This window comes from Chlamydotis macqueenii, chromosome 3, assembly GCF_036417535.1.
Source record: "Chlamydotis macqueenii isolate bChlMac1 chromosome 3, bChlMac1.mat, whole genome shotgun sequence".
In the NCBI taxonomy this organism is placed as follows: domain Eukaryota; kingdom Metazoa; phylum Chordata; class Aves; order Otidiformes; family Otididae; genus Chlamydotis; species Chlamydotis macqueenii.
Genome location: NC_141558.1, coordinates 1,176,911 through 1,669,094, shown reverse-complemented (window position 1 = coordinate 1,669,094; position 492,184 = coordinate 1,176,911). Strand labels below are relative to the sequence as shown.

The 492,184-nt window shown below is 57.0% G+C and overlaps 20 protein-coding genes across 39 annotated transcripts; 10 read left to right on the top strand and 10 right to left on the bottom strand.

Moving 5' to 3' along the window:
- The first annotated feature begins 24,790 nt into the window (after positions 1 to 24,790).
- Positions 24,791 to 194,405, top strand: NCOA1 (nuclear receptor coactivator 1). Of its 4 annotated transcripts, none has more exons than XM_086745847.1 (23): positions 24,791 to 25,077; positions 78,919 to 79,077; positions 136,044 to 136,150; positions 140,236 to 140,402; positions 160,955 to 161,049; positions 164,857 to 165,034; positions 167,191 to 167,370; positions 167,914 to 168,009; positions 168,600 to 168,740; positions 169,527 to 169,674; positions 170,390 to 171,725; positions 176,752 to 176,935; positions 179,347 to 179,532; positions 181,367 to 181,493; positions 184,743 to 184,911; positions 187,827 to 188,141; positions 188,311 to 188,412; positions 189,471 to 189,870; positions 190,659 to 190,833; positions 191,972 to 192,155; positions 193,046 to 193,135; positions 194,069 to 194,125; positions 194,219 to 194,405. In XM_086745847.1, exons 3-22 carry the CDS (start codon positions 136,065 to 136,067, stop codon positions 194,111 to 194,113), a joined length of 4,404 nt encoding a protein of 1,467 aa, XP_086601973.1. In that variant the 5' UTR covers positions 24,791 to 25,077; positions 78,919 to 79,077; positions 136,044 to 136,064; the 3' UTR covers positions 194,114 to 194,125; positions 194,219 to 194,405. The 4 variants fall into 4 exon arrangements, with proteins under 4 accessions (XP_086601973.1, XP_086601972.1, XP_086601971.1 ...); XM_086745846.1 differs by having other exon boundaries at positions 194,216 to 194,405; XM_086745845.1 differs by lacking the exon at positions 194,069 to 194,125.
- A 1,843-nt stretch (positions 194,406 to 196,248) lies between these two features.
- Positions 196,249 to 198,603, bottom strand: PTRHD1 (peptidyl-tRNA hydrolase domain containing 1). Of its 2 annotated transcripts, XR_015258292.1 has the most exons (3): positions 198,332 to 198,603; positions 196,841 to 197,099; positions 196,249 to 196,635 (listed from the first exon to the last, which is right to left on the bottom strand). XR_015258292.1 is itself a non-coding variant. In XM_086745850.1 (2 exons), the coding sequence occupies exons 1-2, from the start codon at positions 198,545 to 198,547 to the stop codon at positions 196,929 to 196,931; spliced, it is 387 nt and encodes a 128-aa protein (XP_086601976.1). In that variant the 5' UTR covers positions 198,548 to 198,602; the 3' UTR covers positions 196,759 to 196,928. The 2 variants fall into 2 exon arrangements, 1 of the variants encoding a protein (XP_086601976.1); XM_086745850.1 differs by lacking the exon at positions 196,249 to 196,635 and having other exon boundaries at positions 196,759 to 197,099; positions 198,332 to 198,602.
- Positions 198,497 to 203,651, top strand: CENPO (centromere protein O). 2 transcript variants are annotated; one of them, XM_086745848.1, is made up of 7 exons: positions 198,497 to 198,627; positions 199,012 to 199,239; positions 199,693 to 199,862; positions 200,239 to 200,350; positions 201,233 to 201,492; positions 201,959 to 202,130; positions 202,840 to 203,651. In XM_086745848.1, exons 2-7 carry the CDS (start codon positions 199,209 to 199,211, stop codon positions 202,962 to 202,964), a joined length of 870 nt encoding a protein of 289 aa, XP_086601974.1. In that variant the 5' UTR covers positions 198,497 to 198,627; positions 199,012 to 199,208; the 3' UTR covers positions 202,965 to 203,651. The 2 variants fall into 2 exon arrangements, with proteins under 2 accessions (XP_086601974.1, XP_086601975.1); XM_086745849.1 differs by lacking the exon at positions 198,497 to 198,627 and adding an exon at positions 198,684 to 198,706.
- Positions 203,652 to 204,342: 691 nt separating this feature from the next.
- Positions 204,343 to 217,800, bottom strand: ADCY3 (adenylate cyclase 3). 2 transcript variants are annotated; one of them, XM_086744875.1, is made up of 20 exons: positions 216,993 to 217,800; positions 213,437 to 213,586; positions 210,333 to 210,463; positions 210,109 to 210,220; positions 209,576 to 209,703; positions 209,236 to 209,394; positions 208,984 to 209,146; positions 208,753 to 208,911; positions 208,489 to 208,631; positions 208,240 to 208,401; positions 208,062 to 208,149; positions 207,842 to 207,958; positions 207,341 to 207,600; positions 207,174 to 207,255; positions 206,606 to 206,764; positions 206,181 to 206,327; positions 205,947 to 206,060; positions 205,750 to 205,876; positions 205,408 to 205,532; positions 204,343 to 205,102 (listed from the first exon to the last, which is right to left on the bottom strand). In XM_086744875.1, the coding sequence occupies exons 1-20, from the start codon at positions 217,665 to 217,667 to the stop codon at positions 204,920 to 204,922; spliced, it is 3,384 nt and encodes a 1,127-aa protein (XP_086601001.1). In that variant the 5' UTR covers positions 217,668 to 217,800; the 3' UTR covers positions 204,343 to 204,919. The 2 variants fall into 2 exon arrangements, with proteins under 2 accessions (XP_086601001.1, XP_086601000.1); XM_086744874.1 differs by having other exon boundaries at positions 208,753 to 209,146.
- Positions 217,801 to 221,559: 3,759 nt separating this feature from the next.
- Positions 221,560 to 230,791, bottom strand: DNAJC27 (DnaJ heat shock protein family (Hsp40) member C27). The gene is made up of 7 exons (XM_086743581.1): positions 230,576 to 230,791; positions 229,158 to 229,240; positions 228,790 to 228,859; positions 224,860 to 225,024; positions 224,304 to 224,426; positions 223,621 to 223,781; positions 221,560 to 222,291 (listed from the first exon to the last, which is right to left on the bottom strand). The coding sequence occupies exons 1-7, from the start codon at positions 230,660 to 230,662 to the stop codon at positions 222,159 to 222,161; spliced, it is 822 nt and encodes a 273-aa protein (XP_086599707.1). The 5' UTR covers positions 230,663 to 230,791; the 3' UTR covers positions 221,560 to 222,158.
- EFR3B (EFR3 homolog B) lies at positions 230,729 to 272,958 on the top strand. 4 transcript variants are annotated; one of them, XM_086743578.1, is made up of 24 exons: positions 230,729 to 230,798; positions 232,009 to 232,062; positions 247,388 to 247,464; positions 248,277 to 248,404; positions 251,569 to 251,719; positions 256,180 to 256,301; positions 258,370 to 258,519; positions 259,567 to 259,701; positions 260,053 to 260,131; positions 261,337 to 261,472; positions 261,970 to 262,131; positions 262,888 to 262,999; positions 264,759 to 264,810; positions 265,042 to 265,214; positions 265,853 to 265,928; positions 266,847 to 267,008; positions 267,296 to 267,427; positions 267,540 to 267,607; positions 268,312 to 268,439; positions 268,828 to 268,919; positions 269,427 to 269,475; positions 269,796 to 269,902; positions 270,109 to 270,158; positions 270,476 to 272,958. In XM_086743578.1, the coding sequence occupies exons 2-24, from the start codon at positions 232,047 to 232,049 to the stop codon at positions 270,579 to 270,581; spliced, it is 2,463 nt and encodes an 820-aa protein (XP_086599704.1). In that variant the 5' UTR covers positions 230,729 to 230,798; positions 232,009 to 232,046; the 3' UTR covers positions 270,582 to 272,958. The 4 variants fall into 4 exon arrangements, with proteins under 4 accessions (XP_086599704.1, XP_086599705.1, XP_086599703.1 ...); XM_086743579.1 differs by lacking the exons at positions 230,729 to 230,798; positions 232,009 to 232,062 and adding an exon at positions 236,778 to 236,855; XM_086743577.1 differs by lacking the exons at positions 230,729 to 230,798; positions 232,009 to 232,062 and adding an exon at positions 244,200 to 244,435.
- Positions 272,959 to 273,216: 258 nt separating this feature from the next.
- On the bottom strand, positions 273,217 to 274,715 carry POMC (proopiomelanocortin). Its single transcript, XM_086743823.1, has 2 exons — positions 274,587 to 274,715; positions 273,217 to 274,096 (listed from the first exon to the last, which is right to left on the bottom strand). Exons 1-2 carry the CDS (start codon positions 274,713 to 274,715, stop codon positions 273,485 to 273,487), a joined length of 741 nt encoding a protein of 246 aa, XP_086599949.1. The 3' UTR covers positions 273,217 to 273,484.
- An 11,139-nt stretch (positions 274,716 to 285,854) lies between these two features.
- Positions 285,855 to 297,092, top strand: LOC104483213 (fibrinogen-like protein 1). Its single transcript, XM_086745880.1, has 6 exons — positions 285,855 to 286,229; positions 290,331 to 290,553; positions 292,841 to 292,978; positions 294,354 to 294,570; positions 295,762 to 295,957; positions 296,946 to 297,092. Exons 1-6 carry the CDS (start codon positions 285,855 to 285,857, stop codon positions 297,090 to 297,092), a joined length of 1,296 nt encoding a protein of 431 aa, XP_086602006.1.
- A 5,125-nt stretch (positions 297,093 to 302,217) lies between these two features.
- Positions 302,218 to 306,804, bottom strand: STMN4 (stathmin 4). 2 transcript variants are annotated; one of them, XM_086743936.1, is made up of 6 exons: positions 306,713 to 306,804; positions 304,613 to 304,663; positions 304,145 to 304,240; positions 303,673 to 303,878; positions 303,321 to 303,512; positions 302,218 to 302,404 (listed from the first exon to the last, which is right to left on the bottom strand). In XM_086743936.1, the coding sequence occupies exons 1-6, from the start codon at positions 306,756 to 306,758 to the stop codon at positions 302,345 to 302,347; spliced, it is 651 nt and encodes a 216-aa protein (XP_086600062.1). In that variant the 5' UTR covers positions 306,759 to 306,804; the 3' UTR covers positions 302,218 to 302,344. The 2 variants fall into 2 exon arrangements, with proteins under 2 accessions (XP_086600062.1, XP_086600061.1); XM_086743935.1 differs by lacking the exon at positions 302,218 to 302,404 and adding an exon at positions 302,415 to 302,853.
- Positions 306,805 to 311,219: 4,415 nt separating this feature from the next.
- TRIM35 (tripartite motif containing 35) lies at positions 311,220 to 315,942 on the bottom strand. Of its 2 annotated transcripts, none has more exons than XM_086745299.1 (7): positions 315,834 to 315,942; positions 314,231 to 314,678; positions 313,359 to 313,490; positions 312,880 to 313,110; positions 312,727 to 312,749; positions 312,216 to 312,337; positions 311,220 to 311,957 (listed from the first exon to the last, which is right to left on the bottom strand). In XM_086745299.1, exons 1-7 carry the CDS (start codon positions 315,932 to 315,934, stop codon positions 311,392 to 311,394), a joined length of 1,623 nt encoding a protein of 540 aa, XP_086601425.1. In that variant the 5' UTR covers positions 315,935 to 315,942; the 3' UTR covers positions 311,220 to 311,391. The 2 variants fall into 2 exon arrangements, with proteins under 2 accessions (XP_086601425.1, XP_086601426.1); XM_086745300.1 differs by having other exon boundaries at positions 313,359 to 313,454.
- Positions 315,943 to 317,488: 1,546 nt separating this feature from the next.
- On the bottom strand, positions 317,489 to 325,656 carry DRC1 (dynein regulatory complex subunit 1). Of its 2 annotated transcripts, XM_086745297.1 has the most exons (18): positions 325,546 to 325,656; positions 324,550 to 324,637; positions 324,184 to 324,296; positions 323,362 to 323,545; positions 322,931 to 323,068; positions 322,567 to 322,653; positions 321,742 to 321,864; positions 320,480 to 320,619; positions 320,204 to 320,338; positions 319,881 to 320,110; positions 319,617 to 319,682; positions 319,359 to 319,525; positions 318,952 to 319,041; positions 318,735 to 318,821; positions 318,334 to 318,524; positions 317,862 to 318,002; positions 317,659 to 317,761; positions 317,489 to 317,583 (listed from the first exon to the last, which is right to left on the bottom strand). In XM_086745297.1, exons 1-18 carry the CDS (start codon positions 325,626 to 325,628, stop codon positions 317,539 to 317,541), a joined length of 2,211 nt encoding a protein of 736 aa, XP_086601423.1. In that variant the 5' UTR covers positions 325,629 to 325,656; the 3' UTR covers positions 317,489 to 317,538. The 2 variants fall into 2 exon arrangements, with proteins under 2 accessions (XP_086601423.1, XP_086601424.1); XM_086745298.1 differs by lacking the exon at positions 319,617 to 319,682.
- Positions 325,657 to 334,838: 9,182 nt separating this feature from the next.
- PTK2B (protein tyrosine kinase 2 beta) lies at positions 334,839 to 365,584 on the top strand. Of its 3 annotated transcripts, none has more exons than XM_086743287.1 (31): positions 334,839 to 334,932; positions 347,672 to 347,919; positions 349,173 to 349,351; positions 349,459 to 349,546; positions 349,901 to 349,980; positions 350,117 to 350,179; positions 351,476 to 351,530; positions 353,482 to 353,622; positions 355,347 to 355,421; positions 355,521 to 355,622; positions 355,884 to 356,001; positions 356,189 to 356,228; positions 356,328 to 356,374; positions 356,515 to 356,568; positions 356,888 to 356,985; positions 357,077 to 357,161; positions 357,287 to 357,387; positions 357,490 to 357,605; positions 358,731 to 358,831; positions 358,946 to 359,035; positions 359,282 to 359,486; positions 359,936 to 360,044; positions 360,184 to 360,249; positions 360,903 to 361,028; positions 361,691 to 361,837; positions 362,490 to 362,525; positions 362,787 to 362,814; positions 363,166 to 363,209; positions 363,436 to 363,582; positions 364,424 to 364,504; positions 364,594 to 365,584. In XM_086743287.1, exons 1-31 carry the CDS (start codon positions 334,896 to 334,898, stop codon positions 364,807 to 364,809), a joined length of 3,123 nt encoding a protein of 1,040 aa, XP_086599413.1. In that variant the 5' UTR covers positions 334,839 to 334,895; the 3' UTR covers positions 364,810 to 365,584. The 3 variants fall into 3 exon arrangements, with proteins under 3 accessions (XP_086599413.1, XP_086599412.1, XP_086599411.1); XM_086743286.1 differs by having other exon boundaries at positions 363,163 to 363,209; XM_086743285.1 differs by having other exon boundaries at positions 363,154 to 363,209.
- Positions 365,585 to 367,014: 1,430 nt separating this feature from the next.
- CHRNA2 (cholinergic receptor nicotinic alpha 2 subunit) lies at positions 367,015 to 372,023 on the bottom strand. 4 transcript variants are annotated; one of them, XM_086744300.1, is made up of 6 exons: positions 371,960 to 372,023; positions 370,782 to 370,936; positions 369,973 to 370,017; positions 369,639 to 369,748; positions 367,690 to 368,794; positions 367,015 to 367,140 (listed from the first exon to the last, which is right to left on the bottom strand). In XM_086744300.1, exons 1-6 carry the CDS (start codon positions 372,021 to 372,023, stop codon positions 367,015 to 367,017), a joined length of 1,605 nt encoding a protein of 534 aa, XP_086600426.1. The 4 variants fall into 4 exon arrangements, with proteins under 4 accessions (XP_086600426.1, XP_086600427.1, XP_086600428.1 ...); XM_086744301.1 differs by lacking the exon at positions 371,960 to 372,023 and having other exon boundaries at positions 370,827 to 370,895; XM_086744302.1 differs by lacking the exon at positions 371,960 to 372,023 and having other exon boundaries at positions 369,988 to 370,017; positions 370,782 to 370,805.
- A 6,504-nt stretch (positions 372,024 to 378,527) lies between these two features.
- Positions 378,528 to 387,553, top strand: EPHX2 (epoxide hydrolase 2). The gene is made up of 19 exons (XM_086744299.1): positions 378,528 to 378,674; positions 379,996 to 380,080; positions 380,225 to 380,384; positions 380,576 to 380,766; positions 380,897 to 381,019; positions 381,275 to 381,349; positions 381,578 to 381,673; positions 381,836 to 381,914; positions 382,093 to 382,127; positions 382,224 to 382,250; positions 383,266 to 383,351; positions 383,472 to 383,583; positions 383,867 to 383,941; positions 386,075 to 386,120; positions 386,222 to 386,324; positions 386,500 to 386,569; positions 386,668 to 386,748; positions 386,981 to 387,039; positions 387,148 to 387,553. Exons 1-19 carry the CDS (start codon positions 378,574 to 378,576, stop codon positions 387,230 to 387,232), a joined length of 1,689 nt encoding a protein of 562 aa, XP_086600425.1. The 5' UTR covers positions 378,528 to 378,573; the 3' UTR covers positions 387,233 to 387,553.
- Positions 387,554 to 392,193: 4,640 nt separating this feature from the next.
- On the top strand, positions 392,194 to 405,268 carry LOC104484865 (L-gulonolactone oxidase-like). Its single transcript, XM_086744738.1, has 12 exons — positions 392,194 to 392,282; positions 394,254 to 394,355; positions 394,782 to 394,907; positions 395,531 to 395,625; positions 396,659 to 396,749; positions 397,212 to 397,397; positions 401,912 to 402,019; positions 402,437 to 402,513; positions 403,385 to 403,534; positions 403,866 to 404,030; positions 404,422 to 404,512; positions 404,815 to 405,268. The coding sequence occupies exons 1-12, from the start codon at positions 392,280 to 392,282 to the stop codon at positions 404,941 to 404,943; spliced, it is 1,323 nt and encodes a 440-aa protein (XP_086600864.1). The 5' UTR covers positions 392,194 to 392,279; the 3' UTR covers positions 404,944 to 405,268.
- An 11,114-nt stretch (positions 405,269 to 416,382) lies between these two features.
- Positions 416,383 to 443,166, top strand: SCARA5 (scavenger receptor class A member 5). 3 transcript variants are annotated; one of them, XM_086745645.1, is made up of 9 exons: positions 416,383 to 416,638; positions 418,079 to 418,197; positions 420,460 to 420,588; positions 423,803 to 424,477; positions 429,767 to 429,847; positions 431,892 to 431,990; positions 435,867 to 435,914; positions 440,366 to 440,563; positions 442,877 to 443,166. In XM_086745645.1, the coding sequence occupies exons 2-9, from the start codon at positions 418,086 to 418,088 to the stop codon at positions 443,011 to 443,013; spliced, it is 1,479 nt and encodes a 492-aa protein (XP_086601771.1). In that variant the 5' UTR covers positions 416,383 to 416,638; positions 418,079 to 418,085; the 3' UTR covers positions 443,014 to 443,166. The 3 variants fall into 3 exon arrangements, with proteins under 3 accessions (XP_086601771.1, XP_086601772.1, XP_086601770.1); XM_086745646.1 differs by having other exon boundaries at positions 418,076 to 418,197; positions 440,369 to 440,563; XM_086745644.1 differs by having other exon boundaries at positions 418,076 to 418,197.
- A 1,099-nt stretch (positions 443,167 to 444,265) lies between these two features.
- PBK (PDZ binding kinase) lies at positions 444,266 to 452,536 on the top strand. Its single transcript, XM_086745342.1, has 8 exons — positions 444,266 to 444,295; positions 445,754 to 445,823; positions 446,077 to 446,167; positions 446,605 to 446,747; positions 448,069 to 448,238; positions 448,926 to 449,055; positions 450,665 to 450,844; positions 452,023 to 452,536. Exons 2-8 carry the CDS (start codon positions 445,775 to 445,777, stop codon positions 452,226 to 452,228), a joined length of 969 nt encoding a protein of 322 aa, XP_086601468.1. The 5' UTR covers positions 444,266 to 444,295; positions 445,754 to 445,774; the 3' UTR covers positions 452,229 to 452,536.
- An 85-nt stretch (positions 452,537 to 452,621) lies between these two features.
- On the bottom strand, positions 452,622 to 471,407 carry ESCO2 (establishment of sister chromatid cohesion N-acetyltransferase 2). The gene is made up of 11 exons (XM_086745340.1): positions 471,382 to 471,407; positions 469,907 to 469,975; positions 465,865 to 466,855; positions 462,577 to 462,667; positions 460,170 to 460,230; positions 456,944 to 457,073; positions 455,586 to 455,717; positions 455,183 to 455,272; positions 454,589 to 454,732; positions 454,021 to 454,202; positions 452,622 to 453,244 (listed from the first exon to the last, which is right to left on the bottom strand). Exons 2-11 carry the CDS (start codon positions 469,957 to 469,959, stop codon positions 453,106 to 453,108), a joined length of 2,013 nt encoding a protein of 670 aa, XP_086601466.1. The 5' UTR covers positions 469,960 to 469,975; positions 471,382 to 471,407; the 3' UTR covers positions 452,622 to 453,105.
- An 838-nt stretch (positions 471,408 to 472,245) lies between these two features.
- On the top strand, positions 472,246 to 481,406 carry CCDC25 (coiled-coil domain containing 25). Its single transcript, XM_086745466.1, has 9 exons — positions 472,246 to 472,370; positions 474,205 to 474,252; positions 474,928 to 474,967; positions 476,841 to 476,892; positions 477,141 to 477,216; positions 477,736 to 477,839; positions 478,870 to 479,072; positions 480,065 to 480,110; positions 481,052 to 481,406. Exons 1-9 carry the CDS (start codon positions 472,346 to 472,348, stop codon positions 481,079 to 481,081), a joined length of 624 nt encoding a protein of 207 aa, XP_086601592.1. The 5' UTR covers positions 472,246 to 472,345; the 3' UTR covers positions 481,082 to 481,406.
- Positions 481,407 to 483,438: 2,032 nt separating this feature from the next.
- SCARA3 (scavenger receptor class A member 3) lies at positions 483,439 to 488,054 on the bottom strand. The gene is made up of 6 exons (XM_086744862.1): positions 487,892 to 488,054; positions 486,882 to 486,941; positions 486,692 to 486,811; positions 486,151 to 486,249; positions 484,758 to 485,801; positions 483,439 to 484,167 (listed from the first exon to the last, which is right to left on the bottom strand). The coding sequence occupies exons 1-6, from the start codon at positions 487,896 to 487,898 to the stop codon at positions 483,728 to 483,730; spliced, it is 1,770 nt and encodes a 589-aa protein (XP_086600988.1). The 5' UTR covers positions 487,899 to 488,054; the 3' UTR covers positions 483,439 to 483,727.
- Positions 488,055 to 492,184: the final 4,130 nt, after the last annotated feature.

The window sequence follows — 492,184 nt, the reverse complement described above, 5'->3', positions numbered from 1 at the left end:
TAAGGGAAGGGAAGGGAAGGGAAGGGAAGGGAAGGGAAGGGAAGGGAAGGGAAGGGAAGGGAATGGAATATTTCAGTTGGAAGAGACCTAGAACAATCATCTAGTCCAGCTGCCGATGGATGGATGGGGGCTTTGCTGTAAACGGAAATAAATACCTAAAATAAACAATAATAAAAATAAAATAATAATACATCATAATAATAAATAAGTGATAATCCTCCGCACTCCCAGCCAACACTTGCAAGCCAACGTGGGCGCAACCCAAACGGGGCTGCCAACCCGGCGAGCGCAGGCCAAACCGGTCCAAAAGCCGACCCTAACCAACAGGACAACAGCTGCCTTGTTCCAGCTGAGGGAGAGGCACATCTTTTAGGGAAAAAAAAGCCTTTCCGGCTGCGGAGATGCGGGATCGCAGCGTCTCACCCTGCCCTGGGAAGTGGGGGTGACACCCAAGTGGTCCGAGACCACTCTGAGCCCAGCGCATCATCACCGGAATGTTTGCATTATCGTGAGTTCGTCCGGAAAGGCATCGCGGCATCCGTTGGGATTTTCTGCAGAGGGCAGCACGACCCAGGAGATGGGATGCGTTCTTCCTTCCCAGTGCCGCTAAAAGGTGGTGAAGATCCATCAAATACCATTTTTTTAGCAAAATTCGCAATGGAATGTTCCCTCGTTGGTGAGCTCACCTCACTGCCAGAATGCTTTGGGAAAAAGTCTTGACGAAATGGAGATTGGTAGAAAATGGCATTTTTTACAGTAAAAATTTGGAGCTTTTTTCCTTCATTATTTCCATGTTATAAACGCGCTGGGACCTGGCGGGATTTGGGGAGCAGCTGTAATCTCATGGAGCTTCATCCCATCCAGGGTGCAGGCTCCGAGCTCCTTTGGAGGACGGATCCATGGACTGGAGCACCCAGAGACCAAAACCAAGTGGTTTTTTTTCTGTACAAATATTGAAATAACCCACATTATCATTAAAAAAAGAGGCATTTCTACTCCCACGGGTCCAACTGCACCATCGGCTGAGAAGGAAAGGTCTTGTGCAAATTCAGGGCTCATTTCTACCAGGTCAAGAGCAACAACGCCTGGGCTTGGCCGCAAGAGGAGGATGCTCCGGTGTGAGCACCATCAGGTTTTCAGGCGATTTGCACGGCGGCGGCTGGAGATTTGCCTCCTCCAACAGGGTGAATTGATTGAAGGTGGGCAAACAGGAGCCCGATGCAAATCGAAATAGAGGCAGACACGTCCCTTGTTGATTAAATCAGCTGAAATTTAAGTTTTAATTCCTACCTGAGTGACCTAGCTGCAGAGGAGGGGGGTGGAGGCAGCAGGGAGGAAGTCGAGGAGCTGGGCAGGAGCTGGCCTTTCTCGGAGCAGCTCTGTAACACATCTCAGGAGGTTCCAAGGTCTTACGCTGAATTAAAAACAAAGCCGGTATCTGCTTCTCAAGGAGCACGCCGAGCAGTTGCTGGGGGTACAAGCATGACCCAGGTTATCCTCCAGCTCCTCCACCTGCCCAAGCGCTGTTAAATTAACTTAAGCAATCAAGAAAGCGTTTAAATGACATCGTTCTAGGGTACGAAAATCCTCATCAAGACATTGCACTCCAGACACCCAAGCTGCCAGGGCACTGGCTCTCCCTGCTCCTGCTGAGAGGTCTCCTTGGGCTACAAATACCCTCTCAGGAGCATCTTTGAGGATGCTCCAGTTTGGAGAAGAAACCAGAGGAGTCCCACCACCGGTGTCGCATCCCGGGCACGTCGAGATGCCGAATCTTCCCAAAGCGGGACCAGTGGCACGATCCCGGTGACGATCCTGGCCTGTTGCCTCCTGTAATTAAACCCTCTGTCTCCAGCAGTCATTTGTCGCCCTATTTTAAGCTGGCTGGAGCTGCCGTGCCATTCTGATGTTCTTACTTCAAAATTTAATGACTTTTAAAATTTTCCAGAAGGCTGCGAAATGCAGTGGTGTGCCTTCATCTCCTTTCCATGTTCTCATGACATCTCCAGGTTTTTGTGTATTTTAAAAGCAGCTTGGCCAAGCGATGGGCACCTGCAGCCAAAACCATCCCCTTGGGAATTGCATTTGGAGGATCTGGCGAGCGGAGGCTTTGGCCTTTCGGCGCAGCTCAGGAAGCCAATGCCACGTGCAAAGTTGAGTTTATACGATTTTCTGCCGTATTATGCTGCCTGAAAGGAGCCTGGTGAAGTTTAAGGGTTTCTTGCCAGCGTTGTTGAGATAGGTTTTGATGCAGGTGGCCTCAGGGCTCAGCCAGGGTGACACCACAGCACCCTTTCCCTGCTGATTTCTCCCCAATTTCCATCTCCGAGAGGTCCCAGAAGCTTTCGGACTCGCTGGGGCTCTCGGCGTTGCCCCGGCACGGGTGGCTGCTCTCTACGGTACCGGTGTTTCCCTTCACCGTTGCTTCTTAGGGACATGGTTTAGCGGTGGACTTGGCAGTGTTAGGTTTATGGTTGGACTGGATGATCGTAAAGGTCTTTTCCAACCTAAATGATTCCATGATTCAAGAAACAACGTTAGGAGCAAAAACTACCTAAGCCAAAGGAATAAAAACCACTCCCCACCCTTCTCTCTCGGTTGATGTATAGGATAGCACAGCCTTGACTCACCATGAAAAGCAGAGAAAATTCTAATTTACAGGTTTTTTAAGAAGTGGGGGGGAAACCCCCACCTTTTAGAAGCCTTTTGTACATAGGAGAAGTCTTCTCAATATTTTCATCAGGGCACAAAGCGCCCGAGGGCAGCGGAGCAGCCTGGCTCGGGAGCCTGGTGCCCCAGCGCGGGAGCCCCTCAACCCTGGAGGGATTTTCTGGAGGAAACCCAAAGCTCCCAGCACCTCACAGCTCTGAACCTCTCCTGTGCCGGCCACCGTTCGGCACGGCAGCGCGGGACGGGGGAAGCGCGGGTGGAACGTTCCCGTTCCTCCCTCCTCGCCCCGCCGAGGCGGGCTGTTCCGCTTTGCTAAATACCACGGATCGCGGAGGATATCTGGGGGGTTTACAGCTTTTCTCTGGGCATTCCTGAATGTGCTTCTGCCTACATAGATACAATGATATAATGCACACAATTATAAGATATACATTATAATATCACGTACATATACGTAGCATGATAAATATGCAGATACATGTCTATTTACTGTATGTAGAACAGTAGAGTGTACTACATACACTGCACTGCACATAATACTGTGTGTACTATACATACAGTGTACTATATAGGCTGTCTATACCATATATAGTGTATATACGACATATATATCGTATATACTATACTGTACATAGTGAATATACCACATATGTATAGTATATAGTATTCTATACACTATATATCGTATATACTGTATGTGTGTAAACGTACACACAATCATATGCACTATATATACACCCAAGGTATAGCCAGGTCCTGCACTTGGGTCACAACAACCCCACGCAACGCTGCAGGCTTGGGGAAGAGGGGCTGGAAAGCTCCTGTTGGAAAGGGACCTGGGGGTGCTGGTCAACAGCCGGCTGAACATGAGCCAGCAGTGTGCCCAGGTGGCCAAGGTGGCCAACAGCATCCTGGCTTGTGTCAGGAACAGGGTGGCCAGCAGGAGAAGTGCAGTGATCGTGCCCCTGTGCTCGGCACTGGTGAGGCCGCCCCTCGAATGCTGTGTGCAGTTTTGGGCCCCTCAGTACAAGAAGGACGTTGAGGTGCTGGAGCACGTCCAGAGAAGGGCAGCGAAGCTGGTGAGGGCTCTGGAGCACCAGTCTGCTGAGGAGCGGCTGAGGGAACTGGGGTTGTTTAGTCTGGAGAAGAGGAGGCTGAGGGGAGACCTCATCGCTCTCTACAGCTGCCTGAAAGGAGGCCGGAGTGGGGTGGGTGTTGGTCTCTTCTCCCAAATAACTTGTGACAGGACAAGGGGAAATGGCCTCAAGTAGCAGCAGGGGAGGGTTAGGTTGGATAGCAGGAAACACTTCTCTGCTGACAGAGTGGCCAGGCACTGGAACAGGCTGCCCAGGGCAGCGGTGGAGTCACCGTCCCTGGAGGTGTTCAAAGAACGTGCGGATGTGGCACGGCAGGACATGGTTTAGTGGGCACGGTGGTGTTGGGCTGACGGTTGGACTCGATGATCTTGGAGGTCTCTTCCAACCTTAATGATTCCATAATTCTATGATTCTATACTACCTATATATACGATATATAGTATATACTGTATATACTGTACTATATATACACTATCTGTATCTACGCTATCTCGTATCTAGATATATATCATATATAAAATACGTATAGATACAGTATATAAACACATACTGTATATATGCTACATATAGTACAGTATATACATACGTACATATTTATTATTTTACACATTCTCTTTTCCTTCACACACACGCGCATGTGTGCGCACACATCCACAGCGTCCTGGTACCTATGGATCAAAATAACAACCGTCTTCCCGCCAAGGACCTGCAGGACGGCGCTAGACGGCCATCAGGGATGGGAGCAGGTCAGTGGCGATGCCAGTCCACAGGCTTGCTCCAGATTTACTCAACATCCCGTATGAGCACCAGGAGATACGTTAGGACACTGTGGACTCAACGCGGATCTCCATTTGTCTATGGCCAAGTGACCTCTGCTGAGATCAGATCCCAGGGAAGGAGCAGGGCGTGAAGAAATAGGTGTTCAGCTAATACACACCATGGCTTCAGCAGCAGCAGCTGCCAGGAGCACAGTCATCTCTCCTCCACCGTCTTCCTGCTTGCACTCCATGCCATTGCGATGTTTCTCAGCTTTGGCCCAGGATATTTAAAAGTTCAGCCTAAAGCTGCTGATGTCAATGCTTCATTTCTTTGGGTGAGCATGCTAAAGCTTTCTCCTTTTTGAGGTTGAAGCTCACTCCTGTAGCTATTACCACGCTGAGCTGTATTTTGGTGGCATTTAGGCAACAACCAGCCTACAGCTGGGATGATGAAGCTCAGCGCTGGAGTTGATGGCTTTGGTGCTTCATCTCACCAACTTCCCTATCATCTCTGGCTTTTATAAGTCACCACCACGGTCATTGTCTGGAGGAGACTCCCTGTTTCTGGAACCCCATCCTCGACCTTCCCATGCCAGCATGCCAGCGCTGATCGTGATGCCAGTGCTCCACCGAGCTCTGCACTTCCGCACCTTTCCACAAATCCTGAGATTTCGTAGCACTCTGCAGCTTCCTGGAGAAGATAGAAGCCTTGCTTTCTTCCAGAGAGGACAAAGGAGGGAGGCAGCCAGCCAAAGGCGAGATGAGCTGAGGAACAGCATCCAGGCTAGGAGGGGGAGACCAGCTGGAAATCATTACCTCGAGGATCCAAATACAGCTGCAGCGCCTTGGTGAGCTCCGTGTGTTGCACCGCACCTCCCACGCATGTTTCACCAGCTCCTGGGGCTGTGAGGGTCTTGCAGGAAGGGGGGTTCACTGTCCCCCGCATGCAGGACTTGGGGTGCCCCATGAAGGTATCAGCAGTGCTTGGTGCAGACACGTGGGTTGACATCGGCGCTGCAGAGCTGATGTGTTTCACAACCAGGTTCGTGGAGGATGGGGTTGCACCATGGAGGTTCAACCGCAGGTGTGGAAGGTCCTCTTGCTTCTCCTCCGGAGCTGTCATCTGCATCTTCCCCTCCTAGATGTGGCACCAGAACTCTCCCATTTCTCTTTGCTTTGCCGCGTCCATCCCAGATACGTCTTTAAGCAGAGGGGATCCAGTATCCATCTACTCCACCAATCCCAAATTTCGGGCACCATGGGCAGAGGGGCATTTTTCCAAGGTAACACCAGGTGTTCCGTTGAGCCCTTGAGCCTGTTACTCAGCAGGAGAAGACCAAATGCTGATCACAAGTGGAAGGACAGAGTGCTGAAAAAACAATAAATAATTTAAAAAGGGAGAATTTGAAAAAGACCAAGTATTCAAGATGGTTTTATATGGGACTTTTCTAGCTGTGAGAAGTGGACAGCGGGACTGCGCATCACTTGGTGGCAGAATCGATTGAACCAGGACAGAGAAACCTCCAACATGTTTCATGTCTGGTCTTGCCGTGCACAGGGAATCAGAGCAAAACACACCGGCCACATCCCTGCCAGAAAGAGAAACTGTCCTCTGGCTTGGGGGGTCATCAGCCAGTCCCAGGAGCCCCCAACTAAAGCCTTAGTTTACGATGGGAAGCCAGATTTGACCTCGATTTGAAGCAGCTCCTCCAGATCTGTCGTATTGAAGGGTTTAGAGAAAATGTGCTTCGTCCTCAGCCTTCAGCCAGGAACATAAAAATGTTGCGATCATTTAATATGCTCATTGGAATGAGGATGCGAAGCGTTTCTTCGGGCAGCAAGACGTTAGCACGTGGAATTCATCAAAGGGCAAGAGATCCCAGCTCTCCTCTCGTTTCCACCAGTATAAATCACTTTTTACTTGGGGGGACCTTCTCCAAGAGCAGAGCTGAGCTCAACTACTGTATCTGGTTTTCACAGTGGTTGTATAAGTTTACAACTCATGGTATCACAGCAATAGATGCAAGGTCAGCTGCAATTGCATCTCCTCAAGGTTAATTTAGCATTTGGGAGCCATCACAAAGTTAATATGGTGGCATTAAACGGCGTACTTGGGTATTTTTCTCTTTTTTTTGGAACTCAAAGTGCAGAAATTGAATATGCAGCATGGTTAAATCGAGTTGGAGCTGGCAGAAAAAGGACTTAAAGTGAAAAAGAATGGTTGGAGACGGAAGAGGGTGCGTACAAGAGCCAAACAACAGCTCGGAAGGCAGATTTGACAAGAGAAGAGCGAATGAATGCACGAAACTCGAGCCTCCTAGCGAGCGCAACAGCCTGAAACAATGCAGAATTGTTAAAACAAAAAGAAAAAAACAACACAACAAATAAGTTCAGAGCAGTTGGGTTTCTTGCCAAGAGCATTTTCACATGATTGAGTATAATAAAATAAAGTGTTGGCAGAGCTCTGCCTGAAGATGATGGGATGGAGAAGAAGAAATGACAGCGAGGGGGGTACGGCGACAGGGCTGGAGGAGCAAAACAGCTTCGTGTTATTCCCCGAGCGATGCCCAGTGAAGCTCCCGGGGTCCGCAGGATGCCGGCAGCGCTCTTCAAAGAGACCAGGGTCTGTGGTATTGATCTCAAGTGGAAAATATGCAGTGATGTATAGCATAACCAGCCATGGGCCGGCCGGCAGGATGAAGGGAAGCTTTCTTACAAAAGAAAACTGAGCGTAACAGCGGGTCGTAGCGACTGCGCCCGCCCGTTGATATTGCACGCGAGCTCTGCTCGGCTTGATCTGGTCCCAGCTCGCAGGAGAAGGAAGGAGGCAGAGCTACTGCCACAACAAGCTGATTTTGGAGAGGGATGAGGCGCGTACAGCTCAATGAGGAACATCTGTCCCTCGCCGCCTGCGCTGACGCCTAGGAGCCCATCCTGGCTGCCCGTCTCTGAAGCCTGGAGAACATCATAGCCCAAAGATTTTCACTGTTTCACTGTTACATCCCTATTTCAGGCCTTTTTGCAACTAAAAAATAGGAAAAGGGAGGGGTCTTTTGGCTTAGCAGAGGGGCCACAAAGGGGTGTTGTATCCCCACACCTTTTCTTGGGGGCAAAGCAGGAAAATTCCGGATTGCCACTGGCAGAATCCTGTTACTCACCAATATATAAACCAAGTGCGGCTTCCCAAAGGTGTGCGTTGGGGAAAGCTCCTCATTTTCTGTGGCGGCTTCTGGAGGTGAAATGCTGGGGAGTGAGCAGAGAAGGCAAGGGGAGAAGCAGCATCTCTGAGAGCATCCACTGCACTTAGAATCACAGAATGGTTTGGGTTGGAAGAGACCATTAAAGGCCATCCAGTCCAAGCCCCCTGCAAGGAGCACAGCCCCAGTTCCAAAACCTGACCTTTGCACTATAACGTGGTGTGTTCAAGGATCCCAGCAGGCATCAGGGGCCACAAAAATGACCAGAGGGCTGGAGCAGCTCTGCTGTGAGGCCAGGCTGAGAGAGCTGGGGCTGTTCAGCCTGGAGAAGAGGAGGCTCCGGGGAGAGCTGAGAGCGGCTCCCAGTGCCCAAAGGGGGCTGCAGGGAAGGTGGGGAGAGACTCTTCAGCAGGGCCTGCTGTGACAGGACGAGGGGTCATGGTTTTAAAATAGAGGGAGGTAGATTTAGATTGGATATTAGGAAAAAATGTTTTACACTGAGGGTGGTGGGACGCTGTCCCAGGTTGCCCAGAGAGGCGGTGGATGCCCCATCCCTGGAAACATTCCAGGCCAGGTTGGCCGGGGCTGTGAGCAACCTGATGTGGTTGGAGATGGCCCTGCTCCTGGCAGGGGGGTTGGACTGGGTGGCCTTGAACGCTCCCTTCCCACCCAAACCCTCTGTGATTCTATGAAAGACACTAAAGGGTAGAGTTGAATGTGTCCAAACAGGATGGCAGATAAGTAGCAGAGAAAACAGAATGTGCATGAGTGTTGCTGGATGGGACATCACAGACATCTCTGGTCAGCTCTTGGCTGACGGCAGATGAAGCACAAGGTTGACTTGCTTGGGTGCAGACACTCATAGTTTAGACTCTGGAGTTGAATCTTCCCCATTTATTTCATCTGCTGAGGAGATAATGCAGATGTCAACACCTAGGATGGTTGCTCCTGATGGACGCTGGTGGACATCCAGGGCAGCAGTCCCACTGTGAGGTCAGATCAGCCTTTCCCAGCCCCTGAGCAGCAGCTATTTAACGAGATGAGCTGAAAAATAGCATCCTCAGGCCAAGGAAATCAGAGCTGCGTAGTAGTCTGCTTATCCCAGAGTCACCCTGCACACTGTCTAGAATGAGAGAAGAAGCCAACAGGAAACATAATTAAAGCAAAATGAGAGGATTTAGATCAAAATTGCCAATTTGGCTCCAATTCTGAATTTCCCTAACTGGAGAAATTCAGATCTGCAAGTCTGATCTGGACCATTTATGAGGACAGCTTCTCTAAAGAGCGAGGCTCCCGGTCTCTCTTTCTCAGGTACAACCTTGGCCAAAATAAAACTAGAGGTTATTGAAAGCATCTCCCGGAGGTGCAGAGCCTGCCCTTCAAGCACAGGAATTTCCTCAGCCCCGTGGGCAAGGTGGTATTTTAAATTTCGCTCAGTGATTCCTTGGATTGCTTTCAAGTCCCGGTCAATCGAAAGCATCTCGGGGCTGCGTAGGGTTGAGCGTCTTCTCTAGCGAAAGAGAAAAAGCTCCTCAAGCCACCCCAGAAATGCCAAGGGAAGGCACGTGGCAGAAAAGCCGGAGCAGGAGGCGCAATGCAGCCGGCGAAGTTTGGGACTGACAGAATGACATTACGGAGAAAATTCAGTTCCAGAATGAAGGAAAAAAAATGCTGCAAAAACTTTACTAAAGATGATAATTGCTTTTATGAGAGCTGCCAAGGATCTGTTGGCAAGGGACTGAAAATGAGGCAGAATAAAAGAGGAAAGGGAACAGCGCAGTGAAGAAATTAATAGTGGGAGTGGTGCATTTTCACATTTAATTCTCCTTTTAAATTTACTCTTAGAAGGGGCTGTATTTTTGGGGAATTCATTGATAGTGACACTTCACAATTTGCTCTCCCAAAGCGAAGTTCCAAACCGCTCGCCCTTGCCACATCCTTAGGAGAAAGGTAAACAAAATTATCTCCCTTTCAACACGAGGCGGTGAGAGTGAAGCCTCGGTCAGATCCGCAGGGCGAGGAAATCGGGGATCTTCAGGGATTCACACCAGTTTCCACCGTCTGCCAATTTGCCCAGGAAAGCTTTGCCGCCGCTCCCAAGGCTCGGTGACAGGCGTGACAAAGAGCCAGGAGATGAGTTGAGGAAATCTGGACTCCTGCTTCATGCTATGAGCCAAACTTGCACCGATTTCAGTGCAAAATGGGGTCCCATGCGCACACCAGCTGTACGCTCCTGAGGAGCCCAGTCCAGCATCTTCTGTGAACTGGTCCCAGTCCTTCAGAGGGGTCTGAGGAGTTGGCAATGCTGGAGCCAGGAGCAAAACCTGCTGCAAAACACGCTCGAGGTTATTTGGCAGCCAGTGACAAACGGAGGGGAGGTCGGTGGCTGTGCAGGAGTCGGGAAAATGGTGTATGAGGCCATGGGTCCATGAAACCAGTGTCTTTGAAACTCCAAAACAGGGGTTCCCAGTGTGTACAGGATGTCCTGAGCCATGTCGTGGGCATGGCAGAACTCCAGTGGGCTTTGGGTGCTCCCCTGAGCTCCTGGGTGGTTTCCTTGGCTTGGGTCTGGTTCACACGAGAAGGTGTTTGACCCCAAGGTCCGAAACGCTGCTCCCCGCCCAGGCACCCCCAGCACCAACCTTCACTGGGCAGCAGGGGATTCTTGGGATTTTAACAGCAAGAACCACAAAATTATCCCCCAAATGAGAAAACTCATCTACTGACACAGTTCCATCTACATCAGCCTTCCTGACTTCACTGGTGCCTTGTTTTTCACACTCTTCTGTAAAGCAGGTGCTCCAGCAAGTCTCCACGATAGGGAATTTTCCTGGGATAAACTGTTTTCCTTCACACATGTATATTTCTAGTTGCACAAACATAAAAATGAGCCCGGTTTTTACTGCCCTGAATGCACTAGCATCCCCTAACATACCAGCCAAGCTCTGGCAACGGGGTTCGTTAGCGGCACAAAGATTCATTCATAGCCATGCAATTTCCTTTTTAGAATAAAATTTCAGGATTTTCTTGTGATTCTCCCATAGGTCACATAACTCGGAATACCACATGCCTGACGTCTTCAGTGCATCTTTCATCTGTTGTCTAACGACGTCGCAGTCTGCTTATCTCGTTATTATACCCAGCACAATGGTATCTAAGGAGGCTGAAAGAAATACTACTCCATCCAAAGGGAAAATCTCAAATCAAGGGTTGTACAGACTGTTTCTAATCTGCAGGATGATCCTTTTCCATTCCACTAATGATTTTAAATAGATGAGTTTTCTGGCCGGGGCATTAGCTATTAATGAAACAGCCCCATTCATCTGCAAACGCGGCGAGGCTGTGTTACTGGAGGATGGTGCAAGCGGATTGTACCGTTATCTTACATTTTGCTAATCCATGCCTAGATCTTAATATAAATCAGGGCATTTTTCAGTTTGCTTTCTCCTCCTTAGGGCTCCAAGGGGCAGTTTGAGAGCTGGAGATAACTCCTACAGGGTTACGCTGACCCTGCCGGCTTCCTTTTAGCCATTATATAAATTTTTTAACCATGATGCACATACTTTTTAATAGGGCCTGTAGTGATAGGTCAAGGGGTAATGGTTTTTAACTAAAAGTGGGAAGATTCAGACTGGATATAAGGAAGAAATTTTTTACGCTGAGGGTGGTGGGACAGTGGCTCAGGTTGCCCAGAGAGGCGGTGGATGCCCCATCCCTGGAAACATTCCAGGCCAGGTTGGCCGGGGCTCTGAGCAACCTGATGTGGTTGGAGATGTCCCTGCTCCTGGCAGGGGGGTTGGGCTGGGTGGGCTTTGAACGCTCCCTTCCCACCCAAACCCTTCTGGGATTCGATCATTCTATGATTAGATGATGGGTAAGGGGCTGGGACAAGGCTGGCACTCCTGCTTTGGCTCCCATTTTGCCTTCTGTGCAGTCACCTGCAGGGCATCGTGTTACTTGAAAGCATCACCTCCCCTGCACATCCGTCCTGTAGAGAACCAGACAGAAATCGTTGCATTTTGCCCCTCCTACTTATGTTAATTCTGATGAGGCTGGTTATGAAATAAAAGCTTATCCCTGCCCACAGCACAGCGCCCAACACCCTCTCCACGCGAGGCTGAGGTCCTTCTCCTTCCCACCGCAGATGCTTGCAGCTATGATTTATTACAGCCACCCTTGCATCTACAGAAATCAGTGAAATTCATGGTTGCACGGGCAAACGACCTGCTGCAAACTCCAGCTCTCCTCACGGAGCTGCAGAAACCAAAGCGCCATTTTGCACCTAAAGATTTGCATTTACCATTACAGTTGCCAAGAAAAAGTAAGAAAAATAAGTAGGAAAGACAGACATTTTTTACAGCGAGCACAATCAATCACTGCAACCACCTCCCCAGGGACATGGTACAGTTCCTATCGCCGGGAGCTTTCAAGACGCGATGGGACAGGCTGGATAATCCCATCCAGGCTCCCTTTCCCTGGACCAGGTGATCTTTCCAGGTCCCTTCTAGCCTGGGCTGTGTTCTACACTCCTATGTTTTCCCTGGCACGAATTGTCTAAGCTGAGTCCTTGTCTCTTGTAATTCATCCTCCAGCAGAGCCACGGTCGAGTATTCATAAACCGCACTCTTGGCAAGCCACGACTTACACCAATTCTGTACTAATATGAGGTTTACATCAATTTAACTCTGTCAGCGTGGCTGTGCTAATCTAATCCTAAAGTCCTCAGTCCAGGTAAGGTCTGCCCAGCAGCGCTGATGGTCTGAAACAGCGGCTTTGGCAAAACTTTGAATCATCCCCATTTAATTATGCAGTTCAAGAGCTCTAAACCCAACGTCTTAAGTCAGTACTATGAGCTAATTTGGCAGATAACACAGTATTAACTTCAGGAAAGGAGGGAAGATTAAGGAATTTCAGCAAAAGCAGGAGCGCTCAGCGAAAGCAGCAGAAAGCAAAGAGCTGCGTGTTGGAAGGAGCACTCGAAATGCCGTGTGTCTGCAGGGAAACAAAGCGGATTTGGGCACGAAAAGCTGAAAGCAGCTTTTATACACTAAGTTGCCTGCCACAAAGATTTCTGTCTCTCTTTTCACTTATCATCCATTGACTTGGAACTTAAGGATAATATTTTAGCTCCTGAAGCCGTTTCCAGTGGTTTTATGTTTGACAAAGGTCCTACTGGCTTTGGTGGGAGAGAATCCGACCTTCCGTGAGCAAACATGGTTATTTTATGTTTTGTAGGGCACTGTGTCACCTTACACCTATTACATAAAGAAAAGCAATATATAGGATCACCGAGAGAGGGAACATGGAATGCTCTCTTCCTCTGACCTGCAGTTCCGTCTTCACGTTACCTGTGTTTTTGGAAATACGGCTCCGATCGGGTGGCAACGACATCGATGCAGTTTGCCTGTGTACACTTACAGAGGAGTTTTCAGGCAAGCCAGGCTCTCTGCCTCCCTTGCTGGCTTGTCTCCACGCACAATTCAGCAACTGGAGAACTATTATTGGATATTTCATACATAGCAGATGGCTCTGCATTTGCTGAATCCTAAATGAAAATTACTAAGCCAGCAAGAAAATAATATTCCATTTTTCACTGTCCTTGGACTTGCTGTGGTCTCTTCGGGAAGAAAGCAGAGCTTCCCTGGGGAGGCCAGCCGCACAATTTGAGAAGAGCTCCGACGACGAGAACAAAAGGGATAGAAGAAATAATAAGTATTTCTCTGACGTGAAATGTTAGATTAATTTGTCATCTGCATGGGCAGAGAGAGCGCTGCATGGCTGTAGCAGCAGTAGTTCTCTGATGTAGAAGATCAAGCACAAAGATGAGAAAACAAACCTCTAAGGAAACAGGGAGGTAGAGTTAAAAAAACCAAGAAATCGACAAAAAAGAACCTGAGACGTGTCGAGGAGAAATCCTGACACAGAGAGAAGCTTCTTCCTTGAGCTAAGGAGCAACGTTTTGGTGCCAGGATCTTAAAGCACTATGCAAATACAAATTAAACCTCGCAATGTGGCACTTGGGTAAGTATCGTTATCCCCGGTTCTGCCAGTGAGGAGACAGACACAGGCAAGTTCAGCGACTTTCTTGGCCTTTCAGGTCACATCTGCAGCACAGCCGTGTCCACAATTCCCAGCCCCAGCTCCCAGCCCTGGCCTTCCAACACAAAACCTGCCCGACTCCCGTGAGGGGATTCCTCAGCTCTTTACAGCAAGAACGTGTCATGAGGCTCCTCCCAGGATAATCTGCCCTCCTTTGCCGAGCAAAAGATGAAGAACCTCTTCCCTTCCCTCGCGTGCATATACGGGTACGGCAAAATCCTGAAGACCCAAACCCTGTACTCTTAATTTAGGTAATATCCTCTGGTATAATTCTCTAGGATCAGAATTTCCCTAATTATCCCAAAATATGTTTATGAAGACAGCTTCAACGGTTGCGTGAAACTTTGGGGCAAAGACAGATCCGATATACGGACATTTGCAACTGTACAGAGCTGGTTTTATAATCTATATTTTATATGCTATTTCATATACATTTACAGAATCATTTAGGTTGGAAAAGATTGAGTTAAACCGTCATTAATTTTTACTTTGTAGCCAATGTACTGTCAACGTGCACTTTCCCATGAGGAGGTGCCGTATCCATAACGGAAGCACATCAGCCTTTGCCTACAATATTTTCTCTCTTCTCAGCAAGGTAAACCCCGCAAAAAGAGCCTGTAGAGAGTAAGGTTATGCTTTCTAAGAGGCGAATCAACAACTATAACACCAGAATCCATGGCCTCTTGGCAGATCTTCCCAACAGTGGGATTAACCCAGCCAGCTTTTCAGAAGGAGGAAGAGGATGATAGAAGCATAGAATCGCTTAGGTTGGAAAAGGCCTTCAAGATCATCAAGTCCAACGGTTAACCTAGCACTGCCAAGTATAATGTGCCACTTCCAAGAGCTCTCACCTCCTCCCAGTCTGCTGTTGGTAGTGCTGCCTGATTTGTTTGCAAGGGCAGAGCCAAAACCACTAATAAAACTTGCATTCAAAACACTGAATAAAGAAGTGGAAAGGCTCTGTAAAAATAAAGAATTGCTTTATGGTTCCTTTGGGCTTTCCTTCTTTTTCTCTTCCTATTCTCCCCTTTTTGTTGTTGCAATTTTCCTCATTTAATGTGTTTTCTTCAGACTGGTTTTCATCCCTCTGCTTCTTTAAAACGCTCTCCATGAGACGCAGTTCTTTTCCGACTGACTTTTAATTCTTCTGATTTCTCACCGTTTCTGTTCTCCACTCTCGTTCCTTCTGTCCTCCTTCACGTCTCTACCCACACAGTGCCTAAATGCCTCCCAATCTTTTCTGAATCCATCTTTACAATACCCCCCCTGCCCGCCATGGGCAAGAAATTTTATTGCCACCATTTCGCAGACTGAGGTGTGCGACTTAGAGGAACAGAGGCAGAGATCTGTGTTACCTGGTGTTAAGATACCTGGGGGTGGGGGTGGAAATTAGAGACTTGGCTGCATGGGGTTCCTCCTGAACCCGCAACAAGAGCTGAGGCAGTTCCCAAGGGCGCAGCTTGCCCAGGGACTCTTTTAGGACTCTAAGGTCTCTTCTTTCCTCTTTCTGAACTGGCATTTCCTTGCCTTTCCCTTTCTCTTGGTCTCCCAACGCTTGCCTCACAGAGTTCCGCATAGAAAAGCTGTTAGGAGACTAGAAACAAAAAGTAAAAACAGAAGGTTGGTTTTCCTCTGGACTACAAGGCGGACATTACTGCTACTGAGGGTTCTGCAGTGTGTCTAGTTTTTAACGCATTTATTAAAAGCCTGATTGGGAGAGGGGCACTAAAGCCAGGATTTGCAGGTGAGCCTCAGTTTGGCAGTGTCTAGAGAAAACACATTTTTCAAAGGAATCAAAGCAAATCAGACCAGCAGCAACATGGTGGCAGGTAATGCTGGGGAGAACTGGACTGGAGCAGGCACTGGGAGAAAAACTACTCTTCAACTGCATCTTTCAGGAAAAGGACAAGCACATAATTGTAGACAGATCCGTGAAGAGCTCTGCTCAGTAAGCAATTTGATAGAAAACAAGCAAGCAAATTCTTCGGTGACACAGAAGAAAGTATGTAGAGGAATTGCATATAGCATCTTTGTGGAAATTCACAGCTGCATGTCTCTCATCCTGGCTCAAACGGGGTATTGCAGAGCTGGAGGGGATTCAGAGCCGCTCAAGGCAACGAGCATGATCCTCCTAACAATATTAAACAGTATGTGAGGGCAAACCGATGATATTTTGTTGTGAGACGACGAGAACAAAAAGCAAAAGTAGTTATTGCCTCATTAGGAGCACAAGATCTTTCCGATTGTATTTAGTATTTAGTAGTAATTCTATTTTCACAATGTATTTCTAAATCTGTCAGTACACCGTTACCAAACTATTGAGCTTTAATATTGACTCGCCATAGCGACTGGTAAATCATCTGGGGTAATGCCGATGCCGTTGGCCCAGACATACGTTATCCAGCGGTTGGTTTGTTTTGTATGTGTAATACTTTAGCTCTCATGTCTCTTAATAACGTGGTCCTATTTAATTTCCAGGATTGGAACCTAAATCAACGTGGACATCAGTTTTCACATAATATACGTTTATGCTGATAGATATTTTTGTGGTGAGAGGCCATTACTGAGGGAGTCTACGATGCTATGAGCGATCTCAACAGCAAACAGTTGCATTCGAGTACAAGCTGTAGTAATGCTAACAAGATTCTCCAGTTTTAATCCTTTTTCTTGTACAAAATTTGCACATTCTATTGCTTTGTCCATGTTTTATGATCCAAATATGCATTACTGAAGGTTCATTTGATTCCAAAGTTTGACATTCATAGAACCACAGAAGGGTTTGGGTGGGAAGGGAGCGTTCAAGGCCACCCAGCCCAACCCCCTGCCAGGAGCAGGGACATCTCCAACCACATCAGGTTGCTCAGAGCCCCGGCCAACCTGGCCTGGAATGTTTCCAGGGATGGGGCATCCACCGCCTCTCTGGGCAACCTGGGATAGGGTTCCACCACCCTCACTGTAAAAAAAAAAAATTCTAATATCTAATCTAAATCTACCTCCCTCTATTTTGAAACCATGACCCCTCATCCCATCCCAGCAGGCCCTACTGAAGAGTTTCTCCCCGTCTTTCCTGCAGCCCCCTTTAGGCACTGGAAGACCGCGATAAGGTCTCCTCAGAACCTCCTCTTCTCCAGGCTTTGTTGTCATCGAAAAAGATGTGTGGTACCACCTAATTTAGGAAGTTCTTGGTCAGACTGTCTATACTGAAGGAGTTTAAAACCTGGAGCTCATGAACCAGTACCGCTCTGGCCCTTCACAATGTTCTATACTATTACACCCAACCCAGTCGTGAGTCCATGCTGTAGATATTTCCTTTACTTAAGGGCCACATTTTTGCTGGACTGTGCCGTCGAAAAGAAAACCAAAATATTATTTTGTGATGCAACAGCAGGGCACCCTGCTGCTACGTTGCCACGCGGGGAAGTCTTGTATTGCTAAACCTATGCATTTCTTTTTCTCAGGAAGGATCCTTGATTTCGAGAGGAGAGCTCCATGATCTAAACACGGCTTAATTCTGGTTTCAGTTATCGGTGTATTCTGGGATTTTACATGCAATTTAACCTTAGGTTGTGGTATTTCCCCATTCACATTCTCAGGTCACTTAAATGTTTAAGCTACGTTATAATTTCTCTCATTTAAACTAATTTTCAACCAGTCAGAATAAGGATAACCCCTCCAAGTCACATTATTACCATTTTTAACCCCCACATTGTACCTTCCACAAACTCAGGAACTGCAGCATCCTGGAGTGTTAACAACGTTAGTGATCCATTGCAACAACTTTCTGTCCTCTTCGAAGCAGCGGAAGGGGTTGCAGGCATCAATATGAGGAGGCACCTGCACCAACAGAAACAGAGTTGCCCACGTTTGAGGCTGGAATTGCTTCAAATTGGATTTACGTTCCCTGCCCTTGCTCTGCTCCGGTTCCTTTTTGCTTCTGACTTCACCCAAAGCTGTTGACCAACAAGGAAAATTATCAACTATACAGAAATGGTGAAAGAAAAGCAACTAAAGCAGAGAAAACCAACATTTAATGTTAACATCTCTTTGGTCTTCTTATGCGCTATCTGTGGAGGACAAAGTGGAAAAAATTTTGTTCATGATCTATAAATTTCAGGTTGTGACAAGGGTACCCATCTTCCCTTTGTACTTTGTCGGCTTGAAATGACAAAGAACTCATCCCCTTTAACTACAAATTCTGCTTCCCGTTTACCCTGCATTTTGTACTCCTGAAGCACCACCTTTACCTCCTTCTTCTGCCCTTGACTGCTTCCCCTGTTTTCTCTTGCATTTCTAATCACTTCTGGTACATCTGTTATCCAGGTTAACGCATCTGCCTCTGCAGGGGTCTCTGGTACAACCAAGGACCTAATTAACCGCACAGGATTTCACAGAGGCCGGGGGCTTAGCAGACCCCAGCAGGCTGAGGCGTTTTTGAGGATGACAAGATACTCAGGACTCTCATAGCGAAGAGCAACAAAGTTTTTTTTGGCAAAAATGCTTTTTCTTCTGCCTCGTGCTTCAAGGCGCAGTACCGCTCCTAACAGTTAGAAGATTTTGTGTTAAACCTCTACCAACAGGGACAGACATGACAGAAAACTGGCAATTGCCATGGCGGTGTCAGCACCAGTGGTGGAAGGGACAGTGGTGGTGATTCGAGAGCCCCAGTTAGTGGGGAAGCTGCTGTGGTAGCATCAACCCTCATCTCCTCTTCCTAATGCACAGCAGGAGAGGGAGATGGAGGCGAGGCGTAGGAGCAGGAATCGGGTGTTGGAAACAATGGAGTGAAGCAGAGAGATTGACAGGTCTGTCTCACGGCAGCAGGTCTTGTGTGCCTCATGGAACTACTCACGGGTTTAAAAGGAAGCACTTAAGTGCCTATTGGCTGCGTGAGGGCTTTAGTTGTCTTCAAAGTATCGAAGCAGATGATACTTCAAAGGCATTAAAAGTAGGTTAAGGAAAAGTATTTCACAGACTGAGTAGATATCTGAATAAAACTGACAGTCTTGAAGTGCAGATGAGTAAATAGAGGGGGTTCTCAGTGGGATCATCTCTGTAGGGTTAGAGAATAGCTCTGCTATATTCCCTGTTCAGCACTTGGTCTCTCCGGCACGATTGCCAAAAAAGGACAAGTTACACCAGCTCTGATGGGAGTATTCATTCCACTTACCAACTGACTGAAACAATCAATTCTTTTTTACACAGGCCACCTAAAAGCCAACAACTTAAAAATACCGTCAGGAAAGAACGAGAAAATACTCTTTTCTTCTATATGCAGTATTATCCAATTAGCCAAAAACATCAGAAGCAGCACTGAAGTGCAGATACAGGCAAACATAGGCACCGATACTGACTGATCTGGGTGAAGGATTCGGTACCTTAACTGGGCTGAAAGGAGCTGTTCAGCCCTTATCCCTTAACCCTTCATCATTTGGAACCAACTCCTTCTATCTGATTTAATGAGTCCACTTTAAAGGGCTCTGAAGCGTAGTTAAATGCATTTAAAATGTGTTTTACTTGTGTGATTAGTAATACTTGAGATGACTAAAATTGAAAAGTGTATTTCCCCACCCTCTCTTCTTTAGCCTTTTGCTCAGATGAGATAAGGAAATGAGGTTACATGATTTCCTTTTGGAGTTTATAATCAGCCACACTATTTTAATAATCTACATTTAGTTCCACTTTCTGTTTCTTAAATGCCAGCACAATGCAGCAGTGTTTTGGTTGCAGGCTCCACAGGAAGACGTTTCAAAAGCCAACAAACACGCTCACTACATTTTTTTTTAATTATTATTATTTTTCCTTTTAAATGTCACGAAATATTTCTGCCAACATGAAGTTTTGTAAATCTTTTAAAAAGCAATTTAGTTTCTGACCTTAAGCTGTCTAATGTCGGGATTTAAAAATCAGCTTTTAAAAACACTCTGAATTAGCTCGAGCAACTTTTTCGACTCGTAAGAGATCAGCAGATCCACATGATCTGCTCTAGGAATCCATCAGCACTAAGCACCGTGCATGGCAGGATATTTTTGCAAAGCCTGGTGTTCCTTGCGGTAGTAAATATAAAGCTGTGGTGTCACCGATTTGAAAACAACAGGGCTCTGCGTAAGCATAAGTGTCGTCCCAAACGAGTACACCTACGTGTAACAGGCAGTGTTTCTTACAGTTAGCACAACACTACAGCCTCCTTTTTGCAACCAGCTGTGTCATTGACTTGTGCAGTGTTATAAGGAACGGAATAGTTATCCTATGAAAGACGGGAATTAATAATAGCAACACTAACAACTTTAGTTAAGCACATAAACAAATTATTAATCATTAACAGAAATCTGCCCATTAATAATGCTTCAAAGTTCTCTAGGAGAGGAGCTGTAGGAAACTGAGATTTCCTCTACGTTTTAAATTTGGCCACTTGATCTCTATCTTTATTAAACAAAAAAGTGATTGTTTAGGAAAAAAAATCTGTTGCTATTTTGTATGGCTGTCCCTCTTTTGACACCATCTGTGGGCAGATTAAACGCTGAGATCTGAATCGACATCTCTGCGTTTAATCTCTTGTTGATACTGCTGCAGATTGAGAGGTAAAAAAAAATGATTACAGGGGGCTGGCCGGTCGTACAAGCTTAAGTTATGCCTGTGCCATCCTAATTAATTTCTTAAGTCAAATGTAAATGTGACCCTGGAATGTGGAAGCATACATTTTTGTTCTCTGAAGTGTAATAAAAACACAAAAGCTTTCTGTGTGGTTCAACATGGCATTAGAAGTGCTTTGCAACACACCCCCGGACCCTCTGCAGCCTCTGAAGCCAAAATTAAAGTATGCCGAGTTTCCTGCAGGACATTAAGTGTTTTCCTTTTAATTGTTTACAATTTGCTCTCTGCTGTGCCCGCGTTTGGAGCCGATACCATAAAAAGCCACTGACAAACGCGAAGCGGTTGCTTTGCAGCCAGGAAAGCAGAAGAAACGTGCGCGGGGGGCTTTTCCACTGACAGGCAATAACTCTGCGGTAAAAGACCCAGCGAAGTTACAAACCGCACACTCGTGCCCTTGCATCCAGCGTAAAATAGGTCACAGCAGAGAGACGCTGTGGCTTTAAGTATTGCCCGGCCTGAGCCGGATTATCATTAGGTTATGTAACTGCTGATGAGCTGCTTTTCATTAAGGCTTCCCCGAGCGGTGCTGGGAGCAAGCGCTGCCTGCAACAACCATCCTGGGGAAGGATTTCCTCCCAGGAATGCCGTTCTCCTCCCAGCCCCGCAGCCTGCAGCTAGGCCAAGGTGCTGCGAACGGGCACGGGCTACGTAGGTGTCTGAACGCAGAACAACTCATTGACCTTCATGGGGTTGTGCATTAATTTCAGCTAACGCGTGCTTGCAAAGTTGTAAAAGTAAGAGGTTTGCAAAAGGCGTTAAATCGGTGTGTTAAAAGTGTCCTGCTCTTAGCTCGGGACTTTGTTTTTAAGTGAAATGCATCCTCTGCTGCATAAAAACCCAAACCTTTATATCTTTTGGTGGTCTATAACACTAGCAAAAAGACTTGCACAGGAAATAATGGCACAATGCTGCAGCAACAACATAGCACACCTGCAGCTGAGACCTTAGAGGGTGGAAAAAAATAAAACAGAAGTGATTTCAATCATATTCTCAACATGCTCAGAAGCACCGTGTAGTGTCCAGGTAGTACCTTTGCGTGCCAAAGTGCTTGTGTCCACGGCTCTGTCCCAACTCAGGATGAGCTGGAGGACAAGGGATGTTCGTCCTCAGGTCTCGATTCTTCCACGTGCCGGCTTTTAGCTGCGGTGGCAGCTGACAGCGATGCTTCACCCTCTGGAGAGAGCTTCCTCCTCCGAGTCCTCTGGCTGCCCACAGGTAGAAGCGTGCTGCAATCCTGGTGACCTGCTAATCCAGATGCCATCATCAAACGCCATTCTTGTGCCCTTCTCCTGCCGTCTGTTCCTCCCGGTGCTCCCACACCCAGCATTCCCGTTCAACTCCCCGTTTACACCATTCTTAACATTTGAATTACATTTGTAGGGGATAAGTAAGTCAATAGTAATGGAAGAGCTCAGCATGAAACAGAGTTGAGCTTGTACTCAGAAGCTATGTGGAGCTCTAAAGTACCACACGCGTGCTAAGTGGAGGCAATACTATCATCAAAGAAATTATTTATTACAATGCTGACTTTGGCCAAGAAGCTTTAAAGAACTCCAGGCTATTAATTTTGCCTTCTTAGATTAACGACTGTACTGTGGCTACTTGCGGCTTATAAGAAACTCTTAAAATAGCCTGCTTCATAAACCGAAATAAAGCCTGAAAATGGCCTTTAGCCCAAGTAAATTGTACAGAAAATGGGCTTCAGGCGACAGCATCACACAGAGGGGTGATGCCAGAGAACAGGACAACTTGGCAGTGTTTTGGTTGGTGATTCCATCTCTCACTTGTTGCTTGACCCCCACTTAAACCTCTTAAACGCTGCTTTGTATATGTAAAATGAAGATAATTGTATCATCTTGTTTTACAAAGTGCTCAGGCTAGAAAGATCTAACAACAGTGAATTATTTTTCATTTGAAGTCCGTTGGAAATTAAAGCTGCTCTCAGATAAACCCTCACCCACCGTGGTATCACTTACCTGGTGGGAGAGGCCTTTGTTTTGGATTTAATTCTAGGAAGTTTTGAAATAATTCCATTTTGCTGATGGATTTCATTTTTATTTCATGTGTATTTCAATGAGACATTTAATCTTTTTCATAATACGCTTTGAAGTCTCATTCATTTAAACTGTCAAAGCCTGACAGGTCTGTAATGTACTTAAAAACTGCATTGTTTATACCTGCATTCCATTTAAAAATTAACTTGCAGATTAAAGTAATAAAAATGGTTTTATACTTCTCAGTGCTAATATCACTGAAAACTTACAATGTCCCTACCGCCTGAGATTAGCTCATATATTACTTTCTCGTGAAGAATTCATGGAGGGGAAATATCCTATCATCAAGCTCTGTATTAGTCGTGAAGACTGAGCGTTTTCTGCCTGAATAAAACCAGAGTGGGCACAGCCTGCAGAGGCAGTGGAGAGCTGGCAGCTCAGGAAGACGTGAAGACTTTTACACAGCTTCCTTCCCTCGCTGCTGCCATGAAGTGAACAGGACCAGAAGGAATCTATTAGCACTTCCACCTAGATGTGTTGCAATGAAGGGTCATGCAGCAGCATGCAGCGGCTGTTAATGTTGCCTCAGCCCCTACCAAGAATGCAATTAAAGGAGAATCAGACGCATTCCTTCGTTACCGCGTGGACAGCGTTGAGTTTTGCAGAAGAGGATTTGTTGTGGGTGCGTGATCTCCGGTCGCTGCTTTCCTCTGTCTTGTTTCCCCACCACTTCCTTGCTCATTTTGACGCTTTCGTTCACATGCACAGGCCTGAAATTCTTCTTAAAAAAAAAAGTTCACTATTTGTCTAGTGGAAGTTGGACAAAACATACTTTTTTTTTTTTTATACAAATGCACCTACATTTAACCAGATTGGAATCAATATACAATAGCCCAGGAAAAGTCTTATTGATCCCCAAGTGACAGAAAGCATAAGCTTGCGATTGACATCCCTTGGCCTTTTACCTGCTGAAGGGTTAACTCTTTTACCTGCTGAAGGGTTAACTCTTTTACCTGCTGAAGGGTTAACTCAGGCTTATCCTGCCCATCCCCTTCACAGGTGCTCCAGAGATAAGGAGGCAGTTATGAAATACAGCTTGCATGGGCTCCTTCTGGGAAGCAGAGAAGCTCAGAGGTAACTGTATGGACCCCAAAAAAGGCACTGGTTTCTGAGGAAGACAAAAATCCAGATCAGATGACCATGTGCAGGTGACCACAGCGGGTGGATTTGCGATGCTGTGTGTTTCACCTGGCCTTTTAAAGCCCATTTGTTTTGCTGTAACACAGGCACTCTCAAGCCCCTGAGGAATAAAGAGCTCCCATGGAGGAAAATGAGCCACCTGAAGCTCTGGTTTATTTTAACTATTCAACCTATTGAGTTGTTTTGCCTCATGACACACGAGGTGTTTGGGGATTTCGCAGTTTCAGAGAGGATGAATCATGTAACCAGATACAGCCTGAAGGTGATAAAATAGTCAACAGAGCAATCGTGACCGTTCCCTGAGTGGCAGCTTTGCATGGAAATAGCCAAAAATATCGGTGAGGAGACCAAACGGCGGGTCGAGGTCTGCGTGGGACTGTCTGTCACCCCATACTGCTTACTGAACTTCGCGTCGGTGTTCCTGCCTGATCCAAGGCACATTTCAGCCCTTTTGATGCCTAGATGGAGAACAAGAAGAAAGACTGAGGCCTTTAGCTCTACCTTAAAGCCTTCTTGGGGAAGACGATTGGGAAACAAAACCCGACAGGTAATTTCCAGCACAGCGACAGCCGCTCCCGCCGAGTGAGAGGGATGAGGAGACCCCCCCAAGCCCAAAGAGGCCTCTTCACCTTGGGGGATGTGTTGGGCCAGTCGAGCCCAGCCTGACAGATTGGGCTTGGGTTTGAGGCGGCGGGGCAGCCGGGAGAGGCCGTGCCGTACCTTGGGCTGGGGAGGGCAGGCCCGGGGCTGAGGCCACCGCCAGAACATTGGCACCGCTGGGGTCCCAGCCCGGTGAGGCAGCGCCTGAGCCCCCCCCAGGCCGCGGCGAACAGGGCCCAGCCGCCCCCTCCGCCGCCAAAATGGCGCCCGCATCCCCCTGCCCCTTCCCGCGGGGGCGATCGAGGAGCCGCGGCCCCCCCAGCGCCTCCGGGCCGCGGCGCGGCGAGAGGCCGCGGGGCAGAGGAGGGAAGATGGCGGCCGGTAGCGACTGAGGGAGGAGGAGGAAGAGGAGGAGGAGGAGGGATCCGGGCCGGGCCGCGGCGGCCTCCTCCGACACCGCCCCCCTCGTCCTCCATGCCCAGCTCCGCCCCGTCCCGTCCCGTCGGGAGGGAGAGCGGCGAACGAGCCGGAGCCCCGCAGCCGCGCCGCGCCGCCCAGGCAAAGGGGCCCCGGCTGCCCGGGAGCTCCGCAAGCGGGAACCGGGGCCCCCAAAAAAAACAGCGCCCGTCACCGCTCCGCTCACCACGATCGCGGCGGGGGCTGCTGCGAGCCGGCAGCCCCCCACCACCCACAGCCTCCCCCCTCCCGGGGCCGCCGCTCGGCCGGGGGAGTCGCTGTCGCGTTGCCCGTTGAGCTCCGCGGCCTCAGCCCCGGCGGGGGGAGGCGGCTGTCACCCAGGCAGCGGCGGCAGGTGAGTGGCGACGGGTCGCGGCGAGGCGGAGCGGGGTGGCGGAGGAGGAGGAAGGCGGGGGGGGGGGCGGCGGAGAGAGAGGGCGGCCGGGTCGCCCCGCCGCGCAGGGCGGGGGTGTGTCCGGCAGGGCCGTCACGCCGCCCCCCCCCCCCCCCTTCCCCGGTCCCCGCCGCAGCCCCCGGCCTGCGGGGAAGCGCAGCTGTCACGGCGTGAGGCGGAGGGGGGACACACACACACGGCCCGGCCCCCCGCCCCGGGCTGCCATGGCGGCGGGCGGAGCGCGGAGGGGAGCCGCGGCCTCCCCCCGCCCCCCCCCCCCCCGCCGCTTTCCCCTCGCCCGCCTTCCCCCGCGGGGGGCTGAGAGGGGCCGCCCCGGGGGATTTGACCGCCTCGGGCCGTTAAATCCCAACCCTCCCTTTCCTAAATATCCCCCCTCCCTCTTCCCTTATCAATTTAAAGTTGATTAAAAAAAAAAAAAAAAGTGAAAAAGCAGTTTTCCTCCCCGCACCCCCCTCCCACCCCGGCCCCTTCCCGATGGCTGAGGGGAGGCGGCGGGGCCTGCGAGGGCCCGGGGACCCCCAGCCCGGGCGGGGAGGACGCTCCGGTTTGAGGTGACAGCTCTTTGTCTGCCCGTGGCATCGTGTGTGTGTCCCCCTCCCACCCCGGGGTCTGTGTGTCCCCCCCCCCCCAGACCACCCCCTCGCCCCCGGTGCTGGTTGGCAGCGGAGGCGAGTTAAGTTCACGGCGGTCAGGGGCGGCTGGAGGTGGCCCTCAGGTACCGGCTGGGTTTTTTGGGGCGGTGGGAGAGGGGTGCGTGGGGAGAGCAGGCTCCTCGGAGGGGTGCCTGGGCTTCCAGGCTTGGGGGGGGGGGTCTGCAGGAGGCTGGTGGCGAAGCTGGCGCCCGCCTCCCCACGCCTAGCAGAGCGCTTGCCCTAAATTTCCTTCGATTCTCTCTTAGAGACGCGGAACCAGCAGCAGATTGCAAATAATCCCAAATACCTGAGGGCGCGTGTGCAAGCGGTACCCCCGGTTTGTGCGGCGGAGGGGCTCCAGCCGCTGGAATATGACATTTAGCGGTAGAAAAATCTGTTGCGGAAAGGCTCTTTCCTTCCGATGTAGGTTGCTAGACGCGCTCAAGCCCTCCAGTTTCCTAGGTGCGTTTTGACCTTTCGGTGGCTGAGAACTGGGTCGTGCGCGCTGGGTGACGGTCTCCAGATATTTATTTTTTTTTTTTTTTGCACCCAAGAGAACACGTTTGCGAAGGTGGAAAGGTGCGGAGTGCGGTCTGGGGCTACTGCCTGCTTCTACTGGAAGCTTAATCAGCGTACGGTAGATATCAGATTTTCGCTACACAAATACAACATAGCCAAAAAAAAAAAAAAAAAGAGTGACACAGCAAAGTATATTAAAACTGGAAATTTGGACTTGTGTGGGTGGTGCTTGTGTGTTCTTCACCCCGTCTCATGGCTTGTGTGCTTTGTGTTGCTGGTTTAGACTGAAAAAAAAAAAAAGACAAAAAAAAAGACCTAGTTTGTGTGGGCTGGCAGGATATACGTGTATATATGTGTGTGTAGAATTTGCATGTGTGTGTGTATATATATATATATATATATATATAAAAGGAGTAATATACTTGGTGAGCTCTAGTAGGAAGATGGTAAATTTATACAAACAAAAAAAGGACGCTTGGTTTACTTTTCTAGAGATGCGCTGTCCCGTTGTAGTTTAGAGGCTGAGATCTTCTGCCTGCAGAACGCGTCAGCAAACATGTATCTCCTCGGAACTCTTCATGCTGTGGCCATCGGCTTTCTTATGCAAGGGAAAGTAAAAAAAAAAATGTATATATGTTACACGTGGAAGTATAGGCAATACCCAGCGCGTCTGTAGCTGTGTACCCTGCTCTTGCAGAGCAGCAGGGAGAGAAACATTGTAAACCAGGAAAAGGTGGATGCGAAGCCACGAATTTGCAGAGCAGCTCGGTAAGCGGTGTAGTATCCGCGGCTTTGCCGAGCTGTTCAGCGAAAAATGATTAAAGTTCAAGTTGCCACTTAAGGGGACAAACAGCTCTTGATGGTAGATAATAAACAGTAGTAACTTTGGCAATACTGCACCTGGCTCGAAGCCGATGGGCATGATGAAATGTTAAATCTCAACTTATTTGCTCAAGATGGGTATCTGTTGTTTGAAACGTGTTGCCAAACAGTATGGCAGCGCAAATCCCGGCTTCCAAAACAAATAGGCTTCCTGAGAGGCGAGCGGGGGTTTGGCTCTTCAGAAGGCAGGCCTTGACTTCTTCTTCTTCACGACGGGGCCCTTTGATTTTTCTTTTTTTTTTTTTTTTCTTTTTTTTTTTTTTTTTTTTTCTAGCATGCGTGTTTTCCCCGAGCCTTGCCCTCTGATAATGCTACGACACATGCTCACAACTGCATGACTAATTCATACAATTAGTCATACGCTTCCACCGTAGATTTATTGGAGCGGTATCACTGTCATTCTCACGTTGTAAAAGTCCGCGCTCGGGAACATGTGCCCTCCGTTGACTCGCCTCGCGTCGCGTCTCTTTGGCATGGTTGTTGGGGGGGCTGTTAGAAATATTTGAAGCCTTTTAGGATCATTAGGCTTGCTTAATTATATAAGCATATTTTCAAGGAGGAGATCTGCTGGAGATCAGCACCTTGTTGCTTGTTAATCTGAGGGGGGTAATTTGCATGAGACTTTGCAGGGATTGTCAGAAATGAAGGTGTGAGTGCTGCTGCTAAAAATATCCCGTCTCCTGCGTAAATAGTTTCCCGGCTGAAAAACAGTATATTTTGTATAAGGAAACTATTTATGTGACGAGTTATTCTTGTTTTGCTTGGTTGACTGTGTTTCTTTGAAGCGTGGTTCTTATCTCTTTGATCAAAGAGGAGGAATAAAAAAAAAATAGTTTTTAAAGTTAGATACTGCCTTTAAAGACAGGGTTTTAAGCAGGAAGGGCTTGGACTAACAGGTAAATATTTCAGCCAGGTATTCCTGAGAGGCCGACACGGTGGATAATACCCCGTAACTTGGGGCCACTGCTTCTGCCTATGAGCTTCAATCGCTGTCGGATCCGAACGGGGACTTTTTATGGGTGGTTCTCTGTTGTTTGTGTTGCTGCAGCGTCCAGGAACCCCCGGCACGGACTGGGTTTGCAGTGGGGTGGGAGTGACGCAAGAATAGAGCGAAAGTGGACTCGGCTTCCAAAAACTTCCAGCCTGAAGAAGTGGAGGAGCGGAGTTGTGATGGGCAGGCAGCTGGATCGTGGTGGCCGCAGGAGAGTTGGTGGTCATAGCATATTAGCAGCCTAAATATTGGGGTTTATTTTGTTTCGTTTTCTTTTTTTTTTTTTTAGTAACATTGCTGTGAGACAGCACTTTATGGTCTTTTGGGAGGTGACTGCCTGCTGTCGCGCTGCTGATGCCTGCCTGAGAACTCTGCCTGCCTCCCCGCTGCCGGGGCTGATCCAGGCTCCTGGAGCTGCGGTGGGCGAGGGAGGATTCGCAGGAGCCGCGGAGAACAGCCAGGAGCTTTAACCTCTTCCCCTGGCGCAGCAGGATCTGGAATAGGATGTTTGCCTGTAGCTGCAGTATTAAAAATTACGGCTTGCTGGTAAAGGGCTTCAACTCTTTGCATAGCTAGCCTTGCACATGTGAGTCAGGGTGACGCAGAACAGGTTTTTACCACTACGGCAGCATGTCTGTGTAAAGCTGGCCATTTGAAATGCTGCGGCTTCGCTGGGGGACAAATTTTAAAGCGCTCGGAGGCCTGGTCTAGGTATAAAGGATGTGTCAGCACCGTGCGCTTTACCTGGGCTTCTGTCATTTACAAAGGAAAAAAAAAAAAAAACAAAAAACAAACTGCTGAACTGGTTTGGAGGTTCTTTAAGCCTGAACTAATTTACCTGGCTGGGAATGTAGGTTAGAAACTAGGCTTCGCTTGGCTTTGGGCTAGCGCCAGCGTGCTCCGTAGGGAAAACGCCGGCTAAATAGCTTCTGCGCTGACAATCCTGCAATACGTTCCTGCTGTTTCCCCTGAAAAGATAGGTGGGTTCTCTTGCGGATGACCCAATTGACTGGGAAGTCTCGGCACAAGGAGCGGCGGGATGTTTCCCTTGGATGCCCTGGGATGGGGGAGGAAGCGAGGACGGGTTTTTTGTGCGCAGACCTTGCGGTGAGAATCCTCACCCAGGTGCTGGGGTCCGATGGAGAAGGTTGTGTGGCCTAAACTGGGTGGATTTGTTAACCAACTTAGGTAAATCTGCGCATAGATATTCTTAAATCTGTTTAAACCTGCTTACTGGTTTATTATGTCCTGTAAGCTGAGGCAAGCTATCCTGGCAGTCGTGGTTAAACCAGCGTCCACGTAGAGATTTGCCTCGATTTAGCGAAGCCGGTGCAGGTTGATGAGTTGCAGGAAGGTGATCTAGGAGAAGAAACCAGTGCGGTGAACATGTAAGTCAACAGTTTGCCCAGTTGCCTTGGTGAGTGAACCCTGCAGTATCCATATTTTGCTCTAAGGATCCAGAAATTATCAGCTTCTTAAAGCTGGTGAGTGGAGGGGCTCTTAAATGTGTTTGTATTTTTCCGCAGAAGGAAAAGATCCTTAAGCGTTGGGTCCTTGGTTTTAAGCAAGTGTCAGAAATGTCCCAGCCAAGGCTGGTCCTGCAACTAGCTATTTTGGAACACAAATCATGAAAACGGCTATGTTGAGCTATTTATGTCTATTTTTAATTATCTGCCGTGGAATATGCTATGAAACAAGCTCAAAACAGTGTTTTTGTGGCTTAATTTCTCCCCCTTTTTAAAAGCGACATCAGAAATCCCAAGGGTCTCATTTTTTGGGATTTCCAGAGTGTGAAGACTTAAAAAACAAGGCAATGTGCCAGGCAGGGCAAGCAGTAGGCTTGTTTCTTGTGTTCGGAAGATGAAACTATGGATGAGGGGCTGTTTAAACCCCAAACAAATCGGTAGCTTGCCGACATGTGTGGGATTCACTTTGTGAACGGAGGGTTAGGTTTAGAGTCCCCACGCTACCCTGGGATCGAATGATATTAAATGATATCAGACAATATCGAAACGCTGAGAACGTTATACGCCTGGTGGCGGCGGTTTCTCCCCCACGCAGCGCGCGCGCTGTCTTTGGAAGTAAGAGGGATTCCGCCCCCAAGCATGGTGATCCCCTGTCCAGAAGGTTTCAGAGTAATATTTGCTGTTTCAGTAATTACAAAAAAAAAAAAAAAAAAAAAAGTAGGTGTTGTTATCTTTCAGTAAAACTGTGCGCTGAGAGTTTAACAATGAAAACGAAAAATCTTTTTCTCTTTTATTTTTCCTTGTCTGTTAACATCACATAACTGCCGGATTTAAGAAATAGGAGAGAAAAGCCCTGAACTTTTCAGACCATTAAATCAGATTCATATGTACATTGTCCAAGAAATCTCACCGCTCAGACTCCTTAACTTCTCTTTCTTCTTTTTTTCTTGTGAATGCCATACTACCTATCCTCCCTCTCTTTTTCTCTCCCCCAGAGCCCGTATTTTCCTCTTGGTCGGAGACTTTGCGTCCAGTTTTATCAACATACCTCAGAGATCTTGAATAAGCTGAGAGATGAACTTTTTAGTGGAAGTGCTAGTCAGCCTCTGTCTTTGAAGTTTATTATTTTTTTTTTAACAAAAGTCTGACTAGCCTGAGAAGGATTTTGACGCGCGCTTGCGACCAGTTATTTTAAATCATACTGGAAAACTTGTGCGTGAGAATAACCAACGAGCTAGAGTTAAACCTGTTGTAGACTGGGTGTGTGCGCTTGATCCCTTTGCCTTTCACGCGTTTCTTAAATGCGATTGCTGACAAGACGAGTCCTGGGTCGTCTGATTCCGTAAACAGCTGGCGGTGGTGCTACCTGTTTCTTTTCTTTAGGAGCAGAGATTTCCAAGCAGGGTTTCACGGGGAGGCTTGGCCGGATGAGTTCGCCAGACTTTCTTCCATGCTCCAGCTGAAAGGTGAATACCAGAGAAGGATTTTTTTAGTGATGGAAGATGCTACGTTAGGATTGAAGGAATGTATACATTTCTAGTAAAAGCATTTAGAGCAGAACCCAGCGTTCTTATACGACTGGTGAGTTCAAGTTTAATTAGGAAACGCTGCACGTGCGGTATTGTTGACGATATGAAACTCGAGCGTTTACCGTGTGCTTATGTCTCGGCTTACTGTAAAGTTGAGCACCAAGTCCCAGTGTGTATTGAAATGTAATTAGCGTGGAGCCTAATTTGCTGTTGTATGAATAGTTAGGATTTCTTGGAGTGGAACTGATGTGTGGAATACCTCCGGTTGTGTCTCCAAATGTCATTTTAAGGGTGCTGGTGTATGGAATAAGTGAGAGGTGCTGGTGAAGGATCAGGTGAAGCGCCGTGTTACGCGGGCTTGTCTGACTCACAGCGTAGGAATAAGAACTGCCTTTGCACGTAACCCTTGCTTTCTTGTAAGTTCAGGTTTTAAAAATCCAACATTTTAGAGTATGCTTTGTATTTATTCTATTTGCAAGCTTTCTTGGCACTCTTTCAGCTATGTTTGTTTCGGCAAATATTTTTCTACAGAGGTCGTTTTAAAGTGTTCTTTGTGAAAAGACTTCCATGTGAATTTTCCCTGGGTGTCTGAAATAGCATTCCCAGATCCATATTTTGGCGTCATCAGCTCGCTTTCAGCGTGGAACGTCCACTGGAGGCATAGTGGAAGTTGTGGGATCCCCGTGCTTCTGTCGGTTAGATTAATGGTTATGTCCTTAACCTTTAAAATAGTTTACCCAGACTTGAGGGAGTTGGCACGAAGTTCTGTGTTTTTAAAGATGTGATGGTGATAATCCCTTTGAAGGCCCAAAATAAATGAAAAAAAAAAAAAAAGCTTTAATGAATCTAAAAATGGCATTGAAAATAGCATTTGGCCCGATTTCTCACTTTTATTGTTGTTGGAAACAGAAACGATATTGTATATACAAAGCTCACTGTATGGAAAATAACTATCTGGTAAATATACTTTAATCTAGTTTATTTTTCAAATTCTGTGAAAATGAAAAAAATAAACTACCCAAATTCTGTTAATGAAATCTGTGTCCATGTGACATAATGTGATAATTTAATATAGTTTCTGATACGGTTGTGGATGAAATATGTTTCAGTACAGCATATAAAAAAAAAAAGTACAATTTGATATTGCAGACTAGAACCAAAACCTTGGAAGTTCCATTAAATCAAGAAGCTCTTTAGTTTGTAAAGCTGAGCATTCAAAAGTTAGGAAAAACAGATGCAACTGTAATTATAATTTTGTAGCCACATGCTATTTTTCCATAGAATCTCTGACTTATTCACTGTATGGGTTGGACTAACAAAGTGGAACGGATTAAGGTTGCACAGATGATTGTAAATCTGTTACTCTATAATTTTTAGTGCTTGATTTTGCAACCTACTTAATTTTCTTCTGATGTTTTTAGATGATAAGCTCCTTTATGACATTCATTTTTGAGGCGAATGGCGCATTGCGCGTGTACCGGCTAATTTTTGTGATGCCCCTCTCTGCAAGACAAAGAAATATCATTCCAATTTTTCCTCTCCTTTTTTTTTTTCAGGTGAATAAAACAGAATCACAGCAACTGAATAATGTGCCCGAGCAGCGGAGGGTTAGTGGAAGGTAAAGGGCACTTGGCGGGTTGTTCTCAAGCACCCGGTGCGCTCGATTGCCCTGGTTGTGTATGTGGGTTTATTAAACTGGGTGCAACGTTCTTTGCCTTTGCCAGCAAACCTCAAGAGGCTTGGCTCCAGCGGTCTCTGCGTCATCAGCAAGTAGCTCTGATGACGGGCATCTGATGGCTTTCGTTCTTTGGAGCAGAGGTTCCCAAACTGTGGCCCGCATACGCTCCTGGTCTGCGGGCTGCTTCGCAACGGGGGATTCTGCGACGCGAAGGCAGGAACTCCGGATGCCGAGCGGGACCTTGGTGTAGGTGGGTCCTCGTGGTGGCACTCGGGAGTTGTCAGCACCTGCAAAGAGCCAGAAAATTGGGATTTGCAGGTGTGCTTGTGCTTCTGATGGAGATGGTAGAGGAGTGAGGATGGAGATGGATAAGGACGTGCGACAAGCCCTGCTTTGGGAAGGTGGGGTGAGCGTGGAAGATGGGGAGCAGAGGTTTTGGCATGCGGTGTAGGGAGGTGCCGCAGTGTCAGAGGTCTGTCAGGTCAGGTCAGCCGGGCTGGAGGGTGCAGGAAGAGAATAAACGTCATTTTTGTGCCCTGGTTTGTGGAGAATGCGGTGTGCTTTTTAGATGGGGTGGGGACAGCACCGAGGTTTTCATTTTGGGGTGCAGCAAGGCTGACGACCAAGTCCTGCTGGGGACAAATGCCATCCAGTAGAAGGGCAGGAAGGCAGAATCTGCTCTGGGAGGCCGAGCGCGTGCGTACGTCGCTGAAAAAGCAGAAACACGTTGCCGCTGATGGCCTCCGAAAAAAACTGCAGCCTTAGTTCCCAAACTTAGAACAGCCCTGCTTGTCTCTGCGGTTGTTGACTTGCTTATAGGTGTGCGTGCGTGGTGCTACGTGCAAGGAGAGCTGGATTCCTGAATTCCTGCTCTTGCCACAGAATGCATGATTACAGAGATACCGCGGACTTCTTGAAAACAGTATTAAATAACTTCTGAAGGCTTTTTAAGGAGGGATTTTAAAAGAAGTATGCTTTTACTCTCGGGTTTCCTCCTGGACGCTGGAAAATACCTATGTTCGGTAATTCAGACGTTTCGCGTGCAACTGGTGGGCTGGAAATAAACTCTTCAGGGTTTGTAAAAACAGTTTAAGCAAATCTAGTTAAACAAGATTTAAGTTTCATTGCAGAGGTTTAAAGTGCAAGGGGAAAATACACAGAACAGCCATTAAAAATAATAAAAAAAAAAAGCAACAACCTCCCCAAAGAATGCTAGCCTGGAAATGTTTTCCTCCCTCTGTGCTGCCCATTACTCTGCTGACGGGGGAAACTTCGATACCGAATCTGCCGGCGGTCGCTGCAGTTGGGTTTTGGCAGCGGAGCGTTGTCAGGGCTGTCGCACCGCTCCATCTGCCCCCAGAGCCGTGTCTTGCTGCGAATTTAGGCACCTTTGAGAGCTCCTGCTTGTTGAAACAAAGCCCCTCGCTGTCCAGGGACTACCGGGGATTTTTTTATAAGTGTAAGCGCCGTCTCTGCGGAGCAGGAAAGTATTCCCATTTCACAGATTGGCACAGGTTTGTCCAGCTTGCCACGGGGAAATTCGGAGATCCGGTATTTGACCCTTGTGTCTGCACTTCCTCTTTGGACAGTTGCTCTCCGGCATTTAACTTTTGGTTTAAATCGTCTAAATCCAATCTAGCAATAGAATTTTAATTTGTTTACTAAGAGAGTTCTTCAGATGGGCTTCCCGAAGTGCGAGGAATAAGAAACAACTGCTACTTGAAGACAGAAGAGCTGAGTTTGTTTCAAGCTGTTTAAAAGCCTTCAGCTGAGAGATAAGTGCGTATTTTACATCCCAATCAGCAAGTTATAATGAGATTTAGAGCACTAAATGGGTTCTCTCCTAGCCCACAGAACGATGCGTGTGGCTCAGCGCAGAGCTATTGTTCTCATCAGCCCTCGCTGGTGAAATAATTTAGGAAATTGTGATATGCTGCGAACTGGATTTAATCAGCAAGTAGTTTCCACCTTCAGAAGATGACTTAAGTAGATAGAAGACATTTCTCAATGTCCACAAAGGTTTCTGCACAAGGAATGTAGTCCTTGTGTTCCTAGCAGTGAAAAAGGGGCTATCTGGAACTTCAGACGCGTGAACATGCTGCGGGATTAAGTGCTCTCTGTTGTGATGAGTGGAAGCTGCATCTTCTGAGTGCTGGAAATTTCTAAAAGGCTGTTCTGCTTCTCTATCAGGAGAAGGTAGAGTGCAAGAGAGGAAGGCTTGTGGTAGCGAATACGGGCATGGAGAGCAAGAGAGCAGCTTCTTCCCTGGTGAGCAGTGAAAAGGAGGTGATCTTTACCAAAATGCCGATGGGATCCCTGTGGATTGATCCGCCCGTGGCAGGATGGTCGTTCACCGGCAGGGCGGAGTGGAAGTACTGATAATTTTGACTGTAACTGAAGTGTGTTCAAAGGATTTGAGTTTTTCTTCAGGTGGTGGCAGAGGTTCCTCTCCTAATCCAGCCGTCTCGTTCAGCTGGTTCTTGAAATTCTTATAAAGTGGTCTTAAGAGCGACGCGCGGTAGAGACGGAGCAGCGCAGAATTGCACCTGGGGACGCTGCGCTGCTTTGGAGGGGATTAGATCGCTTGCCTAGAAAGGTCAGGCATCCGCGGCTGCAAACCTGCATCGCCGAGACTCCCCGCCTGAGCCTCGAGCTCGTTCCATCCTCCCGTTCGCAGTAAACTGTCAAAATTGGAGATGGTCTTTCTCCTCTTCTGCAGTCGGTTGTGTTTCCAGAGATTGTTGTTGTTTTTTTTTTTTTCTTTTTTTTCCCTTGAGTGTTGAAGCCAAGCTTTGTTTATTCCAGGCTCATTTCCTCCTTTGCTCTCTAAGGCTACCACATACTCGGTTCAAGGTCCCTGAAAATGTTCGGAATAGTCTGATCTGTGTAAGCTCCTTGGCTACACCACGGGTTTTGTCTACCTGGTCGCTTTGAACCCCATCCTCATTAAAAAAAAAAAGAAATAAAAGCCCTTATCTTTTTTTTTTTTTTCTTTCTCTGAAGTGACCTATGAAAATTCTCATGTGGGAGAAAATCAGTAAGCGTGTTCTCGGAGTCGTGGCTGGCTGATGCACAGATTTGCTAAAGAAACACGGAACTCTGAAACCCAGAAGCTAGTTGGATTGAAATCACTAGATATTGCTGTCTGTAGAATAATTTATCTGGTTTTTGTCCTTTTTTTTTCCTCTCACTGGCCTCATTTTTAGTACCTATTTCAGTCACTTGTGCTATGAAATTATAAAAGAATTATCAAGCGTTACCTGTTAAGTCAGTACAGAAGGGGCTGAACGGACTGGTGATTGCTTGTCTTCAGACTGAGGATGTGCTGCTGTTTGCTAAAGAACATTTTATGTTCCATTGGTTTGAGATGGCTTGAAACTTGATTTTTTTTTTCACTTAAGTAATTTGCTTGTCCTCCTTCTTGATTTTACTCCTATCAAAAATGAACAAGGATGTCACTTCCCTCTGTCAAGGATTAATTAGCTGATCGCAAAGCACTTTGAACGTAGCTGCAAAACATCAGTGATGTAACTTAAACCAAAGTCCTCGCTTTTTAAAGGGAGCAGAGATGAGCTCGCCTCGCCCTTCTCCCCTCCTCAAGGGGCTTTGCCCTACCTGCGCGTCCTGAGCGCCATCCTCACGCTGCTGTGGGCGAAGGCTCGGGTGAGTTACTTCTCACAACAGCTGCATCCTTCTGAAGGATTTTTGCTGTAGCGAAGGACTGGTTTTCTCTCAAAAAAATCCAGTGCTCGTTAGAGAGGAGAAGAAAATCTACATAAAATACTGTCTTCGCACTCGCTTTGGAATCGCAACTGCTCCTGCTGGGCTTCTGAGATAGACTTGAAAAGGCATCTTGGCTTGCATTATAGGTTAACCCAAATAAACGTTTAGTAAGTAATAGCAGTAATTAGTATTTATAATGAGGTAGTAACAGGCAACCTGAATTAGCTCAAGCTCCCATTGTGCCTGAAACTAAACAAACAAATAAGCTACGCAGGGAGGGACTGCCGTGATTCAAATATATTTGTCATTTCTTGTCTTACCTCCGAAATGTCGGGGTAAGGTGATATTTAGTGCGCTTTTTTTAGTCATGTAAGCGTGGTATTTAATAATAGATGCGGTCTGCACTTTGCTTACCTTGATTCCTGTTGGGCTGATACGCCCAGGCTGTGTTTAAGGTCTGTCTCCAACTCCCTTTAAATTCAAATAATCCTCGTTGCGGGCAGCGGCAGACTTGTAAGGTGTCACATAAGAACTTACACGGACTGTCGTCTGTGCGCTGCTGGCATGCTTGTGATTAAGAATTTTCCGATTAAAAGTGCATCGGCAGCTTTCATAGGCATGAAATGTTGAGCTAACTATTTGAGTAATGATTTGGTGTATATTTACAGTAAAAAAATGAGGAAGAATGGCTGGAAACCCTCCTGTTTTCTCAAACCCATAATGTTTTTTGCTTTCTCTTCTTTTTCAGTTCTAGCTTCACTTTACTGTTAGCATGAATAAATTTGGACTGTGGATCTTATGCAGCTAGGGCGGTTTACCAAAAGTTTTGAGGAAATAATGTTCAATATTTAGACTTTTGTTAGGAAAATTGCTTTGGGTGAGCTGTCTGTGTTCCGCAATAGACCCTCAGTGAAGTCAGCCGTGAGCCGGGCAAATATAACCGTCACCGTATCCGCGTAATTATAAAATATGGCGTTTGTGTTTGGGCTTTAATGGGAATTTGTTCGGTTACTACCTAGACACTTCTTTCATATGTGCTGCGTAAGGAGTGCGAAGTATTGGAACAGCCAGGCTCGCAGCCTGTCCCAGATGAGTAATTTATGTTCGTGGCACAGAGGTCTAAATATTTAAGAACGTCCATAAAAACTGTTGCCTAAATGAGGTTACTGCCTCTCCAGTGCAGAAAAGCCGGATTTTTTTGCTCCAATCCGGCAGTGCTTTGATGCCTGTAAATACCGTTGCACAATTATATGTTGTTTTTGTTGCATCAGGACACTTTCTTAGAGCAGAGGATGGATTTTGCTCGAGCATTACTCAGTGGCTGAGGTTTTTTTTCCTGTCCTCGTCATTCGTTGTATGGTCTGATAGTTGAGTTGCTGCTCTGAATTTGAGATTTTATGAATTGCTTCATTTTTTTTTTTTTCTATAGTCCTTGCAGCTATGGTAGCTGAGCTTCATAATTGCTAATTTCATTTGAATTTATCTTTAGTGTTTCTCCTGAGGTACGAAAAGTAATACCGTTTCTGTTGGATAGATTAAAGGCTCCAGGAGTTCAAGGCCAGCTCCGGAAATTCAGCGTAGACATTTTTTGGTTGTTAGCTCCGCAGGCTCTCTGGGGCTGTTAGGTATTTGGTGTGGATTTTTTCCTCTCCAAGAACGCTCCTTCAACCAAAAAGGTGAAGAATCCAAACCAACTTCAGAGACAGAAGTCGCAGCCTTCACGTTTGAAAAAAAACCAAAAAAAATCTGAAAAAGCTGAATTACAGAAGAGTGATGAGAAGGTGTTAGAATGGAAATGCCTCACCCATGTAAACGTGATTGTTTCCTACAAATTTAGAAAAGTCAAGGTGTCTACACAAGCTGGGAATTAAGAATTTCATACATGGGTTTGTTTGGCAGTAGTTGTGGTGTATTTCCATGCTCTTATCCCAGCGTCACTCTCGGATTCTCAAGGAAGAGTGTTTTTTCTGATTTGCCCTAACTGGACTCGCTCAAGGTCTTAGTGGATGTCGATGGCAGAGCTGGAAACGGATCCAAGATTTTTGGGATGCATAACCCCGTATTTTAAGCACAAAATGATCCTTTCTGGTCAGCGCAGATGCTGGACCTTGTAATCCCAAGTTAAACCTGGGGAGCGGGTCGTGACAGAGTAGCAAAATGTCCTTGCTTTTTTTGTGATGGTTCTCCCAGAAAGTGCAAACTTAATATATTGAAAAATCCCTGCTGCTTGCTGAGGTGTGTATGTTTAATAATGATACTTTGCACACAGAAGTGCTGTAATTCTTGGGTTGTGCTCTCTACTGTTATTGCTGTGGCAGTGCCTAAAGAAAAAATACCTTTTTTTAACGAAAGAAGCCGCTGTTTATTTTCCTTGACGTACTGGGACGATCTCTGGCGTTGATGGACAGCTCTCGTTCCTAACGGAGCCGTTAAGGCACTGCCAGTAATTAGCATCTTTTAAAAATCTAGTTTTATATTTGAGTATCGCTTCATCAACACGTGTACTGAGAGGGGAGGCTGCTGGGTGCCCTTTGACACCGGGGTGGAGAGGAAGGAGTTTTCCTGAAGTAAAGATGATCAGCTGAGGAATTCTTCAAGGGCTGTGGGCTGAGGGACTCGCCCGTGGTTGCGCGCGTGGGGCGGCAGTGAAACGGTTCCGTGTTCCGGGCGCTCGACGGCTTGGGAATATTGATTATGGCTGATGTAACTGCACCAGCCTGCAAGCTGCAGCCGAGGCCAAGGGAACAAGGCGGTGGTGTGTCGCTCTGTCGTGCTTCAAACTGCAAATTTGTTTTTAAACCTACAAAATTTATAGAATATTATTTCCCGTGAGGCCGTCTAACCAGTCTCCTCACGTGGCTTGCGACTGCGTTTTGGCGGCGATGAAGCTGATACTAGGATACAGTGAGACCCAAGTGTCGGATTTGTAGTGTGTGGTTTGGTTTGTTTGGTTTTTTTTTTTTTTTCTGCTTCAATTGAATAACTGCTTCTTCATGTTTGAAGCCCCACTCCAAGGCTTTATAACGGAATAGTTGTGACTCTAGACCTCAATAGCCCCCTTATCTTGGGGACTTAGTCGAAGTGCTGTCCTTGGGCCTGTGGTGTTGAGGAAACGAGCTGCTGCGGCACCTTTTCCCTCCTGCCAGGTAAGTCCTGTGCCATGGGTGAAGCATCGCTTTTCTCTCGGTGTCTGAAAGCAATTCCCGAAGGAACGGCTGCTGTCGGTATCGCAGTTACACGCGCGGGCATATTGCTACTGTAAGGTTTGTCAGTACTGGTGTAAATGTCTTCAGAAAACCCTTGCGTAATCCTCTTCGTCAAGCTGGAAATATGCGGGGCTTTATTGTTTATGAAGATTTTTATCCTGGGCAAGGTTGCGTTTGCTTCCAACAGATGCGCGTGGTATCCATATATTTCTTTTTTTAAAACGTTTTGGCAACGTTTGTTTAGGGTGTTTTACCCTATTGACTGTAATTTGTGCTTGGAGTGGTTTAAATGACATTTCTGCTCCAAACGTAGTGGATCTGCACGTGCTGTGTAAATACAGTGAATATTTTTTTTTTTTTTTTCCAAATTGCAGCTAAAAGAATGACGTAAATAATTGATTTTCTTGTACTTGATATTCTACTGAGAAAACGACCCTGCTGTTTTCGGGAGGGGCGAAGAATCGCTTTGAACTGCCGGCACGGGGCTGGGGAGAGCCGGGTCGCGCTGCGGGGCGATGGGTCACGCTGCTGAGCCGAGCCGCTCGCTTCCGGCACCCGGCTCCTCGGCGTTTCGTGCCTTGCCTCGCGCTGCCCCTTCGCTCCCAGCAAAATGGGGAATCGCACGCAGTCTGAAAGCACACAGGAATAGGAAAGCTTCCCAGCGGAATGGAGGAAAAGAAAGAAAAAAAAAGGTGCCAGTGCTGGCTCCTGCCTATTTCCATCTTGCTGCTAAAACCATAACTTGAATTTTTAGGGGGTTTGTGCAATAAAAATTTCAGCTGTTGTTGTGTCCGATGTACGGGTTTCTGTAAGAAATGAGGTTTCTTGTTTCTCGTTTAACTTCATCTTCGGGAGAACGTCTCTTAGAAGCCCTTCCTTTGGCCACCGTGGCTCGCAACTTCCTTGTGGAATGGTGAAGAACCCGCTTTAAAAGTTGGAGTAGCGAAATATAAATAAATGAACAGGACTGTATTTCTTGAGAAGCCTAGAATGATTTTTTAATAACTATATATTATAGATTGCATTTTCAGATGGCACAAGTTACTTGGAGTTTCTCTCTGTTTCCATGTCACCCGCTTCATGCGTTTCAAGGAGAATATCTTTTACTAATTTTGTTAATAAAGAAACTTCTCCCTCCTTGTATTTCAAGGACATTTCAAAGACAAAAAAACCCTATGGCTGTGGTAGCCTTATCAGCAGGAAAAAAAAACCCAAACCCCTTAGTGGTGAGGGTCACTGAAGCCAGGATGTGCAGTAGGTAGGGTTGTGGACACCGTGCCTCTCCCGGCTGGCGGAGCCGCAGTGCCCCGTGGCGCGCTCCCTGAAACCGGCCTGTCTTGCACCTGGAAAATCTGAAGGCATCGCGTGTATCGGCCTGCCGGGATTGTGCCTCTGCAATAGCTTATTAGAAGGCAGACTTTGAATGTGTCTCATCTGTCAGCGGGAGGCTGGCGCGGCTGACGTGTACGGTAACTTTTAAAGAGGAATTAATCACAGAATCGCGGAAGGGTTTGGGTGGGAAGGGAGCGTTCAAGGCCACCCAGTCCAACCCCCCTGCCAGGAGCAGGGACATCTCCAACCACATCAGGTTGCTCCGAGCCCCGGCCAACCTGGCCTTGGATGTTTCTGTGTCAGGAATTACCAACATCATCTGAAAATTTAAAATTTGGCCTGTAGTTACGTAGAATACTTTTTGCTTACAGCTGGTTAAAGTCTACATGCCACAGACTTCACTAGAAAATGAGAGGGTAAAGGATGACTTGCTAGAAAAAAAGGGAGAAAACCTGAAGATTTTCTCAAATGTAACGCTTCACACCCTTTTTTTTTTAATAAAGGTTTTGTAAAATCGTATGTCAGTGGGCCCCGGAAGCTTATATGTTTAAAAACTAATACTAATGCACTGGAATCTTATATGAAAGTACAAGAGATCTCTCCATCTGCCGAATGCACGTGCAGTGCCAGGAGAACAAAGCACCTCGCACGCTGGCTTTGTCAGAGGACAGAGCATCGCGCTACGGGGTTCACAACACCAAGAAGAGGTTCCTTCCTGCTCCCTTGCTCCCATTCTGTGTCAGCCAGCCTATCTGGTCACCCGAGGACCACAGATGACATCTCAGCTGAGCTCGGCCACGCGCAGCCAGGGATTTATTTCTTGTCTGCTAGGTTGAAACGCTCTTTTCCTCCTTACTCCCCCAGCTTGACCGACGGTGGCTTCTTCCTCTGGCTTGCTCCTTGGCCAGCTCGTCGGAGCGCGCTGCTCCGCAGCTTCGGGAGAGATTGGGTGCGACGGAGGGAGAGCGAGCTGCCGCCCGTGACCTGCTGGAGATAACATCGTTAGCGCATCCCTGCTGTGACTCTGTGAGGGTCAGTGCGTCCACCGTGCCTTGTAGTGCAGCAGAACATCGCCACCCAATGACGAGCCCAGCAGAGACCAGTTGCCTGTGCTGGAGTTGTTTTTTTTTTTTTTTGTAATCTTCCCAAAAGGAGAACAAAGTTGTTTATTCAAAGGCCACGCGTATGCCTTTGCTGCTGTCGCTGTATCGTCTTGGCGAAGCGCTCTGCGTTGATACGGTTTACGCTGACACGTCCTCCACCCTGAGTAAAGTAAACTCCGCTCGCGGGAGCGCCCTTCTCGCTGCCGAACGCCACGTACGGTACCTGGCTGAGCCGCAGGATCCCTGCGGCCTCTTTGTTCCGAAGACGGCGCTTCGCACGCCTGCGCCGACGTGCTGCTGCGATGTCACCGAACGTTTCGTTTTGCAGGTGACTAAAGGGAGTCGCGAGCTTTCAGCCGCGCGGCCGAGGACTCGCAGCTGCCCGGTTTCAGAACCGGGGCTGGATTGCAGGTGTCCTGACTCAACGGGATTTTGCCTTTCCTCTGCGGTTGACCTTTCTCCCTGGAGGAAGGGTGGTACGATAAAATAACCTGGGTGACGCCGCAAGCCTCTCCGAGGTGCTCGGCGTTAACTTAAATCGTTCTCATTTCTCACTTGCTCTTAAGAAAATGAGTTCACTGGCCAGGATGACAGTCTAAATGACTGCTTTTCAGCGCGCGAAGGAGCGGGTTGACTCTTTTACCAAAGCGTAATTAAAATGAGTTTCAAGCTTTCTCTCAAGCTTATTTTTGAGCACTTAAATGCTCATTGAGGGGTGTTTTATTAAAAAAAAATCATACAGGAGGTATATATGTGCAAAGGGATGTGATAACGACCTTGAACCTTGGCAATTTTCCTCTTCTCAAAGCGAGATGAACTTGTTACCTCAGCCAGATGTTTGGGGGTGGGGGGGGCAGCGGCAAAGTAACTTATTTCAAGTTAATGTCTTAAGTATACTGGAAAACGTAACAAACAGGAAACCACAGCTCATAACGTGAGTTTGTGAGGAGATGGGTGCTGCAAGAGCCTCGGCAGCTTAACCAGTTATTTCCAGAAAGCAGTAAAACTGAAATAATTTTGAGACGCTTGCAGCAGTAGCCTTGCGCTAGCTTTGTGAAAATGAATGATGTTTATGATGAGTTTACTACCCTCCTTCCCAAATGATGCCGGTCGGGTGGTGTTTACTAGCTGGAGGTGGACAGAGCAGCTTCGTGTTCTCCATCCGTGCCCTGCCCGGGGAGAGGAGCCGCTGTTTGGTGCTGTTCTCGCCTGCTCAGGTGGAGAGATGCTCTTCAGCGGGGAGGCAGACTTAAGCGGCTTGCTTTTCTAAGCCGTTTCGGTCGGTAGGAGAGAAATTGTTGTTGACATGGTGAATAGCTCGTGGGCTGTGTAATTGCTTTAAGGACAAGCACTGTATGCACCGTTGGAGAGAAGCCCTTGTCAGGAGAAGGCTTCGGCTTGTGCCGGCGAGGAAAAAGCAAGTGGGAACTGCTTTGGTACGAGGTAACGATGGCTGTTACGTCTGTGCTGACCCGGTTCATGGAAACCTGGGGGAAGGCTGTGGTAATCTTCAGTTTATTTATCTTTTGACTTTCTTTGCTTATAAGATTATTAATGTTTTTTGGTCTGAGAATTGTGTGCAGAAGGCTCTGAATCCGTGATGCTCCAGCAAGAGCAGAGGATGCTCCTGACGCTGTATTTTTGCACATGCCTGATACATTGTGGAGCTAGAATGAAAATGGTATCAAGGGATCATCGGAGCGGATTTTTGGGGATAAATTACAGCTGATGTAGATTCTCTCCCTGCTGCTGCTTTTCTGCTGTGCCTTTGTCACAGCTCCAGACTTGCTCTCTGAGTTTAAGCCACTTTGGAGGTTTAGGTTTGTGGAGATGTTGGCTGAAAACCAGTATGCCCAACACGAATAAATTTGTTAGCCACGCCAGCAAGGGCTGTTGCCCTTGCCATAGACCGTCTTGCTGTAAAAGAAATCGTAGCAAAAGATGTTGGGTGATTTTTGTGGCTGTAGCGGAGAGCAGAATCCAGGCACCTCAAACTATAGAAACGAACAAGTCTCAAACCACGGCCTGCAGGTTTTGCAACTGGTGTGTCAGGAATGCTCCTTATCTATACCCCGTCTCCAGCCAGATGCGAATTCTGTTTGTTTAAACTGGTTTCGATAACAAGACCACTGCAGTACATCCACAGGCTCCGTGTCCCAGTTCCCCCTAGACGTCTATCTAGACTGGGTCTTGACCGCGATCTTCAGCACGGGAGCACGATGTGCTCATACACGACTGCTCGGAAACTTTTGCAAGCAAGGTTAAACCGTTTAAGAAGCCTTTTTTAAGAAGTGTTTTTACTTTGAAAAGGATAGCTGTCACTTTAAGTGGACGTATATTTAGGTTAAACTCAATCTTTCTTGCGCGAAGGTATGAAAGTGCTGTCTGTAATGTGATCCGGCAGGCCTTTGGATGCTTTCCTAAGCTCCTTGGCACACCTTGGCTGAGCAGGACGCTGTTCGATGAACAGCCGCGGTGGCTGATACCGTCTGCAGCGTCCTCTCTCGGGTTTGAAATGCTGTTTGAGGATCTTCGCTCCGCCCGTTCCACTTTTCAACGTGTCGTATCACGGTGAAGAAATTCCCTGTGTCCTCATGCATTGCCTTTGCCGCAGTCCGCTGTCTCGTGCGTGGATGCAGGGTGGATGCGTTTCTCTTGATCTGATCCTATTCTTTTCCTAAATAAAGTTTCCTAGGCATTTTTTCGAAACAATTTTTGTACCTGAGAGGTGAATTACTGAACCACAGGAGCCTCTGTAATTAGGACCGTTAACAAGAGAAGTAAACAAGTACACAAATATTTTCATGTTGGTCCTGTTTATTCCGTGATTCTGGCTGCATTCTTTTGATATTAAGAATATTTTAAAAAAATGATAAATCTTCTTTGTGTGTGGTGGGCGCTCAGAGTTCCTTTCACGTGCCCCTGGGCAGGCGCTGTTGCGACAACGCATCTCGCCTTTAAAAGCCCCTGCTGAAGGGAGCACCTTGGTTGCAGAAACAGTGAGTGAGCAAGAAGAAAAACTCTAAAAGCCATTACAGGAACGGAAGGAGCAGTACCCGCGGAGGAGAGGATGCTGCTTTGATGTTGCGGACCTTTCCCTTTGTCGGGGGGAAACGAGGGCCAACAGAGAGAAAGGAGGGAGGAGGAAAACTGGATGAAGGTCTTAGAGAGGAGGAAGAGAGGGAAGATGAGAGCAGGCTGGAATGGAAGGCAGAAGACTAAAGGGTAGATGTGAGTACTTATGCACGCTAATTATTTCATTTTTTCTAGAAAAATCTCTTACTGTTCCTTTTCTGGTGGGGAGGGAGACTTTGGGAGAACGGTGCAAATTTTGCCTGTGCTTGGATGTGTTAAGCAGCTGAATAGGACAGGTTTCTTTTGTGTTTGATTGAGTTGCCAAGTCAGCGTTGCGTTAATTGCACAGTTTACAAAGAATATGGAAATAATACAAATGTCTGTCAGAATAGCAAGGTGCTCAGGAAAAGTTTCTGGGCTGCCGCAGTCGGTGGTGGGAGGTAGAAGTGTCAATCTTCATGCAGTCTGCTGTCATGCAGGTCTTCTCCAGTGCTGGAACGGGGAAGGAGGACTGACACAACGTGCTCTCGCAGCTGACAGCTTTGCAGATTTTTACCTCTGGAAGTTTTAATCCCTGAGCAAACCATTGGATTGTTGGAAAACGGTGATCCTCACCAGTGGTAACGAGCTGCTACCTACTCCTGCTTAATAATGGGCATTGCCTCGTTGGATTGAGCAGCTCTACGCAAATATTTATCTCCCATTTTGGTTTGTTTGAGGCATGAGAACACGGGAGGATGTCAGTGACCTTGATGGTTCACCTAAGCCAGTTGTCCTCGTTGGTGGTGCCTTGCTGGGAAGAGCCTCCTGGCTTGTGTGATAGTTTCGATGTGTCTGTGGTTAATGACGAGCCTCAGCGAGACTTCTCCTTGGGTAGGAGGCATCATCCTCAAACAAAGGCTGGAATTTCTGATGACCTATCTCCAGTGTTGCTGTATGAATGGCATTTACCCAAGGCTTTCTCCATTTTTTTGAGTATTTTAGCAAGTGTGTTTCCCTTGGGGGCTGGATACGTTTCTTCTGCAGCCTGCTGTAGCCTTGCTGGTAGAATTAGGGAATGTGAAGAGCCCACCTGTTTTAATTACCTTTCTGTAAGGTTTTTTTTGGGACTGTGTAACAGGGATAAATTGTTGGGTAGCAATTTATGGTGACTTAGACCCAAGTAAAAGCCTTCCTTCATTACAGGAGGGCCAGAATGTATTTTACGGTGCCTTTAGCAAATTGTAGTCCCCTCCAGTTTGTCTTTTTCTTGGTAGCATCAAATAATTTGCTCATTTTCTAGTAGCTTCAACCCTTCTTCATATACTTAATTTTTTTAAGACCTTGCTAGTTACTAAAAATATACTTAAATTTTCTATAGTTTCAGCACAGCAGCTGCTTTGAGAGTTCTGACTATCTCCCTTTTCTTGCTTTCCATATTGTTTTCTGCTATTTCATTCAGTCTTTTATTTGAGTGTTTCAATTAATAGTGGTAGTAAAAGTCCTCTTGGATAAACCAAGTCTATTTTAACCCAAATGTCTTGTGTTGAGGAAGAAATACGGAAATCTAGGAGTGGTGGAAAGCATGCACTTCTGACAGCGTTGTTTTTCATTTTGTAATAGGTTCTTCTGACTTCACTAGAGGCTCCGGCAGTGATGTCAGCCAGGATACAGTTTATGTTCTGTCTGTCACCCGAGTGATAGATTGCACTAAGTCTTGCCAGAACCATAAATTGCCTGGGAGATTGTAGTAAGTTGTTGGTGGAATTCTGCAGAGTAGGAGCCAAGACTTGAGAACTTCAGGAGAAGCCTCTTGAAGAGCAATCCAAGGATGAAAATCTTCCCATTCCCTGTAAAAGTTATGTAAAGTCCCGTCCTCGGACATCAAAAGGATGAAACTACTTATTCACCGTGTCATAATTAATACGTCATCGCCGCTTTCAGTTGTCATGCTTTCAAAATGTTGCCTCAACGGGTTGTTGCGTAATAAGATGATCCGGACTATTGTCACTATAATAGGGCCATAAAAGTATTTATTTAGAAAAAGCTCTAAAAGGGAGATTGCAAAACGGGAAAGCAGATGTGTTGCCAGCAGCGAATGTGATTTATTTTGATTTATTTATTTTTTAATCAGCGTAAAAAAAACGGTAAAGACGTTGCAGAAACCTTGATTTATACGGAGGGAGCACTACGTGTGAGAACAGCTCGGAGTCCAAAACGTACCCTTGCTGCTGGTGGCATCTTTTTTGATTTAGGTAACGAGCCATTATAGCCAGGAGGATTTTTTTCAGCACAAGATATTTCATCGCAGCCAGCACTGCAGAAGGTATTTCATAATTGTCACATCCCTAAGAGCCGAGGTGCGTAAGTAGTAAATTGCAATGTGGAGCGGACAACACAAATTGCCTGTGAAGAGGTGGGTCAGGGTGGATGGAGAGAACTGCAGTGGTCAAACGTTATGGGGAACGAGAGCATGGGCGTAGTGAAGAGATGAGGTTCGAGCTGTGCAGAGGTAGGAGCAGAGGAGATGATTTCAGATGGTACAAATTTATCTGTTGGATTTAGTGAAACGATGACGGTTTGTACCGACGGAGGGTGGATCCTGAGGAACTGCTCCAGGTAGGAGTGCATGGAGGAAACTGGGGAATGCAGGAGGAGACCTAGTAAATAAAAGGGGCAGGGAAATGCTCATGGATCAGGAAAGGAGTTGAAGTCATTAGACACTGTGGAAGATCTCATTTCTCTTTGGAGAGTGGATTATTTAAAAAAAATGAGGATGATGAAGACCCATTCTCATGAGGGTAAGATTTCTTTGAGGACAGACAGCCTGTCCCTCAGCCCATGTGTTTTGGAAATTTGAGTTTTCCGCTCCCAAAACACGTGGCAGTAAGGGTTTTCTAGGTTGATTCAGATCTCAGGGTTGGACCTGGCTGTTTTGGTGGGAAGTGCCATGAATCTTCCTTGCAAAAGAACTTCAGAACTGCGTTTGTCAAAACTTGTCCTCTAAAGCGAAATAAATTCTGTTGTCTCAAGTCGTGGTTTTAAAATAGTAGCCTGGCATTAGACCATAGAAGGTGTGAACTGTAAAGAAATGAATGCAGTGGGAAAACAAGAAAGGGAAAACTAGGAAGATTAAAAGCAATTAGCAGATTTTGGGTAGTAAGGAATTTAAAAATAACTTTGGACGATTTTGAGTATTTGCCTACAGGATTTAGTGAGTTCGGAAGAAAACAAATCAGCTTGCATGGAGTAGCCCTTCAACACACAAAAACCTTCAGGTCTAAATTTACAATCTGTAAGTAGTGTTTCCAAGTAAGTGATTTCATCAGCGTGGTGGTGGGGTGCCTCATTCAGCAAAGCAGAATAGCCTACGGGACCCGTCCTGCTTGGGGATGTGCAAGATGAATTTGTAGAAATTTCCCCTCTCACATCTGCTTCCTGTGAATTATATTTTTCTGCTGTATAAAGAGCTGATTAGGGGGAAAAAAAAAAAAAAAAGCAGCTGTGAGGAAGGGGAAATGCCAAATGCTCAAAAAAAGCTTCTGCTGTAGGGTCCATAACTGACCAACCATCATGAAAAGTCCTCTTGAGCCCTTTCGTCAGCTGGCGTAACACCTCCAACTTGAAGCATCCAAAAAAACCCCCTCTTTCATGCTGCAAAAAAAAAAAAACCATCTTATCTCCAGCCAATATATACGTCCCAAAGAGGAAACTGGGATTTAATTCTGCACAGTCAACTTCCTGCAATGTGTCTGAACTTCTGCAGCTCCAGCCCGCTGCGTAACCCAGATCTTTTCAGCTTGTTTGTGCTGACCAGACAAAAGGCAGCTCCGTTGCCTTCTTGCTTGCAGAATAGAGATGAGATGCACTGAAAAATTAGCAGGCAGCCAAGATTTTGAAAAAAAAAATAAAAATGAGGACTAGGAAGCTGATAAAGGGAATAAATTCAGATGTTATGAATTCTTTTAATTATTGCTTCATTGAAATCTCTCTGTAACATTTCCTTTGACTGATTCAGCACTCCCTGAAAACCAATCTGGCTTCCAACTAAAGGCTGAAAAAAAGTCTGCTGCTCGTGTTCAGACCTGAAGGTTTCTGGAAGAGGAAAAGTCTGTGGAAAGTGAAATGGCTGCCTGGTGCTTTGCTGGTTTGACCCTCTTGCGAGTCCCAAGAGCACGAAGGCTGCACACAGCAGTAGACACCGGAGCTGATCCTGGGCTTAGGTTCACAAAACGGTTTGGGTGGGAAAGGAGCGTTCAAGGCCACCCAGCCCAACCCCCCTGCCAGGAGCAGGGACATCTCCAACCACATCAGGTTGCTCAGAGCCCCGGCCAACCTGGCCTGGAATGTTTCCAGGGATGGGGCATCCACCGCCTCTCTGGGCAACCTGGGACAGTGCTCCACCACCCACAACGTAAAACATTCTTTCCTAATATCTAATCTAAATCTATCTTTGTCTATTTTAAAGCCATGACCCCTCGTCCTGTCCCAGCAGGCCCTGCTGAAGAGTCTCTCCCCACCTTCCCTGCAGCCCCCTTGGGGCACTGGGAGCCGCTCTCAGCTCTCCCCGGAGCCTCCTCTTCTCCAGGCTGAACAGCCCCAGCTCTCTCAGCCTGGCCTCACAGCAGAGCTGCTCCAGCCCTCTCAGCATCTGCGTGGCCTCCTCTGGACCCTCTCCAGCAGCTCCACGTCCTTCTGCTGCTGGGGGCTCCAGAGCTGGACGCAGCGCTGCAGGGGGGTCTTTGTCCTGTGTGGCACTGGGCACTAAACCGGTAATTTTTTAATGCTTCAGTGATAGGAGCACCTCACTATCAACATTATCAAGTGGTTTTACAAAAGCCGTTAAATTTCCAGGCTTTCCTCCCCAAATCCCAAACACTCGCTCAGACACAGCTCTGTGCATAGGCTGCAGCATCCATGGCTGATACTTGGATGTTTTTTTTTTTTTTTTTTTTTCTTAAAAAGTTCCTTAACAATCTTGTCCGTGCACCCCACAGCAATCTAAAGGCTGCCAAAAATTATTTTTTAACCCGTGCTTGTTGCTAATAAAATGATGAAGACTTCTAATGTAGCACTACTTCTGCTGTGTTGGAAGAAAAGGAGGGTTAATCCCAAGCTGTTGCCTTTCAAAATCAAATGAAATAAAGTTTGCCTATGAATACTGCATACAAAAAATTAATATTGCAACAGAAGGTACCCTGTAAATAGGTAGCGAGATAATTTTGTAAAATAAATACCATTCTTATGCCATTTTTTTGGCAAAAATGAACAGTTAGAACAAGGGAAAAAGAGGCAAAAGAGGCAGGATAGGTTTGCAGAAGGTCACATAACTTAACAATCTTCTTTAACCTCTGTGAGAAAATAAGAAACCCACGGTAAAATTCTAGAAATAATTGGCTTTAATGTTCAGAAGGCTTCGGGTCGTAACCTAGGTCATTCCTACGTTGGTGTGGTATGCTCAGCGGGTTTAAAAAAGCCCTTTTCTGGGGGATCCGGATGACTGATCGTAAGCAGCGAGTGGGGAAACCGTGACCGGCGTCGCACGCCCTGCCAAAGGAGGAATTGCGAAAAGAGATGTTTTAAGAGCCTGAAATGTGAAGTTGTAACCAGAAGAAAGTTGCCACAAAACCTCCCTTGGCGATAAAAGGCTCGAAGCGAGGCTGAACCCCGGAGCGTGGTGGAGGTGGCGAAGCAGCGCGGCGGCAGAGGTCGTGTAACCGGTACCGAGAAATACCGGTGCTGGAGCTCCCAGCCTGGGGGTTGACATGAACCTGAGTGCTCTGTGGGGAGTAAAATGTCGCTGTTCCAGCACAAAGGTGAGGATAAAAAAAGGAAAAAAAAAAAAGATAAATGTCTGTCTCCAGGGATCTATGGTGAGTAACTGCTCAGCACCTGACTTTTCTTCTCTCTGCTCTCCAAAAGGTGCAGAATTTTTGCTCCGTTACCTCCGCAATCTTGCTTGGTTTGCAGGACAGCTCCCGTTTTGTGTTTAGAATTGTCAGGATCACGCTGAGCGCAGCCGGTTGGGCCGAGGAGGCCAGGTGGGCGCTGGAAGAGCAGGTACCGGCGGGTGTTGTGTAGCGCCCGAGCGCGGACGCCGCGGAGCTGTGCCCCTGGGGATGCTGCTGCCGCCACCCGGCTCCTCGCTCAGAAAATGAGGTTTTCTCTACATCTTCTTGACACCGCTTCGGCACGTTCCTTTCCGTGATGTCAGGTGTCCTCCGACCTCATTGGAGGATGAGCTGCTTCTTTCTTGGAGAGCTTTTGTTCCAGAATAGGAAGCTTGTGTTGCTAGGGAGTTGGCATTTGTGTGGGGCTCGGAACAGCCGGCGTTTTCTGAGCTCCTGAAGAATTTTACACTGCAAAAGCTGCTCCTGTGCTCGCGGGATGAGCCTGGGTGCTGACTGGCGTTTTACAAGACCCCTTGATGAGTAGAAATGAACCTTTTGTCATTTCCAGGAGACCGGCTCTCCGTTAATAGCAGCTCCGACTCCCTCTGATGTCTACGCACGCACGCGAACGCCTGTGTTGAGTCAGAACGATGAAAATAATGGAGGCAGAAAATCCCCTCCTTCAAAATGGGGAAAAAGACTGTTTCCTGAGGTTTTGCAGCTTCTATTCGTAGAGGTCTGGCTGCTCCGCTCTGAAGCAGGGATCAGTTAGAAGTGCACGTGACACTGTCTTCTGGAGCTGCTTCTTGAGGGTTTCCAGCCTTGTAAACTGGTTTGTAGCCTGGTCGCCTGAACCCGGCGGAGGAGGAAGGTTGAGCGTGTGTTTGTGGTTCTTACTGGTAATTACAACCCAGAGGAGCGAGAGGAGGGAGGAATGCTTCTGGAGGCACGTGGAACCTCAGCATCGCCCGCCGTAGGGATGGTGCTACGGTCCACACCTCGTTTAAAAAAAAAAAAGTAAATGGCCTAGTTTATGAAGCGCATGGTCTCGCCAGGGCTGTCTGGGCCAGTCTTCGCTCTCTACTCCTCGTCTGCACGGGGCTGGGAATCCGTTAGGAAGAGCACAGCACTGGGTATAACCACCCGAGGTCAGTGCTTTACAGGTATGTGCTCCTCGCCCTGAGGACTTACAGGCTCATCCCACGAATGGAGGGGACGAAGAGGGTTGAGGTAAGGATGAGCAGCAGCACGTCTGCGTTTTGGCTAGCTGTGCGCCTGGCCTCCCGCGCTGTTTGCCTCGTCTCAGCCTCTGCGTTTCCTTCTGCTGGCGACCAGGAGACACGGAGTCTGGCACGCCGGGGGATTTTGGGGGTGGTGGGAGAGGGCTGGCTTCTGCTGGAGAGGCTGCAAGGGACCTCAACGTCGCCGTGAGCTCCTCTCGTTCGAGCGCGCTGAGTAGCATTCCTTTATTCCTCCAGCCTTATTTCTCTACCAGCTCATACCAAAAATAGATGGTGCTGGGAAGGTTGGAGCTGCGCGCGTTTCTCCTCTCCAAATCACCATATATGCCCCTCCGAAGCGGACGTTTCCTTTGAGAACTGATTCCGCTTTTCTTCGTGCCAGTGAGAAACCCTTAGTTGTTTGATGAGCTTGTGTTTTTAATTGTCTGGATGGGTCAGCAGCATGTGGTAGAGCCTTGAAAGGCTTGTTTCCAAATAGCGAGCCCTTTGGGAAATGTCTGTTTTTCTCTGGATCCCTCTCTCTCGCGGAGGCTTAGTTTACATAATATCTGAGCGCTGGTGTGCAGGCCTTTGGTAAATACGCTAAGATGCTTACTAAGCTGGTTGCCTGCTTGTCTACGTAACAAAGCCGCGAGTTATGGAGTGGGTGTAGAGAAAGGGTGTGACACGTACTTTAACCTATTAGGCTGGCTAAATCTGGGGAAAAGGGCTTTGGCGGTGTTAATCGGGACGGTTCGCTGCCTGCTGGGTCTGTCTCCATGCGCAAAACGGGGAGCGTTGTGCCGGAGCGTGGTTTGTGTCGGAGCGAGGGCTTCCGGCCAAAGAAATAGGTTTTGAACGGTCTTTTTGGCTTTCAGAACAGCGAACGCCAAAATCTTCCGGTTTTTTTTCTTTTTTTTTCCTTTTGACGTTGCGCTGTGCCTGTTTGCATTTTGCTGCAGTATTTGATTTGAAGAGTTTGCTTTCTCAATTTTGGGTTTTTTTTTTTAAACACTTGATTTTTCCAAACCCCAAAACGAGAACCGGAGAAACTGTGAAACGCCGCAGACTTCGCGGCAGCTCCTTACAGAGACGTCACGCGCGGCAGTCAGGGAGCAAACGGGACGGGAAGGGGGACTACTAGAAAACCCTCATTTTGCTAATATTGACTCCAAAATTCATGGTAGTTTTTTATCTTTACCTTTTGACTCATCGCGCGAGGCGCTTTTTGCAGCGCAATTGGTTGTAAATGACAACCTTTCAAATATGACTGCTGACTTTCCCATAAGTTATTTTTCAGCTGTTCCTCGCGTTTTGCCTCCCTATGAGTAATCTCGTCGAGGCAAAGCCTGGGTAAAAAGTCATTTATTGCTGAAGATGAGGGGAAATTAAATCATGGCGAACGGCGCGGCTGAGCCTGCAGATGTTAAAGCCTCCGGTTGCGGAGTCAATTAGGATGTCGGGGGGTGGTTGCTGGAGGTCCTGGCGTTTCAAAGTTTGTTTTGCTGGGTGACAGCGAGCTAAAAAGCACTTCCAGACCAGACCCAGGCGCTTGCCGTGCGGGCTTTCCGTGCGAGAACCATTATCCTGTGTTGGGTCGGATTCTTGAAGCACGGGCTGGCTCGTTTTACCTGCTGAACCACTTTCCTCTGCTCGCGGCCTTGGGGCTACGCTTGGTGTTTTTAAAGTGGATTTGTTCAGGGATTTTCAGGAGAGAAATACATTTTGTTGTGTCCCGTACCCCACTGCGGGTTTGCCGGTGTCTCTCCCTGTGAATATCCTTGTTCTTTGAAGGGGCTCGGAAGTCATAAGCTCACTTCTGGTTTACGTTAACGCGTGCGATCTCGTTTTAGGAGAACACGATTTTAAATATTTTATTTACTAGCAACACGAACCTTACTGACGTCCTGTAAGAAGAAACACAATTACCGGTTAAAGTAAGTAAAACAGCAACAAAGAATAAGGCAGAAATGTGTTTAATCTACGCGGTGGCGTGATGAAATATTCTAGTTGCGGAGGCTTTGTTCCAAAGCACAAGTTCCATTGACATTTAGCTCCCAGGTGAATTTACAAGGCAGGCAGTTAAGGAAAAAAAAAAAAAATAATGACCTGTGAGCTGCGCAGATTGGACATCAGTAATTTTGAACATAAGGTTGCACATTCAATTTCTTTTTCTTTATATACTGGAGAAAAATTCTTAAGGATTTTTCTGAAGGAAACTTGGGGATCTTTTTTCTTGTTGTTGCACTGAGGACTTGGCAAAAGCGGCACTGGTTGGTGTTAACCACATGAAATGCTCCCGACACGGAGAGGAGAGGATCCGTTCCTATCATACAACGAAGCGAGGAATTATCTCTCGACCGAGGTGGTTCCCGTCCATCAGACGCGGCGGGGGAAAAATCTGCCGGGGCGCGATGGGAGCCGCGGCTGTGCTTGGGCTGCAGGATAGCGTGGCGTTGCGGCGTGCGGCGTGGAAGCGTCGCTGGGACGCGGGAGGAGGAAGAGGCGGCGGCGTGGCTTTAGGCTGCGGTAGCCTTCTGCTGGCGCGCTTCGCGTCGAAGCCCCACAGCTGCTGGCACAGCGCTTCCATTTGGCACGCGGCTTGCGCAGCCAAGATTTTTTTTTTCTTCTCCTCTGTAAGTGAAATAATTTAAACCAGTATTTCATGCCCTTGAATATTTGTTCCATCAGAAATGAGCTTATTTTTTATTAAGCTGATGATCTATTATGTATTAGAAAAACATGCAGTATTGCTCTGTAGAGCTGGCCTGCTGCTGGAGGAGCTTTTTCCTCCTCCCGGTGTCGTTCCTTTTCCAAATGCTGATAAACTGGTGAGTGCAACGTCTGCTGTAGTTAAATCGGACCAAGATTTTTTTATTTCCATGCTTTAGCTGCAATATTAAGATGGTATACGAGCATTTTTGTTCTTGAACAGCCTTGGTGGTTATGTCCTTTTGTTTTGTGAAATGACTTTGCTGTGGTTTCCATTTTTCGTTTCTTCACGCAATGACTTGTTTTTTTGGAAAGACCAGTATGCGTTGTGGTCCACCATCCGAGAAGCTCTCCTACAGCGTGCGGCACCAGCGGTGGGGCTGCTCTGGGCAGACTTAACCTGAACCCTCCGCTCCTTTCAGGCGAGGTGAATATTTTGGATCTCAGCACCATGCCAGGTCTGGGAGCATCTCCCTGGTGTGTAATTTGGAGGTGGGACCTCCGTTGCCTGTGAAAGGACTCGTTGAGTTTTCGATGGCGTAAGACAAGCGGCAGCAGGGATGAGGCCGCGATGGGCTCACGGCACGCGATGCATCAGCGGCACGATGTTTGATGGCTGGTTGTGAAGGTGAAGGTGCCCATCCTGCAACAACAGAAACTATGAGCAGGAGATTGGAACAAGTACAATCGGGAGAGCAGACCCGGGTTTGTTGGCCCTTGGAGTTACACGACTTTTTTTGGTGTGTTTTCTTTGTTTAAGTGAAGTGTGTTTGTTGTTGGCATTTTTCAGCAACTAGTTGCAGGGGTTTAGGTGTTTTAAGGAGGAAGGATGGAAATACTGAACTGAGGTTGAGATGAGACTTCTAGATTGTTTCTCTCTTCCCATCTAAAAAGGCAATTGTTTGAGTGTGTGATGTTGAGGATTTAATATATGAGAACGACTGGAGGAAGTCCTGAGGAAAGGATGACCTCAAAAATTTAGGATGCGCGTGGAAAGTCTCGGGGCGTATTCTCGTAGCTGGGAGTTGCGTTGTTTCTGCCTGCACCCTGAGCTCCCTCGCTGGTTGTGACAGCAGGGATCTCAGCAGGAACGCTTCAGCAGCGATCCCGGTTTCTCCCATGCCGTCATTTGCAATGGCAGCCTCAAAATGCTTCTCTTGTTTGACTGCAAGTAGTTGACCATAGAATATTTCTACGGAGAGCTGAATCAAAGGAGAAATTCGTGCGTAACCTGAGTACGGCGTTCCTGCTGCACGGCTCGTTGTCTCACCTTTTCGGTTTTCACTACATCTGCGTTCCTACACGTCCCTGTTAAACAGACCTGCTGGGCTGATTCCGTATTCTTTTAGAGCTACAAAGTTTTTGAACAAGCCCGGAATTACTGATGATCTCAGGTTACGTTTTTGTTATCCTTCCTATACTTCCCCCCCACCCCCCGCAACACAAAAAGGCAGAAAAGGGTAAAGTATCTTCTTGGCAGTCGGAAGCATTTGGCAATCTGGAGTTATTTATATGTTTGGAACGCAGAAGAATGCAATCATAAAATATTAATACTGCTTTATAAAATTAAAAAACGCCTCTCTCCTTGCAGCAGATTTAAAGCCTTGATGGAGCAATCGCGGCGCTCTGGCAGCTCCGGTTTCTCGGGAGCCGCTTTGGGCCAGAATCCCTTCTGCTCAGGTCTGACTGCTCAGCGCTGAACAAATATTTGTGCTAACGTTTGTCTCTGTGTTCGAAAATTCGCAGCGGTTCCGTATCGTCGGTAATAGCGCTTTTAAGTCGATTATGTGATTAGTGTTTACCCAGCGTATTTGTCCTGGAGGATTGGTTCTAGCCGGGCTAGCCTTCGGAGCGACGTGCTGCCTGCCTTCTCGTCCTGACTTTAAAGACTCCGACGCGAGTGCCAAGCTTGTCATGGAAACGGGTGCTTGCTGAAGGTACGGGGCTCGCTGGTTTATTCGGATGAGGAGAAAGAAGAGAGGCTGAATAGTGGGCCCTTTCCTTCCGAGAAACGGTAACAAGTAAGCTTTGTTGGATTTTCTTTACCCGCTCCTTCACAGGAGGAGAAGACACTTTCAGTAAGAAATCGTGGAGGGACAGATCGTTTTAGCATGTGCTGTGGATTTTTAGGGAGAGGACCTGTTAGGACTGGAAGTCCCAGGTGTTCAGGAATCCAGAATTCCCAGGTTCTGATGAATGATGTCATTCCTTGCTTCGTGCCAGAACTATTGGAAGCGTAGCATTTGTGAAAAATTTCATTTCCATCTAGTAATCTTTGCGTTTGCATCCAGCCCTCCTTTCGCCCTTCCCCAGCTCTTGGATGGAGCTGTTCCTCAGCGCCCGGAGGGATCTGCTGGGGGACAGATCATTGAATGGAAGCACTTGCCAAGCAGGGAGGGGTCAGGTTCAGACCGAGTTCCTCCCTAAAAACCCTTCTTTTATCTTTAGAAGTTTTGTAAAGTGTTTCTTGCGTTCAGGACCTAAACCGTCAGGGATTCATACCTCTGCTTGTTTGGACAGAGAAAAGAAAATTGCAAGTCCTCGCCTAGAAAACAATAAAGAGCTGCAAACAGCTTGGAATTACCGTTTTTAGGGATCAGCGTGGATGGCCTCGCAGGCTGCTTGTGTCACAGGAGGGTTTAAGATTAGAAAGCTGGAGGCCACTGTTTGCAAGATCGTGACGTTTAGTCTTCCACTTATCTGTGTGGCCATCCTGCAGCGGGAAATACAACGCGAGGATAGCTCACAGGTCAGCAAAATCCCCTTGAGAGAACATTATTCATACATTCATGGTATATTTTTGTACAGTTTACATATTTATACATAGTCACTATATAAATTCCAAGTTTTTAGCACGTTTTGCCTGTCTTTTGCCCAGCATTGAGATAACGCACCCGTAATGCTTTGTGTGAAATGGCGTGAGATGAATATTTCACCGGCTTCACAGAACAGCAGCACCTTTTTGGGAAAAATGCGTCTTTAGCAGAGTGACAGCCTCCAGCAGCGCTTCTCGTGCTTGGAAGTCGGCTCCTGATGAGCTAACCAGGGCTGTGGAGCTCTTGGTCTGAGACTTGCTCAGAGCCCTGTGGCCTTGCGTTTGTAGAATCCCAGAAGGGTTTGGGTGGGAAGGGAGCGTTCAAGGCCACCCAGTCCAACCCCCCTGCCAGGAGCAGGGACATCTCCAACCACATCAGGTTGCTCAGAGCCCCGGCCAACCTGGCCTGGAATGTTTCCAGGGATGGGGCATCCACCGCCTCTCTGGGCAACCTGGGACAGGGCTCCACCACCCTCAGTGTCAAAAATTTCTCCCTTATGTCCAGTGTGAGTCTCCCCTTTTTTAGTTTAAAACCATGACCCCTTGTCCTGTTGTTACAAAGAACGTGATGAGACACAACTTTCATCTTGGATCGGTTCTTTCCCGTCAAGGAAGGAGAGGTCGAGGTGATCGTCGCTGTGCGATCCTGGGCAGGTGGTGGATGCTCCCACGCGTACCCCGCTCCTTAGTGGTGATGCAGAAACATCTCCAGTGGCTCTGCCTCAGATCTGCCGGTCCAACCAAAACGGTCAGGTCTTTTACCCAAAATTAACTCCTCATCCCACTCTGCCCACAAAATCCCTAAATACCGCTGAAAGCATACTTTACTCCGGTGGGGGCCAGCACTTTCCAGTAAGCTTGAAGTGTTATTACCCAGTTGAGTCTTTTTCCCCATGTGGAGAAGGTTCCTAAACTGGGAAGCATTAATGGGATTGCTTCAGTGGATCCACACAAATATCAGCGCTACAGAATCTCAGGCCTGTGTTTAAGAGTGCATTTGTTGGACCTTGTTTCTTGTTGATGTCTGTTTGTTGTTATCCGTGACATTAAACAAATTCTTGGTTCTTGACCTACGCTCTCATAAGAGGGGTCTCTATCTCCGCTTAATCTTAGCTTAATTCTCACATAATTAATGAAATATCCATTTGAGCCTGGGGCAAATGTTCTTTATTTCATCAGTTGACTGAAGTTCTTGGCCACAGTCACTTCTGCCAGGAGAGTTAACAAGCTGCAGGCATTCGTGTCGGGTCCGTCGTTTTGCCTAACTATGGAGTTTACGTCCCTTATCCCAGTTTGCCTCGTACAGTTGTGAGTTTTCTTGGGAATGAAGTTTGTGTGTATCCTTTCTAAATCCCAAGTGCATAAAGGTGAAGCCAGACAATGATTTTTAGATGTTAAAAGAAGTTCAACCTTCTTATTAGGCAAACTGGAAAAGATAACGTGATCTCCCAATCTGTGATTTCCTATGCTGGGAAGAAAGAGAAGAAACTACTGTTTCTCAGATCACGTCCGTAGGGACTAAAATCTGCACGGAGGAGGTTCGTGAGCCGTTTCCTATCTCTTTTCCTCAGAGGATAAAGTCCAGCTCTTGCAGAGCCAAGAGAGCTTTAAGAGGATGTCTCAGACGTTTGCCAGATGGACGAACGCAGAGCTCGCCTTTGGATCTCAATCCTCGTTTTTAGCCAGTCGTATTTGCTGAACGCAGCTTCTGGATCTTGCTGTAGTTTCCCTGACCCGCCCTCCAGTTGCTTTATAATTTGGATTCTTCTTGACGATCTCCAGGTAGCCCCGCTCTTACGGGACGAAGTGTGTCTGGTTTGTTATGAGCGGATTTCTCCAGGATGGATTTTGCTCACTTCCCCAGTTTTGCCTCCCCGCTTGGACAGCTTTCCAGAGATGGCACAATCGACTTGAAGATCGCATTCCTAGATGGAAACAAATAAAAATATTTTCCTTTAATTTGCTCGTTTTAGGAAAGGAGTACATTTTGTGTATAGCCAAATCCTCCTAGCTGATCTTTTTTTCTTCCTGCGAGCAGATATTTATAAGCACATTAACGCTTACTGCCACTTGGTCAGCTTCAAAATACTTTTATACGGGAGCACTCTGAAGGCATATTAAGTTTAATTTCTGTCTGCCGGGGCAATCTTTGATCTCTGGTTTTGTTCTCTGTGTTTTTACCCCTTTATATTCTGCGTCCTTCAGGTCTGTGAAATAAAACTTGAGAGGGGAGTGATGAGCGCTTGGAGAACAAGACCTGGATTAGGACCACGAGGGTCTCTCCTAGGTGCCAAGAGCTTCTCCAGCAAGTTTGTGGAGGGCGTTTGGGCTAATTTCTGTGTGTTTTGGGATCTTCTGGCGAGAGCTAAAGGGAACAGAAAGGCCAGCTGCTGCTGCTGAGCCACATGATGGTGGTGTTGGTTACGTTGCAAAGTGAGAGGACCACCGTAAAATATAAAACTGTTGGACAGGGAGTGGTGGTGGCCTCTGGAACTGGGGTGTTTTGCATTTAAGGAAGTGTGAGTTTTTAACAGGTAGACTTAGTGAAAATTGTGGAAGATGAGGGCATGTGTTGTGTGAAGAGGGGATGGAAAGGGAGCAACACGCAACGTATTTTTTTCCAGCACCTTGCCTCTTTTAATATGTCTGAAGCCTGGGCTAACTTGCCGATACCGTGCTGAACCCTTCCCGGAGAACCAAATTAGGGCAAGAACTCCTTTGCCTGGAGGTGCTGTCAATATTGTGCTGCTACCTGTAAGCGTGTACCCTCGTCAGCAAAGCTTTGCTCTCCGTGCGGATGTTGCGCGTGGACCCACCCCAAGCGCCTGGCAAAGCGCTGGGCGTCTCCAGGTGCTTGGAAATCGAGTGCCTCCTTGAGAGGCCTCGCTTTGTTCGGGCTTAATAAAAGCATCACGTTTTCAAACGGTGTGCTGAATCAGCGGGGAATTCTCCCTTTCAGCCTGGCTTAGCCGAGTGGGAAAAGCACGTATCCACGATAATTTTATACAGCTCGCTCTAGGAAGCACTTTTGCAGTGCTTTTGTCAAAGTTTCTCTGTTTTTTTTTTCTTTTTTTTTCAAAAGCTTCCATGGTCTTCTGCTAAACGAGCTCTTCCGAAGAGAGTTTTCTAAAGCAAGGGAAGAAAAAGAGTTCTTTAGACTTCAGAAATGTAAACAGCCGCGGCAGAACAGCGGCACTTTGGAGCGTCGCCTCTCGAAGCGCGAGCGAGCTGGGTTGGCACAAGCAGCTACTTGTGTGTGAACGGGAGGTAATTACCGCGGAGCGAGTTCGCTTCAGACTTCAAACGCCCCGGAGTTAATTTGCTCTAGCATGACTGAAAACACAAAACGTTTGTAGATGGGCTGCTCCCGAGATGAAGAATTTCAGGAACTATTAACGTGCTTTAAAGCTGTTTCTTTTAAAACACGGTGTCCCCGCGCAGGTGTGGATTTGCACGGATAGTGTTTGGGTTGTCTTACCTGTTGATAATGCTGAGCCTGGCTTTGAGAAGCTGAACAAGAACCTGCCTGGAGACGGTGTGAGCACGCTCATCCTGCACGTTGCAGTGCAAACAATGTGGGTCTTGGAATCATGGAATCGCAGAAGGGTTTGGGTGGGAAGGGAGCGTTCAAGGCCACCCAGTCCAACCCCCCTGCCAGGAGCAGGGACATCTCCAACCGGATCAGGTTGCTCAGAGCCCCGGCCAACCTGGCCTGGAATGTTTCCAGGGATGGGGCTTCCACCGCCTCTCTGGGCAACCTGGGACAGTGCTCCACCACCCTCAGCGTAAAACACTTCTTCCTTATATCCGGTCTGAATCTGCCTCCCTCTATTTTAAGACCATGACCCCTCGTCCTGTCACAGCAGGCCCTGCTGAAGAGTCTCTTCTTGGTGATTTGTGTCCTGCTACCTGGCCCACCTTAAGCAGCACTGGGGAACCTCTAAATAAAGGAAAAAACAGGAATAAATCCCTTTAACAAATGATCCAGGGCTGCTTCTCTGCTTGGTGTTTTCTCTGGCCAGGTATTTTTAGATTTCTCTGTGGTTTTGATCACACTCTTGTTTAAGATTGATCTGAAAAAAAAATAATTCCTTTATTGCTTTGCAATATCTTTTCTTTGGGAATAAATTAGTTCCCTTGAGCCTGCATCTGCTGCTGTTCAGTAGAGTATTTTTAAAAACCACTGTTTATCTGTATCTCCTTCTCAAGGTGTACTCAGGTAGAGAAATTACATTTTACAGTGTCCAAATTAAAAGAAAGACACTTTGTTTGTAGAAGTTCGCGGAAAGCTGTTTCAACTTAAGGGAATGGTTCCGCGGTTGAAACCTCCAGCTCGACCAGGTCCCGGCAATCTGTTGCAAGTTTTGCTTGAGTGAGTGGTAACCCCCTGAAAAGAAACCGTTTAGTGCCAGGTGTCTCCGTACAATATCCGTGGATTCTGTGGCGCGAGTCACGAAGAAGATGATGTCTTCATCGTCGCATCCCAGATTTGCAATTTTCCTACCACTCCTCCAGAAATTAAATCGTCTTTACTGTTTCTTGGCGACGTGCCCGGCAATGGCAGAGCTAAAATAGCAGATCCAAGGGGAGGGTGGGGATGAATGGACTGGCTGACCCAGCAGAAAGTCACGCGTTCCCAACCGTATTTCCTTCCAGGGTCTGGGTATCGCTCCTCAACGACAGCTGTGGGCCACATCTGGCTGCCTCCGTGCCGTGCGCTCGTTACGGTGCCGCGTGAAGCTGATGGAAACCCAACGTGAAACAGGAGCTCGTTGTTCTTCTTGCAGGAGGCAAAGAGCAGCCTGGCTTTGCCCTGTGTTGGGGGCAACGTTGGGCTGGTGAGCCAGACCCACGCTGCCGGCTCCTGCCAGGTGGGACGGCTTGGAAAATCGCTTTCCTTTCATTTCATGAGAAATGATTCTCTTGAAGCTGGGGATTAGGATGCCTCTGGCAGTTTGAGAAAGATAAGTAGGACTGCAAATAACAGGGGTGTGTAACTCATTTTCTCTATCTTAATTCCATTGTAACACACCCAGAGTCCCAGTCAGATGAGACCAAGACCTTTAAAATGAATTATTTGTCTGCTCTGCCTTACGTTTGTGGGGGTTATTTTAACGCCCAAGAAAGAAAGGACAAGGCGTGGGTATTTGAGGGGTGGTAGAACGGAGGCTGTTGGGATTTGACTCCTCTGGGTGTGTGATGCAAAGCAAGGCTGGCTGTTGGGCGGAAATAAAATCCCTCGTGTAAATCTGGTTGTCGTTTTGTCATGTTCAGGTAGTACAGGTCGTGAAAGATGCGACCCATTGCGCTGCACTGGATGGCTCCTTCTGGTTGACCAGCTGACTTTCCAGCTGGGATCTTCCGTCATGTGTTGGCATCCTGCGTGAAATAGTATTTATCTTTTTTTGGTACAGCATTTCAAATAGTTCTCAAAGATGCTTGTAAAAGCCTATTTCTCACATTTTTAAGTTGTAGAAAATGCTAAGGTAGGTCGGTTGTGTTTGTTGCTCCACCAGCCAGAAGACTGAGCTGGGTGTAGAGTGTGATGTTCCTGTAGCTCTGCAGCTCCTAGACCTGCTGCACAGCGATGGTTGTAGGTGACCTCCCAGAAGCAGTGTCCTACAGCCTCGAACGCGTCATTAAAAATACAAATCAAGAAATTATTTCCAGATCCATGAGGAGTGCTGAGCAGAAATGGCTCTGATTTTGGGTAATCTTACCGATTTCATTCTTTAGGCTGACAACACGACCACTTCAGCTTGGGTTCCTTCAGTCACGACAGGAACCGTTAATATTATTGTTCAAACACAGTTGTGTGGGTGTTAGTCATGGTTATCGATGCGAGTATGGGCCCTGACTTCTAACATCTGGAAAATCTGTCTGACTTACAGCTGTTTCATCTGGTGAAATGATAAAATACGTTCTTGTGGCCTTTAGTTCACACTAGGACGTCGCTAGCTGTCAAGATTAGCTCGACATTTTATACAAACGTATATATTCTTGTCGTACCCATCTCTAATGCGGTTCCTGTAAACTGCAAAAGTAGAAAATTAAGTTTTGGTGAAGGCTTAATACATAATGTCTATGATGGGAAAACCAGCGGCTAATGGTATGAAATACTTAGGGAAAAGAATGGGAAAAAAATCTCTTAAACGCTTCTAAATGGCTTTGGAAAAATCAGTGCTTAGTCCCGTCTAATCCATGGTAACTGGCGTGGAGGTAACCATGGAAATTTGATATATAAAGCTCATCTCCAAAGAGCTTATTTTAACGCCGTCTCTTGCTGCAGTCCAGTGCTTACCAACGTTCTACTGACACGTGGTGAGGCTTTGAGGCTCTGGGCAACATGGTCTGCTTGGAGATGTCCCTGCTCCTGGCAGGGGGGTTGGACTGGGTGGCCTTGAACGCTCCCTTCCCACCCAAACCCTTCTGTGATTCTAAAAACTTTGGTGCTATCTCTTCCAGTTTTCTGTGTTTGGGAAAAAAAAAAACCCACCAAGAAAACAAACTCCAAAATGCTCCTGGAGCCCGCGGTTGTGGTTATGTGATAGTCCAGCAGTTTTGGCTGCTGCTGAATGAAAATCCTGCCACTGAAATGAATCGCAGACGCCGTTCCTTGTACCTGTTTGCGTTTTGGGAACGGGACCGGAAGCCCGTGCTGCTCAGCTGCTCACCTTCGTCACCATGGGAGGTGGCTGCAGGAGCAAGGCAAGATCCTGGTGTTAAGTCCAGATTGACTTAAACTCTTACTTTGACTTAAGCCGTTGGTGTTTATATTATTTATATGATTTATTTTTGCTAAAGAAAAACCCATTTCCTCCGCTGCAGAACCAGAAGGTAACCTGTTGCTTAACCATCTGTTGGGATTCGTGTCATTTCCTTTTCCAGATCTGTTGCACTCTTTCAAAGTCGCTTGTTCAGGAGACACCGATGCTTTACAAGGTGCAGCAAGCAAAGCCCAGCGCGCTGAGCAGAAGGTGTCCGCGTCGATAATTCCCATTTTACACCTGCAGAAACTGGAGCGGGAGGAATCTTGCCCAGGTTTCCGTATTTTCCTTCTCCCTTCTGCTTTATGTGTGCCTTTGCCCTCTCGTGGAGTTGTTTTGCTGCCGCAATTAGCGGTAAGCACCTCGTTGGTCGGGCGAGGACGAGGGCGCCTTTCCTTCCAGCACCGCACACGCGATGGGAAGGGGAACGCGCGGTCAGCAAACCCCCTTGTGTAGCGCAGGATGGCGTTGAAATGGAGAGGTCGTGCACATAGCTGTGAGATCGCTTCGGTTAATACACGTAACACGGGGCTGGGTGCTTTTTTTTTGCTGGATTTGCAATGTTCTCTCCCTTCTGGTCGTGTTTCTATTCAGCAGATTGCAGCTGGAGCGCTCTCGCGTTGGAGTATAAACACCGCTGGAGCAATCTGGGGATTAATTATAGTGCGTGCGTTAGCTGAGGTCCGTGTTTTCCTATATGCTCCCTTTCTAGTTATCTGAATGAAGTAAAATTGGAGGTGATCAGAATTTATGGGCTCAGTGGAGGAATTACTGTGCCGCGTTCAGGACCTGTGAGCTACTGGAGACCTCAGGGTGCCGCTTCTCCACCCAAATACGCCTTAGTTCTCAGGATGGTGATCCCCTCCGCTTTGGGACACGCGATTAAAAAGACCCCAGCAGCCAAGGCCTGGTGGCCCTGCGGTGTAGGTATGGCTTTTTCCAGGAGGATCTTGCGCCGTGGGACGGGGCAGAGGAGCATCCATCTGGTATGAGGAGAGCTGGTGTTTTGGGCACGTTGTACCTGCCCACCTGAAGGGTCTGCAGCCCCCGGTTTCTTTAAGGTGGCTTTACCCGCAAAATGTGCCGTTCTCCGGTAGATCAAAGCGATTCGGAGGCTGCGCGTTGTACAGGTTTCCAGTGGATATTGGAGGTGACACGTCTGAATCCTTCGCTTTGCTGCTAGCTTGTTTGTCAGAACACGGTATATCAAATCCTCCCCTCGCGTGGAGACACCGAGGAGTTATTTCAGGAGATCGGATCTTCGCTGGAGTTTCTTCGGCGGAGCGCATCTTTGTACCACCTCCAGCGTAGCTGTTTCTCATTTCCAGCCCCTTTTGGTTACCGCTTCAAAGGAATATTGTCGGAGAAACTGCCAAATGCGCTGCGGTTCCCGAGTTGCCATTGGAAAAGGAGGCGGAAATTCCCCGCTATTGCAAACCAATAAACAGATCGGAGCTGGGAGTACGAATGTGCAAACAATATATTTCAGCTGGCTAATGAAGAGAGATGTTGAACCTCAGCAACGGTTTAGATAACTGTCCTTTGATTTGTTTACCATCTGCTTTTCATTCCAAAAAGGAAAAGCAGTGGTTTCGGACTGGTTTGAGGAGCTTCACAGAAAAAAAGGCTTGTTCCCGTTGCCGCTAGCCACAGGTGGAAGTTCTCAGCCAGCTCCTCTGCTCTCGGAGCTGATTTCCCTGGAAAGATCAGAGCAGCGGGGAGCGTGGTCTCCGGATTGATGGATGGGAGGAACTTGAACGCGAAGGGGTTGGTTTGCCCGCGGGATTTGAAGTTCTGGAAGAGACGCATTTTGCAGAAAACAGATCTCGATGGGTTGACTTAAAGCCATTGATGAATTGCTTCTTTGCCCTCCCTCTTTTTTAACGTTACATTCGACTTGCGTGGCTGTAGTCCTCCGCTTCTGAAAAGTCTTGTCTCTTCCCTGCCCTGCCCTCTTTTGAAGGCGGACCACACAGAAAACCAGCCCAATGCTGTATTTTCGGGGCGGCTCTGGACTGGTGGTCGAACAGGATGGATGGAAGAGCAGAGGATTGGGAGGACGCATATCAGCGCTGACACCTCGCCGGTCTGCGTGTGCGGCTGGAACCTCTTTTCTCTGAAATTACTGGAAAACAGGCTCAGAGCTGGGTGGCGGGCGATTTGACGAGCTGTTTGAGGTTGCAGTGGAGAAGGGGGAGAGCGGCGGTTAACCCTTGACTTTTCAGTTTGAGTTGTCGTTATGTCCCTTACGCAGTCCCCCGTTCACCGCTCTGGAGCTGCTCTTCCACCAGTGCCCAGTCAAGGCCAGTTTATACCAGAGAACAGACTTTATTTGAGAAATTATGATTATTGCATCTGATCTGGCGGTGGGTGCTAGATGAGGTGGTGAAGCGGTTGTCCTTGCCGTCTCCGTCCCATCGTTCACGCGTGGCCATCACGGTCGTTTGCGGGAGTGGCAGGGCTGGGATGTCCGCCCTCGGTATTCCCCCGCGTTGCTGGCGAAACGATGATGGGCCCGGCGGCACCCGTGCTTTGCCAGCTGCGGCGGCGGTTTGCGCGCCGGCTGCTCCGTACGTGGAATTTCCTTCCCCTCCACCTTTCCCCTCTCTCCTAGGACAAGAAGCAGCACAAGCTGTTTCCCACCCTTGGTCCTGACTTTGATGAAACCTAGAAATCTCCTTACTGCTTGAAGTAATTTGGTTTTTGATAAAATCTCACTAGAGTCCTCAAAATTACCTTTTTACTACTTTTTTTTCTGCAGCTATAGCTACATATTCTTATATTATGCATATTTTATTTGTGCTAGTCCGTAATATATGGAGTTGTAACTCCAGTGTAACTGTTTCCTTAGCATTAATAAGCTTCGTGTTATTTAATTGTCAGCCAGGGATTCTAGTAAACGCAATATTTCTGTGTTCATATCCAGTCTGTTTATCTGAGCTATCTGCATGGGATAAAAATCTCAAATTTAACGATGTGAGCGATGGGGGCAGTGAGAGAAGAGCAGTTTTCAAGTCTTGGAGTGACGGTTGTTTCAGAAAGTCATCTTCGTTCCTTTTCCCCCCTCATCATCCCAATATATTTATTCATTAAGACATGACACTCAAGAAGCGTCAGAGAACATTCTAAAATTATTTCCTTGGCTTTAGTTTTTAAAGAAACCTATTGAGTCAGCTTCTGAGAAACTTCTAAATTGCTTCTGAATATACCGAGCTGTGCCGCAGTTTGGATTCAATAAAGGTGATGAGATACAGATCTGAGATCACAGGGCTGAGGACAGTGACGCTTTATTAGAGATGTGGATCCGTGATGATGCAGAGCGCTTTGCGTCTTCAGCTTATGCTTACTCCTGAGCTTAACTCAGCACGGCCCAGGCCCTCGTGAAGCGATATCTGAGGTCTAATGAAATTCCAAATTCATTGAAACCAAGAGAATTGGGAGTGATGGTAGATGAGAAGCTCAACATCAGCCATGAATGTGCGCTTGCAGCTCAGAAGGCAAACCACATCCTGGGCTGCACCCCCAGCAGCGTGGGCAGCAGGGCGAGGGAGGGGATTCTGCCCCTCTGCTCCGCTCTGGTGAGACCCCCCTGCAGCGCTGCATCCAGCTCTGGAGCCCCCAACAGCAGAAGGACGTGGAGCTGGTGGAGAGGGTCCAGAGGAGGCCACGCAGATGCTGAGAGGGCTGGAGCAGCTCTGCTGTGAGGCCAGGCTGAGAGAGCTGGGGCTGCTCAGCCTGGAGAAGAGGAGGCTCCGGGGAGAGCTGAGAGCGGCTCCCAGTGCCCAAAGGGGGCTGCAGGAAAGGTGGGGAGAGACTCTTCAGCAGGGCCTGCTGGGACAGGACGAGGGGTGATGGTTTTAAAACAGAGGGAGGCAGATTCAGACTGGATATAAGGAAGAATTTTTTTACTGTGAGGGTGGTGGAGCACTGTCCCAGGTTGCCCAGAGAGGCGGTGGACGCCCCATCTCTGGAAACATTCCAGGCCAGGTTGGCCGGGGCTGTGAGCAACCTGATCTGGTTGGAGATGTCCCTGCTCCTGGCAGGGGGGTTGGACTGGATGGGCTTTGAAGGTCCTTTTCCACCCAAACCATTCTGGGATTCGCTGAATTAGGATGTCACGATGTCTAACGCCTCCCTCTGTCACTGTTTTGATGGCAGGACAATAAAGCACCTTTAGAGTTAAAAATGTAAGACAAATAATTAAGAGCTGGAAGTCCAGACACAGGAATTAATAGCAAAGTTGTCACTGTTGAACTCTAGCACACCTTCTCTATGCTCGTATATCAATGAAAATTTTTGAACTCTGTAATTTTATATACAATATCCTTCACGTAGTTTATGTATGGTATCTTTCTCCATTAGATTTTTTTAAATTACATTTTGTTGTAGAAGGAAAAAAAGGCAGGAACATCTGTCCCAGGCTGCTCGTGCTTGCTGTGAAGCACATTTTGATGATGGATCGTAAGAAAGTAAACAGTTTAAAGTGCCGTACCACGTACGTGTAATCCGGCGCCCAGCTGTTCCAGTGGTCGCCAAGGGATGAGGCCACCACAGCGCCTCTGCATCGCTCGGCGTATTTGTGCGTCGCTTACGGTTTCCTTGGACAGCAGCCTGTTTCGTGACTGCAGAGGTACAAACCCATTTGTCATCGTTTAATCATCGGCATTGACTTTGAGTAGGGAGAAGAAAAGAATTACGCGTCAGTCTCACGTTCCTAAGATGAAGATTGTTCTTTGCAGGAGATCTCCGATTAAGGATCTATTTTTAAAGCATGTAGGAGCTGGTTTTGTTGGAACAGGGAACCTGTGACAACTTAAATTCCACTTTCAAACCTGCATCTTCTCTCCAGTACGTGGAATTTGCATTTGCACAGCTCTTCAGACCAGTGCCCCTCTCCTGTAGGAGATCATCTCTCCTAGGTCGCTCAGAGATAGCCTCAAGTTGGAAACGCCGTGCAATTTCGGCCTTTCCAAGGAGCTGACATCAGGCAAGCCGGCGGTTATCGCCCCTTGGCGTCAGCCTGACAAAATAGTTTGCAGGTGACGGTAGACGTTTCGAAAGATAACTGTGAGACTTTGGAGGACAAGGAACCTGAGCAGAGCGGGAGTACTGAGCTGTGGAAATAATTATTTATATCGCATTTGGCTGGAAACCAAATTTGCCCTAATGAGAGAAACCGAATATTCTGAGAACGTGAATGGTGTTCCAGAAATTGGAGTGTTCTGGAGTTCACGTTCAGCCGGTGAGGGAGGAATAAAGTTGGATCTAATCGATACCGGGAAGTTATTAAAAACGAAGAGAAAGTGAGTGGTTAAGGCTGTTAACGACCTGAGAGGGTCTGGATGGAAGTGTGGTGATTCCTTTGGCTAGGAGAGAGCTGTGGATTAATTTGGCAAAATGCGAGTGGGCACCTGGTTGTGCATGGGTAGAAAAATGCTTCAGGTTTTGTTGTTTTCCCACCGCTAAAGCACACTTCTGCTTTCAGGATGCAAAACAGGAGTCCTGCTGGTGTGTGCTGCTGCAGGGGTGGCTGAAGGACCCGTGGAAAGTGTCATCTGCTGAAGAGCTTTCAGGTTTATTCTCTTTGCAGGGTTCTGCAGCGGGTTCAGTGTTCCCCAGAGCTGACGATGGTGAAGTCATGGCAAGGGAGACACTCAGACTTGTGTGACTGCCACTGCCTGAAGCTCCTGAAGGGCTCCAGCTGGGGACTTCTGCTGGCAAAGCGCTGTCACGGCGTCACAGCACTTGTGAGATCTGGAGCTGGGTCAAAATTACAGCAATTTGCATAAATACCAAAACTGGGGACTCTAGGCTTTTTGTTGCGATGAGATGGGTGATTGAAGAGAAGCCAATGATCACAGAATCATTAGGGTTGGAAGGAACCTTCAAAAGCCACCCAGTCCAACCCCCCTGCCAGGAGCAGGGACATCTCCAACCACATCAGGTTGCTCAGAGCCCCGGCCAACCTGGCCTGGAATGTTTCCAGGGATGGGGCATCCACCGCCTCTCTGGGCAACCTGGGCCAGGGTTCTACAACGATGATGGTGTAGGAGATCTGTGGCAGGTTGAGCATGGACAGGAGCATGGACACGTGAGACTGTTAGGAAGACAAGCTGAAAGAAGTTATTTTGTAGTTGGTATTGAGCACATAAATACAACTTTTCCTTTCCATTAAGCTCTTCTCTTCCTGTGTGCCACCTAGAGTTAGTTGGGTTTTGGGGATCCAGCAGCCCTTCATCTTGGCTTATCTCCTTGCTTGTCTCTCAGTGGATCAAACCCCAAGTTTTGTGGCATGTGGCAGCGAAATTCAGCCTACCCTCTTCAGTCCTTCCAGTGTCCCCAAGAATGACTGTCGGATGGTCTGTCAAGACCAGGGGTGTTGATCAACAGCCCAGAAAATGCTGTTGCTGCTGCTTTGCCCCAACCTTGGGAGCTGGTTCTGCCTCTGTCCTCTCCCCGTACAACTCCAGCAGCCCTGGCTGGGAGCCTTGATGAAAAAGCCCAGATGTTTCCACCTGGAGCTGCCCGAGCCTTGAGTTAGCGGAAGCCTGGCAGGGCTCGTGGCCTGGCCGCCGTGACGTGCCTCTCCTCTCTCGCAGGCGTTCGCTGGGCTTTGGGACCCGGCGGGTTAACTCCTCCGTCTTGGTCTGTAACGGGAGGAGCAACCTGCAGACTTAACTTTACTGTTAGTGTTGCCTGTTGATATTGATTGCCTAAACGAACGAACGCAATCAATTTCTCCTTCCGATTTCTTTTAAAAATACATTTTACACTTTCTGCTCTTCAGTTAAAGCCCTGCGGTTTCATCCCGGGCGAGCGAGATCCCTGCAAGACCTGGCCCGCGATCAAAACCTTAGAAGTACAACAAGCTGTTTATTAAACTTCCTCACGGGTAGATAAGACAACTGACTTTACTGGAACAAAGTTAATTTTGTTGTTGTTGTCGTCGTTGAGGTCTTGGTTGTGTAAAATTATTCTTTCCAAATCCAGCGATTGTTTTTCTGACCTTTTAATTTGCTGCAGTTAACTGGCAAACAGATTTCGCCCTCTTGCAAAACGGCTTTTCTCTCTCTCTCCTGCGACACTTATTTGGGATTGGGAATAAATCAGGCGGCCGTACGCGAAAAAGCAGACAAGGAGGAAAACAAGCTTTCCACGTGCCCAAAAATGTGTGTGAGTTCTTCAGCAAAATCGAATTTAAAGGGAACCCGAAAGAGTGCTTTCGAGGGGGAAACGTAGTGAGAATTAGCGGAGCCCTGAAACCGTTGCCTGAACGTCCTTATTCCAGGGAGATTTAAAAACCCTGCATCTACGCCGGCCCAGCAGCCTTGGAGTTTGGAGGAGCCGCAGAAAAATATGCGGTGCTGCGACGTTACGGGTAAGCAGGCAGAGAAGGCAGGTCCTCGCGGGGGGCTCCCCCAGCCCTCGTAACAGAGCTGTTCTTTTTTGGTATCGCTTCGTCGCGTGCCCTTTGTGCACACAGCACGGCAAGGAAAAACACGTAAATAAATTATGGATTTTTGTCAACACAGAGTAAACGTTAAATCTCTCCTCGCTCCGTCCCACTTGCTGTTTGTGGTTGGGTGTGATTTATTAGCTGTGATCGCCTCGGCTGAACGGAACAAACTTTTGTGGTGGGAAAAAGGAGAGGATCCGATGGTCACAGCGTAGGCCGAGGTTGGACAAACCCAGAGCTACGTTCATGTTAATCTTCACGTTGTGGGTCTGGAGCCCGCTCATCGAGTGAAGAGAGTAGTGCCGTGTCAGGTCCTGCCTCCGCGGACCCTTGTTTGTGCGTTTTAATATTAAACAGTCACAGAGAAAATATTTCGAGCCTTAAATAAAACAGAACAAGGGAGGTGTTGAAAGATGCGCGTCTCACGTGCTAAACGATGACCGCTTCAAGGGTGCTGTGGTGGCTGGGTCCGTGGCGGGCTGTCTGAGAGCTGGGATACAAAGCGTTTATGCCCTGTAGGTCCACGGCTGAAGATGTGGTAGAAAACGCGTGAGGTTGAGGGACTGGAAGATGTTGTAGCAAGCTAAAGATGAAAGGTCTTGGGTGAGATCTAGCTTGGGTGAAGGATGGTGGGAAGTTGTTTCTTCTGGTCACTGGAATGTCTGAAATGGTTCACTGGATATATTTTACTCAAAAATATTGTTTAAGCCTAAACGCCGTGCTAGAATTTAGCTTCCTTATGCTCTCCACTAATTTTTCAACTGGTTAGTGGAATTTCAAAGCAGACGTGTGGATGGAGAGGCTAAAGGGTTCCGCAGCACATCAGGCTCTCCTGTGTGTGTTTGAATACGTTTTCATGGGATAAGGAGAACTTTTGAATCTGCTATACGTGGTGTGGGATAGTTTAGGTGGAAAGGGTGTCAGGAGGTCATCTGGTCTGAACCTTGCTCAAAGCAGCTTCAGGGGATTCTCTTAACAAGATCGTGGATAACCACTTCTTACTCCCAGCTTCAACTATTTAAAACCAGAGTCTGATCCGTTGACTTGTGTGGGATATTTCTTCTTTCTGCTTTACTGGGTTGCAGAGGACAACCCAACTTTGATGCTTTGTTGGATGGTAAAACCATATACACCTAAAGCAAATCACCTCAAACCGTTCCGTGAAAGTTGTCGGTAGTTTGAGCGGGAAATGCTGAATGCAGGGTTTGGGAAGGAGCAAAGGTCACGAGTCAGTGCGAGCTTTGTTGAAAGGCCTTGGCCGTTTTTAATGTTGGAAACCTCTAAGTGCGTACTCCTGCTAATTAAAAGGCTTTCTGATGAAAGGGGAGAACATCCTGGGCTGTTGAGGTGCATAATCGATGGATACTTCTTCCTTTTACCTGTCCTCCAGATCTCTCTACTTCTTAAACTGGAAGCTTGGCCGTAGTAGCACGTGTAACATGTCTTTTGTGATTGCCTCCAGGTGTTCTGTTTCGGAAAGCCGAGATCCAGCTCCTTTAGCTGCTCGCTGTGATTCACGGGCGACGGGTAGCGGTCTGCAGCCAGGCTCAGCCAAATCTTCACATGGTTAAGAGCAAGAAAGCGTGTGGCACATGGAAGAGCTGGAGGGGATGGAGCAATTCTGCCAGGGAATAATCCCTGGAAGATCTTTGGTGCTTTCTAAATGAGACGCGTGTTTCTGTCTGCCTCTCAAACCTGCTTTCTTCTGCTCACGTGGAGAGGTTGTATCCGATACGGCCACCTGCACGAGAGGCTGCAGGACCTCCCTGAGTTCTGTTGTGTTTGAAATAGTGGGTTGAGCTCCCACGGTCAGGAGTTTTTCGTGCACACGGATGACACAGCACTGGTGCCAAAGGGAGCTGCATTAGGGAGCTGTCTGTGGTTGGTGGCCCACCATCACTGAGATATTTTCCAAGTGCTCTTTCCTCTACTCTTAGGTGAGGATATCAGAACAGCATTGATGGATCTGCACCCTCTTATTAAAAGTGAAGCCTGCAGAAGGACATGAGAGCTGGGCAGTCCCTGTATGACACACTCTCAACTCTCCAGCCTCTGATTGTTCAGCATCTCCAGGACTTTCCGAGCCAGAGATGGTGTCCATCTTGCTCAAGCATGAGCCAGCAACGTGTGCCCTTGCAGCGCAGAAAGCCAAGGGCACCCTGGGCTGCACCCCCAGCAGCGTGGGCAGCAGGGCGAGGGAGGGGATTCTGCCCCTCTGCTCCGCTCTGGTGAGACCCCCCTGCAGCGCTGCGTCCAGCTCTGGAGCCCCCAACAGCAGAAGGACGTGGAGCTGGTGGAGAGGGTCCAGAGGAGGCCACGCAGATGCTGAGAGGGCTGGAGCAGCTCTGCTGTGAGGCCAGGCTGAGAGAGCTGGGGCTGTTCAGCCTGGAGAAGAGGAGGCTCCGGGGAGAGCTGAGAGCGGCTCCCAGTGCCCAAAGGGGGCTGCAGGAAAGGTGGGGAGAGACTCTTCAGCAGGGCCTGCTGGGACAGGACGAGGGGTCATGGTTTCAAAATAGAGGGAGGTAGATTTAGATTAGATATTAGGAAAAAATTTTTCACACTGAGGGTGGTGGAGCACTGTCTCAGGTTGCCCGGAGAGGCGGTGGATGCCCCATCCCTGGAAACATTCCAGGCCAGGTTGGCCGGGGCTCTGAGCAACCTGATGTGGTTGGAGATGTCCCTGCTCCTGGCAGGGGGTTGGACTGGGTGGCCTTGAACGCTCCCTTCCCACCCAAACCCTTCTGGGATTCTATCTGATTAGTTACATCAGTGGGTGCCTGCTCTGTGACACGAGCAGTCTTCCCTCGAGCTCACGCAAGCGTTCAGCGTGCACAACGTCCTGCGGCGAGGAGCTGGACCACTTTGCTGGGTGGTGTGTGTAGACGCTGCTGTCTTTTGTTTGGTTTTGGCCCTGCCACCTGCTACTTTCATTTCTTATCCCCTTGTTTCTGCGCTCAGCAGGCTGCCGCCGCCTTCCTAGGATGCTGCTGTGTCCCTGCTCTGTTCCACCCCAGCTGGACTGGGAAAGATCTCTGTTCCCAGATGCAAGTTTGGGTTCGATGATGAAGACGTGCAAGGTCTTTGCCTGCAGTCAACGTCAGTAGAAGATCCAGGTCTCGTGTCCTTTGCTATCTGCGGCTTTTGGAGTCGGGGTGACTCTGGGTTGCAGTGACTCTTGCTCGTGGCTTGCAGGAAGATGAGGAACGTAGGGCGCAAGCACTGCTCCTTCTGGGATTTCGGCGCCGGCACGTGATTAATGCTGATCTAGTTGTGTTTCATGACTTGTCGCTTGGCCAGTTATGGGCGTGTTTAACATATTCCATGTTAGGTGATGTGATTCCAGCCACTTGAGACATCATCCTTTCCTTCACCGAACTCGAAGCGTGTTGCATCAGAGCTGTTACGGTTTGCAGCCCATCTTGCAGTCTTACTAAAACCACCTGCCATCGGTTTAAGCCCCGTGTGTGGATAGGCATCGGTTATTTGCTCCCTAGAACTCCGAATTAGATTTTGCACCAGCCTTTTCCTTCTCTTCGTGGGACGGCAGCTGGGCTGATCGCTTGTTATTGGCCTGCTTGTCCTGCTCGTGCCTGTGAAATCCTGACAAACAGCGTCTCCTCCAGTGCTCTCCCACCTCCATGACTGGAGGAAGCCGGGATAAACCTGGAGGTTTTCTTGCCCGGCTCTTTTCAATCCCCCGGGATGCAGTCGGAGATCTCCCGACTGAAGAGCGGCTGGTCCGTTAGCTGTTGTTTCACGTCTGCCTGCCTTGCCGTTTGGAACAGCGAACGCGTCCTGTGGCATGGCCGTACCCTCTGGTTTCTTTCTTAATTACCGACCAGCAATATTTGCTGCGTTCCTCGGCCGTTGGGGTGGCGTTGCTGGCGGTCGCTCCGTCTCTGCGGTGCCCGGCCTCGGCCTCGGCTGCGATCTGCTGCTCCCAGGTCGTTTTTAGAACCCGATGCGCTCAAACCTGGGAGTATTGTGCTTCCTCTCATTGCATTTTGCTTCTCTAGCTGTTTCATATCACTGCGTTTCTGATGGACTTAAATATTTAGTTTCATTTTTCTTTTTCTTTAGTTTTTTTTGTGGGTTTTTTTTGGTGTTTTTTTTTTTTTTTTAGAAACAGGAACATCTTCCCTTTTCAGTTTGTGGAGCTTAATCCCCCCCAGACACTCGCCCCGGGGATCTGGAAAGATTTTTCTGAAAGTTTCCATTATTACTTAAGTTTTCCTGTTTCTAATGCTCTTCCCTTAGTCTCGCTTTGTCTGTTGGTGGTAGGGGCAGTGAAAGCAACTGGGACGTATGTATTATTTAGAAAGTCAATGACCATCTCCTACTGGTGAAATGCAACTTTCAGACTGGAAGCCTGAGCAATGTGGCAGTTTGCGCATCTTCCGTGTTCATTTATGCACGCGTGCGGATAAAAACGGGCGCTGAACAGGGCAGGCACCTCGTCTCCTGCCAGGATGTGCTCCAGTCCACCTCTCCGTTCGCTGCGGATCCCTAAGCTTCTGGAGTTGTTCTTTATCACAGAATCACAGAAGGGTTTGGGTTGGAAGGGAGCGTTCAAGGCCGCCCAGTGCAACCCCCCTGCCAGGAGCAGGGACATCTCCAACCACATCAGGTTGCTCAGAGCCCCGGCCAACCTGGCCTGGAATGTTTCCAGGGATGGGGCATCCACCGCCTCTCTGGGCAACCTGGGATAGGGCTCCACCACCCTCAGCATGGAGTTTCTCCCCAGCAGAGCTGCTCCCGCCCTCTCAGCATCTGCGTGGCCTCCTCTGGACCCTCTCCAGCAGCTCCACGTCCTTCTGCTGTTGGGGGCTCCAGAGCTGGACGCAGCGCTGCAGGGGGGTCTCACCGGAGCGGAGCAGAGGGGCAGAATCCCCTCCCTCGCCCTGCTGCCCACCCTCCTTGCCGGTGCCTTGGTGATGGTGCTGCCGTGTGAGTTTTCCTCCCTCCCTTTGCCTGCTTGATTTTTCATGAATAAATTACAAGTGACTTAAAAGAGTCTTGAGTTGCTAATGACGGATGTGTTATTAAGACAGTCTTCTAATGACCACGTCCGTGTAAGTAATTTCTTGTGTAATAGCAGGAGCGGCGATGGGGATGAGCAGGTTTTGAACTAATGGTGGTGCTCCCTCATCTGACTTCAGATGCTGGGATTGAGAGGTACAAATTTCACCCAGCAATCCCAGTAATGCCGTGAGAGAGAAAGAAAATAGACGCGTCCTGGAAGTAATTTAACCAACTCGCTCTTAGGTTGATAAAGATGAATTGTATCCTAGAGCTACTACAAATAAAAGGTCAAAAGCGATATTGGGATTTCTGTCCCAGAACATTTCATGGGGTGGGTAGCAAGCTTGGCTGTAGAAACTGCAACATGTGGAGTGGCTTGGAAGAAAGGTTTATCAAGGTTATGAAGGCCCTCCAGAGGAGGCCCCGCAGATGCTGAGAGGGCTGGAGCAGCTCTGCTGTGAGGCCAGGCTGAGAGAGCTGGGGCTGCTCAGCCTGGAGAAGAGGAGGCTCCGGGGAGAGCTGAGAGCGGCTCCCAGTGCCCAAAGGGGGCTGCAGGAAAGGTGGGGAGAGACTCTTCAGCAGGGCCTGCTGGGACAGGACGAGGGGTCATGGCTTTAAAATAGAAGGAGATAGATTCACACTGGATGCAAGGAAGGAATGTTTTACCGTGAGGGTGGTGGAGCCCTGTCCCAGGTTGCCCAGAGAGGCGGTGGATGCCCCATCCCTGGAAACATTCCAGGCCAGGTTGGCCGGGGCTCTGAGCAACCTGATGTGGTTGGAGATGTCCCTGCTCCTGGCAGGGGGGTTGGGCTGGATGGGCTTTGAAGGTCCCTTCCAACCCAAACATTTCTGTGATTCTAAGTTCATCTCAGTGTTTTTTTTTAAATTAACTGACATTTTCGTTAGAGTTCAGGCAGTGCATCACGACATGAAGAGCCCAATGTCATGAACTTAGATTTTTCAACCAAGCAAGGTATTTGCAAACCACAGATCAGTTGGCACACTGGCATTCGGCTGGAGAGGAGCGAGGTTCAGGCTGGTGTGAGTCCCAGGAGAGCAGAGATTGCTGGAGAAAGTGGACATTCTGCAGTCTTATTGCCTTTTTATGGCGTACGTGCTTTGAGAGAAGAACACTTACGCTCATGTCGGGTTCGGAGGCTACCTGGCTTGGCGAAGGCGATACAGAAGGTCTGCGGAAGAGGAGGAACGGGCGAAATCCCCTTGATCCGGTTCTAGCTTAGCGCTCAGTAACAGCAGGGATTTACTGGCCGTGCCTTGGTGAGGCGGGGAAGGATCTCGTTATCTCCGAGTTTCCGAGTTCGGCGGTGGTCTGCAGCCTGTTGGCTGTAAACACCAACCGTCATTTTCTGGTGCTAGTTTTTATCTCCCGCCTTGCGTAGATGCTGTCTCGCTGTGGCAGATGTGCTGCTCGATGCGCGCTGTGTTTTTCTGGAGGGTAATCTTTCTGTCTTAGGAGTGGCGTTGGCAAAGAGGGAGGGGAGAACTGGGAAAAAGGGTTTGGTTGGAATATTGAGCCTTCATTTACTTCAGTTCCCTGAGTAGCTTAAAGCCTGAGGAACCTCGGTGAGTTCTTTCCCGATGAAATAAAAAGGATACCTGGTATCGAGAAGGTCAGCAAGCTGTTAATGAGGCTGCTGTGAACGAACAGTTGACCTCAACTGTGCTGGTTTTCTACCTAAACCGCTGAAAAATGCATCTTGTGAATAATAATGCAGAAAGAGAAATGAAATCTAGTGCAGACAAACTGTCTTTTCCTCTGCAGGACTGCCGGTGCCCTCTCAGATGAGTCCGTGCGAAGGCTGCCCGTGGCAGGTCGATGCCTGTGTTTGCTGAGGCTCTGGGATTCTGGTGGTTTGCCGTTTAATTAACTGAAGAGTCCCAGTTTTTCCCATGAACCATCTTTCACCTCGGGAAGAAAGAGGTAAGGTTGCAGATCTCCGTTTCTTCTTTCCTCTGGCGGAAAACGTGTAAACCTGTCGTGGAGGTGGTTTTTGCTGGAGCGCCTCTTCATGCGGAATTAATTATTGGGACTGCTGAGAGCGAAAGTCACCGGTTCTCTCTGTCCTTGGCATCCTTCGGGTTGTTTTCCGTACGTGAGACGTGCAGTCAGTCTACATTGCGTTCGTAGCTAGGAGAGTTGTTTAAAAAGCTCGTAAAGATGAAATGATTGCCGGAATCAACTGCGCTTTCCCGATGCGTTTTGCAAAATTGTGAATAGCTGACTGCTGCGGTGGCAGAATGGCATGCAAGGGATTTGTGGTTTCGGTACGGCAGTGTTACGCCGTAGGCTGGCTCACGGAGTTGGTCAGGTGAATTCAGTCCATAACTAGAGAATCTGAGAGGTCACAAACTCGGGAAATCAAAATGTTTTATGGCACAGGCTTCTGCAACTTCCAGAGCGCGAAGTGTGCGCTCGGCGTCCTTGTTACCGGCTGCTGCGTGTAACAACTGGAACTCTTCTGTGGTTTGCCCGCGGCCGGCGATATCTGAAAAGAAAATAGTTGTGTCGGAGCAGTAACTCAGAGATGGCAGAATATGTTTAGAAATGACCAAAATAGTGAAACAAATGGCAGTGGACGACGGGCTGGTGGCAGCCGCTGCGTGGCTGTGGGATTTGCAGCCTCCCTCCATCGAAACTGGGAGCGCTTGCTGCTGCGGACCGTGAGCACGGAGCAGAGGGGAAGAGCTCTTCCCCTGCTAACACACCTGGAAAAGCAGCTTCTCGCTGGCGTGCCGTGAGGCGGGAGTGACATATGTCCCTGCAGCTGCTTTTGTCTGATGAAATTTTACGTCGCTTTTATCACAGCTCCCTGTCTGAGATCGCTGGTGTTGCAAGAAACTTCTGTGTCGGAGCTGGTTTTGGCTGGAGCACAATGGAAAATGGGAAATTTCCTTCTGGATTGAGCATGGCTTGCTCCTGTGCTCCTCTTCAACGCAGTGTAAATACCGGTCCCAGTAAGATACTGGTGTTGTATGTCCTCTGTAGGCTGCTTTGGCCACCTGGTTTCTGTCCTTGGGTTGGCTGCTCCCCTGAACCGCGGCGGGATGATGACTGTGGCAGGGATTGTGGTGGCCTGGAGATGTGGGCGCCCCTGGTCTAAGATGTCCTCCCCTGCTGGGTTTGGTGGCTGGAGGGGAGATAATTGGGTGCCCGAGATGGAGCCAGGGGTGAGCGATAACCTGGGAGCCGTCCCCCCTTGCCCAGCTCGTCTGGCTGTCGTGTTTGCCTGGTGTCTTCCATCTGCAGCACAGATTACAGCAGTAATTAGGCGTGGTTGTAAAATTTGGACATCGTATCGCTTCTGTGCTGCTGTGTGCTGTCCCCACTGTTAGCTCAGGCTCATCTGGGCGGAGAGGAGCTGGGGAGCTGCCTGGGAGCGGTAAGGAACCAGCAGAGCCCCGGTCCCTTGCTGGAAGTGCTGCTCAGAGTTAATGATTAAACCGCGCTTTGCCCGGTAAGTGCGCAGTTGGATTCAGGGATTTTCACCCCCCAAAAAATCGCCTTTCCCTCTGGACACAACAGCTACTTTTTTGTTGGAAGCCAGTCAGCTGTGTCACACGCAAACTAAGATGGCTTTATTTTTCTCTTCGGTATCTGACCAGGTTCAGCTTCTGAAGAGGTGACCTGGCAGGGCGGGCTCTCCCCCTTCCCAGGCGCCGATGAATTCCTGCCCAGGCTGGGATCTTACCGACCGAGTCTCTTGGGCTGCACCGTGCAGGCTGGGCTGTGTGCAGCTTCTCTTCTTAATTTCCTTCTTTTCCCCTCCCTCTCCAAAGCAATCGGCACAAATCACGCGGCTAGCGGTGGCCAGGCTTCACCCGAGACATCGTTAGCGGCGGGCAGCTTGACGGATGCGGCCCAGGCCAGTGAAGGGTTAAATTCTTACCGATGAAATTGGATATCGTTGCGAGGAGGAAGAGTGAGCTCTAGATTAATTTTGAGGGTGAGGTGCCTGCTCTGGATTTCCCCTAATTTAGGGGACGGCCGGGCTAGCCCCTGCGGTTGTGGGGGGAGCCGAGGGGAGCCCTGCCTTCGGCCCACCTGGCACTTCCCAGCCTTTCCTTCTTTTCTTTTCTTTGCCCCCCACCTGTCTCATTAAATTGCATTCTTTCCTCCAGCAAACGGACTTCTTGGCTTGGCGTGAAATCGGGTTGCTGTGATTGAGCTCCCATCCCCTTTATCTTGCGACGGGGCTTTGAGATGAAAAAACGTGAATGCGCTCTCCGAGGCGCTCCCTCGCCCACCCTGGCCCTAGGTCTGCGCCGAGCCGAAACTCCCTCTTCATTCCTTAAGGATCGTATTCCTTCCACTTTAAACAGATTTCCTGCCGCTAACAGCGTTTTCTAGTGCTGCAACGCTTTCTGAACGCTGTCTCGTGAGAGGTGTTTGCCGTAGGTGAGTTTCCTTGAAGTCGTAACCTCTGCCTTGCCGTTCCCTCTTCCCGGGGGCTGCTGGCGGGGCGGGAAGGACGCAGATGATGGCCTTGGCAGTCGCCGTTCTTCTAAATCATCTGTTCTTCTCCCTCTCGTGTGAGTTTTAGAGAGGGATGGTGTTTCAGCCATGCGTTTGAGATGGAGTCCTGCCGATCGAGACAAAGATGCGCGCGGCACTTGTGGGGACACGGGAAGAAGAAATCGCAGGCTTGCCTCGCTGCGGATGAATTAAAGCCGTTGGGGCGCTCCTGAAGCCGTGCTTTTAAAAAGCAAAGAGCACAAACCAACCAGGAACCCCTGCCGTGCCACTGGAAAAGGCTCTGGCAGAGAACGGTCAGGACAAGCGTCGTGGACCGCGTGCGGAGAGAGGTCTGAAGCTTCTGCCGCTTTGCCGAGGGCGCTCACCATCCGTACGGCGTCTTAAAGCTGGGCTTGTCCTCCTGGCCAGCCTGCAGCCGCAATCACAGGAGAAGGTTTGACTCTTAACTGGGTCTCCCTCATTTTGTTTTCACTTGGTCGTTTGACTCTGCGCGGTCCTTGTTCGCGCAGTGTGGAAGTATCTCTTTCTGTTAGATGTTTGTAGGTTAGAGGCACCTACGCCCTGCTGAAGACAAAGGTTTCAAGCGTGTGTTGAGAAGAAAACAGCTGGTGGGGTTTCACGTGTCTGCTGGTGACTCTGGCTCTTCGGTGCGAAATTAAGGAAGAGCTGTTGTGATGTGGGAGCTGGTTGTAGTTTCACATCTGAGAACTCTTTCTGTTCCTTTTTTTTTTTCTAAAAATACCAGCAGATGCTTTTGTTTTCACACATAAATCTAGAGTTGGATGGTCAGGTTGGGTGCTTTGTTTATACCGAAAGTGGTCGGGACACAGCTCTTCAAACAGGACTTTTGGTGCTTAGCTCCCTGGAAAAATTAAGATGTCTGAGTAAGGACTCGGTCGTCTCCCGTTAAACGCTGCCTGCCCAGGACCTTTCGTTAGATCTATTTTGACGGCTTCGTTTTAATATCCAGATTACTGGTTTGCTTCTCTTTTGGAACAAAAATTTTATCAATTTGCCTTACTGCTCCTAGAAACTTTAAGCAAATGCAGCTTTTCCTTAGGCTTTTACATTTCTACACAAAACCAGCTGAATTCTTTGACCATAGAATCACAGAATGGTTTGGGTGGGAAGGGACCTTCAAAGCCCATTGCAAGGAGCAGGGACATCTCCAACCAGATCAGGTTGCTCAGAGCCCCGGCCAACCTGGCCTGGAATGTTTCCAGGGATGGGGCATCCACTGCCTCTCTGGGCAACCTGGGACAGTGCTCCACCACCCTCAGTGTGAAAAAAAAAATTTCCTAATATCTGATCTAAATCTACCTCCCTCTATTTCGAAACCGTAACCAGAGACCAGGTGCAGAAACCCTGCCAAGGTCTGAGATGTCGTTGTCCCTTCACCATCGGTCACTGCCCAAATGGCAAAGCTGGTGGCTTCCATGAGTTCGTCCAACAGCAGGGTTCTTGTGAGCGCTCCTCGTCTGCAGCGCTGCCGAGCCCTCCAGGCTGGGCTGAGCCCTCTCTGGCGTTTTTTCAACCCAAGCTTCTTGTGCAAGTGAGAAAAGCTCACGTGAGCTCTTCGGCTGTGAGCGTGGGATCTCCTTCCCAGAAAACCCGGGAACGGGAACATCTTAATCTGCCACAGCCATTTCTGCAGAGATCGATTTATCATCGCCTTTAGTGCGTGGCTACGGCATTAACGCGGGTTGTAACCCGTTCCTCCGGGTCTGCGGTGGTTCGTTGAACGACGGAAGCTTAATTCATCGTTATCTCCAGCCCCGCCATGCAGACAGCTCGTGCTGTGCTGAGGAAACGATGTGGAAGCACACTTGCGTCTCAGCTGAGCAGGACTGTAATCAGCCTCCAAGAGGACAGTAAGTGATGCTGGACGTGTCAGCGGCTTTTGAGTCTGCTGAGTTCTCTGCTGCCCTCGAGGAATTTCTACTTCCTGGGCCACAGAGATGATGTGTGGTTTAATTGAAACCGCACTGAAATGAGTCGGTCAGTCTTCAGGACTTAACGATTTGCTGTTCTTTGCTTAACGTGGTGTTTGCTGTACCAGCCCTTCCTGTGGATGTGCGGTTATAAATCCGTACCTGTTTGCTTTCTTCCATTGTTTCAGCTATTTTGGTGCCTCTGTGTCAGTTTGCGTTAGCTCCTGCTCCGACCTTCTCAAGGGCACCTCTTCGGTGTCGGGCTTCCCGTGGGCTGGCAGCTCTCTGGAGGTGAGACACCAGCGACTGTTGATTCTTCCTGCGAGACACAGCTGCAGTCGCTGCCTCTGTAAGCCACAGAAGTATGAGAAATTCTGCTGGTTTGTTTGTTTTTTTTTTTTTTTTTTTGTTCAGAGAAGGTGATCCAGAGGTTGGCAGGATTAGAGTCGTAGAATCACAGAGGGGTTTGGGTGGGAAGGGACTGTTAAAGGCCATCCAGTCCAACCCCCCTGCCAGGAGCAGGGACATTTCCAACCACATCAGGTTGCTCACAGCCCCGTCCAACCTGGCCTTGAACCCTTCCAGTGATGTGTGGGGCATCCACAACTTCTCTGGGCAACCTGCTTGAGTGTCACCATCCTCGTGGTAAAGATTTTCTTCATTGTGCCCAGTCTAAACCTATCCTCTTCCAGTTTAAAGCTGTTACCTCTTGTCCTGTCACTACAGGCCCTGGTAAAGTCTCTCTCAGTTTCTTACAAGCCCCCTTTGGGCACTGGGAGCCGCTCTCAGCTCTCCCCGGAGCCTCCTCTTCTCCAGGCTGAGCAGCCCCAGCTCTCTCAGCCTGGCCTCACAGCAGAGCTGCTCCAGCCCTCTCAGCATCTGCGTGGCCTCCTCTGGACCCTCTCCACCAGCTCCACGTCCTTCTGCTGTTGGGGGCTCCAGAGCTGGACGCAGCGCTGCAGGGGGGTCTCACCAGAGCGGAGCAGAGGGGCAGAATCCCCTCCCTCGCCCTGCTGCCCACGCTGCTGGGGGTGCAGCCCAGGGTGCCGTTGGTTTCTGGGCTGTGAGCGCACATTGCTGGCTCGCGTTGAGCTTCTCGTCCACCAGCACCCCCAAGTCCTTCTCCTCAGGGCTGCTCCCCATCCATTCCCCGCCCAGCCTGGATTTGTGCCTGGGATTGCCTTGACCCAGGTGCAGGACCTTGCCCTTGGCCTGGTTGAACTTCATGAGGTTTGCATGGGCTCACTCCTTGAGCTCTCAAAGCCCCTCAGGATGGCATCCCTTCCCTTTAGCAAATCAACTGCACCGCTCAGCTTGGTGTCTCTGCCAACTCGCTGAGGGGTGCACTCCATCCCACTGTCGGTGGCGTTGATGAAGGCATTGTGCGGTACCGATCCCAATATGGACCCGTGAGGGACACCTCTGGTCACTGATCTCCAGTTGGACATTGACCCCTGTGTACGAAGCACAGTTTTGTTTGCTCAGCGTGGAAGGATTTAAGGAAAAAGTGCTGGTAAAGTGATAAAAACATAGGTGAGCATTCGCCTTGCCGGGCGGTGACACATCGTCGTGGGCATCGCCACCCTGGCTGTGTTTGTGAGGTGACAGCTGTCCACCTGGAGGGCTTTCTGCCTTCTCCCGTGAGGTTTTGTCTGCTGTCCGAAGCCTCTCGGGTGAGGTGAGCGGAGCTGGGGACGCTGAGCGACCCTGCAAGGGGCAGGTTCTGCTCCCGGATGGCTGCAGTCATCGCTGCCCCTTGCCTTCACAGCCCTGCTCGTCGCAGCAGCTTCTGGTGCAAACAGAGCACAGCGTGATGTCTGCAATGGAGGCTCTTTTATCTTCTAAAAATAACAAATAAACCCGCTTAGAGCTGCCTGCTTGTTTGTTTCCCTACTTTTGATCTTGTCTTTGAACGAGGAACATTTCAGATGGGTTAAACCCTTGGTAAGGACTGTTTGTGCTTTTGGTTAGAGACGTCTTTTGTTATCTCCCAGTTATCGCTGCGAACATTTTTTAGAGCCGATGGGGGTTGCGTAACCGGTTGTCAGTACCTCTGGAGTGGTAAGATCTGGTTCCGATAAACTTTCAAGAGGTAAACACGAAACCCCAAAGCCACCGGTTGGCTGACAAAAAGCCAGAAGAATTTTTCTGGTGTTTTTTAACTTCTGTGCTGGGTTGGTGATGAACACCCTTACCCTTCCCGGGCACCAGGGAGGTTTTGCTGAGCACCCGCCTCTGTTGGCTTCTCGGAAAGAAAACTATCGATACCTACGTCCTGCGGTGTGAAGATGAAGGTACATGCGTCACAACACACGCACACCCCTGCTGCCATCAGGAAAGGACCGAAATTTAAAGTGTTTCCTGGCAGTTTTGCCTGAATGCTGGTTTAAATTATTCTTTACTGTTGAGTCAGTCTTGTGAGCTGGAGACAGCAGCGTCGTCTACAGCAGTGCTTTCCAAGAACTAGAAATGCTGGAAAATAATTTTCACTACTAGCAAAAGCTTTTGGAGCACAACATTCATGAAATCCCGGTGATTTGGGATGCAAATCTTAATTTTGGTCATCCTTGATGGGCATTCTTCTGTGACATCCTGTCCTTGGCTTCTCTGACACGCCAGCGTCTCAGAGCACCTCAGATGACGCTTACAGCTCCGGAGTACGTTGCTGGTAAGAGTTGTCAGCTCAGAGTGAGATTAAACATCTGCAGAGAAATCATCTGCGTCGTCCGACGCGCGCTGGAGCGGGATGGAGAGGCTGCGGAGAGGCTCAGCGGGGCTCGGTGGCGTTAGGGCAGCTGCTACACGGGGAACTCTTGCCTCTGGGGTGGAAAGGTAAGTGGTGTTTTCCCAGAAAACCTGTTGTTTTTTTTTCCCCATGTATCAACAACACTTGCTCTCCTCCTTTAATTTACTTACTGCTTGGAGTTGCGAGCCAGGAGAGCGCTAGCAGTTGCGAAGAGGACGAGGTGGTCGGAATATGGAGAAAAAAATATATGGGAATATATAGAAGCTCCTCATAGCTGCTTTTTTTTTTTTTTCTTTTATTTTTGTAAAGACCTTCGGCTCCCCTGAGGTGATTAAAGCCTGCGCTTTAACGTGCTTTCCCTCCCCAGCCCTGCTCCCCTGCCTCGTTATCCCGGAGTTTAGACGACGAAAGGCACACATTTGTTTAATGGAGCTGTCACGAATCCCCGCCACAGATGAACCGCGGAACGAATATTAAAATCTATTTGGTGAAGTTAAAATGAGATTCGGAATCAAAGGGAAATTGCCCCGTTGCTTGTTACAGTTCCTACGCACATGTCAGCTGGGAGAACGCCTATTCCTTTTCGAAGCGTGAATGGGTTGTTGAGAAGGGACCGGTTTCATCTGTAGGGAAATTCTCCACTGTCTTAAGCCCAAGTGTGGAGAGGGAAAGGCAAACTAATTAGCAAATTTTAATAACAAAGTAAGGGAATATCGCTTGGATGGTGTGGCTTTTATACAGCTGAGCGCTTTCCCCGTGTCTCTGCGTGTGCAGCAAATGGAGGGAAAACCTTTTATTAAGATATCGGAATAAAGTTCTGGTTTAAGCAACCTTAAATTTATGGCAGCCGTGACAGTCAATAGTCCAGAGGTGGAAAAGAAGTGAGGCTGTGTACTTGCAGTGGAAGGTTTCATGAAAAAAAACTTGAGCAAACGTTCCTAAAGAAACGCGGTAAAAAATCTGAATGGGCAGTTCAGCCCCCAAAATTACAGAAATGAAGGAACAACAAAAGACATGGGTGTTCTTTTGCGAGGAAAGGTCATCCCAGGTCTCGACAAACTCTACAACAAAGCGCAGCGGTGTTCCTGGCGGGTTGTTACACCGGAGTTGGAAACGGGGAGTTCTGCTCAGTGGAGCTGGACCAGGGGCGGTTCGCGTGGATCCGAGGAGAAGCTCCTCCACCACGAGGACAGACCCCGCTCTGAGCAGCAGGTTGGACCAGAAATGCCTTCCAGCCTCCATTTTCCTGGGATTCTACAAAACGTTCAGCATTTAAATACACGGCGTTTGTCAAGCAGACGTACGGCTCTTGGCTTTGATGGACAACGAAAATCGGGATTTGCTGAAATTTGTGGGAAATACGGTCCAGAGCCACGCACGACTGATGCTGAGGCATGGCCAGACCCCTGAGGGAGCCGGGCAAGATGGCAGTGGTGATCATGGAAGTGGTCAGCAGTTGAGTTGAATGACATTAATTCCCAGTAGCAGCCCGGTAGAAATCTGAGGACATGTGAAGTTGGTTGTGTCGCAGCCTCTGCCTCGCGCGGCGCCGAGCGAAGCTCTGCTCACGCGTCCGCAGCGTAAAAATGCTCGTTAGGGTTTGCATACATCTTTGTAACTTCCGAGCGTTAATATTTCTCCCCGCTTTGATCCCCGCGGAAGAGAGGGAAGCGGAGCCGCCGGATGTTGCCGAGTCTCATCTCGCTTGAACGGGAGACTCCTCCAAATGTCTTACGTTTGTTGTCTCCTCGCATTCTGCAGTCTCATCTTTAATCCTTCTCTCCCATGTCTTCAGTTCATGGAAGTGAGTGATGAGAGACCCAAGCACACGTCAGTGATGATACGCAGATACAACTTGCGTTTTTTTCTTAAATATGATAAAATAATGTCACAACGAGCTCCCTTTGCTCTGTATTGCTCCGGACTCCGTCTGTCTTTAGGTGGAAAATGCAGCCGTGCAGCGGTCTCCTGACTGGGGTAGAAACGAGGAGGAAGCTTTTCCACCTCACGTAAGCGCGTTATTTAGGAACATACCCTGAGGAACGGTGTTGCCGCACAACGTGATGGCAATCCCGTCACATCCGTACTTCATCCCGCGGATGAAAATACTTCCATTACAATTAAATGCCGTTTGCTTGTTGCCTTCCGAGAGTTAAACTCCAGACCTTGTCCACGCTGCCGTTATTCACGTGGGCGGTGATAGCGAAGGATTTAATCGGTCATCCACCGGTGCGCTAGGTCCGGCTTTGGGATGCTGCAGCGGTCTTTGGAAGTGATGGAGTAATAACGGATGAATGACAGGGTAGAAGCAATCCAGCAGCTATTTTGCATGTTAAATATGAAGGACGGATAAATTTTACAGCTGTTAGCAACGATTAGAGCATTTACAGACAAGTAGATAAGTCATTAAAAAAATAAAATCACTCCATGTACCACTTACCATCTATTGTCAACACCGTGGCTGTACATGGGGTAAATAATTCCAGTAAGTACTGAAATCTTATTAAAATTTTTAATTAACTCATCAGCAGACTAATAAATATTTCATGACAGCTAACTAAATGGCTGCTCTAATGTGTGAGAACGGCATCCGCCTTGACAGGAGCCCCGGTGAAAGCTGTTTGTCTCGCTCGCTCGCGGTGCAGGTGGTTGCAGTGAACTTTCCTTTCCAGCGTGGTGGGGTGTCCACCGCCAGCACGCTCTCGTTTCAACGCTGTCGTTTCAAAGAGAAGAATAAACATAAAAAGTATACGTAACAGCCGAATTCTTTGTTGTTTCTCGGAGTAATTTAGTGAAGGAAAGGACTGATTGCCTTGACGCAATGGAGACTTCTCCATTAAATTACCAAAAATTTTTTACGCTGAGGGTGGTGGAACCCTGTCCCAGGTTGCCCAGAGAGGCGGTGGATGCCCCATCCCTGGAAACATTCCAGGCCAGGTTGGCCGGGGCTCTGAGCAACCTGATGTGGTTGGAGATGTCCCTGCTCCTGGCAGGGGGGCTGGGCTGGGTGGCCTTTGAAGGTCCCTTCCCACCCAAACCCCTCTGTGATTCTATGATCTGTTCTGCGGTCCTGAAATTCAGCCCCGTGCACATGTCCAGATCGTTGTGAACTGGCAATTTTTTTCCCCTTTCTTGATGGTTTAATAAATACCAGAGGATTTGAGTTTCATCTTCCCTTTTCAAACAAAACATTTGCTGGCAGCTTCAGCGCGTTGCTGCAGAAATGTTCTTGCAACGCTGACTTTACCGTTGCACCGCGGATGTGTGTGGTATGTGCACAAGTTTTGTTACCTAAATGAGCTTTCCATTTTTCTAGTTTGTGCTGGAAGATACTTTATCTTCTGCAATGTTCCAGGGATTTATAGCCAGGTAGGTTTTTCCCCTCTCTTTATTTCCCAGTTGATGCTTTCTTTAGAAGATTGGGTCTTCCACTTGCGTTTCTCACACTTTTGGCAACCGTTGAGTTCGTTCCTGACTCATCGGACAAAGCAAGACGTTATTTTTGCTGGGGCAGTGAAGAATTTTGGGGGAAGAATTCAACAGAAGTGCCACCGGCTTACTCATCGCTCAGAGCCTGTTGTCGCCTCGGAGGGATCCTGCGCCTTTCAAAGGATGGCCTACTTTACGTGGAGCAGCCCGGCCGTTTTGCTTTATTTTCTCAGGCTCTTGCTTCTTTTTGTGTTGTAGGAAGAGTTTTAAGGGGTGCTGAGGAGCATCGGTGAGGGGTTTTAATGTGCTTGCTCCTCTGCAGTGCTTCGTGGAGCGGCCTGAGCGTTTCTTGCCCTCCGTTTTCACAGACCGGGTCCTTGCGGATCTCTCCCGCTATTAACATCTGGGATTTAACGGCACTGGGTTTGCCTTGTTTCTGCAGTACCTTCCTCCTGAGTCTCTCCAAGGGCTGCGCGTTTTAATTAGTTCAGCCTCACGCTCCCTCCACGAGGGAGCTGGACTCCCCCAGCCCTGCTCCCGGTTCCCCCTTTCCTCCGTGCGGCTGCCTACGCGCGCTCGCGCTCCGGCTCTTCACGAGAGACGTTCACTTTTCCGTGACCGAGGCACGTCTACACCAGTTCTGTGGCGCGAGCTTGCTCTTTTTCCCTATTTAAATGTACTTCATCACCACTCTGGTTTATTTCTTTATTTTTTTTTAACCACACCTGCCGTATTTAGGGCAGGAGATGCGCGCAGTGCATCGTTTTCCCATCGTTTCTTGAACCGAGGGTGCTGCGGTGCAGCCCCATCCCCTTTCTTCGTCCTTAGAACTTAATTACAAATCTCTCCATCTTTTTTTTTCTTTTTTTTTTTAATGCCTTACCTCTTGCCCTGCTGCGTTAGTGCCTATTGTTTTTGCAAACCTAAGGAGCAGCAGCCGGGGAGGAAGGCGGCATCCATGCCTGTGCTTGCGGAGGGCGCGGATCCGCTGCTGCTGCCTGGCACCGAGCAGAGCGGGAGCGAAACGCTGTTGGTTTAGCTTAGCTAAGCTTAGCTTTAGCTTTAGCTTAGCGGAGGGGACTCTCCGCGCTTCAGCCTGCGGTGTTTTCATCACATCATGTGAAACGGAACGGTTCATGGTGTTTCCACGTAACCTGGAGGAAAGGTGGTACGAAACGAAGCCCCCACCTTATTTTTCTCTGCAAATCAATATATTTTTTTTTTTTGGGAAGTATTTTCCAACGGGTGCTCCTGAACTTTTGCAAGCTTCCTATTGCAGATGCCTTTGTTGCAGAGCTTCTGCTCCTGAGCTCTCTGCAGCCTGCTCCGAGGAGAAAGCCGAAAGGAGAACGTAAGTAGAAATTATAGAACGACAAGGCAGATCACTCTTGCTGCGGTAAAGAGGAGAAAAAAAAAAAAAAAAGAGAAATTGTTGGCTAAGAGTAGGGCTAAACGGCTGCCCCAGCACCCTTACTGGGCTGCTTTCCCTCTCCCGGGACGGGGATGATGCTGCGCGATGGTGTAAGCTTTTCCTTCCAAAGAAGAAAGCGGTGTTCATAGAATCATAGAATCACAGAAGGGTTTGGGTGGGGAGGGAGCGTTCAAGGCCACCCAGCCCAACCCCCCTGCCAGGAGCAGGGACATCTCCAACCACATCAGGTTGCTCAGAGCCCCGGCCAACCTGGCCTGGAATGTTTCCAGGGATGGGGCATCCACCGCCTCTCTGGGCAACCTGTTCCAGTGTTCTACAACTCGCATTGTGAAAAATTTTTTCCTAATTTCCAATCTAAATCTACCCCCCACTATTTTAAAACCATTACTCCTTGTCCTATCGCAACGGGCCCTGCTGAACAGCCTCTCCCCATCTTTCTTGTAGGCCCCCTTTAGGCACTGGGAGCCGCTCTCAGGTCTCCCCGGAGCCTCCTCTTCTCCAGGCTGAGCAGCCCCAGCTCTCTCAGCCTGGCCTCATAAGAGAGCTGCTCCAGCCCTTTTATCATCTTCGTGGCCCTCCTCTGGACCTTCTCCAACTGGTCCTTGTCCCTCGTGTTCAGACGTAGGCGCGGTTTTGGGTCAGGGTTTGGAGCTGGCTCCAGGGGCAGATCTTTAAGGAAAACAAACAAAACCCCAAAGACCTGTAAAATCCTGGCGTTCCTCAAACGCGTCGCTCAGCAAATCCGTCCGGGTGGAAACGCGGTGCGGTGGATGAATCAAGGAGGGGATGAACAGTCAGGGAAAGGTGAGCCCCAGAGAATCGTGTTTGGAAAACCCTGGTTGTGAAGGGGGGGGCTGTTTGCGCCTCTCACCAAAGCTTCCTAAAATTCAGGTTTTAGTTAGATTTCAAACGGACAGCGTCACTTCCAAGCTGCTCTGCTGCACCCTGAGCACAGCTGGGGTGCAGCACTTCCACGTGAAGCAAATGGCAATTTGAGCCCGGGCAGCCTGGGCCGGCAGAGCATCCTGCCGCGTCCTGGGAGCGCTCCGCAGCCAGCGTCCCCCAGCAGTGCCGGGGTGAGATCGGCATCTCTTCGTGGAACTTCACAGAACACGTTTCCCGTAGCCGTGCTTGAAAATTCCGTAACTCAAAAAGCTTGAAAATGAAACCGATCGCTGCGTTGAGCAATCTCTCTGGTGGTGTTTTGTTTTTACGAAGCCCATCTCTGAGGAAGCGTCTTTGTTAGGAAGTCACGTGAGGCCGTTGGTTTCCATCTTTGGGATCCCGTGTCTCAGCGACTCGGCCAGTTAGGCTGCACAAACCTGAAGTAAAACTTGGTGAGCGCACCGTGCGTTTGCCCCGCCTAAGCTTCAACTGGTGCCACTGGAATGACAGCGCCGGGGAGCCTGGCGAAAGGAGGAGCCCATCCCTGCACGTGCTGTGCTTGTTGATGTGCCGTTTGCTCCGTGGACATTTATTTCTGTGTGGAGTAGTGAAACAGTGTCAACAGCGACGAGTCTTAACGTAAACACGGGATTAGGAACCCGAGATGTTCCTGCCTTGAGCTTGCACTTCATGTGGAGCTCCAAAGCACGTTGCCAGTGGTGATGATAAAGATTTTTCTCCATGTGAGGGTGGAAGGGGCAACATTTTAAGACCACGCAGATGCTGAGAGGGCTGGAGCAGCTCTGCTGTGAGGCCAGGCTGAGAGAGCTGGGGCTGTTCAGCCTGGAGAAGAGGAGGCTCCGGGGAGAGCTGAGAGCGGCTCCCAGTGCCCAAAGGGGGCTGCAGGGAAGGTGGGGAGAGACTCTTCAGCAGGGCCTGCTGGGACAGGACGAGGGGTCGTGGTTTCAAAATAGAGGGAGGGAGATTTAGATTAGATATTAGGAAGAAATTTTTTACGCTGAGGGTGGTGGAACCCTGTCCCAGGTTGCCCAGAGAGGCGGTGGATGCCCCATCCCTGGAAACATTCCAGGCCAGGTTGGCCGGGGCTCTGAGCAACCTGATGTGGTTGGAGATGTCCCTGCTCCTGGCAGGGGGGTTGGACTGGGTGACCTTGAACTGTCTCTTCCAACCCAAACCCTTCTGTGGTTCTGTGATTCTAATGGTAGGACTGAGGCTGAAGTCTTGGCTTCTCGTGTGGGTGACTAAGTAAGCATGCTTTCAGTTTGTCCCCTGTGAGACCTTTGGAGGTTGGGAAGCTGAGCGTCTTGGTGTCTCGGGAGGTGCAGGTGGTACTTGGAGACGACTCAGTTGGGCGTGTAACCCCAGCCTGCTCCTCCTCAGGGCGATACCTGATGGAGCTCCTGTGGTGTTCCTGCCCAACGAGAGCAGGTCTGCTTCTTGCTGAAGTTCCTTCTTGGTCACAAGAAGCAGTAATTAATACCACATTTAGTTTTTCCTTCCTGCTGTGATTCATTTTCATTCGTTGAATGTTTATATTGTGCTTGAGAGCACGGTGGCAATTCCTGTTCCTAGCAGAGCAGCGTTTGAAGCGGGATAATGCTGCGTGCGGTCGCACGGGGAGTCGGGTGTTACCTGGAGATGCGGCTGCAGTAACGCAGGGTCAGAAATCTGCTCGTCCGCTGACAGTACCTGATCTTGGGCACGGAGCTTAAATTCTCTTCCTCTGTTTTCTGCTCTGAAAGTTCATGTTCTGTTGGAATAGCAGAGATTCATTTGAATCAGAGTTTGGGACTTCCGCTTCCTTCCTGCTCTCCCGGCCCGATGTGTTTGTGTGTGAGACAGGCTGCTTTCCACCACGGCCAACTCTTATTTCCTCTCCTACACCCCTGCTCCGGTCTCTCCATCCCAATTTTAAGTTGGCTTTGAGGTGAACGGGCGTGAACCAGAAGATGGATAGTGGAATTTCACACTATCCTGGTCTTTTTTTTTCAGTCTGCAGGGCGCTTTAAAGCAGCCCCCTGGACGTATTTGGAGATGTGCCCTTTGAGGTTGTGTTTTAGCACCTACTCCAGGTCCTGGGAAGCGGAGTCCTCGCGGCAGCCCTGGCACCGGCAGAGCAACCTCCAGGTTTTTCAGGAGAAGGGATTTCTCTTCATTTTCCTTCTGGGATCTGCAAAGGTTGGGTTGTTAAGGAGATTTATCTGCACAGAGGTGTCACCAGCGCAATCAAGTTTACTGAACAGCTTGGGAAGGAGGAGTCGTCATCTCTGCCCGGGGAGTTTCTGGGGAAGCAATGAAGCCCTGTACAACAAAAAACCCCAGCAACCTGCGGTGATTTCTTATTTGTGTTGTTTCCTTTTGCTACTGGAGAAGGGAAGGCGTGGGCTGAGGTGCCAGGTTATCTGCCGTTAACCTGAAGACTCTGTTCTGCTTTTAAAATGCAGGTTGTTTTTTAGGAAAGTGGCATCTGGGTTCTTCCTTGTGTAGTTCTCGGCAGCTGTTGGCACGATCATAGAATCACAGAAGGGTTTGGGTTGGAAGGGACCATCCAGTCCAACCCCCCTGCCAGGAGCAGGGACATCTCCAACCACATCAGGTTGCTCAGAGCCCCGGCCAACCTGGCCTGGAATGTTTCCAGGGATGGGGCATCCACCGCCTCTCTGGGCAACCTGGGACAGGGTTCCACCACCCTCAGCATAAAAAATTTCTTCCTTATGTCCAGTCTAAATCTACCCTCTTCCAGTTTAAAGCCATGACCCCTCGTCCTGTCCCAGCAGGCCCTGCTGAAGAGTCTCTCCCCACCTTCCCTGCAGCCCCCTTTGGGCACTGGGAGCCGCTCTCAGCTCTCCCTGGAGCCTCCTCTTCTCCAGGCTGAGCAGCCCCAGCTCTCTCAGCCTGGCCTCGCAGCAGAGCTGCTCCAGCCCTGGTCACCAAGTCTCTGGAAAGGCGAAGTCGGGCAATAAACTCATTTTTTGGAGCTACATCCAGGGACCTGAGAGGGTGAATTTGTCAGGTTAGAAGAGGTTTGGATGATTCTAGGGAAAGACCTGTTGGTCCATGAGAGGGAACTCTTCGTGTAAGCGTTACTCCGTGATACCTGCCTAAGAGGGTTACGCTCTGCGAAGCAGCCGAGTGGATCCTTCACACAGAAGTACTTTGTCCTGTCCTTGCCGGGTGATCGCCCGTCATCAAAACCCCAAACCCCTAGGACCTGGCCGGTGCAGACCTGGGTTTCCCAGGTAAGCACGCAGCCGGCGGACGCTGAAGTTGGGCTGAACCCAAGATTCCTGCACACAGGCCCTCACGAACTGCGATTTTGGGATTGGAAGAGCGTGTGGCTTCAATTCAGGAAGAAACCAGGCTCACTGTATTAAAATGAAATGATAAAAACGGAACAAACCGGAGATCTGCGCGCTGTGCTCCCATCGCGTGACATCTTGCCCAGCGCGGACGATTTATCTCCCTGCAGTGGCAGGCGCAGGGCCGCGTACCTGCGATGCTCAGCCTTTTTTTGTCGCTGAAAATGGGATCCGGGATATTTTGCGCGGCTGGGTGAGGGCCAGGGGGTTTTTGGTGTTTAGGGAAGGAATTTCTGCCGTTCGCTGAATCGTCCCCTGCCTGCTGAGCGGAAGCGTTTGGCACAGAAAGCGGGTGCCGTTCCGCTTCATTTTTCCCTCTGCCAAGGTGCTGCTGGACCTCTTGGGAAGGATTGCAGTCTGCTGGAGTAGAAAAGAGATCGGATGTTTTCCTGAAGAGTTTGGGTTATGGCGGTAGAGGGAAACTGTCAGTCAGCTGAACCCAGCTTTGCTTCCGCCCAGCAATCTGCAGCAATTTCCATTAAGACATGCTCTTTGCGCATTTTTTTTTTTTTTAATGAATGACATTTCCTTGTCAAATGGAGTTTTTATCAGTTACTGGCTGAGCAGGAGCAAGATTTCCTCCGTGGAAGACGCGTGGGGATTTCTGGAAGTGCGGAACGCCAGTGCCTGGAGAAGTGGCTGGTGAAACCAAACTTCCGACCCAAACCGTTCTGTGGTTCTAAGAAGCACGTGAGAATGGGAACCAAACCCACCATCCTTTAGACAAAACACCCATTTTTCCCTTTATTCCCCCCAAATCCTAAGCAGACTCCTCAAACTCCCATTTTTTTCCCTTTTATTTCCCCAAATTCTAAGCAGACCTCAGAAATTAAGGACTTCTGGTTAGAAAGTAATCGATTATTTTCAGTGGGAAGGGACCTACAGCGATCATCTCACCACAAACCCCCCAAACTGGTGATGGCCGCTCCGCGCAGAGGATGTTCAGTGAAGCTGGGTCAAGTTACGCGAGACCTCCTCCGCGCTCCCAAAAATAAAATAATTATTTGCCAGAAGGCCAGAAAGGTGGAAAGATGAGAACCAGGGAGGGAGAACAAAGTAAAATTGAAAGTAAAATAAAGGAAACGCGGTGAAATGAAAGTTCTGACTTGAGAAAGCAGGTGAAGGGTCATTAAAAAAAAAAAAAATTGAGGGGGTTGGAGGGACAGAGGATGAGTGAAAAAACGTGGATGAAAGGCGTGAGGAGCGTACACCAAAAATAGAGACTTGTCAAAGGGGATGGACGCGGGTGGGAGCCCTGCCGTGAAGGGGAGGCGGCTGTCCCCGTCTTCTCCACAAAAAGGCTCAGCTGGGGCCCTCCTGCTGCTGTTTCTGCCCCAAAATGAGAAGGCTGGCCTCAAGGGCTTGGTTGTTTCCCCCCCGCCCCCGTCTGTACGACTCTTCCCAAACTGAACGTGGCTGGAGCCATCAGGAGCTCCTCACCCGGGGGATGGATGTTCTCTGAGTAGATTCACGTTACTCCCATTAACGAAGGAAGGTGCCACCTTCCCGGGACCATCACCCGGTGTGGTTTTGAACCTCTTACCAAAAATTAACATCATTATTAATTGCGAACCCCTCGCTCCGCTGGACGGTGAGGCATTAGGCATTGACTCTATCGTGCCGCAGCGTCACTGGTTCCCTAGCGCTTAGCGATATTGATTGCAGTGTAAAAATGTTTAATTTGTTACGTAATTATCCGCTGTAATTTTAGTTTTTGCCTGAATAAACTATTTAATTAGGACACGGGCTTCTCATATTTCAGGACGTACTGAGCAGCGGTAGAATGGATTGTACGCCGTGCCGGTGGAGCGGTCCCGCAGTTATTCTGTGAGGACACACAACTGCATTTAATCAAACGGCGGCTAACGCCGGCTGCCGGGTGCCGAGGGGTTTTTTTTGGCACAAAGTAAGGAGCAATTTAACAATTACTGAGCGCTGTTGAAAATAGCCCTGCAGTGGGGTGGACCTTCTGCTGCGCCTGCCGCTGTGGGACCCGCACGGTCGTGATGGGGTCAGGGTTGCTTAACGAATCCATGTATCTCAGTGTGATGCAATGGGTGGTGTTCGGTTGGGGTTCTGCAAGTTCTCCAGGCTATTTTTAGTGCCACCATCAACTGGGGAGGGAAGGAGGCTCAGTGGCACTGGGGGAAGGGTGGGGACCTTTGAGCAGATGAAGGTTCACCAGCAGCGTAGCAGCGGTGTGGAGCACCCAACTGACGTGCAGCAACTCCTGCGAGTTGTCCTCTACTCACGTGGCACCAGCGTGCTCTTCTTGCTCCCTTCAAAGTTTCCAGAAAGCTGAATTTACATTTTGCTGTTGGGTTTGGTTTTTTTTTTTGCTTATCGAGAGCATTTCTGACAACTTCCTTGTGCTGCAGAAAATTCAGAATGGCAAACAGGAAGAACTTTACTGTCATAGAATCATTGAATCATTAGGGTGGGAAGGGAGTGTTCAAAGCCCATCCAGTCCAACCCCCCTGCCAGGAGCAGGGACATCTCCAACCACATCAGGTTGCTGAGAGCCCCGGCCAACCTGGCCTGGAACGTTTCCAGGGCTGGGGCATCCACCACCACCTCCTCTTCCTCCAGGTTGTGATGACCTTAGAGGGCATTCCTTTCCTTGGAGGTGGTGGAAATAAAACTGAACCTCTGCTAAGAGTTGGCCGATGTTCGTTTGTGCTGACCCTGAATTAATTGCTGCAGAAATAAGTAAGCCGTAGGGTGTTTTGTATTAGCTTCCTGCATCCCCTCTGTTCCTACGTGGAGAGAGATGCCACCTGCAATGTCCTCCTGTGACAGCAGCAAGAAAGACAGCTGGCTTGGGGTTAGCCTCGGGGCTTAGAGGTTGGCCAACACCAACCCTTGGGTCTTCCTAAGCTGACATTACCCATATATTACATTTTTGGGGTCTGAAATGGCCAGTGTCATTGGACCTGTTGGTCAAATGTCCCATCCCAGGGGAAACCTGATGGGCAGAGGGCTGGTGGTGCCAGCGGCTGCCCTTTTTAAGGCTGCTGGACTGGTCAGCGTCCTACAACGGCAAAACTCTGTGCTTTCGTAATTATTTGGCAGTAATTTCTTTAAAATCATGGCAGGATGTGCTGCACGGGGAAAGTCTCACGTTTGTGGTCACGGTCGTGACAGATTGGCTAACCGAGAACAGGCTCCGGTGTGTTTTTCAGTGGCGGGCTCGTGGCTGAGGCTCAGCTCGCTCAAGCATGACAGCTCCTGAGCTATGAGGGTAATTCGGAAAATATCCAGAGGCCACAAAATTTGCATAGAAGCCTACAGACTCTTACATCAGCCAAGGAGTTAAGTGTACACAGGTACGTTTGCTCGGACTTGTTCCTTTCTTCTTAGAAGGAGCGTTGCTTCATGGTTGATTCCTAGATTCCCAGAAGGGTTTGGGTGGGAAGGGACCTTGAAAGGCCACCCAGTCCAACCCCCCTGCCAGGAGCAGGGACATCTCCAACCACATCAGGTTGCTCAGAGCCCCGGCCAACCTGGCCTGGAATGTTTCCAGGGATGGGGCATCCACCGCCTCTCTGGGCAACCTTGGCCAGTGCTCCACGACCTTCAGCATGAAATAATTCCTGGATAATGGATGCCATTCCTGAAAAATTCCTGAAGAATTAAGCCTCTTGCCCTCCCTCACCCACGTGTCCCCAGGAATCAAGTGTGAGTGTCTCCTTTCACCGCCTCTCCCTCCTGTGCACCCTTCTGCATCAAATGGAGATCCTGACCCTACGCAAGACTCTGCCCCAGCTGTTCTTCTTGGGACTTGGCGCGGGCTCGGGGCTCGGGGGTCTGCTCGTGGCAGCCTGCGTGGAGCAGAAGGTCAGGAGGTTGGCAGTCCACATCTTAGCAGCTGTGTAAAATATCCGGCAGTAAAGTCTCAGATCATGCTTCCAACTGGGAGTTAATCAGGAAAATGGGGGTCATGTCTCTGAGGGTGCACATCTAGAGTTAGGCTGGTGGTCATGATGCCTGTTGTTGGTGAGGAGGATAGGATAGGATAAACTATTTCAGTTGGAAGGGACCTGCAACGATCATCTAGTCCAAATATGACTAGAGGTGAGCAGAGGCTGCAAGAGCAACGGCCTGTTTCAGATGTCCACCTATACAAGCAGGTGAACATCTCAAAGCCATTCCCTGCAGGGGCTTGTTCCTCTCCAGGGTTGGTATGGGGAACCTGGGCCGAGGAGCTGCCGTGGAGATGCCTCAACCGCGTGGAGATGAGCCCCAGCTAGAGTCCTTGCAAGGAGCCCTTCATGGTTACGCGGTGCTCGGTTCTTCTGGTGGTTGCCACCTCGCTGCAGCGAGTATGAAACCCACCTTGTCCACCTTTCTGCCCCGTCTGCTTTATATCCAGGCTGTCATAAAGGTGCTTAGGGAAGGAAGGAGGAAGCTTCAGCTCTTGGTCTGAATGACTTTTCTTGCAGATGAAATAAATTACTTTGCTTCTAAAAGGAAGTATTTCTTTGAAAGTGCTCTGCAGAAAAAAATGGGGTGGAATCAGAGTCTAAGATTTTATTTCTTTTTCTCATGATTGCAGAGGTTGGATGACAGTTTTGCCGCAGTTGCTGGGAGGTTGGAGTGACCCTTTACCGCCATTCGATGCTGCACGTGCAATTCTCTTTCTCCTGGGGCTGAGACCCTAGAAGAAACTCTGGAGACCCTAGGATTGAATTCAATCTCTGAAAACTCAGATCTAACCCTGTAGCCCTGTGGTTTGATGGGGCACCTGATGCAATAAAATCGATTCAGATCAGATATTAGGAAGAAATTTTTTACGCTGAGGGTGGTGGAACCCTGTCCCAGGTTGCCCAGAGAGGCGGTGGATGCCCCATCCCTGGAAACATTCCAGGCCAGGTTGGCCGGGGCTCTGAGCAACCTGATGTGGTTGGAGATGTCCCTGCTCCTGGCAGGGGGGTTGGGCTGGGTGGGCTTTGAAGGTCCCTTCCCACCCAAACCCCTCTGTGACTCTGTGATTACGGGCAGACCTACAGAAGGATGCTGCAGAAATTCCTGAAGAATTTTTGCTTGCAGGTTTCTCCTGGAGCAGAAGACGTGTCTAAATAATGGCATAATGTCCCAATTACAGGGCAAAACGTCAACGGTCAAGGCAGTAAAATCTCAATTTCTTGGTGTTATTCATTAATTTTTAAGTCTTCTGTCCTCCCTCAGCCGAGTCTCCCCTCTGGGGGTTGCAGCGAGGTGGCGTCTGTAGATAACCAGCCCTGGGTTCCGCTGCGCCTCCGCTCTGCGCCGCTCCTCCAGCCAGCTCGCCGGCCCCTTTGCCCTCGGTGAGCGCGGTCCGGGGTTGCGTTATCGTCCCCTGGCATCCTGACACCCCAATTTAACGGCCCGCTAATTGCACTGCAGCTTCTCATCCAGGTCTGACTCGGCAAAATGAATGCTGTGCGGCGATTTTACAGCCCCAAAATTTGGAGAGCGCGCTTTTTCCTGTGCAACGCTTGCCGTTCTTGCTAGCGCTTTGCCCCAGTGCTGGGAAAGAATTCGGGAAGGACCGGAGTAGGGATGGGAGGGTCTCCCCGCGCCTCCTGCCCCGGCGCTCCTTGCGCAGCTCCTCGCACAGCGTGGCCGTGCCCTGCTTTCGGCTGGCCCACGGAGAGCCGCAGGGAGCCCGAGCAGCCTCGCGCGCCTCGTGCCTGGAATGTGACCAAGGTGACATCGTGCCATGTCATCATGATGTCATCATCCAGCTCCGCGAGCCCCCCCAGCAGCGATGCGTACACAGGTGAGGACGCTTTGGCTCGCCGTACGGTTTCTGGTGGCTGACGCGTCTTGCCGGGGTGACGCTCTGGCGTTGGGGAGCTGAGCCCGTGGATCTGCTCCGCACCCCAGACCTTTCTCCGTATTCCGTAGAATCACAGAATCCCAGAATCTTTAAGGCTGGAAAAGACCTCCAAGGTCATCAAGTCCAACCGTCAACCCAACACCACCGTGCCCACTAAACCATGTCCCGAAAAACCATTTCCTCGAAACCCGGGGGAAGAAACGACGTCTCCGTCCCAGCGCCGTGCTGGCCTGAGCTGCTGCGCTGAAATAACGACGCAGGGGGGACGTCATCTCCAGAGTTTCTAAATTTTGTTCGGGGAGTGGAGGTGTTTGCAGAAAAATAACTCTTCTTGTGGCATGGGTCGCATCTTGATCGCGGCCTGAGCTGGTTCAGCCGTGTTGGAAGGAGCCTTTTCAGAACCACGATCACTTTTGATATTAATTTTTGTAGGTAAGGGCTTGAATCTGGCATGAAAACGAACCCTGGCTGAGCTCATTTTAAGGAGTTATGAGGTTCCTCTGGTTCCTCTGGTAGGATTGCGCCCTGTCCTGGGAGGAGGAATTGTGTTGATCCGGAAACCAAAGCTGTGCTGTTTGTGAGCGAATGCCGTAGAAATTCATACACACTTCCAACTTTTGGTTAAACCTAAAGTTTTTATAGTACAGGGACTTGTCGGGAGCCATCAAAAATATTTTGGAAAAAGACCTCATCCTTTTTTTTTTATAGGACAGTAAGCACTTTGAAATAGAAAAGCTCTTAAAAATCCTTTTAAGTTTGAGCTTTGCTTCCCAGCTCGCTTTTGATTTCGGTTTCCCAGCTTTCCGAGAAACGTGGTATTTTTGGGCTTTAGAAAACGGACGCGTTAGAAAACGGTTTGGTTTGCTTTGGGGGCTTGGTTGTGCAGCGTTCCTGCTCCCGTTGGGTTGATGAAGTTTCTGGAGATGCAGCCGGTATAACTGCGCCAAGCGAGGAGATTGGGGTGTGCGGCAAGGGGAGCGTGCAGATGGCAGCGGTCAGTGGGGAGCTGGAGTTCATCTGTGTCCAGCGCCGTCCGGCGCTGCCAGGAACCTGCAAGAAACCAGCAGTGGGAATGACGGAATAGCTTCTCTCCAGAGAAAATGTCCTCCTAATCCTGGTAATTAGTAGCTGATCCCTAGAGCAGCAGAGTTTCCACTTCTTCCAAGCGTTGGGATGAAGTAGGCGCAGGTTTGCTCTGTACCTGTGGTGCTGGAAGATGGGGGTTCCAGGAGATGCTTGACCATCGGTAACTTTGACCCAGGTGCTCTTTGGCTCCAGCTTTGGCCCATCAGACCAGACCCCGGATCTCAGCTGGGCTCCCGAAGCTGCTGGGCTGCACTTTGAGAAGTCCCTGCCGGTGGCTCCGCTGCTCTGCGTTTCCACGTATTTTGTGGTGGCATTTTGGGGTGGGGTTTAGTTCATAGAATCACGGAATCACAGAAGGGTTCGGGTGGGAAGGGAGCGTTCAAGGCCACCCAGCCCAACCCCCCTGCCAGGAGCAGGGACATCTCCAACCACATCAGGTTGCTCAGAGCTTCAGAGTTCTTCAAGTGAACAAAAAATCCAATGAAGGACAGAGTGATTTGTCAGCGCAGGAGGTGCATCTTCCTTGTCCTCGTCACCCGAAGCAGTTCTCACTCGCAGTTGCTCGTTCCCAGCCTTTGCTGAGGAGCCTGAGCCTTGTGCGACTCCGCGTCTATTTTAATTTTCGCTCTTGCGGATCCTGCGACTGTAGTAATTGTAATAATCTCCTCTGCAACGTGAAACTCCGTTTGGGGAAAGTGGCTTTCAAGTCGTGATTGCTTTGGTTGTGTTTACAAAGGGCTTTTTTAGGGAGAGTCGTTCGTGATCCTGCACGGGGGTCGGGGCAACCCCAGGGCAAATCCAGGCTGGGCGGAGAACGGATGGAGAGCAGCCCTGAGGAGAAGGACTTGGGGGTGCTGGTGGACGAGAAGCTCAACGCGAGCCGGCAATGTGCGCTCACAGCCCAGAAACCAACGGCACCCTGGGCTGCACCCCCAGCAGCGTGGGCAGCAGGGTGAGGGAGGGGATTCTGCCCCTCTGCTCCGCGCTGGTGAGACCCCCCTGCAGCGCTGCGTCCAGCTCTGGAGCCCCCAACATCAGAAGGATGTGGGGCTGTTGGAGAGGGTCCAGAGGAGGCCACGCAGACGCTGAGAGGGCTGGAGCAGCTCTGCTGTGAGGCCAGGCTGGGAGAGCTGGGGCTGTTCAGCCTGGAGAAGAGGAGGCTCCGGGGAGAGCTGAGAGCGGCTCCCAGTGCCCAAAGGGGGCTGCAGGAAAGGTGGGGAGAGACTCTTCAGCAGGGCCTGCTGGGACAGGACGAGGGGTCGTGGTTTTAAAATAGAGAGAGGTTGATTTAGATTTGATATTAGGAATTTTTTTTTTACGCTGAGCATGGTGGAGCACTGTCCCAGGTTGCCCAGAGAGGCGGTGGATGCCCCATCCCTGGAAACATTCCAGGCCAGGTTGGCCGGGGCTCTGAGCAACCTGATCTGGTTGGAGATGTCCCTGCTTCTTGCAGGGGGGTTGGACTGGGTGGCCTTTGAAGGTCCCTTCCCACCCAAACCATTCTGTGATTCTATGGTTTGAGAAGCACACGTTGACCAAGGGAACGCTGTCAAGGTTATGGAGCTGGGAACAGCTCTGCTCCCAGGTAACCATCCTGGTGGCTGGTGCTTTCCTAAGTAGATCTGAAAACAAAGCCTGAACCTTTCTTCCTCAAGCTCTGGAGACTCCCCTGAGCCGTGGATCTGCAGCAGCCGCATGTCCTGGCCGTGGAGACCACCTTGCCTGCGCCCCTTGTTCAGCGCAGTGTTGGTTGCCGGCACGTTTGGCCCTGAGCGATCTTGCTCAACCCAGGGAAAATGTTGCAGGACCTGCTCTACGAGTGAATGCGGTTGAGTTGAGGGAGTATCAAATTCTGGAGAGTTTAAGCTTAAGAGAGATTAAGTTTAATGCCCAGAGCATTGCAAGGACCCCCCCAAAAGCTGCTTCTCCATGCCCTTCTCTCCACCATCACCAGAAAGGCGTTTGCGGCGGCGTGCTGCAGATTTCAGGGCAGAGGTTTCCTCCTGCCTCTCGGGAGCTGTGTTGTTCCAGCGTGTGTGGTTTGAACATGATTCTGTGTTGGTGGGCAGCGTGGGGCAACTGGAGGGTGTGAAGATCTGGTTCTGGCAGGGCTGATGTGCAGGAAGAGGGAGGAGATGCCTCCTCCGTGGGGGTTATCACCCCTCTGCTTCAGCAGCTGTTAAAGCGTTGTCCTCTCTCTGCCTGGACTTTAATCTTAGACCAAAACCAGTCTAGTCATGCAGTTTTGTGAACAAAAGATGCTTTTCCTCCCTAAATTCCCCAGAACTTTTACTGAGGATGCTGAGCTGTGGTGCTGGTGATGCTGGACTCCTTGCCTCACCCAGAGCCCCCAAGGTGCCGCTCTCACCCGCGTGCTGCCGTTCTCTCTCGCTCTCTTTCACTCAGAAGAGATGCTCGTTTCTTCCCACACACGCTCGCCGGCTTTTTTTGGCGAGTCCCTTGTCTGGAACGAGCTGTGGTTTCCCCAGAAGTCATATGTGGTCGCATCACCTGCCTTTATTTTGTGTTACATCAGCTGGAAAGCGCCGCGTCGCGTTTTCTGTAGATCGGTGACCCGTTTACACCCACTCGTTTCCTGCGACCGAGCCCTCCCGCGTGCTTGGTGATGTGAGGAACCCAGGACAGGGCCGAAAACCAGGAGCTGGCCTGCCTTCTCCTGGGGAGCAGGGGCTGCGCCGTGCTCTGCTCTAGCAGGAGCAAGACGTCCTACTTCTTAGCAATGGCGTGGGTTGTAAAATCATAGCTGTCCTTGTGGATTGGGATTTAACTTTTTAATTTGGGTTTATCAACATGATTATCAAATCAGAGAATGGTGTGGGTTGGAAGCAACCTTTGAAGATCATCTGCTCCCACCCCCCTACCATGGGAAGTGACTTCTCCGACCACATCAGGTTGCTCAGAGCCCCGGCCAACCTGGCCTGGAATGTTTCCAGGGGTGGGGCATCCACCGCCTCTCTGGGCAGCCTGGGCCAGGGTTCCACCACCCTTAGGATGCGGAGGTGCTGCCGAAACGCTGCCTGGTCTGAGTCTGGAGGTTAGCATGACCCCTTAGATGCAAACTAAATGGTAAGCACAAGAGAGGAGTGTGTGATCTTCTCAGCTCCCTGGTCACCAGAGGGTTCATAGACCCAGCATGAAGCGACTGGGGGAGAAGCGCAGTGCTTGCTTGTGGAGCTCAGCTGCACCATGGGGTTTGGTCTCCGGTCTCCTCGGGGCTCTTGGCAGGACGCTGAAGTCTCTGGCCGGAGCTCCTGCTTGTAAAATGGAGATGGCCATTTTTTTTCCTTCCAGTTAGTCTGATCGACTCAAGGTTTGACATCTGGGGCAGGGACAATCTGATTCTGCTCGTTTGCGCAGTGCCAATCATAATAACGCGCCACTCCGGGCTCCTCCGGGTCCTGCTGTAACACACGGCTCGAGTGGGTTTGGAGCAGAGGTCTCGCCGGTCTGAGATCCCCTCTCTGGTGGCGACGGCTTAGAGAAGACACAAAAAAAGTCCCTGGAGAGGGCAACTACATCTCCTTCTGCCCTAGGAAAGTCTTTCTCCTAATCTCCGGTGCCGGAGACGCGCGTTGGTGCTCTGAAGAGGAAAGATGAAGATGCCAACTTTTCTGGTCCAAGCGGCTTCATCGCTGACTTGGGTGGGAGGGCTCAGCGGGAAAACCGAGCGGGATGCTGAGGGGTTGTGCTGAACCCAAAACATCTCCTGGGCGTAAAGAGGCAGCTGCTGGACCGCAAAGTAGGAAAGAAGTGGTCTTTCACCTTCTCACTGCTGCGTGTCGGGAAGAGGAGGTGGTCTGTAGTTTTCCCACTTAACCTGCAGCTTTTTTAAACCGTAGCAATTAGAGAATTAATTTTTTTATTCGTTTGCTTGCAGACAATTGTAAGTAGGGCAGCGGTGAGCTGTTTTGGAGCTCATTCCAGCTCCTCATCTCCTGAGCAACCCCCATCTCGCTGTCCGGCTCCTGCCTCCGCGACGCGAAGGCTCGGGATCCCGCTGGGATCTGGAAGTCGCTGGTCGCCAGTTTCAGAGCAAAGGCTTTGCTGAGCAGCAGGATTTCCGTAAAAAGGACGACGTTCCCGGTTCCCGCTGCGTCCGTCGTTCGGCGGGAGCTGCTCATCCCCTCGTCCCTGCTGCTTTTTTTTTTGTCTGCCCTCGTTTTGTGCTTTGCCTGGTGCAGAACGTGGTCAGGGCTTTTATTTTGTGTGTGTGTGTGCACAGATTAAAAGATTAAGCTTGTAGACGTTGGAATCTTTAGAACATCCTGAGGTTGGGATCCCTAAGGGTTAAGGATTGCCGGATTTCCTGGGAGTTTTGTCCTTTTTTGCGCGTGGCTGCTTGCTGCCTTCAACAGTCACAGCGATTTGCTCGAATTGCTTTGCTGGCAGTAGGGAATTTTGCTCTAACTGCTGCTGATGGTGGTGATCACAGTGGAGGTGATCATAGGCGCGTGTACCTTCCTTGTAAAATAATTCCCGAGAGACCGGGCTGGGTTCTGTGCATCCGGACGGTGATGGATGGATGGTTGGTCCTCATTTCTCTCCTTTTCTGGAGACGTGTGCTCTCTCCAAGAGGCACTGCTGGACAAGAGCTTTCTGCATGGTGCTTGGCTCCAGGACGAGCTGTGAGACGTATGGTGGGAACTGAGACCACCGTGTTCCTTGGTGGAGACAAGTGGGGTCCATCCCGTATCCCCCTGTTGAAGACACCGTACGTGTAACGGGTTCCTGAGCATGGTAGTGGTCAGACTGGGATTGTCTTTGTTGTGATACTGAGTTTCATGTGCCGTTCTTTGGTTCTGGAGGCACTGTAGGGATCTGCAGAATAAGATCAGGGGAGAAACTCTTCAGCAGGGCCTGTGGTGACAGGATGAGGGGGAACGGTTTCAAAATAGAAGGAGGGAGATTCAGATGAGATATTAGGAACAAAAAAATTATGCTGAGGGTGGTGGAGCACTGTCCCAGGTTGCCCAGAGAGGCGGTGGATGCCCCATCCCTGGAAACATTCCAGGCCAGGTTGGCCGGGGCTCTGAGCAACCTGATGTGGTTGGAGATGTCCCTGCTCCTGGCAGGGGGGTTGGACTGGATGGCCTTGAACGCTCCCTTCTCACCCAAACCCTTCTGTGACTCTGTGATTCTAATAAGTTCCTTTCCCCTCTGTGGTTCATTGGAGAAGCATCTCCTGCTTTTCAGGCTTGACAGGGAGGAGGTGGTGACCACAGGAGAAGCCCGTCTCTGACAACCCACAGTTGGGTGATTCCTGGTGCTGAGCCGTAACCCCAAACCCACCTTCTCCCCAAGTTTTCCTTGTACAAACTCCGTTGAGCGAGACCAAAGTGGCATCGCATTAAAACAATGTCATCATCCTTGGAGCTTTGATTCAAAACATAACGAGCCTTTTTGATGTTCATCCCTCTTTGGGAAGAGGTAGGGTGCTCTGGATGATCCCAGCTGAGCAGAGCCCATTTTGTTGATGAGCGCTGCGGGTACCGGGGCCGCTGTGGCACCGTGGGCGCAGCTGGCTGGCAATTAAGGGTGGTTACCTAACCCGGTACAATTAGGTAAGAACAACAAAGGTAAGACATTTTTAAAAGCAAGACTGAACCCAGGGTGTCTCTTGATTATTTTCTCTTGTCACATAATTGAACCCTGAGGACCTCTCTGCTCCGTGGGAGGTCGGCTGTTTTCATAACTGGTTTGTAATTATTCCTGTTGTGGAACCTCTTCTGAGGCATTAAACCTGCAGTAGGACACGTGAGGAGGAATCGATCCCTCCCCCGGTGAGGGGAAGGCCTGTAGGTATCACTTCGCTCCCAGCCGTGGTGTTCGTGAAGCATTCTGGGGCTGCAAGGTCCCCCCAGGTATGAACAATGATGTCCTTGAGGTGTTAGAAGAGCAAAAGTTGGAGAAGTGTTCTATCGATTCGAAGGGATCAGGCAGCGGGACTGGTGCCGTGAGTACACCAGTGTACCCCTCAGGGGTGGTCTCTGCTCATACTGGGCTGCACGTTACTCATGCGGTGTCTTAATGGGTTCCTTTCGTTTGGGGGTACGGCCTAGGGCACGGTTACCTACGTACCGGAGCCCTGAATAGAGCAAGCAGCTCATGCCTTCTTCTGAAAACAGAGCCGTTTGAGGACACCTCTGGTGTCCACGGTGGAAGGAAGAGACCTCCTCAAATGCCCCCGCAGCAGCAAGCACAGCTCCTACCAAAATCCCGGTAGGAATGTGAATCCCCAGGAGGATAAGGATGCTCCAGGTTCTGCCCGGCTCTGCGTGGGATGCTGAGTATTTGGGTTTGGGGACAAACAGCAGGAGCTGTGTCCTTACTGTGTGTCTCCTACTCTGACTACATATCCCAGTCAGGGCAGGGATTGTCACTGATAAATATAAAATTGCATCAAGAGAAGCGTGGGCAGCAGGGCGAGGGAGGTGATTCTCCCCCTCTACTCTGCCCTGGTGAGACCCCACCTGGAGTACTGTGTCCAGTTCTGGAGCCCCCAACACAAGAAGGACATGGACCAGTTGGAGAAGGTCCAGAGGAGGCCACGCAGATGCTGAGAGGGCTGGAGCAGCTCTGCTGTGAGGCCAGGCTGAGAGAGCTGGGGCTGCTCAGCCTGGAGAAGAGGAGGCTCCGGGGAGACCTGAGAGCGGCTCCCAGTGCCCAAAGGGGGCTGCAGGGAAGGTGGGGAGAGACTCTTCAGCAGGGCCTGCTGGGACAGGACGAGGGGTCATGGTTTCAAAATAGAGGGAGGTAGATTCAGATTAGATATTAGGAAGAAATTTTCTTACACTGAGGGCGGTGGAACCCTGTCCCAGGTTGCCCAGAGAGGCGGTGGATGCCCCATCCCTGGAAACATCCCAGGCCAGGTTGGCCGGGGCTCTGAGCAACCTGATGTGGTTGGAGATGTCCCTGCTCCTTGCAGGGGGGTTGGACTGGATGGGCTTTGAAGGTCCCTTCCAACTCTAACCATTCTATGATTCTATGATTCTGAAATACTAAATAATAATAATTTTTTATATCCATGAAAAATGCGTATCTGCCTTATGTAGCACATCTTGCTACTGATTGAATAAATCTCTCTGTGTATTTTTGGAAAGAAGAGATGAAAAGGTGTCCCCATTCCCACACTTGGAGCTCTTCTCCGCAGAGTCCAAACTCAGCGAGGCGTCGGCGTCCCGTCAGTGCGTGCAGTGGTGTTTTAAGCGGCTTTCCCTGTGTCCTCCTCCCGGTTGACTCACCCTCGCCTGAGCAGAACAAGAGGCGGAAGTTTTTTTGACGACTGTGGTTTTGCAGTCGTACCCAGCTTTGTGTAATTTTGGCTTGGTGCTCGGATTCCTTGGTCGCCGCTCCAACTTCACGCGGTCTCTGTGTACTCAACCCCTTTGCCATGGGCGTTTTTGGGATTTAGGAGGTAGAAGCTTGCTCTGGTTTAATTTTTTTTTCCCCTAAGCTTGCACTCCTTACTGCTGAATCTCAAGCTCGCGCCGCTGCGCAGTTTATAACACGTGCCATCCGTTGGGAAGAACATCTTTTGTTTCTGTCGCTTAGCAATTCCAGGCTGAGCTTCAGCTTCAGCAACAAAATTCACCCTTCCCTTACCCACGGCTCGCGGAGGTTGTGCATCTCTGAACGTGTTTTCTAGCTGAGAAGGTCTTGAGGCTTGTGACATGTGGTTGGTTGTCCTGTGGTGCGTGGTGGAGTAGACGAAACCATGGTCAGATGTGTCCACACTTAGAAACATAGAATCACAGAAGGGTTTGGGTGGGGAGGGAGTGTTCAAGGCCACCCAGTCCAACCCCCCTGCCAGGAGCAGGGACATCTCCAACCACATCAGGTTGCTCAGAGCCCCGGCCAACCTGGCCTGGAACGTTTCCAGGGATGGGGCATCCACCGCCTCTCTGGGCAACCCGGGACAGTGCTCCACCACCCTCAGTGTAAAAAATATCTTTGTTATGTCCAATCTAACCCTACACTCTTTCAGTTTGAAACCATGACCCCTTGTCCTGTCCCAGCAGGCCCTGCTGAAGAGTCTCTCCCCACCTTTCCTGCAGCCCCCTTTGGGCACTGGGAGCCGCTCTCAGCTCTCCCCGGAGCCTCCTCTTCTCCAGGCTGAACAGCCCCAGCTCTCCCAGCCTGGCCTCACAGCAGAGCTGCTCCAGCCCTCTCAGCATCTGCGTGGCCTCCTCTGGACCTGCTCTAGCAGGTCCATGTCCTCCATAGACACCTCCATAAGTCTTGGAGCTGCTAATGCAGAGCAGGGACCCAGCAACCTCAAAACATCTCAGAGATGAGAAAATTTGGGCTGAATTGTGTTTTGTCACCGATTTCTTCCTCGATAAAGCCGACCGCTGGGCTGCGAGGGACTTCAGGCTTTTAAATCGCACGTGGGTGTGTCAGGGTTTGTAGCACAGAGGCTGAGAAAAGCATCTTGCTCACCACTGTAGCTGGCATCTCCAAAAGAATGTGACACGCTTAATTAAGTTCAGTTCTTGTTTAAAGTTTGCTGTTTTGGACCGGGGTAAATAGAAACATTAAGTGCTGACAGTTGCTTAAACTAGACATTTACTGTGAACTTCATTTTCTAGACGCAGAAATAATAATGTAGCGACTTTTCCAGTTTCGTACAGCTTTTTTTAAGTGATGGGAGAAGGCGGGCTGGAAAATGCGGAATTTGCTGGCTTTGGCAGACGCGCAGGCTTGAACGTGCAGCTTGTTTTTGTTGGTTTTTAAAAAACAAACTGTTTTGTTCCTGCTTTCCCGTTCAGACGTTTACCTCGGATGCTCCTCATCTGCTCTTCGCTACCTGGAGAGCGCAGGAGACCTCTCTGGAGGTTGACTGTCAAAGGACGTTAACGCAATCGAGCAGATTTAGTCACCTCGGCGAAGCGCTGAGCCTCACTTGTTCCTGCTCAGCTCCAGCTGTGATCCATGGGACGTGTCCATGATTACCGAAGAGGAGATGCTGTTGGGGAAAAGGAGAACATCCCTCTTTGGGGAGAAGCTGCAGGTTCCTGGAGGAGTTCTTGGCTGTCAGAGCATCAAGATAAATCTCCCGAGGGAGTGTTTGTCTCTATAAATAATGAGTAGGTGATAAAGATCGGTGTTGATGGAGTAAGGTCCTTGTAGGAGGTCAGTACAGGGCTGTTTGTGGGCTTTGTGCGTAAAGCACAAGGCGCGGAGTAGAGGAAGGATCTGGTGGTCTCATCTGAGCTGCTTTTGTTCCTACGTCAGCTCTCTCGGTCAACAGAGACCTTTGCAAGCTTTTCCGTGAAGGTTGCCAGAGGGTCATCATGGGACGTAGGTGAAGCTGGGAGTTTATTTGAGCAATTGTAAAATCTGAAGAACATTTTCCATTCCTTCATTTATCGTTAAAATAATTTTCATCTGTGAAGGTCTTCTGGAATGTCATCTGCTCACGGCGAGGCAGCCGTGTCTCGGATAAACTGAACCTCGTTTTCGCTCCAGTTGGGAATTGCATCCTTCTAGGTGCTGGCTTTTGAAGGTCAGTGTCAAGAGCTCGTCTTACCCATGGTACAAATGGGCATTTCTGGTGTTGTGCTAGGGCTCTTCTCACTCCAGATTCCTGCATCCTGTGTCTCCATCTCTTAGGACTCATTTCAATCAGGAAACGTTGAACGCTGAGAGTGGAGAATTCAGATTTGTTGGTGTTTTGGAAGTCTGTTGCATGCTGTTGCCCACAGCTGTGCGAGATCAGGCTTGAGGTCTTTTGGAGGGACTCTAAACTCATGCGCTCATAGAATGGTTTGGGTTGGAAGGGACCTTCAAAGGCCACCCAGGCCAACCCCCCTGCAAGGAGCAGGGACATCTCCAACCACATCAGGTTGCTGAGAGCCCCGGCCAACCTGGCCTGGAATGTTTCCAGGGATGGGGCAACAACTTCTCTGTCTCACCTGTTATCTTGAAACCTCAGGTCTGTCATGATGCCTGGAGACACCGAGCGGCCGGACCACTGTCCCATCCCTCCATGGTTTGTGCTTCTTTGTTGGGTTCTTGTAGCCAGCTGTTGTTTTAAACTTCAATTTTGGAAGAGCTTTTGGAAGATCCTCCAGGTGCTGTTGGTGTAAGATGGAAGGCCAAGAGCTTCTCTTTGTCTGGGGCTGCACGCGAGCTCGGCTGACTGACTCCCGTGCCGGGGTATTTGACAGAAGAACAGCATTAACTTAATTTTTAATTTCTTTTCAGAAAACCTTGGTGCTGGAGTTGGAGGTTTAATGGCAAGGTGGTGCCTTGTGATGGGCTATTTTAAAATAGAGGGAGGCAGATTCAGATCGGATATTAGGAAAAATTTTTTTACGCTGAGGGTGGTGGAGCACTGTCCCAGGGTGCCCAGAGAGGCGGTGGATGCCCCATCCCTGGAAACATTCCAGGCCAGGTTGGCCGGGGCTCTGAGCAACCTGATGTGGTTGGAGATGTCCCTGCTCCTGGCAGGGGGTTGGCCTGGGTGGGCTTTAATGGTCCTTTCCCACCCTTATGATTGTATGATTCTGCGGTGGGCTGGCAGTGAATTGGGTAATGCCAGTGGGTTTAGAGAGCAGAAGACCTGGGGAGGAAGGATCATTGATGTTAAACGTTATTCTGAGCTGGATTTGCCCTGGATGAACCATTTGGAGCCTTTGGGCTCAGAACCCTGTCCTTGATTGAGGAGAAAACTTCGAGAGAAGCAGTATGTGTACAACCACGTCAGTGCAGAATCGAGACTGGGATGCTGGGTGGTGTGACCTGACGATGTCATTGAAGTTGTTGAATGCCACAAGGCATTTTATTTTATTTTATTCTATTTTATTCTACTTTATTTTATTTTATTTTATTTTATTCTAATTTATTTTATTTTTATTTTATTCTACTTTATTCCATTTCATTTTATTCTATTTTGTTCCATTTTTGGTATTTTATTGTATTTTATTTTTTATTTTATTTTATGTAGAAAAATTCTCAGTTTCTGGTGTTCTGTTAGCAAATACCTTGGAGAAAAAAAAAAAAGCTGTGGGAGCAGATTGACCTATGTTTGGTGGTTCTTTTGGTGGGAACGGCTGAAGGTCAGAGAGGGCCGCAGGCAGGCCGGGGCTGGGGCTGCGGTTTCGGGCTGTGGGCCGCGGCCGTTGCCGCCGGCCGAGCTTTGCCGGCGGTTCGGGTGACGGATGAGCGGCGCGCGAGGCTGGGGCTCGGCGCCGCCGGCGGGGACCCGGCTCCCCTCCGCTCCCTTGTTTTCCGCGGCCTTCGTAATTAATCACCGCGCCCCAGAGAACGGGCAAGAAAATGAAACTCGGGCGGGCTCCTCGCAGGAGCTCTGTACCTTCTGCAGATGCTTTGTCTTCCAAATTCTCTGTCTTATTTAACTCTGTACTGGGAGAGCTGGGTTTTATTGGGTTTATTTCCCTTTTTATGGTGACGTTGCATTAGCTTCTGCCTGTCCTGCTCTTTCAGATCTCTTTGGAGGTGAAAAAATGGGGTGAAAAATTCACCCAAGGCAGAGCGGGGGTGGTAGGCCCAGGTTCCGGCGACGTTCTCCTGAAAGGCCGAGGCAGCCAGGACACACACACCAATTAATCATCCCTTTAACGCGGCAGCTGGAATCAAATCTGTTGCTGGAGCCAGGCCGTTCCAGCAAGGGTAATTCTTTTGCTGCTGAAGTCGTGAAAATCGAACAGCTGAAGGGGTGGAATTTGTTGGTAAACTCTTGAAACTTCCCATATTTCTCCATTATTTTATTTTTCATTTATATTACGTGCTTCCCGATTCCTCCAAGACTGCAAAAAGCAGAAAAGCTGGAAGGATCCCCTCCAAAAAATGCTGTGCTTTGAGATAATGCAGTCAGAAACCCGGTTTTTGAGCAGTCAGTGGGGTTTAGTCTCCAGCCTAATTTGCTCCATGGGTGCAGATGAAGTAGGGTCTTCACTTGGGTGCTGGATTTTTTTAATAATTCCACTCGAATTTCAGCTCCTTTCCATTTTCCTTCCTTCCCCTTGTGCCGTCTCGGCACAGCTGGACCACGTAAGGTCTCTGCGGGTGGTGATCAAGACCATATTTATTATATAATTATAATTTTTTTTAGTGTTTTTAAAAATACGTGGGCTTTTTTATTCCTTGCTATAACACGGCTGCAGTAGCTCCAAGCATTTTCTCCTTTGCTGACTTCTGCTGGAGCATGGTTTCTGTATCTCTCCATCCCACCAACACCCATGATTTCAAGTTTCTTGTTGAATTTTCCTCCCTCCGTGGCTTTTTGAGCGCTTTCTCCCCCTTTGATGCCTGTGGCTGTGCTGCGCAGGTCCCGTCCTGCTTCATCTTTGGTTTTGATGAAAAAGAATTTGAGGACTGGTGTTCCCCTGAGCCGGGCAACGGGGGATGGACCTTCCTCAGGGTCCTCCTCATCAGATGTTCAGCTGCCGCGCTGGCGGCAAGACCGAAAATATTCAAATTTGGATCAAAAGAGGCGTTTTACAGCCCAAACACCTTAAGATTCCTCTTTGGTTTTTTTGTTTACGTTATTCAAAACCAGTAACATCCAGACCTTGATGGTGCCCGGGATGTGACTCTTGGTGTGAAGCCTCCGTGCTCCTGCTTGGCATCAGGGGTGCTACGCAGGTCCCTTTGCTGGAATCACAGAATCACGGGATGGTTTGGGTGGGAAGGGACCTTCAAAGCCCACCCAGCCCAACCCCCCTGCCAGGAGCAGGGACATCTCCAACCAGATCAGGTTGCTCAGAGCCCCGGCCAACCTGGCCTGGAATGTTTCCAGGGATGGGGCGTCCACCGCCTCTCTGGGCAACGTGTTCCAGAGAAAAAGCAGAAAGGGTGACAATGTTTGGGGGTTTTTCCCCCCTGATTTTTTTTTTTTTTATTTTTTTACCCCCCAGCTCCATACGCGAGCCAGGCTCGTCCAGAATTTTAGGTGCAGGTCAGCGCTGGGGAGAAGACGGATGTGCTGATCACTGCCAGGAGGATGCGCAGCCTGATCCTGGTTTTATCAGTCGCCTGCCTGCGTGTCCCAGCTGATGTTCAGAGGAGCACCGTTCCCAGGCTGGAAAAGAAAAAAGCTGCTGGTTTTAAGTGAAAAAAATGCCCATTTGTGATGGAGCAGCTGCAGGCTCCGTCACTGGGCTGGGTTTGGGAGGTGCAAGAGGACCGGTGAGATTTGGGTAAAGGATTTTGTCTTGCACCTTCGTTTTTCCTCCTGTGAAATTGTGATTTCTCTGTGCTATAGAAAAGAGCTGTGAGATTGAATTTAATAACAGTTGTGGCCCCTTCAGTGGGACGGAGAATTATCGGGGTGCACAGATTAAAAACTGGCTTCTGTCTGAATTGAAAAAAAAAAAAAAAAGCAAAATTGCTTTTCATTTCAAGAGTTTTCTACTTTTATTTTTAAAAATGAGGTCCCTGGGGTGGGGCCGGTTCCATTTCCAGTCACAGCAAGCGGCAGCGTTGCCGCTCTCGCTGGCTCCCGTGCCGCGGGGGCCGCCGGGCGGGTGGCATCGGCACCCGCGGCGCTCGCCGGGCGCCGGCACCGTGCGTCGCCTTTCGTTACCGGCCGAGCGGCGCGGGAATCGCGTGGGGGACGCTGCCGGCGGGTCCTTGCGCCGGCGGTGGCTCCGTGCGCCCGCGGGCGCTGACGGGCTCGCCGAACCCCGCGGGGCGTGTGGGGGGTGCGAGCGGGAGCCCGGGAGCTTGGCGGTGGTCGTGGTCGGCGGCGGGGCGCTGCGCGGCCGGCCAAGCTGGGACGCTCTCAGGGGAAGGATTTTGTTCAGCGTTTATTCAGCAGCGCAGAGAAAAGGCAGCGTCCAAAAACGAATGATTTTGTGTTTTCCGAGGCTCCTTTCCCTCGGGTTGAACTTTGCTGAGGCTACGCTGGGTGCTGCGCCCTTGCGCGGCGTTTCCGCGCGCTGAGTCGCAAATGGCGTTGTTTCGGCGGTGACCTTGAAAGTCGCTGTGCAATGGTTGTGCTGGGGAGAGCTGGCGTGGATCCTCGTGGCACTCGCAGAAGTAAGGGCATTAGGGTTTGGTTTTTTAAAAAAAAAAAGTGTTCCTCGTTAAAAAAAAAAAATGCTGATTGCTTAACGTTCGTTAATCATTGATGGAAGAAGTAAAAGCAGCAGGTGAAGTTAATGATTGCACATGGGTTCCCTTCAGCAAAGCATTAGATCATAGAATCCCAGAAGGGTTTGGGTGGGAAGGGACCTTCGAAGGCCACCCAGCCCAACCCCCCTGCAAGGAGCAGGGACATCTCCAACCACATCAGGTTGCTCAGAGCCCCGGCCAACCTGGCCTGGAATGTTTCCAGGGATGGGGCATCCACCGCCTCTCTGGGCACCCTGGGACAGTGCTCCACCACCCTCAGCGTAAAAAATTTCTTCCTAATACCCAGTCTAAATCTCCCTCCCTCTATTTTGAAACCATCACCCCTCGTCCTGTCCCAGCAGGCCCTGCTGAAGAGTCTCTCCCCACCTTCCCTGCAGCCCCCTTTGGGCACTGGGAGCCGCTCTCAGCTCTCCCCGGAGCCTCCTCTTCTCCAGGCTGAGCAGCCCCAGCTCTCCCAGCCTGGCCTCACAGTGGAGCTGCTCCAGCCCCTCAGACATCAGGCAGGGACAGGGCGTAGAGATGCTGCTTTACTGCTCTTCAGCTCATTCTGACCCGGGCTGCCTACGTCTTGCCCTGTTAAATCCTCCCCGGAGCGGTTGGGTAGCAGAAGAGGGACGCGAACTTGACTGCGATGGAGGGGGTGGAGGCTGGAGAGGAGCAGGGTGTCTGCGGGGTGTTGGGCAGGGCTAGAAGAACCAAGGTGCCATCCCGCTCGGCAGCAGCGGTAAATAAGAAAGCGGCAGATCGTGGAGACTGGTGCCGGGTGGTTTCGGTGGTTAGAATCGTAGAATCTTAAGGTTGGAAGAGAGCTCCAAGATCATCAAGTCTAACCACCAAAATGCCGGATGGCTTCCCAAAAAACAGAGCCCGACACTTTGTGGGCACGCCACGCTGTGATGTAAAATAGGAGTGACCTCTGCAGAGCGGCTGGAGTGAACGGTGCCTGTCTTCACTCTCCTTCCCCCTGATGATGTTCCCTACTGCCTCGTTTACCTCTTAATTAGATCCCTTCTAACTGGCTCTGTGAATACCTCAGGGCAGGGCTCCTCGTGTTTTGGAGGCGGCTGCGGCAGCGGTGAGGGGTGGTAATAAGGGATTGATGATGATGCAACGAGCTACGACTTTGTCTCCGTTGCGTGCTGCTGTTACTGGGTGGCGGTGGGTTTTTTTTTCCCCGTTTTCTCCATATGGTTAGTCTAAAATATCCGCTGAGAAGAGAGGGAGGTGTTTTGAAATCTAATCCCTACACAAACGAAGAGAACTGAACATGAGGGGGAAAAAAAATCGGCGTTTTTGAAACGGCGTTCCCTGCAGTTCGCCCGGTTCCTCTTCAAGAGGGGTCTCCCCAGCCTTGGGTTTCACCCCTCCTGGTTCTGCTCAGCCCCGTTGTGCCTCCTCCTCCTCCTTCACCGTGGCACAGCGTCGCCGTCGGTTTGGATAGCTGTGACCTCTCCTTCTTGGAGCTTGCAGGCAGAGAAAGCAGAAATACCAAGGAGGACTCTAGCGAGCCAGGTAAGCCCCTGCCACCGGCCAGAGCCTGGTGCCACCACAGGCTGGCAGCCCGGTGAGGCAAGGCTGCAAAAGTCCTCGGCTGTCTTGCTCGGGATTAGGCCACAGAGTTAAGTTCTGAACCCGACTTGGATGTCTCTGAGAGGCAGATCCTGGCTTGCCGCGTGGCCTCAGACTTCACCGTCTCACAGCCCTGGGCCGTGTCCGCCGTTCGATGTGTTTTCCTTGGGAAACGCTTGCAGGCGGCAACCGCTGCGTCCTCCCTGCAGGGCATCGCCTGGCAGGTCCTGCTCTTGCTCAGGACCCCCCGGAATTGCTGTATTGCAAATAAATCGTAAGGAATCTCCCGAAGTATTACCTGTCATTCGTTGCTTTTCCCTAGTTTTCTAGAAAACCCTTTTTTTGTTGTACTCTGCCTGCTCCTGGGTGCTGGACCATTTGTAATAAGCAGGAGCAAGCGACCGCTCTTCGGAGCCTTACTTGGGCATCAGCGGCCGCTCCCGGCTCCCCTTGCGATGCCAGGGAGGAGGAGGAGGCGGCCGAGGGGCCGGTCCTGCCCGCGGCTGGGATGTGGTGGAGGGATGCGGATCAGGACGTTGCGGAGGAGTTTTGGGGTTTCTGCTGTAGCGTGAACAGACGTTGCCAACGGTGGGGAGGTGGTTGATCTCTGAAGTGAACTACTCTGCAGCCGCTTCAATGAAAATAAAAATAAACCTTGTGCTGCCTACTTCAGTCTTCTTCCCAAAGACAGATCCTACTCTGGTCTAAATAATTCCTGAACCTCTGCTGCCGTCCTCCTTGGAAGCTCCTTGATGATCTTCCTCTTCCATGATGGCGACTCATTGACTTGGATCATCTCGGTTTGAGAGTCCCACCCGTTGCGTCCAGCGTATGGACCGCGTGGGGATGGCACAGCCGGCGGGATGTCGTGTGCGATCCAGACCTGTTGCATTCAAGCAGCTTCTCGTTTTCGTTGGGGTTTGGTCAGCCTACGTGCGCTTTGTTGTTTTCATCTTTTTCGTCCAAATCCCTTTCATCGCTTTGCCGTTCTCGCTGCTCTTTTGGGACCCGTTGTTGCTATCTGGCTGCTGAGCTCAGCTGTGCGTAATCCTCTGTTTGCTTAGCTAATTACGCGTAGATGTCTCCCAACGCCATCTAAACCCCCGAAGCCTTCATTCTCCGTGCTCTGCTGACTGTGTCCAAATATCCATGAGCGCTGCTGTGTCATTGCTGCATTTTGCGTAGGTTCATATCCAACGTCTTGCTCGGTGTTATTTGACTACTGTAAATATTTGGGAAAAAAATCCCAAACCAAACACAGAACAGCACCCAACCCAGTAAATGGCAGTAGGAGCACCATCAGCTACCTCTCTGCTATGCCATTGAGTTATTTGGCAGGCTGTCGGTGATGCTCTGCAAACCTTCTCTGGCTGGTGGAAGGAGACATCGTGTTGGGTCTTTGTTATCATTTGCTCGAGAGCGAGATCTGGCACGATACGTTGCTTTTTTTAATATGTTTTGAAACCTCATCCCACTGCAGGTGCTCAGGCAACATCAAGGATGTAGATGCCCCATCCTTGGAAACATTCAAGGCCGGGTTGGACAGGGTCTGAGCAGGGGGTTGGACTGGATGGCCTTGAATGCTCCCTTCCAACCCAAACCATTCCATGATTCCGTAAGGATGAAGCTGCGTTTCCGTAGAGTAAGGTCAGCAGCAGGTGACAACCATCTTCATCCCTTTTGGCAGTGAAATCCTGCAGGATATACTCTAGAGACTGGAAGCTTTCCTTCATCCTTGTGAGGAGAAGGATGGTGCACCCCATCCCACCTTCCACAAGCAGCGAGAAGGTGGTCTCTGCCCTGGGCCAGGCACCAGCTGTGGTTTGGAAGCTGGTTGAGATCCTCTGGTCACAAATGGTCTTGTGTAGCTTTAAAACTTGCGCAGATGAAGGGCAGACGTGCTGCTTCTGTCACGCGTCACTTGAACTTGGGTAGAGGATGATCACAGAGCTGGTGGCGTGGTGAGGAGGTTTCTTTAACACCAATAATCCAGTTGTCAAGGAATTTCTGTGTAGATCTTCACTGAGTTTCAGAAGGGTTGGTCTTCATTTGGAGGAGGCTGTAAATGCTTGATTTTTTAAGCTGCGTTTTTCTTTGTGTGTGGTTTTATTTTTTAAATATCTCCCTCTACAGCCGTTCAAAAATTTACTTTTGGCAGAAAAGAGACCAAATCCACTGGGTTTTTTTCACTCTGTCTAGCTGATGGCTTTCCTTCTCTATTTAAAAAGCCGCAGCACGGCACGTAGGCGCGTCTTGCTGACGTGGTTGGTTACGTGAGGGTGGGACAGGACTTGTGAAGGTAAAGCGCTCATTGGCTTTGATGGATTGTTTGCTTTGGTTGGGGGTAAATTAATGGTCGGTCCTAACGTCCTGGTGAGCAAAACCTTCTGCTTGTGACACTGCAACCCCATCCTTGCGAGCGCTGGTAGGACCTTCTGATTTGGGTTGTGTCCTTTGAGCTTGGACGCAGCATGGTGGTCACTGAAGCATGTGGAGATGGATGTTCTGGAGCCGTCGCGCTGTGGGGGAAGCTGTAAAATTGAGGAACTGTTTTTAATAAGAGAAATGGCATTGTTTGGGTTTTGAGGTTGCAGCGTGTGGTGGCGGTCGCGGCCCCGGGTCTGCACACTTCCTCCACACCTGCTTGTTGTGTCTCTGAGCTGACATCTCAGTGCTAGGTCGTGTTGCTGTTAGCTGTTGGGGAGCAAAAAGCGTGCGGTGGAGGGAAATCTGCTCAACTGGCCACCAAAACGTTAGCAGGTTGAGCAAGCGTCTTCAAATTCTGCAATAATTGCATCACTGAGGGGTCTCCATGGGGAAGAACGTGGATGTGTGGATGGGGTCACCATCGTCCCTGCTCGTCGTTGATGATGGGGGTCAATGGTGGCATGTTCGGTGGTGGCTGCTGTGCCTGGGCTTCTGCTCATCGCGCCATCAGGGGTTAATGGTTGCTGTGGGATGGAAGGGTTGGGAAGGAGTCCCATGAAAACCTCCTGTCCTCGCCCAAACGCTGTGTGTGATGGTGTGTGTCTCTGGCGAATAATAATCGCCCTTACCCAATGCTGGATTTAGATATTGCTCCAAAAAAATACCCTGAGCGTGATTCACCACCAAATGTTGCTCCGTCCATAACTGGAGAAGGGAATTAAAGTCAAACCAGTCTCCTTGCGGCATCCCAGTGCGAGTGATGTCCTGCTCCCAGTGCTCCAGAGAGATCTTCCAGGTTGGAGGGGACAGGGTTGACACGTCTGTGCCTGGTCTACCCCCAGGCTGGGGGGTTGTGCATCTCCACGCCTTCTTTGGTCCCCTCCATTGCGTTCTTGGGTGTCTGTGTGCTAACAGAAGGGCATTGACGGGTGGCGTTGGGGTAAGGACCCCAAAATGGTGTGTGGTGAGTAAGGACTTCCAGGAAGCTGATGGTTACTGCAGGTCCAGATTGAAGCAGACAAGGTGCCGTCCAACGTGGCACTTCTGCCTTAAGATTTTCTGAAGCTTTGTCTTCAGCAATACGTCTTTTGAATTCTATGCTTAGGAAAAAATGTTCATTTTTTATGCTTTAACAAAATCCTAGTGATTGCCACCACCTCACCACGGGTGGTTAAGCCAGAATGATACCCAAACCCAGATGGTATCTCTGCCTCATCGGTTCATCCTCAGATAATTAGAGATCAGGCAATCAAACTAGAATTTTGTAATGAGACAGTGATCAAGGGGTTAAAAATATGCTGGGGTTGGGTTTTTGTTGTTTTTTTTTTATGTGCTCGTTGAATCTTGGTTAGCTCTTTGAGTGCAAAATTCTCTCCAGCAGATGAAACGTCATCGTTTTGGAGAGGACGCCAGAAAGGCTTCCCTCTGACTCCTGTTTTTCATGAGGGCTCGGAGATGTTGGGGTTCCTGCAGGGTGTTAGTGTGCCTGGGCACAAGCCTGAAGGGTGTCCTGGGGTTTTTCAGCCTCCTCTTGGACCTGCTTCTGCAGTTTGACCTTGTCCCTGTGTGAGATGACAGTAGACCGCAGCAGAAGGCAGTAGAGCATCTTCAGGCTTGTCCAACTGGAGAGGGTATTGCAACTTCTCTTTGAGAAGGTTCCTGCTGCTTCTCAGTGTGACTCACATTCTCAGCATTAGATGATTTGGCTCTTCCAGGCTCTAGCAAGAGCCAATGGCTGTTGAGCTCAGTAGGGCCGTGCAGAGATGACAGCAGTGAGAGCTTCTCTGGACCATCATTCTCTTCTGAGTTGTGCTGTTGGTGGAAGATAACAATGCCCCATCATTGGAAGTGTTCAAGGTCAGGTTGGATGGGGCTCTGACCAACCTGGTCTAGAGAAAGATGTCCTTGCCCATGGCAGGGGCTTGGACTAGGTGATCTTTAAAGGTCTCTTCCAACCAAAACCATTCTGTGATTGTATGAAAAACTCATATTCTGCTAAGATGAGTGGTTGTCAGCTCTTCTCAGGATTATATCTCGCGCTGGCTCGTTTGACCTTCCTGCCTTGCCCTTTCCTTTCCCAGTGAAGACTGTTATTGAGGGTTTCTTCTGTCATCACTCCATCTCCGCCCACTTACGCCTTTTCACATTTTCACAGCTCCTGTTGGTGATCCTCAACATTTTGACTTTCTTCTCTCAGACAAAATGAAGCTGGAGAGCTTGAGAGAATAAAATAAACCTACATCGCAGCGTGAGTGACTGCCAGAAGTCCTACAGAGAGCTTAGGAGAAGCAGACCAGAGGTGGACAGTGGAAACCAGAGGTCTTGGGTGGTGGTGGGAGAAGCAGAGGGCCGTCTGTCCTGCCGCTTGCGGTACCAGAAGCACCTGCAGATACTGCTGGTGGTGAGAACGTGCAGGGGAAAGCAGAAGTAGTCCAAAGCATTTGACTAAAAGCAGGACAGATGTGAGTGAGCAAAGAGAGCAAAAGAAAAAGAGGAAGAAGAGGAAGAGGCTAGACCTTCTGCTGGTGCAGTAGCCCACTTTTAGGTGTCTTCAAAGCATGGTTACAAGGTTAGTCATTACACTTGAGGTCCCAGCCCTCGCACCAGTTCAGCTTCTTGGCATTTTTGCTCTTCTCAGCAGATGTATTTTAGATCGAGTCAGCGTGTGGTGTCTTCCTTTCTGACTGATCCACCAAGACGCGTGAGTTTGCTCAAGCTCCTCACTCAGACATGAAGGTATGGCTTAATCCAAGAGCTTCCCTGCACCAGGGTTCCTCCACCGTTGGGAAATGTCAGTGGTTTTTGCTGGACTTGCAACTGAAATTGACCCAAAGTAAAGACTGGCGTGATTGGGCATCAATTGCTGGATTTTAAGGAGGGATTTGATCATTAAATACGGTTTGTGCTCGAACGGCGTGGACTTGTCTGGCTGTTTGGGAGCTGCCGGGGCTGCCGTTTCACGCCGTGCCTTCCCCGAAGCGTGTGGTTTGGATGCGCGCCTGGAAGATGGGGTTCCTGGACGTCCATCACCGCCGTTACAGTGGCCCTCGCCGGGCTGCTGGAGCGTTTGCTCTGCGGCTGCAGGCCGCCGCTCCGGGTTCGTTCTTTAGTCCATGCGTTTGAGGCATCCAAGATTTTACGGAAGTACGGAAACATGTCATGACAAGATCAGGGGGATGTGTGTGTGTATGGACAAATAAATCTACAAATTGTGGAGAGAATCACAGAAGGGTTTGGGTGGGAAGGGACCCTCAAGGGTCATCCAGTCCAACCCCCCTGCAAGGAGCAGGGACATCTCCAACCAGATCAGGTTGCTCAGGGATCTGTAGCCCAGCACCCCCCTCACAGCAGGTCCGTAACCAACACGACATGGTCACAGTGGGCTCGCACGGAGCACGGACCCCTACACCACTCCCAAAAAAGGTCTTTTTCCAACTCCATCCAGCTCCCTGCCCTCTGGCCGAAGGCATTGGGGGTGGCGTTGCCGGGGACAGCCGAGTTCCGGTGGGGTTCCTGTGCCGTGGTCCAGTGTAGGATGCGCCGACGCCTTCGCTGCTTGCGCGTCACGGTGATTTTTACGAAGCCGCGCGTGCTTGCGCCGCAGTTGAATTTTGCGCTACGCGAGAACCTGATGTATTTGTACGTTCTGCCAAAGGCTTTCTTCTCCCCATCGAGAAAATCGTGCCGTTGCAACGCGTCATTCACGAGCGTGATATGAAACCAAGTGTGTAATGTTCTGCGGCTGCGAGGGAATTGGCCTTGTTTTTCCCTCTCAGAAGCCGTGCGAGTTAACCCACTTTTCCTCTCGGTTACTGGGAGAGAAGGTGATGCTGCTTGCCGCTCTGCTTTGTATCTCCGCTGGAAACGTTGCCGAGCGACGCGTGTTGGTGCCGAGGCGCGAGCGGCTCCGTGCCGAAGGCTGCTGGAGGGTGGCGACTCAATTGCGTATCCGTTTCTGGGTCTGCCTAAATTTGTGTTTGCAGTGTGTTCCCATTATTAGTGCAAAGCAACTGCAAAAAAAAAAAGTATTTTTGCATTGAAAGTTCTTGCGATGTACAGAAGAGCATCCTTTCCCAGAGATGGGCCAGAGCTGTTGTAGGGTGCAAGGGTTGACCCCCATGAGAGACCTCACCACAAGCCCTTGCTTCCGTGTATTTTTAAGCAGAGCATTGCCATTTTTCCGTCTGCTGGCCAAATTTCCCTCCCTCTCGCTGATCGTGGTGTACTCGGTGGTTCTATAAGGAGGTGGGCAATGAGAAAAAAATCATGGAATCATAGAATCATAGAATGGTTTGGGTTGGAAGGGGCCTTCAAAGGTCATCTAGTCCAACCCCCCTGCCAGGAGCAGGGACATCTCCAACCAGATCAGGTTGCTCAGAGCCCCGGCCAACCTGGCCTGGAATGTTTCCAGGGATGGGGCATCCACCGCCTCTCCGGGCACCCTGGGACAAGGTTCCACCACCCTCAGCGTAAAAAATTTCTTCCTTGTGTCCAGTTTGAAGCTACCTCCCTCTATTTTAAAGCCATGAAGAGTCTCTCCCCACCTTTCCTGCAGCCCCCTTTGGGCACTGGGAGCCGCTCTCAGGTCTCCCCGGAGCCTCCTCTTCTCCAGGTTCAACAGCCCCAGCTCTCTCAGCCTATTCAAGTCGTAGGCACGGAACCTTGACTCACCTTTTCAGCGGGTTTCTTGCATTGCTGCTGTTTCTCTCCGACGCCGTGCATTCATTTATCTCACCTTGCTACTCACCTTGCTGCCTCCAAAAATATTAACCAGCCTTGGGGGGGCCTGGTGGGGCTGTCCGTCCCAGAATTAAAAATAGTGAAAGAAATCTGAGCAGGATGGCGCTTAAGCTCATATCTTAAAGACAGACTTAAACCTGACTGCATCCACCGTAGAGACCACTGCGACCAGCCCACCGCCTGCTGATGGGTCTTGCTCAACCCACGCGAGTTTGGCTTTTCCCCTCCCATGGGCAGCTCCGTGTTCCTGTTAAGGAACACAAGGGGCCCAGGGTAATTTGTGGTCTTGAAGGTCTAGTGGAACATCTCTCCCTTCTTCCCGGGTTGGTTCCTGGAGTAACACTGGAGTTTGCTGTGCTGCCACCGTTAAAGCCAGGCATGGTGGTGCCAGGTCTGGCAGGGTTGCCCAAGACATTCGTTGCTCTTGCAATATGAGGCACCCTCCTGTCTAGGAGTGTCATGCAGATCACTTTCCTCCCAAAAGTACCAACCAGTCAACTGAGAAGAGCAGCGTGGAGAGGTTCCTGGAGTCCTGGCACAGAACGACGATTCTGGGCTTCCCAAGTGCCCTCGAGTACCAGCCAGGTGCCCGCCAGAAAGGCTTGAGGGAGATTTGGGCAAGGAGATGCCACATGGCAGTGCTGAGGGATATAGCATGGCAGTGATGATGGTGGGGCTGGAAGAGGACGGTTTGACCCTCTGAAGGCAGCAGGCAACCCAGAGTCAATGAGGAAGGAGCAGGGCTCGCAGCAATGGTTGGGTGCCTTTCTTCTGGTTTTTGGCTATGCAGAAGCAGAGGGATGCAAACGCTCGTGGAGGTCGTGCTGACGTGGGTGAGCAGCCCCGCAAGGAGCCAGCTGGCGTGCTTTGGGAAAACAGCTGGTGGAGGAAGACGTTTGAATTTCTATTGGGCTTTTAATGAGGATAAAAACCAAAGCGGTTTTAATACTCCAAGATCTTTACAAGGGCTTCAAATACCTGATTGGAGTCATTTTCAAGGCAAATTGCTTCGTTATCCTTTCAAATGGACTTTTCCCATGGGTGTTGCAGGTGGTGGTGGAGTAACTCAGCTGATCCGGAGTTGTGACCTATTGAAGATAGGTGGTGGGTTCCCATCTTCCCTAGCACTCAGGCGTCTTTCTCTCAGATATCTTTAATTGGCTTGTTGTGCTGTCGAAACGAATTCAGGCTTGGTTTTGTCTAGGATCTTGGCGAGGAGATTGAAATGGAGAGGGAAAAGAGCCACGACTGAGACCAGGTGGGCACCTGTGTGGACCCAGCTCTTGGAAAGGAGCTGGGCTTCTCACCAAGAGGAACCTCGGCAGCAAAATTTCATCCTCTGCTTGCCCATAGCTTGGTCTGATGAACCCCGGGACTGCGGTGAGGCTCAAGGTTTCCCCATCCTGAGCACCTGAAGATGGAGCTGAGGTCAAATAGGGAGGACAGTGGATGGTCACACCAAGGGTGTCCTACTGGGGGACAGCATGTCCTACCTGCAGCAGCAGCAGGTCCTACCCCAGCTCCTACCGACTGGTGGGCAATGCAGTCACGGCTGAGGCAGGGACAACTTCAGGAGAAGGGGGTGAACAGATACCAAAGGAACCTGCAGATGGGTTTGCGGGCGGGGCTGTTGGGAGCAAGCAATGTGAGCAGAGAAGCGTGCTCGAGAATACTGGAAACCTTTCTTCTTGCTGTCATTTCAAATGGCACTCGTGCTTATTTCTGGTTTGTTATGGTTTTTTTTTAAGGTTAGGTCCTTTAACATCGTCATACGTAGCTACGGTCACTTCTGCTCTCTTGAGTGCAGCCACCTTCTGGGGAAGGCTTGGAAGAACCTACAGGACAGGGTGTTCTCGCAGGAAGCACTTGAGCTGACGCTCAAAGTTGCTGATAATTGATCAGCAGCATTTCAGTGCTCCACAAACAAATGTGGAGAGGTGAGGTGCGAGATGGCACCTTCTGAAGGCTCGGCTGGAGCTCCTGGGCTCCATTCTCCACCGCTCTGCGGGCAGCAGCTGCACAAGGCGAGTCCTCCTTTCTCATTTTCCTCTATTTTTTTGTAATGGAGCAGAAGGCAAAATTCAATTTTCGTGGTTTCATCTTCCCCCGTGGTTGGTTTGGGTTTGGTTTGGTGCCCAGTCGTTCTCCCAGACAACCCCAGAGCGGCTCTGAAGGTAAATCCTGGAAAATTAGGACAGGTAGCAGAAGCTGCGGGTGATCTCCTGCAAACCCACCACGGTGCTTTATTTTTTTGGGGTGAGATTTTTTGGCGGCTTCCTATTTTCTAACCGTCCGCCTCGTACTTGGCCGTGCGAGGGGATTCGCGGCGGTGACATGGAGATGCTCGGGCAGACGCGGGATGCCGGGGGGGGTTAGGAAATCCCGTGCTGTGACGGTCCCGGCCCCTCGGAGCGCGCCATCTAATTAAGACAGACAACAGATGGCCACACCAACCAGATGTGGGTGAGCACCAGGTAACGAGGAGATGATTGCAATTAGTGTAATAAGCGGCACATCCGTTATCTCCTGTCTGTTGTCTTTTAGCCGAGGTGAGTTTTACAGAGAGCTTGGGAAATCAGCGGCGGCGTGGTGGGTTTGCCGAGGTCTCCTTGGGCATCGAATATTGATTTCCCGCAGCTGGATTGTTCGTTTTCGTTGTGCTAAGGCAAAGCCCTTTCCCGCCTTTTTCCGTTCGTTTGTAAAACAAATCGGCTGCTGGAATTATCCCGGGGCGAAAGGGTTGGACATAGGATGGAGGCGCCGGGCGTATTACAATCGACACCTTCTCTTCGGGCCGTCGCCTCTCCAAGGGCGATACTGAGGCCGCCGGATGTTGATTTCTATTCCTCTTGCCCTTCTTTTTGGGTTTTCTAGGGATCTTGTAGAGAGCAAGCACTTGCAGAGCTGGCATGCGGCCGGCCCGTGCTTTCATCCTTGCGGGATTCACTTGGATGCGTGTGTTTTGTTACCGTACGCAAAACTCCCTTTGGCCGAATCGGTTGGATTTTACGGCTTGCGCGGCCTGCGTTACCTTTCCAAAGCCAACTCTTTCTGGTGGGCAGAAGGTGATGGAGGAGCCTGGATTTGCAGAGCAAAGCTCGTCTTCTCCGTTGTGCAGTATGGAGGAGTTTCTGGTGCTCAGAATTAAAATGACAAGAAAGATGAGGCCCTGGAAGGTGGGGTTAGTGTCCCGTCTCTCTGCCCCGTTAGTATGAGGTGCGCTCCTTCCCATGGCTGCTCTGCAGAGGACACGGGTCTGTAGGACCTGAGGGTGAAGGACTTGCTTCTTGGTGCGACCGTGGGTGGTTGTGAAGCCCAATGCCGCTCTTATTCCCCATGAGCTCGCCAGCCTGGTGGCATTTCCTACCTGATCTTCTGCAAAACCTTCTGCGGTGCGGAACGCGGGATGGATTTGGTGCTGGGAGCTCAGTCTGCCGCCGGGATGGGTCAGGCTTCTCTGGTAGGGGCAGGGACCAAACCCACCGGGGTCTACGAGGTGGGAAGAGACCTTCAGCTCTGCCCCCATCTCCTTGTTTGGTCCTGAAGAGCAAAGAGCTCCCAGGAGGTTTGGTGCCAGGTTGTGGGGGCTGCTGCTGGGTGACGCACAGCCGGGGTGCTCGCTGCGTGCCGGGGCTTCGCTCTTCCAGGGTGCCCTTCGCCGGAGGATTCGGAGACTTTGCAAATCTTAAGTCAATTAAATCCTGGGGTTTGCCCAGGACTTTTTGTTCTCGGTGCCCCATCCCCAAAATCCAGAGCCTGTACGTGCCCCCTCACTGGGAGCGCTGGTGCCGTCCCTGCCGTGGGAGGGCGCGGTCCTGCAGAACCTCGGTCTGTGCCTCTGCTTCGCTCTACGACCTGGGACGCGTCCCCATCCCCCTGCCAAGGATCCCCAGGGACGGGAATAATGAGGCAGAGAAGTGAAATTCGTCCTCAGAAACGTTTTTAGCTGTCAGAACGTTAACTCTCTCCTAACGTTCATCTCTTGCAGCTCAGGCGAGTTTTTGATCGGTGGCTTTTACCCTGCATGGCATCTGTGATATTTCAACTCGTCTCGCTCGTGGCATAGCGGGGGTCAGAAATGACCTGCTTGGGGCCACCCGTCCTGCTCTGGTCCCTTCTTCTCCATGCTGGTGGCACTGGAAACCCTCTCATGAAGGGTGTGGGCATCTCACAGCTCCTCCCTGTCCCCTGCCCCGCAGGGTTGGCGGGTGGGCGTGGAGGGGGGGGAATTGAGACGGCAGGCTTTCGCTCCACCGCGTCCCTGAGCTGACAGCTTTTATTAGCCTGCTGCCTCCACGGAGCCGGTGATAATTACGATTTCTGCATGTCCTGCTTATCTCGCAGGAAGGAAAGCAAACGCCGGCCCTCCAGGCTGGATGGACGTGGGGGACATTGGAGCATGCTGCTCTCTCCCGGAAGGAGGATCATAGAATCACAGAAGGGTTTGGGAGGGAAGGGACCTTGAAAGCCCACCCAGTCCAACCCCCCTGCCAGGAGCAGGGACATCTCCAACCACATCAGGTTGCTCAGAGCCCCGGCCAACCTGGCCTGGAATGTTTCCAGGGATGGGGCATCCACCGCCTCTCTGGGCAACCTGGGACAGTGCTCCACCACCCTCAGCGTAAAACATTTCTTCCTTGTGTTCAGTTTGAAGCTACCTCCCTCTGTTTTGAAACCATTCCCCCTCGTCCTGTCCCAGCAGGCCCTGCTGAAGAGTCTCTCCCCACCTTTCCTGCAGCCCCCTTTGGGCACTGGGAGCCGCTCTCAGCTCTCCCCGGAGCCTCCTCTTCTCCAGGCTGAACAGCCCCAGCTCTCTCAGCCTGGCCTCACAGCAGAGCTGCTCCAGCCCTCTCAGCATCTGCGGGGCCTCCTCTGGACCCTCTCCAGCAGCTCCACGTCCTTCTGATGTTGGGGGCTCCAGAGCTGGATGCAGGAGGAATTCATCCTCTTCACAACACCATGGGCTCTGCAGAAAGAGGTGATACGAGACCAGGCAGGGTGGATCTCCCCACTGCCTTCACCTCTCATTTTCCCCGCTCCGAGGCCAGTGAAGGAAAATCTTTCTTCATCAGCTCCCTCCTCTTACAGCCCTAATGACCACAGAGATGTGGGCTCAAGGCAGGGTTGCTGCAAGCCCTTTTGGTGACCTTGACCATGTCCTATCCAACCTTGACTCAAGCGTCATCGTTATTACTGGAATGTAACGATGCAAGCGTTGCTTGATGTCGAGAGGGGATGTTCAGGCCAGGATGAGCAATGGGAACCAAGAGAAACCCAGTTGCTTGTGCTTCCCATGTTGGATGTCCCAGAGCCAGAGGGTCCATCTGGCAGCATCTCTGCCAGGTTTGGGCAGAAGATGGAGGGCTCGCAGGCTGGGTGAGCGGCAAGAGGAAACGAAATTGGGGTAAGGTACCAAGACAAGAGGATTTAGTTGCAAGGCAGCCGTCTCTGCAGGCTGGAGCGGTGGCATATGGATACAGGGATTTTTTTTCCCCTCCAAGGGATGTTGCACAAAACAGATGTGACATTTGTTCTTGACAACTTCAGCCACCAAAAAAACCCACCACTTAACCAGGACTTTACATCTCTCTCCTTTTGTTTTGTTGGGGATGAGGTCAGAAGAAGAAATTCTGCTTAAAAAAACCCAAAACTAGCAACACGTGCAGTAGGTCAGCAAGTGGCTCACGCTCTCACCCGTTGCCTCTTCTCTGTCCGCATCACAGCTTCAGCCTTTCTTCCGTAATCTGCAGAAGTTCAAAAAAATAATAAAAATTAAGGTTTGTTCTGACCCCGACGATGAGAGGAGCAGCAGATTCTGAACTTGTGAGGAGAACAACACAGGCGTGTCCTTGCGCCGCTGCAAGTATGCTCTTAATTACCTCTAATTGAGACCGCGCGCACAGATGGGTTGTGTTGTGGTGATAAATGGCTGGGCTGCGAGGGACGTTTCCAACATTGTCGTGTTCTTCAAAACAGCCGATCAATTGTGTCTCTCCCCAGTCGATGTTAGTGTGATTTTGCCAAATATATTCCTCCAAAACGTGGGAAATGCAGTTTAGAGACGGGCAGTTCTGTGAGAATTCGGTATTCCGCGGCCAGCTCTGTCTTCTCAGCTCTCAGTGCCAATCACTCGCGCCATTGGTGTCTGCTGGAGGCGGCGGTGGCCGTCTTCGGGAAGCTGTTGGACATCCGTCGGCGTTGTTAGGAGAGCAGAAGCATTAAGCCGCAATAATTCACATCGTTTTTGGTTATTTTTGGTTAATGTGGAAATTGCGTTGGTGTCATGATCCCCAAGGTTGTATTGGAATCTTGATGTTGGCTGGTGCTTCACCCTCCACGTCAAGGCTCTGCTCTCTGCTAGGATGTCCATTAGCATCCCAAAAAGCAGCATCTTCTTCAGGTAGACCCTCCGATATGGCACGTTGCAGGACCGACGGAAGAGGAGAGGGTATAGGGTTGGAAATCAGAGATGGTTTCACTTGTCTGGCCGTGGGCATGTTACTTCAGCTCTTGTGCTGCTTATCCATCCCCCCTCTTTTTTTTTTTTTCTCTTCTAATTAGTGTCTTTGAGACTAATTAGTCTCCAGTGAGTAGATGCAGAGGTGCATTGGGGTGCTGATAACATGAGGGACCAGGGACTGGTGCCACCCAGATCAGTGGGGTAAGAACCAGGGGCACAAGAACAACATGGATATGGAGAATCACCTCGGAGAAGGTCTAACTTTGGCCTCGTCAGTGGCTTGAGTTTAGCCCTGGTTTTACGGAAGCTGGGGAGCTGTGGTCCACATCATAGGTGCTTGCTTTGCTGCTGGTAGTATCCAGAGTGGTTGAAAAAACCACTCTGTTTTGGGTTTGCACCATGCTGTGGAGTTTCTTCAGAGCAGAGGAAGGCGAGAGGCCAACGCTCTGCATGGATGCACCGCTTAGGTCTTGCTCCTGCCGTGGTGAAACATCTCCCAGGGAGCCCCGGTGAGTGAGCAGCGCCGGCGGGGACGCCAGCAGCATGTTGTGCTGTCCCGTAACGTGGTTTTTGGTTGCTCGTGACAGCAGAGGAGCAGTTGGTTTAGCAGAGGTCTGCATCGCAGAGCCCCCGTACTAAGCCTGGAAACCACTTCCCCCCGCCCGGGCTGAGCTAATTAGCTCGTTTTCATTACCATCTCGCCGTCCTTCCTCTGTTTGCTTTCCTAGGCCAGCAGAACATTAACGGTTTTACAAGAAGCCGCTGTTTAGAAATCAGGTTTCTGGTGAAACGGCCGCGGGCGCGGGCAGCGGCAGGCAGAGCCCTCGTTCACCGGGAGCCCAACCCTTGCCCTCCGCGGGGGACCTTGTCCCCTGGTCTTGCCCTGACCCATCAGGGCTTTCAACCCGAGTCATCCCCGTTATTTTTAGACCAAATGACATTTTTTTGGCTTGTCAGCCCTGGCAAGTTTTGCTGTAAAATAAACTACTTTTACAAGAAAAAGAAACGTGGAGCGTGTTACGTCAAGGGCTTCACTCCAGCCGAGGATTTCAGCTCAGGCTGCAGCGCTGTCCTCAGTTCACCTCTCTGGGGCATATGGTCGCTCTTGCCAAGCCACAGTCCCGCAGCGGAGCGTCCCGGTGGCACGGTCGGCTTTACCTGCCGTATCCCTGCTCGTTTTTTCTTGTAATTCATTTGCCAAGAGGCAAGATGAGGACCTGTAAGAGCAACACCATTTATGAAGACTCAACGGTGAGATCAAGTTGAACCTTCAAGAAGAAGGTTTAAACCCTGGGAAGCCTTCTGAGATCCCACAGAGCCCTTCTCACCCAGAGCGGGTGATGCAAAGCTTTTAGTTTTCCAATCTCTAAATTTTCCAAGAGTTTGCTTTTCTTCCCCTTCCGTATATTTACGTTGGCGTTGTTCCTTCTTGTAAACACGCCAAAGACGGGGGGATGAACTCGGGTCCGTGGTCATGGCTAGCTTGCTGGCGTCTGCTCAAGGTTTCTGATTTCGGTGGATGAACTCTCGTGCCTGCGGCATCGATCGCCTGCGCTAATATTGCTAAAACGATTTCGGGAGCCGCGTTCGCCTGAGCACTGGTGACGCAAGCGTTAGCAGAAATGTCTGCGTGCTGCCGAAAGATGAGCCCTTTCCGCGTAGCGCCGTGTTGAGCACACAGATTTAATTTGCTTTGGAGCAGAGGTTTTAAACGCTGAGCGTGGAAGTGGGTCACTGGGGAGCCAAACTGTGGAATGCTCTGCTGGACACCTGTCGTAGGAGATAACGAAGCTGGCAATGCTGGTTTTCTTCGAATCACAGAAGGGTTTGGGTGGGAAGGGAGCATTCAAGGCCACCCAGCCCAACCCCCTGCCAGGAGCAGGGACGTCTCCAACCACATCAGGTTGCTCAGAGCCCCGGCCAACCTGGCCTGGAATGTTTCCAGGGATGGGGCATCCACCGCCTCTCTGGGCAACCTGGGACAGTGCTACACCACCCTCAGCGCAAAAAAGTTCTCCTTATATCCAGTCTAAACCTCCCCTCTTCCAGTTTAAAACCCTTACCCCTTGTCCTGTCCCAGCAGGCCCTGCTGAAGAGTCTCTCCCCACCTTTCCTGCAGCCCCCTTTGGGCACTGGGAGCCGCTCTCAGCTCTCCCCGGAGCCTCCTCTTCTCCAGGCTGAGCAGCCCCAGCTCTCTCAGCCCGGCCTCGCAGCAGAGCTGCTCCAGCCCTCTCAGCATCTGCGTGGCCTCCCCTGGACCCTCTCCAACAGCTCCACGTCCTTCTGCTGTTGGGGGCTCCAGAGCTGGACGCAGCGCTGCAGGGGGGTCTCACCAGAGCGGAGCAGAGGGGCAGAATCCCCTCCCTCGCCCTGCTGCCCACGCTGCTGGGGTGCAGCCCAGGATGCGATTGGCTTTCTGGAGTTTCTGGGATCTTCAAGCAAGCAGGGAACAGAGAAGATACTACTGGCTGTGTCCGTCCCTCTGCACTGCTCTGAGGTCAGGAGGAGCTGGTCTGTAGATGTGGTTTGGGACTCGGAGGACTTGCAAAAGCTGGTGGGACTTCAGTCGTCACCGGTCTGAGCAGAAGATGAGCCAGAACCGATGGCTTTTGGTGAGCAGCAGCTTTGCGCCGGGCTGGGCAGCAGGTGGGAGATGCTGGACCACCAAAGGCGTCTCGCTGCGTGTTCTGGACGGACGAATAAAAAACATGGGAGGAATCTGGGCTGTGGGAACTGTGGACATGTGTTCTAGAGTTCTTTTTATCACAGTCCATCAGCAGTTTAATCCTCGTTAAAATTCCAGCTTTTAGAAAGTAATGGTAGAAATGAAGGGAATTATGTTTAAGAACTTGGTCCTTTTGCTGTCTGAACTCCTAATTTCTTGTCCATGGTCTCGTTCCTTTATTTCTCAGGGATTGTATCTTCTCTCAATGAGGAACACCTCTAAGATAAATGAATCGTTTGGAGGGTGGCGATATCCAGTACGGAGTTATTGCGGTTACTGGAATGGCTGTAGCACAGCAAGGGAAGCAACGTGCGTAGCTGCTTTGTTTTCTAGAGAAGCCCCATCCCCCGGTTTAATGTGTTGTGTGAGGTTTTGACCCCGTCCTGTGGATGTGTTGAGTCCCATTTAGGCAGCCGGAAGGGACTGGCTGAGTTCTCGGGTCAGAGTGGCATGGTCTTTCTCCACACCTCTTTAACACCCTTCGAGGTCAAGTATCCCGAAAGAAGCCTTAATTGGCTTTCTTGCCCTTTTGGGGCGTGCGTAGTATTTTATTCACTTCAATTAAAAAATATAATTCATCATTGAATGATGAATGTGGGGTATTGCAGCGTTATAATCCTCATGACTTAATAATCTCACTGAAGCTTCTGGACCTTTTTTGGTTGCTTAGACCTCTCGTTTGCCATAGTCTGGACTAGTTTACCCAACATCTGTAGATACTGCACCCTAAAATCCTTTCAATTGGATATTAGGAAAAATTTCTTTACCGAGAGAGTGGCCAGGCACTGGAACAGGCTGCCCAGGGCAGTGGTGGAGTCACCATCCCTGGAGGTGCTCAAAGAACGTGTAGACGTTTCGGGTCACGGTTTAGTAGGCATGGTGATGTTGTGTTGATGGTTGGACGTGATGATCTTAGCGGCCTTTTCCAACCACAATAACGATTCTATAAAAGTAAGGGTTAAACGTCCATGTGTTGGAGGGAGCTGGAACCCAGGAGGTGCCCAGTGTTGGGACTGGCCAAGGACCAGCCGTGGTGGGAAGCTCTTTGCCGGGAGAAGGTTGGGGCCGGGAGGACCATGCGTGGGAGGCAGCCTCAGCGGGAGGTGGGGAGGGGGTTCGTGGGAGGGTGTCACATCCCGTTAAGAGATGAGTCACTCTGCAACTCTAATTAAAGCCCAGGCCATGTGCTGAGGGGAAAGGAGGTGGTGGGGGAGCGGCAGCACAGACACAATGCGAGGGGGGCAGCGTCCTCTGCCAGCCGTGAGTCAGAGCAACCGGGCTGAGGTGGCAGCAATCAAACACACGTAAACGAAGCGTTGAAATGGGTTCGTAGTTAGGGAGTTGTTCAAATGCTGCAAGGCCAAGATGTTAAAATCTGTGGGGATCCAAGGAAGAGCTCAGTCTGTGACGTAAGGATCATGGTGCTGGTGGCGAGGGCTCGCTTGACCGAATGCTGACCAGGGGACACCAAAAGGAGCGTAACGTGATGGCGTGTTGTCTTCCCTTCACGCCATTTTCTTCACAAACGAGGCATCGATTCAGGAAGAAAGACTTGCGTTGGGTTAGCTACCTCTTCAGAGGTCACTTGGTCCGTGGAGGAGGAATCGCTCCTCCTGCAGCTGCAAAACCGTGTCCTTAACCTTGTCTCTCTTGGATTCCAGGTGCAAAGTAGGTCGACCAACATGAGTGGCCTTGGGGACAGCTCAACGGACCCTGCCAACCCCGACTCTCGCAAGAGGAAAGGCTCGCCCTGCGATACAGCCCAGAGGTACGTGCGCCGCTCCCAATCCGTCCCCTGCCGCGGCTACTTTGTCATTCCCTCTGCGTCGCTCCGTCCCGTCTGCTCGAGCAGATGGAGCCGGGTTTCAGCCACTCGGAAACGTTCACACTTCCCACCAGAACTTCGCTTTGCTTTTAGCGGTGGCTGTGGTGGAAGATGGAGCCTGATAGAAACACGGCTCCCCATCTGCTCGGCGTGTTGTTAGGTGGCAAATGATGATTAGAGGCTCGTTATCAAAGTTAACGTATTGATTTCAGAAACTGAGAGCGCTCAGAGCATCGGGAAAGCTTTCTCGGGGTGAATTTGGGGCGGATGCTTCTGTGAGGTCTGCAGATCATCCCAAGCCTTCTGCCTCTTCGCTCATATTCCCAAGAAAGCCGTGTTTCTGTCGTGTTCAGAAACTCCGGTGGAGAGCCTTTTGCTCCACGGTGCAGTTGCGGAACAGAAAATATTCCTGTCTGAAATATCTTCATTTCTGTGTGCTGGTGCAGCCCGCTTCCAAGCTCGGCTCACAGCAGAGAGGCACCTTTTGCTTCCACCAGAGCTTCCCCTCCCTGCCGTGCCACCTGATTTAAGCCTACGAAGTCCCTGATAGAGGCGGTTGTCATCTCCTTCCATGGGTTTTTCCAGGCTCCCTGTAAATCCTGGGCGTATTTTCCCATTGCGATGTCGTCTGTTAGTATGGAGCTGCTGCTGACCCCGTGTCTCTGCTGCCTGCGGTGCTGTTTTGCTCGTCGGCGCAGAATAGTGATGCCCTGAGCAGAGCCCAGGTGTATTTTCTATCACTTCCAGCTCATAGATTTTATTCTAAATAATAAATGTAAAGGCTACGGTGTTCCAGCATAGAGGCCCCCAACAGCAGAAGGACGTGGAGCTGCTGGAGAGGGTCCAGAGGAGGCCACGCAGATGCTGAGAGGGCTGGAGCAGCTCTGCTGTGAGGCCAGGCTGAGAGAGCTGGGGCTGCTCAGCCTGGAGAAGAGGAGGCTCCGGGGAGAGCTGAGAGCGGCTCCCAGTGCCCAAAGGGGGCTGCAGGAAAGGTGGGGAGAGACTCTTCAGCAGGGCCTGCTGGGACAGGATGAGGGTGATGGCTTTAAAATAGAAGGAAGCAAATTCAGATTGGACATAAGGGAGAATTTTTTTACGCTGAGGGTGGTGGAACCCTGTCCCAGGTTGCCCAGAGAGGTGGTGGATGCCCCGTCCCTGGAAACATTCCAGGCCAGGTTGGCCGGGGCTCTCAGCAACCTGATGTGGTTGGAGATGTCCCTGCTCCTTGCAGGGGGGTTGCACTGGATGGGCTTCGAATGTCCTTTCCAACCCAAACCCTTCTGTGATTCTGTGATTTCTGTTTATTGCAATTTTTGGTTGCAACATCTCCATGTGTAGAGTTCACACACCTTCTTACAAAGGCTCTGTGGTTCGTGGTTTAGCTGAGCCATTAAACTGCAGAAGACATTTTGGCAGCACTTGTAGCTGTCTTATTCCTGCCAAACACTGCTGTCATCGTGTGCGATATTTCCCCTTGCTGGCCGAGTCGTGCGAGTCAGAGCTCTGCAGCCCTCGCTGCTGTCTCCAGCCTGGTCTCAAAGCTGGTCCTCGCCCTGGAGGTGAGCGTGGGGTGAAGCCGCTGGTCCTTGGGTCCAAGCAAGGTGGGCTTGGGCACCTCTTCTTGAAGGAACTGCTCTCCAGAGGGATGAGCACACACCTGGCTGTGCTTCGTCTGGTCTGTCCTTGGAAAGCAGATCTCTGGGGGTTTGTTTCCTAACCCCTAAGCACCCCGAGAAAACCTTCTGCTGCCAACACCAGAGGTCTTTCAAAGTATATGGGGTGAGGTTGTAGAGAAGCAGGAACTTCTGGATGAAGCATTCTCCTTCCTTGTCCAAGCACAATGAGTTTTCACATCCACAAAGCACCTACAAACACTTTTAGAAGTGTTGACTCAAATCCTTGTTGTTGCGTTGGCCATCCAACCCCGAACACGGGAGCATGTTACCAAAATCCAGACGCGAAGCCCTCACCAGTGCTGCCTCTTCCTTCCACAGCCATGGTGGGGAGGGACCTCCTCCTCCTCCCTGGGCTGGCTGGAGTCCTCCGTAACGTACTGCGGAGCAAAGCAAACTTTAGAACTCGTCTGTTAAAACCTGGAAGGTTTACCTACTGCTTTTGATGATACCTGGGAGTCGTAAAGAGCAGCCCACTGCTGTAATATTCTTGTGATGCTTTTATGTCAGGAAAATTGGCCAATTCTCCCTCCTACCCTTTGAAAGTTGCCACAGCAACAGCGGCATTAAGGGCTTTCATGAAATGAGCTCACCCACAACAGAGGGATTTTTTCTTTTCTCCCCTCTGCTGTCGCTCTTTGGTTCACGAGGAGAGCTAGGAGTTAATTTGACCTTCACCGAGATACTTGCTCAGCTCCTTCAAGAAGCATTTGCCTGCCCGTTGCCGGGGAGCGCGCCAGTGTCACTGGTGTCGCACCACATGTCTCCCATGGAAAGTCTCATGGACTTCATGGGACCGGTGGCCCAGGTGGAAACACCACTTGTGTTCTCCACACCCACAGCTGGCTTTGCCTTTTCTTCTTTCTTTCTTTTCTGACGATGCTGCTCGCTGAGTTAAAGGAGGGCGAGTTGTTCCCCTTACTCCTCTGGGCAGAGACATGGGTGGGAGGACAAGCGAGGTGGTGGAGAGTGGACTTGGGGAGCTCCTTAGAGGAGAGGGTTGGTGTTGTCTCATCCCCTTTTGGGCAGATACGGTTGGTAAAGGCTCTCTGCAGAGTTATCAGAGGATGTTCGTGCTCTGGTTGGCTTGACCTCTCAGGAAATAAAATAAACCAAACCTCTTCTTGAAGCCTTCAGCTGTTAGCGGAGCTTGTTTGGCAACATCACACAAGCCAGAGCACGTCTGCAGCGGGACACAAATCTCCTACCGAGCCAGACTTTTGGCATCAGCTTTTGTATCTGGTGTTTTCTCAGCCTCTCCATGAGCGGTGGGGCCTCTTGGAGGCCAGAAACATCTCACCATGCCTACAGGCATCTCAGCAGCTTCTTAGCGTCCAGTAAATCATTGGGATTTTCAGGCAATACTTCTTATGTAGAGTAATAGCATGTAAATAATATATTTTCAATTCCCAGAATTCACAAACAGAATGGGAGAGCGTTGGGCTTCCGCAGCGGCTGGGAGCTACAAGAAAAGCTGTTTGTCCTGGGACAGAAAGGTTGAGCTCATGAATATTTTTCATTTTCCTCTTGTCACCGTTGATTCAGATTTTCACTTTGGTGAACTCCGGTGGATGTTGTTTGCCTTTATGTATGAATGTAGGATTAACCTTGGCGGCGGCTGGAATAGTGGCTGTGGAAAAAGAAGAGGCTGTATATAATTATTTTTAGTTGGTTTTGATAGAATTATTTTTGAGAGGAGGTCTGGTTTTGTTGGGCGTTTCTGGCTAGCCCTGTTTATCTCCCTTGGTATTAATTTTAGAATCACAGAAGGGTTTGGGTTGGAAGGGAGTGTTCAAGGCCACCCAGTCCAACCCCCCTGCCAGGAGCAGGGACATCTCCAACCACATCAGGTTGCTCAGAGCCCCGGCCAACCTGGCCTGGAACGTTTCCAGGGATGGGGCATCCACCGCCTCTCTGGGCAACCTGGGACAGGGTTCCACCACCCTCAGCATACAAATTTCTTCCTTATGTCCAGTTTGAATCTCCCTCCCTCTATTTTGAAACCATCACCCCTCGTCCTGTCCCAGCAGGCCCTGCTGAAGAGTCTCTCCCCACCTTTCCTGCAGCCCCCTTTGGGCACTGGGAGCCGCTCTCAGCTCTCCCCGGAGCCTCCTCTTCTCCAGGCTGAGCAGCCCCAGCTCTCTCAGCCTGTCGAGAGTTTTGATTATTTGCATAAAAGCAGACAAAAGCCTGAATGAACTCCCCAGTATTTTAGAGATTTTGGGGTTATAGCATGGTCAGCACTCCGGCCAGTACTTGTATTTTTGGGTTCCTGTCTGACACCGAGGAGTGACTAGACTGAGCAGCGGGAAAAAGTTCATAACGTGACTTTTCATTTTTCCCCTTCTTTCACAGCAATGAAAAACGGCGACGGGAACAGGAGAACAAATATTTAGAGGAGCTGGCAGAGCTGCTGTCTGCAAACATTGGGGACATCGACACTCTGAGTGTCAAACCCGACAAATGCAAGATCCTGAAGAAGACGGTCGATCAGATCCAGCAGATGAAGAGGCTGGAGCAAGGTAAGGCGGCGGCCTCCCACCTTGGCTTGTCGGGAAGCTTCAGAGCAAGAGCGTTCTCCTGGTACCCTTCAAACACTAAATCGCAGCGAATAATCCTGACGTAATTCATGAAAAATTGTGGTGTAATCATCCCATTTCCTTCTCCCGCTTTTATGGAAGCAGAAGTATGGAAGGGTGTGCTTCGCCTCTGGTGCTTGGCTTGTTTGAGCTGCCACCTTTGTTTCTGGTGCAAGGGGGCACTTCGCTCTGTGTTTATGACTCAGCCTGAAGCTATCCTGTAGATTAAAACGAGCAGAAGTGCTTGTTAAGCTTTCAGGGTCAGACCTGCGAAGGGCGGGGTGAGGTGAAGGACAGATCGCTCTGCCACACGCTGGGCAAGACCTGGTGAAGAACCATGTACCCTTGGCAGATCTGTCCTCCTGCCAACCGAAGAGATCAGAGGGCCATTAACCCACCTCCCGCCGGTGAATGCGGCGCTGTAGCTGGCGAACGGGGAAGAGACGCTTGAGAAGCCGTGCAAAGGTTAAAATTCACCCCGCGTGTCAACTCAGACTGAAATGTGGAAGTCCAAAGGGCTCGAGCGATGCACAGGAGAAGGGGTGAGGTGTATTAAGGAGCAGGACTTGGTCGGGTCCTTGCAACCCCAGCATCCCTCCTGGAGCTGCTGCAGGTGGGCTCCGGCTTGCTCAGCACCGTGCCTGATACGGACTGCCCGTCTCTTGCACTCAAATGCTTTTTCCTTCACGGAAACACTTTGTCCTTCAAGCACAAGGTGAATCCTGCTCAGTTTTAGCGCTGAGAGGACGTCATCCGTCAAGGTTTGCCTTTGCCAAAGCTCCTGCCGCACGCTCCGAGTGGAGCCGTGTTGCCTGATGTCAGATTTTTCCCCAAGCCTGGGGCTGGGACGTGGGTACGCACGTACAGGTTGTCCACAGAGTCAATCCCAGAAGGGTTTGGGAGGGAAGGAAGCGTTGAAGGCCACCCAGTCCAACCCCCCTGCAAGGAGCAGGGACATCTCCAACCACATCAGGTTGCTCAGAGCCCCGGCCAGCCTGGCCTGGAATGTTTCCAGGGATGGGGCATCCACCGCCTCGCTGGGCAACCTGGGACAGTGCCTCACCACCCTCAGCGTGAAAAAATTCTTCCTAATATCCATCCTGAATCTCCTCTCTTTTAGTTTAGAACCATGACCCCTTGTCCTGTCACAAGCCAGGTGTTGCCGTAGGTCCTCCCAGCTCGCTTTTATTTTAGGCACCGAATTTTGGGGCGAGCGCGGTGGCAAAAGCATTCGGCTCGCCTTGCACCCGCTGCCTGGGCTTCCCGCCGAACCGGGACGACTGCTTTTAGATTTCATTCACCTCGTGCCCGGGCACTGAGAGGGGTTTGGTGGCGGGTGGGTACGCCCAGGTTCCTGCCGCTTCGCTCTTCATCCGTTTTCTTGACATTGCACAGCAGGGCTGAACATTAACTAGGACAAGCACTACTTTAAAATATTGCGCTCTGAGCTTTGCTCTGTGTTGCCAGCTTATCTAGCGCGGCGCCAAATGACCGAAGGAAGGAAACGTCACCTGCATTTGTCCTTAGCAGTTGACTGTGAGAGCGTTTTGCAGGAGGAGGTAGGAAAAATACAGCAAAAAGTCAGAATATTTGCGGCCAGAGACCATTTTCTGTCGTTATAGTTAGACTGCGTGTTCGACGCCGTGTTTCCGTGGCCGTGCCCTTCCTCCTCCTCTCTGTTTCTCAGCCCTAAAGCCGATTAATATTTGCTAACTGCTGAGGATGTGGGTTTGTTGCTCGAGCGTTGTGAGTGACGACATCCCGCGGCGCGTGGCCGTGCTCCTTGCTGAGGAGACCGACCTGGAGCCGTGATTTCGCGTGACGCGGGGGAGCCGGGCGGTTTGGGCTTCGCGGTGATGTGTTAAGCGGGCTCGGGACATCCCAGCGAACCGCAGAATTGTAGAAAACCCACCAAATGATGCTGTCCAGCCCGAGAATAAGCAAAATTCATACGCACCGGGGAAAATGATGCTAGAACTCAGAGCAGAGCAGATTTCAGTGAAAAAAAGCAGCCAGCGTTAGTTTAATTTGGGAAATGTGGCAGGCGCGGAGCTGGGGACCTGGGGAAGGGGCAAGCGGCAGCACTGGGGGAACCGGGACACCTCCGCTGGAGGATTTGGAGGTCGCATCCCACCGGCTCCCACCACCCGTCCACCTCCGCCGCACGTCCTCCTCGCTTTTAACCCGCCGAGGGCTGGAGGAGCCGGCGGGAGCGCGCAGATGGGTCCCAGGCAGGGGCCGAGCCCTCCCCCCATCCCCCTGCCTGCTGGGCTGCTATTTCAAATATGAAGCAAATGCTTTTAGAAAAGATTCCTAGGTCTGGCCGCCTTCCAATGTTAGTCATGTACAGTTGGCAGAACAAGCGGTTTGCGGCTGTGGCAGCAACCTGAAATTCTTCTGCCAAGGCAGCAATAAACGCAGCGGAGGAAGAGGCCAGACAGTTAATTTTTCAGCCTTTGTCCGTCCCGCAAAAGTTGTTTTTTTTTTTTTTTCACTTTTTCGAGTTGAGTGGTTTGAGCGTCGGAGCCCTGAAGCATTCCTGTGCGCGGTCGCTTGCTGGGGAAGGAGGAGGAAAGGCCACCGGTGTCGCTGGGCGGTGTGGAGGTCAGCGAGGAGAAGATCTCCTCGCGGGGAGTCCCTCTGTGCAGACCTCTCTCCCCTTCGCCTTTGTGCTGGCGTCACGCGCAGCGCCCGGATGCCGGAGGTCCTCTCCTGGGGCGAGTCCTTCGCTGCAGAGCCGTGCCGTGGGATGGAGCCTCCATCCGTCACGTGGAGGTGAGCTGGCCCAAGGTGGTTCGACTTCAGAGCAGCGCTGCCGTGGTCAAAACGTTCCGGATGGAGGCGAGCTGGCCCACCGTGCATCACTCTTCGGCTTGCAGGGCTGGCAGAGCTTGACGTGAAGGCTGTTGGAAGGAGCCATCAGGGCAGCGTGGTGGAGATGCGATGGAGCCAGGAGGCTGCAGGACGGGGAGGAGGCTCGGTTGCTACTGGGAAGCTGCAAAGGCAAAAATAAGGCATCTTGGTCGTACAGGAGAGCAGGAAAGTGAGCAGAGATGTTGGGAATGCTGCACGGATGCACAGGCCACGGATTGTTTTGCTCCTTTTCTGTAAAATGATGTGACACCTGATGTCTGCCCCACGGAGGTTATGGTCACCCGAGTGGAGGCAGAGCCTCGGCATCCAGCACCCCTGCGTCACCAGGCTCTGCGGTGGCGCGCGGGCTCCAGGAAGGTTTTTCCCATTTTCCCCTGGAAGAGTTTTTTGATTAAACACCCGGGTTTTGGGACAGAGCTGGCCTTTGGTTTATGGAAGGGAAATTGAGCAGCGTGCGGAGATCCTACAGAGATGGGAGCTGGCATGGGGGTCATCTCATCTCCCTTGTAGAGCTCCCAACCTTGGCAGTGTCCTTTTTAAGATGAAGCCACCGAGTCTTTTCCCAAAAGCCCTCTCCATTGATAGGCTGCTTAATTTCCTTCCAGAGCAGCACCTTAATAAAATAAATCAAATAGTATTGAGCTTTTCATTACGCCGCCTACAAACTCACACAGCCGCACAGGGTTGTCCTTGAAACACCTCCTCAGGCGCCGCAAGTGACTCCACCGCCGCCGGTGGCCAAGGGACCTCCTTCCCCCCGTCCTTCCTGCGCTGGCTCGTCGCCGCTCGCTGGCGGTCGCTCCCGCTGTGCCGCCGTATGTTCAGCTTCTGCGGGAACCGGTTCGCAGAGCCGGCAGTTACCTGGGCCAGGAGCAGCCGCGGCACGGCTCCCGGCCCCGCCAGGACGTGTGGGGTGATGCTCATGAGCTTCTGGTCACGCAAGGTGAAGAATTCGCTTCTTTCCCCAACGTTACTGTGTTAACCCGCAAAGATGACCCTCAGTTTTTAAGCTGAGTTACTTGGGGCAGGGAGAGGGAGAAGGCTACTTCTTGAACCTTTACTTTAATAATTTTCAGGGGTTTTAGGGATAAGAGCATTTCTGTCTCTCCTCCACAACTTGTTCTTCTCCTGCGTGGAGGTGTCCTCTTTTGGGTCCAACAAAACCATGGAGCGGTTGTGTCTTCCTGACGTCTTTTTATTTGATTTTTTCCCTGAGCGTGGCCACAATAAGAGGGGCTCCTTCGGGCAAGTTTGCGCGGCTTTGTCACTGGGGAAGGTCAGCCTGAGAAGAAGAGGACCCTTAGTTTAAGACCTCCTCCTGTTTGGAAGCTAACCTACTTGGGGGAGTAATTTTCCTTTTGGGTAAATCCAGGAGGTTAATTAAGTGAAGTATATGAAATAATTATTGATTTTGGCTGCTCTGTTGCATACGATCGTTGGGCTGTCACTTCCTTTCCTTTAATTAAGTTTCCCTGCTGCCTTCTCGTATGGTTGGATTTGGCCCTGGGTTTATTTTGTGATATACACATGCAGCTCCTGGCGCAGAGAGGTCCTGGGGCCTCAGTGGGACGGGTGGAAGGCTCTTCGACACGAACGCTGAGTTTCTTCTTGGGTTTGGGAATGCCAACACATGGTGAGCTGTAAAAAGAGAACAGAAAAACTTTGGCTTTGTCAGCAGTGGTCAGAAAATGGTGAAGTGGTGGCCTGGGAAGAGGCTTCTCCCACAGCCCTGTGACAGCAGCGTGAGGATTTAGGAGGAGGAGAGAAGAAGACCTTGTCCTCGGGCACTGAGCCCTCTTCTTGTCCCAGCAGCTGAGTGATGTGGTGCGTTATTAAAGATCCTGACATTACTCCCATAAAACCACAAAGCGAGTAATTGCGTGCAGTGTGTGGAAGCAAGTCGCAGAGCCCAGGCCCCTTGGCGAGCTTTTCCCCAAAACAGAGGAACTCAGCGCAGAGCAATTAAAGGCTTTTGGCTGGTTTCTTCTGCCCAGGTCCAGGCTCTCACGTTACCCACAGTCCACAGGGTTTTTGTGTCCGCAACCCTTAGGGATGGTGCTCTATGTGGGCTTTCATTGGTTTTGAGGAAATATCTAACCCGAGTTCATGTTGCTGAGTCTGCAAAGGAGCTGGACATCTCCAGTGCAGGAGTGGAAGAAGCCTTTGGGACCTTCTCCCTCAATTGTTTTGCAAGAAGTTAAAGTCTTTAGGCATTTTTTTTTTTTCTGTTTAGGATCTTCCTAAATTGTTTGCAGAGCTTTCTTTCACTGACTCCGATTTGGACGTGTCTTTCTGGACATGCATGGAATCACAGGCAGTTCTTCCAGTTTCTGATTGAACTTCTCAGGTCCTTGGAGCAATGGCACTGCTGCCTCCATGCCGCTGAGGGAAAGTACCTTCTGCGTAACGTGCTCTGCCTTGCTCATGCTTGCGTTATCTCTTGCATTTTATATTTTTGAGTACTCTTTCAGTTCAGCTCTTCCCTCTCCTCATCTCGTAACCCAGTGTCCTCTTGGAGAAGTCTAACATTTGCCCTGGGCTCTGGGAATCTCTCTGTCCGACTGGAACCGTCTCATTTCCGTAAATCTTATTTCCATCTCCGATAGTGGTGTTGTTTCACAAATGGGCTCAAAGGCAGGGTCAGCTCTGGGATCTGCCCAGTTTGCTGAGGGCATTGTCCAGTTGGGCTCTGGAAGCCCCCAAGGGTGGAGAAGCACAAATGCACTGGGCAGCCAGCTCCGACACTTGGCTGGCCTCGTAGTGGGTAAGATTTTCCTCCTGTCCCACCTGAATGTCTCTTGCTTCACTTGCACCCTTTGCTTCTTGTCTTCTCACCATGCACCGCTGTGAAAAGCCTGGCTCCATCATCTCCATAACTTCTTGTAGGCATGGACAGGCTGCTCTCGGGTGCCCCAAAGCCATCTCTTCATAGAATCACAGAATGGTTTGGGTGGGAAGGGACCCTCAAAGGCCACCCAGTCCAACCCCCCTGCCAGGAGCAGGGACATCTCCAACCACATCAGGTTGCTCAGAGCCCCGGCCAACCTGGCCTGGAATGTTTCCAGGGATGGGGCATCCACCATCTCTCTGGGCAACCTCTGCCAGGATTCCACCACCCTCAGTGTAAGGCCACCAAATTAGTCGGCCACAATTTGCCGTTTTGCTCTTCTCCAGGCTGTGCAAACCACATCCTTTGTCTTCTCATCTCAGGATCAGTGCTCCAGCCCTGACCATCTTGGTGAGCTTCATTGTTCTCCCTCCAGTTTGTCTTACACTGGGGGCCTAAAACTGGATGCAGTATCTGGATGTGGTACCCAGGGTGGCACACCGAGAGAGCGGGTTGAAGACGAGCCAGTGGCCACTCTACTGAGTGCAGGTTGCCATCAGGAGAGCCAAGGGAGAGAGAGGCCCCTGGGACTCTGGAGCCCAGGGATGTTCTGCTGCATTCCCATGTCGCATCTGAGCTCCTTCTTTGGTGGCCTGGAGAGCTGCCCAAGGTTGGTGTTGCTGCCAGGAGGGCAGGGTGGTAGCACACCATCACTGCTGCCTTTCTCCCTTGCGTGCAGAAATTGAGATAAACTTGAATTATTAGATTCAGAGAATTTAAGTGTCATTTTTGGTAGCTTTTATGTGCTGAGTCAACACGGAGGTTCTTCACTGGACCCAAAAGAGGACACTTGCATGCAGTGGAAGATCAAATTTTACAGTTTTTGCATAGTCCAAGAAGAGATGGAAACCTCTTTACTTGGAAGATCATTAAAGTGAAGGCTCAAGAAACAGCTCGAGCCCAAAGCGTCCCAGCGATGCGTTATAAACGGAAGGTTAGGTCTAACATTTGAGATCTGAAGAACAAAAGCAGGCAGCAGAATGACATCTGAGGAGCAAGGCAAGTGGAAATGTCTCCTGGAAACTGAGTAAATGAAAACCGCTTTAAGGGCTTTACATTAATTAAAGGATTTTTTTAATTAATTAATTAAAACCACATTAAGGTTTGTGTCCAATCTAAAATTAGATTGGAATCTCTTCAGGCTACAACTGTCAGCCTGGTGCTGTGGTCTCCTCTTTAAATGCATTGACTTTATTGGCGTTCTCCTGGTTTTGGTTGCTTCAAGGGAGGTCAGAGAAGGGGAGCTTTGCTTTTGCCCTAGAGCGGCGTTTTGCACACTCTAGGTTCCTCCGATTTCGTCCCTGAGGTCAGGAAGGACCTCGTCAGCCAGCGGCGCTGTCGCCGGGTGTTTGCGGGTGTTGCGGAGGAAGGCTCTTTCTTCATCCCGAATCTGGTGGAGCTACTCGTGCTGCTGGAGGGAGGGATGCATGCTGCTTTCACCTCGCCTCAGCGGCCAATTTTTCGCCGTATGTTAACCAAGAAAGCAAAACAACCAAACCCTGGAGGCCAGAGCAGACATCGGCGGGGAGGGGGAATTCCTCCTTGGCTTCGGGAGGTGCCCACTGAAAGCCCTCGAGCATGCGGCTGATCCAAGGTAAACAGAGTACAAAGAGATCCGAGTCCTTTTAACTGTTGAATTTCATCCTTCCAGGAATCCTTCTGAGGTCCTGAAGAGGAGGAAACCACCTGCTCATTTTGGGTGAAAATGAGTTTCAGATCGTTTCTGTGCCAGCGTTGCCTTTTAATTGGATTTATTCTTCCTTCTGTTTGGTAATTAGTGCCCTTCCCTAATATCTTTTTAAGAAGTTTTTGCTTCCTTTGCTTGACTTGTCCAACAAACCAAGCTCTCCTAGGCTCTTTGTCTCAGATAGTTAGGCCTTTCCTTTAATCAACACAACTCATTTCTGACCTTCTTCCAACTGAACTTCGTTTTTCTTGAGCGAATTGGCCCAGACTGTCACGATTTTTCCCACCAGATCTTCCCGGTAGCATTAGGTTCTTGCTGGTACCACCCCTGGAGGTAACTGCTGGCATCTCTTCTGTCACCTCCATTAAGCCATCCTCAGCTTTTAGCCAAAGCTCATGTTCTTGGTTGATGAGTGCATGACCTTCAAGCAGGAGAAAGTTAGCACAGTTTGGCAGAGCAGCCAGGTAGTTTTTCTGCTGTTTGGTCCTCTTTCACATGAACGGGTCAGCCCACCCTCGAGTTGGTGTGGATTTTCTCCTTGCGTGACTACCAAACCTCAGGTGCCAGAGGAACACCACTAGCGACCTCTCCTCATCCTGGTGAAACGCTTTATCCTCAAAATTGAGTTCCATGGAGCTTCTTGGGAGTCTCTGCTGGATCTCAGCGCTATTCAACATCTTCATGGATGTGGAAGGACATACAAAATCACTGCTAGACCAATACGGGGTGGGCATGCTGGATGGATGGTGTCCCGGGAAATGGTGCTTTTCAAGAAGATCTGGAGACCCTGGACATGAAGGCAGTCAATGGGCACTTGGGGTGTGATGAGAAGCAAGGTGGGCTTCTCTTGGGTGATGTTACAAGTGCGTGGAGTTGGTGGGACAAAACTGGAGCTAAGGCATGGTATCCACGCTGGAAGGAGGTTGTGAAATCCAGAGAAGGCAGAGAGGAGAGCCACAGAAATGAGCCAGGGGCTGGAGAACATGTCTTGCAGCTTGGAAGGTCGGAGAGCTCTGTTGGGCGAATCTGGGAGGGGTGAAAAAGGAGTGGGGATATGGTGATGACACTACAAACACTAATGAGAACGGAAAATGCTGGCTACTAAAGAGCTTTTTAAATCCAGCGTAACAGAGAATGACTCAAAGCCAGAGCCAGACACAAACAAATTAGGACTCAGGCCCAGAGCTGCAACTGGGAGGGCGACCGCTTTGGGAACCGGCTGCCAAGGGACGCGGTGGGTTGGCCAAGCAGAAGTTCAGGGCTCGTAGTGGTGGAATTTGTGAACTTTGATGGCTCTGTGATAGTCAGGAAGTCAAACTGGCCAATCTGGTGGTCTCTACTGGCCTTCATCTCTACAAATCTGAATCTTTTGATTTGGAAAAATGCCTCGAGAGCCAGATCTCCATCCACGGCGGCGACTTCTGCCAGCGCAACGCCGGGCAGAGTCCTCGCTTTGCTTCCCGAGCGTTTGCGTGGGTCCCCTGCCCCACGCTCCATCCTGCGTCCTGCCCGGGATGAAAACCTCCTCGTTACCAGAGGGGTTACCTCACGCGCAAGGGCTGAATTTGTTGGAGCAGGTTTGGGGAACTTCACGCTCTCCCCTTCTCTGCAGTCTGGTTTCGAGGTGAAGCGTTAAAGGGATGGCCACCCTGCCCGCGCTCTCCGCAGGCGTTTGTGAGGTCTGGCTCTCCGTATCCTCCGGAATCCGGTTGCTATCAGGGATTGATTTCGGATCCAAGCTCCCCCAGGTCAGCGCTATAAAAAATCTCTGCCTGTGCCGCAGCGCGAGGGAGCATCCTCTGCGTGTGTTGATTTTATGGAGCCCTACCACCTACGAAGCGTGTCAATAAAATTCTCATCCTGCTCTGACAGCTTTAATCTAGCTGGCAGCTTCAGTACAGCTCCAGGGGAAGGGGAGGCTGCTCAGAATTGCCCAGACCTCTCCGAACGGCGCCGTTATTTTAACAAGTGAACATTTGGTTATTACGTCTGCAAGCTTTTCAGCATCTCACACTGTCAAGAACTAATAAATCCTTTAGCACCTCGCCGTGAGAGGAGGATCTGATAGGGTGGAACGTGCGTGTGGCTCACGCGGAGAGTCACAAACCACCTGTAGAAACCACTCCTCCTCTTGCCTTCTGCTCTGCTTTGCCCGATGAGCTTTTTGTTTTCTCTTTCTTTTCTTATTTCTCCTTGATCCAATCTCATTTTTAAGAGAGGCAGGAAAGGAGAAGTTAAAAAAAAAAAATCCCCTTTCTTTCAAGCCCTGTTCCTAGCCCTCCTTACCCGTCGTAGACATGGACAGAACCTATTTTAAGATTCTTCTTCCCCTGGGATGGGACCCCAGCAGGGTTTTGCCTCCTCTGAGCATGTTCTCCCTCTGCTCTGGACCCCGGTTCATCGGTCGCTTGTCAGAAATCGGCTCATCCATGCCGTGAGCCAGCACCCCGTTGGGTGCGGGAGCAGGGTGGCGGGGGTCCATCCCTCTTTTCGTCCAGCGGCCGCGATGGAGGGGTCTCAGCTGAGCCGCTCGCCCAGTGTCCTGCGCTGGAGAGGGGGTCAGAGGCGAGCTCACCCCAGCACATCTCTGCAAGTGCCCGTTTCCATTATTGACCCATCACGGCGCCCGGCGGCGCGAGCGTTGCCGTGCCTAAAAAACAAGAAGTAACACGATAAACCTCTTTCTTTGGGGAAAAACACCCCAAACTTGGAGCCGGCCCTGCAAGTCCTTCTGTTTTCATTTCAGATTTTCCCCTGAACAAACTTTTGTAGGTCTTAATCCTCCCAACGCTCCTGTGAGCAGAGGAAATAAAGGGAGATTTGTACGAGGAAATAATAGCTTTTGTTACGCCGAGCGGCGTGGTTGGGCAAAGCAAACAAACTTGCCGGGACACGAGCGTGACAGATGCGGGAGCGGTCTCCCTCCCTCTGGAGCTGCGTTATTCCCCAGGATCCAGCTGCCAGGCTCCTCCTCTGGCTTCTTCTGCTTCCCAGAGCCCCACGATTTCATCACGGGGTTTTGGTGGCACTTCAGACCTCACCAGAGTCTTGGGTGGAGAGCCAACGACACCATTTGCCTGGTTTTAAATTATATTTCTCACCATTCCTTCTGCCCTTGCTATTTAGGAAGTCTGCCTTCAAAGACAGCTTTTAATTAATTAATTAAACCCCCAGTCTCAGCTAACTGCCCTTTAAATCATTAAGTCCATATTACGATGGGGTTGACGAACACCGCAGTGGTGGATCAGGTTCCCCAGGCTGATGTTTGCCCCGCGTTTGGTGCAGCTGCTGCGCTGAGGCAGTGAACAGTTTCTTAGAACCATAGAATGGTTTGGGTTGGAAGGGACCTTTAAAGGTCATCCAGTCCAACCCCCTCGCACGGGAGCAGGGAATAGTTTGGACCATCCTTAATTTTTGAAAGAATGGATACGGTCCTTAAAGGAGTAGCTGCAGGTAGCTACACCTTAGCCCGAGGTGCAGAACCCAATTGCATGAGTCTCTGCGGTGTTTCCCGGGGGAAACGAAGGATGGATGTTCAGCCTTGTTCCTTGATCTCCCAGGAACATGGCTCCTTCTTCTCTGGGTGGCTTCCCATTCCATCTGGCTCCATCTTCTGTAGGTGGCTGCCCATACCACTCAGCTCCTTCTTCTCTGGGCAGTTTCCCATACCAGGAGGCTCCATCTTCTCTAGGTAGCTTCCCATACCATGCAGACTCTATCTTCCCTGGGTGGCTTCCCATTCCACATGGCTCTGTCTTCTCTAGGTAGCTTCCCATACCACGTGGCTTGCTCCTGCCCATCCCTGTCCCCCCAGGGGCATCTCATGGCCCAGAGCTGCACTTGCACCTACTGACCACACTTCCATGCACGTGTTGCAGCCACCCTTCAGTTCATTTACGCTGCACCACGAAGTCTGCCTCTACCTCCAACAGATCCCTTCGGCGTAGCAGAAGCAGCAGATCGATCCCCTCAGTAGCTGCAGATTGACAGCTCTCCCTTCGCAGCCGAGGAGAGACAGATGGGAGGCGCGAGAAAGTTGGGTTTGGAGGAGCGGGGCTTGCGGGGGGAGTGCACGGGAAGCGTCAGCTTCCCCCTCGCCGCGCTCGAGCTTTGCATTGTCTGCGGGCGTTGGCAGGCGTCCCCTTGCCGGTGCGGTTCACGTATTTAACGCGCTGACGCCGCGTGAGCGTCAGGCTGGTTGAATGGTTGACACTGAAATTTTCACAGTAGCTTCTCCTGGACTTTAGCATGCAGTGCACCAGGGCTTCGAGATGCTACATCTTGAGAAGAGACAGTCTAATTCTTTGCAAAATTAATGAAGTTGGATCGTTAAAACGATGTTGCGATGTATTTCATGCCTGCAGGAGGAGGATGAAGGCTACTCCAGGGCTGAATTAAAGTCGAGGGGGGAGCTACGTGTAGCCCTTTCTCATGTCCGCAGACGTGGCCGTGCAGAGTTGACACAGTTTTTGAACGAATTAAATTCTTCAGATTTGAGATAAAAGTTTTTTTTTTTCCTCCCTTTATTCCTTCCCCCGGCAAGATGGAGATGTTCTACCTGCTTGATCTCAGCGTCGACTATAAAAAAGTCTGGGCTCCTTATGCCTGTTCTCTCCTGTCAGCGTTCAGCGCTCATTAATTTTGCATTCACTCAGCACCGTATAATTTTTCCTGACATTGTTCAGACAACCAGCCTTTCTTGCTTAAGACATCTCGACACCGTTAATGTTTAACTCTAAAAGGTGTGAAGACGGGATGAAATACCCTTTTCCTTCTGCTTTGGCGGCGGCGCGCTTTGCTCTGCGCCCTTCGCCGTTGCACAAGGGTTTTGTCAGAAGCAGAAAAATAAGAGTTTGCTGTATAAACTTTGCCAAAGAAAGTGATGTTTGCTGGTCAGAGCAGGCACCCGTGTCTTGGATCTTCATCTGTACTCTTGGCTGTCGTACACTGGTGCTGCACGGTGCCCTTTGCCTTGGGGCATGGACGGGTGTGCTCTTGCAGGTCCATCTGGGGTCCTTCAAGAGAGAACCACCAGTTGATGGAGCACCACGGTGTGCGAAAGCAGCATCGGTTGAAGCTGATCCTGGTGGCTTTTGCGTTGCGAGCATTCATGTGGCATGGAACGGTGTCTCAGCTCAGCTCAGCTGCATGTTTCCAGGGATGGGGCATCCACCACCTCTCTGGGCACCCTGGGACAGGGTTCCACCACCCTCAGTGTAAAAAACTTCTTCTCTATATCCAGTGTGAATCTGCCTCCCTCTATTTTGAAACCATGACCCCTCGTCCTGTCCCAGCAGGCCCTGCTGAAGAGTCTCTCCCCACCTTTCCTGCAGCCCCCTTTGGGCACTGGGAGCCGCTCTCAGGTCTCCCCGGAGCCTCCTCTTCTCCAGGCTGAGCAGCCCCAGCTCTCTCAGCCTGGCCTCACAGCAGAGCTGCTCCAGCCCTCTCAGCATCTGCGTGGCCTCCTCTGGACCCTCTCCAACTGGTGCACATCCTCATGTTGGGGGCTATCCAGTGTGCCACCTGCAGATCTGTGCTGGTGAATGGATAAGTCTGCGTGGTTTTGTTCTTTCAGAGTTTGATGTTTTATATAGCGGTTGGAGAGGTGCCGTGGGTTGGTAAGGACGGGCTCTTGGGCTGCAGGCAGCATGGCAGATAGCTACGAGAGCATTACATGGACCCATCATCGTTCCCGGTATAGCAGCAATGCCTGACTGCTTTTTTTGACTGCTTTTCCAGCCAGGCCATGAAGGAAGAAGCTCAGGTGAGACATGGGAGAGCAGCAGGATATCCTCGCTGTCCTGCCCTCCACCAATCTGTCTCCGCTGTTGGCTCCACTGATGCAACTGGAGTGGCCGCCAACTTAAATCCTCAATCATCCCCATCCACATGGGCACTAGAGCAACCTGATCTAGTTGGGGATGTCCCTGCTCCTTGCAGGGAGGTTGGACTGGATGACCTTTGAAGGTCTCTTCCAACCCTAACCATTCTATGACTCTGTGATTCTAATAACCCCCAAAAGCTTCATTTCCTCCCTTGGCCACGTACCTTTGCGTGCACGTTGATGGAGGAGTAAGGGTTCGCGATGTGTCTGAAGAACCACCTGGGCCTGTGTCGGTGAGGATGTTCTCTGGGACGGCACAGAAATGCTGGGGGCTGAAGCGAGCGCTGCGTTGCGAGCTCTGGAGGTGCGTGGGTTTTTTTTTTTCAGGGCCAACGTTGGAGTTTGGTGATGAAGTCAGGAGTTCAGCTCTCACTGGAAAAGAGAGAGGAAGAGAGAGAGCAAAAGCTGGTTGACCACGGGTTGTGGAGGAGGGCTAGGGGATAACAACACACCAGAAAAAAAAAAAAAAGAGACTGTCTTATAACAGATATCTAAAATGGACCAGATTAATCTCCTCTAGAAATGTCTTTTTGTCTTCTTGGGCTATAAGGGGAGCATGAGGGCAGTAGCTCAGGTGGAACCATCTCCATCACACGTCCCATGCTGCACGAAATGGACCTCACCCCGGTGTCCCAAGGCCGCCGCCCGGCGTTACAACACATGGCTGGGGAGCACCCTGGGCCTTGTCGCCAATACACCGTCACAACAGATGACGTAAAGCGGGCGAGCGCGGGGCTCTGAAGGAGCCGTGCTGATCTCTGAAAGCCAAGATCTGCTCTTCTGTGTCTTGCGCTGGTATTTTCAAGCTCTGAATTTCACAGATTGTATTTTTCCACAGTTTTTAAAATTCACACATCAGATAATTTCCTTCCTCCTACTGGAATAAAAAGTTACACAACCCAAGAGCTGCTGATTTCCATGCAGTGTTGTAGAGGAACCTGGGAAGAAGGGAGGACTCTGCGCAGGGTTTTCTGCATCTGCCTCTGTGTGAATATGTTGATGTTGAACAGGGAGGCGTTGGGCAAATCTCAGCTTCCACAACTTGAATTTTGGTTTAGAGTGCCTCCAAAGAAGCCATCGTTGCTGTGGTCCGAGCGAGTGCCCTGTAGGCTATGTAGGATGATGGTCTTCCTTGGAAATTGGCTGAATCTCCCAGCTGAAGTTTGATCCTCCTCTACTTGTTGATCCCTAGGGATGGGGAGGAGAGCGCTCGGGCTTGTTGGGACTCGAGAGGAGGCTGGAGGTGGGGCTCAGGACCTCGCGTTTCACTGGGTGGCCGGGCCACCACCACTAGCAGCATCTCGGAGGCTTTCCCCCTGACAGCCCTAGACACATCTTCCTCCTTGAATACTCTTTAAAAACACAAACGTGTTCCCATTTCTGTTCTAGATCCCCTTCCCTGCTGCTTTCCTGGATCAATACCGTCCTCTTTTCCTCCTCCCGTGGCTTTTTTAAGCCAATTTTTTCTTGCTTGGCTTGAAGACGCACTTGGTACACACCTGCCAAGAAGTTTAGGTTCATGGCTTTTTTTTTTTTCTTCCCGTTGGGTTTACTGGCCTGGTGAACCTTGTAGTAGGCACTAATTAACGGCACGGCTTGATCGCGCTCTTGATCCGTGGGTGCGCCGAGTCTGTTCCGTCTCACTTTAATTAACTAAAAATCAAAGCTCCTCATTTGGAAAATTACAGATGTGGATTTTCTTTGCCTCGCTCATCTTTTTAAAAGCAGCATGGGAGAGGGATGGGGAGCTGTCGTGCCTGGTGCTCCGTCGTGTTTCCAGGCATCACATCAACTTCTCCATCTTGCCCTGCTCTGCATCCTTGGTACCCACCGGAGTACCCAACACGCTTTGGGAAAGGCTGCAGCTCCTCCTCGATTGGACTTTTTGCCTTTGACCTGTTAATTTTGTAATAGAAAAGTCAAAACACAAAGTTTTTTGGGCTTCTAGCATTAAAAAAAAATGAAAAATGAATTGGAAAAAAAAATGAAAAATGGGTTGGAAAAGAGCCCTTGGAAAGCGCGGGGCAGCATCTGAGTCCCCGCCATCATCCGCGCAACCATGGCGGCCTCTCCATGGGGGCTTCCTTGGGGAGCGGCAGTGAACTTCTCGAAGCTCAAGGCAAAAATGCAATAAATTACAAAGTTTCGCACTGGGCAAGTGGAAACAATTGTTCTGATTTTCTGTCTTCGTGATGTTTCTCAACAAAATCCTGGTTTGAATTTTTTATGCCCTGGTTTAGAAGCCCCACGCGCGATATATTATTTCTCAGATATTTCTTTCCCCTTTCTGGGAGGGAAAAAAAAAAAAAGCATTTCAGCTGCCGAATTTTAAACAAAGAGCGGAATCAGACAGGTTGTATCGTTTTAATTTAAGAGTGCGGGTTTTTGGGATGGAGAGTGCTCTGGGTGCCGTGGTTGGAGCTCCACGCGGCACAGCCCGCGGGGCTGGGGCTGACGTCTCAACGCGCAGCTGATGGACATCAGTGTTGGGCATCTTCCCCCCTTCACCCCCATTTTCCTTCCCCTCCCACCCTCTGCTTTGGAGTGGCTCTGGGAAGTGTCCCCATAGCCACCAACTCCCCTTCCCTCACTCCGGTGGCACCTCCTCACTTCTCCAGCCCCTTGGAGTGCAGGTGCTCTCCTGGCCACGGGAGTTTGCCGTGTTTTGGGTAGAACATGTCGTGTTTTGGGTAGATTGTGGTGAATTAAGGCCTTTTGGGGACTTTTTCGTCGTGTCCTCAAGCGCTTTGGCAGCGGCTCGCTCCCTGCGTGGCCTTGGCATTGCTCCGGGGAAGATCTCCAGCCGTGGATGCTGGAGGAGGTCTCAGCTCCTCCCCAACACTTGTCCTTTCCCTGCCTTGGATGCCTGATTTTCTCCCTACCCTGGATGCTTGGTTTTCCCCAGGTTTGGGGTTTCGGGTAGAGAAGTCTTGAAGCGGAGGAAGAATGCAGGATCCTGGAGGTGGTTTCGCTGTGCCCCATGCCACCACAGATGGTGGTAAAGAAGGAGCAGAAGACCTGCCAAAGGGATTGAGGGCAGCTAAGGTGAACTAGAGAGGCTGGAGCAATAAAAAATAATAATGCGAAGAGGGGAAAGAGCGAAAAAAGGGGGAAACCACCAGCGGAAACCCTACACCTGTGCCGGCAGGGAGGTGGTGGCACCTGCTTGCTGAAGCCGTGTCCTTCAGCTTTGCTCCACATGATGCAGTTTTGAGGCAGAGAGGTCTGAGCCAGACAAAAAAAAAGACTTTCTACATTGATGTCTTCTCAAATCAGAGGGGAAAACGCTCCGAACGGGTCGGCTACCCATCCTGCACTGGGGCATCTGAGCATATCGTTCCTCTTCCAGTCCTGCCGTGCTCTACCAGCGTCCTCCATCCCTCACCATCCTTGTGCGTTCTCCATCCCTTCTCCTACTCCCGCGAAGAACCGGCGGCTTCTAGCCAGGAGCCTCGCGTGGCCGCGGAATAGCGAGGCCAGGCTGGAAATGCCGCCTCTCCCTGTGCCAAGCTTGGCTGCCTGGGGTTGGCGCGGGACGAGGTTGTTTTTGAAGTGACTCTGGTGCTCCCGGGCATCGCGGGGGGGAGCAGCAGGTCCTGCACCCGCTGCAGTATCGATGCCGTTGGGTGCCGCGCTCACCTCACGATTCGTGTCCGTTGACCTGGTATTTTCGGCGTGCCGAGGACCGCACGGCACCTCTGGACTCCGGAGGCCCCCAGGCATCACCCGGGATGGCGGAAAATCAGGATGTATTTTAAGGAATGCCTTTAGAATAGCTCCTCTCTGTGCTACAAGGGGAAAAAAAAAAAACGGTTTTAATCACATTTGTGGCAATTAGGTTCTAATTGGGGCCGGGCCATCGCCCTGCCTGGCTTTTATTGCGCCATGGGGATTTACAACGCCCGCGGCTACCGAAGCCCCCGCCGCTGCACCCCCACGGCCTCAAACGGCAGCGGCGCCAGGCTCACGTTGCTCCCCTTGGTTTATTTTCCTGTGGATCCATCCGTCCGGCTTTCTACTGAGATGATGAGCTCGGGGAACCGGGAATTTGCTCGGCGTTGGCTGCGTCGAGCTCAGGGGATGCCCGGCCCGCGACAGACGCTCCCCGAGAGCGCCAGCCTGTTGCCAGCGTAGCAGAGCCACCGCTGCAATTAGTGCCGGGAAAAAAAGGAAACTTGGGATTAATGGATAACAGTCCAAACCAGCTGGAGCTTTAAGGGATGCGGTTGGTCCCGGATCCGGGTGCTGCAGAGGTGGGAAGGAGAAGGATGAGGGAGATGGCACCGGCACGTCGTTCTGCTGGCTGATCCTCCCAAATAACGGGCTCGGAGCGGGCAGGTGAAAACTATTTTGCTGAAGCGGGAGGCGGATCCCACAGCCCAATTAAAGGATTAGAGCCGAAAGCCGTGCCTTGCCTCTGAGGGCGTCAGTTTGGTAGGAGGAGGGGAAAAAAAAAAGCCGTTTCTCCCGCTGTGGTAGCCACAGCTCCTGCGGGATTGGGTGCATGGGAAGCTCGTCCATCCCTGGTGCTGCTCCTTCGCGGCGTCGCCGTGCAGCGGGTGGGTGGGAGGGAGGCAGCTTGGGGTGGGATGAACTCCGGTTTCTGCTTGAAACGGGGGAACTGGGGCCCGTGGGGGCGAGGTGAGCTGCACAAGGGGGTCTGTAGCGGGATACGGGGATCAGGTGTTTTGGGGTTGTTGTCAGACCGTTGCTTGAGCATCCAAACCCACGCGTCTGTGCTTGAAACGGGGCGCGCGTTGGCTGTTTTGGAGCTGTGCCAGCCGAGATGAAGATGCGACCAATTTTCCTTGATTTATTTTCTAAAGAGTGAGAGGGGAAGCAGAGGCAGGGATGACCGATAAACCGGTGGGGGAAACTGGCGGCCACCTCCGCAAGAGCAAGCGTTGAGAGATGCTCTTCCTGCTCCCGCCTCTGCGAGCTGCTGTAGGAGGGATGCACGGGATGAAGGGCAAAGCCAGGCACGAGAAACGCCCAAAGGGAGCTTGGAGACGGATAAAGCCCTGGGAGGACGCGGGGTGAAGAGTTTCAGGGGACGCGTCCGTACGTTTCACAAACGCGATTCGACGCCGAGTGATAAACCTCGCGTCCGACGTGCGGCAACCAGCAAATGCCGTTTGGCTTTCACTCACGGGCGCGTCGAGGGACCTGCTCCCTTGGTCCTGGGGTGACCAGAAACCCAGGCCAGCGCTGAGGACCTCAAGAGGGATGAGCAGGAAACCTCCAGCAGTCCTAGAAAGCTCCTGGCTCGCACCTTCAGCACGCTGCGCTCCGCGGGTGTTTATCCCGGTAAAACACCTCTTGCCCTCTGGGAACGGCCGGATGGAGGCTGGGCAGAGCCCTTTCATCAGTCTGGTGTTGATACACGTATATTTGATTGAGAAACCTGACTTTGTTGGTGGACATGAGGCTTTCCAGGTCCTACACGAGGACCTAACCCTTGTCCTGCCGTTCAATACGCAACTTGCTGCCATCCCTCCTAAAATCAGCCCGGGCAAATTTCTTCCTCTGGCTCCCGGCACCGCGCGCGTGTTTGGGCCTCGGGATTTTTCCGAGCGTCCCCTTGGTTCCCAGAGCTGTTACTGCTGCCGTGCGCGGAAGCACAGCCTGCGAGGATGGGGCTGCATCCCCCTGGACCGCGCACGTCATCCACGCATCGCCGGCTGCATCCCAGCCCCAGCATCTTTATACGGACAATTAACAGTTAGACGGAGAGAACGCAGCTGAATTTTCAGCTCCCAGGCTGAATTTGAGGTTCTGGTACCTGGGAAAACCTTGTAAATGGTGTAAAATTAGTAGAGGAGCCATTTTCAAGTTGTTTTTCAGCTAACCACAGAGTTTTTTTTTATTTTAATCAAAACCTGCGTGGAAGCAGTCGGTGAGAGCTTGGACCCCAGGGCGCTTCAGGACCCCGGTGCCGGTTCCCATCCGGCACGGCTGATGATTGCCAGCGCCGCCGGGCCCCGACGCGCTGCGGGTGCTAGCCTGCCCCTCCGGCTGTCCCTAGGAGCTTGTGTTTTCACCTTGCAGAGCAAAACATCGCCGAGGCGAAAAGCACCGGCGATCTGAGACGTCCCTGTGCGAAGCGATGCCCGGCATCCTCTCCGCCGAGGTTTCACTCCCGCGTGCCTCTTTCTGCCTTTATTCCGCCCGCACCACGCGGTCAAACAGCGATTCGTCTCCTTTTTGTGAACGCACCCAGAGCTCCAAACGTGCCCGGGGACGCCGCTCTCCCCGTCCTTCCCGGCTCGCGTCCGGAGGGGCCGAGGGACTCTGCCGAGGGGAGCGGGGAGGCCGGCGGCAGAGCTGGCTTTCCCAGGGGAGGTGGGAAGTGGGAAATGGCTGCGGATGTGGAGAAGCGAAACGAAAGAGCGCTGAAATGGCTCGCTTGCCCGTGATCGCTGCCTTTAGCACATCCCACTTGCCACCCGCCCTGCGCTGCTGGATTTCTCCGGAATTCCTGGGAGGAGCTGCGCGACGTGGCTAGCACCTTTGGGGGAGTGCGAGATAAATAACAGGGCCCTCTCTCCGGGTTTTTTGGGTCAGGTTTTTTTTCCCCCAAGGGATTATTCAGCGATACGGCGCGAGAGTTTGCGGCGGGGCTGGGTCAGGGCTCCTCCGGCAGCGTCGCTCGCTCTGCGGCGGATGTTCTCCTCCCAGCCCCGTCCCTCCCATCCACCCGGGATGCTCCCCGCACATCAGCGGTACGATTTTCCCTGCGGCAGGTTTCCTTTGGCGCAGCCCCTTCTCCGTGAATTCCTCCCGGCAGTTATTTCTGAAAGCGTTGTCCGAGAAGTTCCAGATCAAATATTGTAGCTTACGCTAAAGTGGATCTACCGTTTCCGTTCCAAAATGTTGATTTTGGATGCCTCCTTCTGCAGGCTGCTGCTTCAGACGGATTTTCCTCCCTGCTAGCACTAGATTGTGATCTAAGAGTGCCGTTATTTTATAATAATTAATAAATAATTACAGATGACATTGTATCCTCGCAAAACAGAGGGATGAAATGAAAATGCCGGAGTTTTTGATGTACATCCTTCATTGCCTGTACGACAAGCGGTCAATATTTTGTTTATTATTGGTAATAATTCAGTAGTTAAATGACTTTTTTTTTGGCTGAAATGCCCCTTTTCCTTCGCTTACAGAGAAAGCAGCTGATGATGAAGTCCAGAAGTCCGACATCTCGTCCAGCAGCCAAGGAGTGATTGAGAAGGAGTCTCTGGGACCTCTTCTTCTGGAGGTAGGTGCCAAAACGTTGTTGCTGATGCTGCCAGGCTCCCGCCGCTGCCCAGAGCAAAGCAGCGCACAAAGAAAGTGAAATCCAGAGGAGGAAGGCAACGGGAATGTAGTTGGGATGCTCTAAGCTCAACCACATCCCTGGCTTAAGTTGCAGGTAAACTGATTTTAGTCCTTGGCTTCAGCAAATCATTTTGAAAGCGAGTCCTAACCAAGCTTGGTGGAGCTTGGACTTGGTTAAATTGAAGCTATTGGACTTGTGCAGGGCGTTTGACACTGTCCCGCACGACAGCCTTCTCTCTAAACTGGGGAGACGTGGCTTTGATGGACGTACCACTCGGTGGGTAAGGAGTTGGCTGGATGGCCGCACTCAGAGAGCGGTGGCCAACGGCTCCATGTCCAAGTGCAGACCGGTCACGAGTGGCGTCCCTCAGGGGTCCGTGTTGGGCCCGGCCCCATTCAGCATCTTTGTTGGCGACATGGGATAGAGTGCACCCTCAACAAGTTCGCCGATGACACCGAGCTCTGTGGTGCTGTCGACACGCTGGAGGGGAGGGATGCCGTCCAGAGGGACCTGGACAGGCTGGAGAGGTGGGCCCGTGCCAACCTCATGGAGTTCAACCAGGCCAAGGGCAAGGTCCTGCACCTGGGTGGGGGCAATCCCAGCACAAATACAGGCTGGGGGGGAACGGATGGAGAGCAGCCCTGAGGAGAAGGACTTGGGGGTGCTGGTGGGTGAGAAGCTCAGCATGAGCAGGCAATGTGCGCTCACAGCCCAGAAACCAACGGCACCCTGGGCTGCACCCCCAGCAGCGTGGGCAGCAGGGCGAGGGAGGGGATTCTGCCCCTCTGCTCCGCGCTGGTGAGACCCCCCTGCAGCGCTGCGTCCAGCTCTGGAGCCCCCAACAGCAGAAGGACGTGGAGCTGCTGGAGAGGGTCCAGAGGAGGCCACGCAGATGCTGAGGGGGCTGGAGCAGCTCTGCTGTGAGGCCAGGCTGGGAGAGCTGGGGCTGCTCAGCCTGGAGAAGAGGAGGCTCCGGGGAGAGCTGAGAGCGGCTCCCAGTGCCCAAAGGGGGCTGAAGGGAAGGTGGGGAGAGACTCTTCAGCAGGGCCTGCTGGGACAGGACGAGGGGTCATGGTTTTAAAATAGAGGGAGGGAGATTCAGACTGGGTATTAGGAAGAAATTTTTTACTCTGAGGGTGGTGGAGCCCTGTCCCAGGTTGCCCAGAGAGGCGGTGGATGCCCCATCCCTGGAAACATCCCAGGCCAGGTTGGCCGGGGCTCTGAGCAACCTGATGTGGTTGGAGATGTCCCTGCTCCTGGCAGGGGGGTTGCACTGGGTGGCTTTTAAAGGTCCCTTCCCACCCAAACCCCTCTGTGATTCTATGATTCTGTTCTCCATAGCTTCATAAACTCACCATTAAAATACTAACTGGTTTCTAAATGGAGGTTGAGCTGAGCCCCCGTCCTCGTTTGGAGGTGAGCTGGGTAACGTGGATGGATGGTTTTCAACAGACTTGAATCCTTTTGCCCTCTGAAAATCGGGAGGGTGAGGAGGGTGCTCCGTGTTTTGGTTGATATCGGTAAATCAGAAGTAATCGTGAGGGTCAGAGTCGGACCTGACGGGACCTTCCCATATGGAGAAGGTTATTATAGGATGGATATTATATCAGATCACAGATCCCGGAGATAAACTTCAAATCCTAAATCCTTCAGCCGGTAATTTCACAGGGGGTGGGAGGGTTGGGGCTGGGGGGGGTTCCTCCCTGGGGGTGGCCAGCACCATCCCGCAGCTGCCTTCTTGCGTTGAAACCGCCTGCTAAAACGACACATTCAGAGAGCACGAGGAAGCAATGTCCTCATCTGATTCGTTTAATTAACTGTAAAAGCGTAATTGCTGACATGACACAGTCCGCTGATTTACTCCGCGGTTTCTGTTGGGAGCCCAGCAGCTGGGAGGTGAAATGTGGCAGCATTTTGGAGAGAGAAAGCCAACCTGGGTTTCAGGATTCCTGGGGAGAGAGACTCCCCGGCCGCATTTTTGGCCTCTTCTGCGTCTCCCAAAGATGCTCAGAGGCCGTGGGGAGCTCCTCTGCGCTGCGAAACGTGCTTTTCCTTCATCCCTCGCCGTACCGCGCTGGAACGAAGGCGTCAGAATTAATGGAACTCCGCAGGAGGTGACTCTGCAGTTGGAGGAGTTCATGCAAAAGGGATGGGAAGGGGGTTGGTGTGGAAGGGAAGGGTCTGGTTTGTGGAAAGGATGGGAGATGGGTGCTGGAAGCACCTGGATGGAGTTAATATGGAGTTGGGTGCTTGGCTGAACGAGGTTCTTGGTCTGACAGAGGTGAAAATGGAGAAGAGGCTGGGACAGACACATGGCTTTTGAGGGGTGTGTTGGGTGCTAGAAACAGCACGGGAGTACAAAATGATGCAGAAGGAGAAGGCAGATCCTCAGCAAAGCCCCAGAGTTTGGGTTGTACTGGGAGAAGGCATCTTAGGAGAGCAGTGGCCGAGCCAAGAGGACGGTGAGAGCGCGCAGCGTCCGGACGTCCCCGTAACTCCACGTATTTTGCCGTGCGGTCTTGAGAACCTGCCTTCCATCGCTGAAGTGATGGGCGTGGGGCCCGCTGGCTCACCGGAGCACCTCGTTCATTTTTAGGAAGGTCTGTTGCCTCTGGACCTGTTGTTTGGGCTTGACTTGCAGAAGCAATTGAGCTGAGCCGGGAATTTCGTGTTTTAAACCGTGGAGAAACGCTCAGTGTTGCTGCTGGAGGAACGGGGGAGCCGTGCGAGCCGGATCCCCGCCGGCTGCTGCCTCGGAGCTCCCCTGCCCCATCCCTGCTCCCCGAAACCAGCGTCACCCAGGGGTGGAAGGGGCCAGGTGGGGTTTAGCATCCAGCCTGCGTCTTTTTTCTGGGCGCCCAAAGCACAAAGGCTGGTTGTCTTGGCAACAGCTGGGAATAAGGCAGATTGCAGCCAATCTGCCAGAACCATTTTGACAAAAGATGTCTGTCTTTTTTTTTTTTTTTTCTCTTTTTTTAAATGCTTCCTGTTTCTTGCACTTGTTGTTGCTCTCCAGCAAGACCTGTTCTTTAGAAGCTGCGTTAAATCAAGCCCGGATGCTCTCCATGAGAGTCCCTCGCTGCTGGCGCAGGCAGGTGGGAGGGCAGAGAGGAGAGGGTGATGCCGCGGGTACCAATTTTTGGGCATCACGAGTTTCTCCTGTAGGAATTAGACTCAGGAGAACCAAATCCTTCGTGGATGAAGCGTTTTAGGTGATGCAGGCTTAGAAGAGCATCAATCAGCAATCAGCCTTCTCAAGGGCTCCTCACACAAGCGCTGGGCTCGGCAGCTCTGAGGTTATTTTGCCGTGCCGGCGTTACCCTCCTGTACCGCGGCAGTGAATTAAAAACCTCGGTGGCGTCCTCGTTAAAATAAGCAGAGGAGCTCTCCGTGTTGTATGACTGGGTCTGAGTTGTGCTTGTCCTCCTCCATTCCATTCCGAGGCTGAATTTGCTACTTGCGTCCTAAACGCGTGGAAAAAAACCCCGCCATTACTTCGCAAGATGCGAAGGCTCTGTCATTCTTGGGCTGTAATTAAGCAAATTAGGCATATGTTTAATTTCAGTGGCTCACCAAATTGCTCTGGCCCTTGGAAGAGGGTTGGTTCTCTGCTGGCACTGTCCTTAGCGGCAGGGACGATGAAGCCAAGGTGCGAGAGGCAGAGGAGGGTTGCCCGCGGCGGTAGAGCACCCCGAGCTGCTCGGCGCCCCGTTGCCCGCACGCTGCCCGGGTTCCTTCCCCTTACAGGCGCTGGACGGCTTCTTCTTCGTTGTGAACCGCGAAGGGAGGATCGTCTTTGTCTCCGAGAACGTGACCGGCTACCTGGGTTACAACCAGGAGGAGCTGATGAACACCAGTGTCTACAGCATCCTGCACGTGGGGGATCACGCCGAGTTCGTCAAGAACTTGTTGCCGAAGTCTCTAGGTAAGAAAACCTTGAGGTGGGGTTTTTTGTCAGCTGGTGTTTGGAGAGCGCTGTCGAAAACGCCACTGCATTTTCAGTGAAGCTGGCTTTATATTGTTTTTAATATCTATTATTTATATATAATATTATTTTTATATTGCTTACTGTGACTGTGAAATTCAATATACCCAAGGCAGGTAATGATCCATAAACTTTTACCTAGTGAAATACATCCTTCCAGTGAAAAACCAATATCAGCTTTTTGAATAAATAAATAAATAGCTGGTAGGTGACAATATTGAAGTCAGCTTCCCTTTGTCGTTCTCTGCTAAGAAGACTTTTGCGTTCGACTTCGGCTTATAGCTGGGAAGACCCAACTCTTCCACCCGAAGCGCATGTAGGAGCTGTAGGGAAACGAGGACGAGGATTTTGAGATGTTGATTCGGGGGCACTGAGCCCGTTGGCTTATCCCAGTTCCCAGAGGGCCACGCAGATGCTGAGAGGGCTGGAGCAGCTCTGCTGTGAGGCCAGGCTGAGAGAGCTGGGGCTGTTCAGCCTGGAGAAGAGGAGGCTCCGGGGAGAGCTGAGAGCGGCTCCCAGTGCCCAAAGGGGGCTGCAGGGAAGGTGGGGAGAGACTCTTCAGCAGGGCCTGCTGGGACAGGACAAGGGGTCATGGTTTCAAAATAGAGGGAGGGAGATTTAGATTAGATAGTAGGAAGAAATTTTTTACGCTGAGGGTGGTGGAACCCTGTCCCAGGTTGCCCAGAGAGGCGGTGGATGCCCCATCCCTGGAAACATTCCAGGCCAGGTTGGCCGGGGCTGTGAGCAACCTGATGTGGTTGGAGATGTCCCTGCTCCTTGCAGGGGGTTGGGCTGGGTGGCTTTGAACGCTCCCTCCCCACCCAAACCCTTCTGGGATTCTATGATTCATTCTGTGATTCATTTGGGATGTCCTCCCAGCTGGAGCAGGGTTGATCCCCACTGGTTTCAGAGCCCAAGTGTCTAGGATGGTGGTGTGAGAAGAGGTCACGGTGCAACCAGGGAAAACAAACAGTTGGGAGGGTGGGAGGAAGCATTGCGTGGTGAAGGCGGAGTGTCAAAAGCAAGCAGAGCGGCAGGTCTTATTCGTTGACTGGAGGTGAGCATCCTCCAGGTGGCTGACGTGGGTGAGAAGCGCTGATCCCTCATCCTCTCACACCTTTGAGGAAACACAAGAGGAGATGAGCCTTCTCCAAGCAGCTTGACTTAAAAATAGTTGTGGGTTTGTTTTTTTTTTTTCACTTTCACACTTGTCTTCCTTCTGGGCAAGTATAGTGATGTCTTAAACCACCTAAATGCATGGGCACGTGTCAGATTGAGCCCAGAGAGGCTCAGGCATAGACTTTTCTGTGTGGTTACCCAGTTTGAGGTTGGGTATTTTGTCTTTCCCGGAACGTTACAAGTCCCTCAGCTCTTTTCTTAGGTCAGGTTGCATGAAAGCTCCATCATCTGCTGGTGGCAAAGTCATTTGAGTCGGATGTGGATATCCACGAAGATGTTGTAGAGAGTGCAGAATCTTTCAACTGCTGCCCAGAGGTTTTTGGAAAAAGCCAGGTTATAGAAAAAAATCAAAGGAGAAGGTTTTTGCTGCTGTGGTCCAGAAGGTCTTGCTGCTGACTTACCCCAGAAAGGGGGAGGAAGCAAAGAAAAAATTAATTTTTATGGAGATGCTCAGCTGGACTTGCTGGAGAAGTCCTGGGAGCGTTGCTTTCGGGGGATTTGAAATACAGCAAGAGGCAGGAGTCTTGCCAGGCTCTGGCAGTGACTCAGAGACCTCGTGCCTCAGTTTCCCTGACCGTAGGGTGGAGACGATAGTAAGGAGCAATTCATTAACATCAGCGCGACGACTTTCACGATGACCCGCTGATCTCAGTTGGGGTTGTGGGTGCTCTTAGGGCTTGGCTGGGAGCATGGGTTCTTCAGCGGGTCTGAAGGAGCCCCAGGAGCTGGTGAGGAGACCTCTGCCCTCAGCTCAGCTTTCTGCTCACCCCTGACCTGGGCAGGGAGCTGCTTGTTTCCTCCATGCCGGCGCTTTTCCTTCTGTCCCCTTATCCGAGGGGTCCTCGGGAAGCTGGGGGGAACGTGTGCACAGCGCAGTTCCTAACAACCCCTCTTCTCCTCCTTCCTCCATCCCCCAGTAAATGGAGTTCCTTGGCCTCAAGAAGCAACCAGGCGCAACAGCCATACCTTCAGCTGCAGGATGCTGATCCGGCCGCCCGACGAGCCGGGCGCGGAGAACCAGGAGGCTCGGCAGCGCTACGAGGTGATGCAGTGCTTCACCGTCTCCCAGCCCAAGTCCTTCAAGGAGGAAGGAGAAGGTAGGGGAGAGCATCTTCTGCTGCTGACCCCGCGTTCGGGGTGGGGAGGGCAGGGCAGGCAGGAGGAGGACCGGCCACCGTCCCGCGGGGCTGCCTCAGGGGACAGCCAGCGTGGGGGAGACACCAAGGGGGATGCTTGAAGTTTGCTGCTGTTATTTTCCAGAGCGTTAGCTGGATTAATCCATTGCGGTTCACACAGGAGATCATGAGTGGAAGGAATAAATTACGGTGTTTTATGACCAAATACTTCGCGTGAAGCCGACAGTTGCTGGCTTTTAGTGCTGACTTTTATTGTACAATACTGCCAGGTCCGAGAAGCCTTCGCAATTAATTTCTCCAAGCGCTGGAAACCTCTTTTCCAGCAAATTTTATGGAGTTTAGACAGAGCCTCTTTGCTTTGAAGGGCCGGAGGATCGCTCGGGGTAAACACTTCCAGGGCAAGACGTGGCAATCAAGCTCAGCGGTGATATTTTAATTAAAATGTTGAATTGCAAGCAGTGGTTGTAACATCTGATTCTCATGTTCCTTCTCCTGCTTTGGCAGATTTCCAGTCGTGTCTGATATGCATCGCCAGACGATTACCTCGACCGGCAGCCGTCGCCCCTTCTGAATCCTTCGTGACCAAGCAAGACACCACAGGTAACGTCCCACCCGTGCCAGGGAGTCCTGGCTCCGGCAGATTTGTTGTTGCCGGGAATTAGAGGCCAGCGGTGCCGTGCAGGACCGCGTAGCGTGAGCATGGTCCTGGCCTTCGCAAACGGCAGCGCTTGCCTGCTAGGACCGGTGTGGTTGACACCTCAACTGAAGGCATCTCAACTGAGTTCACGCCTCAGCTGATCCAATGCCCCGTGTTTCATGTTGAGGGGGGAAGCATGCAGCAGGTCCTGCTTGGAGGACCCCCTGCTGTGGGCGAGGTGGCTGGCAGGGTGTCCCACCAGGTCAGGGTGTGATTCTGGGGACCCAGGCCCTGGAGCAGCGAGGGTCCCTTTGCACCAAGGTGCTTCTCGTTGGGTTTTGGGTCCGCTTCGGCTGGCCAGGGTGTGTGTAGAGGTTGGTGCGTGCTCCGGAGCAAACTCCTTGAACCTCAGCCTCCTCCTGGAGGACATCCTTGTCCGCTCCTGCCCGTGCCAGATAGGATGTGGCTTGGTTTTCTACATTGATGGACGTATTTGTACTGAGGGACTTCTCATGCTGTGCTTGAGTAAGGTGGCTTCTCTCTTTCCGCCCAGGTAAAATCATCTCCATTGACACCAGTTCCCTGAGAGCTGCCGGCAGGACGGGCTGGGAGGATTTGGTGCGGAAATGCATCTACGCTTTCTTCCAGCCTCAAGGCAGAGAGCCGTCTTACGCCAAACAGCTCTTTCAAGAAGGTAATGGGCTCCTCTTCCTGCAAGGAGAAGCCGGAGCATGGTCCTCCTTGCTGGATAAATGCTTTCTGGAAAAACAAATGCTGTAATAGTGATCACAAAGTGCCAAGGAGAGAGGAGAAAGGGCTGAGGAACACTGGAGGAGCTCCTCCAGCCAGAAGGTTCCCTCTCACCTTTCAGGAAATACAGAATTGAGACAAATAGGAGCTAAATATGACTTTTTTTTTTTTTTTTCCTGTGCCATCCACAAACGCCATCCTCAGTGTCTGAGCAGAAGCTCTTCTGTGAGCATCTTTGCTGTGTCAGCGAGGATGCTCACCACCACAAGGGTGTGAGGAAGGCAGGATGTAGGAGCAGGAGGTCGCTGAGCCTCTGGAGAGCTGTGACTCTGATGGGGTTGCTGTCCTGCTGCGCCTTCCCAGCCTGGCTGGGCTCCATCAGCTCGTCCGTTGAGTGCGGGTGACTGAGTGGTGGCCCCTTCAGAAGCTCTGAACACTTAAGGACGCTGATGGATGGATTTAAGTTCACCCACTGCAGGACATGAGTTTGGAGGTGGAAAAGCAACTGGGAGGATGTCTGTGCCACCTTGGTTATTCGTAACCCTCTTATTTTCTGGGTCTGTGGGGTCAGCCAACATGCAGCACGTGGTTTTGTTTGCTGGGAAGGCAGTTGTCCTGGGCAGGTCCTCCATCCTCCTCGGCTCCCTCCATCCTCCTGGCGCCTGGAGGGCGTTGCAGGTTCTGGCTTGAGTTTCTAAGGGTTTCTTGTGTTTCTGGTTGTCTCCTTCAGTGATGACGCGCGGCACGGCCTTCAGCCCCTCGTACCGGTTCACCCTGAGCGACGGGACCGTGCTTAGCGCCCACACCAAGTGTAAGCTCTGCTACCCCTCCAGCCCAGAGATGCAGCCCTTCATCATGGGCATCCACGTCATCGACAGGTACGTCCCCACCCTGGGCAACCGAGCCATGCCATTACCCAGGTGGGCAATCCAGGAATCAAAGTGCCTGTTCCCTACACTGGGACGAGGATCCACTGGTGGTCTGTGGTGCTGGTTTGGAGATGGGATCCTCATGAGCGATCTGGGGCTGCAGACCAGCGTCATGGCAGCTCTCTGGCTCTCGATTGTTCTTGTTTGGCAAAGACGTGGCCCTGGGAGTTCAGGTGGAGGTTTATAGACGTGCTTCAGATTTCTGCCTTGCCCTGGAGAACTTTAAATATCTGGGGAGGGAGAGGCTCTGACAAACTGGCAGGACAGGGAGAGGTGAGGCTGTGGACCTGGGCTGTGCTGGGGAAATGCGAGGGGGCTGGGGCGGAGGGGAATCCTGTCGAGGCACGGTCCTCCTCCAGCCACTTGGGAACGTAAGACCCGGAGAAGGTGATGCCTTCAGGGTTTAGCTGGTGAGCGGCCGTGATCCCAAGCAGAATCACGTTTCTGGAGAGATGCTAAAGCTGCTGTGCTCCATCCATGCCACTGAGATGCATCCAGAAGTGCCGGTGGAGCCTGGAAGGCTGAGACCGCCAGAGCTTGCGAGCTGATGCTCTCCAGGCTTCGGAGCTCTGCAGCATGGATGGGGGGCAGGAGCTGCCTGAACGACAGTCGAGGTTTGTGCAAAGCCTCTTGTGACTTTTCCTCTCTTTGTCGTCTCCCGCAGGGATCACGGCATGCTCTCGCCCCAGGAGAACACTAACTCCGCCATGTCCCTTCCCCGGGTCAGCCCCTCGCTGAACCCCAGCATCTCCCCAGGGCAAGGCATGGCCCTGCCACCCTCCATCCCTCCCTCCAACGGCAGCATGTTGGCCACCAACGTGAACCAGCAGCCGGGCGCCGGCCTCCACAGCAGCAACTCCAACACCAGCCAAACCAGTTTTGGATGTTCACCTGGGAACCAGATCGGAGCCAACGTTGCCTTAAGCCAGGGACAAGCCGGTCCCCAGAACAGTAACCACACGTTGAACCTCAATAGCTCCCCCATGAACAGTCCAGGGATCACCCCGCCGCAGTTCATGTCCCCGAGGCATCGGGTCAGCCCAGGGCTGGTGCCCAGACCCAGAGTGCCCAGCAATCCCTTCTCGCCCACCATGCACTCCCCCGTGGGCATGGCCAACAGTGGCGGCGGGGCCGGCGGTGGCACCGGTGGCACCAGACCCTTTCCCAGCGCCCCCATCAACTCTATGCAGGGGCTGGCCGAAGGTCCCAGCACGCCGGTGGGCTACTCCACGCCACCCCCAGTGCTGCGACAGCTCAGCTCGCAGAGCTCGCCCGGCCGCCTCGCCATGCAGCCCATGAAAGCGGAGTCCAAGGACAGCAAAGAGATCGCCTCCATCCTGAGCGAGATGATCCAGTCGGATGGTGGCTCGGGGGACGGCAAACCGCTGGACTCGGGCATGCTGCACGCCGGCGACAGGCTCTCGGAGGGGGACAACAAGTGCTCCCAAGCCACCAGCCACAAGCTGGTCCAGCTCCTGGCCACCACGGCGGAGCAGCAGCTTCGACACGCCGACGCCGACACGAGCTGCAAAGATTCGTTAGCCTGCGCGGGCACCGCTGGCACCTTGGCCTCCAGCAACCCTCCCAGTAGCACCTGTCCTTCCTCCCACAGCTCGCTGACTGAGCGGCACAAGATTTTGCATAGACTCCTCCAAGAGGGCAGCCCTTCCGACATCACCACCCTGGCCATGGAGCACGAGAAGAAGGAGAACCCCCCGAACTCCGCCACCACCCCCGCAGCTCAGAGCCAAGTACCAGGCACCCCGGATATCAAACTGGAGCCGGACGCGCTGAAGAAAAAAGATGTTAAGGATCACCAGCTCCTGCGCTATCTTCTGGACAAGGATGAGAAGGAGCTCGCTGCAGCCCCGGCGCTGAGCCTGGATGACGTGAAGGTGAAGGTGGAGAAGACGGAGCAGATGGAGCCCTGTAACACGGCCCCGGTGCCACTCGCCAAACCTCCCGCCACAGAGGAGGTCAAGCTGGAGACGCAGGGCCAGGTGAGTTGACCCATCTGCGTCCATGCCGGTGGGGTGCTCTTGACAAGTTGTGTTCTGGGGGCAGTTTCCTCCAAACTTGCTGGTGTGCACCTCCGCAGCAAGGTAGTGGTGGGGTTGGGAGGACTGTGGGGAGATGTCCTGTGGCTGCCACAACCTTCTGTGCTGGTGTCACCTTCTCCAGTGCTGGTGTCACCTTCTCCAGTGCTGGTGTCACCTTCTCCAGTGCTCATGCTACCTTCTCCAGTGCTGGTGCCACCTTCTCCAGTGCTCATGCTACCTTCTCCAGTGCTGGTGTCACCTTCTCCAGTGCTCATGCTACCTGCTCATGTTGGTGCCATCTCCAGCGCTGGTGTCACCTTCTCCAGCACCAATGTTTTCCCCTTTTGTGCAGATGCTTAATGTTTCAGCAGCTCAGATCTTCAAGGCAGTGGTGGGAAGGGAGAAACTTTACTGAAGTGTACAAAAATAAGAAAGAAACCTGACACGTCACTGCAGGTGGTGAGCCTGAGTGAGGAGAAGATCAAGTGCATGTTGTCGTGCAAAAAAAAGTTCTTAATTCTGAGTCTCTGGGCACATTCAGGGCTCGCGTCCCAGGGAATTTTCCATCCCTTGCGCTCTTGTTGGCTGAGATTAGCAATTATACGGGCCTTTTAGTTATCCTAAAAGTGTTATTAAATGGAATAATCCAGCAACAGATCTCTGCAGTAGAGATTTGGGTGTATAAATATTCATTACACGCGGCTATGAATAGAAGAGATTTCTCCGTTTTGAAAGCCAGAGGAGATGGTAACGAGGATAAGGCTGCTTAATCCTTTTTAAGCAAAGAGAAGAGGAGAGAAGAGAGCGGCTGCCGCGAAGAGCCAGGCCGATCGCCAGCTTCCTGACTGCGGCAAGTAATGCTTTTGGAGATACGGGATGGATAACAGCGCTCGGAGAGCCTTGAAGGACAAATGCATGAGACATCTCTTGATCAGGTTAAGGGTTCAGTTGGCTTGGGAGTCACAGTCGGTTGTCCCAGAGGCGACTGGGAATCCAACTCCGTACCTCTTTCCATACTGTGCTTCCCTGGTGTCATCGGCTTGGTGGATGGAATGTCCTCCCCCACCGTCTCCCAGTTGAGATCCACCATCTAGATTAATGTAAGTTGCTTCCAGATTAAGAAGACCCAAGTCAAGATGTGCTTCTTTTGGGAGGCACACGGGAGCGTGCCGGTGGGCAGCGAACCTCCTGTAGAGCTGTGTACCCACCATGATGCTCCAGTGGAAGCTGCAGCAACCTGGCACGCTCTTGGATGGAGCCACCCCAACCACGGAGCTGGAAGCATGGCAAGGAGTGCGGTTGTGGCTGAAATTTGGCAAAAGGACACGAACCTTGTTGGAGAGGGTCCAGAGGAGGCCACGCAGATGCTGAGAGGGCTGGAGCAGCTCTGCTGTGAGGCCAGGCTGGGAGAGCTGGGGCTGTTCAGCCTGGAGAAGAGGAGGCTCCGGGGAGACCTGAGAGCGGCTCCCAGTGCCCAAAGGGGGCTGCAGGAAAGGTGGGGAGAGACTCTTCAGCACGGCCTGCTGGGACAGGACGAGGGGTAACGGTTTCAAAATAGAGGGGGGGAGATTCAGACTGGGCATAAGGAAGGAATGTTTTACGCTGAGGGTGGTGGAGCACTGTCCCAGGTTGCCCAGAGAGGCGGTGGATGCCCCATCCCTGGAAACATTCCAGGCCAGGTTGGCCGGGGCTCTGAGCAACCTGATGTGGTTGGAGATGTCCCTGCTCCTGGCAGGGGGGTTGGACTGGGTGGCCTTTGAAGGTCCTTTCCCACCCAGACCTTCTGGGAGTCAATGAAAATGCTGAGGCACGGCAAGAGTTCTGCTCGCCTGCTCTCCCAGCCCTCCCTGGGAGGATTCACTCACCGGCCAGGGATGCCGCCGTGCTCTTTGCTGACCATCAGTGACGGTTGCAGGTACTCCACCTTGCCCCATTAATTAAACGAGGCTGCGCTAGCTAATTGCGCTCTGCTCGCGAACAGCCTGGCTGGAGCCCGGATGTGTTTATGAGCCCCTCTCCTGCACTGCTGGAAGCAGCTGCGCATTTTTCGGCTCCTTCGTGGCTTTTCGGTTCCAAGTATCCCTCCCCGGGCAGCTGGAGAGCATCAGGATTGTGTGTCGGATCGTGCCGAACGCTTCCAAAGAGTTAATAAACGAGGCTGGAGAGGGTTTGCAGAGTCTTAACATGCATTTTCTGAGGAGCGAACAACCCTTCGCCGCTCGGCAGCTGAGGCCAGGGTTTCATTTCCACGTGTTTTCTGTTGCAGGCCGCTTCAGGGCGGCGTGGGGAGGGGGAGCTGCCGTTTCCAACGAAATCTAGCGCTCGCTGGATTTTGGTTTTCATGCGTCGGTTAGGGGCGATACTAATTGTGGGGCAGGCTCTGCAGTTTGCCTTGAAGGAAAAGAATAAGCAAGGGTTTGGGGTTTGGAAGGGCTCTTCATCCTTGTGCTTCAAGGCATGAGCTGAACTTCAGCTAGGTGAAGAGGAAACTTTCCTTCACGTCACGTTGGTTTCTGTCAGGCAGCGCTGCCTGCACGTGGGCGTGCTCCACCGCGCGTGGACGCTGGAGTCCAAAGAGGCCTCATGGATGCTCCATCACTGGAAGTCTTCAAGACCAGGTTGGATGAGGCTTTGAGCGACCTGATCTGGTGGAAGGTGTCCTGCCCAGGGCAAGAGGGTTGGACTAAATGACCTTTAAAGGTCCCTTCCAACCCAAAACCTTCTGTGATTCCCTGAAAAATAAGGTTTTACCTTCTTTTTTTGTTTGCTTTTTGGTTCTTGAATCTACATTTCAGCTTGTTTTCGCAAGCAGGGTAAAAGCTCTTTCTCAAAAAGAAGGAAAAAAAGAGGAGTGATGACAGAGAGCTGGAAATCTTTATGGAAATAGCTTCCTCCGGGAAGCAGGGCTCCATGGAAAATTCAAATGATTGGAAGTTTGCTATAAAATCATGGAATTATTTAATTTGTGCAAAAAATTTTGTTGCCCAGGTGGCTTGGGAGGAGAAGTGCCCCCACTCCATGGGAAGGTCCGGACAGGGATGAAGGTTTGCTGGGTGGGTACCACCTGGAAGCATCTCTGACCTCCTTGCCAAGCTGATTTCACACGTGGGGCATCCTACAAGCCAGCTGGGTGAGGGATGAGGAGCAGAGAGGGAACCTTGTTTCTGCTGGGAGCCGGAGGTTTGAGGAAGAAGCAGCTGTTCAGAAATATTCAGCCACCCTGAGCCTCCATCCCTTGCACCAGGAGTTTTCTCACCCGTTTGGGGACGAGGTCTTGGAGGTCTGAGCCTTCTCTGAGCAAGACTGGATGGCCTCAGCTTCTCCAGCCCTCCAGCACCGTGCATTTTCTAGATGTGGAGGAGAAATAAAACAGCCATTAAAGTGGGCACAGATTCCAGGTGCTCCAGAAAACAACTGTTAAGCACCCTGCTCCCACCGTGTCTCCTTCATTCCCACCTCTCCATCCTCCAGCCTCTTCACAAACCGAATGAGCAACGCAACAGCTTCACCGCTCCTGTTTTATCTCCTCCTGACGTTCATTTGGGATGCCCATGGCTCCCTTTGTGCCTTTCTTCTCCCTCAGCCTCCACGACGACCTCCTTGCAGGAGGGGATGGAGCTGAGGAGATGTATTTCTGCCTCATCATGGATGTCTCCCGTTTGCTTCAGTTCTCCTTGTTTTGCAGACTTGAGCGGTGAAGGGCAAGAAGGAAATCTCTGACATGGAGGGAGCGTGAGCAGGGTCTCGGGTCTCGGATACGGGACTGGGTTTGTTGGTTTTGATGGAGCCACTGCTGTTGGAGGGTCCATCCCAAGGTGGAGCTTCCTGGGCTTCATCCTGGTGACGCTCCGACCTGCGCACCCTTTGCCGTCCCTGGAAGTGAAACCAGAAGCGGCTGCAGTTGTGATGGGGGTTGCTGCCGGTTTGGAGGATTTTATCCCAGAGGTGAAATAGTTCCAGCTGGGATTTAGGGAGAAACTTCCCGTCATTTCTTCTGGAACGGGACGAAGCTGTCACCGTGGTGAGAGGCCTCCAACGCTGCTCCGTCAGCCGGGGAAGAGCGGAGATGTCGCAGGGATGCACGAAGCCGGCAGCCTCCCAGCGAAGGGCCGGATCCTGGCGGGTGCCTTTCGCCCCTCTGCTCCTGCCAGATTTCTCCGGCTCCCCTGGCCCGGGGCTTCATTCCCTCCATCAAACCCAAACATTTCCCCTGGTGCTGTCACGCTGTCTATTAATTACCCCGCGTTAACGGCCAGGCTCTCCCTAGCGCCGAGGAGGGTTCTGGAAGCGATATCTGCCTTAGATTTTAACGCATTTGCTTTCCCTTGGGATGTTTTTTCCTTTTTAGCCCGAGCTCATTTATCTCGGCCCCTCTCATCCCAGCCTGCTGCTTTACGGTGCTGCTGTTACAGCTGCCGGTGCAAATCCCACTCCCAGTAACCTCCCATTTATTCGTGTCCCCGGGCTGAACATCTCCTCTTCCACTCTTAGTGGGGAAGGCTGGAAAAGCTGGATGATATTTTAGTAGCCCGTTGAGGGTAATTACTTGCCCGAGGCCAGCGTTGGCTTTGGACGCTTGGTCCAAAAAGTCACTTCTGTTTCTTAGAAAAGACCTTTTTTTAATTATTATTATAACTTCAGCAGATGTGTATTAACAAAGCAAATTAGCTCCCATTTTACATAGCTGGAGGTTATATGTGCTATTAATAATCAGGCTAATTGCAGCGCGTGAGCGTCTCGAGGCTGCCGCTGAGGACCGGGCTGCGGGGCGGGGACGGTCCTTGTCCCCCCGGGGTCTGCGGGCAGAGGGACGCGGGGCTGGTTCTCCATCCATGTGCGATGCTCCGCGTTTCGGCAAGCGAAAGGATGGGGGGAGCCGCGCTGGAGGGGGCTGCGTGCGTGTGAAAGCAGCGCTTGATCTCACTGTTGGGGCTGAATCACCCACCTGTGATTTTTTTTTTTTTTTTTTTTTTTTGGTTTCCCTCAGTTTGCTGCCGAACTGGAGCAGCTGGACCAGCTCCTGCCCTCGCTGGAGAAGGCGGCTCAGCTGCCCGGCTTGTGCGCACCGGAGAGGAGCGAGAGCGGCGTGGCCGGCGTCGCCGTCAAACCAGAGATGCTGGCGGCCCCCTTGCAGCCCGGCGCCGCTGCCAGAGCCCCCACGGGACTCAACCGTACGTGTCCGCGCCTGCGTAAAACCGGATCCTTGCCCGGGGGTGGGAGGGGAGGGTCTCCTCCGTCACCGGCTCTGCCGGGGTACCGCCGTCCTGGTGATGCTCTGGGGGACCTGGCCTTTGCAGGCTGGCGGCGCTGAGCCCCGTGGCACTCCTGCCAAGGAAAAAAATTGGGATTTCTCTCCTTGAAGGAGCCTGCAGGCCAATAACAAATTCAGGGAGTTAAGTAGCAAAACCATACGTGGGCTCCACCACCGGAGGCTCAAGCTGTGGCTCCCCAGCCTGGACTTACCCGGGCTGGGTGTACCAGAGGCACCAGTATTCCCAGCAAACCGCCCTCATCTTCCACGGGGAAAGCAAACTCTTGCCGATCCCAGCGTAAATTTGCCCAAAGATCTGCACGCAGCAGGTCCTGCCATCGCGGCACGCGTGGTCAGAGCCCACGCCGCACGCTTGCCGTGATGGCCGTGCCCGTGCCACCCCAAGCCCCGTGGCGCGAGGGGTGCTCGCCTCTCCGTTTTGGTACCGCGGCATCGCTGAGGCCGTGCGCCGGAGCCGTGGGGCTTTTCCTGCCCTGCACTTGAGTTTTTCTGGATGTAATTTGTCACATCGCTGCAAATCGCACTGAGTCTTGAATGCTGAAGGGCAGCTTTCGGAGCAGAGGGAAGGAAAAGCCCAGTATAAACCAGTTAGCTGCTGGTCCACATCCTACCCAGGGAGGGATAATTGTTCTGTTAATTATTCAGCAAATGGAGGTGAGGAGGTTTGGGGTTCCAGCCCAGCAAAGCCCGCGCGGCGGCTCAGGGCTGGGATGTTTTCAGAGGGCTCGGGCTGCAGAATCGGAGCCTTTCACAGGGTAGGAGCGTCGTAGCAGAAGGAAAAGCGACGTGGTGGTGTGAGCATGGCCAAAACCGTGCTGTGAGGTGGGGTGAAGCCCACCTGAGAGGCTGGGTTTGCAGTGGGCTCTCCGGGAGGGGACCTTCTGAGGGCAGCGCAGCATCGCACCGCTGAGCAGTGGCTCGCAGGACCACGACCTGCAAATAAACCTCTCTGCAGGCAGGCTCTGGAGCAAAGTGCTGTGGGCTGAACCACAGAATCGTGGAATCAGGGAAGGGTTTGCTTGGGCAGGGAGCATTCAAGGCCACCCAGCCCAACCCCCCTGCCAGGAGCAGGGACATCTCCAACCACATCAGGTTGCTCACAGCCTCATCCAACCTGGCCTGGAATGTTTCCAGGGATGGGGCATCCACCGCCTCTCTGGGCAACCTGGGACAGGGCTCCACCACCCTCAGAGTAAAAAGTTTCTTCCTAATATCCAATCTAAATCTCCCTCCCTCTATTTTAAAACCATGACCCCTTGTCCTGTCACATCAGGCCCTGGTAAAGTCCGTCCCCATCTTTCCTGTCACCCTGCCTGCGATAAATCACAAGGGAAGAGTTTGAGGTCTCACAGACTGGCTAACAGACGATGTACAGGGTAGGGCGTCAGAGACGGACGCTGGGAGGGTGATGAGTGACGGCTGCGTTGAGCCCGAAGGCACCGGGGAGCCGTGCTGTGCCTCCCCTCCGTCAGGGAGATGGCTGGGAGGTGAGAAGAAGCCCCGTGGGCGTAGCCGGGCACCGATTCACCCATCGCCTCTGAGCTGAATTCATCGCGCGGAAGCTTGTCGCCTGCGCCTATGATTCCTTGACAAGGACCCTCGTGTCCCAGGGCTGGGAACGGGTGGTGCCAGCAGCAGCGGGGAGGCTCGTAATGCCCTGCCGTAGTTAAAAGCGGAGCTTTTCAGAGGAAAGGGAATGCCGCATCCACGTTAGGTGGGGAGGAGGGTGAGCAGGGCTGCTGCAGGGGCTGCTCTGCGAGTGCTCGAAATGCCAGCTGCTGCCCTCCTGGCTTCCAGCGTCTGAAGCAGCAGTTACCGGTGAGGAGATCCGCCACCGGCCTGGCTGAAGGCGCTGCCGTCGGGTTTAACTCCTGCGGGGCGCGGCGATGCGCCCCTAAGCCAGCCCCGGGGATTCAGAGGTTGGGCGAGGGGTTGCCAGTTGATTATTTTACATTTTGACGCCCAGCTGATTATTTCAAGCTTTTTTTTCGGGTGCCAGCCCAGCTCCTGGATCCCCTCACCTTCCCGCGGTGCTGCCCGGGGGCTGTTGTCACCATCATGTGATGCTGCCCTAGGGTGGCTGCGGGTGACCCGGCCACATGTGGGACCGAGCCTTCAGCTTTAGGCGAGGTGACGTCCCACCACAACCCCCTCCTCGCCCTCCAAACGCCAGCTCCCTCCCTGGTGGGGCGAGGATTTTGCCGAGCGCCGGTCATCTTGCAGCAAACGTTGGGGAGAGATCTGACTTGCACTTTTTTTCTTTTTTCCCCTTTTTTTTTTTTTTTTTGTAATAACTTCATGAATTTCTAGCAATGAGCAGCGGGCAGGGCGTGCAGGCTGGTCGGACCCCCTTTGAGTTCTGCGACCCCCTGGAGCCAGCGCAGCTGAGGCCGGTTCCTTGCCCCGCCAGCAACGGCAGCAGCCCGCACGCCCGCGGGCCGTCCCAGCAGGGCAGGGGCACGGTGCCCGCGCCGAACCCCTTCCCACCCGACACAGGTAGGTACAGCCGCGAGGATCCGCTCCTCTCCACCTTCTCCAGGTCGCGCTGGGGCTTTCCAGGGAGTCCATTTTGGCAGCCTGGGCTCCGGGGGCTTGGGGGTGGTGCTGCTCTGCCCTCCTCCGCTTCCCTCGGCGCGTTAAACATCATCTGGATGAGGTGATGGAGGGCTGGAGCTGTGCAACAGCCTGGCTGCAGACGAGGTGCAGAAAGCAAACGACCCAGATCTCGTCTTCTCATGACGGTAACGTGGGACTAGGAAGAGCTGCTGGATTCGCCCGCCGTCCCCTCTCGGAGGGTGGCCAGGCTCCAGGAGAGCATCAGCCCTGCGTCCCACGCACCGTTGGCCTCTGAGCACAGCCCAGCAGCTCTGGATGGCCCTGCACGCCACCGCTCCCTCTGAACCACGTGGAGCTCTTGGTTTGGGCAGCTTCTCTGGAGAAGGAGAACATCACACGGGAGAGCTTTCATCGTCCTCCGAGTCCCCTCCAGGAGGGGAGGCAGGGATCAGCCCTGCACGTGGCGTTGTCGCAGCAGCTTGCAGCTCCGTATTGTTATTTTACGTCTTACCCTGGTACCCGTTGAGCCACGGCCGGTTCCGGCTGCACCCACACCTCGGTAAATGCGCCGCCGGCAGATGACGCTCTGCTTGGAAAAATCTGCGCTCTTCAGCATCAGCGAGCCCGGGGACCGTTGTTGGGAGAGCGGAGGAAGGGTTGGGGATGAGCTGTGCCGTGACTGTGCCACTGCCGCTGGCACCGCCGGGATCTGCCTGTTGCTAAGCAACCTTAAGGCTTTTTTAAAGAAATTTCGAGAAACAGAGGAGTGCTCGGCTGGAGCTGCTGTGCTGGGATGCTGAGCATCTCCGAGCTGGACCTCCTTCCTCCCCTCCTCTTTGGGCTCTTACTGTCTCTTTTTTGAAACCAATCCCATGGTTTGGGTGGCACGTGAAGCTGGTGGCTCCTTGTGACAACAGCGAAGACACCGGGCACTGGGTAGCCACAGAGATTTTCAAGGAAATAACACATTTTCTTGGGACGAGCATCAGCACAGCTGGTTAAAAGAAGAGAGATGTTCATCTTTAGCAAGCGCCTTCAGCAGCACTTCTCTTAGAAACAGGGTTTTGGCAGAGGGGCGGCCACCGATGGCACATCCCCGTGCGGCGGAGATGCCAACCCGGCCAGAAATGTCCTCACCCCTTTGGTTTCCGTCTCCCTGGATCTCCACGGGCTGGTTCGGCTGAGATGCCGTTTGATCTTCAATCCCAATTCCTGTTTCAAATGGGATGACGTCAAGTCTCCAGCCTCATAAATCTCTGTGTCCTGGGCTTGGGCTCCAAGTTCTGCTACAACTTAATTTAATTGCGTTGGCTCCTTTCCCTGTGCAAATTAACTTTTCTCCAAAAGAGAGGCAGAAAACGCTAATGGGTGTGGGCTACTTTTTAAGCTAAAATCTTCAGTAGGAACAATTTGCCTTCAAGAAGCAGCCCTCTAACTTGACTAAATTTTGAAAATCTTGCTAGAACTGTGCTGAAAAGGGAAACTTTTTAATAGCGTTTGCAGATACTGGGGACGCAGGAGCATATTTATCTGCTGTGCGTGCGGTATCTGCGTAGATTTTCACCCAGAAGCTCGTGCTGATCATTAATGGTGGGGAAACCCCACCCGATATCTGTAACTTTGAGTTGAAAAGAGCCCTAACTGGTGACTCTTGGCATCCCTTTTGGGGATGGTTTAGGCATCCCGTTGCTCTGAGCTTGCCCGGTGCCCCGGCAGCGTCCGAGTCCTCCCCACGCACTAACCTTTCCTCTCCCCATCCCGCTTTTCCCCCCAGGAATGCCCGAGCTGGAGATGGGGGTGCCGGATCACCAGTTTGGACAGCCGGGAATGGGGGAGCAGATCCCCTGGACGGATAACGGCATGGCTGCCATGAATCGAGGCGCGCTGAATAAACCCGAAGAGTAAGTACCCCGGGGCTGGCAGCTTCCCAGTCCCTCCCAGGAGAACACTGGGACGTCCTGGCAATAGCTGCCTGGGTCGGAGACGCGTCCTTGCGTTGCTGCCTGCCTGGAAACCCAGCAAGCGTAGGCTGAAGTGAGCCCCTTGGCAGCGCCAACGTTTGGTGTTCTTCAGCATTTGGAGTTCTTCAGCATCCCTCCTCGCTGGGGGCAGTGGTGGGACCTGGAGAACCACGGGACGGTTTTGTGTTTTCACACGATTGCAGCTCCCCGCAGTCCCCGTGTGCTTGGCTTCAGCTAAAATTATCAGCGCTCTAATTTGGGGTCAAATAATCCACCCTGGCCCCACCTTTTTGGGGTCCACACCCCATGGAGGTCATCGCCTCTGCAAGGATCCTCTTGCCAAAGCCCACCCTGCTTTGCAGAGAGGCAGAACTTCCTCTGTTCACTGAAGTCTTTAGCAGATGAGCTGAGTCTCGTGAAGAAGACACATGTAAGAGTTGTGTCTGAGCGAGCCGGTAGCCAAAGATCTTTTCCTAGGGGCTAAATCTGGAGAAATTTCTCAAAGCTCTTCGCTCAGCCCAAGAAGAGAGTTGCCTAAGTGGTCTCCACTGCTGCAACTGGGTCTTGGACTTCTGCTGGAAAGGCTCAGCCTCCTGTTGCTTGAAAGAGCTGGGAGATAAACCAAATCCCTGTTTAACTCAGCATTTCCATCAGCCCGAGCCCTTCCCGCAAGGAAGGAACTTTCCTTTTAAGCCTTGCTGGTGTCATTATCTTCATTATTTGGCTGGGTAGGATCTGTGGGGCGTACCTGGCGAAGGGCGGACCTGCTAGAAAAACCAGTCTGTTTTTTTTTTTTTAAGCTACTAATGTTCCTTAAAATGCTGCTTATGGGGTAAAAACGACCTTACCTTACTCAGCAGCCTTGTGCTCCAAGCTCTTAGTCAGCCTGGCTGGCTCTAGACGTTTTTGTCTCCCCAGCCAGCGCAGCTGGGAGGAAGGGAGCTGGATTTTCTTCTGGCTCGCTCTGTGCAGCAGGGTTACTGAGCGAGGACGCAGGTTGGTGTGGAAGGCTGGGGACCTGCACAGGTATCAAGGAGGGAAGCGTGGGGCAGCAGCATCCCGTGAGTCCTCGGGTGGGAAAAAACACAAGGGAGTTGCTCCCGGGGGTGGTTTTCAGGGCAGAGCGGTGTCCCAAGAGACAAGGTGCAAGGTCACATCGGTGGAGCAGCGGCATCTGCCCAAAGCCTGGTGAGATGCAGAGGTAACAAATCTTGCACAGTGCCTGCATTTGGTTTCGACCACGCTTTAAAATTGCAGCCTGGTCACGGTTTTACAAGGTAGTATTCGATTTTCTCAGTATTGAGCGGGGAGAAAGCGAGGAAAACCTCGCTGCGTGGTGGGGCTTCCCGTGGCTCCATTGGCTCCATGCAGCAAGGTTGGGCTCCCCACGCGGTGGAGCCACCAGGAGGGCCAACACATGGAGGACCAAGGCCACGAGGGGACAGCAAGGTGAGAGGCAGAAGTCTGCTCGTCGTGGTGAGCCTCCGTTCCTCCTGAATTTGGGTCCCTGGACACTTGCTGTTCCTGCTGCTGGAGGTAGTGGGCAGAGGCAACAGTGGACGAAGCTGGTTCCCAGCTCAGTTCCCTCTCATATCTTCAGTAACCGTAGGTCTGATGGAGCGTCATGGGTGAGACCTGCCTTGGCAAGATCTTGGTGGGGTCTAAACACTTCCATCTAGTGGTGTGGTGATCAACTACAAAACCCCGCTTCCACTGCAGCCAAGAGAAGAGATTCTGTAGGGGAAAATCTGGCAGAACAACAGCCCCTCTCCCTGTCCCAAGTGTAAGTGCTTCTGTGTCTTCTGCAAAAGAGGGACACCTTGGACCAGGTCCAAGGCTCCTCCAAGCAAGTCCAGGTCGCTGTTCTCACATGTGTTCCTCTAATCCCCAAGGTCAAACACGCCACCCAGGGCCCGATTCAGTGGCCTCAACGCTGTCACCCAGTGCCATCTGAGCTGCCTGAGGTTTCTAGGACATCTGTGCAGGGATGCAGACCTGCAGCCCTGTGGAGCAGTGCTTGAAGGTCGTGCCAGGAAGATGTTTTATGGGATTTCAAGCAGTGTTTGACACCATCTCTGCAAGCAGCTGAATTTCTCCTCCCCACCACATGCAGAATCAGAGTTTTCACCCTAAAAAAAAGCTTGAAGGGTCATGGTGGACCAGCTTTTGCCATCCATGCAGAGGTCTGAAGAGATGTCAGCCTGAATTTCTCCTTCAGCTGCCTGTTCACGTGGAGAAGAAGCTTGTCATCCCGTTCCTCTGCAAGAGCGATGTCTGTGCAGTAAACTTTGTTCCTTGACCTTGGCACTGAAAACCTGGGTTGGTTACAAGCATCAGGTAGCAGGAACCTCAGCTGTGGAGTGAAACCAGCCCAGCTTTCCACCTCTGTCTCCCTGCTTCCCTCCCCGCTCCCGCTCGGCGATTTCAGAAACCCCAGCGCCGAGTATTTCTTCTCCCTGGATTGGGCTGCGTGTGTTGGCCGCAGCAGTCCCGGTCGGATTGGCTTCAGTTCCTTACTGTACATCTGGTCCTCATCTGGAGCTGAAAGGATAAACATGTCTGCTGCTCGGGAACCGCTGGCATGTTCGAGCCTTCTCCTTTGTGCCTCTCCGCGAGCGTGATGTGCCACGGCTCGCTCCGTCGTGTCAGACCCGGCAAAGCTGATGGACTCCAATTAGTCATGTCATTGGAATGTCTCTCATTACACATTCATCTTATTCCCAAAGAATCTTGAGTGAGCTTTGCAGAAATCTTCTTTCTGCAGCTCCAAGGTTCCCCTTTGCCTTCAGCTGCTTTCCTTCCAGCTGCTCGGGCTCCATCCAAGCCTCCTCGCTTTCGTGCCGGCAGTTTTGCTCTGCCTCCTGCTGTCCTGCCCTTTGCGGGAGCAAAGCCGGCAAAAGCACCGAGGTTTTCTTCCCAAACCTCACCGAAACGCTCTCCGGGCTTTGTTTTGTGGAGAGGTTCATCCTTACAAGCTGTTTTCGGCTTGGGCCATGAGCTTCAGAGCAAGCTTGGACAGTGTCGGGAGCTGGGAGATGAGGCTGCATCCCATGGGATTTGCATGACGCAGCGGGGTGGGCGCGAGTCCCCGCGGCTGCAGGGGCTGCGTCGCTCGAGCATCTCCCAGCTCGGCCTCCTCCCCGCTTCGTAAACCTTAACGTGCCTCCTCTTGGCTTCTTCTCCCCGCAGCCAGTGCATCACCTCGCAGCTGGACGAGCTCCTGTGTCCTCCCACCACGCCAGAGGGTCGGAACGACGAGAAAGCCCTGCTCGAGCAGCTCGTCTCCTTCCTCAGCGGCAAAGACGAGACGGAGCTGGCTGAGCTGGATCGAGCTCTTGGGATCGACAAACTGGTCCAGGTAAAGAGAGAAACGCGCGTGGGACTTACTGGAGGTCACATACGGGGCCAGATGCTGAGGCTTGACGTGAGCGTGGAGGAGGATTTCCAACATCTGGTGGTAACGAGAGGCCAGATGTGAGTGGGAACACACGAGCGCATCAGATTCAGAGACGATACTTAACACCACGCCATTCTCTTCTCCCCCTCCGCCAAAAAAGCTGGAAAACAGCCCCACGAAATACAATATCTCGCTCCTCCGCGCCTCAAACGTGATCCCCCGTGAGAACCGGCAGCCTGGCAAAGAGGCGGCCGAGCGGTTTCAGCCCCGGCCGGCTCATGTAACGGGGAGAGCTGGCAGGCTGTCCCGCTTTCCCCACCTTACCGGGGGCATTAGGGCACGGAGGAGCCTTCCAGCTGGAATCCCACAGCCTGGGATTCCTGAGCCTGGGTTGTGCTGCCTAATAATATATCTAACGGCCTCGCTGGTATGAAACCGTGCAGCCCTTGCTATCAAGATTGGCTTACAGTGCAGCTGCCCTTCTGTCTCGAGTTGAACCGCAGGAAAAAAAGAAAGAAAGAAAAAAAAAAAAAAAGAAAAAAAAGATAGGTTTGCTTTTAGTGGTGCTGTGTTACTCAGATAGCGCTGGGGCCCTGGTTGCTGCGGCTGGGCTCCGGTGGAGGCTCCCTGCTCGTGCGTAGGTCCCTCTGAAAGGTCCAGGGTTTCATAAATAACGGGGCGTGGCAGGGGGAGAGAGCTGGCCGCAGGGGACGTGGAGAACGAGACGGATTTGCCTTCGAGGGGTTTCTTTTTCCGTGCCCCGTAGCGCTCACGCGCATGCTTTTTCCAAAACAAGGAGCAGAATGGAAAGGCTGTTCGTAACTGTGATGTCCTGAGAAAGCAGCTTCTCAGGGCAAATCCCTCCGGCTGCTCTGGGCCTCATCCCGCATCGGGCAAGCCCGGAGGTGGCCCGTCTCCTTCTGTGGCCCTGACCCGATGCCTTGCGCTGCGATCTTTTCATCAGCCAGGGACCGGTCAATGAGTTGATTCCCAAGTCAGGTATTTTCATTTTTTCAAGGCTGTGCCTCCAAAATCACCACCTGCCTTTTTTTTTTTTTTTGGCAAGTTTGGGGTGGGGAGTTGAGCTTCTCGGCTCCTTCATGCTGGAGATGCTCTTGCCAAAGACGCAGCTGCGACAGCTCAGTGTTTTCACAAGGGTTTTGCAGACTCAGCTGGCACAGCTCCCCAGCAACCCCGCTTTCCTGCACCGGACAGGCTCCAGCGGCATCGCACCGCTGGACGGAGATGCGCTGGGATGGCACCCGCCGCTGCCAAGCATCCCCACGCCGATGCGAGGGGCGCCTGGCTGGGGGGGATTGTCTCGTGGTTGGACCCCGACCCAGCTTTGCTCTCATCCAGGGATCATTTCGTTAATGGGAACCTTGGGCTTTTTCCATGGCTTCGGCTGAACCTCAGAAATATTTTGAATAGTTCCATGAAATATTTGCTTGAAATACATCTTTAGAGAAATAACGCGTCAGCATAAAGGCATCTCTGGGAAGGAAACGTGTTGACAGCTCCCTTCCAGGATGTGATACTGGCAGGTAGGGGTTCGCACCCCCTGGGGCAGAGTTTGGGGATTCACTGACTCCACCAAACCCGCCGTCTTCTCCGTGCTACGACAGGCATGGTGGGGTGAGGTGCTGGAGATACTTGCACCCAGTTTAATCAAGAGGCAGCTGGAAACTGGGTATACTGGGGGGAGAAGAGTAAAAGAGCCTCATTTCAGCAGGTCTGTGGTTTCTGGCCATCGTAGGCTGCTGGTTCAGGTCCTGCTATCCAGTCCTTGAACCCTAGAAACTCCATCTTAATTTATCGTAAGCAATTTATTTTTCCTCACCACCACCTTAATTGATCCTAAGCAATGTATTTTTCCCTGCCACCGTTCCCATATCCTCATCCCAAAGCCTCTGTCCTTTGATGGGCACCATCGAACCAAATGCCCAAAGGCAGTGGGATTCGGGGGTTGGTAGTTGTGTGTGTGGTTTCTCTTAATCTCTGGGACTCCGATTAAGGCATCTGGCTCCAAGGTGTTACCTCATAGCTCAAACACCACATTTCTCTGCCCAAGCCAAGCTAGAGCAGCGCAGAATGTCTTCTTATCATGATTTGCTGCTGTGGAAATCACCCCCCGGCTGGAATACGGCTCGTTTGCGTGGGAACGGCTGTGCTGTAGACCAGAAGGTCCTGTCTCCCATGGGTTCCTAGTTTGGGGTGTCCACGAGCAGCGCAGGAGGGCAGCCGTGCCTCCCAACCAGCTCTCCCAGTGCCGAGGGCGCGTGGCTCCCACCTTTGGACGTGGCCTGCGTCCGAGGTGCTCCTGGAGCAGACGGCGACCCGAAACGCCGTACCCTCTGCCTCCAGCGGAGCATAAAAATAGGAAAGGAGAGAGAGAGCACAAACTATTTCCCGTGTTCCAGTCGATCTTCTGAGCCTTAGGGTCTGTCCAGCCAGGCGTGCTGATGTTTGGAGCCCAGGTGAGCAGCTCAGCGCTCCCTCCCCCTGCGGAGGAAGGTGGAGGAAGGCAGCATCGCCTACCGCTACCCTGCAACCAGGTGGCAGCCCAGGGGTACGAGCCCTGAGCCCTTCCAGAAACCCCGGCCTTGGCCTTTGCTCCCAAGCAAGCCGGAAGAAATCATTTCCATCCCTGTAAGGTTCGCTGAGCCCCGGGGAGCGGGCGTTTGATGCCCTCCTCGACTCGGCGCTCACGCAGGCTGCAGCCTGGCCCAGGGGTGAGAGTGCAGGCAGCAGCATCCTTAGGAGCGAGCTGCCCCGTGCCAGGCACGTCCTCCATCCCCTCCAAGCTCTCCCGGGAGGGATCGGGTGCCGGCGGGGCTCCAAAGTGATATTTTTTCCTCCCTCTTTGCCTTCGCCAGGGCGGCGGGCTGGAAGCCCTGACGGAGCGGTTCCAGCCCCAACAAGCCACCCCACCGCTCATGATGGAGCAGAAACCCGGCATGTACCCCCAGCCTTACTCCTCCGCCTCTCCCACCACCAACCTCCCCGGCGCCTTCCCCGGCATGGTCAGGCAGAAACCGTCCTTCGGACCCATGCCGGTGCAGGTCCCGCCGCCCCGCGGCGCCTTCCCCACCAACATGGCCATGCAACCCCGACAGACGCTCAACAGACCCCCGACGGCCCCCAACCAGCTGCGACTTCAGCTGCAGCAGCGGCTGCAGGGGCAGCAGCAGGTAATTCTCTCCCCTCCGCATCCCAGGGCCGCGGGCAGGGAGATGGAGGGGCCCTCGCTCCTGCCCGCAGCCCACGCGTCCCAATCGGAAGGGATGGAACGGGTGGGAAGCTCCTGCATCGGAGTTTTGAAGGTCTCCCTGGCTTTTTTTTTTTTTCCCTCGCCTCCAGCTGATCCATCAAAACCGGCAAGCGATCCTCAACCAGTTTGCAGCCAATTCCCCGGTGGGCATCAACATGCGAGCGGGGATGCAGCAGCAGATCACGCCGCAGGTAAGGGGGATGCGCCGCGGTCCTCCAGCTGGGAAAAACTGGGGGTTAATCCCCACGCCCGCCCTGCTAGCACAGCCTGGCTCGCTCTTCTCTCTCATTAACGGGAGAGAAAAATCCTCCTGCGTGCGGAGGGGTGGCTCCAAGACAAGCTGCTGTGGGCTTTTTATTTTTTTTTTGCCCTTATTCCAGCTCCTCCACCTGCCTCAGGTATAAATACTTCGTTATTGCTTAGAGAAAAATGTGCTAACACATTTAATTGAGAAGGATCTTCAGGAAATAGATGCCATCCTTTAAATATCAGAACCTCCAGTGAATCTTCCAAATGCTCCTCCGAATCCCCGGGCCCTGAAGTTCTTGTTTGGCCTCTGATAAAGCGAGTAAAACATCCGCTGGGCACGAGAGGTTGGAAGGCGTAGCCGAGTTCCGGTGACTTTATTCCACTTCTCGGAGAAGCCGTTGCCTTTTCGGGAAGCGGCGTGACGCCCCTAACGTGCTGTGAGGAGCGGTAGGGATAGGGAAGGGGACCTGGTGGTTCCTGTCGTAGCGCTGGTTTCGGCCACCGATGGCTTTTTCCGGCTTTTCAGGTGATTAATTCCAACATCTGGCTTGGCCATGCAGGGAACGGGCCCACGGTGATGGAGAAGCTCCTGAGAGGGTGGTTTTTTAAGAGCTCACAGCTGAAAAAGTCGAGGTCAGGGATCCTGCGTGTGGGAGCATCCCAGTGAGGGCACAAGAAGTGGGTCCCGCAGATCAGAGGGGGTGGTTGGTGGCAGGCAGGTGACCGAGAGCCAAGTTTTCCAGCTTGGGAGACGCTGCGGCTCCGGACCTTTGCCGTTCGGCACGTCCGGAGGCCGATCTTTTAATACCACCAACCCGCTCTGCCCCGCAGTGGCGCGAACGGGTCAATTTACAGCGTTTTGGGGTTGTTTCAGCTTTCCTTCCGAGCCGGGGAAGGGGAGCACCCGCGGCTCCTGGCGCCGGGGCGGGGGCCGTGAGCTGTTTGCCCGAACCGGAGGGTAACGGTGATAATCGGGGCATCCCCCCCTCCTTCCCCGCAGCCTCCCCTCAACGCCCAGATGCTGGCCCAGCGCCAGCGCGAGCTCTACAGCCAGCAGCACCGGCAGCGGCAGCTCATGCAACAGCGAGCCATCCTGATGAGACAGCAGAGCTTCGGAAACAACCTCCCTCCCTCCGCCGGGCTCCCGGTACAGATCGGAGCCGCCCGCCTGCCCCAAGCGCCTCCCCAGCAGTTCCCTTACCCCCCGAACTACGGTACGAGCCCGGGGAACCCTCCCACCTCCACCAGTCCCTTCTCGCCCTTGGCATCCAACCCCGAGGCGGCGCTGGCTAACCGCAGCAGCATGGTGAACAGGGGGATGATGGGGGGCGTCGGAGGGCAGTTTGGCGCCGGGATGACCCCGCAGATGCAGCAGAACATCTTTCAGTATTCGGGATCAGGTACGTGGAGCGGTTGGTTGCGCTGGAAAGCCGTCCGGCGGTGGGGAGGGAGAGGAGGAGGTCAGAGCTGAGAGCCCCGAGGATGCTGCAGCTCAGCTCTGCTCGCGCATCGCACCGGGCTTCAACCCTGGCCATCTCACCCAGCCTGCGTACTGGTCTCTGGTCTCCATCTCCCACCAGGACCTTTTCTGGTTGGAATCTCCAAAAAACCCAAGATATCATTTGGGGAAATAATGCCCTAGCTATTTCCTTGAAAATCAGACTGCAAGGCAGTCCTCTAAATTGCGCTTTCTTAAATATTTGCGCTCTGAAAAAGGCCAAAGCCTTGCTGAGGTGGCTGAAATGAGCTGCAGGCAGCTTACGCCTCTTGCGTGGGCACCGAGCTCGTGTGAGATGGGTGAGCCGGCGCAGGGTTGAAGGACTTCACCTCCGAGCATCAGTGCGGGGCTCAGCAAGGTGAACGTCACTGATGAGTAGAGAAAACTGCGGCGTGGCCCCGCAGGAACCTCCTTTGGCATCGTCTCGTGGTTACCCTGGCTGTTTTCCAGCCAGGTGTGGTGCGAAGGAGGAACACCTGCTGACGGAAACCACCTGGGGAGGGGGTTTCCCTGCTCCTTCACCCCTGAAATATTTGCATTTGAGCGATACAGCTGCTCAGAGTGAAAACCAGAGACCCAAAGTCAAGGCTGGCGCTTCTGGTTCCATGCCAGCGGTGGCAGGGGAGGAGGAGGGAGGAGGGGCTGCTGGCGGGGGTCTCGGCACCGCTGACGCCGTCTGTCCTTCCGCAGGCATGGGTCAGCAAAGCGAACCCGCCTTCGCCCCGTCGCTCAGCCCCAGCAGCCCCTTGATGTCACCCCAGCTCCCGCCTTCGCAAAGCCCCATGCTGCAGCCGGCTCCGCCGACGCCGGGCTACCAGTCGCCTGACATGAAGAGCTGGCAGCAAGGAGCCATGGGGAACAGCAAGTAAGATCATGGTGGGGGTAACCTGGAGGGGACGCACACACGCAGAGGAGGCGGCGAGGTGACACCTGGTAGGGTGCTGGCAGGGGCAGCGGTGCCCGTAGGTGACTCCTGGCCGAGGACACTGCTGAGCTCAGGCTGTGTCCTCCTTCCATGATGTTCTCCAGAAGTCACCACCATTCTCATGTTCACCTGGGCTAGGAGGCGGCCGGACGCCCACAGCGTTTAAATGAATGAGCATGTGTGTTGAGTCAGACGTGAAGCAAGTCTTTGGCTTTTAATTAAGCCAGTGGCTTAATTATGTCTTGTGAAAGTGGCCTTAGGAAACGTGACAATACATTGAGTCAAGACCAGCGGTCCCAGGTGACCAGCATGACCATCTTAAGATGTGTCCAGCCCTGACTTACAGAAGGAAATGGAAAGAGTCACCAGACTTGTTGCCTTTTTTGCGTGAGTCAGGTTTGAGCTTCACACCTCCAGAAATGGGGGGAAAAAAACCCAAAAGCTCACCTGGGGGATGCCTTGCTTTGTGCCTCGGCTCTGTCCGGCTCAGCTAACCCGTCCTGGTCAAGCAGCGCGGAGCAGGAGGTTACTGGGCTGGGCGGGATGAGATGGAGCTCTCTTGGAGGTGGGGTGCTTCACTTTGCCTTCTGACTGAGAGTTGTCCTGCCTGGAGAAGTGGGGACAGCTGGGTGTTAAAAAGGGCACTGGAAGGAGCGTGAAGGGGAGAGCTCGGTGTCACACAGCCCAGGGTTCTGCGTCTGACCGGCCCTGAATCCCACCCGAAGCCCTGGACCGGTCCCTCTCTTGGCACCGGGGTTTCTCCTGCTCTCCCATCACACCGAGGAGCCTCCGGCCACAGCGGGAGCGGAGGGTGGATGTCCCCGCAGCCCCCACCTCCCAGCCTCCGCGCCGGTGAAGCCTTGCTGCAGCCAGCACCTCTGATGCCTCCTTGTCCCTCCCGCTGTCCCCAGGGACGCGCAGGGCTCCTGTCCGCTCCGCTGGCTCTCTGCCACGGGCCGTCCCGGCGTTCACCCGCTGCCGTCGCGGCTCGGGCTGCCCCAGGGCCTCGGCGGACACCTCAAGGTGCCTTCAACCGCCACGTACGCCAGGGTAATTTATTTTTTTTCCTCTCTCTCAGCGTATTCAGCCAAGCGGGGCAGAGCCAGCCGGCGCCTGCTCAGCAGGGCATGTACAACAACATGAGCATCACCGTCTCCATGGCGGGGGGAAACACCAACGTCCAGAACATGAACCCCATGGCTGGCCAGATGCAGATGAACTCGCTGCAGATGCCCGGGATGAACTCCATGTGCTCGGAGCAGGTCAGTCCCGCACCCTCCCTGCTGCCGGGACCGTCAGCCAGCTCCCAGGGGTTCAGCGTTCGCTTCTCTGGCCCTGGGGGTGCCGGTGCCCCCCAAAGAGGGGGAAGGGGGAAACAGCAAAGGGCTGCCTCCACCGGCATTGCTGCTGTGCTGGAGCCCAAGGCCACCGGTGTCCCCGGGGTGTCCTGCGTGTCCTTGAGGGGTGTAGGGACGTGCCGAGCATCTCCAGTTACCTCCAGCCCTCGCGGTGGGCCGGCGGTGGGTCCGTTTGTAGCCACAGGAGCTAGGAAAGCTCCCATGGAAACCCAGGGAGCTGTGAAAGCTGGGGATGGCGAACGGGAACGGTTGGAGACGAGACACTTCTGCAGTCCCAGCCCTTTGGAGAGTTCCTCCCAGGGCCAGACCAAGACGCTTCCAACATTTTTTGCTGCTCAGTGCCGCTAAGCTCCTGGAGGACGCTCCTGGCTTATTGATTTGGCGTGGGACATGGCGGGCCACGCCTGCGGCCTCCCCAGAGTGCAGCCGCGGTGCTCGGCGAGGAAGGAGGCTGGTCCCTCCTGTGAGCTGGCTGCGGTGCACGGGCTGAGCCAGCGGCTTTTACACCTCGTTTTACACCTTTTACACCACCTTGAGTGGTGTTTCACGTTCCCTGGGGGTGAAAAGCCCCCAGAGCTGGCAGCAGCCTGAGGCAGAGGTGTAGGAGGAGGGGAGAAACGTGAATCCCCGCTGGGATGCCCCCATGGACGCCCCAAAACCCTGCAGCTGACAGTGTGCTGGCTGCCCTGTTCATCCCTTCCCCAAATCCCCACAAAACTCAAGCTCGAGAGGGCAGCGAGTGCCCCCTCCGGCATCCAGGAGCCCCGGCTGAGCCTGGATCTTGCTTTTGACAGGTAAATGACCCGGCGCTGAGACCCGCGGGCCTTTACTGCAACCAGCTTTCCTCCACTGACCTTTTGAAAACAGAAGCAGACGGGGCGCAGGTCAGTAAGAAACTGCTAAGCACATCTCAGGTACCCCGAGGAGTTTGACGGCCTTCCCCACCCCGTAAAGGCTGAACGGCCCTGGCCGTTCCGGCTCGGCACGCTTGGTTCCCACTGGGACCGGTCCCGGTCGGCAGGGTGGGGTCGACGCCACCACGGTCTCACCGGCGTTGGGTGGGGATGCCGGCGCTGCTCGCCAACCCGCTTTGCTCGCGCCGCTGCCGGGAGCGTTTTCTGGCCTGGAAGAGCGGCGATGCCGCGGTTGAGCTGGAAAAATAAACGAGTGTTGGAGCTAAACGCCCCTTGGCCCCGCTGGCCGTCACCCTGGAGGGTTTCTTTCCTAGGCTCGGCCATCACCGGAGCGGCCGGTGGTCCCTGCGCCGCCGCGGCGCAGCCAGGCCGTCACGTTAGAGCGTGGCGGAACGAGGAAATTTGGATGGGGGAGGCTCCGGGGGCGGCGTGCGTCCCTGCCGGCAGCGCTGCCGGACTCTGCCCGTCCCCCAGAGCCACCAAAACGTGCCCAGCCACCCGCGGGCACCGATGCCTCCAGCTCCCCGGGGACGCCGCGCTTCCTCCCCATCTCATCCAACGCCCGCCGGCGCCCCGGCGTCGCCTCCCCCTTCCCCGTAGCGCAGCCTTGGTTTCGCAGAGCCCGTAGGGACGCGCCGGCAGCGCCGCCGAGACACGCCAGAGCTCTGAATTTTGATCAAACAGCCGCGCCGGACCTCGCTCACCACCAATGCCACCCCACGGCCGCCGTGCCGCCGCTCCCCTTTGCCCAGGGGCCGCCAGGCTGGGTTTTTCATTTTGGTTTTTTTTTTTTTTTACCCCAAAAATCAATTTTTTTTCCCGTGTTTTTTTTTTTTTTTTTTGGATGAGCAACGTTATGAACCTCGCCGAGCCGAATGAGTTGCAGCGGTTTTCTTTTTATAGGACAAGAAGACAGAAGAGTTCTTCTCTGGGGTGGCTCCAGACTAGAGGAAGTCTCTAGTGAGTTTCCACTTCACGTAGTACCCAGATCCGCCGCCGCCGGCCCCTGCCCCGGCCCCGCTAAATCCCCTCTTCTCTTTTGTGTCCCAGCAGGTACAACAGGTTCAGGTCTTTGCCGACGTACAGTGTACAGTGAATCTGGTAGGAGATCCTTACCTCAACCCGCCGGCTCCCCTGGGCACCCCGAAAAACGCCGCCGGGCCGCCGCCGCCGCCAGGCCAGCAGAAGAGCCTTCTTCAGCAGCTACTGACTGAATAATCGCTTTGCGAGGAATGTGAAATTTAAAAAAAAAAAAAAAAAAAAAAAAACAAACAAAAAAGAAGAAAAAGAAAAAAAAAAAAGAAGACGTACAGAGATATATAAATATATATTATATATTTTTCTGAGATTTTTGATATCTCAACCCGCAGCCATTCTTCAGCTCGTAGTGTTTGGAGCAAAAAGGGGGTTTTTTGTTTTCTTGGGGAGAGGGGTGGGGTTTTTCGCCCTTCCCCCCCCCTCTTTTTTTCCCCTTTTATTTTTCCCCTTTTCCCTCCCTTTTTATTTCATTTTTTTTCCTGTTCCCCCCTTTTTTTTCCCTTATATTTTTCTCCTTTTCACCCTTCCTTTTTTTCCCCCTTTTTTTTTTTTTTTTTTTTTTAACAAAGCGTTGGATGTCGGCGAAGCGACGAGGCGGGACAGTCGGTTTCTCGAGCCAAAATTACAGATGATTCTTATTTTTGTAATCATTTTGCTGGCTTCTTAACCTGGAGGAAGGTTTCTCGGGGAGGCGGAGAGGGGGAGAAGAGAAGGCAGCTGGAGGACTGCGGCGGTGGCAGGAGGAGGAGGAGGAGGAGGAAGAGCAATCTCAGTTTCAGCTGGATCTGTCACTGATCACGTCTCGGCGCGGGGCACGGAAGGGGATCGGCGCTGGACTTCTGCGGGAAAAGCCGGTTTTTTTTTATTCATGCTTAAACAAAACCCCTTCTCTCCCCTCCGCCCCAGCCCGCTTGTGCGTACAATCAGCTTTTTCTAGCAATCGTGAGTTTGTCGGTTTTAAAGAAAAAAAAAAAGGAAAAAAAAAAAAAAAAAACCACACAGAGTATTTTGACCCACCATTTTTTTCCATGTTTTATGCTGGTTTCAGGCCTCCGAGCAAAACGGGGAGGGGGGCTACAATGTGTATATTGCAACAGGAGGAGGAAAAAAAAAAAAAAAAAAGACAAAAAAAGACAAAAAACAACAGTTTGGGGAAAAAAACTGCAATAATTTTTAGGGGGAAGGACGGGGGGAGGGGTCTGTCAATTATTGTAGATAAAATTTTCTGATTAAATATTAAATAAAATTAAGCAGTCGGTTCTTTCTGCTTTGATTGTGTTTAACAGCTGAGGTAGCTTAAACTATTTAAAATAATAATAATAAAATAATAATAATAATTGAATTCTCTGTTGGGAGACAGCTTATTTTTTTTTCCCCTCGAGCCTGTCACTGTAAATAGCTCTGAGCTCTGTATAAATTTGTTTTCTTCTCTTTTAGTTGGGGGGGGCGCTTTTAATATTCACTGCTGACTTTTACGGGGAGCGGGGTGCAGCTACGGGGGATTTATTTTTTTTTCCCCTCTCTAAAAATCGCGCTGGTGTGTGGAAAAAAAAAAAAAATGTGTAGCTTTGTTGGTTGACATTTGCAAGAGTTAAAGATGAAAAAAAAAAAAAAAAAAAGAAGCAGAGTTGCCAGCTAACGTTTCGTTGTTTCTGTGCCGAGCGGGACGCCGGAGCGGTGCCGGGGGGGTCACGCCGTCCTCTCGCCCTCTGTCACCGCCGTTTGTCACGCTGGGGAGCTGGAAACGAGCCGGTGCGCGGAGTTTGGCGGCAAATCCCGAAGGGCCGGAGAGAAAATATCCGGGGAGCTCCCCAGCGCCGCGGCGGGGGGGGGTTTGCCAGCGTGCGGGACGCCGAGGTGGGAACGCCGCGTGGGTTGGCTCTGGCAAGAGCAGGGGGAGAACCAGCGCATGGCTGCTGCGTCGAGCACGGAATTCCAGGCCAGGAAGAGCTGCTCTGTGCTCACCTTCAGCTCTGGAAAAGGGGAAACTGGCGGGGCGGAGGGGGACAGCGACATCCCAGCGTCACCTGGATGGGGAGAGGTGGGGCACACACGCTTCTGGCTGACAACGTACTTTTATTTTAACCAAAAGCGGCTCATTTCAAACATTTTTTGCTGTAAACGAGGCAGAACGCAGCAGGACGAGGTCTGCGGCGAGTCCCGGCTTGCCGGCCGATGCTGCCGTCTGCCGTTCGAACGGCTCCCGGCAGGATTTCCTCCCGCGGTTCAGCGCGAGTAAAATAACGCACAAACCGGCCTCGCTGGTGCAGGAGAGGCACCGGCAGCACGGAACCACCACCGAATCCGGCGGGAGGAGCAGAGCCGCCGGACGACCGCGCCTGCTTCCCGCTTGCGGAGCTCAGGCACACCGTCGGGACGGACGGACAGACGGACGGGGAAGCTCAAAGGGCTGCCCAAAGGACAAGTTGCCCCTAAAAAGCAGCAGAGATGTTTTTCAAATGCGGCAGAACCCAATTTTTGCCTGAGCTGGCAGGGGGAAGATGTTCAAGCGCGCTGGCTGCACGCAGACAACAGGTGAATACAACACAGGCACCTTCTGCACAGAATAACATTTAATATTTCTCACCAAAGAGCCGTTTCACGCCGCATAACTCCCGTCACGCGCGAGGAGACTACCTGCTGCTGAGCGTTAGCACGGCGCTCCCCAGACACAGCGGCTTTCCTGCCGGCGCTCTGGCCCGGGAGCGCAGCTGCCCGCGCGCGGTCACTTCAGCAATTTAAATTTCTTCAGGTGCTGGTGCACTTGGTCCTTGGGGTAGGGTCTGAGCGCCAGGCAGGTGGCCACGTTCTCGGGCTGCTCGGTCCACACTTCGTGGTCGATGCTGTGCCGCTTCAGGGTCTCTGCCAGCGCCGTCAGAGCGGCTTCGTCCGGAGCCTGCGGAAGGGAGAAAGTCTGCTGTGAGGGCTGGGCTGGGAGGTGGCGCTGGGTACCTGCAAGAGCCGTGGGGAAGACAGCCCATGCTGAAAAGAGCAGGCAGGCCAGGGAGGCAGGGAGCTGCCTCCACGCAGATATTAGGAGGGACAATCCCTGTACTTTCTTAGACTCGGAGAAGGGTCTGGGTTGGAAGGGACCTTCAAAGGCCACCCAGTGCAACCCCCCTGCCAGGAGCAGGGACATCTCCAACCACATCAGGTTGCTCAGAGCCCCGGCCAACCTGGCCTGGAATGTTTCCAGGGATGGGGCATCCACCGCCTCGCTGGGCAACCTGGGACAGTGCTCCACCACCCTTACGATAAAACATTTCTTCCTTAGGTCTAATCTAAATCTCCCTCCGTCTATTTTGAAACCACGACCCCTCGTCCTGTCCCAGCAGGCCCTGCTGAAGAGTCTCTCCCCACCTTTCCTGCAGCCCCCTTTGGGCACTGGGAGCCGCTCTCAGGTCTCCCCGGAGCCTCCTCTTCTCCAGGCTGAGCAGCCCCAGCTCTCTCAGCCTGGCCTCACAGCAGAGCTGCTCCAGCCCTCTCAGCATCTGCGTGGCCTCCTCTGGACCCTCTCCAGCAGCTCCACGTCCTTCTGCTGCTGGGGGCTCCAGAGCTGGACGCAGCGCTGCAGGGGGGTCTCACCAGAGCGGAGCAGAGGGGCAGAATCCCCTCCCTCGCCCTGCTGCCCACGCTGCTGGGGGTGCAGCCCAGGGTGCCGTTGGTTTCTGGGCTGTGAGCGCACATTGCCAGCTCGTGGTTTTTTTTTCCTGTGTTACCCAAAAGGGATTTTGTTCTTGCAGGCCCGGGCCACGCCAGCAGCCTCGTGGCTGCAACAGGGATAGGAGCGAGGGCCTGGGAGCCAACACAGGTTGTAAACCTTCAAAAATGAAGGTTTTTTGTTTTTTTTTCCCCTGGACAGCCTGCCTGGCCTCAGTGTGCGAATGCAAACAGCTCCCCCCAACCCCACGTCCACACAGGGGCTGTCCCGAACCGCTCCCTTCACGAAGTGGCGGCTGCTGCCGCTGCGACCCCGGGTGATTTCGGGGGCTCACTGGGAGTAACGGCACCCCCGCAACCCCATGCCCGGCAGCCCCACCGCCGCCCCGCGCCTCCGCCGAGCCCGCCCCAAAATGGCGGCCGCCCCCCTCCCGGCATGCCCCGCGGCTACCTGCGCGCTCCGCCCACCTCCAGCACCACCGTGCGCATGGCGCCGCCCAGCTCCAGGTAAGCGAGGGTGTCGGGGTGCTGGCGGTGCGCATGCGCGGCGGCCAGGGCGGCGTGACAGCCTTGCGCCACCACCGCGCCCAGAGGCCACGATCGCGGCGGCCGGATCAGGTCCCCGCGCAGCACCACGTACTGCACCAGCGCCGCCGCCGCCGCCGCCGCTCCGGGCGCCGCCATGCCGCCGTACGGCGCCTCACAGCCTGCCGGGAACGGAAACGGATGGGGCGGGTGAAGAGCTAGAGCGCCGCCATTTTGTTGTACGGCAAACGGCGGGGAGGGGGTGATGACGTATTTCCGGCGTCGCTGAGGCGCGCAGTTCGAGCGGCCGTTGCTATGGTGAGCGCGGGAGCCGTTGGGGAACCGCGCCGCGGGATCCGGTCGCCTGAGCCCCCGCAGCCCCTCGGCGGGGCCCCCTCAACCCCCACCGGGTGCGCAGGCCCCCGGCTGCCCGGCTCCCCCCTCGGCCCCGTCCCCCTCGGCGGGGTTCCCGGGATCGCGGCCCAGCTCGCCCCGTCGGGTGGATCCAGTCCCTTCCTGCCCTCCCAGGGCGGGAGCGGTGGGGTGTGGGGGGGCGGTTCCTTGTGGGGCTGGTGTGAAATGGTGGCTGGTAGGAAATGGCGGGTTATATCGTGTCGTTTCAGCCTTCGGCCCGTGGAATTGTGCCAGCGTGGGGCCGGCGCGGGTGCTGAACCTGCTCTCGGTGCCCCACAGAAGGCGGTTGCAGCGGCGGGAGGAAGAGGAAGAGGAAGGTCCCCTGAGGAAGAGCTCCCAAGGAACAGAGCCTGGCTGGGGAGAGCTGGCGTCCGCCTTCTGGCTTGCGGGAGAGTGGCGAGGGAAGATGGAGGAAGGGAAAGCGTATTCACCCGACGGTGAGCTGCCTGGGGTGCGGGACATCCACGGGCAAAGCGTGTTCTGCAGGAGCAAACCCTGGAACGCTTGGGGCCAGACGCGACCCCCTGCCTTGCCCAGTTGTGCCTTGAGTCACTGTTTAGGGTCTGGGGGCTTCGGAGGAGCCACTTGGCTACTCTGCGTACCGGGTTAGAAACAAAAACCGAGAGCTGGAGGCCTCTTGGGGTCGGGACGGGTGTGTTTGCTAGCTGACTCTGCTTTGCAGAGGGGTGGCTGGCTGGTACGGGGCACTCAGCCTGGCTGTTTAAAATTCCTCTTCGCCACACGTTTGCCCGTCCTTTGCCCCTTTGAAAAGCTGCTGCAAGTGATTTCTTTATGCGTCTGCACTGGACCTACTTTGATTTGGATACTACAGCGCAGACTGCTCGTAATCACGGCCTGGATTTTTGAGCCTGTCGTGCTTTTCCTCACAGGGGTGTTCACTCACCTGGAAATGCTGGAGGCACGGGCTTATGAGGCAGCCGTGAAGCAAGAGGAAACAGAGCAGCAAGGAGAGAAGCTGGCCAAGCTGAAAGAGAGAGTGCAGGAGCTGAGACGCCAGAGAGACAAGCTGCGGGCTAAAGTGGAGCTGCAGCAAAAGGGGGTGAGGAAGCGCTTGCTGCAGAGAGCTGGCAGAGGACTCTGGTGTGCTCCTGCTCTCAGAAGGTGGATTTACAATGTTATTCATACAGAGTCAACTATTTTTATTTTTTTTTAATTTTCCCTTTCTAAGTGACACACAGTCCTGCTGTCCCCTGTTTTTCAGCACCGTGTAGTCCAGAACTGCTGGCTCTACTCGCTTGGAGGTCATGTGGCCATTTCTGAACTCTTTTCTGGATTTTTTTCTCCCCTCTTCTGCTCGAAACGCTGTCTTGCTTTCTCAGAGCCAGGCTATTATCTCTCTGTGTCCTGACTGTTCCCTGCAGGTGACGCGTTTCTGTCAGTGATTTCTGACCTCTCTTCTCTTCTGGCTTTTGCAGCAAGGTGGGAAAGAAGGAGTTCTGTCGGATCCGGCACAGCCCAGTGCTCGGGCTGTTTTGGAGTGGAAGATAAAAAGCCTTAAGGCCATGCTGCAGATGTTTTACCTCACAGGTAACGTCTCCAGATTTGGCTGTTTTCTGCCAGTGGCTGCATTTCTAGGGTGCTACATTTTGGAAAACGAGCCTGATGTGAAGCGCAACTTCCCTGTCAACGTTGCTGCTGCTGTGCTTGGAGCCTTTAGAGCCTGAAAACACGGAAGAGCTGTAACCTTGTAATTCCCTGCCTTTCACAAAAGGCCTCTGGCACGTTGCAGGAACTATTATTTGCAGAATTATATTGTTTAGACTAAAGTTTAGATTCTGGAAGGTGCGTAACTACCTTAGTCCTAATGAAATCTTTGGGACGGGGCTCTGAGCAACCTGATCAGGTTGGAGATGTCCCTGCTGCTTGCAGGGGGGTTGGACTGGGTGGCCTTGAACGCTCCTTTCCAGCCCAAATATTCTGTGATTCTTTGAGTTAGGCAGTTAAATATCTGATAGGTGTGGGTCTCCCAAGCAAGCTTGTGAGGTCAGCGCTCTCTTTTCACCTCCTCCTGAGCATTTTTTAAGAAAATGTTGGTTTCCAACCAGAGCCGCCTTTGCTCTGTGATCTGGACGGCGCGAGGATGCGAGTCCCGCTTGCTGCGAGCGTGCTGAGCCCCTCCCTGAGCGCTCCTCCACCCAGAGCAGCCCGTTCTCCCTGTCGAGCTGGGGCCAGGACTGCGTCTGGCAGCTCTTGTGAATTTAAGCTGCTGTTAAGCTGCTTGAATCGGTTAGAGGTCCCGTATTAAAAAGTTGCTGTGTTTTATGGCCCTAAACTCTTGCAAGTGTTTCATCCTCCTAGGCAGCTCCCTGAGCCGGCGTAGCGAGGGGACGCAGCCCCCTCTCGCAGCCTGTGTTGCCTCGCGCTTCTGAGTTAAAGCAGCGCTGAGCGAACCCTCTCTCTGGACCCCAGGGATCAGTGGGAAGCTGACCAAGCGGGGCGTGTGTTTCTGCATCAGCACGGCTTACGAGGGCACCTACTTGGATTCCTACCACCTGGACCTGCTCACCGAGCCGGAAGTGCAGATTTACCGCCACTCCGTCCCCATCTTCATCCCCCTGGAGCAGATCGCCAAGAAGTACTTGCAGACTGACGTCAGGCGCTTCCTGTCCGTCCTGTCCGACCACCTGAACGCTTACGCGGGGAGGAGGTACCAGGCGGAGCAGTTACAGGTACCGCTGGCCTCAGCGATGCCGTTCACCCGTTTTTCCCTTTGACCTGTCAAGCGTTACGAGTCTCCGAAGCGCTGGGTGGAATCTTGGCAGTTTTCTTTCTCTTTCTGGTTTTCAGAACGTCACAAATTATCACGTGACTATAAACCCCCTTGCCCGTTTCATCGACTGTCACATACTTGGGTGTCTTGCTCGTTTAAAATGTACTGCCAAACACGGATCTGTCCTCCTCTCTGGGGATCCCGAACCCGAAATAGCTGTGCTGGTGTAAAAAGCCGCTGGGGGACGTGGCTTACGGGTGTGTGTGATCGTTTGTTTGTTTAAGTCTTTCCCAGACGAGGTTTGTTCAACGTGCAGCCGCCCCGGAGCACGTAGACGTGCCAGGCTGGTGTGGAGGGTGGGGGCACGGCGCTCAGCCCTACGCTGGTGGACTCCCTTCCTAGTTTTCCTGTCTTTATCCCTCCAGGAACACTTTTCAGACCAGCTAGAAGGAACCTTGCAGAGGAACTCCTTGTGTAATTTGCTGGTCTTTAATTACAACGTGTCGAGTCAAAGCCAGACCTTTCTGTTCAACGTGCGGCTGCTTTACGGAGATCTGTGTTGCAGCCTCCCCACCGAAGTCACCGTTTCCTGCACGCGTAAGTGGATGGTGCAGGGGGCATGGGGTGGGCAGCTGGTCCCGTGGCTCTGCAGGTGGATGGGGTTTCTTTCTAGCTGAGTTTGAGGGCAGAAGGGAGCAAGCTGTCCTATTTCTGAGCGAGAAGAGATTATGAGAAGGGCTTGAGTGCAGTCGGTGCTGGGTCTTGAAGCAGTTGAGCGCACAAGAGCGCAGAGTTCTTGCGATTTCTTGCAAGGGGGTGGCTGGAGGGAGGGAAATACAGGGCTGAGAAAGGAAAGGTGTGAGCGCAAGCTTGGATCTCTTCTGACAGCTCCTTCCCAGTTTGCAGTTAGTCGGAGTGCAGGCTCCGGTACGGTCCCAGCGGGATCGGGATGCTGTTTTCATGGATGGAGCCCAGCCTGTGCTGCTGCGCTCTGCGCACGTGGCAGAGCCTGGCCAGCAAGGGCAGCCAGAAACTCAGGCCCTGTCCGTCTTAATCGCAGTGACGGTTCGTTCCAGGGGCCGGGAATACGCTGAACAAAGATTTCTGCCTGCAAACCTTTCCCTCCTGCCCTCCCACGGGGGAGCTGCAGGACGCGAAGGGTTAGGAAGGAGAGAGAAGGGTTGTGAGAATTAAAACTATGGCGAGGGAGAGTGACAGACTCCCTAGGGCCAAGGGGAGAATGGGCAGCGAATAGTTTGATGCCGGTGTTCCTTCCCCCGCTGATCCCTCCGCTTCTGTCTGCCAGCGGGCGCTCCCGCCTGCCTAGCAGAGACGGCAGCGGCTCACTCCGACCTGTTTCGCCGCATGGCCCTGCACAAAGCCTTCCGCTCCTTCCGCCGCGCTGAAGAAAACGTGGACGGAGCCCCGTAAGCCGCCCTGACTTCCCTCCCCAAATTGCCCTGCCTGAGGGGAGCGATCCCAAAACGCAAGCGTTTGCCGTGGACTGCAGCGCTGCTGCCGGGAGCCCGCCGAGGAGCGGCTGGCCCGCTTTGAATCTGGAGAGCGATGCTTTCTGGAGGCTTTCGGGCGTCTGTCGCAGGTAACCTTTCCTCGGCGCCGTGCCGCTGGCTTGTCTGAGCCTTGAACTGCCGCAGAACTCCGCTTGCAGGAAACGTCCCGCGATCGGAACAAGAAACTGTAGTAAAACTTCGCGTTCTGGGTGCTTCGGGGGCAACGCCCTGTGGATCAGCACCCAGCGCACCTCAAAAAGAGCGGAGCAAGCGGAATAATCCGTGCCCCGCTTACCGCAGCCGCGAAAGGACTTCGTGTTGGCGGCTGGAAGGGAGCGAGGGCCGGAGCTGAGGTTTGGTTCTTGCCAGCAGCAGGGCTGTGAACCCCCCCCGAGCACAACTGCTGAACTTCCCAGAAAATTTCAGCCCCGCAGTGGCTTTACGCACGCTGCTTCCTTCCCTCCAGGCGCGGGGCAGCTTTGCTGGCGTCCCGTTGCCGTGCGTCACGTCTGGGTCAGATCTTTACAAACTTGCTGCTTTGTCACAGTGCTTTAAGGGCTTGATAATAAAAATTCTACATTGCTGACAGTGCGGTGGTTAAAGGAAAGCAAGAGAAGATTTTTTTTTTTTAAGCCTTATAATGTGGTTTAGTAGAATAAAGTGGGATTTAAGTGACAATATTTATAAAATGGGGTTTAAGAGGCAGTGCTTTCTCCTGTCTCATTTTTACACCGGTCCCACGTGTGATAAAGCACAGGGAAAGCACTTTCTAATTTTTTTTAATTGTCCCTGTAATCATTAGAGCTCCTTGGCCAGATGGAACTGGTTCAAGTGCCACAGCTCGTCGCTGGGGCAGCTGCGGCCAAGCCAGGCTTAACCCGGGTCTCGGGCGCAATCCTCTGCTTGCGTGGGACAGAGGGAGGCAGGTGGGGGTCCCAAGACCCCTCACACCTCCGGGCTTGTACCGCAGGGTGCAAGCACCCTGCCAACGCCGAAACCAACCCCCAGAACAAAGCAGGCATGGAATCCTTTTTTTTTTTTTTTTTAAATTCAACTGCTTCTATTCAGGAAACTAGCGGCGTAATTACACTCTGCGCGTGCCTCCCCTCGCCCCCCGGCAGCGTCGGGTTTGACGCGCCAGCCCCCTCCGCAGCCGGTCCCCGCGTCCTCTCTTCCACCAAGCGACAGCAAAGTGCCAGCAGCCGCCCGCAGCGTGCACGGGGCAGCGGCTGGATGAGCGTGAGCCCCGCCGCGGGGCGGGAACGGGGCACGGGTAAAAATATAAATGTCAATCTGTACTCTTATATATCTATATATCTGAAATACACAACAGGGGCTCCTTTTTCTTCTTCCCCGAGGCAAAGGCGGCACGGCGCTCTCCGTCTCCCCTCTCTCCTAGCTACGGCGGTTCGTGACGAGGATGAACGTGGGATGAGCTAACAGCAAACCCCGGACGCTCCCGGTTCGTAGCTACCGCTCCCGGCACGCAGGAGAGACGCGGTGTCTTTGCGTCCGGCCCTGAGTTTGGATCTCCTCGTGCCCAGCGCGCGGCGGCCGGGGCCCGCCGTGCTACGTTAATATTTTTTGTCCCCCCCCCGGCGCGGTTACACGCTGGCGTGAGCTTGCCGAGGCGGCGCCGCGTCTCCCTCCTGCTCAGCCGAAGGCGCGATGGAGCAAACACCCCCCACACCAGAAACCACAGCGGGGGCTCGGAAAGGGGCGTGCGAAGGGGTTGGTTTCTCAAGTTTTGGTTTCAGATCCGGACGGCGGTGGGATGGGACGTTCCCCGGCTGATGGCGGGGCGCCGGGCCCTTCCCGAACCGCCCCGCTCGGCAGCGGAGGCGGTGGCTGTGGTAGCGGGCGGGCGCCGGACCCTCACGAGCTGTCCACCACTTGATGGGGCAGGGTGACGGAGGAGCCGTTGAGGAAGGAGCCCTGTTTCTCCCGGCCCTTGAGGAAGAAGGTGAGCAGCTCCCCTTTGCCCTTGACGTAGATGGCTCCCCGGCGCACAAAGCGGAAGCCGTACTCCTTCAGGATGAGGTGGGTCTCCTCCACCACCTGCGGGGACAAGCGGAGGTGGTGGGAGGCTGGGGGTCCTCGCCTGGCACGTGACACAGGGAGCAAGGACCACCGTGTCCCACTTGGAAAACAACTCTTTGACCGTCGCTGGCCCCTTTGACCATCGCTTGCCCCTTTGACCATCACCTTGCCCCATTCCCACCTCGGAGGAGCCCCTCAGCCAGCCCCAACCCTCCCGTCTGCTCCTGCCAGCACTTCTCCCCGCTCCCACCCAAATCCTGGGATGTTCTGAGGGCTGCAGCCCCCCATGGCTTGCCGATTTGCCCCCTTCCTCGTCACCCCACCTGTATGTTCCCCATGACGCCGGTGGACTCCATCCTGCTGGCCACGTTCACCGTGTTGCCCCAGATGTCGTAATGCGGCTTGCGGGCGCCGATGACGCCCGCCAGCACAGCCCCCTTGTTCATGCCTGCGCAAGATGGGGAATGGGCGTCACCTCCGTGCCCGGTGACGTGGACAGGACATCCCGCTCTGCAGGAGAGTCCGTCCCGGGGGATGGGTTGGGGCAATGAGGTCCCCCCCCGTCAGCCCCGCTGCCCTCAGCTTCTGCCCAGTGTCCCACCGCTGGCGGGGACGGAGGGACAGGGAACGCAGAGGGAGACCCTGCCCCACGCTTCCGGACTTACCTATGCGGAGCATGAAGTTGTTGAAGGATTGGTAGTTGATGTTCATCAGCGTCACCTTCATGGCCAAGGCAAAGTCGGCCAGGTCAGCCAGGTGCTGCCAGCGCTCCTTTTCCGAGAGGGTCTCCTTCTGCAAGGACAGGGTGGGTCAGGCCTGCCCACTGCTTGCCCGCTGTCCCCCCAGCACGAGGACCCCTCACCTTGGCGCCGTAGCCATTGGCGTTGGCATCGGGGGTCACTCCAGAAGCGGCCATGTAGGTGCTGCCGATGGTTTTGATTTTGGTGATGCACCGGAATTGGGGTTCATCCAGGAGCTGAGCCGTGGAGACAAGACCCTCAGGCACCCTGGGGCCGTGGCAGGTCCTTCTGCCCCCGGAAGGGAAGGTGTGGCCAAGCCCCATGCCGTCCCTGTGGCTGGCGCCGTCCCGACTCACCGCGTCAAAGTCGGAGATGATCTCGTTGAGGAAGCGCAGGCACTCGATGCCCCCGTTGTTGATGCTCTCCTCTGTGTAGAAGTCGGCAAAGTTGGGGAGGGAGGCGAACATGACACCGATCTCGTCGTAGGACTGGCTGTACAGCTCCTGGGGACGGGACGGGACGGGACGGTGGCCGTGAGCTGGGGCCGTGCCCACACGTGATAGCAGCACCTCCAGCAACCCCCAACCCTCCTGTCAAGCCGTCTTTCCTTGGCACGGGTGAAAAAATGAGGGTGCTCCACAGCCTCGCCTTGCATGGCCAAGACATCATCTTCATCCCACCAAAAGATGCTCAGCCAGAGCCTTCGGCAAAGCCTCTGGATCCAGAGGGTTCCTCTCCCCAAAAAAATGGAGGCAATCCCTCCCTCCCGGGTGCCCCTCACCTCATCCCGCTTCTTGGAGCCCAGGAAGTGCCGCGCCACGTGCTCGGGCAGCATGTTGGCGACCAGGGCCTCGTTCCAGCGCCGCATCTCGTAGACCCGCTCCTTCTGGTCGTGGACGTCGATCTTCCAGAGGAAGAGGGTCCTGGCCAGTTTCTCCACCTGTGGATAAGAGAAGATGGCTGCATCTCCAGTTCCCACCCACCAGTGGGTCCCCTCCAGTGTTGGGAGCATCCTGGCCAGCTGTGGGGCCGGTCTGGGCTTGGGGACAGCCCGGAAGAAGGCTCTGGGGCACAGTGAAGCCCTAACTGGGGACATGAGACCTTCTCCGAAGTGCCAACGGGACCCTCAAGGGGCCTTAGGGCCACCCCAACCATGGGGGTGAAATGGAGGTGTTCTGGTGTGGCCCTGGAGAGAAAGGGTAGGCTTCCTTGGAGAAGACCTGATGATGCCGTTCCCGGCTGGGAACAAATCCTGCTGCCTTGGAGCTTGCAAGAAATCAGGGAAGGGGCTGAGGGTGAAGACGGAGGGGAGGGGAGCGTCCCAGGGTGGCGGGGGACGAGTCACTCACGTGGCGAGAAAAGTAGTAGAAGCTGAGCATCACGATGAAGATCATCGCCGTCATGGAGTACTTGGAGGGGACCAGCGAGGACCTGCCGGCAGAGGCGGCAAGGCGTGGGTGGGCGGTGGGCACGGCCGTGCCCCCTAACCCGTGCCCACCCCCCTGCCACCCCTTACGCGCTTTGCTGGCCGCGGCGGCGGTCGTACTGGTCGAAGATGTGCTCCCAGGCGTAGATGTTGACGGCGCCGGTGGCCCCGGTGATCAGCACCATGAGGGTCAGCTTGACCATGTGGCTGACCTGCACCAGCATGATGGTGGCCACCAAGGCCAGCAGCGCGATGTAGCTGTAGTACTTGGGCTGCTCCCAGCAGCTGCCCGGCCGCGGTGGCCCTGCCGTCCCGTTGCCCATCCCGCTGTGGTCCTGCCAGCAGCTGAGCTGGGGGCACGAGGGCAGGGTGAGGAGGGGGACACGGGGACGAGGCGTGGCCACGCACCAGGACAGGGCGCTTTGCAGGCCAGGAGGAGGACACCGGACCTAAAATCCCCCCCCCATCCACAGTGCAGCCTTGCTAATTGCTTTAACGATCGGCTGTGCACAAGGCCATGCACAATTACGTGCTGTCTGGATGGAGGTTGGAGCGCGCTCAGCCCCGCTGGCACCCGCGCCGGTGGCTCACCATGTCCACGATGTCAGCCATGGTGACGATGATGATGGCGGCCATGGCCCAGGTGTTGCGCGCCCAGCGGGTCCTGTCGATCCAGGTGGAGAAGGCCACGAGCTTTTTGGGGAAGACCTGTGGGAAGAGGAAGGTGGGGAGGAGTTCGCCCAGGCAGGACGTGGTGGTGGGACGTCACGGTGTGCCGCCACCGTGAGCGGTGAGCCCGTCCTGCTCTTACCCGGGGGAAGATGGCGGCCAACGAGCAGAGGGTGAGGATGAGCAGCAGGATCTCTCCCACCACAAAGGTCACGTAGTTGGCCACCAACCTGCCAAAAAGACCACAAGGAGATGGCTTTGAAGCCCAGCGGGGCCGAGCGTGGCTTGGGGCCAGCCGTCCCCACCCCTCCCCGCCGTACCAGGGGTCGATGAAGACCTCCACCAAGGCAGTGAAGAAGAGGACGACGCAGGAGCAGCTGAAGGCGGCCCCGCTCTGCTTCTCCTTCTCCACCGAGTAGCGCGTCTCCATCTCGGGGTCAATGAAGCGCATGGAGAGCCGGAAGGTGCTCTTCCCCTTCAGCCTGCCGGAGACACCGCCCGTCAGCACCCGGCGCCGCCGGGGACCTGCTGAGCCGCGCCGGGGCGTGCCGCCGGCCGGAGTGACTCACGCCTGGACGGACTCGCGCTCCAGCAAGGCTTCGTTGAGCAACTTGTTGAGCTCCTGCTCGTTCTGGGAGGCGTCGATCACCCGCTCGGCCAGGTCCCGCAGCCGCAGCCGCCGCCGAGGGTTGGGGAAGGAGGGGTTCACCGCCTGCGCCGGCACAACCGACGCATCAGCAAGACCACGCTGGTTTGGCCACCTCCATGTGGCTATCAGCAGCCACCCAACGCGGCCGAGCTGCTGGAAGGTGGATGCGTTGCACGGGCTGTACCTCTCCATCCTCCTCCCCGCTCTCCAGCGTGCCCCTCACCCTGGCGTCGGGCTCCTCGGGCTCCTCGGGGCTGGCGCAGGCCAGGCTCAGGCTGCCGTTGCGCTCTTTGGTGTTGACCAACGGCGGGGAACCACCGTGGGACGAGGTCAGCGACAGCTTCTGCGAGGCGGAAGGCGGTGGGTCGCGGCGGGGCGTCCCCCCCGCCGCCCCGGCGCCGCCGCCGGCACTCACCACCCCGTTGATGCCGTTGCGCAGGGGCTGCTTGGGGACCATGACCAGGTAGGTGACGATGCCCTTCTCCTTCAGGTACTCGCAGCGCGAGCCGCCTTCCCCCGGCTCCACCTCGAACTCGCCCCTCAGGCAATCCATGGTGCTCTGCGAGATGTGCACCCGCCTGCCGGCACCGGGCGCCGGCGTCACCCGTGGGCGCGGGCCACCTCCTCCCCGTCCCCTGCCTCCCGCCGCCCCGCCGGAGATGCTCACCCGGGGACGCCGCCCGCCTCCATCTTGTTGGCCACGGTGACGTCGGTGGACCACACGTCGTACTGCCAGCGCTTCTGGCCCAGCACGCCCCCCAGCACCGTCCCGCTGTGCACCCCCACCCGCATGTCCACCGCCGTCTTGGTCTTCTCCCGCACGTAGCTGGGTGGGGGAAGAGGAGGACCATACTGGGGTGACCTCCCCCTGCCACCCCCTCGCTAATTATCACCCCTCCGTATTTTAAAGCATTTTTGCAGAGGCTGGACCCCCCCAAACCCCAAAGGTGCGCCCCCAACCCACCGGGACCCCCATTGGCACCCTTCCCCGAGGAGAAAGCCCTTACGAGATGGCCTCCACCATGGCCAGCCCCATCATGATGGAGCAGACGGCGTGGTCCTCCCGGTACTCGGGCAGCCCGCAGATGCAGTAGTAGCAGTCGCCCAGGATCTTGATGCGCAGCTGGTGGTGTTTCTGGGGACGGGGTGGGGGGGACACAGCGTCAGACCCCCATGGGGACCGCCCCCCCCACCACCTCCGGCTCCCTCCGTCCCTCTCCCACGCTGACCTTGACCCACACAGAGGTCTCCCGCGCCCGGCAGGGACGCAAATAATCGGATTTTCCATTCCCACCCTTTGTCCCCAGAGGGCTCGGCCGGGAGCCTGGCTGCGCCCCAGTTTGGGGGGGGGTGGGACCCTCCCCGCCCCGTCCCAGCTCTATTTTTGCAACGCAGGGCGTCTCCCGCGTGGCAGAGCAATAATATTTTAACCCCTTCAGCCCCATCCCAGGAAGCAGCGTTCCTGGTGGGACCGGGCTGGGTGGGGTGGTGGCTGAGACCCGCCCCGCTCGTTACACGCCAGGCGGGGGTCGGCACTCACGGCTGCCAGCTTGTCGAAGCGGGCGAAGAGCTCGTTGAGGAGCTTCACCAGCTCCTGGGCGCTGCAGTAGGAGGAGAGCTGGGTGAAGCCCACGATGTCGGCGAAGAGGATGCTGCGGGGAGCAAGGGCGAGTGGCTCAGCGGCCCGTCCAGGACTGCAAAATACACATTTTTGCCCAAAAAAACCCCCAATTTTTTCTTTTTTTTTCCCCAGGATGGTCCTACCTGACGTTCTCGTGGCGGTACATGTACATGGTGTTGAACTGCTGCATCTCCTTCTGGCTGGGGTCCTTCTTCATGTCCTTCAGCATCTCGTCGGCCACGTGCTTGGGGAGGATGGAGAGCATCAGCCGCTCCTGGGGGGACGGGGAGGGGAAGGGAGGTCAGCACCGACCGCACGGCCGAAACCGCATCCTGGTGCAAATGCACGATGCAAACACCTGCAAAAAAAAAAAGCTTTCCCATCCCAGCAGGCCCTGCTGAAGAGTCTCTCCCCACCTTTCCTGCAGCCCCCTTTGGGCACTGGGAGCCGCTCTCAGCTCTCCCCGGAGCCTCCTCTTCTCCAGGCTGAACAGCCCCAGCTCTCTCAGCCCGGCCTCACAGCAGAGCTGCTCCAGCCCTCTCAGCATCTGCGTGGCCTCCTCTGGACCCTCTCCAGCAGCTCCACGTCCTTCTGCTGTTGGGGGCTCCAGAGCTGGACGCAGCGCTGCAGGGGGGTCTCACCAGAGCGGAGCAGAGGGGCAGAATCCCCTCCCTCGCCCTGCTGCCCGCGCTGCTGGGGGTGCAGCCCAGGGTGCCGTTGGTTTCTGGGCTGTGAGCGCACATTGCCGGCTCACGTTGAGCTTCTCATCCACCAGCACCCCCAAGTCCTTCTCCTCAGGGCTGCTCCCCATCCCTTCTCCCCCCAGCCTGGATTTGTGCCTGGGATTGCCCCGACCCACGTGCAGGACCTTGCACTTGGCCTGGTTGAACTCCATGAGGTTGGCACGGGCCCACCTCTCCAGCCTGTCCAGGTCCCTCTGGACGGCATCCCTCCCCTCCAGCGTGTTGATGGCACCACACAACTTGCATCCCACTGTCCATGTCGCCGACAAAGATGCTGAACAGGGCTGGGCCCAGCACGGACCCCTGAGGGACACCGCTCGTGGCCAGTCTCCACATGGACATGGAGCCATTGGCCACCACTCTCTGAGTGCGGCCATCCAACCAACTCCTTACCCACCGAGTGGTCCGTCCATCAAAGCCACGTCTCTCCAGTTTAGAGAGAAGGACGTCGTGCGGGACAGTGTCAAACGCCCTGCACAAGTGAAGCGTGGCGGGCGCCCCGTATCTCACATAGGACCGGATCGATGTCCCCCAGGAGGACCAACCCAACTCGGGGACATCGTACCTGTTGCTGTCCCCGCAGCCCCGGAGCCGGAGAAGGGATAAATCCGCCCGGCGGCGTGTGGGGATTTGCACGGAACGTAAGTAACGCGGTTAACGAAGCGGGTTTTCCCCCGGGACGGGAAGGTTTCCACGCGCAGCCGCGGCGGGGCCGTTGCTGGAGGAACGGCACCGCGTCCCCATCCCCGCGGGTCGCCGCTCGGATCCCGTTATCCTTAGCCCTGCCCGCGGGGCTGCCGGTCCAGCCACCACCCATGGCCTTGAGGGAGGAGGGACGGATCCGGTCGCCAGCGCCGCTCCCTGCCCTGCGGTTCCCCCCCCCGCCCCGAGCCGCTCGGCCACACGCCGGGCACCTTTCCTGCAGGATCACGGGCTGTTTTCAGCCGTAATAATCCCCACGTCCCTTCCTACACCCCTCTGAACACCTGAGCTGGGGCTCCCGCTCGGAGCATCCCCCAGCCCCAAACCCCTCCCTGGGCCCAACCCCATATTAGACATCAGAGCATCCACCATGCTTCACAGCAAAGAACCCTGGCCGTGTCGCATGATGTCTCTCGTTGCTGTTGGGAGCAAATTGCTGGCAGCGGATCAAGCAGATAAGGGACGGGAGATGGGGAGAGGGCCCCAGATAAGGGGCTAAAATTAGACCGGAGACAACACGGCTCGAAACGGCCGCTGGCACCGCGCCGCCCGCTCCCCTCCGCCCGCTCCCCTCGCCGGGCCACCGCGGCGCGGTGCCGGCACAGCCGCGGTCGAACGGCAGGCATCGCTCGCGGGATGAGCGGGAAGCGGCCGGCTGCGCTTGCTGCTGCTGGCTCGCCCTTCCCCGGCGCGATCTGCTGCAGGGCCGGCCCGCGAGCCAGAATCCCAGAATCCCAGAATGGTTTGGGTGGGGAGGGAGCGTTCAAGGCCACCCAGCCCAACCCCCCTGCCAGGAGCAGGGACATCTCCAACCACATCAGGTTGCTCAGAGCCCCGGCCAACCTGGCCTGGAATGTTTCCAGGGATGGGGCATCCACCGCCTCTCTGGGCACCCTGGGACAGTGCTCCACCACCCTCAGCATAAAAAATGTCTCCCTTGTGCCCAGCCCGAATCTGCCTCCCTCCTGCTGCGTGGCCCTGCCTGGGGACGGGGCCGTGCTGCATGGCTGTGCCCGAGGTCAGGGACCTGCAGCGTGGCTGTGTCTGGGAACAGGGACATGCAGTGTGGCCGTGCCTGGCGATGAAGATGTGCTGAGTGGCCACGGATGGGGACAGGGACCTGCTGAGTGGCTATGGATGGGGACAGGGACCTGCAGCGTGGTCATAGACGGAGAGCTGCTGTGTGGCCACGCATGGGGATGGGGACCTGCTGCATGGCCATGGATGGGGACAGGGACTGGCTGAGTGGCCATGGATGGAGACAGGGACCGGCTGAGTGGCCATGGATGGGGACAGGGACCAGCTGAGTGGCCGTGCCTGGCGATGAAGACCTGCTGCGTGGCCACGCCTGGGGACAGGGAAATGCAGCGTGGCCGTGCCTGGGGATGAAGACGTGCTGTGGGGCTCTGCCTGGGGATGAGGACCTGCAGCGTGGGTGTGCATGGGGACAGGGAGCTTCTGTGTGGCTGCACCCAGGGACACGCTGCATGGCTGCGCCCAGGGACACGCCCCCCGGGTGTGCAGAGGGCTGGGGACCTGCCACGTGGCCGTGCACGGGGATGGGGACAGCTTGGCGGTGGCCACGGCAGGAGCTGGGAGGCCCTGGAAGAGGACCGTCACACGGAGAGTCCCCAAACTGAGCGCAGGGTACGAAACTACAAACCCACCTCCCACCTCGGGTCCTCCCGTCCCCATCGCCACCCGCCACGGTCCCTCCGCGCCGGGCCGTGGGTGCCATATCCACGTCCCAAAGCCAGACGGGTGTCCCATCGCCGTCCCCTGCCCTGTCCCCAGGCTCCTACCTGCTGCTGGCTCTGCTCCTCCAGGTTGAGCTTGACCTCGAGGGACTGGCGCGCTTCGAGGAAGGCTTTGCGGTGCTTGCGGTCGGCCATGTAGTAGGACATGGTGCCCACCGTGATGGCGCAAAGGTAGATGGCAACGTTGGACAGGATCTTTGGGGACAGAGAAAAGGGGACAGGGGTGAGCGGAGCCCGTAGGCGCCCCGGGGGCGACGCCGGCGTCACCTCCAAGTCCCTGTTTGGGCAGAGCTTGGTGGGTGAGAGTGGGAAAAAATAAAAAATATTTGAATGCTGGAAGAGGACACAAAACACGACCTGGGGGTAGATCACCAAACCGCGGCCACCGTTAGCCGCCGGGGGACTCGCGGGGGACCGCCACGGGAGGGACCCGCCTGGCAATGACGCCCTGAGCATCCCAGGAGACCTCGTGGTCCCTGCGGGCTGGCGTCGCTTCGTTAAAACTTGCGGAGATGTTTTGGAAAAAGGCAACGCGGCGCTCGGGGGAAGGCGAGCGGCTCTCGGCGGCGCACGTGCCACCCGCTCCCCTCACCCCTGCCATGGGAATCGCACCCCTTTGTGCAGAAATCGTTAATGAAAACACGGCCAGAGTCTAAAATCCTGCGTTTACTCACACTGCTGCCCCTCCACATCCCTCTCAATGGCCAAAAATCGGGGTGCGAGCCTGCAGCAGCGGAGATGGATGTCCCAGTTGCTGACCACGACAACCCACTGCGTTGTCTGTGGGGTTTCCCGGGAGCGTGGCGTGGAGCCGTGCTGCCTTGCCTGGGATCGGTCCCAGCCCCGGGCTGGATTCTGTGTCCATCCCGGCTCCGTAGGCTGGACCCCACGGTTGGAGATGGGATCAGCATCCCTCTCCTCATTCCCAGGACTGACCTCGTCCCGCCTCTGGTCCCCGGTCCCTGCGTGTCCCCGTCCTCTGAGGTTTTACCACCCCATAGCATCAAGCCCCCGAGCAGCCCGGGTCTCAGCACAGGGAGGAGCTGCTAACGCCGAGGGAAACTGAGGCACGGAGGAACCAAGCCACGCGACGCAACAAACACAGGGCCTGGGTGCTGGCGTGGCACCATCCTGGGGCTGAAAAAATTATTTACAGCAAGGAAACTTTTTTTTTTTTCCGAGGAGGAAAGGACATGGGACCCCCAGCTGATGCTCCAAGGCCGGATCCTGCCCCAGACCCCACCACCGCAGCCGGGGGATCCCCGGGAAGCGCCTGCACCCACGGCGCGGCAGACGGCGAGCGAGGAGCCGTCTGGAGGTGGGCATGGAGAAGAAACCCCCCCAAACAAGCAGCCGCTTGCTATTTTTAACCAAGCTCTCAGGTTGGCATGACAACGGACCACTCCGGCAGGGCTGGATGGGCACGGGGCAGCTCGGCACAGCTCGGCACAGCGGGGTCACCGGAAAGCCCGGGCAGCCTCTCCAGCATCTTCTGGCGCCATCCTGGAGCTCTGTGATGGATGCTTGGCCCCAAAAACCTCCCCCAGCAAGCGCCCACCTCCTGGCACCCCAAACACCGCCGGGAAAGCTCTGACATGGAGGAGAGCCGGGGCACCGGGGCGCTCCGGAATTTGAGGGCAACGAGAGCAAGAAATGCGCAGAGGGAGCGTGCACGGCCAGTGGAATGAGCCTCATCCCTCCTTCCCCATCCCTATCCCGCAGGAACGCTCCCGCTGGGACGCGCCTGGGCCAGCCGAACCGGGACTGAGCCATCGGCCGAGCCCGAGGACGCTACATAGCCGGGTTCAGCACGACCGCAGCAGATCCGGCCCCAAATTCCACCAAATTCTCACACCCTCCTGGCACGGTTCAGCCTTCGGGCTCCTCCGCGCCGGCCGGCGTCTCTCGCCAACCCACCCCGAGCGATTCCTCCGGTTCATCCTATGAATAGCAGCGCCCCGCGGGAGCCGCGCCGCCGGCTATCGTAACGAAGCGTATGATGTTTATTTCTGGACAGAACGTTCCTCCTTTTTGCAGCAGGCAGAGGCTGAGGCACGCCGCGTTGCCAAGGTTTTCCCGGCTCCGGACTCTCCGTGCCGCGGCAATGATTAACGCGGCGCTGGCGCATGCCCGCTGCCGGCCCGGGGGGATGCCCCTGTGCCCCCTCGCATCCCCCTTTGCTTTCCTCGCCTTTGGATCGGCCGCTCGCGGCGATCGCGTCCCAGAGAAGGAATAAAATCCGGGAAAGGCGTTGCCGCACCGGGATTTCTCCCAGCGGCGCGGTGCCTCTGGCCGGGCGTCGCTGGGAGGGCACCCACGCCGCCGCCGCAGCACCCAGCCCGGCGCGCTTCAGAAACTGCGCCCAAAAAGTGCTTTTCTTGGCAAAATCCTGTGCGATGCCGGGAGGTGTCCCATGCCGGGGGACCGGCCCCACCCACACACCCCAAACGCAGGGAAAAAGCAGAATTTGGGGTTTTTTTTTTGAAAGCAGGCTCCATTTTCCAAACTCCTGGTGTGCCCATGGGCTCAACACTCCCAAAACCTCCCAAAAAGCAAACAACCCACGATCCTCTCTCTTCCTACTCAGGCTGGAAGCAGCTGGAGGTCTCCTAGGACCTGGCCGAGAGCATCCCAAATTCCCATAGCATCCTCCCACGGAGCCCACGCCACAGCGGGGCAGAGCGGACGCTTCCAGCGGGATTTTCCCCGCTGCCATCAGCAGCCACCAACGCACAAGTTTTCAGATTCCAGTTTTTTGGTTTTTTTTTTTCTCCCCCACCCCGGCCATGGAAACGCTCCCCAGACCGCCGAGCGCGTGGCCGGCCGGCGGGGTCATCGGTGGGGGGAGAGGGAGTCGGCCAAGCTGTGAAACCCACTGATTTAGGGAATAAAACCAGTCTTTAGCTGCTCCAGGCGGGAATTTCCTGGGAAATATTCAGAACCTGATGGGCCAGGGCCTGCTCTCCCCCTGCCTGACCCCCACGGTCCCTCCTTTGAACGGGTGGCCCATCCTTGGGGCCAAATTCGGGCTCGGGGACGCTGTTTCTCCAGCTTTGCTGGGGCAGAAAATCACCTCAGAGCGGCCCCAGGCGCGGGGACCAAACCGGGGCCGAGCGGCCGCCCGGCTCCGTCCTCCTGGGAAAGCGCCGGCGGCTATTTGCGGAGCCGGAAGCTGGGCTCCTGCCATGTTTCTGCTAAAAATGGCCCTTTTTGACCATTTTCAGGCTTTTTTTTTTTTGCAATTCGAAGGGAAACGGGCACACGCAAGGCTGCGGGGCGGGGTGGGGGGGGGAGCCCGCGGTTCGCTGTGCCTCAGTTTCCCCAGCAGCCCAACCGCAGCCCACGTGTCCAGGCAGCCCGGGTCGGATCCTTGCTTCCAGGGCCGCTCCCGCGCTCCCCAGCACCCCGCTCCCGACGTAACATTTCGCGGAGCCCCCTCGCTCCCAGCAAACACCACAGGGTCCGGATCAAAGCCGGCGTCAGGGTCAGGGCACGGGGACGGGGATGGACCCCAGGGTAACCGACGGAAGCACCAAACGGGGGTGATTTTGCCCGTCACCACCCCGGGGGACCCGACGTCCCCCCCCCGCCAGCCCCGTACCTGTCTCAGCAGCGCGCCCTCGTCCAGGGCGTCCTGCCGCTGCTGGGCGACGGCGACGCCGAGCACCAGCGTGTGAACGCCGCAGGAGACGGCGGTGACGAGCACGATGGGCGCCAAGCGCAGCGGTAGGGTGATGAAGAAGGAGAAGACGAAGAAAGCCTGCCAGCCCACCGTGTCGCTGGCTTCGGGCGAGCGGGAGAAGTTGAGACCCAAGTAGCAGAAGATCTGGGCCAAGATGAGGACCCAGAGGACGTAGGGCAGGAACCTGCGGGCCACCCGCTCGGGGAGCAGCCCGTACTTGCAAAGGACGAAGAGCAACACGTGGGCCACCAGCCCGGCCGCCGCCGCCAGCGCCGGGGCCAGCTTGTCGGCGGCGTAGACCACGGCGCACATGACGAGGACGTAGCAGTCGAAGAGGGCGGCGAAGACCACCAGCACCAGGAGGGTTTCGTGGCGTTGGCGGCGGAAATAGGTCTGGTAGAGGTTTTCCAGGGACTCGGGAGCGAAGGTGAGGCGCATGAAGCGGGGCAGGCAGAGGCAGGGTCCCGAGCTGCGCACCGTCACCTCGTGGGTGCGACCCACGCCGTGCTCGGGGTCCGACGGCAGGCTCACCGAGTAGTCGGCGGAGTACTCGGCCGAGTACTCGGGCTCCGAAAAAGCCCTGTTCCTGGGCATGGCGGTGCCTTCCCCTTCTCCGACCCCGCAGAAACGCCGCCGGCCCCCGCGCGCCGACGCTCACCGGGGCATCGCCCGCAGCATCCTCGTCTCGCCGGCCGCCGAACCGCGAGGCCCGTCCTCTTCTCCCGCGGCCGTAACCCCGAATCCGGCTGCGTGCCGAGGAGCGGGCGAAGGAGGGAAACGGGGATAATTAGAAAGAAGCGCCGGCGTGGCGTGGGGAGGCCGGGAACCGAGCGAGCTTCCTTCCCCAGCTCCCTGCCGGCTCCCTCTCCCCAGCCCTTGCGCACTGCCAGGTTGCAACCGAAGCGACGCGGAGCGGAAAGATGTCGCGATGCCTCCCCTGCTCCTCCTTCGAGGGCAAACCGGTTCGGGAGGGCGATCCCTGCCTCTCCTCTCGGCTTCGGCCCCTTTTCCGTAGGCGCTTCGGTCCGCGGCGATGGATGGAGAAGGGAGGGATGGAGAAGAAGGGAGGGATGGAGAAGGACCGGGAGATGCTGCAGCCCGGGGAGCGCAGGTGGGACCCCGCAGCCCACCAGCAACGATGCGATGAGCTTCATCCGGTCGCTGCCAGCATCCTCCGCCGCCCCCAACCTCCCCCCCCCCACCCCACCCCCCTGTTTTCCCGGTTCCCTACGCCCGGAGCCGCCCGGCCCCGCCGCCCCCTCCGTCTCCGCGGGGCCGGGGACGAGGGGGCGGAGGCGGCGGCGGGGGCACGGCGGAGCCTCGGAGGAGGAAGAGGAGGAGAGGGATGAAGAGGGGAACGGGCAGGGCTTCCCCGGGGCCGGGGGCGGGCACCCACCGCCGGCTGTGCCGGTACCGGTGCCTCCCCGCCTTCCGTAACCCTCTCGGTGCCGGTGGCGGGGACGGCGAGCCAGGCGCCGGTTCCCGAGTGGGTTTGCACCCCACCCGCGACCCTCCCTCGCCCCAGTGCTGTTTTCCTGCTCCCCTGTCCCCCCCTCCTCCTCGCAAGACCCCACAGCCCCCCCGGGGGCTGCACCCCCACAGCGACCCACGCGTCTCAAACCAAAATGCCCCGCCGGGTGCCAGGGACCCCAAACCCACGGGGTGAGGGCGCTGAGCCACGCACCCCACGCCCCGCCAGCCCGCCCTTCGCCCGTCTCCGCTCGCCCCACGGCCCTCCCTGGGGGTCACAGCCACCTCACCGCGTCCCCGCTGGGGAGCGGAGAAACCCGAGGGGTGTCCCCCCCTTGGCCCACGCTGCCCAAATCACCCCCCAACCTGAGCAACACCCCGCTGAAACCTCTTCAGAGAGCTCCCCCCAACTCTCCTCCGCCTTTCAGCCGCCGCCTGCTCCCCTCTCACCGCCCGGGATCCGGAAAAGCGGTTCAGCGCCGATGGAGACGCCCCGGCTCAGGCCCAAATCCACGCTGCGAGGAGCCCTCCGGGATACCCCGGAGAGCCACGCTCGGCCCCACGGAACCGCGGAGCCACCGCGCGTCCTCGCCCCGACAGCTCGAACACGAGGCCATGGCGGCCGCTTTGCCAAGGGGAGTTAATTGCTTCTGTGCAGTAATTAACGCCAAAATGAAAGCGCCAAAGCCGCAGCTCCCCGGAGGTTTGGGGCGCGCTCGGCGTTATTCCTGCCCTGCTTCAGCCGGAGATGAGCGCAATCCTCGCGTCCTCCCTGCCTGCCAGCTCCGCTGAGCGCCGGGAGGCAGGCAGGGCCGCACCTCTGGGTGCAGCGACGGGGGCTTCCGGCTCCCAGACAGCTTCAGGGGGAGCTCCTGGCGGCGTTTCTGGATGCAGAAGGGGAAGTTCCGGGATTCAGATCCCAGAGCCTTCGTTTGGGATCCAGATCCCAGAGCCTTGGTTGTAGGACAGACGCTTGAGCAGCAGGACTTGCTCTTCGCACGAGGACGTGGGGCAGAGACAGCCTGGACGGCGGCAGCCTTGCCGGAAGGATCCGGAGCTCGGAAGCCCGATGGAGATGGGATGGAGGAAGCACCCGTGCGTGTGTGCACGGAGCAGGGACGCAGCCACCCCTCTGCCTCTGGGTCCCCTGGGCAGAGCCAGGGAGGGCCGCAGGCTCCACCGCGGCCGGGTCAATCCCGCATCCCATCCCCAGGGCTGCACTGTTCCCTTCATCCCTGACCCGGCTCCCGCTCCTGCGGAGCTGATTCACCACCTCCGAGCTCTTCACCACCAGCCTCGGCCAGGGCCGGCCGGGGAGCAGAGAAATGAGTCAAAGGGCAATTAAACATTAACAGCAGGCGGGCGCCGCGGCAGGACAGCTCACAGGGCTTCCTTTGTTCCAAACGGGGGGGTTAATTTATAAAAATAACACAACTCCGAAGGTCACCGGCATCACCAGACATGACATGCGTGTGTAATCACCTCCCAACGTCCGGTCAGCTCCGTAAACAGACCGGAGAAACCCCGGAGAGCGGCGAGCAGGGTCACCCGGGGAGCAAACGGGAGGGACAACGGACCGGAGCAGCGGGAACCCAGGAAGCCTTTCAACCACGCCAGGCACCGAGCTGTCACCCTCAAAGTGACGCGGGCCATGCGCCAGCAGGATTATTTACCCTCCTCAATGGAAAAATAACACAGAGAAACAGCTTTGAAGGCAGAGTTAAGTGGTTTCCTCCACCGGACGAGCGGGGAGGTGAACTCCAGAGCGTTACAAAACGTGCGGAACAAGACCCCGCAGCGTAACTTGCCACAGCTCCAACGCCTGTCCGGCTGATCTCCCCCAGCCCAGCTTTTTATACGTCTGCGAGAGGAAAAACGGAGCTATTTTAAACATTAACCTCTTGTAGCCGCATCTCCCCTTGGTTGTTCCGACACCGGGGGAGCAAAAAGTGCCTTCCAGCAGGACAGGTTAATTCTTCCCAGCCACCCAGCACCAGAAAGCAGAGCAAGAGCAAAGCGACGCCGGCTTTGAAGTCTCTTTAACGCTTGGTGCCAAAAACGGGAGGGGGGATCTACAGTCGATTCATGAAGTATTTGGAAGGGGAAACACAGAAAAGCTGCCTGGAAGTGGAAAAAATAAATAAATATATATATATTGCACTGACCATAGGAGAAAACACTTTTAAATAGGCTACTGGGGGGGTAAGGATACGCACGCAGCGGCTTTCACTCCGTAGCTCAGTGTCCCCGCGGTTCCCCGCTGAGCTCAAACAGCGGCAAGGGAACAAAACTGGGTCCTGACAAAACCACGGCAGCGCCAGGAGCCTCCCGCTTGCTCTCCCCTAAGGACCCGGCAGGCAGCACGGCTCCGACCTCCCGCCGGATCACAGCGGCCAGACCTTGAGCCTCTGCAAGCGCCTGTCGGGGCGAGGAGCGGCGCTGCCCTCCAAATCCACAGGACCACGGCAAGAAAACAGCAGCTGGGAGCAGGAGGGAGCAACCCGTAAGGCAAGCAGCACGGGAGGGCGATGCATTGCTGCTGCGGGAAAAAGAGGGGGGGGCCAAGCGAGGGGGTGCGTCGCAGGCAGCCACGCAGCTCCGCAGCGCGGGCGAAGCTCAGGAGATGAGGCTGGTCGACAGGAGGAAGGGCAGAGCTGACAGGCAGCCGCTTCGGGAGCCGAATTGCTTCCTCCTCGGGTCAGCACCCTCCTCCCGCACGCAAACAGCCAGGGGCACCCACGCCTGGGGACAATCCCCCACGGGGGACGGTGGCACCGACCCAGAGCTCGCCAGCGTGGCGCGAGCGGAGGGCTGGGAGAGAGGGAACGCGTGGCTTGAGGGAGGGACTCTTCCCGACGAGTTGAGCTCAGGGAGATGGAAGACGCGGTGGCGGGAGACTCCGTGCTGCGACGAGGAGCACGAGGAGCTGGGAGAGCCCTCGCCCTGCCAAAGGGACTGCTCCTGGCACCGCGACAGCTTGAGGAGGAAGGGGAAGAGGACGCTCCTGGAGCCAGCGTCTCCCTCAGTACCAGAGAGGTTTCATCAAGCAGCCCATCCTCTTCCTCACCGCCAGAAGCGGCACGGTTGGGTATCAGCTGGAAGGAGGCCGGGGGGGAGCTCTCAGCCGCGCGGCTGTCAGCACGGGCAGGCCCGCAGAGGCGGCTCCAGGACGACAACCCACCGCCCCTCCTGGGCGTCCTCCACCCACAGCACCAGCGCTCTCAGGCTGTCGCACCTCGCTCTGCCCTCGCTGCATCCACAGCTTAGAGCCTCACATCCAAACCCCTCCGCGGCTGGGGACTCCCGGGAGGTGTAACACAGCCCGGAAGGCGGGGCCCTCGCTGCTTCCAGCGCTTACACCAAGCACGCCTGGGCCCGGGGGTGCAGGGAGGGCTCCGGGGTCCCTCTCCCCTCCTCAGCGCTCTGCCCTCTTCGCAGCACATCGCAAGCGCGCTACGGTCGGATGCAGTCCTGCTCCCGCAGCCGGTGCTGGGAGCGTCCGTGTCCACGGCAGCGGTAAGCGTGAGGAGGAGAGGGGTGCCCCACGGCCGTACGGCGGCCCGGGAGCTAGCTGGGAAGGAGGAGAAGGTTTCCAGTTCTGAGAGGCTCTGTTCCCTACTTGATGTTTTTGAGAAGCGCAGTCCGGGCGTTCACCACCGCTTTGAAGGCGTCCTCGCTGCCGGGAGCCACGCACTTATCGGGGTGGAGCAGCACGGCCAGCTTCCGATAGGCTTTGTTCACTTCGTCCCTAGGAGACATGACAAGAGTGAGGGGACCCACGTGGGGCGCAGCCCAGCTCAGCTTTGTCCCACCTGGCAGAGTACAGCAGGGCCAGGAGCTGCCCCCGTGCTAAACGCCCCTGTGCGGACACCTCCGAACGCTTCCCTTGCCGGCACCAAGGATCTCCAGGCTTTGGAGCTGAAGAAAAGCACACAGGGCCCTTCTCGGTGCAGAAGGAGCAGAGGAGCGGGAAGAACCCCTCTCCTGGGGCCGATACACCCCCTCCACCACGGGACTGGGCCGGCACGACCGCTCCCATCATGCCAGACACGTGCCTTCCACACGTGTGCCAAGCCTCCGGCACCATGAGAGCAGAAAGCTGGGAGACAGCGTGGGGGCACACGCACCCTGACTCAGCTCCGCATCAAACCGCCCACGCGCTCCGGGCGAAGGCACTGCGCAGCACTTCAGCCCTTGAAGCCTTGGGTCCAAGGCAGACAGCTCGACTCCAGCCGCAGCCTGCGGAGAGCTGGGGGCTCCTCCTGAGGGAGGCCAGTCTGTCCGTGCCGGCACAAAGCGCCCTGCGGAGCCGCTGATCTCTCCCCGTGGATGAGAGGGGCTGGAGGAGGGGTTAGGTTCCATATTTACATTCCAGAGAGCCAACGGGAGCATGTATGATCCCCGAACGACGTACGTTATCCAAAACCCCACCCCCCAGCCCCTCCACAAGGGGTACACACGGGCAGCCCTTGTGTTTCAGAAAGCAAGGCGTAGCTCTGGGAGCTTGATTTACCCGCCCGAGTCACTCAGCAGAACAGGGACACTTCAATATCCAACCCCTTCCACGGGCAAGGACCAGCTCCCCCTGGCCAGAGCTCCTCCGATGAAGACAAGAGAAAGCCTGTCCTGTGGGAACACCGTTTCCAGGTGGAAGAGCTGCAACATCAATCCCTTTTTGACAAGGCGGGCAGCAGCCTTACAGCAGCCTTCTCCGAGCTTTTAAGCGTGGAGAGCGAGGAAAGTAAAGCTGGAGCCGCTCCAAACACATCTGGCAAGCGAGGGACCAGAGACAGCTCAGCCCAGAGGCCGGATGCAGGGCTGAAATTCTCCTGTTCGTCACCTCCCCCTTGCCTCCGGCCTGCCTCGTCTGTTAAAAGGGGAGATTTGGTGCTCAGGACCGAGGGTTTCTTTTGCACTGCCTCAGTTTCGCGGCTAGATACTTGTGCCCAGCTGCTATATAAATCAGATGAGCTTACCAGCAGGCAGGTCACAGATCCCAGACCCCAAGCAGCCTGATCGGGGCGGGGAGGGCACAAAGAGCAGCGACAGCCACGCAAACGCCGAAATCGCCCCTCACCTGGTGGCGCCGGGTTTGACCCCCAGCATGTCCCAGCTGTCCTTGCTGTTGCGGATCCTGCGAATGGCATCCGCCTGCTCTTTGGTGAAGCCCACGCCCACGCTGGAGGGGGGGCGCTTCCCGCCGTTGTCACACAGGTCGACGATGGCGGAGTAAAAAGTCTGCGGGCACAGGGAGGAGTTAGCGGGAAGGATCGGTCCCCAAAGGCGCCGGCAGCGCGCAGGAGAGCCCGCTGCCCGTGGGCTCATCTTCTGAAGTACGGGGGAGCATTCGGACAACTGCCTGGGCCGTGGGGGGCTGAGACACCCCCAGTCTGGGGAGATCCAGTCCCTGCAAGGGCCACGGGACAGACTGAGGAGGCGGCCAGGCCCCACGTTTATCTCAAAGCCACTTCAGCTCAGTGCTAGGCCTAACTAGGCGACAGGGGCACCTCTGCATCGCGTTCCCAGCGCAGCGCGAGGGATCAGCAGCTCTGAGCAACGCAATGCCAGGGCCAGCTCAGCACTGGGAGGACCCTGCTCCAAGCAGCTACGGCTTCCTCAGGGGAGCATTTCGCTGCGAAGACACCTCTGGGGCAGAGGGCTAAGAGGTTTTGTGAGATCTGGGCAGTTCAGGAGTCATTCTGCCATCAAATCCTGGTTCAGCGTGGTGTCTGTGCCCTCCCCACCTTCGTTACACCTCACCTGAAACATCTCGTTGATTCCTTCTCCTGTTTGTGCCGATGTCTCAAAGTACAGAAAGCCCCGGCTCTCGGCCCAGAGCCGCCCCTCGCTCTCATCCACGCTGCGGTGCTTGGTGCAGTCGATCTAGACCGGGAGAAAAGGCAGAGATCAGAGCTCAGCCAGGGTCTGCGGCGGCAGCTGGGGAACACAGCTCCAAGGCTGATCGTCTAACAGGGGGTGAGGGGCCTGTCTGCTCATCCTGAAGGGACGGAGGCAGTGTGGAAAGCAAGCACAAAAATTCAAGTGAATTTGAAAGTTTGTCTACTCGAGACGTCACCTCTACTCGATCCCTTCCTAACTGATGCGTGGCCACCACATTCTCAAAGCCCTGTTGAAATGCAGTCCCCAGCGCTCCTCACACACAGATCTGGCTCTTACAAAGTCTTCCCTATAACCTAACAACATCTCCCTTGCTGCAGCTGGAGCTCAACAGCTTGGGCTGGAGCTGGGAACGCACCGAGCCCCGAGGGCTGGAGATCGGGACCCCACCGCAGCCCGGCTCCCCGCCGCAGCCCACCTTGTTGGCACAGACGACGAAGACGACGTTCTCCATGTTCCCGTGGGGGCCCAGTTCCTGCTTCATCTCGGCCAGCCACGCGTCCAGCGCGTCGAAGGACTCCTTTTGTCCGACGTCGTAGACCAGGATGACTCCTTGTGTGTCCTTGTAAAACTCATTCCTCACCTGCGGGGACAAAGGCAGGGCGCTGGCACCGGCAACCGCAGGGCTGAGAGCGGATTTGGGGGGGCGCCATTTACCCGGCACTTCCTTGGTTCTGTGGTAAAAATCTCATCTCCACACTCCTCTGCATGTGAGGCAGTGGGGAGAGCGAGGATCCAGGGCCAGCCACCCCGCACACCGCATGTTTCAGCCCAGCTACTGGAGGGACCCACAGAATATCTGTGTGGGTGGGCAGGGAGGGGTAAGGAGTTCTTCACCAGCAGCTGGAGCAGGGCTGTGCCCTCTGGGGCCTGTATGCCCAGTGCCAGCAACTGGGGAGACCGAGGATTCCCAGGACAGCTGCTAGATCACAGAATCCCAGAATGGTTTGGGTGGGAAGGGACCTTCAAAGGCCACCCAGCCCAACCCCCCTGCCAGGAGCAGGGACATCTCCAACCACATCAGGTTGCTCAGAGCCCCGGCCAACCTGGCCTGGAATGTTTCCAGGGATGGGGCACCCACCGCCTCTCTGGGCAACCTGGGACAGTGCCCCACCACCCTCAGTGTAAAAAATTTCTTCCTACTATCTAATCTGAATCTGCCTCCCTCTATTTTAAAACCATTCCCCCTCGTCCTGTCCCAGCAGGCCCTGCCGAAGAGTCTCTCCCCACCTTTCCTGCAGCCCCCTTTGGGCACTGGGAGCCGCTCTCAGCTCTCCCCGGAGCCTCCTCTTCTCCAGGCTGAACAGCCCCAGCTCTCTCAGCCTGGCCTCACAGCAGAGCTGCTCCAGCCCTCTCAGCATCTGCGTGGCCTCCTCTGGACCCTCTCCAGCAGCTCCACGTCCTTCTGCTGTTGGGGGCTCCAGAGCTGGACGCAGCGCTGCAGGGGGGTCTCACCAGAGCGGAGCAGAGGGGCAGAATCCCCTCCCTCGCCCTGCTGCCCACGCTGCTGGGGGTGCAGCCCAGGGTGCCGTTGGTTTCTGGGCTGTGAGCGCACGTTGCCGGCTCATGCTGAGCTTCTCCTCCACCAGGACCCCCAAGTCCTTCTCCTCAGACGAGGGTCTAAGGTCAGGTACAGGACAGAGACTGGAATAGAACAGGCTACTTCAGTTGGGAGGGACCTACAACGACCACCCAGTCCAACTGCCCGACCAGTTCAGGGCCGACCAAGTGACAGCGCGTTGTCAAGGGCACTGTCCGAACGACTCTTAAACACTGACAGGCCTGGAGCGTGAACCACCGCTCCAGGAAGCTGTTCCGGTGTCTGACCACGCTCTCGGTAAAGAAATGCTTCCTTACATCCAGTTTAAACGTCTCCCGGTGCAGCTCTGAACCATTCCCGCCTGTCCTGTCACTGGATAGCGGGGAGAAGCAATCAGCACCGTCCTCTCCACGTCCCCTCCTCAGGAAGCTGCGGAGAGCAATGAGGTCGCCCCTCAGCCTCCTTTTCTCCAAATGGGACAAGCCCAAAGCCCTCAGCAGCTGCTCCGAGGACATTCCTCCCAGCCTTTCACCAGCTCGGCTGCCCTCCTCTGGGACCTTCACATCCTCTCGAACGCTGAGGGGCCCAGAACCGCACACAGCTCTCCAGGTGAGGCTGCGCTGCGGCGGGGTGACCACCTGATTTCACCGGCTGGCTCTGCTGCATTGGATGCAGCCCGGGGTGCGGTTTGCGCTCCTGGCTGCCAGGGCACGCCGCCGCCTCACAGCGACCAGCACCCTCACATCCCTTCCTTTCTGCAGGGCTGCTCTCCAGCCACTCCTCTCCCAACTTATATTTGTGCCTAGTTGTTTTTTTTTTTTTCTCTCCTTTTTTCCCCCTCTTTACTTACATTTTAGTATAAAACCAGCTATACACCAGAGACATACTACACATTTACAAGCACTGAATGCTGAAAATACAAACTCAAAGAAAGCAGCAGCAGTTTTCTGTCTTGCCTCTCTCCAATAAATATTTCCCACATATTTATTCCCCAAATTGACAGTTTAAGCCCCTTACGCTTTCCAAAGACTCAGAGTCTTTCTCTCCTCAATTTCCTCTCACATGGCTGTGGCATAGCCAGAAATTTCTTCATGCTGTCAGCTCCGTCCCCCAATCTCCCTGCTGTATTCCAGGCTCTCCTTAATTACATTCCACTGATTACTTGTGCTATATCAGGACTTACAAACGCAAACCAAGGCTTGTAGCTCTACGCACAGAGAGAAACAAACACAGAAATCCTTGTTGTGCCCAAAACTTCACACCGCGCAACCTGCAAACGCTGAGAACGCAGGGGAGGAACGGGAGGCTTATCAGCAACCGGACAAATTACAGTCAGCAGCCAGGCAGCCACCTGGCCAGTACAAACCATTACATTCCTCATTGCTGTCTCACTCTTTTGCCCTCACTTTTTCACTTCTGGTATGTCACCTTAGCATTTATCGCGTTATAAAAATCTTCTTTCCTGACGTTTTTATTACTCGCAGGATGACCCCTCACCAAGCATCCACAGGATACTTAGAATTCAGAATTAGCACTGTTAAAACAACAGGATTACACCGGATAAACGTTTCATTTTCCTTTCTCCCATTTGTGAGCCCACTTTATTACTTTGTTTATAATTTAAAATAAACGTGATCAGCAAGTGAGCACGCTCGTTCCCTCGTGCCAGCTCTCCAAAACGGATGTGGCAGCCTGTATGTTAAAATCCTACAGCTTGATCCTGCACGCTCCTTTTTGTAAACAGCGCTTTTCGATTTGTAAATTGAATATTTCGCTTGGAAGGGACCTACAGCAATCACCTAGCCCAACTGCAGAGTGTTTCACAGCACTTTGGTCACGGATTAGGATGCCGGCACGCTACAAACGCCCAAGGTAAGCTCCAGAGATCTCCCAATCAGAGTAAATTTAACCTCAGGACGGGCAGATTTGTAAGCACAAGGGCTTTGAAATAGGGCTAGCAACACGAGTGGTAGCTTGTAGAAATCAAACTTTAGACTCATGGTTTATGAGAAAAGTTTTTGGGTTGTTCTTCTGTTTAGAAGAACAACCTGGTCACCACACAGTTTCTCACCCACCTTCCCTCTCCCCAGTGAGACGGAGGAGAGAATTGAGAAGGAAAAAAAAACTTGTGGGTCGAGATGAAGACTAGAATAGCAAAGCAAAATGACAATAATAATAAAATATAAGGATACGAAAATATACAAAATAAACAATGCACCATTTCTCATCACCTGATGTCAGCGACTGCAGAAACGAAACCAAGAAGCCAGCAAAGCATCGAGAGGGAGGAGAGCGATGAGAGAGAGCAGGATGCCCCCACATTAGCGAGATCTGGAAAGCCAGACAGCGTCCTCGGTCTCATTAGCAACAGCTCTGATCATCAGTGTGTTTATCAACACTCTTCACATCCAAAATCCGGCTACTGAGCGGAGAATTAACTCCATCCCTGCTGAAACCAGGACACACGCACTCGGCCCCGCTACCGGCAGGACCTCAGAGTACGAAGCTGTGGCAGCTTCACCCCTGTCACGCTCCTGGATTCGAGGGCCCCTAGCAGCAGGGAGTCCCTGCTGGCAGAGAGGCAGCGGGGGTTTCCAGAGCTGGCCTGTGTTAGCTGTCCGTGGCAGGAAAGAAGTGGGCGTGTTGTTGCAGAGGAAGCTCCTAAAAAATACCTGTTTTCAAATTTCTCACCCCCCCAAACCCAATTTCAGGCAGATCTGAGGAAAGCTGTCGGATGCCGAACGCTTCCGAGATGGCTCAGCTGGCGGCAGCCCCGCGGGGCGCCGCCCAGAGCCGCGTCTGCCTTACCTCGTAGAAGAACGGGTGCCCCGCCATGTCGAAAATGTTCACCTTGATCTCTCGGTCTCTGATCTGCACTCTGCAAGAGAAAGAAGGCTCTAGCTCAGCCCTCGCACGGGCTGCGTCCTCACAGGAACACCCCTTATCTCTGCCAGCCCTCTGTGGAGAAAGAGCTGGGTGACCAGGGGCAGAAAAATCGGTACGGAGTTCTGAGTGCCGCGGTTTAAGCTGCCCCTAGAGACGGTCAGACACGGAGGACGGCACCGGCTCTGGATAAAACACAATAACGAGGAGCTATGCTACCAGAGGAAGGCAGACGGTCTTATTATTAAAGCAAAAACGCAGACCATGGCTTGGAAACCCGCGAAGGGACTTACTTTGTGACGCCGTAGTCAATGCCGATGGTCGCCAGGTACTTGGGAACGAACCTCTTCTCACAATAACGCTTTATAATGCAGCTCTGGGAGAAAGGAAGAGAGACAGACTCAGCAGGAGGGCACTGCACGCCGTAATATTCCATCAACGGGGAATTTGCTGACAGCCCTCAGCCAGCTGGATGGCAGCAGGGACATCAACTCTGCCCCTAAGTCCCTAAACCAACTAATTAATCCACAAAACAAGCACCATTTTTTGCCAGGAGCAATTTTCTTTCTACAAAAAGAAGGAAAAGCCACCGGGCGTCAGTTACTCCTTACCTGTTTGGAGACCGGAGTGCCAAGAAACTCCCATTTATTCTCCTACAGAAAATATCCAGCCTGGAGGAGCCGTTCAGGGGTCTGGGGGCAGACGGCTCCCCAGAGGCCATGAAGAGTATTTTGTCAGCGCATTCAGGGTCAGAACAGGTCCCTCCAGCCCCGGTTCTGCTCTTGACTGACAGAGATACCGTTTAGGGAGAGCAAGTCGGCTGCTAGGAGCCATGGAGAGATAAACGCCATACGGATAAACGTCACCTGCCACCTCCTTGCCCGCTCTCTCTGTTCTGTAAGATCTTTTTGGATTTTCTGGCCAGCGACGAGGTATGTGTCTGCCCCAAGGCAGTCCTCGTGCTGCCAGCGGTTTCACAGGACTACACTTATTTAGCAAACAAACAAACAAAAAGGGCAGAACAGAACCTGGCTGGGAGAAGGAATAACATCCTGGAGAAGAGCTGCTGTGGGAAAGGGGGCCCCTAAGGAAATTCTGACTAAAGCCAAGCCGGGGAGGGGTGGGATTCCCGCAGCAGCCTCCCAGTGCCCTCCGGGAAGGGCTGGATCCACGCCCTCTGCCCTCAGGCGCTGCACGACAGCGCCGGCGGCTGGGGCACGGCGGGTGGAGGGGGGACAACCCCATCCCACAGGGAGCCCCGTGGGCCCGAGCGGGGCCGCGGGCCAGGCCCTGCCCACCCGTGCCGCGCTGGGGCGGGGCGGCACGGCGAGCCCCGGCCCGGGCCTGCGGGTAGGCAGGAGCCCGGGCACGGAGGAGGCCCAGACAGCAGAGGCCGCGGGCGCCGCAGTGCCACCCGCCGCCATGACACCTGCCTCCGGCTTCGCGCCGAAACGCAGTCCCGCCCCTTTGCCACGCCGCCAATAAAACGCGGCATTACGGCGCGCGGCCCCGCCCCCCCAGCTGTCAATCCCCCACCCGCCCCAACCTGCCGCCTCGCATCGCACGGCGCGACCCCTTTCTGATTGGCTCCTACCAGCCGGCACAGCCACCAATCCGCGGCCTCTCTAGCGGCGCGGCCAGCCGCGCCCAGCTCTCCGTTGGCTAGCTGGCCCGCCAGCCACCGCCGGCCCGCCAATCGCGACGCCCTCACCTTGCCCACCTCCGCGTTGCCCATGGAGATAACTTTAATGCGCAACGACTTGCGCGGCTCCTTCCGCTTCGGCGGATTCGCCTCCATGGCGGCCCGGGGCGGCGCGGCCCGGGCCGGGCCCGGTTGAGGCGGTGGCGGAAGGGAGCAGAGCGGGCCCGGAGCCGCCTCACCGCCCCGCACCTCCGCTCGCGCGAGATCTCCGCCACCCCCCACCCCCGACCCGGTTCGTAACGCGAAGTTCTCGCGAGATTTGGCGAGAGCGGTGGCGCCGGTACCGCCCTGCAGGGGGCGGCACCGAGGTGCGGAGGGGCCCTGGCCCTTCTCCCTTTTCTCTCCCTTCTCCCTTTTCTGCCCCTTGTCCGTTTGCTTCCCCTTTTCCCTTTCTCCCCCCTTTTTCCCTTTCTCTCCCCTCCCTTTTCCCCTCTTTCTCCCCTTGTCCCTTTCTCTTTCTCCCCATTTCCCCTCTTTTTTCCCATTTTTCCTTTTTCCTTTCTCCCCCCTTTTTTTTCCTTTCTCCCCCCTTTTTTTTTCTTCCTCCCCCCTTTTTTTTTCTTCCTCCCCCCTTTTTTTTTTCCTTTCTCCCCCCTTTTTTTTCCTTTCTCCCCCCTTTTTTTTTCCTTTTCCTTTTCCCTCTCTTTCCCCTTTGTTCTTTTTCCCTTCCCCCTGTCCTCCCCCCCCTTTTTCCCCCTTACCCCTACCCCGCTTTCTCCCCTGCCCCGGGGTCAGCCCTGAGGCGGCACAGTGAAGGAACAAGCCCAGGCCCAGGCCCGGGTCCCCTGGCCGCCCCCGGCAGCAGGGGGGAGAGCAGCAGCCCCCTCCCCACCGGCCGGGCCTGTCCCCACCCCTGCTTTCAGCAGCACGTCCCCTGCCCTGTCCCAGCATCTGCAGGGGCTCAAACGCAGCACCCCGCGTAGCGTCTTGTCCTGCCCAGTCCTGGGTGCCGTGAGGGTTTGTGTGGCCCTGGAGAGCTCCAGGCAGAGCAAGGCGTTTGGGGGTTACACCTCCTGTCCCCCATGACTTGCCGCCTGGCCACGGGGCGGTGTTTCCCCCTCCGTGGGACCCCGCTCTCGCTCGGCTGGGTCGCTGTGGGATGAAGAACGGGCCGGGCTGGGGAGGTCGGGTGGGACGCGGCTCACAGCCTTTCTGGGCGGGGTTGGATGGAAGATGCTGGTTTGATCTTTGGAGCTGTTGGGGTTGGCGTTGAACCAGTTTTGTGGGAAAATGGACCCTCCTCGAGGGTGGACCCCTCGTGAGATACCTTCTTGAGGGGAGGACGTTGCGGAGATAGGTGGCCTTGGGTGACACGGGAGCTGGCAGTGGCCCCGTGGTGCCCCGGGACGCAACCCACGGGGTCCCATCCCTGTGCAAGGGGCTAGAGTGGGTCGTCCCCAGGGATCCTCGTTGTAAATAATGTCCTTGTTTGCTCCTTGTAGCCCAGCAAGATCCTGTCAAGAAGGGGAACCTTTGTGTCATGCCTCGAAGACAAGGTACCAGGAGGGGACACGTGGATGGGGGTTTTGAGGTCCTCTACCCAGGGGGGTCACGGGCACCTCTTGGCAAGAAGATCCCCAGGCAGGCCCCACGTGATTTGAGCATCTCTCGGTTCTCTGAGGACTTGACAGAGGTGGACGTGGGAGGGGGTTTCCTCCACTGAGGTGCCCTGAGCTGAGCCCCGCCTCACCACGTCCTGCTGGGACCACGGGTCTGGTGTGAGAGGTCCCGTCTGGCAGAGGGGGTGGCAGAAGTGGGTGCTGGGGGGGTCATTGGTGTGCGCTACGGACCAGAGACGCTGGCTGGCGAGTCCTCAACACCTCTTCTGGCTTCCTGCTGACGGGCAAGGAGAAGCTGCTTCCTGACAGGTCAGTTCGGGGCTGTTTGGGATCTGCTGCCTCATTGTCTGGTGTCATAAATCTTTGCCGAGGGAGTCCTGCCGTTATCCATCTCTGGGTGTTTTATGGCTCCAGCTCTGTTCTTCATCTTCACGCCACCTTATCTCCAGCTTTGCTATTTGTTATCATCGGTTTGTTCTTTGTCTTCTCCCTGTCTGGCCGTTTGATGAAACCAGGCAATGTCTCTGTGCCAGTTTAAGCTGATTCCTTTAACCCTTCCTCCGCTGGTCCTACGCTTCCACGTACAGACTTTTCCGGTCGTATGGGCGTTACTGTTTCTTACAAACGCATCTGGGCGGCTGATTTGGTGAATTCAGCCCTTCCTCCTTGAGCTGCCAGTGGGGGACAACTCTGGGCAGCTCCTCGCCTTGGCCCAGGGCACTGCCCTCCTTCCCGAGCTGGGAGGGATCCCACCTGCCCAGTAGCAGTGTAGGAATGGGCTTGTAACTCCCAGTGCCGTGCAGGAGCATGCCATGGGCTTATAATTCCCATCCCTACTGCCCTGTCCCGATCCCAGCAACGTGAGAGGTGAGGTCGGGATTTCCTTTGGGTGTTTCATCCTGGGCCAAGCGTGTTCTTCAGTCCGTTTGGAAAAGAGGAGAAAGAAAGAAGGTCTTTTTTTTTTTTTTTTTTTCTTTTTCCTTGTTTTGCTACCAGATATAAAGCCCTCAGTGGGGTTTTCTCTGGGTTGGGAGGAACGGAGCCCCTCCGAGCCTGGACGGGAGGATGAAGGAAGCAGCTTAGCACCGTGCCGACTTCTTCACGGAGTTTGGGCAGCGTAGGGCGGCCCTGCCGACGTGTAGGTTCGGGATATGGCAACAGGCACCAGATCAGCAGCTTTAGGGATAAACAATTTATCTCTAAATAATGGTGTGGTAATAAATACCGCTCAGTAGTGCAATTATCCAGGTCGTAACGACAGCACATCCAGTAATTCAGTGATAGGGGACGAGACTTCATGTCCGGGTGTGCAAAGACTCGCACGGCTGCGGCTGCCGGGCAGGCAGGGAGCAGAGCACGGCCTCTTCTCCGGACGAGCAATGCGCATCAGCCGAGCAGGCTTGGAGAATCCCGGATTCCCTGATGGGACTGTCCTTTTTCATTGCGAAGCACCCTTTGGGCCTGGTAGCCCCTCATCACATCCCTCCTCTGCTCCTTTTCCGTGCCGGTCCCGTTGAATCTACACTGGTGCATCAAGAAATGATGTAGTAATACGTGAAGAGGTGATTAAAAAAAGATTATAAGAAACTGCTCGAAATAAGGATAACAACTGAGGGATTTCCTCCACGCATAGACCCCAGTCCTGGCTCAGGGACACGAGCTTCGGTGTCTCCCGATCTTCAGCGGACGCTCCCTTGGGTCATCCCTTCGGCATTTGGCAACGCAGTGAGGTCTTCTCCGTGATTTAGATGTTCCTGGCGTGTCCGCGCTCAGCCTGGGTTGCCCGTGTGGGTGTAGCCGATGTTTCTGGCTGGCAGAAACTGGAATTTTTTGCCTCCATGGCTGAACTGGCCCTGCCGCTGCCGCCCTGCTGCGTTTGATGGTCTGGAGCAGCCGTGCATGGAGGTGTGCCCGTAAAGCCGTGGTGGTGACAACCTTGCACGTGTCCCTGTGGCCTGTGCAGCCGCTGGGGACGATCCCTTAGCCCTCGTAGCCCCCAGCTACGTGGAGCCTCCCTGAAAATCCGCAACGAGCTTCTCCCGCAGCGCTGCAAGGGCTGGGGAGATGGGGCAGGGTGCCATCGCAGGAGCCAGCCCCGAGTCGTCCCAGGGCGTGGAGGAGATGTGGCTCAGGTGACCTGTTGATTCGCCCACAGCGTCTTCTGGAGCTGGAGCATCTCGGGCTGATGTCCCTGGAAACACCAGTGCTCCCAACAGGGATCCGTTGCAGCCGGAGGGATCCACGCGCAAGCTGCCCGCAGGCAGCGTCGCCTTGTGCTGTGACAGCGTCCCTTCTCCAGGTCCTTGTCCCTCCCGTGCCACCTGCATGCGAGAAATGGATCCTGGCGCAAGAAATAACACGGAGACGTGCGAGAGGTGGCGCGTTTGCACGTGAGAACCGTCAGGGCACGCGAAGAGCCCGTCCCCGGGCGTCGTGCAAGCGACGCGGCGAGTGTTGGTGCCAGAACGGACGCGAGCGTGCAAGAGCCGGCGCAAACGCCCTGAGACCAAGTGACCGGGGAAGGGATGCGTGGCTGGACCCCGCGCTGCGGTTGCCGCAGCGGCTCCGTGGCCATGGAAACGGCTGCGGGAGAGCAGGGGGATGCGAGGGAGCAGATGGTCCAGGGATGGACGTGTCTGACAAAGGGCGAGCAGCTCCTCGCCGGCCACCCAACACGACTGTCGCAGCTCCAGCTGCCTCCGGGTCGCATCCCAACTTTTGGGGTTCAAACCAGCCCTGTGTGGTTTGGGTGTGGGCCGAGGGGGCCTCAGGGCTCATCGATGATGATGGAGGCTGGAGCTGGCAGCTGAGTGGGGCTGTCCCCAGGTCCCCAAAGCGGCTGTGGGGGACGTGTTTCCTTGGCCGCCCCCATGACCACCGTGTCCCTTTGCGGCGCGCCGATGACCTCGCAAATCCCCGTGAGCGCAGGGACGAGGGCGCCTGGGCCGGAGGGGATTTGCCACGTCTGCTTCAGGCTCTTCCCTCATCCTCAGGCTTTTAATTCCCAATTAAAAGGACATTTCGACGGCCTCTGGGGCTGGGTCTGACCAGGGGCGCTCAGGAGCCCCATCCCTCCGCCTGCGACTGCTGCCATGTCCCCTGCCAAAGCCTTCCGGTCCCCTGGGAACGCGGCTCTTCGTGCAGCTGCTCCGCCACCCAGGGAATCGGCAGCACAGATTAACTCCCCAAATGTTTTAATTAAAACATCATTTCCCCGCGCGGAGGATGGCGAGGCATCAGCTATTGCCTAATTAGATGATCCAACCCGGGGGCTTTGCCGTGTGGGAAGAGGCGCAGCCGAAAGCTCGGCGAGGGGGAGATCTGCGGTAGCTCGGTGCCAGCACCTCTCCGGTCCCCTGGCTGTCACCTTGAGCCTTGTCCCTGTCCCCAGCCAAAGCCCAGGGCAGTGTTTTTGCTTTGCTGGGTCACTCGTGTTTGTGACAGGGCTTTGCTGATGGGTTGGTCTTGCCAAACCATGCCAAACCGGGCCGTGCCGTGCCGTGCCATACCACGCCGCGTCCTTCTTCGTGCCCCTCTGCCGCCCCATGCGCCGACACCTCCTCGTGTCCCGGCCCTGCCTGGCACGCTGGGTGCTCCTGTGCCCCGGGGACACAGCGGCGTTTCCTGCCACCCTCCTGTGGCAGCCGTCGCCTCCGCACGCTGGCTCGTGGCTCTCTGCCTGGGCTGTCGGGAAAGCCGGGACCCCGCGTTCCCGTTTGTGGTGCCGGATAGGAGTCGTGGATTTTGGGAGGCGAGAGCAGGAACCGCGCGGCTGGGTGAAGCTTGGGAGACGATCAGAGCTCACATCCACGACCTGCGGCCGGGCACTGGTGCGTTGGGAGCACTGGCGGAGCGTCCGTGTCACGTGTGGCCGGGACCACCGATGCCGGAACCTGGACGGGGTGACGCCGTGCCTCAGTTTCCCCTTCAGCTGCCGTCGCTTCCGTGCTGCCAGGGGCACTGCAGCGGTAACGCACAGCAAAGGCACCTCCAGGAGGTATTTTCCCTATTCCTCACCCTCTCCAAGCGCTCTCAGCCCTTTCCCTGGCATTCCCGTCTCGCTCTCCGGCACTTTCTAGAAGCAGCCGAGCCGACCTGGATCTGTCTGCGTTTCCTGCGCTGTCCCCCTTTGCAGCTCTCGCTGCCACCTCCAAAACTCCGGATTTTGGGAACCTGCTGCATCTTCCGCCCAACCAGGCCGGCTTCGCGTGGAAGGGCCGCGGTGTTCACGGTCGCTCCGTGGGGTTGGCAGCCCTCGCGGTATCTCCCCCTCCTCCTCCCCGCGGGGGAAAAGTGTCCGGGATGCTTATTCCCGGTAGGAGAGGTGGGAACGCTGAGGAAACTCTCGAGGAAATCCTCCCTGCTGGGATTTGGGATCCTCAAACGGGACCCGAGGCCGTGGGGAAAGGATGCTCAGGGATCACTGGTGGGGTACGGGGCGGGGGGAACATCCCCAAACGCGCCGCGCAGAGCCCCCACCCCCCCCGGCGGCTTTGCCCCCCAGCCAGGCTGCGGGGCGGCCCCCCCCCCCCCCCGCCACCCCCGTGGGTGCTGCGTGGGGGCGGGATGCGGGATGCGGGGCGGGCGCTGCGGCGGGAGGAGCCGCCGCTGCGGTGCCGCCTTCCCCCTCCCCGGGGCCGGGCAGCGCCGGTTGCAGCCGCGCCGGGCAGAGCCGAGCCGAGCCGAGCCGGGCCGGGCCGGGCCGGGCCGGGGGGCAGCGGCCATGTACGGTGAGTGCCCGCCGCGGGGCGGGGGGGGCGAGCGAGCGTGGGGGCTGTGTCGGTACCGGTACCGGTACCCGGGGAGTCGGGCTCGTCCCCGCCCCGGGGCAGGGCTGGGGGCATCCCCCCGGGCCCGGTTAGGGGCTCCCCCTTCCCAGGGCTGGACGCGGGGGGCTGGGTCCTACACAAGGGGCTGTGCACTCCCCCCCCCCCGCCCCCACCCCGTTACTGGGTGGGGTATCCCCTCTTTGGGGTGGGGGGGACCTCCGTCCTACACCCCCATTTACTGGGGGGTGACCCGTCTTTGTTGGGGGCGGGGCACCTTGGTCTTTTGCAGGGCAGTGCACCCCCGAAGTTACTGGGGGGGTCATCCCAGTTTTGGGGGGACCTCGGTCCTATATAGAGCTGTGCGTCTCCCCAGTTACTGGGGGTGACCCCTCTTTGGGGCTGGGCTGGGGGGGACCTGGGTTGTTTACAGAGCTGTGCACCCCCCGGGTTTCTGACGGGTGTCCCCTCTTTTGGGGCTGGGACACACCCCTGCTCCCATACTGGGCTGTGAATTCCCCACATGACTGGGGCACTGCCCCCTTCCTGGGGCCCCATGGGCTGTTAACTGCCCCCCCCCCAGCCCCAATTCCTGGGGTTACCTGCTCCCCAGGGCTTCTCTATAGGACCCCTATGCTACTGGGGGAGCACCCAGTCTTTGGGGTGGGGAAGCTTTGGGTGCCGTATAGGGCTCTTCAGCTCCACACGGTTATTTGGAGGGGACCAGTGGCACCCCTTCCGCACGCTCCCCCCTTGAGATCGGGGGGCATCTGGCTCCTGTATATGACCACCCCCCTGCCTGCTCCCCGGCGTAGGGCAGACCCCCGTGGGCCCCCATACCCCGGGGTGTTTGGGGTTTGCTGTCCCCTCATCGACCCCCCCACCACGTGCCATCACTGTTGTCACCCCCCTGTGCGGCACGGGCGTACGGGGTCCCGCGTCCCCGACCGGGGGTGACGCTGCGTGCGTAATGGGGCGCAGCTGGCGGAGCAGCTGGCCGCTCCCCCCCGTCCGGGCCAGCGGGCCCTGCTAAGCTGCTGGCAGCTTTTGGGAAGGGCCAAGGCGGGGGGGGGGTGGACCAGTGGCTTTTAAATCCTCACCGCCCGAGCATCCTTCCCTGGGCTGTCAGCGCAGGGTGAGCACCAGGGAGCCCCTGACCGCTGCCATCCTCGGGGGCTCCCACCCCACCCCAAAATCTGCGGGGTCCCTTTGGTGCTGTCGGCCGAACCCCGTCCCTACGAGGTGCTGTGGCGCCGGGGGTGAGTGCGCAGCGGGGTGCGGTGGGAGGGTTGATGGGTGGGCAGGGTGCCAGCCCCCCCAGAACCCCACCCTCCAGGTGATGGGGTGCTTGTTTTGGGGCTCAGCGGGGCGCACGGAGCGGGAAGGTCCTGAGATGCGTGGGGATGCGGCCGGTGGGGAAAGTCGGTGGGTTTGGGGAGGGGGTTTCTACCTGGAGGGGCCAGGAGGAGGGAAGCTGAGGCAGGACACGCGATTTCCGCTCCTTTCCTCTCCCCCTCCCAGTGCTGACTCCTCTGTGGCCTTACACTGAGTCATTCAGGTCTCCCAGCTGGTACTTTTCCACCCTCCAAACGAGGGGGACGCTTCCCTCCCCTCCTCGGCTGTGGCGACGCAGCCCCTCCGCGCGGACCCCAGCGCCGGGCTTCCCTCGCCCGCTCTGTCCGGCGTGGGATGGCAGCGACGCTCTCCTTGCAGGACAACTGACCCCCATACCCCAACGCTGTCGCCGGTGCCCTTTCCGTCCCGGCTCGCCGCCTTACTCAGGGCTTTTGCATCCACTTTGGGGCTCGGGCTGATTTTTAGGGGCGTCTTTTTTGGCAATTTGCGCCGCTGGCAAGCAGGAATTTGCAGGGAGCTGTTATCATCCGAACAATTTACAGCAGCACGGAATAATGCTCTGCGCCCGGGATCTGCAGGGGCCCCCAGCCCCTCTGTAAACCCGGGCGAGAGCTGAGCCGTGGGTCCCCAAGAGCCCCCCCAAACGTCACTTGAGTGATCTGGTCTGAGGGGTGCGAGATGCTCTGGTTGTCCCCTGGGATCCGTCCTGCCCACCGGGAATGGCAATGCCACGTGGGGCCGTTGACACCTCTCCTAGCATCTTGGGGAAGCCCCAGCTCCAAAATACCCGGTTTTGTTTTTTTTTTCCTAAAAGTGGGGAAGGACAGAGCATCTCTGGGGACCTGAATGTGACTTCGAGGACAAAAGCCAGGCTGGTCCCTTCCCCGGTGGTGCTCGGGGCCGAGCGTTGCTGCGGCTCGTGGTCCTGGAAAGCATCCAGGAGCCGGGATCCTTCGGATGAGAGGTGCATTAGGAACGCACAGGATTATTGGTATCTTTTTAATCTCTCATTTAACCTGGGGGAGGGATTAGATGGGTGACTGGGGATAGTTTTTCCCTCTGTGGACGGGACAGAGCGGTGTAGGACGCTCGCTGTGTTACGGGGGAGAGCTGCTGCCTCCCTGGGAGGTGATGAGAGGGGCAGCGTGGGGGGCACGGGCCACCCTTTGCACCCCCTCTCATCCCTGGCCCGTGCCAGCCTGGGCGGCTGGAGTTGGGCAAGCCGCGGTTTTGGGAGCCCGGCTTTCAGGTTGGTGTCCCCGCCTCCGGTGGGAGATGGTTGTCCTAAGCCAGGCTTGAGGATTAGCTGCTCCACGGGACATTTGGTGCTGCTCTCAGGCTTCGGCTGCCAAAACAACGTGGTCACCCCACGCTCCAGGGCTGTGCCGCGGCCCCGGCCGCGGGAGAAGCCCGAGGCTTTGTGTACCCAGCCGCCAGCAACCTTCCTGCTTCGCTGCCGTCTCCAGGAGACTGGGCTTCGATTCCGAAATACGTGCCAAACGCAGTGGGAGCTCGCTGGGCTGCGAGCGCTCCGGGAGCCGGGGCACGGCTGTCGGGGGAGCGAGGGGGCTGCGGAGATGGGATGGAATTAACGTCTCCACGGGGGGTTCCCAGTGGGGCTTGGCTATGCGTCCCCCCCCCATAATTTTGGCGGCTGCTGGGGAGGAAGGCAGCGCGTGCCGGAGCTGCGGCAGCAATCCTTGGAAGCTGTATCCCAACCATCCCGCTCACCGCGGTTTGTTTCACGCTCCCTCGCTTTGCTTTCTGGTTGCCGGCACAAGCCGTCTCCTCCCATGCCAGCGAAGCTGGAAATAGAGAAGGTTCCCCTTTCTTTTTTTTTTTTCCGGCAGCAGCTGGAACAGGGGAAATGAGGTTTTTTTGGCTACCCGGGGGAGGAGGCGTTGTCGGCGGTGGGTGCCAGCGAGGTCCCCGCGCGCCGGCTGGGGCTGCCAGCGTGCCACTGAGTCACCGCCAGCAGCCGCGCAAGCCGATGGGTTTTGCGCTGAATAAACAGCGCTCGGTGGGACCGGATGGCTCAGCAGGGGAATGCAGAACGCAATTAAGCTTTTTTTTGATATATTTTTTTTTCCCCTTTTATGCTCTTTAACTAAATGATCTGCAAATTAATTCAGTGCTCGTGAAGGAAAAGGGGCTGTTTGTGGTGCCGGCAGCACTGGGGGGGGTTTTCCGAGCTGCGTGGCCGCGGCTGTCGTGCAGCTTTGCGTTAAACCTCAGTGACTGCGTCCAAATCCAGGGCCTTTTTCCTGGTGCGTTTCCAGGCAGCATCGCTGCATCCAGGCAGGATTTGACCCCTGCAGTGAAGATGGGGATGGTGCCAGGCCAGGAGCTGGCGTCGCTCACCTCAACCCTCGTCGCGCCCAGCCGCTTAAGGGCTCTGGTAATTGCTGGTGCAATCACTAATTGCACAAGAAGATGCGCTTCCAGAGATGTTCCGTTCTGAAGCTCCGTCGCAGGTTGCTCTGCTCTGGGGACCGGAGTGGCTCCCCGTCCTCAGGGACTGGAGACAACCTGGAAAGGCTGGAGAGAAAGCGTGGCCGTGGCCGGTCCCATCACGATCTCTCTGTAAATGAAGGTTTTCGCCCAGGTTTTCCTTTCAAAAACTAAAACTATGGGCTTTGGTGAAGCACATCTTGGGGAAATAGAAAACTGCAGAAACATAGCTAGCCAGCATCTCACAAAGCTCATTATTTGGTTTTTTTTTTTTGTTGAACCTGCGAAACAAGGCAGGGGATCGCACAATTTTATTTCCCTAAAACCTTTCAGACTTGCAAGCCTTCCCGCGTCCTTGGCTCTGCGCTGCGTGGGGCAAGGCCCTGGGCTTGCAAAACGAACCTGGCTCTTAATTAAGCGATTTTCGGAGGCTGACCCTGATGCTGGGTGGACCCTCAGCCTCCGTTGGCGCTTTCGCAACTCCGCGGTCCGGAGCAGACCCGCGACGCCCGGTGAACGCAGCTCTGCCCTTAATGGGTGGTTAAAGAGCTGGTGTGATCTTAATGCCCGAGTCTAATCACCGCTGTGAAATATTAATTAATCCGGCCGCTGTTGAAGCTCTGCGTGCTCCCTGCGGTGTCGGAGCGGTGTAAATATCGGAGGGCCGAATCCGTCGCGGGTGTAAGCTGGCAGCGGGGCTGATTTCTGTCCCGCCGCTCACCGCGGAGTCGGTAAAGCCGGATTCGATGCCTGCGCGCCTCGAGCTGTCGGCGTTTTGGAAGGGGGGAGATGGCAGGGAGCGTGTTTGGGCAAATCCAGGTGGGATTCGGCGTGGGAGCAGCTTCTGTTGACGGGGTCCCTGCGTGGGATGGGGGCACACGGAGCTGCGTGTGGAGGGTCTGCGTGGAGCTGCTTCGCCCTCGCGGCTGTCTGCCCCGGCTGCGCTGGGGAAGGCGAGGCGAGAGCGGTGCGTGGAGGAGTGCCAGGGGGAAGCTGCGAATTTAATTGCTGAGCTAAAAGGCTTCGCGCCGGCGGCTCCGAGCGGGCTGCGGGCGACGTCTGGGAGAGCGTTTCCCTCTCCGGCGTGCTCCTGTCCATCCCGCTCAGCAAGATGAGAAATACGTCCTGGCAGCGGCACCCTTGGCTCGCCGGTCCTGGGCGTCTCTGCTCTTCCTTTGCTGTCGAAATACTCCGCCGTCCCTTCACGCCGGCGGCGAGAGACGCGGCTCCCGGTGATCGGCGCTGATTTGTGCTGCCCTCAGAGGTTTGGGTCTTCTGCAGCGTCCTGGAAAGCGTTTCTGCTCACAGATGAGCTGTCAGCTTTTGAAACAGATGCAGATGCTGACTCTTACCACAGGATGCTTGGATGAGCGGTGACGAACGAGCGGAGATGGGAACAAGCCGTGGCCCTGCAACCCAAACCACTCAGGAAGGTCAGGAACTATCAATTAACATCAGCCCCCTCCCCAGCTCTGCCTCCCTCACTAAAGGTAGCAGAGGTTTAATGCCACCACCCAGCGTCCCCCATCTTTTCATGGCTGCCCTTTTCCACCAGCTCTTCTTTGCGCTGCGCCGATCCGAACCGCTCCATCCGGCTCGTCTCCGGGCTTGGGGGCCGCCGTTACCTCCCCCTGCCAGGGCACGGGCCACCTCGCTGTCCTCGCCCCGCTCCTGGCAGGGTGAGGAGGGCTCCGGGCCGCGGTTTTAATCGGCGCTGAATGTGGTTGGCTCTCTTAAACGCGATTAGAGGGAGATTTACCGCCTTATTTACAGCTCCGCCGGCCCGTGGGGTCGTACGATTTACGTGGGATCTGCCCTGGCTCTGAGGGGCTGTTGAGGAGGCAAATCGATTGGAAATGTAGGTTTTCCAACCTCCTCAATCCGTTGCAGAAGCTCGGAGGAGCACCTGAGCGAGGCTTTCTCTCCAGTGAGCTGCCAGTCGCGCTTGCTTACGGCTCCGGCCTTTCCCCTGGGAACAGCTTTTGGGGAGGAGGGGGTCTGCAAGCGGTGCCCTACATCGCTGTCAGTGCCCACTCCCCCTCGCAGCGCCCTGTCTGTCCCTTCTCTCCCCCAGCATCACTTGTTTCTTGCTTTCCCAGATTTTATTTTAAATTTTTTTTCCCCTCTTCCCGTGGGCTGAGGCTCGTTGCTCCATCCCTCTGCCCACCCCGGGCTGGGTGCAAAATAGGATTAATGGGTCTCTGGGCCAACCTGAATGTCGCTCAGTGGCTTTTTTAACGCGTAGCAGTGAGATTCCATCCTTTTCCCCGAGCAGGCTCACCCACCGGGTGCCCAAGTGCGGAGGGGCTCGGAGGATGGACGTGAAGGAGGCTCTTTCCTCAGCTGCGTAAATAAGATTTTGCTAAGCAGATCGGGTGCGGGGCTCGGGGGAAGACAGTGCTGGGGGGTGGTACCCCCCCTTACCTTCGGGCCGGGGTTTTTGCTTCGTCGAGAGCGACCTTCATGGAATATTAGGTTGAATGAGGGATTTTGCCTGATTTAATTAAGATTTATTTGCAGTCAGCTGGAGTGCCCTTCTTAAGTAAATTCCAGGCCTGGAATAATATGGCCATAAGGTTTTCCAGCCGTGCTTATTGCCAGGATGCCGTTAAAACGGGGAGAGGGGAGGGGATTAGCGAGGAAAGGCTTAGGGTCGGAGCACTGGTGGGAGAGCGCGTGGCCGTTTCGGGAGGTGAGCTGTGTCCTGTTCTCAGCTGGCTGTGCCCGATCTCAGAAACCCCAGTTACAGCTGGTACCGGTGAAGCCCCTCCTGGAAACGCATGTAACGAGTTTATCCGAGAGCCTCGGGGCTCGGAGCGGCGAAGCGGGGGTTATGCTAGCAAGCCGCAGTCGCCGGGATGGGAAGGCTGTAATTATCCCCAATTAGACTGACTTTCTCCGAGCCGAGCTATCGCAGCGAAAGGCCCTTTTGCCTCGCTTTGCCCGGCGGTGAGAGCGCAGATGTGACCTGCCGCGGCGGCAGAGAGCCCGATAAATGCCGCTGGGTGCCCCGGGTGGGTGTGAGATGGAGGTGGCGCACCTCACTCCGGGAGCCGACGCTGCTCCTGGGTTTCCCACCACAGGGAGAAGGTGAAGTCGCGTTTCTCCGTGCCTCAGTTTACCCAATCTGTAGGAAAATCCGTGTCCTTGGTTCCCACAGCGGCAGGCTGCCAGCAGGAGGAGAGCGTGACGCGCGGTGCGGGTCCGCGCTCGCGCGTCTGTCGCATCCCTGGATGCTGTCTCGGGATCAGTCCGACCTCCCGAGCCTCCCCCCTCGTTAGCGCTGCCCGCAGACGGCTGATGCTTCGTGTGCCCAACGAGAGAGCTTTGGGCTCAGGGGATCTTGAAAATCCACCCTCCTTCCCGCTCTCGGGCCCCTCCAAAATGCCCAGCTTCCCCGGCCGCCCCCGCGTAGCGGTGCAGACGCCGGCAGAGCGAAGCCAGCGTCGTTCCCAGCTGCCATGGGAGCTGCCTCGGTGACTCAGCAGCCGCGCTGAAAGCTCCCTTATTTATTTAAGCGGCTGCTCCCGCTCCACTGAGCATCCCCTGCAGCGATGCTGCCGCTGAGCTGGCCCCAGCCGCCGCTCGGCGAGGAGGAGAGCGATACCCGCCGCCCCGAGCCCTCCGGTTCGCTCCGGCCGCGATGGCTTTGACTACCTGGGCTCTTGGCCCCGCGTTGCGGCTCTGTGCCGCTGGCCCTGCCTGCTCCTGGGAGATGCTGCACGTGGCCGGAGCAGGTACCTTCTCCTCGCTTTGCTTTTTCCCCGGGGTGCTGGGTTGGTTCTCCTGGGATGGGGGAAGCCGCTCTGGCTGCCGATGACCTTCGGTGTTGTCTTTCTGGTTTTTTTAAATACCTCGTGCCAGCCTTTTGTCCTCACAGGGGGATGCTGGCGGGGCTGCCGCGAGGTGCGTGGGGTCGGTGTGCTGGGCGCGAAAGGAAACGGAATTGTGGAAGAGGAAATGTCTCTCTGAGACCCTCGTAGCCTGCCTGAGGGGTTGTTCCTGGCACCAGCACTGGGGTTTGGTGCTCTGAGGGTCTGGGGGCAAGGAGGGAAATGAAACAAGGGAAAGTCTTCCTCTTTCCTCCAGCTCTGTGCCATTTTTACTCTGCCTTTTGAAGGATTAAGTCTCCTTGTCTGTGCTTGTGTATATCCAGCTGGGCAAAACAGAGAGAAGGCAGGGGTGTGGGGAAGGAAAGTTTCTCTTGGTTTCATGCAAGCGGAGTGAGCGGGACCCTTTCAGTGCCCTGCTGAAGGGAGCTCAGCCCACTTACTAGACATCAGAGAATCTCACCTGGAGGCGCTGCTCTGTAGGAAGCCTTGTCCTTCTGCTGGTCTGTGGTGGGATCCTGATGTGCTCTGGGTTGAGCAACGTTCCTACCTTCCCTGTCCAGACCACGCTTGTCCCCCATCTCGTGGGACTGGTGGGACGCCCGCGTCCCCGCTCCCAGCAGGCGCTCGGGGTCTTTGTCTCTCTCCCGCTGCTGCTTTCTTGAGGTGAGGCCTTAAAAATCTCCTGCTTCTGGAAGAAGAGGTCATGTTAGGTGAGAGGGAAGGCATCGGATTTAATGACGCAATCATTATCGATGGAATCCGTGCTGTGCCTGCTCTTCAGCTTCATTCATCTGCGTGAGGGTGGTGGGTCGCTCCTCTCCCGGGGCTGGGAGCGTGCGTGGATCCTGAAAATACTCCCAAATCCCGTTTCTGGAGGTGAGATAATTACCGAGGAGGCTTTGGGAAGTGGAGAGGACCTGGTTTCTCGGTTGGTGGGATCGCTTCCGGGGAAACTCTCCAGGTGTTTTGCAGGGAGAGCTCCCGGCCCGTGCTGGGATGCGTGGGCCGGCCAGGTGAGGTCGGTCACGCCGCCTCGGCCGTCCTGGGCGAGAGGAATTTATTGAGAGGATTCAGGAGATCATCAGACGCTCGTTTGTGTGAACGGCAAACGAGAATTTATTAAGAGGCCAGATTAAAGGTACTTTGGAAAAAGCACAAAATCGATTGCAGGCGGCTGAGAAGTGAGCGCAAACGATAACGAGACTTAGAAATAAAATATTGGATAGCGGGACGGCGTGGAGGGGTTTGCAGGGAGAGCACGAGGGGTGGAAGGAGCTCTTTGCCGCTATGGTGTTGCTGGGAGCGCAGCCCCAAAGGGGACCCCAAAGCAAGTGGCAGCCTCCCCCTTGCCAGCGCCCGCCGTCGGAGGGGACGCGCTCAGGAAGCGAGCGAGGACGCCGCGGGAAGCGAGCGGTGCCAGCGCCGGGAGCTGGCAGGAGCAGGCGTGAGCTCATGCGTTCCAACGGGAGCGGTCGCCGGCTCCCGCCGCCGCAGCCTTTGTCCCCCCGGCTTCTGCTTCTCGGTGACGGTTGCCAAAAAGCCGCCCCAAATTACTCACACCCCGAATTACACCGATCTCTGTGGGGTGCAGCATCCGAGTAACACCAGGCACCAGGGAAAAAATGCTTTGTGCTGGAGCAGGGGGGTCCTGGCGTGCCAAGCTCCCGGAGCAACGCCGGGGAGGGTAGCATGTCCACCAATCTCTTTTTTTTTTTTCCCCCCTTTTTTTAAATAAACAAACTCTGCGGTTCTTTATCCGTGGCTGGGAGGCAAGGCAGTGCTGGTAAAGCTTTACGGAGGGTGGAGGTGCCCACGGATGCTGAACTCCCCGGTGCTGCAGCCTTTTCCATGCTGGGTGTGCGTGGGAGCGCAGCGGATGCTCCAGAGCCCGCCTGGACCGCCGACCGTCCCCGAGCCGAACACGGGGCGATCCCTGCCTGCTGCGGAGGGTGTGCTGCAGCCCTGAGAAACCGATACGGCGCAGGGAGAAATATCCAGGTGGCAAACGAGGCCTTCCTCTCTCGCCAGCTCCCCGAAAGCAGAGCAGGGGATCGCAGCCGCGTTTGGGATATTTGGCAGCCAGGGCTCGTGGCTTTGCTCCAAGTCGGGACGAGGCTGATGCTCGCCGTTCGCTGCTGCGAGGGGTTTTGGCTCTTGGAGAGGCTGCACGGGGCACAGCTCCTCCGTCAGGGACAAGCCGCTGTCAGGTCTGAGCCCCCCCAAAAAGAGAGGCTGGGTACGGTTGTGTCAGTGTCCTGTGAAAGGAGGTCACTGGTGTCCCCCACGGTCCAGCAGCCCAAAGGCAGGAGGACAAAGATGTTTGGTGTTTCTCAACAGCTCAGCTTGGGAGCTGCGAACAGGAGAATGCATTTTCCTTTCATCGCCTTCGTAAGATGCTCGCTCTCCTTTTTCTGTCTCGCTGCCTCCAGCAGCCTGTGCTCTCTTTATCGCGGGGCAGGGTGTGAGCAGCGGAAGAAAGAGCTCTTGGGCCGAGAACCTGCAAAAGAGAATCTTGCGAGACAGAGGGGCACAGATTTAGTGGAACTTTGGCCATCTTGGTCTCTAGGGGCTGCTCTCTTGGGTGAGAAAAGCAGATAACCCTGCAGTCCTACGTCAAACAGTGCTGGTCACCAGCCAGTTCCCTGCTTCTCAGCTGCAGTTTTCTTCCCTTCGGTTTTTTTTTTTTTTTTTGGCTGCAAAACTCTGGGATGTCATCACTTTGGTGCCCTGTCCTTTTCCAAGGCTTCCCCGCTGAATCCAAGGAAATGTTTTCCACCAAGGGCACCTCCACGCTGGCGTTTGCCCGGGAGCTGAGAATTTTGTCCCCGCTGACCGGCTCTGTCTCCTCTCTTCCAGGTGTGTGCGGCTGCTGCGGCGCCCTGCGTCCTCGCTACAAGAGACTCGTCGACAACATCTTCCCCGAGGACCCAGAGGTAAACGAGGCGTTGCTTCGCGCGCTGAAGCTCCGGTGCTTCACACACCAAAGCTCCGGTGCTCGGGTTTTAGGCCCAGAAACAGCTCCTGAGAGGCAGGCGATGCTTTAACTCCGTAAGACCGTGCCTGGAGGGTTGGATTTTCCTTTAAAATCTATTTGTGAGTGGAAATACAGAAGGAGCTCCTCCAGCCACATCAGCCTGGAGGGACAGGCTTCCTTTCCCAAAGGTGCCGGGCAGATGCCGAGGATGGGAGGATGGGAAACTGGACCTGAAGGCATACGTCCTTCCCTTTGCAGGATAGGGAAAGCAGCTTCTAAGAGCGAGGTCTCTTGGGACCTCAGCCAGGCTTTTGAGCTCAAAAGCTGCTTGTGCTTTCAGAATGTGAGGAAGCTGGTGCTGTGCTTGCTGCCTCCCTGAATTGGAGAGGGGGTTTGCCCTGCCAGCTGCGCCTGGAGCATCCCAAATCCAGCATCTTTGTCTCCTTTTCACAGCCAAGATGCCAAGGCGGTGGAAGAGGGGCTCCTGGTGTCGTTTGGCCTTAGCAGCCTGGAGGTGTTGATGTCCCTCTCTGCCCCTGTCCACCTCGGTGCTGGGGCATTGCTAGGGGCTGGCAAACGGTTCTTGTTGTGTTTACGGTGTGGGGTGCTCAGTGGAGGCTTGCACTGGGGTACGGGGTGTGGGGAGGTGCTGGGATGGGACTGGTGTGCTCCAGACCTCCGACGTCGCTGCCGAGGTTTGCTGCAGGGATGCTTGTGGTGTCTCCTGGGTCTGGGTGTGAGGCCGTGACACCCTGTGCTGCTCTCTCTCAGGATGGGCTGGTGAAGACCAACATGGAGAAGCTGACGTTTTACGCCCTGTCTGCCCCGGAGAAGCTGGATCGCATTGGCGCCTACCTCTCCGAGCGGCTCATCCGAGACGTGAGCCGGCACCGATATGGGTAAGGACTCTTTCAGCCGCCCCAGTGACTGGCGTAACTGGGACACTAGATGGTAGAGGGGGCACAGGCAAGGAGCGGGGCGTGTGGGGTATGCAGCTCCTGCATGCTCCAAGCTGTCCTGAAGCTGTGAGCATGCTGCAGAGAGACCTGAGCATGTCCTGCCTCCAAAAGTGAGTGGGAGCAAGGATGAGGAGCAGCATGCTGACGCTTTTCCAGAGAGCATGTGATGGGGATGGACTGGGCTGGATAGGGAGTGCTGTGTTTGCTCTGCGTGGTCTTGGCTGGGCCCCATTCCCTCTGTCTTCCCTCCTCGCGTCGTGTCCAGCGAGGCTTTGCCGTGTTTACTTCAAAGAGAGCAGCAGCCACCTGGAAAGAGCTGACTGCCCCGGTTAGAAATGCTGGGAGAGCACGTCAGAGCTCCTTCCCTTTGAAATAGCTCCTGGATTGATTCCTCCTGTCTCCCGCACAAAGCCGCGGCAGACAAACACGGCTCAGCTTCGTGCTGCGAACTTCAGCCTGCCTTTTATCCCGAGGGAAGAGAAGCCAGCAGCCTGCCTGAGAAGCGTTAAAGTTGGAAAACCTTCAAAGCCTCATCTGCATCGCCCGTCATCGGGAGCGACAGGACATTCAAAGCTCTGCCTGCCGTTCCGCAGTTGAGCGGCTGTTAACAGGCTCTGCGTGCTATGTTGGGAAAAGAAACAGAGGTTTTTGACATCTAATGACAAGCCTCGGCGGGTCGGGTGGGGAATAGATGCCTTCCTCCACCGCCTGTGCGTATAGGCACGAAACTGGGTTGGAGCCCTGGCTAATTTTCAAAGTTTAACTTTGAAATGCCTGAAATGGGTTTGGATCAACCTTTTGTTTGTAGGTCGGTGTTGGCTGGAGCAGAAGGGTTCCCCCCGCTGCAGACACGCAGCTGGGCTTTGAAAGAGCGGCCGAGCACGTAGGTACCTGTCTCTGGCGTGTACGGTGAGGGTAGCCTTGCCTTCACGCCTGTTGCGTCTGGGTTTTGTTACCGTTATTGCTGAGAGGAGAAAGTGCTCTCGTTTGAGTTTGCAGCAATGCAACCCGAGGACGGTTGGGGTAGCTCAAAGGTGACAACTCCACGAGTGTCCCTTTTCCCTCTTGGTAGCCTGTGTCCGGTTGTCCCCAAAGGCGGAGCCGTGCTGTTGCAGTAATACTGGGTGCAGAACGCTGTTTTCAGCCTTGTTTCCTATGAGGAAGGAGCTTGATGCTTCGTGCTGGTGCTTGGTCACCTGTTCATACCTTTTTATTTTTTCCCCTCTGGGCTCGTTTTAACCCAGTTTGGCAGATGGGTGGGAGCCTCACGGATCCAGGAATAGCTGGCTTCTTATTTTCGCAGCATCTTGAAGAGCCAAAATAGTGTCTGGAGGACAGGCTGCAGTGTGAGCTCAACCACGCTACGAGGCACCAGACAATCTACTCAAGACTGGAGCCAGCTTTCAACAGCACTGGGGCCTCAGGAGAAGGGATTGATTTTTCTGTTTTTACCAGCAGGAACCTGGAAGTCCAGGGTTTCTCAGACACCTCCTTTTCCCCGAGAGGGCAATTTGCCTCCCCGCTGCCCTCGAACGCACAGGCGGGGCTGGCGCAAGTAGGTGGGCTCCTCCTGCTTGCCTTGCTACGGGTGAGCTCGGTGCTTTCGGGTTTCCCTCTTGCAGCACAAGCTGGTGGCTGCTGCACGCCACCCTGGCAGCAAATCTGGCCGTGCGAGGAGCTGGCTCGAAAAAATGGAGGTTAGAGGAAGAATTGTGCTCAATGCAAAGAGATCTGTGCTTGCCACCTCCTGCTTTCGGCTGCGGCAGGAGATCTGGGCACAAGGCGAGCTGCTGTGGTACGAAGATTCACAGAGAGCAGGGTCGAAGGGAGGGGGCAAGGAGCTGTAAATTTGTTTTATTGGCAGTGCCCTGGCAGTTTGGGTACCTCAGAGATCCTGCAAGAAGAGCCAGAGCTGTGAGACTCGGTGCAATCAGCGTTTGGGTTTTTTTTTTCTGTGTTTTGGGCAACTCCAGCTGGAATAAATGTCTGCTCGTGGTGGTCAGAGGCTGAGGTTTGCTTCTCCACTGGGAAGCCACACTGGAGCTCAGCATGGTCATTGCATCCAGGGGCTCCGGCCACGATGCTGTGAATGAAGGTGCCGCAGGACCAGCCTGCAAACAGACGTTGCCGGACCCGCTCTGAGCAACCGCTCCAATTCGTCTTGGAAACGCGAAGCAACACCCGACAAATTCCGCAATTGCGGTGCAAGCACCTGGCTGCCTCTGTAACGGACACCCGATGGAGATTCAGCGCTGGGCACGAGGTTTTCCGGCTTCCTCTCCGAGGCAGGAGCGTTGCAGGAATGGTTTCATAAACAGCCGGGAAGATGCGCTGTGGCAGCTTGCAGCGAAGCCAGCTGCCGGAGGGTGGTCTGTGGTGAGCTCAGCCTGGTCTGGAGGGATGCGCTGTGCTCAGGGAGGCTCCTGCACAGCCCAAGGACCGGGCATGGATGCGTCCCGTCTTCCTGCTGTGTTTGGACCACGTTCGGGCTTCCCCTATTCCCATTTGGCACACAGAACCAAAACTGAGTGATTGAACCCCATCCCTGGAGGAGGGATGGGGACCAAGGTAATCGTGGTCTGCGCGCTGCTGGAGGACACCCTGCTCACCCCGGGAACTTTTGGAGTGACGCTTTGCTTCGTGGGGTCGCTTTGTTGTGTAGCTGTTCTGGAGCACGTCAGTCTCATGCTGTGTTCTCATCCTGGCCTCCTCCCTGGCCAGGACCAGCTGGGTCTGTGAGAAAGGGTGCGTTTGACGCAGAGCCCACCCTGGGCTCAGCCGCTCCCTCATGCAATGTAAAAACAGCTCAGGGCAAGGGAAGCCCACCAGGAATGTGGGGGGAGATGCAAGGTGTTGCTGGCAGCCTTGGTCCTGGGGCAGCTAGGTCTTCTCTAGGAGGGGAGATGCTGGGAGCAGCCAACATGGTCTAAAAACATCCCAAAGGGTATTTTGGGGGTAAAATTTTTCTCCTTGGGTTGGCCAGGGCAGGAGGTTGGAGTTTTGTTGGTGGGCACCCGCGTGGTTGGGAGTGGGGAGAAGGAGGAGGGATGGCCAGGGGCCCGTGCTGCTGTCGGGGAGTGACCCTGCCCTCTGCCTGCTCCCAGGTACGTGTGCATTGCCATGGAGGCCCTGGACCAGCTCCTCATGGCCTGCCACTGCCAGAGCATCAACCTCTTCGTGGAGAGCTTCCTGAAGATGGTGGCCAAGCTGCTGGAATCGGAAAAGCCCAACCTGCAGATCTTGGGCACCAACTCGGTGAGTAGCAGTGCGGCGGGAGGTGGCAACACCCTGCTGACCCTCGTGTTGGCTTTTCACCCTGCCTGTCACCCCTACGCCTCTGTGCAGCGCCGGGGCAGGAAACCTTATGGGAACGGACGGGGAGCAGCTGCAGGGGACGATTTATGGTGTCCCCCCTCGTGTGTCCTGCCACGTGTGAGGTTTCTGTGCTGTCTACGCGCTGTCTCTGCTGCTTGCAGTCTGTGACCGGTCGCTGGTCTCTGATCTCTGCTGCCATGCCTTCCCTCTCTTGAATTCAGCATTTCCTAAATGAGCCCGAGTACACGGGGGCTGTCAGCGGTTTTGGACAATAGACCGACTTAGGAGGTGATCCCCGTGGATTTTGGGAGCTCTTTGTGCTCAGAAAAGGGCTGGCTTAAACAGAGCTGCTGCTTGCTGTAAGTGACTTAGCTGGGCTGGGGATGTGTCGGTCCCAAACGTAAAACGAGGGGAAAGGAGAAGCACGGATGAGCAAAGATGGCATTCTCTCGGCATCCAAACTGCTGATTCTGGCTGGCCTTTCTGCTGGTTTTTACTGGGAACACTGGGTTTACCTGACACCTGGTCTTGCGAGGGCTCTGCCTGTGCCCGGTAGCTTGGCTTGGACAAGCAGCGTCTGTCCTTGGAGGAGGTTGAGATGGAGCTGGTCATCCTGGGGGCAGGAGGCTGGACTGGGTACCTGGGAAACACATAAACAGCTCAGCCCTGGGCTTTAATTCTCCGCTGTGCGCGACGGGGAGAGGAGCAGGATTAATGTTTCTGCTGACGCCTCCCAGACGGGGCAGCGCTGCGCACTGCGATGCTTCTCTCCTCCAGGAGCCAGCACGGTCCTGGTCGTGGGATTGTAAATCCCTGCGCTGAGGCACGGAGACCTTTCACATCCCCTTCTCCCTCACAGCTCATGGCTGCCAGCTGAAAGCAACGCGAGCTGCCCATCGGCAAACCAATTAATCCCTGGTCCTTGAAGGAGCGGGAGGATTGATCCCTCGGTTGAAACTCGCTGCCGACAACAGCTTACTGTGGCGTTTCGGTGATGCCACTGTAAGTCCTGGCGATGCTGCAGGGGCTGCCTGGGAAAGCCCCTTGCAGTGGGAGCAGGGTCTCTGGGCAGCACCCACATCCCAGGCTCCGCGGGAGACCGGAGAGGTGCCGCTTGCTGCCCAAACCTCTTGGGACGTGCCGGAGCTGCCTGGATCCATCCCGGTGGCAAGCAGCTGGGTCTCTTGCTGAGAAAACAGAGAGAGACATCAGTGAGCCGGCCCCAGCACAGACATCCTCAAGCAGGAGGCGTGGAGTCAAGGCAAGACGGAGCCGCGCCTCACATCTCCTGCCCGTGCGCAGCGAACGTCCCATGTTCAGGCACCCGTGGAGAGGAGAGATGGTCCTGGACCAGGGACAGATGTTTCCTTTGCGGTCAGGAATCAGTAGCGGGGGTTTTAATGAGTCCGGATCAGGAATGATGGTTTTTTTTTTTTTTTTTTTTTTTGCCTTCTCAAGTGTGGTGGCATTCAGAGGGCAAATAGCACAGAAAACTTGCGGGCTTTTATAGAAAAGTAAGTGATGATAATGAGACATTTCTTCCTATTTCTGCTAATGAGGAATGCGCCTCAGGCTCGTGCTTAATTAGAGGGTGCTGTCTCCAGCAATCTTCACAATAAGGGAGCTGATGGCAAAGGCGGGAGGAGGTTGTTTATAGAAACCTGCTCCCAGTGAGTCATCCTCCACGGTGTGAAATCTCGCCTGAAACGCGGCTCCCTCCTCGCGCAGAGCCAAGGTGTCGCGCTGCGGAGGGGCTGATCCCCGGGGACCCGTCTGCCGGGCTGCGCGGCCGCAGCGCTGGACAACGGTGGTGAAAATCCAGCGTCTCGTGATCGCTGTAACCCTCTCCTATAATCCCCCGGGGTGAACATACGGAGCTGCAGCTGAAATCCACTTTGGGTTCTCATCCTTGTTAGGAAGCTGCTGGGCAACCTCCCCGCTTTGGGTAGGAACCATCTAATTTCCAGCTCGATGTCGTTCCCGTTTTATTTTTCCTCAAACCACCGTTGATCTTTCATTTAAACAGCTCTTCCCCCGCCTTGATGTTCCTCTTCTGATGTATTTACGTCTGATGTATTTATAGGTGGCAGCGTTATCCCTTCCCAGCCGTTGTTTTCCTTCTCCGAGGCAGCCACGCTCCTCGTGTTTCCCTTGCGCTTCCTCCCTGCTCATCCCAGCCGTATTTCAACTGGAGCTCGTCGGCATCAAGCCTGGGAGTTCCAAGCTGCCCAGCCCCTCACCCCTTCAAACCACAGCAGAAATAGCATTGCGTTTCAATGTTTTAAACTATTTTCTCAGCAGAAATACAATGTGAAGCTGCAGAGCAGCTTTTCCGGTAGGATGCGGTGCACGTTAGTGAAAATCCGTCGCTTTCTCTGCAGGTTTGATGCCTCCTTTCCTGCTGGCACGGCTCTTACTGGGTCATTTCCCTGTGTCCTGGTGCTGCTTTTTCCCACAGGGGCACAGGTTGGCGGTGGGACTGTGGTGGGCATCTCCTGTAATTGCTGCACGGCACAGCACCCTTGTAGGGGCAGCCAAGTCATGGAAAAATGCAATAATCGGTGAGCAAGTGGCAGGGTCCTAAAAATGTCCCACAGATGGGGCAAGGAGAGCCTTGGAGGCTGATTTTTCTCTGGTTTTGGCTGCTTTTTCCAAGTTCTGGCCCTGCCGGAGGCTGCGGGCTGAAAGCGGACGCGGATGCGAACGCTGTGCCACATCCAGTGTCACCAGGCGTAGCGGCACCGCGCCGGGACGTCTGTCCCCCGAGGACAGAGGCGGGCAGGGCTCGCTGTGCCCGGCAGCCGGCCGGGGAAGCTGCCTTTGGAGCAGGGAGCTGAACCCTGGGTGCGTGATTTGGCAGCCCCCGGAGCCTCGACAGCTTCAGGATAAGCGTTGGTGAGGTCCTAGTTGGTCGCCTGATGGCGTGAAACGAGCTGGCCGTCCTCTGCGTGCGTGTGAGGTTGATACCTGCAGGTACTGGCTGCAGAGAAGCTGTTTCTTTCCGTTATCTCACGAGGCTTTTTGGCCACGGGACGCTCGAGATGGCTCTCCCAAAGCTGTCGCGGGGCGCCCCGTGACTGCTCCTTGCTCCGCGTCCTGCCCTCACCTCCGGTTGCACGTGGAGCTGCCATGAGCTTAAAAAACCCACTTGGTGCGCGCCGCCTGGTACAGAGGTTTCTTATGTAACAGCCCTGCATTTTTCTGGTGACTAAGAGGAGTTTATCAGTTGGAGCCGGTCCCTGCACTCTGGGAACGGTTCCTGGCGGGGCTGAGCCGGCTCCTTCGCTTGCGCAGAGCCAACTTTTGCAGCTGACGTTATTAATATCCCGGCGTGGTGGATGCATGCTAATCAGCGCCTGTGCGATGCGCTGGGACCAGCGGACTGGTTTTGCCAGCTGTGGAGGGGCACTGGTGGGCCGGTTGCGCGCTGCTCTCCTCTTAGGGCTGGATGCCAGCAAATGCAGAAAGCAAAAAGTGAGAAAAACCTGCTGATAGAATCGGGGTAAGAAAGGAGCTCCTGCGCAGCATGGTGTCTCCAGAGGGTGCTAAGCACCCTAAGAAACGCCGGGTGGACGTTGCCCCGTGGAGGTGGGTTAGGTCCTTGCAGCTGGAAGATGAACCCAGCGGTCCTGATGCCTTGGCCCGGTACAGCTCGTCTCAGCGACGTGGGGTTGCTCGCTGCCATCGCAGAGCTTCGTGCCACGCTGTCTGAAGCAACGCGGCTGCGCCGGCGCTGGAACTGCGTCGCTGCTCTCCCAGCGTTGCTGGGTGGCGGTGAACAGCTGGGCTGGTTTTGGGGATTGCTTGGGCAGGATGAGTTGAGAGTCCCCCTTCCTTTGTTCCTTTCTTCCCATCTTTTCTCCAGTAAGTTTCAGGATTCAGAGGAAAGCTTGAAAACATGTTTATCCTTTCTTCCTCCTTAATTCTCTCCCTGAAAGCTTGACAGCCGGATCCGCTGGTCAGCTGGCACTTCTGGCAAGCTCCTGTTGGCACGGCCGCGCTGGGTGCTGCAGGCGAGATCTGGGACGCAGTTAGGAACCTGCTTGCTGTTGGTTTCTCTCCTGTCGTTTTCAAGGCTGGTTTCACCCCTGCAGCAGCGTTTGGGAAACCTTGGCTGGGTTTTGTGCCATCTGGGAGGATGGAGGGAAGTTGGGGGCAAATTTATGTGCTGTTACTGGCGTGTGCTGTGTGTTAGGGGTCGCTGGAGCTCGGTGGGACGGTGTGACGGCACGTTTCCGCCTGGGCACCCCGCGTCCCGGGCGCAGCTGAGCTGACCTGTCGTTCCCCGCACCCGCCAAGCTGTGGTGAACAGCCCTGTGTCACGCTGCCAAAGCCCACAAATATTTGGTGCTTTGGAGAGGCCCTCTGGGCTGACCCCCTCTTTTTTTTTCCCCTCCCAGTTTGTGAAGTTTGCCAACATCGAGGAGGACACCCCGTCCTACCACCGCAGCTACGATTTCTTTGTCTCCCGCTTCAGCGAGATGTGCCACTCCAGCCACGACGACCTGGACATCCGGACGAAGTGAGTGCCACGGGTGGGGTGTCCCTGGCCCCCCCGCTGGCTCTGCAAAATGTGTCCTGGGCCGGGGAGGGGCTTCCCTGTGCCCCCAGCCGCTGCCTTCCCTGCCTTTGGGGCCGGGTTGGATGCAGGCAGCACGGATTGACTGCTTTGTGCTGTCATGGAGATGCGCGGTGATTCCCCAAGAGCTGGGCGCGCTCAGGCTGCTGTTCTTTACCCTCCCGTATTTTCCAACCATTAAACCCTTCTCACTGGATGAGGGGATGGAACAGGAGCCTGGAAAACCCAATCCAGCACATTTCCAGCTTCTGTTGCTGCCTGGAATATTGTATGCAGTGTTCCGTGTGTGTGAGAGAAGTTGTTTTGCGTTTGCTGTCCTGAGAGCAGGGCAGCTCTGCTCACCCTGACCACGGCCAGCGGCAGGACGAGGGACAAACGTGCCCTCCGGCTTCCAATTTCTTTTATTTGGGAAAAAAATAAGCAGGTGACGCCTGCAGTCTGCCCGTCACGGGGCTGCCTCAGTGCCTCTTTAAGCATTTCTCGCCTCTGGGGCCACGGCCCGCAGACAGCCAGAGCTCAGAGCAGGAAGCAAGGAAGTTTTCCTTGCCCCAAAAGGAAGGATGATGATGATGATGATGGGAAGAAGCCCCTCACTCTGAGCAGAATGAACGTTCACTCAAAATCTGCCTCCTGCAGCCCTGTAATGTGTTATTTTCCACGGTTAAAGGCAGCTGCATCCCTCTAGATGGCATCAAGGAGTGATTTGCTTTGCTGTGATGGGAAATGTGCCCCGGAGGGATTAATTATGACTAACGCAGACAGATTAATGTTGTTTACCGCTGCCGAGGCCGGTGGTGTGTTTGAAAAGACTTGAAAGGGCCCTGGGAGGCATCGATGGCGTAGCACCTGTGGCTCCGGCCGGGAGGCTCTGGGCAGGAGGCCACTGCTGCCAGAGACGAGATTTAGGTAGAGCCCGGGTGTCAGGCAGCGTTTCGGCACATCCCAGAGCTGCTGCACTGGGGACCAGTTGCCTTGCGGAAGGGTGAAGCCCTGAGGTTCACCACTCCTCATGGAGGCTTGTCTCCGAAGGCCAGACTCGTCTCCTTTCGCTTCTGCGGACTCACAGATGGTTTTGTTTTTTTTTTTTCCCATAAGGAAACAATGCAGAAGGCTCATTATTTCCACTTGACCTTCAGGGCATGGGAGACGCTAGCTAAATTGCATCGAAGACCGGCAAAGAGAAATTCAGCAGCTCCTGTAATTAAAAAGGAGCACGCTGTTTTTCTGGAGCCTTGGGCCCTGCTCGATGCTCCTCCCTCAAGGATTGTGTCTCGATCAGATTATTGCCTTGATTAGATCTGCAAAATGTGTTAGGTGACCTCAGGGCAGGTTGTTTAATGCGTTTATTTCTGCAGATAAGCACATGCCGTGTTGAGGAGCTGGTTTCAGACCTGGGAATCCTGCTGCCTAGGGAGATTTTTCTTAATGGCTTTATTGTTGACTCAGAGCAGAGTCAGGATCTTTGGTCGCAGAGAGTGTCAAAAGCACCGAGGTTTCACTGGCATCCAGCATCCCCACGGGGCACAGCATGGATCTGCAGCTGCTGGGAGCAGGGAAAATGGGAAAACCCTCCATGCATGCCGCAGCTGGAGAGCGGAAGCACCCCAGGTCCAAAACTCCGAAGGATTTTCGGAGACACCGGGCTCGCTGGTGCCACCTCTCTATCTCGGGTAGCGCGTGCTGTGCCGTGGAGATGGGAAGCTGCTGCTTCCTGGGAGCCTCCTGGGAAAGATTGTGGATGGGAGCCGGCTGCTGCTGCCAGGATGATTTTTAACGTCTGTTGGGCTGCGGGAAGCCGCGTCTCTCGGGGATGCGAGGCAGAAGGATTGCCCTGGGATATACCAGGCCTGGAGCGGGGAGCTGGAGCGTCGCCTGCCTCAACCCCTCCAGCAGCGCAGAAATCAGGGTGTTCTTTCCAACTTCTCGCACAGTTTCACCCGTGTATGTATAAATGGAAAATAATATATGTTATACAGATACCTAGCATTTTGGTGTCAATTTTATTCCCCAGGATCCGGATGTCTGGCATTAAAGGTCTGCAAGGGGTGGTGAGGAAGACGGTGAACGACGAACTCCAAGCCAACATCTGGGACCCGCAGCACATGGACAAAATCGTGCCCTCGCTGCTCTTCAACTTGCAGCACGTGGAGGAGGCCGAAAGGTGAGCGCTGGCTGCTGCCGTCACCCACCTGCTCCACCAGCAGCTTCGGGGCCCCGCGGGCAGCGGCGTTGCGGGCTGATTTGTGCTTGCAGCTCGTCAAAAACGTGTGGAGCGGGCGGATGGGAAAGCCTGCGAGCACCTCCCGGAAGGATGCCGCAGGTGGCAGGAGCTCTGCGTGTCGCCGGGTGCTGGGGAGGTTATTGCTGTCCGTCTTGCTCCCGTGGAGCAGAGAGCTCTCTGTGCCGTCCCTGCCGTTAAGGCACGCTGTTTGCAAAGCCTCTCACTGCCCGTTCAGTGAGGGATTCCTGCTGAAATGCTCCCCAAGCAGTTGTTTTAAAGCCAAGCAAGAGGAATCTCAGGAACTGGGGTACGGCTTTGCTCGCTGTCCCTCCGTTCTGCCGGCGTAACCCCCTGCCAGCTGGGTGTTTGAAGGGGAGTTGCTTAGCTGAGAAGAGCAGAGCAGAGAAGCAGGCGTGAATTCCTCCTGGAATTTTCATTTTGAAGGTTGAGAGAGGTGTATCGGCTCTTGGAAGCTGGCTTCTGACCGGATGCCTTTTCCCTTCTTCTTGTAAACTGAAGCATTGAGGTGGAAAAAAGCATTCATGGTGTTTGTGTGATGCCAAACCTGCCTGAGGGTGGAAAAAGGGAATGTGTCTCCTCTGGGCTGAGCGTGTTCAGGGTGACTTCTGCCAGGCCATGACCGCTTTGCTCTTCCTCCCCCGTGGAGGCTGTGTCCACCCTGGGAGGATATTATGTCCTGCATCCTCACCCATAAGATCCTTCCCCCTCCAACACTGAGCACCGTGATCCTCCTCCCGGTCGCAGGGACGCGGGGGCTGTCCCCGCTGCCTGACAAGATGCTGTTTGGCTCCTGCGAGGTGGCTGTGGGCTGTACGAGGGGTGGCCCATGGCCCTGCACCGCAGCGGGCACGGGCAGATGCCACGACTATTTTGCTCCAACCATCCCTGGCCGGGCTCTCTGCCTCTTCTCCCCCACTGCTGCCGCACACTCGGCGCTGCTCTCATCGCCCTCCTCTGCTTTCACAGCCGCTCCCCCTCCCCGCTGCAAGCCACCGAGAAGGAGAAGGAGAGTCCCACAGAGCTGGCGGAGAGGTGTCTGCGCGAGCTGCTGGGCCGAGCGGCGTACGGCAACATCAAGAACGCCATTAAACCCGTCCTCATGTAAGTCGCGCGTCCCTCGTTTTTTGCACGAGGGAGACTGAGGCACGGGGAAACAGCCACTGTGGGGCAAAGCTGGGGCGAAGGCGTGGGCTTCCCTAGGCACGGTATTGGAGATGGGCACTGGATTTCAGGCTGAGCTCTCATTTTTGGATGCAGTGAGGAAGATGGCATGGGATAGATTCTTGTCACTGAGAAAAGTCACCCCGGAGAGGAGTTTGTGTCCCTGTCCTCACCTGCCGTGGTTGCTCCGTGCTACTCCTGGCCATCCCTGGTGCTTGGTGCTGCTTTGCACCCCTGCAGGGTTTGGGGAGCCGGCAGTCACTTTCCCCTCCGTTTCCATCTCTTCCCCAGCCACCTGGATAACCACTCGCTCTGGGAGCCGAAGATCTTTGCCACTTGCTGCTTCAGGATCATCATGTACTCGATCCAGGTGGGGAGCTGGCGGCGACACCGATCCGGGCCACGCGTGCGTGCTCGGGAGCGCCCGCGTCTGCCTCCGGGGCTGGGCTGAGTCAGAGCCGCCGCCACCGCATTGCCGCATCCCGGCGCTGCCGAGTCTGAGCGCTGGCGGGGAGCTCAGCCACCCAGCGTGCCCCAAAGTGGGCTGGAGACAGGCCCGGTCTGGGTGTACTGGGAGCATGGAAATGGGGGGAAGTGGTGATAGGCTGTGTGCCAGCTGTGCCTGGTTTAGGATGCTGTTCAGGGAGCTTGTATCTCAGTTCCCGGAGCGATTCCCTCTGCCTCAGTGGGAAGCAAAGCCCCGCTGAATCAGACGGGCCAGCGGCGTGCTGTGAAGCAGTTGGGCTCCCGTGCAAATCTGCCTCTTTCCATTGCTGCCGTGTAAATCAGCCCAAGCTCCTCGTCCCTGCAGAAAAGGAGAGGGATTGTCTGGGTTGAAATTTGCCCTGGGCAAACCTGGCGATGTGAAAGTGCCTGCAGCCCAGCATCGCTGTCCCCCAGACGTAGGGATGCCCAGAGACAGACCCTGCCAGGCTCTTCCCTTCCCACTGGGGCCCACGGAAATGCAGTTTCTGCAACCCCAAAGGGATGGGAAAAGGTCCGTCATTTCTTTTTCCGTGTGGATCTCAGTGAAACTCCGTCTGTGTGGGTCCCTGCGTGCTGTTGGGCACGGTGCTGCCTTCCCACCCTGCTCCCACCCTGCTGAGGCTGTCCCAGACCTGCTGCCCTCCCACTGCTCTCGTTTCTTGTTTTTAATCCTGTAAACTGCCTAAAACCCTTCACAGCGCTGCTAGATTTTATAAAATCCTGTTAATGCACGTTGGCGGTGTGAGGTTGCAATAACTCAGCAGGAGTCTTTTGAAGGATAGACGTGTTTGGTGAAGCCTGGCAAAAATCAAATCCTTTCTCCCTGAAATCCCCAGGATTAATTGTCACAATTTCCTTAGATCTGTACAACTCTTTAGATTGTTTTTCCCATGCGAATTGCTCCAGGCCATGTAAAACAGTGTTCCTCCAGGTGCCTCTCCTCGTTTTGCACCCGGAGCTGTCTTGGAAAGAGCCGGGCGGGGTGGATGCGTGTGCGGGATTTGTCCCTGGGAGCCGTGTGGGTTACTGAAACAGGCCGTTCACCTTGTGCGTGCAGCGCCTGTGCTGACGTTCCTGCTCTCTTTCCAGCCGCAGCACTCCCATCTCGTCATCCAGCAGCTCCTGGGACACCTGGATGCCAACAGCAAGAGTGCGGCCACCGTACGCGCGGGCATCGTGGAGGTCCTCTCGGAGGCAGCGGTGATCGCAGCCTCCGGATCTGTCGGTAAGTGGACGAATTGATCCTCTCCATCCGTCTCTTCACCCTTTTATTGCGGTGGGAGAGGTGCTGGAGGTTTGGGCTGGGCTCTGGCGTGCGCCCAGGTGTGAGCTGGTGGCGGGGGATCCGCTCTGGAGCATCCAGGGCTGCTGGGGATCTGTTCTGTGCCATTTCAGCGCTCCCAAACTCCACGCCTATGCCCACGTGCAGCGACCTAAACCTAGAGGACTGAATGCAGTGCTTGACTTTGCCTTCGGGACAGGGGCCAAAGGGGTTTTCAGGGGCTTCCTGTGACTGTGCTGAGCTGACAGTGCTCCTGGAAGGACATTTCTCTCCTGTCTGGACTGGGGGAGCTGAGTGGGGGGGTTAAAAGTCCCCGTGTGTCTGAGCAAACTGCTTTTCAACCTGTTTATGGGGTGGCGAGAGGTATAAACCGCACTGTCCTGGGAGAAACCGCCGCTCTCCTCCGCCGATGCTCCACCGTCCCTCCCCTCTCTCCCCAGGCCCCACGGTGCTGGAGGTGTTCAACACCCTGCTGAGGCAGCTGCGGCTCAGCATCGACTACGCGCTGACGGGGAGCTACGACTGCGCCGCCGGCGTCAGCACCAAGATCATCAAGGAACACGAGGAGAGGATGTTCCAGGAGGCCGTCATTAAAACCATAGGTGGGGCACCCCGCCGTGCTTGGTGCAGGGGTGGGCTGTGCTGGTGGGTGACCCCCCTGCGCGGTGGCTTTCTGCTTGTGCATCTGCAGGATTTTAGAATCACAGAATCCCAGAGGGGTTTGGGTGGGAAGGGAGTGTTCAAGGCCACCCAGCCCAACCCCCCTGCCAGGAGCAGGGACGTCTCCGACCAGATCAGGTTGCTCCGAGCCCCGGCCAACACGGGGTGAAACAAAGTCACCCTCAGCCTAAAAGCAGTGATCGGAAATGAGATTTATCCGTTGCGACGCGCTGCAGGCGTGGTGGTGGGTTATCAGCAGGTGGCATTGCAACCCCAGCCATCCCCAGCAGAGCCACTGTGTGCAGGCAGAGTCCTGTTTCTCCCTGGATAAGAGACTGAGGAAGGGAAGGAGAGGGAAAGAGAGCAGGCGTGAGTCTGCTGCGGCTGCTGAGAACGGGGGATGCACCAGCCCCTGAAAAAGGAAGAGGTAGAGGCAGGGGTTGGCATCTCTCAGCCTCACCCTGCTTGGGCCTGGGGCTGCCCCACCTGGGAGATGTTTTGATGGGTCTGGAACCCCCCTGAAGGTAAAGCCACCTGCGGGTGCCGGATCCAGGCGGGCGCTGTCCTATCCCAGGCTGGCTCTGGGGATCCGGCAGCCGGCTTGGAGCGGGGCAGGCGGGCAGACCCCACAGCACTGGGTGTTTCTGCGGGTGGTGGACTGCGCCTCGCACGCCGCCAGCTGGCTCTTGTCCCCGCAGGATCCTTCGCCAGCACGCTGCCCACCTACCAGCAGTCGGAGGTGATGGTCTTCATCATGAACAAGGTGCCGCTGCCCTCCTCGCAGCAGCCCGTCGAGGCTGGCAAAGCTGGGTGAGAACAAATGCCTTCCTCCCTCCTCTTCCTCCCCACTGCCCTGCTCTCCCTATGTGTGGGAGGGTTTGAACGTGGGGCTGAAAGTCCTGGGGAGCTCCTGAAGCCATTCCCACCTTGAGGTGGCCTCTGGGGCCAGAGTGGGACGTGGGCGCGTTATCGGAAAGGCTGAGCATCGAGAGCTTCCACTGAAGACCGAGGGAAGCTCAGCAACGTCGGATCCTCGTTTAAAATGCTTTGCTGTCTGCTGCAAACGTGCTGACGAGGGCCCCTTGAAACGCTGGAGCGTGGACAGGGAAAGGTGTTTACAGGCAGTGGTGCTGCAGCTGAGCTCTGCATTTCTTCAAATACCTGCTGAGAGATTCAGCTGTCAGGAGCTCGATCCTGGGGTGCCATCCAGAACTAAAAATAATACTCAGGGGCGTGATTTCGGATGTCTCGGGCCGCTGGTGAGTGAGGGCTGCGCGCGGCTTTGGAGAAGCTCGTGTACGGCTCTGTGGGGCTGGCTGTGCGTCGCTGCCTCCCACCGCTGGCGCGCAGCCCCTCTGGGCTGCCTCCGAGCTTTTGTGAACGCCGAGCGGGAGGTGGTATTTATACCCGGCGGTGGAGGAAGAGAAGGAAAGGAAAACACCCAAACAACGTAATTGCTTAAGAAGTGTGGGAGCAGAGCATGGGAGCTATTTGGAGCGAGGGTATCGGTGCTGAAACGTGTAGGTAAGGAGCAAACAGATTTTCGTGCTATATTTAACTTCAAAGTACGGTCAGGCTCTTCCCACGTGTCTCTGATGGGAGAGAGACTTTGCTGGCTGATAGGAGACACGCTCTTCTCCTTGCTCTCGTGTTGGTAATTCCCAACGCCTGCCTTCGATCCCAGTTCACGCGGTGGGAGACGCGCTGGGCGCCGTGTGCCGTCCGGCCGGGGCAGCTTTCCTTGCAGAGCGCCCCAGGATGGCAGTCGCTTGCTGGTGCCAGGCTGTTTGTCACTGCTCCTTTATCAGCTCGTCAGCTTCCTCCAGGAGAGTTTTTAGATCACATCTGACGCTGTGTGAAGGACGGCGCTTGCTCTGCGCGTGTAGGCAAACCAAGCGAGGAGCTGCAGCCGGCAGTTTGGTTCCTGGGGATGTTGCCGTCAGTCCCTGGGCAGAAGTAGGCAGCACAGGCAGCGCAACGTGGGTGATGGGACAGCCTGGAAATCCCTGCGTCCCCTTCCAGTACAGGGCTAGGAAAGATTGAATCCAGACAGTAGAGAATTCAAGATTTCCTTTTTTTACATAAAAAACCCCTCATGTCGCTGAAGTGGAAGCGTGGTTCATGGTGGCTTTGCAAGAAGCGAGGTGGGAGTGAGGAGCAAGCGCACCTTCACGGACAGGAGGGCTTGGGCTTCGTCTCGCCAATTTTCAGCTGCTTAAAAGTGAGGAGCCTGGTGCCTGGTGTCCCTAGAGAGTTGCTGTGGGATGGGCACGTGGTTCACCGTCCAGAGCTGGGCTTGTGCCTGCCTGGAGGTGTGAGTGCTGCCTCGTTTCTGGTGCCTACGGTAGGATGTATACTTTGATATTCATCATTCCTTCAGCAGCTTTTTTAGCTGGCTGTTAAATCTGGAGCTCCTTTGCTGGAGACCTTTTCGGCATGGCTGTTTGTGGTGATGACTTTTGGGAAACCACTCCTGCCCTTTCTGAGGCGTTTCCACCCTTTGGCTATGGAAGGAGAGTTGTCTTGTTTTCACTCAGATTTTAGCATTCGTTTCTTCTCTCCGTGGCAGGGAGAACCGGAATCGGCTGACACAGATAATGCTCCTGAAGTCCCTCCTCCAGGTATGAACATGCTGCCATCCCCACAGGCGTGTCCAACCTCCACGACACCCGTGGGGTCCCCAGCTGCTGGTGTGGGGGAGCGGAGCTCGGGGAGCATCTCCCTGGGGTGGTTTAGGAAGAGCTCAAACTGTACTTAGTCTTCTCTGCTTGCATCCCCTCCTTCTTGGTGTGCTTTAACCCCTCTCAAGTGACACTATCACAATTGCCTCCGTTTTTCTTTGATGCTTGCAGGTCTCTGTGGGCTTCCAGTGCAGTAACATGCTTACGGCACTTCCCAGCGCCTTCCTGGACAGGCTGCTCTCCGCAGCCCTCATGGAGGATGCCGAGATCCGCCTCTTTGTCCTCGAGATCCTCATCAGCTTCATTGATCGCCACGGGAACCGGCAGAAATTCTCCACCATCAGGTATGTTCTAGGGGTTCCTCAACAGGGTTGGGACCTGCAGACCCTGCAGAGGAGGCTTGGGAGGGAGATCTGATGAGCTGGGACCGCTGGCAGGATGATACTGGTACCAGTTCTGGGGTGGTTTAATGCTGCAGATTAGTGGTTTGTTAAGAGCCAGATGGGTGGGGAGTCTCTGGGAGGCTGTGCTCGGAGGACACAAGACCATGTTGCTGAAAGTGACCGTGGTTGGATGGTGGCCCAGGAGGATGTGCAGGGGCAATAACCCCCTCGAGCGGGTTCATCGGCTGCATTGCATCCCCACGGAGAGGCCTGTCTTACCCTGGAAGAAGGTGGCTGCAATCCCAGGTGGAAACATCTCCGTGGGTTTTGCTGTGGCCCTTCTACTCCACTTTGCTTGCACGCTTCTTTGTCGACTTTACCTTTGCGTTCCTGAGTGCCACTGCCCTGAAATCCTGCGGTGGTTTGACTCAGCACTCGAATATCTGAATTGCTCGGATGGGGTTTAAAAGCCACCTTTTAGGTTCCCCCCTTGGTTCCTCCCGGATGGCTCCTGGCCAGCAGCTCTGCAGGCACGCGGGGAATTGCACCTCTTCCCTCCGCTGTCTGAGTTTTCTCTTCCCCTTGGCCTTTCCTTGCAGTACCATCAGCGACATCTCGGTCCTGAAGCTGAAAGTGGACAAATGCTCGCGCCAAGATACCGTCTTCATGAAGAAGGTAGCGTCAGGGTCAAGCTGTGGTCGTGCAGACCGGTGTGAGGACTGTGCCTCTGTTTCCCCAAGTCACACTGAGTCTTGGGGACGCCTCTGAACCAGGGGTTGTCCCTGGGAAAAGCCAACGGGATTCAATCTCCATCAGCGCTTCCTGCGTGGGCCTTTCTAGGCTCCTAAATCTGCTGTTTGCCCCAAGGGATGAGTACCCCAGGGTGTGCTGGTATCCCAAAAGCTGCTTATCAAGTGGCTTTTGAAGTTGCCTTATTTTATTTATTTTTATTTCCCTTCCCCTTGCTCCGCCTCCTTAAAACACTGCTGGGGTGGTGCAAACCCCTCTGGAGCCAACCTGAGGCCAAGAGAAGGTTGATCTTGTGCGTATCGGGGAGAAGCAATGCAGGTCCTAAACCAAAAATCGTCGCGGAGCTGAGTTTCCCTTGCACCCTTATCCCACACCTTGCTGTCAAGCAATGTGTCATAGAATCACAGAATGGTTTTGGTGGGAAGGGACCCCCCTGCAAGGAGCAGGGACATCTCCGACCAGATCGGGTTGCTCAGAGCCCCGTCCTAGCGCTTTATTTCTCTGCTGTGGCCTGAGCTGTGATTTCTGTAATGCTTCTGCGACAGGAACATAGTCTCCCCAGGCTCGGTGCTGCCGGTGCTGTTTGCCTGCCACGGGCTCTGCTTTCGGACCTGCTGGTGCCTCTTCCCCATCGGGGTCCAGTGTCAAATGGTGAAACACCACCTGATAGTCACAGCTCCCTCTCCCTGGGGCTTTCGTCGTTTGCTTGGTGGAGCTCTGCTCCCTCCCACATGGATGGAGGCCCCTTTGCTGGGTCCTGCTGCTTTGCTTTCTCTGCCTTGATGATGGTGTTGCTCGCAGGGGATGCTCAGGAGGTGACCGCATCCCTCTGTGTCCCCACAGCACGGCCAGCAGCTCTACCGGCACATCTACCTGATATGCAAGGAGGAGAGCAACGTGCAGGCTCACTACGAGGCTCTCTACAGCATGCTGATGCTCATCAGCATCGAGCTGGCTAACGAGGAGGTGGTGGTGGACCTCATCCGCCTGGTGCTGGCAGTGCAGGTACGTTGGGGGGAGCTGGGTGTGCTGCTGGCGATGGGAAGGAATCTCCAGGAGGGGGACGTTATGGAGTTGAGGTCTCTGAGGAAGGAGGATGCAAGTTCCTCACCTGCTCTGAGCTTCTCCCACCGTAGTGGGGACACCCCAGTCACCTTGTCAGCCTCTGAAATGCTGCAAAGCCAAGCTCCAAAAGCTGGGATGTTTGGAGGGCAGGTGATGCCGTGAGGTGGATGGAGACCGCGCTGGGACCTTGTCCATCCTCCTCTCATGGGGCTGTGTCTCTGTTGCAGGAGATTGCCCAGATCAATGAAGATAACTTGACGGCGTACAACCGCTGCGCGCTCTTTGCCCTCGGTGCAGCTTACCTGAACCTCATCAGCCAGCTCACCACCGTGCCCACCTTCTGCCAGCACATCCACGAGGTGCGAGGGAGGCTCTGGGGAGGGGGCTGCAGCCTTGGCCGCAGCAGCTCTGGTGTTGGCTCTTCTGGCCACCCGTGGGGTTTGAGCTTGGCTCCTTGCTTGTCTTCTGCAGGTCATCCAGATGCGGCAGAAGGAAGCTCCCTATCTGCTCCCTGAAGACGTGTTTGTGGAGAGACCCAGGTAAGAGCCTGGAAAATACCTTCTTCCCCCCTACCTGCTCCCGAGGGATTGGCATCCATGAGATTGTGGACAATAATGAGTTTATCAGCCCGTCACTTGCCTGTGCTGATCTCCTTTCCTGAGGATGGCACGGTGTGAAGCTCAACATGAGCCGGCAATGTGCGCTCACAGCCCAGAAACCAACGGCACCCAGGGCTGCACCCCCAGCAGCGTGGGCAGCAGGGCGAGGGAGGGGATTCTGCCCCTCTGCCCCGCTCTGGTGAGACCCCCCTGCAGCGCTGCGTCCAGCTCTGGAGCCCCCAACAGCAGAAGGACGTGGAGCTGCTGGAGAGGGTCCAGAGGAGGCCACGCAGATGCTGAGGGGGCTGGAGCAGCTCTGCTGTGAGGCCAGGCTGAGAGAGCTGGGGCTGCTCAGCCTGGAGAGGAGGAGGCTCCGGGGAGAGCTGAGAGCGGCTCCCAGTGCCCAAAGGGGGCTGCAGGAAAGATAGGGAGAAATTCCATGCTGAGGGTGGTGAGGCACTGTCCCAGGTTGCCCAGAGAGGTGGTGGATGCCCCATCCCTGGAAACATTCCAGGCCAGGTTGGCCGGGGCTCTGAGCAACCTGATGTGGTTGGAGATGTCCCTGCTCCTGGCAGGGGGGTTGGACTGGGTGGCCTTGAACGCTCCCTCCCCACCAAACCCTCTGTGATTCTGTGATTCTACAGGTTGAGCAAAAGCTTTGACCGGCTGGGCCCAGAGGTCTTCTTCTGGCAGAGCAAGATCAGCGAGGTGCTGGGCGGCAGCGGCTACAACTCGGACCGGCTCAGCACGCCCTACATCCCCCAGCTGACGGGTATGCACCCTGGGCTGTCCCAGAGAACTGGGAGGGGAGGAAACCAGTCCCTTCCTCGGCACAGTCACGGGGATGTGAGGTTCTTGTCCTACATGGGGGGCCTGTTGTTTTTCTGCTCTCTGTTAGGGGTGCAGCCTTTGGGAAACTGAGGCCCAGAGTGGTTCCTTGGGAATTTCCTGGGGTTGCCATGTGCGTGACTGGACGGATGGAGCCATGGAGCCCGCTGGGCTTGGCTCCATCCTCAGTTCTGCTGGTTTGGATGAATTTGGGTGAATGGCTTAGATGGTCTGCTACCCTGGGGACGGGATGTGAGGCCGTGCTCCTCCCCAGGAGCTCCCTGTGCTGAGTGGGTGCAATTAGCTCTTCTGCCCTTTCTCCTCCTCCTCAGATGAAGATCGCTTGTCCAAGAGGAAGAGCATTGGCGAGACCATTTCACTGCAGGTCGAGGTGGAGTCGAGAAACAGTCCGGAGCGAGAGCAGGTACCGCGTTACTCTGGCACTGCGGAGGCCGCCCCATCCCTCCGGCACCGCGTGCCTGGCAGCCTGCGGTTACGCCCCCTCTAATTCCTCGTTTGGCTGCATGCGTAATTGCCCCTGCGGGTGTGACAGGGGCCCGTCACTCAGCCCCAGCGTGCCCGACAACGAGTGGGGTCAGAAAAACCGCAGCTTCCCCTGATGCTCCGCTCCAGGTGCTGGCAGGTCCCAGGCTGCAAGGGGAGCAGGAAGGGCTCTGTTTGGGTGGCAAATCTTTATTTTCCCTCTATTCTATTTCTTAGCAATGGGAGCCTTCGGGCTGGCTAGTTCAGCCTGGAAAAAAAAAAAACATTTTAAAAGCGCACATTGCCAGGAAAGACATCCTGATCTTTAAGGAGAGATTATGTTTCGGTGCAAGGACAGAGCCTGGGATCCCGGTTCTGCGTTGCTGTGGTCCCAGAGCGGTGTCCTGTGCCGTGCGCTGAGCCTCGGCTGCTTTTCCCTTTCCTGTAGAGAGCACCAGCGGAGGAGATCACGTACGAGACGCTGAAGAAGGCGATAGGTAAGCGAGGGAGCCGGCCGTGGTAGGGAGAGGCGGAGGTTGGCGTGGTTTGGGTACCGTCACCCCGCGTCTGTGCGTGCGCACCACGGATGGATGAGTCCCCAGCGCCTCCCAGGGCAGCGTTGCACCCGGGTCCTGGGGCAGCTGGGCCTGCCCGGCTCTGCCCGGCCTTGGGGGTGTCCGTGGGGGGCTGCTCCCAAAGCCGGAGGCTGGAGACCCTCTCCTTGGCTGCCCAAATCCGTGCTATCTGCTGGGGAGGTGGGGATGCGGTGGTCTGGGCGGGTGGGGAGCAGCTGAGAACCACCTCCCCTCTGCTTCAGTAGACAGCGTCGCCGTGGAGGAGCAGGAGCGAGAGCGGAGGCGGCAAGTGGTGGAGAAATTCCAGAAAGCCCCATTCGAGGAGATCGCTGCCCACTGTGGCGCCCGGGTGAGTTGAGGCTGCGACGCTCCAAATCCCTGCGGCCGCTCCGCTCCGGAGAGGCGGGCGGTGACGATGGCGGCTCTGAATTTCGCCAGGCCACCCTTCCTCTGCTCCGGCCACCCGGGAAAGCCAACGGGGCGTTTGTCCTGTTTGTGCTGCCGTGGTCCCCGGGGCGCAGCCGCACCGATACGAGCGCTGTGTCTGTGTTACAGGCGACGCTGCTGCAGAGCAAGCTCAACCAGATCTTCGAGATCACCATACGGTGAGTCGGGGCGACGGCCGAGCGCGCAGTTTGTCCAGCCGCCCAAAAACCTGCTGCTGGAGCCTGGGGTGCCTGACCACTGGTGCTGGCTGTGGGGGAACGGGAGCCACGTGTGAGGCTCATGTGCTGAGGACGGGTGCCAGCCTGGGGTTGGGGTTTTGCAGTGGCAGAGGGGACCAGGTTTGCTGGGAGCAGGCTCTGGTTTGCCCCAGTTCTACTGGAGGGGACCTGCGACAGTGAGGGAACGCACATTTTCTGCACCAGACTTTGCTGCCTCACCAAACCTCTCTGGAAACTTCCCACCTCCTGTTTTTCAGGCCACCACCAAGCCCCTCCGGCACCATCACAGCCGCCTACGGCCAGCCCCAAAACCACTCCATCCCAGTCTACGAGATGAAATTCCCGGACCTGTGCGTGTACTGAGGGCGGCCGCGCCGGCGGGACGGAGCCACCGCTGCGCAGCTCGTGCCGAAGGACCTGCCGACCCTGCGGGGAGAGCATCCTCGTGCAGGACGGGTGGGGACACGGACGGCGAGGCCACCCCAAGATTTCTTGGCACCACAAACCCATCTCTCGTCCTTTCTTTTGCGACCCTCTGCCTCCGCGGCCACGTTCTGCGGCGGCCGGCGGCGCAGGGGGCTCGGGGAGCAGTGGCGCGGGGAGGTGGGTGGTTGCTGTCACCTACCTCTGCGGTTTCGGTTTTGGAGAGGGGAGAGGAGATGCTGCGGCTCCGGGCGGAGCACACTGGGGCACGTTCATCTTCCCGGCATAAAGCAACGCCCTTCCCTGGGGAATCCCTCTCCGCATCGTCTGTGGGCCGCGTCGAGAGCCCCCGGCGAGGGGCAGCGCTGGAGCTGGAGGGTGTGAGACCGGAAAAGGGCAGGAGTGGGGCTGGGACGCGGCGTGCCGGAGCCTGGGGAACCGCGGAGCCGACGCCTGCCCGAGCCGGTGCTTGGGGCAGCCCCTCCTCGGTGCGCGGCCAGTTCCCTTTGGGTGGTGAGCGTCCCGTCCCAGCGTGGGGCCACACAGCAGCCTGGCAGGTTCCAGGTCACTTGACAACAGGATTTATTTGGGAAAACTCACTTTTTTTGGGGGGGAAACCCACAAGAGCCGTGCGTCTCGCCAGGGTCACCGGCAGGCTGCTCGTGGGGGGCTGGCTGACAGCCTGGGCGCACGGTGGGGCACGAGCAACCACCGTGCCGGGGAGCGTTAACACATTAACCCGCCGTTTGCATATTTTTGGGTTGGGTATTGACAGTTTTGGGGTTGAGAGAATTATTTATTTGATTTTGTAAATTTTTTTTTTTAGTAGAATCACTTTGACAAAGTCCAATCTTAAACCAGCTGGGCTGTAACCACAAAGAAACCCCAGCGCCGTAGCGAATAGCTGCGCTGAGAGGTGTTTTTTGGGGGTCCGCCCTGCAGACCCCGTGTCTGGCAGGCTGTGGATTGCGCCGCCTCTTGCGCGATGGGATAAAACTGGATTTGGGCCGGGGGCGGATGAGGCCGCCGAGAGTTTTACGGTAGAAGATTCTGCGTCCTGGCAGAGCAAAACGGCAAGGTGGTGACGGTAGGGATGGAGAGGAGGGGTCACTCGGGGGTGGCCGGTGGCTCGCGGCGGGCGTTCGGTGGGGCACGCGCGGTGTTCGCCTGTGCCCTGCTGGGTTGCTCGGGCCACGACTTATTTCTCTGCCACCTCTCTCTGCAGATGTTCAGGCGGTTGTTTTAAGCCGTAATTACACATTGCCATCCCTTTTCCATCTTTTTTTTTTTTTTTTTTTTTTTATCCTAAGTGGTGGATACAGTCCGCCGTCGCTCCGAGGTCACCGCTTGTTTGTGTGCTCATGCCGTAATCCGGGCTTAGGAAATGATCTAGCTTAAGGGGACAGGAAAAACCAGGGTTTATTTTGGTCCCTGGGCTGGACGGCCGTGCTGTCCCACTCGCGGCGTGGCTCTGCCCGTGCCAGCCCTGCCCGGCGCCCGAGGCTCTCCCCTTGCTGCCGCCTCTCCTCGGGGTCCCCGTGTGTCTCTGTCCCCTGTCCCCAAACCCTTTTTGCCCCCTGGGTTATGCTGGAGCCCGAATTCTGGCTGGTTTGGGCAGATTTCGGGGTCGGCAGCAATAACGCAAAGCTCGGGGAGGGAGGGTTTGCTCCCTGTTCTGATGAAAAGCACTGAAATTTTTAGCAAAACGCAGTAGGAAAAGCAATTAACCCCCAAATCCTGTGTCCGTGGGGAAAAACACCTCCAAAACTTCAAAACCACGGAGAAGGTGGGAAGGTGAGCACAGGGTTTGCTCGTGCTGAAGGAGGGGGAGCCACGGCGATGCCACATTTTGGGGTGCCCATCACAGAAAACACCCCTGGCCTCTGCTCCGGGGAGCTGGACTGGCGGCTTATCCCTGTGGATCAGCCCCCCCATCCCCTTTGTTCCCAGTATTTTTCCCTTGCTCTGCTCCGTGGGACCCTGCAGCGGGGCCGTCGCACCCCCCCAGCATGTCTCACCGCGGCCCTTCCGCGTTTCGGGACCCGAACTCCTCCCTCCCGGCCGCGCGGGCGACCTGTTTGTACGTCGCGTTTCGTTTAGACACTTGTGGCCGTAGAGACGACAAAATCGCTTCCATAAATTCGGCGGTCGAGGTGCTGCTGCGCGTTTCCGTCGCCGCGTTTCGGAGCGCTGCGGCGTTTCCCTGCGTAGCCGAGGGCGGCGGGGGCGGGGGGCGTTAAAAAGGGCCAAGAAGCCGTCGATATTTTCGGCCGCGCCGTCTTCGCGCCCTTTTCCAATAAACGTTGATGTTGCCACCGTAGGGGCTCTGCTCTCTTGGCGCGGTCACGCAGCCGGGCGCCGGCGCTCTGCGCCGCGAGAGGCAAACTGGGGGGTTCCTGGTGGGCCGGGGAGGGGAAGATGTGGCGGTGGGTTCCTGCAATTATTTATTTTTTTTTTTTTGCCCCTTTACGAACACCCTCAGAGACATTGCTGACACCCGGTTAGCTTGCAAAAAAATGTGATATATTTATTATTTTTTTAAAATTTTTTTTTTTTTTTTTTAGGATTCTTGTAATCTATCATTTACAGTATTGTACAGCTCGGTGAAAAGAGGAAAATCAGCCGGCGCGCTCCCGCCCCGGCTCATCCCCGCTCCCGTGCGGGGCCGGCGGGCGCGGCGACGTCTTCATCCCTAACCTGTTCCCGCCCAGCGAAACCCTTTGGAGTGCTAATTAAGAACGACGTGACGAGGGATCTCTACGTGAAACACAGGCCGGGGGGGGACACACTAAAGCTACGCGGGGGTGGGCAGCAGGCGGGAGGCCCCCCGGGCTCTCCCCCCGTCACTGCCCCTTCTTGTAGGCGCTTTTGACGATGGCGTTTTTGAAGAGAGTCACTAGAGGGGTCTGGCCGTGCTCCGAGGTCATGAAGCCCCCGTAGCGCTTGTCCTTCAAGGGCGCGTGCCAGCAGAAATGGCGCACGCGGTACGAGCCGCCGGCCGCCTTCTCCTTCTCCTGGCCTTCCTCCTCCTCCTCTTCTTCCTCCTCGGGCAGCGCCCCGGTGCCGCCGAGCGCCAGGTCCCTCCGGAAATCCAGCGGGTAGCTCTCGGCCGACTCGTCCTCCGCCCCGTTGGGGTAGACCTTGATGGGTCTCCTCTTGCGTCCCACCGGCTTTCCCCAGCGGAAGTGCTCCATGGAGTAAGAGCGTTTGCCTTCCTCCCGCTCTTCCTCGCCACGGGACGGCGGGACGGCGGGCAGCGACGGCGGGTCGCCTCCCGCCGCCTCCTCCCGTTTGTGGCCGCCGCCGCTGCTGCTGTTCCTCCGGCCGAACTTGTTCCAGCGGAAGTGGCTCATGACGTACTTGCGGATGCTCTCGGAGAGGGGCTGGAGGTGGCCGTTCCCCGGGTAGACGGGCGCCTCGGCCGACAGGTCGGCTCTGCACGCCGCCGCGCACGCCTGCACGGGGAGGACGGGGGGCAGGGGAAGGGTGAGCGCGCGGCCGAGCCCGGTGGGACGTTTCGCAAGGTGGTTTCGTGCTCGTGTCCCCCTGAGGTCCCCGTGTGGGTGCCCACGGACGGGGGGGGCTGAGCCCGGAGCATCGTGCCCGGTTCTGGGGGGTTGGAAATGGTGCTGAGGGAGGGGGACAGCCCCCACCGCTGCCGCTGCCCCGTCACCGGTGAGCGCGGGTCACCCTCTGCCGGCACCCTTGGGCGCGGGGAAAAGCCGGCACCCAAATTACGGGTTCGTCCCGTGCGGGAGGGACGCTGCAATCTCCGAAAATTATTGTACCATCGTCACCCAGCGTGATGGGAGGTATGAGGAGCATCGCCCCACACTGACGTGGGTCACCCCACGGCGACGGCATCCCCGTCGCCTCCTCCCCAGCCCCCCGTGCCGTCCCCGGTGGGGTCAGAAACCGCAGGGCCGTGCCCATCCCCAGCCTTACCAGAACGCCGGCCTCGCTGGCGAGGTCCTGGCATTTGCCGCTCTCCCAGCACGGGCCGCTGGCGCCGGCGGGGTGCCAGAGCAGCAGCCCCAGCACCACGGGCAGGCTGCTCCACAGCGCGCGTGCCATCCTGGCCCGGGGTGACGGGAGCGATGCCAGGGGCTGCGGGTCCAGAACCAGCGCAGGAACTGTGGGGGAAAAAAGAAAAACAACAAAAAAGAGAAAGATAAAAACCACCCTCTTTTTCCGTTCAGAAGATTTTTAATGCTGTCTTTGATGCGTCCGCCTCACCCTGTCACTTTTCTAAGGCGCCTCTGTTGGGGTCGCAAGCGTGGGGTCCCACCCTGCCTCCACCCAAACCCCCCCTTCTCCCACACTTTCCTCCTGCTTCCAGCTCTGCACCCCCGGAGCACGGGGGTGATTTTGCCAGAGGAGAAACTGAGGCACGGGAAAGAGAAGGGTCATTCGTCACCGCTACCGCCGGCGGTGGGGACCGCTGCCGCCTCCGAAGAATCCTGTGAAGATGAGCGATGCCGCGAGGGGGAAAGCGTTGTCTTCAGGTCTCGTCCTTTGCCCACCGCTTGTGCCTTGAAAGAAAATCCCTCTAAAAAAAAATAAAACACGCGCTCCCTCCCAACCCGTCCTGCGATGCCCCTCGAGCGCCCGCGCGGCTCCTGCGTGGTGGGAGACGCGGCTGTAAGTACCGTTAATTTAGGGTTAGAAGAGTCAAGGAGGAAAACCCCCTCCCGCGGTGAAAGAAAAAGGAAGAAAAACTTCATTTTGGCCCAAAATGTGTGGCTGAGAGCTGAGCCTCCCCTCTGCCGCAGGAGCTGCCTGGTCCAGCCTGGATGGAGGGGGAATTTCTTCGGCAGAGGAATAAAAAAAAAAACCAACCCTGGATTTATGACGGCAAATAGCGGCTTGGAAAGAGGGGATAAAGCAGCGAGACAGAGTGAATCGAAACGCAAAGGTTGCCTTTCCATCTTCTGCCTGAATTTGTGGGTCCCTCGCCGGGAAACCCCTGCCCGCATCCATCCATGGCAGCGTCACCCCCCAGCAGCGACCGGTCCCCGCCACCCATCAACCCCAGATTTCTGCAAAGTTTCTTTCCCCCCCACGCACCCCCAAAAACACAGAGGGGCGCTGATTTTTGGGGCTTACCTGGGGTCGGGGCGGGCACCCGCCGGCTGCCGGCCTCCGTCCCCCTCTCCCGCGCTCTCCCGCAGAGCGTCTGCGGCTGGGTCGCCGGTCCCGGCGGCTTTTTATAGCCCCCCATGACGATCGCGTCCGCCGGGGGCTGCGATGAGACGAGAGAGAGGAGGGGGGGAGGCGAGAGGGACCGTTCCAGGTACCGAACAAAAGATGAGCAAGCCACAGGCTTTTCGCCGGATCCGGCCGCGCGGCGGACAGAGGGATTAGCATCTCCCGGCGAAGTTTTCCGGGCGACGCTGTTAATTGCGCTGGAAGCCGGTGGGGCCGGGGCGGGGGGGGGGGAAGTTGGATGGAGAACCTTTCGCCGGGTACCAGGCGGCACCCACAGCGGTGCGTTTGGCACCGGTTGGTTTACCGCCGGAGCGCCGGACGGCAGCGTCGCTCGCTCCTCGGGCTCGGGCGTGGGAGGGCTTCGTGCTTGGATGGATGGGGAGGATTTGAGGTTGTCTTTCCGCGGGATAAAAGGGGATTTTGGGTGAAAAGCAAAACTCTCGGGGCAGCGGCGGCTTCTCACCCCGGGCGGGGTGGGCGCAGGCATCGGGCGTCTCTGCCTGACGAGCCAGGGGCTCCTGCGGCCACCGGCTTTGGGTTTTTCCAGCCGGGCGGTGGCTTTTCCAGAGCACGGCCGGGTTTTCACGGCACAAGGAGAAAGTGGGGCCGAGCAGGGCGAGGCTTGGCCAGGCTCACGGCTCCCTTTCGGCACCCGAGTCCAGCCCCATCCTCTCCGCTCTGCCGGAGCTGGACCAGCTCTGGGCTGCGGGTGCTTCCTGTGCTGCACAGGGGCTCTGCGCTGGGGCGATTTGGGGTAAAACCACCTCCCCAAACCCCGCCAGGCCCCGTGTGCGAGGTTTAAGGGCAGCAGGATGGCGTTCAGCGTGAGTTTACCGGGGTTCGCAGCCCACGCCTTGCTCATCACCTCCACTGGCCGCTCTCCGCTGGCATCCCAGGGGCGATGGTGCAGCTGTGCATCAGGATCCGGGGATGATTTTAAGATTTTAAGGCTGTTTGGGGACTTTTTTTCCCCCAGCTGTGGGCTTACCCAAGTGGAGAAACACATCTCCATCAGTAATTTCCATCCCCAGGATGCAATGCCAAGGTGGCTTTTGAAGGCTGGGCCATCCTCCCGGAGCACCCAACAGTGGTTTTTAGAATCAGACAATGGTTTGGGTGGGAAGGGATCTTCAAAGCCCACCCAGCCCAACCCCCCTGCCAGGAGCAGGGACATCTCCAACCACATCAGGTTGCTCAGAGCCCCGGCCAACCTGGCCTGGAATGTTTCCAGGGATGGGGCATCCACCGCCTCTCTGGGCAACCTGGGACAGTGCTCCACCACCCTCAGCGTAAAAAATTTCTCCCTTATGTCCAGTCTGAATCTGCCTCCCTCTATTTTTTAAGTATTTTCTCACGTCTGGGTTCAAGCAAGAGCTGGCCATGGGCTGTGAGCAACCCTCCCACCAGCCCGGATGAAGCACGGGTCGGTGATTCGCACGCTTCTGGAAGGACAAACTGCAGGGCACGGCGAAGCCACCCACGGAGGTTTGCTGGGAGCAGATGTGGTCCCGCCTTGGGTGGGCGAAGGATTTGCTCCTATTTTCCTTGACACGGTCTTCTGTAGGGAAAAGAGCCACCCCAAAGGCAGCTTCCCAGGGAGAGCAGCCCAGAAGCAGGAGACCGGGGCCGGAGAGACCCGGAGTGTGGCTGAGCCGCTTTATCCGGACCTTTGCTTCAGGGTGGGAATGCTCCATCCTGGAACGATCTCTGGAGTGCCTCCCCGCTTTCCAACAGCCAGAGGAGAGGCTGAAAACCAACAAAAAGGAGGTGGGCTGTCCTTCAGGGCTGCAGACACGGGCACCTCCTTGCCAAAGGGTTTTGGGGTGCCATGGATTCTCCCTGGCAGTGGGTGAAACCCTCCGTAGCGGGTGACAGAAGCAGCAAAGCAGCAGAGGTTGAAGGAATATCCTCTACGGCATTTCAGTTTGGTTCACACCTTCTCCGCATCCCTGCGCTCTCCGAACCCATCCCCACGTCTCGCCTCGGCGCCCGCAACTGCGTCAGCAGCCGCTCCCCTCCCTGACAGATTCCCCGGCCTGCCATATTTTTCCCTGACGGAGAGCTATTCCGAGACGCTTTATGGCCCACGCCGGAGCGATGATTCCCACTTCAAAGGCTCCTCCGTCTTCATTAGGCCGACGCGAGCGGTTTGTGTTCATAAGGAGGCCGCGAAATCTGTTTAGGAAACCTCGCTGAGCAGAGCGGCTGCAGGTGAGGGGCTGGGGCGAAGCATCCCTCCGCCGCGGCTCCGTCAGCCCATGCCGCCGCTCTCAGCCCTCCCTCCCGGCCGGAGCTCAGCTGCCCCGCTCCCGGTGCCAGGGAACGCAGCATCTCCCGGGGAACGTTGGTGCCCCAGCATCTCTGGAAGATGCAGGAGAGCCACCCCCACAACCGGGGTGCTGGAGGGACCGCATCCCCCTTCCAGCGTGGGCCGTTCCCGGTGTAGCAGCAGGATGCTCGTTGTATTTCATTATAAACCTTATTTATATATTTTTTCCAGAGAGAGTCCAGCGTGTGAATGATGAGTGGATGCAGCCGGCTCCCAGGGAGAGGAATGGGAGTGGTGGGAAGCCAAGACAACAAGAAAAGGACCCTCCAGCAGGGAGAAAACCCCAAAAGGAGGACTTCTTTCTTGTCCCTGAGCAGGGCAGAGCTGAAGACCATCCAGGATCACGGAATTACGCTGCAGCGTCCTCCAGCCTCTGCTCCGAGCCCCCAGGGCTCTGCTCCACCAAACCGCCCGTCCCTGGAGACCTCGCTGCAGGAGAACCTCCAACGGGATCTGGTGGCTTCATCACACTCTCGTCCCTGTAACAGTCACGCGCTCGGGACGCGCAGCCCTTTCCCGGCAGGGCCGGACGCGGGGGTGAGGCACCCGTTGGCGACCGGCCTCGTCCGCCGCGTGACGCCTGGCCTTTCCGTGTTCGGAGCGGAGAACAGGTCGCACCTGGGTGCGAATGAGCTCCGGCGCCGATGTCGCGGCTGCGCTCAAATCCCGTGGGACGCGGGGAAGCCATCCTGCCGGGCTGTCAACACCGGCGTTACGGGGGCGAGAGGCACTCTGGGGCTGGCCAAAACCTGGTGACGGCCACGTAGGTCTGTCCTGGGCACGTCCCTCCGGCACAGCTGCGTGCTGCTGGGCGCCGACTCGGTCCACGTCCCTGTCGTCTCAGGACGGATCTCCCGCAGTGCAGGTCACCCGTTCTCTCTTCCGACAGCTCTCCTGGCTCAGCACCCAATTCTGCTCCTGCCCACCTGCCACTGGTGAGGCGGGGAGTGCTGCTGAGGACCCTGCTCCGTCCGCACCGTCTTCATCTCCTGTGTGGTGAAATGGGTGAGGACAGATCCCCAGCGCAGCCGCACGAAGGGCTCGTGCGGGGTGTAACGAGCAGGGGCCCGGGGGACATCTGGATGGAGAGACACTTGGATCACCACCACAAAATGATCCATCTCCATCACCTGAAGATTTTAAAGGCAGAAGACACTGATGGCAGATCTGGGCCTTGGAGGCAGTGAATGGCAGATGACCCATAGGATTGGGGTGTTTTTGGGGGGGGTAAATGGTGCTGATCACATCTGTGCACACTTGGAGCTGTGGTTTCCAGCCGGCTTAGGTCAAAAGGCCCCTTCTGAACCCCTCCGTTCCTGCCTCGAGTCCGCGGCAGGCGGTGAAATAACAAAAATCCGCTTTTTTTAGCTGGGACATGGCACACGTGAGTTTTATTGCAGAGACGGGAGCACTTTTGTTTCTACTGGAGCCAACTGATTTTCCTGCTGACTTTAACAAAAGCAACCTGATCTGGTTGGAGATGTCCCTGCTCCTGGCAGGGGGGTTGGACTGGGTGGCCTTGAATGCTCCCTTCCCACCCAAACCCTCCTGGGATTCTAGGATCAGATCTGTCATCATGCCTGCTTCTCTCTGATCACTTTGATTTTTCCAGCCAGAAAATTCATCCCACCCAGATCCTTTCAGGGAATCCCTGTCCTGTAGCTCCATCTTAATCCCTTGGTTTTCCACGGCTCCCATGACAGGTTTTCCTTGTCGGGATGCCGAAAACACAACATCAGGGCGTCACCAGAGCATCACTAAACATCAGCAGGGCATCACCAGGCATCTCCAGGGCGTCACCAAGCATCGCCAGGCCATCATAGACCTGGAGGTAGGACGAGATCATCGATAGGATGAGAGGAAACGGCAAGGGGAGGTTTGGGTTGGGTATTAGGAAAAATTTCTTTATTGAGAGAGTGGTCAGGCACTGGAACAGGCTGCCCAGGGAAGTGGTGGAGGCCATCAAGAGCGATGGGAAACCCTCCCCTCGCTCAATTCCAACTACTGGTAATAATAATAATAATAATAAAAACCAGTAAGTAAATATTGCACCTTGCTTTTAGACTGAATGAATCTCGTTTCAGCTCCTGGGTGTGGAAATTGTCCTGTTTTCGGAACTGGAAGGACAGCATCAGAAAATCCTTGGCCAGGTTAGGGGCACAGCCATGACCTTCTTGAGAGGGTGTCTTGTCCCCATGGACGGACACCTCTCCTGCCTGGAGCAGCCTCTGGGGTCCCTGCCACCCATCCAAGGACACAGAGGTCCCCACGGGATGTGGCTCCTTCTCTGGAGACAGCGAATCCAGCCCGAACCATGGGCTGGGAGGAGCTGCTTGACTTTTGGTTGGGGATAAACCACAGAATCATGGAATCATTAAGATTGGAAGAGACCTCCAAGATCATCAAGTCCAACCATCAACCCAACACCACCATGCCCACTAAACTGCTAAATCCTTCCCTCTCTCCGGGACCGGATCATCCCCTCCTGCCCCTCTGCGCCAGCCCTGGGGGTTATCCCAGGGCAGAGCCATCCCTGGAGCAAGAGGAGAGGTGGGGTCAGGAACCCCAAATTGCCCAATTCGGCATTTTCTTCCCCATTCGTGCTGCCTTTCTTTCATTTTGACCCAGTTATACACACACGCGTTGTACACACACACACACACACACACACACGTATTTGCACACCCAGAGCCAAATCCCCGATTATTGCCCGTGCCCCTAAGAGGGATTACGCCTTCTTAGGGAGGCAGCCGGCTTTCGGCAGGGTTTAGGAGCCCGGCAGGAGCTTCATTCCTGCAACCCAGGGCTCCCGCTGCGTTTCAGGGTCCCATGGGAGGACAACTGCACCCAGCCCCCTCGCCAGCCCCATTGACACTCAACCATTTTCCTCTTTTTTTTGCGATGTCGGCTCTCCTTAAATCGCATGGTGAAGCGGCAGGAGAGAGGGAAGGATGGGAGGGGATGTGGGAGGCTGGAGGGAGCCCAGAGAGGAGCAGCCCCGAGGGGTGCGAATGGCCTCGCTCGCCCCTCCGAGACCCTGCCGCCAACCCGGGGCTGTGCTCTCAGGCTGGATTAAGGGCGAAGGCGCTTGGCGAAGGTGCTTAGCAAAGCCCCCGGGCAGAGCCGGATCCCAAAGCGACCCGAGACCTGCCATGCCTTCCTGAGCGCAAGCAGCTCCTTGACTCCAGCTGGACCCTAAATCTCCGTCCAATGCACTCAGCCCCTCCCCACCCTCCTCGGGCAGGCGTTACCCAGGGCAGGGCATCCCGGGACAGTTTACATCCAGGATTTGGGGCTGGCAGAGAGCGTGAGCCCTGGAAACACATGGGCCCTGTACCTCAGGGTACGGATTTTGCTGGTCTTCTTTGAGCATGACCGTGGGCAACAGACCAGCATGGAGGGTTAGTCTGATTTTGGGGTTCTCCGGTCTTCAGAAACATCTGAACTGCCTCTTGCGCTGATTATTTTATAGCAAATCACTGATTATTGGTGTTCGTGGTGGGAGCTACTTGGGGTCGTTGGGGTGGGGTGGGTGGAGTCGGGTTAAGTTTGTCCTTTTAGAGTTGGGTTCGTTTGTCCTTTCTTTGAGGAGTCCAAGACAGGATCAGGGATGGAGAGCCAAGCAGGGATATCTGGGGGGATCTCTTCACTGGGCAGGAATGAGAAACTGAGAAAACTGAGAAATTGAGAAGTATCACTTTTTTTTTTTTTTTTTTTTTACATTTCTCCCTCAAAGAGACACCATGCGAGAGCAACGGGTTGGTTGCACACCGAAGGCATGTGAGCTGTTGATGGCTGGCCACAGGCTCGTTGAGCAGAGGAGAGGCTGCAGCACCTGGGCGATGGTGGCGGGACCTTGTCTACTCCAGAAACTACAGCGGGGAGCAGATGGAGTGGGATTTGGGATGGAGTGGGAAGACAAGTTGCATGCCCATGGAAATGCTGAGTATTCCTGCATTTGGGAGGAAGCAGAAGAAGATGTGTTGACGGCAGGGGACGATGGAGGTGGCACAGGCTTCATGGTGCCACTCTGCACAGCGCGTTGATGAGATGGATGCTCAAGAGCAGCTGCTCATTGGGCCGCTTGAAAACCCGCAGGGTGGTGCAATCTGCATCTGTGACTTGGGAAAGAGTTGGCCAAGGGGTAGCTGGGAGTCTTGGTGTTGGCTTCAATTAACGCCAGACCACTGGAGGGGTCATAGCAGGTGTCTCCCCAAACAGCGGGGAAAGACGCCGAAACGGGCAGACCGAACGCCGAGCACTCAACCTTGGGTCTTTCAGCGCTGCCGTCTCTATCAGCGTCGCTCAGGCTCTCTCATCGAATTTCCGCCCCCCTCCCCTCTCCCCTCCTCGCTAAATGCTCCCCAAACTACTCAGACATCAAGCGAAGGCGGAAGAAACGTCCGCGCTTTGTCTCCCTGAAGAGGCAGCTTTGCATCGAGCCCCCTTGGGCCGGCGAGCCGCCAGCGGGGACCATTTTCACGGCTCCCTTTGTGAAGGAGCAGCCTTGAGCGAAACGCCACTCGAGGGGCATTGAACGAAACGTACGTGTGCCGCTTCCGTGTGGCACTCGGTGCCCGTCTCCGCCTCTGACGCTAATGATGCGGATGAGGGTTTGGTTTCTTTTTTTTTTTTTTCGGAGGATAATGGGGAAAAGAAAATGAAAGGAGAAGGGAGGCTGGAGGAGGGGAGGTCAGATCCATTTAGGAGCCCAAACATTTATGGGGAGAGTGCCTCCTGAGTGGCCTCACAAAGGACCTGGCTGTATCTGGCTCCATCCCTCCTCCACCTCCTCTCCCCCGCCACCTCCGGCCATGAAAAGGGGGAACCAGAAACCACAGGGCCTCTGTGAAAGACAAGGATAATGGATTTCATTATCGACAAGCACGCTGAATGTCTATCCACTCGTGTGCAATAAAGGAAAAATGGTCTTTAGCTAACCATGCTGGAGGAGCTCTTGGCTGCGATTTGAGAGCAAGATGTACCCCATGGTCCTCTGCCTCAATCGTCCCCACATGCCACCCCGTAAAGAGCTGGCTGTGGGGTGCAATTCATCTCGTAGCCGTGTCGGTGGATCCCATCGCATTCTTTTTCTCTCCGCTGGCTGTGGGGTGGCTCAGGACAAGCCTGGGGGGTAGGCATCTCTGTCTGGCCAGAGGAACAACTCTTGAGGTGGTGGAGTGGGGAGAAGTGTGAGCACTGATGGGTCTTCAAGTCCATGGGTTGGTTGCTCTCCATTCATTGAGAGCATGTGTGATCTTGGGACAGGCTCTGCTCACACGGGGAACTCGCTGCTGGGGTCCTTTCTTCTCCAAGCCACTCCAGGTGGTGGGTAAGGACACAGAGATGTCTGCTGTGCCGAAGATGCAGAAATCAGTCCAGGAGCACAGAACGTGTCCTGAGTTGTCAGGGCTCAGAGGCGGCACATCCCTCTGCCCTGACCAACTCCCACAGAAACAAAGAAAACAAATAAAACCTTCGCCTAACACTTTTACAAGTCGGAAGCAAAGCTGGGAGTTGGTTGTGGGCTGGAAATCCGACTGGATTTAGTTTTTCTGCCTGACTCTAGAGCTAAACTCGGGTTTCATCCTTCTGCTGGGCTGGATCCAGCTGTGAGGAAGTCAGGACAGGACATGGGCCCACCATGGTTTGTAGGGTTGGGATACTCAGGTGTCATGCAAGCTGTGTCCTCCCCTTATCTCACTTAGACCCACAGCCATTCTGGGGGCTACCAGTGATTCAGGAAGGTCCTGTCCATGGAGGTGACAGGTCCACCAAAGGACACTCGTGGCCATCTGGGATGGAGGAGCCATCCGGGATGGAGGACCCATCCCCTGCTCCTCACCTCAGGACTGGTGGGGTCCAGTGCCTCTCCAAACCACCCAAGCAGACATTTGCTAGCGCATCTCCCTTTCTCCGGGCAGTGCCTCTGGTTTTGGGGGCCACCTGAGCTGGTTTGAGTATCTCCTTTGTGGGAACCAGTCTGGGACCATCATCTGGAAACTCTTTACATTACGGGAAGAAAACCCAACAGTCAATGGTTTTGTCCAAATCTCCGGTTTCGGCTTGCATTCCTACATGAATGATTAGCACAGGTAATTAAGCAAGTCTGTTGACATTCCTCCTTTGCAAAAGCAAAGAGGAAGCCCTGGGCTAGTGAATAAATTAAATTATGGCTGTTCCTGCCCCAAGCACCGGTCCATGGCCAGGTTGGGGAGCTCTCTCCCCAGAACTGCTGGGATGGGGCAGGTCACTGCACCCCGGATGAACCTGCCCTCTCCCCCAAACACATCCCTGAGGTGGGACGGGGGGTTTTCTAGGCGAGGAGGGGCTATGCCTTCCTGCCCAGGCACCAGCTTAATCCCCCCGTACGCTGATAAGGTCACGCCGGGACCCACGCTCCTCCCTCCTGTGCGTCGTCTGAGACCGGCGGCTCTCTTGGCCCTATTTATAGCGCGGTGATAGGATCAGGGGGAATAAGCATTTGGTGTCCCCTAAATCGCACCGCGCTCCTCACGGCCGGTCGATGGTAGCTGCTCTCTGCTCTTGCTGCTGGAGAGCCTGGCCAGGACTCCTGAAGGTACGTTGGAAGCTGGGACACTGCTTGCTGGGAGCTGGGGTGCTACTGGGGAGATGTAGCATCCCTCCCAGTTCCCTGTCCTCACTGGAGTGGGATGGGTTTTGGGCGGGAGAAACCCTGGGAGCAGACCCAGGACATGATGCCAGGGCTGGTAGCCCTGGTGTCAGGCAGGGATGGAAGGGCAGCTCTGGGTGCAAGGGGAGCCCGACTTCTCTGGATAAAAGGGACCAAGTTATGGGTTTGTCTAGCTTGGATGGTGACCTGGCCACCACCCCTTCATCCCCCCTTGGACCTGAGCCCACATGGGGCAATCAGCCCATGGCCAGGGTCCACCCAGATGGCCCCAGGGTGGCCTAACCCCACCCAAAGGTGGGTTGGTGGTCTGGGATGCCCACCCTTCACTTGATAACTCCATTTATAGTTACATTGGCCAAGAAAAAGGCGTCTGCAGGGGCATGGCGAGAGCTCAAAATCTGTGCCCTGTGTCTCTGGGCCGAGGAGATGGCTGGAGGGGGCTGGGAAAGGTGGGGGGAGCTGTCAGTTTGCTGCGGGTGGGCAGCACAGTGGGGACGGTCTGTTGCTCATCCTTCCTCTCCATCATCCATCTCCTTGCTCTGGTTCCCACTTCAGGGAGCAACGGCGTAGTGGGACGCCCTACCTGGAGGAGCCACATCCTTCCCATGCGTGGTCCTGCATGGGCAGAAAGCCCTGCCTGAGGGGCTGACCACCCCCAACCAGACCTCAGCACCCTCTGAGCCAACCAGCCAACCAGCTCTGCAGGAGGGGCAACGCGGACGGTGCAGCCGGTGGAGCCCGGCCAGGAGAGAGGAGGAGCTCCCACCAGAACTTGGTGACCACGGAGTGACAGCGGGGAGGATGTTCCACCGGGACAGGCAGGTTCCTTGCCTGCGGTGACCCCCTTGGTGGGAGCTCTGGGATCCCTACAGATGCTCTGCTCCCGTATAGCTGCCACCTCACCTGCCAGCTCTCCAGAGAAGACCCGGTGTTATGCCCTGGGGGTCTCCACCTTCCTCCCCAACGGTGTTTGACGATGAGGCACGTGGGGTCATCCCCGGGGACCACCCTCAGCTGCCTGATGGAGGGCAAACCAGCCGGGGCGGGTTTGCTATCCCTCATCCTCGCGGTTACGCTGAGCAGCCCCTCGCTGCAGAAATCCCTGCCCGTGCCGTACGAAGACCCCGAGGGTTCCCAGGAGGGCACGGGCCTGATCCAGTGCGGGGAGTACAGCAACCAGGTGCTGCCCAACGGCCGCTGTAAGATCGTGGCCACGCTGCCGCAGGGGGACGAGCAGCGATGCCCGGACATGTTTCGTTGCACCGATGAAGTGTCCTACTGGCTCCACGAGAACGAGGAGCGCAAGCAGCAGGTCCTGGAGCTGCGGGAGCTGATTTCGGAGCTACAGGAAGAGCTGAGGAACCACCGGCACCGCATCAAAGTCCTCGAGCTCCAGGTAAAGGGCTGCCCTTGCAGACTCCCTTCCCAAGGTTTTTAGATCCCAGCAGTTGCAGGGGGAGGACATGTGGTGAAGCGTGTGGTGGTGTTCTGACCGCAGGCTGGGGTACTCATTAAACCCCAACTGATCCTCCTGTGATGGCTCAGGAGCCTTCCAGGGCTGAACATCAGCCGCCAACACTTTGGCGTTTTCTCTCTGCCGTCTCCTCTGCCTTTGAGCCTGCCTAGGAGAGGATGGGTTGGCTGATCCCTCCCATCCCACACTAGAGTTTTGGCTGGCCCGTGAAGGATCACATCTCCATCAGCCGTGGCGGGGCATGAGGAGCCCTGACCTCCTGCCCACCCTTCCCACAGTCTCCTTTCTGGCTTTCATCCCACCCCCAGCTCCATTCACTGGCCCTGCATCTCGGTGTTTCACATTCATAATTATTTTTTTTTTTCCTAACTTTGTTTGGCACCTCTGAACTTCTCAGATGTTGGGCACCGCACCATGGTTTTACCCAGCAAACACCTGGCTTGGCCCGCGGTGGTGGCGAGCAGCAGCTTGCCCAGGGTTGTACCCAGGAACGGGGAGGGAGCAGGGTGTGTTTTTGCCGATTCCCAGGCCAGGTTGGCCGGGGCTCTGAGCAACCTGATCCGGTTGGAGATGTCCCTGCTCCTGGCAGGGGGGTTGGGCTGGGTGGCCTTGAACGCTCCCTTCCCACCCAAACCATTCTGGGATTTAATAGTTCTGTGTGAATTGGGATGGATTCTTGTGCTCAGGCAGACCCACTCGCTGCCCCCACCCAAGGTTCCTCCTCCCGTGTTGGCCCCTGTCCCCCATCCTACCTTCCCACCCACTTTCTTTCCCATTTTCTCCTTGCACTGGGACACGCTGGTGCAATAGGTCTTCAGTCTCCCGACTCCCCCCATTCATCCCCTGGTGACATTTCATGGAATCACTATGATGCTAAGTGCTGCTAGGACCTCTTGGACATCTGCTGGAGGATGGGATGAGTTGGGAGGGCTCATTTCTCCTCAAGGGAAATCCAGAGGGGCCGTTCTGAAGGAGATGTGTCTGCTTTGGGGTGCTGCTGGGCTCCTCACCCTACAAGGAGAGGAGAGGGACACAGGGGACACCCAAGTGCCCCGGAGCGGCCAGGTCCCAGGTCCTACCTGAATGTCTCAAAGTTTGTGCCTGGGGGACAGTGCCGACACCTGTGCAGCGCTCAGGAAGGGGACATGCTCTGAGATCTTTTGAGATCATTTGTGGAGAATTTCAGGCTTTGACTGGAAAAAGGCCCTGAGCAACCAGATCCAGCTTGGAAATGGGCCCTGCTTTCTGCAGGAGGGTGGGACCTCCAGCCTTTTTTTCCAACCTTGGTTGTTTTCCATGTGTCTGAAAAATAACGGGATGGGAGGCCCGGAAGAGGAAGGGAGAAAACAAAATCCGGAGAGTTTAGCTGATGGCAATGAGCGTGTCCTGGAAGAACCAGAGGAAGGAAGAGCAAGAAGCAAAGCTGAACGCTGCACGGGGAATTATGACGGAACAGAGGAGGCTGCTTGACTCCGTTCCTCGCCGGCTTCGGGACTCTCCCATAAGGAATTTTCCCACTGCGTTGGTCTGGCCGCTTCCCAACCCCTGTGCCCAGCCAGGGAAGCTGCTTTCCTCCCGCATCCCCCTCGCATCACCCAGGAGCGGTCTCAGCCCGGGTCGGTCTCCTCCACCTCCGTTCCTCCCGCCGAGGAGCCGTTGCTCCCTTAATCCACCTTCATAAACCAGCCTCCGGCTGCTGCTGGTTGGTCTCCCCGGAGGTCCGCCGTCATTTATTTCTGCAGGAGCCTGGCGTGGGCCCGTCTGACCAAGCAGAGACGTCTCTCTGAGTTCAGCATCCCAGGCTCTTCCAGGTCAAGGCTCCTCTGGGGCTGACGGGGACGCCCAAGTCAGGTCAGAGATGTTGACCCCATCTCTCTCGTACTTCCCTCCTTCCAGTGCTCCTTGGGAGGGAAAGGAACCCCCTCACCCAGCCCTCCCTGTGGATTTGCAGTCCCGTTGGATTTGCCCGCCTGGGGACACGGACAGGGTGTGGGACCCCGCTGTGCGAAAATACAGCCCCGGTCCCACCGGAGCAGAGGGATGCAGGGAAAGGGGAGAGCATCAGGTCACCGTCGCGCTGGTCCGGCTGTGCCAGTTTTAAGCATTATCAGGGAAAAATAAAAAAAAAAAATAAAGGTATCAACTGTGGAGGAGGGGATTGTCTGGGAGAAGGCATCACGGGGTTTACTCGGAGAGCTGCTGCGTGGGAGACGGGAGATGGAAGGAGCCTGCATCAGTCACGGCTCACAGAGCCGGTCGGGAGGACTGCTGATTGATGGCGGAGCCGGAGACGCTGCAGCCCTGGGAAGGAAAGCGCTGTGTCCTCACATGCCTTAATTCTCCCTTGGCTGCCCCTGCCTATCTAGCCGCTCCGGATTTTGGGATACGGGCAGGGTTGGTGGGCATTTAGCAGGGCCGTGCAGGCGATGCTGGAGCACTGGGAAGGATATTACAGAGCTGCCGTTAGTCACTGGTGTGATAACCCAGCAGCGGTGATGCCATCTCCTGGGAAAAGCAAGCCGAGATGCGTCCTGGCAGGAACGGGGACCGAGGTGTCCCGGGAGCAGCTGGGAGGGAGGAAAATGTGCTCTGGGCATGCAAACCCCTTCCAGCTGAAGGAAATCCCCCACCCTCAGCAGCACCGCGGCGGTTTTGCAGGGAGCGATGAGTCAAGGGCCAGATCCCTGTGTCCCAGGGGATGTTTAATAAGCCACAAACGTGCACAGACTCCTAAAAATCCGGATTTACCCCTGATGCTCTGGACAGGGAGGCGAGAAAATCAACCCGTTTATTTTCAGGGTCTTGGGGTGGCTCGTCAGCTCAAGGCAGTGATGTTGAGAGGGTGATGGAGGAAGAGACGTCCCCACTGGGGAACAGGGAAGGGCAGTGCTGGTGGAGAACCAGCGTCCTTCCAGTGCATTTGGGGGACCTGGGATTGCTGGAGCCTCAGGAGGGACTGGGGAGCACGGTGGAGGGCTGTGGCATTGCCTCCGGGACAGAGGTGGGGTTCCCGGGGATTTTGGAGGTGCTGTTTAAGGGCTGCTCTGCCACCTAATGGACAGGGAGCACTGAGCTGTCAGACTGGACATCAGGAATAATTTTTTACGCTGAGGGTGGTGGAGCACTGTCCCAGGTCGCCCAGAGAGGCGGTGGATGCCCCATCCCTGGAAACATTCCAGGCCAGGTTGGCCGGGGCTCTGAGCAACCTGATGTGGTTGGAGATGTCCCTGCTCCTGGCAGGGGGGTTGGGCTGGGTGGCCTTGAACGCTCCTTTCCCACCCAAACCCCTCTGTGGTTCTGTGAATGAGAGAGGCGAGGGTGACTGCGTGTCTGGGGCACATTCGGTGCGTGCCGGTGGGGCTCAGGGTGCCCATCTCCTGTGGGCATCGCCAGCCAGGTTGCACTCATATTTCACATGGGACCAGAGACTGGTCGTCCTAAAAACTAGCAGCTGGGTCATAAAAGGGGCTGGGGTCCTGTGTCACACCAGCTCCTTGCATAGCATGGACGCGGTCATCGCCATTCGCAGGACACCAGCCGTTGCCCGAGAAGCAGGAGGTGGCTCATCACACAACGTGTCGATAAGCTCCTTATAAAAAACGTCACATGGTTCCAGGGGAGACCGGACAATATTTTGGAAGGAAAACCCAACCGTGGTGGCATTGCTGACCACTTAGAAGCCAACATCCATGTTGCAACGAGTTGCAGCCTGGATGGCGTTTGGAGAGAAGCCCGGTGTGCTTGCCCTTGGCCTTGCAGCTGAAGTCTTGCCTGCGGCAGAGCTTGGCAATATCAGTCTGCCTGTAGCTCCCACGGTGGGCTGGGGGCTGGTACGGGGCTGTAGGGTGAGGGCGAGGGTGCAGGAACCATCCTTGGGGTCTTTGGCCTCCATCGGTGCATGCCGCAAGTCTTCTCTCTTTCTCCGCTGCCTGCTCTCTCCCTGGGGAGATTTTGGCTGTGCCCCCAGCTCCGTGTTGGTCCTCAGGCATCTCCTCCATCCCACCTTTCTCCCCTTGCCCGCAGAACGAGGAGGTGGCCGGCCGGAACCGCAGCCTGACCCAACGGGTGCAGGACCTGGAGCATCGGTACAGCGAGGCCAGCACCCTGCAGCACATCCAGGCCACCCTGCTCTACGACATGCAGGCGCAGATAAACAACATCTCCGTCCTGACCGACTGGGCCTGGAGGAACCCCACCTGCCTCGGCCCCGCCGAGATGAGGCTGCAGGAGGAGATGCACCATCCAGGTGATGGGGAGGTGCTGGGGCCATCTGGGAGGGGATGCTTTGCCCTTACGGCCTCTCTTGAGGGGTGCTGGAGGGACAGGCTGAGGGAAAAAGACTTTAAATCCCCTTTGCATTGGCCAGGATGGTGTGAGGTGCTCGCAGGGACCACCTTGCGCTCTGATGGCCAGGTTGGCATCCATCCCACCATCACCCTACCTGCAGTCAGCTGCACGAGCCTTCATCCCAGCTCCTGGGACGGGTTTTCTATCATAAAAAACCCAGATCTTCTTTCTTTCAAAAATTCACAGCATGAAATTAGGGCTTTGGTGAAACTCTTCAACTCCGAAAGCCGACTATTTCCTGTTATTCTTCACACGCTCTTTTTTTTTAAATGAACGCATTTGAACTTTTGCCAGGTTTTTGGTTGTTTTCCTTGTTAGTCCCTGGAATATTTTATTTGGTTTTTAGCAAACGTGGGAACTTTCAATCAAAGAATTTAAGGTTCAGATTGACTAAACCTGTTTTCTGCCAAGGAGCCTACTGCTGTGAAACATTTTGACGAGGGACTTCCATAGCCAGGATCTGCAAAGCTCAACCTCGAGGTGCTGGAAGGGAAACTGAGTTGCTTTTGTAACCCGTTCGAGTCTCTGAGTCCGTGGCAAGAGGGTGGTGGCGTGCCCCAAATCCCATCTCCCACAGCAGAAATCCAGAAGGACCATTGGAGAAGGAGGAAGAGACACTTCTCCTGGAGAGTCTTCCAGTCTTCCATGAACTATGATGGAAGGAGTCATAGAGATGACGTCTGTCTTCTCCGGCAAGGAGCGGGCTGGGTGGATGGCTCAGGCAGCACTGCTAACGGCTTTCTCCTGCCAACCTTGATCTGACCTGAGCTGGTGGTGTCTGGGGGGAGAAGCCGTGTTACTTCTCCTCTGAACCAAGTAGTCTAAGTCTTTTCCACCGCGCTCATTTAAAGCTCTTTTGGCCGTCCACGTCGTGGTGGGGGGAGCATAAACAGCTCCACCGGTACCTGCTTCCAGGTGCCCCTGAGTCCTCAGCAAGGAATGCCCTCTGCAAAGCCAGGATGCCAGATTTGATGTCTACACCCATGACCGCACCCGTGAGCCAGAGCTGGGATTCATCTCAATAACTTGATGGGACTGGGATGGTGACTTCTCTGGCCTGGAGAGTGCAGCCGGTTGATTTTGGGTGATTAACTTCAGGTGGGATCATGCTCTGCCTGCTGTCCTAGACGGTCGCTGGGTCTAGATTGCCTCTCACCAACCTCTGCTTGCTGCTCACAACTGGGATGTCCCCAATCTGTCACCAGCCTGCAGCCAAGGGACCTCCCAGCCACCGCGCTCTCCAGTTGGTGGGCTGGGATATTGCAACTCTTCATCCATCGTTCCTCCCTGGATTTAGTTTCCTGTTCATTGTCTGCCGGTCCTTTCTGTGTGCCTCATGGAAGGGCGATGTCCCATGCCTGCTTTCCACCCTCTCCCAGGCTCCTGCTTCTCCCAGTCATCCCAGTCTGGTATTTAGGCCACGTTGTGCTTCAGGCTGGTCTAGCTGCGTGTGTGAAAGGAAGAGGAGCTGCCTGTCTGAGCTGCCTTTGTGCCTTTCTTTCTAAGGATGGGATTCATCCCACCAGGAGGGCTCAGCTCACAGATGAAGATGCTTCACGTTGGGTGTCTACACACGTGTGTCCCCACGTGAGCTGGATATTTAAGATAATGAGGCAAACGATGCGTGGATGGAGAGCAATTCAACGTGGGCTTTCCACTGCCATGATGAGTGTCTCAGTTCAGCTGACACCTGGTGCCACCCAAAATACTCCGGAGCATCCAAGACATCCACATAACCCTGGCAGATACAAGGCGGGACCTACACAGGACTGAAAGGCAGAGCTGGTGATGGAAAAAAAAATGGAAAATTGAGTTGGAGACAGAGGGAAGCAGGGAGAGTGGCTCTTCTCTCCTCTCCCATGCAAAACTGGGATGAAGTGCCCTCTGCAGAAGCCTATCTCTGCACCAGGTGAAATAAGTCCCACCTGACACATCCCGGTTAAAAACATCTTTAGGTTCTCCAGAATTATTTTGGTGCCCTTTTCTTGTAAGACAAAACCCATAGCAGCAGTGTGGCAGAAGAAAAACCTTCCACTATCGTTCTTTCTCAATTAATAGGAGCTTTTTGGTGTTTTTTTTTTTTATTGTTTTGATATAATCTCATTGAAAAGTGTGCTGGTTTTGGTTGCGTGCCCCTTTCTCCACGCTGTGCGCTGAACGCCGTGTTTTTCTGCTTTCCCCCTCAGAGGCGAAGCACGGCAGGAACTGCCCCGTCGACTGCGCTTCCGTTTACTACAACGGGCTGCGGCGCTCTGGGATCTACAGCATCATGCCCTCGGTCGGGGGGATGCCCATCGAAGTGCTGTGTGAGATGGAGACCGAAGGTACTGCAAGAGGCACCTGCAGCATCTTCCAGCTGAGCTTTGGGTGGGATTTGTCCAAACTGAGAGCTGTGTCTCATCTGAGCCCTTTCTAAGTTCGTTTATAGTCGGGGAGAGCAGCATCTCTTCTCCAGGGACGGAGGACTCATCCTCTCTGCTGCCTATAGAAGGGATTTGGATGAATAGTTCAAACCAGACATTATGGCTGGGGTTTAATTGCCTAAATCGAGGCTTTTAGTGCTCCTTGAGGTGTCCTCATGCATCCGAGATATTTGCAAACACTAGTGGATACGAGGCAGGACTGAAGGAAGGAGAAGCCCTCCTGGAGTAGCAGTTGGTCACCGTAGGGTACCGGGAGCATCACCAGGTGGAAGAGGGCAACCACTAATTGTAGCTGTGCTGAAGTGAGGAGGGGGGAGGTAGATCCTGTCCCACAGCTGTTTCGGAGTCTAAATGAGGGAGGAGATGACCTCCCACTGTCTAAATATCTGTACGGAGCACACCACTGTCATCCCAAGGCAGAAGCTTACTAACAAAACCAGTTTGCGACGCCTGAGTTTTGGAAGAATAATGACGATCGTCAGGGAAATGGGGCAGTGGATTGTCAGTCCCCTGCCCCGTGGATCTGCTCCAGCCCAGGTAGATGTGTCACATCAACACATCCCGTGCTGGAGGTAAGGGTTCAGTTCCCTACATGTAGGCATCTACCGAACTGCAGCATCTACAGGTGATTGCAGCTTTGGGATGCACGTGCTCGTTAAGAAACAGGCTGTTCGGACAACGTGGTCTCTGTTATGTCATTACTATTATTTGCATGACCATCAACCCGGTCTTGGACACCGTAGAGTGACAGGCTGTACAGACAGCAAATAAAAAGATGGCCCCAGGCCCACCCCACCACCCCACCCCAAGCTTACGGTGTCGGAATAAAATGAGAGAGGATTTGGACAGATGGGAGAGCAGATGGAGACAGTGAGACAATGCCGGGAGAGCTCATGTGCCTCTGCGGTGCTGCAGGAACAGTACATAACAACCTCCAGACTCCAGGATCTCTGGTTTGTTCCGGTCCCCAAACATTTTCCTCCCAAAACTTACCATCTCTCTCTCATTTAAAACCACCTTAAGATCTGGAATGACCCTCTGACAGCCAGCAGGGAGACACTGTCATGAACTCGCCATCGTGAGGTGTGACAGGCATCACGTTTTATCCCCATGCAGCAACCAACATTGTGTTTTGCCAACTGGTAGAAAGAGACTTGCCAAGGAGACACCTTGTTGAGCTGCAGATGGATCCTCAGAGGTGACACCAGTCAGGGAACCGACTGGGACCCTTGGATGCTCCCTGGAGACTCCCATTTTATGTTATCTCTCCTGGCAGGTGGGGGCTGGACAGTCATCCAGAGGCGTCAGGATGGCTCAGTTGACTTCAACCGGACCTGGAACGAGTACAGGGAAGGCTTTGGGGACCTGAATGGCGAGTTCTGGCTGGGCAACGAGAACATCCACAAGATGACGAGCCAAGGGGACTACTCTTTGCGCATCGACCTGGAGGACTGGAACAACAAGCACAAGCACGCCTTCTACCAGGTCTTCAGGTAGAAAGTGGGATGGCGTTCCCTGGTTCTCGTAGACGCAACAGGTTCAATGTCAGGAGACCTTCAGGCATGGGAACCCTGTTGAGGCCAGAGCGACTCTGTCTAGAGAGCTTTTCAGGCTGGGCCCAGGCTGTCTATCCTTTCTTCTCCATCCAGGTTTGACCACCAATTTTTGCTCTGGGTTGAAGCCTGGGTGGGAGCTAGCGAACGTGTAGTGTCTTTTGGCCATGGCCAACATCCACAGCACCAGGAGAAGGGAGCTGTAGGACCCAATGGGCAGTCCCCAGCTGCTTAGGGGTATTTTTTCTGCCCAAAGTACTGAGCTCTATGTCAAAAATGGTTTTGAATCCTATGGTCTTGCTGGGCTCCAGCATCTCCATGGTTTAGAGTCATGTTTTGATTTTCACCCTCTCTACCAATGACTTACTCGCTGGGCCTGACGTAATGTCCTTCAGTGTCTTCCCTCCTCTGGTGTTTTATTTATCCATACGACATCAGCCGCACCCTTTCTTAATCAGAAGTGACCAAGTCTGTCTAGATTGTCCCAGATGCACTCCTTCCCGGTCTCTACTGGAAATGCTTGTGGGTGACTGTGGAGTAATCCACCACGGGAGGATGTCCAAGGGAGCACTGTATCTGATGGACACTCAAAGCTTGAGGGCTTCGAGTACACCCTAAATCTGCTGAAACCACTGGAAAAAAAAAAAAATCCCATTGCCTGAATGTGCCATGGAGCATCATCCACCAGCAAATGTGTGCTCTGAATGGTCACTCCAACTTTTCTCATCAGACGTCGTGCGCAATAGCAGTGACCTTCAGCCTTTGATATCCCAGGGGCCGATTACTAATTGGCTCAGCCTAGATGAAAGAGGGGATGCTTGTTACGCGGCGAGGAGGCAGCGCTGCGTAATTAGAGGGGCTGTCCTGCCGAAGCTGCCGCGGTCCTTTGTTGTGGTTTCAGAGTCACGGTTCAGCCCTACAACAAGAGCCTTGAGTCACGACAAAGTCACGCGCATCCCACAAAAGGGAGAAACGCAACATCTTTGGCTTCTAGAGGTGATGAATCATAGCAGGCAGCCTGACCAGAGCAGCCCAGTGATTGAGAGGTGTCCACACCAGGAATGCAGTGTCCGGGTGGGAAAGGAGACTCCAACACTCCCCATTAAATAATCCCGGCTTCCTTGCTTGCAGCATTGAAGACGAGGCAAATGACTACCGCCTGCATGTTGACGGGTTCAGCGGGACCGTGGAGGATTCCTTCGCCTGGTACCACAACAAGAGGAGCTTCAGCACACCCGACTCGGGGAACATCTGCGCCGAGATTTCCCATGGAGGCTGGTGGTACCACCAGTGTTTTTTCTCCAACCTCAACGGGGTGTACTACAAGGTGAGGTGGAGGGTCCAGAGGAGGCCACGCAGATGCTGAGAGGGCTGGAGCAGCTCTGCTGTGAGGCCAGGCTGAGAGAGCTGGGGCTGCTCAGCCTGGAGAAGAGGAGGCTCCGGGGAGAGCTGAGAGCGGCTCCCAGTGCCCAAAGGGGGCTGCAGGGAAGGTGGGGAGAGACTCTTCAGCAGGGCCTGCTGGGACAGGACGAGGGGTAACGGTTTCAAAATAGAGAGAGGGAGATTCAGACTGGGTATAAGGAAGGAATGTTTTACGCTGAGGGTGGTGGAGCACTGTCCCAGGTCGCCCAGAGAGGCGGTGGATGCCCCATCCCTGGAAACATTCCAGGCCAGGTTGGCCGGGGCTCTGAGCAACCTGATGTGGTTGGAGATGTCCCTGCTCCTTGCAGGGGGGTTGGGCTGGGTGGCCTTGAACACTCCCTTCCCACCCAAACCCTTCCATGATTCTATGATTCTATGATGAGGACGCAAGGTGCCTTTTCTCCAACCAGTGCTTTTCCTCCAGCCTCAGTGGAATGTCCTACAAGGAAAAATGAAGGAATGAGGATGCAGACGGACGCACATGAGGTCCAGGGCTGGGAGGAGGCTGTTGTTCCTCACTTCATAGCAGTCCTTCCTGGCTTGACCGGCCTCTTCCTTGCAGAGAGGGAACAAAATGAGTGCTGGGGGCCAGGGCAGTCCAGACGTTTCAGTGCCGTGGGCAAGGCACGAGTGTTGAGATACCTCTGCACGCTGGGGTGTGGGACCGCATGGTGGAAACTCGTGGTGTGGGTGACTCACACAGCCTGAGAGGGATGGATGCCAGCTCCACTGGGATCATCTGAAAAATGTCGGGCTTTACAGGCTCTCTCACCGCATCATCATTAAGCTTTTTGCTCCAGTGTTTCAGAGCAATTGGTTTTCCGATGCTCCCATCTGGATGAGGCTTCCGTGCGTTTCCCGTGCCTGACCATCCTTCTTTCTCTGCATCACAGGGCGGCCGATACTCCATCAAAAACCGCAAGGTCCTGGGACCGGACGGTATCGTGTGGTACTCGTGGAAGGACACAGACTACTACTCTCTGAAGAAGGTGGTCATGATGATTCGACCACGCACCTTCCGGCCCCACCTCTCCCCATGAAGGAGCCTGGGACGTTCTTCATTTCACCTCACCTTGAACGTGGGAACAGAAGGCTGGAAATAATTTGCTGTGAGCAAAAGCTGGTGCTGGAGATCTGGGAGGGACCGAGCCACCATGCCTGTTGCTGCCTGTTTGTTTTTGAAGGAATTGAACCAACATCAGAGGTGGCAAGACCTTCAACATGTGTTTGGGTGGTGAAAGCTCTCCTGAAAACGTGGAGGTGATCGCTGAGAAGGGCTTTGCAAAGACAAGCATGTGGTTTGCCGTTTCACTGGGTAGCAACAGGCCTTGGTGGGCTTGGGCATCCCCAAGGCTTGTGACTAAACCCAGATCCTGGCTTTGACCGGGTGATGGGAGCCAGCCACACGTTGAGGCTGGAGCTTATGTTGAATGGAGAAGTTGAGTGCTCTGGCTACCAACCCAATGGTGTTCTGGAGGAAAGCAAAGAACGATCCTGTATGTTTTCCGTATGGGATGAGATGGACCAATTCTTGTGCTGTAAGATGAGCGTCTCTCCGGTCTCGGCAGAGTTTCTTTGTTCACATCACACATTCGGTACAGAAGGTCCACCACCGTCACTCCAAGGATGTGCTAAGGTGGCTCCAAGGTGCTGGGGTGGCTCCAATGTGCTGAGATGGCCCTGAAGAAAGCCGGGAGAGCCAGCACGCATCACCCAGGGACGGCGTCACGGGCAAAAGAGGAGGAAGGTCTGCAGTGGCCCTTTCTTTCTCTGGCAGGGATTGTGTTACGCAGGTGGACATTAGCAAGCTGCGGTAATAACACTCCAAATGAAAAGATTTTAAAATAAGTAACGCTGAAGATTTTCCATTTTCCATTCCGTTTTCACCTCCCCATCCTTTCTCTGGCAAAGAACTTCTGATGAGTCTTCTGTCCACCCTACAAGTGGTCTGCAGCTATGCTCAGACATTATTTGAAGTCTTTTTTTACTGCCTTACTCTGGGTTCATCGTCACTGTCTTTCATTTTCGTTTTCGCTGCAGCAAGAGACCCTCCCCTTTCTCTGACTTTGCCTTCTCAAGGGATCAAGAGATGGAGGCTGGGACTTGGCCTCAGCCCTGTTTGTGTTTGGTGATGAATATTTAATTCGATTTCCTTTTTCCTGTTCCATGTGAGCAGAGGAGTTCAAAGAGGGTTCAGCGGAGGGGAAAGGCGGATACGTTAGAGACAAAGCACCGTTCCTCCCAACTACTCATCTCCTCCTTGATGGTTTCTGTAGCTTTTACACTGTTCTGGATTATATTTTTGCTGGAACCTCGCTTTTCATGGGCAAATCAAGCTGAAAGTTTACCGTCCGAGCATCCTACAAACTAATATCCCCAAGATTATAAATCAATGTTATTTTTTTTTCCCTCTGCTAGGTTTGCCGTGGTAGTCTCCCTTGAGTGGTGTTCCCAAGACGTATGGATGGTGTTTGGGAGTTGCAATTGTGCTGCTGTTGTCCCATCACTTGCCGTGAACATCTGGGCAATGCTGGTGGTGGGAGGAGAGCTCTCTTGCCTCATGGCAAGGGTCCGACCTTCCGTCTTCGGACCGCGGGCGCTCAAAAGGCCGTGATGGCCACCGGTTAAGCAATACCCTACTAAGAGATTAATAAATCACTGGAATAAGCGCCAGCCTAATTAACCAATGATCACATTATCATTATTAATCTACCATCTGATTTGTACATTGTTAAACACAGCGATCAAGGTATCACTGTTAAATCTTATCAATCACACTCTCCTACTGCTGAATTATTTTTACGAGCCCTCCCCCACCCAAAGCTCTTCATACTGGGGTACAAAGGCCTCCCTTTTTTCCCTTTTTACCCTCTTGCACTGAGTCGTTTGGACATAGCCCTCATGGAGAGTCCAACCCTGACGGAAAGTCCAGCAAGTCATCCAAAGGCATTCCATGCGGTTGGGTCACCAGGTCAGCCTCACCACCGTCTGTAGGCATCCTTTCTCTGAACACCGAAAGATCCCATCTTCCTGTGTAGAATAATTGCTGGTACCTCGCCCAAATTCATGATTTCTGAGAAAATACATAGGCAAGATGATGGACTGCAGGAAGGATGGCCAATGGTAGAACCATCCCTGCACGGTGTTGATGATGCACGAGCCAGGAAAAGTTCCCAGAGCCCGGCAGTGTGTTGGTGGCAGGAAGATTCACCTCTTCAGCTGGCATCCTGGAGGCATTTCCATGACGCTGCTTCCTAGGTGCTTTGATGTTATCATTGAATCCCAGAAGGATTTGGGTTGGAAGGGACCTTCAAAGCCCATCCAGTCCGACCCCCCTGCAAGGAGCAGGGACATCTCCAACCACATCAGGTTGCTCAGAGCCCCGGCCAACCTGGCCTGGAGACTCTGCCATTTGAGACTCGTGGGCTATCAGAGGCTGGCACATGGTGACATGGGACCAACAGGACACAGGGCCGTTTGGAACCAGGCGGGAAACTCTAGGAGCATCTCGAATGGCTCTGCACGGTGAGATGAAGGTGTTTGGTACCACAGCAAGGCTCAGAGCAGCCTGAATCTCATCACTGCCAGTCCCCACCATCTCCCGTGTATGGCCGCGCTAACCCAACAGCCCTGCGGACCCCCGCGCAGGGGGACACGCCATATTCCCGCTGCAGAGCAGCGCCTGGCTCAGCTTGCGCCTTGCTGGGGAAACTACTACGTGACCTGGCGTTGTTTCGGCTCACAGCTACCCAGGACAGAGGAAGGGCAGTTTTCATCTGACGTGTTAGGTCAACACAAGAACTTCTATCTGTGTGATAATCAGGACTCGGTGTAGAATCATAGAATGGTTAGAGTTGGAAGGGACCTTCAAAGCCCATCCAGTCCAACCCCCCTGCAAGGAGCAGGGACATCTCCAACCACATCAGGTTGCTCAGAGCCTCATCCAGCCTGGCCTTGAACGTTTCCAGGAATGGGGCATCCACATCTGCTGGAGATGGAGAAGATTTATGAGGGCCACCTCACGGGTCTTATGGGACCTATGCTCACACGGGTCTCTGTCCCACGGCTGGGAAGACGTCGTAACTGAGACCGAAGGAAATGCAGGAAAGGGCAGGAAAGGGGTGACGATCACCAAAAAATCCTTGGTGAGGTGTCCACAGTCAAAGGGGCTGGATCTTCAAACACCTTGGGGTGGGGAGAAAGAGCCAGGGAGGGAGAAGAGCAGGGAAGTTGAACACGAGCTGTTCGAAATCATGACTGAAAATGCTGGAAAAGATATTAAAATGTGATTAGTTTATGGAGGGGACTGTCTGAGGGGGACCTCTGTGATGGAGAACAAGCTGGATGCAGGAAGATCCAGCCCACCTCTCTCTTTAGCCTAAGCCATCGTTATCTCTCTCAAGGGGAGAAAAATGAGTTGATGCTCCACCAAGGGTTTGGGAGCTCTGGGCAACCTGGGCCAGGGTTCCATCACCCTCAGTGTAAAAAAAAAAAGGGAAGGGACACTTGGCCCCTCTGGGAAGACGGTCCTAAATTTTGGTGCCATCACCTTTGCTCTCAGGCTGAGCAAAGATGGGAGAAGAATTGGTACCACTTTGTCCTCAGGGCTGGAGAAGAAGAAACCCCCCAGCTCCTCTGCTGGAAGAGGACACGATGTTTTGCTTTCGTCTACTCTTTGGGTAGAGCGATGGGTCATCTGGCCTCAACGTAGACCCCAACATGTGTCCAGCTGCCTCCGTGCCTCCTCACCATGCCGGCATGCTCCTCCCACCCTAATTCCACCCCCCAGCCCCTTTTCCCTTCCCAGTGTGACACCAGGATGCCACCTCCCAGTAAAAAAAAAACCACGCATGGGACACTGCACAGATCACGAGAAAACGAAAGAAATGCCAAGGCAGTTTATTTACAACGGTTGCGTACAAAAAAAAAAGGACAGCTCGTGCCACAGCTGGAACAGCCCCTCCGTCTCCTTCGCCCATCGCCCTCCCCAGTGCTCCCCGCCCCAGGCTGGTCCCCTCCGGGGGTCTGGGGTCCACCATCTGGTGGCACAAGAAGAGACAGGGTTCCCTCCAGACCCAACTCCGCCCTTGGAAAGCCTCGTCTGGCCGTAGCGGAGACCAAACCCTTCGTTGGCATCGGGGTGGGGGGGCTGATGAGGTGCCGGGGCATGGCGGCACTGGGACCACTGCCTGCCGGTAACTGGGAGAGGAGGGAACATCTCCACCCTTTCCCACTGGGAAAGAGCTCACTGCAACCTCTGCTGCCATTGCTGTCCCCAGGGGCTCCCCATGGCTGTTGTCTTCTCCTGCTCTCCAGAGAGGCATCTCCATCCCACCTCTGGCTCTCCAGCCCGGGCTCCCCTGGCTCCCCTTTCCCTCTTGTTTTTCCCTTTCCCTTCCGTCACAGTTTCCATGTCTTCCCTCTTTTTTCTCCCCTGCTTTTGCTCTCCGTGGGGGTGATCTCCCTTTTCAAATACCACCTCTAAAAGCTGGTGGCTTTCCAGCTGCTCTTCAGCAGAAAAGGGGATTTCATCCAGGAGTTCCCACAAAGAGAATTCTCAGGACTTTCTTTTACAAAAAAAAAAAAAAAAAAAAAAAAAAAGCAGTTCTTTGGGAAGTCACGGGGCTTTTCAATGTCACCCTTGAAAAGGTTCATCAGTGTCTCCTACAGCCTTTGGGGCAAGTGACCCTCGCTTTCTGACCACCTTCACTGTGGGGGTGTCTTCTCCCCCTTCCCCAAAACGGTTCTGTAAGGTTCTATGGGCAAATAGTGCCCACTTCGGGCCAGAGGTCCTGAGTCCAGGCAGGAAAAAAGGGAGGGACACCAAGAGATGCCGCTGCTCATCGATGGGATGAGACGGAGGAGATGAGAATCGGAAAGATGCCCGCCTGCCCGCCCTGCCTGCCCAGCACCAAATTAAAGTCACACACGACGCACATTCCCCCCACCCTCTCCCCTACCCACCCGCTCTGTCCCCCCCCAGCTTTTCCCCTGGGGGGGGTCGCCTCCTCCGCTTCGCCAGCCCTTGACCGTCTCCTTCAGACCTGGTTGATGGGCAGCTGGTGAGACCCACCAAGGAAGTGGGCATCCCAAAGCCGGCACCCTCCCGCCCACCCTCCCTCCTTTCTCCTCCCTCCCCACCCTCCCCGAAACGAATAGGATGGCTTCACTGGTCAACTCTTTACATTCACGAACAAAGAAAGCAGAGGAACGTCCACCCTTCCACCATCCGACCTTGCGCTGCGGCAGCCTCCGCCACCTCCCCGGAGCTGTCAGTCCAACCATTGCCTCTTTATCTGGAGGCTTCTTCCTTGAGCTCCTTGTTTTTCCTCACTTCTTCCGCGTGTTTGTCCTGTGGGAGGGGTAGGAGAGGAGGAGGAGGGGGGGACACGCGTTAGCCGGACGGACTTCGGGGTCCCCACGGGCGGGCCAGCGGCTTCGGAGGGGTTCGAAGGCACGAGGGCGTTCGCGAGGTTCATCCCCGGAGGGGCACCACCGATGGGTCAACGGCATCCTCTCCTCCCCTGGGGCGTTTTAAGGAGTGTGGAGGCCCTCAGGGACAGATCGTCCTTGCCCTCTAGCTAGGAGGTAGACGTCAACCAGCCGGGATGGACCGGGAGCCCCAAGGAGATGGGGTTAAGCTCGGATTGTCCTTCATTATCTCGTGCTCTCTGCCTCTGACTCAAGGCCAGCCGAGGCGTTTGGAGAAGGGCACTGGGCGAGCTCCTTGCAGAAGGGATGTTTTGGAGGGAGCTGGAGGTGGTGAGGGTGGGACCTTCCGTGCTGAGGTTGGGAACAGACCTGCTTCAGGGAGAGAGAAGAGGTCTGCACAGGCTGGCAGGGTGGAAGCATCTCCTAGCACGGCAGCACGGGCCCCTCCGGGGAGCTGACGGCTCCATGGCCTCCGGGGAAGGGACCAGGGGGAGATCCGTCACCCGGGAGAGGAAGGAATGGCCAGTGATGGACCAAGGCCACCACAACAGGACATGGGGAAAGCAAAGGCTTCGCGTGTCTATGGGTGAGATATGGGTCACAGCTCTTCACCCGCCGACCGCTTGTGAGCTTATGGACGCGTCAGGTTTGGTGGGTCCCAGGGCAGGACCTGCCACCCCGGGTGAGACGTTGGCTTGGGTATTGCTGTGCGGCAGGAAGAAAGAGGGACCTCCCCACTTTGGTGGTGTCCCCAGGGCCAAGAGCCATGCAGGGTAGGGACTTCCTAGACCGATGTCCCAGCACGTCCCCCCCATCCCTCTTGGGCGGGTTCTCACCTTCTCCTGCAAGCGCTCCAGCATGGCCGCTAAATGGGCCTCGCGGTTCTCCTTGTTGGACTCCATCTTCTGCGCCAGCTTCTCTTTGGCCATCTTGATGAAGTTGTTGTTCTCCTCTATGGCTTTCTGGATGACCTCCCGCTCGTGCTCCCGCTTCTCCGCCAGATGCTTCAGCAGCTCGGCCTCCTGGTACTGCATGGGCAAAGCAGACACGATGGCCACGTGGGTCACGGGTTCCTTCCCCTCCCGGCCAAAACCATTCCCTCCAAGGCCAGCAATGTCCCCAAAGGTGGGTGCGCCTTACTGAGCACCCAAAGTGCAAGGTTGTGTGTCCCCATCCTGCCGAACCTACCTTCCTCCTCTCCTCCGCCGCCTCCAACTTCTTCTGGATCTCCTCCAGCGATGGGTCACGCCGCCGGGGCAGGGAGGCGTTGAACTCGGGGATGCCGTCAAACGATGGGGGCTTCAGGATGACCTCAAAGGACTGCCCTGAGGTCCGCTTGTTGAGCTCGATGACTTCCATGTCGGAGATGACGCACCAGGTGAGGTCTACCGTGTCTGCTGGGAAGAGGGGCGCGGGCTGACCGCCGGCGTGGGTGCATCCCACCCCTTCAGGCAAACCATCCCGAGGTCCCACACCTGCAGCCCACCCATGTGCCACCACCTTCCCCAATCTCTGCTGTTTTTACCCAGATCCTTGACCCAACCCAACTCCTTGCTTCCAACCTTGGAGCCACCTCTTTCGGTTCGAGGGTGACCCCACTTATGCCAATGGGGGGGGGGTGTCTGCACCCCTCGATGGCGGGTGGGCAGCAGGCTCCTACCTTCATACGTGTACGCCGGCTTGTTCAGGGGGTCCGAGAGGAAACAGGAGCAAAAGAGGGAGACGAGAGGCAGCTCCTTCATCTTCTCTTTGTAAGCTGGGAAGAGATGGGAGGATTGGAGTCAGAGGGGTGGAAGGGTGGTCGCACCAAACATCTGGGGCAGGGAAGGGCTGGGATGGGGAGCTGGCACCAAAATTTGCCCAGATATTGCAAACAAGGTGACCGGGGTGGAGAAACCAAGGCATGCAAAGGGGAAACTGAGGCACGCAGAGGCATGGTGCTTGGCTAGTGGCCAGGTGGGGTATGTCTGTCCTGGGGTGTTAACCCCGTGTTAGCCCGGGGCAGATCCCCGGATGGGACCCCCGCTCAAACTAAGGGTGTCCCAGCAGGGAGTAGGTGCCCGGGTTGGGTTGATGGGGCTGGGTGAGCCACCCTGTCCCCACGCACGACGCGGTGACGGTGCCGTACCGGCCAGAGTCATGGTGCAGAGATCCTTGGGCGTCTGCAGCAAGAGTGTTCCTGGGGGGGGAAAGAAAGAGCCAGGATGAGCGCGGGGTGTCCCAGGGACGGGGAGCATCGCCCGAAGGCGGTGGGGTGGGTGCTGTGGTGGGCACACGCCGGGGGCACGGGGTGGGCGCAGGCTGGGGTGGTGCGACGGGCACGCACTGGTGCGATGGGGACGCACTGGGGTGGTGCGGTGGGATGGGTACGTGCTGGTGGGATGGGCACCCACTGGTGGGATGGGCACCCAGTGGGTGCCACTGGGACACCGGCAGCAGGCACGGGGTGCGTTGGGCGCACAGAGCCCTTCGCCGCTCCTCTCCGCGCCACCCAGCCCGCACGTGTGCACGCGTGTGCCGGGAGCGGCGCGCGCACCCACCCACGGACAAACACGACCCCCGCGCGCAGCCCCTGCTGCCGCCCCAGCCCACCCTTGCTGCCGCTCCCACTCGTGTCTCGAGAGCCCTGGTCCTCAGCTCGCCCCTCGCCAGACCCCGCATGTCACCCTCTCCTGCATCCCACTGGGCACCCCCGGGACCCCCCACCCATCCCTGGGGTGAGCGCAGGACCCGGCGTGTGGTGACGACACCCATTAAAACCCAGACAAGCCAGAGTCGCCCTGCCTTTCCCAGGATTTTCAAGGGTCCCGAGAAATCCCGACTCCTCGTGCCTCATCCTTCTGAGATCCGAGATGTTAAAAAAAAAATAAAAACCTGCCCACAGCTGCCAGGGAAAGGAACAGGGACAAAACGTGGGGACACCCCAGCAGGGACACCCTCCCTGCTGGTGCTCCCCCTTTTTTAGGTGACCCCCACACCCAAATCCTCTTTTTTTTAAAATTTTTTTTAAATTTTTTTTTCCGCCTGGGCTCTGTGCGGGGACCTGGATGCGTTTCACGCTACAGAAACCCTTTTTTCCAGGCGTTGACGCCCCGGCTGGAGGATAAAACACAGAACTCGCCCATCAGCCCCAAAACGGGGAGGAGGATGGGGTCTGTTGCTGGGGGTGCCACCAGCTTTTGGGGTGGGGGGGCGGGGAGAAGGTGGGTGGTGGGCTGCCAGCCCCACTCCTCCTCGCTGGATGAAGATGCTCGTCCAAGAGAGAACGCCCCCCTTGTCTGAGCTCCCTTCTCACCCCGCTTCCCAGTTCCACCAGTATGCCCGGTCTGAGGGGAGCGGGGTGTGGTTGGGGGCCCTGCTGCTGCTGTCACCCCCCTCAAACTGAAACCTGTCACCCCCAAACCAAAACCTGTCACCCCCAGACCTAAATCTGCCAGATCTGGGATCCCGCTCCCAGCGAGGCGCACGTGGCAGGGAGAAGGAGGGGAGGGGGCCCGATTCTGCCCCACACCCCCCCAAAAAAAAGGGCTTACGACCCACTTTCACCCGTAAATCCCCTGAGATGGTTGGGGGACCCCCACCCCCCCATCTCCCATCTCTGGAGGAAGCACCCAGCGATGGAGGGAGGCGATGGGGGGGGTGGGTGGTGGTGGTCCCCTCCCTTGAAGCGATGGATGGAGAAGGGAAGATGGCAGCCGCCCCCTCCTTCCCATCCCCTCATTCCTCCCCCCCCCCCAGCCCCCCCACTTCCCACCTTCGCTGGAATAAATTTTCCAGCATCAATAATTCCGGCTGCTCCTGCCCTTGGGGTGAGGGGGGGGGTCCGCACCCCTGCACCCGCATTTGGAGGTGGGGAGGGGGGGGCTGGGGGTCTCGAGGATGCTGGGGCGGGGGGGGGAAGGATGCTGAGCCCCAGCCCTGCATCCCACGCCCACGCGTGGCAGGGCAGAGTGAGGCCCAGGAGCGAGGGAGGGGGGGTCGGTAACGGGGGTGCGGGGGTAGGGAGGGCACCACCCCAAAAATTGGGGGTGGGCTGGGGGTGCCCCAGGATGCCGGAGGGGGGACAAAAAGGAGTGGTGGGGCCAGAGAGCGACACCCGCGGACCCACCGGAAAAATCCTCCTACCCCCCCCAAAAAAAACCCCCACCCCCTCCCCAAAAACTTTTCGACCCCTTCCAAAAAATCCAAAAAACAACGAAATTCCGCCCCCCCCCGCCACGCCACTCACCCCAGCGCCGGCTCTTGCGCTGCTTCTCCGCGCTCTCCGGGCTCATTTAACGCGGGGGTCTGCGTGGAGCATCCCACCCGTGGGGCTCCCAGTGCCCCCCCCCCACCCAGCCCCATCCATGACATCACCTCTCCGCTCGGCGATTGGATCAGCAGCTCGGCCGCCGTTGATTGGCCCGGGGACTCTACGAACCGGGTACCAGCCCGGTGACATCACGCCGAGCAGCTATTTTTGGGTTGGACCTGGGAAAATAAAAAAAAAAAAAAATTAAAAAAAAAAATAAAAACCTCACCTTAAAAAAAAAGAGAAAAATTGAAATAAGCGAAGGAGGGGGGCAGGAGGGGAAGGGTGCGGGGGGAGAGGGGCCGGATTTGGCTGAAAAAGGGGATTTTTTGGGGGGTTCTGGTGGGAGATGATGGGTTGGAAGGGCTGAGCGCGTGGTGGGATGACAGCTTTGGCTCTGCTGGTGCAGGACCAAGCTGGCGAGTGACAAAGCGACAAAGAAGGGGGTCCCAGTGGCGTCGCCCAACCGCCCCGCCGCCCTCCGGGGCGTCCCCTCCACCCTCCCCGCGCCGGGACACGGCGCCAGCCTGGCGTCGCCCAACCCCAACGGGGCACGAGGCCGCGTTCACCTCCTCCCGCGAAATCGGCCAACGGGAGCAGGGTGAGGCCGAGTCCCAGATCCCCGAACTATTTTTGGTGGATGCGCCGCCGCGGGTGGCGGGGTGGGCGGAGGTCCCCGGGGAACCCACGGCGCAGAGCTGGGACATCTCGTAGGGCTGCGTCCTTGCCGCAAACCCGCTCTCCTTGCCCCAAATCCGCTTCGCCTTGGCCTATTTAGCGCCGACGGCTCCGTCTCGCCGGCGATCGCGAGGCCGGCATCTCCGGGGAACCGCGCCGGGTATATTTAGGCGTCGGTCGTCTCCGTTACGTGACGGAGATTGGGGTGGCTGCGGGGAGGTGGTTCCCCGTGGAAAATAAATGTGGGGCAGCTTGGCAAAGCCTTGGCTTCAGGCCGCGGGGAAGGAGAGGGTGACCCGGTTGGACACGAGGGGCGGTGTCGCGTGTGGGATGCCGCAGCTCGTGGCGGGGTCCTGGAAGTCAACGGCGCATCGCTTCCCTCCGAAGGGATCGAGTGATGGGTGACAAGCCAGCTCCGCGGAGCCCCTTTGGGTGCCCACCCGGGCGCTGGGTGCCGGGGGTAGGATGCCCATGGGACGCGTGAAGGAGATGGAAGGGCCGAGGGGAGGAAAGAGTCAAGGTGCAGCAGCCAACTGGGGCCAACTGGGGGACAAAGGGCCATTGTGGGGACGGTCCCTGCGGCGGCCGGCACGGCGCGGGGTGCGAGGGGCTCTGCTCAAACGCTCCTTTGAGCTCCCTGTGGGTCCAGGCTCAGGGCACAAAGCCCTCCGTGCCACCCTGCCTTGGTGGCCACAGTTTAGCCGCGTGGCTGGCTGCGATGGCCGGAACCCAGGGAGATCTGGAACCCCAGGGAGACGCTGGGAGCACTGGGGAGGGGTCATGTCTTGAGGTGCCTCCTTGTCTCCTGGTCCCTCAGCACCAGGGTTTGGTGGCAGGATGGACCTTGGTGTCAGCTCCTGGAGCCCTGTGTGTCCTCCTGGGGACACTTGATGGCCACCATCCCAAGGGGCTGTTGCCCTCAAAGCCTTCTGGCTGCTCCAATGCCGCGAACTGGTTTTTCTCCAGCGGCATGCACTGGTCTAAACTCAAGGAGAGACAGAAAAAAAAAAAAAAAGGAGATTTGGGTCTACCCAAGGTGACAGTGGGTCACTGTTTGTCACCTCTTTCCCATCCACATCGTCCCCACCAAACCCTTCCTGGGAGGGATGGCCTGGTATGGGACCACCCCCAGCACCCTGCATCCACCCCCAGGACCCCGCACCCATCCCCAGCATCCTGCATCCTCTCCCAGGAGCCTGCACCCACCCTTGGGTCCCTGCACCCATCCCCAGGACCCCGCACCCATCCCCAGCATCCTGCACCCTCCCCCAGGAGCCTGCACCCACCCCTGGGTCCCTGCACCCATCCCCAGCATCCTGCATCCTCCCCCAGGAGCCTGCACCCACCCCTGGGTCCCTGCACCCACCCCCAGGACCCTGCACCCATCCCCAGCATCCTGCATCCTCCCCCAGGAGCCTGCACCCACCCCTGGGTCCCTGCACCCACCCCCAGGACCCTGCACCCATCCCCAGCATCCTGCATCCTCCCCCAGGACCCTCCACCCACCCCCGGGACCCTGCACCCATCCCCAGGACCCTCCACCCATCCCCAGCATCCTGCATCCTCTCCCAGGACCCTCCACCCACCCCCGGGACCCTGCACCCACCCCCGGGACCCTCCACCCATCCCCAGCATCCTGCATCCTCTCCCAGGACCCTTAATCCTCTCCCAGGACCCTGCACCCACCCCCGGGACCCTGCACCCACCCCCGGGACCCTGCATCCTCTCCCGGGAGCCTGAATCCTCCCCCAGGACCCTGCATCCCCCCCCAGGACCCTGCACCCTCCAGGCTGCCCTGGGGCTGGGCACACCCCGGGAAATGTCCTTTTTTTTGGGAGGAGGGGGGGTCCCCCAATTGCTCCCCCCCCACCTCTCCGGGACGCACCATGCCCCGGCACCGGCTGGTACCCGGGGAGAGGGAGGGGTGGGGGGGGGCGGGGAAAAAGGTGATGTCCTCCCCCGGATTGGGCAGAAATGACATCATCGCCGGGCCGCGAGCCAATGGGAGAGCCGCCTGCTTCTCCGAAATATCGCCCGTCCCTGTAAATGAGGGGGGGATGCTGATTGGGGGGGGGGACTTCAATGCAGCAACCCCAGCTCTCCCCTGGTTGCATTCCTTTGCCCCACCCAGACACCAGGGAACCCCACTCGCACCCCACGCCCACGCGTGGACCCGCGGGGCCCGCCCACCCCTTGGCTGGGATGGATGGGGATCGGGATCCCGGGCAGCACGGGGGCTGTGCCCCCATCCTCACCGCGAGCAGCCGAAAAGGCTGCTGAGCGGTAATAATAATTAATAACAATAAATTAATTAATGAGATCCTTCTAATTGCTGCCAGGGGGAAGGTTGGAGCTCGGAAAGGTCCTGCAAAAAAAAACCCAGCGTGTCCCGGGTGGGATTTCAAGCACTGGGGACACGATGGCTGCAGAGGTCCCACTCGACGCCCGCCTGCCCCGAACCCCAAATTCGTGCTCCGACGTCGGACGCGCGAGCAAGCACTCAGTTCCGGGGAGACATCGCCCGTCGCTGCGGGCTGCCTCCCCGGCGATGGGAGGGATGGGAGGAAGAGCATCGCGGCCTCCGTTTCCACCTGAAGCCACTTCTCCGCCTGGGCGGGAGTGACATCCAGCTCCGGGGAAGACGCAGGTACCATTTATTACGCCAAAAAAAAAAAAAAAAAAGGTGGAATCTTAGGGAATCAACCAGCTCGTTAATTGATATTGTTTCCTGCAAACCGATTTTTCACCAAACGATCTGGGAAAAAAAAAAAAAAAAAAAAAAAAGTAAAAATGTTTCAGCTTCGCCGTCCGAAGCGAGGCCTCGTTTTACCCTTTATTGCCATTTTCACACCCGGTACCCGCGGCCAAATAACGCCGCTTTCTGCCCAAACCGCCCGCGGCACGCCAAATTTTTCCAGCTTTTCGGGGGGCGATGGGCAGCGTCAGGGTACGGCGACGCAGATTTCCTTCCCGATTTTCCTCCTTTCCCCGTACGCTGGGTTGGAAATAGATAACGTCAGCCGACGCCAGGGAAGCGGGGGAGCCTGGGGGTCGCCCCCGCCAGCTCCCTTTTGGATTTTTTTCTGCCCGCCAGCTCTCGTTCCTAAGGAGCATCCTGTGCGAGTGGTGAGAAACCATGGAAACCGCCCGGTCGCAGCGGCATCCCCGGGCCGCGCCGGGCAGCGAGGGCAGCACGCCCGCCCGGCTCCCTCCCTTTCCCCAGGGCATCGCCTTTAAACCCCAAGAGCTCACCAGGATGGAAGAAAAATCCTTTTTGGCACGATTAATATCGGGCCAGAGCTAGCACGGGGTGGCAGATGGTTTTTTTTGTCTCCTCCCATCCCACCTCCGAGCCTTCTTCCACCCCCGAACACCAACCGCCCGTCATCACCTGGCTCCCGGAGCTGGGGATTTACAGAAAAGCCCCTCAGAGGGGTCAAGTCATGGGGAAAACGGTGGGAGAGGAGGGGTTGTTACTCTTAAGGATGCCTCCACTGATTTTTTTATTTTTATTTTTTTTTCCTAGAGGGCAAGCATCCTTCTGCCTGCATCCCAGCCTTTCCCATCCCTGAGGCGCGGGGACAAAGGCCGCCGGCCCCTGGCGTTACCCACCAGCACGTGAACAAGCCTGGAAAGCCCCCACATGGCCTAATTTACTATTTACAGGGAAGATACCGTCTTCCCGAAGCCTTTCCAGCTTTGATCCGTGATGGAGAGGGGCGGGAAAGGAGCCGGGGGGATTTGGGCACAGAGAGGTGCAGAGCCGTAGCGGAAGAGCAGAGTATTTATTAATAATTAAAAAAAAAACAACCCAAAAAACAAAAAAAAGGCAGTACGTACATTCTTTTTTCCCTTTTTTCCTCTTCTTTTTAATTTTTTTTTCCTGAGGAAAGCTGAAAAAGCATCCGGAGAAGCCCGAACGCAGGCGGCGGCGGCCGCTAGTCGGGGACGTCCTCGTGGACGCGGACGCGGAGAGGACAGATGCGGAGAGCCTCGGGGGGCGAGCCCACGGGCGCTCCCCCCACGTAAAAATAGGGGAAGACGGTGCCGGCGAACTTCTCGTGGAAGGTGTAGATGTGGGTCTTGCGGTCGGCGTCGTAGAAGGAGAGCTCCCCTTCGTCGCAGTCCAGCTCCACCCGGATGCGTCGCAGCTCGCCCGGCGCCATCTCCGAGCGCGCCGCGTTGGACGCTCGGCACGTCTCGCCGTCTTTCCCCGGCAAGCGGTAGATGTACCAGAAGCCGGAGCGTGCGTCGTGGTGGAAGGTCCAGTGGGTGCCACCGCAGGGCCGGGCCACCCCCACCCGCCAGTTCGTGATGCCGCCCAAATCCACCTCCCAGGTGTGGAAGCCGGCGGAGAAACCGCGAGAGCCCAAGACGCAGGGGGCCGAGGTGAAGCGCTCGGGGTTCTCCACCAGCAGCTTGTAGCCCCCGTTGGAGACGCTGGCGAGGTCCTCGGACACCGAGAGCCAGCCCGCCGCGGAGTTGGGGTCGAAGCTGAACGGGACTGGGGTGGGGAGACGCGTGTTAGGAGTCATCCGTCCCTCCCTCACCCAGCTCACCACGGAGAGACGCACCCTCCGGGGCGTTTTGGGGAGCAAGTGCCCCTAGAGCACCCTCTCTGGTCTCAAGCCCCCTTCCCCAGGCCCACCAGCCACAGCCACGGCTGCTCCTCCTCTTCTCCAGCACCCATCACCCCACCCAAAGGCTGCCTTAGCCCCGGGACAACCCACTTTTTGGGGCAGGGTTAGACCTGGCACCTCACCTACGGTGATGATGTCCAGCATCTTCTTCCACACGTCGTACTGCAGCGAGCCCAGGTACTTGGCTGCGTCGAGGAGCATCCCCGAGGCCACAGCCTCCGGCTCCTCGGCCGTGCAGGCGATCCTGGCGCGGAGGATGGAGACGGGTCAGGGATGGAGGAAGGGACCAGGTTGGGTCTCCCAGCGCCCTGTGTTTCGGCACCCGCACCCCACATCTCCCAAACCTCGCTCTCACCCCGAGGAGGGCGGTGGATCACCCCAGGAGGGGCCCAGCACCAGATCTTCTCAACATCACGGCTCTAATCCTTCCCCCCAAGCCTCGCGATGGGTCTGCACGGACGCCACCCCGCCACCATCACCATGCCCCAGAGGCACCCAAAGGTGCTGCCCGGCCTTGGCGACCCCCAGCACCTCCTTCTGCCCCAGCACCCAGACCCCAAGGGGACAGGTGGGTTTGGGAAATCTTTTGGGGGCAGAGACCTCACTCAGGGGGACGTGGTGGCCGGGACTTACCTGCGCTTGCGGTTCTTGTGGCTCTGAAAAAGAAGGAGAAACCACGCGTCAAACCTCAGCCGTGGGCCACGGGGGCTCGCAAACACCCAAACGGTCGCCCAGCACCCCGGGAGAGGCAGGAGGGCACGGGACGGGACGCCGGCGGGGCTTTACCATGAGGAAGGTGTAGTCGTCCTCCTCGAGGTCCGTCTGGAGCTGGCGGGCTTCGCTGAGCAGAGCCCGGCTCTCCTCCGCCAGCCGCTTCATCTTGCCCTCGACCAGCCCGCGCTTGCGCCGCGTCTCCTCCGCCAGCCGGGCCAGCAGCGCCTTCTCCTCGTCCCGCAGGAACTCGTGCAGCTTCTCGAACTCCCTCCTGATCCGCTCCTCCAGCCGCGCCGCTTCCGCCTGGCCCCGCGCCGGGACGTCACCGCTTCCCTTCGGAGCGTCCCCCAAATCCCCTGGGCTCCCCGCATCCTCCCCCTAAACGCTTCTCCGGACCCCTCCCACCAGCTCCAGCACTCAGGGAGATGCCGGGATCCCACCGGGACCAAGTTGCCCTCCCAAAAATCCACATCCCTGCCACACAGCCCCGTTGCTCCAGTCCCCCCACGGCGTGTGCCAGGACGGGACCCGCCGCCTCCCCGCCCACGCACCTGGTTGTGTTTGGCGATGGACTCGTAGGAGCGATGCACGGCCCCAAAATCCTTCGCTTTTTCCCGCAGGGAGGTCTCCATGTTCTTCAGCTTGGCCTGCGGGGAGGAGACGCCCTCAGGACCCTCGTAAGCCTGCGCCCGGGGTTTCCAGCGCGGAAAAAAAAACCCAAAAAAACACAAAAGAGCCCCAAAAGCCGGTAGCACACGGTTAAGCGGGATCCTCGCTCAATCCGCCCTCTCCTCCCCCGCGGCCGAGGTCCGCCAGCGTGGCACGGGGTCGCGCCGGCCGCAAGCGGCGAGGCGAGGAGCTTTGCCCCATGGCGAATCCTCTCCTCCCTCCCCGTGTTTTTCAGCCCTTTTGCCGACGCAGCATCAAGTCCCTGCCTGCCCCGGTGCCGCGGGCGGCTTGCCGAGCCTCGCAAAGCGGCGGGCCCGCGGCCGCCCCGCCACATTTGAAATCTGGCTGGCGTCCCGCGGGCTGAGTCAGGGCGGCAGCCGTCGCTTTCCCAGCTGGGAAACGCGGCAGGTGCTGGCGTGATGCCTGGAGCCCGTCATCTCCTCCTCCTCTTCCTCCTCCTCCTCCTCCCCACGCAGCCCCATCCTGCCCCACGGCGCTCCGGGTTGTTATTCCATCCCGGCTGGGGGAATTGTGCAACCCCCCTTGCCCCATCCCAAACACGTGGCGTGGCACAAACAAGCCAAGGAAAATGCGGGGAGCGCCCCAGAGCCCTCGGAGCATCGCCCCAGAGCCCTTGGAGCATCGCCCCGCAGGCACGTTTGGGTCAGGGCACGAGCAGGCTGCGGATACAGCTCCACGCCACCGATGTATCCCTGCCCCCCCCCCCCGCCCCGCCGCCCAGAGCATCCCTCACCCTGAAATCCGCCGCCGTCTCCTGCACCGCTCGCAATTTGTGGCCTTCGTGTTGCTTGGAGCTCTGGCAGGCGAAGCACGCCAGCTCCTTGTCCTCCAGGCAAAAAAGTTTGGCTTCTTCATGATGGAGGGGGCAGAGGGCGGCAGCCCGCCCCCGCCGCCTCCCTTCTTCCTTGAGGATCATCTCCACCAGGTTGTTGAGCGTGCGGTTGACGCGGAGGTCGTCGAAGGAGGAGGCCTCCTTGCAGACGGGGCAGACGTGGTGCCCGCGCTCCCAGGACCGGCTGACGCAAGCCTTGCAGAAGTTGTGGCCGCAGCGGAGCGTCACGGCTTCGCGGAAAGGATCGTAGCAGATGGGGCAGAGCAGTTCCTCCTTGAGGGTGGCGGTGGAGGACGAGGCCAAGGTCGGGGGGCTGTCGGCCGAGGGGCCGGCGCCCTTCTCCATGGCGCTGGGGAGAGAGGGGATGGATGGATGGATGGAGGGAGGGAGGGAGGGAGGGAGGCTGGAGGGCACTTTCCGAGAATCCCGGCTGGAAAAACAGCCCCGTTCCTGATGCAATCGGTTTCCTGCCTCTGACTCATCCCGGGCGGCTCCCGGGCGAGCGGCACCGCCCCGGGGCCAACGGCGGCCAAGAGCCGGCAGCCCCACGCCCGGTGCCCGGATCGGGCCCCCCCCCAGCCCTCGGGCCAGCCCGAGTGCCCGGATCCCTCAGCCCCCGTGCCCGGACTGGGACCCCCAGTGCTCTCACTCCAGCGACCAGACCCCCAGCCTCAGTGCCTGCACCCGGAGCCGGAGCCCCAGCCCCCGGGACAGCCCCGGTGCCTGGACCCCCAGTCCCCGGAGCAGACCCCACGCCCAGACCCGGACCCCCCAGCCCCAGTGCCCAGACCGGGCCCCCCAGGCCCAGGGCAGCCTCGGTGTCCGGACCCCCAGCCCCTGGGACAGCCCCAGTGCCCAGACCTGGACCCCCAGTGCTCTTCCCCGGTGCCTGGACCCCGACCCCCAGCCCCAGTGCTCTCCCCTCGGTGTTTGGACTCCCAGCCCCCGGGACAGCCCCGGTACCGGGATTCCCAGCCCACGGAGCACCCCCCATACCCAGACTCGGACCCCCAGCCCCGGTGCCCGGACTGGGACCCCCACAACCCGAACCCTCAATCCTAATGCCGAGACCGGGACTTCCGGCCCCCGGGACAGCCCCTGCTCGAACTGAGACCCTCAGTGCTCTCCTGCTGGTACCCGGACCCCCAGCCTCAGTGCCCGGACCGGGACCCCCACTCCCAGGGCAGCCCCGGTGCCCGGACCCCCAGCTCCGGTGCCATCCCCCAAGCCCGGACCGGGACCCTGAAGCCCAGGGCAGCCCCAGTGCCCAGACCCGGACCCCCAGTGCTCTCCCCGGGACCTGGACCCCCAGCCCCGGTGCCCAGACCGGGACCCCCATGCCCTGGGCAGCCCCGGTGCCCGGACCCCTCAGCCCACGGGACAGCCCCGGTGCCCGAACCTGGACCCCCAGCCCCGGTGCCCGTACATGAGGGGGTGCGCAGCGCCGTTCCCCCGGGTCCCGGGGGTGGGTGGGTGTTTCGGAGGGGTGGGGGTCGGTTCCTACCTTGCCGAGGGCGAGCGGCAGCGCTTGCAGCGGCCCCTCCGCCGCGACGGGCGGTGAGGGACCCGGGCGGACGCCGGCAGCATCCCGGGGCCGGGACTCATCCGGTACTGGCGGCCGGAGGGGCGGAGCGGGGCGGGGCGGGGGCCGGGCTGCAGCCGCCGGGGAGGGGCCCTCGCCCGGGCACAGCCCCACGATCCCACCGGCCCGGGCCCCCCCGGACTTCAACCCTCCTGCTGCTGCTGGGGGGCATCTCCACCGGTTCATGAACTTCCCGTGCTCGTCCTGTGTGGGGTGGGGGGTGTAGGGCCACCCCCCATGGGGCTGGGACCACTGACACCTGCTTGCTGTCCTTCCCTTGGTGAGCTGGAGGCTGCTGGGTTCTCAGAACATCCCTGACTCCAGGAGCTCGGTCCTCACAACATCCCCTGACTCCAGGAGCTGGGTTCTTGGACCATCCCATGACTCCAGGAGCTCGGTCCTCACAACATCCCCCGACTCCAGGAGCTGGGTTCTTGGACCATCCCATGACTCCAGGAGCTGAGTCCTCACAACATCCCCTGACTCCAGGAGCTGGGTTCTTGGACCATCCCATGACTCCAGGAGCTGAGTCCTCACAACATCCCCTGACTCCAGGAGCTGGGTTCTTGAACCATCCCTGACTCCAGGAGCTGAGTCCTCACAACATCCCCTGACTCCAGGAGCTGGGTTCTTGAACCATCCCTGACTCCAGGAGCTCGGTCCTCACAACATCCCCTGACTCCAGGAGCTGGGTTCTTGAACCATCCCATGACTCCAGGAGCTGAGTCCTCAGAACACCCCCTGACTCCAGGAGCTGGGTTCTTGGACCATCCCTGACTCCAGGAGCTCGGTCCTCACAACATCCCCTGACTCCAGGAGCTGGGCTCTTGGACCATCCCACGACTCCAGGAGCTCGGTCCTCACATCCCCTGACTCCAGGAGCTGGAGCCTTGGTGGTCCCGGGAGCAAGTTGAGCTGTGCCAAGCAGCGTTTGCCGCTCCCTTGTCCCAGGCAGCGTGTCCGTCCTCGCCTTCCCTGCCCCAAAACCCTCTCCCCGCCTCCCACCCCCTCGCTCTCGGCCTCTTTGTTTGCATCTGTGCCCCACGGATCCCGCTGTAGCCCAGGGGGACTGCGAGCAAGCCATCCCGGGAGACCACCGGCCCTCGGAGCTGGCTGGAGCCCCTGATGGGGACGAGGAGAAAAGTGAAAACTATTCAAGGGCACAGGGAGCAAAAAAAAAAAAATAAAAGTGTTACTGTGTTATTCTACTTTGGTGTGAGAAACCGCTCATGCCGCGTTAGCGTTGGGCAGGAGAGTCAAGGTTAAAAGATAAAGCTGGCCAGGAAGCCTGTACTGGGAATGAGATATAACTGGTGTGAACTGGAGGGGCGGACAGGAGTCGTGGATGCGATGCAGCCCTCCCGGAGATAACTGTGCCGGCAGCACCGCTTCGGGCCGACGGGGCCTCGGAAATGCGGAATTTCGGTACGGGTGTAGCAGCACAGGGACGGATGAGGGAAAAGGAATTGGGGGTGGGGTGTTTTGGGAGGAACCCCAGGGGGCTGGAAAGGCACTGGGGCAGCAAAAGGAAAAGTGAGGAACAAGGTGTAAAATCGGGGAAGGGTTTATTGGCCCCTGCCGGGCCCTGGGCGCCCTCCTCTCGGCGCCTCCCCGGGGCAGGAGGGGGTCAGGTGCGTCCACGGCACGGGAAGGCAGACCGCTTGCCGTTCACCTGCGGGGAGAAGCACCCTGAGCCCCACAGCCACGGGTTTCAGGACGCCGCGGGGCAGGGGGGTATCGCGCTCACGCCGCAGCTGACGTACTCCTCCAGCAGCAGGCCCAGCTCGCAGTTCTGCCGCTGCAGGACGGCCGTTTCGGCGAGCAGGCTGGCCCTGCGCTTCAGGACCTGGCTGCGAAGGGAGGCAGAGGGGTGACGTGGCCCGCGGGTGCCAGCCCCGCTGCCGTTCCCCCAGCCCAGCCCCGGCCCCAGCACCGCTGCCGGGCACTCACTAATATTCCTTCAGCGCCGCTGCCAGCGCGTCCCACAGCTTCAGCCTCGCCTCGGGGAGAACGTGGGCCAGGGCTTCCCAGTACTCCTCGTCTCCGGGGATGTCCCAAGCCTGCAGCACCTCCTCTGCTGATCCGTCCTCCCTGCGGGACGCAGAGCACAGCCCTGGGGCTCAGCTCTTCGCCCGGCACAGCCCCGTACCCCTCAGCTGCACTGAGCACTGCCGCTGTCGTCACACGAATGAGCACGACCCCGCCGCTGGCACCTGCCTGCCCCACGGCTTCGCTCCCCTCCCCGGGCTGCCCCAGCCCCTCACGCAGGCACCGCCTGCACCCCCTTGCCCTGATAGGACCCTCCCCACCCCTCTGGAATTTTTTGGGGAAGGAAGGGGAACCCAGTCACCCCCAGCCCCGCCTGCATGCCCCCACAGCCCCAGCCTGGCTCCCCCCACACCACAGCCGCCCCTACTCCTACCTCAGCTTGTCATAATCCTGCACAAACGCTTTCAGGATCTTGAGGACATCGTCAGCGTGGATGTGCACAGGCGGGAGGGAGCCCAGCGAGCTCCCGGGGGATTTGACCTCGTCCCTGCGGGCGCCGGATCCACCGTCCTCCCTGTCCTCGGCCGGATCGGGGACGCCTTCTCCACCTGGGCTGCCCTGGCCCTGGAGGGAAGGGGTGTGAGCTGCGCGCTTTGCCTTCCACCACCTACCTCCTCCTCCTCACCAGAGCCACCCTCCCTCTGGGAGCTTCCAGCTCCCTTGGCAAATTTAGGCCACCCTGTCCCCCTCTCTCCCTCCCTGGCTGTTCAGGAGACGTTCTGCTCCCCTGTTCCTGGACCCCCGGCTCTGCTGGGCTCTCCCCACTGGTCCCACCTGGCCACCAGCCACCTCCTGGGCTTTGTACTTGAGGAAAAACTCCACCAGCTGGTGCAGGTCATCCTCGCTGTGGATCTGCAGGGCCTGGGGAGCAGAGGAACCAGCTCAGCGTCCCTCAGAGACGTCGCGGGACGGGGGGAGCGAAGTGACACGGGGCAGAGAGCTCTCCCCGGCCACCGCCAGCTTTCCCCGCAGCCCCCGAGCCACAGCTCACCGCAAAGATGGACTCCAGCTTCACGAGGATGCGCTTGCGCCTCCCCAGCGTGCCCAGGGGCCTCAGCAGCTCTCTCTCCACGAGGAAACCCTTGGGAGACACCCAGCAGACGGGGAAGAGAGAAGAGTCATCAGCGCGGTGACGCCACAAGGACCTCACGAGCCGAAGCTCTTGCTGACTGTCCCCAGAGACGGGGAACAGCCTGGAGCTCCGGGTGCCGAAGTGGAGACGCTCTCCCGGCCCCGGGGGCAGCTCTCTGACAACGGGCTGCTGGGCACAGCAAGGCAGCACCACGCAGAAGCCTTCGCCCAAGGCGTGGAGCTCGGGAGGGATTCACCACGAGCTGGAGCAGCCAGGGGAGAGCACGCCTGCCCCCTGACCCAGGCGTGTGCTGCACCGTCACGCACCGACTCGTCGCTCACGAGCTCCAGGATCCTCTTGGCCGTCGCCTTGGAGATGTTTCGCAGGGCTGCCAGTCTGTCCTCAGCCTTCGCTGGGTTTTCTTTTCCTCCACTGCCCATTTCTTCCTTCTCCTCCTCTCTCCCTTCCTCCTCCTGTCCCCTGGAGCTCCTCTCTGAAACGGGGGGAGAGGAGGGTGAGCTCAGCCTTTGTGAGCTGGCTGCGCTCCCCAGGCGAAGAGAGCACCACCATTTTCCCCCCGAGACCTGGAAAGCATCCTAAAGATCTTCTCAGCTGGTCTGGGACTGGGAGCTGGTCTGGAACTGGGAGCACTGGGCAAAGCGCAGTGCAAAGATCCCCAAGTCGGTTTGGCAGGAGCCAGCTCGGGGCTGGGAACAGCCCCTGCCTGGACTGGCAGTGTGCCCCCTGCGAGACCCCACCCCACAACGGCAAGGACAGGAGGGGCTGTCCCGGTGGAAGGCGAGGGTCTCCCGGTGCCACAGGGGCGACGAGGGCACTGGGCATCCCACCTCTCAGGACCTCCGCAGCCAGCTTGGTGGCCCCCCTCCTGGCCTTGGCGAGCTGCAGGGGGCTGACGCTGTTCAGGAAGGGGTACGGAGGCTCTTCCCAGGGCAGCCCCAGCTGCTGGCTGTGAATGACGCGATCCGCGTCCAGGGCTTTCCGCGCCAGCCCCTTGGCTTCCTCCTCGTTCATTTTCCAGACCTCCCTGAACTTCTTGGCATCGCTGATGGCAAAGTGCCTGTGCGGAAGGGAGATGGTCCATGGAAGGATGCTCCGTGCCCCAAAAAGGTGCCGCAAGGCCTCATCGCGGGTCGACGCCCACGCGCCTCACCTCATCCTCCTCTGCAGCTCCTCGTACTGCCTCGCGATGCGCTCGCGGTCGGCTGCCAGGCTCTGGGTCTCCTCTCGGAACTGCTTCTCCTGGTCAGTCAGTTTTTTCCGGAGGTTGTTGAGCAAGCCCTGGAGCCTGGGTGGAGGTGACAGCAAAGCTGTACCCAGCTGGGACAGAGCTCGCTGGCCTGTGCCAGGTGACGGGCTCCGCAAATAACGGAGCGTGGGAGGTGACGGCGGGTAAGGCAGAGCCCATCTTCCAGGGACGGAATTGTACCGGTTGATCTTCCTCTTCTGCCGGGATCTGAAGGTGGTGTTCTCTTCGTCCCGCTTCTCAAGCACCTGCCGGTTGTACTCCAGCTTCTCGCGGTTCAGATGGTAGGCGGCTTTCACCTGCTGGATCTGCCTCTCCAGGTTCTGCCATTTCCAAAAAACACAAAACCCAGCCGTGCCATCAGCAAAGGCCACGCTGAAACCTGGATCCCACCGATCCTGCATCTCCAAACCCCATCTCCCTACGCGCGTGTCCCCAGCCGACCCCTGGCCCCGCCTAAATCTGAACAGCAGTTTGAATCTTCTCGACCAAAACTCCACCCCATGAGTTTTTCTGGCATCTACAGTGGACACAGAGAAGAAGTCATTCTCCTCCTCCATTCTACAGAACTGTGCACGTTTGTAGGACGAGAGGAAACGGTCTCAAGTTGCACCAGGGGAGGTTTAGGTTGGATACCAGGAAACACTTCTCTACTGAGAGAGTGGCCAGGCACTGGAACAGGCTGCCCAGGGCAGCGGTGGAGTCACCGTCCCTGGAGGTGTTCAAAGAACGTGCAGACGTGGCACTGCAGGACATGGCTTAGTGGGCACGGTGGTGTTGGACTCGATGATCTTGGAGGTCTCTTCCAACCTTAATGATTCTGTGATTCTACGTGGACTTAGCTCCTCCCTACAGAAATCTCTTCCCTGGTCTAAGCAACCCCAGCCTAAGCTTTTTCTTACGGGTCATTTTCTGCTTGGTCTCTTCTAGATTCTCTCCCCTGCTCCCAAGCGTGTTGAACTTCGGTCTCCAGCGTGCTGCTGCCTCCCTCTCCAAACAGCTCAGAGCCAGCTGCCCACGTTAGGCACTCTGTGTCACCTTCCAGGTGACCAATATGAAGGCAAAGCAACCGCCAAGCCAGGAATGCCCTCCCTGGACAAGCCCTTGCAGGCTGACAGGGACCTTGGACCTGCAATATTTCACCTGAAGTTGCGCAAAGCCTTCTAGACATCATCCCTGGCTCGTATTTCCCTGGAATTCCTAGGAGGACATCCCATGGGACAAACAGCCCTCTGAGAGCCAAGGGCAGATGGACACCGTGGTGTAGGACCCACGGAGAGGAGAGAACAGCTCCATCACCCCGTTGACAGGGGGCTGGACTGTGCACGCTGAAGAGCTGAGGTGACCAGGTACCAGCTGCCCCACGGAGCCAGCTCCGCACGGAAAAGCCCAGGGAGATCTGCTCCACTGCCTCCTCACACGGCACACGCCAGCCTTTTCTCTACCTGCACGTCGTTCTCCAGCTGGGTCTTCATGTTGTTGTACTCCTCCTCATCCTGCATCCCCAGCTGTCTCAGCTGTTTCTCAAACTCTTCCACCTTCTTCATACGGGCACGCAGGTGTTCCACCTACGAGTAAAAGGAGAACGTCGTCCATCAGCCCTGACAGCTTCCTCCCGGGACCACAGCTCCTTTGGCCAGCCCAAAGCAAGGTCACCTACGGATCATTCCCCTGCAAAGTGGGCTGAAAAACTGCCCCTGTGCCCCCCACCCTCCTGAGGAACCAGCTGCCTGCCTGCACGCCGGGCTTTCAAGGCAGCCCCATGCTGGAGAGCAGCACTGGTCCTGGCAGCCTTTGGCGTCTCACTACCAGAAAGATATTGAGGTGCTGGAGCGCGTCCAGAGAAGGGCAGCGAAGTTGGTGAGGGGTCTGGAGCACAAATCCTGTGAGGAGCGGCTGAGAGAACTGGGGTTGTTCAGTCTGGAGAGGAGGAGGCTGAGGGGAGCCCTCATCGCTCTCCACAGCCGCCTGACAGGAGGGTGGAGTGAGGGGGGGGTCGGCCTCTTCTCCCGAATCACTTGTGATAGGACGAGAGGAAATGGCCTCAAGTCGTGCCAGGGCAGGTTTAGGTTGGATATTGGGAAAAATTTCTTCACTGAAAGGGTTGTTGAGCGCTGGAACAGGCTGCCCAGGGAGGTGGTGGAGTCACCGTCCCTGGAGGTGTTTAAAAGATGCGTAGATGTGCTTGGGGACGTGGTTTAGCGGTGGACTTGGCAGTGTGAGTTTAACGGTTGGACTCGAGGAGATTCTACATCTCACATGGACCTCACCTCCCGTGCTCTGTGGGCCTGCATGGCTTCCTCCCACTCCTTCCTGTTGTTGTCCAGCAGCTCTCGCCGTTCCAGCTCAAAAGCTTTCTGTGAAGGAGACATGAACACGCGCTGGCCTGATCTCTCCTCTCCACGCCAGGACCCAGCTGGCGGAGACCCCACCCGGTGACCCCACGGGGACTGCTGCTCTCAGCCACCCCGAGCTGGGAGGGACGCTCTTGGCGGTGGGTGGCTCCGCGAGCTCACTGGAAATCACGGCTTGATGAAAGCTAAAGAACCACCATGGTCCTTTCTGGTTTTTGGAGAGATGAGGAATCAGCCAGCAAGCAGGTGGGACTCCCCCTCCACCGCGTGAGCTGGCTACCTCCATCTGCAGGAGTCTGCGGCGGTACGTTTTCAGCATCAGCCTGGTCTGCTCCTCCATCCTCTCCAAAAGCAGGTGGATGTCATCCGACTGCTTCTGAACGGCCTGCGCGTATTGCTCGTCTTTGTTCTTCAGCTCCTGGAGGAGGAGAAATCAGAGAGAAGTATTTGACCAGGAACCCTCAGGGGTAACCGAAAGGGTCCTTGTCCACCCAGCAGGGCCAGGGCACCCGACCCCATCGCCCAACGCTGGGACACTGGCACTGCGCCTCCTGGCACAGTTCTGAGCCGCACCGACACTCCCCAGATCCCTGCCACGTGACGGCGGGTTGAAGAGCCAGCCAGCCACGGGTGCCGCTTTAGAACAGCATCCTGCAGAGCTGGAAACCTCCCCCGTCCTTCCCGGTTGTCCCCGCCCGGTCCCCACGCTACCTGCTGCAGGTCAGCGATGAGCTTGTTCTTCTCTTCCAGGAGCAGCGCGCACCTCTGCTGCTGTTGGCTCAGCAGCTGCTGCAGCTCCTGCGGGATCCTCAGCTCCTTGGCCAAGGCCCACTTGGAGGTGATCTCCTCAAACCTGGCCACGCTGGACTTGGCTTCTTTCTCCAGCTTCTCCAGCCTGCGGGCAGGAAGGAGCAAATGGGGAGCTGGGAGGCCAGCCGCCCAGAGGCCGCGGGCACCGAACAACCCACGTCCGCACCGCAAAACTCCTTCCTCTTCCAAACAGCGGCACCATCCGCCGTGCTCTGGGGATGGCCCAGGCGTCAGGTTGATCAGCAGCCGCCTTTGCCACCCCAAAACCCGCTCCTGGACACAGCACCTGCTTCCTTCATGAGATTCCCACTGGGAAACCAGCTGAGCAAGGGACACAGGGCTTGCTCCAGCCAGCCTCCCATCGAGTGTTCCTGCAGTGCCCTCCAACGGCAGCGGGAGCAAGGATTCAGCGTTTCCCAGCTGATCTCCCAGTGCTGGGCTGAAGGAGCCAGGCCCTTGGTGAGCGCCCCGCTCCTCTGGTGAGGCAGGACAGGTTTGCCCAGCAAGGCAGGCAGAGAAAATCAGGGAATAAGCCAGGCTGGAAGGGCTTCGGGAAATCGCTGCCTCTCGGGCACAGCAGGATTAACTTCAGCGCCAGAGCAGGTTGTGCGGGGCCTTGTCCAGGCGCTGCCGAGCACCTCCAAGGAGAAAGATCCTCGAAAGCTGCCCCAACATCCCCACCGCTCCTTCCCAGTGGCGCAGACCCCGCGCACGCGCTCTCACCTCTCCCGCTTCAGCTCTGCCTCCTCTGCCCTCCTCTGCGTTTCCCTCTGGTCGGCAGCCACCTGGATATCTGTCACCATCCGCGTGCCGTGGAAGAGCAGCTTGGCCAGCCTCTGTGGAGCAGGTGGGACACGTCTCACACCCGGAGAGCCTTCCGCTCCAAGAGCTGTTTGTCCCAGGGAAATCACATCCCGGGACCCAGCCCAGGAGTCACCCCACACCCAGTCCTGAGGAGTTTCTGTCCCTGCCTCTTCTCCCACCCATGCTGCCGTGTGACACCAAGCACCGCGCGAAGCTAAAAGGAGGGTCCAGCCAAATGTCTGGAGGGGGGGGACCCGAGGGGACCTTGCTGTCCCACTGCCGCACCTGCCTGCTCTCCTCCATCAGCTTCTGGCTCCTGCTCTGCTCTTCCTCCTCAGCCACCTTCCACTCTGCCTCTTCTCCGAGGGCCTCCCTGGGCAGCGCAGGGGAGAACAGAGCGCGTTTTGAACCACGCCGTCTGCCTAACGCTGGGAGATGGCCTTGGCTCCGCGATCCCAGCCCAGGCTGCACGGCTCGGCACAGCGCCCTTCGCTCTCCCTTCCCCTCGGCAGCTTTCGTCCCGGGCCAGGAGGTCCCCACGGATGCAGAAAGGAGGCAGGAGAGGGCGGAGCAGCCTCCTCGAGGGAAAACGGGCTCCAGGCTCCCCTTTCTGGAGCTGGGAGCACAGCCCAGGGCTGGTGACTCCTGCGCTGCAGGGCAGAGGGTCCGCGGCAGGGCAATAATTGGGGACGGGGGTGTCGCTGCCGCAGCGCTGGGCTGGGGACAGGACAGGGATGTCCTGGGCTTTGGGCTGAGCTGGGAGGGCGGGCTCTTGCCCTCCTGCCATCCAGCAGGGAATGTCTCGGGCCGGTCCAGGGTTCGGGGGGGCCCTGACCCAAGGCCGGTTTGGGGAGAGGCCCTGGGTCCCGTGAAGGCCGGCGAGGCCGTGCCGGGTCCCTGCCCCCTGCCAGCTGGTGGTGGGGGTCCTGGCCCCAGGGGCCGAGTGGGGTGGGGGCTTTTCTGAGCCCTGGGGCCGCTCTCCGAGCCTGTGCTGGTCCTGGGTGGGGGCTGGGGACTGGGTGCCAGTTCGGGGTGAGGGGTGCGGAACGGGCGCTGGTTTGGGGCGGGGGGGGGGGGGGGGGGGCACCAACCCCAGCGCCAGTTTAGGGAAGGGGAGCTCACCCGTCAGCAGCCACGGGGTTTGGGGCAAAGGTGCGGGACGCGGTGCCGGTGTGCGGCAGGGAGGGGTCCGGGCCCGGGCCCGGCTCCGGTTCAGGGGGAGCCGGCGGGGGGTGCCGGCCGCCGCCACCGGGCCGGTCGGGGGGGAGCCCCGTTTCTCACCGGCGCTTGGCATCGAGGCGGGCGGCGATGCGGTGGCGGCGGGCGGCGATGCGCTCTTCGCGGCCGGGGTCGCTGAAGGCCATGACCGGTTACCGGAGTCTCCGCGTCCGCTTCCCGGCTCACGCTGCCGCGTTCGGCCCGCAGGGGCAGCTACCGCGCATGCGCGCCGCGGCTGGAGCGTCCCGGCGTTGCGTAGCAACGGCAGAGCTGCGCATGCGCAGTTGTAGTCAGCTAGAGAGGCCGCCGCCCTCGGGAACTCCGCGACCGCGCATGCGCGCCACGGTTGAAGCGGTCCGTCGTCGCCTAGCAACGCGATAACTGCGCGTGCGCCTTGCAGCCACTCCCCCCAACGGAGCCTCGACCGCGGGCTTCATACTGCGCGTGCGCGCTGCTCCTTCCCGCTCCCGAGCACCGCGCGCCACCCAGCGGCCGTTCCTGCGCATGCGCGGGGCGGGAACCGCGCTGGGGCGAGGGCGGTGGGCGGGGGGGGGGAACGGGTGAAAAATGGCGGCGGGGGGGGGCGGTGAGGGATGGCTGGGGTCCTGCGTGCTCTGCGCGGCACGGCCGGGGAAGCAGAGCCCCCGTCAGCCGCCCCAGGGCCCAGCTGGAGCTGGCAGGGAGCGCTGGGCCTGGGCCTGCTCCAGCCCAGCCAGGGCCACCTGCAGCCGCCTGGCCAGGAGAGGAAAATGACAACAATAACACAAGATGTGGACACTAAACCCGACAAAATGCACAGTTCCTCACTGCGCTGCGGCCCGCTGGCCCATCCAGCCCGGCCCAAGCAGCAATCGCGGAAGCGAAACTGAGCAGCAAGCAAAGGGGGGAGAGAAAGAGAGAGATCCCCCCCGGCCACCCCCGCTGCTGTACGGAGTGAGATGATAAGAAACAGGATTTATTTGTAAGGAGCTGATAACAGCTTCAGACTTAACTCTACTTTAACTGAAACTGTTATAAGACTTCGATAGTGTCCACAGGTCCGAAATGTCACCCAGCAATTAATACTGCCCTGAGGAATTCCCGTGAATGAGGATGGGATTAGGATTGGCAGCTGGGCTGAGGCCATCCTGAGACCACTCAGCAGCTTCGCAGTGCTGAGACGTGGTCCCAGGTCCAGACCTGCTTGCACGGAACCAAACCAGTTCCATTTGTGGGTGTAGAAACGAGGATGAAGCAGGGCCCCGGGATGGAGCAGCTGGGGACGCGCTGGCCCCGCCAGCACGGGGACGAGGCACAGAGCGGCCCCAACGCCTGTCCCCGCTGCCGGCACCGTCCCCGACACCTGGAGGTGACTGCCCCGCCGCTGGATCAATACCTGAGGAGCCGTCCAGGATGTTTTAAGGACGCTCTGGTTTTATCCTGGGAAAGGCTCAGTTTCACGGCCGAGTTTCCTGCCGAGGTCTCGTGTTCCCGGGGAGAGCTCTCGCAGCTGCTGGAGGACCTCGCTCGGTTCTTCTGCAGGTCCTGGGGCGGCCACCAGTGGGACGGAGGGGTTGCTGCTGGGCAGGAATCCTCAGTCACTTCTCTGCGTTCGTCTGCCGGCTGCAGCGGGGGCGTTGGCCAGCGGGCAGGCTCTTCCTGGCCACCCTAAGAGGGAGGAAGGGGTCACCAAGCTGGGGTTGTTATAAATGAGTTGAGTCCCAAAACAGGATTCCAATCACAGTTTCCAATTTATTGAACAGAAACAGGCAGACAGCGCTGGGTGCGCCGGGGGTCTCTGCTCCCCCAAGACGCGCACCCCTTTGTTCACAGTTACCGTATTTACAACCTCTCCCAGTCCCGCACCGTGCCTGTCTCCTTTTTGGGGAGCTCACAATCTACACTCCGTTGGTTGCTCACACCGTTCGCGGCAGGTACCGATCGGCCAAGAGCGTATCACTGGCCGCTACACAGGTGTTAATTGGCTAAAAGTAACGAAGCGGCGGGTCCCGTATTTGGGGTTGTTTAGTGCCCGTGGCCATCAGCCCCCGGCCGGCTTTTCCGGCCTTTTGCTCGCTCCGTTGTCAAGTGTCCTTCTTATGCAAACAGCGCTGCTAAGCGGGTAAAATCCTTAATTATGTCAAACTGCTAAGGCAGGAGTGGATCCTGCCAAACACATTTTTAATAACTTAAACGTATTTGGGAGGTTTATTTATAACTTTAAACAAAACTTACAGAACTATGTACACATCTTCCTGTTTGCCCTAAGCCTGTGGCTGTTTAAGAACAAACAGGACAATCAAAGATTCCCTGTACAGAGAGGGTCACATTTCACCGTGCAACCCGAGTATTGCTTCACAGCGACACAAACCAGGTGGACACGTCTCACAGTGTCAGTCCCACTCCTGATTAACAGCTCCGTCCAAAGCGGAACTCGGCGAGAGGCCATCACAGCTCTCACCGTCATCCCAACGCTCCCAGGCCACAGCATCTCATCCTACGGAGATGCCGCCTGAAGAACACGGCTTCCGCGGCTGCACCGGACAGCCCGGACCCGTCTCTGCCCTCCCGTGCTGCGCTCACCCTGCCCACGCTCCTCCCAGTTCCACCTTTCCCGGTGCTCCTTGCGCCTCCATCGTCGTGGTGTGGAGGAGCGCACGGACCTTCAACCGGAAATTGAACGGCACCATCCGGTCCCCTTCCGCGGAGTCGTCGTGTGCCCGGCTCCCTGCCATCCGCAAGCGGCCCCGCTCGGCCTCGGCGCTCCTCCGCACGCGGCTCTTCGCTTTGGACCAGGACTGCCAGACGCGCTGCAGACCGACCCCCTGCCCCAGGCCCTTGTGCCCCGCGCGGGCGGGGGCTCCGTCCCAACTCTGTGCAGCCGGTCGATGGGGGCAGGGGAAACGTGGCGCCCGTGCCGGGGAGAGACTGCCCCTGCCCAGCTGGCTGCAGGTCTGCGCTGCCGCTATCACTGCTTTTTGGTCGCGTCTGCCGTGCGGGAGGAGCGCGTGCGTCCCGCCTGGCCAGGCTCATCCGGCCCCTTGCTGTTCCCTGGGCTGCGAGGACGGCGAACGACGCCCGCCAGCTCTCGCCGTCGCCAGGGCTCTGGGCAGAGGTGCGTTGCAGTCCCGGCAGCATCTCTCCAGGGCTATTTTGGGGAGCCGCTGGGTTATCCCCCACGCGTAGACCGGCTCCCCACCCACGGCCAGCTCGAAGCACAGCTCCATCTCCAGCTGCACGTGCTCCTCGTGCACCAGGATGTCCACGGTGTAGAGGACGGCGGCCAGCGTGGGCAGGTCCTGTTGCGCCGCGCGCTCGCTGTGGTGCGGGCAGCTGTCGGCGAGGCATTGAGGGCACTGCAGGCAGACGAGAGCTTCTTTCCTGATGGCTCCGCACGGGACTGCGGCGCTGGTATCCTGAACCCCCTTCAACTTTTCCAGCAGGTCCAGGCAGACTTGGTTTAAGTCCAGGGACTCCATCAGGGATCTGGCGAGCTCCTCCACGTTGATGATGGAGGGCTGGTTCCTGAGGAGCTCTGAGCCGGTGTCAGCACCGAAATGTCCAGCTTGTCCCGCGTCTCCTCTTTTCCGGGCGCGCTCCCTTGCAGAGGCTGCTCCTGGGAAAGGAGGCAGGAGGAGAGTGGGCAAGGGCAGCTGTGGCGGGGACTCCAGCTGCAACGGGCTCCCTCGGCCGGGAGCTGCTGCGGAGCGTGGCGCAGCTCCGGGACGGGGCTGCTCACCTCTCGCCTCCCACCTCCTGCGTCTCCAAAACCTCCTCCTCGCAGAGGTCTCCTGGTCCTGGAAAGCGAGCCCTGGGTTGGTGCAGAGCGTCTCTCCTCAGCCAGGAAACAGGGACCCCGGGAAGGGTCCCCGCAGTTCCAGGGACAGGAGTGTCGCTGGCACCGAGCCTGCTGCCCAAGCGGAGGTTGCTCGGTGGCTCCAGAGCAGGGCCTGGCTGGGTGGGCAGTGGCCACTGTTCACTGCTTCCTCCCAAACTGGGGCCTCTCCAGAGCACCCTGGGGTGCTAACCCCTGCCCAGGCAGTGTTGGGGTGGTGTTGGGATGGACACCTACCTTGGCCTCGCTATTGGGCCACCAAGTGATGAAGATGGCCAGAGCCAGTACAGCCAACAGGCTGGGGGCGCAGGGCATCACGAGCGTGCAGAGCGTCCAGATGCTCAGGCCGGCGATGAAGAGCAGCAGCCTCAGCTTCCACTGCTCCGTCTGGCACAGGGAGCGCCAGCATCTCCTGCAGAGGTTCTGCGTGGTAAGGGGATGTGCCGCGGGCTCAGCTGGGGAGGCCGAGGAACCCGCCGAGATCCACTGCGGGGAGGACGGGTTGGGGTGACACCGAAGCGCCCCGCTCCTACCTGCTGGTTTGGGTTTTTTCCCATCTCGGATGCGTTTTCCACGCTCTTGCCCAGCTGCTCGTTCGTTCGCTGGCTTGCACGCAGTTGAAATGACACCTGAGCCTCCCCGAAACCCACCGATACAAAAGCCTCCTTTGTGATGCAATACTGACGTGGCGTCAACACAGAATGGCTGCCACGGCCACCCGGGGCTGGGCTGCCGTGGGAGATGGTGAAGCCTTCGGGGAGCGGTCGCCCCAGAGAGCCCCTGCGTCAGGGGCTGCCGGGAGGGTGCGGAACCTGAGGGGGAAGGATGGGGAGTAGGTTAGACCAACGTGCCTCAGAGGAGCCCCGCAGAGGAGCAGAGATCCCCCTGCAGCCCGGGGAGCCCACGGAGGAGCAGAGATCCCCCTGCAGCCCGGGGAGCCCACAGAGGAGCAGAGATCCCCCTGCAGCCCATGGAGCCTACGGAGGAGCAGAGATCCCCCTGCAGCCCGTGGAGGACCCCACGCCGGGGCAGGCGGGGGCCCAGAGGTGGCTGTGGCCCGTGGAGGCCCCGCTGGGGCAGCCATTCCGGAGGGCCTGCACCCCTGTGGAAAATTGACCCATAACGGTGACTTTAAGGATCTCTCCCTGTCCTTATCTCAAACCTCGAGCTGTTTTTCTTATGTTATCTCTCCCTGTTCTCTTGGAGGGTGTGGGGAGCTTGGTCCCGACCGGGGCTAAACTACGACACCAGGTTGGACGAGGCTTTGAGCAACCTGATCTAGTGGAACGTGTACCTGCGCACAGCACAGGGCTTGGACCAGATGACCTTCAGAAGTCCCTTCTGTCGTAGTTCAGCCCTGATCAGGACCAGACTACGCAGTCTCTCTCCTGCTCCCCCCACCCTCCGAGAGAACAGGGGGAGATGATATAAGAAAAACGGCTCAAGGTTTGAGATAAGGACGGGGAGAAATCCTTAAAGTTACCGTCACGGGCAAAACAGACTCGACTTGGGGAAAACTATTCATTTATTTTCTAAAATTAGCAGGAGAATGAGACAGGGAACAAGATAACCTCCCCCCACCCCTCCCTCTTCCCGGGCTTAACATTATCTCTACTACCTTCCCCTCCCGAGCGGCACGGGGGGGAAAAAGGGAATGGGGGTCGCGGTCAGTTCATCACGCGTTGTTTTACGCCGCTGTATCATCGTCAGGGGAAGAACTCCTCGCATTCCTCCTCTGCTCCAGCGTGGGGTCCCTCCCACGGGCCACAGTCCTCCGTGAAACTGCTCCGGCGTGGGTCATCTCTTCCACGGGGTGCAGTCCCTCTAGAACAGCTGCCCCAGCGGGCCCTCCACGGGCCACAGCCGCTTTCAGGCCTCCACCTGCTCTGGCGTGGGGTCCTCCACGGGCTGCAGGTGGATCTCTGCCCCTCCGTGGACCTCCATGGGCTGCAGGGGGACAACCCGCTCCACCATGGTCTTCACCACGAGTTGCAGAGGAATCTTGGCCAGGAGCCACATTACTCCTCCCCCTCCTTCTGAACTGACCTTGGCGTCTGCAGCCGTTCCTCACAACAGGCTGGCAGACGCCTCTCAGGATCCTTTTTACATCTTATTCACTTCTCATCTCCTCTCCACTTCTTGCAGCCGGGCCGGGCCGAGTTGGGCCCAGTCGGCTGCCCGGCGGGAGGCCAGAGGGTGAGGCCTGCAAGGCCCATGAGGCTCGCGCCTCCCCCTCTCTGCCCCCCGCTCAGCTGCTTCACATCTTCTCCCCTCTTTTTCCTGTTTTCCCCTACTTAAATACGTTATCGCAGAGGCGTTATCACGGGACATTCTGCTACCAATTGGCTCGGCCTTGGCCAGCAGCGGGTCCGCCCTAGGCCCGGCCGAGTCCACTGAACAAAGGGGAGCAACTTCTAGCAGTTTCCTACAGAAGATACCACCTTAGGCCCCCCCTCACTAACAAAACCAGAACACTTCCCACCCAAACCGCTCTGTGATCGTGCGATTCTGTGAGAACTTGACTAACTGCCGCCCCAGACCAAACAGACTCAACTTGGGGAAGATCCATTTAATTTATTGCCAATTAAAACCAGAGCAGGATCGTAAGAAACAAAAACAAAAGTAAAAACGTCTCCCCGCTCCACCTTCTTCCCAGTTTCAGCTTGGCTCCTTCTTTCCCAACTCTGTGACCGCCTGTCCCCCAAGGGGCAAAGAGGGATGGGGAATGGGGGTTGCCACTCGTCCGTAGCTCTTGGTGTCGCTGATCCCCTGCTCCGGCGTGGGGTCCCACCAAAGGGATACAGCCCTTCCCAGACTGCTCCAACATGGATTTTTCCCAGTTCCTGCTATAAAATGGCTCCTGTGTGGGCTCTCCTCCACGGGCAGCAGCATCCTTCCGGGCACGTCCGCTCCTTGGGCTGCAGCGTGGATATCTGCTCCGGCGTGGTACTCTCTGGGCTGCAGGTGGACAACCTGCTTTGTCGTGGTCTTCTCCGTGGACCAATACATGGGACTTGTCCCCGTTGTGCTGACAAATTTCTCTGCTTGGGGACAGCGGGTCCACGGGCTCTGGGAGGACATTGCAGCCGTTGTTTGTCAGCATGATGTCACTGTGGGGGATCTCGCTTGGCACAAAGCTCTGGGATCTGCAGAGGAGCTCTAGCCGCATCACCCAGGTTGTGGAATGCAAAAGCAGGGACGGGGAGAATGAAGAACCACCCACTGTAGCGGAAGAGCAGATTTGGGAACATCTGAGGAACCTGAAGGTGCAGAAGTCCATGGGACCTGATGAGATCTATCCGTGGGTCCTGAGGGAACTGGCGGATGAAGTTGCTGGGCGGAGAATGGATGGGGAGCAGCCCTGAGGAGAAGGACTTGGGGGTGCTGGTGGAGGAGAAGCTCAACGCGAGCCAGCAATGTGCGCTCGCAGCCCAGAAACCAACGGCACCCTGGGCTGCACCCCCAGCAGCGTGGGCAGCAGGGCGAGGGAGGGGATTCTGCCCCTCTGCTCCGCTCTGGTGAGACCCCCCTGCAGCGCTGCGTCCAGCTCTGGAGCCCCCAACAGCAGAAGGACATGGAGCTGCTGGAGAGGGTGCAGAGGAGGCCACGCAGATGCTGAAAGGGCTGGAGCAGCTCTGCTGTGAGGCCAGGCTGAGAGAGCTGGGGCTGTTCAGCCTGGAGAAGAGGAGGCTCCGGGGAGAGCTGAGAGCGGCTCCCAGTGCCCAAAGGGGGCTGCAGGAAAGGTGGGGAGAGACTCCTCAGCAGGGCCTGCTGGGACAGGACAAGGGGTCATGGTTTTAAACTGGAAGGAGGTAGACTCAAACTGGACAAAAGGAAGAAATGTTTTACGCTGAGGGTGGTGGAGCACTGTCCCAGGTTGCCCAGAGAGGCGGTGGATGCCCCATCCCTGGAAACATTCCAGGCCAGGTTGGCCGGGGCTCTGAGCAACCTGATGTGGTTGGAGATGTCCCTGCTCCTGGCAGGGGGTTGGGCTGGGTGGGCTTGAATGCTCCCTTCCCATCCAAACCCCTCTGTGAATCTCCTTGGTGGTCACCACTGCAGGGTTGGAAGGGTGGTGGCAGAGGAAGCACAGAAGAAGAGTTCTCCGGCGTCAGCACACCCGGGCACGCGTCCGCCTCCGGGCTGTGGGAGCTGGTGGCATTGCCTGCGCTGTTGCCATGGGGTTGCCATGGTATTTGTATCTGCGGTTGCCGTGGAGATAGGAGGAGACTGGGAGTGGGGGCCTGCTGCCAGGGCTGCCAGGATGTCCCCCAGACCCCACGTGGAGGAGCTGGAGGCCTGACCATCCTCTGGTGTCCCAGGTCACAGCTGGACCAAGGCGTCAGGAGGGTGATGGCTGGGCTGGGCCGGGAGGGACAGCTCAGGGTCTGGGGGTACGGGCTGAGTTGGGATCAGCCGGCAGGGACACGGCAGTAGATAATTTGCGGAGGACCCTGTTGGCTTGTAGGACACCCCAGCCAGCCCTCCCCACTGCCTGCTTGGCCCCGTTGGAGCTGGAAGAGCTCCAGAACCCAGCGAGGTGAGCGGTCTCCTCACCAGGGACCACCAGATGGCCAAAGAAGAGCAGATCCAGCCCCATGTTGGGTGCTTTCCTGCTGATCTTCAGGGCCTGATCTCCCATCCCCTTCCCGCCTTGGGGACCTGCTGCTCCCGAGGGCTGGGGAGAGACGGGGTGCTGGTGGGGAGCACCCACACCAGGGCGGTGGTGATCCTATCGGGGTGCCCTGCATCGCTAGCGCTTGTCCCACCTCCTGTTGGCAGCCCCCAAAAAAACACCCCAGCATCACGAATCTTCCTCCGGCGTCCCACCCGCGGCTCGGCACCCTGCGCTGCCGTGGCAGGCACCCTGCCGTTTTCAGGGGTTCGGGGCCCGACCCGCGTGGGAAAAGGATTTTTTTTTCATCCCCTAAATGTGGAGCCAAGCTCGAGTCTCCAAGTCGAGGAGAAAAATAACTGCTTTGCTGGAGCTTGCTGTAGGTGGTGGGGCCGGCGGGGGGGCCCCCACTCTTTGGGGTGCTTATGGGGGGCCCGTGGGTGTTTCTCCAGCTCAGGTTGGCCGGCCTGAAGATGGCAGCAGGAACATGCAGCGTCCCCCCTCCCCGCTTCGAAGGAGTTGGGGACCCGCTCCGTCCAACCCTCCTGGCTCCACGGCCGCCCCCCGGGCCGCCTCTCCTGGCGTCCTCTCCTCGCTTCTTCTACGCGACTCCGGCGCCACGCGACTTCTTCCGCTCCTTCTTGGTGCCCCTCAAAACATCTGCTGGTGGCTCCGGAGCTGCAGTCGGCGTCCTCCCGCGTCACCGCGACCCTCCAGCCCTGCTCCCTGGCAGAAGTAAGTCGGTGCCTTCCTCCCTCCGAGCAGCCCCACGCTGGGATGCTCGAAGCCGTTCCCGAAGCACCGCTCCCTGGTGATGGGAGAGGTGCTATTAATAAATCCCGTCAGATTTTATCGCTTCTCTCTGTGCCAATGAAGAGGGTGGGTTTGGGGAAGGGGGGAGGCGGGGGGGCGTGGGGGGGTGGGGGGGAAACCTGCTTCTCTCCAGCGTTTCGTAGCTACTGGCTCGCCCTCGGTTGCAGGAGCATGGGATGGCTCAGCAGGCTGTTCAGCCAGCTTTCCTGTAAGTCCCGGGGCTGGATCCGCTGAGGGCTCGGGGTGGGGGGGGGGCTTTGGGGGTTAATTTTTGGCAGGGATTAGCAGGGGGAAACGGTTACCTTGCTCCCTGGGGGCTACGGGTGCCCCAAACTTGCGCGGAGCACAGGCACCTCCGTGGGAGAGCGTGGGCGAGGTGGGACCGGGGCGAGGGGGGGATGGAGAGGGAAAGGGGCGCCGGGGGAACGGGGTGCGCAGGGCTGGCGCGCGTCCATGGCTCCGTGGAGCCGCGGCAGCGAGCGAGGGGTCGCTGGAGCCGGCTGTCTCTCCCTTCCCCGGCTTCCCCCTGCCCCTGGCCGGGAGATGTCGGCCCACCCGGGACGCGCGGAGGCAGCTCCGTCCCTTTTGACGATATTTAGGGGTTTGAATATCTTGGCTGGCTTCGGGCAGGAGAGCGGGCGCGGGCTGTCAGCGCTGCTCTCCGCGCGTGGGAGAGCTGCCGCGGGAGCTCCGGGCGTCGCCGGCGGCGGCTGCGCTGGGCTGGGAAGAGGGCGGCGGTGGTTGACCCATGTCCATCCAAAGCTCTCCTGGCCCCTGAGGGGGTCTCGCTCGTGGCCAGAAGCTTTTCGGTCTCTCGGGGTGCAGCGAGATCCTGCTGCCTCGCTGCCGTGGGGATGCTCCCACTGATTTCCAGCGGCCGTAGCGGGAAGGGGCCGTGTCCAGGTTGTGCCTGGGGTCGCTCCCGGGCATCGGTGTTAATTTGGGGGCAGCAGGGCAGCTGAGCGGAGGAGGAAGGGCTGGGAAGGAGACGGGCGAGACCTGTCCGCGGACGAGGCAGGGAGAGACCCTGCTGTGCCGGTGATGGGGCGCGGCCGTCGATGGGGTCACCCAGCGTGGACCTACTGAGCGGGGGGATCCCGGGGGAGCTGCAGCTCCTGCCCGGGATTTGGGGAACTGCCCGACCGCTTCCCCATTCCCGTTCGGCGCGGAGGTACCCACCACCATCCCCGCCGCCCCTTGGGCTCAGGGTCAGGTCTTCTGGGGGCCTGGGCGGCCGACCTCCATCTCCAGCCGTGGAGGGGGTCCTCAGAGGAGCGTTAAAGGGGGGGCCTGGCGCACCCCAGAAGTAGGGAGGTGCTGCTGTGGCCCGGGCGTGTGACGGTGCCGGATGGTTGCCCCGTGACTGTGAACGTCGGCCCCGGGGCGGCTCTTGCACCATCGTCCTTCCTGCCTCGGGTTCTTCCGTGGGGCTGGGACGTCCCCGGCAGCGTGGTTTTGGGGCCGGGGGGACACACGCGACCCCCGCGGCGGGGTGCTCGCCGTGGGCAGCCTGCCAGCTCCTCCCAGGTACGAGCGGGACAGGCCGGAACGCCGGCTGCCTCGGGCTCCCTGCCCAAATTCCCGACTGATTCCAAGACCTGCCCCGACCTGCCCACGGCACCGAAGTGGGAAAGTCTGGGGTGGGCAGGTGAAGGAGTCCTGGGCCTTCCTCTCCTGCCTCCTCTTCCTCCTCGGCCTTGGCATCACCCGGCAGCCCCAGCGAGCCCTTTCCGGAAGCGGGCGGTGCGGAGGAGTGGTTTTGCCCCCCCCTTCCACTCCCCGGTACCAGCCTGTGGGACACGCACCCATCGGGCCAACCCTCCCCGCCGGCGACGCCACCGCCTGTCCCCGCTGCCGCCGGGGCCGAGGAGGAGCGGGGCCGGCCGGGGAGGGGGGGACGGGACGACGAAGGCGGCTCCTGCCAAGGTGAGACCCTCTGCCCGCTCTTGGGGTGGGAACGCTTGGGTGCCAGGGGGAGAATTACCGGGTGGGTGCAGGAGAAGGGGCACCCAGCCCTTCCCCGACGCCCTTGCCGCGCCACGGGGACACGCGGCAGCGCTGCCGGGGTGCTCTGGAGCTTGGGGACAGGAGGGCAGGGTGCAAGGCTCCCCCCCGGCGCTCCCCACCCCGCAGCCGGCGCTCGGGAGGTGCCCGGGCTCTATCTCCTGCCGGCGTCAATGTTTGCCCAGCGGTGGGGCGGTTCCACCGGCATGGCACGGCGCCCGGCACCGCGCTCCAGGGAGGAAAAACCGGAGACGGGAACGTGTCCGTCCGGGGCTTTGACGCGACAGCCCCCCTGCGCTTTCGGCGGGGGTCCGGTGCCGCCGGCGATGCGTCGTCCCGCTCCCGGATCCTGCGGGATGGGGACATCCGGGGACGAGGCGCCGGCGTTGGGGCTGGGAGGCGAGGAGAGGTCAGCGCTGGTGACTGGGCCCGAGCGTGGCGTGGCCTGGGGGCTTCGTGGGCGCGGTTGGTGCTGCGAGGGTCCTCCACCCCCTTCTCGACCCGAAACCGTGCCCAGCACGGGGGGGCGCCCAGGTTTCCGGGACGAGGTGGCCGTCGCGGCCCTGAGCGATGTTGGAGAGGGGACAGGGGGGTGACAGCCGGGTTTGGGCGCAGGAAGACCCCAGGAACGGGGTCCGAAGCCCACCCATCCCTCCCGTGGGCAGAATCGCCTCCGGCTGCTCCGCCGGCGTCGGCGCAGGCGGGGGGGGCACGCCGCGACAGGCGCACACGCGTGTGCAAGGGCACAAGTGTCACCGTCCCCGAGCTCTGCGTTTCCATGCCTTCGCGCCCGGCTGTTCTAAACACCCAGGGCACCGGCTCCTCGGGGGGCTGGGGAAGCAGCGTCTGAATCATTCGGCTTTTTCCCTGCCGGAGTTATTACTCACGAGGGGCAGGAGCGTTTCGCGCAAAGCCTTGCTCGTGGTTCGTTAGCGCCTTGCTCGTTACCGACCCCGCGCGATGCCCGCGTCCCCTCCGCCGAGGCATCCTGGCACGCAGGAGGGGTAAAAACCAGGATGCCCGGCGCAAAAATCCCGGGGAGACCTTTCCCTAGGGAGCCACGCGGGGAAAAATGAGGTTTTTTCCCTAGGAAAACCCTCCCGAGGGGTGGCAGTGCCTCTGCCTGGGCTGTGTTTTCCCCTGGGATGAGGCCGGGAGGGACAGGGCCGGTGGCCACGGTGGCGTCGCGGCCGGGCCGCCCCAGCTCCGTTTGGGGAAGTGGCTTCGAAGAGGGAACAGGAACCCGACGGATGCGTCGGAGAGCCGGCTCCCGTCGGCCCCCGGGGAAACCTCCTTGGGCTTTTCGTTTTGGGGCGGTTTGCTGTGTTTCGTGTTAAAAAAAAAAAAAACGGCTAAAAATAGTTCTAGCAGAAACTCTGGTTCCTGCAGGGAAAAACCCAGCAGCCACGTCCTGGCCGGGGAGGCTTCTCCCCACCAGTAACCACCAGTAAGGCAGGTTAGCTGGTGCACCGGGCTGAACTGGGATGGCCCCGCTGTGCGGAAAGGCGCCGCGGGGGGAAGGAAGTGCTGCGGATCTGGGGAACGGGCAGCGCGGCTGCTCCGCACGCTCCGGAGGCCGCGGCTTGGCTGAGGGAAGAGCCGCTTGACGAGAACCTCGGGGACAAAATCCCGGGCGTTTTTCAGGGTGGGAGTTATTTCATCCCGGGAGAACTGGAAACCAGCGGCCTGGAAGCGTCCACTTTGCTTCTTCAGAGCCCCCGGGGACGCCCTGCGCCGCCGAGGTGATTTCCGCGGAGCTTTTCAGCATCTCGGCCCGGTTTAGCGTTGCGGGAGAGCGCTGCCTGCCCCCTGCCCCTGTCCCGGCCCGGCAGGGATTGGGGTGCGCGCCCCGCCTGGCCCCCGGCCCGCTGCAGCTTCCATCGGTTTCCATCTCGGCGCGGGCAACCGGACCTCGCGCTCGCGTCCCGAGCTGGCTCCGTCCGGCACGTATCGCCCGGGCGTGCTGCGCACGCGGCCACGCTGCGCCCCATGCCGCGCTGCACCCCGTGCCACGTGGCGTACGCGGCCACGGCTGCGCACCGCGCCGCGCTGCACCCGCTGCCACGCTGCACGCCCTGCAACACTGCACTCCCAGCCACGCTGCGCATCCTGCCGCAGCGCGCGCTGTGCCGTGCCGCACAGCTCACCACCCCGCACACCCACCGTGCCACGCTGCGTGCCCTGTCACGCTGCACACCGTGCCACAGCGCACACCCAGACACACCGCACGCTCTGTCGCGCTGCGCGCCGTGCCGCGCTGCACGCCCTGCCGTGCTGCACGCCCAGCCACGCCACACATCTTGCCACGCTGCACGCCTTGCAACACCGCGCGCCTTGCCGTGCTGCACGCTGTGCCACGCTGCGCACACTGCCATGCTGCACGCCCAGCCGCGTTGCACGCCCAGCCACGCTGCACACCTTGCAACACTGCATGCCTTGCCACATTGCACACCCAGCCGCGTTGCACACCCAGCTGTGTGGCACACTCAGCCACCTGCACACTCAGCCACATTCCACACTCAGCCATGTTGCACACCCAGCTGCATTGCACGCCCACCGCGTTGCACGCCTCGCACACCCATCCATGTTGCACACCCATCCGCATTCCACACCCAGCCGCGTTCCACACTCAGCCACCTGCACACTCAACCACGCTGCACACGCAGCCACGTTGCACACTCAGCCACGTTGCACGCTCAGCCGCGTTGCACATGCAGCCATGTTGCACGCCCAGCCACGTTGCACGCCCAGCCGCATTGCACACCCAGCCACGTTGCACACCCAGCCACGTTGCACATGCAGCCATGTTGCACGCCCAGCCACGTTGCACGCCCAGCCGCATTGCACACCCAGCCACGTTGCACGCCAAGCCACGTTGCACACCCAGCCACGTTGCACGCCCAGCCACGTTGCATGCTCAGCCGCGTTGCACACCCAACCACGTTCCACACCCAGCCACGTTGCACACCCAGCCGCATTGCACACACAGCCGCGTTGCACACCCAGCCACGTTGCACGCCCAGCCACCTGCACGCCCAGCCGCGTTGCACACCCAGCCACCTGCACGCCCAGCCACGTTGCACACCCAGCCACGTTGCACGCCCAGCCACCTGCACGCCCAGCCGCGTTGCACACCCAGCCACCTGCACGCCCAGCCGCGTTGCACACCCAGCCACCTGCATGCCCAGCCGCATTGCACACCCAGCCGCGTTGCACGCCCAGCCGCATTGCACGCCCAGCCACCTGCATGCCCAGCCGCGTTGCACGCCTCCTTGCACGCCCACCCACGCCGCCCACCCTGCTCCCCCCGCACGCAGGGCGTCCCCCCGTCCTGGCCGGGTGCTGCTGGTGCTGCGCTAGAGCTGGGAAAAGCTGGGTGCTGGGGTGGGGGGCTGACCGGGGGCCCGCGTGGCTGAGGAGGAAGAGGAGGAGGAGGAAGGGGGATCGCCTTCACCTCCTCTGCTGCTACAGCCAGAGGCGAAATACCTGCCTGCCGCGGGATCCGGCCTGGCCCCGTGGGGCCCTGCGTCCCGCAGAGGGGAATTTCCAGTTGGCAGCAACCGGAGCGTTCTCCTCCCTGGTTTTGTCTCCGGAGGCCGAAGCACGCAGGGATTTCAGCCGGGAAATCCCCCAGCCACCATCCCCAAATCCTTGCGGGGAGAGCAGGGGACGCTCAACCGGCCCCGCCGTGCGGCCGGAGCGTCGCCGGCCCAGCGCTGGGGTGGGGTGACCCCAAACGAAGCCGGTCCCAAACCGCAACAAAACCTCGAGTGAAAAAAAAAATAAAAAAAAATTTTAAAAAAAGCAGAAATCACCCGATTTGGGGGAGTTCAGGGGGAATAAACGTGAGGTTTGGCCTGAGCTGCGTGTGACAGCACGCGCTAGAAGGGACGGACGAGCGAGAGAATAAAATTAAATGGCAGCAACCCGTTTGCCCCAAACTCGGCTGAATTCCCCTGGGAAGCGCGGACTTCCCGCCGGTGGGACCGCGCAGCCCGGCTGGCTGCGAGGGAGATCTCATGGGATGAGCCGGCGATTGTGCTAACGAACCGATTCGGTGGTTTTTTGGGGGTTTTTTTTTTTTTTTTTGGACCCCGGGGAAGCTGTGGCCGCGCGGTGTGACGGCGGCAAAGGGCTTTTCCAGGCTGCGGCTTGAAATTCCCGGTCGGCGCGGGGAAAGGGGCTCGGGTGGGCACTGGAGGAGCTGCGGCTCGGCACCCTCCCGGGGGATTTCTGCCAAAAAAAAAAAAAAAAAAAAAGCAGGAGTTTTGGAGGAGATGAGTTTCCTTCGGCAAGCTGAGACGATTCGAAGTGGAATTGGTGTCAGTGCCCAGAAAGCGGTGCCCTGCCCGCGGGGGGGACCCTGCCAGCTGCACCCCGCAGCCGCTGCCCGCCGCGCGGAAGGGGGGTTTCCACCCCAGCGCCTCTCTTTTCTCCTTTCCCATCCCGGAACGAAGCGGGAGCAGCATCTCCCGTAATTCCCCTGGGTTGCCTGGCGACCGGGATGCTTAGCGACCGGGACCCCCCCCCGCCGTGCCAAAAAATGATGCTGCGAGCCCTCTCCCGCTCCCCTTCCTTCTCCCGCAGAAAGGTTACCGGGAAATACGCCCACCCTGTTCCCGGGAAGCTGGTTCTCCTCCCGGAGGGGAGGCTCTGAGTGCCGCTCGGGTTATTTTTGGCCTGCAGGCGTTGCGTGAGCGGGGCTGGTTTGGTTTCGGTGAAGGTTGAGCCCCCCCCAGCCCACCCCAGCCCCTTGCCCTGGGGATGCTGCCTCGGCCACGTTCTTCCCGGAGCGTGAAGCATCTCCAGCGTCCCCCCTACCACTGCCCTCAGGGGTTTTCCGAGCCCCCCCCGGGCCTGATTTTGGGAGCTTTTCCAGTCTATTGGCGCACTGAACTCTTTTTCCTTACGCCGGAGTCGCATCGCTCTTGGCTGGAGCGATGTCGGACCCATCTGGGGTTGTGGATGCGTGAGAAAAAACACGGACCAACTGATGATCCCACTATTAACTGGAAAAATGAATGGGAGCCCTGGGACGGCCATCATGATACAGGATTTGGGGTGAAGCCCTCTTCCTGCAAAGCCTGGAGCATCCTTTCCCCCTGCGGGCGCGAGGCTGGAGCGGCGCGGAGACGCCGACGGCCGCGGCGTGGCCCAAGGGGCGACGCTCAGGTAGTTTTGGCAGGAAGATCTCCGGAAGGGATCGTTGCGGCATCCGAAACCCGGGCTCGTCTCCCGCTGAGCCGTTCCTCCCCAGATGGTCCTGCCTCGTCCCGTCCCCGCTTCCAGATAAACAGCGCTCGCTCTGCGCCGGGAACACCGAGATCTTTTCCCCCGTGCCTGAGTCAGCCCCTCCAGCTGAGCCGCCGCGCGCGCGTGGGCTTTGACGGCAGCTCGCCGCCTCCTTGTTGCCAATTCCCCGGCAGCGCGTCGCTGGTACCGGCCGTCTCACCGGCTGTTCGGGCACGGGGCGCGGTGGCAGCGTCGGGATGGGAGATGGGATGCGGGGAGAGATGGGATGGGATGAAAGGGGAGATGGGATGCAGGGACAGATGGGATATGAGGGGAGATGGGATGCAAGGGGAGATGGGATGTGAGGGGAGATGGGATGTGATGGGAGATGGGATGTGAGGGGAGATGGGATGTGAGGGGAGATGGGATGTGATGGGAGATGGGATGTGAGGGGAGATGGGATGTGAGGGGAGATGGCATGCGGGGAGAGATGGGATGCGAGGGGAGATGGGATGCAGGGGGAGATGGAATCCAAGGGGAGATGGGATGTGAGGGGAGATGGGATGCGGTGGGAGAAGGAATGCGAGGGGAGGTGAGGTGCAAGGGGAGATGGGATGCAGGGAGAGATGGGATGCAGGGGGATATGGGATGCAAGGGGAGATGGGATGTGAGGCGAGATGGGATGCAGGGAGAAATGGGATGCAGGGGGAGATGGAATCCAAGGGGAGATGGGATGTGATGGGAGATGGAATGCGGTCGGAGAAGGAATGCGAGGGGAGATGGGGTGCAAGGGGAGATGGGATGCAGGGAGAGATGGGATGCAGGAGGAGATGGGATGCGGGGTCCATGCCCAGCCTTGCACCCAAAACCAGCGACAGTGATGCTTTCCCAGTCTGAAAAAGTGGGGTGCCTGCCTCAGGGAGGGATAAGAGGGGGTTCTGTTGTGGCAAGGGTGGCAGATGGGCAGGACTGGGGTGGGGACCTGAGGAGATCTGGGCGATGCTTCTTGTTGTGCTGGGGGTGTTTTCGGCTGCGCCAGGGATGGGGGTGTCAGCAGGTGGGGGTTGTTTTGGGGTCCCTTAGCTTCTGTACCTGCTCCAGCCCCCTTGCAGGAGGCCCGTCCTCGCCAGCTGGGGCCTGTGTCATTTCCTTTGCGTTGCGAAACGCAGGCTTCCTCTGCGGGGACGTCACGTGAGGAGCCCTCGGTCCCCAGCCCGCCCCAGCGTCGGGGACAGGGTGAGGGGACCATCCCGGTGCCCCCCGCCCCAACCACGCTTCCCGCCGCCATCCCGCCTCCGAGGGCTGTCGCATCCCGCTGCCAAGCCAGCAGCATCGTGCATGCGACGGGGCCAGCTGCAGCCAAATCCCGTGGGTTTGAACCCTGGCTGGTGGGAATTGGGAGCAGCACCGGGAGGAAGAGGGGGTGGAGGATGAGGATGGAATACGAGGAGGCAGGACAGCCCACGGCAAAGGCTCAGATGGGGCTGGGGCTCGGCTCCCAGCCGTCGTGGGGGTCCGGGCAGCACCCTGAGGCGCATTTTTGTGTGGTCAGCCCTTGAGATCTACCCAGGATCTGCGGCGGGGAGGCAAAAACCTGCTCCCCGTGTCCCTCGGGGACAGGGCTGAAGTGATGGATGGCGGCTGTGCCAGGCAGATTTGGAGGAGATACGGGGAAGGAGAGAGAACGCCGGGAGCGTGGCGGGGCGGTCGGAGCACCGCGAGTGGTCTTTCGGAGAGCGCCCGTCCTTGCTCCCAGTTTTGTGGTGGGAACTCACTGGTCTGGGCGGCGGAGCAGGGCTGGAGCGGGATGCCGGAGGTGCCGGGCAGGGTGAGAGCCGTTCTGTTCCCCCGGGAAACCCGGGCGATAAAGCGTTGAGTCATTTTAAATGCCTGCATAGATAGGGGAGCGCCGAGGGCTCCCCCGCCACCGAGGAACCCTGCTCCCCGGGGGGACTCGGGCTGGGCCGGGGTCCCTGCGCCGGGAAGGGACCGCGGGGTCGGGATCGCTCGCGGGGCCGCGTTTTCCTTGGATGGAGCTGGGAGCTGACTTGGCAGCCGCTGAGAGAAGGGGCAGGATGATTCGGGGTGGGATGCTCTGCGTCCCGGAGTGAGGGATGACGGAGCCCGCGGGTGGCCGCAGACCCTCCTGGGTGGCTGCAGACCCTCCTGGGTGGCCGGGGTAAGTCGTGGGTCATCCTTGTCCCTGTCCCCTGCTTCCCGCAAGCTCCTGGGGTCCCACATCCCCCCGGCACAGGCGCTTTGGGGATTGGGGATCGCTCAGCAGGACCCTGGGCTTTGGGATTTGCAGAGGAGGGGGATGAAGAGACCCCCTCAAACTGCTCTCCCGGGCTGGGGGACGTCCGGGTGAGTCGTGCCTCAGTTTCCCCATCCGCGGCCGCTTGCGGCACGTGCGTGAGCGTGCCGGCGCGTGGGGCCTGCCTGCCCGGGCCCTATGCAAATGCCTCTGCGCGCACTTGTCGGCCGCGGCAGGAAGCGTCGGCTCCGTCGGCGCGGGCTCGGTGTGGGGACGCAGGGGACGGCCGTCTCTCCGTAAGTGCCGCTTGCCTCCTGCACCCCCTTATCCCAGTGACTGGGGCGGGGAGGGGGCCTCGGGAAGGGACGGGACGGGGGGACCGAGCCCCTGACCCCGAGGAGGTGGGCGGAGGGCTAAGGACGGGCAAACTCGTCACACGGAGCTGGGGAAAGGGGCTCGGTGGGGTTTGGGGTTCGGTCAGCCCGGGTGTCTCTGGGGTTTGGGGTAGGGCTGGAGGAAGTGGCAGCCTGGGCACCAAACTTTTTTGAGAGCGACCGGAAAAACTTCCTGGTCCGGGGCTGTGCCGGGGCGTGGGACGGGAGGCGGCTCCGGGCGGCCGCGGGGACCTTTCGGGGTGTCCCCGCGGGAGAAAGCAATGGGGGCCGACACGGGGGGACACGCGGAGGCTGCGGCGCGGGGATGGCGGCGGTGGCGGCGGCAGCGGCATGAGCTCTCGGTTTCGTTTCGCCGCCTCCTCCGTGTGCCCGGCCGGGGCTGCGTCACGCATCCGGGGACAGAGCCGAGGTCCCACGGGACGCGTCCCCACGCCGGCCGACGGGCAAGAGGTGGGGGTCCGGGGCGGGGCTCGGGCTGCGGCCAGGCTTGGCCCAGGTGAGGTGGGGAGAGGCCGGAGCTGGGAGGCTGCGGGGTGCTCGGCTGGAGGAACTGGGGCCATCCCTCGGCGTCCGAAACGCGAAAAGGGGGCGTCGAAAGGCGCGGTGTGACCTTGTGCACGCTGGCCACCTCCGGCATCGCCCATCTCCGGCCGCCACGGTGGGGGATGCCGCTTGGGGACGGCGGGATGCTGTCTGCATCCCCAGGAGCATCGCTCGGGGCGGGGGGACGGGGACACGGAGGGGACATGCAGCCCCAGTCCCGACCCCCGGGGGCTCAGCCCCGTCGCCACGCCGGGAGCGCGAGGGGCCGCGTCGCGGGATTGGGACGGGAGGAAGGAAACAGAAAATGCAGGGAAGGGTTTTTTTTGGCTTGACCCCGTCGCTGGTTGCTGGAGGAAACGCTCGTCCAGCCCGGCGCGATGCTGGGCGGTCGCGGCGTGGATGTGGTCATCAGGCTGGCCTCGCCGCGGGGTGTAGCATCCGTGAAGTCGCTTTGCGGCGTGGCCGGGGATGGGACAGGGCGAGGGGGGGATGCCGTGGCCGTCCCCGCTTCGGCCGGGCGTTGTGGCCCACACGAGGAGGGGACCTGGCTAAAGGCAGCCTCGCGGGCAGAGAGCCGGCCGTGGGGGTGTTGTGCAGAGGATGTGGGCTGCTGCGGAGCCCTCCCCGTGCAGCTGGCGACACTGCTGCGAAGGCAAGGCGAAAAAAAAAAAACGACAAAAAAACCCAAAACCCAGTGTGACAGTGGACGCGAGCTCACGCCGACGTGCCCGTCAGCGCAGCAGGGCTCGCTGCGTGCTGGAGGCAAGGGTGCCCAGCTCGTGTCCAAGGTCAGCATCCCAGTGTCCCAGTGTCCTAACATCCCAGCGTCCCAGCGTCCTAGTGTCACAGTGTCCCAGCATCCCAGCGTCCCATTGTCCCAGCATCCCAGCGTTCCAGTGTCCCAGCATCCCAGTTTCCTAGTGTCCCAGCATCCCAGCATCCCAGCATCCCAACATCTCAACATCCCAGTGTCCCAGCATTCCAACATCCCAACGTTCCAGTGTCCCAGCATCCCAACATCCCAGCATCCCAGTGTCCCAGCATCCCAGCATCTCAGTGTCCCAGTGTCCCAGCATCCCAGCATCCCAACATCCCAGCATCCCAGCATCCCAGTGTCCCAGCATCCCAACATCCCAACGTCCCAGTGTCCCAGCATTCCAGCATCCCAGTATCCCAGTGTCCTAGTGTCACAGCATCCCAGCATCCCCACATCCCAGTGTCCCAACATCCCAGTGTCCCAACATCCCAGCATCCCAGGATCCCAGCGTCCCAGCATCCCAGCACCCCGGGGCTGTGGTTACGGCGAAGCCGCCGCTCAGCCCTGTGCGAATGACAGTGCAAATCCCAGCAAGAACGGGGAAACTGGGGGAACTGGGAGAGCGGAGCTCGGCCTGGGGAAGGCTTCCTGCTCCTTGCCGCCTGCTTTGCTTGGCGTCTCCGCCGCCGGCGCTCGGATTTTGCCAGCGAGCTGCTGGTGCCGGCCGGCTTTTCCCTCGCTCGGGCTCCGAGCAAAGCTCCGGAAACACCTTTGCTCTTCGGGAGCTGCGTGAGCTGAGTTCGCCCGGCCTCAGCCCCGGGGCAGGTCCGGGGAGGTGGGGAAGGCAACGCAGAGCAAACCCTCTCCTGTGCCAGCCCGGTGGGGCTCGGGGGGCGGTGGGGACACCCAGGTGTGGCTCTGGAGGTGATGGGACACCAAGCTGTGGCTCTGGAGGTGGTGGGACACCAAGCTGTTGCTCTGGAGGTGGTGGGGACACCCAGCTGTGGCTCTGGAGGTGATGGGACACTCAGCTGTGGCTCTGGAGGTGGTGGGACACCAAGGTGTGGCTCTGGAGGTGGTGGGGACACTCGGTGTTGCTCTGGAGATGATTGGGTCAGGGAGGTGTGGCTCTGGAGGTGGTGGGACACCAAGCTGTTGCTCTGGAGGTGATGGGACACCAAGCTGTTGCTCTGGAGGTGATGGGACACGCAGCTGTGGCTCTGGAGGTGATGGGGACAGGGAGGTGTTGCTCTGGAGGTGATGGGACACCAAGCTGTTGCTCTGGAGGTGGTGTGGACACCCAGGTGTGGCTCTGGAGGTGATGGGACACCCAGGTGTGGCTCTGGAGATGGTGGGGTCACCAAGGTGACAAGGTCACCAAGCTGGTGCTCTGGAGGTGATGGGGACACCGAGATGTTGCTCTGGAGGTGGTGGGGACACCCAGGTGTGGCTCTGGAGGTGATGGGACACGCAGCTGTGGCTCTGGGGGCGGTGGGACACCCAGCTGTGGCTCTGGAGGTGGTGGGGACACTGAGGTGTTGCTCTGGAGGTGACAAGGTCACCAAGGTGGTGCTCTGGAGGTGGTGGGACACAAGACTCTGCTCAGAGGAGCTGGGGGAGGCCCCTGTGGTACCAGTGTCTCCACCCAGACCAGGCTGCTCAGACCCCCGTCCAACCTGCCTTCCCCATCCCCAATCCCCCAGACCCTCTCCCCACCCCGCTCTGGGGTCCCCAGGGTGCCAGCGCGGTGTCTGTCCCGCAGGGAAGGGATGCTCAGCTCCTAGCGCCCCGGGCGTGGTGAGGATGTCGACCATCCCCGAGGCGCTGGGTCGCCCGCGGAGCAGCTCCTCCCGTAGCCTGGCCGGGACGCTGGAGGCCACCTTGGGCATGGGGACGTTGGAGATGGAGAAGGAGGAGATGCGCATCCTCAAGGTCTGCTTCTACAGCAACAGCTTCAACATGGGCAAGAACTTCAAGCTGGTGAAGTGTCCCGTCACGACGGAGATCCGGGTACGTGGGCAGGGGGGCGGACGGGACAGGGAGGCGGGGGTTATTTTGTCCATCGGAGCGATGTCCCTTCCAGCCACCCATTCCCATGGCATGGTGTAGCCCCTAAGGAAGCACCAAAACCTGAAGAACCAGGAGAAAATTTGGCCATCTCTGGTGGCCTGGAGGTGGCTTGGAGAGGGTGAGGGCTCATTGGTGAGCATGAGGTGAGGATTGACCCCAGAGAGCCGCTGCTGGCCCCCTTCGTGGGCAGCAAAGAGGAGCTTCCAGACCCTGGTTCCTCTCGCCCTGGAGAAGACGTCCCCACCTTTCTGGGTCGTGTCCTGGTGACCTGCAGGGACACAGGTCCTGGGTGGTGAGCGGGACAGTGACCTCCGCAGCCCCAAGCCCTCAGCGTTTCCCCAAGGCCACGTCGCGGTGTCACCGGCTCTGCCACCCCCAGACGCCGCAGAGGAGCACGTGGCTCACAGGGACGCGGGGCTGGGAGGACAGCGGAGGTGACACTGGTGCTTTTCCATCATGGACCTGGTGGCTTCGGGCTGGAAATGTGCCCTGCACCCTTCCCACCTGGAATCTCGTGGCTTCCCAAGCCAGCGTGGGCACCAGGGACCCCCCGGGTGATGTAGGGTTGGTGCACGAGAGATGTATGCCCTGGGTGCAAGGGGTGATGCCTTCTCCTGGGGTAGGACCTCGGGCCGGGGCGTCGCCATGAAGTCACGGGGACGTGACCCAAGTATGGCTGAGCTGGGGGCTGTTCCTCAACTGGTGGGACGCAGAGGGGGGACGGGGCTGTCCCCACTCCTCCCGTCTCCAGGAGGAGGTTGTGGGCATAGCAGGAGGTTTTGGAGGAGCGGTTGGAGCAGGAGAGGACTCAGCAGGCTGGGAAGGAGATGCCTGGAGAAGGGGAGATGCAGGCAAAGCCGTGAGGTGCCAACGATCCAGGTGTTCCCAACTTGAGGATGGGAGAGCAGCCGGCGGGATGCAGGAGTGGAGCTCCTTCCCGAGGAGACCTCAACCATGCAGCACCTCCTGGGCTTTTATCCCCCACCAAAACACCTCGGGGAGGTTGGGTGAGACACGTTCAGCCTGTGGGTGGTTCCAGAGCAAGCTGGAGGCATCTTTGGAGGCTTTCAGGTGGAGACCGTTGAGGCTGGTGTTTGCGTTGTGGTTGTCCCGTATCTCCTCCTCGTTTTCCCGCTGGTCCGGAGCCCGGCCGGAGGACGCTGGTGTCTCAGCCGCTCTCCTTCCCGTCCCAGGAGGTGATCAGGTCCATCCTGCTGAGCGGGCGCATCGGGCCCGACATCAAGCTGGCCGAGTGCTACGGGCTGCGCCTGAAGCACGTCAAGTCGGATGAGATCCACTGGCTGCACCCGGACCTGACGGTGGGCGAGGTGCAGGAGAAGTACGAGTGCCTGCACCTGGAGGCCGAGTGGAGGTAGGACCCCCCCCCACCGCCCCGTGTCCCTCTCCGTGTCCCCAAACCCGCCCGGGGACCGCCGAGCCGGCTTGTGGTCCTCATGGAGGGGCTCTCCCTGTTGCCAGGTACGACCTCCAGATCCGCTATCTGCCGGAGGATTTCATCGAGCGCTTCCAGGAGGACAGGACCACCTTGCTCTACTTCTACCAGCAGGTCAGGGACTACCCGCGGGGTCTTCTAGCTCCAACCAGGTCTGCTCTGCAGCCCCCCTGACCCATCTTCCCAACTCTGGGAAGACGTTTCCTCCTCCCCAATCCCAGAAAACGTGATTCCCAAGAGCCCCAAGATCTTCTGAGCCCGTTTCCCTTCACCCCACGCCGCTGGTGGGTCCCATGCCGTTGCTGGAGCATCGGGAACCAGCTGGTCCCAACCCCTTCATCCCCAATCCCGCTCCTGCAGCATCCCGGGACGGGATGCGGGAGGGAAGCGGACCCCTGGGATGCGGGAGGGACGCGGCCCCCCTCTCCTCCGGCCCACCCCACGCTGACGCTGGGGTGTCCCGGGCAGCTGCGGAGCGAGTACATGCAGAACTACGCCAGCAAGGTGAGCGAGGGGATGGCCCTGCAGCTGGGCTGCCTGGAGCTCAGGTAGGTGCCACCACCGCCGCGGCCCCCTGCGGAGGGACGGCGGGGGCGGGGGTCCCGCGGCAGGGGGGGCGTTCGCGCGGTCGGGGCGGGGGGACGCAGCGGGGGGACGCGCCCTGACGCGCCGGCCGTCCCGCAGGAGGTTTTACAAGGACATGCCGGGGAACGCGCTGGATAAGAAGTCCAACTTCGAGTTCCTGGAGTGAGTAGGCGCTGTGCGCCCCGCCGGGCAGGAGCCCCCCACCCCCAAACCCGGCCTGCCCAGCCGGTCCCGAGGGGCTGCGGTGCTGCAGGTGGCCTTCCTCATCCTCCAGCTCCTCCTCATCCTCCTGCAGCTCCTCATCCTCCTGCAGCTCCTCATCCTCCCACAGCTCCTCATCCTCCTGCAGCTCCTCATCCTCCCACAGCTCTTCATCCTCCCACAGCTCCTCATCCTCCCACAGCTCCTCATCCTCCTGCAGCTCCTCATCCTCCCACAGCTCCTCATCCTCCCACAGCTCTTCATCCTCCTGCAGCTCCTCATCCTCCTGCAGCTCTTCATCCTCCCACAGCTCCTCATCCTCCTGCAGCTCTTCATCCTCCCACAGCTCCTCATCCTCCCGCAGCTCTTCATCCTCCCACAGCTCCTCATCCTCCCGCAGCTCTTCATCCTCCCACAGCTCCTCATCCTCCTGCAGCTCCTCATCCTCCCACAGCTCTTCATCCTCCCACAGCTCTTCATCCTCCTGCAGCTCTTCATCCTCCCGCAGCTCTTCATCCTCCCACAGCTCCTCATCCTCCTGCAGCTCCTCATCCTCCCGCAGCTCTTCATCCTCCAGCTCCTCCTCATCCTCCAGCTCTTCTTCATCCTCCCACAGCTCTTCATCCTCCCACAGCTCCTCATCCTCCCACAGCTCCTCATCCTCCTGCAGCTCCTCATCCTCCAGCTCCTCCTCATCCTCCAGCTCTTCTTCATCCTCCCACAGCTCCTCATCCTCCCACAGCTCCTCATCCTCCCGCAGCTCCTCATCCTCCCACAGCTCCTCATCCTCCCGCAGCTCCTCATCCTCCCGCAGCTCCTCATCCTCCCACAGCTCTTCATCCTCCTGCAGCTCCTCATCCTCCCGCAGCTCCTCATCCTCCAGCTCCTCCTCATCCTCCAGCTCCTCCTCATCCTCCCGCTCTTCTTCATCCTCCTGCAGCTCCTCATCCTCCCACAGCTCCTCATCCTCCAGCTCCTCCTCATCCTCCCGCTCTTCTTCATCCTCCCACAGCTCTTCATCCTCCCACAGCTCCTCATCCTCCTGCAGCTCCTCATCCTCCTGCAGCTCTTCATCCTCCCGCAGCTCCTCATCCTCCTTGTCCCCCCGGGAGCTCCCCGTTGCCCCTCAGCTCCCACTTTTCCTTCGTGCTCCGCCCCCCCTCGCCCCATCGCAGCCCCCCGGGGAGGCCCCAGGCGGCCCCGGGCGCGGGGGTCCCGGCGGGGCCGTTCACGCGTGCGGGGGTCTCTGCTCTCCAGGAAGGAGGTGGGGCTGGACCTCTTCTTCCCCAGCCAGATGCAGGAGAACCTGAAGGTGAGGGACACGTGTGTGGGCGCGGGTGCGTGCACACGGGGCGGGGTTGCACGCGTGTAAGGTGTGTGAGCGCACACGGACGTGGCTTGGGGTTCTTACATACGTGTGCTGAAGCGCACATGTGGGTTTGCACGTGTGTGTGCGTCTGCCCAGACTTCTGTGGGCGTGTTCATGCTCTACATGTACATACACCCCATGTACATGCGTGTATATGTGCACATATGGGGCCAGGTGCGCACGTGTGGCTTTGCACACGTGTGTATGCGCACATCTGCCCACGCTCACGGAGCGTTGCACGCGCTCGCGAAGGTGCGTCTGCCTCCGCGTGCGTGCTCTCGTACAGGACCATGTGCTCCTGTGTGTATCGGTGCGCACGGGTGGATTTGCGTGTGCACACGTATGTGAAGGTGGATTTGCATGCATGTGCGTACGTGTGCATGTGGATTACGCATGCAGGCACGTCTGCTCGCACATGTGATGATGCGCCTGCATGCACACGCGTGTGTATGTATGCAAACATGTGACCATGCGTGCACACACTGGTTTGCACACGTGTGCGTGCACAGCTGCCCACACTCGAGTACGTTTGTGCACAATGGTGCGTACATGCGGGTGCATGTTCAGATTTGCAGGTGAGAGCGTGTGTGCGTGCGTCCGTGTGCGTGCACGTGCCCATGTGTATGCACGTGCCCATATACGTGTGTGTCTCCATGTGTCCGTGTGCCCCCATGTGCCTGTGTGTGCATGTCTCTGTGTGCATGCATGTGCCCATGTGCATGCGTGTCTCCGTACATGCGCATATCCGTGTGCGTGTCTGTGTGCATCCATGTGCCTGTGTGCGTATGTGTCTCCGTGTGTGTTCATGTATGTGTGTGTGCGCGTGTCTGTGTGCGTGCATGTGCCCATGTACATGCGTGTCCCTGTGCATGTGCGTCTCCGTGTGCATGTGTGTGTCTGTGTGCATGCCTGTGTCTGTGTGCGTGCGTGTCTCCATGTGCGTGCATGTGCCTGTGTGCATCCGTATGTCCATGTGCATGTGTGTCTCCATGAGCGTGCATGTCTCCGTGTGCATGCGTGTGTCTGTGTGTGTGCGTGTGTGTCCATGTGTGTGCATGTGTCCGTGTGTGTGCCCGTGTGCGTGCATGTGCCTGTGTTTGTGCATGTGTCCGTGTGCGTGTCTCCGTGTGCGTCTGCACGTGTGTGTCCATGTGCGTGCGTGTGCCTGTGTTCATGCATGTGTCTGTGTGCGTGTGTGTGCCTGTGTTCGTGCGTGTGCATGTCTCTGTGTGCGTGCGTCTGTGTGCATCCGTGTCTCCGTATGCATGCGTGTGCCCATATGTGTGCATGTGTCTGTGTGAGTGCGTGTGTCTCCGTGTGTGCGTGTCTCCGTGTGCGTGTGTCCGTGTGCGTGCGTGTGTCCGTGTGCATGCATGTGCCTGTGTTCATGCTTGTCTCTGTGTGCGTCTGTGTGTCCGTGTGTGTGCATGTCTCTGTGTGCGTGCGTGTGTCCATGTGCGTCCGTGTGCCCACGTGTGTCTGTGTGTGTGCATGTCTCCATGTACGTGCGTGTGTCCATGTGCGTCCGTGTGCCCGTGTGCATGCGTGTGTCTGTGTGTGTGGGTGTCTCCGTGTGTGTGTGTCCGTGTGCGTCCGTGTGCCCGTGTGCATGCGTGTGTCTGTGTGTGTGGGTGTCTCCGTGTGCGTGTGTCCGTGTGCGTCTGTGTGCCCGTGTGCATGCGTGTGTCTGTGTGTGTGGGTGTCTCCGTGTGTGTGTGTCCGTGTGCGTCCGTGTGCCCGTGTGCATGCGTGTGTCTGTGTGTGTGGGTGTCTCCGTGTGCGTGTGCATGTGTCCGTGTGCGTCCGTGTGCCCGTGCGCGCACGTGTGTCCGTGTGCGCGCGTGTCTCGCTGTGCCCGCGCTCACGCGTGTGGCGGTGTGCGGCGGCCCCGCAGCCCAAGCAGTTCCGGAAGATGATCCAGCAGACGTTCCAGCAGTACGCGCTGCTGCGGGAGGAGGAGTGCATCCTCAAGTTCCTGCACACCCTGGCCACCTTCGCCAGCATCGACCAGGAGAGCTACCGCTGCCAGCTCGTCGTGAGTCGGCCGGGCGCCGCGCGGGGCCGGGCTGCGCTGGGGTGGGCTGGGGTGGGCTGGGAATGGGGGTGGGATGGGATGGGATGGGATGGGATGGGATGGGATGGGGTGGGGTGGGATGGGGATGGAGATGGGATGGGGTGGGATGGGGATGGAGATGGGATGGGATGGGGATGGAGATGGGATGGGGTGGGATGGGATGGGAATGGGATGGGGTGGGGATGGGATGGGATGGGGATGGAGATGGGATGGGGTGGGATGGGATGGGATGGGATGGGATGGGGTGGGGTGGGATGGGGATGGAGATGGGATGGGGTGGGATGGGGATGGAGATGGGATGGGATGGGGATGGAGATGGGATGGGGTGGGATGGGATGGGAATGGGATGGGGTGGGGATGGGATGGGATGGGGATGGAGATGGGATGGGGTGGGATGGGATGGGATGGGATGAGATGGGATGGAATGGGATGGGATGGGATGGGAATGGAGATGGGGTGGGATGGAATGGGATGGGATGGAGATGGGGTGGGATGGGATGGGATGGGGATGGAGATGGGATGGGGTGGGATGGGATGGGATGGGATGAGATGGGATGGAATGGGATGGGATGGGATGGGAATGGAGATGGGGTGGGGATGGGATGGGGATGGAGATGGGATGGGGTGGGATGGGATGGGATGGGATGAGATGGGATGGAATGGGATGGGATGGGATGGGAATGGAGATGGGGTGGGATGGGATGGGATGGGAAGGGGATGGAGATGGGGTGGGATGGAATGGGATGGGATGGAGATGGGGTGGGATGGGATGGGATGGGATGGGATGGGAAGGGGATTGGGATTGGGATGGGATGGGATGGGGTGGGGTGGGATGGGATGGCGATGGGGACGGGGATGGGATGGGATGGGGTGGAGTGGGGTGGGGTGGGATGGGGTGGAGTCAGGTGGGGTGGGATGGGCTGCAGGAAGGGGATGGGGTGGGATGGGATGGGATGGGATGGGGTGGGGTGGGATGGGATGCGATGGGAGCACATCCCCCTGCCCGGGGTGCTTTGGGCCCAGGCGCACTGGCTGTGCCCCCCGGGGCAGGCAGCGCGCGGGGGGACGGGGACGCTGCGGGGTGGGGACAGCCGCCATCACCAGCTGGGCTTTGGGGCTCGGGGAGTAAATCCCTCGCTGTCCCCCCAGGGAGGCCCAATCCCAAAATCCCCCGGGGCGGGGCCTGCTGATCCTGCAGCCCCCCGGCATCACCTCCCCTGAGCACCGCTCCCCTCCCCACCGCGGGGGAGGCCCTGGGGACCCTTTTTGGGGGATGCTGCTTGCTGAGAGGGGCTGGGGGTGCTCTGGGGACCTTCCGCACCCCGCGGGTCCAAGCCTGCGAGCCAGCGCCTCCGGTTTGTCGAAGCCCTTTGGGGTGAGAAGGCGGCAAACTGGGAGCACTGGGAAGCCCTTCGGGGCCAGGAGGAGGAAAAACACCCAGGCCGGGCTCCTCGCCTCCACCGTTGTGCTGGTTTTAACTGGGATGGAGTCAGTTTTCTGGGGTTAAACCATGGCAACCATGTCCCATCCCTTCTCCAGACCATCCCCTCTCCATGTCCCTGCGGGAATGTGATTTTTCCCGGGGCGTCTCACACATCGCAGCGGGTTGAGGAGGGGGGGAACCTGGCTTTTGGGGTGTCCCCCCCGCACCCCAAATATTCATCCTCCTTCTGCTGTCCCCCTAGCAAGGGTGGAACATCACGGTGGACCTGGTCATCGGACCCAAGGGCATCCGGCAGATGACGAGCAAGGAGGCCAAGGTGGGAGGGTGGGGATGGGTGCTGGGTGGGGAGCAGGGGGGTGGGTGCTCTGCAATCGGTGAATAAAGTCGGCGCCGGGGGCTTCGCCTCTCTCCCCAGCCCACGTGCTTGGCCGAATTCAAGCACATCAAGTCCATCAAGTGCTCCAGCGTGGAGGAGGGCCGGGCGGTGCTGCAGCTGGGGCTCAGCGGCACCCCCCAGGTGAGGAGACGTTGGGTGGGGGGGTGCTGGGGGGGGGGTGGGTGGGATGAGGACCCCCCGGTACCATGGGGTGGCATCGTAATCCCATGGGATAGGCAGGACTTGGTGGATGGACCTGTTTCCACCAAGAGAGCTCCTGTCCCCAGGAGCCACCAAGGGTCCACCCCTGCCCGGGGGGTGCTTTGGTGCCAGGCATGTTGCTTGGGGTGTCGTGGGACCCCACCCCCAAAATCCCAGCATCCCCCTGCCTTCTCCCCCCAGTCCCTGGCCATCAAGACGGCGTCTCTGGCCGAGGCGGAGAACATGGCTGACCTCATCGACGGCTACTGCCGACTGCAAGGGGGCTCGGAAACCTCCCTCATCGTCTTCCCCAGGAGAGGTGAGCGGCCTGGGGGGGGGCACCGACCCCGGCAGGGTCCCACCCGCGCCCCTCTCCGCTCTCCCCACGGCCACGGCGTCACGCGTGGCTTTGGAGTGATGCCAGCTGAGAGCCGCCCAACTCGCCGCACGTGTGGTCGAGGCGCTGGGGGCGGCTGGGAAATGACCGTGTGCTGTCCTCTCCGCAGAGCGGGAGAAGAGGGTCAGCCTGCCGCAGATCCCGGCCCCGTGAGTAGCGCCTGGCCCCGGAGCGGGGCTGGGACCCCCGTCCTGTCGTGTCCCCCCCCAAACCCCGCTCCCTGACCCCCGCCTCCTCCCGCCCCACAGGCACCTGGAGGAGAGGCACTCCGCGCTGTCGGACAGCGTGAGCGTGGGTGAGGTTTCGGTTCTCCTCCTCCCTTCCCACCAGCCTGGGGGACACCGGTGAACGGGAATTTGGGGGGTGGTGGAGCTGGACCCCCCCCAGCCCCGTGAGCTCCCTGAATCCCCGCCCGCCGCCTCCCTCTTGCCCTAGATTCCGATATTTACGCTGAAATCCCCGATGAGTCCTCAAGACCGAGGTCTGGAGGTAGGTGCCACCCCTCTGGGTGCCCTCTTGCCCATCTCCCCAAGCCCTCCCGCCCCTCTCCCCCCACCATCGCCCCCTCCCCAAAACTGGGAACAAGGTTTCGCCTGCACTGACCCCCCACCTCCCCGGGAGGGGCTGGAGGAACTGGGATGACCCCGCGTGCCGTGGGGCAGGACCTGTAGGCGATGGAGAGGGGGTGGTGGAGAGGGTTGGTACCCCGGGGTGGCCAGCATCCCCCACGTCGTATTTGGGCTCTGCCCGCGGTGGGGGCGGGGGTGCGGGCGGCTGACGCTGCCACCCCGCTCCCCGCGTCCTCAAGTCCAGCACTACGGGATCTCCCGGGAGGACGTCACGTTGGGCAGGATCCTGGGAGAAGGCTTCTTCGGCGAGGTCTACGAGGGGATCTACACCACCCCGGTGAGCCTCCTGCCCTCTCCCCGCCCTGCCCGCCTCCTCCGCCGCCGCGGGGCGAAGCAACCCCCCCCCCCAACCCTCCTTCTCCTTGCAGAAAGGGGAGCGGGTCAACGTGGCCGTGAAGACCTGCAAGAAGGACTGCAGCCCGGAGAACAAGGAGAAGTTCCTGAGCGAAGCGGGTAGGCGACGGGGGTCCTGTTGTCCTGCGGAGCCCGCTCAGCCCCCACGCCGGGGCTCACGCCGCGGGGCACGGGACGGACGTGGGGGTCCTGGCGGTCCCCGCCACGATGTGGTCTCCCCGCAGTGCTGATGAAGAAGCTGGACCACCCCCACATTGTGAAGCTCATCGGCATCGCGGAAGAAGAACCCACTTGGATCATCATGGAGCTCTATCCCTACGGAGAGGTGAGCGGGCTCCCACCGCCGCTGGAGCCCGTCCCCCGCCGCCCTTCCCGCCCCCGCTGCGTCCCCCCGGTCCCTGACCCCCCCTCGCTCGTCCCGTCGCAGCTGGGGCAATACCTGGAGCAGAACAAGCACTGCCTCGCCGTGCCCACGCTCGTCCTCTACGCGCTGCAGATCAGCAAGGCCCTGGCCTACCTGGAGGCCATCAACTGCGTGCACAGGTGGGCCGGGGGGAAGCGGAGCCGGGCGGGACGGCGGGGGGACGGGGAGGTGGGGAGCAGGAGCGGGCAGGGGCAGGGGCTGGCAGCACCCTTTGCTGCAGAGCCTTTTGGCACCTGGGTGAGCTGTTGTCCAAGTGTGAGGTCTCCTTCTCCACCCGTTCTCCATCCGTTCTCCATGCCTTCTCCATCCTTTCGCCATGCCTTCTCCATCCCTTCTCTGTCCTTTCTCCATCCCTTCTCCATCCTTTCTCCATGCCTTCTCCATCCTTTCTCCATCTCTTCCACATTCCTTCTTCATCCCTTCTCCATCCTTTCGCCATGCTTTCTCCATCCCTTCTCCATCCCTGCTCTATCCTTTCTCCATCCCTTCTCCATCCCTGCTCTATCCTTTCTCCATCCCTTCTCCATACCTTCTCCATCCCTTCTCTATCCTTTCTCCATCCCTTCTCCATCCCTTCTCTATCCTTTCTCCATCCCTTCTCCATCCCTTCTCCATCCCTTCTCCATCCCTTCTCCATCCCTTCTCCATCCCTTCCCCATCTCTTCTCCATCCCTTCCCCATCTCTTCTCCATCCCTTCTCCATCCCTTCTCTATCCTTTCTCCATCCCTTCTCCATCCCTTCTCTATCCTTTCTCCATCCCTTCTCCATCCCTTCTCCATACCTTCTCCATCCCTTCTCTATCCTTTCTCCATCCCTTCTCCATCCCTTCTCCATCCCTGCTCTATCCTTTCTCCATCCCTTCTCCATCCCTGCTCTATCCTTTCTCCATCCCTTCTCCATCCCTGCTCTATCCTTTCTCCATCCCTTCTCCATACCTTCTCCATCCCTGCTCTATCCTTTCTCCATCCCTTCTCCATCCCTGCTCTATCCTTTCTCCATCCCTGCTCTATCCTTTCTCCATCCCTTCTCCATCCCTGCTCTATCCTTTCTCCATCCCTTCTCCATCCCTGCTCTATCCTTTCTCCATCCCTTCTCCATACCTTCTCCATCCCTTCTCTATCCTTTCTCCATCCCTTCTCCATCCCTTCTCCATCTCTTCTTCATCCCTTCCCCATCCCTCCTCCATCCCTTCTCCATCCCTTCTCCATCCTTTCTCCCTGGCCAAGGGTCTCTCTCCTTGCAGGGATATTGCCGTGAGGAACATCTTGGTCGCTTCCCCAGAGTGCGTGAAGCTGGGCGACTTCGGGCTCTCCAGGTACATCGAGGATGAGGAGTACTATAAAGGTAAGAGCTGTGTGGTGGGGCTGGGGCTTGCTCCAGCCCTGCGAGGGCAGAGACCATGGCGGGACCTCGCTGCCCTGCCCTGCTCCATCCCCCGCCGTCTTTCTCTCCCTCCAGCGTCCGTCACCCGTCTCCCCATCAAGTGGATGTCACCCGAGTCCATCAACTTCCGCCGCTTCACGACGGCCAGCGACGTCTGGATGTTCGGTGCGTGGTGGGACGGGGACAGAGCAGGGTCCTGGGCCTCGTTGGCCTCCCGTGGCGTTGTCTTAATGCCTGGGGACAAATCCTGCGCTGGAGCTGGGGGGTTATCCCAGCCTTGCCCTGGGGGAGAGACGCCTTGGTGGCAGGCAACAGAGCGCGGCGCTGTCACCGGGTCCCCGAAAACCCGAGCGAGGGGGGCGGTGCCCCCAGCTTTAACGTCATTTGAGGTGGCTGGCGTTGCCCCCGCAGCCGTGTGCATGTGGGAGATCCTGAGCTACGGCAAGCAGCCCTTCTTCTGGCTGGAGAACAAGGACGTGATCGGGGTGCTGGAGAGGGGCGACCGCCTGCCCAAGCCCGACCTCTGCCCGCCCGTCCTCTACACCCTGATGACGCGCTGCTGGGACTACGACCCCAGCGAACGGCCCAAGTTCAAGGACTTGGTTTGCAGCTTGAGGTGGGCACGGAGGCGGGGGAGCGGTTACGGGCAGGGGTGGGGGTCTGTGGTTTGCTGGAGCGAGTGGGTGAAGGAAAAAAAACGAAGCCATGCAAGATGTTGGGTCTGGAGTTTTCCGGCCAAGTCCGAACCCAAAGCACCGCTGGAGCTGGTCTGAGGTGTGGGGGTGCCTGGGCTGACGTGGAAATGCTTTGCTTCCTGGGGAGGGGGCTTGCAGGGGAGTCCTGACCCCGCATCTCGCTGGGGCCAGCCTCGTGGGGATGCTGGTGTGGCTGGCCATGACCAAGCTACGTCCTCCCAGTCCTTTCCCTCTCCTCTCCCCATCCCTCCTCCCTCCCTGGTGTTTCCCACGACCCGTCCAGCCCGAGCATCCCCACTTGGGATGCGGGAGGTGTGCCAACGCTCCCCACCCCCGGGGGTCCGTCGCCCCCCCCCGTCTCCCCCTGCAGCGACATTTACCTGATGGAGAAGGAGCTGGCCAAGGAGCAGGAGAGGAACAACCGCCACCGGCCTCCCAAAATCATGGAGCCGCCGGCCCTCCAGGAGCCGCCTCCCAAGGTGAGGAGAGGGCAGAGCCCGCGCGGGCGGGTCCGTCTCCGGGTGTCGCAGAAGCGGGACCTCCCTTGGGCTGGCACCCACCGTCTGTTTCTCCTTCTTCCTCCTCCTCCTCCTCCTCCTCCTGCTCCTCTCCCCGCAGCCCAGCAGACACAAGTACAAGCCACCACCCCAGAGCAACCTCCTGGCTCCCAAGCTGCAGTTCCAGGTACGGAACATCCCGCAGGGATCCGAGCGAGGGGGGTCGACGCCGGAAAAGCCCTGCCCGGAGATCAAGCCCTTGGGGGCTCGTGGTTTTTGGGTGTCCCGTGCCCCCACCAAGTGCCTCCCGCCGCCTTGCCGGCAGGACGTGGCGCCGCTCGGGCGCTGCCCCGTGTTTTGTCCGCCCCTCGGAGCTGGCAGAGAGGTTTCCTCCCCAGGGAAGGGGGTTTTGCACGCTTGGCAGCAGCCGGTTTGCGCGTACGACCGGTTTGCTGCTCCCCGGTGCTGCCGGGACCGATTTTGGGTGCCCCGGGGGAGCACAGGTCACCCCCTCCGCGAGGAGCCGGTGCTGGTCCCCGCAGCATCAGGGCCAAACCGCCACGAGCGACCGTTTTGGGGGCTATTTTGGAGCTGGGCAGGGGCCCCGGCAGCAGGGCGGGAGGTCCCGAGCTGATGCTGAGGGTGAGGAAAGAGCGGAGCGGGGAGGAAGGCCCCGATCCTGCCTCGCGGGCGGGCGTCACGGCTTGCTCCCGCCGCGAAAGCCGCTCTTCCCCCCGCGTCGTCCGCTCCGTCTGTCCGCTCTGACGCCCCGCGGCCTTGTTTTGTGCCCGCGCCGCCCCGCTGCCCGCGCTGCCCCCCCCGCTGCCGCCCCCGCCTCAGGTGCCCGAGGGTCTGTGTGCCAGCTCGCCCGCGCTCACCAGCCCCGTCGAGTACCAGTCTCCGGCCAACTCCCTGCACACCCCGCCGCTCAACCGCCACAACGTCTTCAAGCGCCACAGCATGAGGGTAAGAGGGGGTTCTTCCCTCGTCCCGCCGCAGCCGGAGGACGCGGCGGCGCCGGCTGACCTCGCAGGAGGGGGATGCTCGCTGCGCTTCGCTCTGTGCCGCTGCCTCCGCCGCTTTCGGCTCAGTGTTGCTCCCAACCCAAAAATCCTGTCGCCCCCTGGGCCGTGATGGGCTCCGGGGTGCCTCCAGCCCCACCGCTACGCATGTTTGCACGCGCATCCCGGTGAAGGCCGAGCGGCAGGCGTGGCGTCCCCCAAAAACGCTCTGGGGACGGGCGGCTGCTGCTCCTCGGGGCTTTGGGTCGGCTCTTGGCGTCGTCACCCGAAATGCCAGCGGTGGTTTGCAGCCTGGATTTGGTGGCTCCGAAATCAGAGCCGGGCGTTGGGGCACGGGCGGCGATGCTCCGCGCGGCGTTGCCGGGACGGCGGGCACGACGACCCGCTCCCCGCAGAAATTCCCCGGGATGCGGTGGTGGGAGACGCAGGATCGGTGGTTTCCTCTCGATAACTCGTCCCAGTTCCTCCCCAGTTTCGTTCTGGGGTGTCACGGCTGTCGGGCTGGGGCGCGCGGCTTGCACGCGCGGAGCGGGGCTCTGCCTCCCGTGCCCAAATCGAGGGGGGGGGGGGGTCTGTCTCCTGAACGCCCCCTGCTCTGCGCACCAGGAGGAAGATTTCCTCCGCCCCAGCAGCCGGGAGGAGGCGCAGAAGCTGTGGGAGATGGAGAGGCTCAAGATGCGGCAGGTCCTGGACAAGCAGCAGAAGCAGATGGTGGAGGACTACCAGTGGCTGCGGCAGGAGGAGAGGTCCCTGGTGAGCGGGCTCGGGCTCTGGCCCCCTCGTGAAGGCAGTGGAAGAGCCGCTGCCGCCCTTGGGGTTGCTCCTCATGGCCGGAAAAGCCAATTTTCCCCGGGAGGAACGGCTCCTCCAGCAGCATCCCTTGATTTTCCGCACCCGTAAGAAATCTCACAGAGCTGCTTTGTTTCCAAATGGATATTTCGAAACTTGGGCAAATTTTAAATACTCAAAATCTCGTCTGAACGAGCTTTTGAAATGCTAATCCGTCAGCCTGCGGTGAGACAGGCTTGGAAGGAGACAAAAATGTTTTGTTTGATGGACTCACCCAGCAAAGCCCAGCTCCCTGCACCCCCAAAGCTGTCAGATGCTGAGCGCCTGCAACCAAAAAAAAAAAGCTTAATTTTTTTTTTGGAGGAGCAGTCTGAGGTTCCTGGTACCCCGGGAGAAGGCAGGGAGCAGAGAGGGGTGGTGGGATGGGATGGGATGGAGATGGGACCAGCGTTGGGCATGAAGCCCCTTCCCCTCCCACATTCCCGCACCCTGCAGAGCTGCATCCCCGTGACGCGTTCCATGAATCTCTCAGAAATTGGGAAAATCCTTTTTTTTTTTTATCCTTTCTTTTTCCTTTTTTTTCCGTGCCTCTCACAAAGCTTCCCCCCCTTTGCAGGACCCGACGGTGTTTATGAACAACAACGCTCCTCCGGTGAGTGGTGCTGGCTCCGGAGAGACCGCGTCGGGGTGTGATGGGTGCAGGGGGTCCTTCTCCTGGGGCGTTTTGGAGACCCCCCGTGTCCTTTGGCACGGATTGGTGATAAACGCGCCCCTCACACTGGGAAAATTAACCCGCAAATGTTAATGGGGTGAAATCCCGGCGGTCCCCGGAGGGGCTGGCAATGCCTCCTCCCTCTTCGCTGCCTCCAGCCGGGAGTTTGTGCCGCTCACTCTCCGTTTCTTCCCTCCGCAGCTGCTCCCGGAGAAGGAGACGGATTACAGTGAGTGCCCATGGCTGCCCAGGGTGGGGGGGCTGCCCATGAGACCCCCCGTTTTGGGGCTGCAAGCGGGGACCCCTGCGCTGAGCCGGCAAGGAGCCTCGGGGACGTATCCCTGCTGGCTTCAGGATCCTCCGTGAAAGAGATCCCAGATCACGGGGAGCGGCTTTGCTTGCCCAAGGGAGGGACCTGCCTGTCCCGGGGATGGGGGTTCGAGGGGGCCTGACCCCGCGGGGAGGTGGGTCAGGGTGCTGTGGGACGTGGCAGGGGTGCCGGGGGGTCTCGTAGCACGCCCGCGCGTCTGTGGGAGCGGCTGGAGTGACTCCTTCCTTTCCCTTACTGACGGCGTAGCAGAGTTCACGGGACCTCCCCAGAAGCCTCCAAGACTCGTGGCGCAGGTGAGACCTCCCTGGCTCGGGCCACCACGGTCCCGGTCCTCCTCCTCCATCTCCACGGTCTCATTTCTCCTCCTCCATCATCCCACTGCCTCTGCAGGACGGGACCCAGCAGCATCGGGGTGGCGGGTGGGAGGCGGATGGGTCTGGCCAGGGCTCCCCGTAGGTGTCGGTCTTTCCCTCCTTGCCCCCTCGGTCCATCTGATCCCGTCGTGTCCCCGTTCCCCAGCAATCCATCCACCCAGCCCCCACCGCCAACCTGGACCGCACGGATGACACAGTGTACAGCAACGTCATGGACCTGGTGCGGGCCGTGCTGCAGCTGAAGAACGAGATCAGCCTCCTACCCCCGGAGGAGTACATCCTGGTGGTGAAGGTAGGGAGGGGGCAACGCCAGGGGAACGGGGGAGGGAGTTGGAGTGCTGAGCCGCTCACACAAGCATCCTTCCCAGGAAGGTCTTGCACATGTAGGAGGGAGCATTTCCGACATTCCCAGCTCCTCCTTTGGATCCTTGGGTCAATGATGGGAGTGTCTCCAACATGCCCTGCTTCGTTGGGTCCTTGGGTCAATGGTGGGAGCATTTCCAGCACTCCTTGCTCCTCCGTTGGGTCCTTGGGTCAATGGTGGGAGCATTTCCAGCACTCCCTGCTCCTCCGTTGGGTCCTTGGGTCAATGGTGGGAGCATTTCCAGCACTCCCTGCTCCTCCGTTGGGTCCTTGGGTCAATGGTGGGAGCATTTCCAGCACTCCCTGCTCCTCCGTTGGGTCCTTGGGTCAATGGTGGGAGCATTTCCAGCACTCCCTGCTCCTCCGTTGGGTCCTTGGGTCAATGGTGGGAGCATTTCCAGCACTCCCTGCTCCTCTGTTGGGTCCTTGGGTCAATGGTGGGAGCATTTCCAGCACTCCCTGCTCCTCCGTTGGGTCCTTGTGTTGATGACGAGACAGTTTCCCGCGTGCCCTACTCCTCCATTGGGTCTTTGGGTCAATGGTGGAAACATTTCCAACATTCCCAGCTCCTTCTTTGGATCGGGTCAATGGTTGGAGCATTTCCAGGACTCTCTGCTGCTCCGTTGGGTCCTTGGGTCAATGATGGGAGAGTCTCCCACCACGCCCCTCTCCCAGACGGGATCCTTGACTCAGCCACAGAGACTGTTCCCATGCCCCGCTTCCCTGTGCCCGTCCCCGGATCCATCCTAACCCTGCCGCCCTCCCCGCAGAACGTGGGCCTGTCCCTGCGGAAGCTGATCGGCAGCGTCGATGAGATCCTGCCCATCCTGCCCGCCGCCTCCCGCACCGAGGTAGGACCCGGGGAGGAGGGAACGGGGGTCCGGCGCGGGGCCGTGTGCTAGCGACGCTCCTGTCTGTAACCCCTGCGTGTCCCGCTCAGATCGAGGGGACCCAGAAGCTGCTCAACAAGGACTTGGCCGACCTCATCAACAAGATGCGCCTGGCGCAGCAGAACGCCGTCACCTCGCTGAGCGAAGAGTGCAAGCGGCAGATGCTGACGGCCTCCCACACCCTGGCCGTGGACGCCAAGAACCTCCTGGATGCCGTGGACCAAGCCAAGGTCCGGGCCAACCTGGTGAAGCTGTGCTTGGAGTGAGGGCCGGGGCGGAGAGAGGGAAGGAGAAAGGGTGGGGAAGGAGAGGAGGAGAGGGACCGCCGTCCTTCCCGTCGGCGGAGATGCGAGGAGAGCGTTGCGGAGGAGCTGGCTTTTGTGTGTCTCCCGTGGCCTCGCCGTCCTGCCCTCCCTGTCCCCCCCTCCTCCCGCAGCCGCTCGTGTCTTTGGCATCGTCTCGTCGCTCTTCTGAAGAAGGGAGGCATCTGGTGACTGGTCCGTGGGAAGGGCCCGGGGGGGACCTGGCTGTCCCCGAGGGCGGCCGAAGGTCCCGCTGCCTCGGCGGCTCTTTCATCCCCGGCTGCCAGCGGGTCCGTGCGATGGGGACCGGGACCGGGGCCGCGGCGACGCGGGGAGCTGGCATCCCGGGGTCCCCAGGGGCCGTCGGAGCGGTGGCCGGAGGGACCGCGCGCGTTTCCTTGCACATTGTCTAGAAGAGTTTATTTAACGACGGGAAGCGGGTCCGCGCGCCGCGGCGGGGCCGGTTGCAGCGCCCGCGGCCGGATCGTGCCCGGCCCCGAGCCTGCGGAGCGCGGGAGGGATGGGACCCCGCGGACCGCAGCCTTCGGTGACGCAAACCGGGAGGACGGTGCCTCTTCCCGCGGAGTTTTCTCCCAGCTGCTCTGTGTAAGCGACGGCGGCCAACCAACGTCTCTGTCCGGTTTGTGCTTTTCCAGTCGGAAACTGTACGGTTCGGGCTTTTCCCCGCGCGTCTTCCCGCAGCGTCGTTCGTTCTGGCTAAGATAAACCGTGCACAAAGTCCCGCCGTCCCCGTGCTTGCCTGTCACCCTCGTACCCCGGGGACAAGTCCCCCGGTCACCAGCATCTCCTCGAAAAGAGTAAGGGTCGTGCCGGACAGACCTGGAGTGGGGAAACGCCGTCCCGGAGGGTGAACCTGGGTCTGCTGCCCCCACGTCCCCTCCGGAGCCCCGTTTCCCTCCCGTTGACCCCACAAACCATACGGGGGTCCTGGACTCCCCCAGCTCCCACCCCAAATCTTGCTCGTGAGGGTATCTGCAGACCTGGGCTTTTCAAAGAGCGTCAGGAATGGGGGGAAATTCACGGTGGAGGCTGCTGGGAAGCGGTTTGTGCGGGACAGCACAGCCACGAAGAAGGGCTTCCCCCAAAAGAAGGACGCTCAGGGGTCTAGTGCCACACTGGAGGGTGGGGGGCACCCCGAGAGCTTGTGCTTTGGTGGCCTCATCAGCCAGGCAGGGACCAGCCAACAGCCCTGCGTCACCCCAGGGAGATCCAACCCCAACCCAACCAGAAATGATCCTCACGGGAGGGCTCTGCAGAGCCCTAAAACCCTGCGTACCGGGTCGGACACGCACACGGGGCATCCACTGCCTCTCTGGGCAACCTGGGCCAGTGTCCCAGCACCCTCAGCGTAAAAAAAAATGTCTGCCTTGTGTCTAATATGGAAGCTGGACAAGCAGTTTGGGATCTGACGTGGGATGGAGAGGAGGATTTGCTGGGGATGGACCTCAGCAGCGCAGCTGAGTCCACCGGCCTCGGGGTCCGTGGACTGGGTGGGTGATCCCTTCCAAGCCACCCACGTTTCTGGATCGCCTGTTCCCATCTCCCTGCTACCCCGAGCTCCGGTGCGGGATGGCGTGGAAGCGACCAGCTCGTGCTGGCAAGTTGTACAGGGTCTGGCCCTCGGCTGAGCTTTGCAGGGCGGAGACTCCAAAGCCACGCAGCCGAGCAAGGACCTCCATCCCGTCACCTCAGCCCTTCTACATGGACCATCCGAAGCGTTATTGCTTGCCCCATGCCATGTGTGACCGCACTCTGTGGTCAGGATGAGTCCTAAAGTGGCCGTGATGTCCCCTCTTCTTGCCCAACACGTTGGATTCGTGGCCAGACACAACTCTTGGGTTTTGGGTAGGACTTCCAGCAGCTTGGCCAACGAAGAAGCCGTTCGGTGCCATCCTCCATGCCGAGATGGCCGCGACCGCCCGGGGCAGGGTGGCAGGCAGCCGTCCCTCCCCACCATCCCCAGGTCACCCCTCAGCACATCCCTTTCTTCACCCCACATTTCCCACCCAAGGGTCCTCCGTGGTTGCAACCGCGTCCTCCCAGGGAGAGGCGAGGGTCCGGCTGGACGTGGGGACCACCCGTGCCCGCTCCCCGGGAGGAAGGGAGCGCGCGTTGGCCGCCATCCCCGCCCGCAGCCACACCCAGCCCCTAGATCATCCCCGCCATGTAGGGCGGGAGGAAGAGCCCCACGGTGCCCAGCAGGCAGACGATGATGAACATCCAGAGGAAGATGCGGTCGATCACCATGGCCACGTACTTCCAGTCCTCCTTCACCTGCCGGGCAGAAAGAGGCCGTGAGGGCCGGCAGAGGATGCAGCCCCCCAATTTCTGAGGACCCCTTGGGGTTAGGAGACCACCCGGGGCTTCCTCCCCATCCGGGGTTTGCGTCGGGGCGAGGAGACACCCAGCGTCTTGGGAAAGCCGTGGAGCAGCAGGGCTGGGGGATGGACCTCTCTGGGGAGGGGCCTGAAGGTTTTGTGAAACCAGCTGGGTAAAAGTAGGGGTGCAGCCCCCGAGAGGGGTCCCAGGAGGGTGGGGTGGGCCTTCCAAGGGCAGGACAGCACGGGCAGGAGAGGGGCCACAGCGTCCCCACGGCCAGCAGGGATGGGAACTGGAGGAACCCTCAACTGACCCTGTGGACCAGGCATCACCCAGGAGGTGGTCGTTGATCTTCTCCCTGGTTTTGGGTCCCCAACAGCCAGGGAACCACCCAGGGGTCCCAGCACTGACCCTCCCACCCCATGGAGGTACAAGGGGCAGGAGGCAACACCCACAGTAGGAGACCCCCCCCTCACCCTCCGTCCCTCGGGGGCACCCACTCACGGAGAAGTCGGCGTCCTCGGCGCGCAGGTGGTCCGCGATGTACTGCACCCCTTCCAGGGCCTTCAGGACGCTGGGGGACAGCATCAGCCCCCGCTTCAAGCCCACCACCTCCTCCTCCTCCCCCTTGGGGGGCACCCGGGGGGCTGAGCCCACCGACGTCTTCCCAGCTTGGCGCCCGCAGCCGTAGCGGCACTGGGTGCCCTGGCCGTGGGCACCCGCCTGGGACATGCGGCTGGGGTATGTCTTCTCCTCCTCTTCCTCTTCCTCCTCCTCCTCTTCCTCCTCCTCCTCCTCCTCCTCCCACTTGTCATCCACGTCGGTCTCCAGCCAGCACCGGGAGGTGCTGAGCCTCGTCCCGGGGAGGTCGTACTGCCCCACGGTCTCCTTGGGGGGAGGCAGCACCGGGGGTCGCGTCATGAAGAGCCAGCGAGGGATGAAGTTGAGGAAGAAGCTACGCACCCAGCGGGGCATGGTGTGGGTGCTGGGGGAGCGGTGGTGGACGTTGAGGACGAACACGGTGATGATGATGGAGAGCGTGACGAAGATCATGGTGAAGAGGAGGTACTCGCCGATGAGAGGGATGACCAGCGAGGTGGACGGGATTATTTCCGTGATGAGCAGCAGGAAGACGGTGAGGGACAGCAGGACGGAGATGCAGAGGGTGATCTTCTCCCCGCAGTCGGAGGGCAGGTAGAAGACCAGCACGGTCAGGCAGGAGATAAGCAGGCAGGGGATGATGAGATTGATGGTGTAGAAGAGCGGGAGGCGGCGGATGACGAAGTAGAAGGTGATGTCGGGGTAGATCTCGGTGCAGCAGTCGTACTTCTTGGAAGTGTAGGTGCCAATGGCGTTTATGATGGCCCACTCTCCGCTCTCCCAGTAATCCTTGAGGTCCACTTGGCGCTCCATGTTCTCCAGGTCGATCTTGGCCTTGTCGTAGGTCCAGGAGCCGAACTTCATCTTGCAGTTCTGCTGGTCGAAGGGGAAGAAGGTGACGTCGATGCTGCACGAGCTTTTGTAGATGGCGGGTGGCACCCACTTGACCTTCCCGTTGGAGAAGAGGTGGGCCTTCGTCATGTGGGTCACGGCGAACTCCCCGTCAGCGCTGCGGGGATGGAGAGATGTGAAGGTCCAAGAGTCAGGGTCAGGAGCTCCCTCAGCATCAGGGGTTCGCCCTCCTGGGCATCACCCAGGGCATGGACGTGGGTGGGAGCAGGAGCACCGGACACAGGGAGACGGATGCAGAATGATCTCTATCCTTCCCCTGGGGTGGGATGGGGGGCGGGAGGGGAGGGGAGGGGATGGGGTGGGGTGGGATGGGATGGGATGGGATGGGGTGGGGTGGGATGGGGTGGGGTGGGATGGGATGGGATGGGATGGGGTGAGCTGCGGGAAGGGAAGGTGCAGGAAGGTGCGGGAAGGTGCGGGAAGGGAAGGGAAGGGAAGGGAAGGGAAGGGAAGGGAAGGGAAGGGAAGGGAAGGGAAGGGAAGGGAAGGGAAGGGAAGGGAAGGGAAGGAAGGGAAGGGAAGGGAAGGGAAGGGAAAGGAAGGGAAGGGAAGGTGCGGGAAGGGAAGGGAAGGGAAGGGAAGGGAAGGGAAGGGAAGGGAAGGGAAGGGAAGGGAAGGGAAGGGAAGGGAAGGCAAGGGAAGGGAAGGGAAGGGAAGGGAAGGGAAGGGAAGGGAAGGGAAGGGAAGGGAAGGGAAGGGAAGGGAAGGGAAGGGAAGGGAAGGGAAGGGAAGGGAAGGGAAGGGAAGGGAAGGGAAGGGAAGGGAAGGGAAGGGAAGGGAAGGGAAGGAAGGGAAGGAAGGGAAGGGAAGGGAAGGGAAGGGAAGGGAAGGTGCGGGAAGGGAAGGGAAGGGAAGGGAAGGGAAGGGAAGGGAAGGGAAGGGAAGGGAAGGGAAGGGAAGGGAAGGGAAGGGAAGGGAAGGATCTCAGCAGTGTCACTCACTTGTTGTAGAGCACAAGATCAGGGATCCAGATCATTTCGGAAGGCACCCGGATGGAGGTGACATTGTCAAAATCTGCTGGGTCCCAGCGCAGCTTGTAGTCACTCCACTCCTGGAGGGAGATGTGGAGGGAAGGGCGTCAGGTGGCCCTGGTCTGGTGGGACCAAGCTGCCCAACGCCTCCTCCTCTTCCTCCTCCTCCCCTGGCAGCATCCCCCAGAGGAACAACGCCATGGAGATGCCACCAAGCCCCCCTGGGCAGGGTCTCTCTGCCCCAAATGCTGCACCCTCCTTGACACGTTCCTGCCCTTGCCCCAGAGAGGGAACAGGCTCCCACCTGCTTCAGCCAGACGTTCGTGGTCATCATCTGGTTCTTTTCATCCTGTGGTGGGACAGAGGGAGAGGTGAGAGGAGACGAAGAGAGGTCTTGTCCCACCACTGCATCGTCCCCTGGACCACTGCTTTTGCTTTCTGCCCTCCACCTTCGGGGTTCAGCTCCTGGCAGCAACCGGCAGCAGCACAAGTCCAAGGAGATGCTAGATTTCCCCAAGATGTCTGCTCACTAGATGGCAGCAAGAAACAGCGTGCTGCAGCGCGCAGCTCTGCGGCGCTCGGAGGGACCGAGAAACGCACGGTCCCACGGGCAGGGGGGTGGAAGGGTGGACAGATGGACAGGTGGACAGATGGATGGATAGATAGATGGTTTAGTGGACATGGTGGTGGTGGGTTGATGATCTTGGACGTCTCTTCCAACCTTACGATTCTACGACTCTGTGGATGGGTGGACGGATGGGTGTCCACGGGAGGAATGAGCCAGGGATGGATGGACAGACAAACCCAGAGGTGCCCCGGGGCAGGCAGATGGTGGATGAGGACACGACAGGGGTGGAGAACGGCAGTTGTCCTTGATGCTCTCCCGCTGCCAGGGGAAGGGAGGCTTTGGGATGGAGAGGAGGGGTGCAGACCTCCCCACTCATTGGAGATCTGGGGGAGATGGAGTGGGTGGAGACGGCAAGGAGCTCGCTGCTGCCCAAACCCAACCTCCCACCAGTGTCCCCAGTCCCCGGTCTGCCAGACCAGTAGGACCAACTGGTGAAAAGCCAGACGCCGTGCAGAACTGAAGTCCCTGCCGGTGGGGCTACGCACCACGTCGATCAGCTGGGCGATGGAGAGCCCGAACCTCACGATGACGACGTCGGAGGTGTTGGGCACCGGCCGCGACCAGCGGTTGTAGCCGGTGAAGAGGTGCTTGAAGAGACGCTCCTCGGCCCGGCTGCCGGGCTGGTCCCGCAGGCAGGAGGCTGTGGGGAGACGGGGATGGGGGGAGAGCTGGCTGACCCCTCCCTTCCACACCCCACAGAGCAGGTGGGGATGCTAAACCCCACCCTGGGATGGGGAGAGGGGAATTGACCCCCTCGTGGTGGCCCCATGCTCCTCATGGGGGGTCAACCTCGTGACATTGGCTGAGAAAATCCCACCCTTGGGTGGCTGAGGTCCCTCTCCCAGTCCCCTCCAGCTGCTCTTACTGGTGCTAACTGGTTCAGTCAGCAAGGTGGAGGCTGACCCAGTCCTGGGGACTGCGGCAGCCTGCCCAGAGACCGCCCCCGGGGCTGGGCAGGAGACAGGGCTGGGAAGGAGCGCCAACGCTCTTCGCTCTGCCGAGGAAGTCGTTGGCCTTGGTCTTCGGTGCCGTCGGCTCGCGGCGCATCGCTCGGCCGCCCTTCCTCGCTGCAGGGCCCCATAAATCTCCACCAGCGAGGCCGAGGGAGCGAGGGAGGGAGGGAGGGCTTTACCCAGCGATGCGCAACCAAAGAGAGGGCGTAGGGGTGGCTCTGCCCTGAAGAAGGACGGGTGCACGGCCCCGTAGCATCTTGGAGGTCCGCAGGGAAGGGACAAGCAGGGTGCCCCACAAGGTCTTGCGTTGATGGAGGGAAGCAAAATCTCTTTTTTTTTTTTTTTTCCACCCCTCCAACATTTCTGGCGTGCACAGGATGGATTTGGGGTCCCAGAGGTGCGTCCCCTGTGGGGGTGACCCAGACCCCCCCCAGCCCCAAGGGTCTGGGTGGTGTCAAGCTGCTCCACAAAGACCCGGACCCCCGTGTCCTAGGGACCACACCAGCGCGGAGACTGGGGATGCTGAGAGAGCGCCTGGGGGTAAACTGGGAGAGAACTGGTTTTTCCACATGCATGTGCCACAGCCCCCTCGCCTTCCCCTCCCCCCTCCCTAAATTTACCCCCCCGCAGTGGGTGACCCCCACCGTGGGAAGGTGGAGGTCAAGGGAAGGAAATCCAGGTATCCCAGGAAAAGCCGGAGCCGCCCTTACCCTCCCGGAAGGTGAGGAAGCACCACGCGACGAGGAGGGCGATGCCGTGAGACGGTCGCCCCATGCTCCCTGTGCCGCTGTCCCCCGCGGACCCCCGCCCTGGGGCAAAGCCCCCAACACCTCGGGTGGGAGCAGGGCGAGCGATGGGCTGAGACGGCGCTGGGAGAGGAGGCTCAGCAGGGAAAGCCACCACCGGCGACGTCCGACGGGGCGTCCTGCGCGTCCCCACCGTTGGCGAGCGCTGGGGGAGCCATGGATGGAGCCGGACGCGGGCTGGGAGACCCGCAGCAAGGACGCAGCCTGGCCAGGGCGGGATGCTCTGCCGGGTCACCTGCCCCAAATTTCCTTCCTGGAAAGACAGCAGAGAGCAGCAGCGTCACCGCGACGCCACCGCGGTGCGGGTCTCGGAGGTGACGGTCCCGTTGCGTGCCCTCAACAAGCCCGGCATTGCCCCTGAGGGATTTAAAGGTGGAGATGGAGCCCAGTGCTCTGAATTTTACGGGGACGGCCAGGAAATAACTGGTTTCCGCCATCCTTCTGCACTCCCCGACTCAAAGCTGACCGTGCCCTGAAAGCGAGGGAGAGGGAAACATCTCAGCTGCTCCAAGAGACTGCGCTGCCCCGAACGGGCTCCTGGGGCTGGAGCCTTTTGCCATCCAACCTCACCCCTGCATCCATCCACCCCTGCATCCATCCACCCCTGCATCCATCCACCCCTGCATCCATCCACCCCTCCATCCATCCACCCCTGCATCCATCCACCCCTGCATCCATCCACCCCTCCATCCATCCATCCCTCCATCCATCCACCCCTCCATCCATCCACCCCTGCATCCATCCACCCCTGCATCCATCCACCCCTCCATCCATCCATCCCTCCATCCATCCATCCCTCCATCCATCCACCCCTGCATCCATCCACCCCTGCATCCATCCACCCCTCCATCCATCCATCCCTCCATCCATCCACCCCTGCATCCATCCACCCCTCCATCCATCCACCCCTGCATCCATCCACCCCTCCATCCATCCACCCCTGCATCCATCCATCCATTCGTTCATCCTTCCATCCATCTTTCCATGGATCCATCCTCACAACCATCCATCCACCCATCTGTCCATCGATCCTTGCATCCCTCCATCCATCCATCCGTCCATCCGTCCATCCCTCCATCCATCCACCCCTGCATCCATCCACCCCTGCATCCATCCACCCCTCCATCCATCCACCCCTGCATCCATCCACCCCTGCATCCATCCACCCCTCCATCCATCCATCCCTCCATCCATCCACCCCTCCATCCATCCACCCCTGCATCCATCCACCCCTCCATCCATCCACCCCTCCATCCATCCATCCCTCCATCCATCCACCCCTCCATCCATCCACCCCTGCATCCATCCACCCCTGCATCCATCCACCCCTCCATCCATCCATCCCTCCATCCATCCACCCCTGCATCCATCCACCCCTCCATCCATCCACCCCTGCATCCATCCACCCCTCCATCCATCCACCCCTGCATCCATCCATCCATTCGTTCATCCTTCCATCCATCTTTCCATGGATCCATCCTCACAACCATCCATCCACCCATCTGTCCATCAATCCTTGCATCCCTCCATCCATCCATCCGTCCATCCGTCCGTCCTTCCTTCAATCCATCCTTCCACCTACGCACCCATCCATCCATCCATCCATCCATAGATGGAGAGAGTGGGAAATGGGAAGAGAAACACCGGCCACTGCCCTGAGCCGGAGAAAAAAAAAAAAAAAGATGGATATGCCTCTCCCGGCTGAGATGTTTAAATTCATCGGAGAGTACGGAGGGTGCAGGGGGAGCGGCTCCCGCGCCGGGTGACACGAGTGGGGATTTCAGGGACGCTGCTTCTCCTGCTTCCACGCTCCCCCGGCAGCCCGCGGATATCCCATCGCCAAACGCAAACCCGCCGGGATTGAAGCGTCGCCTACGTGCCGGCACAACGCTGCTGACCGGCCTTTGCCGACGGCTTTCCCGGAGGGATGCGGGAATCCGAGGCAAGGCTGGACCGGGGGATGACCGGCAGAGCTCCCGGCATCCCGGCGTGCAATCCGGGAAGAAGCCAGAATAAATAATTTATTTATTGCATTTGAAAGGCAGAGAAAAGGGGTTTTTTTGGGTTTTTTTTTTTTGCTTTTTAGCTGAGAACTTCACGCAAAGCTGGGAAACTTTCCCAGCCACCGCCTCCCCGTCGCTCCCGGAGCGTCCTCCTCGCTCCGCAAAAAAAAACCTTTAATCGCCGATATTTTTGGGGAAAACCCAACTTCTCCCCTTCCCGCCCAGCCCGGCCCCAGCAATCCCCTTACCTGCAGCTGGGAGGGCGAGGAGGGGTCCCCCCCGAGCCCCCCGGCCCCTGGGCCGCGGCCGGGCTGGGATGCCGAGCCGCCCAGCGCTCCGGCGAGGACTGGGCTGGGACGAAGGACGGAGCTCAGCTCTGAGCCGAGGCGCTGGTGACGACAAGGGACTGGGGGAGGAGGGAGGGACAGCCACGGCCAGGCAGGGACAGAGGAGGATGAGGAGGAGGAAGGGCTGGAGGGATCCCCCCCCCCAACTCCTTCGGCTCCCCTCGGCCTTCGCGCCTTGGGAAAGCGACGCCCGGGAGTTGGGAAGCGCTGGATGCGGAGGGGTGGTCTGGGGGAGAGGGGTGGGGATGAGGAGGATGAGGAGGATGAGGGGATGAGGGGGATGGGGGAAGGAGAGCGGGAGGGGAAGGGCTGCAGAGCAGCAGGGCGGGGGCACAGAGCGGGGCGTCGCGGGGGACAGTGCTCGGGGCGCTGCAGGGCACCGCACAGGACATTTCAGGGGGCGTTGCAGGGGGTATTACTGCAGGGGGCATTGCAGGGCACCGCATGGGGCACCGCATGGGGCACCGCATGGGGCACTGCATGGGGCATCGCATGGGGCATCGCATGGGGCATTGCATGGGGCATTGCATGGGGCACTGCATGGGGCATCGCATGGGGCATCGCATGGGGCATTGCATGGGGCATTGCATGGGGCACCGCATGGGGCATTGCATGGGGCACCGCATGGGGCACCGCACGGGGCATCGCACGGGGCATTGCATGGGGCACCGCATGGGGCACTGCATGGGGCACTGCATGGGGCACCGCATGGGGCATTGCATGGGGCACTGCATGGGGCACCGCATGGGGCATTGCATGGGGCACCGCATGGGGCACCGCACGGGGCATCGCACGGGGCATTGCATGGGGCACCGCATGGGGCACTGCATGGGGCACTGCATGGGGCACCGCATGGGGCATTGCATGGGGCACTGCATGGGGCACCGCATGGGGCACCTCATGGGGCACCGCATGGGGCACCTCATGGGGCACCGCATGGGGCACCGCATGGGGCACCGCATGGGGCATCGCATGGGGCGTCACATGGGGCATCGCATGGGGCACCGCATGGGGCATTGCATGGGGCACCGCATGGGGCGTCGCATGGGGCACCGCATGGGGCGTCGCATGGGGCACCGCATGGGGCGTCGCATGGGGTATCGCATGGGGCACCGCATGGGGCATCGCATGGGGCACCGCATGGGGCATTGCATGGGGCACCGCATGGGGCGTCGCATGGGGCATCGCATGGGGCACCGCATGGGGCATCGCATGGGGCACCGCATGGGGCATTGCATGGGGCACCGCATGGGGCGTCGCATGGGGCATTGCATGGGGCACCGCATGGGGCATCGCATGGGGCACCGCATGGGGCATTGCATGGGGCACCGCATGGGGCGTCGCATGGGGCACCGCACGGGGCACCGCATGGGGCACCGCATGGGGCGTCGCATGGGGCACCGCATGGGGCACCGCATGGGGCACCGCATGGGGCATCGCATGGGGCATTGCATGGGGCACTGCATGGGGCATCGCATGGGGCACTGCATGGGGCACCGCATGGGGCATTGCATGGGGCACTGCATGGGGCATTGCATGGGGCATTGCATGGGGCACTGCATGGGGCACCGCATGGGGCATCGCATGGGGCACTGCATGGGGCATCGCACGGGGCACTGCATGGGGCACCGCACGGGGCACCGCATGGGGCATCGCATGGGGCACCGCATGGGGCGTCGCATGGGGCACGGCATGGGGCACGGCATGGGGCACTGCATGGGGCACCGCATGGGGCGTCGCATGGGGTATCGCATGGGGCACCGCATGGGGCATTGCATGGGGCATCGCATGGGGCACCGCATGGGGCACCGCATGGGGCACCGCATGGGGCACCGCACGGGGCACTGCATGGGGCACGGCATGGGGCACCGCACGGGGCACTGCATGGGGCATTGCATGGGGCATCGCATGGGGCACCGCATGCAGCATTATTGCACACGGCGTTGCAGCCGGCAATGCGCGGGGCGTTTTCGCACGGGCCATTGCACAGGGCATCGCAGGGGGCACTGCATCGAGCATCGCACGGGGTATTATTGCAGGGGGCATCGCATGGGGCATCGCATGGAGCGTTGCACGAGGCATTGCAGGGCATCGCGTGGGGCATTGCCTGGAGAATTGCATGGAGCATCATTGCAGGGGGCACTGCAGGGGCTGTTGCAGGGGATCTTGCACGGGGCACTGCAGGGGCACGGCACGGGTATTTCACGGAGCACTGTTGCAGCGGGCGCTGCAGGGGACGTTTCCCACAGCATCGCGGGGGACGTCGCAGGGGGCATCACGCTGGCCCTCGCGGGGACGCTGCGCGGGGCCAACCTTCCTGGGCAGCCCCGCCCGGGTTTCCGCTCGCCCCGGGGTGGGGGTCCCGTGTCCCCCCCCCAGCCCCGCAGCGCCAGGCCGCGGTGACGGCCCCCGCTCTGGGGCAAACACGGGGCGCCGGGTGTCCCGCCGGCCGGGCTGGCCCAGGCGTCTGGGTCAGCGGGTGCTGGGAGGGACTGGGAGCAACTGGGAATCGCTCCGGGAAATCCAGCCGGCCCCCCGCCAAAGGGAGGGAGCTGGGGAGAAGGGGGAGTTGGGCGAGGAGGAGCTGGTGCAAGGCCGCACGCAGGGCGATGGCGGCGCGGGTCCCAGGCCACGGCGGCGGCGTGGGCGCCACCCTGACGCCCTTCCGTAGCCTGGGTGGGGCGGGAAGAGCGGGCTCGGCGTCCCCCGTGTCCCCACTGCGGTCCAGCACCGAGACCGGGGGACCCCTGGGGACCCCCAGAGTGGCTCCCGCCCGTGGATTTTGGGGACGCAAGCATCTCTCGTGTTCCCGCATCTTTACCTCCGGCTGCTGGGATTTGGGGACCCTGGGGTGCAACGAGCTTCTCAGGTCTCAGGCCAGCAGCGGGCGGGGGGGGGCGGGCGGTTGGAGCGGGGAAACTGAGGCAGGGAGCCTGCGAAACCGTCGCCGACCCCTCCCGGCCCCCTCCCGCCCCGCTCAGCCATCGCTCACCCACCGCTCCGTCCCGGCACGGCACGGGAGGCGGCTCCCCGAGCCAGGAGCCGGCCCACGCACACGCGTGACCGCTCTGCCAGGCGCGCCGGGTGTGGTGCACAGCACGCCGGGGGCTGGTTCGGGGAGCGCGAGGGGTTGCACGGCCCCCGCCGGGGGAGGCCTCTCCGGGGGATTTCAGGATTGCTGAACTGGCCAGCATACGTGCTGAACGTGTGCACGTATGTTCTTGGCATGCAGATGTGCTGAGCACGCACGTATGTGCTCAGGGCCCACACAGCTGCCTGGTGGTGCACATCCGTGCTCAGCAGTGCACACACATGCTCAGTACTGCACGCGTGTGGCCAGTGTGCAGCACACACGCCTGGCAGTGCACACATGTGCTAGGCGTGCACGCGTGTGCTCAGTGTGCACCCACATGCTAGGCAGTGCACTCGTGTGCTGGGCATGCACGCATGCGCTCACTCAGTGTTTACGCACATGCCTGGCAGTGCACACGTGTGCTGAGAATGCACACACGTGCTGAGCGTGCACGTACACGCTTGGCAGTGCACAAACCCGCTGAGTGTGCACGCATGTGCTCAGCGTGCACATGCTGGGTCTGGCAGCGCACAGGCAGCCTCAGTGTGCACATACATGCTTGGAGACGCACACATGTGCTTAACGGTGCACACATGCGGGGTGTGCATACACACTCAGCATGCACGCGTGTGCCTCGCATATGCACACACGTGTGTGCATGCATGTCTGCAAGCGTGCGTTTACGTGCGCGCGTACACAGACGCGTGCACGCCTCTAGATGCGCACACATGCGTGTGTGCACGCAAGCACACGCGTGTTTGCATGTGCGCAGGCATGTGCGTGTGCACCGGTGCGCACGCGAACGCGGGCACCCGCGGGGACCCACGGGGCCGCGAGGGTGCTGCTGGGACGCAGCGGGGTGCCCCCGGTGCCGGGGTGCCCTGTGGAGGGGCCCGGTCCCCCGGGTGGGCACCCACCCCCGGTGAGGGGGGCGCGGAACGGGCGGCGCTAGGACCCAGCGCGGCGCTGGGGCAGGGGGCGGGGCGGGGCGGGGCTCGGGGGCGGGGCCTGCGCAGCGGGGTAGGGGCCTGAGCGGCGGCGGTGCCGAAGGTCGCGGGGTCGAGTCCCGGTACCGGCGGCGGCGGCGGGGCGACCATGGCGCGGCGAGTTGTGTTGTTCGACCTCGGCGGCGTGCTCTTCGGGCCCGGCCTGCAGCACTTCCTGGGTTTTTGCGAGCGGGACTGCGCTCTGCCCAGGTACGGCCCGGCCTAACCCGGCCCGGCTCGGCTCGGCCTAACCCGGCCCGGCGGCACCCGCCCGCCCGCCCGCGCTTCGGCGGGTCGCCGTTCGGCCGGAGACACGTAGAGACGACACGTAGCGACAATAGTGTGTGTGCGGCCGCCGCCCGCGCGGGGTGTGCGCGGCTGTGGCCCCCGTGGCAGGAGGAATGTGGGGCGCAGGCTGGGGACCCCCTGTCCTGGCCGTGGGGTGCGAGTTGGGGGTCCCTGTGTGTGTGTGGGGCGCAGGCTGGCCACCTCCCGCCTGGATGTGGGGTGCAGGCTGGGGGGGGGGTGGGGCGTGCTCTCCTGGATGTGGGGTGCAGGGTTGGGGGAGAAAATGGGGGCTCCTATCCTGGGTGTGGGGTTAAGTGCTTAAAACTAACCCCAAAGAGGCGAGATTGCTGCACGGAACGTTGGTAGAAGCAGTAAGAAGTGCAATTAATCATTAATTAAGCAAGATAATTAATTAAGCCCGTCCCTGCCCCAGCGCTGAGACCGGACACAACTCCCCACACGAGTGGAGCCGACGAAACCCAAAGCGCTGGACCCCCGAGCGGGTCCCACGCAAACCTCTGGAGTCCTGACCCCGCGTCTGACACGGGATATTTGGGAATTACTGATCCCAAAAGCTCCCAGGCGGGAGCCGGACAGGTTCTGACAGTTGGCATCGCCCGGCGCGTCGGGATTTCCTGCCAGCGCGTGGGCGTTAAAAAAAAAATAAAAAAAAAAAAAATAAAAAAAGGCAGGGAGTTAAGGATAAAATATTAAATAGCTAAATGCTGGAGGACGTGGAGCAGATGGAGCAATAAATTCCCAGATTATCAGGCCATCCAGCGTATTTTTGCTGCGCTGTGTATTAAAAAGAATGAATAAAAACGACAGCGGTCCCGCGGGAGCAGGTGGAGCCGCTTCGTTTTTGACGGAGCTGCGTTTTTATCGACCCGGAGGAGAGCTTTGTCCTCGGGCCGGCGGCCGTAATCGTGTTTTATTGCCGCCCCGGACGGCCCCTCGCCGTCCTGCGATGGGGGCAATTATTTTTCCTGAGCTACTGCGTACAAAATATCTCGCTCGATGCATTTTTTAATTTTTTTTTTTAAATTTTCCTGGCCAAAACTCCCTGTTCATCCATCCGCGGGGCGAAGTTAATGGAGCCGCCGGAGGAAATCGATGGGCAGCCGTCACCCCGTACCGCGGTGAAGCGATGCTCCGCTCCCGGGCGATGACGGAGGAGGGAGCGCTGGTGTTTTGGGGGGCGTCCCCCCCTCTCCCGCTGACCTTTTCCCCTTTTTCCCGGCAGGGATTTCTTGCGAAAAGTCCTGTTTGCCGGCGGCTCCGACAGCCCGTACGCCAGAGCCGTGCGGGGACAGATCACCCTGTCCCAGGTGAGTCCTCGGGTACCAGCCGCCCAGCGTCGCCCGCCGCTGCGGTCGGGTCCGGGCGGGAAGGCTGCGGGATGAACCCCGCTTTTCTTTGTTTATTTTTGGGGGGGGGGGAGTCCCCTAAACGACCGCGCGGGCGTTTTCCAGCTCTTTTCCGAGATGGAAGAGGGCTGCAGGCAACGCGCCTCGGCCTGCGGCGTGGCCCTGCCGCCCCGTTTCGCCGTCGCCCGGCCTTTCGAGGAGATGGCGGCCGAGGGGACCGTCAACGCCCCGCTGCTGCGGGCGGCCGGGGTGCTGCGGAGGAACGGTGGGTGCCGGGGGGAGGGTTTTTGGGTCAAGGGTGCTGCTCCCCTCCCCAGCCGGTGCCGCCCTGGTGGGTCCCGCCACGGGATCCCTGCTCCGCCGTCGTCGTCCTCGTCCCAGTTCTTGGGGAAAGGCGGCTGGGGAGGGGAAACGGGAGCGGGAAAAGGCGACGCCTGGCGCTCTGGCCTCCGCTAGGATTTAAGACGTGCGTCCTGACCAACAACTGGGTGGACGACAGCGCGGGGCGCCTGGGGACGGCCAGGCTGATGACCCTCCTGCGCCGTCACTTCGACCTGGTGCTGGAGTCCTGCCGCCTCGGAGCCAGCAAGCCCGATCCCCACGTCTACTCCCGCGCCTTGGACGCGCTGCGGGCGAAGCCGCAAGAGGTACGGTCCCGTCCCCCCCCCCGGCCCCGCCTCAAAAAAAAAACCAAACCGGGTCCCCTCTGGGCACCCAAAATCCAGCCGCCGCCCTTCGGCGGGGCGCTGGGCTTGGTTGTCACCGAGGGATCTCCAGGCCATCTTCCTGGACGACATCGGGGAGAACTTGAAGGCGGCGCGGGAGATGGGCATGGCCACCGTCCTGGTCAGGGACACCGACGCCGCGCTGAAGGAGCTGGAGGAGCTGTCGGGGGTCCGGGTACGCAGAGGGGGGGTCCCCCGTCCCCTGCTCTCCTTGGGGACGCTGGCCCAGTTCCGCAGACGCAGGCGGGACGGGCGCGGGTTGCTGGGCCTCGCCGCGGGACCTGCGGGCGTTTTCGGGAGAAGAACGGGACGGGGCGGGCTGTGATCTCCTGCCCACCCCCTGGAAACCTCGAACGCGGGTGGGGTGGGTGGGGGGACGTCCCGTGGAGCTCCGGGCCCGCTCGCCCACCCCGCGCTCCTCGCCCCGCAGCTCCTGGGCGGCGCGGAGCCGCCGCCGACCGCGTGCCGCCCGTCCGACGTCGCCCACGGATACGTGCCCATCCGGGTAAGGCGGAGGGGGTGCCGCGGTGGGGAGGGGTCCCCAAGGTTTGGCGGGGCCAAGGGGTGGCTTTGGGTTGTTGAGCTGCCCCATCCTTCGGATCTTCTCCGTCCATCCCCTAAAACGTGCTCGTCCGGCTCCGGGATGCGGGCGCGGAGCGGGCGGTGGGGCTCCCGGCGATGGGTGGGGGCGGTGGAGCGGCGCCGACGCGGGGTCTCGCTCCGTCCCTTCCAGCCCGGCGTCCAGCTGCACTTCGTGGAAATGGGCCACGGCCCCGCCGTCTGCCTCTGCCACGGTTTTCCCGAATCCTGGCTCTCCTGGCGCTACCAGGTGACGCAGGAGACGGGGAGGAGGGTTGGCCGCGGGGTTTGGGGGGTGCCGGGGCCGTCCCACCACCCTGGGGACGTCCCTGGGCGGGCAGGGTGGGTGCTGGCGCCCGGGAGGTCCCGGGGGTCTCGGCATCCTTGGGGAAATTGCTGCTTTCCCTCCCAGATCCCGGCTTTGGCCGACGCCGGCTTCCGGGTGATCGCTCTGGAGATGAAGGGCTACGGGGAGTCGACGGCCCCGCCGGGTGAGCCGGGGGTTTCGACGGGGGGGACGGGGGGCTGGAGGTGCCAACCTCGCTTCTCTCGGGTGTTGGGGTGGCGGGGTGGAAGCCGTCCCGCTCCTCCCGCAGCTCGGAGGGATGGAGGAGGGGGTCCTGGGAACGCCTGGATGCCAGGGTGACGGCGGCCGTGTGTTCCGTGCAGACGTACAGGAATATTCCCAGGAGCAGATCTGCAGGGTGAGGAGCCGCGGGCGGGACGAGCGCGGCGCGGGGGCCGCTGTGGGGCACGGTCCCGAGCGGGATCCCACCCTTTCCCTCCTCCTTCCCCCCAAGGACCTGGCGATTTTCCTGGACAAACTGGTGAGGAGCCACCCCCCACGATGGATCCCCCCTTCCTGGCAAGGTTTGGGTGCCCTTCGCCCCTTCCATCCCGTGCTGGCACAGCGGAGCTCCTCGGTGGCCTCGTCCCGCGCTGGGACGTCTCAGCTCACCGGTGATTTTGACCCCAAATCCTTGGGATGGCACCCGTGGGCACGGCTCAAATCTTGGGTTGGGGGCTCCGGGTTTTAATTTCCGTCCCGGCGAGGGGACGGGGTTGATTTTTGCGCCTTTTAAAAAAGATGGAGAGGGAGGGGGAGGGGGAGGCACAGCCTGGAAATGCCGGCGTCTCCAGGGCTCCTTCCTCCCGAAACGGCTTCCAAGGGAACCAGGCGTTCGAAAAGCACAGGGCTAAAAAAAAAAAAAAATAAGAAACAAGGGGAAAAAAAAAAAAGCCCTGGAGGTTTTGCAAGGGCTCCTGGTGTGCGGAGCGGTGGTGGTTTTGTGCCGGCGTCGGAGCCGGGATGGGATTTTGGGAGGGGACCGTGGGGGTGCAGCTCCGCCGAGCCGGCGGGGATAAATCAGTGATTTAAAATTTTGTAAATTTTTTTTTTTCCTGGGGTAAATGACTTTACGAAGCTTCGTGTGGCGTGTGAGCCCATGACTGGCAGCCGGCGCGGCGGTGGAGCGGGGATGGTGGGGCGAAACCCGTCGGCGCAAGTGGGGCGTGGGAGCCCCCCGAAACCCTCTGCCCCCCGCGATGCCGGGCTGCACGCCGTCACGCGGGGCTCGCCGGCGCGATCCGCCGGGAGGGAACTTTAATTCCGCTTCTGAATATCAACTCGTTACGAACCGGCCGCTGCCCGGTCAGGAGCGCGGGTTTTAATTGGATTTATCCCTCGGTGCCCGGAGGGGTCGGGAAAGTGGAGATGGTGGGGGTGGGAAATGGCATTCCCAGCTCCGGGCGGGATCCGGCCGGCTCTGGGGATGCTCCGGGCCCCTTTCCCGGAGGGACTGGCGGGGGATTTATTCCGTGCCCCCCCCCGGCTCGCCGCAGGGCATCGCGCAGACCGTGCTGGTGGGTCACGACTGGGGCGGTGCCGTGGTCTGGAACATGGCGCTCTTCTACCCCGAGAGGGTGAGGTGGGTCCTGGGGCGCCGGGGGTACCCCCCAGCCCCGCCTCTGGGGGAACGGGGCGCCCCAAATCTGGGTGCCGTGCTGACTTCCCCCCCGCCACCGCCGCCAGCCCCGTGATGTCGCAGAGCCGTGGCCTCGCTGAACACCCCGTACCGCCCTGCCGACCCCGCTGTGGACATCGTGGAGAAGATGAGGAGCTATCCCATCTTTGATTACCAGTTCTATTTCCAGGAACCGGTGAGCATGGCACCACCGTTTTTATCCTCCACCCGTTCTTTGGGGGTTTATCCCCCACCCCCGGGGTCCGGGGACGTGGCTGTGTTGGGACACCCAGGCTCTCGCTGCCCCCCCAGCATCAAATGGCTCGTGGTCCCCCTGCCAGACCCCGTTCCCCCGCTGAACTCCGCCAAAACCCATCCCCAGCCTCCACCCGAGCCCTGATGGGCGCCGGGATCGGGTCCCTGGGGAGGGTTGGCGTCGCCCCATCGCCCGCCGTGCTTCCTTCCCCCTCCCCGCGCAGGGCGTCGCGGAAGCGGAGCTGGAGAAGGACATCGGCCGCACCCTGAAGGCCCTGATCCGCTCCACGCGCCCGGAGGTGGGTGTTGGGCCGGGGCTGGGCCTGGGGCGGGAACGGAGGGCCTTTGGCGAAGCCTGCGTTCAGTCAGCCATCAGTAGGGACCAGAGTGAACGCATCCTTGCGAGGCCCGCCCCTCTCTGGGACTCGGAGCTGACCCTGAGCGGGGATTGAGAAGAGCTCCAGAAGCTCTGTGGTGCCCGGGGAGGGGCAGCCCGGCCAGGGGAGCAGCAGATTTGGGGGCCGACTGTCACGGCCTGGCCTGGCAGAGGCTCCTGCCCTCCCCCTGCCCTCGCAGGGCCGGCGCCGCTCGCTTCCCGCACGGCTGCAAATGTTAACGTCTTGCTGCAGGGTGGAAAAACCTTTGCGGTTGGAAATAACAGCGCCCCGGGAGCACGCGGGAGGTCGCGCCTGGCCGGCGGCGTCCTTCTGCCAGCCGCAGCGGCTGCTCCCGCCTCTGCGTCCCGGGGCTGTGTGGTGGGTTCCCGCATCCCCGGGGCTGCAGCGATGCTCAGGGTCTGCTCCCGGCACTGCGTCCCAAGGCTGCACCGTCAGTTCCTGCGTCCCTTGGGATGCAGCGATGCTCGGTGCCAGCCGTGCATCCCAGGGTTCTGTGGTTGGTTCCTGCGTCCCTTGGGATGCAGCGATGCTTGGTGCCGGCTTCCGACTCTGCATCCCGGGGCTGAGTGGTCAGTTCCTGCATCCCTTGGGAGGCAGCGATGCTCAGTGCCTGCTCCCAGCTCTGCATCCTGGAGCTGCACGATTGGTTCCTGCATCCCTCGGGATGCAGCGATGCTCAGTGCCTGCTCCCAGCTCTGCATCCTGGAGCTGCACGATTGGTTCCTGCATCCCTCGGGATGCAGCGATGCTCAGTGCCTGCTCCCAGCTCTGCATCCTGGAGCTGCACGATTGGTTCCTGCATCCCTCGGGATGCAGCGATGCTCAGTGCCTGCTCCCAGCTCTGCATCCTGGAGCTGCACGATTGGTTCCTGCGTCCCTCGGGATGCAGCGGTGCTCGGTGCCTGCTCCCAGCTCTGCATCCTGGAGCTGCACGATTGGTTCCTGCGTCCCTCGGGATGCAGCGATGCTCGGTGCCTGCTCCCAGCTCTGCATCCTGGAGCTGCACGATTGGTTCCTGCGTCCCTCGGGATGCAGCGGTGCTCGGTGCCTGCTCCCAGCTCTGCATCCTGGAGCTGCACGATTGGTTCCTGCATCCCTCGGGATGCAGCGGTGCTCAGTGCCTGCTCCAGGTTCTGTGTCCCAGGGTTGCACGGTCGGTTCCCGTATCCCTCGGGATACGGTGATGCTCGGTGTCTGCTTACAGCTTTGCACCTGGAGCTGCGTGCTCGGTTCCTGCATCTCTTGGGATGCAGCAACGCTCGATACCTGCTCCTGGCTCCATGGTCCAGGGCTGCGCAGTTGGTTCCTGCATCCCTCAGGATGCCGCGATGCTCAGTGCCTGCTCCCAGCTCTGTGTCCTGGGGCTGTGTGGTGGGTTCCTGCATCCCTTGGGATGCAGCAGTGCTTGGCACCTGCTCCTGGCTCTGCATCCCAAGGCTGTGTGGTGGGTTCCTGCATCCCTTGGGATGCAGCAGTGCTTGGCAGCTGCTCCTGGCTCTGCATCCCGGAGCTGCACAGTCAGTTCCTGCATCCTGAGGGATACAGTGATGCTCGGTGCCTGCTCCCATTTCTGCATCCTGAAGCTGCATGGTTGGTTCCTGCATCCCTCAGGATGCAGCAGTATTCCGTGCCTGCTCCTGACTCCGTGGTCCAGAGCTGCGTAGCTGGTTCCTGCTTCTCTCAGGATGCAGCGATGCTCAGTGCCTGCTCCCAGCTCTGCATCCTGGAGCTGCACGATTGGTTCCTGCATCCCTCGGGATGCAGCAGTGCTTGGCACCTGCTCCTGGCTCTGCATCCCGGAGCTGCACAGTCGGTTCCTGCATCCCTTGGGATACAGCGATGCTCAGTGCCTGCTCCCAGCTCTGCATCCCAGGGCTGTGTGGTTGGTTCCTGCATCCCTTGGGATGCAGCAGTGTTCCGTGCCTCCTCCTGACTCCGTGGTCCAGGGCTGCGTAGCTGGTTCCTGTATCCCTCGGGATGCAGCGATGCTCAGTGCCTGCTCCCAGCTCTGCATCCCGTGCCCTCTCTCCGCAGGATCGCCTGGCTGGCGCCGTCAGCTTGCAGGGGGTCCAGGAGCGAGGTAAGTGGGGCGGGGGGGGGAGACCTGGCTGCGTGGGGGGCTGTCGCGGGTGGGATGCCCCGCGTGGGAGCGTGCCAGCAGCCCTGGGCCTCTCCTTGCAGGGGGGCTGCTGGTGGGCTTCCCAGAAGACCCCCCCGCCAGCCAGATCCTGCACGGCCCCGAGCTGCAGTACTACATCCAGCGCTTCCAGAAATCCGGCTTCCGGTAGGAGCGGGGGGCTGGGGGGCTGGGGAGGGACCCCCAAACCCACCTTGGCCTTTGTAACCCCAAGAAGGGGCGAGGTTGGCGGGGAGGGGGAGGCTGCTTTTCCCTTGCAGGCTTTTCCGGGGTGACGGAGCCGAATCCCAGCATCTCCGCCCCATTCCCCTCTCTCTCCCAGTGGCCCCTTGAACTGGTACCGCAACATGCGACCCAACTGGCGCTGGGCGCTCTCTGCCAAGGACAGGAAGGTGGGGACCCATCCTGCCCCACGGCGAGCGTTGGCGAGAGCCAGCGCCTTCCCCCAGATCCAAAAATCCGACGGATTCCATCCCCAAAAATCTTACAGATCACCATGCCAGCGCTGATGGTGACGGCCGGGAAGGACGTGGTGCTGCGTCCCAGTATGACCAAGGGAATGGAGCAGTGGGTAAGGCAGCGCGGTCCCATCCCACCCCTGCCTCGGGAAAGCCATCCCGCTTCCAGAAAAATCCCACGGGAGAGTCCCAGGGTCACGCGAGAGGGAGCCCAGATGTGGGGACGTCACTCGACGGGGGGGATGGGGGTGCAGGGGCAGCCCGGGGTGGGCTCTCCCGATGGGAAAGGCGCCGGATCCCGGCACAAACCCACCCCTCATCCCGCTCTCGCCCGTCGCTCCGAAGATCCCGCGGCTGCGCCGGGAGCACATCGAGGACTGCGGGCACTGGACGCAGATGGAGAGGTAACGGCCGCCTGCCTCCCTCCGAACCGGGCTCCCCCTTCTCCCAAGGTTGGGGGGGGGACGGAAAAACCAAATCCCACCCCAACCCTGTGCCATCCCCCCACCCAGGCCGGCCACGCTGAACCGGATTCTGGTGGAGTGGCTGGAGGGGCTCCCACCCGACGCCCCCCTCCCCAAGATCTCCAGGCTGTGAGCGGGGCCGGCACGCAGACGCTGCGCATTCCCTCCTCCTCGGGCTGATTTTTTTTGCTTTTAGGGCTTGATTTTTCCTTTTAGGCTTTGATTTTTTTCCTTTTAGGGTTTGATATTTTCCTTTCCGGGTTTGATTTTTTGCTTTCAGGGCTCGATTTGTATTTTTGGGGGGGGTCGACGGGTGGAAGTGACGCCGGGACAAAACGGTGCCGCGGCAGGGGCCGTCCCGTCGCGGCGGGGTTGGCGTGGATGTGGGGGTTTTGATGATTTGTTTCTTTTTTTTTTTTAACGCACTAAATACCAATGAACGCCGCTCGAGAAACCGCCCGCCGCCTCGTAACGCGGGGGAAATCGAGCGCAAAGCGAGCCGAGCGCCTCGGTTCTCAGCCCTTTCTCCCGGCCCCCCAAAAAACGTGAGAGGCGCAGGATCGCTTCCCCGCTCTGCCGGCGAACCCGCGGGAATGGTTCGACATCCGGATTCATCCCCGGGGGGAAAAAAAAAAAAAAAAGAGCAGCCTTCCCCCGGCCCTCCCTCGCGCCCCAGCCCCTGGCAGGGGTCTGTCCTGGGTGTTTTCACCGGGCTCTTGGGGGGCTGCAAGGGGCGCATGCATCTTTGGGTGCATGTGCGTCCCCGTTTCCCCCGGGGCGTGCGTCCTTGGTCTTCTGGGTTCCTGCATCCCCAGTCCCCGGGGCGCGTGCGCCCTCGATCCCCCGCTGCGTGCACCCCCAGTCTCTGGGGCGCACGTGTCTCTGTCCCCCCGCTGCGTGCACCCTCGGTCCTCTGGGTGCATGCATCCCCAGGCCTCACACATACGCGTGTCCTCAATCTTCTGGGTGCGTGCGTCCCCGGCCCGTGGGGTGCACGTGTCTGTGGTCCCCTGGGTGCGTGCGTCCTCCATCCCCAGCGTGCATGTGTCCTCAGTCTCCTGCTGCATGCATCCTGTGTCCCTGGGATGCACGTGGCCTTGTTCCCCCGGGTGCATGCATCTTCCATCCCCAGGGTGCATGCATCCTCCATCCCCAGGGTGCATGCATCCTCCATCCCCAGGGTGCATGCATCTTCCATCCCCAGCGTGCATGCATCCTCCATCCCCAGGGTGCATGCATCCAGCATCCCCACGGTGCATGCATCTTCCATCCCCAGCGTGCATGCATCCTCCATCCCCAGGGTGCACATGCCCTCAGTCCCCAGGTGCATGCATCCCCAGGCCCCACATGTACACGTGTCCTCGGTCCCCTGGGCGCGTGCATCGTCCATCCCCTGGGTGCACGTGTCCTTGATCCTCTGGGTGCACGCATCCTCTGTCCCTGGGGTGCATGCATCCCCAGTCTGGGTGCACGCATCCTCGGTCTCTGGGGTGCACGTGGCCTCGGTCCCTTCCTCCATCCCCGGGACGCGCGTCTCCTCGCCGCCGCGCATCCTCGGCGCGTTGGGTCTGCCGTCAGGAGAGGTGCGAAGCCCCATCCCGGGTCCCTCTGGGGCCTCGCTCCGTCTCCCAGGGGATTTATTCCCAGGAGAAATCCTTGCAATTTTTTTTATTTTTTTTTTTGCAATTCCTGCTCTACAAATCCAAACGCTCACCTTTGAGAATGACAGAAAAAAAAAAAAAAAGAAAATTGGGTGTGGAGGAGAAAAATCCCAGTGGCAGCACCGGACGCGGCCATGAGGACGGCGCTGGGTTTGCAAGGTGATGCGCAGCTCGAGGGGGTTAAATGGGGGGCAGAACCCCCCAAATCTCCAATTCTGGCGCTGTTGGGGTGATTTCCTCCCCCTTCCCCGCTCCGTGCGCGGCGCTGCACGGCCGCGGCCGCTCGCCCATCCAAAGGTCAGTGAGCACGGAGCCGGGAGGTGCGACGCGCGCCGGCCCCGGGATGCATCGCTGCGGTCGCCGAGGCCAACCCGCCACCGCCGTTCCCCGGGGCCCCGCGCAGGAATTCCAGCTTCATTTCCCATCCGTTGTCCTCCGTCGCGTTTTTGAGCAAGATGCGGGGTGTAAGGTGCGCGGATGACGTGCAGGGTATCGGCATCGGGGAGCAGGGTGCACACTTGGGGTGCAGGGTGCATGCATGGGGTGCAGGATGTGGGCATCGAGATGCAGGGTGCAGGTACTGGGGTGCAGGCTGCACGCACAGGATGCGAACACGGGGTGCAGGGTGCACACTTGGGGTGCAGGGTGCATGCATGGGGTGCAGGGTGTGTGCACAGGGTGCAGGGTGCACACTCGGGGTGTAAGGGGCACACGTGACGTGTGGGGTGTGGAGATCGGGGTGCAGGGTGCACGCGCAGGGTGCAGGCACTGAGGTGCACAGTGCAAACATGGGGTGCAAGGTGCACACACGGGGCGCAGGCTGCACGCACAACGTGGGGTGCAGAGACGGGGTGCAGGGTGCACGCACGGGATGCAGGTAGTGGGGTGCGGGGTGCAGGTAGTGGGGTGCACGCAGGGGATGCAGGTAGTGGGGTGCGGGGTGCAGGTAGTGGGGTGCACGCGCGGGATGCAGGTAGTGGGGTGCAAGGTGCAGACGCAGGGTGCGGGGTGCAGGTACTGGGGTGCACACGCAGGGTGCAGGGTGTGGACACCGGGGCGCAGGGTGCACCTCATCCTGCACCCCCCCCACGATCTTTTACCCCCCCCCAGCCCTGCGCTGCACCCAGGGCTCCCTTCGCCCCGCAGGATTCGGGCGCAGCGCTGCGCCCCGCCGCCCTCCACGGCACCCGGTTAAATTTCAACCCGGCCCTGGACTCCGGCTTCACCGCGCCGTCGAGATTTATGCCGCACCGTGACCGAAACCGCCCCGCTCGCTGGGTGCCGAGGGCCCCCCCCAAACCGCACCCCCGGACCCCGACCCACCCCGGGGCGTGGGGAGGACGCGGGGGGGGGGGGTCCGGGCCCACTGGTGACAGCGTCTTCCCGCTCCCACACGGAGCCACGAGCTGCCGCGAACTCCTGCCTCAGTTTCCCCGCTGCTGCAGGGGGGGCGGCAGCCCTGGGAGCCTCCCTGGCTTTGGGCAAATCCCATCGCCACGCTGCTGCGCGGGCTCGGAGGCAGAGCCTCACGCGTGCGGTCCTGCGGCGCAGCGGCGCAGCGGGGTCCACGGGGTGCGGGAGCGCGCTGCAGTCTGGGAATGCGCTGCAGTCTGGGAATGCGCTGCAGTCTGGGAGCGCGCTGCAGTCTGGGAATGTGCTGCAGTCTGGGAATGTGCTGTAGTTTGGGAATGTGCTGTAGTTTGGGAATGCGCTGCAGTTTGGGAATGCGCTGCAATTTGGGAATGCGCTGCAGTCTGGGAATACGCTGCAATTTGGGAACGTGCTGCAGTCTGGGAATGCGCTAACGTTTGGGAATGCGCTGCAATTTGGGAATGCATTGTAATTGGTAGTTAATCACAGTTTGGGAGCACACTGCAATTTGCGAATGCGCTGCAATTTGGGAATGCGCTGCAGTCTGGGAATGCGCTGCAAGTTGGTAAATAATTGCAATTTGGGAATGTGCCGCAGTCTGGGAACGCGCTGCAATTGGTAACGCAATCAGGAATGCACTGCAATTTGGGAATGCATTGTAATTGGTAATTGCAGTTTGGGAATGCACTGCAATTTGGGAGCACACTGCAAGTTGGGAATGCGCTGCAAGTTGGTAAATAATTGCAATTTGGGAATGCGCTGCAGTTCAGGAATGCATTGCAACTGGGAATGTGCTGCAATTTGGGAGCACACTGCAATTTGGGAATGCACTGCAATTTGGGAATGCATTGCAATTGTTCCCAAGCTGCAGTGCATTCCCAGCGCTGCAGTTCTGGAGTGCTGCGATTCGGGAGCACGCTGCAATTCGCAAGTGGGTAATGCATTGCAGTTGGTAAATAATTGCAATCTGGGAACGTGCTGCAGTGGGGGAGCGCGTTGCAATCTGGGAACGCAGTGCGATTTGGGAGCACACTGCAATTCGGGAAGGCGCTGGCATCGTTTGGCAGTAATTAAATTGTTCTCACGTGGGCCAAGCTGCGCGTCCCCTCTGCCCGCAGCCCAGAGCCGCGTCCCTCCCCCCGTGCATCCCCCTCGCCCCGCACGGTTAATAAATAAATCCCTTGGCTGAGGTTTTGGGGGTTTTTTTTGGGCGATGTCGGCGACCTTTGGACCCGGATTACTCATTAATTCTCCGCATTCCAGCCGGGAAATCCTCGGCGGGGTTTCGGGACGGCCAGGAGGTCAAGGAGCTTCGGGGGTCGATGTGAAGAACCAAGGAAAAAAAAATCTGCACAGCTGCTCAGGAGCGATTTTCCCATTTCCCCGCGATTTTGGTGGAAAGGCCGGGTCTCCGAGCATCCCGCCGTCGTGCGACGGCCGCGGCGGAGCGATGCCCCCGGACGTCACCTTGCCTGGGTTGGCCGGCTGGGAAAAATCGTTATCGTCCCTCTCCTTAGGGAGGGAGCGGGGAGGTTTTCCTTATCACCGCAGCGCAGCCGCGGGTCGAAAAAATCGGAATTTCTGCCCATCGCTGCGCATCGCCCGTCCTTCGGATGAGCGCCGGATCCTGGCTGGATCCCAGCCCCGGCAGGGCGAGTTTGGGGTGCAAGGTGTGGAACATCCCCCTCCCCAAATCGCCGGTTCACGTCGTGGCCCACACTCCCCCTTCCCCATGCACCCGCTGCCACGTCCCCCCCAAACCTGGCAAGCCCTTTTCCCCTATTTTCCCTTTTTTTTTTTTCCCAGTGCAAAGGCTGCAGCTTCCAGGGATTCGTTCCGGGGCGAGGACCCCCAAAATGGAAGCATCTTCTCCCCCAAACCCTCAGAGTCTGCAGCGTCCCCGTAGGACGCCGGACCCCGGGTTCAAATCCTCGCCCCATCCCGCTCTGCCAACCGGGAAGGAAGGGTTCAACCCCTCTCCTCCCCCAGGGAATGAGGCGAAGCCCAAGGGGAGGATCCTTACTCGTTGTCCTTCCCACCTGGAGACAAGCTCCTTGTTGACCCTCAGAGCAGGAACAAAGCTCTGCCTTGGTCCCGCCGGGATCGACCCTCATTCCGCGTGCTGGAACAACCCCAGCGTCTCCAGGGATGGTAAGGGAAAAGCCCAGAGGGGAATTTTCCAGTTTTTCGGAGTGGGAAGGGTGGTCCAGGTGGCGCCGTGCTTGGAGCTGGTGAATTTGGTTATCGCCTTTGGTAGGGGTTCAACAACATCGCGGTGGGTTTGGTAGGGGTTCAACGATCAGCATCGCGGTGGGTTTGGGAGGGGTTCAACAGCATCGCGGTGGGTTTGGGAGGGGTTCAGCATCGTGGTGGGTTTGGTAGGGGTTCAACAACATCGGGGTGGGTTTGGTAGGGGTTCAACAACATCGGGGTGGGTTTGGTAGGGGTTCAACGATCAGCATCGCGGTGGGTTTGGTAGGGGTTCAACAACATCGCGGTGGGTTTGGTAGGGGTTCATCAGCATCGCGGTGGGTTTGGTAGGGGTTCAACAACATCGCGGTGGGTTTGGTAGGGGTTCATCAGCATCGCGGTGGGTTTGGTAGGGGTTCAACAACATCGCGGTGGGTTTGGTAGGGGTTCATCAGCATCGCGGTGGGTTTGGTAGGGGTTCAACAACATCGCGGTGGGTTTGGTAGGGGTTCAGCATCGCGGTGGGTTTGGTAGGGGTTCAACAGCATCGCGGTGGGTTTGGTAGGGGTTCAGCATTGCGGTGGGAAATAGGAAAAGTGTCTTGAAAAAGAGAGGAGGAAGGAAAGCCAACGGATTCCCTGGATACATCCGACTCCAGCTGCTGAGCAGGAGTCTTTTCTAACCCATGGATTTCCATTTTCCTCAATTTTGCTCTTTTGGGTCGTTTTCTTAATTTCCTTTTTTGTGCCTCTCTCCCTGGTTCGCAGACCAACTCCGGGTTTTAACTTGGGGAAGGTGTGTGTGGGGGGGGTGCAGCCTCCCCTCCCCCTCGCCCCGGGGGCTCCTTGCTGCTATCTGGGCTATCTGCCATAGCTTCCTGATGGCCCTGGCTCCAGGCGGTGTCACCTCCCTGGGCGGGGTGATGGGCCATCCTGTGTCCCAGCCCCTTAAAACAGCTTTGGTGGGGGGGGCTGGGATGGGGGGAGGAGGAGGTGGTGGGGGATGGGGGTGCTGCAGACCCCCTTCTGCACCCCAACGGTGAAGTTTGGCCAGTTGACCCCTCAGAGAGGGTTCACCTCCCACCCAAAGGGGAAGAAAAATGGGGGGAGAGGAGGGAGCCTGGGTGGGAGGGTGGGAGGTGGAGGGTTTGCTGATGGAGAGGAGGCTGGAGCGAACGGGAGGAAGGAGGTGGCAGAAGGTGGCAAGGGAACAAACCATCCCCTGCAGCCAAGGTGGGACCCCAAAGTGATCCAGTCCCCCCTGGGGCAGATTCACCGTCTTCACTGGAACCTGGTGCCCAGCCCCGCGCCGGATCCTTCCTTGCCCGAGCCCCAGCTGGGGAGGAACCGTCCCGCCCCATCCAAACCGCCCTGGGGATGCCCTGCCTTGGGTTAACCCCTCCTGGAGATGGGGTGGGGCTGGATCTTTTGGCTGCCCCCTCCCCCCCCATGCTAGACCTTGGGGACAAGGTCCCAGAGTGGACAGCTGAGGCGGGAGGGAGGTCCCACCCTGGTCCCAGTCAGCCTCTCGTGATGGAGCCATCTGGGGACACTGGGACGTGAAGCCGCGAGGTGGGTACGGGTGCTGGGACCAGGTCCGAGAGGAGACCAGAGCAGAAGAGACCGTGCAAACCGAGAGGACCCCAGCACACATCGCTGTGGGGGGAAGGGGTGGGCTGCGCTCAAGGGAGACGTCTCAAACACACCAGGAGTTCCTCCTGCTTCTCCCCACAGCCCAGGCTGACCTGCTCCCATGGAGACATCTCCACTCTAGGGACCCAAGGGGTTGAGACGAACCTCTGTGTCCATAAATAATTAACACTTTTGGAAACCTGGCTCTGGCACGGTGGCCTTGGCAGATGAAGAATGGGCTGTGTGGACAAGCAGGGGAGGCACGTGCTTTCTTCTACTTTAGCTCTTGGTTTTGGTCCAGGTTCACGGCCAAGGAGGAGTCAAGTTCCAGAACTGGGCCAAGACCTATGGCTCCTCTCCGGAGCTGTACTTCCAGCCCACCTCGGTGGAGGAGATCCGGGAGGTAAGGAGGGGGCTTCCAGGAGACAATCTGTGAGAAACAAAGAGGAGAAAAGGCCAGGAAGGGCTGTGATGCTTCCTCAGCCCCAGGAGATGGCCCACCCTGCTGAACTGCAGAGGCGTCGAACAGCTAAAAGATGCAGAAAACCAACACGCCTGGCCCCAGCTGGGGCCTGTTCCTTGGGATCGGCGTCTGGCAGCCTTCTGGGGTCCCCTGCCTGCCCCAGCTGCCAAGGACGATCCCAAGGGCTGTCTTAGGAGGTGTCTGGGCTCCAGGGATGATGTTGATGTTAACCCCAGATGGAGAGTTATCCAAGTGAAGGTGGTGTCAACGATGGATGAGATCTTGGCTTGGGATGTCTCGCAGTTCCTCCAGCACATAGCTTTGAGGGAGGTGTTGGAGGCTCAGGGCTGCCTGTTGTCTCTGCAGATCCTGGATATGGCCCGGCAGCGGGACAAGAGGGTGAAGGTGGTGGGGGGTGGCCACTCGCCTTCGGACATCGCCTGCACCGATGACTTCATGATCCAGATGGGGAAGATGAACAGGGTCCTCAAGGTGAGACCTGCTTCTGGGAGGTGGCATGTTGGCCCCGGAACGTGGTGGCCTCCCTGTTCACGCAGCTGCCGAGGGCAGGGAGACCAACACTGCCATACCCAGTGCATCGGGTGGGAAATGTTCCTTTGGGAGATCGCTCCGTCTGATGACACTGGGAAGGAACCAGCTCTTGCTGGTTGCCTGCGGATCATATCCTGAACAACTTTGGGAAGACTGGAGCTGCTGGGAGGGAGAGGTTTTCCCGCCCCTCTGGCTGAAGCTGGTTGAGCAAGGCGGGAGGGCAGAGAAGAGAGGTTTGGGGAAGGTAGAGCTTTGCTGGGGTTGTCTTCTCCTTGGCATTGACCTGGGAGAAGTTACAGAGGAGGTCACACAGCCCTGAGACTGGGGAGGGCAGAGGGGAGCGGAGTCTGGACCGGTGGCACCGCTGGGTTGGACGAGGCTTGGGGTGGGTGAAGGTCTGAGAGAGGTGGCAGCTCGGGATGGAGCAAGTCCCCCGTGATAGGTGGCTCCTCCGTACAGACGTTGTCAGCTGCATTGGTGAGAGCAGAGGTGTTTTCCACGGGGGTGTTTCTCCCCAGAGCCGCGTGACCTTCCCCTCTCCCCGCCCATCCCGTCCTCTGCAGGTGGACCAGGAGAAGCAGCAAGTGACGGTGGAAGGTGGGATTTTCCTCTCGGATCTCAACGTCGAGCTGAGCAAGCACGGGCTGGCCCTGGCCAAGTGAGTGGGACACGTGCGCGGGGCCGTCCCTGGACATCCCCCCCAGGTGTCCGTCCTTGACCCAGGTCAAGTGCTGGGATGTGGCAAACCAGGGATGTTTGGAGAGCGCAGAGCAGGGTTGTTTACTTCAGGATCTGGTCTTCCACCAGCATCCTGCAGACGAGCAGGAGAGCATTTCTCGCGCTCAATCTCTCTTTTTTTTTTTTTTTTTGCTGACCTCAGGGCGAAAATTGCTCTTTAATTACACTCTAGCTCCATATCTGCGTTCCTCGGTCAACACGAGAGATCGGTTTGTCAGAGCCCCGGCCAGGGCTGGGGTGAAGGTTCAGAAAAATAATCCCCACCTGACCGGATGGCCAACGGTGTGCGTGGGGTGAGCAGGGCTTGTTCACGGAGGAGAAAACCACCGAGGGTTGCAATGGCTGTAGAAACCGTGTCTGGTTCAGGAGGTCGCTGCTCCCCAGCTGTTGGAAGCTGGAGGAGAATTTGGGGGAAATGACATAAGAGCACAGTTTGCTTTAGATGGCACCTTCTGCCATGGCCATGTGCCTACCTTGGCCATGGTTGGGGGGATGGACCTGAGGACAGACCTCATGCTTGCAGACACGACTTCCAGCCCTGCTCCACGGTGATGGGGTGAAGCCGGGTTCCTCACCCATGCTCTGACAGCACGTGGGAGGGATGTTTCCACCGCAGTGGGTCACTCCAGGCTGGTGGGGAGAGATGGGGACTTGTGAGATGGGACAACATGAGTTGGCCATGGTGACCTGCACTCACCAGCCACCTCTTCCTCCCCATGGAGCAGCACCCTGGTAGACACGTCCCATGGAGATGTGCACGCTTGGCCAATGAACCCACCCCTTGCTGCAGGGTGCTCTGAAGAGTGGGAAAACCCTTCTCATTGGGGCAAGGGGGGATGTCCTGGGGGTCTCTGTGCAGGGTCTGCACGTGGTGTAACGCCTGGCACAGTGGGCTGTGCCCACACTGTGTCCCACGTGCTCGGATCCTCACCAACCCCTTCGTCCCTCCCCAGCTTAGGAGCCATTTCTGAGGTGACGGCCGCCGGTGTCATCGGGACAGGGACGCACAACACCGGGATCAAGCACGGCATCCTCCCTACCCAGGTGAGACACGAGTCAGGAGCGTGTCGATGCACCGACATCAGCATCGTGTTCACGATGAACGTGTAGACGTGGCACTCCAGGTCACGGTTTAGTGGGCATGGTGGTGTTGGGTTGATGGCTGGACTTGATGATCTTGGAGGTCTTTTCCAACCTTAGGATTCTGTGATTCTATGATTCTATGATCTTGAGGGCTGCGGGGGAGATGTTCCATCATCTGGTCCGGGTCTGGTGTGCACATTGCACTCCCCAAGCAGGAGGGGTCCTGCCCCACCGGGATGGGGCTGCGCTGGGGGATCCCCCAGTCTCCCACGCATACCAAGACCTTCTCATCTGCAGAAAGCAGGCTGTGGTGCTGGTGGTGGTACGGGGGTGTCCCCGCTCAGCCCCCAGCCCTAAGTGTTGGGGTGCAGAGTCTCGATGTGGAGACGGGAGACGCTGACGGCTTTGCTCCCCTCTTGGCAGGTCGTAGCGCTCACGCTGCTGACAGCCTCGGGGGAGGTCCTGGAGTGCTCCGAGTCCACCAACGCGGACATCTTCCAGGCGGCCCGCCTGCACCTCGGCTGCCTGGGCGTCGTGCTCGCCGTCACCTTCCAGTGCGTGCCCCAGTTCCATCTGCACGAGGTGGCCTTCCCCTCCACCCTCGGCGAGGTACGCCACGGGCCACGCTTTGGTGCATCCCTTGCGTACGACCCCGTGGGGTTTAAACCATTCCCCCGCCTCGTGGGGGATGCCTGAGCCTCGCTGCCGGCAGGGATGTGCGAGGGGAAGGAGCTGCTCTGGGCTTGGACGTGTGCCCGGGCTGTGCGATGCCGGCGGTCCCACCGGAGCCGGGACGGAGGTTTGCCCGTAGCCATCGGCTTCGTCTTCCCTGGGCTGCGTGGAGACTTCAGCGCAACTGATGCTGAAGGAGCCTGCAGGCATCAGCACGTGCTTCTGGCAGTGGGAAACATCACCGTGAGATGGACATCACCGTGAGATGGACGTCACGGCCCTTGCTGGAAATCCTGGGCTGGTCTGAGGAGCTGATGTGCTGCCTGGACCAAAGAAGAAGGAGAAGACTGTGCCTGTGCTGAGCCAGCATCCCCAGAGGCAGCGATAGGCCCATCTGGCACCTCCTCAAGGGAGCTGGCTTTCTGAGGAGGGTTTCTGACCTGCCCTCTCGTAGATCAGGATCTTGCCTGGCTCTGAAGGCTTCACTTGCTGTCTCCTCCTTGGCAAGGTCTTCTGCTGTCCCACCATCCCTTCCTTCTTCGTGGCCACATCTTGCCTGTGGCCCATGAAAGGGCGCTTTGTTGGCCATGGTCCTTGTTCAGTACAGGGCTGAGGCACCAGGGATGCTGTCCTGGGATGCTGGTACAGAGATGCTCAGTGCTGGAGAGTGGTTGCCCTCCAGCCGAGCTTTCCATCCCAGCAGGAACCGGCCTGAAACAGGCCGATTTCCCTCGAAAGAAGCACGAAATGCCCTTTTTTGGGGCAGTGCATCTCCTGGGCTTTATGAGCTTAGGTCTCCGCGTGTCTCTGCGGCCAATGGTGGGTGTGATCCGGCTCCCTCAGTGTTTTGAAGGCCCCGTGGGCATTTCTGCAGTGAGATTTGAAGGAATTCTTTCTCCTGGGAGCACATCAAAACTGACTTTGCCTGTCTCCGCCGTTACATAAACTCCTTTTTACTGCTGCCTGCGTTTCCTTGGAGCCCTCCCACCCCTGTGGTGCTGGGAAGTCAGATGGAGCGAGCTGTTCGCTGGAAGATTTCGGGATGGGGAAACTGAGGCACAGAGTCCTCTCAGGAGGAAGAAACCAGTGGTAGTGGAAGGGAACCACTCCAGGAGCTTGGATGTGCTTCAACCACCGATGTTCCTTGTCCTCCTGTGGTGCATCCTCAGCAGCATCTCCATCTGTTGTCTCCTCAGAGCCTCACAGATCCAGTTCCAGCCCTGGCTAACGACAGCATGAACCTTCCTTAAGCCTGGCTCATGAAAAATGAATGGTCCTTGGACAAGGGCAGCAAAATTTGCGGCGGGATTGATCCGCGCTGCGGCGCTGAGGAACGCCGTCCTTAATGTTTCAAGGGCTGAATTATTCAGCGCCCCGTTGGGGTGGCTCCAGCACCGCCGCGGATCTGGATTTAGCGCGGTTTTGCGGCGTCTCCTTCCTAAACCCTCATCCCTGGGCTGAGTGGGGAGGTGGATTGAGAGGTCCGTCACGAGTCCGTCAGCGTGGCTGCCACCCTGGACCAGCTGCCCGGGGTGGTCGAGCACCAGAGCGCTTCAGGATCTTCTTTCTCCTGGGAGATGGGAAGGGATGACAGAGCATCCTCTAGCACCGCTCCTCAGCCAAATTGCCCGCTTGTGTCTTGTTTTACACCTCCTAACCTGCCTTTTAGCTCGGGAAATTAAACTCACGTGCAGGATAACCCTCCTGTCCCGAGCAGGGCAGGTAGCCCAGCCTGAGCTTTACCCCGCTCGGCATCATCTGCCTGAGCCCAGCCCATCTTTTCCCCCGTCCCTCGGGGCTGTTTGGAGGGCGACACGAGGATGCACTCTATAAATATTAACGCCGTTATCAATTCTCGCTCCTCGCCTGCTTCCAGATCTCCGGCTTTCATGTCGAGCGGCCCGGCGAGGCGGAAGAGAATAATGACAAGGGAGCGGGTCGCTTGAAATATTTAAGCCTGAGTTATCTAAGACGTTGCAAATAATATGTGTCAGCGGGAGCCGGGCTTAGATTTGCGGTTATATAAGATCTGCGCGCTCCCTTTGCCGGCCTCGTGATGATCTTTGTCGCCGGGATAAACCCGGCCGCTCTAGCTGCTGGAGCTGACCGGGAGCAAGAGGGTTCGTTGCACGGCTGAGGTGACCGAGGAGACCTGCAGAGCATCCCTGGATGGTGGTGGGGATGGGGGTCCACCTCCTCTTGCCCCAGACCTGCTGAGAGGCTGGTGAGGATGAGGATGGGTCAAGGCTTGGATCCAATGCTTCTTCCCCTGGTCTTTGGGGCTGGAGGTGGTTTGTGTCTGTGTAATGAGTTTCTCATCTGGGAAGGTCTCTGATTTGCTCCTGAACGCGTGCAGACTTTTAACTGCCTGCAGAGCTGAGTGACCTGGCGGGTGACGAGCTGCTTCTTTTGGTCTGAGCCTACCCTCAACCCTAACTTGAACCCTAACCCTTTGGACAATGACCGTGCGATGGATCCCTCAAGCCCAGCTCCTCCAAGTCACCCAGTGCCTAAAGACCCCCACCATTGCTGGGCCTGACCTTGTCCATCCTAGCCAGAAACGCTGGGTTTGGCCTCAGCACGTGGAAGTGACTCTTCCTGCTGGTGCTCTGATGCACCACGTGATCCCGTGAAGTGGTGGACTCCCAGCATGCAGGCAGAGGAGGAGGCTGAGCATCCATCTCCTCTCCCAAAACACGAGCTCTCCGCGCTCCCTGGCCCCCCTTCACTGCTCTGATGGACCTACGGCATGCGTGCTTGTGACTTCTTGTGCTTCGTCCTCCGCATCTTCCGCCTGTCCCATCCTTGTCCTTTCCCCGAGGTCCATCTGGAGCAGCCATGCCTGCATCGCAGCCGCGCATTGCGCCTCGGCCCAGCGAGCTCTCGAGGGTTTTTGCAAGCGAGAAAGCCAGCGGCTTCTTTTGGCCCAGCCTTCATGAAGCAAAGGGATTTGCCCTGGGCTCCTGGGAGGGAATCAAAGATGAGCAAAATCCCCCAGGTCTCTGCAAGCACCAAGGTCATCTCCATTGAGTTGGCCAAGTTACAGCAAGAAGATTTCCACTGCCTGACCTCCGCCTCCAACTCCGGCGCTCCGCCAGCAGAAAACATCTTCAAGGACTCCCCAGGCTGACGCGCTCGCCGCCTTCAGTTCCTTGCCCGCTGCGCTGTAATTATCCTACAAAGTCGCCGGCTTATTTTCTTCAGACCGATATCACGAGAATCAAAAGCGCACATTAAGAAGGTCGCCCCGCCAGCAATTTGCTTCTGCGCTTCAAATGCCGTGGCTGGAAGATGAATAGACATTGGCCGGATCATCTTGGGAAAGCGACATGCTTCTTCTTCCCAATTGTTTTAGCTGCTCCGTGCGTTGGTTCCCAAACCAAGCCAAGGAAAACGTGGAGGTCGTAGCTTTTGCCGGCTTCTCCTTGCACAATCGCCAACGTTTCCATCATAAGAACTTCTCTGGCCAGAAAATAGGCTGTTTGGGGAACGTCTTTGAGAGATTTTGTGGCTTTTTGGGCGCTGCAGAGGTGCAGATGAAGGCAGTGGTGTTAGCATTAATTCTCGCCGATTACGGGAACACGCCGTTTGTCTTCCCACCCTCCCTGCTTCAACGGGACCACGGCGTTACGGCAGCACGGCGCCACGAGGACCCCCGCCTTATGGCAGGGTCACAGCAGGATGCTCGGTGCTGAAGCCGCTCACCCTGGTGATTAATAGCTCGTTAAGACGAATAAATGACCCAGACAGAAAGGAGCAGCTTGGGTTGCCGTGACCTTTTTGGAGTCATGTCCATGGGTCATCGCATCTTCTCCTTGGGTCAAGAAAAGTCTTTGAAGCAAAGCTGCTGGGTTTTTAAGCCTGTGAAGCCGTGGGAGATGTCTGCAGGAGGAGAAGGGGGTGGTCGAAGAGGTTGTTTGCGAGAGGTGGTGGCTTGGCTGAAATAGCACTGTGTGGGGGGTGAGCACAGGGTCCCGCCACCCTTGCGCGTGCAGGCAGGGACAAGGGCTGAGGGGTCTTCTCCAGGCTCAGAGGGGCTCCTCCAGCCCTGGTTGCGCTGCCTCATGTCTGGGAACGCCTGATCAAGCAGCTCGAGCGCTGCAGAGCCGCGCTTGTGGGAGGACGTGGGGTCTGAGCTCGGACATGAGCCGGATGCAGCCTCAGCAGCACCTTCAGGATGGGAGCTCTGCCGTGGCTGAGGCCAAGGAGATGGTGGGCACGCCCTCTTCCCTACCCCGGGTCCACGGTCTCTGTTATCCCCTTGGTGCCTGACTGGGCTGTATCAACTCCCTTCCATCCGAGGGCTCGCTGATGCTCTGCAGACAGACTCCTTGGACCTGTCCTGGCATCCTCAGGACCCCTCTGAGGTGCCTCCAACCCCTGCTCCGGGGATCCCTGCTCTGGATGGGGGACAATCACCAACCAGCCCCCCGTTTCTCTGGTTGTTGCAGGTCCTTGATCACCTGGAGGACCACCTCAAGAGATCCCAGTACTTCCGATTCCTGTGGTTCCCTCATAGCGAGAACGTCAGCGTCATCTACCAGGACCCCACCAACAAGGCAGGTCCCACCAGGCTCCGTGCGGGAAGGGAGAAGGGCCCGTGCACAAATCTTGGTGCCCTCCCAGAGCCGGTGTTTTGGGATGGGGTTGCAAGGGCTGCCGGGGCGGGGGTGCTGATCAGGGAAACAGCTTTTTGGGGCTGGGCTGGGCTCTGCCCGTGCTCCACAGTCCAGGGGCCCCGGGATGTGGATGTAGCTGGGGCTGTCCAAGCTCTCAGCATCCTCGTGGTCTCTTCCTGGGATTGGATGTGTCCAGGAGAGAGATTTAGGGGGGTCCTGGGGTGCTCTTCTCCGTATCCCCACTCCCACCGTGGTCCTGCTCCAGACGTGCGCTCCCACCTTTATTCCCACTGGCAAGAAAGCCGCAAACCCTGCCGGTCCCTAACAACCATCATCTTCCTCTGCTTGGCTCTGCAGCCCCCCTCTTCCTCCGCCAGCTGGCTGTGGGATTATGCCCTGGGCTATTATCTGCTGGAGTTTCTGCTCTGGATCAGGTAGGAGCACGTTCTGGGGACAAGTGGGGTTGGGTAGGTTTGTCCCGGGGCTGGCCTCCTCCAAATCCATTCTCTGCATCTCAACATTGAAACCCGTGCTGGTTTTTGCCGGGAGACCCAGGGCAGATGGCGGGGAGGACTCTGCCGCCCATCCCTGGGGAAGAAGGAGATGCGTGCTCTCCTCCAAGCAAGCTCCCGTTTGGGCTGGGATTGCTGTCTGGGGCTGCACTGCCCTCTCGTGTGCACAGAGGCAGAATTACGGAATTGTTTAGACTGGAAAAGACAGTCAAGATGGAGCAGAGTGGGTTTGCAGCAGCGAAGGAGCTTTTTGAAGGACGGTGTTGGCTGCGAGCACGTCCTGAGCACCGGGGTGGAGAGAGGAGATCCAGCCTGGTCACGGGAAGCAGGACGCGGTGGAGGGGGAGCGCCAGGCTGGACACCATGAAGAGGGAGAAGAGGGACCGTGGCCACTTAGGACTCTGCCACGCTGCCGCTCCACCCTGTCCCCAGCAGCTTTCGGTCCCCCAGTGCTGGGATGCCTGGGAGGCACGGAGGTCTGGAGGCAGGGGGGAAGGTGATGAAGGAGCATCCCTCTCCTAGCTTGCAGCAAGAGGAGGAGGAGGGAGCTGAGGGCAAGGCTGCAGGTCCAAGATCAGGTGGGGTGAGCACAGGCGAGCTCCCGGCGGGGCTGCAGATCTCCACGGGCTCCAGCATCGCAGCTTTGCTGCTGTGCTTGCAGCCCCTCGAGGGGCATCCCCTTGCCCATTATCCCCAGGTCGTGGCTTGCGGCACCACGCCTTGGTAGATCCTTGGTAGATCCCCGGCCGGCAGCTCTGGGGTTGTGTCTCACCTCCTGCTCTCTCTCCTCCAGCACCTTCGTGCCTGGCTTGGTGCGCTGGATCAACCGCTTCTTCTTCTGGCTCCTCTTCAGCTCCCGGGCAGAGAACATTGGTGTTAGCTACAAGATCTTCAACTACGAGTGTCGCTTCAAGCAGCACGTTCAAGATTGGGCCATCCCCATGTAAATGGCTCTGCAGACCCTCACTGTCCATCCCTGGCCAGGCTCGGCGCCCGAACCATCCCCTGCCCCAGCCCAGCCTGCCTGGAGCAGGAGCAAAGCCAGGGGGGACCCTTCTGCGTCCCTGTCCTGGGGTACCCCATCCTCACCACACCACGTCTCGGAGCTCCGTGAGCCCAAAGCAACAGGGGAGGGATGTCTTGGGACAAGCCAAACCATTCCCTGGATTAGCATGGGGCCAGGGATGGAGCTGTGGGGAGGGGGGTTCAAACCTGAAGGGAGCTGTTTGCGGCCGTGCTGGTGTTAACCGGGGCTGGGGGCTTCTTCTGGGCAGTGAGAAGACGAAGGAAGCCTTGCTGGAGCTGAAGGGCGCCTTGGAGAACAACCCCAAGATGGTGGCTCACTACCCCGTGGAGGTGCGCTTCGCTCGGGGGGACGAGATCTGGCTGAGCCCCTGCTTCCAGCGGGACAGCTGCTACATGAACATCATCATGTACAGGTGAGCCGTGTCCCTGTTCCACCCCATCTCTTCTCCTCCTCCTCCTCTACCTCCCCCGGGTCCGTGTGCTGGTGCCCAGAGACCCGGCAGCAGCTAATGCACCGCTCACCCCACTCAGACCCTTGCAGGCACCAGAAGGGATGAGGTGGCCGCGGACCACCCGAGAGCCACCCAACCCTGTTTCTTGAGGATGTTGTCCTATGTCACGGTCCACCAGCCAAGTGCTGGTTCCCAGAAGGTTTCCATCACCCGGTGCTGATCAAAAAGCCCGTGATGGGTCTCTGGGGTTGCCCTTCTCCCCAGGTGGGGCTTTCTCAGGGAGGTTTCCCAGGTGTGCAAATCCCCCCAGAGCCCCTGCTAATGTCCTCCCTGCCTGACCACCCCCACCCAGGCCCTACGGGAAGAACGTTCCCCGCCTCAACTACTGGCTGACCTATGAGGGCATCATGAAGAAGCATGGTGGGAGACCACACTGGGCAAAGGTAAGAGGAGAGGGTCTGTGGAAGCGGGGGGGGTCCTTCCTTTTCCTCTGTTGTGGCTCCTTTTGGAAGGGAGGGTTTGCAGTCAAGAAGGGCCCCAACACGGTGTTGGTCCCAGAGGGAGATGGGTGGCTCGAGGAGATGGTCTTCCCCTGTTTGCTGCCCACCCTGGGCATGTAGGTAAGGGGATGGAGGTCCCACCGCTTCTGCAGGGGCTTCCCGCAGTGCACAGCGGTGGGGCTCCAGGGCCAGTGGCACGTTCCCCAGTGATGGGCAGCTCCCCCCGGACACTTTGTCTCCCACAGGCCCACAGCTGCACCCGGAAGGACTTTGAGAAGATGTACCCAGCCTTCCCCAAATTCTGCGCCATCCGGGAGAAGCTGGACCCCACGGGGATGTTTCTGAACGCCTACCTGGAAAAGGTGTTTTACTGATGGGGGCCGTGCGGGGGATGGAGGAAAAGTCAACCATCGCCCCCAGGTCTCAGGAAATCCCAAAGCGCGTGGTCCTCTGTGGTCCCAAGGTGCCGCACCCCCAGCTCTGCTTCATCTGTCATGACAGCAGGCAGCCAGGCCTGGCCCTACGGGCAGGGGGTTGCTCTGATGTCCGTGGTAACAAAGCTCTGCGGTGCCTGGAAATCTCTCCTGGAAACCAGCAGCTCAAGGGAGACCGTGTCCCTGTCCCCCTCGAGACCTGTATGGCCCCAAGTGCCTCCTGTCCAAGCCCACCTCTCAATAAAGACCTTTTTTTTTGGTTTTTGAGCAGATCTTCCCTGAGTCTGTGCTTTCAGCCTGGGTGTGCATCCGATGGAGGTGCCCAGCCTGGGGTGTGGGGTAGGGGGTCGGTGTCCCTGTCCAGCCCCACTGTGAAGGTGAGGGCTGGGCATGGAGACCAGAGCCCATTGGTGCCACCCAAGACCTCGAGATCAGGCCATGTCCCCTTGCAGAAGCACAAAGGCAGATTTTGGGGAGGAAGAGGCTGCCTGCCAGCTCCACCCCAGCCTGGCTCGTGTTGATGTACGGGAAGCCATGCATGAACAGACGGGTTGTGTCCTCTCCCAGCTGGGACCACAGCTGCCCCACGCTGCCAGCACCTGCGGAAGATGCTCCTCAGGATCCTGTGGGTCAATGCCCATCCTCCTATCCCTCCTCTCCCAGAAACCATCTCTACCAGACCAGCCTGGTCCAAGCCACACTTGCATCTCCAAGAGATGGGGAAGGGGACGTGGGTTTCTTGGGAGGAGCTGCAGGATCCCCCAGGATGGCCAGGAGAGATGGACAGCATGTCAGCGATGCTTTTAGATGGATGCCATCAAAGCACCGTGCAGCTTGCCCTTTGTGTAGGAAGGGAGTGCAAGATTTCACGGGACAGGAGCATGACACTTATCCCCCAAACTTGTGACAGCAGTTGGTTTGACCCCCTCCCACTCCCTCCTACCATGGTTTCCCAGCGTGTCCCCTCCCAACAGCTTCATGAGCACCACAGTGTCCGGTGGTGTGGCCAGGATGGCCGGTGTGCCGGACAGAGGGTGAGAGACAGCAGTGATGCCTCTGGGGTCGCTCTTGACGGACGATGACAACGCGTTTATGGGCATGATATCCATGAGTGACATTTTTATGAATTGACATGAATGAGTTTTTACGAAATTTTCCGTTAGGCAAGGACAAGGAATATTTTGCGAGACAGAATCTGGCTTGAGCGAGCCAAGTTGCTTTGCACAAACAATGCACACCCCGCTAACGACTCTGTCCTTGAAGAGGAACGGAGAGAGCGATAAAAAAAGAAACATCTTGCCCCAGATGGTGCCGAAAGCTGGATGGTTGTCAAAGGAGCGTGAAGCCAGCAAGGACCTGCATGGGAACGGGAGAAGCAAGGTAAGCAAAGAGTAACACCGCAGAGATGGCCCTGACAGAGCGGGATGTTGCCGTAAATCTGCCGGAATAAAGAAACTCCAAGACAGGCTCAAGGAGACCAGGCCTGCTGAGAACGCCCAAACAGATAAAGAGGGACCCGGAGAGTGAGAACATTTATTAAACCGAGGGGACGTATCTCCTTGCAGGTGCATCACGGTGATAAAGGTTGTGAACGGTCAACCAAACTCCGCTAATTAGTGTCCTCCAAGTCAACCCTCTCATCATAATGTGAAAACCGCACCTCCAGTGCTAAAACCGCCCCCTCCTCAGATGAAGACCCCTACTCACGGAGTACACGTAGTAAATTTAAGAAGTGTTGTGTCTTCAAACTGACGCAAGAAAAGAACTAACCAACTGTGTGTAAGAGTGGCGTACCGGGCAAACGCACCCAGGTTTGGGACAACGGGCGGATGCGTTTGACCCTCAGAGCCGTTGAGCTGGCAGCGGGGTGGGCGTACGGCAGCTCGTCCATCTGACTGAGCTCCGGTCACTCAAGGCAAGATGCTGGAGTCGTGTCCAAGGTCAACAAACCCGGTGTCCTGGCCATGTCCGAGCAAAGAGGTTGAGGAAGGTTTCGGTGGAAGCCTGGGTCTTACTGCTGGTCCCCAGGAGCACCAGGGACGAGACAAAAAGGAGATGCTGGAAAAAGTGCGTCACCTCGAGGGAAAAAATAGGCATGGTGGCTCTTCCACACGGCAGGTCCGGTGGATTCTCCCAGAAGCTGCCTCTTTGCTACATTGTGCCTGGTCTCCAGGGTGTAAGCACCGAAATTTTTGCTTCTGGCTTTCAAATTTATGCAACATCTGGAAAACTCAACCTGAGGGCATCTCACAGGGGAAGGATGGTTGTTTTTTGAAAAGGCAGTTAGAAAGCGAGCAGAGGAAGCGGGTGAAGATGCACACGAGTGAGCCGGCCACCGTCCCGGGAGGAGGGTTTCCTACGGCCTCGCTTGTTGCTGCAGCCTCATTTCTGCTGTGCAAGAGGAGTTTCGGGCAGCTCCGCAGACCTGAAGCTAAGAGGTTGCGTGAACGTACATAAATTTCATTTTCTTTGGTGACGGACTTCTTTTGTGGCAACGCTGCCTCTTCCTGCGTCGTCGACATTTGAATGGCTGCAGCTCGTCGAAATAAGCAGCTCTCTGATTTCAGCCTGATTAATTAATGAATTAACACTCTGGCATTTGTTCTTTGCTGAAGCTATCTGTGAAGTTTCCCCTTTCTGGGACAGCGGAAATTGTGCTGCTCCCCTTGCTTGGTCCCACCCTGCATTTCTGTGGCGGCCTGTTGAAAGGCTGGGAAGAAATCCACGGGGCGAAAGGGTCACTTGGTCGTCACCTCAGAGAGATTCCTAAAATCCAAAGTAGATCATGCTCAAATACAGAAAATTAGCTGTGTTTTACTCTAATTCGCTAAATCTTCGGATTTTTTTCCCCGGAATTAATTTATTGTTATTTATCTGTCTTTGAAGGACATCCTCCATGTCTCCTTTAGCATCCTGAAGCCATAAGCTCGTGAATTCGTTTCTGCCTTCCTTTCCCATCAGTAGGTGGCACACTCAGAAAATGAAAAAGCTAAAACCCCCAGAATCCAGAATTCGCGGTTTGCTTTAGGAAAATACCTTCGTTACTTAATTAGTTAATTCTGAAAACGGACTGCTGGGGCATTTAGCCAAGCCTAAGCAGGACAGCGTCCTGGAGACGGGTCACCTCCAACACAGTGGTGTAAGGCGTTGCATTTTCGTTTCCCAAACCACGCCACTGGCCCTCCCCTCCATGGGCGTCTCTGGGTCTGGATCTTGGTGAGACAGCCACCACTTCACCGACAGATGCTGTTGGGCAAAGTGCAGTACACATCTGCCAGAGGATGCGGACCATCCTTAGCAAGGGTAAAAAGAGAAAGTTGGAAAGGAGAATGTTTCAAAAAATGCAGGAGAGCATGAGAAGGCACCTCCAGGACCTGAAGGTAAGTTGTGCACCTTCTTGTTCCTTGGGGACCTCTCTACATCCACAGGCAGTGTTTGGGGATGGAGGAGAACATCTCAAAAAAGGATCTGGCCATCACGCGTGTGGGAACGTGAAGGCATCTCCTTGCAAGATGTTGGCGTCAGGAGGCCCTCACGCATACCAGGAGGCCACCGCTGGCATTGCTTTTGTGGCAGGAGTCATCTCCAGTGGTGCCCAGAGGCATTATTAATGTCGTTAAACCATTGCACCTGCTCACCAGTGTTGACCCAATCCAGCTCAAGGCACTGATGTGGGTCTGAGCCCCATAGTCAAGGGTTGGCCCACAAACTTCTACCTTGGCTAGCAGTTGTTGTCCGTAATTGGTAGCTACATCACTCCTATCCACAAATTAATGATGATTTGGGCTTCAGAGTAGCTCCAAGCTGCCGTCCCTGCATCTGAGAGCGCCTCAGCCCCAGCAGGCAGAACTGGGGGGCCTGAGGGGGCAGCGGGGTGAGGGGCTCCAAGCCCTGTCCTCTGCTCACGTGCTCGGCCATGTGACGGCTGCAGGTGGAGACCATTAAGAAGACAGAGAAGGGCTTCAGAAGAGAAGCATTCAACCAGAGACGCTTGGAGTCCTGCGGAGATGGTCTCAGATGATTCCGTTTCATTATTCATCTCGGTGGTGTCCCACGCCCTTCAGCAGTGATGCCCCACCCCGAGGTTGCTCCGACCTGGCCTCCTTGTGATGGGTATCACCCTGGACTGTGGGGGCGATGGTCTCCCAGGAGGAGCAGGATCGGGGTGTCGTGTCTCTGACCAGGTTGTTGAGGTCCCCCCCCAACCATCGCACCTCTCTGCTCGCTCGTGCTTGCGGAGATGAGCCTTTCACCCCATAACCCACCACGTTCCTGAGCCAAACGTGTCCTGATTTCACCTGCCATGCTTCCGTCTCTTTTGGTGCTTTGGATTTGGCTCGTGAAATGAAAATGTTCAGAACAAACTGGCTTATACTTCGCGTGCTCCCAAAAAAAGACTCACTTGGAGAAAACCAACCCCAAAGAGCCGCTCAGGAAGGGCTCCCCTCTGGAAAACCACCCGGTGAAATGGGTTTGACGCTTCCAGGGGAAAGCAAGGCAGAACCTCTGGGGTCCTAATCTGGTCTTTGTATCTCCATTGACAGCTGGCGAGGCTGTGACGATGAGGCCGGCCGTCCTTCCGAGGTGAAAAGGCGCAGAAGGTGAAAATGCGGTGGGAAAGACCCCAAAAGCAACCGAGGATGCTGCAGGAGGAGCAAAGAGGCTCCGAAAAACTGCCAGAACAAGAACCACAAGTGCGGGCCAGCTCCGGGGCAGGCCAGGGATGTGCCTACAACACGGCAAGTTTTGGAGAGGGATCGTAGCCCTGCCTGTAGTGGAGGGAAGAGGCACAGCCGTGGCCATTCCCAGGGAGAATCCCATCCCCAGATCCCGATGGAGCGATCTTGGCGCTGTCCAAGGAGCCAGAGCATCCCATACCGGTGGCCTTGTGCCCTGCAGGAACTCATTCTGGTCGCTCCCGGAGAAAAAAATCCCCTCGGCCCTGGGCATCTTCCTCACCAAATGGCGTTGAGTAGAAACAATGGGAACTTTGCAAATAATGGGAGCTTTGCAAATAATACAAATTTAGCTCCAAGGTTACGGAATAATAGAATCAGAATCGTGAAATTATTACAGAATCATGGAATTATGGAATCATAGGATGGTTTGGGTTGGAAGGGACCTTAAAGACCATCCAGTTCCGACCCCCTTGCCCCGAGCTTGGGCAGGGCTCAGCCGAGCTCAGAAGGTTTGGCGGAGGCTTGTTTCTGGAGAGAAAAATAAAACCGGGAATTGCCTGCTTGGATTGATCCAGAGGGGTGCATAAAGCAGATCTGGCTCTCTGACAGCTTCCTGCCGTAAGGAAAACGAGCTGTCCTTCTTGGCATCCCACGGAAATGTCAGAGGAGGGGTTCTAGCTTGCAGCAAAGTAGGGGAAATCCAATGGGATCTCCTGGGACAGGGGCCAGGAGAGAGCGGAGAGCTCTGTGCCTTCTCCCATGGAGGTCCCACTTTGGAATGGGCTGGCCAGGGTTTGGAGCAGGGAAATGAGGGAAGGGTCAGGACCTGAGGGAGCAGAGGCCGTGCTGCAGAAGTAGCTCCTTTGGGAGGTGGTGGTGGTGGAACTACTGTGTCTAGCAAGGAGAAAACTTCCTCAATATTGGCATCTGCTATAATGGTCTGCATTCAGACTGGACATAAGGAAGAAATGTTTTACGCTGAGGGTGGTGGAGCCCTGCCCCAGGTTGCCCAGAGAGGCGGTGGATGCCCCATCCCTGGAAACATTCCAGGCCAGGTTGGCCGGGGCTCTGAGCAACCTGATGTGGTTGGAGATGTCCCTGCTCCTGGCAGGGGGGTTGGACTGGGTGGCCTTGAACGCTCCCTCCCCACCCAAACCCTTCTGTGATCCAATGATTCTGTGATCTGGACTGTACGTGAAGGCTGTTATGACATCTTGGTGACCTCCAAGGTGACATCACTGCACTTCCCGCCCTGGCAAGCTTTAATTGCCCCTCGCAGCGTGGTTTCATGTATTCTGACCTCAAAAACGTGTTCAACATCAGCGGTAATCCAAATGGATGAGCACTCCAGGATGCTCTTGGGAGGAAGAAAGGAAAAGAGAACACCAAGAGCACCAAGGACACTGTGGGTCCGAAAGCCCTGTGTCAGTGCTGGTGCTGGACTCGTGGTTTCAGATGCGGCTCCTGGCAGGGATGCTCGAGCTCGGATGTCACCATGGCTCTGCTGGGACGCTGCAGAAGAGCCCAGGGTATCACCTCCACCTGCTCAACCGTCCTGGATGTGAATGGACGGATCCAGTATCTGGGTTTCTGCTGTCCCAATCCCCTTGGTGTGGGGAGGACAACTGGGGAATGCCTCATCCATGGGCTGATCTCCATCGTGGGACAGGGACAGCTTCGATGGCAAGGACCAATGGGAAGAAGCAGCGCTGGGGCAATCCCAGCACAGATCCAGGCTGGGCGGAGAATGGATGGGGAGCAGCCCTGAGGAGAAGGACTTGGGGGTGCTGGTGGACGAGAAGCTCAACGTGAGCCGGCGATGTGCGCTCACAGCCCAGAAACCAACGGCACCCTGGGCTGCACCCCCAGCAGCGTGGGCAGCAGGGCGAGGGAGGGGACGGTTTGGGTTTCTCCTGCAGCCGGCGACGGGCGAGGTAATTTTAGCCCTGGCTCACTTAGGCCGGGATGCATCGTCCTGCAGAGATGTTTGGTTTGTGCTCAGACAGGCTGCGAGCGGCCGAGGGAGCCCGCGGGGAGGGCGAAGCAGGGGCAGAGGGTTTCCATCTGTCCTTGCCGTGTGTTGAGACAAGCAGGAATGACCTGGGCATCATTCATCATCCTGGATTCGTCCAGGAACAAAAAGATCGGGATGGGATGTATAAAAGAGCAGGAGAAGACAGGGTTTTTTGTTTTGTTTTTCTGGGCAGCTACATAAAAACTGCCACCAGGAATTTTGAATTGTTTTGAGTCTTCGCTCATTTTTTTTTAGTAGAAGCAAAGCAACAAATGAGGTCATTCTCTTCCTAAAACCACAGAAACACAAAGAAGCAAAATCTCCTAAGTCACGCTTTTGGCTTGGCAGAACAAGACGAGCCGGCTCTCATCCTTGATAAAACAACTCTGAAGCACTTTTTGTATCCCTGTACATCTTGTCTTCATTCCCTCGGTGACACACACCCCTCGTGAAATCACAGGGTCGCAGAAGGGTTTGGGTGGGGAGGGAGCGTTCAAGGCCACCCAGTCCAACCCCCCTGCCAGGAGCAGGGACATCTCCAACCACATCAGGTTGCTCAGAGCCCCGGCCAACCTGGCCTGGAATGTTTCCAGGGATGGGGCCTCCACCGCCTCTCTGGGCAACCTGGGCCAGAGGGACCTCTAATAACCAGTCGTTATCGTTCAGCATCGGGTGCAGCAGAAGTCGTGCCATCTTGGGTTTCTTGGAGAGGACACAAACTCAGTCTTACAAGTCTGTGCGACACTTGTCTTTGAGGTCATGCTATTAAAACACCAGTCAGGTCAGCCTGGGGACAGGTTCGTTGATATTACGGGCACTTGGAACAGGAAAAATTTAAAAAAGCAATTGGAAAAATCTGTGCACACAAATTTCTGCCTGCTGCCCACAGGGACACCACCAGTGTGCCTCAACGGGGCGGCGAGGAGCATCCTGAATCCCTGGGCATCCTTTGGCCCGTTGGCCAGAGGCCACCACTGCTCTAATGAATGTCTTTAGTGGTCTAGTCGTGGCCCAGTATCCCTCAGTTTTACCACCTCTGTCCTGTGTGACCACTCGGTGTGCTCCACCTGCTCCTGGGCTTGGAAGCTTTTTTTTTTTTTTTTTCTGGATTCTGCTGGCAAACAAGGCTTTGGAGAGATGCTGGTAAACACTTGACATCAATTCCTGCAGATAAACATCATCACGAAAGCCCTTGAACCACATAAACCCATCATGCTTCTCTTGTGGGTCAACTGGAGGCTCTTCTTTGCTGGGATGGAGAGAGCAGCATGTGGGGCTGGGGAAAGCTGGAGGAGAACTGCAAGGAGCTGGCTTGAATATTTTGCTGTTGGATAAAGGAATTTTTTTTTGGGGTGGCAAGAGTAGGTTGAGAAGAGGGGGATTGGGAGGTGGAAATCTGGCACTGGCTGGCTCCTGGGCAGCATGGCTTTAGCATCAACAGCACGTTGATGTTCCCCACCGTTGCAAGGAGGGCTGCTCAGATAAGCGGGAAGGAGACGTGAGAGCGGATAAAAACCCATCTGGAACGTGACATTGAGGTGGAGGTAGGGAGGGAGGTGTTGGACAAAGCCAAAGAGAAGATCTGGATCTTCACCAGGATCTGACGGTGACTGGTGCTTCAAAACCTGCTGTTGTCCATCCAGAAAGCGTGGTAGCCAAATCAGTGGCCAGGCAGGGCTCTCTCACCCTCTGCACGGACCGCAGCGCCCTCTTCATGCTCGCTGAAATTTTGTGGACCGTGTGGGACGTGGCTACTAAGACAGCAGAGCCATTGTGCGAGATGCAGGTTGTCCTGCAATGTTATAAACGCGACGGTCTTTGGAAATTTCAACGAGAAAATGAGCTCTTGGCCAGCCTCAGCTGATTTTTGCTTAGATTCAGTTCCCTGGTGGTCTCCCAAAACCAGTTTTGCCGTCTTCATGGTTAGCAAGCAAAACTACAGTTTTCTAGGTCATCATTTCCTAGCTTGGTCCCTCCCTTTCCTGATTTCTGACCTCGTGTGAGCTCTCCTACCTCATCTCTGGCCGTTTGGATCATTCACGCGTGCTGAAACCCGATGGATTCAGGCTGCGATCACACGAGCCAAGGCTCTTCACAGTTAGTTGAGTGAAATTCCTTTATGGTGGCCAAAGATCTGGCGTGCCGGCTTGACCAGAGATGGTGGGCACCCCGGTGGGATGTAGACTCACCCAACAAACTCCTCATCTGCTTTGGGGATGGAAGGAAGATCCGTTTCGGTGCTTCCCCAGATGGTTTTTTGTGTATGTCCAGGTCAAGGCTGCCATCGCAGGCGTTACGGCCTTGGCCGTCCCAGCAGATAGCAGCGCAAACTGGGAGTTCCTGGAGCTTAACGGCTTCGTCGCCTGATGCTGCCGTCCCCTGCCATTGCAGGACCACATCACCAAGAAGCCGGAGAAGGACTTTTCCAACATGCTCAGCCTCACCCTTTCATCTGTGGGACCAACTGGTGGGGTGCTGCCAGCGTGGTCCAACTTCTCCTCTCTGGGACAAATGCAATGGGTGGGAGAGGGCTTGGGGACAGCCTTGTGGTGCTGCGTGTCTTTCCCCACCATATATTCCCAAAAAGACCTACAAGAAGAGTCCTCCTTTGATTTTTTTTTCATCAAAATATGTATTTCTTTTTTTACTTTTATCCTTAATTTCTTTTAACCGATCAGTTCATCGCCTTTCTGCGTTGACCATCACGCAAGTGAAAATTTTAGAGACGTTGTGGTTTAGACTCAGTAGGCTCGTAAGGACCCAGGAGGGTGTGGATCTCTGGTAGGTCCCACATCACATCTGCCAGCCCCTCGTGGCTGTCCTCGTTTCAGTTTTGGTGACGCCGGCCTTGCTGGGTGACCACCGCAGGTGCCTCAGCTGCTTTGTGGAGCGTCTTTTAGGAAACACAACAGATGACGCGTCTGAGTTTAACCGCACTTGTATGAAAAGTTAGGCACAGTCTGTGCTTGGCTTTTGTGCTCTTTTTATAAAGGTAAATCCCTTTTTTTCCTCACACATTTCAGTTTTCCAGTAGAAGCCAGCAGAGCGAGACGCAACCGACGCCTGAATCAAACCCAGAACCGTCCAACGGCAAATTTATTGCGTGGCGTATAAACAGAGATGGCCGTAAAGATGCAAAAGCCCAGTTCTGCTGGAAATCACCTGAAATCTAATAAAATATTAACCTTTTTGGATCACACGTTACTGGAAGAAGCGGACTGCTTGGTCAGGTGTTTCGTGTTCCGATGAATCCTTGGGACTAGTCTCCAATCATTGCCTTTCTTTGCTGCAGTTTGGGTTTCAGTGAGGCAACGTTTGCAGATGTTTGGCCGGGTCTGAGCAGAGGACGCCACGATGATGATTTTGGCTTTTCTTAGAGGAAAGGCACTCAGCAGTCAGAGCCCTGCCCCAGGCTGCTCAGACCCGGAGTGAGCCGTCTTTCCCTGTCCCAGACCTTTGGGTTGTCCTTGGGTGGTGTCCCAAGGAGAAGCCTTGGGCAGGAGTGGCTGTGGGAGGCGGCTGCCAATGCCTCATGGTGGAAGAAGACCTGCAGTCGCGTGGTTGCACCTCTGAGATCTTTCCTCCTGATGGAAGAGGTGATGTGTGTCCTCAGGGTGGCACCAGGGCTGGAGATGCCCTTGGGCAACGAGCGCTTAACCTCCCCCCAGGTCTTGGCATCCCTTTTCCAGGTTCTAGGTCTTGATCCCAGTACGTTTATGGCTTCTGGAGATCTTTTCTCCTGATGTGTGTCCTCAGGGTGGCACCGGGGCTGGAGATGCTCTTGGGCAAGGAGCGCTTGACTTTCTCCCTCCAGGTCTTGCCATCCTTTTTCCAGGTCCTAGGTCTTGATCCCAGCATGTTCATGGCTTCCACAAAGGTGTTGTCACAGCCCGTCCGATGGCAGCTGGGGGACCGAGTGGCTCGCTGAGCGATGTCCCATCATCCCTACGGGTGGGGAGCCAGACGCCAGCCAGCAGTGACCCTGCCGTCCCAGTCTGCCCAGTTCTCGCTCCGGTGGCATTCGTGGTCGTGCCACCGGGCCAAGTCCCCCTCACCCTGCAGAGATGTTGGAGGGCGCTTTGCTCGGCTCCAGGACCGGGACGGGGGAGGGACGCGGGGGTCCTGGGGAGGGGGCTGTGAGCCCGCGTGGCCTGGGCTAGCTGTGGGCTGCAGTGGGGAGCGGGCAGCACCCCACAGCAGCCCCTAAAACTTCCCCCCCACCTTGCCCCCCTCCCAGAAATTGGCCCCAGCAGGTGCAAATCTGCCACCGCTCTGTATTTCCCTCTGGTTCTGCGTGCCTCAGTTTCCCCGTGGGTGCCCTGGGCTCTCTGGGGGGTGCGGTTGGTCCTGGCCGCCGTGGGCTGAACCGGTTGGGAACTGGGAAGATGGAGACCCACGGGAGCTGGGACGCGAACCACCCCACGCACCCCAGGGACAGGATTTCCAGGGGGAAACTCCGCGCCCCCTCCAAGCCGAGCCCACGCGGGGGTTTCCCGGGGGATGCTCAGGTCCGAGTCCCACCCTGCCCCGCTCCTAATTCCCTCGTGGGATGCTCCTGCCCCTGTCCCGCCCCTCCCCCGCCCGGTTCCCCGCCCAGAGTGGGGAGGGAGCGGGGCGGGGTGGGGGGGCGGTTTTGGCGTGGGGAGCCCGGCCCCACTCCCGTTCCCCGCCTACAAAACCCTCCCGACCGAGCGGTCCTCGCTCACAGCCTCGCCGGCCCCGCAGCGGCCCCACGGGGCTCCCCGCATCACCCACGCACCCACCCGGGACCCATGGGTGGCTGGCGGGGAGCGGCGACCCCTCTGCACCCCCGGGGAGCTGGCGCTGAGGTCGGGGGCTCCCTTCGCTGTCCTCCCCTCCACGTCGCGGCCACCATGGCACAGCCCGGGGACTGAGAGAAGGGCCCACGGGAAACACGGTCCCGCGTGGCTCCGCTCAGCAGGTGAGCGGCACGGCGTGGGGAGGGGGCAAGTTTTCCGTGGGGAAAGGGGACACGCAGCCCCCCGGGAGAGGGGAGCGGGGTGGGGTGTGGGGAGGGACCCCACTCCTCGCGTGGGGTGGGCGCGGGGGGGGCGGTGTCTCCCCGAGCATCCCTGCGTGGGGAGCCGCCAGCCCCCGGGCCCTGCCGCTGTGCTCCCAATCCTGGCTCCCCCGGTGCTGAAAGACACCCCCCCCCCCCCCACGGGGTACACGGGTGATGTGTGTGTCCCCCGTGGGAGTGGGATCAGGGAGTCCGTGCCCACGCTGCTCCCAGTGGGACTGGTTTTGGGGAGGCTGGGGGGGGGGGGGGTGGCAGGTGCTGGGTGGTCCCCACGGAGCGCAGCACCCACGTGCTGACACCGAGGGGTGGGGGGGAGTCGCAGGGGCGCAGGCAGTGAGTTCGGGAGGGCTCAGCAGGTCCCGCTGTGGGGTGATTTGAACTCCTTCCACACCAGAGCTCTGCTGGGGGCTGGGGCTGACCCCCCCCGGCCGGGTGCCGTGAGGAAACCTCGGTGGCACAGCCTTCCCCCGGGGCCGACAGTACTGGGGGACGTGGCCCTGGGACGCAAGGGGTCCATGTCGGTTGGTGAGCATCTCACTGGTGGTGGCCAACGCGCAAGGGGTCTGTGTTGGGGGTGGCTGTGGTGGCCAACGTGCAAGGGGTCCGTGTTGGTTGGTGAGCATCTCACTGGTGGTGGCCAACACGCAAGGGGTCCATGTTGGTGGCAAGCACTGACAGTGGCCAATGAGCAAGAGGTCTCTGTTGGTGGTGACAGCCCACTGACGGTGGCCAATGCGCAAGGGGTCGTGTTGGTGGTGAGCGTCTTGCTGATGGTGGCCAACACGCAAGGGGTCCATGTTGGTGGTGAGCGTCTTGCTGATGGTGGCCAACACGCAAAGGGTCCATGTTGGTGGTGAGCGTCTTGCTGATGGTGGCCAACACGCAAAGGGTCCATGTTGGTGGTGAGCGTCTTGCTGATGGTGGCCAACACGCAATGGGTCCGTGTTGGTGGCGAGCACCTCAGTGATGGTGGTCAACAAGGATGCTGGCAAGACTAGCCACTGGCGGACCCATGGTCCTGCTCAGCTTGCCAACCAGCTTCTCCCCAAATTCACTGAGAGGGTCTGGCGCTCGTTCCGGGCACTGCCAAGGCCAGCCTGGGCCATGGGCAAGTCAAGAAGCCACACGCTGAGATGTGGTGGTTGGCTTTGCCAAGCGAGAGCAGAGGGCTCCCTCGGCAGAAGGTCCATGTCCACAGCACCAGCCCACACTGTGTGGTGCCAGGCCATGGTGCTGGAGCCGCGCAGGGTACGGGATTGGCCAGGATCGGGCCCCTGCCACGTCAGGATACGCCCCAACCACCCAGAACCATCTCATGCCCCTCTTCTGCTCCACCAGCAGCAGGAGGATGGAGAACAAGGCCATGTACCTTCGCACCTTCAGTGAGAGGGAGAACGGCTCCATCTTCGAGGAGCCCTTCGAGGGAAGGAACCTCTCCAAGCTGAACCTCTGCGAGGACGGTGAGCAGGGACTCCGCGTGTGGCTCGGTCTGCAGGGGGGGGGCTTTGAACCTGGTGGCAGAAACCTGGAGAGCTTCCGGGGGAGACACGAGGACTTGGGGTGCTCAGGGAGAAGCTCAGCAATTTGGTAGAGGTGTCCGGTATGAGTTAGGTGCTCAGCTCCAGCTGTGGGTGCCCGGGATCTCGTTCGGTTCGTCTGCTCCTCAGGGTTGTGCTCGAGGGGAAGTCACGTTGCTCGGCGAGCGTTGATTTTGGGATTTGGGGAGGTTTTTTTTTTTTTTGTCTCCTCCAAGCCTCCGGCTCTCTTGCACATGGTCTTCTCCAGAGATGCCCTGCAGTGGGAATGGTGGGCGCAGTGGGACCTGTGTGCGTCTCCTGCACGTCTCTGTTCTGAGGAGGCTTCCCAGCACTGCTGGCCCCCACCACAGGCAGAGGATCAGGGTGATGGGGGATTCACATTCCCGGTTTCAGGCATGTGGGACATCCCTGGAACGTGATGGGGGGGTTCCAGAGGGACCCCTGCGTGCCAGGCCGGGCTGCATCCAGGCGCTGAGGGAGCTGGGAACACCCAGCCTTGGACAAAGTTTGGGAAGAAGCAATGAGGGTGGTGGAGCCCTGTCCCAAGTTGCCCAGAGAGGCGGTGGATGCCCCATCCCTGGAAACATTCCAGGCCAGGTTGGCCGGGGCTCTGAGCAACCTGATCCGGTTGGAGATGTCCCTGCTCCTGGCAGGGGGGTTGGGCTGGGTGGCCTTGAACGCTCCCCTTCCCACCCAACCCAAGGAACCCCATTCCCGTGGGAGAGCTTGCTGGAGCCAGGTTGGTCCACAGGGCAGGGTGGAGGACAACCCTGAGGGCTTCATCACGAGGACGGGACCGCTCGAGTCCCTCCCGGGTTCACGGAGAATGCTCGGAGCGTGCGCTCGAGCAGCCCCGGTGAACCGGGTGGGCCGCAGCTCCAGCTCCCCCGGGCATGGGCAGGGGGAGGAAATATTTGCCGTTTCCCCTTGGTTACCGGCCGGAACCCACCCGTGGACTCCTCGCAGCGAGCCGTTGTGAAAACCCCGCTTACGCAGCTGCGGTCCCTCCCGCTCTTCCGAGAGCGGCCGAGAGGAGTGGGTGGTTCGGGGCGCGGGGCCAGCTCCTCCCGGAGTCTCCCGGGACCTGAAATAAGTGTTAATGTCAGAAAAATATTGCGGCTCTCCTCCTCCCGAAACCCTCCGGCCCCATCTGTTTGGCCGGTGACAGCGAATGGGAAGCGGGGCGCGGGTAACGAGTTCCAGATGGAAAGGTCCCGGAGGAGACCGGCCGCCGCCCTTCGCGCACCTGAGCTGGGGTGCCCTGTGCGCCCCGCGTCCTCGCGGGATGGTGTTGGAACCCCAAAACCGGGGCCGAGTTAAGCGGTACGCCCAGCGTAACCCTTCGCTGGCTGGACGCTTTTGGAAACCTCGCCGTCCTCAAGCGGGACGGACAAAGACCGTCGACTGGGGAAGGGCAAGGGTGTGGTGGGGAAGGGTCCCTGCCAGGTTCAGGACACCCCCAACCCATCGTAACCCCCTCTCCATCTCTGGCACCTCAAGGGGCGGCTTGGTCCCGCAGGGAGCTGAGCCCCATGGATGTGGGATGGGAGAGGGCGACGTCCCAAAGCTCAACTGGGCTGGATGAGGGCATTGCTCGTGGTCACGGATGAGCATGGTCTTCTCCTCCAGGAGGTTTGGCTTTGGGGCCACGATGCTCCGTCACCCGCCTCACCCATCTCGCTGGGTTGATGCGGCTCTGGATCTGTTCTGCCCTGGGATGAAGGCACCCAAATGCCAAGAGGGCAGGAGTTTTGGACTCTTCCCCCACCTTTTGTTGGTGTCTCCTTGGAGACATCTCGGATCTGGCAAGGGACAAAACCAAGGGCTCTGGTTGACCCGGTATGAAGTTGCTGGTTCTCAGCTGCTCTCAGAAACCTTGTGTTTCTGCGAGGGTCCAACAGGAGAACGCAGGCGTCCGACGCTCTAGAATCACAGAGGGGTTTGGGTGGGGAGGGAGCGTTCAAGGCCACCCAGCCCAACCCCCCTGCCAGGAGCAGGGACATCTCCAACCACATCAGGTTGCTCAGAGCCCCGGCCAGCCTGGCCTGGAATGTTTCCAGGGATGGGGCATCCACCGCCTCTCTGGGCAACCTGGGACAGGGCTCCACCGCCCTCATCGCTGGTCCCAACCAACCTTTCCTCCCCGTGGGTTTGGGTGCGTGACGCCCCGCTCTGTCCCCCCAGGTCCTGGCCGGAGGACGAAGGCCGGAGGACGCTGCGGCCGGCTGGGCTCCTTGGCGGCGCTGAAGTACGCCGTGGTGGGACTCTACCTCCTCGTCTTCCTCATCCTCGTCGGAGTCTTCATCCTTGCAGGTAAGGGCTGAGCCTGTATGCTACCCGAGGGCGATGCTCCCCCATGCCGTGGGTTTTCCGTGCCATCCAGGGGAGAAAAACCCGGGATACAGGAGAAGCGGGGCGCGCAGCGCATCCCGCGCGTGCAGGATTTGGTGTTCGACCCCGGCACCGCGACGCCAGCCTGTGTCTTTTGCGAAGGGTGGATTTAGTTTTTATTTTTTCCTGGGCTGGGGAAGGGCCAGAGAAGGTTTTGTTGGAATTTTGAAGCCTCTCCCACTGTTTTCTCGCGCGGCATTGTTTGAATGTTGTTGTTGGCCCCGCAACCCTGCACGAGGGACGCCGCGAATTCTGCAAAGAGCTCGGGACAGGCGCTCTGCTCCGGGGCGACGGCTGCTGGCCCCAGAGCAGCTCCAGCAACGACAACGGCGCGATGGCGGCGGGGAGAGCTTAAAGTTCTCGTCCGGGACTTTAAGCCGAGCCGCTGGCTTTGGATGCGGCTGACTCGCAAGGTCTGGAGCCGGCCGTGCCGACGGCGGGTGCTCCGAGTGATCTTACCGCACCAAGGGAAAACCGCAGGCGCGGGGTGGGCTTGCGGCAGGAGCGAGGAGACCGCACCCAGCCGGGAGCCACAGGTCTCAGCTTCAGGTCTCTGCGATGGAGACCTCGACGTTGGAGCTGATGGACCTCAGAGGACCAGGAGCTGATATTCACGGGCGCCGTTAATGGTGGAGGGCTTGGTTTTCCCGTGGAAAATCCCGCTTTGTGCTACTGGAGACCAGATGCCAGCTTGCCAGAGCTCGGACCTTCTGCCCAGCATCCCTCGTGTCCCATGGGAGGGGAAGGGGCGGCGTTCCGCGGGGTGGGCTTGCTCTCACCCGCTCCTTGGGCTGGGAAGAGCTGCTGGGGATGCTGGAAGAGGAACATCGCCGTTTGACGGCCGCGCTCAGAGCAGGTCCCACCCGGAGCAGACGCCATCCCGCCCCGGCCGCACGAACACGGGGTGCCCGGCTCGTCTCCGGGTGACGATGGCAAGGGTGGTGGAGAAACCGGAGGAAAGCGCTAAAAATACCGCGAACCGCCTCGGAGCCGCGGAAACGGGATGTTTTCGGCAGCGGAGCCGGGGCGGTTTGGACGCAGCCTGCTCTTAACGTCACCTCCCGCAAGCCCGGCAGCGCATTTCTGGCTCGCGGGGACGCACGCTCCCCTCCTCCCCGCCCAGCGCGCTAAAAAAAGCCCCCAGCCCAAGGTGAGGGCGCTGGTCTTGGCTTTTTTTTTTGCAAGGTCCGGCTTAAATCCCGGCCGCCCCCCCCCCGAAGTGATGGCGCGATGGAGGTGATGGGCTGAGTGCTGGGGTTCCACCCTTTCCGAAATGCCGGGCGGGGCGGCGGGGGGGGGGGGGCCGTAGGACGTTGGGTTCGTTTTTGGGTGGGAGGGTTGGGACGGTGAACCTCACGCTCGGCGTCCGCCCGCGGAAATAACGCCGGGTCGGGATCGTCGGCAGCGCTCCCAGCTCGGAGACGCAACTTGGGGCGTCCCGCAAGGCTCGGCGTGCGGCGGAACGACGTTTCCCTGCTCGGAGCGCGCGCGTCTACTCCGCAGCGTCGCCTCAGAGAGGAGGAGAGAGGGTTTTGGGTTTTTTAGCGCCTTTCACACACGTGTGCACAGGCGTGTGTGCGCGGGCGTGCATCTGTGCTGCGTGCGTGTACGCACACGCGTGTGCGCGCCTGTGCTGGGCGCGTTTGCGTGTGTGCGTGCGTGCGTACACGCATGTCTGTGTGTGCATGCTGTGTGCTGGGCGTGCGCACTGCACGCGTGTGTATTTGCATGCGTGTGTGTGCTGTGTGCATTCACGTGCATGCACGCATGCGTGTGCGCATGTGCGTGCACGCGTGGGCATGCGTGCGCCTGTGCAGTGTGCCTACACACGTGTGTGCGTGTGCAGAAGGATCTGTGCTGTGCCCACGCCTGCACGCGTGTGCCAGCATGTCACATGAGCTGTGTGCGTGCATTTACGCGCTTCGCCTGACTCCCGGGAAGCGGGAAGCGGAAGGTTTGGGAGGCAGGAGAAGTGCTGGCACACACGCGTGTGCACACGCGTGTCAGCCCGAGGCTGGAGGTGTCACCACTCGGAAGCTCCCCGGCGTGGTTTCGGCCGCGGGATGCTCCGGATCTGGTTACTGGAAGGGATTTTTGGGGGGAATTTGGGGAATTCCGCAGGTTTTGCAACCAAGCTGGGCCCTCGGCCGCCGCGGGAGCTGGGATGTGGGTGAGGTCTCCTTGTGCTGGCCGCGCAGGGCGGCTTCTCCCCTCGGATTCGTTGCCAGGACCCCTTGGTTTCGTTGGGACCAACCAACGTCACCGCGCCCCACGAGGAGAGCTCCGAGCTGGGAAGCTGCGGTTGATTAACAGGGGCTAATTAACGGAGGAAAGACGCTTTTGGTGCCTGGAAACGAAGGGGATGAGCTGCCAGGCCGGTCCCGCGCCAGCCCGCAGCGTCGCGCTGGCCAAAGCCCAACCACAGCTTAAAGAACGATGGGGATTGTTTATTTTTTTTGTAACCAAAAAAAATTAATTTTCTCATCGTTTGTGTGGCTTTGGCTTCGAGTCCCTCAGCCCAGGCTGCGTTGGAGACCCCGCGTCGACGCAAGGCGGAGGGAGAAGATGTTCTCCCCTGCCCGGGTCAACGTTTTTGGGGTGCACCAAGGCACACAACAGGGTGCTGGGGTGCGGCGTCGGGCTTTACTGGGTGCTACTGGGCTTGCTGGGGCAGCACGAGAGCAAGAGGTTCCCCTCCCAAATTGCCAGGTTCCCTCTCCAAACCCCATCTCGGTGCTCCGGGAGCTGGTGGGAGGCCAGGAGCGGTTTGCGGGGGGCAGCTCTCTCCGGGGGTGCGGAAGAAGGAGGTGAAGGATGTTTCTGGGGTGGGGTTCCTCCCTCGGGAAGAGCCCCGGGATGCGGGGCTCGGAGGCTGACGGCAAACCGTGCCCAGAGCCGTGCAGACGTGCCGAGCCGACCCCACGGTCTTCGTTACGGAGCAAGGGGCTGAGCTCGGGCCCGGGATCAGCCACAGAGGGGCTGGTGGGGTGAACCTTTTGGGGTTTGGGGTAGGGCTTCCACCTCCAAGTGCCAAGGAACAGGGGGATGTCCAAGTGCTCTTCAGGTTGTGCCTCTCGGGAGGGTCCCCACCTCCATGGGTGGTTTCTGATGCCCCCTTCCTCTCCATCCCTTGCAGTCTCCAGACCACAGACTTCCCCTGAGGACCTGAAGGCGCTGATGGGGAACGTCAACCGCCTCAACGAGAGCTTTCGGGACATGCAGCTGAAGCTGCTGCACATACCTCTGAAGGGGGACGTGCTGGATCACATCTGGAGGCTCCAGGATCTCCTGCAGAACCACTCGGACTCCTTGTTCCTCATGACGGGGTCGCTGCAGAAGCTGGAAGGGCTTCTCTGGAGCCTGCAGACCCAGGCCAGCCAAACCGACAGGGCGGTGTCCAACCTCTGGGACAGCTTGACGCAGCAAGGCGACGCAGCCCAGCAGGAGATGTACAAGCTCTCGGTGGAAGGCAACAGCAGCCGGCTGCTGCTGCAGCACCACGACCACCTCCTGAGCCACCTGGGCAGCAGGGTGGAGAGCCTGAGCGACCAGGTGACGGCCGTGAGCGGGGTCGTGGATGCCATGAACAGGACCTTCTCCTACGACGCCAACGTCCACCATACCCGCATCCAGGACCTGCAGGTGCTGATCAGCAACGCCACCGAAGACGCCCGGCAGATGCGCCTCATCCACATAGCCATGGAGGAGCAGCTGAAGCACGAGCTGGCCATCCTCAACAACGTGACGGAGGACCTGCGGCTGAAGGACTGGGAGCACTCCGTCGCGCTGAAGAACATCTCCGTGATTCGGGGTAAGCCCAGCACCTCTTGTAAGCGGCTCCCTTGCCGGTGCATGGAGAGCTGTCGTGAGGAGGGGGGTTGTCCTCGGCGCTTTGGGTGGTGGTGGAAATGGTCCCCGTGGCGTGGGGATGTCCTGTGGGGATGTCTCAGGGTGTATCAAGCCCGTCAGACACCGCTGTTCGGGTGTCTGCGGTGTGGAGGTGTCTCCATCACCTTGGACTCTGTGTAGCTGGGAGCCTCCAAATGCTCCAGCATCCATGTCAGGAAGAAAGGTACCCAGGTTCCCTCAGTGATCGCTGGGCAAGCTCTGCCAGGTCCCTCCAGGCCATGACAGTGAGACAGGCTGAGCGCAGCGGAGATGGTGGGGTTTTCTCCTGCTTTGCACCGCGGTGATCAAGCAGAAGGCCGCCTGCCAGTACCCCCCGTCACCATCGATCACGTCACTCGCTTTACTGTACATCCCCCTTACTCCATTTTCCTCCTCCCGTCTTCTCCTCCTTTACCAGCCTCGGCCCCTCTGAAATCATGGAATCACAGAAGGGTTTGGGTTGGAGAGGACTGTTAAAGCCCACCCAGCCCAACCCCCCTGCCAGGAGCAGGGACATCTCCAACCACATCAGGTTGCTCAGAGCCCCGGCCAACCTGGCCTGGAATGTTTCCAGGGATGGGGCATCCACCGCCTCTCTGGGCAACCTGGGCCACTGTTCCACCACCCTCAGCATGGTGAAACAACTCATCCCTGATAACTCTCGACCATTGACCCTAGCTCTGCTGATCCCCTGGTTTTGGTATTTATGTGGTTACCTCGGTAATCCCCCCCTATTCCCCTGGTCATGGGAGGGGGGAAAGCGGTGAAGAAGCGCAGAAGAGCCCAGTGCAAGCTCCTGGGGGCAAAGCAAGAGGCTGGGGGGCAGTGGCTGCCCTGCTTCCAGGCTGTTGGGTTGCACCTGCCATGGGCTGTTGCTCGTTTTTGGTGCTTCCAGCTGAGATACCAACTGGGGAAGGAAGGGGCTGACACTGAGACGCTTGCTTCCTCCGGCATCTGCGGATCCAGGAGGGGACAGATGTGGTTTGAAGCACAGCAGCTACATCTTCCCAGGCAGGCCAATCATCACCCTTGGGTACCAGCAGCTCACCGGGGTCATTTCCCTGCTCCTTGGGGGACGTTGGCTCCCAATGCCTGGTTCGGAGCTGCTGGGACCACTTGCACCCACAGCTTTGAGGTTTTCCTAGCCGCCCACCCCCACGCCCTCTCTTCGCCCCACATCCGTGGGGAGGACATCACCCTCTCTGGGATGAAGCCGCTGAGGAAGGGAGCTGTCTCGGAGCCCGACCCCCGTGCGCCTCGTTACTCCAATTAACATGAGCAGAAAGCAAAAGAGATCCCCTCCCGACGCGCCGGCACCTGATTTATCAGCTGCTGCTCCGACACGTTCCTGGCAGCCCCCACCTCCCTCTCTCCCCATCCTCTCCCCTCCCTGCCTTCCGTCAGCGATGGCCTGTGGGCCTGGATAATTCTCAGAGCTTTGTGCCCGGCCAGCTTTACCCCGGCCTCCAATGGCCTGGGATGAATCCGCCCTGCTCCCGGCTGGATTGGCTCCATCCCCGAGGATGCGTTTTCCTTCCCCAGGACCTCAGCCACCCCGAGCTCTGCCTTTTTTTGCAGCCGTTTGCTGGTGACGGCAGCTCGGGGAGGTCCCCGGGCTCCTCTCCACGCCAAGCGGCTCGCGTGTCTCGGAGAGGGCTTGGCCTCGCGTTGCGGAGGGGCTCTGGGTCTTAATGGTGTCACTGGGAGGGAGGACGCCCGGGATCATCCAGCGCCGCCCGCCCCGGAGCCGCTCGCGCAGCTCGCTGGGTGGGATGCGCTGGCTCGCGGCAGGGCTGGCGGGGTGGTTGTAACCGTCCCATCTGGCCATCAGATCTGTGCGCGTCACGAGAGTGCTCGTCCCGACGGTTTTGGAGGGTTTTTCTCCTCCGTTGATGCGGCGAGCAGCCCAGCCCCGTGCAGGCGGGAGGGAGAAGCGGGGGCACATCTGGGCTGGCGTTCTTCCCGAGTGCAAACCCCCACCACTGCGGGGTGGGGACCAGCTTGCACGGTATCTGCTCAGCCCCTCCCAACCACTTCTTCCAGTGTTCCTCCATCCTCCACCCCAGCTGCTCCCTGTGTCCCACCCCGCCAGCCGTCCCTGGGGATGGGACCATCTCTGCTTACGGAGGTGGCTGGATGTAGCCAAGAGGAGATGTTCTGGTGGCTGATGGACCACCAGGCTCACTGCTGTGGGAACAGCTCTGAAGGATGAATGCCAGATCCGAGGAGCCAGCAAACAGGATCTGCCCATTTCTAACCCCAGGCATTGGAGAAAGGGAATAAGGGACAACGCGTCTCCTCCTTGGCTGTGTTCTCCTGGTCTCCAGCTCTTATGGAGCAGGTGAGATTGTCTGTTGCCCATGGTCATTCTCCATGAAACCTAGTCCCCTTCTCAGCCTGTCCATGTCCTTGACCTCCCTGGTGTCCTGTGGGATGGTTTTCAGAGATGGAAGTGGAGCAGAGAGAAGAGAAGAAGAGAAGAGAAGAGAAGAGAAGAGAAGAGAAGAGAAGAGAAGAGAAGAGAAGAGAAGAGAAGAGAAGAGAAGAGAAGAGAAGAGAAGAGAAGAGAAGAGAAGAGAAGAGAAGAGAAGAGAAGAGAAGAGAAGAGAAGAGAAGAGAAGAGAAGAGAAGAGAAGAGAAGAGAAGAGAAGAGAAGAGAAGAGAAGAGAAGAGAAGAGAAGAGAAGAGAAGAGAAGAGAAGAGAAGAGAAGAGAAGAGAAGAGAAGAGAAGAGAAGAGAAGAGAAGAGAAGAGAAGATGGTGGGAGAGTGGGAGAGGACAGGGGGAGGCTGCACTGTTGCAGCTGATTTTAAGGAGGAAGGGCAGCTCCAATCCCCATCCCAAGAAGTTGCCCCAGGCAGACAGCTCCTGCATCCCTTCCAGGGTTAACAGAGCTGAGGTGGGGCCTTCTGTGGGTTATTTCCCAGTCTGCCCATAAAAACCGAGCAGATGGAAGTTGTCGGAGCTGCTCAGCCAAGCCGTGCTGGAGCAGGCCTGGGGAAAGCAACACATTTCGTCTCAACAGTGGTTTTGCTCCAGTGTCATTGGTGTGAGACCTCTTCCTTCAGAGGGAATAGAAAACAATGAAATTGAATCTTTAAGGTTGGAAGAGACCTCCAAGATCATCAAGTCCAACCGCCAACCCAACACCACCGTGCCCACTAAGCCATGTCCTGCAGTGCCACGTCTGCACGTTCTTTGAACACCTCCAGGGACGGTGACTCCACCACTGCCCTGGGCAGCCGGTTCCAGTGCCTGGCCACTCTGTCAGCAGAGAAGTGTTTCCTAATGTCCAACCTAACCCTCCTGTGGCACAATTTGAGGCCATTTCCTCTTGTCCTATTACAAGTGATTCGGGAGAAGAGGCCGACCCCCCCTCATTCCACCCTCCTTTCAGGCGGCTGTGGAGAGCGATGAGGGCTCCCCTCAGCCTCCTCCTCTCCAGACTGAACAGCCCCGGTTCCCTCAGCCGCTCCTCACAGCACTGGTGCTCCAGAGCCCTCACCAGCTTCGCTGCCCTTCTCTGGATGCTTGGGACAAAGCCAGGATGACAAAATGGAAGACCTTTCCTTGGTGGGTTCCATCGCAGGTATTTCCAAGGTTGCTTTTAGTTTTGCTTGCAGTGGGAAAGCTTCTGGTTTTTTTTAAGCAAGTGGTTTTCAGCAGCCCAGCCTTTGCTGTCTTGGGGTGCAGCAAGGAGGGAAGAACTTGACCCGAACCCAGGAACTTGAGTGGGTCATGCAGAGTTTTCGCTGCTCATCCTGGGACACCTGGGACCTTTGGGCAGGAGATGTGCTGGTAGAAAAACCCCTTTGCCTTGACGCTCCCACTCCCATCAAACACACCATCACCACACCTCACCACACTGGAGCCTTCAGCCTGGAGAAGAGGAGGCTCCGGGGAGACCTGAGAGAGGCCTCCCAGTGCCCAAAGGGGGCTGCAGGAAAGGTGGGGAGAAACTCCATGCTGAGGGTGGTGGAGCACTGTCCCAGGGTGCCCAGAGAGGCGGTGGATGCCCCATCCCTGGAAACATTCCAGGCCAGGTTGGCCGGGGCTCTGAGCAACCTGATGTGGTTGGAGATGTCCCTGCTCCTGGCAGGGGGGTTGGGCTGGGTGGCCTTGAACGCTCCCTTCCCACCCAAACCCCTCTGTGATCCTATGGTTGTTGTGTAACGCCCTTCTTGAACGCTGTGGGGATGAGAACTATGTCACCAGCCATCCCAGCACCTTCGTACAGTACACACCTCGCCCGGCTCCTGCCCCACGTCCCCCCTGCGAAGCAGCTCTTGAACGCTGATGGACCTTCTCCATCACGGACAACGTTTCCTGAGCTCGCTGCAGTTCTTCTGCTCAGGAACCCGCTGATTTCTGCAGAATATTTGCAGATCCTCGTACCTCAGTCGTTAGGACTGCTGAACATCCCCCTCTTCCTCTCCGATCCTTTCGCGTTACCGCATCGCCCGTCGCCCGGGCTGCTTGTTTGCTTTCTGCAGGACTGTGAGGTTACGGCTTTTGGGGTTTCTAGGAAAACAGCGTTCAACAGTTTCCAATTATCACTCTGGCTGGGTAGGACAAAGACCAAATGACCCCTCCAGGCCTCTCTCTGCCCTATTTTCTATCGTCCCATGAGTCTTTTTTCTTTTTTTTTTTTTTTCTGTTCAAATTCTTTCTTCCAATTGATTTAGCTCATAATTGTTTTCAGCTTTGCGGAGTTGGCCCATGGCAGGCTGAGCAATATGACTCTCGCTGGGCTGGACGTTCTGCTTGCTCACGAGAGTTTACACTGCAAAATAATCCTCGGCGGCTAGTTCCTGGTGAGATCAGTGGAGCAAATCCCCCTCCTAAACCTTCATCTCAATACTTCCAAAATGTTTTTTTTTTTTTTGTTTCTTAATGTTATTTCATTGAAGATGTCACAACTTTTGGTCAAGAGGAAATTTCGGGACGTTGGAACTTCCCGTAGAGTCAGGCAGGAGCGGCGAGGTGAAGCTTTCTGGCACATGAGATGGGTTGATGGAGTCATCTTTGGCCTTTAAAATCCACAGGTCATGGAAGAACACAGCTCCCTCGCTGTCGCTTTGGGTCTGTGTTTGTTAGAGGTCCCTGGACAAACGATAACGGCCAGTGAAGGGTGGGCGGGCGCACTCATGCGTCCGCTGTGTGGCGCAAAGCCGGTGCGCGACGGTTGCCCTCCAATACCTGCTGTCTTTCAGGGCCACCCGGACCCAAAGGAGACCAAGGCAATGAAGGGATGGAGGGTGAACCTGGTCTTCCCGGCCTGCCTGGGCTGCGAGGTAAGGAGCAACGCGTCGAGGATGCCCGTAACCCTGCAAACCTTCACCCAAATTCCGAAGAGTCCACGGGGCACCTCCCGGTGACTTCCCAACCTGTCCCTTGGGGCCTCGTTGGCTGTGCATGAGTCCTGAAGAACAACAGGGTTAACCTGCCGCCACATCTCCTGCCAGACAGCCGGTCCTTAGGGGCAAAAAGTTTCTCCTTCTTCGCAGGACACTTTTTTCAATCTCAAGAGTGCCAATTTCCCCCTCTTTCTTCATTCCAACCATTGTTTTTGAGAGAAATTCAATTTAAAAAACAACAGGAGACGTCCCTCACCCTGAGAAACAGGACTCAGCTTGAGCCTGTTTCTAATTTTAAACCAAACCTAGAAATACCAGCTTTGCGCCCAAGAGCCAGGGTAGCGCGGAGGTGATGGAGGATCTCCTTTGGCGAGGATTTTCTGCAGGTCTCTGTCTCCACGGGGCTCTCCCCTGCCGAGGTGACATTCCATCCTGCCTGGGCCGTGGACCTCCTTCTCCATCCAGGGTGTTCAGCCCCGGCTTCACCTTGACTGCCGAAGACATGACCCACGTAGGACTACTTAGGCTGGGCTTAAAACCTCATATTTTGATCCCAACTTTGCCCCGGCTCCCCGGGGCGTGGCAGGACCTGCCAAGTCGGGCAGAGCCAGCCTGGAAACCTGATGGCGCTCCACAAGCCCCTCTCAGCGCTGGCTGCCCGTGCTCGTTTCACCGATGGCTGTATTTTTTTTTGCGTTGACAGATTCATGGCTGTTTTTCTTGGGTGTAACAAGCATCAGAAATACATCGTCTGGCTTCTTTCCTTTTTTCATTTTTTTTTTTAAAACAGAATAACAAAACAATCCATGGAGGGTTCACCTTCGGGAAGAGTTGCTGGGGGCCACTATTTTTAGGTCTTTCTCCATCTCACGTTCTCTGGTGCTTTTCTGGATGCGGTCACAGCCCCTTGGGTACGAGGAGGTCATGTTCAGGTGCAGCCAGGTGTTGTAAAGCATCCCTGGTAAATCCCTTTTTGCACAGTGAATCCCCCATCCTGCCTCTGCCCCAGCTCCTCCGCCCAAATCCGTAGCCAGGTCCCGAGATGCTGCAGCATCCCCTTAGGAGGGAAGCAGGGTGGTTGGCCGGACGCAGCAGGGAAAGTGTTAACTCTCAGACCGTGTCCAGTGGAACCCGTGCCCAAATTCCTCCTGGCAGCTTTTCTTCCTCTTAAACCAGGGGAAAATGTTGACTAAGTTTGGAAAAGGCCAGCCCAGGAGGGGCGGAAGGCGCGGTGCCAAGGAAACGCAGGGTTCCCTCCGCGTGGGAAGGGAAGATGGGCAGCATCGCGCCAGGCAGGGGGCTGAGCTCGGGTGCTGGAGGACCTCTAATCCAGAGGGTTTCTCCTCCAGGAGCTTCAGGTCTGACCCAAACTCAGGCTCAGGCTGAGTCCCTGCTGGGTCGGTCTGGTGGGACCACTCCCAGGTCCCACCAGAGCCCATCACCAGCACAGGGGTCCCTCCCTGCTGTCCCGCATGGATGGGGGTCATCTCCAGGGCTTCGGATGTGTCCTCTACAAGCTCCTGGACTAAAGCCCCCGTTTCCCACCTCCTGGAGGTCAGGGATGCTCAGATAAGGAGTTTCCTCCAACCACGCTGGTCACCGTGTATGGATGTAGGGGTCCTGCAGCTCATGCTGGGTGCCTCGTGTCTCCTTGGGGTCTCTGCTCCACCCCATCTCCTCGCTCTTCCTCCTCAGTCTCCAGCTTTAGAGCCCGGTTACCTTCAACTGAGCCCTGAGATGCTCAGAGCGGCGCTAGCACCAGCTCTGGGTTAAATCTGTCCTGTATCCAGTGGCAGGTGCAGAAAGAGAGGATGGGTGGCTTTCCCAGGTGTCTCCTGGTGCTCCCCAACTTCTGGAAAAGAACCAGAGACCACCTGGCACGTCTGCCGGCAAGGAGGACGCGTGTGTGCGCGCATGCACATCTGGTTTGTGCAGGTCTGTGCTGCAGCAGGGTCATTTTGCCTCTTTGTCCTGGCTCCAGGGCTCCCCGGGGAGAGAGGACCACCAGGACCACGCGGCTTGAAAGGGGACCAAGGAGACCTCGGCCCTCCGGGTCCAGTGGGGATGCGAGGATTCAAAGGTAAGGATGGTGCCGGCGCCGGGCCCTCACCAGAGCCCCGGGAGGACCCCCCTGGGCCACCCCTCCCACTCTTGGCTCCATCACTGTTTTGGGAATAGCCTCGTGTTGGCGTTTTGCTGACCTTTTTCTGGCTCGCTGTGGTTTTTGCGGCGCCTCGCCACACCCCGGCTAAGAGCAGGGAGAAGCCGTGGGTGTAGGAAGTGGCCACGCACCTATTTAGCAGGACAGATCTGTCCCAGGAGACCTTTTAAAAGTTTCATGCTGCAACCTAAACCAGGGCGGGTAATCCCAAAACGTGCTCTTTCTGCCTTAAAACGCCTTGTGGGCAGGGGGAGGCAGGAAGAGCCCAGCCCAAGGAAGGGACATCACCAAGGGGACCGAAGCGGTGAACTCCCCTCATCTCACCCTTGTGGGTGATGTTGACCTGGGACGTGGCCACGTTGGCTGCCAAGACCCGGGGCCGTGGCCACAGACCAGTGTCCGGGTCTGGAAAACTCTCGCTTTCATCCAATGAGCTCTTTGGGTGGATAGCAGGTGTGAACGCTGAAGGAAAAGGTCTTCTTTAAATGTCCTCTCCTCTATCTGCCAACTGGGCATCGAGCCGTGAGCTGCCCAGAGTTGGTGCCCAGTTTTCTTGCATGTCCTCCAAAGCACTGGTCATCGGCGGCGGCAGGAGTTGGGGCGAGACCCCTGCGTCGTGTCCGGTGGCCCATCCTTCAAGTAAGGTAGCCACAGTGGTGGCCATCTCCTGTGTGTTGCGTGGTCTCCAGGCCACGTGGCCGGTGAGATGGTATTTACGCAGCGCCGTGTGGTCTTGAAGAACGCTGCTGGGTGCTGTTTCCATCGCTCGCAAAGGCGTGAGCGCTGCAGGGACGGGCGATAACACAAGGAGATGTTCCTGGCAGCTCATCAAACGCCGAGGTCCGCCAACCAAAACCACCACGCGCTTCGGGACCGCGGTTTCCTCTCCTTCCTCAGAGCAGAGGAAGGTGGGCTTTTCTCGCTGGCCGGTGCCAAGCGCTCATTAGACGAGGAAATGATTCCCAGGAGCCTGGGCGAGTTGAATGGGGCTTCAGTAGAGGACCGAGCCCCGATGACAGATTTGTTCTGCAAAGCACGTCGGCGTGGGACGTGTCCCTTCTGGAGGGAGGAGGTTGATGGGCTCCCGCATCATGTTTCCACCCCTAAGACAGAGATGTTAGTAGCTGCCATGCTGGGTTGGTGCTAAGAAATTTTATCAGACCCCATGGTGGGCATCACGGCTCCAGCAAGGAGACACAACGCTGAGGTTGAAGACTTCCCCCAGTGCTCACCAGCCCACAGGGTGGTGGAAGCCACCCCAAGCATGGCGCTTGCCTCCAGACGAGAGCCGTGGCTGCTCCAGAGTAGCAGAGCATCATCCCCCACCAGCTTGGTGACTCTTCCCCGAAGCCGGTCTGCATCTCAAGCCCCCTTGCCCAGGAGGTAAGACCTCCTGCTTTTGTTTCTGGGAGGCGATGGGTTGGACGGCATGCCAAAGAGTCGGTGGGTCTTTGCCATGCAGTGCATTGCTTCCAGCTATCAAATTTTCGCTGGCGTAGAGTAATTCCTGTATCTGAGGAGGCTTCTTGGCATGAAGAAGGCTTATCCATCTCCAGGGCTCCACCAGCCATGGCCTTGATGCACCTTCTCTTCCTCGTGCATTTCTTGGAGGCATCCTTGGTTTGGGGTGAGGATGACTTCACGGTTGCAAAGCCATCAGGCGTTCTGCCCGGGGGTATGCACCACCCCCAGGTCCCACCAGAGCCCATCACCAGCGCAGGGGTCCCTCCCTCCATCTCCCCTTGCTGCCCCGCGTGGATGGAGGTCACCTCCAGGGCTTGGATGTGTCCCCTACAAAGGGACCCCCAAACGGCAGCCCCCGTTTCCCCTCTCCCGGAGGTCAGGGGTGCTCAGATAAGGGAGTTTCCTCCAACCCCTTCTCCAGGAAAGAGCAAACCGCGCTGGCAGCGAGCGCTGGATTTCTGCAGTTTATGGGATTCTCTGAAATTTATAGGAAACAGACACCCAGCCAGGCAACCGTCCAAGCCCAGCTTTAAGGAAAGGCCTGGTTTTCCGCAGCACTGCTCTTACACTTCTACAACGGCTTTCTCCTGAGCACTGGAGCTAGCGGCCCCTTGGGAAATGCAGCTTCTCCTGGGGTGGGGACATCTGGGCTGGATGAGGCTCCTCACCCAAAATCCCAGGTCAAACCATCGCGCAGAGGCGGTCGGACCTGGCCGAGAGACGGCTTCTCCTCTCCGGGTATTTTCCCTTGTTGGTATTTTCCTCTCCTTGATGCATTTTCCCTCAAAATCACCCCGGCGGAGTATTATTTTCCTCGTTTCCAAATGGGGAAAATTATTCTGGAAAGTGACTGTGAATCGGCCGTCTTCGCTCTTCCATGGGGAACGGCGTGCGGGGAACGCGTTCGGGAGGAAACGGCAATAAATGAGCCGGTCTGTAGACGAATTTGGGGCAATAAGAGGAGTCCCCTTCCTAAACACGTCGGTGGGGAGCGACCTTCTGCCGTGGGAAGAGCTGAGGGCCACTTGTGCCACCTGCCAGGTCCCTGTCACCAGCCAAACGTTGGCCTTCTGAAGGGTTTCTGACCACTTCTGGTGGCTGAGGTCTCCCGTCGTCAGCGCGTTTCCTTCCCCTGCCGCGTCCCTGAAGTCCCTGACTTGTCCCCGTTGCTGTCACCTCCCTAACGGCACCGGCGACGACGGAGCAGCCGAGTTATTTGCTCCAGGAGTTTCATCCCAGACGCTTCTGCCCGGCACAGCCGATACATTCCCATCCCTCCAGCTCCACCTTCCCACCTCTCTGCGTCGTTCCTATGGGATGCAGCCCACATCCCGCGGGAAAAATGCTTCTGCTCCGCAAGAGCCAGGTCTCGAGGGGACGAACACAAAAGAACCGTAAAACTGTTGCTCTCCTCTGGGCTGGGGAAGGAAGGCGGTGGAGAACGCGGGCTGCTCCGGCTCCCCGGTACCATCACGTGCCGGCCAGCGGCACCTCCGGCCCCTCTCCCGCCGCTCCGAGGGGGCTGCTGTCATCTGGTTCCCATCAGCGGGGCGGGCTGCAGGCAGCTTTCCTCCGTCTGACACAGCTGCGGCTGCCCGGGGGAGCAATCTCGCCTTCCCAGAGCCTCCGAGTTAAAGGGCAAGAATTTCCTGCGCGCTTTTTTTTTTTTTTTTTTTTAAATTATTATTATTATTTTATAAGAAATTTCGGAGCGCGTGTTGTTTGTTGTTCTCACACGGAGACGAAAGAGGAGGAAATGATGAAGCGGGGCCGGAGCATCACTGGCCGGAGCAGCCCTTGGCCCCTTCCTTCTACAGCCTCAGGGTAAATCCGGGACCAGCAAAGCCAGGACCAGCAAAGCCGAGCCCACGGCCCCACTCAGGACGGCGTTTCCAGCGGCGGACCCCGCGCTGTCTGCCGGGAGCCGAGCCGGAGTGCGGGCAGGGGCTAGGGGAGGCGGCGGGATGCGGGCAGAGGCAGCCCGTGCTCGCCAGCCGCGGGGAAAGCCGAGCCGCGACACGGGTAATTACGGAGCTCGTTATTTTTCTGTGGAAAGAGGCGCGTTGCTGCGGGCGGGCTGTTTACCCAGCTGGCCCCAGCCCCCCCCCCACCAGCATCACTGCTCCGCGTTGGACGCGGGGTCTGGCTTCGGCAAATCTGCCTCCAGCTGAGCGCGGCAAGGGGCGACGCCGCGGGAAACCACGTCCCCCTCCCTGACCCCGGCAAAATGAAGCCTTTTTGGCCCTCAGTAGGGTTTTCTAGCCCCAGATTCAGGGGTTTGCTTCCCTTTATTCCCGCAGGATTTACGCCTCCTGCTCTTTCTTTTCCCAGGTGACCGAGGCCCGAAGGGAGAGAAGGGCGACCGAGGCGGCGGCACGGGTAAGCGCTCGCTTGTGAGCATCTCCCCGGTGCTCCAGGCTTGGTTTTGGGGGAAAAATGCCCCAAAGCGGGCTGGAAAGCAGCGGTCGCTGCCGGGACGAAGCCGCTGAGCCCCGTGCTTGAGTTTTCCTGCCTGGGCAAGGAGGCGCCGGAGCCGGCGGGAAAGATGCCGGCAGCGTGCTGAGGATGGAGGGTGCTCAAGGGAAGCGGTGGTGATGTTAAGGCAGAGCCAAGCCGGGAGAAGCATCTTGGTCTACGGCCCCAGGAGCCCTTGACGTGCCGAGGATGACGGAGCTGGACTGGGGATGCCCGAAGCCGGACGGGATTTTCCACTCCCCGCTTCTTCCCAGGGAATAAATAGGATCGAGCTTAGGGCTGAGCTCGCCCGCCGGGGCGGGCGTAAGGAGCATCACCGCCAAGCCAGGGCCAGCCCGGAGCTGGCAGCGTGAGGAGTGAGGGGCTGGAAGGGGCTGGAAGGACACATCTCCTCCACCCATCGCCCCGTGGCAGGATTGGCCCGAGGAAGCGTTTTTCCAGGGATTAAGGATGGAAACGCCCGTTTGGACGGAGGCACAGGGGTGCGGCCGTACCCGGCAGTGCTGCCGCTGCTTTGGGATTTCCTCTGGGGCCAAGACCAGCACCAGGTGCTCACCGATCCCCGGCGCTGGCATTCCGGGCCGGTAAGCCAAGGGGGCCGGATCCTGCTCCCTGTGTGCTGCACTACGGCTGTGCTGTGCAGGGAGCTCGTCCCTGGAGGTGCTGGTGGCTTCCTCTAAGCTTCGGACATCCCTCCTGCCACCCCAGGGACGTCCCTCCTGCATCTTCAGTGACATCTCTCCTTGGGGACATCCCTCCTGCCACCCTAGGGACATCTCTTCTGCCTCCCTGAGGACATCCCTCCTTAGGGACATCCCTCCTGCCACCCCAGGGACATCTGTCCTTGGGGACATCCCTCCTGCCACCCTAGGGACATCCCTCCTGCCTCTCCAGGGACATCCATCCTTGGGGACATCCCTCCTGCCACCCCAAGAACATTCTTCCTTGGGGGACATCCCTCCTGCCTCTCCAGGGACATCCTTCCTTGGGGACATCTCTCCTGCCACCCCCAGGACATCCATCCTTGGGGACATTTCTCCTGTCTCTCAAGGGACATCTCTCCTGCCTCCCTGAGGACATCTGTCCTCGGGGACATTCCTCCTGCCACCCTAGGGACTTCTCTCCTGCCACCCCAGGGACATCTGTCCTCGGGAAACTTGACGTTTGCACCCGTGTTCCCAACCCAAAGGGACCGGAGCGGAGCAGGGGCAGCGGAAGCAGGCGGCTGGCAACCCAGGGAACCGGGGACAGCTGCTCTCCATCACCGGGGGGAGGTGGTATCTCAACCCAGCTGCAAAGAACCAGGCCCTTGGCTGCCCGGCCACTGGGAATTCCATCTCCTCTTTAGCTTTTCCTTTCTGGTTTTGCTGGTTTACTGGGGATGCTGGAGAGGGAAGGGGCCGGGGAGACGGGACGGGGCCAGGCACTTGCAAGGCAGCGAGCACAGCTGGGATGCTCCCGTGCTGCTCCGGAGGTGCAGCCCAAGATGGGCCGATCCTGGACAACCTTCTGCGGCACAACGAGGTGGACAACCCGCTTTGGTCCCGGTGCGTCTCCCCGCCGCTCCGCCAGCTCCTCAGGACCGGGATTTGAGCTCAACCCCCGCTCCAGCTGCAGATTTTCTGGAGTCCCCGGGGCCCGTGGCCACCAAAACAGCTCCGGGCTGGGCTGGGCTGGGCTGTGGGGCCGTTGTGGGCAGCTGGCACTGGTTTTGGGAGGAGCCTTCTGGATTTTATTAGCTTGTTAGAGGCTAAGTGGAAGGGCTGCGGCCAGGACTCACGCGGCTGCGCTCTGCGGCTTTATGAGCAGCCCTCACCCTACGGACGAATGGGAACATCCCGGCGGTGCCTGGATCCCTGCCCTGACTGCGCATCTCCTCCCCTCCTCGGGGCAGCGGTCGTGGTCCTCCAGCACGCACAGGCTCTGGTGAGCATCCAGCCGAGAGCCGGGGCGAGGACGGGCTCGTGGGGGAGGAATGAGGACGTCGGGATGGGCTCGGGTTGGAGATACGGAGCTGGTCCTGGCTAGGATGAGCGACCGGCCGATGTGGGATGTCAGGAGCTGGCCCTGGGCTGTCATCGGTCACCTGCCTGCTCTCCTGGCGGCAGGGAAGGCCGGTGGCTTTGGAGGCAGAGCTGGATGGCTTCACAGAGAGGATTACGGCCTGACGAGGGGCTCCAACTCCACGCCTCAGGCTTTTGCTTCCCCATAGCCATTGCAGATGAGTGACAGCGCCTGGGGAAGGACCCCATGCCCTGAGGTGCTCCAGGGTGCAAGAGGGAGACATCCCATCCCAGATAGCAATTGGGCTTCATCACCAAGACTGGTTGAAGAAGACAGGCGGCAGCATCCCAAACCATCCCCTCTGCTGAGATGTGATGCCATCCCTCCAGGTCCACCCCAGGGCCGTGGACAACATCAACGAGATATTGGTTCAGAGACAGCGCGGGATGGTTCCTGGCTCCTCCGTGAACCCGATGCTCTGCTCAGATCCAGGAAAACACGCGCAGGACCCAAAGGGGTCCTGGAAGTAGGAGATCAGCTGGTGCCGAGGTCAAGCGAGGACTGTGCTTTGGAGTCATTGGAAGGTGGTGGCCCTGTTCCTATCCGAGGTCACTGGAAGAGGTGGCCCTGTTCCCACTGGGAGCAAGCCAGGGAAAACCCACAGCCTGAAACATGAAAAAAAAAAAAAAGACTTTTGTGCAGGTCCCAGCCAACCAGCAGTGCCAAAACTCATTACACCTCTGTGCAGCAGAACCCAAACGCTGCTCTGTTCTCCAAATGTCCCGTTAACCCTACGCCTCCCAGCCCCGAGAGCCTGGGGCAGGCTGGGACCCTGCTTGACCAACCTTGGCCAACCTCACGGTCACCAACTTGGTTGGCCAAGGTGTTCAAAGAGACCACAGCTGCCTACGACATCCCACCACCGCGGAGTTCAAGCAGATGTCGAACTAATGTCGGATTTTGCTCAGCTCTTCGCAGCTCCCTCTGCAACGGTCACCTCTCAGCATGGAGACCTTTTGGGTTCATCACTTGAGAAGTCGCCGTGGTCCATGCACCAGCAAAATCACAGCAGATGAGAAGGTTTTGTTCCCTTTTACATCGCCGGGGCTTTGGTGGTTGCGGTGGTTTTGGCGGCGTGGAAGCAGACCGCAGCCCCGCGACCCCTCCTCCACCGGGGACCCGCCTTGGGCGTAGAGGATGAGCTGGAGAGTTAATGGTCATCAAGGAGGAGACCTTAGTCAGCCTGGAAATGTTTCATGCATTTATCTTCCCATTTGACAAGTCATGTCGTTGAGCATTCCCAATGGGAACGTGTGTTTTGATAGGGAAAAAAAAACCAAAACCCTGGCTTTGAGAAAATGTCTTTAAATAAAAATCTCCGAGCAGCTGCAATGCAACCTCGTTTGGGGGAGCCCAGCTCCACCCGTGGCTGCCGTCCCAGCCCGTGGTGAGTCACGGAGCCAGCCCAGCTGCCTGACAACCATTTTCTCCATCCCAAAGCACGGGATTTGCGGCGTGCTCTTTTCACCGAGTTTCCTTGGCTGGGGGCGGAGGAAGAACCGTTGTGGCTTGGTTTCGGTGCCGAGCTCCTCGGTCAGATAAGCCACCACCAGCCCGTGCTTCTCCCTGGCTGAAGGATGAAGGGCGACCATGCTGCTCTTGCCTGGCAGGAGGATGGCGATGGGAGGAGGAAGGCTGAGCAGTCCCAGAAAGGCAACTGGGAGCGGAGGGAGCAATGCCACGGTGGGGAGGAGGACAAGGCGTGTCCCCCCACCACAGTTTGGCATTTCAGGCCAACGTCAGCCTCCCCTCACCGTCCTCTTGAGCATGAGGTCAGGGTCCACCTGGGCAGCGTGGACTTGGTCCGGGGTCCTGTCTCCAGGCTGGAGGAACCTCCTCATCACCTGCAATCCCATTTCACAGACCCTTTTGGAAACTCTTTGTGTCCCGGTTTTGCTGGCATCTCACTCCTCCAGGTGGTTGCTCGGATCCCTCGTCTCATCGCAAGCCTGAGCCATCTCCCTTTGCTCTCACCTTGATGCCTTCAAGACTGATCCTTGCTCGGTGCCTGCCCTCCCTGCAGCACTTGTAGGCTGCAGACAGGTTCCCCATCTCGGCATGACCATTGCAAGGCTCAGCCTCCTCCAACAAAACCCTGGGTTTGATGGGACCCCTTCCAGCACCTCACCCAACGGTGGTGGGATGTCCTCGGGTCACCTGGAGGTGCATCACCCAGTGCTTTCTGCAGCCGTGGGCACCATGGGGAGGGCACGGGAGGTGGTCCAAGGTGGGCAGGGGACAGCACTTGGAGATGCCACCGTGGCCCCTCTGACCTCCCTCTCTCTTCCCAGCAGCAGCCCCCGAGGAGGGGATGATTCGGCTGGTGAACGGCTCCGGCTCCCACGAGGGACGGGTGGAGGTCTTCTACGACCGGCGTTGGGGCACCGTGTGCGACGACGGTTGGGACAAGAAGGACGGTGACGTGGTGTGCCGGATGCTGGGCTTCCGAGGCGCCGAGGAGGTGTACCGCATGGCCCGGTTTGGCCAAGGTAAGACCCCTCACCTCACCCAGCACCAATACCTGGGGCCAGCCCATAAATCAGCCAGAAATCCCCCAAAAATGAGCCTGGACGCACCCAGCACGTCCCCCGCCTGCAGGACGTGGGCTGTGGTGGCCTGAGAAGCTTTGAGTGGGGTCAAGCATCGGTTTATTCAGCACGGTCGGCCTGGGGTGTCTGCAAACGTTTCGGCGTTGGCTTGCGGGACCGCGTGCGAGCGCGCGGCTGGCGCCGGCCCAGGCGGCTCCTTCCCCTGCACCGGCTCCCTCGGCGCGCACGCCCTGCCGCACGCTGGCTCAGCGCTGCGGAGCCGGCCCCGGGTTTGTTGTTTTTGAATGAACGCTTTGGGTTTTTCAGCCGGATGCGACTTTTGGAGATCTATTTTCTCTTTGGAATAACAAAAGAAAATGAAAAAAAACAACAACAACAAAAAAAAAAAAAAGGAAAAGAAAAGCTTTTAAAAACAGAGGGGAAATGTCAGGAACGCTTTGGTGGGTGGAGGGGTGGCCTCTGGCCCCAAACCGTTGGGTCGGGATGTTTCTGCCCAGACCAGCTCCCTTTCCACGTAGGCTTTTTAACTCCTTGAGTTGCCTTCTCTCCAGCGGCTCGGGGCTGCCAAGGAGGTGACGGATCCCAAAAGCTGGTAGCCACCACGGCCATCATCTAGCCATGGCCATGCCAGTTGGCCAGACCCGCTCTGTGAGTGCAGCTGGACCCCTCCAAGAGTTGGTGTCCTTCGCACCAGCCTTGGGAGACCTCAGAGCTTGTTTCACCACCAGTGCTCTGGTTGCCCACACCCAAGTTTCTTCCCGCTGTCTCCCACCCTGGCCCTCTACCACCCCCCCGAAGCCAGGACAGACGCTTGGGATCCTGGCACACCGTCATCCGCAGCCTGCACTGGGGCTTGGCTTGGGTCGTCCCAACTGGGAAGAGCTGCTGCTCCTTGTCCCGTGACCCCCTCAGCACAGCGACGAAAGCGCCCAAATCCCCTCACCCAGCAGCCTGTGGATGCCCAGCAGATGCTGAGCCCCAAACGTTCTACCACACCACGGCGTCACCTTCAGTCATCCTTGATGGGGCAGGAGAACCCCATCGGTGTCCCATCGAGCGTGGCACGTCCAGTGCCTTGCCACGGCCACAACCTGCCACGTGCCGGTGGCTGGTGTCTCTCCCAGGGGGGTTCTTTCCTCCAGAATAGGAATTGTGTGTCCACAGGGGCTTGGTAGCCCCCAAAATCTGGGGCTACCCCACCGCCTCGTGCTGGACGGACTGTGCTGCGCCCACCGCCTGCGCGCGCGGAGCCAAGGTCCGTGTTTCTGCAGGGGTGAATGGCGAAAACCGTAGAATCACAGAAGGGTCGGGGTGGGAAGGGGGCGTTAAACGCCCCGACCCACGTGCAGGACCTTGCCCTTGACCTGGTTGAACCCCATGAGGTTGGCACGGGCCCACCTCTCCAGCCTGTCCAGGTCCCTCTGGATGGCATCCCTCCCTTCCAGCGAGTCGACAGCACCACACAGCTCGGTGTCGTCGGTGAACTTGCTGAGGGTCTCCATCCCACCATCGAGGTCACTGATGAAGATATTAAATTGTCTTTGTCCCGCGAGGGGACTTTGTTTTACGGGAGGTTCTTCTCCCCTTCAAGCGTTCAGGCCCACCACAGCGGGACTAATCGCCAACACTCACGTTAACGATGATTAATCACAGGAAAAGTTCACAAAACAACCCTGCTTTTGCAGCATTTTTGCTGCGCGCCCACTGATCCCGCCGCCCCTGGAGCCGTTCCTGATCTCCGGCACCAGGCGACGCGGGGAGGATCTCAAGGCCGTGTCGGAGGCTGCCGTTATCTCGCTTTCCCAGGCGCATCCTTCGTCCTCCGTGGGCAGCCTGGAGCTTCCGAGAAGCAACTTCCGAGAAGCAAATTCCAGAGGGCATTCCAAATTTGCCCTTTAGTTTCATCCTTACGCAGGAAAAACACAAAAATCTCCGGTAAAACCCCACTACCTCTTCGCATCGCAGCGCGTCATGTCGATTAATACATATTTTAACAAAATTGGCACAGATTACGACAAAAGATCGATGGAATCGTTAGGGGAGGGAATTTTCATCAAGGTTGAAGCCTTTTGTTCAAGAATTGTTGAATTATTTCTGCTTTATCCTGGCGACGCAGCGGTTGCGTCCTTGGTCGGAGGGGATCCACCAAGGCGCCGGTGCCGGTGCCGACTCCAGTTCCGACACCGATTCTGGTGCCGACACCGATTCCCGGTTCCGGTGCCGACGCCGCTGACCGTGTCCCTGTTTTCGCAGGCACGGGGAGGATCTGGATGGACGACGTCTCCTGCAAGGGGACCGAGGAGAGCCTTCTGCACTGCAGCTTCTCCAGCTGGGGCAAGACCAACTGCGGCCACGCCGAGGACGCCGGCGTGAAATGCATGACGCTGTGATTCGGGGTGCGGTGGGGGACACAACACACCCCCCCCCCCCCAAGTCTGGCTGCAGGGGTCCGGGAAGGGGCTCGGCCCCCCCCGCGGATCTCGCCTGTGCTTCCTGAAATGGTTTTATTATTAGAGAAATAAATGCCGATTTATTATTCTCCATCGTGCGGGCGCGGCTGTGCTTGGAGGGGGCGTGGGGGGGTTCAAAGAGCGATGGGGATTTAGGGGGGGTCCGGGGGAGGATAAATCCAGACCCTGGGTCTGGCTCAGCGCTGGTTCGGGATGCTCCTGCGTGCTGGGTGGGCGTACAGAGCACCCTGGGGTGCCTGAGTCCCCCCCAAACCCACTCATGGAGGCACCCCCCAACCCAGGGCCTGGGGATCCCCCCAGAGACCCCCTGCGAGGGCTTGGGGATCCCCCAGAGACCCCCACCAAGGGGTTAGGGACCCTGCAGAACCCCAGAGACACCCCCCACCACGGCCTGGGGGTCCATCAGAGACACCCCCCCTACCACCAAGGGGTTGGCGATGCCGTGGCGACCCTGCCAAGGGCTTGGGATCCCCCAGAGACCCCCCCAGAGGTGTGAGGACTCCACGCAGACCCCCCCAAGGGCTCAGGAACCCCATGCAGACCCCCCAAAGGTGTGAGGACTCCACGCAGACCCCCACAAGGGCTCCAAAACCCCACGCAGACCCCCCCAAAGGTGTGAGGACCCCAAGCAGACCCCCCCAAGAGCTCGGGAACCCCACGCAGACCCCCCTAAAGGTGTGAGGACCCCACTCAGACCGCCCCCAAAGGCCTGAAGATGCCACGCAGACCCCCCCAAGGGCCCCCAAACCCCACACAGACCCCCCCAAAGGCATGAGGACCCCACGCAGACCCCCCCCAAGAGCTCGGGAACCCCATGCAGACCCCCCCAAAGGTGTGAGGACCCCACGCAGACCCCCCCAAGGGCTCCAAAACCCCACACAGACCCCCCCAAAGGCGGGAGGACCCCCCGCACACCCCCCCAAGAGCTTGGGAACCCCACGCGGACCCCCAAGCGCCCCCCCCAAACCTCCAGGACCCCTCACAGATGCCCCCCCAAAGGCCTTGCAGACCCCCAACACCCCCCCCTCCCACCCACAACGCACTTGGGGGCCCTTGCGCCCCCCCCCAACCATAGCGACCCTCCCTCAGTCCCCGCCCAAGCCCCGCCCCCCAGTCTGACCCCGCCCCCTCCGCGTTCCGCGGGGTTTGTCCGCCCGCGGCCGCCGTCGAGCAGGGGGTTCCCGCGCGCGGGATTCAAGGGGTAACGGTCGCGGCGCGAGCCCGGGGGGTGAGGGGAGGGGGTCGGGGTCGCCCCTCGGGGACCGGTTCGCGTTTCTGGCTGGGACTGGGGGGGACTCGGGTGCTCGGGGCTCGCCCAGCCTCCCCTCGCCGGGGTGGGCTCCGGCCCTCAGCCCCCCCACCCCCCCAACTTGGGACCCCCTCTCACCCCCAAGGATGGGACCCTCAGTCCCCTCCTGCCCCCCCGAACCTGAACCCCCCCCCCCTCACCCGCGGAGATGGGACCCTCAGCCTTCTTCTGCCCCCCCCCCACCTGGGACGCCCTCTCCCCACCCCCGCACCCCCATAAATGGGACCCTCAGGGGTCAGGACCCTCCTGCCCTGCCACCCCTCAACCTAAGACCCCCCCTCACCCCAAAAGATGGCACCCAGCAGTCCCCTCTTCCCCCCCCCCCCCCCCCCCAGCCTGGGACCCCCCCATCACCCCCAGAGATGGGACCCTCGGCCCTCTCCTGCTCTCACCCCCAATCTGGGACCCCCCCTCACCCCAAAAAATGGCACCCAGCAGTCCCCTCTTCCCCCCCCCCCCTAAACTGGGAGCCCCCGTCACCCCCAGAGATGGGACCCTCAGCCCTCTCCTGCTCTCACCCCCAACCTGGGACCCCCCCACCACCCCCAGAGATGGCACCCAGCAGTCCCCTCTTCCCCCCCCCTAAACTGGGACCCCCCGTCACCCCCAGAGATGGGACCCTCAGCCCTCTCCTGCTCTTACCCCCAACCTGGGACCCCCCCCACCACCCCCAGAGATGGCACCCAGCAGTCCCCTCTCCCCCCCCCCCAACCTGGGACCCTCCCCTCACCCTCAGAGATGGGACCCTCAGCCCTCTCCTGCTCTCCCCCAAAACCTGAGCCCCCCCCCTCACGCCTAGAGGTGGCACCCAGCATTCCCCTCCCCCCTCCCCAGCCTAGGACCCCCTCTCACCCCCAGAGATTGGACCCGCAGTCCTCTCCTGCCACCCCCCCTGGGACCCCCGTCACCCCCAGAGATGGGACCCTCAGCTCTCTCCTGCCTCCCTCCAACCTGGGATCCCCCTCACCCCGAGAGATGGCACCCAGCAGTCCCCTCTTCCCCCCCGTCCCCCCAGCCTGGGACCCTCCCCTCACCCTCAGAGATGGGACCCTCTGCCCTTTCCTGCCACCCCCCAACCCCTCACCCCCAGAGCTGGGACCCTCAGTCCCACCCCTGCTGTGGTGGGAGCAGCCTGGGGACGCTCCCCCCCCACCCACCACCAGCTCCTTCCCTTGGTGCCCCATCGCCTGCCAGTTCCCGCAGGACACTGGGACCTCAGAGCCGCCCCCAGACCCATTTCGGGGTTCGGCCCCCCCCCGCGAGCCGGCCCTGGGGGGACACAGCGGTGACAGGCTGCAGGGTGACACCGGGGCAGGAGCTGCGCCTGCAATTCCCTCCTCTCCGCCGCAGCGATCGGGAGGGTTCGCAGCGATGGAAGCCTTCAAGTCTCCAACCAACCCGGCCCCCAGGGAGAAACCCGGTGAGCGGAGCTCGGGCGCGAGCCCTAAATATTTCCAGAGGGGCTGGCGGGGAAAGGGGACGCGTCGCTGCGGGGCCCCGAGGCAGCTGCTGTGGAGGAAACGAACTCGTCCCGCACGCAGCACGGCGCGGGCCGTCGTCGCAACCGTCCTTTGTCGTCGGAGCACCCAGCTGCCAGGGAGAAGCTGCGAAGCTGCTGCGTGGGGCCGCCGCGTGAGGTTCAGTTTCTCTCTTCTGTTTTATTTTTTTTCCAGACGAGGGGCCGGTTTCTGTGACCATCCCGGCCTCTCCCTTCATGAAGAAGCTTGGATGCGGCACGGGGGTCAACGTCTACTTGATGAAAAGGTACGCGTGAGAGCGCGAGGCGGTGCCCGCGTTCCTCCGGGATGATACAGGGGGTGGAAAGCGTGCGAGCTCTGCCGTCGCCGACCTTCGGGTGCTACCTGCGCCCCTTCAAGTGGGCACGGAGCCGAGGAAGGGGTGGGGGATCGCCAGCTTTCCCTCCGCGAGCCTCGGCTCCTCCACTTGAAAAGGCGAATCGACACAAATCTCCTTTTCTAAAATCCCAAAAAATTCGGTGGAGGAGCACCGCACGCGGGCGAAGCATTACCAGGCGCCTCTGCGAGGCGCACGTTAGCAAACTTTCGTTTATTTTAGCGTCCTTCTTCATTAATTCCACAAATTAAAGGCAGATGCTCCGCAGAATAACCCCGCGGTGACCCGTGCGAGCTTTCACCTCGGTCCCGCTTACGGCTCTGAGGCCTGTGGGTTCTCCCGCGCAGGTCTCCCAGAGGTTTGTCTCGCTCCCCGTGGGCTGTGAAGAAAGTCAGTTCCAAATGCAACAGGAGCCAGCAGAACCGGTATCGGCAGAGGCTGAACGAAGAAGCCGAGATCCTGAAAAACCTCCAGCACCCGAACATCGTGGGTAAGTTTCCAGCGCAGCCGGCGTCGCTTAAATTGCAAATTGAAGCTGTTGGAGCTGACTTCCGGAGCCGGCTGGCGTGACGCGGGGCTGCCGCGGGGTTTCTCTGCCCTTCCCGGCTCCTCTCGCACCGCGGGCTGCGGGTTACGGCCTTTCCCGTCCGGCTGTGGGAGTCCCCGGCCTCCGGAGCTGGGCGGGGGGAGGATCACTGCGTGCTTGCGCCGTCCTTACGCTTGGGAGACGGGCTGCTGAGCCTTTGGTCAGGCCCACCGGGGACTTTATGAAATTAATTTAGTCTTGCGCTCTGGGATGGGGACGTGGAAGCAGCACGGTTGGTGGCAGAACCTGAGAATCGTTTGGGTTGGGAAAGATCCTTGTTGGAGTCCAGCCGTTAACCGAGGCCACCGCTAAAGCACGTCCCCGTGCGCCGCGTCTACGCGTCTTTTAAACGCCTCCAGGGACGGGGACTCCAGCGCCTCCCTGGGCAGCCGGTTCCAGCGCTCAGCAACCCTTTGGGTGAAGGATTTTTTCCCAATATCCAACCTAAACCTGCCCTGGGCAACTTGAGGCCCTTTCCTCTCGCCCTATCGCAAGTTATTTGGGAGAAAAGACCGACCCCCCCTCACTCCACCCTCCTGCCAGGCAGCTGTGGAGAGCGATGAGGGCTCCCCTCAGCCTCCTCCTCTCCAGACCGAACAGCCCCGGTTCCCTCAGCCGCTCCTCACAGCACTGGTGCTCCAGAGCCCTCACCAGCTTCGCTGCCCAAAAATCTGGCTTGTGGCTGGAGCCCCTGGGCGCCGCGTTGCCTGCAGAGATCGGCAGTCGCTGCGAGGCGAAGGCAGAGAGCAGCGTAACGTTGCAGGGGACGGGCGGTGCCGCGGCGACATCTGCGATGGCTTTTGCGCGTGGAAGAAAGCTCCGGATCCCAGTCGGGGCTCTCGGTGCTAGGAATATTTTGAGAAGCTCCTCTGGGTCCCTGTTTAATTTCTGCTCTTATCTTCTCTCAAATCTCCCCCGCCAGACGGAACAGCAGCTTTGTTTGACTTTATCCTTCCACTTGTGCTGCGAACCGTCTCGGCGCGGTCGCGGGTGTTAGAAATGCCGCGCGCAAAGAATTTTGCGTCCCTGCAATGGCACGCCTTGCTCCCGGCAGGAGTTTGAGAGCCAAGATAGTCTCGACCTTTCACAAAGCAAACGTTTCACGGCTTTTTTTTCTGTACAAGATGCCGGAAATCGGTTACGGGATAAGACTTTTGCTATGTCGTTGTGCAAGACTGCCATTTATAACTCCACCTGAAGCGTAGTGTTCCGTCTCTGTCGGAAGGTTACCGTGCGCTCGCCGAGGCCAACGACGGAAGCATGTGCCTGGCCATGGAGTTCGGAGGAGAAAAATCGCTCTGTTACTTAATAGAGGAACGACGCGAGAAACAGTTGGGCCCTTTCCCCGCCGCCACCATTTTCAAAGTCGCCTTGAGCGTGGCGAGGGGGCTGAAGGTACGTTGCACGTGAACCGTAGCTGTTCTCCGTGGAATCGTGGTGACGCTGGCAAAATAAATGAATTTATTTGGGGTGCGAGAAGGCCGCGCCGGCAGACGGAGAGCAGACGCTGCGGCGCTTCGTGTAAGGCCGCCTTGCTGGTTTTTTGTTTTTTTTTTTACTGGGGTGCTGTACAGACTCGGGTGAAAACCGAGCCCTGAAGCTTGAGGTTGAAGAAATACCAAAAAAAAGTGATGCAACGGGGTTTTTTTGTCACAAATATCCCCGCTGCCCTCCCCCGGGGCTACCTGCTCTCCCCGCTCGCTAGCCGGCGAGGAGGCTGGCTGCCGGCTCCTGCGTCCTGGCCGATGCCGGCAGCTGCCAGCCGGTGCTGCTTGCGTCCCTCCTCTTGCTGAGCCGCGGCAGCAGCTGCCGCGCTGAGCTTGCGTTTAGGGGGGAAAAGGGAGGAAACGGAGAGCCAGCAGAGCTTCGTTTAAACCCAAGCTTCCGAAACCAGGGTGGAACAGCCTGCCCTGCGCTCTGTAAGTGCTGAGGCGGGTGTCGACCCGTCCTTGAGGTTTTAAGGCTGGATCCGTTGAACACCAAGCCGTCGGCGGTGCTTCGTTGTCCAAATCCGATTCCTCCTCCCGCCTCTCCGTGGCTCCGTCCGGAAGCGGGTGCTAACGGCTCCTCTCTCCCTCTCAGTATCTTCACAACGATAAGAAGCTGCTCCACGGAGATATCAAGTCTGCCAACATAGTGGTTAACGGCGACTTCGAAACCGTCAAGATCTGCGACGTGGGAGTGTCCCTGCCCCTGGACGAGAACATGACCAGTAGGTCGCGTGGCGGGAAGGGGACCTCGGTACGCTCGCCCTCCCCTGTCCGTGGGGGGGACGACTGGCGCGGGGTTTGCACCACACGCGGGTGAGGGGCATCTCCAGAAGGTCCAGCTTTAATTCTTTAGACCTGTGGTGTCCGTCTCGTGCCCTCCCACGCTCGTACCCTCGCTCTCCTGGGCGGGGATGCCGTTGGACACGGGGCGTGGGATGGGGGCCCGCCGGACCCCGCCGAGGAGCTGGTCTTGCCAGAGAGTGAAGCAAACGAAGCTTTCTCGTAGGGCTAGGAGGAAGCGCGAGCCAACTGCGAGCGTTATAAAGACCTCGCGCGAACGAGAAGCAGATGTCTAGCGGCGTCGCGGCTTGGCTGCGAAGAGCGGGAACGCGTTCGGGTTAATCGCGAGAACGCTTTTCCCTGCGCTCTACGCAGCGCTCGGGCCGGCGACAGCCTCGCCGTTTATAAAGCTGCTCTGGTACGTTTTTATTAGCAGCTCTTCCCTTTTCTAAGGAGCGAGAGAGGTGGAGGCAGCGCCCCAGCATAATCTCTCGGTGAGGAGCGCGGTTGAAAGACCAGTTTCCGGGCTGGTTTAACTGGGAGAGCTCCTCTCCGCCCAGCTCTGCCTTTGGCTTTCCCTCCTCCTGGTCTTGAGCCAACGGGCACCCGGCGATGGTGCTGGGTCTCCATCCGTGCGGCAGCCGAGGATTAAAGCCCAACGGCCCGCGAAGCGTTGAGGGATTTCGGCATTCCCTTCTCGTTCCGGACTGGGCTTTGAAGGTCAGCCCTGCGAGAGAAAAAGCTTCTTCAGCAGCTGAGATTTGCTGACAGCTCGGGAGTCAGGGCAGAAATGTGGCACCCTCCTCTTGGGAGCGGGGCTTGTAATTCACTGGGAGAGGGTCAGAGCTGGCGTTTCCTTCGTCAGGCTGATGGCTTCAGCTCTCCCAAGGCTCATTAAGATCAAGGAGGCATTAAACTGAACACAGTGGTGAGAACTCGGCTTGGGCAGGAGTAAAGAAAACAGAAGGATTGCACAGCTGGCAGGAGGCACCGTGTGCTGGAGGCTGGCGGGGCGTCGCGAGCCGCAGGGTTGGCTTTGTCCCCTGGCTTTGTCCCCTGGCTTTGTCCCGGGAAAGGGAAGGTGCCCTGTGAGCGCTGTCACCCCGGTCCTGCCTCCCCGGGGGGGATCCAAGCGGAGGAAGGGGAAGGTGTGGGTAAAACGCAGATAATTCCTCGCTTTGTTGCAGGGTTCGGCTACAGAGCGCGGCTCTGGCCGTCAGTCCTCTCCGTGCTGCGTGTAACCTCCGGCGTTCCACCCTGAAGCCTCCCCGCGGAGGTTTCTCCGCCGTCCCCACCGCGCGCTGCCAGGCCCGCAGAGGAAAAGCCCTGCCGGGTCCGGCACCGCTGCGCAGCAAACCGCGGGTTACAGGGGGTTTGAGACCACAGGCGGGAAAGAAAAATGGGTTCAGGCCCCCAAAAAATCCTGCCCTGTGGCTTTAGCAGGCCGGAGCTAACCGACAGCCTAAATCCCGCCTGCGTGGGGAGCTGTGACCCTGTCTTGCTGTTCCTGCAAGTCCCAGCAAACCCCTGAGCCGCGGTGTCTCCTTCCAGTGAGCGACCCGGACATGTACTACATCGGCACCGAGCCCTGGAAGCCCAAGGAAGCGCTGGAGGACGAGGGCGTGATCACCGACAAGTCCGACATCTTCCCTTTCGGGCTGACTCTCTGGGAAATGATGACCCTGGCCGTGCCGCACGTGGACGACAACCTGGACGACGGCGGCTTGTCCGGTGAGCAGCTCCTTGCAGAACCGAACGCGGGATCTGAGGTGCCAGTGCCAGGGTGCAGGAGGACGATCGCTTTCCCCGCGCTGTTTCTGATAAAAGCCAGGATGCTGCTGCGAAATCCTCCGGGCTGTGCTGGGAAAATGCCTCTGGCTCCAGCCTGGCACAGCCCGCAGGCTGGCTTGTGTTTTATGCCTGCGGGCAGCTGGGGGATCTTTCCTCGCTCCCCTGCTCTCAGCAGCTCCTGGCCGCAGTTTTCTTCCCAGCCAGCTCTGCAGCTGTGACTCAGATTTATTTACTGGGGTAGATACAGCTTCAAAATAAGCAATTGAAGTTAAAGGGAAAGCAGTGATGTAGCCCGGGTAATGATTAGTGCTAACGAAAGAATAACGAAGCTGACACGAAGGTCACCCCTGCCGAGAAGGACGTGGGGGTACCGGTGGACGAGAAGCTCAGCATGAGCCGGCGACGTGCGCTCACAGCCCAGAAACCAACGGCACCCTGGGCTGCACCCCCAGCAGCGTGGGCAGCAGGGCGAGGGAGGGGATTCTGCCCCTCTGCTCCGCGCTGGTGAGACCCCCCTGCAGCGCTGCGTCCAGCTCTGGAGCCCCCAACAGCAGAAGGACGTGGAGCTGCTGGAGAGGGCCCAGAGGAGGCCACGCAGATGCTGAGAGGGCTGGAGCAGCTCTGCTGTGAGGCCAGGCTGGGAGAGCTGGGGCTGTTCAGCCTGGAGAAGAGGAGGCTCCGGGGAGAGCTGAGAGCGGCTCCCAGTGCCCAAAGGGGGCTGCAGGGAAGGTGGGGAGAGACTCTTCAGCAGGGCCTGCTGGGACAGGACGAGGGGGAATGGTTTCAAAATAGAAGGAAGCAGATTCAGACTGGGCATAGGGAAGGAATGTTTTACACTGTGGGTGGTGGAGCACTGTCCCAGGTTGCCCAGAGAGGCGGTGGATGCCCCATCCCTGGAAACATCCCAGGCCAGGTTGGCCGGGGCTCTGAGCAACCTGATGTGGTTGGAGATGTCCCTGCTCCTGGCAGGGGGTTGGGCTGGGTGGCCTTGAACGCTCCCTCCCCACCCAAACCCTCTGTGACGGATGAGGGGCAGCCGGGGAGCAAATCCCCGCGATCCCAGGGAGCGGAGCAGTTCCCAGCACCCTTCCCAACACCTTTTCTACTTTCTCGTCCAGACGAATCGTGTGATGAAGACTGCTTTGATGAGGAAGCCTATTACGCAGCCCTGGGAACCCGCCCGGCCCTCAACGTGGACGAACTGGACTCCTCCTACCAGTGCATGATCGACCTCTTTTCCGTCTGCACCAGCGAGGACCCCAAGAAGCGCCCCTCGGCCGCGTGCATCGTGGAAGCCTTGGAGGCAAAACTGGCTCAGGCGTAAAAGCAGGCTTGCTCCCCGCACCCTTGCCGCAGAGCTCGGGTATTTCACTCAGAAGAGCGAGGCCACTCCTGCAGCGCGTCTCCTAGCACGTGAAACCCGCTCGGCGTGCTTAGAACCGGAGCCTAGACTTGTTAAACACTACTGTCCTCCCACCTGTGCTTAGATCCTACGTAAGCCGCGTGCTCCGCGCAATAGCTGTGCTTTTAGTTGTCCCGTTACAGCCGCTTTTCATCCTTTCCCTCCACGTTTGTGTTGAATTCACAACAGTTCTGTGACGGAGATGTTAAAAATAAATGAGCCGCTACTCCCTTCTTGTCCGAACTCCTCAGACAAGCAGAGCTTCGGGAGCGTTGCCCCCCGCCTCTCCCGTGCACAGAGACGAGTGCGAGCGGCAGCATTTCACACATTTTATTGAGCAGACAGCTCCCCCTGCAACGCAACAAGGCGGTGAGGGTTCCCGGGCTTTGCACGCCCGGGGGAAAATCCTGCCACGCGTCAGTCGTTTTCACGCATCGCGTGCTCTCTGCATAAACTCGGCAACTGCTTCTACTAGAGCTCAGCCAGGCATCAGGGAGAAAACAGCCACCTTTATATTAATTAAACCTCTTAAAGAAATTAAGTTAATTGCAATAAAATTTAGCCTCAGAAGAAACAAACCTACCTGAAATCCAAGCAAGGTTCCAGAGCAGGCGCTAAATTACAACACAACTCTGTACACAAAGTGACAGGCGCTCCCCCGCCCCAGGGAGGGGAGGAGAAGCAGTGCTCAGCAGGAAACCGGCCTTGAGCCGGGTGACAGCGCCCAAGTGTTAAATTTAAACAGCGGGTTACTTCAGGTGATTTCAACAAACCTCAACTTGCAATAATCAAGTCGAAATCAGTTGTTAGAAAGAAAGTTGTAAACGAGGAAGTTGGGGGTCTGGCAGTATTTCGTGGCGAACAGCTTGCCGTGCGGCGTCGGGTCGGAGAAGGCGATTTCGTCGGTGCTCAGGTAGCAGCCGTACATGAAGGTGCTCCTGGAAGAGAGAGCGGAGCTCGCGGGGCGCCGCCAACCACCGCTGCTCCATCCGGCGCCCAGAGCACCGCGGAGGCGTTCCACCCCCGCCCTCCTCTGCAGGGAGCCCTTATTTCTTTTGCCACTTTGCTTTCGCACCGGAGAAGATGGGTGTGAGGCGATTCTGGTGTAATCAGGAGTTTTAGAATCAGCGAGAAGGGTGACGTGAGACCAGACACGGGCACGAAACCCCCAAACACCGTTTTACAGGGAAACGCAGAGGTTTCAGGCAAAGATCCGGGAGCAGTTCCCGAGCGAAGCCCGCCGCAGCAGCGCTGGGACGCTCGCGGGCCACCGAGCTCCCGCTCAAGGCAGCCCACGTTAACAGAGAAGGGCAAGTTTTTAAGTTTTCCTCCCAGTTTGGTCTGAGCTTGAAAAGTTTGGAATTTCCTGCCTGGAAAAACTCAAGTGTTTGGGGCCATCAACAAAAAAAAATATATTGTTTTTTTCCCCAACAAGCAGAGTTTCTCTTGGAAAATCGTCGGTGTAGCTCTGCGTTGTGGTTATACCCAGCAGTGAACAGCCTGGCCCTCACTTGTGTCAGATTTTAAATAAAAATATTACTGAAATCTTAGATATACACAGAACGCCTGCCCCCTTCCACTACGCAGCGGGGAGTCCGGACTTAACGATACGAACTTATCCGTCTCCCTCAGTTCCTTCTCAACGCTTTTGGCTGCAATTATTGCTTCCCCCCCACCGAAGACGGGCCCGGCTGCCCTCCCGCCAGCTCCCTACCTGACCACGTCCACCATGCGCCGGGCGATGCCCTTCCCGCGCCGCGGGCCGAACACCCAGATCCTGCTGACGCCGCAGACGGCGGGTTCCGGCTTCGCGGAGCAGCGCCAGGCCCGCTGCTGCTGCAGGGGGTCCTGGCCGGGGGACGGCACGGCTCCCGGCTCGGACAGCACCCGGAACGCCTGCGGGGACGAGCAGAGGCATGGAACCGCTCCTTCCGGCCCTTCCCGCGCTCCTGGCCTTGCCTCCTCCTCGCTTACAAGGCGGATCGCCACGTGAACCAGCACCCCAACTGGGGGCAGGCGGGAGCTCGCTGCAGTATCAGCCACAAAAACCTCAGCTCGCTCCTGCCAGCAACACCTCACCCTGCCCAAAGCGCGAGCTTTGCCTCGATTTCTTCCTTCTGGTTGGTTTTTTTGGCGGAGTTTTTTCTTTATTTGCTTTTTATGTCCTTTGTTTTACTTCCCCCCGCCTCACGCTAACGCAGGATTTCCGATACCCAGGCTCACGCAGACGTCCCCAGTCATCAGCCCGCAATTTCGCCCCCTCCCCAATCAAGAACGCGTACCTGCTTGATGGATTCAGCCACTAAGCACCCCACAATCATCTTCTCGTTGGACACAAACAAATAGATTTTAGTCTTGGCCGGACAGCTCAAGGAAACTTGCTTAAATCCCAGCTCATTATCTACAATTTCTCGCACATCTTCTGCCTAAGGGAAAAAAAGAAACAACGGAGAGAGGCGTGTTGGGAACTAACAGGCGTGAAAACTGCCTGAAAGGGGGCTCGCTCCCCCAGATAAACCCGCGTTGACAGAAAATCAGGGTCTAACTGCGTGAAGAACGTTGAAGAGCAGGTTCTCACTCGTGTCTTCATCCCGCTACACCCCTCGCAGAGCCCGCCTGCCCCTCACCCCGCTCCTGGGGACGGAAAGGTTACGTCGCTCACGTCAGAACAAGAGTTTCGGCGCAGGGGAGCGGCGTTAGGATGCGTCAGGGTGGGCGCCCGCAGCGACGCGGATCGCTGCCACCACCCCACTTGGCTCTCCCGCTCGCCCCGCGCGCTGCCGAGCCGTGTACGATCACACGCTGAGGTCGTGCCGGGAGCTGGGCCAGCAGAAAGCTCGTCCACACCAGAAACCCCAAAAGAAACAAACACGTACCTTCTTGACAGCGTATTTTGGGTCATCTGGAAGGATCAAGACAATTTTCCCGTCCCAGAACTGTGCCACAACTCGTTCTTTCTTCCAACCCTGGGAAAAAAAACCCACCCAAACAAATAACAAGTTAGCGGTGCAGCCAGAGAGAGGAAGTGATTCAGCGAAGAGGCTGGCAGACGGAGCTGTAATCTGAACCACCTCGGCTTTCGGGGAGAAAAATCAAAGTTCATCAGCCTTGGTGAAGGCAGCCAGCTGCTGGAACCGCTCGGCTCCCGCCTTCACCTCCCCTCTCGCACGGCCAAACGTTCGCCTGCAGCTCTCGCTGTACCTGGATGTCGCGCGCCGTTCCCCCCCCCGCCCCGCCTCGTCCTCCTCGGCGGAGCCGCGGGCGCGGCCGTCGCCTTACCACGTATCGGAGTCCCTCCAGGAACCGCTCGTGGTGCTGGGTGTGCTGGGCTTCGTCCTCCAGGCTAGCGGCCGTGTAGATCATCCCGCACGACTTGCAAACCACGGCGCCAAAATGCTTCTGACCGGCGTCCTAGGGGGAAACGGAGCCGGCTGAGCGCTCTGAAGCTGCTCGAAACCGTGTTCAGATTAAAGAACGAGCTGAGAATTGGTTCTAGGAACAATAATCAAAGACTCAAGTATTTGTTTTCATTTGAGTTTGTGAAGAGGAGGACAAGCTTTTGCTTATTTGCAGAAAAGTTAGAATTACACAGCAGAAACAACGCGATGAACGCATTAATTTAGAACAAGCTTTGAAACAGATCAGCAACTGAGGGAATAAAGTAAAAGAGCACCGTAAAAAATCAAGAGAAAACTCCGAATAGTCTTTTCACCACTTTGTGCTTTTCAATCTGACAACGTGCTGCTGCTTTCCTCAGCGCAGCCACTCATCCGGGTTTCTCCTTTCCACGGGGACCGGTTTACAAAACATTCCAAAATTTCTCTCTGCGAGGTCTCGCGCTTGACCGAAATCATCTGAACGACTCCAGCGGCGCTGGAAAGGGCAGATCGGCCCACGAGAGCGAGCGCGTAAGCCCCGCTCCCTCAGGAACGGGCTTGAAAAAGCCGGCGTGTCACCAAGCGAGAACGAACGGTTTACTAAAAAATTCCTGGTGGCAAGGGCGTGTTTTCTGGAAACGCGTACGCGGTGGCCACACCACGCGCAGGCCGCAGTAACCCCGTCTGGCCTCCTCCTGCTCCGAAACCCGAACTCCACGCCGCAGGGCAGCGGCAGGAAGACAGACGCGGAGCTACCCAAGAGGCATCCGCACCGTAACAGGGTGAGACCCGCGCCGGCTCGGCTCTGGCTCGCGCGTTCCTACTCTCCCGCGCTGCCCTGGCTGACGTGCGCGGCGTTGCGCCGACTGCGCTCGCGCGGCGGGCCGGGAAGCCGTGGGAAAGGAAAATCACCCAGCCAAACTCACTCCTATAGCATCCATTCGGGCTTGGCCGAGTCTCCTTTTGGTTCGTTTTGGTTTTTTTTTTTTTTAATATTATGTTCCATAAATCTCTTCTGAATTCTAATAAAGCGCTAGTCCCAGCGAAACCATTACAACCCATTTCCCAGCTACTGGCCTGCCCTCGCCTGGTGCTGAACGCATTAATCTCTGCCCTGTTTACGGGCCTCACGGCGTGGCCGCTTTGAGCTTTACGCGTGAGGAAACCTACTTATCGCTTCGCCTCAAGACGAGCTGCTTGCCTCCTCGCCCCCGGCTCGCCCCCGAGGACGCGGGACACCCCGAGGGGAGGGAACCTTACAATGATCATCTGATCTCCGGAGCGCTTGCCGAGCTCCTTCGCCTTCTTGCTTTTCTGCGAGGCGTGAGATGTTTTTGCGGGTGGGCTGGACCCAAACGGAGACGTCGGTTCATCCAGCGCAGCCTGAGGCCTGAAAAACATTTCAGGGAGAGGTGAAAATCAGTCGGTGCAGGCAGAGGTCGCGTACGAGGGCAGGGTGGAGAGCGCACCCCAAACTACGCCAGGCACAGCCAGCTTGGGATCGCTGCGGAGGGAGCTCCTCTGGAGGAGGGAGGGAGGGAAGGAGAGGGGCCCTAGGAAGAGCCACGACTGCACTCAGAAGTGAAATAACTCTTGATTAAGCACCTCGCCCGCTTCCCCAGCCATCCCGTTTCCAGGATATTGGAAATTCAGCTGCTCCTGGAACGAAGGGATACAGAACAGGGAAGCAGAGGGCCAGGTCTGGGTTTCTCCTGCAGGAGAAACAGGCGCCCAAGTCCAGCAGCTCCCTCCTCCTCCGTGGGATCAGACCCCCACACCGTTCCTGCGCCGGCTGAGGGTTTTCCACAGCAAGCTGCTCAGCTCTGGCAGTCTTGCGCTGGGTCTGACTGGGATCCAGACAGCCCAAAGCCTCACCGAAGCAGTCCCACAGACAGGCTCCTGCCTTGTTCGACTTGTGCTTAAAATGATCACGCACCCAAAACGCGCCCACCCTTCGACGGGTGGAGGAGAGCCGTGGGTTTGCGAGGTCCCCAGCGCGCCGAAGGGCTCGGGGCGACAAACGCAGGGAGACGGAGCTGGGGGAATGCCAGGACAGCTGGCAGAGGGAGCACGCGCCTCGCTGCGGGACCACGCTGCAACCCACGGTGCCGCAGCTCGGTCTGAGCAGCTGAGGGATCCGTGCCGGACCTCTGCACAGCACGGTGCGGGGCAAGGATACGCGTCCCGCCCTGCCAGACTGCGCAGGGGAAGCAGCGTCACCCGAAACCACCTTACAAAGCTTCCAGTGTTCCCGCTTTGTGAGGAAAAGCTGCAGTTTTTCTAACCTACCTTAAGTCTTCCATAAGTAAGGTGGCACTTCCCAAGCAACCTTCAAGTGGGAAATGGCAACTACTGTGCTGCGAACCTCAGCGTGGAACTAATTCAGCGACCGAGCAAACAACTTTATAGATTTGGATACCGAGGGGAATTTCCAAAGCGGAGACTTCACGGAGGGAAAGCTTATGCTCATCGGCTTCCCAAGAGACAGCTGCAGCTCCAAGATTCCTCCTCAGTTAATGACAAACACCAGGATTTCCACACATCCCAGCTTCCCCTCGCACCACGGAAGGAATCTGAAAAGCCGCATGAGGAAGCAAAGCGACTAGTGCAGTCGGATCTGGCTTTCTGCGGCAGAGGACTACAGCGGCATGACAAGTTTTGGGAGGTTCGTCTTGGCCCTTTTGGGAGCAACTTCAAGCGTTTTCACGATGTTCACAACAGCACGGACAATTCACCGAGTGCTAACGGCGAAGGTGTTGCTCAGCGTCAGCCGCGGCGCGGAAATATTTACGGAAGCACAGCGTGGGAAGAGTTACTACGGAAAAGCAACGGAGCTGAGGGCACAGAGAGCAGTTTGACACGAAATTTAAAGAACACGAGTATTCAACAGGTGGGTAAGCAAGCCTCCTGAAATCTTTAGCTCCGTGCAACTTTAAAAAGCCGTGCCTCCCCCGAAACAGAGTCATTTAAAGAGTTTAAAAATTAATAACGTAGGTTCAACCGGTAAAGGTGGTCGAGAGAAGCTGCCAGTTCCTGCAAGAGCCGCAGACTGGCCTGAGCAGTCACCGACCGGCCCCGCGAGCTGGTGTTACTCAACAAGGCACCCGCAGTTTCACCGGCCCAGCGGAACGCAGAGTTGCATTTTCACACGGTGTGGCTGCTGTACACACGCTTAGCTCAAGAAGTTGCTTGCGGCACAGGATTGCTTCAAACGCGGCAAGAACGCGCGCGCCAGAGGCGTCGCTGCGATACCGACTGGAGATGCAGGCGCAGTGAACTCAGGAACGAGCAGGCTCGCTGTCTACAGCGCGGATTTAGATGTATACCCAGAAATCCACACCACTTATTGGACTCTAGCGAGGGCCGGCGATGCCTCCCCTGCCCACTGTACGGCCACCTGCCAAACTGCCTGAGTAAAGACAATTCCCCCAGCAGCAGAAGGACGTGGAGCTGCTGGAGAGGGTCCAGAGGAGGCCACGCAGATGCTGAGAGGGCTGGAGCAGCTCTGCTGTGAGGCCAGGCTGAGAGAGCTGGGGCTGTTCAGCCTGGAGAAGAGGAGGCTCCGGGGAGAGCTGAGAGCGGCTCCCAGTGCCCAAAGGGGGCTGCAGGGAAGGTGGGGAGAGACTCTTCAGCAGGGCCTGCTGGGACAGGACGAGGGGTCATAATAAAATAGAAGGAAGCAGATTCAAACTGGATATGAGGAAGAATTTTTTTTTACGCCGAGGGTGGTGGAGCACTGTCCCAGGTTGCCCAGCGAGGCGGGGGATGCCCCATCCCTGGAAACATCCCAGGCCAGGTTGGCCGGGGCTCTGAGCAACCTGATGTGGTTGGAGATGTCCCTGCTCCTGGCAGGGGGGTTGGACTGGGTGGCCTTGAACGCTCCCTTCCCACCCAAACCCTTCTGGAATTCTAATTTCTTTTGACAACTCCGGTACCAACTCAGATTCACAGCTGGTGCTGTCAGGGGTCTCCGGCTGTGGGAGGCGAAGCTCCCTGATGAACAGCCAGTAGATGAAGTTATTCCTCGTTACAGACATTCCAGATACGGAGAGAGAGAAGACACAAAAGCAGAATAAATACATAAAAAACCCTCTGCGGGGCTCAAACACCACCGAGGCTGTGCCATTCCTGGTGACGGATATATCCTGGAACAGCCCCCCTTGTTCTTAAGGATTTTAGCATTAGCAGCAGCTAAGAAAAAGCCATTATTTCCTTTTTATAAGAAAAAAAATGTACAAATTCACAAGTAAAATGTACTACAGGCAGTAAGCAAACGTGTATTTCCTAATTCACAGCTTAGTATCCCCCTAAAGCAACACAAATTTCATTTCTCATCTTCCTTTTAAAAGGAAAAAAAGCCAACCCAATAAAAACCCCGGACTCCCAAACCTGGACAGCTAAGCTGTTGTTTTTAGAACTAGTCTAATTTTTTTTTTTTAAATAACGATTCTGCAGATAAGACACTTGTGATCAAAGATTAACCTACCTTTTCTTGCCGGCGGGGGCGGCGCTGAATATGGGGTAGACGACAGCGTTGGAAGGAGATGCTGGAAGAGACGAGAGAAGTTACGGGGGCTCAGAGCCCGTTTTAGACAACGGAGCACGTCGACGCACGGCAACAGAAACTCAGACGCCGCGGAGGCTTCACAAATGACACACAACGGTGAAGGTGAACCCTGAAGAGAAGAGCTTGGAAGAGTATCGGGAGGCGGTTGATGCTGCAGGATATAAATGTACCTCCATGAGCGGTGTCCAGCCAGAGCCACCTCCAATCCGGTCAAGTGACACCGATCAGGCTGTCTTTCCCCTCTCCCACTGAAAAACAGCCTCCAAAAACCATACCATGAAGATGAACCGCTTGTTTCTAGGAAACAGGACCCGATAAAAAGAAAAGTCACTAGTGGAAAAGATGGTGAGGAGTCACGAAGACAGAAAATAAAAAACCTACGGCTTCCTAGAAACGTGGGATCTTAGAGGGCCGAGGCGCTTCTTGGGAAAGGGCCCCAGCAGGCAAATAACGTCATCTTGGGGAACGCGACGGCAACAGCTCCCTGCGCAGGTGGAAAACGCAGCGAGAGGAGTTTTTACGCAGAGCTGGAGGGGGCAGAAATAGCACGAGCGCGCCAACTCCTCAGAACAAGCAGGGCAGGCAGGGAGAAACGGCGGCCTTCAATAAAACAGCCTTCCAAAAGCCGATAAATAAGTTCCCATGCGAAGCAAGACTAAAGGAAGGGGGCAAAAAACGCTCAGGAGCGCTGGCAATTTCTCCAAGGAAGGGATTTAAGACCAGATGTGCCAGAAAGAAGCAGAGTAAGAGACAAACATGACGAAATCATGACTTCTGCTCTCCGTGGAAACGCGAGGAATCACACGGGAACAGAAAGCAGGGGCGAGCAGAGCAGCAACGCGAAGGGCTGAAAGCAGAAACGAGAAACCGCGACACGAGCTCTACCTGGGAAGGACACAGCACCATCCTGCAACGGCGAGGGGAAAACCCAGGAGTTTCTGCTGCCAGAAGAGGGGGAAACGCTAAAACCAGAGGAGAAGGAATGACAAAACATCTACAGCCTTTTCATTTCAGTCAGCAGTAAAAGAATTAGTTGTGACGAGAGCGGTAGCGCAATTAAGACAAAGGAGATGTGAATTAAAATAATAATGAACTTCCAGAGCTGGGGGAAGACGTGGAGAGAACTCTCAGACAAACTCAGACTAGCGAGGACCGAATTAACCCCGGGCTGCTGAGGCCAGGCTAGGAAACGCTGCCTATTTTTAAAGGGAAAAAATGGAAAAACCAGGAAACAAGGATAAAATAACATGACCTCAACTTCTGCAGACGCACTGGCACATGTTAGAGCATCCTTGGAAGATGAGACAGCAGGCGGAGGCCAACGCCTTATTTTGCCTTAATAAAATAATATTTAAGCAAGATATTTTCTTTTTGCTGTCACTTGTTATTCCCAAGAGGAGAAAGAATAAACGTCTTAAAATTAATACGTAATTTCTGAAAATTCCCTTGTATTCGTCGGGAAAAGCCACCTAGGTAAAGCAACCAGAAGAAACGGGGCAAAGCTGACTGTGAAAAAACATCGCAGTCAAATCATTATTGTCAATAATTCACTTCCAAAACAAAAAGTAGAGACTGGAGTTTGCTCGGTGACCATCAGGAGTAAAAAATCATACATACAAATGTATAAAACCTTTTATAAATAACAGCTAGCACATAGGGGCATTTAAGTTTCCAATTTAAAAAGCATTCTTTCATTGAAAATGGTCAGGAAAAAAAAAAAAAGATTGAAGTAAGGATAAGGGGAACAAGTACAATTTACAGCAAGCAAAACAAGAGATAGGGATCAACCCTCCGGGCAGCAGCTGCCTGTAAACCCCTCGGGTCACTGCCCCCCTCAAAGCAAAGGCATCTCACAAACGGCAAGCTTCCTCTCTGCGTCCTGAAGGAGATGATTTACTGCCTTCCCGCTAATTAGTGCCGGTAAGGCGCAGATGGAGGGCTGTCTGGGAAAACCACACCGGGAGAGGCGCGGCTCAGGCCGGAGAAAACAAACCCAGGAAGAAGGCAGCTGCCTAAACATGAAGATTTAAAAAGGAAAGGGGAAAGGATCAGGGTACCTTAATCCAGGGAGAAAAACCTGATAATAGCAGCAATTTCCCACATCTGAGAACGGGCTACGTAGTAAAGCGAAGAGGAAAGACAAGTTGGACATCAGTATAAAAACAATTTACACGCTGCTTTGTCAGGGAGACCGCAGAATCTCCATCGTTCCCACACGGGAATCCAGCAGAGCCGCTCCTGCTGCGGAGAAGCGGGTAACCCAAGAGATTTTCCAAGTCTCTTCCGCCTCATTTTCCTAGAGGGTCACACGTATAATCCAGCTCACCTCGTTTATTCACCTTCCGCGGAGACTGGCTTGAAGGAATAACGCCGTCGTCTGACTCACAGGCTGTAGAAGAACTGGTTTCATCAACACCCTATAAATAAAGACAAATTGTTAGGGCAGAAAGAAAACTCTCCAGTTAATCGAGTTCTGAGGCAGCAGCTATGGAGTCACAGCTAGGTCAAGTGACCATCGCAACGGGCGTTCGTTGGCACGACCGAGCGTTGCCAACTGGATCTTCCAGTAAGGAAACGCGGTCTGAGCAGACTCGCATCCCTGGGAAGGGACCTTCAAAGGCCACCCAGTCCAACCCCCTGCCAGGAGCAGGGACATCTCCAACCACATCAGGTTGCTCAGAGCCCCGGCCAACCTGGCCTGGAATGTTTCCAGGGATGGGGCATCCACCGCCTCTCTGGGCAACCTGGGACAGTGCCCCACCACCCTCAGTGTAAAAAATTCCTTCCTTATGTCCAGTCTGAATCTGCCTCCCTCTGTTTTGAAACCATGACCCCTTGTCCTGTCGCACCAGGCCCTGCTGAAGAGTCTCTCCCCACCTTCCCTGCAGCCCCCTTTGGGCACTGGGAGCCGCTCTCAGCTCTCCCCGGAGCCTCCTCTTCTCCAGGCTGAGCAGCCCCAGCTCTCCCAGCCTGGCCTCACAGCAGAGCTGCTCCAGCCCTCTCAGCATCTGCGCGGCCTCCTCTGGGCCCTCTCCAGCAGCTCCACGTCCTTCTGCTGTTGGGGGCTCCAGAGCTGGACGCAGCGCTGCAGGGGGGTCTCACCGGAGGGGAGCAGAGGGGCAGAATCCCCTCCCTCGCCCTGCTGCCCACGCTCAAGTTGTACTGGACCGCTGAAGGTGAAAGCGTTGCTGCAAACATTGCCCCCCAGCACTGAGGGAAATCCGTTTCCTGCAGCCGGAGGCGTACCCTCGATGCTTCTCACCTGCCTGCCCTCGACAGCTGTACGGCCAGGTTGTGGACAAACCGTGATCGCGGGGTTTGGTTCTCAACACCTGGACACCAACTTACCCCCTGCTTTTGTTTTATTGCCCCATGTGGGGTTCTTTCTTTTGTTTTTAAGTAAATCTTAACTGTAGGGATCTCTATCGTTTCTTCACCTCAGCACTTCCGGCATTCTGCTTCATCTTCCCAGCGTTCAGAAGCCGCTCGCAGATGGTTTATCAAAATGAAAAGCTTGCCAGACTGATTTTTTTGCCTTGAACTCTGCTCTTTTGGGTATTTTATCTCCTCAGGAAGCCCAGACAGCCGTCAGGCATTCGGTTTGCAGTAACGGAGTCACCGCCTTCCCTTTTCAAGCACGCCACGCTCCTGGTTAACCTCTGGGAAACAGTTTGCCAACACGAAAAGCTGACATCATAGCAGAATCCAACGCTTTCAAATTTATCTTTTTTTTTCCCTGCATGTGCAAGGTTAGATTGCACAAGCGAACATTTGGGTTTTATTAAAGCTGCATTGTGAAAACATAATGAGAATCAGGCCAGGAATGCGAGAGAGAGAGTGAAAGAGGGCAGGTGAACGAAGGAGGCAATAAACTGCCCTTCGCTGAACCGACACGGGACCGCAGAACACACCAGCCCTACAAAACCAGCTTCCCATCGCGTCCCCTGCTCCATTCCACGCCCCGAATAACGTACCACGGCCGCATTCCACCGGCTTTTCCTGCGTCTCAGATCCCAGGGTGCACCAGCGAAATCTGACATGAAGTGTAACGGAACCGTTCGTGAGCCTGCTCCCAATTTGTGTTTCACCGCTGCGCTCGCTGCGCTGCCACCCTGACCTCTGAAAGCAAAGCCCACAGCCCCCTCTACTCTGCCCTGGTGAGACCCCCCTGCAGCGCTGCGTCCAGCTCTGGAGCCCCCAACAGCAGAAGGACGTGGAGCTGCTGGAGAGGGTCCAGAGGAGGCCACGCAGATGCTAAAAGGGCTGGAGCAGCTCTGCTGCGAGGCCAGGCTGAGAGAGCTGGGGCTGCTCAGCCTGGAGAAGAGGAGGCTCCGGGGAGAGCTGAGAGCGGCTCCCAGTGCCCAAAGGGGGCTGCAGGGAAGGTGGGGAGAGACTCTTCAGCAGGGCCTGCTGGGACAGGACGAGGGGGAATGGTTTTGAACTGGAAGAGGGGAGGTTTAGACTGGACATAAGGAAGAAATTTTTTACATTGCGAGTTAATAGAACCCTGTCCCAGGTTGCCCAGAGAGGCGGTGGATGCCCCATCCCTGGAAACATTCCAGGCCAGGTTGGCCGGGGCTCTGAGCAACCTGATGTGGTTGGAGATGTCCCTGCTCCTGGCAGGGGGGTTGGGCTGGGTGGCTTTTAAAGGTCCCTTCCCACCCAAACCATTCTACAATTCTATGATCCCAGGCTGAACAACTCCCCGGCAAACCCTAAAATGACAAGCGAGGTCTGGCAAGCATCAGCGGGTTGGCAACGAGCGAGACTGGTTGCAAAGCGTAACCATTCCAGCGCTGCTGAACGTATTTGCAGAAGAATCAAATGGTTTTTTTTTTAAAAAAAAAAACCAAAACACAACATAAACCAACCGTTTTCTATCAGCAGGAGTATTCACTGCTAAGACAGCGACAGATAAAAATCGCTTACGCCTCCTCAGTGATAAACACAAAAGTTACAGCTCTCCAAACACAGCGCAGCTCGGAAAACTCCTTGTTGGTTTGCTACAGCGTGAGAACCCGGGGTTTGTCTGGCTCCCTGGAGAAGGGAGGTGCAGAACTAGCAGGCGTAGTTCCCCCCGAGAAAATGTTGGCTAAAAAGATAACCCCGGCCTTGCAGCGCAGGCGGCGCAGCAAGCCACGTCTGTGACCCCGCAGGAATCTCTGCGTAAAGCCGCTCGAGAAACAGTTCTGCTTTCTCTGCCCGGTTACTCCGCCGGCTGAGAAGCGCGCGGCCGGGGAAAATCCAAACAGGCTTTAAAGGAGGACGCTTGAAGCGCCTCCTTCCTCCAGCCTTGAGCAGGTAACGTCTTGCAGACAGACTTACGCAGAAACATCACGCTGAGAACTTTCCTTTCAGCTGTTAAAGAAAATATTTCACTGCAGCAGAGAGCTAGTGCCAGACAGGGATGCTGACAAGAGCTTCCTGAAATTTTACCCCGGTTTTGTGCCTTCGTAAGGCAGGAAAATAAATCTGGAGAAGTTTTCCTGGGCAAAATCCACTAATATAGCTAAATAAACACCCTGCGTCTGAATAACCGGAGCACGTGTGACACCCACAGCTTGCTCAGCGTCACCCGAACGCCTCCGCGGCTCCTGGCGACGCCTCTACTCACCGCCTTCTCCGCGGCGGCGGGCTTGGAAGTGCAAACCGGCGCGGAGCCGCTCCCGCTTTTCTGGGGAGATGCTGTGACTTCACGTGCCGAACCTCTCTCTCCATTTCCACTGCGTGTAAAGTCCTCCCTGTTCTCGTTTTCCGCCTTCTGAGGCACAGAAATGCTTCTCAATACACCGCCCGCCTCCAGAATTTTGTTTCTGTCGGCTGAACGAGGCTTTGTAGCCGTGGGTGGTGTGGGCTGGTCGTTTTCTTGCAGAGATTTGGGGAGACCCTGGGGAGACCTCGCGTCCACAACCGGTTTTTTAGAGTGCGACCTCTTCCTGGCACAAAAGAAGGCTGCTCCCAGCTGGAGCTTCAGGGCCGGTTTCACGGTCATGCTCAGGACTCTGAAGGGCGACTCCATCTTCTTTTGAATCAGGCAGCTCACGTTCTCTTTGTCCACGCCGGCTTTTCCCACCGCTGTCTCTCTCTTTGCCTTCTTAAGCGTTTTGGGGAGGGTTTTGCCATGCTTGGAGCTGGCGGCGTGCTTGCTTGGCTTCGAGCTGCTGCTCCTGCTCGAGTTCCCGGTCCTCTTCCCGGTCCTGCTGCCGGCTGGGAGATTTTCATCCCTGCTCCGCTCACCCAAAGACCGGTTCTCGTTCAGCTCCTTCCTCTCCAGAGGAGTAAGGTATCGCTTTTCCTTGCCGTAAAAAGACCCCGCAGGCAGAAGGGGCTTGTAGGAGGAAGCGGGTTTGGGGGACGATTTCCCCGGGGACTCGCCGTGCGCGGCCGCGGGAACGCTGGCGGCCCGCGGGGGCGAGATATCCAGCCTCCTCCAGAGCGCCGGCTTGGCCGGGACAGCCCGGCTCTCTTCCGTCTCGTCGCCGGAGCTCGGCGGCCGTTTCGTTTGAGACGCAAACCAATTATTTCTCGACGCCTTGAGGGGAGACAGGCCTTCAGCAAAGCCTAGCATCGCTTTTTTGACAGGAGTCTCAAAGGCCAAGGACGAACTGTAAAAAATAATGACAGAGAAAAACATCACATAGGCTAGCGAAAGCTTTTCGATCATTCTTCTGCTTAAATAACATTTAATTTTCACTCAGCCTCGCCGCCCGGGAACAAATACAAATATCAAATACCAAAATATGAAATACAAACACCAAAAGGCCCAAGGCTCTCTTGCCATTCTCCACGTATTTTTTTTTTAAACAGCAAATCTGTTTTTCTGCCTGAGCTTGTTAAAGCACCTGGGAACGGCAGTCGTTCTCCTTTCTGGAATGCTGCCGATGGGATTAGCGCTGTTCATGCTTAAGGAGAAAAAAAAAACAAACGTATTTGTTTCAGACCAACTCTGTCAACTCAGACGGGTGCCTCGGAAAAAGCCTGCGCGCGCCCCCCACACCCCGGGGGATATGAAATCTCGCACAGCATTCCACGCCAGTTTCTGAGAGGCCGGCACCTCTCGCTCCGCCGGCTGTTTCAGAATCTCAGACCTCGCCGGTAAATCGCTAACGGCCTCTGAACCCGCTGCCCAAAAAAAAAAAAAAATACATTTACAGGAAGGAGGCGCTCAGCCGTGCTCAGCTGGCGAGGCGTTTTCTCAGCAAATATTTACGCTTTAGCTCAGGAATTTGTCCTTCGCTCTCGGTCTCCCCCTCCAGAAATATTTTTTTAGGTGTACTTCTCCTGAAGTACAGGAGAAGCGTGAGAAAAATCCGTTCAGTGGGTAACGATGGAATGAGGAACGAGCTGTTATTTTGGATTCAGAGCTCAGCTTTTTGTTCCTGGCTTCTCCTGCACCAGATTTAGAGTGAAAAAAAAAAAAATCTGTAATTTTTTAGGTACATATAACAAAGGAACTATGTTTCTGTTAACACCAGAAGAAAATTCAGATAATTTGTGCAGATCTCGGTGTTTCTGCCCTGGAGGGCAGGGACCGGGGACGTTACAGCGGGGATCTGCTACAGGCCACGCAACCAGGACGACCGAGTGGACTTTATAAAGTGAGAGGAGCAGCCTCAGGTCGCGAGGCCTGGTCCTCACGGGTGGCTTCAACCACCCCAACGTCTGTTTGGAAGGACAACACAGCAGGGCACAGGCAGTCCAGGAGGAGCCAAGGAGGAGGGGAGCCATGCCGGACCTTGTTCTGGGCTGGCGGGGGACGTGGAGCTCAAGGGCAGCCTTGGCTGCAGCAGCCATGAGATGGTGGAGTTCAAGATCCATGGGGCAAGCTCTCCGCCCCGGACTTCAGGAGGGCAGACTTCGGCCTCCTCAGGGACCTGATGGGCCAAGTGCCACGGGAGGCGGCCCTGGAGGGAAGAGGGGCCCAGGAAAGTTGGTCCATATTCAAGGAGCACCTCCTCCAAGCTCAGCAGAGGTGCATCCCGACGAAGAACAAGTCAGGCAAAAAGGCCAAGAGGCCGGCGTGGATGAGCAAGGAGATCCTGGACCAACTGAAAGTGAAAAAAGAAGCCTACAGAGGGTGGAAGTGGGGACAGGTAGCCTGGGAGGACTAGAAGGAGGCTGCGCGAGTGGCCAGGGATAAGGTAAGGAAGGCCAAAGCCCTGGCAGAACTGAATCTGGCCAGGGATATAAAATGCAACAAGAAGAGCTTTTCTAGGTACGTAGGGGACAAAAGAAAGTCCAGGGAAAATGTAGGCCCCCTCCGAAAGGGAACTGGTGTCCTGGTTACCCAGGACATGGAGAAGGCTGAGGTTCTCAATGACTTTTTTGCCTCAGTCTTCACCGACAAGAGTTCCTGTCCCACCGCCCAAGCTGTAGAAGGTGCAAGCAGGGACTGCGAGAATGAAGAACTGCCCATTGTACTCGAAGAGCAGGTTCGGGATCATCTGAGGAACCTAAAGGTGCACAAGTCCATGGGACCTGATGAGATCCATCCGTGGGTCCTGAGGGAACTGGTGGATGAAGTTGCCAAGCCAGCATCCGCACTAAGGCACATGGAGAGCAAGGAGGTGGTTGGTGACAGCCAACATGGCTTCACCAAGGGCAGATCGTGCCTGACCAATTTGGTGGCCTTCTATGATGGGGTGACGGCATCGGTGGACGAGGGACGAGCAACGGACATCATCTACCTGGACTTGTGCAAAGCTTTTGGCACTGTCCCGCACGACATCCTTCTCTCTAAACTGGAGAGACATGGGTTTGATGGACGGACCACTCAGTGGGTAAGGAGTTGGCTGGATGGCCGCACTCAGAGAGTGGTGGTCAACGGCTCCATGTCCAAGTGCAGACCGGTCACGAGTGGCGTCCCTCAGGGGTTGGTAGAGGGTAGATTTAGATCAGACATAAGGAAGAAATGTTTTACTCTGAGGGTGGTGGAGCCCTGTCCCAGGGTGCCCAGAGAGGCGGTGGATGCCCCATCCCTGGAAACATTCCAGGCCAGGTTGGCCGGGGCTCTGAGCAACCTGATGTGGTTGGAGATGTCCCTGCTCCTGGCAGGGGGTTGGACTGGGTGGCCTTGAACGCTCCCTTCCCACCCAAGGCCCTCTGTGGTTCTGTATCAAACTCTTCCCAAATGGCAGAGGCTGAACCTTTACCACACAGAAATGCAAACATCAGCAGGTTCCTTTCTTAAGTTTCCAGGTTTCTGCTGCTTCTGTGACCCACCCAGGGCTGGGCCTGCGCGAGAACATCATGTGCCGGGGTACGCACCTGACAGAGGCGACTGCCAAAACCAGATACCTTTATTAATTAAAAAAAAAATAAATAAATGCCCTACGGCAAGGTACTAAAGAGAGCCTGCAAAGTACCAGCTCGGTGTAACGGCTTTTCTCTTTTCTCATTTGTGCTCTGCTACGGATTGAAGATAATTTTCAGCTTGGGTTTCCTTATATCTTGCATGAAATCCCTCAAGACGCTCAGCGCAATACGAAACTGTCCTGTGTCACTGTCTAATAAAATCAAGATGATCCATCTTGATATTTTTTCCACTTCGCATGAAAAGCTCTGAAGGATTTTAAGCATCTATTTCACCCTATGTGCAGCGGTTAAGTTGTTTTTTATTAGGGAAAAGTAAAAAAATGTGCGGAAAGTTAACATACCCACTGGCATCGGCAGGGCTACGGCTCCTCTTCTGCGGGGTAACACCTGCCATGGCTTCACCGGAGCTCCTGCGAGAACAGATTTTTAACAGCTTGAAACAGATTTCCAGTAACAAACAAAGAAAAAATTTGCTAAAGAACGCAGGGGAGGTGGAGGATGGGGAAGAAAATGCTGAGCGGCGGCGGTTCAGGCACAACAGAGACCAGAATAACGTAGGGCTCAGGGCTTCTCTCCCAGCTCCCGTCCTGCCGAACACCACAAACCACACTTTTTTCGCCTTCGTTAACGCCGGAGCTATATAAACCAGTTTAAAACTGTTCCATCTCTTCCAGTTTGAGACCATACAATATTCACTTTTCTGCTACGTGGCGTTTCGCAACCGAAACTCCAGAAAAAAAACTAATGCTCTGTATTCAAGATGACTAATGAATAGTCATAACCCGCTAGAAATAATAATTCGTTCAGTAATCTGCCAGCAGGGGGAAGTTCCTCCTGACCGGCCGGCCGTAAGGCGCTGCTGGTTTCGGGGAAGCGGTGGCTGATGACAGCCCAGGGACGAGGAGCTGCTGTCAAGCCCGGGGACAGGAGCGGCGGCAGGGGACGGAGCCAGGAGCCGCGGCGGGAGCTGCGCAGCCTCAGCACGGAGCAGAGGGGAAAGTCGCAGACGCGTTCGGGCTGGAAGAGACCTTTAGGATCACGGAGTCCAACCGTTAACCTACGCGTTTTCTAAACGGCTCCGGGGATGGGGACTCCACCGCCTCCCTGGGCTGCCTGTTCCAGCGCTCAGCAACCCTTTGGGTGAAGAAACTGTTCCCGATATCCAACCTAAAGCTGCCCTGGGGCAATTTCAAGAGGGGGCAGGCGGAGGGCGAGGACAACGGGCCTGCGGCTCCCGGGAGGCCGGAGATCGGGCGCAGGCGGGAGGGAGAAGCCAAGGCCGCGCTGTTGGCAGGAGTCAGGGGGCGGGTTTTTTTTTGGGGGGGGAGCACCCCTTACAACTCACCCTAGGAACCTGTGGGTCCCACAGACAGCTCCCAGCCCTCCCAAAACGTTCGCAGCCCCGCTCCCAGCCCCCTCCTCCAGCCAGTCCACCCCCCCCCACCCCCCCCCCGGCAAATCCCGCACCCCAGCAACCCAAACGCCCCGCACCTCAATATTGCACCAACCCCCGGGGCACCGGCCCCTCGCCCCAGCGCCCCACACCTCCCCTCCCCGCCCCCCCAACCCGGGACCACCCAAAGCGCCCCCCCCACCCCCCAGCAGCCCCCTCCCCGCACCCAGTCGCCACCAGGCCCTGGGCCCAGCGCCTCCCCAGCCCACAAGGGCGCCTCAGCCCCGCACCGGGCCCTGACACCCGCACCCCTCGTGCCCCCTAGACCCCCCTGCACCGCGCCCCCGTCCCGTCCCGTCCCGTCCCGTCCCGTCCCGTCCCGGGCCCCCCAACCCCCGGCCCCCCCCGGCCCCGCTCCCTCACCTCAGCGCCGCCAACGCTCCCGCGCCTCCGGCCCCGCGCGCCTTCTCCCGCCCGCCCGCCCTCCTCCTCTTCCCATTGGCCGCTCGCCCCGTCGCTCACGGGAGTGTTCACGGCCATTGGCCGAGCGGCGGCGCGCAGCTTGGCACCCCGCCCCTACCCGCTTTCGGGCCAATCAGAGGGCAGAGCTGGCCAGCGCGCTCCCACAGAAAGACTCCAACTCCCAGCGTGCTTTGCGACGGCAGAGCCGCCTCCGCGCTTGTTACGGTGCGCGGGGGCTGATGGGAGTTGTAGTCCGTGCGCGGCGCGGCGCGGCGCGGGAAGCTGAGCCGAGCGGGATTTTGACGTAACAATGGATGGAGTGAACTGAGGGGCGTTCGCAAAGGTTAAGGGGGCGGTTGGGCGCGCCCGGCAGTGCTTTTGCTTGAAAAGGGGCCCGAGGGTGGCGGGGAAGCGCTGCCATCGGGCTGCACAGGCTGCTGTGAACCCAGCGGCAGCACATCCGGTCTCTCCGCTCGCCTGGTGAAGGGGGAAACTCATCGCTCAGGCCCTCCCGTGGCCCCCCAGGCACACTCCGAGGACGCGTGTCCAGAAAAAAATAAAATAAAATAAAATAAAATAAAATAAACCCTCTGTGTCCCCTCCCACGGAGCTACAGGAGCTTTGCGCATGCGCACACGGCGGAAGGGGGCGCGCAGCAGCGGCGCGCATGCGCAACGCGGATTGCCGGTACCGCTGGGGAGCTACGCGCACGCGCAATGCTCTTCCTGGCTTCACCGCCCGGAGAGCTGGGCGCATGCGTATGAGGCGGGACACGGCGTTCGCCCCGTGCTGCGCGTGCGCCATCCCTCCGTGCGCAGGCGCAGTGCCTCTTTCCGCCCCGTCGGCAGGCGCTGGTGGAGCGGGAGCGCGGCCGCCGTGCGGAGCCCCGGGCCGGGCGGGCCCAGCAGCCGCCGCCGCCGCCGCCATGGTGTTTTACTTCACCTCCAACGGTGAGCGGGCGAGGGGAGGGCGCCCGGAGGCCCTAACGCCCGCGGAGGCGGGGGGGGGGGGCTCTGTGAGGCGGGGGCTGGGCCGCGGCCCTGCCCGGTTCCTCCGCGAGCGGGGCCGTCCGGTAACCGCACATCCCCCAGCCCCTCCGAGCGGCCCCTCGGTGCCTTTTTGCGAGCCCCTGGGTTGGGCCGAGCCTAAAGGACCCAATTTAGGGCGGAATCGGGTAAGAAGTAAAGTAATTTCGGGAGGTGAGGGGTTCCCTGGGCCGAGGAGCCTGTTGTCGTCGGCCGCTCACAGCGCGGAACGGGTAACGGCACCGGGGAGCGGCTGCTGAGCGGCTTCCTCAGGTGTGCCGCTGCCAGGAGCCCGAGGGGAGGCTCAGCGCCTCCTCCTTTTTCCGTTATTACGGACTGGGCTCTTCTGCTGGCCCGCAGGAACAGGTTGGCCGCTTCCAAAGCATCAAAAATCTGCGCTTCGGTGCAGCGCGGGCCGGTGAGACAGAGGGCGGCACCGGAATCTTCCGTTTGCTTTGCCCCAGGTCGTTTCGGCGGTGTGTAACCTGCCTGGGACAGCTCCCGCGCGGCTTTTCCCTCTTGCCCGCTGCACCCACAGCCGAGGGGTTTGTAGCCTCACCCCCCTCGGGTTTAGAAATGCAGTTCCCGAACGAGAAGGGACTGGCGTCGCTGCGTGATTTTCCTGGGACGAGGCAAGACCGAACAGCCTTGCGAACGTCACTGAAATCCCTTCGTTCTTGGGTTTGTTTAATGACTTTTTTTTCCCCCCTCTGTTGCGGAAAGTCGGGCCCGGCCGCGCTGGCTGCGTCGATCGCTTGATCTGACGCTCGGACGGAACCGTCTTCTGCCGATCAGCCGGCTGCTAATGAGAAGCTGAAAACCTTTTCCTTCTGTGGGGAGAAGAGAGCCCGCTCCAGCGCCTGGCAGACGCGTAGGGTAACTCCTGCTAGGAGCAGGCGTGCGTAGGATCCTTTCGTGTTTTTGATTTTCCGTTTCCGATCACTTCGTTGCTGAACGGAAAGGTGCTGCCTGGGCTTCGTGCTGTCGGGTTTCTGATGGAAACGCCCTCAGAAGAGAGGGGGGCAGCAAGCAGTTTGGGCTCCAGGTCACCTGCCAGCGTTGTAGCACGTGAATAAGCGCGTCTGCTATTTGAGTGACTTTAAAAATAGGGGATTAGGCGTTGTGTTTTCAAAGGATCCTTCTTGGAGGCGGATTTGCTCACCTGCGTTTCATTTCTTTGCCCTTAGTCCTTAATCTGAGCGCTATCAGTGAGCGATTTCAGAAATCCCGCGCGTGAAAAGCGCAGACCTGCGGCGCCGCAGCAGGTTGTTACGGCGCGAAGCCGCCGGCTGAAAAGCCCGCTTCCCGTAATTTCTCCGTCCGGCCGACGGCGTGGCTGCCGGGCTGGAATTTCCCTGCTGCCCTGTACGAGGACAGAGCGTTTTTGGGGAGGGAATCCCAGGCTGTAAACGCGGCGTCAGCCCTTCTGGCTCGCGGACGCGGGTTTAACTGCTCGGATGATTCAGTGACACAGTTGCAGGCTGAACCAACCGGGCGCGGAGGGCGTTTTGCCCGGAAAGCTGCTCCTTGCTGGATAATCTTCCCCGGAAAGCGCTGGAAATGCCGCTTTCCAAAGTCCTGTGAAGCATTTGGGACAAAATCCAGAGGAAATGCAAACCAATCTTCCTCTGGCCCCCCGAGGGGAGGTGCGATGGGTGATTTGCGTTCCGATTGCCGTCACCAAGGCAGGCGCGGTTGTCGTTCCTTGCACGCTTTGTCCAAACCTCTTCTGATTTGTTGTCCTCTCTCTGTTCCTCAGCCGTCCCTTCCGTTTACACCATTTACATGGGGAAGGATAAGTACGAAAGTAAGTACGTCGGCGTGATGGCGGCTCGGGTTTAGGTTCGGGGGGGTGTGGGGTCGTTTTGGAAGGATGTCGTCGTGCGCGTTCACTTGATTCTGGCTCACCCCCCCGAAACTCGCGGTTCCGTTTAGGAGAAATACATTTTGTAAATGCTCTAGGCGGAGTAACTGCCTTCAGATCCAAGGGAAAACTAAATTACCTGGAAAAAAAAGACCTTTCTAGGAAAAACCCACAGCTTTTCAGGTTGTGTCTGGTAATTTTTTGGCGAACCAGCCTTCTGTTACCCTGCTCAGCCTGCATTTTTCCCCTCCGTAGGCTTCCCACGTCCTTTCCCTGAAGGTGAAGGTCGCGGCTCCGCTGCACCTCCCGTTCCCGCCTGGTGTGACACCCGGGGTGTCTCGCTCCAGGGGAACGGTGTGAGCGCGGCTGTTTTGAAGGCTTGCCCTGAAAGCCTCCTGCCGTTAGACTGAACGTTATTTTCACTTCAAATTTTCCAAAATTACACGATGGAGGTGTTCCTTCTCTGTCTGGAGCAGGCGGGTGCAGCGTTCAAGCCTTCTTCTATCCGGTCACAGCGCAGCGGCTGACCGACGCTGGAGGGAGGATTCCTGTTGCCAGGGAGTTGAATTTCTTGCTGATGGTTTCAGGTTTTCCTCACTGATGTTTTTATTCCTGCAGATGAGGACCTGATAAAGTACGGCTGGCCTGAAGATGTCTGGTAGGTACCGAAACTCCCCGAAACCAACGGCCTTTCGTTACGCAGCTGAATCCAACGGCCACCTCAACCCTCTCGCTCTGCAGAGCCGCTTCGTTCCCAAGCCGCTTCGTTCCCAAGCTTCTCAGTTTAAATACAATCCCGGGGCGGAGGTGGATTCCAGCAGACCCTGGATCTCCCCCTCCGTCCCCGGCTTTGCTCATCGTAAGGGCTGGCCCCTCTGGGAAGCTTTTTGGGGTTGATCTGTGCGTGGAGCTGCTGGAGCAGCAATAACTTCGAACAGGGGTGTTTGCGTTTCGGAACAGGGCTGCTAGCTCTGCTCTTACTGCAGCTGGGGGCTGGGCAGAGTTGAACCGAGCGCAGCTCGGGGAGCAGGAGCAGAGGAGTTTGATGGCTTGCGTCCTGTGGGGTGGAAGCCGTGTCTGCTCTGAACAGACCCCCGGAGCTGTGACCGGGCTTGTAAGGTCTGATCAGAAGAGGAAAACAAGAGGAGGGGAGTTCCCAGTGCCTTTAGCAGCCGTCGGTGGCGTCTTTGCTGGTGGATCAGCCCAGAAACCTTCCAGACTGATGTTGTTGAGAGGTTTATGGAGGAGTTCGCTCGCGTTCAGGCACCGTCGTGCGGAGCAGACGTATCGCGGTTGCTGCCCTCGGTTCCTGACAGGATCGTGCTGCTTCTCGCTCTCCAAACTGGCCTGTGCTGGGATGAGCTGGGAGTTGAGCGGGTGGTAGCCGACACTCCGCAGAGGGTGTTGTGTCAGCGGTCAGCTAACTGCAAGGGAATCTGTTTGGTTTTTTTTTCTTTTCTAGCAGAAGAGATTGTCCTTCAGCTGAGTAACGCTTTGCTGGCGCGGTATCACATTCGTTTTCTGTCTCGTGTTTGTCCTGTCACTCCCTCGTTTAAGCTGTGTCTGTCCTGTTAGTTAGGAGTGACCTTGAGCTTTATCCCCAAACTGCCTTATCCTCAAACTTTCCTATCCTGTAGCTCCCACCGAAATCATCCCTGTTGGTTTTTTCATATCCTAGTGCCACCTCAGCCAAAGATCGTAGGTTCTCTCACGGGGACCTCCTGGGAATTGTTCTCCTCGTGGTGTCTGGCACCTCTGAGTCTTTGAGAATCCGGTGGAAGTGGGGTAGGAGGCACGGGAGTTCACGTGTTGGTGCCGGAGTGTTTTCTGTCTTGCGGCAGGGAGGAAAAAAATCCCGTCGTATTGGAAAGAAAGGTCGGGAGGCGACGCGAGGTCGGTTCCCCTGCTCTGTCCTTGGAAGTCTGCAGGGTTGGAGCGAGTGTTGTTCGGGACAGAGGCTTAAAACCAGCTGATCACGGTAAAAACACGGCCGAGGTAGAAAATGTCTGGAGAAGAGCAGCTGGAGCCAGCAAGGAGGCAGAGCACCGGGCTCCGTGGACCGCTGAGAAACTGGGATTTGGTTTTAGCTCTGCGAGCCTGAAACCAGTCGTGTCGGCGGCGTAACTGGCAGCGCCCGCCGCGGGCTTCGCGCGTTGGCTGCTCCTCTGAGGAATAAATAGACCCAAACGCTGCGTGCGTGGGCTCGTCCTGCGAGCGCTGCCTGCGCGTAGTACAGCGTTTAAAGGAGAAAAGGGAGGGGGAAAGGCTTAAAAGCAAAAAAAGGAGGGGGAAAGGCTTATGTACTTCTTATTTTTTCAGTCTCCCATTGAGAGGCTGATGTTTCTTGAAGGACAGACTCCTCTAACTGCTTTTAAATGTGTGTGAAATGAACATTTCTACAGTTTTGTTGTCCGTGGAGTGGCTGTTCTGTCACTTGTTGGGAAGTAAATCTTTCAGAACAGCTCACCATCCCTTATGCGCTGTTAAATGTGGGGGTTTTTTTTGTTTGTTTTATTTTTTTAATCCTGTAGGTTTCACGTGGATAAACTCTCTTCCGCGCACGTGTACCTTCGGTTACACAAGGTAATCCCGCGACACGCGTGTTTAAAACGCTGAGACTCACCTGCGCGAGAGCCGCACGCGGCGATTCCTGCGCGCGACGCGCTCTCCGCTCGCCCGCAGGGTCTGCAGGGCTCCCTGGGGGCGCGGGTTGAATTCACAGCCCCCGTTACCGGAGAACCTGGGGAGGAACGGGGGGTCCTGCCCTGCTTCCTGCGCTCCTCGGTTCCCCCGGCGCCGCTCGCCGCTCACGCTGCCGTGCTCTGTCGCAGGGGCAGACGGTGGATGACATTCCCAAGGAGGTCCTGATAGACTGTGCCCATCTCGTGAAGGCGAACAGCATTCAAGGTAACGCCGGCTCCCCGGAGGTCGGGGCGAGGCGCTTGTGGCGGGCGCTTCTGGCCCGCGCGGGCTTTGTGACGTTTCTCCCCGTGAAGCCCGTGCCTGCGGGTCCTGCAGAAGCAGCTGTTGCTTGCGGCTGCGGGTGCTGCCCTTCCTAAGGAGGGATTTCGGGTCTCTGAATTCCCCTTTGTGCCTCCACGCTGCTGTCCGAGCCGAGGAGGCCTCGCCGTCTCTTCTCTGCCGCCACCTTGGGGCCCCCTTCCGTAGCAATGGCTGCTCTGGCGGAGACGGCCTCCATCTGGAGTTCGTTAGCGCCGCCGCAGCGCTCGTGTTACCGCAGTACTGATGTCGTGGTGTTCTTGCCTTTCACTGTAACGCTGCGAGGACTTCTCCGCTTTCGTCTTTCTTGCCTAGCTGGCAATGTTTGTGACGAGAATAGCCGCTGGTTTCCACGCGCACGGAGACTTGGACGCCCCTTCACAGGGAGAGGACGGAAATGCTTCCCCTCTTTTCTTTCCCCTCTAGGTTGCAAGATGAACAACGTCAACGTGGTGTACACGCCGTGGACTAACCTGAAGAAGACCGCGGACATGGACGTGGGGCAGATCGGCTTCCACAGGCAGAAGGATGTGAGTGTTTGCTGCCGGCCGGTGACGGTGACCTGCTGGCAAACCGCAGGAGCTGGAGCTGGGTGGGTTGTCTTCAGCGTTTGCCCTAAAAGCCGGGGAATCGCCCGCTCCTGAAGTGTCAGAGAGACCCCAGGGGTGGGTTGGGATTTGCCTGGAAATCCCTGGTTGAGTGCAGCCTGCGCGGCGTGCGTTTCCGCGGCGTAGCCGCCGGGCCTTTGCCGACGCCGAGCGGCGTCGCTCGTTAGCCCGCGCCACCCGCTGGAGTTTGTCGCCCCTGAAACCGCCGCGGACTGCGGCGGGCCTCGCGTGGGCCGTCGCGTTGGATCAGCTCGCGGGCGGTGCTGTCGCCGCGCCTCTGAAGGGCGTCGGGCTCGAACTTGCTGTGAAAGGAAGGCTGGGGGGCACCCCGGAGGTGTCCGGCGCTGCGTTCGCTTTGCTGTCTGTGCTCCCAGAGCTGCCTCGCCCCGCTGAATTTGTTAAATCTGTTCGAATGCAGAGTGCAGGGTCGGGCCCAGGGCACTGAACTCCTCCCAAGCCTCAGCTGGTGTCCCCAAACAGCTCTGTGTTGGTTGCTGGGAGAGAAGGCTCCCTAGAAACGCAGCTGTTGACTAAAACAGCTCTGCACCAGGGCAAGAAGTGCCCAGACCCTCCAGTCGGCAAGCAGCACGTGAGCTTCTCTGCCCAAAACTGTCACGGAGAGCTCTCGCCGCCTCTTGAGGAGCGGGCAGAGCCCGCTGCTTGTCTCCTGGCCTCTTCGTTGAGGCGTGTGCCAGGAAACGCGATTAGTAACGCTGAGGTACTCGGCGGTGCTCGCGCTTGTTAGCCGCGCGCTTCTGAGTGCCGGGAGCGGGCCCCCGCTGTTACGCAACCCGCGGAATCGGCCGCCGTGGCGCCCGTTTTCCTCTGCCTCTGGTTTCGTGGGATTCGGCCGCGCGTGAAGTGGAAGCGGGCTGTTTTCCGTGGAGAAAAGTGCCAGAAAAGAAAGATTTTTTTTTTTTTAATAAGGACCACAGTTCTTTGCACTCCAAAGGTGAAAATGCTGACGGTGGAGAAGAAGGTGAATGAGATCCTCAACCGGCTGGAGAAGACAAAAGTGGAGCGCTTCCCAGACCTGGCCGCTGAGAAGGAAGCCCGGGACAGGGAGGAGAGAAATGAGAAAAAAGCCCAGATCCAGGAGATGAAGCGGAAGGAAAAGGAAGAGATGAAGAAGAAGAAAGAGCTGGAAGAGCTTAGGTAAGTCCTAAACTGCAGCGCCAGCTCCTCGCTGGGAGAGTCGCGGGTCAGCGGTTTCCGTGTGGCGGTCGGCCCGGTGTTACGTGGCGTTCAGCTGACCCGCGCTGGCGTAGGCGTCTGCACGGCCCGCTGAGTTCCTTTGTCTTCAGAATAAAAGCGTTTTCCCCCTTTCTCCCAAAATAAACCTGGATGCTGAGCCACTGGTGAAAGAAAGCACTGCGTCTTCTCAAACGCGCCCCTAACTTGCGGGAAACTGGGCAAGCTGGGGTGGGAGCGACTGCTTCCCGCTCCGCGCGAGCCCTGACAAGCCCCGAGCCTTCGCTGGAGTTCTCCGGCTTCGCCCTGCGTCGCTGATAGGAATTAAAACGTGTGTGAATCCTCAGGCGCGCCCTCCTTCAAACAAAGAGCGAGGCACGGCGCTTTGGAATGTCGTCTCGACCTTTCCGTCCGTGCCGCAGCCCGCGTGAGCGCGTTCCTTAGCGCCGGCGGCCCCGAAAGCTCGCTTCGAAGCTTTAGTAAGCCGTGTTTATCCGTAAATGACAGTGAAAGCAGAATTTGAAAAACTCTGGGGTTTCCAGGGTGATTCAACACACGTAGAGCGCGGAGGGAAGAGCGTGGAGAAGCGAACTAAACGGAGGAGACGTCGGCAGCCGGCCCGTCCGTGCGACGGAGCGAGGGGCGTGCCTGCTTGTTTAACCTTGCCCTGGAGCTGCGCTTGGCTCTCCCCCAAAGTAAAGGATTTCCACCTCCTGGGATGATTTAGCCGGTGGTTCCAGAACACAACCGTGGAGGAGTCTGCGTAGTGCCCGGGCTTTATCTGGCCGCTTTAATTAGCCAGAGGGTATGAGATAAGCAATTCCTGGTCCAGGCTGCCTGAGTTCAGGAAAAAAAAATAATTATTTTTCTGGTGCTTGGTCCTTTTTTATCAAACCACCTCGCTGTTGGTGGGTTTTGAAAACCTAGCATGCAAAATAATGTCATTTCTGTTCCAGGAGCTACTCGTCGCTAATGAAGGCCGAGAACATGTCCTCCAACCAGGTGAGCCCGCCCGCAGAATCCTTCGGGAGCCGGCTGAAATCCGATGCGGGGTCCGGATGGTGCGGCTCCCGCATTGCGGTCTGGTTTGGGTGACTCCTGCCTGACAGAGCCCGGGTCGAGGACGCTGCCGCGCTCCTCCGCTTTCGGAGAGGCCCCCGTTGCTGGGGTCGGCCAGGTGGGGCCTCCGCCGCTGGAAACGCGCGCGGGGTCCCCCCCGCTCCCCTTCCCACCCACGCGAGGGAGCTTGAGCTGGGGCAGCAGGCTTGATTCTCCTTCCTGAGCTGTTTGGGCATCGCCCGGCTTGCGAGCAGAGGAGATCTCCCTCGTAAGCCGCCCTCTTACTTCGAGGGAGGGGGGGAAAACGCGCATTTTTAACGAGAAATTAAGCTGGAGGCGTGAGGACAGCAGTTTGGGGAGGGGTGAGCTTGCAGGGAGCGAGCAGGTGTCACCCCGGGACCGGAGCGCTGGGACGCGGCTGCGGTCTGGGAGCGGAAAAGGAGCTGGAACGGCGAGGAGGGAACGGAGGTGGGCGGCTGGGGGCTGAAGTTCCGGAGAGGTCCCGGTGCGCGCCGGAGGCTCCCGCGCTTCGGCGGAGCTCCGGTGCCTCTGCAGCTTCCCCCTCGCTGTGTGGGGGCTCTCCTCCTCTCAGCCCCCCCCCCCGCGGGGTTCCGGGCTGCTTTCCCTCTGGGAAGAAGCTGCGCTTGCCGTACGGGGGTGGCCCGGAGAGCCCCGGTTCCTCCCGGGTGGCGGCAGGTTCGGGGAAGTGGTAAATGGCGGGGAGCGCTGTTCGGCAGCTGGTTGCGGTCTGATTTCACGGGGTTGGTCCGGCAGCGGCAGGACACCGGAGTGGACGGCAGCTCTGAAATCCCGCTGAGCGCGGCGCTTCACCGTTTTCCGTCTGAACGCGCGCAACCGTCCTTGGTTTGTCTTTCTCCCCGCAGGATGGCAACGATTCCGATGACTTCATGTAAACAGCGTCTCCTTCCTCGGTCCTGAAGCGGTTTGGGACGTCTTAATGTCACCGTCGCTAAGAATGCCAAAAAAAACCCACCCCAAAAACGAACTCTGACTCCGTCTCTTCAGAACCTGCTTGGTTCTCCCCAGCGCTGTGCCACGGACGGCTTCTGAACGGAGAAGATCCGTGTGTCCGCACGTACATCTCTCTTTTTTTTTCAGGGCCGTGGGTGGAAGGAAGCGGAATTGCCTTCCGGCACGATGAAGACAATGCTATTTATTGTGGGGAAGGGGTTGCTGCGCTTTTAATCCCGTGAGATTTAAAGAAAAGCAAACAAAGTCCGCGCCGTCTCACCGCTGGTGACTGGGAAACGATGGCCGTTCGCTCGGCGTCGCTGCTGCGCACGCGAAGGCGCCGCCGCCGAACTCTTCTCTTCGTGACGGTGGGGGATCCCTCTGCAACTGGGGGGGGGTGTAAAATTTGGACGGGGAACCCGGTGCCTCGTTAAATACGGGTGCTGAGGGCTGGGGTCGCATCCTGCGCGAGCGCGTGGCCGCGGGCCGCGGCCCGTGCCGCTAGCACAGCGCGAGAAGAGCCCCGCGGCGCAGGGTTTTTAAAATTAGGTTTAATTCCTGGGCTGTACCTTGGAAACCTTCTCTGGAGAGAGGAGTTTGTGAAGAAGAGCTGAGTTTGGCGCGGCGGCCGCGCCTCCCCGGGCCAGAGCTCCTGCCCGAGCCCTCGGGAACTTTTTGCGGATAAATCCGTACGGAGCGCCGCGGTGATCAGTGTTTCCGTCACGATTAAATTCGTACCTGGTCAAACCTGAGCGCCGCCGCGCGCGCCGCCCCCCCTCTGAGGAGCGCGGCTGTGGGAATCCCCGGAGCTGCTCCTGGGGGATTGGGGCGCGGCCGGGAGTTCCTTACTGGGAGGAAGAGGATGGTGGGCTGCGCGTCCTCCTCGTGCCCTCTGTCGCCCCGGGCTGCCCCGAACCTGGGGTGACTCCAGCTGCTGCCACCCCAAACTCTCCCTGCCGCCCCGCCTCTTCAGGGCGAGCTGCGGAGGGGCGAACCCCCCCCCGGGGGCTGCTGGGGAAACTGAGGCACGCTGCGGCGCCCGCTTTCCTTCGCCCTTCGCAGAGGCGGGGGAGAAGCCGAGGGCACCCCCCCAATTTCGCATCAATGGGCCCTTTCACGGGCCGGAGCCGGCCGCTTGACAGCGGGGCCTGGGCCGCGCTGCCCTCGGCGCCGCCCTGCAGCCGCGAGCTGTTGTGCTTGGCCGCGGCGCCCGGCCGCCGGCTCCGGCGTTTCTCGACGGGCGATGGCCCCTGTGCGTCGTCGCCGCTGGCCCAGCGTGCCCCCGCGCACCCACCGCACCGCGCAACCGCCCGGGCCCGCGCGTGCTGGTTCCGCGCCGTCCTCGCCCGCCCCGGCGCCCGCCAAGAACAACGCCCGTCCGTCGAAGGCGAGCGCTCCCCGCTGCCGTCAGCGCTTCCCGCCCGGCCCTTTCCCGCCTCCGCTCCTCGTTTATTTATGAAATCCTTTCGCTCCCGGCTTTGAAATCCTATCGCCCGCCCTCGCCGCCGCCCGGAAAGCGCGGCTCTGGCCCATGCCGGCTGGGAAAACCCTGCCCTTGCACATTTTTGCGCGGGCCCGGAGGGAAGGGCACAACCGTTGGCACAACCGCCGCCCGAACTGATGCAGAGGTGCGCGCCGGCTTTCCGTCTCCCCCCGGCAGACGCAGGGGGTTGGGGAGTTTTGGGGGGAAACTGGGGCGCGGCTGAGGTTTGGCACGCGCTTGGCCTGTGCCCCATCTGTGTAACGAGTTGTCGGGTCTCTGCCCCTCCCGCTCCCGGCCTCTGGGCCGCGTCCGTGACCGGCGCCGGGGTTGGTTCTGCCCTGAAAACAGGAAACCGCTGTGCCAACAGCAATAAACCGCTCGGCCGGGCGGATCCCGCGCAGGCCCGGGCAGGGCGCGGGGCTCCCCGAGCCGGGGCACGCGGCGGGCGGAGGGGCCGGGGACGGCGGGGCTGGCCCGGCTCTCGTCCCCAGCGCGGTGATGGGTACCTGGGCCCTCTGGCCACCCCCCCGCCCCGCTCTGGCGGTGTCGCCCCGAAAACCCCGCGGGGTCCCCGGCTTTGGCTGACGGGGGGAGGTGACCCCGCTCCCTTCGACCCCGCTGGCAGCCGGGTTTGGGAAACTGAGGCACGGAGCGCAGCAGCGGTGGGGGTCCCGGCTGCGCCCCCGCCTCTGCCTGTATCCTCGCCCCCGCGCCCCCCCCGGCCCCCCACCCCGGTGTCCCCGCGGAGGAGCCGCCTGTCCCCGTACAGCTTTATTGTGCTGGGAGTACACTGGGGACACCGCGCGGCGTGGGGGGGGACAGAGGTGACCCCAGGATGGGGGGGGGGAAGGGCACAACCCGGCTGCGTCCCATCCCGCCGGGACCCCGAAGCCCGGGGCCGGGAGCCAGCAGCGTCCCTGAGAGCCGGGGACCAGCCCCGGACCCTCACACTGGGGGGGGGAACTGGGACCCCCATCTTGCGAGGCTCAGCCTCACACCCCCGTGGTGGGGGGGTGGGGGGGGGTGCTCTGGGGGCGCAGGGGGGGCGGCGGTGGGGACCCCCTCGTCCCCATCGCCCAGGTGCCCTGGCCGGCAGCAGGTTGGGTCACTGTCCTGGGGGGCCGGGGGGGCCTGGCAGCCCGGGGGGGCCTCGCAAACCGGGGTCTCCCTTGGGCCCCGTCGGGCCGGCCTGGCCCGCAGCCCCGGGGGTCCCGGGGAGCCCCGGTTTGCCCTGCGGCCCGGGGGGTCCCGCCGGCCCCGGCACCCCCGCCGGCCCCAGGGGGCCGGGGTCTCCTTTGGGTCCCCCTTGGCCGCGGGGGCCGGATTGCCCGAAGCTGCCCTTGGCACCCTTGAGGCCGGGGAAGCCTTTCAAGCCCAGGGGACCCCTTTCGCCCTGGGGACCTGGGGGTCCCGGGGGGCCGGGGGATCCCTGGGGTCCCGGCGAACCCAGGCTGCCCGCGTCGCCCTTCTCTCCTTCGCGTCCTGGGGGTCCCTTGACGCCCACGTCGCCCTTGAGGCCGCGGGGACCCGGGAGGCCCGGCACACCTGGGGGGGGGAGAGGAGGGGGTGAGTAGGAAATTTGGGGGGTGGCACCCCAAAATGGGGAGAGAGGGAGACCCCCCCACCCTGCAGCCCTTGCAGAGACTGGGGTCGGCTGCGCCTGGCTCCCTTGGTGCGGGCTCCCACGGGGCACCCCCGAAAACCAGAGCTAGGGAACAGCCCGGGCTCGTTAATTAGGGCCGCCCTGTAACGATGCGGGTGTGGTTGCCCTGCCGCCGGGGAAGCTTTCGGCACCCTCGTCCAGGGGCAAACCGTGCCACCAGGACCAGCAAGAGGGGTCACTGGCACCAGTAGGCAAGCCAGCCGTGCTGGAAGGCCACGGGTGACCCCGTGTCCCCGTCCCACCACGCAGGGACAGCTCCGCAAGCCGAGTCCCCGCGGCTCCAACCCCAGGACTTCAGCATCCACGGGCGAGTGGGTGCCGTCGCGCGCGTCCCACCTGGGTTGGGTCCTCCACCGGTGCAGGAGGCTCCCGAGGAGCCCACACCCCACCGTGCTCAACCGCAGAAGAAACAGCCCCCAGAATTTCCTGCCCAGGGCGCCCGGTGCCAACCCGTCCCCGGGATGCACCTTACCTCGTAAGACGGTGATGTTCTTCAGCATCTCCCCGTGCCGGACGTCCACCACCTTCATCTCCTCCATGACCATGGAGAGGTTGCGGATGTCAAAGTCCAGGCGGGCGCTGAGCAGGCTGTAACGCTCCCGCAGCAGGTCCGTGGTGCCCTGGACCAGGCTGAGGGTCTTGTTCAGGTAGTAGAGCTCCTCGGCGTGGGTGTGGAAGCCCAGGGTGCAGGAGAGCCGCACGTCGTCCAGGTAGCGCAGCATGCTGTGGACGTGGCTGTCGGTGGCGTTGATGTTGGCGAAGATGGTGCTGATCTCGATCTCGTGGGAGGTCATGCGACCTTCCAGGGTCTCGAAGCGCTCGGCCGTGCGGTTCTGCGTGTACCTGTTGTGGTAGCGCAAGTCGTTCACGTTCTCCTCGTGGTCGTCCAGGAAGGAGGAGATGTTGTCCAGCTGCAGCTGCAGCCCCATCACCTGCAGCACCAGCTCGTGCATGCTCTCCGAATTCTGCCCGACCTGCCGAGCCGCCGCGCCCACGCTGCCTTGGATGCTCTTCACCAGCTCGCTGGTCTTGGAGGAGGTGGCCCGCAGCCCGCCGAAGAGGCGGGTGTAGTTCTGCCACTCGGTGACGATCTTCTGCAGCGTCAACGTCTCCTCGTCCGTCTTCCTCTGGATGAGCCGGATCCAGTCGGAGGTTTGCCCCAGGGTGAAGTTCATCTGCTGCATGGCTGCCCGCACGTCGTAGCGCTCCTGGGCCAAGCCCTTCAGGGAGGCGTCCAGCTGGGAGGTGACCGCTTGCCAACCCCCAACGCGGGTCAGAAACTCTCCCAAGCTTTCGTTGACCTGCCGGACGGAGAAGGAGCAGTTGTCCACCTCGCTGGTGATCCGGTTGTTGGTGGACGAGAGCCGGTCGTGGGTCTGGGAGGTCCGGTCAAGAAGGATTTCTTGAACCAAAAGCATCTTCTGGATCTCCTCTAGCTCGCCCTGCAGCTTGGTGATCTCCTGGCCCAGCTGTCCCGTCTCGTGGCAGAGGGAGCAGTTCCCCGAGGTCTTCTCCTCTGAACGAAGGGCAGAGGGGTCTCTTACCCCACCCCGTCCCCCCACCGGGCCTGGAGACCCCCCCAGAGCAGAGGAAGGGGCCTCACCACCGTCTGTCCTTGCAGACCCTGAGATGGCCACCACGAACCCATGGCTGGGACGACCCCAATGCCACCAGCCCGCACCAGCTCCCGCCCTCATCAGCAAGTTCTCCAAAAAGCCCACCACCACCAACCCCACCCTCGGGGTCCTCCCTCCCCAAAACCCTGGGAGATAAGCGGCGGTTTGGCTCTGGGGGGGAGGGCAGGACCCAAAAAGCGGAGGTGGCAGCACCAAGCAGACCTCCAGGTCCACGTGCAAGCAGCTCACCCAAGCCCTGGAGATCCTCCTGGATGGAGAGGATCTTCTTCTCGTAGTAGGTCTGGGCTGAGCCGACGTCGTTGGCGATGGAGTCGACTTTCTTGAACACTGCGGAGGAAAAGCGGGGCGGTCAGGGGAGGCAGGCGGGCGCCGGGAGGTGACGGCCCCCCCACGCTTTTCCTCCGGGCTCCTTCCCGGTGAAGAAGGCTTGGAGAGCCAGGCTGGGTGGCTGGTGGGTGCTGGTTCCGCGGGGCGGGTGTGCCACCAGGATTTTGGGTTTGGGGCTTGGCTAAGGTCCACAAAGGATCTCGTTGCCCGTGGAGGAGAAGGGATGGCAACCTCTGGGCTCCCAACTGGTTCCTGAGGTCCCCACGGGGGTAAAGCCAGTTCCGGGCGAGGTGGCATCACGCACAGGGTCCCACGTGCATCCCGTGGGGAGCTGGATGCTCCTCTCCGTGCCTGGGAGCTGGAGATGTTTTTGGGGACCCCCCCCCAGTATCCGCGAGGGGGGCAGGAAGGAGCCGGACCTCCCCACCCAGCCCGTGCTCACCCAAGGCAGCCAACACGGTGACGGCCACGATGAGGAGGATGGAGAAGACGTAGAGGACTTTGACGGCCGTCTGGAGGGAGAGGTTCTCCTGGCACCGGCTGCAGCCGCTCCGTGCCCTGCCTGAGCGCCGAGAGGGAAGGATCAGGCCCCCGCCGCCGCGACCCCCGCCCGCCCCGAGGGACGTCCTTACCGCTCGCTCGGTAGCCGAAGGTCGGCATCTCCTCTTCCTCTCCTCCCGCCGGCTCCTCTTCTGAAAGCCAAGACGGGAGGGACCTGAGCCTCCCGCTCCCACCGGATCCCAGCCCCGGGGGTGCCGGTGGTCCCCAGGGACGCTTGCCGAGCCGCGCCGTAACCCGGCGTCCCCAGGGAAACGCTCTTAAAATGGGGAAATGTGCTTGGATTTGGCCAAAAAGCGAGTGACGGGGGAGCTGCCGGCTCCCAGCTCGGAGGGGCTTTGGGGGCTTCTCGGCCCTTTCTTGGGAAAAAAATCACGGGAGCGAAGTCATCCCAGCCGGCACCCCGCGCGGACCCCCCGTCCCGGCCAGACGCTCCGGCACCCACCGGATCCCACCCTCCGGCACGCCATGCGCTCAGCGCCGCTAACCCGACCCCAAAGCTGCCCCGGCGCAGGGGGTCGCCGCCCCCCATCCCCGGCTCCCCCCAGCTCCCCGGGAGCCCCCCCCGAAGCCCCCCGCCAGCCCGGCCACCCCCCTCCCGCAGCTCCCCTCGACCTTCTCTCCGGCAGAAGAGGGGTCTCCAGCCGAGGGGGCCGCAGCGACCCACAGCACCGGCGTTCCCTGTTTTATACAGCCCGGCCCCCCACGCAAAGGCGGGTGGGGGGCAGAGGGGGGGCTCGCTGGCTCGGGACGGCGGCAGTTCCCTCCGTCCCCCCCCGCCGCGACCCTTCGCTTCTCGGCTGCCCCAAATTTTACTTTTTTTTGCCCCGTGGAGTCAACAAGTGACGGGCTCCGAGCAAGCGGGGCAAAGAGCGGAAACCACCCCCCCCCACACACAGAGCCCCTCTTGCCCCCCACGCCGCTGTGGGGGTCCCGAAGCCGGCTCAGCCCCCCGGGCGTGGGGGGACGCTGCCCGTGGGATTCAGGGGGGGGGAATGCATCCACCCCACGCCGGCTGCCCCCCAGCCCCGCTGCCCGCCCCGGCGCGGCCGTGCCCCCCCCCCGTGTCAGCGGCCCCGCTCACCTCTCATAGCCCCCAAAGCGGGGGGCAGCGGGTGCAATCCCGCACCCAGCCAGGCCTCACCGCCCCGGTTCCCGCATCCGCCCCGGCGCGTTTCTTCCCGGCGAGCCTCAGCGAGCGGCCAGCATGGCCGGGCTCGCTCCCCTCCACCGGCCCCCTCGTTCCCCAAAAAAAAAAAAAAAAAAAAAAACCAAAACAAACCCAAACTTCCTGGGAAGCCTTCAAAAGCGACCCGGGCGGCGGAGCATCTCCTCGGCCGCCCGCTCGCCCGTGGCCTCTGCCCGGGCGGGATGGGGACCCGGGTGAGGCCGGCGGAGTCCGGCCGGGCTGGGCCCCGGCCACCGAAAAGCGAGGCGCTGGGATGTGCTGGAGAAGAAAGGCCGGGCCCGCGCCCGCCCGCCTTCCCTCCAGCCCTAACGACTACCAAATGGCCGCCCAACGCCGCCGCCGGGCCCCGCTCGGCCGCCGTCGGGGGGCCTGCGGCCTGGGGTCCCGGGCTGGGGGGGAGGGAGGGGGTCTGGGTCCAAGGGCTGCGAGAGGCAGGAGTTGGGTTCAGGGAGATGTGGGGCTGGGGTTGGGATTGGGGGGGTTTGGGCGCGTGCACCTGGGGTGGGGATGTGGGGAGATGGGTCTGGGGTCCTGGATACGGCCCCTGGATCCGGGGCAGGGGTACGGGGAGATGGGTCTGGGGTCCTGGATACGGCCCCTGGATCCGGGGCAGGGGTACGGGGAGATGGGTCTGGGGTCGGGGGTATGGGGCAGGGATCTGGGGAGATGATGGGTCTGGGGTCCTGGATCTGGGGCAGGGAGATGGGTCTGGGGTCTGGCCCTGGATCTGGGGCGGGGAGATGGGTCTGGGCCCGGGATGTGGGATAGGGTATGGGGAGATGGGGCTGGGGTCCAGGGTGTGGCCCCTGGATCTGAGGCAGGGAAATGAGAAGATGGGGAGATGATGGGTCTGGGGTCCTGGATCTGGGGAAGGGGGGTGATGGGGCTGGGGTCTGGGCCCCGGATCTGGGGCAGGAATCTGGGGAGATGGGTGTGGGGTCTGGATCTAGGGCAGGGATATGGGGAGATGGGTCTGGGGTCTGGGACCCGGATGTGGGGCAGGGAGATGGGGAGATGGGTCTGGGGTCTGGGGCAGGGATATGGGGAGATAATGGGTCTGGGGTCCTGGGTATGGGCCCTGGATGTGGGGCAGGGATGTGGGGAGATGGGTGTGGGGTCTGGGCCCTGGATGTGGGGCAGGGAGATGGGGAGATCAGTCTGGGGTCTGGCTCCCAGATCTGGGGCGGGGATATGGGTCTGGGGCAGGGAGATGGGGAGACGATGTGGGTCTGGGCCCTGGATGTGGGGCGGGGCTATGGGGAGATGGGTCTGGGGTCTGGGGTGTGGGGCAGGGACACTGGGTGCTGTGGTTTGGGGTCTGGGCTCCTGGCTGACCCCCGGCTGCTCCCAGCCGTGGGCCCCGCGTGGGTGTGGGGGCTCCTCGCCAAGACCCCCTCCCCACGGCCGCCTTTCCGTGGGGCGGCTGCCGCCCTCCGCCCGGGCCCGGGCCAGCCTCGCTCCCCGTTCCGGCCGTCGCCGGTGACTCACGGCCGCCGGAGCCCACCCCGAGCCGGCCGACCCGGCCCATCCCGCCTTCCTCCGGGTGCCTCTCCTCGCCCCGGGATCACGGGCGGCGAAACGCGGGCGCTACCTCAGCGCCGGGCTCCCGCTGACTCAGCGTTCGCGCCGCCGGCCGGCCGCGGAAACGCGGTAGATGGGTCTTGGCCACGAGTCCCCGGGCTAGCGGTCCCTGACTCATCGTTTGGGGAGTCCCCGGGGGAACCCACGGCACATCGGGGCGGGGGGGGGGGGCTGCCCCACACCAGCTCCCGTAAAACACCCGAGAGCTTCCGAGCGGTGGGACTTGGGTGTTGGACATCTTGAGTTGGGTTTGATGGTTGGGCTCGACGATCTCAAGGGTCTTTCCCAACTGAAAGGATCCCGTGGTTTTAAGGAGCGCAGGATCTTGGAGAGCTCCAAGACCGAGGACCACCAGGAGAAACGGAGCAGGCTGCGGCCCCGCAAGCCTTGAGGACCACGGGGCGCATCGGGAGGGCGCTCAACCGTCACTCGGCGGGGGCTGAGACCTGGCTGGCGGACGCCGGTGGCTCCTCTCTCCTCCGCCACCCAAAAGCCGCCGAGCCTCCGGAGGCGACTCCCCGGGGCGACCCCCGTGGATCTCCCGTGGACCCCCCCCCACCCCCGGCCCAGCAACCCCACCGCCCGCAGGACTGGGGATGGTGCCGCCATCCCAGTGCTCCCAGTGCCGGCCAGGTCACAGCTGAAGAGCCCGGTAACTGTGCTGGGTGCTGTGAAGAAAATCAACTCCGTCCCAGTCAAAACCAGTGTACCCAGCAAGTCCTCCCTCCCTGCGCCTCAACGCCGTAGCAAGAGGAGGCTGTGCATGCCTTAGTCCTGCCTAAAAGCTTCCCAGTCCTGCCCAAAAGCTCCCAGTCCTGCCTAAAAGCCCCCCAGTCCCGCCTAAAACCCCTCAGTTCCACCTAAAAGCCCCCAGTCCCACCTAAGAGCCCCTCAGTCCTGCCTAAAAGCTTCCCAGTCCTGCCCAAAAGCCCTCAGTCCTGCCTAAAAGCCCCCCCAGTCCTCCCTAAAAGCCCCTCAGTCCTGCCTAAAACCCCCCAGTCCTGCCTAAAACCCCTCAGTTCCACCCAAAATCCTCCAGTCCGGCCTAAGAGCCCCCCAGTCCCGCCTAAGAGCCCCTCAGTCCTGCCTAAAAGCTTCCCAGTCCTCCCTGAAAGTCCCTCAATCCTGCCTAAAAGCCCCCAGTTCTGCCTAAAAGCCCCCCAGTCCTGCCTAAGAGCCCCCAGTCCTGCCTAAAAGCCCCTTAGTCCCAACTAAATGCTCTCCAGTCCTCCCTAAAAGCCCCCCAGTCCCGCCTAAGAGCCCCCAGTCCCGCCTAAGAGCCCCTCAGTCCTGCCTAAAAGCCCCCAGTTCTGCCTAAAAGCCCCCCAGTCCTGCCTAAGAGCCCCCAGTCCTGCCTAAGAGCCCCTTAGTCCCAACTAAATGCTCTCCAGTCCTCCCTAAAAGCCCCCCAGTCCTGCCTAAGAGCCCCCCAGTCCTGCCTAAGAGCCCCTCAATCCTGCCTAAAAGCCCCCAGTCCCACCTAAGAGCCCCTCAGTCCTGCCTAAGAGCCCCTCAGTCCTGCCTAAGAGCCCCCAGTCCTGCCTAAGAGCCCCTTAGTCCCAACTAAATGCTCTCCAGTCCTCCCTAAAAGCCCCCCAGTCCTGCCTAAGAGCCCCCTAGTCCTGCCTAAGAGCCCCCCAGTCCTGCCTAAAAGCCCCCAGTCCCGCCTAAGAGCCCCTCAGTCCCGCCTAAGAGCCCCTCAGTCCTGCCTAAGAGCCCCTCAGTCCCACCTAAGAGCCCCTCAGTCCTGCCTAAAAGCCCCCAGCCCTGCCTAAAAGCCCCCTAGTCTTGCCTAAAGGTCCCCTCAGCCCAGCCTAAAAGCCCCGACGTCGAGGGTCGGGACGGCTTTTTTTGGGGTGAGCGGCCCCGCTTCTGGCGCTGTCCCCTCTTCCGTGGCGGCATCCCCCTCATTCTTCCGCGCGTGGGGGGGGTGAAGCCCTGGGAAAAATGGGTGGGGGGCAGCAGGGGGGTGGGCGAAGCACCCTCACGCCGGGAGAGCACACACCCCCCACGCACACGCGTGTCCCGCCCACGGACAGGGAGAACGCGCACCAACCCCTCCCACGCGTGGTCCCGGGAGAGCTTGCACTGCCGCGCGCGCACACGCGTGCCCCGCACGCAGGCCCGCGTGAACACGCGCGGACACGTCCCCCGCACAGGACCGGCCTCCTTGCACCCCACGCACACGCGTGACCCGCACACAAACCCCGGAGAGAACACGCACGGACATGTCCCAGAGTCTTTGCAACCCCGCACCCACGCGTGTCCCGCACGCGGCCCCGCCCCCCCCCCACGCGTGTCCCGCACGCCACCGTCCCGAGTGGAGACCGCAGCCGGGCTGGGGGGAGGTGCGTGGGTCCCGTCCCGTGGGCACGTCCCTCCTCCCGGCGTGGGAGCGACGGGGGGGGGGGGTGAGGGGGGGGGGAGCGGCTTCCCCGCCCCTTTTACTGGGTGCCAACCAGTTCTCCCAGTTCCCACGGCTGCATTTTTGCACTGGGCTGGAATGCGGGGGGGGGGGGGGGGGGGCCGCGGGGTCGGGATGGGGGGGGTGCGGGGCCCCGTGCCTCAGTTTCCCCCGCGGCAGCGGGGATGTTGCAACCCCAGGGG

Excerpts from the sequence above, each read along its gene's own strand:
- NCOA1 (XM_086745844.1), top strand. The coding sequence starts at position 136,065 with ATGAGTGGCCTTGGGGACAGCTCAACGGACCCTGCCAACCCCGACTCT. Across the intron at positions 140,403-160,954 it reads GATGAAGAGGCTGGAGCAAG|AGAAAGCAGCTGATGATGAA; the intron begins GTAAGGCGGCGG and ends CTTCGCTTACAG. Across the intron at positions 176,936-179,346 it reads AGCCCCCACGGGACTCAACC|CAATGAGCAGCGGGCAGGGC; the intron begins GTACGTGTCCGC and ends ATGAATTTCTAG.
- PTRHD1 (XM_086745850.1), bottom strand. The coding sequence starts at position 198,547 with ATGGCGGCGCCCGGAGCGGCGGCGGCGGCGGCGGCGCTGGTGCAGTAC. Across the intron at positions 197,100-198,331 it reads TGCGCACGGTGGTGCTGGAG|GCTCCGGACGAAGCCGCTCT; the intron begins GTGGGCGGAGCG and ends TCCCTTCCGCAG.
- CENPO (XM_086745848.1), top strand. The coding sequence starts at position 199,209 with ATGGAGGAAGGGAAAGCGTATTCACCCGACG. Across the intron at positions 199,863-200,238 it reads TGGAGCTGCAGCAAAAGGGG|CAAGGTGGGAAAGAAGGAGT; the intron begins GTGAGGAAGCGC and ends TGGCTTTTGCAG. Across the intron at positions 201,493-201,958 it reads ACCAGGCGGAGCAGTTACAG|GAACACTTTTCAGACCAGCT; the intron begins GTACCGCTGGCC and ends TTATCCCTCCAG.
- ADCY3 (XM_086744874.1), bottom strand. The coding sequence starts at position 217,667 with ATGCCCAGGAACAGGGCTTTTTCGGAGCCCGAGTACTCGGCCGAGTAC. Across the intron at positions 210,464-213,436 it reads AGGAGCAGAGCCAGCAGCAG|GAGCGGCTGATGCTCTCCAT; the intron begins GTAGGAGCCTGG and ends CCGTCCCCCCAG. Across the intron at positions 209,395-209,575 it reads GCCATGGTGGAGGCCATCTC|CTACGTGCGGGAGAAGACCA; the intron begins GTAAGGGCTTTC and ends TCCCCCACCCAG.
- DNAJC27 (XM_086743581.1), bottom strand. The coding sequence starts at position 230,662 with ATGGAGGCGAATCCGCCGAAGCGGAAGGAGCCGCGCAAGTCGTTGCGC. Across the intron at positions 225,025-228,789 it reads GGCACCCGTTCTTCTACGAG|GTGAGGAATGAGTTTTACAA; the intron begins GTAAGGCAGACG and ends TTGTCCCCGCAG. Across the intron at positions 222,292-223,620 it reads GTCAAACCCGGCGCCACCAG|GGACGAAGTGAACAAAGCCT; the intron begins GTGAGGGGCGAT and ends CATGTCTCCTAG.
- EFR3B (XM_086743577.1), top strand. The coding sequence starts at position 244,342 with ATGGCTTTGACTACCTGGGCTCTTGGCCCCGCGTTGCGGCTCTGTGCC. Across the intron at positions 244,436-247,387 it reads GCTGCACGTGGCCGGAGCAG|GTGTGTGCGGCTGCTGCGGC; the intron begins GTACCTTCTCCT and ends CCTCTCTTCCAG. Across the intron at positions 260,132-261,336 it reads TCATCATGTACTCGATCCAG|CCGCAGCACTCCCATCTCGT; the intron begins GTGGGGAGCTGG and ends CTCTCTTTCCAG.
- POMC (XM_086743823.1), bottom strand. The coding sequence starts at position 274,715 with ATGGCACGCGCGCTGTGGAGCAGCCTGCCCGTGGTGCTGGGGCTGCTG. Across the intron at positions 274,097-274,586 it reads CCAGCGAGGCCGGCGTTCTG|GCGTGCGCGGCGGCGTGCAG; the intron begins GTAAGGCTGGGG and ends CTCCCCGTGCAG.
- LOC104483213 (XM_086745880.1), top strand. The coding sequence starts at position 285,855 with ATGGAGGGCAAACCAGCCGGGGCGGGTTTGCTATCCCTCATCCTCGCG. Across the intron at positions 290,554-292,840 it reads GGAGGAGATGCACCATCCAG|AGGCGAAGCACGGCAGGAAC; the intron begins GTGATGGGGAGG and ends TTTCCCCCTCAG. Across the intron at positions 292,979-294,353 it reads GTGTGAGATGGAGACCGAAG|GTGGGGGCTGGACAGTCATC; the intron begins GTACTGCAAGAG and ends CTCTCCTGGCAG.
- STMN4 (XM_086743935.1), bottom strand. The coding sequence starts at position 306,758 with ATGAGCCCGGAGAGCGCGGAGAAGCAGCGCAAGAGCCGGCGCTGGG. Across the intron at positions 304,241-304,612 it reads CTGCACCATGACTCTGGCCG|CTTACAAAGAGAAGATGAAG; the intron begins GTACGGCACCGT and ends ATCTCTTCCCAG. Across the intron at positions 303,879-304,144 it reads GCCGGCGTACACGTATGAAG|ACACGGTAGACCTCACCTGG; the intron begins GTAGGAGCCTGC and ends TCTTCCCAGCAG.
- TRIM35 (XM_086745299.1), bottom strand. The coding sequence starts at position 315,934 with ATGAGTCCCGGCCCCGGGATGCTGCCGGCGTCCGCCCGGGTCCCTCAC. Across the intron at positions 314,679-315,833 it reads TGCCGCTCGCCCTCGGCAAG|CGCCATGGAGAAGGGCGCCG; the intron begins GTAGGAACCGAC and ends CTCTCTCCCCAG. Across the intron at positions 312,338-312,726 it reads CACAAGAACCGCAAGCGCAG|GATCGCCTGCACGGCCGAGG; the intron begins GTAAGTCCCGGC and ends CCTCCGCGCCAG.
- DRC1 (XM_086745297.1), bottom strand. The coding sequence starts at position 325,628 with ATGGCCTTCAGCGACCCCGGCCGCGAAGAGCGCATCGCCGCCCGCCGC. Across the intron at positions 322,654-322,930 it reads GCAGACTCCTGCAGATGGAG|AAAGCTTTTGAGCTGGAACG; the intron begins GTAGCCAGCTCA and ends TCTCCTTCACAG. Across the intron at positions 320,620-321,741 it reads AGCTGGAGAACGACGTGCAG|AACCTGGAGAGGCAGATCCA; the intron begins GTAGAGAAAAGG and ends TGGAAATGGCAG.
- PTK2B (XM_086743285.1), top strand. The coding sequence starts at position 334,896 with ATGGGATGGCTCAGCAGGCTGTTCAGCCAGCTTTCCT. Across the intron at positions 334,933-347,671 it reads GCTGTTCAGCCAGCTTTCCT|GGAAGGGATGCTCAGCTCCT; the intron begins GTAAGTCCCGGG and ends TCTGTCCCGCAG. Across the intron at positions 357,388-357,489 it reads AGCTCTATCCCTACGGAGAG|CTGGGGCAATACCTGGAGCA; the intron begins GTGAGCGGGCTC and ends GTCCCGTCGCAG.
- CHRNA2 (XM_086744300.1), bottom strand. The coding sequence starts at position 372,023 with ATGGGGCGACCGTCTCACGGCATCGCCCTCCTCGTCGCGTGGTGCTTC. Across the intron at positions 370,018-370,781 it reads TCGCCCAGCTGATCGACGTG|GATGAAAAGAACCAGATGAT; the intron begins GTGCGTAGCCCC and ends GTCCCACCACAG. Across the intron at positions 369,749-369,972 it reads CGAACGTCTGGCTGAAGCAG|GAGTGGAGTGACTACAAGCT; the intron begins GTGGGAGCCTGT and ends ATCTCCCTCCAG.
- EPHX2 (XM_086744299.1), top strand. The coding sequence starts at position 378,574 with ATGGCGCGGCGAGTTGTGTTGTTCGACCTCGGCGGCGTGCTCTTCGGG. Across the intron at positions 382,128-382,223 it reads CCCAGGAGCAGATCTGCAGG|GACCTGGCGATTTTCCTGGA; the intron begins GTGAGGAGCCGC and ends CTTCCCCCCAAG. Across the intron at positions 383,584-383,866 it reads AGTTCTATTTCCAGGAACCG|GGCGTCGCGGAAGCGGAGCT; the intron begins GTGAGCATGGCA and ends CTCCCCGCGCAG.
- LOC104484865 (XM_086744738.1), top strand. Across the intron at positions 403,535-403,865 it reads CAAGATTGGGCCATCCCCAT|TGAGAAGACGAAGGAAGCCT; the intron begins GTAAATGGCTCT and ends TCTTCTGGGCAG. Across the intron at positions 404,513-404,814 it reads GGAGACCACACTGGGCAAAG|GCCCACAGCTGCACCCGGAA; the intron begins GTAAGAGGAGAG and ends TGTCTCCCACAG.
- SCARA5 (XM_086745645.1), top strand. The coding sequence starts at position 418,086 with ATGGAGAACAAGGCCATGTACCTTCGCACCTTCAGTGAGAGGGAGAAC. Across the intron at positions 429,848-431,891 it reads CGGCCTGCCTGGGCTGCGAG|GGCTCCCCGGGGAGAGAGGA; the intron begins GTAAGGAGCAAC and ends TCCTGGCTCCAG. Across the intron at positions 435,915-440,365 it reads CGACCGAGGCGGCGGCACGG|CAGCAGCCCCCGAGGAGGGG; the intron begins GTAAGCGCTCGC and ends CTCTCTTCCCAG.
- PBK (XM_086745342.1), top strand. The coding sequence starts at position 445,775 with ATGGAAGCCTTCAAGTCTCCAACCAACCCGGCCCCCAGGGAGAAACCC. Across the intron at positions 446,748-448,068 it reads CCAGCACCCGAACATCGTGG|GTTACCGTGCGCTCGCCGAG; the intron begins GTAAGTTTCCAG and ends CTCTGTCGGAAG. Across the intron at positions 448,239-448,925 it reads GCGTGGCGAGGGGGCTGAAG|TATCTTCACAACGATAAGAA; the intron begins GTACGTTGCACG and ends TCTCCCTCTCAG.
- ESCO2 (XM_086745340.1), bottom strand. The coding sequence starts at position 469,959 with ATGGCAGGTGTTACCCCGCAGAAGAGGAGCCGTAGCCCTGCCGATGCC. Across the intron at positions 454,733-455,182 it reads CAAAATACGCTGTCAAGAAG|GCAGAAGATGTGCGAGAAAT; the intron begins GTACGTGTTTGT and ends TTTTTCCCTTAG. Across the intron at positions 453,245-454,020 it reads CGCATGGTGGACGTGGTCAG|GAGCACCTTCATGTACGGCT; the intron begins GTAGGGAGCTGG and ends TCTCTCTTCCAG.
- CCDC25 (XM_086745466.1), top strand. The coding sequence starts at position 472,346 with ATGGTGTTTTACTTCACCTCCAACG. Across the intron at positions 476,893-477,140 it reads TGTACCTTCGGTTACACAAG|GGGCAGACGGTGGATGACAT; the intron begins GTAATCCCGCGA and ends GCTCTGTCGCAG. Across the intron at positions 479,073-480,064 it reads AAAGAGCTGGAAGAGCTTAG|GAGCTACTCGTCGCTAATGA; the intron begins GTAAGTCCTAAA and ends TTTCTGTTCCAG.
- SCARA3 (XM_086744862.1), bottom strand. Across the intron at positions 485,802-486,150 it reads GGAGGATCTCCAGGGCTTGG|AGGAGAAGACCTCGGGGAAC; the intron begins GTGAGCTGCTTG and ends CCCTTCGTTCAG. Across the intron at positions 484,168-484,757 it reads GAACATCACCGTCTTACGAG|GTGTGCCGGGCCTCCCGGGT; the intron begins GTAAGGTGCATC and ends TCCCCCCCCCAG.